Source organism: Schistocerca cancellata, chromosome 4 (genome assembly GCF_023864275.1).
Source record: "Schistocerca cancellata isolate TAMUIC-IGC-003103 chromosome 4, iqSchCanc2.1, whole genome shotgun sequence".
In the NCBI taxonomy this organism is placed as follows: domain Eukaryota; kingdom Metazoa; phylum Arthropoda; class Insecta; order Orthoptera; family Acrididae; genus Schistocerca; species Schistocerca cancellata.
Genome location: NC_064629.1, coordinates 856,934,711 through 857,478,040, shown reverse-complemented (window position 1 = coordinate 857,478,040; position 543,330 = coordinate 856,934,711). Strand labels below are relative to the sequence as shown.

Below are 543,330 nucleotides of genomic sequence, written 5' to 3'. Positions count from 1 at the left end.
ACACATGGCGCCACGATACGATCAGAATTACTTTCCAACCAGATCACGCGCGACGTCAAGCCTATGAAATAGAACAGTTCATACACGACGACCTACATTTAGATCCGACGAATGTTGCCGGAATACATTTTTCTATAACGGTGAGCCTGGTTTATGTTAAAATGACCAGTGCAAAGGTTCTTGCGACAGTGATGTCTAAATACGCGAACTTACTCAGTTTCAAACATTCTGATGGGCATATCAGTGCAGTGATGGTGGATCATGCATGCATGGACCTGAGGACTGTTAGCGTTTTTGACCTCCTGTTCGAGGTCCCATATGTCAATGTCATCAAGCACTTTGCAGAAAAGTGGCAAACTTTTTCGATATATAAGGTCTACAATGGTGTGCGCCTAATTAAACTTGAGCTCAAGAAACATGTGCTGTCCCATTAGAACATTGGTGGCTGTCATGGAGTCATAATGTACAACAGTCAACCACGTACCTGTTCTGGATGTGGGCAGGAAGGACATGTTCGATCGGGCTGCTTACAACGTAGATTTACGCAGACACCAGTGGGAGACTCCGTTTACCCGATGGGGAAAACAATCCTGCCCCTCACGTACTCTCAGATGACGATGCGCACCATAGATGAGGATGAAACGGGAGATCGGGCACATCCATCGACGTCAGGACCAAGGGACGAAGAGGAAGGACAGCCAATGCCAACCCAGATGTCGTCCCCTCCAAAGCAACAACAGCAGTAACAGTCCAACGGAATCCAGACGCAAAATAACATTCAGGACGAGATGGACGTTGTAAAGGAACGTATTAAAGGCTTTACTTTACCGAAGTATGTGATACCCTCGAAATTCAACCAGTTTAACGAGTATTTATGATTTTAGAAAAGTTATTGTGTATGTTAACAATGATTGCATAACATGTCTCCATAAACAGTCAACCCATTAAATTATACTGACTAACTGACCCACACAAAAGTTAATACCACTTGATCACTGATACAGAAAATGTCATCACGTAAAAACACTAAGTTCATCTTAAATAATTAATATGAACTACGAAAAATAGTGACCAACTGACGTATTTTGGATCTCCTTAAATAAAAATCAACCAGTGAAACCTATTTGTTCACTAGGAGCCTTTTCAATCAGTATTCACGTAAACACTCCTATTTTAGACGAAAACCAATATAATTCTTAATAATTCATGTTATTTACTTATTAATGCAAATTAAAGAAGTCAATTGACAAACTTCTAAAAAACGGCCTTTTTGTACCAAAGAATTATTCTGTCTAGTCAACAAATCTGTCTGTCATTTTAATAACATGTTAAATTATGTCACTCGATATAAATTAATAACTTTTCTGCACAAATTATGATAACAGATGTACATGTGACTTATAAACTATATCTCTTTTTAGTAGTTCTTTGACAAGGTTATAAATACAAGCAGCAAGAAGGGTCAGGAGTGCAGTCGAAATGCCACTTTGGTAAAGTGTGTACGTGTGTTATTGTTCGAGGTGGATAAACAATGCAAAGAACATGTAAAAGAAGTACTACTTTGTGTTGTGTCATTGTATTTGGTGGACAGTGGAATTAAGATGGCCACCAGAGTAATAAATATTTGAAGTATAATTTTTATTGGTTTCGCCCATTATTTATCATCAAAAGCATATCAAAACACGGGACTTCATCTTTTTAACCATATACAACCAGATTTAGAGCCAGCATCAGCATCGAGACACAGCAGCGATCCAGCAAGCAGCAGCGATTAGCACAATGTATTTTAATGGCGCCAACCTAACATCAAGCGCTAACAAGCTCCGTAAATTGGTGTGAAATAGTGCGATTGTAGCAATATGTACGACAAAAGTGGGATCTTGTCCAGGATCTTTAAGTGCATCGATGATAATAGTACAACGACAAATTTCGTAAGTGCAGTGTGGCAGCAGTGAAAGTATTTCAAAGTGAAAAAACGTGTATATGTACGACTACGAAAAATTATCATCTCACCGCTCAGAAGATTAACATCTGCTTTATGTCAATGGAATTCATCAATGAAGACTTCAGCTTCGACAAAACCGAATAAAAGTGAAGAAAGCCAACAAGGAACACCGACCACGACATCATAGCATAGCTACAGAAAAAAGCAAGGTATTTTGTTGCTGTTGTCATTTAAAAAATTAATAGTTAACATGTCTCTACCTTAGAGTGATGAGATCGTAGGAAATGTAAAAATTGAACCAGGGGATGATGAACAATTAAACTTAATAAAGTTGCTAACAGAGTTTGCAACTCAAATAAGCTCGCAACTAAAACAATCGAGTGAACAAGTGAACTTGAAACTTAAAGAAAACACAGATAGACTGGATAAGTTAAGTTAGAATTTTGATCTATTAAGTACTCATCTCAATGAGAAGTGTGAGGAAATTAAAACTACCCTCATTAAGGACACTAGAAAACAGTTGATATCCTCAGAGAAGAATTTCAAGTTAAAGTCGAAAGTTTAAATGGAAACATACAAGAAAGCATTGCTGTCATCAACAACAGAGTAGATACTGAAGTAGAAAGATTAGATCAGAGAATAGACAAAACATTAGAAAACCTTAAACAAGACTACAACCTGTATACCACTAATGTAGATACAAAAGTAGAAACTATACACACTAAATATACACAATTGGAAGACGCATTGATGTCCAAAGAATTGTTTTACAATCAAAATACAATGTTTGGGCACATCGAAGTGAAATGCTTTCCTGGTGAAAATTTGCACCCTATTGACTTTATTCACCAATGTAAGGATATGTTTGATGTAGGAATGTCAGATGACATGAAAATTAAGTTAGTAAAAAGGTTCCTAGAAGGGGAAGCCCTATCCTGGGCAAACGAGAATAATGATTCTTGGAATACTTTTGAAGAGTTTGAAGCTAAATTTATTTGTAAATTTTGGTCACAATCCATACAAGCCAGATTAAAGTCAGAATTTCTAAATGGACCAGCGTATAGAGGGAAAGTAGGGGGAATGTTAAAATTTTGGAGATCAATTGAAAAAACTTGCTCACTTCAATAACTCTTTTGATATTATGACACAAATTGATGTTTTAAAAAGAAGGTTACCAGAGGGACTGCAGTGGGAATTGGTCCATGGACCAGATGATTCAATGGAAGAGTTCCTGAAATTTGTAGATAGATTAGGTAGGGCCTTGGAAAGAGAAAATAACCAAAGTTTTGGTTCTGGCAACAACCAGTATTGGGGTTGGAACAGGAATGTAAATAGAGATTATTATGGGAGGAGAGACTTTGAAAATTTTGGAAATAATGCTCCAAATAGGGGAGATAGGAGATACGAAAATGATTTCGGAAACAATACACAGGAGGGAAGATGGAGGAGAGATAACAGGAATTATAGAAATAGGTATTGGGGAAGAGAACAAGATAGAAGGGGGTTTGTTGAAACTAGTGAACAAAACAACGACAAACAGACAGACAGACAGAGGGAATGAGCCAGGAAGCGGTGGACAGCCCCACAAGATGTCCCTAGTCTTGGGGCTAGACAATATTATGACAGGACAACACATAACCGAAACTGGAAGAGGAGATTATACAGTGTAAAGAGTAAGTACCATGAAAATACTGATGTTGTTAGAATGAATAAATTAGAATTTAATAAAAGATTTTGGGATACTATGAGTAAAAGTGATACAGTTAATAAAAACAGTGTTCAAGCACAGGTAGTTAGTGAAAGTGCAGAAGTTGAAGGTATTGCAGAGTTACATAGTTGGGCTGAAAAAGATACTGGTGTTAATAACAAGTCAGACACACCACAAATAGAATCTATTTTGGGGGGTGTATTTGATAAGAAGGGGGATGATGAAGTGTTTAATGGAGCCAAAGACTCAATTGTGGAGATTCATACACATAGGGGGGAAACTGAAGATGGGGTTGTTGTGGAGAAGGAGGAAGAAGTAATAGAGGGACATTTAAATAATGACCCCAAGTCAAGTGATGTTATTGATGAGAGTGTGGAGGAAGAAATGAAAGTATTTGTAGAATTGAAAAGTGATGATGAGGTAAAGGTAAGTGATGTGACAGATATGGGTAATAATGGGGTTAAATTAAGTGAAATGCAGGCTAGGGAATGTGTATCTGATGACAAGCTATTGCCTATTGGGAACTATGAAACACTAATCTATGAGAATGGTAATAATAATAATATTAAAGAAAATATAAAGGGATGGAATGTAAATGTGTGTTTTCACGAAAAAGGGGAAACGTTTTTAGAAGTTTTGTGGAACAACTATGGAAACTGTCTAAACAAAGATGCCTTTTGGAAAGAATTAGCAAAAGTAAGTGCAACCTTGTATCCTATATGGTGGAAATGAATACGTAGTGGACTTCATAAAAAATGGGGTGAAAACAGTAGTTTGTTAAGTGGCAACACGGTGTTAAGAGGAACGGATGAAAACGAAGGTTTATATTTAAATGTCAATGCTTTGCAAACAGAGAGGGATGTGTCTAAGTGTAGGAAAGAGACATTAGACTAAGGAACTAAAGAAATTGAAAATGATCTATTGCTTGAAAATACTGAAATAGACAAAGATGTTGAGCTAGGTTGTCCATATGTTAAAGTAATCATTGACAAGTGGGAAGGAAGAGTGTTAGTAGACACAGGAAGTCCTGTTTCTGCCATCACTTCTAGACTTAGAGATAAGCTCAGAAATTCTCAACATTTTCCTGAGAAGCCAGTTGTTGGATTAAAAGTGAAAGGAAAAGCTACACAGTTCAAACCAGGGGACCTTGTACTCGTCAAGACACAAGAGAAATCAAAATTATTGTCAGCCAAACTTAAGAAGTTTTTTGATATTTACATTGGTCCATTTGAAATAAAAGAAAGCCCACATCCTAATGCGTATAGACTTATCTTTCCCAGATCAAGAAGGTTATTTGTATTAAGAAACATTACTGAATTGAAACCATATAAACATTATTAAGCACATTTCCCTTTTTGAATACAGTTACTTACCCATTTTCTGTAAAGCATTTTACCAGCAAAGATTTTTACTGGGTGTGTCAAATAGCAACTACCACTCATCCTGTAGACCCTGAAAAAGTTCCAGATCTCTGAGAGGATGTTTTTATATTTTTATTGTCACTATTGAATATTAAATTTTGAGACATCTTCTTTACTTGCAATGGGCAAGTTTAACCATGCACCCAAAGAGGTGACAAACATTTATTATGTTCTTTTTTGTATTGTTGAATATGGGACATACTTGCACCAAATATAAAAGACGATGTAAAAATTGTATTGCAAGACCCATCATTTTGTTACTATTCTTTTCTTAGGCATAACATTTGTGTACAATTTTCTACAGCTAATCAGATGTTCACCAAGTTTGATGTTTGTGTTATGTTGTGAGCAATTTAAGTGTGCAATTTTTTATTAATATGTTTTTGTACTATCTTGACTATGTGTCTCAATGGGAGGCAATAATTAAAAAACTTTTTTTTCTTCTTCAAATGCATATTGTATTCATACATATGACTTGTCTAGTGTTTGTGTGTATATTTCATGTACATAATTATAATTATGTTCTTTGTTTTCATTTCCATTATGTGGCTCAAAAAGAGCAGACAGTTGAAATATTTTTTTATGGACATATGACCTGTCCATCTATGTAATATATTTTGTTCCTTCTATTATCTTGATTATTCTGTGACTCAATGAGAGCTGAGTTTGAAATAATTTACATATAATTTTTTATATATCTTAACATCGCATGTGATATATTTGTGTCTGTTTTGATCATTTGCCATGTGGATCACTGTGAGCAAAGATTATGCACTTTTTTTTACTTTCTTTTATTACTAAATAACTTTATTATGCTGTCATACTGAGAGTCATAACACGAAGTACATTTGAAACAACACAACTAAAATATTTGCAGGAAAAAGTCATTTTGAAACAGTGTAACAGTCATTGTATACATACACATTATGCCTAATAAAACAAAAAATTTATTTAAGTAGAACTTTTCCAAATGTTAGCCATTTGACACATTTGTCCTAGTCGGCTAATATCATTAACATTCTGTAAATGATATTACCCGAGGGGGGTATTGTAACGGAACATATTAAAGGCTTTACTTTACCAAAGTATGCAATACCCTCCAAATTCAACCAGTTTAACGAGTATTTATGATTTTAGAAAAGTTGTTGTGTATGTTAACAATGATTGCATAACATGTCTCCATAAACAGTCAACCCATTAAATTATACTGAATAACTGGCCCACACAAAAGTTAATATCACTTGATCACTGATACGGCAAATGTCATCACGTAAAAACACTAAGTTCATCTTAAATAATTAATATGAAGTATGAAAAATAGTGACCAACTGACGTATTTTGGATCTCCTTAAATAAAAATCACCCAGTGAAACCTATTTGTTCACTAGGAGCCTTTTCAATCAGTATTCACGTAAACACTCCTATTTTAGATGAAAACCAATTTAATTCTTAATAATTAATGTTATTTACTTATTAATGCAAATTAGAGAAGTCAATTGACAAACTTCTAAAAAACGGCCTTTCTGTACCAAAGAATAATTCTGTCTAGTCAACAAATCTGTCTGTCATTTTAATAACATGTTAAATTATGTCACTCGATATAAATTAATAACTTTTCTGCACAAATTATGATAACAGATGCACATGCAACTTATAAACTATATCTCTTTTAGTAGTTCTTTGACAAGGTTATAAATACAAGCAGCAAGAAGGGTCGGAAGCGCAGTCGAAATGTCACTTTGGTAAGTGTGTACATGTGTTATTGTTCTAGGTGGATAACAATGCAAAGAACATATTAAAGAAGTACTACTTTGTGTTGTGTCATTGTCTTTGGTGGACAGTGGAATTAAGATGGCCACCAGAGTAATAAATATTTGAAGTTTAAATATTTGTTAGTTTCGCTCGTTATTTATCATCAAAAGCATATCAAAAACACGGGACCTCATCTTTTTAACCCTAGACAACCAGATTTAGAGCCAGCATCAGCATCGAGACACAGCAGCGATCCAGAAAGCAGCAGCGATTAGCACAATGTATTTTAATGGCGCCAACCTAACTTCAAGCGCTAACAAGCTCCGTAAATTGGAGTCAAATAGTGCGATTATAGCAATATCCACGACTAGGCGACCATTACAACGTGGACGCGAACATTGACCCGACTGTGACTTTCCTAGCGGAAGGTGATACGACGCTGGATTGCCTCCCACATTTGAATATGGATGTCCATGTTCGAAAGCAACGTTCGCCTCGACGACGCAAGCGATGTCGGCGGACCCCATTGTGACGATTGCCTCCTACACATAGCCGGTGAAGAAGGTGACATCTCGTCAGACGGTATGGATGCTGCGCCTGCTGAGAATCTAAGTGGTGTAGACAGTTCGCTTGCCCATACCACGAGTGCCCAGTTACTTCTTGCACCACAGATGCAGCAGGTCGCGTCGATGGATGGCGCTCCTTCCACCTCTTCCAAAGACGACGTGGGTGAGAGAGATTTAGGTGCCGATCAGCTACACAGCATCGTGTGGCACCCACAGTGGTCGGACGATGTTGAGGAACTTCCTGGAGAGGGCATGGGTGACAGGGAAGGGGGTCGCGTTAGGGATGCCACTTCTAGCGTGAAAGACTCATAATCTATAACGGGTTCGGTGGGTCTGGCATCTCTTGCTATTATCTTCGATTGCCAGGGCGTCTACCCTAGGTGATGAGGTAAGGCACCACACAAACTGACAATGCTACAATGCATGCTCGACGTGGCCCTCTTACAGGAAGTATGTGTCGCTAGTTTCCCTGCCTTCTACGGTTATACTGCCCACATCTCCCACGTCTCTTCTACCGATTGTGGTGTGGTTGTCCTGCTACGCAAAAGCTTGACGGCTATGGATTTACTGTACCCACTGAGTGCAAGAGCCATGGCCCTAACTGTCAACAGTGTAGTACTCATCAATGTATATGCCCCTTGAGGCTCAAGGAGATGGATAGATCAGGCCTGCTTTTTCTTTTCGAAAGATTTTACTCGTCTCTGTATGGGCCGCATAGACGATAAGGTGATCGGAGGAGATTTTAACTGTACTTTATCTCTGTCTGATCAGCAGCCACATCATGTCCTGTGTGCGGAATTGGAAATGCTAATGTGTGATCTCCACCTGCTCGAAACGTGGCGCCACATCCATTGCCCAGCTCCTGGTTACATCTATTATATAAGTCATTTGTCAAGTCGGTTAGACAGGATTTACGTCACAAGCACTCTTTCGACGGCGACAAGAGGAGCGGTGGTCTGGCTCACTTGATTCACCGACCACACAGCCTATATTTGCACCATTGCCCACCAACCTGCACGTGTATGGCGCAGTTGGCCCCCCTGGAAACTGAACGTCTCCCATCTGGACGAGCTGGCATGTAAAGGTGCTATCGAAGAGTCGTGGAACGCGTCCTTACAGCTTTATGGTCGTTACCAATCGACCTTCAGTTGGTGGATTGATTGTCCAAAGCCTGCTCTTATGCGCACCTTCATGGCTTACGGCCGGGAAGAGGTGGCATGGAGGAAGAGCACAGAAAACTTTTATTACAATGTCCTATGGGAATGTCTTGCTATGGAGTCCTCACCTGACCAGCAGATCATAGTCAATCGATCGAAAGCGGAGCTCGTCTCCTTCACACGCCATCGTGTACAGGGAGCCGCTATACGGTCGCGTGCTCCAGACATGCTACAATCACAAAGGCCGTGCATGCACCACGTGCTCTTAGAGCGCAGGAGGCGCCATAGGGCACTGGTAACCGACATGATAACGGACGACGGTCGACACGTGGTCTAACTAGCAGATACAGCAGAAGGCTTCTATGGGCATTACGCTCACCTTTATTCAGCAGTGCTCACTGATATAGCGATAGCAGACACCGTTTTTGCACATGTCCACGGTACAGTTCCACCAGACATGGTACTGACTTTACTGGGAGAAGTGACAGAAGAGGAAACGCTCGACGCCATTGGTAAAGGTGCTCCCCATAAATCACCAGGAATCGATGGACTACCATTAGAGTTCTGCCAAGACTTTAAACAACTGTTGGTACTGCGTTGGGTTGAAATTGTCAGCCGGCCGCGGTGGTCTAGCGGTTCTGGCGCTGCAGTCCGGAACCGCGGGACTGCTACGGTCGCAGGTTCGAATCCTGCCTCGGGCATGGGTGTGTGTGATGTCCTTAGGTTAGTTAGGTTTAAGTAGTTCTAAGTTCTAGGGGACTTATGACCTAAGATGTTGAGTCCCATAGTGCTCAGAGCCATTTGAACCATTATTTGAAATTGTCAGGAATTGATGTCCCCAGGTATACCGTTGCCTGCACCATTATTGAAAGGACTGATTGCACCCATCCATAAGCCGAAGGGACAGAATTATGCCCGCGATTATCGCCCCATAACGTTATTGAACAGCGAATTCAAGATCTTTTCCAGGCTACTATCAGAACGTATTCGCAGTACACTATTGCATGTCCTGTCCAGCGATAAGACGTCCTTGGTGGGACCCAACAACACCAGAACTGCGTTATGTAGTTACAGAGATCTTATCCCCCCCTTCAGGTGAGACGTTTTCTGGCAGCCCTGGCGTCAAGTAACCTTAGCCAGGCTTTCGACCATGTGGGCACACTTTCCTCACGGCCTTTCTATGGCGCATGGAATACCCCGAGCCCTTTATCACACTGGTGACATGCCTTCTGCATGGCGCTACTTCTCGAGTTCTTGTTAATGGAAGAATGATGGCACCCATGCCGATCCACCGATCAGTACGACAGGGTTGTCCATTACCTACATTGTTATTTGCAATGGCCTTAGAACCTTTGTTGTGTGGTCTCCGAGACAGACTCACTGGGATACAACTTGGCGGCTCCGTCTATCGCTGCACTGCATATGCGGATGATTTGATGATCGTCATACGTGGAGCTAACGATATGGCGGTGGCTTTGGACTGGATTGGAACCTACGGTACAACTTCTGGTAACCAAATCAACGTTGACAAGTCAGTCGCCTTGAACATCGGGATTGGGCTACCGCAGGAACACATTGCCCCCTTACACTTCAGTGATACTGTCGCTGCTTGGGCTTAGATTTCATGAACGACATGCGACGTGCGATGACGCTCAGTTATCGACGCCTTCTTTACCAAATTCGGTCTGGAATTGCAAATCATCGCTGGCGATCCCTCAACATCGTTCAGCGGGCGCATTATGCCAATGTATACCTTGCGTCCCGCATACCGCATGTCGCCCAAACGCTACCCATTCCGAACCCCTTGGCGCGTAGCATTATGGCAGCGTGGGATACTTCGTCAGCGCTGGTATGTTACTGAAGATCAGATACGTATCTCTTAGCCTCCCCAAGGAAAAAGGTGGTATCGGCCTAGTTAACGTCCATGACAGGGCCATTGCTCTCTATGTTAGCTCACATTTATGTCTGCTGCGCCGTTGTCCTACAAGTCTCACGAGTTTGCTTCTGACAGCGCTACGACCTGCTTCACTAAGAGCGCCGGTGCCTCTGTAGGACATCCCAGCGCCCCTCTTTTATATAGGACGTGTCTATTTAGAACAAAGTTATTCCAGTTCACGACACCATGAATGGCCACAACTCGACACCTATATCCCGATATACTGCTACGCCCCCTCGCCCTGCTAAATGTGGTCGAACTAAAGTATCCTGGTACGGTGGCGCGTTGTGTGGAAGATTGTACATGATGCCATGCTTGATTCCGATGTTCTTTCCCAATGGTATGTAGTCGTTAATGGGAAGCTGGTGACGCAAGGAAGTCTCTACAATATCCATGTGGCAGAATCTCCCAATTGTGTGGGTTGTAATACAGTGTATTCTGACGAACACTGCCTCAGCTGTGGAGAGGCAGAGCCGGTTTGGCACCTAGTGTGGCAGATGCTGGCTTATCTCTTGTGAGTTATGCCGGAGCATGTATCTGCAAGCTCGTTATTGTTTCCGGATGATACATTTTACTCTAAGACTCGGACCAACTCCGTCACCTGGATACGTGGACATGCGGTCCATTACCTCTATCGTGACGGACACAAGAATTTAGTTGACTTCTGGCTCTATTTGCAAGAAAGACAATGCTTCGCAAACTACCTATGGAGTGCCTTTCACAGCCCGCCGTGTAGCTGGAATGTTCCAGGCTGTGGTAGATAAAGTCAGAACGAACTGCAAACGGTCATACATTGAACTGTCCTTATCAGTGGGCGCAGTCACTGGGAAGCCTAAATACGAAGTGGTAGCTTTATTTTCATGTTATTTATGTTTACTATCTTCGATGGTGTCTTCATTCTGTTTTAGTTTTCCAGGCTTGATTAACTATGACTGTTCACATATACATAAAAAAGAAATAAAAATACAAAAAAAATATGGATACAGTGTCTGCCATGTAAGCAGGAGATCCTGGGTTCGAGTCCCGGTCGGGGCACACATTTTCAACTGTCCCCATCAAGGTATATCAACAATACCTGTCGGAAGCTGAGGGTTTCAATTAATGGTCATCAATGCTATCTGTTCTTTTGAGAACAGTTACTGTCTTCATATATATTTATATTACATATCACTTTGTAAATTCGATAATACAGCTGATTTTATTACAATGATTATCCCTCCCTGTGTAGATGGGAGATTTAAATTCCGTTAAAAGATCTTACCGCAACGAAATTACCGCTCCAACTGTTGAAACATGTCTGGGGTAATCCTACCCTCACTTCCACCAATCTGGCAACACGTCACTGATATAAAACTGATATGATAGGCCAATAAACTAAATCGGCCATGAGAGTACCTTTGCATGGTGAGTAATTTTTGTCTTACAGTCGGATTACACTCGCAATTTGATCGTTACAGACACTTCTACACTTCTTTTACATCTCTGTAAGCTTCCCACAGGCTAGGTAGTCACTTGCTCTGATACTAAAAATGGGTGGCAACTGTAGTCAAATAGCTAAATACATCCAACGCTAATTGCGTTCTGTGTCTGAGTTGCTTTGTCATGTTTTTGGAAGTCAGTCACTTAGAATTCTGTTATACTGCTCCTGAATTAACCCTGCTGAGACCTGTCGGTCTAGGGGAGGCAGGAGGGGGGTATAAGATATTTCAATGTCCTCTCCAACCTCCCCCCCTCCTGATATCACTCTCACTGGACTGCTGGTCAACAGCTATCTCCGGTCGTGAGCCTCCTCCTGCATGTGAGGGCTGTCACCATGTCGTACTGCTGTTAACGATTCCAAAAGTTGTCCTGTCCATTACAGGAAGACTGGGCCCACGAATGTTGCTGGGATGAACACCAGGTTGTTCAACAATATGCTTCCCCTCATCACTCCCACAAACCAGAACGCTCTGAGAGGTGTTTCCGAAATTTTCTGGAAAGGCTGGCACAGTGAGCAATAGCAGAATAACTGACTACTGACCCCCTCATTCCAAATGTGTATGAGTCTGCAGACCTAGGTTTTCTTCAGAATATAACCCTAGAAGTGTTCCTATCGGCTCTCGCCAAATTAGAGGGCTGGTGCTTTCAGAACTCAAACAGGAATCCCTGTAGGGAAGATGATGTTGTTTTTGAGGAACACTGTAGAGAACCGACATTTGAAGCTGACCACAGATGGATTCTACTGCTGCCAAATTACATTTTGCGTAAGGACCACAGTACCCTCTGTGACACATTGTACAATGGTTTGCAAAGTAAGCATGTATACATAAATGTAAATTTAGTGTACCTATTAAGGTGTGAGTCCATCCATTTATAGGTGTGCAAAACTCACAGAAGTATGTTGCCTCTTATCTGTCCAGATAACAAAAGACAGAGCTTCTGCTGCTGATTGTCTCCCTGTAGAAAACCTTAGTATTAGCCCATAATCTTCTCATTGCAGTCACCTCAAGACACATGTGAGAGGCTGCGATATGTTTGCCCACAATACTTAGAAGAAACGGTATAGAGCTCACCTTACAGCTCCCCTTTCGTCAGAGCATCGCCAAGCTACACTATTCTCACGAATCTTCCAGTCTTCGATATATAGCATTTGAATCCACATGATTTCAACGAGTGAGAGATGTGCACTCTAAGTTACCGACCCCTGCTAAATCTCTCGAAATCGCATCATGTTCCGATATCACTGCACCTTTAGTTAGAAGGCTGACAGATAAAGAGCTATCAAAATGAGAAAAATAGCACACTAACACACAGAAGGAAATTCACAACCATGCAGTGTATATGGGAGTAGATATGTTTTGTATATTTTGGGTCAATACCGCAATTTTCAACTAAATTCTGTATTTTATAAGTAACACAACGAATTTTTAAACATTCAGTATATTTTAATTAAGTAAACTGATTTTAGAACTTTACCTAAATACGTAATTTTTACAATAGATGAGGTAATTACATGATTATCCTTAATAACTAACAGATTTTTAAATTCATTATTTCATTTACAATGTGATTCTAACGCAATAACATGTATTAGTCAACAAAACTAAATTATTTTAAAAAATCACATTGTGAACATAAGTTAATAAATAAACATGTATTAGTTAACGAAGTTAAGTTAGTAAATAAATAAAATAAATTAGTTAACAAAAATGAGATATTTTAAACATTTTACAATGTGAACTCTGTATCATGAAATTCATTATTATATTTTTAAGTTTCTTCCTTCCTTTATATTTGAATTTCATTTGTCCTTTTTTAATTATTTCAAATTCAAAATCAACAATTAATTTACAAAATCTATTTAGTAAATTAACTTTAAAATCACTATTGAGTTGTAGACAAAGTTGTTCTCCATATATAGTATATAAATATTCACAGTTTGTAATATTATATAAAACATTTATCTCTAGCTCATATACTTTTTAATTTCTGTAGAAATTCTTACATTGTTGAGCTTCTTGATTAAAGTATTTTCCATTTTGACAGAAAATTTTTTTGTTAGTCTTATAAAAATAAATTTTGTAATTTTTATTCAACATATTTTTGAAAAATGTTAATTTTGAACTTATAGCTAAACGATTCATTGAAAATTATAATTTTTTATAAATCTAATAAAGATTATTTCTTATAAATGGAGAACCTAAAAGAAATGCAAACTGAACTAAAAGAAACTTCTAACTAATTGAGCATTCTAAAAAGATATTGATTGTTCTATTTGTTTAAGAAATGAAAATAATAATCAATTTGTTAAAACAAGCGGCAATCATATTTTTCATAATACATGTATTGGTGAATTTTTAAAGGAAAGAGAAAATTGTCCACATTTTAGAATTATTATTAAAAATGATCTACCAGAACCAGTTAAGATAATTAATATTTTTGATTTGTTTGATGCTCAAGATGAAAAAGCATATTATGGTGATTATTTATATATTTAAATTGTAAAAATTATAAAAATTAACTTTTTCACAAATCTAATAATTTTTTTGTATATAAATGGAGCACGTTCAACAAGATTCTTTTGTGAAATCTAAATATTGTAAATATTGTAACACAGAGAAATCGATTGATAATTTTACTATACAGAAATATACCAAAGATAGTTTAGAACTATATATAGACCATGTATAAATAAATATCATGTAAAAAATTACAATAAAAATCCAATTCCTTGTGTATACGGAAAAAGTGTTGCTAAAAATTATTTCAAGGAACATGTACAACGAAATCCAAGTGAAGAACATTCAGAAATATTATTAACAATGAATAATGCAGAAAAATCTACATGTACAATGAATAACAAAGAAGTTGTAACAAACAAATGTAACGTAAAAGTTGCAAAGAAATTAAAGAATTCAATTGTTTAAATTGTTTAAAAATTAATTGATTGTTAAAGTAAATAATAAACTAATTACCTTTTTATTAATTATCTATTAAATAATAATCCTTATCCATCTATTTAATAATTGTCATTTGTGTTAAAAAATATTTATTACAAATTTAATGAATTTTTTTGTAATAAAGAAAAGAGCAAAATGGAAAGTTACATTGCTATTGAATTACAACAATTTACTGTTGTAAGTCTTCATGAATTTTATAGAAAAAATAATTTAAGAGGATATTCAAATTTTGTGTCAAGCTGATTTAATTACTTTTGTTAATAGTAATCGTTGAATTATTGTTAGAAATTATACTACTGAAGTAAGTGAAAATCAATCAAATATTGTTAGAAATTATACACCTGAAGTAAGTGAAAATCATACAAATTATGTTAGAAATTATACACCTGAACTTAGTGAAAATCATACAAATATTTTTAGAAATTAGACACATGAAGTAAGTGACAATATTTGGGAACAGTTACCGTATTATAATGTTGATGATATTTTCCTGACTAAAGAAGATAAACCATTAAAAAGAATATTTCCATTTTCTACAGATATATTTGTAAAACCGAAAACTAGAATCATTAAAGAAGTTTTATTTCCTTTTTATAATGATTTATTTGAAAAACCAAGAGATAGAAATACAATTAAAGAATACTTAGTTGAAAAAACATTTTAAAACAGTTTATGAACTATAAATTTTCAAAATATACTCATCCTAATCATTTCCTAACCACAGAAAAAACTAAAATTTTGCAAATTGTTAAAGACTATTTGAAAGTACATCATGGTTTAAAGATAAATTTTAATTATATTGTGAATATAAACAACAAGGAAATTATATGGATGAAAAGTTCAAGAATTTGGACAACAAACACAAAACTACACTATTATGATAGAAAAAGTTTATAGTAAAAAATTTGCACAAGGTAAAAGAGATATTTTAGCAAAAATATCTAATTTTCAAACACAAGGATCAGGATGGGCATTAAATAAAATTATTGGGTGTAACTAGCTATTAACAAATTTGTTCAGCTAAAAGGACATCTTACATTGATCTACCTAAAGTAATAAAAAACAAGAAAGATTGTATTAATGTCAAAAATAATGATGAAGAATGTTTTCTATTGTCTATACAAGCAGCTTTGTTTTCTGTAGATAATGATGCTGAAAGAATAACAAAATATGAAAATGTTGGTCTTGATCTTGAAAACAAATTTGAAAATATTGAATTTCCTGTATTAGTTGATCATATTCCAAAAACTGAAAATATGATTAATGTTTCTATTAATGTTTATTCATTTGCTGATGTAGAATATCAAATGTATCCAATAAAAAGTACAAAATGTAAAAATGAGAAACATGTGAATCTACTTTATTTCAAGAATCATAATAATTCACACTATTGTTACGTAAAACATTTATCTAGACTTGTATCAAGTCAAATGACCAAACATAGTGAAGTAAAATTTATTTGTGATTAATGTTTACTACAATTTAATACTAAAGAAAAATTAAATTATCATACACCATATAGTTTAACTAAGAAACCATTAAATGTTGAAATGCCAGGTGAAGGAAAAAGTGTATATTTTAAAAATTATCGATCTACACACAAAGTTCCATTTGTTATTTATGCTAATAATGGAAGTGAACATTTAAGTATGGACAATTGTTAACGAAATCGAGAAACACTTTATATAACGAAATATAAAAAATATGAACCAAGTGGATCTTGTTACTACATAAGATACATATGTGGGAATTACAAATATCCTGTTATTTTTTGAGGACCAAATTGTTATAAGAAATTTATTTAATGTATAAAACAAGAAGTTGAAGAAACTGGAAGAATTTATTCTGAAATTGAAACCACTGACATTTGAAGAAAATAAAATTCATAATAATTCTAAAGTTTGTACATTGTGTAAATATCATTATACAAAAAGTAATAAAAAAGTTGGTCATCATAATTATCTAGCTGGAAAACACATTGGTCCATTGTGCAATAACTGTAATTTAAAACTACTGGATCGATTTACTTACACAATATATTTGGTAACGATTTGCATCTTTTTTTAAAAGAACTTCCTTATGATAAAGAAGAAATAAAATTAATACCATGTAATAAATATAAATACCCTACTTTGCTAAACGTACAAAAAATATAAGAATGAGATTTGTTGATACATTTAGATTTATGGCTTCTTCACTTGACAAACTTTCCACAAATTTAACAAAAAATCAATTACCAACTATTAAAAAGTATTTTTCTCCACAATTATTTAATTTAGTAATTAGAAAAGGTGTTTATAAATATGATTACATGGATTATTGGGAAAAATTTGAAGAAACACAATTACCAACAAAAGAAGAATTTTGCATCAAATTATATTTTTGTTACATAACTGATGAAGATTACAAATGTGCAAAATTAGTTTGGGAAAAATTTAATATAACATTCTTAGTGTATATCATTATTTGTATCTTCAATTGTTAACAGATGTATTTGAAAATCTTAGGAAAAGATATATACATTCGTATGATCTAGATCCTTTATGTATTTTCCAGCACCAGGTTTATCTTGGGATTCAATGTTAAAAATTTCTGAACAAAACTTGAATTATTATATGATTGTAATATGCTTTTAATGGTTGAAATGGAATAAGAGGAGGTATTTCGCAATGTTGTAAAAGATATGTATAAGAAAATAATAAATATTCAAAAGATTTTAATAATAAAGAAATATCAAAGTATACAACATATGTAGATGCTAATAATTTGTATGGTTATGCTATGAATCAATACCTACCATATGGTGGATTTCAATGGGATTAACCAAATAATTTTAAATGTACAAAAATAATTGAAATTGCAAACAATTGTGAAAATAGTTATATATTTGAAGTAGATTTAGAATATCCAAAGGAATTAAATGATTTACATAAGGATTTACCATTAGCTCCAGAAGGAAAATTTGTTCCAGGTACAAATGAAAGTAAATTAATAACTACTATAGATAAAAAACATAATTATGTGGTACATTATAGAAATCTTAAGCTATATTTATCTATGGGAATGCAACTTACAAAAATACATAAAGTTTGAAATTTAAACAAACTAATTGGTTAAAGAAGTACACAAATATAAACACACAGTTAAGAACTAAAGCTACAATCGACTTTGAAAAACATATATATGAATTAATGAATAATACTGTATTTGATAATACAATGGAGAATATAAGAAGTAGATAAGATATAAAATTAGTTTCAAATAGTAAAGTATGTGAAAAACTTTTAGCTAAACCAAACTTTAAACGTAGAAGTATATTCAATGATAATCTTGCTTCTGTTCATATGTATAAGGTTAAAATTATATTTCATAAACCCATTTATGTTTGATTAAATATGCCTGATATATCTAAATAATTAATACATGATTTTCACTATAGAATGATGAAACCTAAATATTGAGAAAATATTTAATTATGTTATCAAGATTCAGATAGTTATATTTACCATTACAAAACTGTAGATTTCTATGACGATATAAAATCAATAATTGATTACTTTGATACAAGTTATTATTCACAGATAACAAAATTAGTTTTCCACAAGTAAACGAAAACAATGTTGATAAAATGAATGACGAATGTAATGGAAAATTAATTGAAGCCTTTTGTGGTTTAAGAGCAAAAATGTCTGCCTACAAAATTTCTGACAATAGAGAAAAGAAATTCTAAAGAAATAAAGAAATGATTGTTAAAAGCAAAATAAGTTTATAAGGTTAAAAACATTGTTTGATGAAGAATATAGAACAATACAGAAAAATTAATTTAATTAAAAGTAAAAAAACATAAGAAATATGCAATTCAAATAAAGAGGAAAGCACAAAGTACTCATAACAATAAAAGGTATGTATTGGAAAATTAAATAGATACATGCCATGTGGTCATTATAAGTTAAAAATTCAATTAAATTTTTTAATATAATATTAATAAAATTATTTCTATATGAAATTAAAATTTTTTTTGTTTATCAAATTTTTTCTATATAAATGGAATAGTCTAACAAAGATAAAGTAAAACAAAGGTTTTTTGTATACAAAAACTACAAACATAGAATAAAAGAAACAATGAAATAATTAAAATAAAAGTTGATAGAATAAAAATTAAAGATGAAAGTATTAAAATGAAAGATGAAAGAAAGACCAAATTTAAAATTTATAAAGTAATTTGATACTTAATTAAAGACTAATTAATTGATTCTTAAACGAAATATAAATTTATTCTTTAATTGATTGTTAAACTATATAGTAAACTAATTACCCTAGAAACTAATTCTAAAAAACATATTGATTGTTAAGCTAAATATAAAACTATTGTTTTAAAAACAATTGTTTGAAAACGAATTGATAGTTAAACTAAATAGTAAACTAATTCTTTTAAAAAACGAATTGTTTAAAATCTAATTGATTGTTAAAGCACATCGTAAAAGGTTCATTATAAAATTACTTTACCTTTATTTATCCAACTGTTGTGTAAATTATCAAAACCTATCCATTTAACAGAAACTTGATTACCTTATTTTATAAAACCTTTTCAACTAAGTATAGGCTGGATATTTCGTTTTCTGTAGTTCTTATTCATAAAAATATCCTTTTATATCTTTTAATTTAAATGAAATTGGATTAGAATACATAGCATCTTCAATCTCAAGTATTTCTGTTGACCAATCAGCTGTATATCCTGTTTCAAAAAGGCAATTAAGTTTGTCAATTCGACTTTAACACATTTATTATAATTTATCTATATCATTAGATACAATGTTAGTTATTTTTAAATTTTTTCAGTAATTTCTACTGAACCAATTGTTCTTAAAAATGGTAATGCAGCTAATAATAATGGCAGAAATCCACCTTCATGTGTTGTTTATCCTTTATCATCTTTCTTTTTTGTAAAATTTTCAATAATTTTGGTTTACAACAGGAATACCTAATGTAATAAGTAAATTTTCACTAGAGTTTTTAATCTTTCTTACGTTTTTGTGGTTCAGATAAAAATGGTTTAACTAGATTTAATTTTTCGTTATTTATCTTTAATTTAATTGACTTTGGTTTAGTTTTACTTCTAGGTAGGAAATTATATACAATTGTAAAGTTATTCGTTTATATTTAAAAATTTATAAAGATTTTGTTTATAGATAAAAATTTATAATGATTTTTCTATAGTTTAAAAATTTTAAAAAGGTTTTTATGGAGTTAAAAATGAAAAATATTTTTTTACAATTAAAAATTTATATATCTAATATTTTAATAATGATTTTTGTATATAGTTTATAGTTTCTATAGTTAAGAATTTATAAAGATTTTTATATAGATGTATAAATGTTTTTATAGGGTTTGAGATTTTTAAAGATTTTTATAATGTTGAACCATTTACTTCAACATTAATTCGTAATTTTCTTTTACAATACATAGGTCATCTAATAGCTGTTGCTGCACCTTTTTTCACCAAATGAAGCATCATTTGCACACATTCTTTCTTTTGCAGCTAACTGATGTTCTTTATCAGCTATATATCATTTTTCAAAATCTTTGTCAGCTCTGTAAGCAATATCATGTTTTTTATAAAATTAATCTAATGGATTTAAACCTTGAACACCTTTAGCAAATCTTTTGTCTAATTTTGTAGCTGGATCACAAAATCTATAACCTGGAAGATGAATTTCAAATGGTAATTTGTTAATTAAAGTGTTTACTAATCCTTTTCCCATTTATCACTCTTTGAAAATGTATGTGGAATATTAATTATAAAATCACTTAATTTATTTGTTAACATTTGTGCAATACTTCATTTTTCATTTTCATAATTCTTATATCCTACTGTTTCTTCACCATGAATCAATGCTAATCTATAAATTAATTGTCTAACATGATTCAGCCAAACATATTCAATTGCATTAACTATATATTTTTTAACTAAACCTTCAGCATTTATTTCACAAGAACTTACTTCTGAAGGATCTATAACTGATCTTAAATTTGGAAAATAATCATCAACAATTGGTTTTAGTAAATATTTATATTTTTTACCTTTACTTGATCTTTTTTTATATAGGTTATTATCGCAATATAATGCTCCTGATTTCAATAATATAGCTGCATAATTTGATAAATTTTGATCACTAAACATTTCATTTAAATTTTCTATAGTAATTTGTTTTTCAGTTAAAAGTCTCATTAATCCATCTGTACCTTCATATGCTTTTTTACCAATTGTTAATTTTTCATCATTGAATTCTACAGGTAGTTTGCCAACATATTTAAACATACCAACAGGTTTTAAACCAAATACATTATAATATACTTCAACCTTCTTTCTCTAACATTTATTATTTAGCTTCATTTCTCTTTTTAATTTTTTTTCTTCTTGTTATTTATTTGACATATCTTTAATTTCCGTTTCACTTAATGTATAATAATATTTTGCAGGAATATCATCAGACAAATTTTTTAATGGTTTAATTGGTGTCATATATCCGAAATCTTCCATATGATGACTATATGGAATCATTTGTTTTTCAACTTCGCTATTTTCTTCAGTTGCTTTTAAAACATTATCACCTAAACCTTCAATACCTTGTTTTATTTTTTCAATAGTGTTGTTAACAGGTTGATCCTCCTTTTTATATTTCTAATATTCGAGCCTTGGTTGCTTTTTCCAAAACTTAAATTTGTCTTTTTGTTCTTCAAATTGCTTTCTATTTTGTTTACCTTGTTTAACACTTTCTTCATTATATGTTGCAAACATTTATTAATGAAGAAAAAATATTTATTATGGATATGTTTATGTTTATATTTTGTTTAATGTTTTAGGTTAATGTAAATGCTAATGTTAAAGTTAATGGTAATATTAATGTAAAATGTAGTGTTACATTTAATGTTAAAGTTAGTGTTAATGTTAAGTTTAAAGTTGAGGCTAAATTTAATGTTAATGTATAATGTTCAGTGTTTTTTAACGTATATATTTCTACAAATTGTTGTATTTTATTTCAAAATTTACCTTCATTTGGTTTTTTATACATATCGATTGTTAAAAAACCAAAGTCATCATTCCAACATTTGCTACACATGTACTTAAACTTATCAAACTTTAATTCTCCACGAAAAAATTCGTGGTTAATATAGTTTAAATATGTGTCATCTTGTTCAAAAATATTTAATAAATTTACATTGTCTCTTACTAGTTTTTTTTATTTTTGACTAAGTTCGAAGTAAATGCAATCTATACCTTTGTGTCTACTTCTAGTACAATAATTTACGACAATATATTGATTTTGTAGGAAAAATGATCATATACAACAACTGCATTATTTTTACATTCTTATAATGGAATAATTTCTTTATTATTATTAAATAAAACTATTGATTAGTTTATTAATTTTATCTTCAAATCTTTTACATGTTTTATAAATTCTTCATACTTTGGTTGTTTTAAACTTTTTGAATAAAAAATACAAATGTTTAATTTTATTGCAATTCAACCATCCTGTAGCTAAAATATAATTATCAATCATTAATGTTGTTTTATCAAAACCAATTGGTCCAATTAATGCACATCTTATAGAATGTGGTAGAAGTTTACCAAGTTTGTTTCTAACTTATTTTCTTTAATTCTTACTTTAGGTTCCCAATTTGTTTTGTTCATTCATTTTTTCTTTTATTAATAATTTTTTCATTTATAAATAGTTATTCATTTATAAATAATTTTTCATTTATAAATAATTTTTATATTAATTAATAATTTTGTCATTCATTAATAATTTTGTGATTTATTAATAATTTTTTAGTAGTAAATGTGTAGATTGTTTCAACTTAGTGATAAATCATCTGTACTTAGAAAACTATTAACTGTTTCAATACATGATAGTTATTCTAATGTTTAATTAGTTGGGTTTTATTCAACTTTTTTAAAACCAAATCTTACAACAAAAAATAATAAACATTATTGTGATGGAGAAACAATAGAAATTCCTGCAGTTGAATATAGTTTTAAAAATTTAAAAATATTCATATGTTTGAAAAAACCTAATATACACATTAAAGCAGATGAAATCATAAACAGAATTGTTATTGAAAGTGATGTAAAATTGTACACTACTGGTCCTTAAAATCGCTACACCATGATGATGACATGCTACAGACGTGAAATTTAACTGACAGGAAGAAGATGCTGTGATAGGCAAATGATTAGCTTTTCAGAGCATTCACACAGGGTTAGTGCTGGTGGCGACACCTACAACGTGCTGACATGAGGAAAGTTTGCAACCGATTTCTCATACACAAACAGCAGTTGACTGGCATTGCCTGGTGAAACGTTGTTGTGATGCCTTGTGTAAGGAGGAAAAATGAGTACCATCACGTTTCCAACTTTGATAATAGTCAGATTGTGGCCTATAGCGAATGTGGTTTATCGTATCATGACATTGTTGCTCACATTGATCGAGATCCAATGACTGTTAGCAGAATATGGAATCGGTGGGTTCAGAAGGGTAATACGGAACACCGTGCTGGATTCCAACAGCCTCATATCACTATTAGTCTAGATGACAGGCATCTTATCGGCATGGCTGTAGTGGATCGTGCAGCCATGTCTCAATCCTTGAATCAACAGATGGGGATGTTTGCAAGACAACAACCATCTGCACGAACAGTTCTACTACATTTGCAGCAGCATGGACTATCAGGTTAGAGATAATGGCAGCAGTTACCCTTGATGCTGCATCACAGACAGGAGCGCCTGTGATGGTGTACTCAATGACGAACCTGGGTGCACGAATGGCAAAACATCATTTTTTTTGGATGAATCCAGGTTCTGTTTACAGCATCATGATAGTCGCATCCGCGTTTGGCGACATCGTGGTGAACGCACATTGGAAGTGTGTACTCGTCATTGCCATACTGGCATAGCACGTGGTATAATGGTATTGGGTGCCACTGATTACACATCTCGGTCACCTCTTGTTCGCATTGATGGCGCTTTCAACAGTGGACGAGACATTTCACATGTGTTGTGAACCGTGGCACTACCCTTCATTCGATGCCTACGAAACCCTACATTTCAGCAGGATAATGCACGACCGCATGTTGCAGGTCCTGTACAGGCCTTTCTCAATAGAGAAAATATTCGACTGCTGCCCTGGCCAGTACGTTCTCCATATCTCCCAAAATTGACAATGGCTATTCAATGGTGTCCGAGCAACTGGATCGTCACAATGTGCCAGTCACTACTCTTGATGAACTGTGGCATCGTGTTGAAACTGCATGGGCAGCTGTACCTGTACACACCATCCAAGCTCTGGTTGACTCAATGCCCAGGTGTATCAAGGCTGTTATGGCCAGAGGTGGTTGTTCTGGGTACTGATTTCTCAGGATCTATTCACCTAAATTGTGTGAAAATGTAATCACATGTCAGTTCTAGTATAATATATTTGTCCAATGAATACCCGTTTATCATATGCAGTTCTTCTTGGTGTAGCAATTTTAATGACAATTAGGGTATATGGATATAGCAGATAGTATTGGAAGTTTACTTGGTTTTAATAATCAAGTTGTTCATGCTAATGAAAAATCTGTAGGTAAAGATGTTCCTAAAATAATTCCTCTTGATTTACTAACTATAAATTTTAATCTTGCTGATGGAATGTATGTTAAACTTAATGATCATTTTCTTAATGAAACTAATATAATTGCTTCATTTAAACATAATGCAGAGTTATGTGGACCAATAATTTATGAACTAAATTATCCTGTAAATGTTCCTATTTTTAATACAATTCAAGAATTAGAAGATACTATAACTGATGAAAATGATAATTTAATTGACTTAAATGGTGCTACTGTGACAGTTATTTTAGAAATAGCTTAGTAATTTTTTCCTTAATAAATGAGTAATTGCTAAAACAATCATGAATAGAATTGAAAGTTATCAGTTTTGTTCATTTCCTGTTAATGGAAAAACTTAAAAGATATTAAATCTTCCTAACAAAGATACAGAAATTGAAATAAATATTAATGATGGTTGGCTTCATCCAAATCATGCACAATTGTACAAGAATTTTAGTATGATTGGAAATGCTTACCCGTCATATGTTAGACAATCAAACAAAAAACTGATTGGTAATTATGTAACTAAATTGTTTGACTTTATAACCATAAAAAAGGAAATACTATAAGTTCTAGAATCGAACGTCCTTTTATTTCATGAGAATTTTACTACATCTGACTTCATCTATTACTGACAAAATGAGTTTAGAAGGATATATTCTTAATACAGGAAAAATAAATAGTAAAAGAAATGAAGTACTTTATCCATTGTAAATGCTTGGTGGATTTTTAAAGGTTACAAAGAAATTAAATTTGAAGGAAACTTAACTGTAATCTTTAATGTAGTTCTTCTTTTGGAGATGCAATTCTATGTTGGTTTGATACAAATGTTGCTGTTGTTGAAATAAAAGATACACTTCTAAAAGAATGTAAAATAGTTATAGAATCAATAGAAGACATGTATCTGTTGTTAAATATGTATCAAATTACGAACTTTGAACAACGTGAAAATATTTTAAAAAATCCTGAAATTCGTATTTCTTTTTCTGTAATTCTACAGAATCTGATGTGCCATATTTTGTTTTTGTTGTATTTCAGACAAATCGTAAAAATTATCAATTAGTTGATTTATCATTATTTGATCATGTTAAACTACAGAATAAATATTTAAGAAATGATACACAAAATGCTTGTCCACAGGAAATGTGGAATATAAATCCACCAAATAATTTTCTTAATGCATATGATGCATTTCTACATTTTAAAAGAATTACTTTACAAAAATCAGATATTGATATTAATCCATTTAGTTGTATAACTAATTATCCAATTTATGTAATCAATATGACACACAAAAAACAGCTATGAAACTTCGTGCAACTTTTAGTGATAGAATTCCAAATGATACATTTGCTAATGTATGGTAAAAAGAATCTTACATATGATGCACAACATGGATTACTTACTGAAAATTTTTAATTATTAACATTTGGTTCTATATAATTTACTGAAAAACTAAAAAAAATTATGAAAGTGTTAACTTCATGCTTATATACATTTCTGAAACATTTTAAGAAAGATAGAAAAAATAAAAACTGAAAATTTTAATATAATTTACTTTTGTTCACTAATACATTTTAATTAAAATACTTGCATTCACAATGTAAAATGTTTAAAACAATTTACCTTTGTTCACTAATACATTTTACTTATTTACTTATGTTCACAATGTAATATTTTTAAAAATAACTTACTTTTGTTGACTAATTTATTTTATTTACTTACGTTCACAATGCAAAATTTTTTAAAATAACTTACTTTTGTTAACTAATACATTTTATTTATTTACTTACCATCGCAATGTAAAATGTTTAAAATAAGTTACTTTTGTTAACTAATTTATTTTATTTATTTACTTACATTCACAATGTGTTTTTTTTTAAAAAAATAATGTTATTTGTTAACTAATACATTTAATTTCTTTAGTTACCTTCACAATGTAAAATGTTTAAAACGATTTACCTTTGTTAACTAATACATTTTAATTAATTTACTTACATTTACAATGTAAAATTTTTAAAACAACTTACTTTTGTTAACTAATACATTTTAGTTATTTACTTATGTTCACAATGTAAAATTTTCAAATAACGTACTTTTATTTTAACTAATACATTTTATTATGTCACAATCATGCTGTAAAATTTTTATAATTTACTTTTGCTAACTAATATACTTTTATTTATTTACTTAAATTCACTAAGTGATTTTTAAAATAATGTACTTTTCTTAACTAATGCATTTTAATTAATTTAGTTATGTTCACAATGTGATTTTTTAAAATAATGTACTTTGTTAACAAATTCATTTAAATTAATTTACTTATGTTCACAATGCGATTTTTTAAAAATATTTACTTCTGTTAACCAATACATTTTTATTTATTTACTTATGTTCAGAATGTAAAATTTTTAAAAATAGCGTACTTTTGTTAACTAATACATGTTATTGTGCTACAATCACATTGTAAATTAAATAATGAAGTTAAAAATCAGTTAGTTATTAAGGATAATCATGTAATTAGTTGATTTTTTGTAAAAATTACGTGTTTAGTGAAAGTTCTATAATCAGTTTTTCTTCTTCTTCTGTAGTGGTCAATCCAAGGATTTGTTTGCAACAGCTACAAGGGCAGCTTGTCTCCATTCTGTGTGGCCTTCAGCTTTTCTCTTCATTTCTTTATAGGTGTTAGATCCCACATCTTTCACCATTTGATCGATGTACCTCAATCATGGTCTTCCTCTTGGTCTTTTTCCCTCGACATATCCCTCTATGATTGTGTTCAGGAGTCCGTTATGTCTTAGTAGATGGCCTGTAAATTTCACTCTTCTTTTAACAATGAAACTACAAAAGCTTCTCTTCCTACCTGCTCTTTTCAGAACCACTTCGTTTGTGACCTTGTCGATACATTTTATTTTGAGCATGTGTCTATAGCACCACATTTCAAAAGAATTTAGCTTCTGGTCTTCCTCTGTCCCGAGAGTCCATGTTTCACACCCATAGCATGCCACACTCCACACATATGATTTCAAAAATCTTTTCCTAATTTCAAGGCTGATGCTCTTAGATGTTAAGAAGTTTTTCTTCTTTTTAAAACCAGCCTTTGCTTGAGCAATTCTACTTCTCACTTCTGCCTTGCTCCTTCCATCCCTGGTAATATTACTGCCCAGATAAGTAAATTTATCAACTTGTTCAAGCAGTTCATTGCCTACATGAACTTGGACTTTCACTTGATCTTTTCTGTCGCATTCCATTACTTTTGTTTTTGCTTTATTAATTCTCATATTATATTCTTCCCCCATAACTTTATCTATTCTATTCAGTAGGACTACAAGATCTTCTTCACTTTCAGCCAGGACAGCTATATCATCGGCATATCTTATCATATCTATACATTCGCCATGAATTACTACACCTGTCTGTGAATTTTCCCTTACTTCTTTCAGCGCCGCTTCAATGTACAGGTTAAAATCAGTTTACTTAATTAAAATCTACCGGATTTTTAAAAATCTGTTGTGTTACTTATAAAATAAACAATTTTGTTTAAAATTGCGTTATTGCGCCAAAACATACAAAACATATCAACTTATGGGGACTGCAGAAATAAAATCAGAAGCATAACACCCACAATTCATCGATATTGAATGAAGGTCTATAAATACGAGGGTGAGTCAAATGAAAACCTTTAATATTTTTTTAAATATTATTAATTGTGCAGAAGTGGTACAAAGCTGTATTACTTTTCGACATTATCTCCACCACACTCAATGCAAGTCCTCCAGCACTTACAAAGTGGGTAAATACCTTTAGAAAAATATTCTTTTGGTAGTCCATGCAACCACTCACGCACTGCGTGGCGTACCTCTTCATCAGAATGGAACTTCTTTCCTCTCACTGCGTCGTTGAGTGGTCGAAACATATGGAAATCACTTGGGGAAAAGTCTGGTGATTATGGTGGATGAGGAAGACACTCAAAATGCAGGTCTGTGATTGTTGCAACTGTTGTACAGGCAGTGCAGGGCGTTGCACTGTCATGTTGCAAAAGGACTCCTGCTGACAGCAGGCCGCAGATGATTTTTTAGGAGACCTGTGTATGATGAACTGGTGACAGTGGTCCCTCTAGGCATGTAATTCTCCAAAATGACGCTCTTTTCGTCCCAAAAGAGAGTCAGCGTAACCTTCCCTGCTGATAGTACTGTTCGGAACTTCTTTGGTTTTGATGATGAGGAATGACGCCATTCCTTGCTCGCTCTCTTCGTTTCTGGTTGGTGGAAGTGAGCCCAGGTTTCGTCCCCAGTAACGATTCTTGCAAGGAAGCCATCACCTTCTCGTTCAAAGCGCCGAAGAAGTTCTTCACATGCATCAACATGTCGTTCTCTCATTTCATGAGTCAGCTGCCTTGGCACCCATCTTTCAGACATTTTGTGAAACTGGAGCACATCATGCACAATGTGTTGTGCTGACCTATGACTAATCTGTAAACATGCTGCAGTGTCATTCAGTGTCACTCGGTGGTTTTCCTTCACTATGGGTTCAACTGCTGCAATGTTCTGTGGAGTCACAACTCATTGTGCCTGACCTGGACGAGGAGCATCTTCCACAGAAGTCACACCATTTGCGAACTTACTGCTCCATTCGTAGACTTACTGCTCTGACAAACATGCATCAACGTACTGAACCTTCATTCGTCAGTGAGTTTCAATAGTTTTCACACCTTCACTATGCAAAAACCGAATAACAGAACGCTGTTCTTCCCTGTTGCAAGTCGCAAGTGGGGCGGTCATCTTTATACTGATACTGTGATGGTATGTGTGCATCTGCACTATGCTGCCACTTACACGCCATTCTGCACGCTGTTTGTAGCACACTTACCAACTTACAGGATAACGGCACGAAATTTCGATTTCTTATTACAAATTTAAGGTTTTCATTTGACTCACCCTCGTATCACTCTGTACCTGTCCTAATTTCCTTTATCGTGTTCCTATGATTACCACACTAGAAACACAACAGCATAATGGTGACCGAGTCTTTATTGACAGCACACACACTCTCTCTCTCTTCTCTCTCTCTCCCCCCTCTCTCTCTTTGCTTGTTATTTTTGTAACAACCAATGGGGTAAAGCTACAAACTATAAATACTTCGCTAATGGCACCTGGTAGAGAACTCATCAACATTTTACTGCATCTCTCTCTTCTGATATATCGAGAAACAAATACCATCTGCATGTTGACATCGACCATATCTCATGATCCCATTAAACATATATATATTGGTCCACCGTAGCAGGCGACCAGTGATTGAAATCGTTTCCACGGATCTGTAAAAAGTTTTGTCTCCAGTACTGGATGAAAACCAGGGAGAGAGTTCGTGTGTTGTCCTTTGAAATTGTTGCTTTTTGCTGTGACACATCGAAGCAGTGTATGACTTCTGCGGTGTACACAGCCATACATTTTGTTTTTCTATCATGACTTTGATGTCTGCCAGGTGCTAAACTGACATTAACACGTTTCGACCCATTGGTCCTGGCCGAAAGCTGGACATAGCATGGTGTAAACTATGCTGCTCCCACAACACATATAGTGGTAAAAATAAAAGACAGAGGCTGTGTAAACTCACCACATCCAGTCCCAAAAGTAACTAATGCTTACGACCGTTAAAGCATGTACTTAAAGCAAACCTGACTTACACCCTCATAGTGGCGCTGCTAACGCCAATCTTATGTGACTGGTGCGAAATCTGAATAGACATCATGTTTCAGATGTAGAAAAAAGCGTACCAACTTTCGTTTATGTCGTGCAACTCCTTCTTGGTGCTAGGATTTTTTTTGACCATCAGTGTATTTAGCACAATGTATCCAGTAATAATCAAAATTAAATCCGCACCCTGGGCATAATGCATTTTTCCACAGAATCAGTTTTCTGAGGATTTCTTTTATGTGGACTGAGGTTTTGTTTTTGTTCTATGAGATCTCGCTTTCTTTTCCCTTCTTGCCTTCAGTTTCCCATCTCCTCTTTATCCTCCTGTTTCACTGGTGGTGAAGAGAAGATTTCTGATTTTATGCCCTCCGCTTCCTTCTACCAACTGCTGCATTTTGGCAGAGCACAGTCCCCAGAACTGGGCGCCAGAACTCACACGCATGTGGAACGAACTCAGTCACGCCCATTTAAGGATATGCCCTATCTCACCAACGTTACATATGCTATCTTTATGGACTTTTTTCCTCTGGAACTGTTATACCTACAACACTGAAATTTTGACAGCTGTTTTCAGCATGTATAGTTTGCTTACTGAATTAGAGTCAATGTTTGTTTCTGTTGGTGTAATATTTATGAATTATTTATCTTTTAACCATATTTAATTGGGGAAAATCTCAAAATGGCTCTGAGCACTATGCTACTTAACGTCTGAGGTCATCAGTCGCCTAGAACTTAGAACTAATTAAACCTAACTAACCTAAGGACATCACACACATCCATGCCCGAGGCAGGATTCGAACCTGCAACCGTAGCGTTCGCTCGGCTCCAGACTGTAGCGCCTATAACCGCACGGCCACTCCGGCCGGCGGAAAATCTCATACAAATCTCCCTGATTCATAGAAAATGTCAGCTCTTGCCATGATTCTATAGGGCACGTGGTTGAGTGGTTCCCACTTGAGTTGGATTAACTTTGGCGTTACAACATTTGCAATATGGGGCGTCTTGTGTCGAATCACAACTAGCATGGAATTTGGCACACAGTGGTGGTTTTCGACAGACATTCTGCCACGTATACAGTATTCATTCTTTGAAGGGCGCCTACCAGTGTTTGTCCTTTGGCAGCCAAGAAAAGAATAATAGTATGTTAGTCCTTTTTGGATGCATTTGGTAACAACGAGTAACAACGTAATGGAGGTATCGCACCGCATTGCGGTTTTCGTACATTGGGGACGAATGTTACTGATTTATGACCTCCTCCCCCTACCCTCCCCCCTCCTCTCCCACCCCCACATGGAAATGTGTTGGTCTGTGTTAGAGAGGAAGGATCTCATGACATAAAATTCAATTACATAGCAAAGGATGCATTGTTTATTTATAAAATTCAATTCGCAGCAGTCAGATCTCCCTTTGTTGTTATTGTCTGCTGCATTGGAAGATGCAGGTCTTGTAAAATTAATCGAATAGAAACATTTAATTAGATGGATATTTTTGTGATTGTGCAAGGAATACTGTCAGCATAACTCACCAGACGTAATTACAGTGGTAAAAATCTTTCGCACTGACTGCAAGGATTTTCGTGCCCACACCCTGCACCTTGATTGCTTCGCCGGTCCATGCGATTCGGAAATTCGCGCATGCGCCAGCCGCACCATGCCTTCTTGGGCTCTGTGACTGCTTTTGGATGCATCACACATCAGCCGCCTCACGTTGTGCGCAGACCAAAAGTCACGCTAGCCCCTGGACAAACTGTCAGGTGATAGAAAACCTTTGATATCACCCCCAGCCTCGCTCTCCTACTGTTCGTAGGTGTCTCAGGTCGTCTTCTTGCTCGTGTATGTGCTACCAGTTTATCTAAAAAAAAAGTATTGAAGCACTCAGTGACATCAAGCAGCAGCGACAATACCAGTGGTGGAAAATGCCCAAGGCAATGGGAATTACCTGGTAAGTTAATGTTCAAATCAGCAACTGCAACTTTTTCTTCGACTAAGAATTTTGTAGTATTGGTATTAAATACATTTCTTCTTATTGTTATCACAACACAACCACCAAATTGTGGATGAAATGAATGCTGAGATGCATCAGTGGCAGCAGTAGCAGCAGCAACAGCATCGTTAGTACTGTATATATTCTTCTTCTTCGTGTATGTAATATACTGATGTTATTTGGTAGTCAGTCAATTAGTCTTTGCTACTGTACATGATTTCGAAAATCAAAACAGATAACTGAAACTTTTTCACTAAGAATTTCGTAGTATTGAATAATGTCGTCTTATTGTTTCAGTATATAAAAATAAACTAAATTCCTTCCGAACAGACCATGAAGGCCCAATAGTACCGACCAGCCACGGTGCCATCCTCAGCTCATAGGCGTGACTGAATGCAGATATGGAGGAGCATGTGGTCAGCATGCCACTCTTGCCAACAGCACTCGGCAGACCGGATGGTCACCCAGCCCAACAGCGCTTCACTTTGGTGATCTGACGGGAACTGGTGTTACTACTGCGGCAAGGTCGTTGGCTGTTTCAGTATATGGCCAACAAATAATTGGTGAGCTGGCTGCTGAAAGCCAGCAACAGGAGCATCAGCATCGGCACTGTAAGTAGTACATATACTTCTCTTCTTCGTAGTACTGTGTATAAGCAATAAGTTGCTGTTTCACAAAAATTTCATCGTATGTGTATTATAGTACATATTCTTTGTTGTTGTAGAAGACGATTTCCTGGTAAAAGAATATGAACAAGGAGGGTTGTGTGTTGAGGGTAAGCAGGAGCTATCGCACATATCCTGTAAGTTTATATTCTAATAAAAATATTTTTTCTCTCGTAGTTTTTCGCGTGGGTAGATGTTTTTATTATAAAAAAACTAATATGCCGTTTCTGGTGATGTGAGTGAGATGGACAGATGGCTTTTCCCCAATTCAATGGAGGATGAAATGCCACAGTTGGTGGAGGAGATGGAGGGAGACCTTGGTCGGCGAGAGGAGTTCCCGGATGACCTAAGGGTAATACACATTCACTCTGCCTATCAATAACAGTAATAATGATTTGAAGCTGGTGATGCCTGGAACGTTGTACTTAATTATAATCGTTGTTCTTTCTCTACAGCACCACTGTCCATGCAGTACGCCATGGGACGAGTATCAGGGACAACGATAACTGTTTCCCGAAAGTGGGGGCTGTGAGACAGATTTCGCCGGCAAGGGCGCTGATAGTCGCCGCGCGAAAAGCCGCTGCCCCAGCCAATGCCACCAACAGCGCCGCCCCCACACGAGCTCCGCTCTGGCGTCCATGGGCCACCCTGCCTCCAGCAAGTGGGTCAGGGCATTAGCAACCAGGCTGTTTGCGCTGGCCTGATACTGCAGCGTCTTCACCTCCTCCACCATTTCGTCCTCACCAATCTTGCAAGGTATGGTACATACCCTCAACACCTCACCACAAGCATCTTCATCATCTAGTTGTCGTAGTATTAGTTGTAGTAATCTTGCTAATGGCTGTTCCCTCTCCTGTCCTTTTAGGGAAGGACATCAGGTCAGTGACACAATACCGCAGTCAGAATATTCGGTGATTGTGGATGCCTTTGGGGAGCGAATCTCGTTCACAAGGATCGAGAAACCGACAGGAGGGTACCGTGACTCTATAGTGTTTCTAAGAGCGTGCCTTGCTGTCGTGGAAACAGAGCTTTGAAAGGTCATTAATGAGCCAGGGTATACCGTCATGAAATGCGGTTTGGTGCTGTGCATAGAACTGTCTCACCCACCCAAAATTGCCTCTGGCACTTTTTCTTGGGAGGGGGGATAATGGCGTGATGACGTGGACCACATCAATTGCCGAGTGGTTCAACGAGTGCACCTTGAGAACTATACTGGCCTGGTTCTCTGAGGTGGAAGTTAGAGGGTCAGCAAAAGCACTCAGCTGGATACCACATCTGGACATCCATACACATGCCTATGACCTATTAAATGGAGGGTCAGGCTATATAGAACTACCAAAGGATGTTGCTAATAAGAGGGTATGCATTAATGTCGATAATGAAAAGGATCAGGCTTGTTTGGCATGGTCAGTCCTGGCTACCGAAAGAAATTACAATCATAAGGATCATTCGCAGTGCACATCTCGATACAGCATAGGTATTGACATTCATAAGAGTTATAACTTTGATTTTATCAAGTTCCCCATCAAGATCCAGGACATAACTAAATTTGAGGCACAGAATACCAGAATATCTGTTCACATTTATGGTCTGGAGAAACGCAAGTCAAATGAGCAGGAGAAACACAGTCTTCGGCTACCCCCGCCCCCCCCCCCCCCCATTTGTCAAAATTTGCCAGTGAGCGTAATATGCATGTGAACATGCTCTTATTTTCCAATGAGAAAAATATAGAGAAATGTAATTACTATTATGTTTGAATCAAAGACATTTCCCAACTCCTATTCTCTCATTTGAGTAACCACAAGTGTAAAAAGCATACTTACTTCAAATGCCTCAATGCCTTTTCCTCAGACAAGTTGTTTACAACGCATCTAGTAGACTGCACTTACAAGGACCCTGTATGTGTTATTATGCCTACTGAGGAAACCAGATTCATAAAGTTGAAAACGCCCATCATCAGGAGCAATAGCCATTTGTGGTGTATACCGACTCTGAATGCTTCCTCAATCCTGTGACTCGCTGTGAAGGTGACCCTACGACCTCAAATACTACCTTTACAGAAAAACTGTATGTGGCAGAGTACCAAACTGTATCGTCCTATGATTCAAGTCTTAACCGCTACCAATGTTATGTCGGGAATAATCCTGCAGTTTGGCTGCTCAATGATCTTGAAAACCTCTCGAGGGAGGCTGATAAGCTTTACAGCGACAATGTTCCCATGACAAAATCGAAGGACAATGGAGATTTGTACAATAGCACTGTTGACTGTCATATTTTTGGGCTTCCGTTAGACAGAACAGCGGAACGTCCTTGTAGGGACCACTGTCATATTACGGGGAAGTTACGAGGTGTAGCTCACAATACATGCAATTTGAAGTACCAGTTACCAAGGCACATACCCGTTTTCTTCCATAATTTAAACGAGTATGTCGCTCACTTTCTTCTTGAGCACTTGGCTGACTTCGGCAAGGAGAAAAATCAGGTTAATGTCCTACCTGAGAGCGTCAAGAAATATATTTCATTATACAAACGAATGACGCCGAGAATTACTCTCTGCTACAATGACACGTAACGTTTTATGCTGGCACCACTCGAGAAACTCAATGAAACTCTACCGTGGGGGGATATGCATGTCACTCGAGTTGCATTTCCTGATGAGGAAAAGTTTCAACTTGTGACTAGGAAGGGGATTTTCCCATACAAATTTATGGACAGTATGGCAAAACTCAACGAAACCCGATATAACTGCATTCTCCAGCAACCTTACAGGTGATGCCGTAATGGATGCAGATTATGAGCATGCCGTGAATGTCTGGCTCAAATTCGACATCTCTACTTTAGTGAAATACGCACTGCTTTACATGGACACAGATGTGTACTTGCATGGAGGCGTTTTCGAGAAATTCTGCATGCATGACCACGTATTCTTTGCATCCCGCCTTTTATTACACAGTTCCTGTGTTATCTTGGGATGCAATGCTCAAGAAAACGAAGCACAGCACAGAGTTATTGTTCAATGCTGATATGCTTCTTTTCTTTGAGCAAGGGATCCGTGGGGGACTTGCCAATGTGTCCATAGGCATGCCAAGGCAAATAATCTATGGATGGGTGACAGATTCAACGAATCCCTTGATTTGAGTTAAAGCATGTACCTGTATATCAATAACTTATACAGGCATGCCATGCGGCAATCACTGCCGATTGGTGAGGTTCGATGGGTGTCCAAAAAAGAATGCAAAGGATTAGGTGGAAAAATCATGGGGGTTATGGCGGTTGATTCTGATGTGGGGTATGTGGTGGAGACAGAACTCATGTACTCTATTAGTATGCATGATGCGAACGCCAATTGGCTGCTATGTGGAGAATAACTAGTACTGTGAGGAGGCTACACCTCAAAACTAATGACAACGCTGGAGTATAAGCAGAGACACATTATTCACTATCATAATCTCCAGCAGTGTCTCAGATTGGGGACGGAATCACCCAAGCAATCTCCTTCAAGCAGTCCCCCTGGTTGAAGGAGTATATTGATCTGAATACGACACTGTAGGCTCCCGTCATGTGTAACTTCAAAAGAGATTTTTTAAATTAATGACTAATTCAATTTTCGGCAAAACAATGGGGAATTTGAGGGAACGGTGTGAAGTTTTGATTAGAACCGAATGGGATGGGCGTTGGGGCATAAGAAAATGCATCGGCAGACCAAATTTTAAGTGGGGTACCATGTTCAGTAAGAACTCTGTTGCTGTGGAGATGGTGACGTCTGTAATAGACTTTACAAAACCTGTTTATGCGGGCGTATGCATAATAGACCTATCGTAACTCCACACATACCACTTTCATTATAAGTTCGCGAAAACTCATTTCACAGATCCTAAATTACTTTATACGGATACAGACAGCTTCCTCTGTTGTGTGAAGAACTGTGATTCCTATGAAGTAATGAAATAACACGGTAATGAATTCGACACATCCTAATACATAGCTGATAATCCTTATGGTATTGCTCCACAGAACAACAGAACAAGAATATTATTGGCTTTATGAAAGATGAGCAAATGGATTGTCGATTGTGGAGTTTGCAGGCCAGTAATCAAAAATGCATTCCTGTCGCACATTGGAAAATACCACCAAGAGGGGGGCTAAGGGTGTATATCATATGGCATCGAGAGCCGTCTCTATTGAGGACTATTTGTAGTGCCTGTACAGCGGTGTTTGCGGTGCTGCACCACAGCTGCTGCATATGGTACAACAAACGAGTATTCGATCAGGAGGACACGAGCTGTACACTGTGCTGCAGTCTAAAACTGGCCTGTAGCCTCATGACAATAAAAGGACCATTTGTGATGATAGGATTAAAACTCTCCCATACACACACTATTCAGTTGTAGCGAGAGAAGGGGCGGGGGCTCAGACAGAGAGAGAGAGAGAGAGAGAGGGAGTACGTGTCTGCAGAGTAGTATGAGCCTTTTATAATAGTTTATGTAATTGTGTGTGTGTGTGTGTGTGTGTGTGTGTGTGTGTGTGTGTGTGTGTGTGTGGTGTAAATATTTAGTTGTTTATGTGTGATGTGTACAGCCTACCGGAATGACCGAGCGGTTCTAGGCACTACAGTCTGGAACCGCGCGACCGCTACGGTCGCAGGTTCGAATCCTGCCTTGGGCATGGATGTGTGTGATGTCCGTAGGTTAGTTAGGTTTAAGTAATTCTAAGTTCTAGGGGACTGATGACCTTGGAAGTTAAGTCCCATAGTGCTCAGAGCCATTTGAACCATTTTTTGTGATGTGTACACATGTATGCAGGGTGGTCCATTGATCGTGACCGGACCAAATATCTCACGAAATAAGCGTCAAACGAAAAAACCACAAAGAACGAAACTTGTCTAGCTTGAAGGGGGAAACAAGATGGCGCTATGGTTGGCCCACTAGATGGCGCTGCCATACGTCAGACGGATATCAACTCCTTTTTTTGAAATAGGAATCCCCGTTTTTATTACATATTCGTGTAGTACGCAAAGAAATATGTGTGTTTTAGTTGGACCACTTATTTCGCTTTGTGATAGATGGCGCTGTAATAGTCACAAACATATGGCTCACAATTTTAGACGAACAGTTGGTAACAAGTAGGTTTTTTAAATTAAAATACAGAACGTAGGTACGATTGAACATTTTATTTTGGTTGTTCCAATGTGATACATGTACCTTTGTGACCTTATTTCTGAGAACGCATGCTGTTACAGCGTGATTACCTGCAAATACCACATTAATGCAATAAGTGCTCGAAATGATGTCCATCAACCTCAATGCATTTGGCAATATGTGTAACGACATTCCTCTCAACAGCGAGTAGTTCGTCTTCCGTAACGTTCGCACATGCATTGGCAATGTGCTGATGCATGTTGTCAGGCGTTGTTGGTGGATCACAATAGCAAATAGCCTTCAACTTTCCCCACAGAAAGAAATCCGGGGACGTCAGGTCCGGTGAACGTGTGGGCCATGGTATGGTGCTTCGACGACCAATCCACCTGTCATTAAATATGCTATTTAATACCGATTCAACCACACGCGAGCTATGTGCCGGACATCCATCATGTTGGAAGTACATCACCTTTCTGTCATGCAGTGAAACATCTTGTAGTAACATCGGTAGAACATTACGTAGGAAATCAGCATACATTGCACCATTTAGATTGCCATCGATAAAATGGGGGTCAATTATCCTTCCTCCCATAATGCCGCGCCATACATTAACCCGCCAAGGTAACTGATGTTCCACTTGTCGCAGCCATCGTGGATTTTATGTTGCCTAGTAGTGCATATTATGCCGGTTTACGTTACCGCTGTTGGCTGAATGTCGCTTCGTCGCTAAATAGAACGCGTGCAAAAAATCTGTCATCGTCCCGTAATTTCTCTTGTGCCCAGTGGCAGAACTGTACACGACGTTCAAAGTCGTCGCCATGCAATTCCTCGTGCATAGAAATATGGTACGGGTGCAATCGATGTTGATGTAGCATCCTCAACACCAACGTTTTTGAGATTCCCGATTCTCGCGCAATTTGTCTGCTACTGATGTGCGGATTAGCCGCGAAAGCAGCTACAACACCTACTTGGGCATCATCATTTGTTGCAGGTCGTGGTTGACGTTTCACATGTGGCTGAGCACTTTCTGTTTCCTTAAATAACTTAACTATCCGGCGAACAGTCCGGACAACACTTGGATGATGTCGTCCAGGATACCGAGCAGCATACATAGCACACGCGTGTTGGGCATTTTGATCACAATAGCCACACATCAACACGATATCGACCTTTTCCGCAATTGGTAGACGGCCCATTTTAACACTGATGATGTATCACGAAGAAATTACGTCCGCACTGGCGAAATGTTAAGTGATTCCACGTACTTATGCGTTTGTGACTATTACAGCACCTATCACAAAGCGAGAAAAGTGGTCCAACTAAAACATTCATATTTCTTTACGTACTACACGAATATGTAATAAAAACGGGGATTCCTATTTAAAAAAACGCAGTTGATATCCGTTTGACCTATGGCAGCGCCATCTAGCAGGCAAACCATAGCGCCATCTGGTTTCCCCCTTCAAGCTAGACGAGTTTCGTTCTTTGTAGTTTTTTCGTTTGACGCTTATTTCGTGAGATATTTGGCCTGGTCACTATCAATGGACCACCCTCTATATACGCACAGCATGTGTGGAAAAAAGCATAAACAAGAAAAAATGTATATTTATGTGTGTATTTACATGTATGCACACACCATGTGTGTGAAAAAAGTAAAAAAGAAAGCTTAAAAATGTAAAAAAGCATAAACGAACAAACAAAAAAATAAAATGTATATTTGTTTGTTCATACGCAGTGTATGTTTACTGTGTAAAGATATATCTACACACCATGTGTGTCATATAAATAGAATAGGTTGGTGATGCAATGTTTGCTGAGAATGTATCTCTATTATTTGGGCATCTTCTGTGTATGCTACGAATGTAACATCATTAAATATGAACTGTCCACGCTCATCAGCATAGAAACCCTGAGCGTCTGCAGTGATGTTCACACCTTGAGATACCATTGTGGAATGCTCTGTGTATGGTGTGGCACCTGTTCATTCATACAGCTCATTGGACAACACAGTGAGTGGGCAGTAGTTAATTACATTGTCATGTAGAAATAGAGCATATGCAAAATGTGCTTAGCATTCAGATTCAATTCAAGCACCTATAGGGCCAGATTTAATTATCTTGTTCTGTTTTGAGCAGTCTATTACTACGACTGGCGCCAGCTTTTTGAATTTCTGTGGAATGAGTGGACATTCATCCTCTTCATAGTATGAAGCATGGAACCTTGCATACATGTCATATGCTGGACTGTATAAATTTTCATCCCACTGTAGGTGTAAATTACCATACGGGTAGAATTCAGAGTTCAGGCAGACTCTGGCATTAGTTAATCCGCAGTGATCAAATTTTGTGGAATAATTTGCTATATTCCCTCTTCTATTGGTCTGAACCGCAATATGATGAACCTGGGCGTCTCCAGCAGAGCGGAGTCTTTAATAGACCACGTTTGTCTGCTTACAGTCAGTAGCACTGGCTCGGAAACCTCCCATGAATGGAAAGATAACAGTAGAAATACACCAGCATTCAGAACTTTTAAGAACTTCAAACTCTACTCATCAGATACAGTGATGTGTGGCATTTTCCATATTATTTTATTGATGATGATCTTGTTCTCCTCTTGAGTTCCTTGAATGTATGAGTTGTTATCCATTGCACTCTACATCAGAATAAGTTACTATTTAGCATTCAGAATAATTCACTGCACGTCCTCAAAGTATCCCATAAGTAATTTTAAAGGTATACATGCAGTAAATCAATTGTGCTCTTCCCCTGTTCTATCCACTGGCTCGTCTATGAACCATCCAGCCTTTTCTAAATCGTTCAGATCAGAGGGAGAAGCATACGTTTTGAGAGTTGATGTTATGCCTACACTTTGTGTACAGTTAATCTTGACCCCATTAAGTTAATGTTGTATCTCATGAAATAGTAACAGTAAAGCATTATGTGTAAGGTTTGATGCTACTGTAGCAGTACCATCCGTTTTAGTAAATGATCCCTCAAGATATATCAAACTTTTGCTTGGGAGGGTTAAGGTGTTTTGTTGTTGGATGACAATTCTATTTAAATGTGGTTGATGCATATAAAGTTTATGTGAGAAGTATTCCTGGCATATAATACACTCATCATATTCCACTAGGCTAGTTATATCAAACGACGTCATTGTGTGACTCCATACCCTCTGATTTAAGAAACTCATAGTTTACACATGTCATCACCTTGCTGTCCTGTTCTGAAGTGCCATGATGTGCATTGTGCACTTTGGTTTTATACTTATGCCCATCCTCTCTTCGTTGGCAAAACGGGGCTGCTGCGATTGCTGACTGGTTGAAACTTGTTGCCGGCACTTCCGGTCTGGCTACTTGGTCACAGATTCTGCCTCCAACAGGTCCCGGCTGGTGGAAGATCACAGACACTGCTTCTGGGTCTCTGCACATTCAAGGTCACTGCTGGTTCCGCTTTAGATGTAGCCGTACAATGATTTCCCTGATGCGAAAATCGACAAGTTGATTATCCTGGGCCACAATAGACAGCTCCAGATAGTCCAAAGTCTGAACTGTTACTGGGACATAAATAGCGTTGGTATGGGTCTCAACGATCTTATACCCTGCTACTAGTGATGGGGAGAATCCGTAAATAGTATGAATCAATCCGTTGTTGAGGTAAGAGTTTGTTGCAATGTTTCACTCGACACGGATTGTACTGACAGGGAGTATATCTAGTGACTGGTAGGATCTGTAGAATTTATTAGGATCCTTCTTCAAAACCTGTCTTTTTCTGAAACCCTGTATCCTATTTATCCTTCCCAGTTAGAGTGAATCGGTGCACTCGTTATCTCTATTTTAGATTTATGCATAGTGACGTTTGCATGAAGCGCAATTCCTTCTCCAGACCGTTTTAAAACTCCGTTTAAAACGTCAATATCGTGTGCATCTAGTCCTATTCCCACAATTTCTTTTCCACCGTTACCACATTTCCAGATGAAGTTTATTGTTAGCCTCTGTGATATTCGGAATGTTATTGTAAGTCTTCAGCCCAATCAGCGCAATATTCCACTCTCCACTGCATAAATCAATCGGTGGGAACTAAGTCGCGCTATGGGAGATCATTCCAAGATCTGGCAGGCAGCAAAAGACTTTCCGAGGGGCTGATCGTAGGGCCTCCCCGGTTCGTTTGACGAACAGGTTTCGGGCGTTATTTGTGAATGACGAAGTCTCTGAGCCGGATGCAGTCGTCCACCCTGTTCCAAAGGAAGCTTCTCGGCCCGCAAGGTCTGGGCATTCACAGAGGGTGGGTTTGCTCGTAGTTGGGGGCTCCAACGTTAGGCGCGTAATGGGGCCCCTTAGGTACATGGCTGCTAAGGAGGTATCTATCCCACTCATACAATTATAGTCGGTGGCGACTTCAATCTACCCTCAATAAAGCGGCGGCAGGTATAAAACGTCATCCAAAATTGTACTGAATGCTTTCTTAGAAAATTATTGTGAATAATTAGTTCGTGAGCCCACTCGAAGCGTAAATGGTTGCGAAAGTATACTTGACCTCTCAGCAATAAATAATCTTGGACAAATAGTGAGTATTGTGACGAATACAGGGATTAGCGACCACAAGGCAGTTGCTGCTAGGCTGAATACCGTAACACCATCAAAAAGAAACGCAAAGTACACCTATTTAAAAAAAGCTGATAAAAATGCTCTTAACGCCATTTTAAGAGACAGTCTCCACTCCTTCCGATCTGATCACGTAAGCGTAGAAAAGATGTGCAATGATTTCAAAGAGATAGTATCGACAGCAATTGAGTGATATATACCACATAAATTAATAAGTGATGCTACTGATCCCCCATGGTACACAAAACGGACCAGATCGCTGTTGCAGAAGCAACGAAAAAGCATGCCAAATTTAAAAGAACGCAAAATCCTTAAGATCGGCAAATATTGCAGAAGTTCGAAATATAGCGCGTACTTCAATGCGAGATGCTTCTAATAATTTCCAGAAGGAAACTCTGTCTCGGAATCTGGTAGAAAACCCAAAGAGATTCTGGTCATACATAAAGCACACCAGTGGCAAGACGCAATTAATACCTTATACCTTCACTGCGCTATAGCATCGATGAAGTCACTGATGAAAGTGCCACTAAAGCAGAGTTATTAAACACGGTTTTCCGTAACTCCTTCACCAAAGAAGAATAAGTAAATATTCCTGAATTCCAATCAAGAACAACTGCGAAGATGAGAAACATAAAGGTAGATATCCTCGGTGTAGCAAAGCAGCGTAAATCACTTAATAAAGGCAAGGCCTAGGCAATTATATACAAACGCTCGCTTACAGAAAGTTCCATATCTAAAGACTGGAAAATTGCTCAAGTCACACCAACACCCAAAAATTGAATTAGGATAATCCGCTGAATTACAGCCCCATATCACTAACGTAGATTTGCAGTAGGGATTTGGAACATATACTGCATTTGAACATTATGAATTACCTCGAAGAAAACGATTTATTGACACATAGTCAGCAGGGACACAGGAAACATCGCTGTTGTGAAACACAACTAGCTCTTGTGACTGTAGGCTTTCCCGGCGTAAACTGTTTATGAAGGTTTTCGGGTCTCCAGCCGAGTGGTGGCGCTGATACATTGCGACGTTTCGGAATGTGTCATACTATCCATCTTCTGGAGAAGTGTCGCGATTCGCGGAGAGAGGGGTATTTATATGCGCGGTCACCCCCCCTCCACTAGACCTCGGGAGGCTGCGGTGCACCGGCAGCGTGAGCACGGTGGTGGGGGTAGCGGTCGCCCCCGGCGGCCGCGTTCGGTTCTCGGTGTAAGCATTCTGTCTGCGTCTGCAGCGGAGGATGCTGACGGGCGCGCTCCCGACGTTTTGCCCGCTATCGCAGGGTTCCATGTTGCGCTGAGTTGGTATCCCTCATCCCTGTTGATCAGGTTGTCGTGAATCCTTATTTCTAGGGATTCTTTGATAATACTGACTCAGAAGCCAGATGCTCGGCACAGCACCTTCGTGTTTTCTAAGTTGAAGGTGTGTTCAAGTATGCTGTGTGTTCTGCTATGGTTGATATTTCTGTGTGACCTAGTAGCACACATCTGATAAAGTTCTTCACAGTGTTTAGATTTACAGCGCTGTATTTATCCAATGTATTGTTTACCACATTCGCATGGGATGCTGTATATTCCTGGTGTGTTAAGCTTCAGCGAGTTTTTGGCAGAATCTAGGAGCTCCCTCGTCTTCGGTGGTGGGTGGAGAACGGTTTTGATATTGAATTTACCCAGAAGTCGTGCAGTTTTGGCCGAGAGCGGACCCACGAACGGAAGGGACGCGAATCGTTTGTCTTCTTCTTCATCTTCATATAGATAAGGTTTCCCGGCCAATGATCTTCAGTGCGGATGCACTCACATCGCCCTAACTCTTACGGGAATCGGTATAATGACTGCCGCGAGTAATCAGTATAGTGGGCAGGGGCACTACAAATGTAGTGTGTCGACAGTAAGTTGGGGATATGGGTCTTACAGGGAGCATGACACAGATAAGTCCCTGCAGTCGCATTATCCTCTGTGTTCTCGGTGGCTCAGACGGATAGAGCGTCTGCCATGTAAGGAGGAGATCCCCGGATTGAGTCCCGGTCAGGGCACACATTTTCAACTGTCCACGTTGATATTTATCAATGCCTGTAAGCAGCTAAAGGTCTGGATTTCATTGTAATTTCATTCTTCGAGAGCTGCAAGATCGCCAATGGTATCTGTTTTTTCTGACATGTCCCAAAGAACAGATACCATCTTCACATAATAATGTATTCTGTATAAACACAACAGGGGGGCTTGGGATACTGAATTTTTTCCCGACAAACTTGAGCAGATCTGTATTTGTAAGGGGTCTGTCCGGTAGGATAGCTAACGGGCTTTTGTTGTTATTTATGAAGAGACCTAATCCTTTCTGGTATGGATTCAGGTATCGATGATTGCTGCTTCCATCATGCGGTTATGTCTTCTTGCTTTCTTTAGCTGCTCCTGGGAGTTCTGTGCCTTCTTCATTGTTCAGGCAATAGCGGTAGCACCACCAGCCAGTGAACCCATCGCTGAGAGACCTGCGAGGGCAGCAATGAGGAAGGGGGTAATCCCACCTGATGTATTGGGTATCCGTAGAAGCCAGGGAGCTTTAATCGGTCCTTTACGCTTCGGGGCACTTTTAGCTGCATACATTACTGTCAGGATACAGTTTTTTTTTATTAACTCCTGCCCAGGGTTCTCCATCTTCATCATCGTTGTCTTCTTCTTCAGTGCACGACGTGCAGCGTTCATAACTTGCTTGAAATTCATCATCCTTAAGCCAAAATTAATTTTACAGTGCGTGGTTTTATCAATTACAGATGTTGCAATGCGCTGTCCTACACCAGTATCCTTTCTCGCACATATTGCCTTGGTTTTACCAGCTAAAATTCGATCTGCAGAGTGACCCCCTGGGAGATCTTTACGTTTTGTGTCTGCAATGTCGTGTTCCAAATACGCATCGTAAAACAGTTTAATCCCCGTATCACCTCGAGCCAAACGTTTTTGAAGCTTTGCGCCAGGTCCACAGTAATTATATTCTGGAATAAGTAATTCGACGGGAAGTTTATCGAGAATACCACCGCCTCCTATAGTGGTGCATGTTATGCTACTGTGCCGCTTGTGCTCTGTGCATCCCACTATGTAGCAAATAGTCAGCGTCAATCCAGCTGTTTTATGTTGCAGGAAAACCAAGCCATTTAATTAGTGCTCTATTCCCTCGATGTCTTATGACACGCTCTATGAGAAACACGTGTGGTTTTAAGCTCTTCCTCATTTCCTTGGTGTAAAAGCATTCCGAAATTTCAGTGCCACTGCTATCCTTTAAGATTTAATTTCTGGGATTTTTCCTCTTTCATTCGACCAGTTTGGGAGGTATGACTTCTCAAATGCTGTCTTGAGTTTTGAGAAACATACCAAATCACCTACATTAAAATTCTGTTTATGTGGATCCGGCATGTTAATATAATAGTACGTGTCCATGAGTCCATTATCACGAACATCGATTGGTTTCATTTTTAATGTGCTATGTTTGGTTCGATTATATATCTGTCCATTTGTATGAGACGCGAAGATGAAAACACACCCACATTTGACTTTTTATTGTTCTATTCAGGCGTTTCAAGATACTCGCCTTCAGATGGATGAATGTTCAAATGGCTCTGAGCACTGTGGGACTTAACATCTGAGGTCATCAGTCGCCTAGACGTAGAACTACTTAAACCTAACTAACCTAAGGACATCACACACATCCATGCCCGAGGTAGGATTCGAACCTGCGACCGTAGCAGCAGGGCGGTTCCGGACTGAAGCACCTAGAACCGCTCGGCCACAACGACCGGCGGGTGAATGTTGAGTAGTTATGTATTCCATACCGCTATATAACACCCTTGAAATACCCATTGTAAAATTCTCCCCGTGATCGGTTTGGAGGTCGTCCGGGCATCGATTCATCCCTGTCTGCAACAAACGCCCAAATACATACACGACATTTCTCCCTGTTTTTGTTTTAACAGGTAATGACCAACCAAATTTGGAATATGTATCAATAACCATTAAAATGTAATTGAATTCATTATCTTCATTTGAATATTCTCTTATATTTACAATATCAGCCTGCCATAAGTCATCCAAACCCTTAATCATAACATGACTACGAGGGAATGTTTTTCGTGCTGGTTTGTGCATTTCTCGAACTACTGTCTCGATACTCACTCGATTATTGCCTCCCTCTCTCTGAACTCTGAAGTTATTCAGATAATCTCACTCTTGCCCGCAGCAGCTGACGGCATCAGCAGTCGTAGTCGATCTGTTAGCTCATTGGGGTCGTCGTAGTATATATACTGAGCAGGCTGATTGCTGACTCTTTTACGCTGATTGTTAATACCATCACCACTGCTATACCGGCAGTCTAATAATAATGGTTTTATAATGTCTATATTTTGCACTGCATTGGTTTCCTGCTTCCATGTGTACACCGGTCAATTGTAGTATTTCATCATACATCTCCAGACTTCGGGTGAAAATTTTACTGTTTTTGAGGATTTTAGGAAAATGAGGTTCAGTAGACCTGGTTTTATTTGAAATTCCCTGTCTGTATTTTTTTTCATTTAAAGTTATAGGCTGCTTGCCCAAAATGTACGGCTGCAATAGCATCGTCGTCGTCGTATAATTTCACTGAGAGCTCATAGAGAGATTCAGGAACTGTTTCAAACGTTTCCCGTAGTGTCTGCTCTCGATCGAAATGTCCTAACTCCAGCGACCCTAACGTCTCTCGAACGTCCTTCAGTGCAGCGGTGACCTTATGCTTAGTCGACATCTAGCTATATACTAAGCGGATTGTTTCATATGCTGTACCTTATATACATTTTGCTCAGCCTTTACGGTTAAGTCATGCACTATCTTTTCAGTTTACCAACCTTTACAGTTAAGTTGTCTACTTTCTTTCTCAGAATGACGCGGGTGTACATCTCTAGTTCCTTAACCCTACCCGCGTCCGGCCATCCTGATTTAGGTTTCCCGTGATTTCCCTAAATCGCTCCAGGCAAATGCCGGGATGGTTCCTTTAAAAGGACACGGCCGACATCCTTCCCCATCCTTCCCTAATCCGATGAGACCGATGACCTCGCCGTCTGGTTTCCTCCCCCACACAACCCAACCTTAACCCTAGCTTCTAATTCACTGATCAGTCTCACAAGTGTCTAGGCATACGTCTCTAGCTCCTTAACATTACGTTCGAGAGACTGAAATTTTCCTTCTATGTACAGGCACAGTCTCTATCTATGCACACTTATCCTCTCGGGCTGAGTGCCTGACATAGGTGCAAACTTGTCCATAGGGTCATGTATAGTAACATACTCATCACTTTTCTCACAGCTATATATACAGAAACTCCTGGAAGTTCCATCTATACCTACCGCCATTCAGTATTCTTGATTTATCAATAACAAGAAACCCATATTGTGTATCATTCGGGCAATCTGCACACATCTTTACAAAATCGTCGAATGACATGTCGGTTCCTACATCCACCTGGTAAATGTGTTTTAGATTTAAATTGTCTTGTCTGAAAGCTATAATGAGATTTGCATTATCCGTCACAAACTGTGTCGGGATTCTGGAATATGATCGACTCAAATAAAATACGTCAGTACCCATACGACCAAAACAGAAATAACGTAGAATTTGATCTTGGTTTTCCACATGAACATCATAAATACGAACACAGTGTTTGGATTTACTTTTTCCGGCGGGGAATTTGACTGCTTTGACTGAATGTCGTATATGTTACACCATCAACATCCTGCGGTATCTTTTGTAGTAGCTGGGATTTGGGTTGAAAGAGCATTTTTGAAAATACACGTACATGCTCAAAGCGGACTCCATCTGGGTGTGTCAGTTGTCTTGCCATAGTTAGATGGACATATAATTATCGCTCTTACGTTATCGGGTAGGAGAATCCCATTCTTCTTCTTCTTCTTCTTCCGGTATTCTTAAGCACCATCACAGGACAAGTCACTTACAACAAAGTCCTGATGCTTCACCTACCTGGCCATGATACCAACTACGTCAAATTTTGGTGTGAAATGGGATTTTATGGAAAACTGAAAACTTTTAATAGTAATAGTAATAATAGTAATACATGTAGCCCTTACAGCGTAATCTTCTTACAGACTGAGCTACAATGGCTACACCTTACACTGTATAATGATTGTGTAGTTAAGTAAGAAAAACAACAAAGGCTTGTGATTATATATATTCTACTTTCATTTCAGTAATGATACATAGGGTGCATTACATCAACAACAAGAACAACTGATTCATTTTTTACAGTATTTCCCGAATAACTCTTTCTTGTATGCAGTTAAGTCTGCATGTACGACGGTTGGAACTTTAATAAGGGTAACTATTTATTTACAGCTCGTACAAAATAGATACCTGTTCCAAAGTTTTACTTACCTTCAAAGTAGTCACCAGCATTGTGTACAACCCGTTGCCAGTGATGCGGAAGTCGTAGGATACTTTTAGCAGTGCTGGTTGTGTTGACAGCTCGAGCGGCGTGGTCTATTGCCCAACGAATTTGTAACAGTTCTGTAGCTAATGCTGTGAAGTGTTTCCTTCAGTTTAGAAAACGAGTTGAACTTACGAGAGCTTAAGTCAGAGGAGTGCAATACGTGGTATAGTACTTAGCAGCCCCATCACTCAAACAAATCAGTAACAGCTTGCACTGTACGTGCTTGAGCATTGTCCTGCAAAATGATGGTCAGGTCCTGCATAAAGTGTCATCACTTCTGTCTCTATGCTGTTCAGTTTTGGAACACAACCTAGGTCCGGCTTAGAGACAGAAGTGATGACACTTTCTGCAGGACCTGAGAATCATTTTGCAGGACAATGCTCAAGCACGTACAGTGCAAGCTGCTACTGATTTGTTTGAGTGATGGGGCTGCTACGTAGTATACCACCTATTGCACTCCCCTGACTTAAGCTCTCGTAAGCGACCTGACCATGTCGCTGCTGGTCTGGGCACACCAGAGGCCGCTGAACAACGAAGGAGAAACAATAAGCATCCACAGACAATGACATGGAGTTGAACAAAGAAAGGAACTTGATAAAGAAGAGGAGGAACCGTTACATGCGGTAATAGTAGCAACGAAATGTAATGAGTACTTACTTTTATCCTTCTTCCGAGAAGGAGAGGCATATGAGGTTGAGGACCTTGACTGCTGCTGGCGATGCTTCATCGTTCTTCTTCTTCTTCCAGAGACTGACTGCGACTGAGACCGGAGAACTACTACATCCACCTTATATGCCCTCATCACGGTCACGTGAACGGAAATTAATTAGTGACTCAACTTATTGACTTCAGAAGGATTTCTGGATCGATCCCCAGTCAGGTATTTGCCTTGGAGGGAGTTCTTGTGTGCGCCAGTGTTCGCACAGGAGGCTTGATTGGTTTCTTAGGTAAACGCTGCTTTGTTTGCGGTTTGGTCCGAATGCAACAAGCGGCGCATGCGGGCCAAGCAGTGGCACATGACAGGAATTTCTCAGGTATCAAATATCAAAGGGTTGCTGTCACTTAACACTTTGTTTGGGGATTATCTAGACTTCCTGTCTGCGCGCTGCATGAGGCGGCAGGCACATGGTGAAGCCGACAGCAGTCGCAGGGCCCAAGCGGGCATAGTGCAGTCTGCACGTGCGAGAATACATAAAGTGTCCAGCCCGGCGAAGAGGTTGGGGCATGAGCATGCAATGCCCTGGGGTAGGTGAGAAAGATTTTTAACAGTGTAATTACGTGCAGTGAATTATGTTGATGGTATTCCTTTCGCGATCAGAAAAAGAAGGCTCTTCCAATACAGAAGAGAATGATGAGCAAGAGAGATCCAACACTGTCGAATTGAATTTTGTAAATATTCAGTATATTCTTTGCTATGTAATTGAATTTCCTGTCATGAGATCCTAACTCTCCAGCACAGATCTGCCAATTTACTGGTGAGAGGGTGTGAGGGATTTACCAGAGGGCAAGGGCTTAATTAATTTATCGATTTAATGAACTAGTCAATTAGATTGATAGAGTTGGAGGGCAGCTATTCGAATAACTCAGAACTGAAAGTGTGCTTGTATCAGCGAGGGGAGTTTCCAGATGGGGGGGAGGAGGAGGGGGAGGGGGAAAGGGAGGAGGAGGAGGAGGAGGGGGAGGGGTGGGAGGTTTCTCAGAAGGACAGATTATCACAAGGGGATAAGAAATCAACCCATGGGATCATAAACCACTTAGCAGGTGTGGTGTCACAAGGCTTAGGCCTGTCCCACCCCTCATTAAATCGACCAAGACTTATACGAATAATTGAAAGAACAGTTATTATTATTATGTTCTTTAAGTTTGTTTTTGGGTTTCTGAAATACTGTGGGAAGAAAGTTTATTTATGTTGCAGATAACGTGGAAGACGTTGCCCAACGATCACCACGAAAGTTCGATGTAGCGGCATGTGGGCAATGAATAAAACGAATGCTGAAAACTACCGCGAGCAATGGAAGAGCCTGGGCCGCGAGGGCGTCGAGCTTCCTAGGTCGTTGTTGGACAACGTCAAAGGAAGAGATATTCTGCTTTCTCTTTGTAAACAGATCGATCGAGTCTTGAAAGGTTCATGTAAAACGTATAGGCGGGTGACACATTAGGTGGGACCCGATGTCTGTAATACTTCCACAGTTATTAAAAAGTTATTAAATGGCAAAACCAATAGTTCATCATTTATATAGATAAAAAGTAGTAGAGATATAGGAAAGGAGGAGTTGCGGCGTCAGAACGAAAAGTGATACATCGCTCAGCAACGAAGAAGGACGTAAACAGCGGGCATTACGTGGTGAAAACAAATCAACTGATAAAATAGTAAGTCTGTAATTAAGCATAACGCCACATAACACTGCACAGGATAGCAGGTTAAGAGGAGGGGGAAAGAATCATAAATCAGTCAGGTTTGCCCCTGAATGTATTCAACCCGCAATGTGGGGCGATATCCCCGTTGCATGCATGCAAGTCTGAAGAAACAGACACTCCTACCATCTACAGTTGTATAACGTAGAAGAAATGTATTCACAGTTGTTAGAATGATCAGATTTCAGTTGCACAATTTATTGGTTTCTCACTTTACATGAATAGTCATCTTAAGCACTTCAGCTATCTGAGCACACATCTCAGACATATGGGGTATGGGGGAGTCCAGGAGGACCAGTGGATGTGCTCCGATAGCTGAAGTTCAAATGGTTCAAATGGCTCTCAGCACTATGGGACTCAACATCTTAGGTCATAAGTCCCCTAGAACTTAGAACTACTTAAACCTAACTAACCTAAGAACATCACACACACCCATGCCCGAGGCAGGATTCGAACCTGCGACCGTAGCAGTCCCGCGGTTCCGGACTGCAGCGCCAGAACCGCTAGACCACCGCGCCCGGCGATAGCTGAAGTGAGTAGGTGACCACCTGCATGAAGTGGGAAATCCAGGTTCGAGTCCTAGTCCAGCACAGATTTTCATATGTCACCAATAAACTGAAGTCTAATCGTTTTTGCAATTGCGAATACATTTCTTCTACTTCATACAACTGTAGATCGTAGCAGTGTCTGTTCCATCAGACATGTGTACATGTCTGAAGGACATTGCATAGTACGCCATGGAAGACAGACTCTGTAAAATAGTATTACATGCCTAAACACACTGTAACAATAATAAAATGTCTCTCTCTGTGCAGGAATCACAGCAACTGTGCAAGTACAGTATGTGGACACATAATGACATATGGGGTTTTGGGTTGGGATGGTGGGACACGTTCAGATAGATGAAGTGGTTGAGGATCGCGTAAATCTAGAAATCTGGATTTGAGTCCTGGTGCAACCAAATTTTTCATAATTCACCAATAAATAGTGCAGCTGAAGTCCACAGTGATAAGCCAAAACATTGTATCACTGCCCATCTCAATGTTGGATGCCTCCTTGTAGCATTGTTGGCGCGTGATGCGGTAACAAAAGAATGTAAACCGAGAAAACACGGACAGGGGATCACCCCAGCAAAGATATGGGATGCAAAGGGGGAATTCCATGGAGATACGCAACTTTGAAAAAGGGCAGATTATTATTATTAGTCACAGCCTGTGAAGAAGTATTTCGAAAACGGCGAAGCTGGTCGAATGTTCACGTGCTGCTGTCGTGAGCATCCATGGTAAGAGGAAGAAGAACAATGAAATTATTGCTAGGCGCTAAATCGTTGGACGTCCACGACTCTTCACAGAACATGGAGTTTGAAGGCTTGTCTGCTCTGTAAAGTAGGATAGATGGCGATCTATGGTATCTTTGCTGCAAGAGCACAGTGCTGTCGCATGCACAAGTTTTTTGGAGCACACCGTTCATCGTATATTGTTGAACATGGAGCTACACAGCAGACCACCCCTACGTGTTCACATGTGACGCAACGAAATCGTCAATTACGGTGGTGGTAAGTTCCTATGGGACCAATTTGCTGAGGTCATCCATCCCTAACTGAAGCTAGCTTGCACCAAGGACAATGCCCATACCCATGCCCGAGGGAGGACTCGAACCTCCGATGGGGTAAGCTACGTGAACTGTGGCAAGACGCCATCAATTACGATTGCAGTTGGGCATGGGACCATCACAATTAGGTCGATGGTTGTCTCCACAAAGGCCGTCGAGGTAAACGGCGGCTCGAAACGTGCAGTGCTCCACAGACACAGGCTGGTGAAAGCAATATTATGCTAGGGGAGACATTCTCCTGCATTTTCATGTGGCCTGTGGTAGTAATCGAAGACACACTGACAGCTCCAAAACCATCTGCATCCCTTCATGTTTGATTTATTCACCGACGGCCATGTCATCTTTCAGCAGTGTAATTGTCTGTCTCGGAGCCAGAACCGTGCTGCAATGGTTTGAGGGGCATTATAGTGCACTCACGTTGATGTCTTGGTGAGCAAATTCGCCTGGTGTAAATCCTACGGAACCCATACGGGGCGCTATTGCACACCATCGCCGCGTACGCAAATCAGCGGTCCGATGTTTAGCGAATTACATAACCCGTGCGTAGATACCTATTGCCACTTTACCTCCACAAACCTACCAACAAAGTCTTGGATACTGATACCCAGAATCAGTGGTGTATCTCGTTCCAAACACGGACAAACAAGCTATTCAACAGGTGGTCAAAATGTTTTAGCTCATCAGTGTAATCGTAAGTAATGGGGCAACCCCACTCTGCATTGTTGCCAAATTTATTCAAAATGGCAGGTCCAAGAGGACAGCGATAGAAATGGCAATGTCGCAATGATGTCATGACGGGAAGTACAAATTTGGCGGAAAAATAGGTCAACTAGGCTACCTCCACTAAAATAACCCCTTCCCCCCCCCAATAAAATGATGGGAATTTCAAATTTTGGTAGAAAAAAAATCACTTGTGCTGCCTCCACTAACCTAAGAAAATGGCAGGAAAATAGGTCACTTGGGCTACATTCACTAATCTAAGTCATCCGACTGCCACCTCTTCCTTTGAATTGATGGGAAAAGGACTCAGCCCGTGCTGGGTTGCTGGATAGGATGGATGTAAATCTTTATTTTACAGGCAGTCTTTATGTAAATAATTTGAGTTGTCATAGGCAGTAGCAGCATCCTGCGCATTCACCATGAGGTACGGACTCCAACTAATGTAGTACACAGTACCGCCACCAGAGGGTGCTGTCGTCCCTTCCATGATGTGATCCAAGATGGCGGTCTGTGGAAAAATGGTGGAAAAAGGACTCAGCCTATGCTGGGCTGCTGGACAGAGGAAGGAGTGTACTTTATTTATTTTGGAACAATTTATTTAGGAATAGATTTCACATACTTTATTATTACAATGATGCAAAATACTAGCTGTGACGTGCTTGGGGTCACAATACACAACCTACAGACCTGCAAACTACTCGTAAATTATCGAAATAATGCAGTACACTGATCTACAGACACCCAAACAACACGTAAATCGTAAAAATAATGTATGTAAAAGGCTCTGCAAACACGCTCACAGCACTTAAACAGCCGAAAATAATGCAATGTACAAACACTCAGTGCACATAAAGAATGCTTTCGAACTATTGTCAACCGTGACATATCAGCAGACTCTTCCCTACAAACGTCCCAATGTGCGCATGCGCCGACGCCGCCGGCTACTGTAAAATTGCTAAAATTGTTCACACTATCAACTGTAATGCTTATTACTACAATACATCGATCGTGTCTTTGCCATCCCATCCGTCCACTGGTACACTGTTGATATCCATATAATGATTGACTGACATCGCTTGTTTGAGATGGAGAAAGAGCCTTGGTGGAGGGGCAGCATCTTCCAGGGGGCTGGTAGCATCGAAACAGTAATCATGTTCATGACTGCAATGTAAGGAATCAATCGAAATGGAAACAGAGTCATCAGCTATCCCGCCACTGTGACAGATGTGTAAAGGTCGTCAGTCGCTTTCAGACAGCAGTTCGGAAACGCTCCACCACACCGCCAAACTCTTCCAGTTTCCATATGTTGTGACTGTCTTTTAGTTAAAATCATCCCATATGTGTGTGTGTGTGTGTGTGTGTTACAGTAATAGCAGCAACAATATGATTTACACCATGTGACGTCTTTTCTGAGAGAGCCAATGGATCAGAACGTGTTAATGTCAGTTTAGGACCTGACACAGTCCTCGAAGTCGTGGCAGAAAAACAAAATGTATGGCAGTGTATGAAACGTGTTATAGTAGAAAAAAAAACAATGTTGCAAACAACTACACAGGGTCACAGGGAGCATCTCTTGCGACTTACATTATAGTCTGTGGGATACGGTGATCTTCCAACAGTACAGGTGAGGAGGCTTTAAACTGGTCTGTGCAGCGAATCAATACCTGTATATTTAATAGAATCGCCACATGTGCTTGGTGCTGGCATTCATAAGGTATTTGTTTTCGATATATGGGAGGAGAGAGATGTGGTAAAAATCTTATCGAGTTGTCTATCACATGAAGTTAGTGGAACTTTCATAGTTTGTAATTTTTGTCTGTTGGATGGTACAGAATAACGATGATAGAACGTCTGGGTGACAGATGTGAATGGGCGCTGAGGGATGCGAATCTGCTTCGGACTGCAGTACCTGTATGTAGTTTGGAGAAGCACCACAATACAGTAGAAAAATCCTCATCCTCTCCCAGTTCCCGTACAGTCTCTTCTACTACCTCGTGATGCAGGATTGGCTTCGTTTGGCGCAGATCTTACACATTGTGCACAGTCGGCAGAGCTACGACAACATGTTCCCATTTTCATCAAATAGTCAAAACACAGTCCTGTCACATTAACTCAGCTTAGCCTGTTTCTACAAAGGTTGCAGAAGGTGGTAGATTTAGCTTTCTCCAACTTCTGCTCAGTTCCGACTTAAATTAGAATGATCACATGAGCAAAGCTGCAGGGATGGTAGCACAGAGTCTGAGGGGTAGTTGCAAGATGCATAGGGACTACCTAAAACTATGTTAGAATTTTACTGTAGGAGATAGGTGTGAGAAAGGTGACTCGATTCGAGGTATGAGAGTGCCAGAAATATGATTCACTAGTGGCTGTAATCATTAAGAGACTTCTCCATAGGATCCAACACAGGTATGTGGTTGAATGGAAAGACTTGATTCAAAATCCCAGACAGCATTTCTAACAGATAGCGTAATACTAGAGATCTGAAAAGTCTGTGTACATTTCTTATGACCTCGATCATCACACCATCCACTGTTTGTGATCCTTCTCGATCAACCTTCGCCTATAACCTAGTTGATGTATTGCAGAACCTCTGACATGGTGCCGAGACAGAATGCATTACAAATACTGGAGAAATATCTAGCGGCGGCATGAGGGAATTGCAAATACCCATTTCATACCACGTTTATTAGCCGAATCACATTCTGAATACGGTGATTTTTTTTACGAGGTTGCATCATCGGCAACGTGTAGCCGCACTGTTGGTGTGATAATATACACTCCGGTGATCACCGTCTATATCCTGTATCGGGGTATCTGTCTGGAAAAACCGATTGTGATAGTAATATGGTCGTTTCGATCGTGTTTTTCTAACATCTGGCAGTTTTTAAGACCATTACGCCTCTCTTTCTAAGACACAGTGATACCACTCGTAGGAAGAACTTATGACACATGTGCACCCATCGCGGATTTTCGGTCAGTATTATTTCGTATTGCTGGCAATCAGTTATTGGTGAAGTATTATACTTAGTAGTAGGGGATGTGTGATAGGTTCGCCTTGAGGATCAGGCTTATAAAGTATGTGTGTGTGTTCTGAGATGTGCAAAAGGAATGACTATGTTCAGCTGTAAGAAAGGTATTGATTTGACGTGGAATACTTTCATAGCAAAGGGAAAAGTACGGCAAATCATAGGAATGGTACAGACATTTCTATTTCTTTGGCCACCGCTATCATCAGTGTGTATTTCTGATACTTCGCTCATTGTCGAATGTCGTCCAATTGAAACCGCGATCATAACATTTAATTGTAATTATAGCGATCAAATACGTGTGTGGCTGGTTTCCTAGGACGATTCTGTCTAGGGGTGGCGGCGCATGATGGCAGGAGCTGTCCGAATGGAAAGGCCTGTTAGAATGCAGGAATGTAGCTGACTTAGCGGTCTCCTCTAGACGACCGAATAGAGAACTAATACATAGTATGTGTTGGACAGCTTTCGTGATCGCGTGGAAATTTGAGAAGATTCAATATGGATGTGTGTTTGCAATGGACCAATATTCCCTCCCATGTAAATTGTCCGGTTGACTGCATCTGCACATTTCGCGCCTTTGTTTTGTTGAGAGAACATCGATTGAGGTGTGTGCATGTAGCAGGTGAATGATGGGCGGAAGACACGTTTGCTGGTTCTCTAGACATGAGGAACAACTTTGTAAATTATAGGGTTAATTTGGAATCTGTTACGTCACCGGCATCGGTATTCATGAGAGGAAATATCAGTTTCCTCTATTTTTTTCGAGTTTTCAAGTAAAGGTCTTTGCAGATGGGATAAGTTAATACACTACTGGCCATTAAAATTGCTACACCAAGAAGAAATGCAGATGATAAACTGGTATTCATTGGACAAATGTATTATACTAGAACTGACTTGTGATTACATTTTCACGCAATTTGGGTGCATAGATCCTGAGAAATCAGAAACCCCATAACAACCAACTCTGGCCGTAATAACGGCCTTGATACGTCTGGCCATTGAGTCAAACAGAGCTTCGATGACGTGTACAGGTACAGCTGCCCATGCAGCTTCAACACGATACCACAGTTCATCAAGAGTAGTGACTGGCGTATTGTGACGAGCCAGTTACTCGGCCACCATTGACCAGACGTTTTCAATTGGTGAGAGATCTGGAGAATGTGCTGGCCGGGGCAGCAGTCGAACATTTTCTGTATCCAGAAAGGCCCATACTGGACCTGCAACATGCGGTCGTTCATTATCCTGCTGAAATATAGGGTTTCACAGGGATCGAATGAAGGGTAGAGCCACAGGTAGTAACACATCTGAAATGTAACGCCCACTGTTCAAAGTGCTGTCAATGCGAACAAGAGGTGACTGAGACATGTAACCAATGGCATCCTATACCATCACGCCGGGTGATACGCCAGTATGGCGATGACGAATACACACTTCCAATGTGCGTTCACTGCGATGCGCCAAACACGGATGCGACCATCATGATGCTGTAAACAGAACCTGGATTCATCAGAAAAAATGACATTTTGCCATTCGTGCACGCAGGGTCGTCGTTGAGTACACTATCGCAGGCGCTCCTGTCTGTGATGCAGCGTCAAGAGTAACCACAGCTACAGTCTCTGAGCTGATAGTCCATGCTGCTGCAAACGTCGTCGAACTGTTCGTGCAGATGGTTGTTGTCTTGCAAACGTCCCCATCTGTTGACTCAGGGATGGAGACGTGACTGCACGATCCGTTACAGCCATGCGGATAAGATGCCTGTCATCTCGACTACTAGTGATACGAGGCCGTTGGGATCCAGCACGGCGTTCCGTATTACCCTCCTGAACCCACCGATTCCATATTCTGCTAACAGTCATTGGATCTAGACCAATGCGAGCAGCAATGTCGCGATACGATAAACCGCAATCGCGATAGGCTACAATCTGACCTTTATCAAAGTCGGAAACGTGATGGTACGCATTTCTCCTCCTTAGACGAGGTATCACAACAACGTTTCACCAGGCAACGCTGGCAAACTGCTGTTTGTGTATGATAAATCAGTTGGAAATTTTCTTCATGTCAGCACGTTGTAGGTGTCGCCACTGGTGCCAACCTTGTGTGAATGCTCTGAAAAGCTAATCATTTGCATATCACAGCATCTTCTTCCTGTCGGTTAAATTTCGCATCTGTAGCGCGTCATCTTCGTGGTGTAGCAATTTTAATGGCCAGTAGTGTAGTTACTCAGTGATTTACAGCACGCTCCACCTTGCTAAGGTTTCGGGTTTCTAAAAAAATAATTTCCAGTCCATATCTTGGGAATTATGTTTCGCCAGCGATACTGCTGTGCAAGCGATATTGCTATGTGCTTGATATCGAAAATTATCGCGTAAATGGTGTGATATTCTTGCAAACGATGTGAAATTACATTTGTTCTTGTAATCCCAGAGCCTGAAGATGGGTGATGGATGCAAGCAGGTTGGGGTCAGAAACAGTCTGGCTCTCGATAGCAATATGCATGATGCACAAGTGGCGATTTGGTATGGCGCAGGATAAGAATTGTGTGTTAACTACATCGATATGGTATGTGGAGATCGGTTTCACGCTAAAATTTTCAAGCTTCCGTCCTCAGTGACAGAGCAGTGTAATTGAGCAAGAGTCTGTACATATTTGACGATCTGTAGGCCACCTTTGCAGGATTTAACTGTTAGTGCAATATGGCGATCTGTACAAAATAGTTTTGCTGCTGAACGTCTCGTCTGAAGGAAGAAAAAGGTGGACAGTGCTTCCACACCGGCATCATCAGTGATTTGCCAGGTAAATTCAGTAAGAGCCGATCAGAATGCTCTATTCATTTGCAAGACATCCTTTATGCTGGGACTTAGGAGCCCCTTCATAGCGGTGAGAACGTTTGCATTTCAGAGATGTTTGTTGAAAGCAGGACTTAAAGGTTTCCAGGAAGGTAACATGTGATGGACGGGGTGCCACGTTAGGGCCATCAGGAGGAATGCATTCGGTGTTATTCTGGGCTATGTTCGTAAATAGGTCCTGTTAGGACAGGAATCTCCATGCAGACAAGCTGAGACATCACTAAAGCTCCTACAAAAGCGGGTGTTAGCTGTTTCTGTGACACTTTACTATTACTGTGAGGGGCTGATATGTGATGCACATGCTCTGCCATTAGGCGCATCAGGAAGAATGGCTTCAGTGTTATTCTGGACTAAGTTCGTTAACAGTTTCAGAAAGCATTGCAAAAGATTTTTATAGCCCTTCCAGAGGAGGGCCTTGGCTGTTATTTACATAGACATGAGACATCAGTATAACACTGACAGCCTTTTAGCTGCACCAGAACCGGTGAGTTGCTACGCCTACGCTGGACCGGCAGGTATGCGTGGTGGCTGAGTAAACACGTACACAGCGAGAAGCTTCTAGCATGTCCTGTTAGCATCGCTAGGGAGAATGCACCCTGTGCTATTCTGGGAAGCATTGCAACAGATTTCTATGGTGCGTTCATAGGGGAGACTTGCCCCTTATTTACATATACCTGTGACGTCAGTATAAAACTGACAACCTTTTATCTGCGCCTACAATGGTGAGTCGCTGGGCAATTAGGTTTTCGCTGGACTGCAGGTAGAAAGGCACCGCGCCACCAACAGAAAACGTGTGCGTCCAGAGGGTGACCTGGCTTTTATTTACATATACATGTGACATCAATATAACACTCGAAGAATTCTAGCTGTATACTGTACCCGAAAATATACGTGCCTGAGAGCAATAGCCCGCACCCCTGCGTTCGTCTCTCCAGCGGTGGCTCACGTCCGAAGCCGGCAGCATCGGCGCGTCCGCGCGTAGGGACCTTTGTAGGGAAGAGTTCGCTGATACTTCGTGGTTGACGATAGTTCGAAAGCGTTTTTTACACGCACTGAGCGTTTGTGCGCTGCATTATTTTCGGCTGTTTAAGCCTCATGAGCGTGTTTGCAGAACCTTTTACATGCATTATTTTAACAATTTGCGAGTTGTTTGCTTGTCTGTACATCAGTGTACAGCATTATTTCGGTAATTTACTAGTTGTTTGCGTGCCTGTACATCAGTGTACTGCATTATTTCGGTAACGTACGAGTTCTTTGCGTGTCTGTAGATCAGTGTACTGCATTACTTCGATAATTTACGAGTAGTTTGCAGGTCTGTATGCTGTGTATTGTGACCCCAAGCACGTCACAGCGAGTGTTTTGTATCACTGTAATAAATAAACTATGTGGAATCTATTCCTAAATAAATTGTTCCAAAATAAATAAAGTACATTCCTTCCTCTGTCCAGAAGCCCAGCACAGGCTGAGTCCTTTTCCCACCATTTTTCTCTCAGATCACCATCTTGGATTACGTCACAGAAGGGACGATAGCGCGCTCTCTGGTGGCGGTACTCTGCACTAAGTCAGTTGGACTCCGGACCTCATGGTGAATGCACAGGATGCTGGTACTGCCTACGACAACTCAAATTGTTTAACTAAAGACTTTTTTTTACATTCATCCTGAGTCTGTTTCCCACCAATTCCAAGGAAGAGCTGGTGGTCGGATGACTTAGGCTAGTGTATGTAGCCCAAGTGACCTGTTTTCCCGCCATTTTCTTAGGTTACTGGAGGTAGACCAAGTGATCTTTTTTCTACCAATATTTGAAATTCCCGCCACTTTTTTGGGGGGAGGGGAAGGGGTAAGGCTAGTGGTGGTAGTCCAATTGATCTATTTTCCCGCAAAAGTTTTTACTTCCCGCCATGACATCCTTGCGACATTGAAATATCTATCACTGCCGTCTTGGATCCGCCATCTTGAATAAATTCGGCAGAAATGCTTATGCAAAAAATTAAACTGCAGTGGCTATTTTAAATTAATTAAATTACGAGTTGTGTATGTTACTTTCGATCCTAACAAAAATGTTTTCTTACCTGGATAAACAATAAAACATTCGTTATTTATGTGACTGTAAACATGTACAATGGCTAGCCAAAGTCACTTTCCTGATAAGTACAGTCGACACAGAAAAACACTTCCATAACAGACACCATCCGTACTTAGAAGCTCGGAGACGGAGCCACCAGGAGAGATAGAGAAAATATATTTTCCCACAATGTATCATAGAATTTAAATTATAGGGAAGATTTCGAATGTTTTGCACACGGATTGAAATGACAATAAACGGTTTTATTAGAACTCACCAAGCTGAGCCTTCAGGAGCTCTATCAGCCTCGTTCCGCTACTTACAGAGAACTAGCGGCTCAACCTTCACGTTCGAATGCTTGTCTCTATATATTTTTATTGTGCTTTGATGTCATTAATCCCCCCCATGAACCATGGACCTTGCCGTTGGTGGGGAGGCTTGCGTGCCTTAGCGATGCAGATTGCCGTACCGTAGGTGCAACCATAACGGAGGGGTATCTGTTGAGAGGCCAGACAAACGTGTGGTTCCTGAAGAGGGGCAGCAACCTTTTCAATAGTTGCAGGGTCAACAGTCTGGATGATTGACTGATCTGGCCTTGTAACATTAACCAAACCGGCCTTGCTGTGCTGGTACTGCGAATGGCTGAAAGCAAGAGGAAACTAAAGCCGTAATTTTTCCCGAGGGCATGCAGCTTTACTGTATGGTTAAATGATGGTGGCGTCCTCTTGGGTGGAATATTCCGGAGGCAACCTAGTCCTCCATTCGGATCTCCGGGTGGGGACTACTCAGGAGGACGTTGTTATCAGGAGAAAGAAAACTGGCGTTCTAAGGATCGGAGCGTGGAATGTCAGATCCCTTAATCGGGCAGGTAGGTTAGAAAATTTAAAAATGGAAATGGATAGGTTAAAGTTAGATATAGTGGGAATTAGTGAAGTTCAGTGGCAGGAGGAGCCGGCCGGTGTGGCCGTGCGGTTCTAGGCGCTTCAGTCTGGAACCGCGTGTCTGCTACGGTCGCAGGTTCGAATCCTGCCTCGGGCATGGATGTGTGTGAAGTCCTTAGGTTAGTTAGGTTTAAGTAGTTCTATGTTCTAGGGGACTGATGACCTCAGATGTTAAGTCCCATAGTGCTCAGAGCCATTTGAACCATTTGGCAGGAGGAACAAGACTTCTAGTCAGGTGAATACAGGGTTATAAATACAAAATCAAATAGGGGTAATGCAGGAGTAGGTTTAATAATGAATACGAAAAAAGGAATGCGGGTAAGCTGCTACAAACAGCATAGTGAACACATTATTGTGGTCAAGATAGATACGAAGCCCACGCCTACCACAGTAATAGAAGTTTATATGTCAACTAGCTCCGCAGATGAGGAAGAGATTGATGAAATGTATGATGAGATAAAACAAATTATTCAGATAGTGAAGGGAGACGAAAATTTAATAGTCATGGGTGACTGGAACTCGATAGTAGGAAAAGGAAGAGAAGGAAACGTAGTAGGTGAATATGGAATGGGAGTAAGAAATGAAAGAGGAAACCGCCTGGTAGAATTTTGCACAGAGCATAATTTAATCATAGCTAACACTTGGTTCAAGAATCATAAAAGAAGGTTGTATACATGGAAGAAGCCTGGAGATATTGGAAGTTCTCAGATAGATTATATAATGGTAAGACAGAGATCCGGAACCAGGTTTTAAACTGTAAGACATTTCCAGGGGCATATGTGGATTCTGACCACAATCTGTTAGTTATGAAATATGGATTAAAACCGAAGAAACTGCAAAAAGGCGGGAATTTGAGGAGATGGGATCTGGATAAACTGAAAGAACCAGAGGTTGTAGAGAGCTTCAGGGAGAGCATTAGGGAACGATTTACAAGAATGGGGGAAAGAAATACAGTAGAAGAGGAATGGGTAGCTTTGAGAGATTAAATAGTGAAGGAAGCAGAGAATCAAGTAGGTAAAGAGACGAGGGCTGATAGAAATCCTTGGGCAACAGAAGACATATTGAATTTAATTGATGAAAGGAGAAAATATAAAAATGCAGTAAATGAAGCAGGCAAAAGGGAATACAAACGTCTCAAAAATGAGATCGACAGGATGTGCAAAATGGCTAAGCAGGGATGGGTAGAGGACAAATATAAGGATGTAGAGGCGCATATCACTAGGAGTAAGATAGATATTGCCTACAGGAAAATTAAAGAGACCTGTGGAGAAAATAGAACCACTTGCATAAATATCAAGAGCTCAGATGGAAACCCAGTTCTAAGCAAAGAAGGGAAAGCAGAAAGGTGGAAAGAGTATATAGAGGGTCTATACAAGGGAGATATTCTTGAGGACAATATTATAGAAATGGAAGAGAATGTAGATGAAGATGAAATAGGAGATATGATACTGTGTGAAGAGTTTGACAGAGTACTAAAAGACCTAAATCGAAACAAGACCCCGGGAGCAGACAACATTCCATTAGAACTACTGACAGCCTTGGGAGAGCCAGGCCTAACAAAACTCTACCATCTAGTGAGCAAGATATATGAGACAGGCGAAATACCCTCAGACTTCAAGAAGAATATAATAATTCCAATCCCAAAGAAAGCAGATGTTGACAGATGTGAAAATTACCGAACTATCAGTTTAATAACCCACGGCTGCAAAATACTAATGCGAATTCTTTACAGACGAATGGAAAAATTGTTAGAAGCCAACCTCAGGGAAGATCAGTTTGGATTCCGTAGAAATGTTGGAACACGAGAGGCGATACTGACCTTACAAAAATACGTTTCTAGAAATTGTAGACTTAGAGAAAGCTTTTGATGACTTTGAATGGAATACTATCTTTAAAATTCTGAAGGTGGCAGGGGTAAAATACAGGGAGCGAAAGGCTATCTACAATTTGTACAGAAAGCAGATGGCAGTTATAAGAGTTGAGGGGCATGAAAGGGAATGAGTGGTTGGGAAGGCAGTGAGACAGTGTTGTAGCCTCTCCCCGATGTTATTCAATCTGTATATTGAGCAAGCAGTAAAGGAAACAAAAGAAAAATTCGGAGTAGGAATTAAAATCCATGGAGAAGAAATAAAAACTTTGAGGTTCGCCGATGGCATTGTAATTCTGTCAGAGATAGCAAAGGACCTGGAAGAGCAGCTGAACGGAATGGACAGTGTCTTGAAAGGAGGATATAAGATGAACTTCAACGAAAGCAAAACGAGGATAATAGAATGTAATCGAATTAAACAGGGTGATGTTGCGGGAATTAGATTAGGAGACACTTAAAGAAGTAAATGGCTCTGAGAACTATGGGACTCAACATCTTAGGTCATAAGTCAAAGAAGTAAATGAGTTTTGCTATTTGTGTAGCAAAATAACTGATGATGGTCGAAGTAGAGAGGATATAAAATGTAGACTGGCAATGGCAAGGAAAGCGTTTCTGAAGAAAAGAAATTTCTTAACATCGAGTATAGATTTAAGTGTCAGGAAGTCGTTTCTGAAAGTATTTGTACTGAGTGTAACCATGTATGGAAGTGAAACGTGGACGAGAAATAGTTTAGACAAGAAGAGAATAGAAGCTTTCGAAGTGTGGTGCTACAGAAGAATGCTGAAGATTAGATGGGTAGATCACACAACTAATGAGAAGGTATTGAAAAGAATTGGAGAGAAGTGAAATTTGTGGCACAACTTGACTGGAAGAAGGAATCGGTTGGTAGGGCATATTCTGAGGCACCAAGGGATCACCAATTTAGTATTGGAGGGCAATGTGGAGGGTAAAAATCGTAGAGGGAGACCAAGAGATGAATACACTACACAGATTCAGAAGGATGAAGAAGCTTGCACAGGATGGAGTCGCATGGAGATCTGCATCAAACCAGTCTCTGGACTGAAGACCACAACAACAACAACAACATGTCATTAATCGGCGTTTAATATGTATGCTAGTTGTGTGTAATGTACTCTTTTGTTTCAGGCATTAGCAAGGACTAGCTAAGCATCAGAATTCTGTATCACAACCTATCGAGAGTTTCACCAACGATTAGTTGAAATGTATCGTTACTTTCATTTGCTAAGAAGTTCGTTTCTTGCCAACGGCGTTTTCTCAGTAATCCATTATTTGCGAATTTCTTATTGTCTTGCACGCTTTTTGAGCGCTTCCCCAACGTGTGCGTTAGATAGAACTGCCAAATACATTTACTCAGAGGTGTAATTTAAGGAAGGAAGCAATCGATAGGGTTCTGCCACACTCGACAATTTGGGTGTCCTGGTAACAGTTTCATAGCCTTCCCCAGTATGGAATCCATGAGCCACGTCCCTTCCCTCCACCACATGCAGTACGGTGTCCAGATGCAGATGTTGGAAACATTCAGGATGTGGAACCTTGAGTCACGTTTTAGGCTGGTGCCCACTCGCAGCGACATCGAGCGACCTAGCGCTCGGGCAACTAGGCAGATAAGACCCCAATGCATAGACTAGAAAAAACACCTCTTCCTTCGACAAGTTGCCGTTCCCCCTAGATTATTGTCGCCAGTACTCCAGCTCGCCCTGTGCTCTCAAATTTGAATATCGTCATGTTAAGAAACTGTGGTGTGCATACTGTAAGACCTTCGGTACACACACCATCAGATTATTTGACTTGTCGCTCTAACGAAGTAGGCGAGTGTCAGCAATATGTCTCGTGGTCTTATCGTGGCGTGTTATCTTCTGCTGTTAGGTCAGACGATAGAAATGCCACTTGCACACTTAGAGTAGCAGATTGACAGTGACCAACTTTAAACAGAACTTGATTAATTTTCACACACATTTATTAAAATAATAACAATCATAAACCTTACTTAACTTGATTCTAGATGCTATTTACAATTGACAATCTGAAGTTCCTTTAGTCTTGGTACGTTAATCTTATTCTCACATATCTCTGATACTTCACAAAGGGTCTATACATTTCTCTTCATGGATATGTACAGGAATATGATAATCGTACTAGGCGCAGACTGAAACTTGACTACAGACTAATGCAGACTAATGCAGACTGACTAATTGGAGGTCTGTACACTCATTATAATACCTCGCGCGTTCAGGTATCACTGCGCGAGTGTGATCCGCGAGGAGAAAAGGTTCTACGTTAGCAGCAATCTCATTGGCTGCATTACATATTAATACGCGGATCGGCAGAAGCAGAATTTGGTCCATCTCTAAGACAGCGCCATCTCGTAGTGCGGAGACGGACGAGCGCTGCGCCTGCGCTGTTGTGCTTAGCGGGGCGCGCTCTAGTGGGAAAGTTGTGTACGTGCTGACTACGCCGAACTATGTACACAACAGAAACACTGAACGTTAATTATTGTTGTACCTTGGAGCTATTCTTCCGGCAGCTACGTCTGAGATTCTAAACGAAAACACTGACATGTTGAATGAACATGTCGCCACGTATTTATGATAATATAACACTGATGAAAAAAGAAATCGCAACACCAAGAAGGAGCTGTGTAGTATAAACGAAAGTTGGTAGGCTTGTTTCTACATCTGAAAGATGATGTCTATTGAAATTTCAGACCAGTCGCATAAGAGTGGCGCTAGTAGTGCCACTATGAGGATGCAAATCAGATTTCCTTTAAATACACGCTGTAACGGTCGTGAACGTTAATTACCTTCGAGATTGGATGTGGTGAATTGATGTCAACAATGCCTTTACGGCGACAAAGACGCCATTATCAGCACCTCACAGAGTTTGAACGAGTTCGCGTAATAGGGCTACGAGAGGCAGGAAGTTCCTTCTGCGATATCGCAGAAAGATTTGGCAGGAATGTAGATATCGTCCGGACGACCTCAGAAGATGTCTCCCGCAGATGGAGACGAAACGTGAGGAGGATATTTTATACCTCGACCACAGCCTCTCAGCCCGGAAGTCTCAACTGAAGAAAAACCAGCCGTGAAGGCCTACATTGTATGCCCACAATAAATTTGTTTGACATCTACGTTTAAAATATTTGTCTCTTATCTGAATTAACAAAGGATAGACCTCTAATAAACTAACGTTATAACTAATATGCTACAGCAATAAATATATATAAGGTGGCCTTGCTAACTTACTAATTTTGCGACCGAACGTTCATGCAACTAGGCACATACGATGCCAGTGCAGAGACTAGAATGGAATCTCTCTGCACTCGAAGAACAGCTGTTTCCCCTGGGTTAATTTCGAAAGTACTTCAACTGTTGTTGGTCTTGCCCCTGCGCTCTCTCGAACACAATGAACTGTTGCAAATCAGTTGCTTGAAGGACAGCTTCGAGCCAGATACCCTGTAGCGTCCATTCCATTTACCCCAAACCAACGCAGTGTCAAGCGAGAGCTCATTGGAAGACAGGATGGAGGTCTGTTGTGTTTTCTGATGAAATGTGGTTCTGCCTCGGTGCCAGTGATGGCCGTCTGTTGGTTAGAAGGATACCAGTTGGAGGACTGCAACCAGCCTGTCTGCGTGCTATACGCACTGGACCTACGCCTGGAGTTATGGTCTGTGGTGCAGTTTAGTATGACAGCAGGAGCACTCTGGTGGTTATTCCACGCACTCTGATTGCAAATCTGTCCTCAGTCTGGTGATTCGACCTGTTGTGCTGCCATTCGTGAACAGCATTCCACGGGGTGTTTTCCAATTTATTCAGGAACACACATTTTCAATAACTTGCCAGCAGCCATAAAAAGCTCAACAACCAATGAAATTCAGTTTAAGAGAAGCCTAAAGGATTTATTGGTGGCCAACTCCTTCTACTCCATTGATGAATTTCTTAGTAAAACCAACTGATTTGTATATAAGTACAACATAACTTCTGCACAATTTCAGTGCAGTAATGTGTTCACTGAAAATTTGTGTGTGTGTGTGTGTGTGTGTGTGTGTGTGTGTGTGTGTGTGTAAGTATAATCTAACTTCTGCACCATTTCAGTGCAGTAATGTGTTCACTGTAAATAAGTATTACAGTAGTTGTATTACATGTTTATTACCTTATAAATAAATAAAAAACTTTTTTATTTTAAATTCAGTGCATTAGTATTTGTAAAATGACTCTTAGTGTTCATTAAAAAATGACGATCATTCCACTTGGGACCTGTGGAATGGTACATTAGCTTATTTGTTTTAGTTGTAAATATTTGTCATGTATTGTTGTTTTTCCGACATGTTCCACATCCAGGAGGACCTCCTCACTACGGATCAATTGGAATGAAAGTAAATCTAATCTAATCTAATCCAACAGTTTCCGTCAGAGGATTCACTTCACACCATATGCATGGTGTACCAGAACGCCACCGATAAACTTTCAGAGGTTATTCAGGGATATCTTCTGTGTATTTTGGTGTAAGGGACATATGGTCCTCGGCGGCTCGTTATAGAGTTATTGCATTTCGTTTAGTTTCTATGTACAGTCATTACAAACATTTTTGGCACAGTCACTGTACACTAATACAGTAAACGTTTATTTTCCTGTCTTTTGATCTAGTTGCTTCTAACACCTCTTTATTTTCCACCCCATTTTTTTTTCTGTTTCTCACCTAACTCTTAATCGTTGTTATGGTTCCTTTTATAGTCTGTACGAAGATCTGAGTCTTCGTTTGCACCTAAACTCACCCTGTGTTTCATCTGGGATTGACTGTACCCATTCATCGAGTTTAAGGTCACTTACTTTCATTTCACTATGACAAGATAACGACATTTCTGTCCAGGCGATCAGAAAATACTTCGTTATAAAAACATCATACTCGGTATGCTGGAGTCAGTGTGATCCCAACTGAAAGAAAAATTGGTCATCGGTGTTTGTGCAAACAGCTCTACAGTGTTACAAACGTTCAAACTAAACAAGAAACAAAATTCCCTGGGTTCCACATGACCCCACCATACCAGTTATGGGTTAGATGGCTAACTATTTCAGAGAAAGTAGTCATAAAGTAACATATAATAACAAAAAATAAAATCATCTAAGTTAGTAAAAAAAATAACACGTTTTGTCCTAGAAAACAACTCTGTCCTGATTTCTGATCAGAACTACACTCTTTTCTGTTTTAGTGGCAGAAATATAGAATAAAAATGGAAGGTGCTTCGTGATACGTTTCGAGGAGAATATAGAAATGTCTTCAAGTCTGGAGATAAAACATCAGAAAAATTTTGCTCTTCATGAACATAGTTCAACCAGCTGAAGTTCGTTTTGTGTCTTAACGGACCACAGAGCTCTAAAAACATTACGTATCCACAAAAAATATTCTTTGTCAGGGAGCAGTAAATCCTCGAAACATAACAAAGACGGTACAACCCGGTCTAAGGCGTCTTGTCACGGTCTGCGCGGCTCTCCCCATCGGAGATTCGAGTCCTCCCTCGGGCATGGGTATGTGTGTTGTCCTTAGCGTAAGTTAGTTTAAATTAGATTAAGTAGTGCGTAAGCTTAGGGACCGGTGACCTTAGCAGTTTGGTCCCATAAGCCCTTACCACAAATTTCCAAATTTTACGATACAACCTCAGGGCCATTCACCTGATTCGCAAACGAGCAACACTTTTGTAACTCACCGGCAGTAGTATAGCGAAACTGGTGAAACACCGAGAAGGAATTCTCCTCTATCAAATCTAAACAACTGTGAAAGAGCGATTGATAAATTTGAGTCTGATTATCCGTTTCATGGAACAGAAAAGGCAAAACCTGTATTATCTGCTGACAAGCAAGCCATCAATAAAGATAACGGTTTCCAGTTTTTTGTTAGTCTTTTACCATTTCTCCAGTAGGTCGCTTCTCATCGAAAATTAGCTGTGAGGAACAAATTTCAGCACGTTTTAATAGATGACGAAGAATCAGGCTACACAGCTTTACAACCTTCAACATCACGTTCTCACACTTCTTACCCTTCTCCACGGGATTTCAAAATGTCAGAAAGTCTGATCAAGAGCTTATTCAAGACGGATCTAGTTTAAGTGATACAGGGATACGGCAGTTGTTAGAAGTTTCCAGACGCTACACGTTAATTCACGATTTCTTACATTAATTATTCTACCTTACTGTAATAAATCGTCGATTTTCTTAATAAATGTGTTCGGACACATTTAATTGCACTCGTCATGTTCTTCTGGGTGGATCCCACAACCTCCACAAATCGGAAGAATTACATTATTACACTAGGTTTTGTTCAAAATATAGGGTAGTTAAACTAAACTTTCGCTACTTGAACCAGTGCAAACGGAAAACTATTTACCATATGGATACCCAAGTTTATAGGAATCATGTTCAGACTGTGCGCGGCGGGATTGGCGTTGTTAGTAGTGAAACTCTCATGACTTGCCGTTAGGCGCCAGTACTGGTACGGCGACGTAGGTTTGAAACACAAGTACCAGAGTGAATTAGGCTACAGTTACAGTCAACACGTGTATGGACGAGGTGAGCCGGTCTTTACTCGTAAAGCTGTTTTATCAAAACAACAGCAACAGTGCTGCTACCCTTCGCGCGTATCGACGCATTAAAGGAAACCGTAGCGGTCCTCTTCCCGCACCGCCGTTGAAGACATGATTCGGAAGTCCGAATTAACTGGCGGTTTGGGAATTGCTTCTGGGAGAGGCCGACGGCCAATTGCGCCACAAATTGTTGAAGAAGTCACTGTTTTCATGGCTGAGAATGAAGACTACAATGTGCGATCTTCAAGCAGTGCACGAGCTGTGCCACGACAGCTGAACTATCCGTGGACCACCTTTCGAAAATATATTTATGTCCGAAATAACAGACACCATTGATGACCTGCAGCTGTATAGAACGAAATTGGAATTATATATTAATACCTTCTGCTGCTGACGGGGACAGATGAAAATGTGTGCCCCGACCGGGACTCGAATCTGGGATCTCCTACTTATATGGCAGATGCTCTATCTATCGGAGCCACTGAGGGCACAGAGGATTGCGTGATTGTAGGGTCTATCTCGCGCACGTCTTACACAAGACCTCACCTTATATGTCCACACACTACATTCGTAGTGTCCCTACCCAACACACTCATTACTCATGGAAGATATTCTTACCAAGTCCCATCAGAGTTCGGGTAATATGTGTGCATCCGTATAGAAGAAGGAGGTCATGGCCGGTATTGCCAGAACTGTATACTTATATGGATATGGTGTCTGTTCTTTCGGGCATTCTTTCTTTCTTTGGGCATTTGTCCCGCTCCAATGCGGGGTCGGCTTTGTTATTTCGGATTTGGTAGTCTTAATGGAAGAGGGTGGCCGGATGCCCTTCCTGACGCCTCCGCAACACCCCCCCCCCCCCACCCCCAGGACGGAATTAGTGTACCCTAGCTGTCTGCGCCTAGTGCAAATCATGAAATAGTGCGAACGTTTTCAAATATCTGTGAGTCATGTAACTGAGGCGGAACTTGGGGACCAGCCCGGTATTCACCTAGCGGGATGTGGAAAACTGCCTAAAAACCACTTCCAGGCTGGCCGACACACCAGCCCTCGTCGTTAATCCGCCGGGCGGATTAGAACTGGGGCCGGCGCGCCTACCCGAGTCCAGAAAGCAGCGCATTAGCGCTCTCGGCTACCCTGGCGGCTTCTGTTCTTTCGGACATATCCATATAATTATATAGTTCTGGCAATACCGGCCACGACCTTCTTCTTCATTGCGAATGCTCACATATTACCCGAACTCTTACGGGACTTGGTAAGAATGTCTTCCACGAGTAATGAGTGTGTTGGGTAGGGACACTACGAATGTAGTGTGTAGACATGTGGACATAAAAAGGGAGAATGTGGGTCTTGCGGAAGGCGTGCGCGAGATAGTCCCTGCAGTCGCCCTCAGTGGCTCAGAGAGATAGAGTATCTGCCATGTAAGCAGGAGATCCTGGGTTCAAGTCCCAGTCGGGGAATACATTTTCATCTGTCCCCGTTGATATATGTCAACGCCCGTCAGCAGCTGAAGGTATTAATATATAATTCTAATACCTTTCGAAAGGTTCTGCAAAGAATTGTGAAAAGGTATCCGGGCTGTCGTCGATGCAAATGGTCGTGTCAAGGAGCAATGTTTGTAATCTGGAACTTAAACATGGGACGCAATTAACAAATGTTACCTTCTCATGTGGAAATTAAAATGTGTTTCTTTCAAAGGTTTACTCGTTATTTCTCTTACGCACCTCCTTACAAATGTTTCTAAAGAGTTTCGTTTCCCTACGATTACTCTTGCTTCATAAGGGCCCTCTCAATTAGCAGAAGTTTAATTATAACAACTGTTTATTTTATTTGCACTACTAGTTTTCGCACAGTGCCCATTCTCAAGCGCACTTATAGTTACAGATGTGGGAAAAAAACTGCGCACCACGAAGGAGTTAAGCAAATTCATCACAGATTGATATTCATACAGGTATCAACGGAAAATGTGAAACTGTAAACTTTGGCGACCGATAGACTGTGTATGATTCTGCAGGGCAGTTTCACAGTGTACCTGGCAAGAATAGTAAACAGGGAACACGTACACCACTGGCCATTAAAATTGCTACACCACGAAGATGACGTGCTACAGACGCGAAATTTAACCGACAGGAAGAAGATGTTGTGATATGCAAATGATTAGCTTTTCAGAGCATTCACACAAGGTCGGCGCCGGTGGCGACACCTACAACGTGCTGACATGAGGAAAGTTTCCAACCGATTTCTCATACACAAACAGCAGTTGACCGGCGTTGCCTGGTGAAACTTTGTAGTGATGCCTCGTGTAAGGAGGAAAAATGCGACCATCACGTTTCCGACTTTGATAAAGGTCGGATTGTAGCCTATCGCGATTTCGGGTTATCGTATCGCGACATTGCTGCTCGCGTTGGTCGAGATCCAATTTCAGCAGGATAATGCACGACCGCATGTTGCAGGTCCTGTACGGGTCTTTCTGGATACAGAAAACGTTCGACTGCTGCCCTGGCCAGCACATTCTCCAGATCTTTCACCAATTGAAAACGTCTGGTCAATGGTGGCCGACCAACTGGCTCGTGACAATACGCCAGTCACTACTTTTGATGAACTGTGGTATCGTGTTGAAGCTGCGTGGGCAGCTGTACCTGTACACGCCATCCAAGCTCTGTGTGACTCAATGCCCAGGCGTATCAAGGCCTTTATTACGGCCAGAGGTGGTTGTTCTGGGCACTGATTTCTCAGGATCTATGCACCCAAATTGCGTGAAAATGTAATCACATGTCAGTTCTAGTATAATATATTTGTCCAATGAATACCCGTTCATCTTCTGCATTTATGCTTTGTGTAGCAATTTTAATGGCCAGTAGTGTAGATATCAGAGCATAAAGTCTTTTCGAATGTCATTCTGTGTACTCAGTTGGACAGTAACTATGCCTCGCAGACTAGCGCGTGAACAATATACTCAGATGTCAGCATTTGTGAGAGGATGAGTAGTTGTGCTCAAAGAAGCCAGTTGAAGTTACCGGCGAAGCGCTCTCAAAATTTCAATAGGATTGAAGCCACTATTCGACGATGTTGCCGGGAATGGGGGAACCATGGCCGAACACAGCGCCAGAAGGAAGCGGTCGACGCAGAAAGACGACGGAAAGTGAGGATCGAACAGTCATCAGAGAGCCACTCAGAGCCCTGGATTCATCAGTGTCATCGACTGGACGTTCAGCTGGTGCTTCAGTGACCACACGTACCATTAACAGGAGGCTCATAGAAAGGGGGCTGCGCTTGTGGCGCCCCTTGGGCCGACTACCATTGACCTCTGTACACCAACATGTCCGTCTGGAGTAGTGTCGGGCACATTCGGCCTAGAATCTGATTGACTGTGATAAAAATATCTCTAGTGAGGAGTCTCGCTTCGAAGTCCCAGTGACGAGCGAAGACATGTCTGGAGAGGCCCCAGATAGCGGTGGGATACCAACCTGACTATCGCCCGCAGTACAGCCCGACAACCAAGTGTGGTAGTCTCGGGTGCGATTTCATTTCATTGCAGGACCTCCTTGGTTGTCATCTGTTTCACCCCTAAACCACAACAGTACGCCGACGATATTGCACTTCCCATTTTGTTGCTCTTCATGGCAAACCGTCTTGGGCTTGCATTTCAGCTAGATAATGCCACTCGCACACCGGTTAAATTTCTACTGCTTGTCTTTGTGCTTGCCAAACCCTGTCTAGGCCAGCAAGGTCTTCAGATCTTTCCTCAGTTGAGAGCGTTTGGAGCATTATGGGCAGAGCCTTCCAACCATCTCGGGATTTTGACCATATAATGCGTCAACTAGACATAATTTGATATGATACCCCATAGGAAGACATCCAACATAATAATCAATGACAAGCTGAAGACGTTCTTGCATAAGGGCCAGAGGTGGACCAATACATTATTGACATGCTCAGTTTGTGAAGCACTCTTCAATAAATCATCCAGTTTTTCTGAAATTGTGATCATTTGCTTGTTTGCACATGTACACTACTGGCCATTAAAATTGCTATACCAAGAAGAAATGCAGATGATAAACGGCTATTCATTGGACATATATATTTTACTAGAACTGACATGTGGTTACATTTGCACTCAAATTGGGTGCATAAATCCTGTGAAATCAGTACCCAGAACAACCACCTCTGGGCCGGCCGGGGTGGTCGAGCGGTTCTAGGCGCTACAGTCTGGAACCGCGAGACCGCTACGGTCGCAGGTTCGAATCCTGCCTCGGGCATGGATGTGTGTGATGTCCTTAGGTTAGTTAGGTTTAATTAGTTCTAAGTTCTAGAGGACTAATGACCACAGAAGTTAAGTCCCATAGTGCTCAGAGCCATTTGAACCATTTTGAACCACCTCTGGCAGTAATAACGGCCTTGATACGCCAGGGCATTGAGTCAAACAGAGCTTGGATGGCGTGTACAGGTACAGCTGCCCATCCAGCTTCAACATGATACCACAGTTCATCAAGAGTAGTGACTGGTGTACTGTGACGAGCCAGTTGCTCGTCCACCATTGACCAGACGTTTTCAGTTGGTGAGAGATCTGGAGAATGTGCTGGCCAGAGCAGTAGTCCAACACTTTCTGTATCCAGAAAGGCCCGTACAGGACCTGCAACATGCGGTCGTGCATTATCCTGCTGAAATGTAGGGTTTCGCAGGGATCGAACCACGGGTAGAACACGGGTCGAAACACATCTGAAATGTAACGTCCATTGTTCAAAGTGCCGTCAATGCGAACAAGAGGTGACTGAGACGTGTAACCAATGGCACCCCAAACCATCACGCCGGGTGATACCCCAGTATGGCGATGACGAATACACGCTTCCAATGTGCGTTCACCGCGATGTCACCAAACACGGATGCAACCATCATAATGCTGTAAACAGAACCTGGATTCATCCGAAAAAATGACGTTTTGCCATTCGTGCACCCAGTTTCGTCTTTGAGTACACCATCACAGGTGCTCCTGTCTGTGATGCAGCGTCAAGGGTAACCGCAGCCATGGTCTCCGAGTTGATAGTCCTTACTGCTGCAAACGTCGTCGAACTGTTCGTGCAGGTGGTTGTTGTCTTACAAACGTCCCCATCTGTTGACTCAGGGATCGAGACGTGGCTGCACGATCAGTTACAGCCATGCGGATAAAATGCCTGTCATCTCGACTGCTAGTGATGTGTGCGAGGCCGTTGGGATCTAGCACGGCGTTCCGTATTACCCTCCTGAACTCACCGATTCCATGTGCTGCTAACATCCATAGGATCTCGACCAACGCGAGCAGCAATGTCGCGATACGATAACCCGAAATCGCGATAGGCTACAGTACGACCTTTATCAAAGTCGGAAACGTAAAGGTACGCATTTCTCCTCCTTACACAAGGCATCACAACAATGTTTCACCAGCTAACGCCGGTCAACTGCTGTATGTGTATGAGAAATCGGTTAGTCTGCAGCTCGTGGTCGTGCGGTAACGTTCTCGCTTCCCACGCCTGGGTTCCCGGGTTCGATTCCCGGCGGGGTCGGGAATTTTCTCTCTGCCTAGTGATGACTGGGTATTGTGTGATGGCCTTAGGTTAGTTAGGTTTAAGTAGTTCTAAGTTGTAGGGGACTGATGAGCATAGATGTTAAGTCCCATAGTGCTCAGAGCCATTTGAACCATTTTTGAGAAATCGGTTGGAAACTTTCCTCATGTCAGCACGTTGTAGGTGTCGCCACCGGTGCCAACCTTGTGTGAATGCTTTGAGATGCTAATCATTTGCATATCACAACATCTTCTTCCTGTCGGTTAAATTTCGCGTCTGGAGCACGCCATCTTCGTGGTGTAGCAATTTTAATGTCCAATAGCGTACGTAACTTCTACCGATTTCCGCCCATTCGTATAATTCCTTTGTAGTGTTTTCATCTTTTTTCTTTTTTTTTATGCTGAGAGTGTATTTTAAATATAGCCTGGTGTAATAACATCTTTCTTGTAATTCGATATTTTGGCGACTGATGGTTCTGCAACGTTCAAAACGTTGTAAAATGCCTATGGGTGCATCCTATAATAATCGAAAAAGTTTCGGCCGTCATTCTGTAGACCTCCGTGTGGGCGATGGAATTCTCCGACTGACTTCCTTCGTTCCAATCTTATATTAACTCACATCGATTTCATCTTTTACGGGTTTGTATACAACGCCTGAAGAGGTAGATGCTCTCCAAAAAGTACAGTAAGTCCTCAGCAGTCATTTCAGGAAATTACTGGAGAACTGGGCGAATCGGTACATTACACAGCTCACTGGTCTCTGGAGCACAGACGCGAGCTGGTGGTAAGGCCAGGTCACTTCGCCAGCAGCCGCGCAAGGCCGCCTGAACGCTCGGTCGAGTCAAGTGGACGACCTGTCTCACTCCCCTGTTGCGCGCGCTGTCCGTGCAGATGGCCGTGGCGCTAGCGGCGTGGAGGACTACGCGCCGTACCGCGCAATCAGTGATCGGTGCGCTGCGCACGCGAGAGGACGAACGCGCTCCAAGCTACGTGAGTACCCGTCTCTGCCCGTCGCCTACAGTACTTTCATTTAAGCTCCCCATCGTTGATGGGGAATGCAGTCGAATGGTTAGTTAGGGAAAGACAGAAGAACTTGTCTCAGACTGGTACAACTGATGATTTGAGGCTGGAAGCCTCGAATTCGAGCGTGATATAATAAAAAGAGGACTATTTAATTACAATTGAGCCAATTCATAATTTGTCACGTACTTACTTTCGGCGCAAACTTCGACAGTCCGCCTGCATATATTATACCCAAATACTAACGTACAGAATATCAGAGCAGTTTTGTGATTGGACTGACGCGTCCTTAGCAAATGTAACAGTTCATTTTTAACGGAGGGAAATATTAAGACGTAACGGTAACTTCGGGCTTACGTCAATGGAGTATTATATGACCATTACTGTTCACATTATGACCTAGCGGATAACGTCGAAAGTTCCATAAGGCTGTTCGCGTATGACGCTGTTGTACACAGAGAAATCGCAACGCTAGAAAATTGTAACGAAATTCAGGAAGACTGTAGAGAATCGATGTTCGGTGAAAGTACTGCAGATGATCCTCAACATAAATGTACCGCGCATAAATAAGCGGGAATTCCCGTTATTGTGCCGTTACACGATCGCCAAACAACCACCGGAAGTAATCGCACCTATTAAATACCTGGGAATACGCGTACGAGACGATTTAAAGTGGAACGACCACCTGGAAATACACGTAAGAAAGACATATACCTGACTCATATTCAGTGGAAGAATTGCCGGGTAGTGCAGTCCAGCAGCGAAGGAGGTAGCTTACAAAACACTCGTTCGATCTTTGCTTGAGTATTGTTCGTCAGTCTGGGACTCTTATCAGTCAGGACTAATAGAGGAAATAGAAAAGATCCAAATAAGAGCAACGTATTTCGTTACAGTTTCATTCACTTAGCGTGAAAGTGTCTAGAAAATGCTCATCTAACTCCAGCAGCGGTTGCTAAGAGAAAGGTGTTGCGCATTAAGGTGTGGTCTACTGTTAAAATATCGAGTGGTATCGTTCCTAGAAGGGTCAACCAATTCCTCCTTCGCACATCTTGCGAAGAGGCCATGTAGGTAAAATTATAGATATTTGAGCCCACACGGAGGCCTACCAACAATAGTTCATCCCGCGCACCATTCGCGATAGGAACGGGAAAGGGCGGAAGTGACAGAGGTACGCCAAGTACCCTCCGCTTCTCACCATAAGGTAGCTTGCGGAGTGTAGATGTAAAAGTAGAATTAATATATTTCCTTTATTTATGTATGCATTTGTTTCACCTGGCAAGATCTGGTCTTTCAAGCCAGCTGTTACAACTATCAGTGAGTTAACATTACAATACGCATACTACACGACCTGTACATAGTAATAATAATAACAATAAGTTATACTATTTAATATATAGTATTTCAGAAACGTCAATCTCATTGACACTGTGTTAAGTAATAGCGTCATTACATTTTTGGGGAAGGAAATATACTACCAGATGCTTGGCGGTAGTACAGAAGGAATCAAATCTGGAGAAAACCTTGGCTGGTCCAGGAAAGAGCGAAAAATAATAGAGTGACGTTAGCAGATGAGACGGAAGAAAGGAAATGGAAATAGATAGGGAAGAGGAAATCTGGGATAGTGTTGACAGAGTGACGGAAATACTGGCTCCATGTTGGACAGGATGATGGCTGCCATATACCGAGAGGGAAACTACGACGACGGTAAAAGATAAGCGTTAATCTCATCTTCACTGCTTAGTAGTTTTAAATAAGATGCAGTTTAAAGGGTAGTTTTTTCAGAGTCATATTGCTAAAATGGAGAAGGAAATGTTGAAATATTTAGTGTTATGCATAGGTACAGTCAAAAAGAGGGATGTATCGTATCTGATATTGCAATTAAGGAATGATATGCTGATAAGCGAGGGGAGGTGTTGAGTAGAGCAGTGACGAAGAAACTGATGAAGAAAATAGATCGTGTCAAAATTACGTCGCCTAACCGCTAGCAGCCACCCTTACTGAGCATAGGAAGGTGAGCTGTGTCCAAACACCGAATTTTACGCACAAGTATTTCGCAAGGTTCTATTGCTAGCTCGAGTCGTCTGAAGTTTTCGTAATTTGTGCCGAGTTCAACTACATCACAGAAGTAAAGTTTCGGTATGACTAAGGACAAGGCTAGTTTTTATTTTAAGCGGAATTTTTTTTCTAAATGTTTGAATTGCATCCAGGTAAGGGGGAGATTTCTTGCATTCTGTGTCAGTTTGTTCTTTCTATGATATATGTATGCAGACTGAAGCGACGGACGAAAATTTATACCAAGGCTGGGTTTCGAACTCGCATCTCCGGGTTCGAATCCTGGCCTTGGTACAAATTTCCATTCGTCGCTTCTGTCTGTATTGCACATCATAGATGTGTGAGACTTGGAAAGATCTCTGGAACCATACAGTCTTATTTGATTGTTCATTCTACTTTAAATGCTCATCCAAGATTGTGCCGCGACCTTTTAATGCTTATTGATAGGGTAAATGGATACCATCAAGGTGTATACGTGGTAATGTTGCAGGAAAAAGTTCATTAATCAACTTTCAGCGTTTTTATGAGGATGATCTATGGCTTCTTAGGGCTTACTTTAAGACCCGGAAACTGTGTTCATCGTGATACTGAACGAAAGTCATTCATACCTAACACGGCAGCAGCAATGTACATAGAGCTGGCGCTCCGATGCGGCTGCATGCCGTCAGCAGCTTACAAGAATATGACACAGATAAACCAACCAAGAGGCTAGACGTATAAGATCTTACATTGCACTTATCCACAGGTGATATACCCTTAAGCTAAAACGTAAGAAGCCTTAGGTTAGCCTTATATTAACTCCGAAAATTGATTAGCGAATGCACTCTGCTATTCAACCAGTAAAGGAACGTACCAAGGGTCGACCAGTGGGAAACTTCAGAGTTTCCGTGATAACTTCTGTTGTCCACTCTCTGAAGTTTGTTTTTATGGTACCTGTCGAAACACAGTATTGTACTGTTGGGGAAATTCAACTTTTTCTTTTTCATAAGGGGGTTTATAAGTTGGAATTTTCGTATAGGTTTAGTGTTATGTAAAGCAGGTTCATTGGCCTACCAATTGGGAAACTACAATAAGTCTACAAAGCAACTTGCTAACAGATTAAAATTGTGTGCCGGACCGAGGCTCTAATCTGGAAACTTCGTGCATCACGGCAAGTGCTCTACCGACTGAGCTGTCCAAGTATCCGTAGGCAAAGTTTCCAGGTTCGAGTCTCGGTACAGCACATAGCTTTAATCTGCCACGAATTTTCATATCACCCCGATGTGGAGCGAAACTTCATTCTCGGAATCCTACGCAATAGTATGCTTACAAGAAAATTGTGCGACGTGTCCTAGAATATTGCTCAAGTGACTGCGACCGATTGGACTGACGGCGGATGTTAAATGTACTCGTACAAAACGAACAGAAGCACGAATGGAAACAGGTTTATTTGACTCATGGGAGAACACCACAGAAATTCTGAAACACTTGAACTGGCAGACGCTGCGAAGATCTGCTGACAAAGGTCCAAAAATCAGTATTAATTGAAGAATCTAGTAATATTCTACAGCAATCTACGTGTCGTTCTCATAGGAACCTCGATGACCAGATTAGGGTCGTTGCAGCACACCCAAAGGCATTCAAAAAGTCATTCATACGTGAGTGGAATGGGAAGAAAGCATAATGCGTGATACAATCAGGAAGCAACATTTGCCGTGCGCTTCACAGACTTTTGGATAATACCGATGTGTATGTAGGTAAGTAATATATAAAAATCCACGGTATCCAAAATCTTGCCGAATTTATGCAGTGTTAAAGTGGCCGCTTCACGTTTGTTCATAACATGTTCGATGTCGTCAGTCCCTTCGATTAACGCTGTAGCTGTGATATGGTGTTTCCGAATGTTTGGACGTTACACGTTTTAAGGTAGTGTGTCAGCTGTTCCTGAAAAATATGCTCCAAAGCTTTAAATAGTTAGGTAAGCTCTGGAAATGACAAGTGCTCTGTAAGTCCATTAGGCATTAGTCATTCCTTTTTAAATTTTATTTTGGCTCCAGCTGTCCAGCTGTCAGTACACAATTACATGACTTCGTTTCAGATATCTGTGGGCTACGACTATGCAGCTGTTTTACCGCGCTTGATGATTTTGTTCTTAAGCCTGACTTGTCTTCGGATGCGGCCCACCTGAAGAAGTATGACAGTTGCCCACATCAAATTCCGAGCGTGATGGTGAACGACGACCAGCTGAAATCCCGAATCACCATCAAGTATTTAATACGGCAGGAGAACAAGTTAATCAATCGTCAAAGACGCATAAGCTTCCCTGTTTTAAAAACTCCATTTTATTTTCTAGAACTAGCATTCAGTGACTCGTTTCTGTTCTAATGTTGGAGTCTTCGAAGAGGTTGCTGTTGGTCCTAGTTTTATGTTCATGCTTTGTGAGCCGTTTCCTTCTTCTGGTTCTTCTTCTTCTTCTCCTTCTTTGCCTTTTCTCGTTTCTTCCACAGGGTAAGCATTGCTATGTAGCTTGAGGCAATGTTGGTGGTAGTTGGTGGCTGTATGCCCTACTTTGTATCACCACCGCTCCCGTGACTGAATCTTGAGAACCTCATCCGTCTGCGTCTATGTTCTAATGTGAGAACCTTTTCTAAGTGTACCAGCCCGGTATTCATCCAGCTTCCCCTCCCTCCTGGTCCTTGTGTTTTACGGGTTGTCAGATTTCTGTCAGCACTGATGGCAAAGAAACGGGCAGGCTGGCCAGCTCGCGGCCCTTGTGTCTAATCTGCGAGGCGGGACGGGCTCGCCTCTCCGGATCCCGGAAGCGGCGCGTTAAACCACTAGGCTGTCCAGGCGGCTCATGCCTTGCAATATTTTTTCGCAAAGGAAACCTATCGTTACCGACATAAAATGGATGTATTTGTTAATATTTTAACTTTTTTGAAAAGGTCTCTGCTGGATGTTCTATAATTAACAGTTACAATTCTTATAACACGCTTCTGTATTCTGGAAATACGCTCAAGGTACGAAATATTTGTCGTTACCCTTAAAGGAGCACACTGATCACTTTTGAGGGGACAGTGTGGAAGTGACAGCAGGTAGTAACGTGACCCACCACCGCAATGACTAATCTGTAAAACAGCGTGAATATGAGATCATGTAACAGGAAAAGTATTACTAAAGTGCATCTATTAATGTTTTAAAATATTTCGTTAGCTACCATTTCAGTAACACTGGCGCTAGTTTTAGTTGTGCACCATAACTATCTGCAAAAAGGGACCAATTTTCTTGTTACGACAATAAAAGTCGAAGATTATGTATGTACATCAGGAACACAGAGATCCCAAAACAGAGCCCTGCAGTACTCCATGTCTGCTTGCTTGAAATCCTGAGTGCCTACTGCAATGTGATCTACATTGAAGGATGCCGTTTACTTCATATTATGCACGTAAAATAAAACCCGTGAACATGCTTGTCTATTTTTCCTTAATACACTGAAGAGCCATAGAAACTGTTACACCTGCCTAATATCGTGTAGGGCCCCCGTGAGCACGCAGAAGTGCCGCAACACAACATGGCTCGGACTCGACAGATGTCTGAAGTAGTGCTGGAGGTACTGACACCATGGATCCTGCAGGGCTGTTCATAGATCCTAAGAGTACGACGGGGCGCAGATCTCTTCTGAACAGCACGTTGCAAGGCATCCCATATATGCTCAATAATGTTCATGTCTGCGGAGTTCGGTGGCCAGCGGAAGTGTTTTAACACAGAACAGTGTACCTGGAGCTACTCTTTAGCAGTTCTGGACGTGTGGGGTGTCGCGGGGAAGATGCTTACGTACGTGACACCTGCCATAGTCGTATCTAGACGTATCAAGGGTCCCATATCACTCCAACTGCACATGCCCCACAGTATTACAGAGAAAACTTGAACAGTCCCCTGCTGACATGCAGGGTCCATGGATTTATGAGGTTGTCTCCATATCTGTACACGTCCATCCTCTCCATACAATTTGAAACGAGACTCGTCCGACTAGGCAACATGTTTCTAGTCATCAATAGTCTACTGTCGGTGTTGACGGGCCCAAGAGAGGCGTAAAGCTTTGTGTCGAGCAGTCATAAAAGGTACGCCAGTGGGCGGTCGGCCCCGAAAGCCCATATCGACGATGTTTCGTTGAATGGTTCGCACGTTAACACTTGTTGGTGGTCCAGCATTGAAATCTGCAGCAATTGTACTCCTGTCACGTTGAACGATTCTCTTCAGTCATCGTTGGTCCCGTTCTACGGAGATTTGATGTTTTACTGGATTCCTGATATTCAGAGTACACTCGTGAAATGGTCGTACGGGAAAATCCCCACTTCATTGCTACCTCGGAAATACTGTGTCGTGCGCCGACTATAACGCCACGTTCAAACTCACTTAAATATTGATAACCCGCCATTGTAGCAGCAGTAATCGATCTAACAACTGCGCCAGACACTTGTTTTATGTAGGCGTTGCCGACCGCAGCGCCGTATGCTACCTGTTTACATATCTCTGTATTTGAATACACATGCCTATACCAGTTTCTTTGGCGCTTCAGTGTATTTTAATGTTTGCTTGAGGATGTCGTGTTTCCCTCAATCAGAATTCTTAGTTGAGTCAGATAATTTTCCCATTAGTACAGTAGTGGTGTAGTAAATTTTTAGGTAATCCTTAAATCAGAAGGAAATAAGCGACTAGAATCTTGTCGAAGAATTTCAGTTACAACAGTATACATTTTTGAAAACCTTCAATTTCCTATTTGAGTTAAAACCTGAAATTTTCCAGGAAGAAGAGAAGCAGATAGCATTTTGGGTCTGTCAAACTGCTTCCGACATCGGCGCAGCCTACAGCTCCGAATCACTCCAGTCGCAGAGTCAGTTTGCACGAGTCCGCCGCTCGTGGTCTCGCGGTAGCGTTCTCGCTTCCCGAGCACGGGGTCCCGGGTTCGATTCCCGGCGGGGTCAGGGATTTTCACCTGCCTCGAGATGACTGGGTGTTTGTGTTGTCCTCATCATTTCATCATCATCCAGGAAAGTGGCGAAATTGGACTGAGCAAAGGTTGGGAAATTGTACGGGCGCTGATAACCACGCAGTTGAGCGCCTCACAAAACCAAACATCATCATCATCATCATCAGTTTGCACGAAACGAGATTACACCACTTCAAAACTAGCAATTACACATTTAAGAATTCCCGTTTAAAGTACCGATTATACATTGAAAGGTACGGTGGCACAAAGGAAAATGTTTCTTGTAGAGCTGCCGGTGGTGCGTAGGCGTTTCACGGAATGCTTCTAAGCAGCTTCGGACATGGGTGTGAATTGCTGAGAGCTCTAACGAACAGTGATTAGCGCAGTCGTGGAACCTAAAACTGAGCCTATGCTTGAGCTTCCAGTGACGGGGCGGAATAATCTGCTCCCTTACTAGTTTTAGCTGCAGAGTTGCAGATACGTGATTAACAGCTGATCGACAACAAGCGATGCAGTCTTATTTTATACATAATTTGTCGGGCTGTTGTTGCGCTGTACTTTACAATAGAATTGATTTATGTGACTGCAATTCCAAGAACTAAATAAATAAGCGCATTCAAAACTGCCACAGTGCGATGATAGTGTCGTAGCGTTGCAACCGCTACGGTCGCAGGTTCGAATCCTGCCTCGGGCATGGATGTGCGTGATGTCCTTGGGTTAGTTACGTTTAATTAGTTCTAAGTTCTAGGCGACTGATGACCTCAGAAGTTAAGTCGCATAGTGCTCAGAGCCATTCGCAGCGTTGCAATGTTACATTCTAGTCTTGGATGTCCGACAGAGATGCCACAAAATCAGACGACTGATCCCTTTCGTAAGGTGAAAAAGCAAGGTTTCAAACACTAAAAGAAAGGACTGTATTTAGTCAATATAAATTCGCAGAACTAGAAATACGGCATCATTGTGGCCAAGCGTCGAGGAAAAAAGTAAACGGACGTTTAACTATAAATTTCCTCTTTCTGCAACATCTTATCTACATAATGCTTCAGTGGGAAGTTTTATTTGTAATCTCAAGTTTTTCGCAGATTATTCAATAACCGATGACGAAATTTGGTCCGGTAAATTTGCAGTATATCCATTTGGGCTTTGACATAATATCAGAGTATTTAAAGACTGGCATACAGCTCGCAAACTAGAGTAATATAAAATTGTACAATTCTCGAAATGTAAAAGAGTGATAAAAAATATTAAGTCGTATGACACTGTTCACTGGGGACCCTGAAGGACGGGTTCAGCTGCCTAATTGTCATTCGTGCACAATGACACCTTTCCTTCGCGAAATGTGAGTGTGGTGTTTTTAAGATTATAAGTGTAGGTGATTGCAACGAGTATGTGTAGTGTGGTCTCTTGTCTATCTTGGATGATACTGAGGGAAGAGGGCGAGTGAACCACCGTGCCGGCACATAGTCTGTTGCTCTCGAGTAGCTACTAGAACGTCGCTGAGCTGAACGTCCCCATGCGACAGACGATTCATGATTAACAGTGTCACTTGGCGTCACATCATGACACGGTGCTGAGAGATTTGGAATTTAACCCAGGACATTGGCCCATAGCCTGGTGGTCAGGAACAATACGCGATCACCCCTCCTCTCCTTCGCCGTAAAGACGAAGGGAAAGACGCTAACATTACGTATTCAGACGGTTACTCATCCAAGTACTGACTTCGCTCAAACTAGCTTAATTTTGGAGAGCTGACGAGGACCGGCGTATTCAACGAGACAAGGCTAAACATGTTATGTAATTTGAGTACCGGATTTTTGGTGGTAGATGGAACTTGCACCACCAGTATTCGGCTGGAGAGAGGACGAGAGATGGTGCCGTGAAGTTCCTGATGACTAGTCTTTGCGTCAACGTGCTGGATTAAATTCCAAACATCTCCGCACTATCTCATGGAGGTAGGGCATGCCGATACCAGGCAGTGACTTTCAGTTAAACTGTCCTCCCCTGTACGCGAATTACGTAGAGTGTGCACGAGTAGAGGTTGTGACGCAGGAACGACGACATATGGAAGTTTGGGTTAGGCCGTGGGTGGTGCACTGATAGCCAAAGTGATTAAGGCGACCGCTCGTGTACAGCGGGAAATCTGGGTTCGAGTCCTTGTCCGGCACAAATTTTCACTGTCGTCATCCCCTTATACGGCTGACGGTTGTTCCTATTTGCGCTTGCGAATACGTTTCAAGTATTTCATAGGCTTGTTTGGCTGGCGAGGGAATGTAACGGAGTTGTTGAAAAATCATAACTGGTAGACACTCGAAGGACGCCGTATATCTCACGAGAACGTGCTTAGTAAACTACAAGAAGCATCATAGGGGTCACGCACATAACTAGCACACACAGATACAAGCAGTAGTTAGCAGTGATTCGCAGAGTACGCATCTAGACGTAATTGTAGACGGCGCACTGGCTCAGATTAAACAAGGCTACGAATCTGTTGATGCAATCATCTAAACAATGTCGACATACAGAAATGGGGATGAGCGCATGAGCAGTCTTCGCTTGTTTCAAGCACAGCGCTAGCTCACGGTGCTGTACTGCAGTTTGTATAATTACTCACGAAATGAGTTACTAAGTGTCTCAGAGGTAAAAGCGTTTCTTATTTGAATCTTTAATCTCTGGGACAGATGCAGGTTTTCAATAATTAAGTTGCACGACTGACTTCATCGTGTTTCTGTCCAACTTCATCTTCAAGATAGCGTTGAGAAATAACGATTTGTTGTTACTGGAACAGCTTTATACTTCTCAGGTGAAACGTCTTTGGCACCGAAGACAATTATTGCTTAAAATGACCACAAAACCGCTGGCAACAACCTCCCCTTGCAGACAAAAGTAGCAGTGATAATAATTGAAAAAATGTGTGTGAAATCTTATGAGACTTAACTGCTAAGGTCATCAGTCAGTGATAATAATTCCCTGGCGCTCAACGTCGTGGTGATAACTTTATAATTGGATGCCACTCCAGCGACTTGCGTATCTCTAACTTACCCCAGTGAACCTATCGAGGTAAGGGGACGTGCAGTTTAACGTGGAATCCAAACCACGTGTCGTTCCTGCCGCATCATCACTTCGTTGAGAGGTGATGGCTAGGTTAAAGACAACCTGAAATATTGTTTGATCCGACCGGTATTCGATCCTGCGACTTCTCGGTTTCTAGGCACGTTCTTTTCCGTTGGCCCGACAGCATGGCAACTCGCATTACATGTCAAACTGTGTACTTCACAAAACGCAAAAACCTGCTACCCTATGACTACAGAATCAATAAGTCACAGCTGGAATCGGTGAACTCATACAAAATTAGCTTGTGCTTTTGTCCCCATCGGCACAGGGTCGGCATGATTAGAAGCCTATTTGGCATTCTTAGTTTAAGAGACTGCGGAATACACTAACTGTCGCCATCCCATAACCCCGGGGACGGAATATGTGTATTCCAACTGTATGCGTATTGTGTTATTCATGTGAAAGCGAGGAAAGTTCTCTGAGTGCCTCCGAACCGGGTAACCGAGTCTGGACTTAGATAGCAGCCCGTAGTGGGAGGGGGGAAACCGCCTAAAAGCACACCCAGGCCGGCCGGCCACCGACCCTCGTTCTTAATCCGCCGGACGAACTGGATCCGGGGCTGGAGCACCTTCCCGTCCCGGAAGCGGCGCTTTAACACGTACGGCTATCCGGGTGGGTGGGTCAACTCATGCAAATATCTCAATGTAACAATTTGTAGGGGTCTGAAATGGAACGATCACTTTGTCGTCGTCGTGGGTAAAGCAGGTAGCTCACTTCAGTTGTCGGCCGGTGTGGCCGAGCGGTTCTAGGCGCTACAGTCTGGAACCGCGCGACCGCTACGGTCGCAGGTTCGAATCTTGCCTCGGGCATGGATGTGTGTGATGTCCTTAGGTTAGTTAGGTTTAAGTAGTTCTAAGCTCTAGGGGACTGATGATCTTAGAAGTTAAGTCCCATAGTGCTCAGAGCCATTTGAACCATTTGACTTCAGTTCATTGGTAGAATAGTAGATAAATGCAACAAGTCTGCAAAGAAGACTGCATAAAAACACACACATGCTACCCATGCTAGAACACTGCTCATGTGTGTGGGACCCTGTTCAAAAAGGACTAACAGGACATATGGAATACATACAAAGAAAGGCAGCGCGAATGGTCATAGATTTATTTGACCCATGGAAGAGTGTGTCCAAGATGCTGCAATAACTGATGTAGCAGACGCTATTCCGTGAAAGCCTCTTTAGTAACTTTCTGGAACCAACTTCAAGTGATGGATCTAGGAATATACTACAACCCCCAACATATCTCTTCCATATGGATCGTAAAGACAAGATTATACTAATTAAAGCAGCGTTTAAGCAGTTCTTCTTACCACGCTCCATACATGGATAGAGAGGGGGAAAGCCGTAATAACTGGTACAGTGGGACGGACATAGCTATGTCATGCAGTTCACAATGGTCTGCGGAGTACAGCTGTAGAACTATAATGGAATTCTTCACACTAGCCTATCCTGTGAATGTCTCTCCATCACCACATTACTACTGCAGCCTACATGCAGTTTGACCTGTTTACGGTAGGCAAGCGTCTGTCTCATTATTCAAGGTTTGCTCCATGCTCTTCTTACGGTTCTCTATTAAAAATGACGATTTCTTGATGTCTCATGATGTGTTCTATCAACCGATACCTTCTTTTAGTCAGATTGTGCAATAAACTTCTGTCTTCTCAAATCGATTCTGTAGCTCCTTATTAGGTATTAAATCCTCTAATCTGATCTTCTGCATTCTGCATTTAAAAAGTTTATATTTTCTTTTTTCCGAACTGCTTTACTTCTTCAAAAGGCTAAACTCCAGACAAATACCTCCAGCCATATATATATATATATATATATATATATATATATATATATATATATATATATATATATATGGCTGGAGGGGGAGTATAAGAAGTAATACGATGTTAACAAACTTGCCTACATTCTATTACCCTAGTTTTAATTTTGATGATTTCATCGTATAACCTCTTTTCAAGACATTATCCATTTCATTCAACTGTTCTTCCAAGTTCCTTGTCGTCTCTGACACAATTACAATGTCGTGACAAACCTCCAAGTTTTTATTTATTGTCCTTGATTTTTACTTACCCTTCCAAATTTCTCGTTGGTTTACTTTACAGCTTCCTCAATGTAGAGATTGAATAAAATTGGTGATACAACACTGTCTCACTCCTTTCTCAACTTCTGTTTCCCTTTCCTGCCCTTCGATTCTCAAAACTGCAGTCTGGCTTCTGTACAAGTTGCAGATAAACATTCGCTCTCTGTAATTTATCCCTGCTACCTTAAAAATTTCAAATAATGTATTCCAGTGAACACTGTCAAAAGCTATCTCAAAGTCTACAAGTATTATAAACGTAGGCTTTCGTATCTCCAGTCTATATTCTAAGATATGTTGTAGGGCCAGTACTGCCTCACGTGTTCCTACGTTTCTCCCGAACTCAAACGGACGTTCCCCAAGGTCTGGTTCTACCAGCATTTCCTTGTATTAGAAATAATTTGTGTCAATATTTTGTAACCATACCTCATTAAACTGATGGTACTATAATATTCATTTCTGCCATCATCTGCGTTCTTTTGAATAGGGATTACTACATTCTTCTTAAAGTCTGAAGGTATGTCGCCTGTCTCATATATTTTGCATTCCAAGAGCATTAGTTTTGTCGTGGTATGTTCTCCCAATATCTCAATAATTCTGAGGGAACGTCGTCTACACCACCTCCGTTGCTGCGACTAACGTATTCCTATTCTCTGTCAAATTCTTTTCTTTTTATCTCCTATCTCATCTACTTCGTCTTCTCTTTCCATATTATTGTCTTCAAGTTCGTTTTCTTAGTACAGCTCCTCTATATATTCCCTCTTTCTTTTACCCTTCTCTTCTTTCATTAGTACTGACTTTCCGTCTGAGCTCGTGGTGTTCACATAACTGTTTCTTTTCTCTCCAATAGCTTCTTCAGTTGTCCTATAGGTGACATATAACTTTCCCACAGTCCTGCACGTTTTCACAGCTTTATGGTTCTCCTTTAGTCATTTCTGTGTTGCTGTTTTTGCACTTTCTGTCAGTGCACTTTTTGCACGTTTTTATCACCTTTCTGCCTGCCTCATCTGCTGTATTTTTATATTTTAATCCCTTCGCCAATTAAAGTCAATATCTTATGTGTTATCCATGGGTATCTACTAGGCTTTGTCTGTTTGCTTGTTTGTTCCTCTGCTGATTTCACTATCTCATCCCTCCAAGCTACTCGTTCAACTGTTATACTTTTCACCATTTCAGTCAATCGCTGCCTAACGTTCATTTTTAAATTCTCATTGACCAGTGGTTATTTTAAGACACCCAGGTCCTGCTTCCTTAATTTCCTACCTTACTGCAATTTTATCAATTTCAGTTACAGCTGTAGGTGATTTAAAAAACAGAAAGCCTATTTATTCTGCTTCTTTCTGTTCACCAATAAGTTACGAAATTTCGAAATTATTATATTGCAAAGAAGGATAATACTTCCAGAATACAGATGCGTATTTGGTGTTAGATCTAGAACATTCTGCAGAAACCTCTTCGAAAAGCTTGGAATTTGGTAACTATCTCACAATAAATTAATTAATTAATGTCCTTTATCTTTACGAGTATTTCTCTTTCCTCAAAATATAGTGCAAAGTATGAATATAATTTTTGAATCAAAAAGAACTTCAAGTTGTAAGGTTTAACAATAGTGTAGAAAGGAATCGGAAATGTAGGTACACATGTATTCAATAACCTGCCATAGAATATTAAATGTCTTATAGGTAATGCAACGTTACGACTGAATTAAAGAATATTTACCCGGTAAATCCATCTATCCTGCTGAAGACAGAAACACGTAAGCTGATTTATTAGATTACAACATAGTTAATGTTAGCATTGTAAAACAATAATATTTCATAACGTTAAGTCATTTCATCGTATTGCATTTAAATAACAAGTTCTTCTTTTCACGTCCAAGGGAACAGTCTCTGCCGGATCCATAGAATACCATCAATGTACTGTAATGTAGCCATTGTGGTGTTCTTAGAAACGAAGGGTACCTGTGCAATAGATTGGAATCGTATGTGATTGCGTGAAGTATGGAGTATTTTTCATATAGGTATTATCGGTTATGCAGCTATCGTCAACTTTTCCACGTATCCAAATCTGAAGAAACTACGAATTCCCACGGCAAATTTTCTCTGCGTTAACTGTAAAATTGTATTACCACTTACCAGAAGAATAATGGAATGTAATTATCTTAACATTACCTTCGCACGTGACGGATGTAGGTGTCATCCAATCTGAAAGTAGTCTTCCATCTGAAGTTCGGGAAATGTATTTCTTACGGCTTTTGATTGTTTGTCTGGCTTTGAGGAACGTGGCGCTGGACTATGTTACAAACCACTACTTTATATACGTGTTGCAAGTAAGGATGTGTCGAACGACTGGATTTACAGTGGACTATTACACATTTAGTCTCTGAACTATGTCGCATTTGATAAATAATTTCTACTGTCGCGGAGAATTTCACGAAATATTGTAAGTGAAAATTTCACTAGTAACCTTGGAGTGGCATTTTATATCGATAAAATTTAGCAACAGCTAATATTTGTTTCTGTGGCCACAATGTGATCAGCAATTGATACCGAAAAGGTTTAACAATTTTCAAAAAATATTTTTAGCTACATGAGTAGAAAATGGTGTTTGGAAAAGGGTTACGATGTACTCTTCCGAGGTCATTTCACTCCACGAACACATTTAACCGGAATCGACAAGTTGAGGCACGACATTTAACGACTCTAGTTTCATGGTTCTGACGCAATCACGCAGGTAGTAGCAACTTCGCAATATCAGTGTAGAGTGCTCAGCCTTCCGTAGATCGTCACAAATCTGCTCACGACTTTCATACAACGAATTCAACGTCCTTGATCGAAACTGGAGCCTGCGCCAGGCGTAAACATACACTCTAAAGAACCGCGAGTGATATCGGATTATCGTTTTCCTACCGCATATACACAACGGCCACTGGATTCATCTCTATTGAGAGCTTGCACACACAGTATCTTTAATTTTGATATTAAGATGACAAGAATTTTATCGGAAAGCATTGTCGGTAACAGAATTTTAAAAATGCTCACTGAACTCCATCGTTGTTTCCGTTATAATAGTTCAATGTTCCTTTGCTTCCATTCCTTTCCAGCCGCGGGAATCATTCTCATTTCTGTAGATTTCTGCACTGCTACAGTTACCTAGTAAATGAATAATGAATAGCCATCCATATATGGCGTTACACGATTTATCTCCGACGTCAGCAGTACACCAGTGATACGTCGCATTTCAAAGTTTGACAGCTACATGTTCCGTAGATAATTTTTACAACTTTTACGGAAATAATGTGGAACTAGTGCGTTTACAGGTTACATAAACATGATTTCTTAGCGAGCATTACTATGTACCATCCATTTATAGATTAATAAAGAACACATATAGTTAAATTTAATAAGAATGAACATATTAGTCTTCAATACCACATACGTAACTAGTGATACGCACAAATTTAGTTTTTTAGCCATACGTGCTACCAGTTTATTCATTACATTTCGCATAATAAATAAAAGTAATTTCAAGAAAATGTAATTTAGACTAGTTTCAAACTTTCTAGCCACAGGTACTGCAAGCTATTTTTACTAAATATTCGTCTGTGAAAGAGAAAGAGTTGTTCAGAAGTTCCTGTAACGTAGAACCCACAATCAGGTCGAAGTCCGAAGGCACTGCAACACTTAGAACTGGACGCACATGTATTGCTGACACCAACGTACAGCCAGAACACTACTGACATCATGGATGGAGAGTACAGCTCTTTGACAAACACTGAATATTCCAGAATGCTGGTATTTATACAAACGTCGAATATTCAAGAACGTATAACATTAAGAACATTAAATAGTTAAAGAACGTTCCATAAACGGTAAATACTAAATAGCAAATAATTTCTGATCTGAACTGTTGAACCGTAGCTGCGCTGATCACCATGCCACACTGCATGCACCACAAGCTGAGGCATTGTTCCCCATCATGGAGAAATAGCGACTCTCTGTTTTAGAATTTCTCATTGGACCTGACTGCAGCACGATATTCTCAATGGTCCTCTGAATGGCGGTGCTGGCGGATTCTCGCCTTCTGGTAGTGTTGTTACAGCCTCTTGATTACGATGAGCTTTGAAGGTAACCGCTCTCGTCGAAGCTTCGCGATTGTCGAGTGGATCTTTAGTTTCCTTGAACCTCCAATTTTCGATTTGTGCTTTGGGAATACAGTAGGTCTTCATACGGATTACGTGGACGATGTCTCTGAGCTTCCTTCTTCTTGATAATCCTCGACCTCATACGTGACGTCCGAGAAGCGACGAAGGATACCATACGGTTCAAAGTATCGCTTTAGTAACTTTTTCGATAGTCGCACTTGCCGTACAAGTGTAAAAATCTATACGTAGTCTCCCGGGACGTATCTCACTGGCTGTGCTTGTCGTTATGGCGTTCTCGGTCTTTCTCCTGGGCGCTCAGGATACGTATGCGAGCCAGCTACCTTGCTTCTTCGGTCCAGCCGAAGAGGTATTTCACATAGACAGTCTGGGTATCCTTCAGTTGAAACTGGATCAGTGTATCCGTTGTCTTTTTGGCCTCTCGTCCACAGAGCAGGAAAAACGGTGTAAAGCCTATAGTGTGTTGCTTCGTTGTGTTGTATGCAAACTGAGCGAGGTGGCGCAGTGGTTAGCACACTGGACTCCCATTCGGGAGGACGACGGTTCAATCCTGCGTCCGGCCATCCTGATTTAGGTTTTCCGTGATTTCCCTAAATCGCTCCAGGCAAATACCAGGATGGTTCCTTTAAAAAGGGCACGGCCGACTTCCTTCCCCATCCTTCCCTAATCCGATGAGACCGATGACCTCGCTGTTTGGTCTCTTCCCCCAAACAACCCATTTTTTTGTTGTATGCAAGTTTTCTATCCCAATCTATCTGTTCGACATCAGTAGTAGTAGTAATAGTAGTAGTAGCTTTATTCATCCGTAGATGTCTTTTACAATGATGTTGGCCATGTCTTGGTATTACAATGAAAGAACAACAAAAATAAAGTAATTCACATCTACAGGCATTTACAGACTTTCAGGTCTACTATGACAAGCATGGGACAGGCAGTCGGCCGTGCTCTTATAGCAGGAACCATCCGGGCATTAACCTGAAGTAATTTAGGGAAACCACGCAAAACATAAGTGAGCATGTTTGAATAAAGGTTAGAGCCTCCACTCTGCCGAATGTAAGGTTACTCTGTTTAAAACAGTGGTAGTTCATTCGGTTTGTTCCTGGCGTACAATCTGTTTTACATATAAGTTATCTAATAGTGAAAAGGTTAATGCCACACTGTTCAATCATTTCTCAGTGCCAGTCGCTGCACATACAGGGTGTTACAAAAAGGTACGGCCAAACTTTCAGGAAACATTCCTCACACACAAATAAAGAAAAGATGTTATGTGGACATGAGTCCGGAAACGCTTAATTTCCATGTTAGAGCTCATTTTAGTTTCGTCAGTATGTACTGTACTTCCTCGATTCACCGCCAGTTGGCCCAATTGAAGGAAGGTAATGTTGACTTCGGCGCTTGTGTTGGCATGCGACTCATTGCTCTACAGTACTAGCATCAAGCACATCAGTACGTACCATCAACAGGTTAGTGTCCATCACGAACGTGGTTTTGCAGTCAGTGCAATGTTTACAAATGCGGAGTTGGCAGATGCCCATTTGATGTATGGATTAGCACGGGGCAATAGCCGTGGTGCGGAATGTTTGTATCGAGACAGATATCCAGAACGAAGGTGTCCCGACACGAAGACATTCGAAGCAATTGATCGGCGTCTTAGGGAGCACGGAACATTCCAGCCTATGACTCGCGACTGGGGAAGACCTAGAACGACGAGGACACCTGCAATGGACGAGGCAATTCTTCGTGCAGTTGACGATAACCCTAATGTCAGCGTCAGAGAAGTTTCTGCTGTACAAGATAACGTTGACCACGTCACTGTATGGATAGTGCTACGTTTCCGTACCATGTACAGCGTGTGCAGGCACTATCAGCAGCTGATTGGCCTCCACGGGTACACTTCTGCGAATGGTTCATCCAACAATGTGTCAATCCTCATTTCAGTGCAAATATTCTCTTTACGGATGAGGCTTCATTCCGACGTGATCAAATTGTAAATTTTCACAATCAACATGTGTGGGCTAACGAGAATCCGCACGCAATTGTGCAATCACGTCATCAACACAGATTTTCTGTGAACGTTTCGGCAGGCATTGTTGGTGATATCTTGATTAGGCCCCATGTTCTTCCACCTACGCTCAATGGAACACGTTATCATGATTTCATACGGAATACTCTACCTGTGCTGCTAGAACATGTGCCTTTACAAGTACGACACAACATGTGGTTCATGCACGATGGAGCTCCTGCAAATTTCAGTCGAAGTGAACGTACGCTTCTCAACAACAGATTCGGTGACCGATGGATTGGTAGAGGTGGACCAATTCCATGGCCTCCACGCTCTCCTGACCTCAACCCTCTTGACTTTCATTTATGGGGGCATTTGAAAGCTCTTGTCTACGCAACCCCGGTACCAAATGTAGAGACTCTTCGTGCTCGTATTGTGGACGGCTGTGATACAATACACCATTCTCCATGGCTGCATCAACGCATCAGGGATTCCATGCGACGGAGGGTGGATGCATGTATCCTCGCTAACAGAGGACATTTTGGACATTTCCTGTTACAAAGTGTTCGAAGTCACGCTGGTACGTTATGTTGCTGTGTGTTTCCATTCCATGATTAATGTGATTTGAAGAGAAGTAATAAAATGAGCTCTAACATGGAAAGTAAGCGTTTCCGGACACATGTTCACATAACATATTTTCTTTTTTTGTGTGTGAGGAATATTTCCTGAAAGTTTGGCCGTACCTTTTTGTAACACCCTGTGTAACAGGATCATTTTGAGCAACGCAACTTCCCAATTTGCTAGACTGAAAAACTGAGCCAGCATCTCACTACAACGAGTGAGAAAGAGGATACGGCGTTAGTATTACACATTGCATAACGTTGGGAGTAAGTCTCACCAGAAAAGGAAAAACTAATGAAAAATTGTGTTATGTGGCATGTTAGATGTTTTATTATCTTTATTATAATTTATGTGTGTTGCATGTCGTACCAAATCGCTAATCTGTTTTGTGTATGTAATCCCTCATTGTATGGAATGTACGGTATTGCTTATGGGTATTTTAACTGCCTTTTTAAATAATTTTGTTTTAGCAATTTCTTTAATCTCCTTTGGTAATTTATGACTTCGTAGGAAATGCTGTATTATGTTTATTCTTTCTCGGTAAATGTGATTTCAATCTAGATCTTGTGCCATGGTTATTTACAGAGCTGTTTGAGCAGTAATTATCAATGTTATTTTTGATGTGTACGACTTATTGGTAAATCAACTGACACAGTGTCGTTAAAATTCTCAGTGTTTTGAACACATCTTTACAATGAGCTCGACTACCATTTTTCGTTATTGTTCTTGTGAGCCTCTTCTGCAGTTTGAAAACTATGTTCATATTTTATGCATTTGTTCCCCACAATAGAGTACAATAGCCAAGATTTGTGTGTACATAAGAATAGTGTGTAACTAAAAGACAGTGGCTGTTACACACTGATGACAGAACTGTAAGGGCACAACGTGCTGATTGTAGTGTTGGCAGAAGAGCCAACACCGTGTTACTAGAGAAGGCCGAAATGCACGCGTGCAAGCTCACGCAGACTGGCGTGAGGTCTGGAACAGTTAACGGAAATTATAGTAGCAAATAAAGTACGTAGTTGAAGTAATACTTAACTTTATTCCATAATTGGTGTACATCGGTCAGATGGTTCGTGCTTCATCAGATACATAGCAAAGGATAAATGGCGCCTTGCTAGGTCGTAGCAAATGACGTAGCTGAAGGCTATGCAAACTATCGTCTCGGCAAATGAGAGCGTATTTGTCAGTGTATCTTCGCTAGCAAGTCGGCTGTACAACTGGGGCGAGTGCTAGTACGTCTCACTAGACCTGCCGTGTGGCGGCGCTCGGTCTGCCATCACTGACAGTGGCGACACGCGGGTCCGTCGTATACTAGCGGACCGCGGCCGATTTAAAAGCTACCACCTAGCAAGTGTGGTGTCTGGCGGTGACACCACACTGATGACATTTTGTTTGTAGCTATCTTTGTGTCTTCACACCAATTCAACTGAGAATCAATATTCATTCCTAGAAATTGCATTTGTTATACAGTCTATGGAGGTCCCATCTACATTTAATTTAACGGTATCGTTTTCTTTCTTCAAACTGAAACTCATAGCATTTGTTTTCTTTATGTTTCCTGTTACTGTATTACTTATTGACCAATTATAAACATTATTGAGTGTTCCATTTTCTTTCTTTGCAAGTGGTTCTCTTGCTCTCTTATTGACTATAATAATGCTGTCATCAGCAAATATAATTTTTCCCGATGACTGACACTGATGAGAAAGTCATTGATGTAAATCAGGAATAGTACTGATCTTAAAATTCTACCCTCAGGAACTCCTATATTAATGTATTTTACCGATAGAAGGAAGGGCAGCATAGGTCGTAAATTTTTAATCTGTTTCTTGCAGATCGATTTCAGCTACTGTGTAGCTATCTTCAGTGTAATTATATCAGAATCATAATGAATTATCGTAAATATAATAGCACATGGTACCACTTGACATTACAGATAACAAACATCAGTTTAACTCTAAGTAGCTGAAATCGATCTACAATAAACCGATTAAAAAAAATGGTTCAAATGGGTCTGAGCACTATGGGACTCAACATCTGAGGTCATCAGTCCCCTAGAACTTAGAACTACTTAAACCTAACTAACCTAAGGACATCACACAAATCCATGCCCGAGGCAGGATTCGAACCTGCGACCGTAGCAGTCACGCGGTTCCGGACTGAAGTGCCTAGAACCGCAAGGCCACCACGGCCGGCAAACCGATTAAAAATTTACGACCAATGCTGCCCTTCCTCTTATCGTAGATCTCATTAATACGGTTGTGGAAGACGCTGTTCCTGATGGAAACCAACATGAAGTTAATATAATTTGGTTCTGAACCGTGTTTTACTAAAAGTCTGGATTTATTTGAGGTATGTGTTATCTCTACTCCTTGTACCCTGTCTGCTAGGTATAATCGGAACCAATTATTAGCTACCTCTCTTATTAAACTTCCTGGCAGATTAAAACTGTGTGTTAGGACCGAGACTCAAACTCGGGACCTTTGCCTTTCGCGGGCAAGTTCGCAGAAGAGCTTTTGTGAAGTTTGGAAGGTAGGAGACGGGGTACTGGCGGAATTAAAGCTGTGAGGACGGGTCGTGAGTCGTGCTTGGGTAGCTCAGTTGGCAGAGCACTTGCCCGGAAAGGCAAAGGTCTCGAGTTCGAGTCTCGGTCCGGCACACAGTTTTAATCTGCCAGTAAGTTTCATATCAGTGCACACTCCACTGCAAAGTGAAAATATCATTCTGGATACCTCTATCATTCCTAATGTTTCTAGCTTATTTGGTAGAATCTTTCGGCCGACAATACCAAAAGCTTTATAAAGATCTAAAAATATGCTTGTAACAGACATTCATCTTTGTCAGCAGCATCAGCTTCCCCTTTTGTGAATTATACTATGGCTGATTCCTTACTTCTACCACTTCGGAACCCAAACTGTGATTCACTTAAAAGGTTGTGTTTATTCAAGTAATTCATTAATCTGTGTTTCATAATTGATACTATTACACTTAAAAAAAAGAGACGCGCCAAAAAGGAATCATCCGAATGTGACGGAAAATGGTAGATATGGTACAGACAAACAAATGATTAGAATATCAGAGGAATTGGATGATTTATTCAAGAGAAAGAGCTTCACAAATTGAAGAAGTCAGTAACGCGTTGGTCGATCTCTAGCCACTACGCAAGCATTATTCAGCTTGTCATTGATTAATAGAATTTTTGGATGTCCTCCTGCGGGATAATGTGCCAAATTCTGTCGAACAGGCAGTTATGTCGTCAAAATCACGAGATGGTTGGAGGGCTCTGCTCATAATGTTCTAAATGCTCTTAATTTGGGAGAGATCCGGCGACCTTGCTGGCCAAGGTAGAAATTGGCAAGCACGAAGACAAGCAGTAGACACTCTCGACGTGTGCGGGCGGGCAGTATCTAGTTGAAATGTAAGCCCAGGGTGGCTTGCCATGAAGGGAAACAAAAAGGGCCGAGAATATCTTCGGCGTACCGCTGTGCTGTATGGGTGCCACGTAAGACAACCTGCTATGAAAAGAAATATCAATCCAGACCATCACTACTGGTTGTCGGGCCGTGTAGGGGCGACAGTCTGGATGATATCCCATCGCTATCCAGGGGGTCTCCAGATACATCTTCGGCCAAAAATATTATTGACTGCAGTGCAATTGTCTTCAGTGATGAGCCGCATTCCGAACTGCGCCTGCCGCTACGGTCGCAGGTTCGAATCCTGCCTCGGGCATGGATGTGTCTGATGTCCTTAGGTTAGTTACATTTAAGAAGCTCTAAGTCTAGGGGACTGAGGATCTTAGATGTTAAGTCCCATAGTGCTTAGAGCCATTTGAACCATTTTCTTTTTTCGAACTGCGCCAGCATGGCTACCGAAGACGTTTCTGGAGATACCCCGGCCAACGGTCGGATAACAGACTATCGCCTGCCATACGACCCTACAACCAGGAATTATGATCTGGGGTGCCATTTCTTTTCATAGCAGGACACTGTTGATTGTCATCCGCGGAACCATTACAACACAGCGGTACGTCGACGGTATTCTATGCCCCGTTTCCCTTCATGGCTAGTTAATGGTTCAAATGGCTCTGAGCACTATGGGACTTAACTTCTGAGGTCATCAGTCCCCTAGAACTTAGAACTACTTAAACCTAACTAACCTAAGGATATCACAGACATCCATGCCCGAGGCAGGATTCGAACCTGCGACCGTAGCGGTCGCGCGGTTCCAGACTGTAGAGCCTAGAAACGCTCGGCCACTCTAGCCGACTCATGGCAAGCTATGCTGGGCTTACATTTCAGGAAGATACTGCCTGTCCCCACATGGCGATGGTTTCTAGTAGTTGTCTTAGTACTCACCAAGCCCTTCCTTGGCCAGCAGGGTCGCCGGATCTCTCCAAATTAAAAACGTTTGGAGCACTACGGGCAGAGCCCTCCAATTACCTCTGGATTTTGACAATCTAAAGCGCCAAGTGGACAGAAATTGGCGCGATATCCCTCAGGAGGACATCCAACAACTCTCTTAATCAATGGCAAGCCGAATAATTGCTTGCATAAGTGCCAGAAGTGGACCAATGCGTTATTGACTTGCTCAATTTGTGAAGGTCTTTCTTTTGAATAAGTGGCTCTAAGCACAGGTCATCAGTACCCTAAACTTAGAACTACTTAAACCTAACTAACCTAAGGACATCACAAACGTCCATGCCCGAGGCAGGATTCGAACCTACGACCGTAGCAGCCGCGTGGTTCCGGACTGAAACGCCTAGAACCGCTCGACACCGCGGCCGGCTATTTTTGAATAAGTCATCCAGTTTTTCAGAAACTGTAATCATTTGTTTGTCTGTGCATATAAATCACACCTACTGATTATTTTTCTATTGTCCGAAAGTGTATTTTGAGAATGGTGACAGCAGGGAAATGTGGCGCTGATTTTCTTCGTCTTCTGTATTTTCTACCTTTATCAGAGGTACAACTCTTGCACGTTTTAAATAGTATGTAAATTTCCCTGATTTGAAAGATTCGTTTATTATGTTTGTTAAGGGAGCGTTCTTCCTTTGTATGAATTATTTCAGTATACGTATTGCTACTTCATCTAACTCTATTGACTTGAGCCGCGCGGAGTGACAGCGCGGTTAGAGGCGCCATGTCACGAATTGCGCGGCTCCTCCCGCCGGAGCTTCGAGTCTTCCCTCGGGCATTGGTGTGTGTGTGTTGCTCTTAGCGTTAGTTAGTTTAAGTAGTGGGTAAGTCTAGGGACCTATGACCTCAGTAGTTTGGTCCCTTAGGAATTCACACATTTTCTATTGACTTTATACAGAGTGAACATAAATAAAATTGACAAAGCGCAGGGACGGATTTCTGACTGGAAATGGAGGAAACAAGGTCCTATGAACACGTGTCCGGAAATGGACGGCTTGCGTGCAGCGACAACAGATCGTTCCGGAACAAAGTGCAGAGTTGCATTGTATCCAAGTCATAACAGAAGTTCAGAGTAAATGGCTCTGAGCACTATGGGACTTAACAGCAGTGGTCATGTCCCCTAGAACTTAGAACTACTTAAACCTAACAAACCTAAGGACATCACACACATCCATGCCCGAGGCAGGATTCGAACCTGCGACCGTAGCAGTCGCACGGTTCCCGACTGCGCGCCTAGAACCGCGAGACCACCGCGGCCGGCCTGTTCAGAGTAGCCTCCATGGGACTGCAGATGATACAGATGGTAGTGGTTGTCATGCGAGGTACACATAATCATACTTTGGCTTATACCATGTTGGCAAGCCACTTGCCTGGAGCTTGTACTAGGGTTCGCCTCAATATCCTGTAGAACCCGGTCCTTCAAATAGTGTGTACACACAGTCGACCACAATCCTACGCGTTCGTCTCTCTGAAAGTACCCACGATCACACAAAATCCCAAAAAGGGCTGAAATGTGTGATGTGGTAGGTGTCTGTGACGGTACTTGTTTTGGTACATCCGTGCTGCCTCTCGACCGTTTCCATCTGCTTGGCCATACACAAACACCATCTCGGCTTGTTCCCGACATTAATACCGGACCATTCTGCTGCATCTCATGCCAGACAAGTAGACATTGCTCTCAACGAAACCTGCAGGTTGATCACAGGTTGCTTAAGACCTACCCCAACTGATAAGCTCTAGTGCCTGGCTGGAATAGCGCCACCATGGATACGCAGAACAGTGGCTGCCAACAAGGAGAGACTGAAAGTGGAACAGGACAATGCCCATCCACTGCACGGACATAATCCACCACAGCAACGGCTGAGATCGCGAAAGATCTTCCCGAGAACATCCGAGAAGCTGACCATTTCACCAGAGAAGGCAAGGCTGGAGTTATGGAAGAAGTCGACGCCTCACCTGCAGACGCCAGAAGCTGAAGACCGTCCACCTGGACACAACGAGAGCTGGCCGGTGTGGAAATCTTGACAGATTACGATTATGAGTTGGACGATCCAGAGACAACCTGAAGAGATGGGGCTTCATAACAGAAGATAGGTCCTGTGATTGTGGACAGGAACAAACCACAAGCCACATGCTCCAGTACCTTCTGTGCCCTACATCCTGCACGAAGATTGATCTCCTGCAAGCTACTCCAAGCGCCTTGGAGGTTGCAAAGTACTGGGCACATGTAATATAAATACAATTTGTGTGTATATACACTCCTGGAAATGGAAATAAGAACACATTGACACCGGTGTGTCAGACCCACCATACTTGCTCCGGACACTGCGAGAGGGCTGTACAAGCAATGATCACACGCACGGCACAGCGGACACACCAGGAACCGCGGTGTTGGCCGTCGAATGGCGCTAGCTGCGCAGCATTTGTGCACCGCCGCCGTCAGTGTCAGCCAGTTTGCCGTGGCATACGGAGCTCCATCGCAGTCTTTAACACTGGTAGCATGCCGCGACAGCGTGGACGTGAACCGTATGTGCAGTTGACGGACTTTGAGCGAGGGCGTATAGTGGGCATGCGGGAGGCCGGGTGGACGTACCGCCGAATTGCTCAACACGTGGGGCGTGAGGTCTCCACAGTACATCGATGTTGTCGCCAGTGGTCGGCGGAAGGTGCACGTGCCCGTCGACCTGGGACCGGACCGCAGCGACGCACGGATGCACGCCAAGACCGTAGGATCCTACGCAGTGCCGTAGGGGATCGCACCGCCACTTCCCAGCAAATTAGGGACACTGTTGCTCCTGCGGTATCGGCGAGGACCATTCGCAACCGTCTCCATGAAGCTGGGCTACGGTCCCGCACACCGTTAGGCCGTCTTCCGCTCACGCCCCAACATCGTGCAGCCCGCCTCCAGTGGTGTCGCGACAGGCATGAATGGAGGGACGAATGGAGACGTGTCGTCTTCAGCGATGAGAGTCGCTTCTGCCTTGGTGCCAATGATGGTCGTATGCGTGTTTGGCGCCGTGCAGGTGAGCGCCACAATCAGGACTGCATACGACCGAGGCACACAGGGCCAACACCCGGCATCATGGTGTGGGGAGCGATCTCCTACACTGGCCGTACACCACTGGTGATCGTCGAGGGGACACTGAATAGTGCACGGTACATCCAAACCGTCATCGAACCCATCGTTCTACCATTCCTAGACCGGCAAGGGAACTTGCTGTTCCAACAGGACAATGCACGTCCGCATGTATCCCGTGCCACCCAACGTGCTCTAGAAGGTGTAAGTCAACTACCCTGGCCAGCAAGATCTCCGGATCTGTCCCCCATTGAGCATGTTTAGGACTGGATGAAGTGTCGTCTCACGCGGTCTGCACGTCCAGCACGAACGCTGGTCCAACTGAGGCGCCAGGTGGAAATGGCATGGCAAGCCATTCCACAGGACTACATCCAGCATCTCTACGATCGTCTCCATGGGAGAATAGCAGCCTGCATTGCTGCGAAAGGTGGATATACACTGTACTAGTGCCGACATTGTGCATGCTCTGTTGCCTGTGTCTATGTGCCTGTGGTTCTGTCAGTGTGATCATGTGATGTATCTGACCCCAGGAATGTGTCAATAAAGTTTCCCCTTCCTGGGACAATGAATTCACGGTGTTCTTATTTCAATTTCCAGGAGTGTATTTATTGATGTGTATGGCAACTCTAAATTTGTATATTTCTGATTCGTGAGTAAAAAGGAAATTCTGCTGCTTGCCTTACGCTGCGTGAATCACACAGCCTGCAACACACAAGGAGCACACGGCACATGGTCAGAGGAACTGGCATTCATCAGCACCATCTACCGTGCCAACGATGCATTTCTGGGCACACGCTCAATGATCTTTTTTTCTCCATTTCCAGTCAGGAATCCGTCTGTGCAGTTTGTCAGCTTTTTTAATGTTCACCCTGTATTTTAGTTTTTGTACAGTTTACTGAATTTATGCGCAGCAGGCGATATAGTGCTGTTAGGAAAGGCATTCGCCGCACTGTCCTAACGGAAACGTTCTCGTACGTCTCTCATTGATTTCTGCGGTTGTTTCACGCAGTGTTGCTTGCCTGCAAACACTGACAACTCTGTGCAAACGCCGCTGCTCTTGGTTGTTAAGTGAAAGCCGTCGGTCACTGTGTTGTCCTTGTGAGAGGTAATGTCTGAAAATTGGTATTTTCGGCACAGTCTTGACACCGGATGTCGGAATATTGAATTGGCGAATGACTTCCGAAATAGAGTGTGCCATGCATCTAGCTCCAAATACCATCCTACGTTCAATGTCTGTCAGTTTCCGGCGTGCGGTCATAGTAACGACGGAAACTTATCCACATGAGACACTTGAGTGCAAATGACAGCTCTGACAATGCCCTGCCCTTTTATTCCTCGTGTACGCGACACCTCCGCCATCTGTATAGGTGCATATCGCAATCAAATGGCTCTGAGCAAAATGGTTCAAATGGCTCTGAGCACTATGGGACTCAACATCTGAGGTCATCAGTCCCCTAGAACTTAGAACTACTTAAACCTAACTAACCTAAGGACATCACACACATCCATGCCGTAGGCAGGATCCGAACCTGCGACCGTAGCGGTCGCGCGGTTCCAGACTGTAGCGCCTGGAACCGCTCAGCCACTCCGGCCGGCATATCACAATCCCATGACTTTTGTCACCTCAATGTGTATTTATGTTTATGTCTCCATGTGAGGTTTTGTTGACTTTTGTACTTGAGACTTTATATAGAACTTCCGTTAATTTATTGAAAAGTCTCCAGTGTACCATTTGGAGATCAATACACACACAAAATGATTAATTTCTTGGTGTTGCCAAGCCCTGGTAATTTAATAACTAATATATCAAAGTGTTTGTCTTGACTTAGTGTACTAAGGTCATGTCCTGATTTGATGTGTTCCATTTCTGGTATGAACGCAATTTTGCGTTTTGCCCTTTGAAGTAGTCCTACAATATGAGTCTGTCTTTTCATTCAACGTATTTCTGTGTCTCTACACCAGTGCTCAGTCACACAAACTACTGTGGAGTTGATTTAATTTAATTTATTTTATTTACACGTCAAGTTGCGTAGCATCAAGTTGAGGAGCAAATCTCCAAGGTTCAAATGGCTCTGAGCACTACGGGACTTAACATCTGAGGTCATCAGTCCCGTACAACTTAGAACTACTTAAACCTAACTAACCTAAGGACATGACGCACATCCATGCCAGAGGCAGGATTCGAACCTGCGACAGTAGCGGTCGCCCGGTTCCAGACTGAAGCGCTTAGAACCGCTCGCCCACTCCGGCCGGCAAAATCTCCAAGGTCATGGATCGTGTCAGTTCATGAAATTAAAACATAAAAGTAATAGCAGATAAAGAAAAATGTTTATGGATCCGAAAAAAGTCAGTCCATAAGTTTAAGTAAACGCAATCAACAATACAACAAGAATCAGCTTAATTTTTCAAGGAACTCCTCGACAGAGTAGAAGGAGTGACCCATGAGGAAACTCAGTTTCGATTTGAAAGCGCGTGGATTAGTGCTAAGATCTTTTAATTCGAGCGGTAGCTTATTGAAAATGGATGCAGCAGTATACTGCACACCTTTTTGCACCAGAGTTAAGGAAGTCCGATCCAAATGCAGACTTGATTTCTGCCTAGTATTAACTGAATGAAAGTTGCTTATTCTTGGGAATAAGCTAACATTGTTAAAGAGAAATGACAGTAAGGAACATATATATTGAGAGGCCATTGTCAAAATACCCAGGCTCGTGAACAGGGGTCGACAAGAGGTTCGTGAACCGCCCGTTTCTGAGCCAAAAATATCCTTTTAGAATAGGAAGAGTTACCCCAAAATATAATACCATACGACATAAGCGAATGAAAATAAACAAAGTAGACTAATTTTCGTGTCGAACGATCACTCACTTCAGATACCGTTCGAATAGTAAAAATATCAGCATTAAGTCAAGATCCTGAACGTCGGCTTTCCACGACAGTTTACTATCTATCTGAACACCTAGAAATTTGAACTGTCTGTTTCACTAATCATATACCCATTCTGTCAAATTAAAACGTCATGTTTTGTTGAATTGTGTACTATAAACTGTAAAAATTGAGTCTTACTGTGATTTAGCAATAGTTTATTTTCTACAAGCCGTGAACTTAGGTCATGAACTGCACTATTTGAAACCGAGCCAGTGTTGCACACAACATCCTTTACTATCAAGCTAGTGTCAACAGCAAACAAATGTTTTAGAGTTACCTGTAATACTAGAGGGCATATCATTTAGATAAACAAGGAACAGGAGTGACCCCCAACACTGATCCCTGGAGCACTCCCCACTTGGCCATACCCCACTCAGACCCCACATCACAGCCATCCTCAACATTGTGAATGTTGACCTTTTGCTGTCTGTTGCCAACGTAAGAGCTGAACCAATTGTGAGCTACTCCCCGTATTCCGTAATGGTCCAACTTCTGGAGCAATATTTTGTGATCAACGTAATCAAAGGTCTTAGTTAAATCAAAAAAATATGCCTAGCATTCGAAACCTTTTGTTTAACCCATCCAGTGCCTCACCGAGAAAAGAGAATATAGCATTTTCAGTTGTTAAACGACTTCTAAAGACGAACTGTGAATTTGATAGCAAATCGTCTGATATAAAATGATCAATTATCCTTACATACACATCCTTTTCAATAACTTTGGCAAACAGTGATGGCGTAGAAATAGGTCAAAAATTATCTACATTATACCTTTCTCACTTTTTATAAAGTGACTTTACTACTTTAATCGTTCAGGAAACTGACCATTCCTAAAGGAAAAATCACAAATATGGCTAAATACAGGGCTAACATGTGCAGCACAGTACTTTAATATTCTTCTAGGGATCCCATCATAACCATGAGAGTCCTTTGTCTTCAGTGATTTAATTATTGACTCAATCTCCCTCTTGCCTGTATCACAGAGGAATATTTCAGACACCAATCCCGGAAAGACATTTGCCAACAGAGTTATATGATTCCCTGTAGAAACTAAATGTTTATTTGATTCACCAGCAATGCTGAGAAAATGATTGTTAAGTACGGTACATATATCTGATTTATCAGTAACAGAAATATTTTTACTACGAACTGACTTTATATCGTCGACCTTGCGCTGTTGACCAGACATTTCCTTCACAATTGACCATATGGTTTTAATTTTATCCTGTGAATTAGGTATTCTATTAGCATACCACATACTCTTTGTCTTCCTAATAACACTTTTCAGCACCTTGCACTATTATTTGTAATGGGCTACTGTAGCTTGATTGTGACTACTTCTAACATTTTGATATAATTCCCGCTTTGTTCTACATGATATCCTTATTCCACTAGTCAGCTACCCGGGCTGCCTATTACTGCTAGTACCCCGTTTAGAACGTTCTAATGGAAAGCAACTCTGAAAGAACATGAGAAATGTGTTAAGGCAAGGATTATACACTCCTGGAAATGGAAAAAAGAACACGTTGACACCGGTGTGTCAGACCCACCATACTTGCTCCGGACACTGCGAGAGGGCTGTACAAGCAATGATCACACGCACGGCACAGCGGACACACCAGGAACCGCGGTGTTGGCCGTCGAATGGCGCTAGCTGCGCAGCATTTGTGCACCGCCGCCGTCAGTGTCAGCCAGTTTGCCGTGGCATACGGAGCTCCATCGCAGTCTTTAACACTGGTAGCGTGCCGCGACAGCGTGGACGTGAACCGTATGTGCAGTTGACGGACTTTGAGCGAGGGCGTATAGTGGGCATGCGGGAGGCCGGGTGGACGTACCGCCGAATTGCTCAACACGTGGGGCGTGAGGTCTCCACAGTACATCGATGTTGTCGCCAGTGGTCGGCGGAAGGTGCACGTGCCCGTCGACCTGGGACCGGACCGCAGCGACGCACGGATGCACGCCGAGACCGTAGGATCCTACGCAGTGCCGTAGGGGACCGCACCGCCACTTCCCAGCAAATTAGGGACACTGTTGCTCCTGGGGTATCGGCGAGGACCATTCGCAACCGTCTCCACGAAGCTGGGCTACGGTCCCGCACACCGTTAGGCCGTCTTCCGCTCACGCCCCAACATCGTGCAGCCCGCCTCCAGTGGTGTCGCGACAGGCGTGAATGGAGGGACGAATGGAGACGTGTCGTCTTCAGCGATGAGAGTCGCTTCTGCCTTGGTGCCAATGATGGTCGTATGCGTGTTTGGCGCCGTGCAGGTGAGCGCCACAATCAGGACTGCATACGACCGAGGCACACAGGGCCAACACCCGGCATCATGGTGTGGGGAGCGATCTCCTACACTGGCCGTACACCACTGGTGATCGTCGAGGGGACACTGAATAGTGCACGGTACATCCAAACCGTCATCGAACCCATCGTTCTACCATTCCTAGACCGGCAAGGGAACTTGCTGTTCCAACAGGACAATGCACGTCCGCATGTATCCCGTGCCACCCAACGTGCTCTAGAAGGTGTAAGTCAACTACCCTGGCCAGCAAGATCTCCGGATCTGTCCCCCATTGAGCATGTTTAGGACTGGATGAAGTGTCGTCTCACGCGGTCTGCACGTCCAGCACGAACGCTGGTCCAACTGAGGCGCCAGGTGGAAATGGCATGGCAAGCCGTTCCACAGGACTACATCCAGCATCTCTACGATCGTCTCCATGGGAGAATAGCAGCCTGCATTGCTGCGAAAGGTGGATATACACTGTACTAGTGCCGACATTGTGCATGCTCTGTTGCCTGTGTCTATGTGCCTGTGGTTCTGTCAGTGTGATCATGTGATGTATCTGACCCCAGGAATGTGTCAATAAAGTTTCCCCTTCCTGGGACAATGAATTCACGGTGTTCTTATTTCAATTTTCAGGAGTGTATTTACCATCTATTTCATCGGCACTATAAACATCCTGCCAATCTTGTTCCTTGACAAGGTTTAGAAAACTCCCTATTGCTGTTGGATTAACTTTCCTACGTAGTTTGTAATTAAATATGACATTTGTTTGAGTGCTAAAGCCTTTTAGTGTTAAAATTTGAGCATCATGGTCTGAAAGGCCATTCGCCCTTTTACTAACAGAATGCCCATCTAGTAATGAAGAATGAATAAAAATATTGTCTATGGCTGTGCTGCTGCCCCTGCATCCTAGTTGGAAAAAACACAATCTGCATCTGATATATTGTAGTCATCACATATAATTAATTTCTGGTACTTCCTACAAAGTGAATCAAAAACCCTCCCTAGCTTGAGCACGAATGCTCTGAAGTCAAGTTAGGGGACCTATAAACAACAACAATTAGAAGTTTAATTTCACTAAATTCAATTGCCCCTGCACAAAATTCAAATACTTGTTCAGCGCAGTGCCGCAATACGTCTATGGACTCAAATGGAATACTGTTTTTTACTTACATAGCCACTCCCCCACCCCGCAAGGAACTCCTTGAAAAAGAAGATTGGTGCTCACCTTCAAAATATTATATTTTATCGATTTCATGTTTAGAGTTGTCAAGTCTGTAAAATGTCCCATGTTACTTTTTCTAATGTTTTCATTTTCTTTATGACATGTACTATGAGTGTCATTTGGTGTCTTAGAACATATCTTGTGAGTGATTGTTTCAGAAATTTTTAAACTGCTGGCAATACTATTTAGGCAGGAGAACCAGTTGTCCGGATTTACCCTAATGAAGACCTACTTATCCTGCTTGTGACAACACATATTTGACCATTCGTGTCCAGAGCTTTATACTTTCGTTAATTATCTGTACCAGTTTTCCCTTTACAGGCCTCTTTAGGCGAAGACCATGCTTAATGAGTCTCATCTGTTGCGAGTCCCGACAGGCAGCAAAGCAACATGCGCAAAGTCGGCCTCCATCACTGACTTCTCGAATTAATCACACATTAATCCACCTCATGGTTCCATTAAAGTGTGACTGATCATGACGCTGGAACAGCTAATCAAAATGTACATTGGTGCCGAAAGTCACGGAAGCCATCCTGTCCAGGTCACCACCTATGTCATATGCCCCATCCCTGTCCAAACTGTTTCCCACCCCGCCCACTATCAGTATAAGGTTATCTTCTGAAAAATCCTTACATAAACCTTAAGTCCTCTATCACTTAAGATAGCCCTGAAGTTGGTTTTAAAAGGTCGGTAGGGTGGTATGCTGCCCCTAATCTTTCCTATAGCTTAGTGCCTATACCTCGCCCATGGCTACTATCTAGCAGCAACACTTACTTCTTCCGAACAATTTGCACATTCCTAGGTTTCCTGAACTTGGCTGAAGTGTGCTGCACATTTCCTGCTCCTAGTCCTACCGGAGGCTCTTCTCCACTTAACCCTGTCGGTGATAGATACCTGATTCTAGCGTTGATAGTAAAACTATCAGATCGTGCTCTCTTTCTCTCTGTCTGCGTAACAGCTGCCATTTCCCAACCACCCTACTCCCCTCTATCTCCCTTGATCCCGATCAGTTCCTTCCTTGCTTCCTCCAGCTGTACCTGAAGGGCACATGTTTTCCTTTCTTGTTCCTCAATCAAAATGTTCCTGCTACGCACCCTACAGTACAGTTCCAGAAGAGAGCCCCTTTTGTTTTCCCAACGTTCTTGCTACATCCCCCCCCCCGCCTCCCCCCCCCCTATTTCCTATAAGACTGGGAACAAATCTCCGTTTTCGCTACCCTATAACAGCTCCCACATTTCCTATTCATGATCAGTTTCGAAAGAAGCGTTAAAATTAATTTTAAGGGATCAACTTACACCGAGAGCATACCTGCCAACGTCTTATTAAAGCGTTCTGTGAGGACATTCATCTGTTGAAGGTAGGCAGTTGTCATCCTGTGAATGACGTCGCAGCATGAAATGATTTCTAACACTAGTCTCGACAGGAAAAGTTTTCACAATCAGAGATTATCACACGGACTCCATCGCCATTCATTATGTGCCCAAAGATTTTTATCTCGTGGGCTATGAACAGTCACAATTTCGGATTTAGGCAGAGACCTGTAGTCTTAACGCATTTGAATACAGTTATCAGGTGGCCTAGGGTACTTCAAATGTCTTCGAAAAAACTAAAATTCCATCTAGATAACAGAGTCATGTTGTTCATGTAAGGTGTCGACGCAGCTTGTCCGTCATACGTTCCAAGGTGGCTGGGGAACGTTAAATTGTCCAAACGGCATAACGTTGAACTCCTAGAACCCATCAGAAGTTAAGAAGGCAGTCTTTTCCCGGTCCGTCTCGTCAGCGTCGATTTGCCAATAACCTGACTTCATGTCCATATTTGAGAAATAATTCGTTCTTTTCAAGCAATCAAGGGTGTCATCAATGCATGGCAATGGATGAAAATCATTGTTTGTGATTTTGTTCAGTCCTCTGTAGTCGACGCAGAAACGTGGCTCAAAAATGGCTCTCAGCACTATGGGGCTCAACTTCTGAGGTCATTAGTCCCCTAGAACTTAGAACTAGTTAAACCTAACTAACCTAAGGACATCACACACATCCATGCCCGAGGCAGGATTCGAACCTGCGACCGTAGCGGTCTCGCGGTTCCAGGCTGCAGCGACTAGAGCCGCACGGCCACTTCGGCCGGCCCGCAGAAACGTGATGTGCCGTCCTTCTTCTTCTGAAGGACTACGGCGGAGGATCCACACCTCGATACTCTACTTTAAAAAAGACCATCTGGACCTACAATGGGTTATAATACTATGCATTATATGCCTATAGTTTTAATGTGGATATCGATTACACGAAAGAGCAATACTGACAGCTTGCTAGTACTCGATCTATGGTGGAATTCAAAGTTATTCCGCCGCTTGACTGAAATCAATTCATGTATTATGTTACTGGAGTCAGCCACTTCCTACAGAACCAAGACTGGGGGATATGCTTCATTATGCATTTGCAGCTATGGCTGGCAGAAACATCACTTTTCCAGGTGTGTTGCGGTTCCATTAAGCAGTGTTAATGTCAGTATTGTGTTGTAAATAAATACCTACGATTACGCATCAGACCTATACTCATTTACGTAATATGTTTCGGATTGTCAGACATTTCTGCTGTAAAAAGATCACCCCTTCCAAAAGCGAATGGTTGACTCTTGCGGCTTTAAGATGTGAGATGATACTATTGGGGAGTTAAAGCACAGGGAATGTGAAGACGAGCAATATTACTGACCCATCGTTGCAAATTACCTGTCTGATTCACATAACAGTATGTATAGGGTGGCCCAAAAATTTGTTAACATATGCAAATACACTATTTCACGGAAGAATCTAGGTAGGGGGGTAAAACTTGAGACTCATGCTTGAAATAACAAGGAGTTTCGTCGAAACCATGAACGCATTGGCAGAAATAATAATGTAGCAAATTCTATAAGCACTGGAATTTTACCAATTTCAAACCAATATGTATAATAAATACCACACAGTGATATATAAACCCTTGCTAAGTCACCACAACATTACTAGATTGAGTGATGTAATAGTTTGTGTGTTAAAACAAGGGTGTTATTGGAAATAATGACGTCATAGCAAAATTCTGATGTTTCCAGCCAAAGAGACTGTGCGTAAAAGAATTAGAACAGCACTACAAAACATGTCCCTAGATAGAGGCCTGCCCAGTATCTGCAACCACCTCAGTGAAAAGTATGTCACCTGCAGAGTAGCCCACCCCTCTAACACTGATGATTGGTGTATGAGCATGAACGCACTGGCGCCCAACCCAGCAATGGCCGAGAAATTTGTATTATTTTTCTTAGATCTAATCGTCTCCGACCGGGTTACAGACACACACACACACACACACACACACACACACACACACACACACACACACACACCTAGTAATGAAATGGTGACTTAGCAACGATAAATAATTCGGGCACATGCTGCATTGTGATTGGCTGAGAGCATTATGATGTCGACATAACGTGACGCGATGTTGGTATGACGTCAAGAGCAGGTGGACAGAAGTCGCGTAATTGGATAAAATTTTGGAAAAATAAGAGAAAATGTGGAAAAAATACATAAAATCGTGGAAAAATACGAAATATGTGGAAAAATTCGTAAACTTATGGAGGAATGAAAAAGTTGTTGAGACAGACTATAGGCTGATTAACAACAGTTTAAAATGGATGTAGTTTGCGGCAGATATTCAGAAATGAAGAGACTTACACAGTATAAATTAGCGTTGAGAGCAGCGTTAAACCAGTATTCAGACTGATGACGATATTTTTATGATCATCATCATCACCACCACCACCACCAAGACCAACAACAGGGCTTCCGCTCTAGATAAACTGCCGTAAGTAGACTTGTGGCTCGAATTATTGCTCTAATTTCTGTGTATTTGTAATTCTTTACGTAGCATCAAAATAAACTTTTATGGCAACCATACTTACGAAGAAATCACACGAAATAGAAAAAAATGTAGGTCTTTATTGCAAAGGCTTTCGATGAACGAGAGGTGGGAGAGTTACGGTATTGTCTAGCTCCATTGGAAATGCGAGAGCGGAGAACGCGGCTACAATTGCTTGTTGACTCCACACTTGACATTGTCTATAGCTGGGCCTATCCATCTGCTGTAGTTGTCCTAAGCTCATAGTGTTTATAAGCGAGAAAATGAGCATCTTCAGCATGAATGATGTAATTCTGGATGCGTCTTTCACTATGCTATCAGGAGATGGTCGTTTCTATTGCTCATATACTTCATTAAGTCTTCGTGGGTCCGCCTTTTAAATATCTGTGACTGGGCGCTTTGCAGCTATTACACTGCAATTTGTGGTTTATATAATTTGTCATTTACATGGATAAATCTTTTATCTTACAAATGAATAAATGCCATTATTTTTGTTGGAGAATACCGCAGCTGCTTTCGTAAATTACGCTGTAGGAAATATTGCAACAAGCCACAGGTTTTCTTGTAATGATTTTTAAAAACCATTCAACAGCCAAGATCGCATAAAATATTTTTTGTATTTAAGACAATCTGTTTCAACAGAGTATGCTGTCATCTTCACTTCTTAAAATCTTTTGTTGTAAAACATGTTCACTTTACGCTGACCTCACGCACAAGATATCAAGTGGATAAAAATAGCACATTGTAAAAGGTTTGTCATCGCCAAAATAGTTTAGCGATGACAAGAGCTGAAGATAACAGCATAATCTGTTGAAACCGGTTGTCTTAAATAATAAAAAATATTTTATGCGATCTTGGTTGTTGAATGGTTTTTAACAATTAAACAGATCGCCCTTAAGTTCTCACAAAATCAGAAAATTGAATGAAATGATGTTATACCATTACTAATTTCGGGCCTGAGCCCATCGTCAGATGGTAGAATTGACTTTTTTGCAAGTTTTATATTTGTCTCTTGCTGAAAAGCTTCCCTTTACATATTATACGACAGAAATTTTCTTTTCTTTTAAAATCTATTCTCATCAATGAACCGAACTAAATGCCGGATACATTTGTTTACAGCGGCTGTTGATTTGATGAGCCAAAAATAAAATAAAGTAAAATTAAATAAAGAATAAAAAATCAAACCTCTGTGCTATAATATGCAAAGGAGAGCTTCTCAGAAAGACATGAATGTAAAACCTGAAATGAAGTCAACGCCACCGTCTTATGATGGGCTTATGCCTGAAACTAGTGATGGTACCTTCAAATCATTTCAAGGAAACTTGTGGCTGGTTGCAGTATTTCCTATAGTGTAAATAAATAAAGGTTATTTACATGTATTTAAATAAATAAAAATATAATGTCCATGACGAAGTGAGAGAAATAATGAATTAATTTGTGAATATCCTTCGGCTGTACTATTTTACACTGAACCCATCTGGTTACGATGACGTTGCGTTTATTGCAAACGTTTCTATTGCACTACACACATACTGTTTTCGTTCTGTTGTTCTCGTGCCTTCCACATACGTGACAATTCAGGGTTTATCTGCTTCGTCTGCTTGCACTTCTTTGTACCTATACCTTTTCAAGAAGGCATTAATTTTCTCGGGATATGTTTTAAGTAACGCTTGTTGTTTCAACTTTTCTTCCTCTTGGTCAACTACAAATAATAAAAAAGTTGTCTTCTGTCCAGCATTATTGAGTTTCAGAATTATGTTTCACGTACCAAATCGTTCCTATATCATTTTTATATAAGAATGACAATCATCTATGCGTTGTTGTTTCTTATGAAAAATTCTTTGCATTTTCTTTTTTGATTGTTCGAGGTCACTGTTGCGATAATTTCCCGTTCCGTCTCTTGGTAACTAAAATTTAATTCATTTTCTTCTATTGGATATTCTCTTAATTCTTACACACGATCTTGATGCCACAAAATTTCAGGCAACTTGGCGGATGAGTTATTTTTCCCCATAGGAACACTTTAATGCGTATAAAAGGACGACGTTTACGGAAAACAATATTGGGGGATACTTTCATAAAAGTAAAGAAAGTACTGGGAACTGTAGAGGGTAACTTGATTCTATTAGAGTAGACTATTTAATACATGCTAGAAAAGGAAAGAATTTCTGGAAAAGGAAAAAGGATAATTATATAGCTATTTTGTCAGTAGTTGGGACTGTAAGGGCTCCGTGATTGTATTATGAGATTCAAAGCTATCAAGACACGTTCACTGGAACTATGACATGCAAAACAACCAACATCTTATTAGCAGTTCGTCCTGTAATACAGCTATCTGGCGATGAAAAATTCTAAGCCAGTAATGGCAATGGACAATAAAATGCGTTAACAAAAAATGTCTAAATTAATGGTTGGTGAAACGTTTTTATAACATATAAAAATGGTAAATATTAAGAAGCTTCTTGGCAGCCGTTTCGGAAACGTTATATTCACTTTACAAACCACAATAGCGAGTAACATATTGCTGAGAAGAAGAAGTGCACAAGTGTAATAACTGGTTAAATCTACCCGAATAAAAGAATACATACTGGTATGTTAAGCATTACCGCAACTGATTTCATCATAAGCTTTAAATTTTCGCTACCTATTGTACATTCCATGACATAGCGCAAATATACGGAACACCTCAAGAGTTCTAAAAAGTAAATGGTATCTCATCAGATTTGTTGGCCACTTAATAGCCCAACCAACTAAAATAAAACAGATTTAAAAATACTAAAGTCCAGCTACAGCTTGTACCGTAAACTTAGAGTAGAAGAAAAATTCAAATACAGAACCCGTTAGCAGAGGGAAACATTTTATAAACTATACACCACGCAAGATCATCCTATTTACCACATTAAAGGAGCTGTACAGAAAACACACACACAACTGATACGACAATAAGTGAAGATCAGCATTGAATGGAAACAAAGCAGTAACGTAAACATTATGTTTTGTAAAGTGAAAATAGTAAAAAAGTATTACTTGCGAGTGAAGTTCAGCAAAAACATATGTGGCGTCCCTGTGTGTATTTCAGCAACAGATGAGAATGGAGATGAGAAGCGATATTTTGAAACAAACTGTAAGTGATCGCAAAATACTCGTATTTTCTGGAAATATTTTCGAACAGTAAAACACGTTTACAGCTAAACTCACCAACCAAACTGCAGTAATATCGTTTAATTGCAGATAACAAGCACCCAATATACAGTAATGTTCAGAGGGTCGTATATAGCCCAACAATGTAGAAAAAATAAGGTAACGGCAACAACAGACAAAATTGTTTTTAGGTCTAATTTCTATTGAATAATTGTTACTTAAAACATGTTTACATTTTACAGAACTGAATGAAGAGTACCCACTGACAATGGCACAAAGATGCTAAAACGTGTTTGGGTTTATATAAAAATTGACTTAGCTGGTTCTTTCCCCTTACAGCAAAACTTTGAAAGATGTTGTTTCTGGACTCACTTTGTCTTTTCAAGTTTTAACCTTTCAGCAGATGCCCTATGACCAATCTGAATCGAGTAATAGCAATAACTCAGTTTCGAAAAAAAAGTGAGTTACCTGGTTTTTTTCCCTTGACCCTCCAAATGCTATGTTCAGTTTTATGACTACATATAAAAGAATAAATTACTTCACGTGGAAGTAACTAGTCTGCATTACCTTTCACTCGAAAATGAAATGAGCATACAATGAGAAGAGATATAAAACCGAAATATCTTCAGAACAGCTTAGTGACATTTGGGGCTTTCCGAGACGAGAAATGGAGAACTGATACCAAACGGTCGGAAGAAACGTCATGCTAGACACTGAATTGATGAAAAACAGCTTAAATAAAATAACAATAAATGTGAATAACGGTGATAATAGTTGTAAGATTACTGTGATTCTTAGATGGGCGGCTAACTAAATAAATAAATACTAGTAATCAGTTTGGACCCTATTGTCATCTGCCTCGTTTTGCCTCATGTAGTTGTGAACTGTAGATGTCACAAAAGACGATTTGTCCTTGGTGAGCTTTGGAGTTTCGCAGAATGTTTAGTATTGTGCAACTGTTTCTGTAAAAAGATTTCACAAGGCGATGGCTAGTAGGCACGAGGTGGATCTAGCGAAAATGTCCGATTTGATAACAGTATGTGTACGGAAGACTTGGTGTTAAGTGACGCCTACTTGGCAGATTAGCGAAGTAAACATGTCTCACAACAATGAGCGAGCACAATCCGGCGGCGTCACGTCGCTAATACCTGAGATAAGGAAGTGTGTCTCAGGCGATAAACTGGAGTGAAGACGAGGTCACTCACCGCTGTATATACTTTTTCAGAGAGGCAGCGTTCCTCAAATTAACCTTAGGTGCATGTGCACCTGCATAGACACTCCACAAGGCATCGTTCAGAGCATGGAGGACAGTACTTTGTACCATTGCTTGTCATTGCCTTCCTATTGCACTCGTAAACTAAGTGAGGAAAGAACGACTGTGCATATGTCTCTTCTCGAGTCCTAATGTCCCTTATTTTGTTCTTCCTTGAAATGAATGGTGTAAGCAGTAGAATTATTATAACTGACGTATTCCTTCAAATATCTTCGAATTTTGGTTTTTCATCATTGCTGTCAAACTCTCTCGTGAATGAAACAAACCTATGGTCATTTGTGCTGCCCTTCTTTGCATACCTTCATTCTCACCAATCGTATACGGTAAGGATCCCACATATCTGAGCAACATTCTTAGATGGGACGGAAGATCGTTTTGTAAGCAGTGTCCTTTGTAGACTGGCTGAATTTTCCTAGTATCCTAACAACGAACCGAAGTCTGCCACATGCTTTAGCTACTATTGAGCCTATGTGACCATTTCATTTCATGACTTCACAAATTACTACACTCAGTTATTTGTATGAGTTAACTGATCCTAGCTATAATTCATTAATACTGCACTCATAGGATACTACCTTTCTGGGTTTTGTAAAGTGCATAATTCTAAATTTCTGGAAATGTACATCAAGTTTGCAATCTTTACACCACTTTTAATCTTATCAAGCTATGCCTGGATAGGTAACTAAATCATCTGCTAGAAGTCTGAGGATACTATTATTGTTGTCTGCCAAGTCTTTGATATTCGATATGAGCAGCAAGTGCCTCAATACCTTTCCTCTGACACGCCGGAACCTACCTCTACTTCACGCGGTGACTTTGTATTTGGGATAATATGCTGCGTCCTCCATACCTAGAAACCGGGATTGGCTTCACAAATTTCGCTTGACACGCAATATGTTAGTACTTTCGACAGTAATAGGTAAAGATTTAAGTGTTCGTTTTTCCCGCGCACTGTTAGAGAGCGGACGATAGAGAAATAGTGTGAAAGTGGTTCGATGGAGCCCCCGGCAAGCACTTACGTGTGAATTGCGAAGTAGTCATGAAGATGTAGACGAAGCGTTGATGTGGTTTTAAGCTAAATAGCTTTTGTAAGTGCTGCGTCAACCTGATTGCCTTGATCCACGACTTTCAGGATATCTTGTGAGAGATGCACAAAAAAATGGCTCTGAGCACTATGGGACTCAACTTCTGAGGTCATTAGTCCCCTAGAACTTAGAACTAGTTAAACCCAACTAACCTAAGGACATCACAAACATCCATGCCCGAGGCAGGATTCGAACCTGCGACCGTAGCGGTCTTGCGGTTCCAGACTGCAGCGCCTTTAACCGCACGGCCACTTCGGCCGGCGAGAGATGCACAAATTAGGTGTTGAGTGGCTGGTGTTTCTGAGCCCGTTCCGGTCGGCGTAGACGACATCATTCTGTTCTAGATACCTCATTACAATTGAGCTCAGAATATGTTCTACGATTCTACAGCAGATGAATGTCAATGATACTGGACGATAGTTTTTTGGATCACTTCTGCTACCCTTCTTATAGACGGTTGTGACCTGTGCTTTCTTCCAATGACTGGGAACAGGTTTTATTTCGAGATACCTACGGTATATTATGTCTAACAAAGAGGCTAAGTCAACTGCAAATTATTTATAGACTCTCACAGCTATTCAAGAGGCCCCACATTTTAATGGCGGCTAAAATACTAGGCTCTGGTTGCAAGTGTGTGTGTTTGTGTGTGTGTGTGTTTTGTGCCAAGAGATCCATGTGCATACGTCAATATCTCTGACTTTCAAATCAATACATTTGACCTTGGCGTCATTTTTATGCATCTTTTATAGTCCGCGTCACGTATAAAGGCGACCCAGCTTTCAGCCCTTCCGCCCATCCCCCTCTATTAACTGCTGGCACCCAATAAGGTTCTTTCTCTTTCCGGGTGACTAGCTGCGAGTTGCAGTTAGATGGCGACAATCTCTCTCCTGTATTCGGCGTTGCTGCCGTGCTTCACGCCCATGCAGTTTCATTTACAGAGCAACCGAATTATTCATTCAACTGTCGATGTTATTGTCTTGTAGTAGACTAGTATAGCTTTGAATGTGTGTTTTTAAAGGTGTTCGTGCGATTTCGATATAAATATATCACGTGACGGCAATAAAAGTGAAGTGCTTCACAAGAAAGCGAGGGGGATTATTTACCTCATTTATAAATTTTTCAAATGTGAATCGAAAGTCGGACTCCTGTTGTTGACATTTTGAAGACAATTATGGACTCCGGAAGCATGTTGTGTCGGGAAGAAAGGGGTACAAATAAATGCAAACGAAAGTATCAGAGCTGCAGGAACATCAGGAAAAGTTGTTTTCGTATCGCCTGGAAAGCATTGAAATCGCAAGAAACCTGTAACAAAAATGGATGGTGTTGACAAGGATATTTTAAAGCGCTCCATGTTTGAAAGGTATATAAATGATGAATACCAGAAATCACAAAAACTTGTCACAATCATGCATGAAAAATTGGTTTAAAAGAAAACGCTAGATCAACGCAAAGGATTTTAAAAGACAAAGGTTTCAAATATGTTAAGAAGGGAGTTTGTAATTGAAAGAAGTGACGCAGCTGGAACACGAGACACATTCCTTATAAAGAAGCATGACATAAGAGAAGAAGATAGTTCAACAGAATATTACCTTCAAGGAACATGGGTGAATCAGAATCATTCCAGGAAAACCTGCTGGAAAATAAGCGATGGTACAGGCACTTTTAAAGTTACCATATGAAAAGGTTCTCGGATGATTATTCTGCATGCTGGCTCTTCTTCTGGTTTTGTTCATGAGAGCAAACCTGTATTTCGATGTAAGAAAAACAGTAATGACTACCATTCGGAAATGAACGTTTTCAGTGTCAAGAAGTGGTTCACTGAACAATTCTTGCCATACCTTGCTTCGAAGTCGATCATTGTAATGTACCATGCCAGTTGTCGTTCAGCTGTCACAGAGAAAAAATGAAATACAAACACCAGGAAAGAGAAACTGCCTGGCAAAATAAAACTGTGTACCGACCCGAGACTCGAACTCGATACCTTTGCCTTTCGCGGTCGAGTGTTCTACCTACTCAGCTACCCAAATATGACTTAGGAGCCCGGCAGTACCTCATCTCCTACCTTCCAGCCTTCACAGAAGTACTCCTGCGGAACTTGCAGGACTAGCACTCCTGGGGGATTTTTCCAGAATGGGAAGGCAGGAGATGTGATACTCGCGGAAGTAAAGCTGTGAGGACAGGTCATGAATCGTGCTTGGGTACCTGTCTGACAGCAATTTTACGTTCCATCACAACGTATTCAGTGGAACAAGATCTGCAATGAACGATTCTGTGGAAAGAAACCACTTAGGGCATTGCCACTGGGTACAAATACGGCTACTGGACTCAACAACATATCGTACACAATGATTAGGCTGTTACTGGAAGTGGGAAAACAATTATTGTTCTAAATATTTCATGCCGTATGATTCACACATATACACTCCTGGAAACTGAAATAAGAACACCGTGAATTCATTATCCCAGGAAGGGGAAACTTTATTGACACATTCCTGGGGTCAGATACATCACATGATCACACTGACAGAACCACAGGCACATAGACACAGGCAACAGAGCATGCACAATGTCGGCACTAGTACAGTGTATATCCACCTTTCGCAGCAATGCAGGCTGCTATTCTCCCATGGAGACGATCGTAGAGATGCTGGATGTAGTCCTGTGGAACGGCTTGCCATGCCATTTCCAACTGGCGCCTCAGTTGGACCAGCGTTCGTGCTGGACGTGCAGACCGCGTGAGACGACGCTTCATCCAGTCCCAAACATGCTCAATGGGGGACAGATCCGGAGATCTTGCTGGCCAGGGTAGTTGACTTACACCTTCTAGAGCACGTTGGGTGGCACGGGATACATGCGGACGTGCATTGTCCTGTTGGAACAGCAAGTTCCCTTGCCGGTCTAGGAATGGTAGAACGATGGGTTCGATGACGGTTTGGATGTACCGTGCACTATTCAGTGTCCCCTCGACGATCACCAGTGGTGTACGGCCAGTGTAGGAGATTGCTCCCCACACCATGATGCCGGGTGTTGGCCCTGTGTGCCTCGGTCGTATGCAGTCCTGATTGTGGCGCTCACCTGCACCCCGCCAAACACGCATACGACCATCATTGGCACCAAGGCAGAAGCGACTCTCATCGCTGAAGACGACACGTCTCCATTCGTCCCTCCATTCACGCCTGTCGCGACACCACTGGAGGCGGGCTGCACGATGTTGGGGCGTGAGCAGAAGACGGCCTAACGGTGTGCGGGACCGTAGCCCAGCTTCATGGAGACGGTTGCGAATGGTCCTCGCCGATACCCCAGGAGCAACAGTGTCCCTAGTTTGCTGGGAAGTGGCGGTGCGGTCCCCTACGGCACTGCGTAGGATCCTACGGTCTTGGCGTGCATCCGTGCGTCGCTGCGGTCCGGTCCCAGGTCGACGGGCACGTGCACCTTCCGCCGACCACTGGCGACAACATCGATGTACTGTGGAGACCTCAAGCCCCACGTGTTGAGCAATTCGGCGGTACGTCCACCCGGCCTCCCGCATGCCCACTATACGCCCTCGCTCAAAGTCCGTCAACTGCACATACGGTTCACGTCCACGCTGTCGCGGCATGCTACCAGTGTTAAAGACTGCGATGGAGCTCCGTATGCCACGGCAAACTGGCTGACACTGACGGCGGCGGTGCACAAATGCTGCGCAGCTAGCGCCATTCGACGGCCAACACCGCGGTTCCTGGTGTGTCCGCTGTGCCGTGCGTGTGATCATTGCTTGTACAGCCCTCTCGCAGTGTCCGGAGCAAGTATGGTGGGTCTGACACACCGGTATCAATGTGTTCTTTTTTCCATTTCCAGGAGTGTAGATAGCCCGGAGCTGAAAACTTGATGCGTTACATCCACACTGACAGGTAAAAATCAGCACCAAGAAGGAGATGAGCGAGAAACACGAAAGTTAGTAAGCGTGTTTCTACACCTGGAAGATGACATCTATTCATATTTCGCGGCAGTTGCCTAAAAGTGGCGCTAGTAGCGCCACTATAAGGGTGCATACCAAGTTTGCATAAGGAACGCGCTGTAACGGTCGTAAGCGTTATTTATCTTTGAGACTGCACTTAGTGAGTTGATGTCAGTCAAGAATGCCTTTAAGACGACGAAGAAGCCATTATCAACACCTCACTGAGTTTGAAAGAGGTTGTGTAACAAGGCTACGAGAATCTGGATGTTTCTTACATGATACTGCAAAAAGACTTGGCAGGAATGTAGCCACTATACATGATTGCTGGCAACGGTGGTCACAGAAAGGTATGGTCGCAAGAAAACAGCTCCGGACGTCCACGTGGCATTGCAGAGAGGGAAGACCGTCGTAGTCGGGGTATGGCTGTGGTGAATCGTACTGCATCTAAAGCAGCAATTCGAGCAACAGTTGCTACCATAGTGACACAACGAACTATTAAAAAGGGGGTTACTTGAAGGCACCTTGGAGTCAGATCCCATATAGCGTGCATTCTAGTGACCACAAACCACCACCATTTGCGATTTCAGCGGTATCAAGCGAGTGCTGATAGGACGGCGGAGTGGAGGTCTGTTGTGTTTCCTGATGAGAGACGATTCTACCTCGATCACAGTGACGGCCGTGTGTGTTGGTTAGAAGGAGAGCTGTGGCAACCAACCTGTCCGAGGCCACACATTTGACCTACACCATGAGCTGTAATCTATGTTGCCATTTCGTATGACAGCAGGAGCACTTTCGTGGTTATCCCACGCACACTGACTGCGAACGTGTTCGTCAGTCTGGTGATTTCACCTGTTGTGCTGCCATTTATGAACCGCACACCAGAGAGTGTTTTCCAACAGAATATCGCTCGCCCACATACCGCTGTTGTAACTCATCATGCTCCGCTGAGTGTCGACATGTTGCCTTGGCCTGCTCGATCACCAGATCTGTCTCCAATCCTGCATATATTGGACATCATCGGACAACTCCAGCGTCATCCAAAACCAGCATTAACCGTTCATGTATTGACTGACCAATTGCAACAGGCATGGAACTCCATCCCACAAACAGACAAACAGGACCAGTACAACATAATGCATGTACGTTTGCATCCTTGCATTCCACATTCTGGCAGTTACAACGGTTATTATGTACCAGCATCTCAAATCTGCAATGGCTTTTCTCGCGTCTACGTTAACCAGTGATCTTGTAATGTTCCTCACTTAAATATGTTGCCTAGACATAGGTACCCCAGAAATTTCAATACATTACAGTAACTATTTATTGGTGCTGAAATGTTTTGCGTCAGTGTATTTACAAGAGTGGGAAGATGCCGGTAGTCATATAGATCAATAACACTACTGTAATGCTTTTACAAAACTTTAGAATGCATAATTAAACACAGACTGGAATGGCGAGCAGAAGATTCGAATGTTCTTCCTAACAGCCAATAAGGTTTAGGAAAGTTGAGAGCATCGCTGATGGCCTAACTGATTTAGTTACAGACAGCCAAATTTCACTTAGTGACAACAAATATTTACTGGCTGTTTATACAGACCTCATAAAAGTCTATGACTGCGTGCTGCCCCCGCGATTGGCGCAACAGTTAAAGAACCTGGGCATACCAACTGTGTTTATCCGCAGTTTATATCATTTACTGCGCAAAAAAAGTTTTGCATCACCCTGGTTCCCAGAACTCCTGAAGACAGACGTTGACTCTGGATATTGTATCACAGACACAGTCCATTTGACTGTTCAGAGATGTCACTAAACACGCCCAAAGATGTAAACAACTATGCATGTGCAGCGCCTATTAGACTGAAGGGGTCCGACAGCCGATCAGTTCCAGTCATTCCACCAGGAAGAAGGTACACGGCTCGTGTTGTCTGTAGTTCAAACATACCTAGACGGTCAATACCGCGGTTCGATCGCGTCTGCATTCTTACTTTGTGCCAGGAAGGACTCTCAACTAGGGAAGTGTCCAGGCGTCTCGGAATGAACCAAAGCGATATCGTTCGGACGTGGAGGAGATACAGAGAGACAGGAACTGTCGGTGACATGCCTCGCTCAGGCCGCCCAAGGGCTACTACTGCAGTTGATGACCGCTACCTATGTATTATGGTTCGGAGGAACCGTGACAGGCCACCATGTTGAATAATGCTTTTCGTGCAGCCACAGGACGTCGTGTTACGACTCAAACTGTGCACAATAGGCTGCATGGTGCGCAACTTCACTCCCGACGTCCAGGCGAGGTCCATCTTTGCAACCACGACACCATGCAGTGCGGTACAGATGGGCCCAACAAGATGCTGAATGGACCGCTCAGGATTGGCATCACGTTTTCTTTACCGATGAGTGTCGCATATGCATTCAACCAGACACTCGTCGTAGACGTGTTTGGAGGCAACCGGGTCAGGCTGAACGTCTTAGACACACTGTCCAGTGAGTGCAGGAAGGTGCAGGTTCCCTGCTGTTTTGGGGTGGCATTATGTGGGGCCGACGTACGACACTAGTGGACATGGAAGGCGCCGTAACGGCTGTACGATACGTGAATGCCATCTTCCGACCGATAGTGCAACCATATCGGCTGCGTATTGGCGAGGGATTCGTCTTCATGGACGACAACTCGTGCCCTCATCGTGCACATGTTGTGAATGATTTCCTCCAGAATAATGACATCGCTCGACTAGATTGGCCAGCATGTTCTCCAGACATGAACCCTATCGCACATGCCTGGTATAGATTGAAAAGGGCTGTTTATTGACGACGTGACCCATCAGTCACTCTGAGGCATCTACGCTGAATCGCCGTTGAGGAGTGGGACAATCTGGACCAACAGTGCCTTGATAAACTTGAGGATAGTATGCCACGACAAATACAGGCATGCATCAATGCAAGACGACGTGCTATTGGATATTAGAGATACCGGCGTGTACAGAAATCTGGACCACCACCTCTGAAGGTCTCACTGTATGGTGGTACAACATGCAATGTGTGGTTTTCATGAGCAATAAAAAGGGCGGAAATGATGCTTATGTTGATCTCTATTCCAAATTTCTGTACAGGTTGCGGAACTCTCGGAACCGAAGTGACGCAAAACCTTTTTTGATGTGTGTATATAGGGCCCCTATATACGTACAAAGATTTGTCGCTAGGTTCGACCTTACCGCCGCTATAATTTAATTTGCACATGGAGGTTCTACGTTCGCTTCTGCAGAACAATGTCAATGCGATACAATACACAGACGACCTATGCCTATATACTATAAACGAGAGCCTCGCCGAATGTCAACTTCAGATGTCTGTCGCTATGGAGAAGTTTCAGGATTGGCTGCATCGAAATTTCTTAGATACATCGCCAGCCAAATCTGCTGCTTGCATGTACATATGACATAGATGGCAAGAACCAAGAACGATATTATTGGGATTTTTTCGTACTCCTGTCATACAGGTTGTCTCCTCCTGTTGGTCCAGGGGTTAGAATAGCCCCGAAATATTCCTGCCTGTCGTAAGAGGCGACTAAAAGGAGTCTCACACGTTTCGGCCTTTATGTGATGCTCCCCTGTCGGGTTTGACCTCCATTTTTCCTAATTTTCCCGAAGAGCTAGCCAATTGGAGAAGGGCGCCTTGGATGGTGCATCATGTCCATCATGCGCTGAGACCTCTTGCATCCTTCGTCGATGTGGATCTGCACTTCCACTCATTCTCCAGCTGTTGGGCGAGGTTACCCTCCTGGGTACGTTTTCCTCCACCCATTGTGCAGTATCGTTTTCTGGCTGACGATGATAGTGGACCTGTTTGCTTAGTTGCACAGCACAGTAACCAGTCCATTGTGGTGGTTCCGCCTTGTACCCTGTTGGTTGTAGCCCCCTGACTCAAAGGGATCGCTCTGTTGATGTATGTGCCATTAACTCCCCACATATGCCAAGGAGTAGATGCCCGCCACCCTGGGACATCGGGACTCCTGGCAATAGCCATCCTGCCAGATGGCCTTTGCTGCAGCTGGGTGGCGCCTGTGGGGTTGGGTTGTGGTGGGGGAGGAGACCAGACAGCGAGATCATCAGTCTCATCAGATTAGGGAAGGAAGTCAGCTGTGCCCTTTCAAAGGAACCACCCCAGCATTTGCCTGGAGTGGTTTAGGGAAATCACGGAAAACCTAAATCAGGATGGCTGTACGCCGGATTGAACCGTCATCCTCCCAAATGCGAGTCCAGTGTGCTAACCACTGCGCCGCCTCGCTCGGTAGCGCCTGTGGGGAGGGCCCCTGGTTGGAGTGGGTGGTGTCGGGGTGGATGATATGCGATGAAGCGTACCATGTCATCACTTGCTGGTGATCACACACCAGCAATCTCTAAGCATTCCAAGTCTCAGTACAGTGCAAGGAAGTATGACTCTAAATCATTCCCTTCCCTGGCCACACCATGGGAGGAATGCCAGGCTAAGGATGGCAGCAAACTTTATTCGCCCCAGTACCTCATATGTACAAGAGCTGATGGGGACTGCTTCGTTTCAATGAAATCTCAGTTTTTTGTTGAGCATTTAGAGGACAAGTTTGGGGAAGTGGAGGGCTTGTCCAAAATGCAGTCAGGGTCAGTCTTGATAAAAACGGCATTCTCTGCCCAGTCACAGGCATTACTCGCTTGTGACACACTGTGGGATGCTTCTGTTACCATCTCGCTGCATATGAGCTTAAATATGGTCCAGGGTATTACATTCCACAGGGACCTTCTTTTGCAGTCTGACGACGAGCGGCGTGCCAATTCTCGATGTACTTCTAGCGTCACATCCCAACACTCCATGTGTCCTGCCTCCCATCTGTGTCAACTGTTCGCCAGATAGCAGGATTTTACAACAAGAAAGGAAAATCATGGACCGACTGACCTACACTTAGGCTAAGAGGAAGTTTGAGTGCCTCCATCCTGTGGCTATGACCTCCTCTTTCACTGCCGCTACGAGAACAGTTGTAGCCCCATCAGTTCCATGAATTCCAGTCGGCTTTCAGAGCCAGAAGACTACACTTGCCCCCTTGATGGTTGGGGGGGGGGGCACTCCCCTTCTTCCTGTTGCTCCCCCACCAGCTACCTCAGGAGCACTGCCCCCCCCCCCCCATCCAACCATCGGGGGCTCTAGTACCCACTTCTCAGTCGGAGAAGCATAAGTCTTCTTCGGCTCCTTTCGCTAGGACGGTGTTGCTTGGGTCGCTCCCTTCCCAGGTTTCTGCTAGTGGGAAAGATGACACCTGCCAGTTGCTGAAGTGCCCAAAAGCAGCTGGTTGTAGGGCTTCACGATCATTCTGAGTCCCTGAGACTGAATCGGTGAAGCCCTCCCAGCCAGAGAAACCCAAGGAGCAGCGAGAGAAAACCAATAGAAGAACTCCAAGTCCAAGGGAATTGCGGTGGCAGCCATACCAACACTACGTACAAGTTCTGCATCTGAGGATGTGGTGTAGATTCTGCCGCCCGCTGAGGACCTAAATCTCGCTGGACCCTCAGACACAATGGATATAGACTGCTCAGGAAATAAGTCGGTAGCGGTAAGTGACCCTGAGGCGTAAACTACCTCATTGAATGTTCCATGGCTTCCCAGCCTCACGACCCTCCAGTGGAACTGTGGCGGTTTTTTCCACCACCTGGCTGAGCAACGGCAATCGTTAAGTTTTGCACCTGCTTTCTGTCCTGCCTTCCAGGAAACCTGGTTCCCGGCTATGTGGATCGCAGCCCTTCGTGGCTACAGGGGATATTACAAGAACTGTAGCGAATATAATAGAGTGTCAGATGGAGTTTGCGTCTATGTCCTGAACTCGGTATGTAGTAAGCCTGTGCCCCTTCAAATCCCTCTTGAAGTTGTAGCTGTCAGGATACGGACGACGTAGGAAATAACTGTCTGCAATGTATATCTTTGTCCAGATGGTGCAGTTCCCCTGAACCCATTGGCTGCACTGATTGCTCAACTCCCTAAACCTTTCCTACTTTTGGGAGGTTTTAATGCTCATAAACCGTTGGTGGTGGCACCATGCTTACTGGCCAAGGCAGATATGTCGAAACTTTACTGTCTCAGTTCGACTTCTGCTTCTTAAATACTGGGGCCGCCACACATTTCAGTGTGGCTCAAGATAGTTACTTGGCCATTGATTTATCACTTTGCAGCCCAGGACTTCTCCCATCTATTCACTGGAGAGCACATGACGACCTGTGTGGTAGTGACCATACCCCATCTTCCTGTCACTCCCCTGGCACCATGCCCAAGGATGCCTACCAGATGGGCTTTCAACAAGGCAGACTGGAAAGCCTTCACCTCTGCTGTCAGCATTGACTCTCCCCCACATGGTGCTATCGATGTTGTGGTTGAGCAGGTAACTACAACGATCGTTTCTGTTGCACAAAATACGATCCCTCGTTCTTTGGGGTGCTCCCGGCGAAAGTCTGTACCTTGGGGTTTTCCGGAAGTTGCTGAGGCAATTAAAGAGCGTCGGCGAGCTGTACAGCGACATAAGCGGCACCCTTCCCTAGAACTTATCAAAAGGTGGAAACAGGAGTGTTGGGAGAGGTACGTCTCGACCACTGGGTGCCACGTCACCTTCCCAAGTCTGGATGAAGATCAGATGTGTTTTTAGGTACCAGACTCCAACTGGTGTCCCTGGCGTTACCTTCGATGGCGTGTTATCTACCAACTCGAACACGATTGCCGACCACTTTGCTGTGCACTGTGCTCGAGCTTCTACATCAGAGAGTTACCCCCCTGCCATTCGCATTCTCAATCGGTGGATGGAAGGGAAAGTACTCTTGTTCATTAGACGCCACAGTGAATCCTACAACACCCCATCTACAGAATGGGAGCTCCTCAGTGCCCTTGCACATTGCCCGACACAGCTCTTGGGCCAGATCGGATTCACAGTCAGATGCTTAAGCATCTCTCGTCTGACTACAAGCGACATCTCCTCGTCATCTTCAACTGGACCTGGTGCGATGGCGCCTTTCCATCGCAATGGCGGGAGAGCACCATCATACCAGTGTTCAAACCTGGCTAAAACCCACTTGATCTGGATAGCTATCGGCCCATCAACCTCACCAACATTCTTTGTAAGCTGCTAGAACGTATGATGTGTCGGCGGTTGGGTTGGGTCCCGGAGTCACGTGGCCTACTGGCTCCATGCCAGGGTGGCTTGCGCCAGGGTCGCTCTACCACTTATAATCTTGTGTTCCTCGAATCTGCCATCCGAACAGCCTTCTCCAGACGCCAACACCTTGTTGCCGTCTTTTTTGATTTACGAAAAGCGTATGACACCACCTGGCGATGTCATATCCTTGCCACATTATACGAATGGGGTCTCCGAGGCCCACTCCCGTTTATTATCCAAAATTTCCTGCCGCTTTGTACTTTCAGTGTCCAAGTTGGTGCCTGCCATAGTTCCCCCCATATCCAGGAGAATGTGGTCCCTCAAAGCTCTGTATTGAGTGTATCTCTATTTTTAGTGGCCATTAACGGTCTAGCAGCAGCTGTAGGGCCGACTGTCGCACCTTCTCTGTATGCAGACGACTTCTGCATTTTGCACTGCCCCACCAGTACTGGTGTTGTTGAGCGGCGTCTACAGGGAGCCATCCACAAGGCGCAGTCCTGGGCTCTAGCCCACGGTTTCCAGTTTTCGGCCGCAAAGTCGTGGGTTATGCACTTCTGTCGGCGTCGTACCGTTCATCTGGAACCAGAACTTTAACTTAATGACGATCCATTCACTGTAGTGGAGGCATATCGATTGTTAGGACTGGTTTTCGACGCCCGATTGACTTGGCTTCCTCACCTTCGTCAGCTTAAGCGGAAGTGCTGGCAGCACCTCAATGCCCTCCGTTGCCTGAGCAACACCAACTAAGGTACAGATCGCTCTACGCTGCTGTAGCTCTACAAAGCCCTTGTTCAATCCCACCTTGACTATGGGAGTCTGGTTTATGGTTCGGCGGCGCCCTCGTCCTTGCGTTTACTCGACCCAGCGCACCACTGTGGCGTTCGACTAGCGACGGGATCTTTTAGGTCGAGAATGTGACCGGCGTCCTGGTAAAGGGTGGGGTCCCTTCATTGAAGGCTAGGCTTGCATAAATGCTCGTCAGTTACGTTGCACACGTTCGTAGTTCTCCTGCGCATCCGAATTACCGTCTCCTTTTCCCACCCACGGCTGTTCATTTCCCGCATCAGCGGCCCACGTCAAGGCTTACAATTGCAGCTCGCGTCCGATCCCTTCTATCCGAATTGGTGTCCTTGCCTTTACTACCTATACTTGAGGTCAATTCACGTACACCTTCATGGTGTACGCCTACGCCGCGGCTTCGCATGGACCTACCACATGGCCCTAAGTTAACCCTGTGGCTCTCTGCTGCCACTTCGTGTCGATTCTTGACATGCACAGAGGCCATGAAGTGGTTTACACCGTCGGCTCAATGGCTGATGGTCACGTCGGCTTCGCGTATGTCCATGGAGGACATATTGAGCAGCATTCCTTGCCCGATGGCTGCAGTGTTTTCATTGCAGAGCTGGTAGCTATATCTCGTGCTCTTGAGCACATCCGTTCATGCCCTAGGGAGTCGTTTCTTCCGTGTACTGACTCCTTGAGTAGCCTACAAGCTACCGACCAGTGCTACTCTCGTCATCCTTTTGTAGCGACCATCCAGGAGTCCATCTATGCCCTGGAACGGTGCAGTCGTTCAGTGGTGTTTGTCTGGACCCCAGGTCACATCGGAATCCCAGGCAACGAACTTGCCGACAGGTTAGCTAAGCAGGCTACGCGGAAACCGCTTATAGAGATCGGCTTCTCTGAAGCTGAGCTGCGTTCTGTCTTACGCTGCAGGGTTTTTCGGCTTTGGGAGATGGAATGGCATAACAATAAGCACAACAAACTGCGTGTCATTAAGGAGATTACGAATGTGTGGAAGTGTTCCATGCGGGCCTCTCTCAGGGAATCAGTTGTCCTCTGCCAGCTCCGCATTGGCCATACGTGGATAACGCATGGTTACCTCCTCCGTCGCGAGGACCCACCTTGGTGTCGCTGTGGGTCACTAATGACGGTCGTCCATCTCCTGCTGGACTGTCCACTTTTAGCCGCTCTGCGACGGACTTTTAACTTTCCCAAAAAAATGGTTCAAATGGCTCTAAGCACTATGGGACTTAACATCTGAGGTTATCAGTCCCCTGGACTTAGAACTACTTCAACCTAACAAACCTAATGACAGCACACACACCATGCCTGTAGCAGGATTCGAACCTGCGACCGTAGCAGCAGCGTGGTTCTGGACTGAAGCGCCTAGAACAGCTCGGCCACAGCGGCCGGCTCACTTTCCCAGCACCCTACCTTCGGTGGTGGGCGACAATGCTTCAACAGCAGCTTTAGTTTACGTTTTATTCGTGAGGGTGGGTTTTATCATTTGATCTAAGTTTTCACGCATGTCCTTTGTCACTCTGTGTCCTTCACCGTAGCGCTTTTAGGGTGGAGTTTTTAACGTGTTGCAGAGTGGCTGGCTTCTCCTTTTTACTCTCGTGGTCGGCCAGCGACTGTAATCTGGTTTCTGGTTTTACTGTCTTCTAACTGCTTCTTGCGTCTCTCTATTGCTTTCTTGTCCTCTTTTGTTCCTTTTAGCGTTTGTTACCTTTCCTTCATTCTTGTGGTTTTTCCTTTCTTTCCGTTTTGTATTGCACATCTCGTTTGTTTTGTTCTCCCCCTTGTGGCATTCTTTTATTCGGAACAAGAGGCCGATGACCAGCAGTTTGGTCCCTTCCCCCTCTTTTAAACCAACGAACCAACCAACCATACTGGTTGTCAAATACCTTCGTCTCTCTATTGGTCTATATCGATCGGAAATTCACTTGGTCCCTGCATATAAAACACATTCTACAAAAAGGTGAAATGGCAATATCTGTTATAAATCTGATAACGAGATGTTGGTGGGATGCAGTTCCAAGAGTACGAATATCTTACGCTAATCTGACCATAAATGGACTACGGTTACCTTCCTATTGCTCGGTCACTGATTCTGCCCTACAATCGCTTGACAGTTGCCAGTATAAATCGTTTCGGTGCTGCTTGAGCGCTCTGAGGTCAACCCCTACGAATATACTTCATTTCTATGCTAATGAGTGTCAACTCGAACTCAGAAAACAGTACACTGGCTGCAAATATCTACTCGAAACTGCACAATTTGGATAAGCCCCTTTGCTTTTCGATGATTCTGGTAGTGACAGAGAAATGCTTCGCTAGGAGGTAGGTGTTTATAAAGAAACTTCTATTACTAGCATATATCTTTTATGATGTGTCACTACTGTGTCGCCGAATTACAACAGAGTCGCACTACTACTGTTTCATGACATTACAGGAATACGACAATGGATTTAGACATTAGCACGAATGCACCATACATGGAAGCTAGTATGAGCCCGCAAGTGTTAAATGACTTTTTAAGTAGATGGGAACATGTGCAACGTCTCCTCATAAATGAATCACGTACTTCAGAAGGTGTTGGCATCTGATATTATGATGAACAGACACTCCATAGCGGTCAATTACAACTTCCTCCATAAGCCTCGGTACTTAAAAGCGAAGCTCGCTGAAGTACTAGGGGAACTGAGATACGCTGAGGACTCAGATAAAGGTGCAATCATTACTCTGACAGACTAACGATCAGCGTTGCTGCTGATACGAATCATGTTGTCAGTAATACCCATAATTACTTGATGTATCAGGTTATAAACCATAGTGCAGAGTTACAGCGCCGTAACAAGAAAATCACAATGGTGTGGATAAAGGGGCACCATGATATCAGAGGAAATGAAATTATCGACACTATCGCTGAGGCTGCCATCCACCATGGTCCAAAGACGCACGAACATGATCTTTCCGCATACCTTCTGCAAGACGTAAGGGTCAGGTAAGACCCTTGTGGAACAGTAAGTAGCGCCTATTGAACCAAGATAAGGGAAGACATTATGCAGCTGTACTACAAAGAATCCCTGCACGACTGTTGTACTCCCTTGGTATGTAACACACTAGCTGGCCGCGGTGACCGTGCGGTTCTAGGCGCTGCAGTCCGGAACCGCGGGACTGCTACAGTCGCAGGTTCGAATCCTGCCTCGGGCGTGGATATGTGTGATGTCCTTAGATTAGTTAGGTTTAAGTAGTTCTAAGTTCTAGGGGACTGATGACCTAAGATGTTAAGTCCCATAGTGCTCAAAGCCATTTGAACCATTTTGTAACACACTATGTTCCTGGCCACCACGTTCCTTCTCCCCTTTAACCACGGGCGTTTCCCACTGCACCACTATCAACTACAATTGGCCGACTTCCCCATGTGATGTGGCGCGGAAGGTCTCGAACACATCATTTTAGACTGCCAAACTGTGATACCAAGCGATAACTAATTTACAACAGAGCTTAGTGATTTGTGGACAACAACTTCCCACCAAGATAAAGACTTTACTTACGACGAATGAGTAGCTACTATATAAATACACTGAAGAGCCACAGAAACTGGTACACCTGCCTAATATCGTGTGGGGCCCCCACGAGCACACATAAGTGCCGCAACACGACGTGGCATGGACGCGACTAATGTCTGAAGTAGTTCTGGAGGGAAATGACACCATGAATCCTGCAAGGCTGTCCATAAATCCGTAAGAGTACGATCTCTTCTAAACAGCACGTTGCATGGCATCCCAGATGTGCTCAATAATGTTCATGTCTGAGCAGTTTGGTGGCCAGCGGAAGTGTTTGAACTCAGAAGAGTATTCCTGGAACCATTCTGCAGAAATTGTGGACGTGTGGGATGTTGCATTGTCCTGCTGGAATTGTCCAAGTCCGACGGAATGTACAATGGACGTGAATGGATGCAGGTTATCAGACAAGATGCTCACGTACGTGTCAGCTGTCAGAGGCGTATCTAGACGTATGAGGGGTCCCATATTACTCCAGCTGCATACGCCCCATGCCATTACAATGCCTCCACCAGCTTGAACACTCCCCTGCTGATATGCAGGGTCCATGGATTCATGAGGTTGTCTCCATACCCGTTCACGTCCATCCGCTCGATACAATTTGAAACGAGACTCATCCGACTAGGCAACATATGCCCAGTCAGCAACAGTCCTATGTCGGTGTTGGCGGGCCCAGGCGAGGTGTAAAGCTTTGTGCCGTGCAGTCATCAAGGGTACACGAGTGTGGCTTCGGTTCCGAAAGCCCATATCGATGATGTTTCGTTGAATGGCTCGCACGCTGACACTTGGTGATGGTCTAGCAATGAAATCTGCAGCAATATGAGGAAGGATTACACTTCTGTCACGTTTATTGGTCCCATTCCTGCAGGATATTTTTCCGGCTGAAGTGATGTCGGAGATTTGATGTTTTACCGGATTCCTGAAATTCACGGTACACTCGTGAAATGATGGTACGGGAAAATCTCCACTTCAGCGCTACATCGGAGATGCTGTGTCCCATCGCTCGTGCGCCGGCAATAACACCACGTTCAAACTCACTAAAATCTTGATAACCTGCCATTGTAGCAGCAGTAACCGATCTAACAACTGCGCCAGACACGTGATGTCTTACATAGGCGTTGCCAACTGCAGTGCCGTATTTACATATCTGTGTATTTGAATACGCATGCCTATACCAGTTTCAAATGGATCAAGTGGCTCTGAGCACTATGGGACTTAACTTTTGAGGTCATCAGTCCCCTAGAACTTAGAACTACTTAAACCTAACTAACCTAAGGACATCACACACATCCATGCCCGAGGCAGGATTCGAACCTGCGACCGTAGCGGACGCGCGGTTCCAGACTGCAGCGCCTAGAACCGCTCGGCCACACCTATACCAGTTTCTTTGGCACTTAAGGGCACATATATAACTTCTTAATGGCTGAGCAGGTTATGCTTTTATTAATATGTTTACAACCAATGTAAATATTCTATCATAATATGACTGGAATGCGAGTTGTGTGTGCGTGTGCGCGTGTACATGTAGCGCGAGCGCAGGCGTGCGTGTGTGTGTGTGTGTGTGTGTGTGTGTGTGTGTGTGTGTGTGTGCATTTGAATTCACTGAAATTTCTAACATTTCATATGTTGGGAGGTGGCTGAGTCGATCATGTCCGGAAAAAAACTACGCATATTTACTCCTGCACCATATTCTTCACTGACGAGTGCACCTGGGAGAGCTGTGTCGACGCATACATTGCGCAAGTATTTGCACACGATGAATTCATTGTCTAGGTGTCCTTTACGAAAATCGATTCTAACCCTCTGACGCCGTGGGCTATTAAGATTTTCAAGAAAACACCTAGACTGCTACATGGATCAGTGGCGGCGTGTTCGCTAGATCGACGAGGGTGGGAACCAGTGCAGGTCTCTGGCATGCAGAACTGCAGATTCTTCATAGAGGTGGCTCGGTCATAATTCGTGGCATTACCACGGACAGATGTCTGACGCCTCTCAACACAATCTGTAGAAATTTAAGAGCTGTACGGTATCGGGATAGGATCCTCCAACATCTTATCTAGAGCTACAATAAACATTTAAGTGATGCAAAGCGATAATGTTGATGCACATTGCGCCTGCCTAGTGAAAACCTTACTGGAGGATGTGAGTGGCCGTGCGGTTCTAGGCGCTACATTCTGGAGCCGAGCGACCGCTACGGCCGCAGGTTCGAATCCTGCCTCGGGTATGGATGTGTGTGATGTCCTTAGGTTAGTTAGGTTTAATTAGTTCTAAGTTCTAGGCGACTGATGACCTCAGAAGTTAAGTCCCACAGTGCTCAGAGCCATTTTACTGGAGGACGCAGGAATCAACCGAATGGAACAACCTTTGGTATCTACAGACATCAACCAGACGGACCTTGCTTGAGAGCCTTTCACACAATGGATGATATGGGTAAAAAAAGCATTATGCATACAACCATTGTGCCAAATATTGTTTATTCACTCATCTAGTGTCGAATACGAAATTGCAGCGCCTGTGCTGTGGATACATGTCCGAAGGAATATTACATCGCTCTTCTTCACATCGCAGGCACTACAGTTTCGTATTTACCGACTGACACCGGGTCTGTGATGTACAAATAAAATATCTCCTCTGTAAGGGAATAACATTAACGAACAATACGAGACTGGAATATAAGGGAGAACCGATAGAGGTATTCAAAGTATCCTCCGCCACACTCCGCCAGGTGGCTTGCGGAGTATGGATGTAGATGTAGATGAACGGGATTTCCGAGTACAGGTATGACACATGGACGACCACATATGGAAGATTGGGTCTGGCCGTGAGTGGTGCCTGGATACCTGAAGCGGTGAAGGCGACCGCTCAAGTAGGGCGGCAGTCCGTTCCGACACAAATTTTCACTGTCGTCATTCCATTGTATAACTGGAGGTGGTTCATATTCGCAACGGGGTGGCGACAGGAATGGTATCCGGCCACTCTTAATAATAAATTTGTACAGCTGATAGAAAACATCCAAGTCTTCAAATTCCTGACTGCAGTATCGAGCTACCTCATCAACTATCATCACTCTTTCAAATTGCTTTGATGCTGACCTAAATCTCTTGTTGTTTTATGCTAATCTTTTGATCTATAGCCGCGCGGGATTATCCGAGCGGTCTAGGGCGCTGAATTTATGGACTGTGCGGCTGGTCCCGGTGGAGGTTCGAGTCCTCCTTCGGGCATGGGTGTGTGTGTTTGTCCTTAGGATAATTTAGGTTAAGTAGTGTGTAAGCTTATTGCCTGATGACCTTAGCAGTTAAGTCCCATAAGATTTCACACAGATTTGAACATTTTTTTTCTTCCATATGTCCCTACTACTCCCAACAACTAATGGGCGATTTTATTAAATGGGGACAAACTTCAGGTAACGATGGCTGAAAGGATAAAGAGAAAAAAGGTAGTATGGAAATATGGCCAGAAATGCATGGCGTGCTACGGAGCATTTATTGTTCATTGCACCTCTACAGTACAATGCAATGATGAGACCACAATTAGACAAGGTGTTGTTGTTGTCCATCGGTCTCCAAGCCCCCACATATAGAAATATAAAGGGTTGATATCCAGCGACTGGGTGATCCATGCAACTGGACCACTTCATCTCAGTTCATCGGCCAGGTTAGATGTCGTTGGAAAGACCACGTACGGGAACGCGGAAGTGAACTGGAGCACCATCTTGTAGTGGGCACGTTACCCTTAGTACCACCAAACGCACGTCTTCCTGTGGGGGAGGCAGGATCATCCACAGGAAGTGCAGATATACCCCGCTGTGAGGCGTTGTGGAAGGATGATTGTTTCCATGATGCGGTCGCCAATAATCCCAGCCCACACATTGAGGCTGAACCAATGCTTGTGGTTCGCCGTTAAAATACCATGGGGATTCTCCCTACGCCACAGGTCGTTGTCGTGAAGGTTGACGGTACTGCACTTCCTAAAGGTTGTCTCATCTGTGAATAGAATGGATGACAGAAATTCCAGCACCGTGATGGCACGTGCGATGAACCAGCGACAATATCGTCGCCACAAAGGCAAGTTCAAATGGTTCAAATGGCTCTGAGCACTATGGGACTTAACTTCTGAGCTCATCAGTCCCCTGGAACTTAGAACTACTTAAACCTAACTAACCTAAGGACATCACACACATCCATGCCAGAGGCAGGATTCGAACCTGCGACCGCAAAGGTCGCGCGGTTCCAGACTGAAGCGCCTAGAACAACTCGGCCACACCGACCGGCCACAGGCAAGTCCATAGCTAATAAAGCCTGCACGCGTTGTAAGTCATGCAGATAGTGGCAGTTGTCGTTGAGAATGTTCTGGCTTACCCCATGCCGGCGGTGTACTTGCTTGGTGCAGATACTGGGGTGATATCCTATAGTGTTCAGTACCTGTTTCTCCAAGGCCTGTCTTCGTATCTAGCGCACCCGCCTTTCGCGGTTATCGTTTCCTGTTAAAGAGCCTGTTTCACGCAAACGACGAAACACACTTGCTGCTCACGGTGCGGTTGCTGTCCGTTGGTCGGTTGGAACACTGTTCCCGGTACAGTCCTGCTGCCGCCCGCCCATTGTTTTTTGCCTGCCCGTGTCTAAAGACCATGTCGCCTGGTCCTGGTTGATATGCGGGCCATCGTCTCTCAGCGCTGCACTGCACGACACACGTGCACACCAGAGTGAGTCGGCAACAGCAGTGAAACGGATGCCCCCTATTACCGATGTGTGAGCGCGCCGCCGTCATAGACAACATTACTGCCCTCTTGAATGTAGAGCTAAACCGCTAATGCAGATAGAGCGTTCCTACAAGCCTGTTGTGTTCTCATGTGTGTTTTCATACGCTGAAACCTATACTGTCAAAGATATCTCTACCTTCAGGTGGGTGTACATCCCTTGGAACGAATTCCAACCATATGTCCACGTGGCCTGTTTTGCTGCTTATTCTCTCAGGGATCGTTTACTGCCATTTTTTTCCCTCTACAGTTCCTTTCAACGTCAAGTTAACTACTCCTAGATGTCGTGGCAAATGTCCCATTCTCCCTTCTTCTGATAACATTCTTCCATAAATTTCTTTCCTCATCAATCTTTTTATCACGTCTTCATTCCGTGCTCTATTTGTAAGATCGTTTGATAACATCACTTTTCAAATGCTGCCAGTTTCTTCTCCGGATTTCCGATGGTCCACATTTCACTTCCATATACTTCGTAGTTCCAGTCTTCCTCATTCGCGTCACAATATCTGACACCAGTAAAGCTCTCATTGCCTTTGCCAGTCCACCCCGTCACTCCAAAAAGTTTTCAGACTGGATTAATCAAAAATAAAGAAACGTTATAATGACGACTTTAATGCTTCAGATGTTGTACATAGTCTCCTACAACATGAATACAACGCACAGAACCATGTGAAACTGTCATAAAAGTCCCTCTTTGCCGTGTTCAACTCGCGCGTCATATTGACTTGAATGTTGGTTATGAAGTCAAAGCGTTGACCCGCCAGGTAAATTTCCGCATTTTATCGTTTCGTTGTAAGTTCGTATTGGTAACACCAAGTCTCGTCACGCGTAATAATTTTTTTCAGAAAAGAACTGTCCGCGTTTTGCATTTCAATCAAAATTTCAGGCGTCGTTTTTGTTCAGGAGTCAAAATGTGCAATCTAATCTTCACCTGTCAGCGATCTGAGGAGTAGCCAAGAACAACACATGTTTCGGATTCCACGTTAAACTGTAGATCCGGATAACTGGGGTAGATTAGGGACAATCAAGTTGCCAAAGCGGCGTCGAATGGAAAGACTTGCACCTAGACATCGAGCCACACAAAATTATTATTAACGTTTTTATAACCTCTTAGGTTTTGAAATCGTGGATTATCAGTCTGTCTCTGTACCTCATCCACAGTCGTCTAAGGATTGTAAAAATCTTATTGCCGGCCTCTGTGGCCGAGCGCTTCTAGGCGCTTCAGTGCGGAACCACGCGGCTGCTGCGGTCACAGGTTCGAATCCTGCCTCGGACATGGATGTGTGTGATGTCCTTAGGTTAGTTAGGTTTAAGTAGTTCTAAATCTAGGGGACTGATGACCTCAGATGTTAAGTCCCATAGTGCTTAGAGCCATTTGAACCATTTTTTTGTAAAAATCTTATTCCAACTTACATTACCGAAAGCTTCCTCTACTTGTACAAATACTTGGAAGACATCCTGATTCTTCTTCAGTCTACCTTCCATTATTAAATACAGCGAAGCGCCAAAGAAACTGATATAGGCATCCGTATTCAAATACAGAGATATCTAAACAGGCAGAAGACGGCATTGCGGTCGGCAACGCCTATGTAAGACAATACGTGTCTAGTGCAGTTGTTAGATCGGTTACTGCTGCTACAATGGCAGCTTATCAAGGTTTTAGTGAGTTTGAACGTGGTGTTATAGTCGACGCGTGAGTGATGGGACACAGCATCTCCGAGGTAGCGCTGAAATGGGGACTTTACCTTTCGATCATTTCACGAGTGTACCGTCAATTTCAGGAATCCGATAAAGTATCAAATCTGCGACATCTCTGCGGCTGGAAAAGGATCCTGCAAGGATGGGACCAATAAGGAATGAAGAGAATCGTTCAACGTGACCGAAGTGCAACCCTTCCGCAAATTACTGCAGATTTCAGTGCTGGGCCATCAACAAGTGTCATCGATATGGGCTTTCGCAGCCGAAACCACACTCGTATACCTTTGATGACTGCATGACACTAGGCTTTACGCTTCGGCTGGGCCCGTCAACACCAGCATAGGATTGTTGCTGAATGAAATCATGTTGCCAGGTCGGACGAGTCCCGTTTCAAATTTTATCGAGAGGATGGACGTGTACGGGTATGGACACAATCTCGTGAATCTATGGTCCGTGCATGTCAGCAGGGGAGTGTTCAAGCTGGTGGAGGCTCTGTAATGGTATGGGGCATGTGCAATTGGAATGATTTGGGACCGCTGATACGTCTGGATACCACTCTGACAGGCGACACGTACGTATGCATTCTGTCTGATCACCTGTATCCATTCGCGCCCATTGTGCATTCCGATGGACATGGGCAATTCCAGCAGGACAATTCGACACTAGTCACGTCCAGAATAGCTGAAGAGTGGCTCTAGGAGCACTCTTCTGAGTTTTAATACTTCCGCTGGCCACCAAACTCGCCAGACATGAACATTATTCACCATAATGCCATGCAACGTGCTGTTCAGAAGAGATCTGCACCCCCTCGTACTCTTACGGATTTATGGACAGCCCTGCAGGATTCATGGTGTCAGTTCCCTCCAGCACTACTTCAGACATTAGTCGAGTCCATGCCACGTCGTGTTGCGGCACTTCTGAGTGCCCGTGGGGGTCCTACACGATATTGGGGAGGTGTATCTGTTTCTTTGCCTCTTCATTGTACAAATTCAGTCGTTTCTCTGTCATCCTTCCCCTCCCTGGAACAAATATGATTTCTTCCAGGGCGTCTTTAGTTTTTCTTTCTACTCTTCTTTGTCTTATTATGGTCGGCAGCTTACAAGCGTGATATGTCCGAAAGTATTATAACTCGCTGGAATTGTTGGAAAACTACTCTATATATAAAGCTAATAACTCATAGAAAGCTACTCCTTTTTCGCAATACTAATACGCCTGACTTTTATCAAATGAATTTCTCGTTATTTGTTTGTGACTGGGCAACTTTCGTAAAACAGATATTCCTGTCGGAAACCGGTCTCCGAGGAAACGCAGCTCTACGGATGCGCAAGCGAAAAGAACGGAACAGAACTGCTTATTAACTCTTCCAACCTATAGTAACTTTGCTACACTAAATGACAGGCGGATGAGCTACGACTATTTAGCGTCAACGTGGTTCATGTTTGCCAGGTAGCAGCTGCGCTTCTGCTGACGTGTTCTGTGCAGCGTATTAACTAGTAAACATCGTCGAGCTCGGTGAGCCAGGATGGAGAGAGACGACCGGAAGAGGACCTGGCAGTCACGCGAATGGCCCCTGCCATGCTCCACCTGCTCGTGTGCTCTCAGCAGAAGCAAATAACGTTCTGGAGTTTGTAACCTACTGTCACTCTGTGTGTAAATGTATTTTATGGCACAGAAGTTGTTATTATTATCATTAAGCTTTACAAGCTACGAAGGCTTCTATACACACAGTCGTGGGATCCGTCCGAATGTCGTGTCGGACCTCCTTTTGCTCGGCGTAGTGCCGGCCGGTGTGGCCGTGCGGTTAAAGGCGCTTCAGTCTGGAACCGCATGACCGCTACGGTCGCAGGTTCGAATCCTGCCTCGGGCATGGATGTGTGTGATGTCCTTAGGTTGGTTAGGTTTAAGTAGTTCTAATTCTAGGGGACTGATGACCACTGATGTTAAGTCCCATAGTGCTCAGAGCCATTTGAACCATTTTTTTTCGGCGTAGTGCAGCAGCTCGATGTGGTATGGACTCAACAAGTCGATGAACGTCCCCTGCAGAAATACCGAGCCATGCTGCCTCTCTAGCCGTCCATCATTGCGAAAGTGTTGCTGGTGCAGGATTTTTTGCACTAACTGACCTCTCGAGTATGTTTCATAAATGTTCGATAGTATTCATGTCGAGCGACCTGGATGGCCAAATCATTCGCTCGAACTTTCCAGAATATTCTTCAAAACAATCGCGAAAAACCGTGGCCTGGTGACATGGCGCATTATCATCCAAAAAAATTCCATCATTGTTTGGGACATTAAGTCGATGAATGGCTGCAAATAGTCTCCAAGTAGCCGCACATAACCATTTCCTCTCAATGATCGGTTCAGTTGGACCAGAGGACCCAGTCTATTCCACGTAAACACAGACTACACCATTATGGAGCCACCACCAGCTTGCGCAGTGCCTTTTTGTCAACTTGGGTCCATGGATTCGTGGGTTCTGCGCCGCACTGCGCAGCTCTTACCAACTGAAATTGGGACTCGTCTGACCAGGCCACGGTTTTCTGGTCGTCTAGGGTCCGACCGATATGGTCACTCAGGAGAGGCGCTGCAGGCGATGTTGTGCTATTAGCAAAGGCACTCGCGTCAGTCGTCTGCTGCCATAACACCAAATTTCGCCGCTTTGTCCTAACGGTTTCTTCGTCGTACGTCCCACATTGCTTTCTGCTGTTATTGCATGCAGTGTTGCTTGTCTGTTAGTACTGACAACCCAACGAAAACGCCGCTGCTTTCGGTCGTTAAGTAGGCCGTCGGCCGCTGCGTTGTCCGTGGTGAGAGGTAATGCCTGAAATATTCTCGGCAATTTCTTGACACTGTGGAACTCGGAGTACTGAATTCCCTAACACCTTCTGAAATGAAATGTCGCATGGGTCTAGTTCCAGCTAGCACTCCGCGTTCGACGTCTTTTAATCGCCATCTTGCGGCCATGATCACGTCGGAATCCTTTTCACACGAGCCACTCGAGTACAAATGACAGCTTCGTCAATGCACTGCCCTTTTATACCTTGTGTACGCTATACTACCGCCATCTTTATATGTGCTCATCACTGCGCCATGGCTTTCATCATCTCAGTGTACATAGAAATTGGATCCCAAATTTCCGATGAAAAGGCCCAGTATGTGGACATCAAACCAACAGGAAAACTCCCACTGAAAGCGCAGTACGGAAAAAATCTCACAGGTCACTCACTTCAAATACTTTGGGGAAAGCATCGAGCACACCGTACTGAACACAATTTACAACACAGAAAGAATATTCAACAGCAAAAGGCGTACATGTAAGGAATTACTACAACAAAAGAGCAATATCTGTTATTGCAAGCCGGCCGGTGTGGCCGTACGGTTCTAGGCGCTTCAGTCTGGAACCACGTGACCGCTACGGTCGCAGGATCGAATCCTGTCTCGGGCATGGATGTGTGTGTTGTCCTTAAGTTAGTTAGGTTTAAGTAGTTCTGAGTTCTAGGGGACTGATGATCACAGATGTTAAGTTCCATAGTGGTCACAGCCATTTGAACCATTTGTTATTGCAAAACAGCGACACTTCAACAGGGTTGTTTTACCAAAAACCATCTATGAGGCAGAAAGCACGGCAATTAGAGGGATGACGAAAATTCAGGACATAGAAAAACAAGAACAGGCAATCCTTAGAAAATACACAGCGCTGTTCTTCGAGACGGACCTCGTTCAAAAAATGTATGTGAAATCTTATGGGACTTAACTGCTAAGGTCATCAGTCCCTATGCTTACACACTACTTAACCCAAATTGTCCTAAGGATAAACACACACACACCCATGCCCGAGGGAGGACTCGAATCTCTGCCGGGACCAGCCGCACAGTCCATGAATGCAGCGCCCCAGACCGCTCGGCTAATCCCGCGCGGCGAGAGAGACGGACCTTGGATCAGAGCATCAGACGACCTACAGAACAACTCTACATAAACACACACAACAACCCAGATAAATTGAATAAAAAGCGCCTTCAATTCTGCCGGCTGCTATGTGGGACGGATGAAAACAGCCTCACTAAGAAAATGTTTAACATCGCTGATGAAAGTAAGTTAAAAATCGGATGGATGGAAAACGCACAAGAAGACCTGAAACCATTGAAAATCACAGAAGAAGAAATTAAGGACAGAAAACCGTTCAGAAATAACATCAGAAATAAGAAAATTGAGCAACTCTCAAGCAGAGAAACAATACAGGCAAAATGGACAGAGGAAAGGAAGAAAACACACGGTGTATTAATGAAGACATTTTGAGAACAAAAGAAAAGAGGAAAAGGAAGCCAAGCTATGATTGGCTCAGGTTCATACGCTGTCCTAAAGGGGAATAATGGATAACAATAATAATTGTTCCAGCGAGTAATGATACTTTTTGGGGAAACAGATACTACTGTTACTATTTCGTATACCAGTTGTCGCTCCTAAGAATCGTCAGTCGCATTTTCAAGTGTTTAGGCAGATATCCGCAATTTAGTTCTTGCAATGTGTAACTGTAGTCAGCCCAAATAAACACTACACATCAAATATTTCATGGGACGACCATTGTCAACGGAAAGCGTCAGGTCGTTTCCCTTTACAAACAAAAGAATTTTAAAAAGTGGAGTTTTGCATACTCATTCGATAGAGTGGTCCCAGATTAGTTCTGTGCGATATTTGTTTTATCGATATGTATTAACAGGAACAGTAAAACAGGAAGAATAATCAGAACTCCAGCTGTCACTCACGTGTCGTTCGGTCCCAAACTTTCTGCTACCGCCATGCAACGGCGCTACTTTTTTGTTTCCAGAGGTTGTCCTGAGATGGTCGTTAAATTACCGTAGGCATTCCAGTTTATCATTAAGCGCTGTATAAAATGAAGATGAGATGGGGGATATGAGAAGAACTACACAGAGCAGTGAAAGACGTAAATGGAAACAATGCCCATGTAGTAGGCAACAGTCCCTAACAAGGGAATGGTCAGACTTGTCATGTCGAAACCTGTGTTGCTTTTTTTACCACTGTGAGTTAACATTGCAAGAAGTCTGTATGCAGAATTTTAGCTGCTGACATGACCTGGAAGTCTGTAAACAATTTTATGAAGTAAGACATTATTGTCGCATGGTTTCCACGCTTATAACTGCCTCTTGTACAACCCTGACCTCTCTCGCTACGTTATACCAACGCCATCTAGGGACAAGGTGGCGTTAGCTACGCGCCGCTCTCTTGCCACAGCGGTGAGAGAGCTGATTCCCCCAGTGAAAGCGATCGTATGATAATTAAACATTCGTTGACAAATATGGCTGATATGTTATCTACGACATTCTTTCCAAATAGCTATGAAATAGACACAAATAAATATACGGTTTAGAACACGTCCAAATTTTATTTCTTGTAATTACCGCAAAAATGCGAAACATTGATACATTGATCAAAACATAGGTTTTTTGTGCACCAAGAACATACAAGTAAAGACGACATATGACAGCCCTGCGAATCACAGACGTTGTTAGATGTCCGTAGACAAAACTGGGCTGGTGTTAGGAATGAATCAGGCCTAATATCAGCATATTTCGAGGAGTGCCATGTATATTTAATCAAATTCTGAAATCGTGGGGAGGAAAATTGATAATGTACTACTGATTGCAACTTGAGAATATTGTCACGGTGATAGACAGGAAATTGCAGTGATCAGCACACAATAATTTTCTCTGTTAGTTTTCAGTAAAATGCCTTCCACTGGCGGAAAAATTCTCTGTCTACAGGTTGAATTACGTTGGTCGTGCCGGGTGGAATCTGAAGCATCTCTACTTCTTTGTCAGGGTGGGCTCGAAATACAGCTTTTAATGAATCAGACCTTTTATGACCTGACCACGAATCTAGAAGGAGAAGAGATTTGTTCCCGCAGAACGGAAAAAAAGCATGACGCATGAAAAGTGTAACGTTTTCATTTCCATTTTTCCAGACTTCGATGCGTCTACCACAAGATTGTTTGTGTAGAACATTGTTCTTTTGACACGTGGTCCAAAACGTCCAGTTGGTTCTTGAAGACAAACATAAATTTTAGGCAGCAATGAACCATCCAGACTAATTATGGGCATTATAGTGTATGAATGGGTGAGTGCAGTCGTGGACTGTGCAATCGCCTTAATATGTTTTTCCCGTTTGAATGACAGTGTTCTTTTCGCATGCATTTCTTTTTGAAAACCTGACTGATCTGCATTGTACACGTATGATTCACTAAAACTAGCGATCTTCATTTTTGCATTCGTAAGAAAAGCTTCTATCATTTCGATTTGTGTCACTTCATTTTCCGACCTGTTTCTCGATACAAATTTTGCTATTTTTCTTGCCACAATTTTTTGTGATCTTTTGAAGCGACTAATCCAACTTTGAGAAGCTGTAAATTCTTTAGCGCCTATCGCGTTGGCAATCTCTAACGCCCAGTCACTCAAAGTTGTATTGCTCACACCAAATGACTGTTGTCTGGCATCGGTAAATAACTCAAAAAGTCGCGAAGTTATCTCCGTCGCAATTTCCAGTCGACTATTACGTCGTCGAGCGACTTGCTTTTTCCATCTATACAATTCACGTTCAGAACGGACAAAGCGATACTTATTTTGAACAGTACTGACACGTAGGCGTTTCTTACCACTTTCGTTCAACCAATACGTCACCGCTTTTTCTTTGTCTGATAAGGTAATTGTAGTTGCTGGTGCTACTTTCGGAGATAATTGATGATGGTACGCGGCACTATCACTCGAAGAGTCTTCACGAGTGCTACTTTCGTCGGTGTCTTCGCCGTCTGTAGAGTCACAGTCTGCAATATCGAGTGTTCCAGTTGTTTCTAGCCACATGTCTGCGCCATTTACATGCTCGTCTAGAAGTTTAACAACCATGTCGCACAACACATAGTCTTCACGCGTGTTTTCTGTTGATTGCTTCATTTGTATATCTCTATGGCAAGCAGCAAAACATTTACAGGGTTCGCCATCACTTGTAAGGGGAGATTGAATGTTCACCGTAAAGTGGCTTGCGGAGTATAGATGAACATGTACAGAACATCTTTCATATCTCTAACCAGTTTCAGGACGGTATGTTTCGAAATACGTGCCAGAAGTTAAAAGGACGTGCATGCCACAGAAACGAATATTCGTTCCCCCTTTCCACCAAAACCTTGCAGCGATATTCCTCTTTAGTGAACGCCGCGGTAAGACGGCCGCTCTTCCCGACCATGTGCACAACGCTCGCAACTCGCCATTTCCCGGGGTGGCCAGCCGTCACTGCAAGCGCCAAGCAGGAAACACAGCCATGTTCGTGATTTTTTTTTAGGGACTTCCAGTTCATGTCAGCAGCTACAATTTTGCAAACGGACCTTTTGCACAGTTAAATAACAGTGCTAAAAAAAATCAATACATGTTTCGGCATGACAAGTCTGACCATTCCCTTGTAAGAATCATTTATGTCCTTGGAAGAGCCGGAAATGACAAAATTAATCCACTTGGTGTGCAAGATATATCGGATGGTTATAATGCAAGTGCAGCTACTCACGGATGCCCAGTATGGCCTGCAATTATCGCATCGCAGCGAAACTTGATAGATATGCTAATGAGTTAATATGGAACCGATTGACAGGAGAAAACAATTAGTTACAATTTTGGCCACCAGCTGCTAATCTGGCGCTGTATATCGATGGTATGATATCCACGCTGTTATTTGACAATCCATAACGTGAGTGAACAGTATGGCTATCGGGAAGAGAGACCGTATGTTGTTAGTGAAACTGTTTTATGAGAACATCAGCAATTACAGAGCTGCAGTGAGAGAGTGTCGCTGACTGAAAGGTCTGAGGAGAAGCGTAACCGTGCGTAAGCCACTGTTTTCATACAAAGTGGGGTAACACCTCATGTCGTTCCCCAGTGAAATATCTGCTTAATGCACCCTTCTGTGAACGTGTTATCTCCAGAGGTTTCCAGATGCACTGCCTACAAGACCACATGATCTGAATCCTTGTGACTTTTGGCTCTGGGGATATCTAAATCTGCCTGATCTGAAGGCCAGTATACAGTGACACGTTGCTCAGATTCCAGCGCAACTGCTATGAGCAGCTGTTGATCACGTCGTTTTACGAATGGAGCATATCGTCGACGTCTCTGGTGCCCATATTGAACAAATTATGTAAGAGGCAGCTAATAATAAAATCAATATTATGCCTTTCTCATAATCCATGCCTTTCTCCTAATCCATTACATATGGAAACATTTCTATATGTCTTTATTGCAGTCACAGCGCCATATTTGCACCTGGTGGTCAAAATTTGAAATAACTTTTTTTCCAGCGTAAATCGGTTGCACATTAACGCATTAGCGTATCTACCAAGTTTCGCTGCCATACAGTAATTACAGTCCACACTGGACCTCTGTGAGTAGCTACACTTTAATTACAACCACTCTGTATGAGAGACGTCAAATACCCTTAGACTTCAAAAAGAACCTAATAATTTCAGTTCAAAAGAAGGCAGGTGCTGACACGTGTAAAATATTTTCAAAATATCAGCTTAGTAAGTCATGATCGCTAAATACTAATACGAATTATTTACAGATTAATGGTAACTCTAATAGCGGCCAACCACGGGGAAGATCAATTTGGATTCAGGAGAAACACAGGAACACTTGAGGCAACATTGACCCTTAGACTTATTTCAGAATATAGACTAAGGAAAGGCAAACCTATGTCTATAGCATTTGTGCATTTAGAGAGAGGTTTTGACAATGTTGACTCGATCACTCTCTTTAAAATTCTGGAGCTAAAAGTTATCGGAAACTTGTATAGAAACCCGACATCAATTATAAGAGTTGAAAGACATGAAATGGAAGCGACAGTTGACAATGGAGTCAGAAGGGTCTGTAGCCTATCCCCGATGTTATTCACTCCGTACATTGAGCAAGCTGTGAAGGAAAACAAGGTGATATTTGGAAAGGAAATTTAAGTTCAGGTAGAAGAAATGAAAAGTATGGGGTTTACTGATGATACTGTAATTTTAGCAGAGGCAGCAAAGAATTTGGCAAAACAGTTGAACGGAATGGATAGTGTCTCGAAACGAGGCTATAAGCTAAACATCAACAAAAGTAACAGAGTGTAGTTGAATTAAATCAGGCTGTGCTGAAGGAATTAGATTAGGAAATGTGGCACTAAGAGTAATATCGGAGTTTTCGTATTTGGACAGCAAAGTAGATGATGGTGGTGAATGTAGGGAGAAATATAAAAGGCAGGATGGCGGTAGAAATAAAATCCTTTTTGAAAAAGAGCAATTTTTTAACATTGAATATATATTTAAGTGTTTGGAGTTCTTTTCTGAAGGTATTTGTCTAGAAGGTAGTCACTTATGAGAGCGAAGCGTGCATGATAAACAGTTCCGGCAAGACGCTTTTGAAATTTAGTGCTTCAGAAGAATACTGAGACTGGATAGATAGATCGGGTAAATAACGAGGAGTGTAACGGAATAGGGAGAAAAGAAATTTTTGGCTCAGGCTAAGCAAAATATGTATCGATCGATAGGACACATTATGAGGTATCGAGGATTCGTCAGTTGGGCATTAATGGGAAGTGTGTGGGGTTGAAAATTGTAGAGGGAGACCATTGCGCAAATGGATATAGGTTGCAGTAGTTATGCAGAGGCGGAGCGGCTTGCAAAGAATAGACAGGGGAGAAGAGCTGCATCAAACCAGTCTTTGGACCGAAGATCACAACAAACAATAACTTCCACAAGATATTTTTATCTTAAGCTATGTATTCATAATGAATCGGATAATATTAGTCGAAATCTAAGACGTCTCGTAGATTACGGTGTAATAATGAGGAAATCGTAATAAAATCCAGTTAGATCTTGATAAATTATCAGCTTGGTGCAAAGACTGACCGCTGGCTAATAATGTAAAGTTGTCTACTTCATGAAACGTTAAATTCCGCACCTTTTCACTACAAGACGAATGTGTTACAGATTGAGTACTTCCGTATAAATACCTAGTAGTTAAAATGTGTATAGATACGTTGTGGAACTATCACATAAATTTAGTTGTACATAATGCTAATGTCAGGCTTCAATATTTTGTGCTAAAACACGGAAACTATTGGTTGTCTACAAATGAAACTGTTTATAAAACACATGCATTGTGCACACTGGAATGCTAGTCTGTAATGTGGGAATGGAGGTATACCATACATTACACCCTCATGCAACAGGGAAATTAGGAGACGACACTATTACAAAAGCACCCTCCGCCACACACCGTCATGTGGCTTACGAAGTATAGATGCAGGTTTACTAAGAAGGGAGATATGAGTGGCAGCCAGATTGTTTGATTGTCTAGAGTGTGTATCAGACATGCTTAAAACTCGTAATTAGCAGATAGTCGAAAATAGGGGCCGTATATCTTGCGAAAACCTGTTTGTAAAATTTGAAAACCGGCTATCGAGGTGGAAGTGACAAAAATTGCTGGAATTTGTAGCATAAAGCAAATTCTAATAGCAGCTCGTACAGAGGCGCCACCAGTGAGCAGAAGGTTGCACATGGATCAGTGTCCTTCTAGTCTAGTTACGTCCTATTTGCTGGTGATTTGTGCTCCTTAAGCCTGAAGATGTTGGCTGCGGCATCGGCTACTCGGCCCACACTGCCTACTACTTGTAAATCTACTGCCAACTGGATTTCGCCGAGGGGACTCGCTGCGGTTTTGGTCGTTATTTCTCAACGGAACACCCAAAGGACTTTCCGAAGTTGTGGAAGGGTACATTTCCTATGAACAACTGCATTTCATGCAGAGAAATTCTTAGGACTATAGTGGTCTTTAATCCATCACTGAATAACAACTTCGACGTACAAATGTACGAAAATTTTCTTATCCCAGGGAATAGTCTGTCTAAATATATTCGAACTTGTACTCATGCATTTAGCAACATTTTGTATCCAAAAAAATTAGCAAAAGTTTTACGTCTCGTGGATACTGACGTTGTTAGAAAATGACTATTAGCTTACTTGGAGGATGAGGGAAGGTGTTGCCCGTAGGAGGATGAGGAACCACGGATCATCTGAAACTAGCTAGAAGCTCATCTCACATACGTGTCCTGTCGTGAATACTCCTGCGTGGACGGAGAAATGCAGGTCACTCCAGTATACAAAACGGCGCGAGGATCACAGACAAATGTATCTGATGTCAGCCCAATAGTATTTTTTAATATCAAACATGTCGGTCCTAGTGGAACAGAAGCTGCTCTCAGAGAATCAACACGAGTTCAAGAAAAACTACTTGTGTTAAAACACAGCTTGCTGTATTCGTATATGATATCCTGCAAGCAAAGCAGATGCCGTCTTCCTAGATTTAAGTAACACGCTGCAAATTGTTCGCTAACAAGCCATGATCATACGGGGTATCTTCACAGATACACAAATTGTTCGACAAACTTTTTACTAATGAAGTGTAACAGAAGCACAAATTTTGCCAGAAGACAAACGATTTCACAGACGAGTTCAGTAGTATTATCACATTTGTCACTGACAATCTATCAACAAAATCTTGGCCTTTGAATATCGTAAGGGAATGCACAGCAACTTGTACAGAATTTCTATTTATTATAATGAATGGCAGCTTTCTTTATACGTGTACAAATTCAAGATAACGCCTATTACAGAGACAAAGATCCGATAGCGTCGGAGTGAAAAATTTTTGGTAAACTTCTAGAGGCTGACATAACGTTAAATATTTGGAGTTAATAATAAAAAGAAATAGGAAATGGATGAAACAGTGAAATCAGTTGTAGGAAAGGCAAATGGGAATCTTAGATTAGTTGTAAGTGCTCTGAGAAAATCCAGTGTATCTGTAAAGGAAATCGCTTACACGACGCTAGTGCGATTGCTACTCCATCTTGGGAGTTGATATTAAATATCCATGACAGCAGACACGTGCTGGTAGCACTGTAGCGGGTCGGTACAACCTGTATGTAGTATTCACAAAACGTAAATTCGATAATTTGCAAGAAAGGCTACGTTGTTGTCACGAAACCTTGTTGGAGAAATTCAGAGAACCGGTATCCGAGAAAGATTGTGACGCGTGCTGCTACTATCATTTATCTCGACTATAGAAAATGAGAATACGACAAAAGAGATTAGGCCACATATAAACAGTTATTTTCTCCTCAGTCAATACGCGGATGATGTAAGGGGTGCGTTCAACAATTAAGGCAACACATTTATTTCTCCGAAAGCAGGTTGGTTTTATTCGGGATCCCAATACACCATATAATTTCCCACTCTTGTGACTATAAAAGCTTATTGTTAAACATAATCTCCGTTAAATACGACGGCCTTACGCCACCTTACTGAGAGGGCCTGTATGCCCGCATGATACTACTCTACCGGTCGAGGTTGGAGTGAACGTCTTGCATCAATAGCCTCCCCGTTATCCACATAGTACACTACTGGCCATTAAAATTGCTACACCACGAATTCAACCGACAGGAAGAAGATGCTGTGATATGCAAATGATTAGCTTTTCAGAGCATTCACACAAGGTTGGCGCCGGTGGCGACACCTACAACGTGCTGACATGAGGAAAGTTTCCAACCGATTTCTCATACACAAACAGCAGTTGACAGGCGTTGCCTGGTGAAACTTTGTGATGCCTCGTGTAAGGAGGAGAAATGCGTACCGTCAGGTTTCCGACTTTGATAAAGGTCGGATTGTAGCCTATCACGAATGCGGTTTATCGTATCGCGACATTGCTGCTCGCGTTGGTCGAGATCCAATTACTGTTAGCAGAATATGTAATCGGTGGGTTCAGGAGGGTAATACGGAACGCCGTGCTGGATCCCAACGGCCTCGTATCACTAGCAGTCGAGATGACAGGCATATTATCCGCATGGCTGTAACGGATCGTGCAGCCACGTCTCGATCCCTGAGTCAACAGATGCGGACGTTTGCAAGACAACAACCATCTGCACGAACAGTTCGACGACGTTTGCACCAGCATGGACTGTCAGCTCGGAGACCATGGCTGCTGTTACCCTTGGCGCTGCATCACAGACAGGAGCGCCTGCGATGCTGTACTCAACGACGAACCTGGGTGCACGAATGGCAAAACGTCATTTTTTCGGATGAATCCAGGTTCTGTTTACAGCATTATGATGGTTGCATCCGTGTTTGGTGACATCGCGGTGAACGCACATTGGAAGCGTGTATTCGTCATCGCCATACTGGCGTATCACCCGGCGTGACGGTATGGGGTGCCATTGGTTACACGTCTCGGTCACGTCTTGTTCGCATTGAAGGCACTTTGAACAGTGGACGTTACATTTCAGATGTGTTACGACCCGTGGCTCTACCCTTCATTCGATCCCTGCGAAACCCTACATTTCAGCAGGATAGTGCAGGTCCTGTACAGGCCTTTCTGGATACAGAAAATGATCAACTGCTGCCCTGGCCAGCACATTCTCCAGATCTCTCACCAACTGAAAACGTCTGGCCGAGCAAATGGCTCGTCACAATACGGCAGTCACTACTCTTGATGAACTGTGGTGTCGTGTTGAAGCTGTATGGGCAGCTGTACCTGTACACGCCATCCAAACTGTGTTTGACTCAATGCCCAGGCGTATCAAGGCCGTTATTATGGGCAGAGGTGGTTGTTCTGGGTTGTGATTTCTCAGGATCTATGCACCCAAATTACGTGAAAATGTAATCGCATGTCAGTTCTAGTATAATATATTTGGCCAATGAATACCCGTTTATCATCTGCATTTCTTCTTAGTGTAGCAATTTTAATGACCAATGGTGTACTTCCCGTGGGGTGCAAGTTTCGTTGGTCGAAACTCGTTGTTCTTTCCTATTAGGCGGTGAGGAATCCAGCAGGCACACACCTTTGAGATCCCCAGCTGGTGGATGAAGGTGTCAACACTACCAACAGAAACGTCCAGCTGTTCAGCGAGGTGTTATATTGCGATCCGTCGATCACCCCGAGTGAAAGTGTCCGCACATTCCAACATTCCAGAAGTCACAACTGTGCGCAGCCAGTCGGCACCCGGAAGCTCGGACAGGTTTGTGTGCCCTTGTTGCGATGATGACAGACGCTTCGCCCAACGACTCATCGTGCTTTTGTTCACTGACATGTCTCCGTAGATATTATGCAAGCACCTACCAATATCTGCGATGCTCTGGTATTCCGCCAAACAAAAAAACTCAGTGACAGCTTTCTGATTGGAACGCACCTTCGTCACAGACGCCGTTTTGAAGGCAACGTATAGCGACGCCACCTGCCGGAACTTCATGGAACTATAGGGACTGAAGAGGCAACTGGGTTGTTTGGGGAAGGAGACCAGACAGCGAGCTCATCGGTCTCATCGGATTAGGGAAGGACGGGGAAGGAAGTCGGCCGTGCCCTTTCAAAGGAACCATCCCGGCATTTGCCTGGAGCGATTTAGGGAAATCACGGAAAACCTAAATCAGGATGGCCGGACGCGGGATTGAACCGTCGTCCTCCCGAATGCGAGTCCAGTGTCTAACCATTGCGCCACCTTGCTCGGTGAAGAGGCAATGTTTCACAGTTTACCACAACAAATTCCGCATTTTTTCAACCGAAACTGGGCGAGAGAAAAAGGTGTTGCATTACTCATTGAACGCCTCTTGTAGGATAGGAAATCAGAAGCACCCTCCAATATACAGTGAACAGTATATAAGTAGTTGTACGTACCTCATGTAGGAAGGAAGGAACTTTTGCGTTTAAACCCATTGAGAACGAGGTCATTAGAGATGTAATACAAGCCCGGATTGTCTTAAGGATGGGGGAGGAAATCGGCCGTGCCCGTTCAAAGGAACCATCCAAGTATTTGCTTGGAACGCTTTAGGAAAATCACTGGAAACCTAAATCTGGATGGTCAAAAGAGTATTTGAACCGTCGTCCCCCCGAATATGCGAGCCCAGTGTGTTAACCACAGCGCCACCTCGCTCGGTAGTAGTAAAGGCTCTTGACTCACTTCCGGCTGGAACGGTATTCAAATGTCCGTTCTACGTAACATTGCTCAAAAAAAACCTTAAGATGGGGGAGCGATGACAGTTACACTACTCTCTGATTACGGCTTACTGAGGTTATAATACCGAAGAAATAATACTCCTAGCACAGACGAAGGTGACGAACTCTGTGGTATTTTTGTAGTGCTCAAACATTAAAAAATGCTAAGACTAGGAAAATCTGCTGGGCTACAGCAAATGACCTTTGAGTAGAAATGTCCATGGGCTAACTCTGTAACGCCCCGTCTCTACACAGACGCTGCCAGTCCGACACCAAGGTACGAGTTGAATTTTAATCACCGAAATTCAGACAGCAAAGAGAGGAATGGTGGTGCTAGTGTCCACAGCGAAATCCAAAACTTCTTCGTGTGTTCTTGTCTGTGTCGAGGCTTAACGGTGATCTCACCATCGGATAAGTAGGTTAATCCCCGCGGCACTGCGCTTATCATCGAAAGGCGGTCTGTTTGCTAGCATCCGCCCACACTATCTCCTGTCTCCAAAATCTACAATACAAACGTATGACTGTTGCTCATCTCATGCGTATATTCTACATCTACATCTGCACATATACCGTGCAAGCGGCTGTGGGAATGCGTTTTGTAAACTACTTTGTTGTTCAATGAAATTTTGTCAGCATTTTTGCATGAAGCTCTACATCTGCATCTACATACGGTGCGTGGTGGAGAGTACCCTGCATCACTACTAGTCATTTGTTCCTCTTCCACTCGCAAATACTGCGAGGAAGAACAGATTGTCTATATGCCACCGTATGAGCCCAAATTTCTCATATCTTATCTTAGTGATCCTTACGCGAAATGTATGTTGGTGGCACTAGAATCCTTCTGCAGTCAGCTTCAAATGCCGGTTCTCTAAATTTTCTCAAGAGTGTTCTTGAAAAGAATGTCGCCTTCCCTTCAGGGATTCCTGTATGAGTTCTCGAAGCATCTCCGTAACACTTGCACAATTGTTCGAACTTGTCGCTAACAAATCTAACAGTCCGCCTCTGAACTGCTTCGATGTCTTCGTTTAATACGACCTGGTGCGGATCAAAACACTCCAGCAGTACTCCATGAACCAGTCTTACTAGGGTCCTATATGCGGTCTCCTTTAGAGATGAACCACACTTTCCCAAAATTCTCCCAAGAAACCGAAGTCGAACATTAGCCTTCCCTACCACAAGCTTCACACATTCGTTCAATTTCATATCGCTTTGAAACGTTAAGCCTAGATATTTAATCGACGTGATCCTGTCAAGCAGCTCACTACTAATGCTGTAGTTGAACATTGTGGGTTTGTTATTCCCGCTCATGTCCATTAACATACATTTTTCTAATTTTAGAGCTAGCTGCCATTCATCATATCAACTAGAAATTTTGTCTAAGTTAATGTGGAACCTGCTTTCCAACATCTATTTTTATGTGATAGTTCCAATTCAGACCTCCCTGGAAGCATTATCCTGGAGTTTTAATGGCTGTGGTTGTTTTCAGTGATTCATCTCCAATTGTGTAATCGAACAATATTGGTTCTCTCCTCCTGTTGATAGGCAGATGCGGTAGTGACTTTAAGCAAGTGAAGGTCACTTAGCCTCTCTTACTCAATTCCGTCTCTCACCTCGAAGTTGGTGAACTCTGGGGACCTGAGCAACTATGTGGAAGATTGTGTCTCCAACCCCAATGGAAAACAGCGTCATGGCAGACGAGAGCGGGAGAAATAGTCCTCCCAAAAATAGGAGGTCGGTCTCTGGGTTGATAACTCTTACCCGGAAAAAAGTCTTACTACGATAGCTCAAGGCCATTCAAATGGACCGTTCCTAAGGCAAAGACATAGCCCTTGGATGTCTGACTGCAATAATGAAAACATACAAGGTGGATATAATGACCTTCCAAGAGATAAGATGGACTGGATAGGGTACCTTCCAGAAACAGCAGTGTACTATGTGCTATAGCACCTGAACACATATTTGGTGTGGGATTTATAGTCGAACAAAGCACTAAACAACTAGTGATAGTGGAAACATACCCCAGGCTGTGGCTAAGCCATGTCTCCGCTATATCCTTTCTTTCAGGAGTGCTAGTTCTGCTAGGTTCGCGGGAGAGCTTCTGTAAAGTTTGGAAGGTAGGAGACGAGATACTGGCAGAAGTAAAGCTGTGAGTACCGGGCGTGAGTCGTGCTTCGGTAGCTCAGATGGTAGAGCACTTGCCCGCGAAAGGCAAAGGTCCCGAGTTCGAGTCTCGGTCGGGCACACAGTTTTAATCTGCCAGGAAGTTTCAACTAGTGATAGGATTTAAAACAATAAGTCCAAGGATATATTATACTTGAATAAAGGGTAAATTCCTTAACCACAGTCTCCTAAATGCACAAGCCCCTACTGAGAAGACAGCAGACGAGAGGGATACTTTCTATGAGGAACTGGAGTAAGCTTATCCTCAGTGTCCAAAAAATAATAAGATGGTGATAGGGGATATTAAAACTAAGGTAGGGCAGGGGCGGGTCGTCTCCCTTGCCATCTGTAAATACAGCCTCCATAAAGAGAGTAATGAGAATGGACTCCGCCTGATTAATTTTGCAGCATAATTTAACATGACAGTTTCTAGCACGTGTTTCCAGAATAAGAATATACATAAAAGAACCCGGGTGTCACCAGACAACGATACTAGGAACCAAACGAATCATATACGTATTAATAGATATCAGGTGGAACTTTGATATACTAGACTGTCATAGTTTCAGAGGTGCTAATATGGACTCTGATCATTAAATCCACGTAGCAAAAATTGGAGGTAAAATTTCAGACGCACATCATGTTAAAGGAGAAAGACAAAAGAAGTATAATATCTCAGAATTTAATGACCCAAGGAAGGCTGAACACCTATATATTAATTTGGAAAATAGGTTGACAAGAAACCTCATAACTCATGACATAAACGAGCAGTGCAATAAAATCAGAAATGAAGTAAAAGCTGCTGCAGGGGAAGTGATTGGTATGCAACAACAGACCAGAAGGTATAGGAATAGTATGATGAAGGTTATGAGCAGGCAACAACAGCGAAGAATGAAGCATGCAAAAACATGCAGGCCAGAAAAACAACGATGTTGGTAGGTGACTATACAGAAAAAAGGCGTGCAGAAAAGCAGATACTGAAAGTAAAGACGAGAAACGTTTTCGAAAGGCAATTGCAGTATAATGAAACACTAAATAACACTATGAAAGCAGGAAATTCTACACAAAAATGTCAATAACCTTACAAGGGATTTCAACGAAAAACAACAGAGTGTATAGGAAAAAATGATGATCTAATAGCCTCACGGGAAGGAATGTTACATTGTTGGGCAGAGTACTTTAAGGAATTATTTTACTCGAGAATGCTGAAGAATGAGAACTAAATGAAAACCAGGAGAGAAAAGTTGGATGTACTCGATGCAAGAGATTCGGCTACCGGAAAAAAAAAAAACTAACCAACAATAAATCACCTCGCAATGACAACCAGTCGGCTGAGCTTATTAATTGTGGTGGAGGACATCTAGTTAGAAGCATGCGTGCCCTGATCTCAGATACATGGATGCAAAAAGTCATCCCAGATGATTGGAAAATGGGAATAATATGTGCTATGCACATGAAACGGGACATCCTGCAATGTACTAACTATAAGGGAATTACACTGTTGAACACCGCAGGTAAAATATTCTCTTCCCTGCTTTGTACCCGTGTAAAACCTTTGGCAGGAAAACCAATTGGGAGATGTGAGGCAGACATTAGATCTTCAAGATCAACTATTGACCAAATATCCACCCTTAGGCAGATATTGGAGAAAAAATAAGGGAATAAAATATAGAAACAAATCATATATTAAATGATTTTAAAGCAGCATTGACACCATAAAAAGAAATAATTTTATTAAAGTCATGAATGGACTCGGCATACTACTACAGGCTACAGGTACTACGCCTAATAAGTTTGAATATGGGAAAAGTATTATGTAAAGTACGGATACAAGGAAATTTAACATCGGGTTTTAAAAGTTGCTGTGGACTGAGGCAAGCGGATGCACTCTTACGTATGCTTTGTAACATAACACTAGAGAAGGTAATAAGGAGAGCCCAAATCAACGCAACAGGTACGATATACAATGGATTGGTGCAGGTTCTGGCCTATGCAGTTTATATGGATATTATTGCAAATTCTGCAGTGTTATCTTGTTAAATTGTTTCTTTCTTAATATTTATAGAGAAATACTCATTTTTTCAAAAAATGAATTTTATTAGGAGAAATAATATACAAGTAATACCAATAAAACTAAAAAATGTGGTATCTTTCGAAACCAAAGTTCAAACATAAAAGTGCGTTACATTTTATACAAATGAATATAGTGTTATTGAGCCTGTTATGTGTTGCACATACAATACACGTTCTCCGGGCGGTCTTCTTCTTTGACGTTCGTGGGATTAGCGAGATAAAGTGGTGCTCGGCTAGGTGCAAGGGATTATCACAATCAGCCAATCGCCTTTGACGACGGCCCTCTGTTTGCGGTCGTTGCTGAATCTTTGGGGTCTCCTTGCGCGTTTCTGTTGAAAATCAGACACTGAAATATTTATTCCCGTTTGAGGTTTATATAATGCATGCGCGTTTAGCAGAGACATATCCACCAACTAAAAAAATACCTTTTTATACAATTTTTTAGTTTTTCGTGCACATTCTACTGAACTTAGCATCATGTCACTCGTGTCGACGGCTCCTATATTTTCAGTGTAGCTTAGTATGCAAGCTGGATTCCTTTTCGCTTCATATGTGCTTCTGTAAATTTTGTCAGTCACTACATTTTCGATTTTATGTAGCGTTGAAAGTATTCTCACTTCCTGCTTGTCCTGCCACTTGAGAGCAAGAAGTTTATCTGTTGACATAAACTCAATCTCACCTGTTTTAAGTTTTTTTTAGATAAAGTAGGCGTGCCTTTACCGTTTTTCCTTACAGTTCCACAAGTATTAGTCACTCTGCCACGCAGATAAGAAAGTAAAGTCGCGCTAGTGTGCCAATGGGCGACATACAGTGTATGACCTTTACCAACGTAGCGTTCTAGTACAGTAAGAACAACGTGTCCACGTATTCCAACATTTACACAAAAATCAGTTTCTTTTTTTTACCTCCGTTGCTGCACTCACATAAATATAAAAATAAAGAATATATCGAGTTTCACAGTCACACAACACTAGAAACTTTATGCCAAATCTATGGCGTTTGGATGGAAAATACTGTCTGAAGAAGCCCCGACCTTTGTAGAGAACTAGGGTTTCGTCCACGCACAAATTTTTAAAAGGATGGAACGCATCTGAAAATGATTTTCTTAGATGATCCATAATTCGCCTAGTTTTCCAGATTTTTTCATCTCCAGAGTCCTTGATGTTATAAACAAAGTGTAACATTCTTAGTAACAGAGGATCCCCATCTCTTGGCATGATCTGCGTACACATGGGACCAGACAGCAATGGATAGTTGGCCCAATAACAGTTTATTTCATGTTTTCCTCACCTGAACCATTAAAAAGTTTACAGCAGCGAACAGTTAAGTTTCATCAGTGTTTGTGTTTCTCCAACGTCGTTGCAAAGGGACTCGTAATATAAATTACATTGCTCAGCTATGTGGTTTACAATTTCTTGAGAAAAAAGTCTTGAGAGTAGTCATATACAGTAGATGAATCATCTAAATTGACGATTTTGTACGCGAATGACTCTTTTCAAAATTATACCCTTTTGGGTGCAGTCTTTCCATCCAAAATCATCTCTTTAGCAGATCTGTCACGCATATGTTCAGGCTCTGCTTCGGAAGCGGAAGAAGAAGTGATGGTACCATCAAAATCTTGATCTGCATTTGGTGGTTCGCTAATATTTTGAATATCTGAGGTGACGGAATCGCCCAGTTGGCTCATCGGCATCATTTTCTGTCCTACCAATCAGTTGGATTCGGCATGAAGACGTATTTTGTAAACGGAGGGCACCGTCGTGTCATTTTATTCGGTGACACGGAAAGCGCGGCACACAAACTAGGTAGTTCAAATGGTTCAAATGGCTCTGAGCACTATGGGACTTAACAGCTACGGTCATCAGTCCCCTTGAACTACTTAAACCTAACTAACCTAAGGACATCACACAACACCCAGTCATCAAAACTAGGTAGTTTTACGATAACAACGATAACAATGACCTCTAAAGAGAATTCAGCATTCAGTAAGTCGTTCCGGTAGTTCCAATTACTCCAGGAATTAGACACCTTACTTGTGCAAAAATCATCTCCGACTCGGTGGTCGGGTAGTAGAAGTACTCGTAATAGGCATCTATACGATTGTAGCAGGGAACCGCTGTAAATATTTTTCATAGCAAGTCGTATACAGGGTGTTACAAAAAGGTACGGCCAAACTTTCAGGAAACATTCCTCACACACAAAGAAAGAAAATATGTTATGTGGATTTGTGTCCGGAAACGCTTAATTTCCATGTTAGAGCGCATTTTATTACTTCTCTTCAAATCATATTAATCATGGAATGGAAACACACAGCAACAGAACGTACCAGCGTGACTTCAAACACTTTGTTACAGGAAATGTTCAAAATGTCCTCCGTTAGCGAGGATTATGCATCCACCCTCCGTCGCATGGAATCCCTGATGCGCTGATGCAGCCCTGGAGAATGGCGTATTGTATCACAGCCGTCCACAATACGAGCACGAAGAGTCTCTACAAATGGTTCAAATAGCTCTGAGCACTATGGGACTCAACTGCTGTGGTCATCAGTCCCCTAGAACTTAGAACTAATTAAACCTAACTAACCTAAGGACATCACACACATCCATGCCCGAGGCAGGATTCGAACCTGCGACCGTAGCAGCAGCGCAGCTCCGGACTAGAGCGCCTAGAACCGCACGACCACCGCGACCGGCGAAGAGTCTCTACATTTGGTACCGGGGTTGCGTAGACAAGAGCTTTCAAATGCCCCCATAAATGAAAGTCGAGAGGGTTGAGGTCAGGAGAGCGTGGAGGCCATGGAATTGGTCCGCCTCTACCAATCCATCGGTCACCGAATCTGTTGTTGAGAAGCGTACGAACACTTCGACTGAAATGTGCAGGAGCCCCATCGTACATGAACCACATGTTGTGTCGTACTTGTAAAGGGACATGTTCTAGCAGCACAGGTAGGGTATCCCGTATGAAATCATGATAACGTGCTCCATTGAGCTTAGGTGGAAGAACATGGGGCCCAATCAAGACATCACCAACAATGCCTGCCCAAACGTTCACAGAAAATCTGTGTTGATGACGTGATTGCAGCCGGCCGGAGTGGCCATGCGGTTCTAGGCGCTACAGTCTGGACCCGAGCGACTGCTACGGTCGCAGGTTCGAATCCTGCCTCGGGCATAGATGTGTGTGCTGTCCTTAGGTTAGTTAGGTTTAATTAGTTCTAAGTTCTAGGCGACTGATGACCTCAGAAGTTAAGTCGCATAGTGCTCAGAGCCGTTTGAACCATTTTTGACGTGATTGCACAATTGCGTGCGGATTCTCGTCAGCCCACACATGATGATTGTGAAAATTTACAATTTGATCACGTTGGAATGAAGCCTCATCCGTAAAGAGAACATTTGCACTGAAATGAGGATTGACACATTGTTGGATGAACCATTCGCAGAAGTGTACCCGTGGAGGCCAATCAGCTGCTGATAGTGCCTGCACACGCTGTACATGGTACGGAAACAACTGGTTCTCCCGTAGCACTCTCCATACAGTGACGTGGTCAACGTTACCTTGTGCAGCAGCAACTTCTCTGACGCTGACATTAGGGTTATCGTCAACTGCACGAAGAATTGCCTCGTCCATTGCACGTGTCCTCGTCGTTCTAGGTCTTCCCTAGTCGCGAGTCATAGGCTGGAATGTTCCGTGCTCCCTAAGACGCCGATAAATTGCTTCGAACGTCTTCCTGTCGGGACACCTTCGTTCTGGAAATCTGTTTCGATATAAACGTACCGCGCCACGGCTATCGCCCCGTGCTAATCCATACATCAAATGGGGATCTGCCAACTCCGCATTTGTAAACATTGCACTGATGTTCTTGATGCTAGTACTGTAGAGCAATGAGTCGCATGTCAACACAAGTACCGAAGTCAACATTACCTTCCTTCAATTGGTCCAACTGGCGGTGAATCGAGGAAGTACAGTACATACTGACGAAACTAAAATGAGCTCTAACATGGAAATTAAGCGTTTCCGGAGACATGTCCACATAACATCTTTTCTTTATTTGTGTGTGAGGAATGTTTCCTGAAGGTTTGGCCGTACCTTTCTGTAACACCCAGTATATGCGCCTGGAGCATTGAAACGGTTAGCATATATATACGCCTGGAGAAGTGAAAGGTTTAACTCTGAGAAAGTCTTTGCTGGAGGTATTTGTCTCGAGTTTATCCTTGAACAGAAAGAAGTAAAACAGTCCGGACAAAATGAAAATGTAACATTTTTAAACGTAGTGCTACGGTAGAATGAAGAAGAATAGATGGGAAGATGGAATAACTAATGAGGAGCTACAGAATGGATTTAGGGAGACAGAAATTAAGTGCACAACATGCAGTTCTTTTTATGTAAAATTTAGGAACTGCTTAAAAGTTCCCGGCTGAACTCTGAGCTATTCTAAGAGAGCATTTTGGAGCTATCCAGTATGAGAATACGTAAATTTCATGCTTGCGATCGCGCTCCACCGACGAAAATTGTTTTTTTCTCGCTGTGCTACTCTTTTTACTTTCTCTTGCCTGTGTCCTCCATTCGTTTGTGGTTATCATGAATTTTTTGGAACAGAACAATTATGTATACTTTCAGTTACAAAATTAATTAATAGCTTATAAAATGTCCTGTCAATGGGCAACGTAAGCCAAAAATGAATTTAATATGAAGTATCACACAAAGATGCAGGATCGAATTTTCACCATAAGAAAAGTGAGCGTATGCTGTCTCAATTACCGGACATTCCAGATAGAACTTGAAAGTGTCTTCGAGTTTGCTGCCGGATCCTAATATCAACTTGACTCGATATTTCGGCGATCCTGAAGCCGGCCGGAGTGGCCGAGCGGTTAAAGGCGCTGCAGTCTGGAACCGCACGACCGCTACGGTCGCAGGTTCGAATCCTGCCTCGGGCATGGATGTGTGTGATGTCCTTAGGTTAGTTAGGTTTAAGTAGTTCTAAGTTCTAGGGGACTTATGACCACAGCAGTTGAGTCCCATAGTGCTCAGAGCCATTTCATTTCGGCGATCCAACTGTTCGCCATCTTCAGGAAATGCTGCTTCTGCTGATGAGTCCCGATGAGAACTGACGCCAGGTTTTTTTTTTTCCTTTATTGTTATTTTAAAACCCGTACAAAACAGGCAGGCTGTCAGCAGCATGGTACGCCGCTCTTCAGCCGTAGAGGAGATAAGAAAAAACAGAAAGAATACACAAATGCGACATAACGGTGGTTAATAAAAAGGAGACACATAAAGACAAACACGGAGCCGTTCACACTCGACGAGAATTCACTACAAACTGTTGTCACGACGCACGAACACTGAAGATGGCGATGGCACAGGTGAACGATGGAGTACGACGGCAACACTGAACACTAAACACGACGGCACACACGATACACTGATGGCGACGACCTCCGGCGCGCGAATGTTCACTCAGCGTGTACGAGTCCGGGGACCTGCCAAGAGTTGAGGTGAAGGAGGAGGAAGGGGAGATGGGAGAGGGGAGAGCAGAGATGCCATGGGCAAAGGAGAGAGGGGGAGGGGAAGCCCGGAGGAGAGGGTAGGAGGGAGGGGGGAAAGGAAAGAGAAGAGAAGGGAAGGGAATGGGGGGGGGAGGGAGGGTGCCTAAAGGAAAGGACACAGGAGGCGGGGGGGGGGGGAGGATCAAAGTTGATAGGAAGGGTATATGCAGGGGAGGAGGACATCATCAGGGAGGGGGAGCTGGCGGAAGCCACCTTGGGAGAGGGTAAGGAGGGTGGAGAGATGGAGACCAGGTGGGATGTGGGAATACAGGCGCGGCAGCGGGCGGGGGTGGGAGAGGATCGGGGACACGAGCGGGTGAGGAGGATCAAGTTTACGGGAGGTGTACAGGATCCGTATCCTTTCAAGGAAAAGGAGGAGGTGGGGGAAGGGGATGAGATCATACAGGATCCGCGTGGGGGAGGGGAGACGGATGCGATAGGCAAGGCGGAGAGCATGGCGTTCAAGGATTTGGAGGGACTTATAAAAGGTAGGGGGCGCGGAGATCCAGGCGGGATGGGCGTAACAAAGTATAGGGCGGATGAGGGATGACGCCAGGTTGCAAATCGACGTCCTATATAGGCCACCGTTCAGTACACGGCGCATGTGCCGCCCATCACGGTTTCTGCCTTCCAAAACAGGGAGGTGGCGCCGCCCTTAGTGAAACACTGCTGGCAACGATATATCGCACTCAAGGCCGCACCGAAGAACGTTCAGTTTTGATGCGAGATAATACAGGATTCCACGTTTTGCTAAGAGGAAACCCATTGTCTCTGTTGATTAAATTATCAGCCAACCTAATTTCAATCGCCTCTTTACAGACACTGTTCCAAAACCGGAAATGTTGGCAGCCACGACTGTTTCCTCAAATTTCATTTCGTGTCCCTCATTTAGGCAGTGTTCTGCTACCGTCGATTTTTCCGGCTGTTGTAGCCTCGTGTGACGGCGATGTTCAACACACCTGTCATGCACTGTGCGAATAGAACGGCCAACGTAAGCTTTCTCACATTGACACAGGATTTTGTACACCCCGGGTTTCCTAAGTCCCAAATTTGGGAAAGCTTCTGTTGGCCGTTCTATTCGCACAGTGCATGACAGGTGTGGAACATCGCCGTCACACGAGGCTACAACAGCCGGAAAAATCGACAGTAGCAGAACACTGCCTAAATGAGGAAACTGTCGTGGTTGCCAACATTTCCGGTTTTTGGAACAGTGTCTATAAAGAGGCGACTGAAATTAGGTTGGCTGATAATTTAATCACCAGAGACAATGGGTTTCCTCTTAGCAAAACGTGGAATCCTGTATTATCTCGCATCAAAACTGAACGTTCTTCGGTGCGGCCTTGAGTGCGATATATCGTTGCCAGCAGTGTTTCACTAAGGGCGGCGCCACCTCCCTGTTTTGGAAGGCAGAAACCGTGATGGGCGGCGCATGCGCCGTGTACTGAACGGTGGCCTATATAGGACGTCGATTTGCAACCTGGCGTCAGTTCTCATCGGGACTCATCAGCAGAAGCAGCATTTCCTGAAGATGACGAACAGTTGGATCGCCAAAATATCGAGTCAAGTTGATTTTAGGATCCGGCAGCAAACTCGAAGAGACTTTCAAGGCTTATTACGCCGGGAAAGCCTACGTAATCACATTCCAGATAGAAACTTAAATGCATCACACACTATAATACTTTAGTAGTATTAAATTCTTCCTCACAAAGTGGAAAAATATTTTGCATAGTCAATGCGAATTTCAGTGATTAAGACAATATTATCAGTCTCAGTTAAGTATCTCATTTATTTATTTTGTCACAATACAAGTACCTCCTAATGATAGCCACCCAAATAGAAAAACAGAAGCGAAATGTGATTTAAAAGTAGCCGTGATGTTTTTTTATAACCTCTAGTAGTCAGTGAGTGGAACAGAAAGACGACAGAGAATTTAATTTTTTGTACTCGTAGTGCGTCTGCGTCGATAACAGAGATAAAAAAGAGACACATCGCAAATCATGCGGGATTTGTGATGTATCACAGCGGTAAGACTTCAGTCTTACGACTGTAATATATGATACTGACAACAGGAGGGCCGCAGACACGGCCAACCGATTCGGCTCGATTGGCAGGTCGCTTGTGTACAACCTAAAATGAAAGACTCGAAGATATTTTTACTCAATACCCCATGGCCCCCCTTTCCCTCCAACATACGTTTTTGAGGAAACAACCCCTAAAGTTCACGAGGAGCAATCGACTCAAAATTTACGAGATCTATAGATAACTGAAATCCGAGTATTTTTCTTCATAATCATGTATGGGATCCACAAACGCATATCGTCCTAGAAATCGAGGAAAGAAACTGTTACGCTTGCCGCTTACGTATCCATAAGGCAAACGCTGCTCAACGAAACCGCCGCTGGCGTAGCGACCAAGAAATCCGGCTGGCAAGCACAAGAGCTGTGTTCGAATTCCAAGTGCATTCTGTGGTTTATTTTCTTTGTATATTTCCGGACCGAATAGGTGGGTTAGTAAGGTAAGTAAGCCAATAAGGAATTTCTCAAACGACGTGGACAACTAAGGAATTAAAATTTTAGGCCTTGTTGTGTGAAAAGAGTCTCGAGTAAGACTGCTGCGAATTCGTCGGGACCAGAGACAGCCGACCGCGCGATGTTTGTACACTGATGCTGATGCTGTCCCATACTCTGTGACAGAGCGTAGGGGAACGATGTGGGAGACCCACACCGCCGTACTAGGCAAGGTCCTAGTGGAGGTGGTTTGCCATTGCCTTTTTCCGACCATAATGGGGGTGAATAATGATGATCAAGACGTCACAACAACACCCAGTCATCTCGAGGCAGGAAAAATTCCAGACCCCGCCGGTAATCGAACCTGGGACAACCTGCTAGGGAAGCGAGAACGCTACCGCGAGACCACGAGCAGCAGACGCTTGTACACTACTGGCCATTAAAATTGCTACACCACGAAGATGACGTGCTACAGACGGGAAATTTAACCGACAGGAAGAAGATGCTGTGATATGCAAATGATAAGCTTTTCAGAGCATTCACACAAGGTTGGCGCCGGTGGCGACACCTACAACGTGCTGACATGAGGAAAGTTTCCAACCGATTTCTCATACACAAACAGCAGTTGACAGGCGTTGCCTGGTGAAACGTTGTTGTGATGCCTCGTGTAAGGAGGAGAAATGCGTACCATCACGTTTCCGACTTTGATAGAGGTCGGATTGTAGCCTATCGCGATTGCGGTTTATCGTATCGCGACATTGCTGCTCGCGTTGGTCGAGATCCAATGACTGTTAGCAGAATATGGAATCGGTGGGTTCAGGAGGGTAATACGGAACGCCGTTCTGGATCCCAACGGCCTCGTATCACTAGCAGTCGAGATGACAGGCATATTATCAGCATGGCTGTAACTGATCGTGCAGCCACGTTTCGATCCCTGAGTCAACAGATGGGGACGTTTGCAAGACAACAACCATCTGCACGAACAGTTCGACGACGTTTGCAGCAGCATGGACTATCAGCTCGGAGACCATGGCTGCGGTTACCCTTGACGCTGCATCACAGACAGGAGCGCCTGCGATGGTCTACTCAACGACGAACCCGGGTGCACGAATGGCAAAACGTCATTTTTTCGGATGAATCCAGGTTCTGTTTACAGCATCATGATGGTCGCATCCGTGTTTGGCGACATCGCGGTGAACGCACATTGGAAGCGTGTATTCGTCAGCGCCATACTGTCGTATCACCCGGAGTGACGGTATGGGGTGCGACTGGTTACACGTCTCGGTCACGTCTTGTTCGCATTGACGGCACTTTGAACAGTGGACGTTACATTTCAGATGTGTTACTGCCCGTGGCTCTAACCTTCATTCGATCCCTGCGAAACCCTACATTTCAGCAGGATAATGCACGACCGCATGTTGCAGGTCCTGTACGGGTCTTTCTGGATACAGAAATTGTTCAACTGCTGCCCTGGCCAGCACTTTCTCCAGATCTCTCACCAATTGAAAACGTCTGGTCAATGGTGGCCGAGCAACTGGCTCGTCACAATACGGCAGTCACTACTCTTGATGAACTGTGGTATCGTGTTGAAGCTGCATGGGCAGTTGTACCTGTACCCTCCATCTAAACTCTGTTGGACTCAATGCCTAGGCATATCAAGGCCGTTATTACGGCCAGCGGTGGTTGTTCTGGGTACTGATTTCTCAAGATCTGTGCACCCAAATTGCGTTAAAATGTAATCACATGTCAGCTCTAGTATAATATATTTGTCCAATGAATACCAGTTTATCATCTGCATTTCTTCTTGGTGTAGCAGTTTTAACGGCCAGTAGTATAGAAACTCTCACCGTGTGCAGGCGGCATTATCTTACTGAAATGTAACCCCACGATGGCTTGTCATGTAAGACCAACAAAACGGGGCGTAGAATATCGTCGATATGCCGCTGTGCTGTAAGGGTGCGGCAGATGACGACCTAAGGGACCCTGATATGAAAAGAAATGTCACCCGTGGCCACTACTCATGGTTGTCGCTCCGTGTGGTGGGCGACCGTCAAGTTGGTATCCCATCACTGTTCGGGGCGTCTCCAGACTCGTCTTCGCCTGTCATCGGGGCGCAGTTCGAAGCAAAACTCGTCAATGAAGATAATTCTACTCCAGTCAATGAGATTCCCGGCCGAATACGTATCTAGAGACGCCGTGGACTGCACTTGGATACCAATCTGCCTATCGGCCGCCATACGGCACGACGAACAGGAGCAATAATCTGGGGTGCCACTTCTTATCATGGCAGGGCTCCTTTGTTTGTCGTGTGCGGCACCCTTACAGCACAGCGGTACGTCGACTATATTCTACACCCATTTCGTTTCCCTTCATGGGAAATCTTCCTGGGTTCACATTTCAGCAAGATAATGTCCGTTAACAAGTGGCGAGAGTTTTTACTGTTTGTCTTCGTGCATGCCAAACCCCACCATGGTCAGCCAGTTCGTCGTACTTCTCCTCAACTGAAAACTATTGGAGCATTATGGGCAAGGCGTTTCAACCATCTCGGGGTTTTGACGAGCTAACGCGTCAGCTGGAGAGAATTTCGCACAATATCCCTCAAGAGGACATCCAACAACTCTGTCAGTCAACGCCAAGTCCAATAACCGCTTGAATAAGCGCCAGAGGTGGACTAACGCGTTATTGACTTGCTTAATTTGTGAAGGTCTTTCTTTTGAATAAATCATCCAATTTTTCTGAAACTGTCATCATTTGTCTGTCTGTACATGTGTATTACATCTACCGATTTCCGTCCCATTCGGATAATTTCTTAGTAGTGTGCCGTTTGTTCTTTTCGTCTTAGAGTGTATTTGAAACCAAAAATATTTTCCGAACTTTCATAACAATCTTTCTATCATCGCTAGCCACTGAAGCTATAATTGCTTTATGGTTACTGATGCCCTCCTCTAAGTTATTTGATTCGAAAAACTTGCCTCTTACTTAGTAGGAACTCTAAGACATTGCTCTGAGAAGTCTATTCTCTAGCTATCTTCTGGAAGTAATCTCTACGTCATATACAGTGTGTTACTAAAAGCTACGGCCAAACTTTCAGGAAACATTCCTCACACACAAATAAAGAAAATATGTTATGTGGACATGTGTCCGGAAACGCTTAATTTTCATGTTAGAGCTCATTTTAGTTTCGTTAGTATGTACTGTACTTCCTCGATTCACCGCCATGATTTCATACGGGATACTCTACTTGTGCTGCTAGAACATGTGCCTTTATAAGTACGACACAACATGTGGTTCATGCACGATGGAGCTCCTGCACAGTTCAGTTGAAGTGTTCGTACGCTTCTCAACAACAGATTCGGTGACCGATGGATTGGTAGAGGCGGACCAATTCCGTGGCCTCCACGCTCTCCTGACCTCAACCCTCTTGACTTTCATTTATGGGGGCATTTGAAAGCTCTTGTCTATGCAACCCCGGTACCAAATGTAGAGACTCTTCGTGCTCGTATTGTGGACGGCTGTGAGACAATACGCCATTCTCCAGGGCTGCATCAGCGCATCAGGGATTCCATGCGACGGAGGGTGGATGCATGTATCCTCTCTAGGGGAGGACATTTTGAACATTTCCTGTAACAAAGTGTTTGAGGTCACGCTGGTACGTTCTGTTGCTGTGTGTTTCCAATCCATGATTAATGTGATTTGAAGAGAAGTAATAAAATGAGCTCTAACATGGAAAGTAAGCGTTTCCGGACACATGTCCACATAACATATTTTCTTTATTTGTGTTGAGGAATGTTTCCTGAAAGTTTGGTCATACCTCTTTGTAACACCCTGTATATATATATATATATATATATATATATATATATATATATATATATATATATATATATGTACACACACAGGGTGTCCCAGCTATCTTGTCCACCCAAAATATCTCAGGAACAATAACAGCTATTGGAAAACGACTTTCACTGGTATCAATGTAGGGCTGGGGCCCATGAATGTACATATTTGGAAACATTCTAAACCGAAAGCATATGTGTTTTTTAACACAAACTTGTGTTTTTTTAAATGGACCTCCTATATTTTTTCTTCAGCAATCCATAGCATGACAAAGCACATACACAATGGCGTTGATTGCATCGCAATATTCCCATTACATCCCGAGATATTGAGACGCGAAGTTGACGCTTGAAACACCCGACATGCGCTGCTAGCGCACGTCCTGAGGTTCAGACGTGAACCCCATGCTGCCCGTAATCGCGATGTGATTGACATGTGTAATCACACCTCCATACTTGTCAAGAGGTCCGGAACGAATATTACGGTCTGCTGCCATCAACTTGTAACACCACAGCTCTTATGCTGTATGGATTTATTTTGTTTTTTTGCTTTATTTAATGTTACATTGTTGATCGTCTGTAAATGTGTTTGAATCGATAACATAAAATTGTGTACTCTTTTCTTTGTCAAACCTTTGATGTCGTGATTTGATTCTATGCAAAGTAGTGTATCTGTAATTTAAAATTCTTTGTCCCATTTGGAGGGAACAAAACTTACTTTATTTAATTGTAATTTTGTATGAATAACTTTTTGTAGAGATGTCAATATGTGTAAATGTTTTGTTTTATTTAATGTATTTGGTTGCTGTTATGTAAATTGCTGATCCTCACTTAGGGTTCTTAGTTAGTTTGTATGTAAAAGGTGTAGTGGTTCCCCTCGGGAACGGAACTGTGTAGCGCGCGCAAATTGTGGTTGGCTTAGGTGGAAAAGGTGGAACTGATAGACAGTCGGGGACGAGCCAGCAGTCGGAGACGAGCTACGACTCAGGGACGAGCTAAAAGTCCGTGCACTGCCATGTAAAAGATGCCTATTGTGCTGATTCCGAGAGAGGCTTTTCCTGCTTCTTTCCAAGGCCTCGGATGGATGGATAAATAGCTGGAACTATTCTGGTGTTTGTATCTATCATCGCCACCAAGAAATGACAGAGTCCAGCTATTCTGCCTACAATTCCACCTACCAACATGCAGTTGCCACCACATTGCGCAATCATTGCAAAGTAATACTATAATGATGTACAGTGAAGGATCAGCTTAATGGACGTGCTAATGTGATGAAATATAAGGTAATTTGTATCTGAATTTATGTACCTACCTTGATTTTTCTCCTCATCATAACACCTCTCAGGTTCCTCTCCGTTTGAGCTAAAGTGATATCCGAGTGTCCTTACTAAAAGAAATTAAAGCCTAGAGTTTTGCTAATTAATGCCTCTTGAACTTAGTAAAAAGAAAGTTAAAGTTAATGTGGCAATAGAGTGAGTTAAAGTAAATGTTGTTTGCTGAAAATATTCCTATTAAAACTGCTTATTAAAGTGCTGTTGCCAACTTCAATATTAAAAGTTCTTAAGACTGAGGCTTATAAGGCAAATGATCACATTATTGTCTGTAGTAAATTCTAAAAGGTGAGTCAGTTTCTTGCAATTTGGTCAGTATTGTGTTTCGGTGTAGTAAAAGTGAGAAAGCTGCAGTTGTGAAACAATATATATTCATGTTTGCTAAGTGTTTGTGTATCTTGTGTATTAGAAGTGCATGTTAATGGTAATGTTATAAAGACCATTCACTTTAAGTAAGCCTGAAAGTAATAGGGTGTTTCGCTATCTCTTATAATTTAGCAAATAGTTTGTGCTGCTCCAGTTGTTAGCTTCAATCTTAAAACATATGTGTGTCAGAGTTCATTGCACTCGCGTGTGGCTAAGTCTAAGTTGTGTTTATCCACTAAAATTACTAATAAATATTTTCTTGAACGAGAATGTTAATCATTCTCTTGCCTAGTTAGGCTGGCGACCATTTTCTTTATCCATTAAACAATGCAGATAAACAAAATTTCATTTGTTACTGTTCAAATATTAACGTAATTCTGACTTTCATTTCCGATAAGCCACCTCCGTTAGGAACAACACGGTCAACATAACAAAATTCCTCTCAGAGGGTAACACTGCTCTGTTGCTTTATACCATAGTTGCTATAACAAAATAATTCTGTTTTGAAAACTGCCTCCAGCTTCGAGGTTAAGGTATAGCAGTAGCAGACAGGAGTGTTATACGTGGCTTTTCCGTGACAGGACCATTTGTTCAGTCGGGGACATACCACGTAATAAACCAAATTTGGTATTTCGTAGTACAAGCTACGTAAATGCGGCTGCAGTGTTATAAACTCTCATAAGCACATAATGTTTTCCCTCTTTCACGTTTTACGTATCTACGTACACAATATGAACCAGTACCGATCAGTGTACACCCGTCAGGTTGTCTTATTTATCCTGCACACCCAAAATAAGGTTTATCTAATGCGTTATATGACCCATTCTGCCTGTCGCGCAGGGCCTGGCTCTACCTAGTCAAGTGTCCAACGTAGTTCCCACTACTGCCACAGTTACCACTTCGCCCTGTTTATGATTTGCGACCCATGCAAACTCCTGTACTCCACCACCCTCCGAGCATCCCATTTGTTGTTGCTTTGGCGTGCAGTACACCGCTTGCCAGTGTAGTCGTGCATCAGAGTAATCTAGTGACGGCACGGAGGTAGTACACATTGTGAATAAACGTTGTGTTGTGGAACTTATACTGTACAGTATAATGTACACACATGAAAATATGGTAGAAATGCTGCTGATCTATGGAGAATGTACGTTGACGGGAAATACGTTATGAGATTGCTTGTTTGTTGATAGTACTGTTAGCGAACATTATGATTATTAAGTTAATATGTCTGTTTTCTACCCTATTCTACATACCTGTACGGTACCCTGTTGTAGGTGGACAAAATGCTGTTCAGGCAGAACGACTGTACAGAAGACGATTCCCTGACAAGCCATCGCCTTCGCGCCGGATGTTTGGTCATCTCACATCTCGTCTACGTGCAACGGGAAGCTTAAATCCAAGACCTCGACATCGTCCTAGAACACTCACAGATGAACGTGCTGAAATTACTGTGCTCGCTACCATAGCTGTGAATTCTCAAATGAGCACACGTCAAATTGAACGTGAAGTTGGTGTGTCGAAATCAAGTGCACAGCGTATTCTTAAACGTCATAAATTTCATCCTTACCATGTTCATTTACACTAGGATCTTCATGGAAACGACTTCCGCAATAGGGTAACATTTTGTCGGTGGGCTCAGCAAAAACTTCTGACTAATCCAAATTTTTTTTGCAGATGTTCTCTTTATCGACGAGGCATCAATCTCCAACAAAGGAATTGTCAATATGAGGAATATGCATTATTGGTCCGCAGACAATCCAAAATGGCTCCGTCAGGTAGAGCATCAACGTACGTGGAAAGTTAATGTTTGGTGTGGGATTATTGGAGATACCATTATCGGACCTTTCTTTATAAATGGCATTCAAAATGGCAGACAATACTCTGTTCTCTTAGACACCGTACCTCTGAACCGGAGAATGGTCATGTGGTATCAGCATGACGGATGCCCTGCACATAACGCCTTACGAGCACGACGACTTCTGAACCGTAAGTTCCCTGGTAGGTGGATTGGACGAGGTGGCCCTGTTAGGTGGCCTGCCCGATCTCCGGACCTTACACCGCTGCATTATTTTCTTTGGGGAGCAGTGAAGGATGCTGTTTACCAACATGAACCAACAACACCAGAGGACATGAAGCAACGCATTATTGATGCTTGCACAGCCATCAAAGAGGAAACAGTAGCACGAAGTAGGGCATCCTTCATCCACAGAGTGACCCTATGTATGCAAGCCAATGGGCACCACTTTGAGCATGAGATGTGAACGCTATGTTTAGTATGTAGTGCTGGTATCACAGTGGAAGTTTCTACAAAGGGCCATTTTACCCAGTAATGTTAAGAAACATTTGTTTGCAACAATTTGTCATTTAACGCATTAGATAAACATAACATTGATAATTATGTGATAATAAAACTAATTGGTTAAACATGTTTACATTCATCTTCTAGGTCCTACCTGAACTTCCCAAATCGAAACATTTTTAGCTAAACAACGGTAAAACTTTTAGTCCACTTGCTCGTTTCACTAAAACCATCAACATGAATTTTACTATTACGAGTGAGTGATTAACTGTCACTTGCGCTAGATCTACAGTAAAGTAAAGTTTTAACGTTGAACGGCATTACCTTTTTAGTAACGGATTAACGATAAGCGAAGTTAACTTTGTGACTAACGTTGCGGTACACAGATAAGTTACAGAACCGCATCACCCCTAGCCTATGGGATAAATACCTGCTGGAATGTACGACGTTAATGCAGGATGGCAGCAGACCGTATCATTCGTTTCGGTCCTCTTGATAAGTATGTAGGTGTGATTACATATGTCAATCACATCGCGATTACGGGCAGCATGGGGTTCACGCCTGAGCCTCAGGACGTGCGCTAGCAGCGCATGTCGGGTGTTTCAGGCGTCAACTTCGCGTCTTAATATCTCGGGATGTAATGGGAATATTGCGATGCAATCAACGCCATTGTGTATGTGCTTTGTCATGCTATGGATTGGTGAACAAAAAATATAGGAGGTCCATTTAAAAAAACATAAGTTTGTGTTAAAAAACACATATGCTTTCGTTTTAGAATGTTTCCAAATATGTACATTCATGGGCCCCAGCCCTACATTGATACCGGTGAAAGTCGTTTTCCAATAGCTGTTATTGTTCCAGAGATATTTTGGGTGGACAAGATAGCTGGGATGTGTGTGTGTGTGTGTTTGTTCCATCTCTCATTCTAAACCACTGAATCGATTTTAACAAATTTGGTACACATGCTACTTATTATCTGGGAAGAAGTTCTGCAGGCGTAAGAACCACTAAGATCACATAGAGGGGGGGGGGGGGGGGAGGATGAGAAGGGCTGGCAACCACTGAGATATAGTCTACCTTACATAACAGGCATTCTGTGTGGGTAGTATCTTTTGTGTTAGCAGAAGATCCAACACCGTGTTACGAGTGGAGGCCGAAATGCATGCGTTTTACCTCAAGCAGGCTAGCGTGAAGAGGGAAGAACTATACTGACGTGAGGTCTGGAACATGACAAGGAATGAGAATTCAGAAAGCGGACGTAATTAGTTTGATGCTTAACTTTAATCCATTAATGATGAACGTCGCTCTTGACGGTACATGATTCACAATATTTCACAATATTATCTGTTCAGAATACATTCTTGAAGTAACTGTAGTAACTGAATATGGCGCCTTGCTAGGTCGTAGCAAATGACGTAGCTGAAGGCTATGCTAAACTGTCGTCTCTGCAAATGAGAGCGTATGTAGACAGTGAACCATCGCTAGCAAAGTCAGATGTACAACTGGGGCGAGTGCTAGGGAGTCTCTCTAGACTAGACCTGCCGTGTGGCGGCGCACGGTCTGCAATCACTAATAGTGGCGACACGCGGGTCCGACGTATACTAACAGACCGCGGCCGATTTAAGGCTACCACCTAGCAAGTGTGGTATCTGTCGGTGACACCACAGTATCAGCAAGTGTTGAAACGGGTTTGTGTGTGGATCGGCACAACTGCGCAGAGAAAGAGGGGAGGAGAAGACGTAGAGTGTGAGGGAGACGATAGAATGAATAGTGAGAGAGGGGAGAATGAAATGGGCGGAAAAAGGGGGACGATGAAGTAGACAGACAGAGATGTGAGCAATAGATGGACAGAGATAGAGGGGGCAGGAGGAGATGGAGAATTTCATACAGTAAAGCCGCCGCTTAAGGGATTAAGATCTAATTTGTAGCTTATTTACTAATAAGTCAACTCGCAATACCTTTCGCTGAGAGTCCCCACGTATGCCACTGAACGTATCTGCAAAATTACATCACTCTACGACACACAGTTCACGAGATATGACGTTGTAAACATTGAGACGCAAGAAAAACTTTCTTAAAATGGAGTGCAAATTATCCAAGCTATACTCATCCAGTGATGATGACAACACTTAGAGATTTCACTGCGCGGTTTGAGGCGCCATATCACGGATTGCGCGGATCCTCCCGCCGGAGGTTCGAGTCCTCCCTCGGGCATGGGTGTGTGTGTTGTTCTTAGTAAAAGTTAGCTTAAGTAGTGTGTAAGTCTAGGGACCGATGACCTCAGCACTTTGGTCCCTTAGGTATTCACACACACACTTAGCGACTTCCAACAAACTCTAAACATAATTTCTGACCTTTTCTAGACGTTTTCTCCCTTGTACGTTTAACGTCAAATACACTCCTGGAAATTGAAATAAGAACACCGTGAATTCATTGTCCCAGGAAGGGGAAACTTTATTGACACATTCCTGGGGTCAGATACATCACATGATCACACTGACATAACCACAGGCACATAGACACAGGCAACAGAGCATGCACAATGTCGGCACTAGTACAGTGTATATCCACCTTTCGCAGCAATGCAGGCTGCTATTCTCCCATGGAGACGATCGTAGAGATGCTGGATGTAGGCCTGTGGAACGGCTTGCCATGCCATTTCCACCTGGCGCCTCAGTTGGACCAGCGTTCGTGCTGGACATGCAGACCGCGTGAGACGACGCTTCATCCAGTCCCAAACATGCTCAATGGGGGACAGATCCGGAGATCTTGCTGGCCAGGGTAGTTGACTTATACCTTCTAGAGCACATTGGGTGGCACGGGATACATGCGGACGTGCATTGTCCTGTTGGAACAGCAAGTTCCCTTGCCGGTCTAGGAATGGTAGAACGATGGGTTCGATGACGGTTTGGATGTACCGCGCACTATTCAGTGTCCCCTCGACGATCACCAGTGGTGTACGGCCAGTGTAGGAGATCGCTCCCCACACCATGATGCCGGGTGTTGGCCCTGTGTGCCTCGGTCGTATGCAGTCCTGATTGTGGCGCTCACCTGCACGGCGCCAAACACGCATACGACCATCATTGGCACCAAGGCAGAAGCGACTCTCATCGCTGAAGACGACACGTCTCCATTCGTCCCTCCATTCACGCCTGTCGCGACACCACTGGAGGCGGGCTGCACGATGTTGGGGCGTGAGCGGAAGACGGCCTAACGGTGTGCGGGACCGTAGCCCAGCTTCATGGAGACGGTTGCGAATGGTCCTCGCCGATACCCCAGGAGCAACAGTGTCCCTAATTTGCTGGGAAGTGGCGGTGCGGTCCCCTACGGCACTGCGTAGGATCCTACGGTCTTGGCGTGCATCCGTGCGTCGCTGCGGTCCGGTCCCAGGTCGACGGGCACGTGCACCTTCCGCCGACCACTGGCGACAACATCGATGTACTGTGGAGACCTCACGCCCCACGTGTTGAGCAATTCGGCGGTACGTCCACCCGGCCTCCCGCATGCCCACTATACGCCCTCGCTCAAAGTCCGTCAACTGCACATACGGTTCACGTCCACGCTGTCGCGGCATGCTACCAGTGTTAAAGACTGCGATGGAGCTCCGTATGCCACGGCAAACTGGCGGACACTGACGGCGGCGGTGCACAAATGCTGCGCAGCTAGCGCCATTCGACGGCCAACACCGCGGTTCCTGTGTGTCCGCTGTGCCGTGCGTGTGATCATTGCTTGTACAGCCCTCTCGCAGTGTCCGGAGCAAGTATGGTGGGTCTGACACACCGGTGTCAATGTGTTCTTTTTTCCATTTCCAGGAGTGTATTTAACACATTAACTCATTTTTAAAATATTCACAATTTTAAAGCTGCGTTATACAGGGAGTTCGAATATTTGAAGCATCGTGGGTTTTCTGGTTACTTATACAGGGAAAGAAGCACTGTGGGGTTAAGAACCATCTACATGCCGCAGGGATGGGAATGAAAAGAGGGTAATATTGAGGCATAACTCAGGATCTCCTGGAGCATTTTCAGCCAAATTCGTTATGTATATTACCCTATTTTTATAAAAATACTGTGCGAGTAGGGTTCCCCACTACCACTACGGGTGGTGATGCGGATGAGAAGGGTAAAGTAAAAATGTTCGCAAACGACCTGTTGGTGTTTATTTCCTGTATTTAGTTAACGTGGCATACTTTTAAAAGAATGAAGTGCTATTTGTCTCTTATTTGTGTTGTTCAGTGTGTCAACCAGGTCGCGAGAGTAGCACTGCAGCAAGCCAATAACTTTGTCAACGTGTTTTGTGACTTGAGATAAACCCACATTGTTGAATACAAAAGATAAGTTTAAAATCCTCTCTGGAGTCGCATGGTGTAAAACAGCAGAGAATCGGACATATGCTTGTGCAACATATGCATATATGTTCAACATCTCCTCCGAGGCCCATGGATCGATTTCAACCAAACATGGTAGACATATTATTTACTAACTGGAAAGATAGGAAACCACCAATGGACAGAGATCAGGGGAGGAGTAAGTGGACAGAGAGAGTGCATTGAGGTGATGGACAGATGATGATGTTTGGTTTGTGGGGCTCTCAACTGAGCAGTCATCAGCACCAGTACAAAGTCCCTGTTTTTACACAGTCCAATTTTTTTTCACAGTCCAATCTAGGCACTGTCAGAAATGATGATAATGATGAAATGATGAGGACAACACAAACACCCAGTCCCAGGGCAGAGAAAACCCCCAACCCGGTCAGGAAACGAACCCGGGACCCCGTAATCCAGAGACAGCACCGCTAGCCACTAGACCACGAGCTGCGGTCGATGTGGACAGAGATTGGGAAGGAGGGGATGGGCAGAGAAAGGTGGAGGAGGGGAAATGGTAGTGGGCAGGTGGAAAAAGAAGGGAGTGTGGACGAGATGGATCAGCTAGGACGTGATGGTTGGTTGGTTGGTTTGGGGAAGGAGACCAGACAGCGTGGTCATCGGTCTCATCGGATTAGGGAAGGAAGTCGGCCGTGCCCTTTCAGAGGAACCATCCCGGCATTTGCCTGGAGCGATTTAGGGAAATCACGGAAAACCTAAATCAGGATGGCCGGACGCGGGATTGAACCGTCGTCCTCCCGAATGCGAGTCCAGTGTCTAACCACGGACGTGATGGTCTGAGAGAGGGTGGAGAGGAGGAGATGAAGAGACAGAGGTGGGAGGAGGAGTTGGAGGGAGCGGAGGGAGAGAGGAGGTTGAGGAGATGGGCAGAGAGAGAGGGAGGATGAGATGGATAGAAGGAAGGGGAGGAGGAAGTGGACAGAGGGAAGGAGAGGAAGAGATCGAGAGTGGGGGGAGAGGTAATGAACTGGTAGAAGACTTGAGAAATTAAATACCCAGGCAAGACAAGTAAGACATTGAAAACAACCTCACAAGAAATCTCTGGAATCAGCTCTAATCGCTTGACTGTCTAGATATACAGCTAGTAAATTGAAGTGGTCCCTTATTTCAATAGCACAAACAGTGAATTTACTCGCGATACTCTTCAAGTTTTACCCGAAGAGCTCTGCCGCTGCAGCTCTGGAGGCAGGTGGTATGTAAAAGCATGGAATTACCTCGTTGGACACACCTTCGATGCTTACATCCACCAAGATTGTTTCACATTTTGGTTTTGTGATAACGTTCCTAGATATTATCAAGTCCTTTACGACAATAAATACGCTGCCACCAGTAGAGTCTAATCAAAATTTACGGTATTTGTTCCAGGTTAAATTTAGGATTTCGCTGCTATTCACTTCCAGTTTCAGACAGCTTCCTATTCCAAATTCTATTTGGGCAATACTACCTTTAACAAATGAGGTAAATTCCTGGGCCTTACCATGGGCGATCCAGCTGTTTACTAATACCACATTAATATTTTCTTGTTATGATCTGCAAGGAGGTAAATTCTCCACCGAGAACAACGTGGACGATTATTTTTCGATTACAACAGGTAATTTAAAATTGACACAGCGGATGAGATGTAATTTTAAATAAATTGTGCGCGCAACACGTACTCTGTTACTGCACACACACACACACACACACACACACACACACACAGAGAGAGAGAGAGAGAAAGAGAGAGAATATGAAACTAGCATGTGTTTTATGTACAAGAGGCAATGCTTTCGACAAATCTAAAATTAAAATAAGTAATTCAGCTGCACTGCCTACTGATGAACACTTACGTTGATTGCCAAGAGATCTTATTTGATAAGTTCCTAACCGATTTATGTATTTTTTATTTCGTTCGACGTCCGTGTCAATGGCACAAGATGTCATAAGATAGCGTAAAATATCTGGAACATTTTCCGAGACGACTCAGAGTAATGAAATGTTGAACTTCGAAATTCTAAATTGAAAATGGCAATGGATGCAGTAATAATAACAATAATAATAATAATAATCTTAAGGTACTAATACTCACGAGCTGTGTTATTGTCACAATGGAGTTTTTCAACTATCCAGGAAATATTTATTTAATTATAATTTCAAACACGGAACATAACTGTTTATCAATCAGGTTATTAATTTCAGTCAATGATAACCATCTTCAGTCCTAAAAATATACATACAGAGATGTAAAAGTATATCCAAAATACAAAAATACATTTTTTCTTTATTATTATTTCCTCCCTCTTGCCTATGGACAGGGGCGGGCTGCTAGCGGTACAATATGCCGCTCTTCAGGTAAGAGAATTTTTAAAAATATAAAAAACGATGAGAAAGAGAACATGAGGACTCACTTATTACCTTAAATTCAGAAAACAAAGAAGGACATAAAAAAACCGCAAATATCTACATTTTAAAAACACATCGCAAAATGGTAAAATTCTTTAGGAAAAGGTACTGAAGCACTGCACTTTAATCTAAAATCTGAAGTACCTGCGGTGGGAGAGAAGTATTAAGGAGAAGAGAATATCCTGCATATGGCTGAGGGATAGGGAAAAGTATGGAGATGAAGGTAGGTGTTGGGGTTGATAGTGGGAACACAGAAGGTGAGAAAAATTGAGGGCGGGGACGAACACAAATACAGTATCAAAAAATTAGTAAGGAATATGAAAACATTTCCATACCTGAGTAGAAACGCTATAGTAAACATCATATCGTTACATGTACATAGAGAGCACTGTCACAATGATTAGCCGCGCAAGCATCGTCACAAAGTTGCAAAATTTGCGTAATACAAGCACCACTACGACATTCATGTTGACATTTTCATGAAACATGTTAGACTCCCGTTCAGCGGTGAATGACAGACCTCCATTCTGGCACGCTATATGTCGCTACTGCATGTCAGAACACGTGATTTCAGTCGAAATATTTTCTTTAATTAAGTGTACAAAATATTTCCAACGGGAGTTTTGCAAAGAGATACAAAAGCGCAGGTAGTTGCGCTTAGTGCAATAAAATATAACGAGGGAAGTAGCTTTATTAAAAATTAATACTATGTTACAGAAATTACAAGGTACCATTGTACAATGTAACTGGCAGTTGAAACAAAAAAAACCTGGAGGTCGCTAGTAGATAAAGAAGAACAGAAACTTGAGCACACGTGCTGCGACCGCACAATCCACTTGTCAGTCGGGATCGTACAATCGCATATAAAGAAACGAAAAACAATTGTCACCGGTCATAATCAGAGCTGTTGTCACACATATCACCTATTCATAACAGCTATAGCTGACACTCAAAAATAATAGTTTATGACTCTGAAAAATACCAGATATGAGCGTGCAACTAAGAATCAGTCAAAAGTTCAGTATGTATATACGTTGTGCATTGAAACAGCTATGTAATTGGAGCTTAAATACGCACCAGTAATGTGTAAGGACATCGATTAAAATCTAGTACAAACTGTGTCAACAAAAGGGTCACTTAAATTGAATATGCCGCCAAATGGCAAAAAACGAAAACAAAAATTTATTGAGATTGAATACATTGTGATGTTGTAAAATATAAAAGTGCATACATACAACAGAGTTAAAAGTAAATAAGACAACGGCTTTGTTATTTATTTGCAAGTCTTACGCTGTAAGGCGCTTTTATATTTCACAACATGCCTTCGTTCATTTAGAAATCTAAACTAACACTGTCATCACCTTTAATACATATGCTGTTCCAACGCTGCCTGCACTTCTTCATTAAGTGGACAAAAACACACTTGGAATATATCCAGGGAAAACAAGGGAATTTTTGAAAAGGCATCATATTCGCCGTTGACGAAGTATGACACCCACCTCCCTAAATCGACGACTGTAAGGCCGAGTATCTCACGTGAGAAGTGGGGAAGGTCTGACAGATACTGAGCAGCTACACGAAAAATAGCTATGGAATCTGAAGGAGGGTTTTCACAATAACGACTCAACATTCCATTGTGCAGTAGTAACATTATATATCACGCCAATTGGGATGGACATCTGGAAGAGTCAAAAGGTTTGAAACACATATAACTGACACCAGTATATAGTGTAAAAGAATGGAGGGTAGGATGATAAGGATTGGACGTCCCGTCGATGACTGGGCCGTTAACGACGGAGCGCAAAGCCAGATTGGGGGAAGATGGGTATGGAAATCGGGGGTGTCCTGGGATTAACCTTCAGCGGTTTAGGTTAATCACAGAAAACTTAAATCTGTGATCTGACGGAGATTTGAACAACCATGCTTGAATGCGAGTACAACGTGTTACCACGGCCGCACAGCTCTTGGCGATAACCGATAGTTGAAGAGATGGGGATGGGTAATATGCCGACGACCTCAGCTGGGATCATATACATTTGCAACCATCAATCAACTAGCTGACGGACGCTGGTTTGCATGTAGAAACTGAGGGATTTCTGACAGTGATCACGTCACTGAGACGAGAAACTACTGGACGTATATCCAGAAGGAACAAAGAAAAGATGACAGTTGCAGGAAGTGTGGGGATCAGAAGGAGAATATACTAGGAATTACATATGATTATAAAAAACTTGACACCCACAGAATATTTCAAAACGCAAGACGAGATCGCCAAAGTAATCCATTAGAAGATGGGAAAACATAATCAATTAATGGAAGAGTTTCCTCTTTACTACAGACACGATCCACTCGCTTTTGGAGAAAACCAAAAAACAGAAATTACTGGAACCGCAGCATAATAACTGATAGTCTATCGCAGTCGACCTGACATCAAAATGATAAATGAAGCTGAGTGAACAATACAAAAACTAATAGAAACAGCAGGAAGTGTACGGCTCCAAATATGTCCAATAACAATCTGGCACCCATAATTCTAAAAACTAAATATGGAGAAATAGATAGAGTTTCTCAGTTCCGAAACCACCCAGGAAACTGGCCAGGAAAAGACTGACCACAAATTCGTTGTCACAATATGGAAACAGCTTTCAAGCTTACAAGAGACATCTATAACACAGAGTGTTCCTCAAAATACACCAAACTAAGGCACAACACAACCATCAAATCAGAGTGTCTTTATGGGGCTGAAACGTTCTTTGAAACTCGAAGAGAGAAACCGAATAAATCCAAAAGAGAGAATGAAAAGTAATCAGGAAAATTTAAGGCCCAGATAGTATTGAAGAGTGAATGTACAGACTAAGAACAAATAAAGAAATTAAAAAGTATACCAACTTGTACTCGGATATGAAAAAGCGCAGGGTAAAATTTTGTGTTCATATTAAAAGAAGGGAACCAAATAGATTAACTAGACAGGCTGGGGAATTATATGAAACTTGCAATAAAGCAAAAGTTGAGACAATAAAATTAATTAGTGCAGTAAAATAATACCTGAAAGAAACAGTAATCACACAATTTGCCATACCAAATAGAAGGATATTTAGACAGAAAATCCGCGACTGGACAGTTGTTCTGGCAGAGAAACACTAGATGACCAGAACATCTTGGTCTAATGAGCGGAAAAGAGCCCATTCTGAGAGAATGAAAGTAACATGCGTCCCCTCATGATGTACATCGCGTGGTGCAGTAAGTTCCAAACGTGAATAATAATAATAATTTTAATAATAATAATAATGAACCCCGTGGAGGCCCGGGAAAAGAATAGGGCTCCGGTATGTTCTGCCAGTCGTAAAAGGCGACGAAAATTACAAACCACTAATAGGGCTAATCCCCCTTTTAGTGTGATTAGTTGGTTCAGGACAGAACTAATGAAGCCTCGGACAAGCGCTGTCATGGTCGGGGACGACGCTTGAACCCTATGCCCGTCCACAATGGTAACGACACTGCTAGCCATACGGAAAATGATTTAAATCCAAATAGAGGTGTTTTGCAGGATATGCTTCCTGCAACCACTCTAGAAGGAAAACAAAGACAGAGGATGAGATGGTCAGATGAAGTTAACAAACACCTCATGTTCTGTTATTACCAAGCTACAAACTTAGGAACCAACACAACTGGATACAGATCACAAGCATACACAACATTTATTACCAGATACCCAGAATTAAAATTTTTAACAGAACAAAGACTAGCTGATCATATTCGTGTAATAATAAAAAATAAGAGGATACCCCAGTCAGAATTAGAAAACATCAAACAACAAATACTGGAACAAAATAATGTGCAATCAGAAGAAGAAGAAAATACAGTAATGGACTCAAACATCCCAGAGCAAACAAACAAAGAACAACACGCATCAATTAAACAATCAGAGGAAAACGAAATCATAAGACAGCCACCAGAACAAGCACAAATAGAACATGAAGTGACACACATGTTAGATATAGAAGAAAAATTTCAGCTAACATATATAGAATACAAAGACGCAAATACAGACATTAGACCATTCTTGCATAGACCACCAAATAACCCACAAGTCAAAAGAACAATAACAACTATCAACACAATCATACACAACAAAATAAATGAAAATACAACTATGGAAGAGTTACAACTACTGGTTTATGTAGGAGCACTCACTACACTAAATATGCACACTAAGCAGAGATCAGAACAAACCAACACACAGAAGAAACCCACAAAACCAGCATGGCAACACAGGCTACAGATCAGAATAGAAAAACTTAGAAAAGACATCGGACAGCTAACACAATTTATAAGAAATGAAATATCAGACAAAATACGAAAAAGGTTAGGTAAAATCTCACAACAAGAAGCGATAGAGCAATTAGATGAAAAGAAGCAGAAATTACAAGCATTGGCCAAACGACTTAGAAGATACAAAAAAAAGCGAAAATAGAAGGAAGCAAAACCGAACATTGAACACAAACCAAAAGAAATTTTACCAGACAATAGATAACACACACATTAAAATAGACAATCCACCAAACATAACAGACATGGAACACTTCTGGAGCAACATATGGTTAAACCCGGTACAACATAACAGACACGCACGGTGGATACAAGCAGAAACAAACTCATACAAGATGATACCACAAATACCTGAAGTGATAATTTTGCAACATGAAGTCACCCGAGCAATTAATTCTACACACAATTGGAAAGCCCCTGGAAATGATAAAATAGCAAATTTCTGGCTAAAGAAGTTCACCTCAACACATTCACAACTAACTAAATTATTTAACAATTACATTGCAGACCCATACACAGTCCCTGATGCACTTACACAAGGAATAACTTATCTGAAACCTAAACATCAAGCAGACACAGCAAACCCAGCAAAATATCGCCCCATAACACGCCTACCAACAATATACAAAATATTAACTTCAGTCATTACACAGAAATCAATGACACATACAACACAGAACAAAATTATAAATGAAGAACAAAAAGGCTGCTGCAAAGGAGCATGAGTATGTAAAGAGCAACTGATAATAGATGCAGAGGTGACATATCAAGCTAAAACTAAACAAAGGTCGCTGCACTACGCATACATTGATTACCAGAAAGCTTTTGATAGTGTACCCCACTCACGGTTACTACAGATATTGGAAATATACAAAGTAGATCCTAAATTAATACAGTTCCTAAACATAGTAATGAAAAATTGGAAAACCACACTTAATATCCAAACAAATTCAAATAATATCACATCACAGCCAATACAGATTAAGTGTGGAATATACCAAGGAGACTCATTAAGTCCTTTCTGGTTCTGCCTTGCTCTGAACCCACTATCCAACATGCTAAATAATACAAATTATGGATATAATATTACTGGAACATACCCACACAAAATTACACATTTGCTGTACATGGATGATCTAAAACTACTGGCAGCAACAAATCGACAACTCAACCAATTACTAAAGATAACAGAAGTATTCAGCAATGATATAAATATGGCTTTTGGAACAGAGAAATGTAAGAAAAATAGCATAGTCAAGGGAAAACACACTAAACAAGAAGATTACATATTGGATAACCACAGCGACTGCATAGAAGCGATGGAAAAAACAGATGCCTATAAATATCTAGGATACAGACAAAAAACAGGAATAGATAATACAAATATTAAAGAAGAACTAAAAGAAAAATATAGACAAAGACTAACAAAAATACTGAAAACAGAATTGACAGCAAGAAACAAGACGAAAGCTATAAATACTTATGCTATACCAATATTGACCTACTCATTTGGAGTAGTGAAATGGAGTAACACAGACCTAGAAGCACTCAATACACTTAAACGATCACAATGCCACAAATATAGAATACATCACATACATTCAGCAACAGAAAGATTCACATTAAGCAGAAAGGAAGGAGGAAGGGGATTTATCGACATAAAAAACCTACATTATGGACAGATATACAATTTAAGAAAATTCTTTATAGAACGAGCAGAAACTAGCAAAATACACAAAGCAATCACTCATATAAATACATCGGCTACACCATTGCAATTTCATAACCACTTCTACAACCCTTTAGATCACATAACATGAACAGATACGAAGAAAGTAAATTGGAAAAAGAAAACACTACATGGCAAGCACCCATATCATCTAACACAGCCACACATCGATCAAGACGCATCCAACACATGGCTAAGAAAAGGCAATATATACAGTGAGACGGAAGGATTCATGATTGCAATACAGGATCAAACAATAAACACCAGATATTACAGCAAGCAAATTATTAAAGATCCCAATACCACAGCAGATAAATGCAGACTTTGCAAACAACAAATAGAAACAGTAGATCACATCACAAGCGGATGTACAATACTAGCAAATACAGAATACCCCAGAAGACATGACAATGTAGCAAAAATAATACATCAACAACTTGCCATACAACATAAACTAATAAAACAACACGTTCCCACATACAAGTATGCACCACAAAATGTACTGGAGAATGATGAATACAAATTATACTGGAACAGAACCATTATAACAGATAAAACAACACCACATAACAAACCTGACATCGTACTCGCCAATAAAAAGAAGAAATTAACACAACTAATCCAAATATCCGTACCCAATACAACAAATATACAGAAGAAAACAGGAGAAAAAAATTGAAAAATACATCCAACTGGCTGAGGAAGTCAAGGACGTGTGGCATCAGGATAAAGTTGACATTATACCAATTACACTGTCAACTACAGGACTCATACCACACAATATCCACCAGTACATCAACGCAATACAGCTACATCCAAACATATATATATATACAACTACAGAAATCTGTAATTATTGATACATGTTCAATTACCCGAAAGTTCCTAAATGCAATGTAATGTATACCGTACAGTTAAAAGGAAATCACGCTTGATCAAGGTCTGCGTCACTTTCCATTTTTAACCAGACATAACGTCTGAGAAAGGAAAGAAATAATAATAATAATAATGCTTTAGGATTTCATCACCAAACCCTCAACACAAACCAATAATCATTACAGAAAAATGGGAAATAATCCACTATCCTGGGCCAGTCAGTATGACTGGGTAATAGACATGATTATTGGATTACAGAGGATGAAGCATGACATGAAGAGAAGACTCGGAGCCTTTCAGAAAATCTCAAGACTTAGAGAATGTTTTACATGTGAATGCTCGCCATTAACACACTACTGAGATCAGATAAATTGAAACAACTGACAAGCTCCATGGATAAATTAGATATCAAATTTCTGGAAATAGAAACACAATTCTCAGATGAGAACCACTTTGACTCAGAAAATTACAAAATATGGAAGGGGACCAGCCATAATCTTTCCAGGATGAAATATCAAACTTTTCGTAACAGGATTTGTGCTATACAAATCGATACTGGACTCTGTTATAGATCCACCTCAAAATCAGGGAAAATATCATCAATCACGGTATGATCTTTAAACAAAACCTATACACTAATCAATGCACATGGCGCCCACAAATAATTCCAACAAGAAAAACCCACATACGGTACAAGAATTCTGGGAAGAGATGGAAGAAACCACCAACAAAATCCCCAAGAAGCACGTAAAACACACAGCCCATAATAAGAGAAACAAGAATATACTTCTGCAGGAATTTTGACCTCAAAATCATTCAACGCAATTCCAGAAACCACTCGAGAAACTGCGAAACTGGAAATACCACAACAACGCCCTAGGAGAATTACAGATAGACCACATAGCGACACCCATAAAAACGCCGGAGAATTACGAATGTAAGAACAAGGAAAGGATATTTCGAATTCGATCGTCACTCGCCCCAAATCAAACAGAAATCTATACCCAACAGACAAATCAAAAGAATCATTCGAACTTCCAGAACAGACCCAGAGTACCTTTGATTAAACAGGAAAGAAATAACTGAGAAAATTAAGATAATCAACAATAACGACTGGACATAGCTGTCTCACAAAATGAAAGAACTAGTGAATTTGAGAAAACCACCGAGCAAAAGTAAACACAGATGGTGAGATATGACATGCGACAGAGCTATAGAAGACAGAACACAAGACTGGAAAAAATTTAACGGTCATAGAACATCCGAAAAATGGGAAGAATTCAACAGGATATAGAAGGCCACTTCGAAAATATTCCCTAGAGAAAAAAGAGATCACGAAAACAACAGGTTTAAAGAGTTAGAAGAATACTTCAACAAAAGCAACACACGAAACTTTTACAGAACTTTCAGAGAGAGTATGACAGGATAGCAACTACCGAGCTTATGCTCCAGAAGACAAAATGAAAAACTAGAGATAAACCAGAAAAAGAACTATGAAATGTTAGCCCAGTACTTGGCACACTCCTCAATTGTGATAAACCGACGTAGAACCTAACAGTTCGAGAAGACAGAACCTAACCGGATTTCAAACCACCAACGCGCGAGGAAATCGTGAAAATAATAAAATCATTGAAAAGTAATAGAACACTTGGAGAAGATGGATTGATTTTGAAATCTGAAAATTAGACCACGAAATCATTACACTCAAAATACACAGAATCATTGAAAATATCTGGGAAAGAAAAAAAGTACCCAAAGATACTAGAAGAATAGTGGTCAGCCCTAATACACTGCCTCCACAAAAAATGAGAGAAAACAGTACAGAGGAATTAGACTGTTGATGGATTCAATTTCAAGACTGTTGACCACTTCAAGTACCTAGGGACTCTTTTTAGCAATAACAACAGAACAGATATAGAAATAGATGCCTGTTTATCAACAGCAAACAAGACACTTTTTAGTTCCATCAAAATTCTAAGAAAAAGATCACTTAGCAGTAACTTCAAAATCCGCTTATATCAATCGATCATTATGCCTGTGATGTTATATTTAGAAAGAAAGATGAAGAAAAACTGTTAATATTCGAAAGAAAAGTACTAAGGAAAATTTTTGGACCTGTATACGATGAAAATAACATGGGGTGGAGAATAAGAAGAAATGAAGAATTAAGAGGGCTGTACAAACACCGTAACATCGTCGAAGTGCTCAAGAGGAGAAGATTGAATTGGGCAGGCCATATAGCAAGAATGACAGAGAATAGGCTACCTAGAATGGCATTCAGCAGAACAATAGATGGAACGAGAGGAACAGGGAGACCCAGAATCAGATAGCATGATAACATTCGGGAGGACACAAGTAGGATGAACAGCAACAGCAACTGGACAAACAGCAGATTGGACAGGCAGAAGTGGAAGAGGCTCATAGAGAAGGCGTATGGTCGATAAGGCCCTTGCAACATGTAAAGTAAAAAAAAGTAAAAAAATAGTATCCAAAGCCCTGTTAATCGGCTAGAGCCTCAGATAGATCCACAGATGGGAGAATACCAAGGAGGGTTCAGAATGGGAAGATTAGTGACCAGATACGGTGCGTGAGAACAATTTTAACAACGAGAACATCGAGGAGCTCCGCAATATAATTCGTCGACTTCAAGAAGGGCTAATACTCAATAGATAAACACTGTTCAATGCATTAAAAGAAATGAAGGTGTAAAGCTAATCCATGAAACACTAAAAAAATCCAGAGTGTAGTTTATGGGAGAGATCTCGGAACCATTCGAAATCTAGACAAGAGGGAGACAGGGAGAGCGCATGTCACCCATTCTGTTTAAATCAGTTTTGGAGAAAATAATCAGGACAAGGAGTCAGTGGAGAAAAGATGGGGAGATACAGCACAGAACCGACAACATAAAATGTCTGGCCTTTGTTGATGATATAGCCATCATAACAAATAACAGAAAAGAAGGCAAAGAAGCTCTAGAGACACTATACGAAATCTCAGCCAAAACAAGAATACAGATTCCATATGAAAAAACGCAGTACATGGACACAAAATCTACAGACACTCATCCACTGATAAACTATGAAAAAATAACACTAGCAGAAAGTTTCAAATACCTGGGAGGGATTATACAGTAAACAGGACTCAACTCTACATCCAGTGAAGAAAGGATCACAAAACTGCAAAGAGCATAAACTAACATGGAACAATTAAGACACCATAGTACAGTAGTTTTACCAGAGTCCCTTTATGCTTCAGAAACAACACTAATAAAAGGAAGAACGAAAATCAAGGATTTGGAGGAAAAAAGAGAGAAAAATATTGAAAAAAGATCTACGGGTCAGTTCAGAAAGAGGAAATATGGATAAAGTGGCCGATGAATGAACTGTACGAACAAACGGACACCGTTACAAACATCATGAAAAGAAGCGAAAAGGTCTCTATATATATACATAGGATGAACGAAAACAGAATAAAGAACATTTTTAACACAGTGATGACTAACACAGTGAAAATCAGCTGGGTAAAGGAAACCATGGAAGACCTTGAGAAACTAAACATCTCCACAGAAGACATGACAAACAGGAAAAATTAACAGAGAAAAATCAGAAAACAGAAACTTCAGCAATCACCCAAATAGAAGAAAACAGGAAAGAAGTGGATAGAAGAGAGGAAGAAGAAACACAGTGAATATATGAAAGATTTTTGGAAGAAAAAAAGACAGACACAGGAAAAAATACCACGAAACGTAATGTGACCTGTCGCTCTCCTTAAGGGAGAATTGACGATGGTAATAATAATAATAATAATAATAATAATAGTAATAAAGTTGAGCAAATCACATTCCTCATAATTTGCACACCATCTGTAGAGAAAAGATGGGTAAATACAGAAATCTGGCTGATGAGATTAAATCCGTGTGCAAACAGAAGTCTCAGCACATCATCCTTGGTGCTAATACCAGACACTTGCGTTATTCCAAACCAGACTGTGAAGAAGTTACAGGACCTAAATCTACAGCCTTCACTTTGTTGGCATCTGTAGAAGGCAGCATAAGATTTGACCTCGTTATAGAGTGGTTAATAATGAGTATGGAAATAGAAAGGTATCGGCCTTAGTCTGCTGGATTGATTAAGAAAAACCGTGGGAGACACAAATCAGGTAGGATGTTTCAGGGGAACAAGTGTGATTCCTTATTATACAATGTATAATGTGTAATGTGTATATTCTTGTATGTGGTTCCTTAATATGTACACATATCAGTGTGTTGGTTGTTTTTCCTCTGCACCGAACAGTCTTCCCCCAAACATGTCACAAACTTAATGGGCTGACGTTTTATGCATGACCATAATGAACCACCAAATAGGCACTTCAACATCTGACCTGCTGTCGAGGGGAAAACAAGCATTAATGGCCTGCTCCTGCCACCTGCACATGAGGGTACTACCCAACCTAAAGACATACAATGTGTGATAGCTATAATTATTAGTCTGCAAATAACGTAAATACTGATATTTTTCAGTACTCCATACTCAATCAACAACAGAAATATCTGGACTTATACACATTGCATCCTGTATAAACAGTTTGCCCTACCTTTCAAGTCATTATAGTGAATTTTAGTTACACAGTGAAGCGGTTTATAAAGCACTCATGTACGAACTAGATGGAATTTTCTTCAGCATGGTTTTTTTAAACCTGTTGTTCTTCGCTGACAGCCAACAGAAAGTACGTTTTGTATGACGCTGCACACTTTTCTGAACAGTACCGAAGGATATGATAACGAGAAGCACTATATAGAAACAAAGCTTTATCAATAAAACAAATTTTGTTAACATTCTACATCCTTATTTTTCATATCCACATATTTATTCATCAACATAGTCAGTCGTCGCACACCATCTATAGTGAAAAGATGGGTAAATACAGAAATTTGGCTGATGAGATTAAATCCGTGTGCAAACAGAAGTCTCAGCACATCATCCTTGGTGCTAATACCAGACACTTGCGTTATTCCAAACCAGACTGTGAAGAAGCTACAGGACCTATATCTACAGCCTTCACTTTGTTAGAAGCAATCTGAAAATTAAAAAGAAAACGCTATCAAACTTTTCACTACCTGCCATCTGTTCATGGAGTGGATACTGCTGTTCCTTTTGAAGAAATTCATGTTGTCAGCCAGAAGTCACCTACGTGAGTCGATGGACTTCGATGCCAATTTGAGGCATCTCACGTTGTGAAATCACAATGGAAATTTTTGATCGCATTAAATAATAACTCATACGATACATAAAATATGGTATTTAAATTTAATTAAGTTTCTTCATATTTGGAAAATACAATTATTTTGTAGTGGGTCCCATTGCAGGTTGTCTACTACATCAATACCATGGCTTATTTCTTTCCTTCCCTCCTCCAGCTGAGCTAATGCCAAGTTGTAATGGCATCTATGTCGGCAGATTCTGTCCTTTCTTCCCTTTTAATCAAGTCCATTCACTGCTAACTATGCCTACAAAATTGAAATCATGTTCTTTGATGTCTTCTAACTTTACACCTAGATTTTCTGTGGCACTACGTAGGAATTTAAAGTTTTTATAGAACAGTTACCAAGATGTTTTCACATGTAGTCAACAGTGATAATACTAAACGTCATCCACAGAGTATGTTTCCTTTCGTACTGGGGGCATTTATCTTAGTTATCTGGACCATTATATTTACAATGGTACTTATTTCTATGCGTCACTATTTTTGTACATCGTTGAAGTATATGAAGAAATTCGTTGATTCATTTTCCACTTTTTCAGTCAATATTTTGTCGTAACTGTTTTTTGTAATGTGAATACATCTCCAGCAGAACAATTTTATGAGTTTTATTCAGTTTGTGGAGTAGTTTCCCGAATGGATGTCCTGTTTGTGTATGTCTGTGGCTATTGCTGACGTTGTGTGTCTTTCGCGTATGCAGGCTTTAATATTCTCTGTATACCTGGTGTTGAAATTTAGGCCTGCTTGTTCTATGTATATTCCAGAGTTTAAATATTGGTCATAATTACATTTCATGTTATACATTAGTTTTTACTATAGTTTAGTAGATGTAGAGAACCCAATTTTTAGACTGCGGTTTTTGAGTATATTTGCACTCTTTTGTAATATAGTGCCAATATATAGAATTTTAGACATGCGTTTGTTTTTATCTTAATCTTCTGTCATGTGATTTGTATTCGGATCTTTCTTTATTCTGCCTAACACTGAGTCAACCATAAAAGCAACATAGTTTTGGTAGGTACAATCTGTTTCACTATGTTTATTTCCTGTTGCATGTTTTCTCGGTTCGAAGGTATTTTTATTGACCTGTACAGTACTGTCCTATATGCTGCTTTTTCATGTGTGTTTAGGTGACGTTTGCTGATAGAGTAACAGTGGAAAATCTTCCTATAATTTCACCAATACCTCTTGCCCGGTTCTCAGTTTACGTGCGCACCCTGAAGCGGGAGATTTGAAGGTGATCCGATCCTGAAACATACCATACATTGAGATGACTTATCAAAACTTTATCCATTATGTCCCCTCTACAACCTCTGGAAGCCTGTAATAGGAATTGTGAAATACCCTGTTTATCGTATTAAATCGAAGTGTGTAGTTACTATTAGCAGTATTTCACAGATCTGCAGACTATTGCTATCTAATTTTGTGAATGGGAAAAATCAGTTTGTCCATCCAACGTTCGGTAAAGTCATTCTTTCTGATTATTTATTTATTTTCTTAATGGAGGATCATTTTCCTTTCTGTATTGCCTTACTCTGCTTACTGTAGTTGCTGCTTCTACCTGTCGACTATAACAGATACAGTCAGCCTGCAAGTCTTCGCCTTTTCCTTTCTGGAATCTTTGCGGCAGCCGAAGAGCCCGCAAACCAATCCACTTGGGCTAGCCCCCTGGAAAGCAACTGGAAAATACACTATAACAAACGAAGCTTGTTACTTTTCAGCTTACAATATTCGAAACGCTTAGCTTTCATGCTATTATGTTCTCTGACATTTAACTGAAAAATTTGGATTAAGATGTGTAAAAGTATAAATGATTTTAACGAAATGTTGTTTCGGAGATGGCGGCTCATGACCCCCATGTCCATTCCTTGCATTTACGCTTGAGGAAGGTAACAAATGGGAAGAGAGGAAGAACTGGGTTCATTATTCCTCCAATGACGCATTGAAATTGAGCAAAAGATCGGATTCGTGCAGGGTGGAGGAAAAATCAGTCGATGCCTTTTCAAAGGAACCACGCCAGTAGTCGCATTAATCGATACTGGTAAACAACGGAATATGTTAATAACTATGATTGGAGGGAGTTGTGAACAACACTACTCCAGAATGCGAGTGTAGTGTCTTACTCGTTGTCAGTGGTGGATACATATCCCATTGCCACTCGCGTCGACCGTGCCAATCAGCCCGCACGCTATTCGTTCGTTTATTTCGTCAGTCGACTCGACTAAATCGAGCTATCGAGTAGTTGTACTTTCCTATGTAGCACGCACAGTCTAACATAACAGTCGCGACACTCACTGCTGTAAAAGTTGTTGCCGTTTGACAGATGGAGCGACACTAGCGCTCCAAGCGGGAGGTAAGGTGAACGTCAGACGCGTCGTAAGCATAACGTTTGTTTGCATCCATGTCCTACGTAATTTCCGAATTATTCTAGTTATTTTCTTGCCTCCAAGAGTTTGTGTAGTATCAGAAGGCATATACGTTTCTAAAAATGATTCTAAAATATGCGCAAGTGTGAAACAAAAACCATGAATAGAGTGGCAAGATACAACACATTTGTGAAGAAACACTTGTGACATTGGATAGAATTTCAGCTTACCACGTTGATATCAAAAGAATAAAAACACATAGATTCACATGTAAGAAGCACAGACATGTACCTCTACATGCAAAAGCGACCGACAGCTCGTTTATCGTTCTGTAGGCTTACTGTGTTTGCCATTGTCGCCTGTTGCCACAAGTACGACCTTCATCTTTATATTATTCTAAGTGGGACAAGCAACTGCCAAATAGTGGGAGACATATGCTGAAAACATTATAATGAGCTGATTACATTACATTTCACGAAAAACCAAATATTTGAATAATTTTCAAACAATCTGTCTGTAGGCACTTTCCTTGTCCCATAATAGTTTCGCTTCTGCACATTCTGACACTTCACACGCTTTTGTAAGACACAAACAGCTACACTTAATTTAACCACTTCATCGTCAAAGCAGATCTGTGTTCATGATTCACACAAATCTGGCACTGATACATGGAGAGTCGAACTGGCTGCTTCTGTGTCATAGGACTGTTTTACAGGTTTAGATTGACTGTCGAATCTTTGTGGCAGTTTCTTCTTCATCGTCAGTTGAGGGAGCTTATTTGGAATGTCAAACAGTGTGGGTACTGCATTCCAAACGAGTTTGTTATTGTCTGCGTTCATGAACTGGTTTTGTTCGAAATGTAGCGAACAAAACCTACTATTATTATACAGGTAAACTGGGTCTTTCTTCGTAAGGTCTTCTCGTTTGCTATTAACTAGCCATTTTCTGCTCCTAAAACGAAACATTCATCATTTATACACATATAGTTTGCAAATGAATCCTGACGATACAGTTTAGTAACATGATGGTATATACCTCCCAGGATGCTAAGGAAACCTAAAAAAAAAAAAGACAGCTGTGATGTCTTCTTCCTATTGTTGCTGCAATTTATTGCACTACAAACGCTCCCGATGGTAAAAACCATTGTATAAATCAAAATAAACAATCACTATTCGCTTCCACGATCGCGCCGAACTCACAGTTCAACCTACCGGCCGCTTGGGGCGTTGCTGGCGCTGTAGGCGACGAAATACAGGCGAAGTGTCGCGACTGTTATGTTAGACTGTGGTAGCACGCGCGTCCGCGTCATCGTATTTTATATATTTCTGTCTGGCACATAGATAGCTAACACATACCTACAAGAAAAGTCGCGGCCATTCTAGTGATCTCGATACGTTATTCTGCCTGCATTTGTTCGAGAAAAGTCGCGAATATTCTATTGTTTTCTTGTACAGAGAACCTTCGATACGTAGCGTCATATATACGGATTATTCGCCGAATAGGAAGCTAGTTTACATTCAGAAGTAGAAATGGTAAGACTGAAGATTGAATAAGTAAAAAGTCCTACTGTAACAAGTGTAAGTGTGGAGCTTAGTCAAGAGTGAGAGTGATCAGTTGATTGTGAAGTATTAATAATAGTAATTTCTCAGTAAAAATATTGTTACGAGACTCGTAACAATATTTTTACTAATAAAATAACACTAGTTTCCTATACCTAACTCGTAATACGAGTTACGTATGGTAAACTATTGATGCGTATATCTCCGGTAATAATGACTTCCGAGAAGATTTCTAAAAACGCATTGTTACTATATAGGTCCTCTATCGAATGCGTTAGAAAGGAACGGAATCGACAATAAAAGTTCCACACACATAAATTGCTGGTTGACGTCATCATTGGAAACTTGCCCTTATATTATACGTCGTAAGGTACATATTGGCTTGTCGCTTTCACAGTAAGTATTTGTTCACACTCCATAAAAGTGTGGAAGCGAACATTCTAGCAGCGAGTGTTCTCGAAACAACCGAGCCACTTATGTAAGGGAAGCAGAGTCGCTGCCAGGTAGTCAGTTTGAAAACTACAATCATCGCGATAACTTGGAAGTAATAAGAAGTGAACAACGGTGATTATTGGCTGTTACCACGGGCTTCAGTCAGTGTTGTGCTTAGTGATATTAGAAATACGTGGAGTGTCACAGTGTGTGTATTAGCGCTCAAGTGTACTAGGGATGCATTTTTCAGTGCGAATAAAGTGTTTATTCGAGAAAAATTGGCATCTAATTTACCTACGTCGTAACTGTATAATAAAATGGATCGTTATGTAATAAGAAAAAGAAAAGTAGAATCATCTGAAGATTCCGGTCACCATTCAGCCGCAAAATCACCACTAGATGTACAGGCTGAGCCCAGGACTTCATAGAAACTTCCACGACAAATTTCATCGACTGATTCCTTTAATCCCACTGATATTAGCAGTTAATTGGATGCATTAGCGTCAGTGAATATTAGTGGTGATATAAAACACAAGCTTCTCACAGCTCCTAGGAAACCTGAAAAAGGTCATATCTTTCCTACTTCCGAGCACAACAAGAGGGGACGGGTTGAACGCAAACAAGTGCACGATAATCACTTTGAACAGTATCCATGGCTGGTGTTCTCACAAGTTAAAAAGGGACTTCTTTGCATTAACTGTTCAATTTTTGTGAATAATAAAATGGTTGGAGGAAAGAAACTTGTGACTGAACCACTAACAAAGTTTGCTAAACTTACTGGTAAAGATGGTGACCTTGAGATTCACTCTCAGCTTAAGTACCACGTTGAAGCGCCAACAGATGCAAAATTATTTATGGCGACATAAATCAATTGTCAAGACAGAGAATGGAAAGCATTAGGGAAAACAGAGGCCGTCTTGTACCTATAATAAAAACAATCATGTTTCATGGAAAGCAAAATATTCCTGTGCGGGGACATAGAGATGATGGGAGTCTATTAGAAAATGAAAATGATCGTGAAAGTATAGTGAGTCATGAGAGAAACTTTAGAGCTCTTCTAAGATTTAGAATTGACGCTGGAGACTTGCAACTAAAACATCACCTTGAGACCACTAAAGCGAACGCCACTTACATAAGTAAAACAACGTGTAACGAACTTATTTCATGCTGTACAACAGTGATGTTATCGAGAATACTGGAGGAAATCAAAGATTCTCGTTATTACAGCATAATCTTCGCTGAGACTACGGTCATAGCGCACACCGCCCAACTGAGTTTAGCTGCAAGGTATGTTGATGGTGACGGCAAATAACACGAAAGATTTATGGGTTTCGTTGACATCGATAAAGACAATGATTCTAGTGGAAACATTGACGATGAACCTCAAGAGAGTCAAGATGAAGAGCGTAGTGTTACTGGTGAAGTATTAGGTACTACGATTCTAAGGAGAATGGAAAGTCTTTCACTGTCACTGGAGAACTGTGTGGGTATAGGCTGTGACGGTTGGTCAGCTAATAAAGAAAGCTATCAACAAGCAAGTAGCACCGTGTCAAAGTCATCAGTTCAACGTCGCTGTATCTCGCAGTTGCAAAAGTTACAAGTGTGAGAAACTCACATGGTACTATTGAAGAAGTAGTATCGTTCTTTACAGCGTCTAGCAATCGGTTCGCAACATTGAAGAGTCACCTAAAACACTCACTGCAGTCACATTGTCAAACGAGATGGGTTGAGCGACATGATTCGGTTATTCAATTCGCACCTGATCTCAGAACAGTTTGCAAAGTCCTTAAAGAAATACAGTGTTGGAGGGATAGAACAACGGCTACTAAAGCCAATATTCTCCTTCGAGCTCTCTCTAATTGCGAGTTTATTATCAGTCTGTTTACACTGAGTCACATTATGAGCATAACATATCCAGTCAGCAAAATCTTACAAGACCCTAGCTTGGACGTCGCGGTGGAAAAAGCAAAATTAGATTCGAAGCTCAAGGTGTACGACGGCATGAGAGCTAATGCTGATAGCCAGTTTGCTCGTATGGTTGAAGAGGCGAAGGCAGTTATAGAATAGTTAGACGTGGAGATGAGTGTTCCTCGTCTTACTGGCAGACAAAGACACAGGGAAAACTGCGATCGTATTGATGATGCTATGACGTATTGGAAAAGAACTGTTTTTATTCTAACACTGGACCATGTTACGACTGACATGACAGAACGTTTTGCTGAAGAAAATATTTATCATCTAAAATTCAACATACTTTTGCCCTCACAACTGCTGAACATTGATGGTAATGACCTGGCACATAAATTGACTCAGTGCTTAGCTGAACTACCGCTCTTTGAAGAAGGATCAGTGTTTGTGATTAAAAAGAGACTAATGGGAGAAATTCTTCAATACAAGCAAACGAGCATAAACGCCGTTAGTAATCGTGATTCTGTTACGCAAGCGTTGTCTGTTTGCCCTAGATCTGACTATCCTACTTTGCACACGCTGTACAAAATATTTGCTTGTCTATCGGCACCTGTTGCTACAGTAGAAAGAAGTTTTTCAACATTGCGGCGTACAAAGACATTGCTGAGGTCGATAATGAAGGAATATCGACTTAATGGCTTAGCTCTGTTGAACACTCACCCTGACATTGATTGTCCTATTGACGACGTAATTAACCAATTTGACAGAAAGAATAGGCGCACAGAATTCATCATTTAAGGAGGGGAACCATGATTGTAACTTTTTTGTATCATAAGATGGCATTGTCTTGTATATGCGTATAATCAGTTTAAATAAAACTTTCTTAAACTTTGCATGTGACTTTATTTTTTATTACGGTAAAAGTAAAGGTAGCTCAAGATATCTTTAGCGTCCCCTCCTTGAGGTTTTTCTGTATTCGCCACTGATTTTTGCACCACGTTGGGTGGGAACAAGAGAGACGCTTTCTTACTCTTGACGGTTTCCATATGCGAAGTAACACTGAACAATTTTAATTTATAATTTTCCTTTCGTAGCACTTAATTTTCTTTGAAAGTCTCCGTATTAAGATTTCTATTATATCAGTGTGTGGGTATTTTTCTCCAAGTTTCGATGTTTTTCTTTAATTTTCCAGGTCGATTTAATCCAGATACCTGTCTCGCACGCTAACAACGCCTGCGCCTCGTAGCTGCACTGTCAACAAACTAACATCTTTGTCGGATTCAGGTAAGAATTAATGAATTATTGCACCATTACGCGTGATACTAACGGTGACCGGTATAAAATAGCATAGGTAAGACAAACTCATTTGTCCCATCGTTACTCACCTCATGTCTATGATTAGTCGGCGTCTGCTGAAGGTAAAGTTACTTTTACGCTCTCTTAAGGGAAAGCTGACGCGCCTCTAACCAACAGAGAAAAGAGTCACCACCCACTTAACAGCAGTACCTGAGTGACTATGTAACTGCGTGTGGTCCCCACGCTTTCTCCACATTCTTGACTCAAAACTTGTACAGTCTCAGGCTGTTACTAGCTTGAAAAAAAAAAATTCTTGCTACACGTTTATCGAGCTGCCAAACTCCAGTGCTTCCATTCCTTACATTTTTTTCTTATCATACAGAACGTCATATACACCTGATACATCACTAAGTTTGTGTAAAGTCTCGCATTGCAAAAGTAAAGAAATATCTTCCACAAAAAACTTTAGTGGGAGGAACACACAATGAGATCTCCGTAGTACTCTGTGGGAGTGGAAAACCATCTGAGAACCCCACACAACTCTTCCAGGCAGCTCCTGTCTAACATTCTTTTATAACCCAGTTTCAAACACTATACACAAATACCCCTCCACAGGTAAGAAAATGCGGTTGCTAAGTAGCAGAGGTAATTAGACGAGAAATGTAGCTTTCGAAATGACTGATACTGCCTCAGTAGCTATTAGATTGCATCAATATGTTGTCATGCATGTTTTTTCACCGGCCATAGGTAAGACCCGAGGAGACAACCATTATATACTAAGATGAAGTGGAAAATGCCATTGTTCAGCAGCTGTATGTCTGCTACGATGAGTGGAATGGTAATCAATACAAATAGCACTGAATTACAGTTTTAAGTGCTGACGTCCATGAGGCCCCTGTGTCTGATGGTGTCCCAGTCAAGCTATAAACGCTATTTGCAGATGAATTAGCTCCTCTCTTGGCGATAATGTGTGACATATCCCTTGAGCAAAGATATGTCCTCTGTGAGCACAGGTCGAACTCTTCTACAAAACAGGAAGTAGAACTGGTCCGCAAAACTGTCTCTCACATCCATTTGTAGCAGAATACTAGAACGTAATCTGAATTAAAACGTTATGACTACCTGGAACAAAATAAGCTTCTCCGTGGAAAGCATCATGGGTCCCGAAAACATCGATCATGAAAAATCAAACTTTTGCCATTTACATGTGATATCATCAGCCCTATGGCTAGAGGAAACCAGGTTGATTCGGTGTTTCAAGACGTTCGAAAGGTGTTTGACTCAATACGGCATCGATGCTTGCTAACGAAAATACATTTCTATCGTATACATACATCCAGGTCTGCAACTGCATTAAAAGTCTGCTGACAGGCAGGACACATCACATCACCCTGGATGGCCAACACTGCTCATGTCTATGGAATTCATATAATGCTGAACTAACAGGGGAGTAGTGTGGATGGGCAGGTCTTCATTGTTGCCAGATTTCCCCTCCTCTCCCTCTATGACATCATGCACTACTGCCAGATTTCTCCCTCTCACCCTCCTCCTACCGCTCTAATGTAAGCCAATTGCACTTTGCATAAAATGGTGGGAATTTAAAAATTAGTAGGAAATCCAAAATAGCCAAGTTGTGCTAGAGGGTTTTCCCCTCACTCCTCCAATGTAATTATAGAAGTAGGCCGGCCGCTGTGGCCGAGCGGTTCTAGGCACTTCAGTCTGGAACCGCGCTGCTGCTACGGTTGCAGGTTCGAGTCCTGCCTCGGGCATGGTTGTGTGTGATGTCCTTAGGTTAGTTAGGTTTAAGTAGTTCTAAATCTAGGGGACTGATGACCTCAGATGTTAAGTCCCATAGTGCTTAGAGCCATTTGAACCATTTTTTATGGAAGTTGGATACTAATCATAGGAGTAAAACAGTGGGAAATTCAGAAATAGGCAACTGTTCTATTGCTTGTAAATCTACGATGATGGACCAGGATTCTTTTGTAGCTCGCATGATTGTCAATTTTGTGGTTTTTAACCAACCCTATGATGTCTCAATCCAGGGTGGTGGACTGTGGGATGGCGATGTATCTGTATGGCTGTAAGATTGCCCCATCGTTATAATACCACAATCCAAGGTTTCTCAGCTCACTCGTTGCCAGATTTCCTCAGTTTTACCCAGCCATATAACATCATCCAAGATGGCTGACCTTGGAATGCTGGTGCAGCTTGCAGTTGTCAGATTTCTCAGCTCACTGGTGCAGCCTGCATGGTTGCCAGATAACTTATATTGTATGTTTAGAATCCTATACTAAGTGTAAACTAGCGGGAAATTAAAAACAAAATCACCAGTTTTTCCTTGGCACTACAGTTTAAAACAGTGCAGCCAGCACATTTAAACAATCTCTCCCACCTCTCTGATTCCACAGTGTAAACAATTGTTACCCTAAGTTAGAAACCGAAGAGCTTTCTTGCCGCAAGCTTAAGTCCGCTCGTACTATGTTCATTTTTTTATTTTGAAACAAGTGCCAGCGCTGCTTGAATAGGATAGGTACCACTGCGTCCTTATTTAAACAATTACCACGGTGTCATAGCCCCACATCTTTCATCGTACCAAGTGTAGTCGATTCACCGATTTCAGTGCCACCAGTGGAGGGCTACGTACCAAGCACCGAGTCTCATTCGTTGAATTCACGCAGTCTAAGTGTTGGAACCACTCGATGGCCGCTAAGGCCTCCACAACGGTCAGCCACCTTGTCGTGCTGGAGAGAACCAAACAGGAACGTCGCACGCATACTGCTGCTGTGCGGCTGGTCCCGGCGGAGGTCCGAGTCCTACCTCGGGCATGGGTGTGTGTGTTTGTCCTTAGGATAATTTAGGTTAAGTAGTGTGTAAGCTTAGGGACTGATGACCTTAGCAGTTAAGTCCCATAAGATTTCATACACATTTTAACATACTGCTGTTTCGGCTGCAAACATGAAGTGCAGGATTGTAGTTCCCACCGCTAGTATGTTATTTGTGATGGAGCTACAATCAAAACTATTGATGGGGAAATTTTGAAATGCAAGAAGTACACATATACTTTAACCTTTACTGAGTTGTTGTTGTGGTCTTCAGTCCTGAGACTGGTTTGATGCAGCTCTCCATGCTACTCTATCCTGTGCAAGCTTCTTCATCACCCAGTACTTACTGCAACCTACATCCTTCTGAATCTGTTTAGTGTATTCATCTCTTGGTCTCCCTCTACGATTTTTACCCTCCACGCTGCCCTCCAATACTAGAATGATGATCCCTTGATGCCTCAGACTATGCCCTACCAACCGATCCCTTCTTCTAGTCAAGTTGCGCCACAAATTTATCTTCTCTCCAATTCTATTCAATACCTCCTCATTAGTTATGTGATCTACCCATTTTATCTTCAGCATTCTTCTGTAGCACCACATTTCGAAAACTACTATTCTCTTCTTGTCTAAACTATTTATCGTCCACGTTTCACTTCCATACATGGCTACACTCCATACAAATACTTTCAGAAAATACTTCTTGACACTTAAATCTATACTCGGTGTTAACAAATTTCTCTTCCTCAGAAACGAGTAATGGCAGTAATTCTACATAAACAATAGCCAGCACAATTCTGCAGGGAAATAAAAATTCGGGCATAAACATAACTATGTATTAGTTGGAAGCAGTCCAGCGACGCGGAGCACTACAACAGCGTGCGTCTGTCCATAAACAGATTCCTCCGTCAGCCGTCGCGTCGGCTTCAGGTATTCCCCTGTGACAGCATGTCTCATGTGGCTCTGTGGCTGCCAAACTAGATGGCAGAGCAGCGATACCTCAACAGCCCGGAATATTGAGTGGTTAAACCTTACATAAGCTGAAAAATCTCATATATAGGTACTACAAAACATGTAGGCAATTACTCGCAGTAATGTAATGGTTTGTTAATGTTTCTTAAATTAAAAAAAACGGAAGGAGAAAAATGGGAAATGACTAAATTCGACGGTCCTGAGTGTAGTTTTCTACTCCTACTACCTTGTAAACATAAGGTGGTGGGAACTTCATTGCCTCGGTAGACTTAGCCACCAAATGTAGCATAGTTTTTGCACCTTTTAGCGAAATATTTACTATAAATCGCTTCCATAAAATAAGTGAATCTTGTATCAAACCTGATCCCTACCGTTACAATTTCGTCTGAGCTATAAGTACCTGTTATGATTCCAACAGAGCGTCTCTGATTTCGTTCGGTACCTGTCCTGTTGTCACACTTAACTTCACACGCGCTCTAAATAAACCTCTAGAACTGATCGTACTAGCGTCTTCTACGTTATTTGCTTTACAGTACTTGGCATTCCGAGAACCCTTACAGTGTATCTAAGACTTCCATTTACTTATCCTAGTACTGCTTTATGTGATAATCCCATTTAGGTATTAAAACCTGTAGAACCTATATACCGAAAAACCAAATATAGTTATTCATTAAGTTTTAAATTCAACAAATGATACGGTGTCAAACGTTTACGAAATTCTCGTCCTATTCCGGTTCAGCAATGATTTTTTTCAGTCATTCTTATAGAATGCATAGCAACCACTAAAATTTTGGAATGTGTTGTCAATGAAATGTGTTACATGCTTTTGGTAACCGCACAGAACACAAAGTTCACAACCTTAACTTAACAATGACTTAACACCATCCTACAGTCCCAAGTCCTTATTGTAAAGTAAATCATCCGAACAGTACATTCGTCTGCAACACACACCTTTAAGTGCTGTATAGCCATTTGATGTGTTGCTCACAACATATATAGAGCTATGTGACAGGCAACACACAATGCAACTCTGTATAAGAATGTTTGCATTCAACGGTATAAAGGTTCTGGATGTTATGACTACAATAATTTATCACCTATGCCAAGTTTGTTTCATGTTAGAAAATGCACAGTTATTTCTAGATACCATTGTGAGCTGTCATCATAAGAATGATTACCAGTAAGAATTACATTCAAAGTCAATGAAAATACTTCCATTTGTATGTAAAAATCCAACTCATTGTCTTGACTTACTGCTGTATAGAATTTTCAACGGACTGAACATGTTACAATGCGTTCTTCCAGATTTCCAGAGGTCTCTGACATTACATGCTCACACATTTCATACAATAGCATCTCAAGTGCACTCAGATCAAACGAATCTGATCTCTAAGACATCAAAGTGAGTGCTCCTCAAACCAATGTTGCAGGGTTTGAACCTAATTCCACAGCCAATTATAAGGGTGATTATGTGGTAAAAGGCACCGTAATAGTCCATAAAGACGTGTGATTTGTGTGGCGCAGTTAGTAGGGTACTAGAGTGCACGCCACGTAACTTGGGGTGGGGGTCTGGATGCGCAGAAGCACGGATACGGCTCGTGACGTGCTAACCAATAGCAATCCGTCTGCTCGAATTCATTTCATACAGTGCGGAGTGAGTTTACGACTGGTTTTAGCGTTCTACGTGGTGTACAAAAAAATGTTCAAATGTGTGTGAAATCTTATGGGACTTAACTGCTATGGTCATCAGTCCCTAAGCTTACACACTACTTGACCTAAATTATCCTAAGGACAAACACGCACACCCATGCCCGAGGGAGGACTCGAACCTCCGCCGGGACCAGCCTCACAGTCCATGACTGCAGCGCCTCAGACCGCTCGGCTAATCCTGCGCGGCACATGTCGTTCTTTCAAAAGTTATTTCGAAGCAATCTGATCAGTGTTGTTGTTGTGGTCTTCAGTCCTTAGACTGGTTTGATGCAGCTCTCCATGCTACTCTACACAGTGCAAGCTTCTTCATCTCCCAGTACCTACTGCAACCTACATTCTTCTGAATCTGCTTAGTGTATTCATCTCTTGGCCTCCCTCTACGATTTTTACTCTCCACGCTGCCCTCCAATAGTAAATTCGTGAACCCTTGATGCCTCAGAACATTTCCTACCAACCGACCTCTTCTTCTAGTCAAGTTGTACCACAAACTCCTCCCCAGTTCTATTCAATACCTCCTCATTAGTTATGTGATCTGCCCATCTAATCTTCAGCATTCTTCTGTAGCACCACATTTCGAAAGCTTCTATTCTCTTCTTGTCCAGACTATTTATCGTCCATGTTTCACTTCCATACCTCGCTACACTCCATACAAATACTATCAGAAACGACTTCCTGACACTTAAACCTATACTCGATGTTAACAAATTTCTCTTCTTCAGAAACGCTTTCCTTGCCATTGCCAGTCTACATTTTATATCCTCTCTACTTCGACCATAATCAGTTATTTTGCTCCCCAAACAGCAAAACTCCTTTACTACTTTAAGTGTCTCATTTCCTAATCTAATCCCCTCAGCATCACCCAAAATAATTCGACTACATTCCATTATCCTCGTTTTGCTTTTGTTGATGTTCGTCTTATATCCTCCTTTTAAGACACTGTCCATTCCGTTCAGCTGCTCTTCGAAGTCCTTTGCTGTCTCTGACAGAATAACAATGGCATCGGCGAACCTCTAAGTTTTTATTTCTTCTCCATGGATTTTAATACCTACTCCGAATTTTTCTTCTGTTTCCTTTACTGCTTGCTAAATATACAGATTGAATAACATCGAGGATAGGCTACAACCCTGCCTCACTCCCTTCCCAACCACTGCTTCCCTTTCATGCCCCTCGACTCTTATAACTGCCATCTGGTTTCTGTACAAATTGTAAATAGCCTTTCGGTCCCTGTATTTTACCCCTGCCACCTTCAGAATTTGAAAGAGAGTATTCCAGTCAACATTGCCAAAAGCTTCTCTAAGTCTACAAATGCTAGAAACGTCGGTTTGCCTTTCCTTAATCTATTTTCTAAGGTAAGTCGTTATGTCAGTATTGCCTCACGTGTTCCAATGTTTCTGCGGAATCCAAACTGATCTTCCCCGAGGTCAGTTTCTACCAGTTTTTCCATTCGTCTGTAAAGAATTCGCGTTCGTATTTTGCAGCCGTGGATTATTAAATTGTTGTTGTTGTTGTGGTCTTCAGTCCAGAGACTGGTTTGTCACCTGCTTTCTTTGGAGTTGGAATTATTATATTCTTCTTGAAGTCTGAGGGTATTTCACCTATCTCATACATCTTGTTCACCGGATGGTAGAGTTTTGTCAGGTCTGGCTCTCCCAAGGCTGTCAGTAGTTCTAATGGAATGTTGTCTACTCCCGGGGCCTTGTTTCGACTCAGGTCTTTCAGTGCTCTGTCAAACTCTTCACGCAGTATCATATCTCCCATTTCATCTTCATCTACATCCTCTTACATTTCCATAATATTGTCCTCAAGTACATCGCCTTTGTATAGACCCTCTATATATTCCTTCCACCTTTCTGCTTTCCCTTCTTTGCTTAGAACTGGGTTTCCATCTGAGCTCTTGATATTCATGCAAGTGGTTCTCTTTTCTCCAAAGGTCTCTTTAATTTTCCTGTAGACCGTATCTATCTTACCCCTAGTGAGAGAAGCCTCTACATCCTTACATTTGTTCGCTAGCCATCCCTGCTTAGCCATTTTACACTTACTGTCGATCTCATTTTTGAAACGTTTGTATTCCTTTTTGCTTGCTTCATTTTCAGCATTTTTGTATTTTCTCCTTTCATCAATTAAATTCAATATTTCTCTGTTACCCAAAGATTTCTACTAGCCCTCGTCTTTTTACCTAATTGACCCTCTGCTGCCTTCACTACTTCATCCCTCAAAGCTACCCATTCTTCTTCTACTGTATTTCTTTTCCCCGTTCCTGTCAATTGTTCCCTTATGCTCTACCTGAAACTCTGTACAACCTCTGGTTCTTTCAGTTTATCCAGGTCCCATCTCCTTAACTTTCCACCATTTTGCAGTTTCTTCAGTTTTAATCTACAGCTCATAACCAACAGATTGTGGACAGAGTGCACATCTGCTCCTGGAAATGTCTTACAATTTAAAACCTTGTTTCTAAATCTCTGAATTACCATTATGTAATCTATCTTAAACCTTCCAGTGTCTCCAGGCCTCTTCCACGTATATAACCTTCTTTCATGATTCTTAAACCAAGTGTTAGCTATGATTAAGTGATGCTCTGTGCAAAATTCTACCAGGCGGCTTCCTCTTTCATGTCTTAGCCCCAATCCACATTCACCTACTACGTTTCCATCTCTTCCTTTTCCTACTGTCGAATTCCAGTCACCCATGACTATTAAATTTTCGTCTCCCTTCACCATCTGAATAATTTCCTTTATCTCATCATACATTTCATCAATCTCTTCGTCATCTGCGGAGCTAGTTGACATAAACTTGTACTACTGTGGTAGGCGTGGGCTTCGTATCTATCTTGTATGGTTTTCATGAGCAATAAAAAGGGCGGAAACGATGTTTATGTTGATCTCTATTCCAATTTTCTGTACAGGTTCCGGAACTCTCGGAATCGAGGTGATGCAAAACTTTTTTGTTGTATGTATTTATTCTTTAACAAAGGACACTATAGTCTGATCCTGGTTTGACATCAGCTCATTCGTGATTTGAACTTATGTCAAACTTCTGAAAAAGAGAGATTAATATACTGATACCGGTAAAGTAAACCTAAAAAAATTTAATCATTAAATTAAACGGCAACGTGGTGCAGCCGGAATACGGTTCAAATGGCTCTGAGCACTATGGGAATCAACATCTTAGGTCATAAGTCCCCTAGAACTTAGAACTACTTAAACCTAACTAACCTAAGGACATCACACACACCCATGCCCGAAGCAGGATTCGAACCTGCGATCGTAGCAGTCCCGCGGTTCCGGACTGCAGCGCCAGAACCGCACGGCCACCGCGGCCGGCCCGGAATACGTATCAGTTAGTTTTGATGTGGTATTGCTATTACTATGGTTCCGCTCAATGAAGTGTTGCAACAGCTGAATTGGGTTTTTCTTCCCGACGTTGTAGAAACGTTTAAATATCGCCTCACAACCACGTATTTCAAATGCAACGATGAGTTCTGTAAACAGACGGGAGGTATCGCTCCGGGAAGCCCATAAGCTCAGTTATAGCGAGCTACATTACGGAAAAATTCGAGGGGCAGGCACTGGAAATAAAGAATAAGAAATCGAATATTTGATTCCGGTACGTGGATGATACATTCGTTTTGTGGCGGCGTGGGAGGAGGAACTGCGTCTATTCACAAACAGCTCATTGGGTTCAATCAGAAGATTCAGTTCACAATGGAGGAGGAGGCAAGCGGAATATTACATTTTACTGGTGTGCTAGTTTTCAAGAAAGGAGACGGTAACTTGGGCCACACGCCTTACCGAGAAACCATGCACACAGACTGTTACCTATACCGGGATTCGAACCACCACCCTCAACAAAAGCGAGGCCTCACAAAAACGTTGTCGGGTAGAGCAAGGAAAATATGCGCATGACAGCTGCTTGACACAGAATTAAAAAATCTCAGCAATGCGTTGCTTAAGAACGGTTATTCGTTCTCTGAGGTGAAAAGAGCGTTAAGACCAACGCGGAGAAATCACAGCGATGATCAAGCGCCGGTGGAATCGAAAGTTTTTCTGCCTTTCATTAAGAACGTTACTGACCGAATAAGAAAAATCTTGAAAAGCGGAACATCGCGGTAGTCTACAAACCCACAAGGAAGATACAGATCGTTTAAAATCGGCCATGGATGATCGCCAACCGCTTGAAAAAGGAGGAATTTATATGATTTCGTGTAGTTGTGGGGAGATTACGTGGGTACTAGAGAAAAGAGCGGTTAAAAACCGACTAGAAGAACGCAAGGGAAATTGCAGAACTGGCAGATCAGCTGTTGCGGAACATGCTTTGCAGCCAGGAAACCACCACATTCATTTTGATAGGATTCAAGTACTGGCAGCAACAAGCGACCATGAAATGCTATTCAGAGAGACCATATACACTACTGGAAATTGAAATAAGAACACCGTGAATTCATTGTCCCAGGAAGGGGAAACTTTATTGACACATTCCTGGGGTCAGATACATCACATGATCACACTGACAGAACCACAGGCACATAGACACAGGCAACAGAGCATGCACAATGTCGGCACTAGTACAGTGTATATCCACCTTTCGCAGCAATGCAGGCAGCTATTCTCCCATGGAGACGATCGTAGAGATGCAGGATGTAGTCCTGTGGAACGGCTTGCCATGCCATTTCCACCTGGCGCCTCAGTTGGACCAGCGTTCGTGCTGGACGTGCAGACCGCGTGAGACGACGCTTCATCCAGTCCCAAACATGCTCAATGGGGGACAGATCCGGAGATCTTGCTGGCCAGGGTAGTTGACTTACACCTTCTAGAGCACGTTGGGTGGCATGGGATACATGCGGACGTGCATTGTCCTGTTGGAACAGCAAGTTCCCTTGCCGGTCTAGGAATGGTAGAACGATGGGTTCGATGACGGTTTGGATGTACCGTGCACTATTCAGTGTCCCCTCGACGATCACCAGTGGTGTACGGCCAGTGTAGGAGATCGCTCCCCACACCATGATGCCGGGTGTTGGCCCTGTGTGCCTCGGTCGTATGCAGTCCTGATTGTGGCGCTCACCTGCACGGCGCCAAACACGCATACGACCATCATTGGCACCAAGGCAGAAGCGACTCTCATCGCTGAAGACGACACGTCTCCATTCGTCCCTCCATTCACGCCTGTCGCGACACCACTGGAGGCGGGCTGCACGATGTTGGGGCGTGAGCGGAAGACGGCCTAACGGTGTGCGGGACCGTAGCCCAGCTTCATGGAGACGGTTGCGAATGGTCCTCGCCGATACCCCAGGAGCAACAGTGTCCCTAATTTGCTGGGAAGTGGCGGTGCGGTCCCCTACAGCACTGCGTAGGATCCTACGGTGTTGGCGTGCATCCGTGCGTCGCTGCGGTCCGGTCCCAGGTCGACGGGCACGTGCACCTTCCGCCGACCACTGGCGACAACATCGATGTACTGTGGAGACCTCACGACCCACGTGTTGAGCAATTCGGCGGTACGTCCACCCGGCCTCCCGCATGCCCACTATACGCCCTCGCTCAAAGTCCGTCAACTGCACATATGGTTCATGTCCACGCTGTCGCGGCATGCTACCAGTGTTAAAGACTGCGATGGAGCTCCGTATGCCACGGCAAACTGGCTGACACTGACGGCGGCGGTGCACAAATGCTGCGCAGCTAGCGCCATTCGACGGCCAACACCGCAGTTCCTGGTGTGTCCGCTGTGCCGTGCGTGTGATCATTGCTTGTACAGCCCTCTCGCAGTGTCCGGAGCAAGTATGGTGGGTCTGACACACCGGTGTCAATGTGTTCTTTTTTCCATTTCCAGGAGTGTAGATTACAAAACTCCCCAGGAATTTCAGTAGGAAGGAGGAGTGAGTTAAAATGAATGACAACTGGTTTCCAGTGCTGAAGAAGATGTGTACCAGCCTTCCGCAATGGGGTGATAGTAACAGCGGACGACGGCAGTCGACAACGGCCAATTGCGCTCGCGTATTCAAAAAATGTGACGCCACGGTACTGCGCGGAAGCGGTATTTTGCTGTAGTTAGCAAAGAGCCAGCGTGTGAATCGGACATTCAGAGAAGCTGCGAGGCCCCTTGAAAATATCCTCTGCTGATGGGGGCGAAACGTTGGGTTTTGAGGTGAAAATCATTCGACCACAGCATAATAGCCCGGAACATTTTACTAAATGTGATATTTACGGCCGTGAAAGTTTACTTTTTCCAACTAGATTTGCACCCTGTCCTCCAGTCAGCACTCGCTTGACACCACTGAATTTGCAAATGACGGTAGTTTGGGGTCAGTGGAACGCACGCAACAGGGCGTCTGGCTCGGAACTGTCTGTGACAAAACCGGTTTGTAACCGTTTGTTGTGTCACTGTGGTGTCAACCGCTGCTCAGATTGGTGCTGCATATGCACTACGATGGGCCAGAGCCATACGCTAAACAAGATGGTCTTCCTTCTCGGTAGTGCCACATGGCTGTCCGGAGCCCGATCTTCTTGCGACCGAACATTCTCGCTACCACCGCTGCCAGCTGTCATGTACAGTAGCTACACTTCTGCCACGTTTCTCTGCAGTATCACAGACGAAACATACAGCACCTCGTAGCCCTATTACGTGACCTCGTTCAATCTCAGTGAAGTGTTATTAATGTCGTCTTTGTTGCCTTGAAGGCATTCTTGACTAACACCAGTTCACCAGGTCCAATCTAAAAAGTAACTAACGCTCCACAACGTGTATTTAAAGTAAACCTGATTTTCATCATCAAATCTGAATAGACGTCATGTTTCAGATGTAAATACACAGTACATCACAACTCATTCTTGGTGTTCCGATTTTTTTTTCCGTCAGTGTCTGTTCCATGAGTAGCAACACAGACTGTCAAATCGCAAATCAGTCATAATACTCTCTAAAAGGATTAAGAAAAAACGATGCAACATGAAGCTATTATCCGAATGAGACGGAAACCGGTAGACGTGATGAACATCTACGCAAAACAAATTATCGCAATTTCAGAGAAATTGGATGATTTATTCCAGAGAATGAGCTTCTCAATTTGAGAGAGTCAGTAACGCGTTGGACCGCCTCTGGACCTCATGCAAGCAATATCCGAATTGGCATTGATTGACAGAGATGTCGGATGGCCTTCTGAGGGATATCGTGCCCAATTCTGTCCAACTGGACCGTTAGATCGTCAGAACCACGAGCTGGTTGGGGGCCCCAACCATGATGCTCCAAACGTTCTCATTTATGAAGAGACCCAGCGACCTTGCTGGCCAAGGTAGGGTTTGTGAAGCACGAAGACAAACAGTAAAAACTCTCGCCGTGAGTGGACTTGCATTATCTTGCTGAAATGTAAGCCTGTGATAGCTTACCATGAATGGCAACAAAACGGGGCCTTGAATGTAATCGGTGTACCAGTGTGCTGTAAGGGTGCCTCGAATGACAGCCAAAGGGGTCCTGCTATGAAATGAATTGGCACCCCAGACCATCTCCCTTGGTTGTCTGGCCGCATGGTGGGTGACACACAGGTTGGTATCCCACCACTGATGGGGCGTGTCCGGACACGTCTTCGGTCTGGAATTCATTGACCGGAGTAGAACTGTCTCCAATGATGAACACTGCTTCGAATTGAGGCCCGATGACCGGTGTCTGGAGACTCCCTGGACAGTGGTAGGATACGGACCTGACTGTCGCCCGCCAATACCGCCTGACAACTAGGAGTGAATGTGTTGGGTGCCATTTCTTTTCATAGCAACACCTCTTTGGTTGTAATCCGCGGCACCCTTACAACACAGTAGTATGTCGACGACACTCGACGCCCTGTTTTGTTGCCCTTCCTGGCAAACTTGCCTGGGCTTACATTTCAGCAAGATAATGCCCGCCCGCACACGGCGAGAGTTTCTACTGCTTGTTTTCGTGTTTGCTGAACCCTACCTTGACCAACAGGGTTGTCGGATCTCTTCCCAGTTGAGAACGTTTGGAGCATAATGGGCAAGTCCCTCCAACCAGGTCGGGAATTTGACGATCTAATGCGCCAGTTGGACAGAATTTGATACGACACCCGAATCGCTGCTTTGGACCAACGCGTTTTTGACTTACTCAGTTTGTGAAGTTCCTTCTCTTGAATATATCATCGGGTTTTTCTGAAATTGTAATCATTTTTTTGTCTGTGCATGTGCATTACATCTACCGATTTCCGTTCGTTTCGTTTAATTCCTTCGTGGTGCATTTTTTTTAATAGTGTGCATGTACAACGAAAGCCCACATGCGTGTATACAGCTTCGTGCAGAGGACTTTGCAATAAAGCGTGTTCGCTTGAGGAATAACGCAATTCGAAACCGGTTGCATTGATGAAAACATTTCAGTCGCGACATCTCACTGTATATCCCAAGTGATAAAGAAAATTGTTCAAATGGCTCTGAGCACTATGGGACTTAACTTCTGTGGTCATTAGTCCTCTAGAACTTAGAACTAATTAAACCTAACTAACCTAAGGACATCACACACATCCATGCCAGAGGCAGGATTCGAAACTGCGACCGTAGCGGTCACGCGGTTCCAGACTGAAACGCCTAGAACCGCACGGCCACACCGGCCGGCCCCAAGTGATATACTGCTGCCGCAGCACGATGGTATTAATTAAAGTATGTCTGCTAAACCCTAAAATAGAACAAACAATCAACTCCATGATCGAAACAGGAGCGCACTGGAGTGGAATGGTGCCTGTAATAAGAAGGCCGCTGATACGAAGTGACTGCTGAGCTCAGCATGCTCCTCGAGAAAACAGTTTCAACGGAAAATGTTATAGAGAAAACAATCACTTCAGAGTCGTGTGGCGCAACTTCTTTAAATCGATCGAATGAAAAGTAGAAAGTTCAGTGGTACGGATAGCATCTTCCGTGATGATGAAGGTAATATGCTAAATCTTATAGCTGCAAATGCCCCTTATGGGTTTGATGAAAGTGTACGTGGAACAGAACACTCTTAACGTCTTTCTTAGACGGCGAGCCATTGTCGTTTGCATAGGATTATTAGAAAAATAAATGACGATTCGCTACGCTACTCTGAAGTTATTTGCGTGAAAGGTATTAAATGGCGTTAATTAACATTCTTCAATCGCAGGGCCGTCCAGGCTGATTTGTACACAAAGTAGTTCCAACACCATGTTTTTTTATTTTGTTTCTAGCTCTTACCGGCCACTTGGTGCTGTGGCTCAGTTTGGTTAAATGGAAAAGAAACAAAAGAGAAAGCACACGTTTCTAATATCTATGGGAACTGGATATACGCCCCAATCACCTTCTCTCCCTGTGTCTGTCCACGTCCTTCACCCCTCTCTTCGTCTCTCTCCTCCTTTCTCTGTCCATCCTCTCTCTCAATTTCCTCTGGCCCCCTCTCTCTCTCCCTCTCTCTCTCTCCATCACCTCCTCCCCCGTTCTATGTGCAACTTCTCTCCCCCTCTCGCTCCATCTTCTCCTGCCCCCTCCCTCTGTCCCCCTCTTCCTTTCCGCTTTCTACATTCATTTCCTTCCACTCCTCTCTCCATCTCCTCTTTCCCCTCTCCGTGATCCTGAGGCGTGTTTACTGGTATTATGTATTCAGTTTTCTGTAGTAGTATTCTAATCATAAGAGAATAACCCATAAATACAACTTTTCTGTTTGCTAACAGCGTTCCACACACCCACACACTAATATATATATATATATATACAGGGTTATTACAAATGATTGAAGCGATTTCATAAATTCACTGTAGCTCCATTCATTGACATATGGTCACGACACACTACAGATACGTAGAAAAACTCATAAAGTTTTGTTCGGCTGAAGCCGCACTTCAGGTTTCTGCCGCCAGAGCGCTCGAGAGCGCAGTGAGACAAAATGGCGACAGGAGCCGAGAAAGCGTATGTCGTGCTTGAAATGCACTCACATCAGTCAGTCATAACAGTGCAACGACACTTCAAGACGAAGTTCAACAAAGATCCACCAACTGCTAACTCCATTCGGCGATGGTATGCGCAGTTTAAAGCTTCTGGATGCCTCTGTAAGGGGAAATCAACGGGTCGGCCTGCAGTGAGCGAAGAAACGGTTGAACGCGTGCGGGCAAGTTTCACGCATTGCCCGCGGAAGTCGACGAATAAAGCAAGCAGGGAGCTAAACGTACCACAGCCGACGGTTTGGAAAATCTTACGGAAAAGGCTAAAGCAGAAGCCTTACCGTTTACAATTTCTACAAGCCCTGACACCCGATGACAAAATTAAACGCTTTGAATTTTCGGAGCGGTTGCAACAGCTCATGGAAGAGGATGCGTTCAGTGTGAAACTTGTTTTCAGTGATGAAGCAACGTTTTTTTCTTAATGGTGAAGTGAACAGACACAATGTGCGAATCTGGGCGGTAGAGAATCCTCACGCATTTGTGCAGTAAATTCGCAATTAACCAGAAGTTAACGTGTTTTGTGCAATCTCACGGTTTAAAGTTTACGGCCCCTTTTTCTTCTGCGAAAAAAAACGTTACAGGACACGTGTATCTGGACATGCTGGAAAATTGGCTCATGCCACAACTGGAGACCGACAGCGCCGACTTCATCTTTCAACAGGATGGTGCTCCACCGCACTTCCATCATGATGTTTGGCATTTCTTAAACAGGAAATTGGAAAACCGATGGATCGGTCGTGGTGGAGATCATGATCAGCAATTCATGTCATGGCCTCCACGCTCTCCCGACTTAACCCCATGCGATTTCTTTCTGTGGGGTTATGTGAAAGATTCAGTGTTTAAACCACCTCTACCAAGAAACGTGCCAGAACTGCGAGCTCCCATCAACGATGCTTTCGAACTCATTGATGGGGACATGCTGTGCCGAGTGTGGGAGGAACTTGATTATCGGCTTGATGTCTGCCGAATCACTAAAGGGGCACATATCGAACATTTGTGAATGCCTAAAAAAACTTTTTGAGTTTTTGTATGTGTGTGCAAAGCATTGTGAAAATATCTCAAATAATAAAGTTATTGTAGAGCTGTGAAATCGCTTCAATCATTTGTAATAACCCTATATATATATATATATATATATATATATATATATATATATATATATATTTATATTTATAAGGGGGACATCAATCAGCATGATTGCATTCGTTGTAGCTTTGTGTTTTACAAAGATATGAACAGCGATATGACTTTCTTTAAATGGCACCCTGTATTTTTTATTCAGTAATTCATTTCATCTCCTAAAGACCTATTTAAAAATGTATCACAGTGCACCATTCACTGAAACACAACGTTACTAATTACATAACACAACACTGACGTTGACGCTCCAGCTCTTAGTGCAGGTTCTCGGGGTAATGGAACACATCCACGTTCTGTCATTGACAGAGAACAAATGTAAACATAAGTAGAACGCACACCCGTCATTCCGTCAACCATCGTCAGTTGACGAGTTGTGTGAGTAGATTGTACACCAACGAAGAGAAGGTAGAAATGCTACTCATCCATGGGGAATGTAAGTTAGCAGAACAGTAATTGCAATACTGTTTTCTTATGCACGGGTACCTTTAGTACAGTAGTTTAGTCCTTTTAAATACTGTTGTGTAGAGTAGGAATACAGTAAAGGCTGTCCTTCCCACAAACTGCATCGACATAACGTTACTTTTATTGTTGTTGTTGTAGGTAGTCGAAATGCTACGCAGGCACCGGAACTGTACAGAGAGCGATATCCTGACAAGAACCCACATTCCCGACAGATGTTTTGTCGTCTTGTTGCGACGCTTCAGGAAACGGGAAGTTTCAACCCACGACAACGCAATCGTCGTAACACCCGCACAGACGAAGCTGCCGAAGTTATTGTTCTCGCTTCCGTTGTTATGAATCCACATGTGAGCACACGACAGCTTGAGCACGAGACTGGCATTCCTAAAACCAGTGTACATTGTATTCTTACACGTCACCGGTTCCATCCCTACTATGTACACCTACATCAAGAATTGCATGGGAATGATTTCCAGAATCGTGTACAGTTCTGTCAGTGGGCACAACAGCAAATCCTCGCCAACCCGAACTTCTTCTCCAATGTTGTATTTACCGATGAATGTTCCTTCTCAAAGGACAGGTAAATACAAGGAACATGCATTATTGGTCCAGCCACAACCCACGATGGCTTAGACAGGTGGAACATCAGCGTCAATGGAGAGTTAACGTCTGGTGTGTGATGCTTGGTACTGCAGTTATTGGCCCTTATTTTATCAATGGTAGTCTAAACGGCACAGCCTATGCCAACTTCCTCAGACGAATTCTTCCTCCTCTTCTAGATGAAGTGCCGCTGAGAACCAGAATGCTTATATGGTATCAACAGGATGGATGTCCAGCCTTGCGTGCACTTCGTGTTCTGAACCGAAGGTATCCTCCCAGATGGCTGGTCGAGGAGGAACAGTTACTTGGCCTGCTAGGTCTCCCGATTTAAACCCTCTGGACATTTTTCTTTGGGGACGTTGTCTATCGCGATATTCCAAGAACTCCAGAGGACATGCAGGAACGTATCGTGTTTGCTTGTACTTCTCTTCAGTAGGTAACACTGGAAGTAGTAAATAATTCTTTCATTCAACGAGTGCACCAGTGTATCGGTGTCCAGGGTCACCACTTTGAGCACCTTTGAATGTTCTACTCTTGGGCAATGGCGCAAGAGAGTCGAAGTCAATCTTGTGTTATGTTTTTACTTGGTTTTTGTTTTCCGACAACTCCAGCAAGTGGACGACTTTGTGATCCCGGGCTCAAAGTCAATGTTGTGTTATGTAAGTAATAACGTTGTGTTTCAGTGAATGGTACACTGTGATACATTTTTGAATAGGTCTTTAGGAGAGGAAATGAATTACCATTTAAAAAAAGGCATACCGCTGTTCATATCTTTGTAAAAAACAAAGCTACAACGAAGGCAATCATGCTGATTGATGTCCCCCTGACGGCTAAAGAACATTTGCTTGGAACGTTTTGTAATTTGCATCTGGACAAACAGCTATTTAGGGTGATCAAGATAAATGGGACACCCTGTATATATATATGTTATTTGTGTGTGTGTGTGTGTGTTCATTAGAGTATTGTGTAAAAATTTAAAGACGCTCGATCAAGACCTTTTCGAGATTTTTGGTACTAATGTTTCCCCATGGTATTTACATGTTTATGTGTATATTAAAAACAGGTATATAAAAATACACATTTTTGAATGCAATATCATGTCAAAATTTCAAAGCAACTGGTGCAGAACTTTCGGAGATCTACAATTTTGCACAAATGCACATTTACTTTCTTTTATTGATTTCCCTTATAATTATTACGTGGTATCATTCAGAGGTCGTGGCGCTAAAAACATTAACCAAACAAAAAAATACGTGGTGTCACGCCAAAGGTAACTATGCATATACTTACTACAGACGATAGGCAGGGTTTCTGCTACGGTCGCAGGTTCGAATGCTGCCTTGGGCATGGATGTGTGTGATGTCCGTAGGCTAGTTAGGTTTAAGTAGTTCGAAGTTCTAGGGGACTGATGACCACAGATGTTAAGTCCCATAGTGCTCAGAGCCATTTGATAGCCAGGGTTTGCTGCAGTCTGCAACGAAATACGGGAGGTACACCTGAAGACTACACTTCCCTTCTCAGCACTGCAGCGCTCTCCCAATGGAGGTCATTATAGAGCCGAGACCAGCATGAAAGCTCCTAGTTCAAGCAAGATCCCAGCTACAGCAGTCAAAATCGTAGTGTAGCACTAGTGAATAGTTAAAGTACAGTATGTATATAAAATCAAGCACATATTCGATCATAACGTTGTGTCAAAATGTGAAAGCATTCGGTAAAGAAAATTCGGAGATTTACGATTTTTGCAGATGAACATTTCCATCTATATGAATAAAAATTTAAATGTTTGTGTGCTCAGAATCATAAAATTACATAAGTTCTTGGCCGATAGCTTTGAAATTTTAACATACTGTTGCATGTGAAACTCGTGTGTTTTATATACCTACTAGAGAGCCACATGTAACATATAAATGTATACACTGAGGTGACTAAATCATAGGATATCTCCTAATATCGTGTCGGACCTTCCTTTGCCCAGCGTAGTGAAGTAACTAAACGTGGCATGGACTCAACAAGTCGTTGGAAGTCCCCTGCACAAATACACTACTAGCCATTAAAATTGCTACACCAAGAAGAAATGCAGATGATAAACGGGTATTCATTGGAGAAATATATTATACTAGAACTGACATGTGATTACATTTTCACGCAATTTGGGTGCATAGATCGTGAGAAATCACAACCCAGAACAACCACCTCTGGCCGCAATAACTGCCTTCATACGCATGGGCACTGAGTCAAACAGAGCTTGGATGGAGTGTACAGGTACAGCTGCCAATGCAGCTTCAACACGATACCACAGTTCATCAAGAGTAGTGACTGGCGTACTGTGACGAGCCAGTTGCTCGGCCACCATTGACCAGACGTTTTCAATTGGTGAGAGATCTGGAGAATGTGCTACCCAGGGCATATTTTCTGTATCCAGAAAGGCCCTTACAGGACCTGCAACATGCGGTCGTGCATTATCCTGCTGAAATGTAGAGTTTCGCAGGGATCGAATGAAGGGTAGAGCCACAGACCGTAACACATCTGAAATGTAACGTCCACTGTTCAAAGTGCCGTCAATGCGAACAAGAGGTGACCGAGACGTGTAACCAATGGCACCCCATACCATCACGCCGGGTGATACACCAGTATGGCGCGATGACGAATACACGCTTCCAATGTGCGTTCACCGCAATGTCGCCAAAGACGGATGCGACCATCATAATGCTGTAATAGAACCTGGATTTATCCGAAAAAATGACGTTTTGCCATTCGTGCACCCAGGTTCGTCTTTGAGTACACCATCGCAGTTGCTCCTGTCTGTGGTGCAGCGTCAAGGGTAACCGCAGCCATGGTCTCCGAGCTGATGGTCCATGCTGCTGCAAACGTTCGAACTGTTCGTGCAGATTGTTGTTCTCTTGCAAATGTCCCCATCTGTTGACTCAGGGATGGAGACGTGACTGCACGATCCGTTACAGCCATGCGGATAAGATGCCTGTCATCTCGACTGCTAGTGATACGAGGCCGTTGGGATCCAGCACTGCGTTCCGTATTACCCTCTTGAACCCACCGATTCCATATTCTGCTAACAGTCATTGAATCTCGACCAACGCGAGCAGCAATGTCGCGACACGATAAACCGCAATCGCGATAGGCTACAATCCGACCTTTATTAAAGTCGGAAACGTGATGGTACGCATTTCTCCTCCTTACACGAGGCATCACAACAACGTTTCACCAGGCAACGCCGGTCAACTGCTGTTTGTGTATGAGAAATCTGTTGGAAACTTTCCTCATGTTATGACGTTCTAGGTGTCGCCACCGGCGTCAACCTTGTGTGAATGCTCTGAAAAGCTAATCATTTACGTATCACAGCATCTTCTTCCTGTCGGCTAAATTTCGCGTCTGTAGCACGTCATCTTCGTCGTGTAGCAATTTTAATGGCTAGTAGTGTACTAAGTCCTGCTGCCTCTACAGCCGCCCATAATTGCGAAAGTGTTTCCAGTGCAGCATTCGGTGCACTAACTGACCTCTCGATTATGTCCCATATGTGTTCTATGAAATTTATATGCTGCGATATGGGTGGCCAGATCATTAGCTCGAACTGTCCAGAAGGTTCTTTAAACCAGTCGCGAACAGCTGTGGCCTGATGACATGGCGCATCGTTATTTGGGAACGTGAAGTCCACGAATGGCTGCAAATGGTCTGCCAGTAGCCGAACATAACCATTTCCTGTCAATGATGGGTTCAGTTGGACCAGAGGACCCAGTCCACTCCATGTAAACACAGCCCACACCATTGTCGAACCACCACCGGATTGCACGGTGCCTGTTGACAACTTGGGCTCACGAATTCGTGGGGTCTTCGCCACACTCGAACCTTACCATTGGTTCTTACTAACTGGTATCGGGACTCATCTGACCAGGCCAAGGCTTTGCAGCCGTCAGTGATCCAGCCTATACGTCCACGAGTCCAGGAGAGGAGCTGCAGGCGATTTTATGCTGTTAGCAAAGGCACTTGTGTCGGTTGTCTGCTGCTACAGGGCATAAAACCAAATTTCGCGCAACTGCCCTAACGGGTACGTGCGCCGTAGTCTCACATTGATTTCCGAGGTTATTTCACGCAGCGCTGCTTGTCTGTTAGAAATGACAACTCTACGCAAACTCTGCTGCTTTCTGTTGTTAAGTGAAGGCGGTTAGCCATTGCGTTGTTCTTGGTGAGAGGTAATGCCTGAAATTTGGTATTCTCGGCACACTCTTGACGCAGTAGATACCGGACTATTGAATTCTCCGACGATTTCCGAAACGGAATGTCCCATGCATCTAGCTCCAACTACCATTTCGCGTTCAAAGGCTGTTAATTCCCATCATGCGGCCATAATCACGTTGAAAACCTTTTCACATGAATCACCTGAGAACAAATGACAGCTCCGCCAAAGCATTGCCGTTTTATACTTTGTGTACGTGATACTACCACCATCTGCATATGTGCATGTCGCTATGACATGACTTTTGCCCTCTATGTATGTAATATGTTGACATCAGACAAAACTACTTTCGTCCAACAGTAACTGTTCGCTCTCTAATTGCTCGGTGAGGGGGAACGTATGAACTGCAAATCATGAAATATTTGTTTGCCTTATTACATAAATGAATAAAAATTTTACTTAACTCTTAAACATTTCCTTGCCACAGGAACTCTGGGTAATTTCCAACTGTCACTGACTTTGAATACATCACCTGACGCACTAATTAACAGACTGTTCCCTTGGAGTTCAATGTTCGACATTTAAAACAGTATAGGTTAATCTGAACCTTTAACTACACGCTAGTGCCATACTACGATTTTGACTGCTGTAGCTAAGATCTTGAACTGGCAGAGGGCTTCCGTGCTGGGCTCGGCTCTATGTTGAAGGGAGGCATAATCTTCCGATGTACCTCCCATATTTCGTTGCAGATTGCAGCAACTTGGGTAACGCCTGTGATATCGATATGCATAGCCAGCTTTGGTATGACACCACGTATTTTTTTGTTTGGCTTTCGTTTTTATCGCTGGTATCAACGTGGATATTGAAGCAAGTTAGTTTTTCTTTTGAATGGAACCGTATACTTTTTATAACTGCATTCGATAGCTATTGAGAAGAGAGTTAAATTCATTTAGCGTTTGTGAATGTTGACGTTGAAACTTGTCGTAAAAAATTTCGAGAAATATCCTAAAATTTGAGAGCACCGTGGCAGGGATCGGCATTAGTGGCGCAAACACCGCTAAGGAGAGCTCTCGTGCTATACTGTGTCAGAACGTCAACACATTTGTCTGTTTACTTGTCTACACTGCAGACCGCTCATTTCTGCTTCAACATTCGTTGCCTGCAGACATGTACGCGAATAAAAGTTGGATGCACTACTTTTATATGGTGAATGTAAAAGAAAAGTAAAAACAGTACGCCGGCCGCGGTGGCCGTGCGGTTCTGGCGCTGCAGTCCGGAACCGCGGGACTGCTACGGTCGCAGGTTCGAATCCTGCCTCGGGCATGGGTGTGTGTGATGTCCTTAGGTTAGTTAGGTTTAAGTAGTTCTGAGTTCTAGGGGACTTATGACCTAAGATGTTGAGTCCCATAGTGCTCGGAGCCATTTGAACCATTTTTTAAAAACAGTACAACAGTATAGGACTACCTATGCGGGTCGCCAATGCCTGACCGCCAGGTAATTGCACGAATTAGTGCGAACAGGCTGTTTCAACGTCAAAAAGAGGACAAGAAAGCAGACTGCAGCTGACAGAGAATACGAAGAAGCTGTTCTGGTAACGACGATAATGAATAAGCACAGTGGTACGAGACACATTGCCAAGGAATGTGGAATCAGCCAGACGAGAGTCATTCGTGTCCTGTATCGCCAGAATTTCCATACGTATCACCTGCCTCTACATCAGGCACTCGACTACCATGATTTGGAACGCCGCTCAGAATTTGTCCGTTTGCCCTTCAGCAAGTGAGAGACGACTCTATTTTTTACCAACGTGTGCTCTTTACCGATGAAACTACCGACGCTAATGTGAATTTGCATAACGTGCTCTACTGGACAGCCAAAAATCCACACTGGCTTCATCAGGTGCAACATCAACGGCCGTGGAGCATAAGCATATGTTGTGCCATCATAGGAAATTACATTGTGGGACCTTACTTCATCTCAGGCGTTCTAAATTGACATTCGTACGCACACTTTCTGACAAACATTATGCTGGTTCTACTAGAAGAGGTACCGCTGGATATTCGAGAATGCATGTGTCTGCAACACGACGCTCGTCCAGCTCACTCGTCCTGTGTTGGAATGCAAATACTGAATGAGAACTTTTCTGGACGTTGGATGAGACGAAATTCTGTTGCCAATTAGCCTGCGAGGTCTCCCGATTTGGCTCCTCTCGATTTCTTTCTTTGTGGAGCACTCAAAGATGCGGTCTATGAAGAAGCCCCAACTATGACAGACATGTGACGTCGAATTCGCCAGTGCGCGCTCTACCATATCATCCACTGTAATTAAATCTGTTCATCGTTCTTTCGAACGGCGATTGCAAAGATGCCTTTCAGTCCATGGTCAGCAGTTTGAACAGATGCTTAAAAAAAGAATAAAGTTTTCTGTATATACATAATTTATGTTATGTGATTCGGATGGTTACCAAATCATTGTTAGTACATTATTGCGTTGCAGTATCAAATAAGTCGGCAGCGTGTATTGCACGTAGCTAGTAACACTGTCATTACGCGCTTACGTTCAGCATGAAACGACGTTTCGTTAAGAAGAATATTTATGTTGCGTTGTACAGGTGGTCACCAAAATATTTTAATAAAATGTTTAGTCCAACGAATTCATCCCATATGATATAATTTAGAGCAGTGTGGATACAGTCAGTTGCCCGACAGCACGCATTTTATCTCTAAGAAGCACACAGCTACGTACAGAAAAAGTGAGGTCAAATCTTCCTTCTAAAATTTAGATATTCAATGCAGTAGTCTCTTTTTTCAGCGTATAAGATCTCTTTATTTTTGAAGAATGAACAGTTGATGCCTTTGTTTCAGCTCACGTAAATCTGGGAGCGCTTTGTGATACGCTAGATTCTAGTCTATGTCGTATTTTCATATACAGCATTCGTAGTTGAACGTGCATCTAGATCGTAAGTTGGTTCAAGGGGAAATAAAGTTTCATTCTCGTAGCGCAGGTCTACCTTACGGTATACAAGTACGCAGCCTGGTCTGAGACGCCTGCTTGGCAGTCTTTGCACCGCAAATATCGTTTCCGGCCACCGTGCTCTCACATTCTTGGACATTTCTCGAATATTTTTACGACAGGTTTCAACGTTAACATTAACAAACGCTATATCACTGTAATTGTCTTCTCAAGAGCTGTCGATTACAGCTATAAAAAGTATTCGGTTTCATTTAAAAAGAAGTACTTACTTCAGTATCTCAGTTGATACCAACGCTAAACCATTTTGCCGAAAACCGCGATTCGGTATATATATAAAAGCAACACACAAACACACACACACATCAAAATTCCAATAAAATCGGTGAAGAATTTTCGGACAGATACGATCTTGAATAAACGAACATTTACGTTTTTATTTACATAGACAGGATTAAAGTGATTACTTTTTCATCATTTTTTCAGGCTGTCTCTCCCACGTCTGTGAGCATGGCTCAGGAAGGCGAGTTGGACGCCGGATTCTTTTCTTTAGCGCTCGGCGGCCAGAACGTGACGTCCGTCAGCCTCACGCCGATGGACACCAAGGTAGGCGGCAATAACGTCCGGCGTTAAGTAAACTCTCTGGCAATCTCCGAGCTCCCTGCAGTGAACGACAAATATTTTGAAATACTTGCAGAAGATGCTGCCGGACAACTTGCAGAAACTTGTCTAAAATTATATTACACCGCTAACAGCTGCTGCGGAAATCATACTAATGAATTTGAAGCCGTTTTGACTACATTTCGACCGTGACTGTTCAAATGGCTCTGAGCACTATGGGACTTAACTCCCGTGGTCATCAGTCCCCTAGAACTGAGAACTACTTAAACCTAACTAACCTAAGGACATCACACACAACCATGCCCGAAGCAGGATTCGAACCTGCGACGTGGCGGTCGCGCGGTTCCAGACTGTAGCGCCTAGAACCGCTCGGCCACTCTGGCCGGCAGACCGTGACTGTCTCAAGAAATACGTAAAAGTTTTTTTTTTAATTACCGCTACCAGTCACAAACTTTGTCAACTATTGTATTACTTGTTCCATAAAAACACGAGAGAACTGCCGTAAGTCAGTAACATCTTGCCACAATATTTCGGCACAAAGTCATTTGGCCATCTTCAGGTGAGTACAGCTGGAGAAGTACTGGCGAATACGCTTTTTTTCTCCTTTATTGTATTTCAGTTCCCCATCGGGGCGGGCTGGTAGCAGCATATGCGCTGCTCTTCAGCCGAAAGACATAGAACAAACAATAGAACAAAGGAGAGAATATGGTGAACATAGATACAAAAAAGGGGGATCATCATGGAAGGCAATAGACAAAAAACGGGGTGATCGTAAAATTGAGATAAAAAACTGTTAAAACTGTTTAAAAGTAGCACACAAAAAGCCACACACTGCGACAATTAAAAGAACACAAGGCACAAAATGACTGGAGCATGAAAGGTATCGACGGTTGGTGTAGCACATAACAAACGCTGATGGCGAACCTCAAGGCAGTACACAATTAAAATCACACCTCTTGACGCACAGGAGAAACAGCACTAAACACAACACTGATGTGGCACACTGACGATGATCAAGACAAAGGATCTGCCAGGCGCAAGGAGAGGAGGGAAACTGGAAGAAGGGAGGGAGGGGAAGAGATGGGGGAGATGAGCAGGGGGTGCGCTGAAGAGGGCCAGGTAGGGAGGGACTTGGGAAGGAAAGAGGCAAGTATGGGGTGCAGGGTCTCAGGGGAGGGGGGGGGGAAGGAGGAAAATCCGCTCTGGGAGAAGGAGGGAAGAGGAAAAAAGGGAGCCCTGGGGAGGGGGGGGGGAAACAAGACCAGGTTATACACTCCTGGAAATGGAAAAAAGAACACATTGACACCGGTGTGTCAGACCCACCATACTTGCTCCGGACACTGCGAGAGGACTGTACAAGCAATGATCACACGCACGGCACAGCGGACACACCAGGAACCGCGGTGTTGGCCGTCGAATGGCGCTAGCTGCGCAGCATTTGTGCACCGCCGCCGTCAGTGTCAGCCAGTTTGCCGTGGCATACGGAGCTCCATCGCAGTCTTTAACACTGGTAGCATGCCGCGACAGCGTGGACGTGAACCGTATGTGCAGTTGACGGACTTTGAGAGAGGGCGTATAGTGGGCATGCGGGAGGCCGGGTGGACGTACCGCCGAATTGCTCAACACGTGGGGCGTGAGGTCTCCACAGTACATCAATGTTGTCGCCAGTGGTCGGTGGAAGGTGCACATGCCCGTCGACCTGGGACCGGACCGCAGCGACGCACGGATGCACGCCAAGACCGTAGGATCCTACGCAGTGCCGTAGGGGACCGCACCGCCACTTCCCAGCAAATTAGGGACACTGTTGCTCCTGGGGTATCGGCGAGGACCATTCGCAACCGTCTCCATGAAGCTGGGCTACGGTCCCGCACACCGTTAGGCCGTCTTCCGCTCACGCCCCAACATCGTGCAGCCCGCCTCCAGTGGTGTCACGACAGGCGTGAATGGAGGGACGAATGGAGACATGTCGTCTTCAGCGATGAGAGTCGCTTCTGCCTTGGTGCCAATGATGGTCGTATGCGTGTTTGGCGCCGTGCACCACTGGTGATCGTCGAGGGGACACTGAATAGTGCACGGTACATCCAAACCGTCATCGAACCCATCGTTCCACCATTCCTAGACCGGCAAGGGAACTTGCTGTTCCAACAGGACAATGCACGTCCGCATGTATCCCGTGCCACCCAACGTGCTCTAGAAGGTGTAAGTCAACTACCCTGGCCAGCAAGATCTCCGGATCTGTCCCCCATTGAGCATGTTTGGGACTGGATGAAGCGTCGTCTCACGCGGTCTGCACGTCCAGCACGAACGCTGGTCCAACTGAGGCGCCAGGTGGAAATGGCATGGCAAGCCGTTCCACAGGACTACATCCAGCATCTCTACGATCGTCTCCATGGGAGAATAGCAGCCTGCATTGCTGGGAAAGGTGGATATACACTGTACTAGTGCCGACATTGAGCATGCTCTGTTGCCTGTGTCTATGTGCCTGTGGTTCTGTCAGTGTGATCATGTGATGTATCTGACCCCAGGAATGTGTCAATATAGTTTCCCCTTCCTGGGACAATGAATTCACGGTGTTCTTATTTCAATTTCCAGGAGTGTAGTTGGATGGAAGGGTAGATGTCACGGCAAAGTTCGTCATCCGGGAGGGGGAGGCGTTGGAAATTGCCCTGATGAAGGAGATGGAGGGTGTGGAGGTGGAGAGAGGGAGGGATACAGCGATAGAGGCGTGGCAACGGGCGTGGGGTGGAGAGGAAGGAGGAAACCAGAGGGTGGGGGGGATGAAGCCTGCGGACAATGGAAAGGATGCGGAGATGTTGGAGGAACAGGAGGAGGTGGGGGAAGGGGATCAGTTCATACAGGAGCCGTGTGGGGGAAGGAAGGCGGATACGGAAGGCAAGGCGGAGCGCATGGCGTTCAAGGATTTGGAGGGCCTTGTGAAAGCGAGTGGGGGCGGAGATCCAGGCAATGCTGGCATAACAGAGGATAGGACAGATGAGGGATTTGTAGGTGTGGAGGATAGTAGAAGGATGCAATCCCCATGTCCGGCCAGACAGGAGTTTCAGAAGGCGGAGGCGGGAATGGGCTTTGTGCTGGATGGTCTGGAGATGAGGGGTCCAGGTGAGGTGTCGGTCGAGGGTGAGGCCAAGGTATTTCAGGGTGGGGGTGAGCTGGATAGGACGACCATAAAGGGTGAGGTAGAAATCATGGAGGCGAAAGGATCGAGTGGTGCGGCCTATGATGATTGCCTGGGTTTTGGAGGGGTTGAGACGGAGGAACCACTGGTTACACCAAGTGGTGAACTGGTTAAGGTGGGTTTGGAGGATACGTTGAGACCGTTGAAGGGTAGGATAGAGAGCCAGGAAGGCAGATCATCAACATACTGGAGAAGGTGGACTGGTGGGGGTGGCTTGGGCATATCAGCTGTGTACAAGAGATAAAGGAGAGGGGAGAGGACAGAACCCTGGGGGACGCCAGCTGTGGGATAAAAGGTACAGGAGTTGGTGTTGTGGAGGGTGACATAGGAAGGACGGTGCGAGAGGAAGGAAGCGACCAGACGGACTAAATTGATAGGCAAGGCGTAGGTTTGGAGTTTAAAGAGGAGACCGGGATGCCATACACGGTCATAGGCATTTTGGAGGTCAAGGGAAACAAAAATGGCGGAGCGACGGGAGTTGAGCTGGAGGGACAGAAGGTGAAAAAGTTTGAGGAGTTGGTCTTCAGCAGAGAAGGAGGGTCGGAAGCCACACTGGGTAAGGGGGAGGAGGTGGTGTTGAGCAAGGTGCTGATGGATACAGCAGGAGAGGATGGATTCAAGGACCTTACTGAAGACGGAGGTGAGGCAGATGGGACGATAGGAAGAGGTGGCAGAAGGGGGTTTGTTGGGTTTGAGGAATAAGAGGATGCGGGAGGTCTTCCACAGGTCAGGGTAGAAGCCAGTAGAGAGGATGAAGGCGAATACGCGCTGAGCTCTGCTATTTAAAGCCAAAGGGGGCTGCATTGCGCATGCGCTGCGCATGTACTGTTTAGCGTGCGCGTTCACAACTCCGTGCGCTGCGCCTGGCGCCCTTCGCGGTGAAAACTTGGCCTTTCGATATCAGATCGATCTTCATCTTTATACCGATAACTACGTTGACTACGAAGTTTCTCTACAATGGGATTCCAAGCGGAATTTAAACTGGTACCGCTATCTCGATTGATAAGAGTCTCGCTGTCTGACAATTTTATTTCTATGGATTCATTTATAATTGAACTCCAGCAAGTTGATGTTTGAGCCACAATTTTTGTATCATTGTAATTCATAGAATGGCCAGTAGAAATGCAATGTTCAGCGATTGCGGACTTGGTGGGTTGGAGAAGGCGAGTATGCCGCTGGTGTTCCACAATATGTTCCTGCTGAGCTCGTTGACATTTTTAGTTAGTTGTAGAGATAAAGGCATTATTCCTACTTTTGCCAGAATTGTGCATTTTTTAAATACTGCTGCTGCTAACAACATCAAACGTAAAGCCAGCATGGCATTGGTCAGAGAACGGATTCGTTTCAGTCGGCGTGAATTAGATGCCGTGTCAAAGGATTTGTTCTATATACGTCTGGAATTGGCAGCAAGATTATCTTCTCTGCCATGGGATTGGGTCGACGGTGTGACATGAGCTAAAGCAAATTGGAGCCATGACAAGGCTGTGACGAGGCAAACAGCCAAGATTAACATACTTTCTACATAGATGCAACAGGAAGCTACTCGACGATCTGTTGTTAATTTGACAGAGAAAGATTTTGATAATGCGACTATGTCTGTGTTAGAAAAAGGTCTGAATTTTGCCCCCACACCTGTCTCACCGCCATTTGTAGACTTCGTCAGTGCCATTGAAGAAGCTGCATGCCGTCTTGATACAGATAAAGCGGAGGAAGTCCGACGTGATGGCACCCTTGGTCATTCGGTGTATAGGAAACCGACCCATACAGATTTGTATCTGCAAGCTACTAGTTGCCACTATCCGGCACAAACAATGGGTGTCCTTAAAACTTTAATCCACCGTGCCCATATTATTTCTGACGTGGACAGTCTTCAAGCGGAACTGAAACACCTGCAAAAAGTATTCCTGATGAATGGCTTTTCAACTCAGCAAGTGAACAGAGCTATGAAGTCCTACAAACGACGCAACAAGGAAGAAGAAGAGGTCTTCAGGTCAACGGCTTATCTACCTTTTATTGGGAACATCTCGTCACAGATAGGTAGAATATTGAGGAAGTATCAAGTCAGAGTCATCTTTCGCCCTCCTCCTAAAATATCATCTCTGGTGGGATCCGTTAAGGATGACCTGGGCCTACGTAAATCAGGTATCTACAAGATTCCGTGTGATTGCGGCAAGTCATACATAGGGCAGACAACAAGAACGGTGCAGGAACGTATTGTGGAACACCAGCGGCATACTCGCCTTCTCCAACCCACCAAGTCCGCAATCGCTGAACATTGCATTTCTACTGGCCATTCTATGAATTACAATGATACAAAAATTGTGGCTCAAACGTCAAATTTCTGGATTTCAATTATAAATGAATCCATAGAAATAAAATTGTCAGACAGCGAAACTCTTATCAATCGAGATAGCGGTTACCAGTTAAATTCCGCTTGGAATCCCATTGTAGAGAAACTTCGTAGTCAACGTAGTTATCGGTATAAAGATGAAGATCGATCTGATATCGAAATGCCAAGTTTTCACCGCGGAGGGCGCCAGGCGCAGCGCACGGAGTTGTGAACGCGCACGCTAAACAGTACATGCGCAGCGCATGCGCAGTGCAGCCCCCTTTGGCTTTAAATAGCAGAGCTCAGCGCGTATTCGCCAGTACTTCTCCAGCTGTACCCACCTGAAGATGGCCAAAAGACTTTGTGCCGAAATATCGTGGGAAGATGTTACTGACTTACGGCAGTTCTCCCGTGTTTTTATGGAACAAACAGTACGCCGGGAAAATTTCAAACATCACATTGTATTACAAATTTATTTAGCGACATGTTTCCAGGGTTAAACCTCATCTTCAGGCTAAATGCCATTACAAAAACAACTTTACAATAGGGTCATACTGATGTTACACAGTCTTTTCGTAAATGCTGCACTACAGAACTGTTTGTGATCTTGTTTTCAAGTTACTGGTATTTTAGTGACAATTTGTGAACAGTGACCATGAGAGCCACGGAAATGGAAACATCGCAACGCGTCACAACGAGACTGCCACGTCAGAAGAACAAGGATGACCACAGCATTTACGAAAAGACTATGTAACATCAGTATGACCTTATTGTAAAGTTATTTTTGTAATGCCATTTAGCCTGAAGATGCGGTTTAAGCCTCGAAACATGTAGCTAAATAAATAAATAATACAATAGCTGGCAAAGCTAGTGACTGGTAGCGGTAATTAAAAAAAAAACCTTTACATAAATCGTATTAATGTCTTTTACTATTGTATCATTGACGCACTGGACCTTTTGCGCAAAATTTTGACTTTATCTGTTGTAAGGTTCATTTAGCGTTTCTCACATTATGTAGAGTGGAATGAGACATATGCACATGTGTGAACAGATGCTGAGGTTGCAAACATTTGGATGTCTGATGCTGACAGTCAAAACTGGTAGCATTAATAAAGGTTTCTCACAGCAGTTGACGGTGGTACAATATGATTTTCGATGAATAAAAAAGTTTGTAATTAGTATTTTGCTAGAAAATAATATTTAATACTAAATTTTTCCTGTAAAAGTATTTTTATTTCACGCTTGTAACCGTGACAGATCTAGCCACACAATGGCCATATTCAGAAAATACAACAGAAAAGAGGAAATGTCCTCAGTAAAAGGTTAAAAAATTTGCTAGTTCTGCTTACAATTGACATAAGGTAAAACATCATGTATATCCACATAAGTCATAAGACATAGTGGACAGAGTATGTAGCTGTCACAGTAAATATGAGCACAAAACCAGGAAATTATATAGTCTGACAATGCAGTGCTCTCCTTCACTACCCCTTTGCTCTAGCATACATCCTCTATATGTCAGTAGAGAACCAAGCAAACTTCTGCTTGTTAAGAATACAAGAAGGTCAAATTAAATAGATATTTAAAAAATCCTATACTGTTAGTCTTTAATTTACATCGGATTTTTCTTGCAATCTTGAACTAATTTAAAATTATTAATTTATACCATTTGGTTGACTATTCCAAGTTATATCGGCCAGGCCGGTTACGTCTTTCGACACAATCCTTGCAAGGATGTGAAATCTTAGGAGAGGGATCTGATTCATCTCCCTTCAACCTATGCTAGCAGTAACACGAAGTTGAGATTACACGTTGAAAAAGAGGGATGAAATATCAACGACACTGAGGAACAGATTGAAATTTTACACAAAATTAGAAAAAGCATTCGACTGGAGAATTTGAGAAACAGGACATTTATGTTACGAAATGGTAGGAACCAGTCAACGTGCAGGTGATGTCGGCAGTCCTCTGAGGCACATCGTAGTAGGAAGAGGAGAGCCGTCAGCCTATCTTGCCCTTTACCGTCCGAGTTATGATGTCTGTGTTCCTCATATAATAACTGACGTAAACAATTCACAGTCAGAAGTGTAATATATTATTTATAATGTTTGATACTTAAGAAGACTTGGATTAAACACGAATGTTGAATAATTGTTTACCTGAATAACGTTCACTATGTTCATTACGGTATTTGACAGTTTTAAATCCTTGAAGTTACATAAGACAGATGATTAAATGTGAAACGTGAATAGGTGTATGTGGATATGGCCATAAAAGATGAAATCTGTGTATCGCGGAGAGATTCACCGTTGAAATTTCGAGAGCGTATGTTCCGAGAATTGTCGTGAAGCATATTACGAAAGGCGTTCAATAAGTACAACAACACATCTTTTCTGAAAGCAGGTTGGTTTTATTCTGGATTCCAATACATCACATTATTTCTCACTCTTTTGGCTACAAAACCCTATTTTTCAACATAACCTTCGTTCAATGCGAAGGCCTCACGCCACCTTACTGGAAGGACCTGTATGTCCACACGGTACCACTCTACTGGTCGACATCTTGATGCATTAATAACCTCCCCATCATCCATGTACTGCTTTCCGCGGAGTGCATCCTTCATTGGCCCAACAGATGGAAGTCGGAAGGTGCGAGATCCAGGCAGCACAATCGATGAGGAAGAACAGCCCAATGAAGTTCTGTGAGCTCTTCTCGGGTGTGCAGACTTGTGTGAGGCCTTGTGTTGTCATGGAAAAGGAGAAGTTCAAATGTATTTTATGGTGCCAAACACACTGAAGTCGTTGCAACACTGCAGCCGTATGCGGCCGTCCGGCTCGCGGCAGACAGGACGGGTTTGCGAGACCTTGCTGCGGTGATGACAGGCCCCTCTCCCAACGACTCACCGTGCTTTTGGTTACTGCTAGGTCTCCATATACGTTCTGTAAATGCCTATGAATATATGCGATACTCTGTTTTTCCACCAGAAGAAACTCAATGACAGTTCTCTGCTTGGAACGACCTCTGTTACATATGCCATTTTGAAAGCTACGTATATCGTCGCCAAATGTCGAAAATTCATGAAACTGTAGGGGCTGAAGCGGGAATAGTTCACGATGTCTCACAACAAATCCCTCATTTTTTCAACTGAAATTGGCCGAAAAATGCTTTAAATAGCTCTGAACACTATGGGACTTAACATCTGAAGTCATCAGTCCCCTAGACTTAGAACTACTTATACCTAACTAACGTAAGGACATCACACATATCCATGTCCGAGGCAGGATTCGAACCTGCGACTGGAGCGCCTAGAACCACTCGGCCACCGAGGCCGGCAAATTGGCCCAGAAAAAGAAATGTTGTGTTACTAATCAGACGCCCCTCGTACTTCCCTTACATGTGTCTCCCGAAAACAGTAAAATCACAGCACTTCATTCGAAGATTCATCAACAGTCGCTCTTCTCCCGTACCACTGGCGAATGGAAAAGAGAAAGGCTGAAATGATAGTCGTACCACAAATATGCTCTGCCATACACCGTGATGCGTCTTGCACACTATAACTATACATGTAGGTGTGTATATGGAAAGGGCTGTATGGTCCATGGACTGAAGGCGACAAATGAAAACGTTAATACTAATCAAATATTGGAACTGAAGCATCGTCTGTCTTCGGCAATATGCAACGATAACTGGATCCTTTCTGCTGCTCTTTTGTTGCATAAAAACCTCTCACGTTGTTTTCAAGCATTGAAAGATGTGTGTCGTGATAAAAACCAGAGACTACTCCAATAAGTAGTGATAATCAAGCCCTAAACTTTCAAGCTATTAAAAATATATCATTCTCATGCCCCATACAAACAAATCTGAAAGGCTAACTTATCCGTAAAGTTGAATAGAAACAGTCGCACACACGCACATACATACTTTTATAATTCAGTGCAACAGAAGAGAAATGTGTACTGGGCGATTATAATTAAAGTGCAGCTACTCACCTAGGTCCAGCGTGGGCTGTAATTATCATATGGCAGGGAAAAGTGATATATATTCTAAAGCTTTAATGCGGAACAGATTTACACTGTAAAAAAATTAGTTCCAATTTTAGCCTTCAAGTGCAAATCTGGTGCTGTGAATGCAAGAAAGACGTTTAGAAATGTTTCCGTGGGTAAGGAACAGGACGAGGGCAGAAAAGTCAAATGGGTGAGAAATGCAAAATGTTAATTTTATTACTAACCACTGCGTAAATTTGTTCAATGTGAGCATTGGAGGCGTTGATGAGATGCTGCACAGCGCCAGATTTGCACCTGATTGCCAAAATTGGAACTAATTTTTTTCCAGCCTAAATCGGTTTCCCATTAATGCAATAGCATATCTACCAAGTTTTGCATTCATACGATACTTAATGCCCACACTGGACCTCGATGAGTAGCTGTACTTTAATTGTAACCACCTGGTATAACAAACAGCTGTCGGCTAAACAGCTGTAGTTCACTTACCTTGACTGGACCAGGAAGCTAATAGCATGCAAAGAAAACTGGCTTATTATCAATGTCTTGCGGAATCGAAATTCAGTGATTGTTTCCGATTCATCCCGAGTGGTTGTGGATCGTAATCACAAGATTCAAAAAGATGGGGCGCATGCAATATGGCGCGCTTCAGTGGCTTAATACAAAGAATGATAGGGTATACAGGGTTAACATTAATCAAAGTGACGATTTGCAGGTACGGATTCCTGTCTGGAAATGGAGGAAAGATGTCCTACGACCATGTATCTGGAAATGCATCGTTGTCACAGTAGATGGCACTGACGAATGCAAGTTCCTCTGACCACGAGCTGTGTTTTCCTTGTGTATTGCAGGCTGTGTGTTTGACGCAGCGTACTGTAAGCAGTGGAATGGTCCGGTATTCACGTCGGGAACAAGCCGAGATGGTGTTTGCGTACGGCCAAGCAGAAGGAAATGGTCGAGAGCCCGCATCTCGTGGTCGTGCGGTAGCGTTCTCGCTTCCCACGCCCGGGTTCCCAGGTTCGATTCCCGGCGGGGTCAGGGATTTTCTCTGCTTCGTGATGGCTGGGTGTTGTGTGCTGTCCTTAGGTTAGTTAGGTTTAAGTAGTTCTAAGATCTAGGGGACTGATGACCATAGATGTTAAGTCCCATAGTGCTCAGAGCCATTTGAACCATTTTGGTCGAGAGGTAGCTTCGCTATACCAAAACAGGTACCCTCAGAGACACCAACCGCATCACACAACATTTCAAGCACTTTTTGGACTTGTGTGATCGTGGGTCCTTTCAGGCAGACGAACATACAGGGAGGCGGCAGACTGTGCGTAGACCAGATTTGGAGGACCGGATTCTACAGGATATTGAGACGACCCTAGTATAAGCTCCAAGTAAGTGGCCCACCAACATGGTGTAAGCCAGAGTACGATTATGCGTATCCTACATGACAAACGCTACTATTTCTATCACCTGCAACGAGTACAGGGATTATTAGGAGCGAATTTCCCTCTACAGGAAGGATTTTGTCAATGCGTTTTGCCCAGACCATGACAATTATGGGATTTTTGTCATGAGTCCTCTTTACCGACGAAGCAACTTTACCTGAAATACCATCATCAATCTGCATAATCATCATTTGTTGGCTACAGACAATCTTCGGGGAATGGTGAAGGCGTCTTATCAGTATCGGTTCATCATCAGTGTGTGGACAAGGATTCTTGGCGACCACATACTTGGACCGGTTATTATTCTACAATGCTTCGACGGAGGAACGCACCTGGGCTTCCTGCGGAATACTCTGTCTAGGCTGCTTGAGAATGTGTCTTTGGCAATACGACAGGTTATATGGTTTCTGCATGACGGAGCAACACCCTACTTCCGCATTACAGTTCGCCGACACCTCAGCAACTTTTTCCCTGGACGTTGGATGGGATGTGGAAACCCTGTAGCATGGCCTGCTAGGTCACTGGACTTGGCCCCCTGGATTTTTATACCTGAAAGATGTTTTGTACTGTGTTCCGGAACGATTTTTTGTCGTTGCATTCACATTGTACATTCCTGGACACATGTTTATAGGATCTTTTTCCCTCCATTTTCCAGTCAGAAATCTGTCCCTGCAGGTTTGTTGGTTTTATTAATCTTCACCCTGTATATTACAACAAATCCGAAAGAAGCATATTAATAAACATCTAATATTGTAACTGCACACAAGGAAATGATTTTACGACCTCATATGGGTACTCAATCCTATAAGTACAAGAGCCAGATTCACGACAAGCAACAGGAATATCATATTCTCATCTCACGTTTCCTGAATAAGAACGAGGGTCACTCCAAAAGAAATGCACACTATTTTTTTTAAAATAAAGTTTTCATTCTGCATGTGTGAAAGTTTTACCATGTGTAGATACATCCTTCCCACTTGTTGTCAAACTTAATTCAACCTGTTCCCGTGAGTGGCGCCGTCACAGCATGTCTTCAAGATGGCTGCTACACTTGACGTTCGTCAGAAGCAAGTGCTGTCATAGAATTCCTGTGCTGTGAAAACGAGACAGTGGGAAGCATCCACAAGAGGTTGAAAAAGGTATAAGGAGATCCTGCTGTCCATCGCAGTACAGTTAGTCGGTGGGCAAGCAGGTTACATGATGAAAGCGGGCACGGCAATATTGAGGATTGTCCTCGCAGCGGCAGGCCTCGTACTGCACACACTCCAGACAATGTGCAGAGAGTTAACGAATTGGTGACTGCTGACAGACGCATCACAGTGAACGAATTGTCACTCTACGTTGGGATAGGGGAAGGAAGTGTTTGCAGAATACTGAAAGTGTTGGCATTAAAAAAGGTTTGTGCCAGGTGGGTTTCCAGGATGTTGACAGTGGCTCACAAAGAAACAAGAAAAATGGTATCGAGCGAACTTTTGGAACAGTACGAGAATGGTGGAGATGAATTCCTTCGAAGAATTGTGACAGGTGATGATGAAGAGGCAATCAATGGAGTGACATCATGCAAATTCACCCAAAAAAAAAAATTCAAAACCACACCTTCTGCTGGAAAAGTTATGGCTATGGTGTTTTTCGATTCCAAAGGACTCTTGCTGGTGGACATCATGCCAAGTGGAACCACCATAAATTCTGATGCATATGTGATGACACTGAAGAAACTTCAAGCTCGACTGAGTCGTGTTTGACCACATTGGCAAAAGCAGGATGTTTTGCTGATGCACGACAATGCACGGCCACATGTCAGTCAAAAAACTCATGGAAGCGATCGCAAAACTCGGATGGGCAACACTGAAACACCTGCCTTACAGTCCTGATCTGGCTCCATGTGACTATAATCTCTTTGGGAAACTGAAAGACTCTCTTCGTGGGACAAGGTTTGAAGATGATGACTTCCTTGTGCACGCTGCCAAAGAATGGCTGCAACAGGTTGGTCCAGAATTTTACCATGCGGGTATACAGGCGCTGGTTCCAAGATGGCGTAAGGTAGTTGAGAGGGATGGAAATTATGTGGAGAAATGAAAATATTGCTCCTAAAGGATGTATCTACACACTGTAAAACTTTCAAACTTGTAGAATAAAAGATGGTTTAAAAAAAAGTGTGCATTTCTTTTGGAGTGACCCTCGTAAAAACTGTTTCATACTTCAGGAGAGGAGAGGATAACATTTGTTGACTTACACCACGATGAAGTTGAAAAATAATGTACGACGTATAACCAGCTTCCGTCGAACTCAGTATCAGCAACCTATATGATTCCATTATACAACGTTTAAGCACTCGACCTGATTCCGACCTGTGGAGTGATCGCAACTACGCAACACAAATTTAACCTCACCACGATAACTAACCGTCATCAGAGCAAGTAAACTGCAATGGTCTCACCCTGTTCTTCATCCATTACAGAAGCTCCACGACAACATGGACCTCCACCAGGCAAAGGCAGCCTTCTCTCCTACTGAACCCAGAACGAAACACAGACATCACTCGAATCGTAATGTAATGGCGAATTCTCTGTCAAGCGAGGAGAACATCATGGACTGCAACGCACGAACGATTCCCATAGGTCGAAAGCAAACTGACTCCCCAGAGACATAAAATTACTTCAGTGAGCAGGCAAAGAGTTTGCTGCAGTGCTTGTGTGTCGATTAATCGAAACTGATAATAGCAGACTCATGTAAAGCATTGCATTGATTGTGACATATTAGCTGCTAACAAATGGGGATAGATATTCTAATTAGATTGCCTGACGAAAAACGATATTTACGACGTACCAAAATTAAGGAATTGGTGGTCGGTCCGTATTTGGGCTGTGTACAGATGTTCAGAATATAGTGTCCAGCCGCGCACATTTGCTTTCATGCCCATTAGCTAATACAGCTGGAACAACATTTACATATTGTGATCCTCTGGCCAAATAGCTAAAGCACTGGAAAGTTAAGCGAAATTTTAAATGAAAAATGGCAATAAATGAATATTAATAAATAGGAACAAAAAATTATTTTCTGCTGGTAATAAATTGATTTAGACGACATCACAAATCTACAGTATGTTCAACAAAATTATTAATTTCCAGAAAGAAATTTTCTCTCTGCGCCGATATAAAACTTCTTGGCAGGAGTGTTGGCTTCGCCGGAGAACTTCCGTGAAATCTGGAAGATAGAAGGCGAGGTAATTGCGGAAGTAAAGCTGTGAGGATGGGTCGTGAGTCGTGCTTGGGCAGTTCAACTGGGCACTCTGCCTTCGGCAATGCACGTGGCTGACACGTGACTGTGGTCTGCAGGGAGGCGCAGCTTGCCACTTTTTATGTTTACCGCTGCCGTCTTTCCTAACGATACATCATGGAGGACAACTACCGAAAAGCGACACTGGCATTCACTTTTTGCTTCGATTTCGCCCGTCTCATGGCGCTCGATGTTGAATGATTGCTGCACGACGAAACGAAGATACCGTCGACCGACATCGTAGGGATCCACCTTTTCTAGTCAGTAGTACTACCTAGGTGAAAACTGTTAAAGACGTGGCATGTGACAAAATTATATGAGGGGCCAACCATGAGCTACGCCTCTGTCACTCTTGACCACGTTGGTCTCGGTGACAGAACAATCAGAATTTTCTAACTACTGTTCGAACTCCCATCAGACGTTGTGATCGAGGCCCTCGGAGTCTACTGTATGGTCATCAAACATGATGCCGGAAAATGGACACAGTTCAGGACATATCCTGTCCTGATGGTGTTCAGCAAGTTCGCATCAAACTACGGAGCCATGTACACTCCTGCTCCTGCGTCATAATTTTTAATGACGGTCAACCACGCACATGCTCTGGTTGCAGGGAAGAGGATCACCTATGGTCAGAATGCTTCCAACGACGTGTTGCGCAACTTCCTCTTGCGGATGTGCCACCCCCAACCACTACGACTGTCCTTTCACTGACATATACTGTGGCACTCACTGCAACGACGTCAACTCCCAGTGCATTGCGTGACCACTTCGACTAGCAGAATGCACCTCCCTACGATCATTCGTACATCATTGTAGTCACTGACAACGAGGAGGCCGACTTACGCCCTTCTCCTCCGGACGACGACAGAAGGCGTCACTCAACCCCACGGCCGCTTGAAGCATTCATTGTGTCTTCAGTGGTCTTCAAACCGGGATGTCGCACCTAGTTATTGCTTTCTGATACAAAGAGAAATGTTCGTACACAAGGATCACCACAGCGACGTAAACGTGACAGTAAGTCACTCACAGGGCCTGACGAACTTGCCCCCCCCCTCCCAATGACGATGCTGGTTCTGCCCAGCTAGATGACACCCACACAATGTCGTCAGCTGACGGTGGCTGTGACGGACGTGCACGACAGTTGCCTTGGTACCATCGACTACGATGGATCTGTCACTGTCGAATGCATGGATGGAGATCGCAGTCTCCTCCCAGTTATCACACGACCGCCTCCCCTCTTCAGAGAAGACAATATGGATACAGTCGCCGGCCGCGGTGGTCTATCGGTTCTAGGCGCTCAGTCCGGAACCGCGCGACTGCTACGGTCGCAGGTTCGAATCCTGCCTCGGGCATGGATGTGTGTGATGTCCTTAGGTTAGTTAGGTTTAAGTAGTTCTAAGTTCTAGGGGACTGATGACCACAGATGTTAAGTCCCATAGTGCTCAGAGCCATTTTTTTGGATACAGTCCTACCACGTGAGTGTGTGGGGCTATGACCCCGAGGATATGCCTGCACCCGACCCAGAGTTGCCACCACCATCCTACACCAACGCCAAATAAAGTTTCCGTTCATAAAGTGGAACATGAGGTGCTGACGTCTGTAAACACCACACTCCACCGATTCTGACGATAGTAGATCAGCTCCCAGCACCACACATACATCGCAGGTTCGAATCCTGCCTCGGGCATGGATATGTGTGATGTCCTTAGGTTAGTTCGGTGTAAGTAGTTCTAAGTTCTAGGGAACTGATGACCTCAGAAGTTAAGTCCCATAGTGCTCAGAGCCATTTGAACCATTGAACCACACATACAGGATCCCAGTGCTCAATACCAATATGTCCAGCTACACAGGGAAGTTGGAACTCCTCCGCAACACGCCCATGGCGTCAGAAGTTTACATCGCCCTTCTACAAGAGGTGTGGATTCCTATAATTCCAACTCTTTACGGATTCGAGTTGTTTCCCTCAGTCAGTGGTCACACAGGGTGTGGTGTGGCGCTCTACTTCCTGGAATGCACGGGCGCTAATGACCGTAGCAGTTTTGCGCCCTAAAACCATAACAAAACAAAAAAAAGAAAATACTTCCTGGAAGGCATCCTAGTCACAGATGTGGTTATTTCCTGTCCAGACAGGGTATGGCCTTCAAACTATTTGATAGCCTTGCTCATCAGTTTATATGCCCCATCAGGCTTCACACACCATCAGCAATGAACTACGTTCTATGCAGAAGAAATAGCGCACTTATTTGCGTGGAGATTCGACCGTTGTAGGAGGTAATTTCAACTGTGTCCTGCATACAAAAGACCAGACTACCGGCAACTCACCATGTCTAGCATTACGTTCGTTGGTGGGTGACTTTCATCTCATAGACGCATATGAGATCATGCACGGAGACACCCCTAGTTACACGACTACACAAGCCATTTAGCAAGCCGACTAGATCGGATTTATGTTTCTGCAACTATTCAGGTCAGTGTGTCCTCAGTGAAAACGTGGCCTTAGGCCTTTTCCGATCGTTGCACGTTCATCTGCGCTCTACACCTACCGCAACAACCAGTTTGGAGTGGTCGAGGTCCCTGGAAGCTCAGTACCGTTCTTCTTCACCCTGGTTTGTCTACAATGCATCAATGCTACAGTGATGTTCTGTGCTAGCAACATGTTCCTCAGTACCTCTCGACACTGTTGTGGTATATCACTTGCATTCTGCCACCGATCAAGAGGGAGTTCATCCAATGCGGCAGAGATACAGTGGCGTAGTATCAGGATAGTACACACTATTATTACACCATCTTACCTTCACTTCTTGTCCTCCTGCCATCGGCCACTGCGAACGCCAACGTATCAAAGTCAAACTTATGTCTCTTCAATGCAACAAATTATGAGATGTGGTTGCGCACCATCACCATCAAAATATCACTGACGAGGAACGTCCATCCTTGCTTCATATTACGTCCAGCCCATGTTGTCGATGATGGTCTGTTGCCTTTACCTTCACCACCCAGGATGGAAACTGTGTCTACACCCGAGGAGCAGTCGCCCCAGTCTTCAGTGATCACTACCAACGATTTTACGATGACGAACTGGCTGCTGTTTCCGACGATATTCTCCAACTTCTGAACAACACCCTTAACTACACGGAGGTGGTATCCTCGGTGATAGTTATCACAGAAGACGAGGTGGCAGACATGATCGCCAAAGGCATGAAGAACAAATTCCCAGGCCCCTATGGTCTCCCAGTTCAATTTTATCGGACCTTCACTAGATTGAAACTTCCACATTTGACCGAGATATTCCAGGACTTTTTCAATTCTTCCTTCCTGATACCGCCAGATTTCTTCAATGGCCTTCTCCTACCAGCCCCCAAGTCAACGCGGGGAAAGCACTTCATCCACTTTCGCCCCCTCATGTTACTCACTGCGGACTACAAAATCTACATGCATGGCTTGATGGCTCACATGCGTGCAGTGTTATCTGCTGTACTTTCTCTGAAAAAAGCATCACAAGGTTGCGGTACCACCCTCCAGACGGTCACAGGTGAATGTTGGGATCTTACTATGCTGGCTTCATCCTGCTGCCCTCCATGTGGCACTGGCGTCAATAGAATAGCGCCTTTGACTAAGTCCGCCATCTCTGAGTAGCAGAACTCATGGGGTCCGTCCCCCACGCACAATTCATAGACGCCATTTGCTGCTTACTTTGGAATACCATGTCTCTTGTCAAGGTGAATCGAAGAATGGCTGCACTGATCCCTATCAGGTGTTCGGTCAGGCAGGGATGCCTTTTGTTCACTATTTTGCACGTAATCACCCTCAAGCCTCCCTGCTTCTTGCACGCTTACACACAGAAATACACAAACCCATAGCATGGGTCCAGCATTATGGAAAATTTTCAGGTAGTCACCTTTGTGTTACCAAACTGATTATCATGAACATTCGATGTAGGCTCCAAGACGAGGGATCACTACCATTGCCCACTGCGACAACCCTCTGTTACCTGGGTATTGACCTTATTGTCTCCAACCAGCGTACCATGGTGAAATCATACTACTGGTTGCTTCAGTCCATCTGCTACCACGTTTTCCACGACCTACTGCACAGCCTGAACCCACTAAAGAAGGTGACTTATGTTAACACATACGTAGCTGCTAAATGGGTCCATGCCGCCAAAGTACTCCGGTACCATCGATTCTGGGATGTCAACTCCAACAGAGCCTTGGGTACTTAGTTTCAGCTGGCATTCACAACTGATACAAGTCCCTCACTCTCTCCCTTACAAAAGGTGGCGTCGATCTTGTCCATTTTCAGACCAGAGCCACCGCATTATATATAAACACTATTTTGAGATGTTTGTGGGAGCCTTTACAATCCACTACACTCTGAATATTGGAAATCCCCATACCGGACTCACCTGCCCCACCGTTTAACGTGGTGCACATTTCTCCAACACTGTCTCACATTTCCACATATCATGTCGAACTTACTTGCATACACAATAGTCTTCTGATAATGCACCTACTGTGAGCGAAACATTTTTGTAAATTGTTGTTCATGCACTACCCCCTGCAACATGTTGGAGGCACAAAGCCCAGTGGAAGACTGTTCATGTACCTTTCCTTCTATCTGACATACCCCACTGTCAATAGCAAGTTCCACATCTACCAATGACTACACTGTATTGGTCTGGCTGCATCGCCACTTTGCGCAAGTTGTTTATGTGAGGACACTCACGAGCACCACCTTGCATCCACTGTGAAATGCGAGGGCTGGTTCCTAACACTTTATTGACCTGATACCTCTACACCCAGCCAGCAATGGTCTATCCCTATAGCCTACTCCATCCACACACTTCTCATTTTCCCCTGGCTAAGCACCGTGCTATCACATAGTTCCAAGGTCAGGCGATAACCTACGTTTCCCGCGATCCCTAACACACTCCATTTTTGGTGGCATATATTGAAAGCTTACAGTACGCTCGATCGTTTCTCCACATATCGTTGGACCTTTGCCAAATATTTTTGCAGCATGATCAACAGCCCTCGCCGCCCCCCCCCCTCCCCCCGCCTCTGTAGTTGGGGGGAAGGGGGCATGGTACCCAACCTCCTACTTACTTTACGTGTGTACGATCATTTGCAGAATGGTGTGGTGTGCCGAAATCTCCAGGCCAGCGACCTGAATGTGTGCATGGGGAATCGCATGGTCAACTGTTTATTTTTTAATTTTTTTCTGGGTTTAAAATTTGGTTCATGTGTTTGTCTGCCAGTGATGCTGCGTGCCTCGCCTCATACAGCTCTCCCCCACTCCAACTAGGAATGGCCTGATAGGTCACTACTCTCGTCTCATATATATATATATATATATATATATATATATATATATATATATATATATATATTGTGGTTACGCCAGAACGTTTTTCTATCCAAACAATGCAATACATCTATCACAAACTTTTTCATAAAGTTGCCCACAATGCCTTGTGAAAATTACATATATCACTGATAAGTAATAATTCCAGTTAGCAATGTGTGATCGGGAAGATAACATTACCATCTTGAAACATCAGGTTCCAGATAAACAATCAACATAATGTGAGCATCTTCAGTGTTCTTGGATATATATATGGGCGTAGTGTACTGTGCGTGTATGTTTTAACTCATATTATCTTTTTACTTCTAGATGACGTTGTGGATTATGAAGGCATCTCAACAGGAGTGCTTATCCACTTTCAATACCTCTTTCACCCTAAATTCAAATGGAAGATTAGATGTCAGCATTGGAATGTTCTCTGATTGTGAAGTCAATCTGGCAGTGATTTTTGAAACCCCACTATATTGTGGTACAAAAGTAACATAACCTCCGTACAGTACTATTGACTGTGTGACAACTCAATAGATATTGCAGGCAAGTTTACTCAAAACACTGAAACAACACTCAAACAACAATCACTGTATGATCAGGAGATCAGTGCTGGTGACTTCCCACAAAAAATTAAAATTTTTAATGAAAAGGAATCGACTCACATGCATTAACAGACCTTCAAGAATTTAATGTAAAGCAGTTTTGTCATACAGTGTTGTGGGTTGGCAGGAGAGCCAACACCGTGATTATTAGAGGACGCCGAAAGGCAAGCGTTTTAGCTCACGCAGGCTGGCGTGAGGTCTGGAACATTACAATGTAATTAATATAGCAAATAAAGTACGTAGTTGATGTAATACTTAACTTTAATCCATAATTGGAGAACATCGCTCTTGTTGATACATGAATGATAATCTCAATATAAACTGGTAATGGCGCCTTGCCAGGTCGTAGCAAATGACGTAGCTGAAGGCTTTGCTAACTATCGTCTCGGCAAATGAGAGCGTATTTGTCAGTGTAGCTTCGCTAGCAATGTCGGCTGTACAACTGGGGCCAGTGCTAGGACGTCTCTCTAGACCTGCCGTGTGGCGGCGCTCGGTCTGCAATCACTGACAGTGGCGACACGCGGGTCCGACGTATACTAACGGACCGCGGCCGATTTAAAGGCTACCACCTAGCACGTGTGGTGTCTGGCGGTGACACCACAGTCATACAGCACGCACTCAGCCAGAGACTGAGCTCGCAGTCTTACGGTCATAGCTTCTACGAAACGTTGAGGACTAATTTACAGGACTTGTGATGGCAAAGTACGACTCCCACGAAAGAAGATATAGCTCAATATTTCAATGTGTGTTACACTTCAATGCGTGGAAATATGTATGAGTTTTATATATTCCTGGCTGTCTGTAGAAGTAAATGAAGCGTGTGTATGGCATCTGTGTTCTTCTTTTTGCTATATAAATCCCTGTATGCTAGTGTAGTCATATAGTATTCAACATGAGAATATGGACGAAACATCCTCGTCACAAGGAATTCGTTGTAACTGATTGGTCTGAGAATACTTCACAAAAACAGACTAGCAAGAATGGGTCACTACTACCAGGCAGTATCAGGTCGATTATCGTTGGGCCACCTGACTGGAGGAAGAAAAAAGTTCGGATGTCCCTTCTAATGCTTCCAGATGATGTTCACTTCAAGAATGTAGCTACATGTACAGGGCTATTACAAATGATTGAAGCGATTTCATAAATTCACTGTAGCTCCATTCATTGACATATGGTCACGAGATACTACAGATACGTAGAAAAACTCATAAAGTTTTGTTCGACTGAAGCCGCACTTCAGGTTTCTGCCGCCAGAGCGCTCGAGAGCACAGTGAGACAAAATGGCGACAGTAGCCGAGAAAACGTATGTCGTGCTTGAAATGCACTCACATCAGTCAGTCATAACAGTGCAACGACACTTCAGGACGAAGTTCAACAAAGATCCACCAACTGCTAACTCCATTCGGCGATGGTATGCGCAGTTTAAAGCTTCTGGATGCCTCTGTAAGGGGAAATCAACGGGTCGGCCTGCAGTGAGCGAAGAAACGGTTGAAGGCGTGCGGGCAAGTTTCACGCATAGTGATGTGAAAGATTCAGTGTTTAAACCTCCTCTACCAAGAAACGTGCCAGAACTGCGAGCTCGCATCAACAATGCTTTCGAACTCATTGATGGGGACATGCTGCGCCGAGTGTGAGAGGAACTTGATTATCGGCTTGATGTCTGCCGAGTCACTAAAGGGGCACATATCGAACATTTGTGAATGCCTAAAAAAACTTTTTGAGTTTTTGTATGTGTGTGCATTGTGAAAATATCTCAAATAATAAAGTTATTGTAGAGCTGTGAAATCGCTTCAATCATTTGTAATAACCCTGTATTTTTAAAAACGCCATTCCTGCCCAAATACAGACTATATCTACATCTACATGATTACTCTGCAATTCACAAGTAAGTGCGTGGCAAAGTGTTCACCAAACCACTTTCAAGCTGTTTCTGCACTTTTCTTGTCTCGAACAGCTCTCAGAAAGAAAAAAGCACTTAAATGATTCCGTGCGAGCTCTGATTTCTCTTACCTTATTATGACGATCATTTCTTCCTGTGTAGGCGGACACCACGAAAATATTTTCATACTGTTAGGAGAAAACTGGTGATTGAAATTGCATGAGTACTCCAGAAGAGTGTGGAGAAGCGTAGTGTAACCAGTCTCTTTAGGAGACATGTTGCATTTTCTAAGTATTCTGCCAATAAATCTTAGTGTTTAGTTTGCTTTCCCCACAACACTATCTACGTGATCGTCCAACTTAAATTATTCGTAACTGTAATCCCTAAGTATTAAGTTGAAGTTACAATCTTGAGGTTTATGTGGTTGATCGTGTACCCGAAATTTAGTGGATTTCTTTTGGTAATCGTGTGGATGACTTCACACTTTTCATTATTTAGATTCAATTACTTATTTTCGCTCCCTACAGATATCTTGTCTAACTCATTTTGTAATTTTTTTGGTCATCTAATGACTTTACGAGACAGTAAACGACAATATCATCTGCAAACAATGTAAGATGGCTGCTCATACTGTCACTTAAATCGTTTATATAGAGCAGGAGCAGCAAGATATCTGTAATATTTGCTTGGGGAACGCCAAAATTACTTCTGTTTTACTCGATGACTTTTTCTGTCAGCTACTACGTACTGTGGCCTTTCTGACAGGAAATCATGAATAGAGTAACACAACTGAGATGATAGTCCATGGCATGCAATTTGATTAGAAGTTGCATGTGAGAAACGGTGTCAAAAGCCTTCTGGAAATCTAAGAACACTGAATCGATTTGACATCCCATGTCGATAGCATTCATTGCTTTGTGGGAATAAAGAGATAGTCGTGTTTCACAAAAACGACATTTTCAGAATCCGTGTTGGCTGTTTGTCACTAAATCGTTTTTCTTTGAGATGATTCATAACGTTCGAACACAGTACATGTTCCAAAACCCTAATGGTTCAAATAGCTCTGAGCACTATGGGACTTAACATTTGAGGTCATCAGTCCCCTAGAACTTAGGACTACTTAAACCTAAGGACATCACACACATCCATGCCCGAGGCAGGATTTGAACCTGCGACCGTAGCTGTCACGCGGTTCCATACTGTAGCGCCTAGAACCGCTCGGCCACACCGGCCGGCTAAATCCTAATGCAAATCGATGTTAGTAATATGGATCTTTAATCCAGCAGATTACTCCTCTTTCATTTCTTTGGTATTGGTGTGAGTGATGCAACATTCCAGTCTTTAGTTACGAATATTTCGACGAGAGAGCTGTTGTATATGATAGCTAACTATGGAGCTATTGTATCAGCATATTCTGAAAGGAACCTGAGTGGCACACAGTCTGGGCCGCCGGCCTTGCCTTTATTACATGATTTAAGCTGCTTCGGTACACCTACTTCTAAATTAATCAGGTAGGAAGTTCTCGTTTCGAATTCAGGAATATTTACTTCTTCTTCTTTGTTGAAAGAATTTAGGAAAACCGTGTTTAGTGACTCTGCTTTAGTGGTCCTGTCATCAGAAACATCGTCATTGTTATCATGCAACGAAGTTATTGATTGCGTCTTTCCGCTGATGCACTTGACGTACGGCCAGAATCTCCTTGGGTTTTCAGATTTCGAGATAGAGTTAGAAGCATCTCGCATTGAAGTTCGCGCTATATTTCGAGCTCCAATAAAACTTCGCCAATCTTTGGGGTTTTGTGTTCCTTTACATTTGGCATGCATTTTTCGTTATTCTGCGACAGTGTTCTGTCCTGTTTTGTGTACCAAGGGGATCAGTACCATCTCATTAATTTATTTGGTGTATATCTGTCGATTGCTGCCGATACTATTTCCTTAAATTTAAACCATATCTGGTCTACAGTTTCATAGTCAGATTGGTAGGAGTGGAGACTATCTCCTGGGAAGGCGCCAAGAGAATTTTTATCTTCTTTTATAAATATATGTATTTTGCGTTTATTTTTGGTGAGTTTCGATGTTACAGTGTTCAGTTTCGCTACAACGACATTGCGGTTACTAATCCCTGATCCGTCATTATACTCTCTATTTTCTCAGGCGTATTTGTTGCTAAGGGGTCAAGTATGTCTTCGCAACCATTTACAGTTCGCGTCGGCTCCTGGAGTAATTGTTCAAAATAATTTTCTGAGAAAGCATTCAACACAATTTTGTACGACGTTTTATGCCTACCACCGACTATAAACAGGTATTTTCGCCATACCTATTGGGAAAAAAAATGGTTCAAATGGCTCTGAGCACTATGGATGGGACTTAACATCGATGGTCATCAGTCCCCTAGAACTTAGAACTACTTAAACCTAACTAACTATTAGAAATGAGACTCAAGTTTACTTTGAACTGCTCAGCAACTGTATCATCTGATTTGGGGGTCGGTAAAAGGGACCAATTATTGATTTATTTCGGTCGTCAAACATAACTTCTGGCCTCACTAACAGGAATTATTTACTTCAATTTCACTACAAAGTTAACTATTTCTGACAGCAATAAACCTTCCACCACCCACTGTATTTAATCTATCCTTCCTGAATACAGTTAGATCGTTTTCAAAAATTTCAGCTGAACTTATTTCCTGCTTTAGCAACGTTTTCGTACTGTAACCGTCCGAGCTTCAGTGCTTTGTATTAGGGCTTGGTGCTCTGGTTATTTCCCAACACAGTTTTGACAATTTACAGCCATAATATCGAATGTTGCTAGGTCTGCCTTCCCTTGTTTGCCCCACACGCTCTTAGACTAACGCCCTTTCTGTAGTTTTCCGACACCTTCTAACCTAAAAAAAATTCACACAGTCCCGTCGCACAGTCCCCACCACCCACATAGCCGCTTCCTGTGAGTAGTGAACTGTTGACCTGTTAATTGGAACTTGAAAACCTACCATCCTATGGCGCAAGTCGGAATCTTCCGCCTACACGGTCGCAGAACCAGCTCTGAACTACCAGAAATCCCAGCCTCTGTGAATGCCCAGACCTTGTGGGCTGAGAGGCTTTCTCTGGAACAAGGCGAGCGACTCCATCTGGCTGAGGGACTTCGTCATCCACAGATAGCATCCAAAACTTGTTCATCAGACGAACGGGGCAGGCCATCCAATCGACCCCTTGGGGAGTCTTTTGCTTTCTGCCACACCTTGGAACGACTTTCCACTCGCCAATAAGTGAGAGGTCAGACTCAGTGTGGGCAATATCCAGGGTGGCCACAGTAGTGGACCAATCAAGGCACACGTGAGACGTGCTGGATGTCCCTCAGATTCCCACTCCTGGACCGCCACAGTGATGCCCGTTGTCAACGGACTCAAGCTGTGTGACCAAAGCTAACACCGCCTGGAACTATGAGCAAAGGCTCACCAGCTCAGCTCGCATCTGGAAACAGCAATCACAGTTCCTATCCATACTAAAACGGGGGAAGTATACTCTAGGCACTAACCACACAATCTACTGTGTGTATTGAAATAAACTAACCACACAGATAACTGAAAATTAGACGTTTCTGTTTGGAGCTCGGAAACATATATAAGAAACGAACGGTGAACTCGTCTTACCTGCTGCAGGAACGCAGGGTGCTGCCTCACTGACGGTCTAAGCGACACTGAGGCTATTTGAGAAAATAATTTGAGGAGATGATGATATTATATATAAGGCTCTCACCCAAAGTGATGATGACTCGCCACCTGTAAGAGTAAAACCTAATACGCTATTCATATTCCACAGTGTAATAGTGGAAAATCAAGCTAAAATACGTAAATACTTTTGTTTCAGCGTCCATACAGCTCTCGACATTTTCTACCTAAGCCAGACATATTCTAGGATCTCAAAGCAACTGATATGAGATAATGCAAACTTTATTATAGCCTTCAAACAGGTTAATATAAATTTAAGACACATTTGCCAGGCACATGTAGGACCCAACATGACATATGACGAATTTAAAACTTTATGCAGAAATTGATGGAATCATTCGCAGTATAGGTTATTAGTTATCGATAAAATGAGGCAGTTGAATGATGGTCGATGCTGGTTTAACTTCTAGGAGGCTTTTGAAAGATGATGACAAGTTATATATAGTGAAACGACGGGATAATTTCATTATTACACTTAACAGCGTGGACAAGTTCACGCAATTATCCATGCACAATCCGTCTAAGAGGGGAAGACAGAATATTTGATTGTGCGAGAATGAAGCACACACTTCCTACATCACGATCACAGTATAGAAACTTTTACTGTTGCAAGATCTTGGAACAATGAAAGTATCTATACTGCGGTCATGGCGTACGAAGTGTGCGCTTCATTTCCAACCATACACATCGCCCCACAACATAACATGTGTACCTTACACTTTGTTTGTACGCTGAAGTGAAAATTCAGCCCCTCAGTGATAGACTTCAACCACTCGACAAAAGTATCAAGTAATTAAATACTTATTCTCAAACCATTTCACTGCGATATTTTGTTCTGTTTCCAAGTAAATACTAACTTTGATTGTTTCATCATTACGACCTTCAGCCTAATTTTGGACTGATGTAAACTGAGTGCTAACCACGAATTTTCATAAACTATGTTAGTGATTAACTTTTATCCAATGGAGGCATATTTTGGTTTTTGTACTTTTCAAAAAACTGTTCTACACTGTTTACCTCGGCTGTGTTCTCATTTGCACCTCAACCGGCACAAGACGTAACACGTACATTTCAGCTTCAAAATCGGACTTTAACTGTTTACAAATTGCAGAAAGGTTTATAGATAAACCAACATCAGTGGAGGAGTACAAGCGATTTCGTGCATACATACTTGTCAAAATGCTTATGGAGTACTTTGAGGAAATGGGGAAAGTTCTAGTTAATCTGAAGCAGTATTTTAGTAAGAAGTGGAACAGACGGTAATGCATATAGCCAAGGCGTTAGTAGAGAAGAGAACAATAATATACTCAAGTAATTAATTTGGAAAGTGCTTGATGTCTCTGTAACCGATGAAGAACTTTGAAAACTTTGAAAAATACTTTGATCTGGGGTACAGCTGTCTTTAAATTTCAGATCATGGGAGCTGTTAGAATATCGTCTACTTCCAAACTAATCTAGACAGTCATGGACTATCAAGACATCAGGTCAATTAGGACCGCTCGATATATCATCCTCGCATTCCAAACCGATAGAAAAACGTACCTCAACTGTGATTCGAGTGAAATTGGCAATTGTAATCTAACAAACGGCACAGTTTACGTAAATTCTGAATTTTACCCATATGTAATCTTACAGCAACATCGACTTAATAATGCATACAGTCTGCTTTTTGACACGTGTGCCAGGTTTCGTCTTGCATACTATGAGAGTGAAGAGGAGGAGGAATGTCTGTTCAGTCCCAGGGAATTTAAGGAGCTAGCTCTAATTGTCGTTATGAATTGTTCCAAATAGAGGATATCGGTGAAGAGTGATCCTATTGACGATTGTATTGAATTTGAAGCCTCGAAAAACTTCCCAGGAAACACCGAAGCATTCACATTAATATTACGCGATCGGATCATCAACTACAGCCCACTTACTGGAATTGTGCAGGGTGTAGCATTGCGTAACAACTGAACCGTTTCGTGTCTCAAACTGCTAACATTGTAACTACTGTGCAAGGCTCCCTCAATGAATATGGACATTTCGCATTCAAAGACGTTACAGTTATCACTTTCACGAACAAGGAACAGGTCACCACAACATTTTCAATGGCGTTGATCTGACTAAGCTTTTCATAGATATCAAGTGCCTCAAAACGCGTAGAAGTGCGTTATGGTTGAGTTGATACTATCATGGACTCGAATGGGATGAAGACGCAATGAATTGTGAAGTTATAGTGACATTACTTCGAAATGTTGATCATACAGACTCTTCTGTTTATGTGAAGTTTGTAGAAGTGACAAGTCTTTATGAATACGTGAGATTTATAAGAAAGCTGCCGTTAGAGATCTAGAAATATATGCATGTCTTTCAGAGCATCCCCTCAGAATGATGAAGATGAACAGTAATAGTTTTGTATCTGCATTGGATAACGAAAAGTACTATATATAGGATAACAAATAAATGATTTTAGAACTATCTCTCATGTCTCCTTATTTCGCAAACGCGCCTCTAGCACTCGACCCTAAGGACCACTGCAACATGCGTCTGCTCCTGATGGATGCTGGAAAAGTGATGGTTGAAATCTACTGCCACCACCGCTCCATCGGAGGCGCCTATTTAAGACGGTCCATCAGGCTCATTTTGTCATCAAGGCACTCCTAATATTCGCAGGTGACTTTTGTACGAACCTTAGTATCCATCAATAAGCTGTCAGGGAGTGACAGTGGTAGCAGCAGCAGCAGCAATAAGTGCCCTCGTTTTGAAGTGGAGATCAATGATTACAGTGTTTCATCGAACCTCTTTGATGATGAGACTTTCGCTTCTTTTGTTCAATGTGTTGCACAAAACGAGAACCTTGAACGTAAGTGCCATTCATTTTCTATCTGTGCGTGTGTATCAATTTGTATTTTCGATACTTTGGTTGGTTGGTTGGTTGGTTTGGGGAAGGAGACCAGACAGCGTGGTCATCGGTCTCATCGGATTAGGGAAGGATGGGGAAGGAAGTCGGCTGTGCCCTTTCAGAGGAACCATCCCGGCATTTGCCTGGAGTGATTTAGGGAAATCACGGAAAACCTTAATCAGGATGCCCGGACGCGGGATTGAACCGTCGTCCTTCCGAATGCGAGTCCAGTGTCTAACCACTGCGCCACCTCACTCGGTTTTCGATACTTATTGACTATTATATTGTTTTGGGGTTGATATACATTAAGGGTACCTTCTGAGTACACCAATAATGGAGTCTGATTTGATTGATTTAACCGCACCATCCAAGAATCCTGAAGATGATGGTAGCCTGCAATTAAGTGCCGCACTATAATATGCTGCGAGTTCACCCTCCCGCCTAAAGAGAATGTGTCGAAGAATGTCTACATACGTAAGCGAGGTGACAATGATGATTTAGCTCTGAAGGCGAAAAAGACCTAGGTTGCTGAATTTCAATAAAGAGATTTGGGCGAAACTCTCCGTAGAGACCTGCGTAGGAGTGTTCACGTACATGTGTGTGATCCAATAAGTGGGACGTCTTTGTAAGTAGGATAACTCTGCTGGTACGGGAACAAAAAGGTCAACACATTTCGATGTCATATTGCAGCCAGGGCAATTGTGCAGGTCATATGGAAGGTCACTGGCGACGCATGTCAAGATCACGCCCCTCCCAAGAGGAGGGAGTGGAGGTGATGGGAGAGGGGGAGGAGGGGAAATGAAGTGGGAGGTCGGAAGATTGTGTAATGTCGACGTCATCGCGCTTTCTGCCAATTGCTGTGGGGCCCGGAGCAGTGACATCCCAGCCAATGGCGTTTAAGCTCAACCCTCCACCCTTTGATTAATTTTTATTTTTATAATGCGATTGTGTGAGTGGTATCATTTTCTGTCTGCACTTCATGTTGTTGGGAGAATGAAGGGGCCCGCCTCCTTTCAGGCAGTATGCTCTCCATTCTAGCTAGTTCGGTGCTGTATAGTGAGGGGATTATAATTACATTATTCACTGTAATATGAAACAGAGTAAAAAATGACCGGGTAAGATACTTTGACAATATAAAATAACGACGTCATAGCATAGTCCACAAAGTAACACAAAATATTAGTAAACAGACAATCCTGGTGTCAGGCAATTTGCTCTGAACTGTTCATAAAAAATGTTACTATGACAGTATAGCCCCATCCTCGTCAAAGTATCTGAACTGCGTAAACGTTTGCACTAATAACATATAATTACATTTTCTTTCCCAGCACAGCTGTAGATTTACCACACTATTTTGCACCACAGCGCAACGATACACATTTCTGAGACAGTGAGCTCCTGACACTTACTAAGGTCATGTAAACGCATAAAAGTTTGCTTATAGGTTTATCTTCAATGTAGCAGTGACGACTGAAAATATAATTCTTTTACAGAATGAATGGCTTGTGACAGTCGAACACCTCCTATGATATCATACTGTATGTGTCGAAAAACAGTATATATATATATATATATATATATATATATATATATATATATATATATATCAATCTCAGGAGTGCTGTGAGTATGTGTTTGCATATACAGAACACCTAAGAAGTGTTGTGTGTATGTATAGTGCGGCATTAAAAAGAGTGTTTTCAGTCTGCGGTGTATTATTTTGTACTGAATGAGGCAACACATCGATATTGTAGTGTGTGACGTCATGATACTTAAAGCTCAAATGTACGAAGATGGTGCGTAAATATGCAGATTGAAATGCAAATATCTGCCCGCTTAAGGTTACGATAACAATTTCATATGGAGCCTTCCAATCCAATGGGCTGCAATACCTGGCAGTAAGTATTTGTCCTTCTCTAATTTTTAACATTTGTGTATGTCGTTATACTTACGGCTTTGTTATTATTACAGTGCTAGCAGGACATGCAGGTGTTCGGTACACTAATGTACACATTACAGCAGCAGCAACAGCCCATAAGTGCATATTCACAGCCTTCTATATTAAGGCATGAGAGTTTATTTGGACACCCAAGCAATCAAGAGGAGTCTCGTTCAAGATAATGACTACTACCCTCTTACATGTGATTAACAGATCTGAATGCTAGGGGACAAGTACACACACAATCAATTGACGTCAAAGCTCACTGAATTGAAGCTGTAACGGTGCACTATGTCCCAATAATGAAAACGTTGTAAGATAAATGGACAGGAAATCCCTGTTTCATCGTTGTTGTAATCGATCTATGATTGTTAATGAAATTAAGATATGAAACATACATACATAATACACAACTGCCGAGATCCGTGGTGTCTTGAAGTACGAACCTGTGTGTGCTAGCAGTCATAGCTAGATGAACATGTAAAAGAATCCTAGAGAGACTGTGCCGCATCAGAGCCTTCTAACTGTCAGATTCTGGCTGTGGCACAGTGCAATTTTTTGTAGCTGTATCTCATTAATACAGAACGTGTTCACCCTTATACATGTGAATGCTAGAAGACGAGTACACGCGCAGCGCGATCAATTTACGACATAGTTAGAACTTGTGATGATGCAATATAATGAGAGTGAATATTAACACTTGCCAAAAAAAAGAGACTATGTACGAGCTTTCTAGCGACGTCGCAACCTTCCCTGAACACTGTTGCAACTTTGCTCAAGTGCAGCAGTCGTGACTGGATAGGAAAAGGGGAAAGTGATGGTGGTATAAGAAGTACTTTCCGCATTCTTACCATAGAGGTATGGAAACACTCACACTAAGCCAGAGGAACTTTTTTCTTGCGATAAAAGGAATGTTAAGAATATAGAAAAGTCTTTGTGTCCAGGTCAGCAAATCTGATAATATTAAATAAAGACTGCTTGGGAGTATCATGGCACACAGAAGGATGCTTGCAATGCGTATATTGTAACATAAAATTTTCTCGGTATTGTACTATGTCGTAATGTAAAAACATATACTGGTGAAACCAAAATTTTGGCCACAGTTTCTGGGTCTACTGGTAAACCCAGTAGACCCAGAAGAAGCCCACTGTAACTGTGGTTGAAACGTTGGTTTCTCCAATATAGTTTTTTATCAGGTTGCCCTCCATGGGGTGGGTGCACGCAACGACTGTGGTTATGTTGTGTTAGATAAAGCAGCAATCAGTCGTAGAATTAAGTTGCTTTGATATGACATTTATAGTCACAACGCAGATCAGATTTCGACCTGTGTCAGGTCACTATCAATGCAGTGCGGAATTGTAGCAGTTGTTCGTGCTCAAGTGAATGCTTACACAGTTCAACCATGGTTTCATCGTACGTGTCAACAGTTTAAGAGCTGCACCATTAAAAACACTAACTATTGATGCATTAAGATGCTCATTGCTGATGTTGTTGATGGAGAAAATATTGATGTTCATTGGATCTGGGCTGAACTCGTTGGTTAATTGGCTCTCAATGTACAACAGTCTGTCACACTAGTGATGCCACTGTAATTGTGTCAGCTGAACCTTCCTGCAATGTACCACATCCTATATTTAAACAACGGCCTCGAACAGAATGTCGGGTGAAATGCTGACATTGACATGCTGTGAACTGCAGATGGTCAAATAAAACATTCCCGTGAACAACAGCATCGCACTACTGACTAGGTGAGCTGGTAGGTTTATACACATGCACATAGTTCCTCCCTCCCCCTTCCCACCCTAGCTGCTGTTGTCCACCAGTCATCTCCCCACACCTACCCAATGCGTATATTACTGGGTGAAACAAGTCTTGAATGATTCTCCATGATGAATGAATATTTTTGTATATAAAAATAAATAAAAATTTAGTGATGTAATATTGGCCGTAATTTCACATAGTTACAGTGTGTGTATGCATGAAAGTGCTCCTTGACGCATCTATATCCACTGTATCCACCCTCAACATTGGGTTCATAGGTCCTCAGTTGTCTATAAGAAAGTGGTATGATGTACCCTCCACCATGCCCTCTCCAACGGCTTGTGATGTATTTGTTTATATGTAGGACTATCTTCTATGGATAGGTGTCATAATATTGCGGGTCAGGTGCTATAGATCATACTGTGTAGTGTATTGCACAGTAAGTGCGGCAGCAGCTTAGTATTTGTGAGAGATATACTATGTTGATGGTAGAATTATCACGAGAATTACTCTGACTTTCTTCCATGAAATACCAAAGCACACATATAGGTCGTTGGGTTACACCTGTCATAAAAAATAACGTCTCATTGCTGGTAGCAGCACAGATGATTAGAAGACTAGATACAGACCTTCATTATCTATGCATGTGTGGCCTTTCCACACGAGATAAAATGTAGGGCTCTCTATCAAAAGTCCAAGTACCAATTTCTGTTGACTGATCTCATATTAATGTATGGATTGTATATAGTTTATGCGATAAATTTTTTGTAATCCCATAGATGGCTATTCCTCCTGTTGAACGCACCCTCTGTTGTAAACAGTGCGAAAGCAGAAGAAAAAGAAGAAGAATGAGTGTGGTTTTCTGCATATTGCTGCAGGCATCAATCTGAAAATTCCACTTCACTTGGAAAGTCCACTGGATACAATTTGTGTTATCTGGTAGACATTTAAGTGCCAATGTGAAAGTAGTGTGATGTGGTAGTTGTCGCTGTGGGAGCAGCTACACAACTTGTGCAAACCTATTCATACTGCAGTGTGCTTTGACTATGTTAATGCTACAATAGACAAACTGTAGGTACTGCATTTGTTTATAACATAACTTTTCTTTCAGTGCTGGTGTAATATTAAAAGATATCTTTAATGAGCAAAGACTGGGAGTCTGTGTATTATTGTCTGTTAGTAGAACATTTCTCTGTATACAGCGTGAAGTAGAACAAGAATAGTGCAGCGACCTTATCAGTACAGCACGCAGGTTCGACATCACATTGGCCTGCTACTTGCTGTGCATGTGTTCCTTCACAGACTGACATGAATCACGTGGTGCGTATCTAAATATGATGATGGACAATTACAACACCATATTATTTAACAAACGAAATCATAACGGTATCCCACCACAGTGCATTATTTAAAACAAGTAATTTGGGTAATTTGACAGTATATGTGGAATGATTTTAACTTCACACTGACGCACAGCACAGACTGTATTCCATGTGTATGTTGTTTGTACTGTAGTTTAAATTTCACAATTGCTGGCCATACCCAAAGAAATCAGGTTTGAACTAATGTTATGCCTCACAGGAGAAACGTAAAAAGTATTTCGTGTTAAGGGTTGTTACTGTTCATAAATGTGAGTGGCGGCAGTCGACTCAGCATGTGTCGACCACCACACCTATGAAGACGAACTTCCTTGACTCGTTTTTGGCAGGGAGGGCTTTCAGTCATATTTTGTACGTTGTCGTTATTTTGCGCTGCGAGTACAGTGTAAACACTCCATTACTAAAGTGTATTTGAGTGCAAAGCGTGTCTCTAGTATTTCGAATTACGACATAGTACTGGAGTACCCACATGTTCAAATGACTCAAATGGCTCTAAGCACTATGGGACTTAATATCTGAGATCATCAGTCCCCTAGAATTAGAACTACTTAAACCTAACCAACCTAAGGACATCACACACATCCATGCCCGAGGCAGGATTCGAACCTGCGACCGTAGCAGCAGCGTGGTTCCGGACTGAAGCGCCTAGAACCGCTCGGCCACAGAGGTCGGCCACCCACATGTGTAAGTCCATCAACTGTATTACAGTTTTGTTAATCGAGCTATGGCTATCCCAAGCTGTTGGAAGAAAAACTTATAGGTGCATCAAGTGTAGAAACACTATATTAATCTGTGAAACGTTCATGTACAGTGTGTCCCAGACATGTTGCAACAAACTGTGAGGGGTTGGAGAGGGTGCCTTTACGAACAAATCGAGGATATGAACCCATGCCCAGAAACGTCGTCCAATAATGCTGCAGATTAGCGAAGTTATAGGCGCTGGAACTTCCCACTTGGCCACCCCTTCAGCAGCAAACGTGACTTTATACATTGACGGACCACAGACAGAATGTCTCGCAATGTTGTTTGTTGTTCAGTGATTGTGACTGATAGCCACAGTGACCAGTGGAGAAGATGGAGCTAGCTGCTGCATAGAAAGGCCTTGTCTTCTATGAATGCGATGCTCTGTTGCCTTGCTGGATGATGGTTTTAAAAAAGGGTTTCCACCTACAGTTTTTTTTCTCCTAGACTCTTCCCCCCCCCCCCGAAAACTCTCCATTGTCTTTTAGTACACCGGAGAAATATAAACTAAGGCTGGAAATTCGTGTCTGAAAGCGTCATCCAGCAAGGCAATAGAGTATAACATTCATAGGGAACAAAGACTTTCTATGCAACAGCTGGCTCCATCTTCTCCACTGCCGATCATGGCAATCAGAAGCGATCACTGAATAACAAACAACATTGAGAGACTTCTGCCCCTGTGTGGTCCATCAGCGTACAAAGTCTTGTTTGCTGCCGAAGGAGTGGCCTATTGACAGGTGCCAGGGCCTATAGTTTCGACGCTCTGTAGTGTCGTTGGATGACGTTTCTGAGTTTTTGTTCTCTATTTGTTCCTCAAGACACCCTCTACAACTTCTCAAAGTTTGTTGCAATATTTCTGGAACACCTGTACATGTATATAAAGAAATATATTTGTAAACATCATTTGTAAATGTTTTTAAATATAGTTTCTATTACTTGTTTTCCGTGTTGAAACAAATATATTATGTATAATCTGGAATGCAATACAAATTACTTGTCCTGTGCTGAAACGTAAATTAGGTGAAACTGAATTAGTCCAACATGTGGGCTATAGATCTTGGTAAAATCATATTAGTAGAAATCTATTGTGATGAAAAAATATATATAGTCTGTAAAACTGTAGTCATTGGATTTCTTTCTACATCAACATATATATACATAAACACATATTATAGAAATAGGAAAGTACATTTGAATTGCATGTGTCCCTTCTATAACAAGGGATACAGGTACACATCTCTGCATCCAAGCCACCAGTGGAGTGGCACGGTGACCCAGTGTGGCACAGGGGCAGTGCAGAGGGCTCGTCCCCACTGTGTGGTGTTTGTTTAAAAAGAAAGACATAAACTTTCACAGCATAGCACAAGTGGTCAGATGCAATCTTAGGCGAAATGGACTTAGGAGAATCAGTATGTGTGTGACATCAGGGTGTGGAAAATCCAGTAATTCTTCATGTAAACTGACTGTAATAAACAACCATGCAGATCTGAGTGAATAACAGCTTTGGGAAAAACCATGTCACTTAAAGAAGGTAAGCAGGCAAGTCCAGACTGGTTATTACCGGTAGGGTGAAAAAAATGTCATCTCTTGCATAACATATGGACTTGGACCTGCAAGGGGACTAGCATCCTTTGCCTCAGGTGAGACAACGCCCTTTGCCCTACACCTGGTACAGAAGGGGGAGGGGGTTAACCTTGGGAGACAAAACCCTTCTCTCAGAATCAAAAGCTCAGACTACCTGAGGAAAAACATCATTTGTCTAACAGGGAGGCCTGGACCTGCTGGAAAACATCCTTTGTCTCTGGTGAGTGATAGCATGGGAAAACCAAGAAAATCTGGCAACAGTGCACAGTACACAAGTATCCCAGGACAACCACCTTTAATTTCAGCAGAATAATGCACAGTCTTGTATTTCCCACCAATTTATACTTAGGAATGAAGATTGACGTTTAAAGTCCTATTGACATCGAGGTCATTAGAGATGGAATTTATACTTACAAGGGAAACTCCCCATCGCATGTCCCTGAGGTTTAGTGGTAAGGGGCCCAGTGGACAGCTCGTCAAAAACTGAACACAGATCAAGCCTAAAATCAGGAAGAAGATGTATTGAACTGTGAAAAAAATCAAAATAGAAACACTGCACGGTCCAAGTAAAGGAAATGCAACATAGGGCAACCAAAAGCAGGTACAGTGTCGTGGTTGAGTGGTCATGGTGTTGGACTGTGTAAATGGGCAAGCTGTGTTCAAAGTTTCCAGCTCTTTAATTCATTTTCCACTGTTCCCTGTATTCAAATTTGAGACTGTGTCGTGGTGTAGCGTCCGTTTTCAACAGCGAGGTGTAAGAAAGGAACATACACTCCTGGAAATTGAAATAAGAACACCGTGAATTCATTGTCCCAGGAAGGGGAAACTTTATTGACACATTCCTGGGGTCAGATACATCACATGATCACACTGACAGAACCACAGGCACATAGACACAGGCAACAGAGCATGCACAATGTCGGCACTAGTACAGTGTATATCCACCTTTCGCAGCAATGCAGGCTGCTATTCTCCCATGGAGACGATCGTAGAGATGCTGGATGTAGTCCTGTGGAACGGCTTGCCATGCCATTTCCACCTGGCGCCTCAGTTGGACCAGCGTTCGTGCTGGACGTGCAGACCGCATGAGACGACGCTTCATCCAGTCCCAAACATGCTCAATGGGGGACAGATCCGGAGATCTTGCTGGCCAGGGTAGTTGACTTACACCTTCTAGAGCACGTTGGGTGGCACGGGATACATGCGGACGTGCATTGTCCTGTTGGAACAGCAAGTTCCCTTGCCGGTCTAGGAATGGTAGAACGATGGGTTCGATGACGGTTTGGATGTACCGTGCACTATTCAGTGTCCCCTCGACGATCACCAGTGGTGTACGGCCAGTGTAGGAGATCGCTCCCCACACCATGATGCCGGGTGTTGGCCCTGTGTGCCTCGGTCGTATGCAGTCCTGATTGTGGCTCTCACCTGCACGGCGCCAAACACGCATACGACCATCATTGGCACCAAGGCAGAAGCGACTCTCATCGCTGAAGACGACACGTCTCCATTCGTCCCTCCATTCACGCCTGTCGCGACACCACTGGAGGCGGGCTGCACGATGTTGGGGCGTGAGCGGAAGACGGCCTAACGGTGTGCGGGACCGTAGCCCAGCTTCATGGAGACGGTTGCGAATGGTCCTCGCCGATACCCCAGGAGCAACAGTGTCCCTAATTTGCTGGGAAGTGGCGGTGCGGTCCCCTACGGCACTGCGTAGGATCCTACGGTCTTGGCGTGCATCCGTGCGTCGCTGCGGTCCGGTCCCAGGTCGACGGGCACGTGCACCTTCCGCCGACCACTGGCGACAACATAGATGTACTGTGGAGACCTCACGCCCCACGTGTTGAGCAATTCGGCGGTACGTCCACCCGGCCTCCCGCATGCCCACTATACGCCCTCGCTCAAAGTCCGTCAACTGCACATACGGTTCACGTGCACGGTGTTGCGGCATGCTACCAGTGTTAAAGACTGCGATGGAGCTCCGTATGCCACGGCAAACTGGCTGACACTGACGGCGGCGGTGCACAAATGCTGCGCAGCTAGCGCCATTCGACGGCCAACACCGCGGTTCCTGGTGTGTCCGCTGTGCCGTGCGTGTGATCATTGCTTGTACAGCCCTCTCGCAGTGTCCGGAGCAAGTATGGTGGGTCTGACACACCGGTGTCAATGTGTTCTTTTTTCCATTTCCAGGAGTGTATATTGAAAGTTGATTCTGCAAAACTACTCTGTTAGCACCTGATAGGAAGTGGCTTGCGAATGAGAACAGCGAACGATTGATGACAAGGCGACAAGTGAACCGAATCCTCAACCGGAAAACACGTCTGATGTCTCATACACGGCAGTATTGACAGTGCTTGTGTCATACGTTAGGTATCTCTTATCGACGCACCTAATTTGTGCGCTTGGTGAGTAAGTTGAGATATGACTCCTTGCCCGATTTACGTGTTCATATGAATGTGAATATGATCACTCCCAAGAAAATGATGAAAACCTAATAGTTTGTCACATAAGCTGCAACAAATGAACGCAACAGTTTCACAATCACATAGTTCCTGTGTGCTCTATCAAAACATACGTTTTCAAAGTTTCTGAAGTTGCGTTCCGTTTCGGAAGTTTTGACTCTTCAGTTCCTTTGTTGTAACATAGTTCACACCCGTTTATTTGTTGTTTTCATTTCTGTGAGATGTGTATGTGGTATCTCACCTGCATCACATTTACTTGCGACGGTAATATATTCTTACCACATGACTCATAGTCTATAACCAATGCATAGTATGACAAATGCCAAGACTACAGTAAGAGAACAAACATTTCAATGACCGGACGGACAGTTCATAATGATGCACAAAAAATAAGTAAATAAATGGTGCGAGGCAGTTTTGAACGCCGTTCGGCTGCTTTGTATTGCAACACCGTGACAACTTAACTACGACGACGTGGCTGTTTCATTGCGAAAAATATAGCGTTTATTAAGCTTGGACCGTTCACTGTTTCTATTTTGCTTTTTTTTTACATTTTAGTATACCTTCTTCCTGTTTTCATACTTGATTCGTGTTCGGTTTTTGAAGGGATATCCACTGGGCCATCTTACCAATAACTCTGAGGGGGATGCGACGGGGAGTTTCCATTGCTAGGAAAACAGCCCTTCTTCCACAGTAATATTGTAGTAGAGGGTGCAAAAGAGTATAGCACAATTAGTCTATTTTTGAATTTCCCGCGAAATGTTTAATTTCCCACCAATCTTTGAATTTCCCACAGACATTTGAATTTCCCGCCGTTTTATATACAAGAGGGCATTTGGTTAATGTCAGCGGTGGTGGGTGGAGGGGAGAGGTAAATCTGGCGAAACACATGATATCAAAAGGGGAGGGAAGAGCAGGAGGGGGAGGGGATGGGGAAAATGTGTCAACAATGCACTCTGTGTACAAACTGTCGCTGTCTACCAAATGACATACCCATGGGAAAGCTAGTGCTTAGAGAGTTCCGCAACCACAGATGGAAACATCAGTGACAATAGAAGGTAGAGCAAAAGCCTACTGGTTAAAGGAAGAATAGGGATTGGGGTTTAAAGTTCAATCGACGACAAGTTTATTAGCGAAAGAGCGGAAAATCTGATTGTGGAAGAAATACAGCCGTCCTAGCAAAGAAACCGTCCCATCGTGGTCCATAAGAGATTTAGGAAAATTACCCAAACCTAAATCTGAGTGGCCAGACAATTCTTTGAGCAGCCAAACTTCCGAATGCTTAATTTGGCTAGGGTTTATTAAACTACACTGCCGAAAACATGGTACAAATATAAAGAAATTTTTTTTGCAAGGTAATCACAATAGGAAAAGTTCAATCAATGATGTCAGAGAACTTGATTTATTTACATACTAGCTAAGGACACAGTGTTGCCCGAGTACATATTTATTCCAACATTCTACTAGTCTGTTTCCTTCTCCCCTTTCACTCTGTCCATCTCCTCCTCACTCCACTCTTTGTATCTCCTCCTCCCCCTCTCTCTGTCAATCTCCTATCCCCTCACTCTCTGTCCATCTGCTCCCAACCCACTCTCATTCTATCTCCTCCTGTACATCTACTTCTCCTCCCTCCCTCTGTCCATCTCTTTCCCCCCCATTCTCTCTGTCCATATCCTCCCCTCTCTGTCCATCCTTCCTCTTTCCACCTGCTCCTCCCCTCCCTCTCTGTCTAAGTCCTCCTGTTCCAATCCCTAGCCATTTCCTCCTTCCACTCTCTTTGTTAACCTCCTCCACCCCTCTCTCTGAACATCTCTTCCTCCCCCTCTCTCTTTCCATCTCCTCTTCTTTTCTTTCTCTGTCCATCCGCTCCTTTGTCATTGGTCCACTTACTCCTCTCCCCTCTGTCAATCTCTTCTGCCCTCAAAGCCGATCTCCTCTTCCCTCTCTATCTCCTCCTCACATCCTCTAAGTCCACCTCCTCCTTTCTTGCCTCCCTCTCATCTCCTCTGTTCTCTATCTGTCCATCTATCCTTCTTCCCCTCCTCTGTCCATCTCGTCCTCGCCCCACTTTCTGTCCCTATCCTCTTCACTTTCTGTCCATCCCCCCACACTCATCCTCTGTCCATCTCTGCTTCACCTTCTGTCCATCCCCCCACCCCCCACCCATCCTTTGTCCATCTCCTCCTCATCCCTACCGGTGTCCATCTTTTCTTTCCCCCTCTCTGACTGATTATCTCTTCCACCCCCTTTTCTCTCATTGTAACAACCCTACCGCTACTGGAGGTTTCTGGTTCTTACTGCCACAGTATATCTTTCCAGAAGGTAAGTAAAATGTGTACCAACTTTGGATGAAATCGATCCAGGAATGTAGGAGGTGTTGTTTACCTATGAGTTTGCCCATCTACGCAGATGTCGCATATATTTCACATATATCTAACATATTTTACTCATACTTTTGCACGTATTTCACTAATATCTTTAGCGAATTTCGCCCTGTAGTTTCTTTTTCATACAACTCAATGTTTATGACGTACTTTCTGCTGAACTATATGACGTACAATGATATAATTTTGCATTTATATCAAGTGGTATATGTAGATACTGCCTGCGAAATGTGTTGCGAACAGAGTTAGCAGTAGTAAGTTAAAGGACGATGACTGGTGCGGTAGTTTTACTGCATGAACAGCGAAAATATAGTAAGCGATAACTTTTTCCTTTCATCATTTTGTGGGGGATATCAGCTTCATAAAGGTTTGAAATTATGTGAAAAGTTGGTTGGCCGGCCGCTGTGGCCGAGCAGTTCTAGGCGCTTCAGTCCGGAACCGCGCTGCTGCTACGGTCACAGGTTCGAATCCTGCCTCGGTCATGGATGTGTGTGATGTCCTTAGGTTAGTTAGGTTTAAGCAGTTCTAAGTCTAGGGGACTGATGACCTCAGATGTTGAGTCCCATAGTGCTTAGAGCCATTTGAATTTTTAAAGTTGGTTGAAAGTCACTAATTGCTCTCATTCTCAAATATTGGTTGAATGTTGTCTGGCTATTTGCGCGTCATGAGCTACGAATATTTTCTATCCCCGCCACCTGCTCCCTTTCAGAGATAGGTAGTTCTTACCATCACAGTAGTTCTTGCCCGATAGTAAGCGATATGTGTACCAAGTTTGGTTGAAATCGATCCAGTGATTTAGGAAAAGATGTGTAACATACATTCGTACTTCCACATTTGTAATAAGTGTGGATTTATTTATTTATTCATCCAAAGATTATCTCACAATGTTATATCATTTGTCATAGTAATAGAATAAAAAAACAGCTCAAAATATACATACGCACAAAATAGATAAGTGTTCTTATATGAGTATAGGAGAGACGATCGGCAGTAGCCTTGATGAAGGAATCATCCCCATCCCGGCATTTGCCTGAAATGATTTAGCAAAACCACGGAAAACCTAAAACAGATTGACCAGTCAGAATGAACTCCATTCTCCCGAATTGACGCCAGTGTCTTAACAAATGCACTGCTTTCATTCGGGTCGGCACTATTGTACAATGGTCTTTGGTTTACACAGAATTTGTTCCACGAAACTTCAAATAGAAACATAGTTTTGCTCTGCATCGTTGCACACGTTTAGGACGCCCGCTAGTAGCTCCCGGACCATAAACGGTATAGATAAGTAGTCTTTACATGACACTAACAGTAGACAAAGTACAATAGAGATTAGAGATACATCTGGAGATTAAAGCGTTGAAGTAGTCACCGCTAGTACACCGTATATCCGTAAATTCATGTTCTATCGCGTGTCAAAGCTAAAACGGCTATGTACTCGTATATTTAAATATCTTCAGGAAACCGTAAAACCTAATCAATTCTTGGAAAGGGTTCCTGCAGTAAGTTTGGAGAAACTGCGGGAAAAAGGTGAGTGGGTAACAATTCCTCAGTCCAGTGGCCGTCAAACTGAGATTGTTGGCCGGCACCTCGGGCCGCATATGTACCGATCTTACTATTAATTGGTAACCTGCTTAAATTAGTATGTTTTGATCCTCCAAGGGACTACATTATAAGCTGGACGCCAGACCTCATACTACAGAAAAATGTTGTTACCTGAATAGTTGTAGGGTGCTGTGGTTTCTTCAAATGGTTCAAATGGCTCTGAGTACTATGCGACTTAACTTCTAAGGTCATCAGTCGCCTAGAACTTAGAACTACTTAAACCTAACTAACCTAAGGACATCACACACATCCATGCCCGAGGCAGGATTCGAACCTACGACTGTAGCGGTCGGTCGGCTCCAGACTGTAGCGCCTAGAACCGCTCGGCCACTCCGGCCGGCGTGGTTTCTTCCATTCTACATATTTGTTGGGGTGCTGAATCCGAATCTGAGTAGTCGACAAAATTTCATGGCACATCACCGAAAAGATGGATCAATAGGTAAAAAATCTAAGTTTTTGGCGCCCTTTCGCTTATAATCCGGAAAAATCAACGTTTCGTTAATAACCTCCCCATACTAAACGAAAGTTTTTTTTTCAAATTTCAAGCAAGCACGTGTTCTAAATTGGCGTACTCCGGTTGTTTCCACAAAACCCACTTTTTCCACTAAAAAATTATAATTTATTTTTAAAGGTTGTCAGTGAATTCCTTCCAGTTTTCTGCACATACCTTATTTAGATCGTAAATGTAAAAATACGTACAATTTTTTTCAAAAATTACTTAATGTTCAAGTTATTTAATTAAGTACGTAATTTCTCAAATTCAGTTGAAATTCCAGCGAAAAATCTTGAAAAATTATTGCATATTATAAAATTATCTTATATACGAGTACACATTTCATCTTCATACGAGCAACAATTACATATATCGTTGTACTTGCATATTTGAGAGTCCCTGCTAATGTTCTTCGAAGGCAGCAAGTTCTGACAAAGATTCGGGTTGTTCTATCATCAGTCTCGAGACTTGTTCATCTGAAAAACAACAACTTATCATCATATCTCAAGGGAGATTAATGTTTAGGAAATAGACTGCTAGATTAGACACACCTTTCGCATCGTTTAAGTCTCTTTCTTCAATCTGTTCTCCATCTGTTTCTTCGCCCTTTTCTCCATCTATGTAAATGCTGTGTTCCGGAGAACAGACGCTTTCACACAACGTTTTGCAGTACGTGTTGATCGGGGAGCAAGGAAGGCCAGCCATCCTGCATCCACAGTTGCGTTGGCAACCTTTTTTACATTTACAAAAAAATGATCGGAGTATTGAGTCCGGTGCAGGGTCCGAAGTGGTTGCACTGGACTTAGACCACTCCTTTTTGTTTTCCACTCCCACTCGTTTAGGTCTCTTTGTTGATCATCGAGTGTGGTTTTACCAGACAACCACTGATGCACCTGAATGTAAGCTCTCAATGAACATTGTCATGCAGCAGATTGGGTGGGGAGTAGCGAAGCAACATTGGTTTTACTTTTGTATGATGAAGATGTATGTTGGCCGTGTGTCAAATCGTTCAGATAAGTCGCATGTCCCTTCCCATATAGAGATATGGGAAACACTTTTTATATTTCAGCGCTCTCGTCCCGGTGTACCACTTGGGGAGCCACGGTGAGAGGGTCGTCCAAGTGCAAGATTAGTATATAGCGCGTTTCATAATTAGTAGCGAAAACTGACATAGTTGAAATTGTATGAGGGAAAATGATGACAAATCACTTGTGTGGAAAAGTGCCCTCAAACTGGCCCTTGTGAATGAAAGAATAAATAAAATGAAAAGACGTACAATACTGAATTGTATTTACACAGAATTTAAATACAACGTGTATTTGGAAGTGCCTTTTTTCTTTAGTACTGGGACTAGCATAACCGATGAAGCCTGTAAACACTCTAGTGAACTTGAAAGAAGGTGGAATTCAATAAATTACAGCCTTTAATAGTAAATTACAGTCCTGGAGTGAAAAAGATTTTTTTACTCAGATAGCCGACATACGCCAATTTTAAATTACTGCTTGCATCACAACAGTTCATCGGAGATAAACACCTATATTGTGAAATTTGTAAGCAGTTTTATGTGCTTTCGTTGAATAGAGAGGTTACGTTTGAAAAATCTGTAGTGTCTGACTTAGAAGCAAAAACAGCCAAAACTAGATTTTTTTCCTTTTTTGCATTTATTCAGTATTGCATCACAAAATTTTATTACCAAACCACAGATTCGAATTCAGCACGCCAAAAATCAAACAGGCTAGAAGAAATCAAAGTTACTCCACAACTTTCCCTCTAGGGGCCCTTTTCAGTACAAACTGATTGTATTACTAGGCCCAAGTACTGTTCGCTAAAAGTCGGAACCATTTGGAACTATCCTCCATTTCAGATTGCTACCACCCTCAGCGACCCCAAAATTGTGAGACTCTCATTGCCCGACGAAACGTCATTGTGTTGTCTGAGTGACTTGATGTTTAAATGATTAACAACAGTAATTATACTGGTACAGCGTAATGCATTTAAATATTAGTCACGACCACAGATGTTTACTAAATGTTTTGGATATCATTAGTCTTCCACTTACCGCATTGTATTACAACAGCCTCGATTTAATTTTATATTACTTGCTGCAAGTATGTACCACATTTGAAGATGAGCGTCTCTACAATGTGATTTGACGAATCTATCTTCCTTCCATTTGAGATTTACACTATAGTAGTTTACCGGTACGAGGCTCACAGGCCCGTAAGTTGGCAAAACAAACAATAAAACATTCCCCCTTTCACATCTTCTAACGATACACTGGCCGCGTTACTTACTCCTCTGTAACTGAAATAAGCGGTCAACTTTATTTATCTCATGGCTGAATTCACCAACCTCAATTAAAGTTAAGCTCATCTTCAGATATTACTGTCTCTAAAAGTATTTTGTTTGTTACTCAGCACTATTGAGAATCTCTTAACGTTAGTTGACTTTTTTCATTCTTCTGTTGGTAGTTAGATGCATATTATTATAAAATAGGCTGAGAACCGCGGGCCGCATTAACACTTGATTCGGGACGCATGCGGCCCGCGGGCCGCAATTTGACGACCACTGCCTTCGTCCACCGTCTTAACCTCTGCTCACTAAGTCCTAGCGGTTAATACGACTGTTTGTAGAATGGAGGAAATATTGGTTCGATATCCAGTCTCGCACAGATTTTCATTGTTAGTGAAATATTGATTTCAGTGGTTCTTAGCTATAACATTTCATGCCTTCTTTTTTCTTCAAAAGTTAGTTAGTTCTGTAGATCATTTGAACGATTCTTTTATCGAAATGATGTGGAATTAGGCAGTTTACATGTTGTGTACACGTGACTAGTGTCAACATTAATGAAAATATTATTTTTTACTCCTGATCGTCTAATTACACTTACAAACAAGGTCTTTCCTTCGAACTAACAGGTTTTAAATCAAAATTGTTCCATCGAATAGAATGAGTTGGCCAGAAGAAACGATTTTACGTTATATTTAAAACTTTTTTGCTACCTGTCAGACATTTTGTGTTATTGAGCGAACAATCAAAAATTTTTGATGCTGGATACTGAACTCCTTTCTGCGCCACTGACTACTTTAATAATGGGTAATAAAGATCATTATCTTCTCTAGTATTATAGGTATGGACATCACATTTGTTCTCAAAGTGTGATGGAATACTTATGACGAATTTCGTTAGCGAATGTATGTATTATGAGGGTGCAGTTAAACCACGTTACTCATTGAATGGGTAACTACATGACATGTACAGGTGAACAACACATATTACTCACAGTGATCGCTTTTACAAAATCAATGCTTTATTTCTAAACGATGAGTTATTCTAGAAAATTATTCCATAAGACGTTAGTGAGTGGATATACGCAAAATATGTTGCTAGGTTGATGCGTTTGTTTCGAAGCCTAGCAATTATACGAAGCACAAAAGTAGCTGAACTTAAGTGTTTGAGCAACTGAGTAATATGCTACTTCCAATTCAAGATTTCATCAATATGTACGCCCAAAAATTTCTACCCTATTTTCTGAATGCTGTATCAGTTGTTGATATGATTGTTGTACATAACTGAATATAGCGCCTTTTTTCCAAAATTAAGAGAGAATCCATTTTGAGAGAACCACTCAATAATTGTTTGAAAAAATCATTAAAAACTCTCTTTTGGTGCTTTCTGTCTAATTCTCACTCTAATGTCGACTGCGAAAAGTACCAACTCTGCTTGATCAGCGTTAAGTGAAAGGTCATGCACATGGAGAGGGCCCAAAATGAAACTTTGTGGTACTCATTTCGTGATTTCCCCCCAGTCACTAAAATATTCTCTCCTTTCAACTGTCTGAATTATTCAGCACAACTTTCTGCATTCTGTTTGTTTAATATGATTCAAACCAGTAGCGTGTAAAGCCATGAATTCCATGAAACGTACGTTTTTCTAAGAGAGTAGCGTGATATGTGGTATCAAACGCCTTGAAAGGATCACAGAAAATACCAACTGGCGATATTTTGTTATTTAAGGCTAGTAATATTGGTGACTAAATGTATAAATAGCATTCTAAATCGAGCAACCCTTCTGGAATCCAAATTGTGATGAGGTAAGCAAATCTTTTGTACTGAAATGCGACACTGCTGTTGAGTACATTACTTTTTCGAATATTTTGGAAAACGACATCAGTAAGGAGATTAGACGACAATTATTTAAGTCTTTCCTCATCTTTCTTATAAAGAGATTTAACAGTTAAATATTTTAATCAGTCTGGAAAAATTCCCTGCGCCAACGATGCATTACATATATTATTAAGGACATTATTAACTTAGAACAACTTTTCAGAATTCTGTTTCTGAAATTTTTATAATTGTATTAATTTCAGAAAAGCAGGTTGGAACCACTTTTAGTTGCTTAAAGTTTTATTGAATGACACTTGGAATATATTCTCTTCCACCTTCAACTGAATCATTTAATTCTATTTTTGCTACTACATTCAGAAAGTAGTTGTTAAAAATACTTGCAACTTGGGAATTATCAGTCACAACGTGATTATTTAGTTTAAGTGTTGTGGTATCTTGTACAATGACTGGTTGCCCTGTCTCCTGTTTCACATTATTACTTATAGTTTTAAAGTTATTATCTGCATTATTATTTTATGCCAGGGTGTGCATATTTCTCAATAATTTAATGAATACCCTTAAAATATTCAGTATGTTTTGTACAACGCAAATAGCATCGGATCGTGCGTTTTTATGGTCTCTATATAGATTACTCTTTTCCTCCTACATGAAATTTTTATCCCTTTAGTTGTCCACGGATCACTTTTTTTTAATGGGTGTACTAGACAACTTTTTAGCAAAACAAATTTCAAATATTGACAAAATTTGACTGTGAAATATATTGAATTTCACATTAGCGCCTCTTTTTTTGTACACCTCATTCAATATCACCTCTTTTAACTTACCCTTTAAGCAATGTACCTTGTTCTCATCAACAAGCCTACTTGCTTTGTATACACATGCCTGAGAGCTGTAACGTGCTACGTTTCATTAACATGATCAGACAGTTCGTTAAGAATTAGGTACACGTTAACTGTTTCAGGCTGAGAACTGCTAGTTGGAAAATTTACCGCCGAAGTCAGGCTGAAACAGCAAAATAATCATCCCATTTAATTGTTTTCCTGCCTGAATCATTCAATAAATCTACATCGAAATCTCAACAAACTACTAACTTTTTCTTCTCGTCTGCCGGTAACTCAACAGTGCGCTGTAGACCCTTACAATTACGAGAGAAGTATTCTGCAGTAGCAGCTCACAAGCACGTTCATCGCTTTCATCCCCATTATCCAATTCAATTGAAAGGCGCCGCGTCTATTGCTGAGCAGACGTCCTCGTCGCTTACGAGTCACTCACACCATCGCTGTCGGGGTACGAGTACGCAGCGGTTACAGCCTGTCTGCTGGCTACGAGGCTCTGCCCCGAAGTTGGCGCAACGCCTGCCACTCTTCTATTCAATAGAGCTGTTCCGTTAATTGGCAGACATTCCAACTTGCTGGAGCGATACAGCCGTAAAGCGTGCAGCCTTTATCAGAAAGTACACGCACAACACGTACTGTCCCACACGCAGGAGCTTATATTCACTGATAGGGCAGCGTATCTACATCTATACTACGAAGACCACAGTGAAGTGCATGACAGAGATTGCGTCCCATTGTACCCGTTATTAGGTCTTTCTCTCGTTCCATTCATGTATGGATTACGGGAAGAATGATTGCTTAAATGCCTCTGCGCGTGCTGTAATTAGTCTAATCTTCGCGATCCCTATGGAAGCGATACATAAGGGTTGTAATACGTTTCTACAGTCAGCATATAAAGTTGATTCTAGAATACTTCGAAGTAGGTTTTCACGGGGATAGTTGGCGTCTATCTTCTAGCGTCTGCCTGCTCAGTTCATTCAGCAGTTTCGTGATACTCTTCCACAGGTCGACCAACCCTGTGACCATTCGTGTTACCCTTCTTTGTATCCGTTCAATATACTGTATTATTCCTATTAGGTATGGGTCCCACACATTTGAGAAATATGAATTGCACGAACGTTTTGTTTGCAGTCTACTGCCGGCCGCTGTGGCCGAGCGGTTCTAGGCGCTTCAGTCCGGAACCGCGCTGCTGCTACGGTCGCAGGTTCGAATCCAGCCTCGGGCATGGATGTGTGTGATGTCCTTAGGTTAGTTAGGTTTAAGTAGTTCTATGTCTAGGGGACTGATGACCTCAGATGTTAAGTCCCATAGTGCTTGGAGCCATCTGAACCATCTCATCTGCAGTCTACTTTTTGGACTCACTGTATTTCCCTAGTAGTCTACCAATGAACGGAGTCTACCATCTGTCTTACCTACGACTATGTGATAGCCTCATTTCACATCTTTAAAAATGTCTACACCCAGAATTTTGTGCCGGCCGGAGTGGCCGTGCGTTTCTAGGCGCTACAGTCTGGAAGCGGGCGACCGCTACGGTCGCAGGTTCGAATCCTGCCTCGGGCATGGATGTGTGCGATGTCCTTAGGTTAGTTAGGTTTAATTAGTTCTAAGTTCTAGGCGACTGTTGACCTCAGAAGTTAAGTCGCATAGTTCTCAGAGCCATTTGAACCAGAATTTTGTATGACTTGAGTGATTCCAGGTAGACATTACGTTTGTTTGTGACGTGCACAATTTTACATTTCTGAACATTTAAAGCAAGTTACACAGCTTTGCACCATTTCGAAATCTTATGAAGATATGATTGAATATTGGTGCAGTTTCTATCACATAGGACTTCATTATAGATAACTGTATCGTCTGCGAAAAGTCTGAGGATACTACTAAAATTCTGCACAAGTTCCTTAATATACACGATGAACAGCACGTGTCTCGACACACTTCCCTGGTTCAAATGGCTCTAAGCACTATGGGACTTAACATCTGAGGTCGTCAGATCCCTAGACTTAGAACTACTTAAACTTAACTAACCTAAGAACATCACACACATCCATGCCCGAGGCAGGATTCGAACCTGCGACCGTAGCAACAGCGCGGTTCCGGACTGAAGCGCCTAGAACCGCTCGGTCACAACGGCCGGCTACACACTTTCCTGGGGCACACCCGAAGTTACTTATATATCTGTCGATATCTCTCCATCCAAGGTAACTTTCTGAGTCCTCCCTACCTCGAAATCCTCAATCCAGTCACAAGTTTCGCTTGATACCGGTACGATCGTACTTTTGATAATAAGTAGAAATGTGGTTCGAGTCGGAAATCGAGATATTCGGCGTCTGCCTGACAGTCTTGATCTATAACTTTCAATGTGTTATGTGAAAAGAGTACGAGTATGGTTTTACATGACATATGTTCATAATAGCATGAAGGAGATCCTTTTATTCCAGATACTCATTACGTTTGCGCTCAGGGATTTACAATAGATTGTAGTTAAAAAAGAGACAAAGTCAACCGCAAATTTACTATAGAATCTAATAGGGATTCCATCAGGCCCCGGTTTTAACGAGTTCAGGAGTTTCTCAACTGCACTGACACTAGTATCTATTTCATTAATCTTTTCAGTGATACGAGTATTAAGTTGGCGCAATACTCCTGGATTTTCCTCTGTAAAGGAGCATTTGAAAACAGAATTAAAATTTCTGTTTTTGCTTTCTACCTCCAATTTAAGTTGCTGTCTCGTCCGTGAGTGACTGGACACTAACTTGGGTGCCATTAACAGCCTAAACATAAGAACAGACTTTTTTTCGATTTTGTAAAAGTCTTTCGACGATATTCTGCTACGGTAGCCACTGAAGGCTTCACGCATTTATGCATTGCTCTCTTGGCAGCCAATCGCGTTTCATTCAACATCTCTCTGTCTTTAATCCTCTGTTTTGTTTTATATCTATTATACAGTATTCTGTTTCTTTACAGTGATTGTATATTATGGAGGGTCCCTCCCATCACGAACTGTTCTATTGGATACATATCTATCCAGTGCATGGTCAACTATTCTTTTAAGCTTGAACGATAATTCCTCTGCACGCTCCTGTCCTGAGATAATGGTTTCAAATTCATCATTGAGATATGACACTACTGCTCCTTTATCTGGTGTACTGAACATATAAATCTTCCTATTTGTTGTAGTTGCCCTTTGTACTTTGGTAATCATTGTTCTTACAAATGCCTGATGGAGGCTGGTACCAGTTCCGATGTTAACGTCATCAAAAAGGTCAGGCCTATTTATTGGCATTAGATCTAATATATTTCCGTTGTTAATGGGGTGCCGAACCATCTGTTCCAGGTAATTTTCAGATACGACATTTAGTAATGTTTCACATGACGTCTTGTCGCACCCAGCACTAACAAAACTTTAATTATCCCAGTTGAATGTTGGATTGTAAAAGTCTCATCCATTGGTTACAAGATGGCTGAAGTTTTCGGTTACATCAGTAGTTGGGTACAGTGATCGATAGAAGGATCCCATTATAATTATACGCTCACCTCCGATACTGAAACTTGCTCAAACAATCTCGCATGCAACTTTAATTTCTGTCTCGGAGAATTTGAGTTTATTGTCTGCGGTGACGAATACACCACCTCAATTTCTAATTAGTCTATTCGTTTGATAAATGCTTAAATTTTCGCCAGAAATTTCACCGTGTCAAATTCGGGTCTCAGCCAGATTTTTGTATCTTGCATTATTTGGGCTTCATTACTTGTTAGGAGTGCTTCAGACTCTTGCAGTTTCTTGAGAAGGCAGATATCTACCAGGATTTGAGACTTCTGTGTCTTCCACAACTATCATTACCTCGAGTGGACGGAGAGCCGCCTGATCTAGAAACCCTTGTTTGCAGCCCAAGCCTCATCAACATCCTCAGTGAGGCCACCAGGCATACATATTGAGTGAACACGGTGTTTCTTCCCACCCCTTGTTCCCCGTTGCCTAAGGCGTACCATTATTTGCCGCACATCTGAACTGCCGACGATTGACAGACCCATATCCTTTTGAACCAAATTAGAATTATATTGATTCGAACCCGGGATCTCCTGCTTACATGGCAGACGCTCTGTCCATCTGAGCCACCGTGGGCACAGAGGATAGCGCGTCTGCAGGGACTATCTCGCGCACGCCTCCCACGAGACCCACATTCTCACCTTGTATGTCCACACACTACATTCGTAGTGTCCCTACCCCCGGCCGGGGCACACATTTTCACCTGTCCCCGTTGATATATATCAACGCCCGTTACCAGCTGAAGGTATTAATATAATTCTAATTTCGTTCTAGATGGCTGCAGGTCATCAGTGGTGTCTGTTCTTTCGGACATGTCTATTCTTTCGGACATGTCCGAAAGAACAGGCACCATATCCATATCCTTTTGAGGTTGCCTCCCCTTGACACGGTGCTTAGCATGTCTCCCAGCATGTGAAGTGAGTCTCACTGGCTTAGTTTCGAATTTAGTACAAAGAAGCGCCAAAGAAACTGGTACAGGCACGCTTATTCAAATACAGATATGTGTGGTAAACAGACAGAATACGGCGCTGCGTTCGGCAACGCCTATATAACACACCAAGTGTCTGGCGCAGTTGTTAGATCGTTTTCTGCTGTTACAATGGCAGGTTATCAATATTTTAAGGAGACTGAACGCGGTGTTATAGTCGGCACTCATGTGATGGGACACAGCATCTCCAAGGTAGCGATGAAGTGGGATTTTCCCGTACGATGATTTCACGAGTGTACCGTGAATTCCAGGAATCCTGGAAACCATCAAATCTCCGACATCGCTGCGGCCGGAAAAAGATCCAGCAAGAACAGGACCAAAGACGACTGAAGAGAATCGTTCAACGTGACAGAAGTGCAACCCTTCAGCAAATTGTTGCAAATTTCAGTGCTGGGCCATCAACAAGTGTCAGCGTGCGAACCATTCTACGAAACATCATCGATATGGGCTTTCTGAGCCGAAGGCACACTCGTGTACACTTGATGGCTGCATGACACAAACTTTTACGCCTCGCCTGGGCCCGTCAACACCGACATTGGACTGTTGATGACTGGAAACATGTTGCCTGGTCGAACAAGTCTCGTTTCAAATTGTATCGAGCGAATGGACGTGCGCTGGTATGCAGACAACCTCATGAGTCCATGGACCGTGCATGTCAGCAGGGGAGTGTTAAAGCTTGTGGAGGCTCTGTTATGGTGTGGGGCGTGTGCAGTTGGAGTGATATGGGACACCTGACACGTGTACATACGAATCTGACAAGTGACACGTATGTAAGCGTCCTGTCTGACCACCTGCATCCATTCATGTCCATTGTGCATTCCGACGGACTGGCTAATTCCAGCACGACAATGCGACACTGCACACATGCATAATTGCTAAAGAGTGGCTCCAGGAACACTCTTCTGGGTTTAAATACTTCTGCTCGCCACCAACCACCCCAGACAGGAACATTATTGAGCATATCTGGGATGTCTTGCAAAGTGCTGTTCAGAAGAGATATCCACTCTGTCGTACTCTTACTGATTTATGGACAGCCCTGCATGATTCATGGTGTCAGTTCCCTCCAGCACTATCTCAGACATTAGTCGAGTCCATGCCACGTCGTGTTGCGGCACTTCTGCGTGCTCGCGGGGACCCTACACACCCTTCACGATATTAGGCAGATGTATCTTTGGCTCTTCAGTGTAGAAGACAGCGCTTCGAACTTGTTGGCTATGGGGATGGGTTTAAACAATGTGGTCTCTAAGCTGGTCGTAGGGTATGTTCCAAAAATGAACAGCATAGAGGCAGAATTGATGACACTTTCTGCAGGACCTGACCATCATTTTGCAGGACAATGCTCAAGCACGTACAGTGCAAGCTGTTACTGATTTGTTTGACTGATGGGGCTACTAAGGGCTATACCACCTACTGATCTCCCTTGACTTAAGCCCTCGTAACTTCAACTCGTTTTCTAACCTGAAGGAAGCACTTCACGGAATTCGCTTCAGAAACGCTACAAATTCGTCGGGCAATAGACCGCGCCCCTCGAACTGTCAACACAACTGGCACTGCTAAGAGTATCCTACGACTTCCACATCGTTGGCAACGGGTTATACACAACGCTGGTGACTACTTTGAAGGTCAGTAAAACTTTGAAACACGTATCTATTTTGTACGAGCTGTAATAAATAGTTGTCACTATTAAAGTTCTAACCCTCGTATATTTATCATCACCGAGTTTATCTCGACCAAATTTTTAATTGTATACTTGCCTTTTTACGTTTAGTTACTAATAAGGAGTTACACGATACAGGATGAGCATTTGTTGCATCCTTTGAAACAGAAAAAATGAAATGTTCAAATGTGTGTGAAATCTTATGGGACTTAACTGCTAAGGTCATCAGTCCCTAAACTTGCACACTACTTAACCTAAATTATCCTAAGGACAAACACACACACCCATGCCCGAGGGAGGACTCGAACCTCCACCGGGACCAGCCACACAGTCCATGACTGCTGCGCCTAAGACCGCTCGGCTAATCCCGCGCGGCTTTGAAACAGAGTCGACATAAACGTAATGATAATGATTATGTAACGTATCTCGTCAATTGAAAGTAGATGGAGGTGAAACGCGTCTTGGCATAAATAGAGTTAAAGAAAAATGGCTCTTTGCTCTATTTCAGGTAGAGAGAGAGAGAGAGATTTGTTTTTTAACAAAGGTCCATGAATTAACTAACTGTGACACGGAAAAACATGCAGGAGACTTCTAACTGAAGCACCTCTGCCACATAGTAGTCTTTATTGACAATCTATCCACGAAATGAGGATCTCAATAACGCTACAGAAGTCACGCCTGTGAGCATATCCACGTTATTGTCTATATGCGGTGTAAATATGTTAAGTGTGGCATAAGACTCCACAGCCGCGCACTGAATACAATGCGATAGACCGAGCGAAGTGCGCAGTGGTTAGCACACTGGACTCGCATTCGGGAGGACGACGGTTCAATCCCGCATCCAGCCATCCTGATGCAGCGAGGTACATCATCTGCTGGCGCCACATGTTCAACATCATTTCGCCGCTTGCTTTGCTACATTTACAATTTAGATTTCTTATTATATTTTTCATATATTTTATTTTATTTCACTTGAGCCCATAATGTATTCTACACATTTTTTAAGGATTTACTTGGTATGGTTTATGTTACCATTACTTTTTATCACTGTTTTTTAATACTTCATATATTTCTTAGTGTCTACGAGTTATCTATTTTGAAGTTCCTACCACAGCTTGTTTATGTTTCATTATCCTTTTAATTGAAGTATTGTAAGCACTCGGACCAGTCAGTCCCTGTTAACCTTATCTTCGTTAATACCGCCGTCAGTGTTCTTCCACTCGCACTTAGTCTGTGACAGCACCGCTCCGCACCTCTAGACATCCAGCGCGGTACTCCGCTAAGTTCTTGCCAGCGTCCATAGAGTGCGGCTGCAAACAGTGGGAATACTTTGTTTGATATGGTTTCTTTTTCATTCGTCCTATTCTCCCGGATGTTACATTTTTAGGTCTGTTTGTTTATTAGGCTCCCTCCTCTTTTTCCTGATCCCATCCAAGTCTTTGCGCTGACTGGCCCGACCGTTTGTTATGCACGACCAAGTAAAATAACTTAGTCGCCTTGTTTTCTCAGTCTGTTCATCTAGCTTTTCCAGAAATGTTTTATTATATTTCCCTCCTCCTCTGCTTCTGTATGTCACAGTTTTTTATGCACATGAAGAGGGATTTTAACATCCCGAAATCGGTTGTCGATTGAATAACTCATTTTTACAATCGAAGTGAATGCTATTCTGTTAATCATGCATCTCAGTTGTGGATATCCTACAAATCCAATTTCATAAATGATACTTAATAAAGGGTTTTACAACAGATTAGCTGCCTAAATAATCGGCACCTCCATCCACCTCCAGCAGGGAACTGCCCGCCCATACCTCTCCATAAGACAGCCTGTTACAATAGTGAGACACTAACAAGCTACATATCACAAACCACTTAATAACATCGTCTCTCTATCCACTACGCCATGCTGAACTTCTGTAAAATATGGCCCTGTCTGTTTCCATACGGATGCCTACGTTGAAATCTCACGTTTCGATGAGTGTCACTCTCATCATCTTGAAATGCCACGGAATTTCAAAGTAGCCACCCGGATTGAGGCCTGAGAAGATTTTATCAGCAGTAGCTGCTGGGAAAGTCTACATTCACATATTACCATGTCCTGGATATCATCAGTTCCTTAAAGGTTTAATCGGAGATGTGTTACTAACTGACGTTCAGTTATAACAAATCGTACCATGTACAATGATTTTCTGATGACTCTTCAATGTGTCGATGCCTTGAAACGGCATACTTTCATAACACGAGATGCAATTCAGAAATACTTTAATCGCCAATACCACGTTTCCCGTCATTTTTTTACAGCAAATCTTGCCAATAACGACGAGTTTTTGAGGTATTCTCAATTTTCTGATGCTTTGAAACGGCATTTATTCATAGGACGTAAGCTATAATATAAATCTCACCAATTACGGCCTTCAGTTGTAAGCCAATATGGCGTTCCCTGACTGTACTGGGAAGAGAGATTGCCTGCTCGTTAGGAAAGACTCCCCAACTCTCATTTTAAATGATATGGCGTCAGAAACTCGACAAGTTCAACGTTGCCGCTCGAACACGCGGTCCATGTGACGATGGCTTATGCGCCCCTGTTGTGCTGAGCTGTGGTATAAAGGACCTGGACGCAGCCAGCATAAGGAGGAAAAGAAACTCTATCTTGTATTGGGAACTTATGAAACACCTAAAATTGAGTATCTAGAGAGATGAGAATTCCGTTCAGTTACATTGAATATCATGTAAAAACACACCACGGCATGCAAAATTAGAAACCTCATTAGCTTTATGCCACATCCATTACGTAAAAGTAAGACTTGTGCAGAATTATTGAGTGGATGTCTAGCTATAGTTCTAAGTTAAGGAAATGGTACAGACGAAATAAATGGTCACTGGTATCATACGTCACACATCACAAAAAAGTTATACCTATAATTTCTTGTAGTTTAATTTACTAGATGTGCTAAGACTAACTCTGCGATTTTGCAAATTAATGGTCTAATATTATGTAAACATATAAGACATCATTTATCTATTATAATAATTAGGCTCGAAAATTGTAAGTTTTATATTGCATTGCGATACATCTTTAGTGACGGTGTGAGTGGAAGGCAGGCAGTAAAAGCGACAGCCAGTGACAGGCTAGCTAGCTTTGGTAGCGGGGGAAAGGTGGCACGAGGGTTGTTGTTTGAGGACGAAAAAGGTTACTACATCTTAAGAGAGAGTGGAGTGAATACTTCGTGTTGGGAGATGGCCGAGAGAAAGCTTTGTATGAGGACAGTAGAGACAAGTTGTTGTTCTTACCTTGTGGCTGGTATACAGCCGCATATTCGAAATAATTTTGTGAGAAAAGTCGGTGTGGGATTCAAATGTTTTTACGAAGATTTTTATGTTGTGAACTCTTTAGATTTCATCATTTGTCATCATTAAAGAAATAAAAGTGTAAGAAATGCACTTAGTTACTCAGTTAATTGTATATTAGCGAAGCACTGTGTGCATTGGCTGCTACCTTGCGTTACTACCTCAAGAGTTGTTAGCCACGAAAGGACAGTGTCAGTTAGACTGTCAGTGAGAGAGCACCGCGAGTTCCTGTTGCTAATAAGGCGAGTACATCGTTTGTTTGTTTATTACATATTTTTACGAGCTCCAAACATGAGCGACTTCTTTTCAGTTACTTTTGTATTTAGTAGTATATTTTTGTAATTTCTTGTGTGTTTGAGTGCGTACTAGAAGCAACCTTTCATTTCATTTTAAAACCAGTGTAGTGTACAGTACCCCTGTGCTATCGACCATTGTATCAACCCTCGTATCGTACAGGATTTTGTTTGGTTTGCTTAGAACAGCTTAGTGTCAGTTAGACCGTCAGTGATAGAGAACTGCGAGTTGCTGCTGCTAATAGGGTGAGTATACCTTTTATTACATATCTTTATGAGTTTCAAACAGGAGCGAGTTCAGAAATGGATAGGCACTGTGACTCCTGATGCCAGCTGAGTTGGTGACCCTTCTCTCTCAGCTCCAGGCAGTGTTGGCTTCTGTCACACAGCTTGAGGCTGCTGCCAAGAGGCATCAATGTGGGGGGTCAGATGCAGGGATGCAAGGGACGTCGAGCATGACCCACATGTCCCCCGGTCAGTCCACTGCTGTGGCCACTCCGGGTATACTGCCTGCACTGAGGTTGACCCCTCACCCATGGTCGAGTGGGAGATCATTCCAAAGTCTGGCAGGCAGCGAAAGACTTTCCGTGGGGCTGATCGTTGGGCCAGTTCATTTGACGAACAGGTTTCGGGCGTTATCTGCGACTGGCGAAGTCTCTGAGCCAGATACAGTCGTCCACCCTGTTCCAGAGTAAGCTTCTTGGCCCGCTAGATCTGGACATTCACAGAGGGTGGATTTGCTGGTAGTTGGGAGCTCCAACTTTAGGTGCGTAATGGAGCCCCTTAGGAACATGGCTGCCAAGGAGGGGAAGGAAACCAGTGTGCACTCCGAGTGCATACCAGGGGGAGTAATTCTGGATGTGGAAAGGGTGCTTCCGGATGCCATTAAGAATACAGGGTGCAGCCAACTGCAGGTGGTGGCCCATGTCGGTACCAGCGACGTGTGTCACTTTGGATTGGAGGAGATTCTCTCTGGTTTCGGGCCGCTAGCAGAACTGGTAAAGACTGCCAGTCTTGCTTCCGAGATTAAGGCGGAGCTCACCATAGCGGCATCGTCGACAGAACCGACTGTGGTCCTTTGGTGCAGAGCCAAGTGGAGGGTGTGAATCAGAGGCTCAGGCGGTTCTGTGATCTTGTAGGCCGCAGATTCCTTGACTTGCACCATCAGGTGGCGTGTTTCCGGGTTCCGCTTAATAGGTCAGAAGTCCACTACACACAGGAAGTAACTACACGGACAGCGGGGGCTGTGTGGAAGGCATTGGGCGGTTTTTTAGGTTAGAGGATTTCAGGAAACCACAGAAAGGGCGTTCGTCTGAAAGGGGGCAGGTGAATCACAGTAAGGTAGTTGTGGAAAGATCAATATTGTAGTTGTAAATTGTCGTAGCTGTGTTGGAAAAGACCCAGAGCTCCAAGCCCTAATAGACAGCACGGAAACTCAAGCAGTTATAGGAACAGAAAGCTGGATAAGGCCGGAAATATGTTTAGCCGAAATTTTTTCAAAGGATCTAACAGTGCTCAGGAAGGATAGGTTAAACACAATTGATGGTGGAGTATTTATTGCTGTCAGAATTAGTTTACCTTGTAGGGAAATTGAAGTAGATAGTTCCTGCGAAGTAGTATCGGTAGAGGTTATATTTGACAATCGGACTAAACTATTATTTGGGTCGTTTTACGGATCCCTTGACACAGAAGATATAGTTGCTGAACAGTTCAAAGAAAACTTGTGTCTCATTTCAAATAGTCGGTGGTGACTTTAATCTACTCTCGATATGCTGGAAAAATTATACCTTTAAACCTGGCGGCATGCATAAAAAGTCATCCGAAATTGTGCTGAATGCTTTCCCAGAAAATTATTTTGAACAATTAGTGCATGAGCCTACTCGAAGCGTAAATGGTTGCGAAAGTATACTTGACCTCTTAGCAACAAATAATCCTGGACAAATAGGCTGTATCGTCACGAATGCAGGGATTAGCGACCACAAGGCAGTTGCTGCTAGGCTGAATACTGTAACATCCACAACCATCAAAAACAAACGCAAATTACATCTACTTAAAAAAGCTGATTAAAATGCTCTTAACGACTTGTTAAGGGACAGTCTCCCATCCTTCCGATCTGATCACGTAAGCGTAAAAGAACGCAAAATCCCGAAAATTGATAAAGTTTTGCCGATATTCGAAATATAGCGCGTGCTTCAATGCGAGATGCTTTTAATAATTTCCACAACGAAACTCTGTCTCGGAATTTGGCAGAAAACCCAAAGACATTCTGGTCATACATAAAGCACACCAGTGGCAAGACGCAATCAATACCTTCACTGCGCGATAACAACGGTGAAGTTACTTATGAGAGCCACTAAAGCAAGGGTTATTAAACACAATTTTCCGAAACTCTTTCACCAAAGAAGAAGCAGTAAATATTCTTGAATTCCAATCAAGAACAACTGCCAAGATGAGAGATATAGAAATAGATATTCTCGGTGTCGCAAAGCAGCTAAAATCACTTAATAAAAACAAGGCTTCCGGTCCAGAATGTATACCAGTCAGGCTCCTCTCATAGTATGCTGATATAATAGCTCCATATTTAGCAATTATATACAACCGCTCGCTCACAGAAACATCCTTACCTAAAGACTGGAAAGTTGCTCAGGTCACACCAATACTCAAAAAGGGAAGTAGGAGTAATCCGTTGAATTACAGGCCCATATAACTAATGTCGATTTGCAGTAGGGTTTTGGAACATATACTGTATTCGAACATTATGAAGTACCTCCAAGAAAGCGATTTACTGACACGTAGTCATCACGGATTCAGAAAATATCGTTCTTGCGGAACACAACTAGCTCTTTATACTCATGAAGTAATGAGTGCTATCGACAGGGGATGACAAATTGATTCCATATTTTTAGATTTCCAGAAGCCTTTCGACACCGTTCTTCACAAGCGTCTTCTAACCAAACTGCGTGACTATGGAATATCGCCTCAGTTGTGCGACTGGATTTGTGATTTCCTGTCAGAAAGGTCATAGTTCGTCGTAATAGACGGAAAATCATCGAGTAAAACAGAAATAATGTCCAGCGCTCCCCAATGTAATATTATATGCCCTGATCTATATTAACGACATAGGAGACAATCTGAGTAGCCCTCTTAGATTATGTGCAGATGATGCTGTCATTTACCGTCTTGTCAAGTCATCAGAGGAACAAAACTAATTGCAAAATAATTTAGATAATATATCTGTATGGTTCGAAAAATGGCAGTTGACCCCGAATAAAGAAAAGTGTGAAGTTATTCACATGAGTACTAAAAAGCACTCCGTCCTCAGGCCACGAGTGGCCTACCGGGACCATACGACCGCGCAAGCACACCGCTCTCCCGGTCGTTATGATGGTATTCTTGACCGAAGCCGCTACTATTCGGTCGAGTAGCTCCTCAATTGGCACCACGAGGCTGAGTGCACCCCGAAAAATGGAAATAGCGCATGGTAGCCTGGATGGTCACCCATCCAAGCGCCGACCACACCCGACAGCGCTTAACTTCGGTGATCTCACGGGAACCGGTGTATCCACTGTGACACGGCCATTGCCTAGTAATAGAAGGAATCCGCTAAATTTCCATTAGACGATAATATACACAAATCTGAAGACTGTAAATTCAACTAAATACTTATCGATTACAATTACAAATACCCTAAATTGGAAGGATAACATAGATAATGTTGTGGGTAGAGCAAACCAAAGACTGCGATTCATTGGCAAAACACTTTTAGAAGGAGCAACACGTCTACTAAAGAGACTGCTTACACCACCCCTGTCCGCACTAACCTGGAGTATTGCTGTGCGGTTCGCATCACGTGGGACTGACGGATGACATAGAAAAAGTTCAAACAACGGCAGCTCATTTCGTAATATCGTGAAATAGGGGAGATAGTGCCACAGACATGATACGTGAATTGGAGTGGCAACCATTAAAACAAAGGAGGTTTTCGTTGCGACTGGATCTTCTCATGAAATTTCAATCACCAGTTTTCTCCTCCGATTGCGAAAACATTCTGTTGGCACCCACCTACATAGGGAGAAATGATCATCATGATAAAATAAGAGAAATGAAGGCTCGCCCAAAAAAATTTTAGTGCTCGTTTTTCCCACGCGCCGTTCGATAGTGGAACGGTAGAGAGACAGCTTGAAAGTGGTTCATTGAAACCTCTCGCAGGCACTTTGTTGTGAATAGCAGAGTAATCACGTAGATGTAGATGTATGATAAATACTTTCATTTGAAATGATATGCTCATTAATGTAAGTAGCATAGCTAAGATTTTGCTTCCTCCCCTCCCCCTATGACATAATGCATTGTTTCAAGATTTCTCCTTCACCCCTCTGGCAAACGCCAATTGCCTTATGTATAAAATGGTGAGAAATTCGAATAAACTGTGGGAAATTCAAAAATAGCCCAGTTCTACTACATGGTTTTGCCCCATGCCTATGATGTCACTGTGGGAGCAGCACACTAAATGTAAAATGGCAGGAAATTCTAAAAATAAAAGATGGGGCATAGTACTGTTAGTGTGACATTAAAAAATTCAAGATGGTTATCCAAGATGGCAGACTTGAGAATATAGCTGCAGCTTGCATATTTGTCAGATTCTCCAGACCTTATGATGTGAGAATCTGAGGTTGTGGACCTGTTGATACAGGTGCAGGCTGCAAGATTGTCAGAGTCACCCTTATGGTGACAGAATCCGATATGATGGATCTAGGAATATGAGTACAATCTGCACGGTTAGTGTGGTGTCACCGCCAGACACCACACTTGCTAGGTGGTAGCCTTTAAATCGGCCGCGGTCCGTTAGTATACGTCGGACCCGCGTGTCGCCACTATCAGTGATTGCAGACCGAGCGCCGCCACACGGCAGGTCTAGTCTAGAGAGACTCCCTAGCACTCGCCCCAGTTGTACAGCCAATTTTGCTAGCGATGGTTCACTGTCTACATACGCTCTCATTTGCCGAGACGACAGTTTAGCATAGCCTTCAGCTACGTCATTTGCTACGACCTAGCAAGGCGCCATATTCAGTTACTAACAGATAATTTTGTGAATCATGTACCGTCAAGAGCGACGTTCATCATTAATGGATTAAAGTTAAGTATGAAACTAATTACGTCCGCTTTCTGAATTCTCATTCCTTGTCATGTTCCAGACCTCACGTCAGTATAGTTCTTCCCTCTTCACGCCAGCCTGCGTGAGCTAAAACGCGTGCATTTCGGTCTCCTCTAGTAACACGCTGTTGGCTCTTCTGCCAACACAACAGTTAGCATGTGCTTCCAATAAGTTTAAAACGATGGAAAATTCAAAAATTGGAGGGAAATCCAAAATAAGTCAATAGAGGTTCTTCCCCACCCGTATGAAGTCACTGTGGAATTAGGGCAGAAGTCATAATTGTAAAGTGCCAGGAAAATCAAGAAAGAAAAATGAAGCATAGTCACGTTGGTGTGAAAATATTCCATAGGCACGCAGTTTGGTTAGAAGACCCTTGTGAAGTAGGGGTCGAAAGGCTTCTGGAAATCTAAAAATATGGAATCAGTTTGTCATCCACTGTCGATAGCACTCATTACTTCATCAGTATAAAGAGCTAGTTGTGTTCCGCAAGAACGATATTTTCTGAATCCGTGATGACTACGTGTCAGTAAATCGCTTTCTTGGAGGTACTTCATAATGTTCGAATACAGTATATGTTCCAAAACCCTACTGCAAACGACTGATGACCTCAGAAGTTAAGTCGCATAGCGCTCAGAACCATTTGAACCATTTGAACCTACTGCAAATCGACATTAGTGATATGGGCCTGTAATTCAGCGGATTACTCCTACTTCCCTTTTTGAGTATTGATGTGACTTGAGCAACTTTCCAGTCTTTAGGTAAGGATCTTTCTGTGAGCGAGCGGTTGTATATAATTGGTAAATATGGAGCTATTATATCAGCATACTGTGAGAGGAACCTGACTGGTATACATTCTGGACCGGAAGCCTTGTTTTTATTAAGTGATTTAAGCTGCTTTGCGACACCGAGAATATCAATTTCTATATCTCTCATCTTGGCAGTTGTTCTTTATTGGCCGGCCGGAGTGGCCGTGCGTTTCTAGGCTCTACAGTCTGGAGCCGAGCGACCGCTACGGTCGCAGGTTAGAATCCTGCCTCGGGCATGGATGTGTGTGATGTTCTTAAGTTAGTTAGGTTTAATTAGTTCTAAGTTCTAGGCGACTGATGACCTCAGAAGTTAGTCGCATAGTGCTCAGAGCCACTTGTTCTTGATTGGAATTCAGGAATATTTACTTCTTCTTCTTTAGTGAAAGACTTTCGGAAAATCGTGTTTAATAACTCTGCTTTAGTGGCACTGTCGTCAGTACCTTCACCGCTGTTATCACGCAGTGAAGGTATTGACTGTGTCTTGCCACTGGTGTGCTTTATGTATGACCAGAATCTCTAGATTTTCTGCCAGATTCCGACACAGAGTTTCGTTGTACAAATTATTAAAAGCATCCCGCATTGAAGTACGCGCTATATTTCGAACTTCTGCAAAACTTTGCCAGTCTTGGGGATTTTGCCTTATTTTAAATTTGGGATGCATTAATTTATGTGGTATATGTCTCTCAATTGTTGTCGATACTATCTCTTTGAAATAATTCCACAACTCTACTACGCTTAGACGATCAGACCGGAAGGAGTGCAGACTGTCTCTTAAAATTGCGTTAAGAGCATTGAAATAGATATACTTTGCGTTTCCTTTTGATGGTTGTAGGAGTTACGGTATTCAGCCTAGCAGCAACTGCCATGTGGTCGCTAATCCCTGTATTCGTCACGATACTCCCTATTTGTCCAGGATTATATGTTGCTCAGAGGTCAAGTATGCTTTCGCAACCATTTACGCTTAGAGTGGGCTAATGAACTAATTGTTCAAAACGATTTTCTGAGAAAGCATTCAGTAAAATTTTGGATGACGTTTTATGCCTGGCACCGGCTTTAAACGTATAATTTTTCCAGAATATCGAGGGTAGATTAAAGTCATGATCGACTATAATTGTGTGAGTGGGGTATCTATTTGAAATGAGACTCAAGTTTTCTTTGAACTGTTCAGCAACTATATTTTGTGTGTCGGGGGGTCGGTAAAACGACCCAAATAATAGTTTAGTCCGATTGTCAAGTATCACCTCTACCTATACTATTTCGCAGGAACTATCTACTTCAATTTAATTACAAGGCAAACTAACTCTGACAGCAATAAATACTCCACCACCAATTGTATTTAATTTATCCTTTTTGAACACTGTTAGATCGTTTGAAAAAATTTCTGCTGAACTTATTTTCGGCTTTAGCCAGCTTTCTGTACCTGTAACTATCTGAGCTTCAGTGCTTTCTATTAGGACTTGGAGCTCTCGTTCTTTCCCAACACAGCTACGACAATTTACAACTACAATACCGATCGTTTCTACAACTAACTTGCTGTGTGTTACCTGCCCCCTTTTAGACAGACGCCCTCTCTGTGGTTCCCTCTAGCCTAAAAAACCGCCCAGTCCCTTCCATACAGCCCCCGCTACTCGTGTAGCCGCTTCTTGTGTGTAGTGGACTCCTGATCTATTTAGCGGAACCCGGAAACCCACCACCCGATGGGGCAAGTCAAGGAATCTGCAGCCTACACGGTCACAGAACCGCCTGAGCCTCTGATTCAAATCCTCCACTCGGCTCTGCATCAAAGGACCACAGTCGGTTCCATCGACGATGCTGCAGATGTTTTTCAGCCTTTGGTCCAGAGCTAAACTTTGGGAACCATTATGACCTGCCACGAGTGAGAAGAGATCGCTGGCTGCCTCGTGTTCGTAGCATGGCTGTGCTACGGCTTGAGCACTGTGTCAGCTCAGTTCCAGGAATGCCAGCTGCGCCAGCTCAGCATGCCACCACATGAGTAGCGCATATTAACCGCACGCTGCATCTACCTTCTCTGCCTCTGCTACGCTGGAATATCACGAGACGACGCTACGCCGCATCACAGACGAAGTCGCACTTAGATGGCTGTCTAAGTTGAATAGCTTAATGAAGACTTATGTCACAAGAAACAGGACTTCAGCCACCTTATGAGAATTGAAATAAATCAGTGGTAAAGGTTGAAAATTTGTACCATACTGCTAGTCAAATCCGGATGCTCTGCTTCTCCAGAACGTTTGCTTCAACCACCTCAGCCATGCAGACATGCTTCATGGCTGACCCAAATTCTCAAGCTGTGATACGATACTACTGCCCCTTTCCGTTAGCCCCACTGCTCGTGGCATCCTATAAGTCCCACAGGGTTTTCGAAAATATGGTGCATATGCACGGAAAGTACCTAGAACCGTCCTCGCTCATATGTACATTGAAATGTGTTGTGTGTTCTGTCGGACATGTCCCACAGAACAGGTATCAGAATTCAACACATTTCAGTACAATAAAGAACTGTTTATGTTCTCCTTCTGTCCTTCTACAGCTGTCCACAGCGTCACTCCTGTCTCCCAAACCATCTAAGAACGCGCGATGCCCACGTGGGAGAGCCATCGCCATCCTGAGCACCAGAAGAACAGCTACTCCACCCCTGTGCAGTGGTCATTGCACCCCCGACCCGCCACATTTTCGCGCCTTACGTGGAGCATTATGCTGCACCAATACATTTTGGAATCAGGAGTTGGATGATTTTGAGACGAAGAAGAAGGTTAAAAAAAAATGGCTCTGAGCACTATGGGACTTAACATCTGAGGTCATCAGTCCCCTAGAACTTAGAACTACTTACACCTAACCAACCTAAGGACATCACACACATCCATGCCCGAGGCAGGTTTCGAACCTGCGACCGTAGCAGTCGCACGGTTCCCGACTGAAGCGCCTAGAACCGCTCGGCCACATCGGTCGGCAAGAAGGTTCACTTCTCCTGACGACAGAAGACTGCAAGTAGAGATTCAACTGGGACAGCAACATTTGCGAGGGGGGCGAAGACTTTATTTTCGCTGGTGGGACCCTCGCATCCTTTTATCTCTCCATTTTTGTGCCTTGTATATCCTTGTATTCTTATTGTTCAATATGTCTAGTTCTGATTCATTTGTTCTGTTTGGTAAAGGCCAGAGAGCCGAGCCATTAACACCTGTGTGCACTGAGTCTTACTATGTAATTTGTTGGGTTGGTCATTGAAAAGGGCATTACGCAAGCCAGTGGCGAAAGAGCTAGTGGCTTATGAATGCTGGAAGGGCTTAGGAATAGGCCAAATGGCCGCACACTTCCCTTGAAAATAGGAATTTTGTAGAGTAGAATGAGTTCTGTAAATCGTAATGTGTAGGTAACAGATTACAGAAGCTTTTAGATTAGATTTACATTATGTGGTATAATTGACTCAGCGTGTTTAGTTTGGTGAAACGTTGGTAGTTTGAATAATTATTGAAGTGTGTATTAAGAGATACAATAATCTGGTACTTATTGAATGTATTTAGTTCCCAGATGGAAGGTAGATGATAAGGTAGATACAAGCAGTGGTAGCTCAGAGCTGAGCAACTAGAGCCTAACCAAAGAATCACAATGGAATCGGATGATTCAGGTTTAGTATCTTTACATTATGTAACACTGACCCAAAGCAGCAATATGTTGAGGCACAACACGGATGCAAGACAAGTCATTGGACCTGACGATGTCAATTATATCGCTCCAGGTCTGTCCGGAGACAGTGAAAATGATAGAACAGAATCAACCAACGACATCCGTAGTTTTGCCATTACTTGAAAACATTAATATTAGGGAAAGTTTTATGAAGTTTTTCGAAGGTATATTATGGGCACAGGAGGGTAGAAGAAATGCGACGGTGACCCAGGAAGTATGTACATGGTATGGGAGTGCTCAATGAAGTGGACCCATTGGGCTACTTGTAGCTTCTCAAAATGAGAGATAGTTATGAATATAAATAATATTATCAAGTATCATGAGGAACACAATGAATAAGTATTATGAGCATTTATTGATGTATTGTGAGGATGAAGCATGTGATAGGAAGAGAAAATGAATTCTGTTCATGGAGTCGTAGAGTTCTTCCCGGTCAATATCAGAAAGAAAGTGACAATAGTAATACTGCCACTGACTTCGTTCCTTTTGTGAACAGTTTTCATTACTTGTCAGGGTTTCGTGATAAGGTAACAGGATAGTATGCATATACACTGACATAAAGAGAAGTGTTTAACCTCCCCCTCACTTATCGACCTTAATGACAGTGAAAAATTAAACCGCGTGTACCTAATGGAAAAGCAATCGTCACCGAAGTTAATTTCTCGGTAAAGAGGGAGGAAAGGGTTACATCTAAATGAAAGGAAAAATGCTAATGAAACTGGTGGAAATTAATTTTCAAAAGGGGTAAAGTTAATAAAGAAAGTAAATGTGCGGCCGTTACGTTATCAATTAACTAGCGGTATTTAGATATTTGAGATTTGGTGGAAATTACGGTCGCCAGTCCTAAGGACAATTACTATAGTAACTGAAAAAGAAAGGTTATTACACATATAATTAGCACTAGAAGCGTGGCAACTGAAGGTTGACACGTGTAGTGTGAAAACTGAAAGTTTGTCAGAAGTAATAAATTTCGCTACACTCTGACTTAATTTAGCAAAAGAATTAATAAAACTGGAAAATCGAAAGTTAATTTAGTGACGGAAGTTAATAGTGAGCTTTCTTTCTGAAGCACATCGAAATTCAGTAAAATACGGTTAGTCTTGGACTACCTCAACAATCATTTCAAAAGCTACTTGAATCTACGCAATTTAGAAATAAGAGATTTAACTTTGAACTTGAATTAAATGATTCTGAACAATTAACAATAGTAAAATTTAGTACGTACCAAGCTGAGCTGCAGTCACAGGTAAACTAAAATACGGTAACAAAACTCGCACTCTTAATTTGTGCTTGTGTAATCTAAATATTGTAGCCAGCTATGAATACCTTAACTGAACTTTGAAATTAAAGCATTGAAATCGAATGATGTTGGCGTTTGAATTTCAACGACACTCGGGTTCATTCCGGAAAAGGAAGGGACCCTGCTTGGTAATGCAATTGGGACAGTGAGCAACAAACGTTCATGCTAAGTTGCTGTAATTTTGTGATGCAACAATTTCAAAAGTTTGAAAAGCTGAGGTCTGTCATACAGTTCTAAAACTTTACGTGCTTCCAGTCTTCCTTGTTGGTTGATTGAAGGTTTGAAGTCGTCGATCGAGGAGGTGGCGACAGTCACTCATTGTCAGCCGTCGCTGTTGCAGAAGCTGGATGTTGGCGCGCCTTCTTCTCGACACGGTCACCAGACGAAACGGGCTCTTGATGTGCGCCAGCTAATGCTTCCCGTCCGCGACATCATGTCAGAAACTATCATCGCAAGTCGAGCGCAATTACATGCTGCCAAACGCCGAAAGCGCGGCAACTCGCGGGAGCTTCACACAACACACCTGCTCGACTGCACCACCAAAGCCAGACTCTCCCTGCTCTCGCTCCACGCGGCCGAGTTCACACTACCAAAGATCCTAAACACTTTGGTTCTCCACACGACCTATCGATGTATTCGTTCGATAGCATAGCTTTCCCTAGGCAAGACCAAGCGTAAAAATACAAATAATATTTACAAAAACAACCAATTATACATCGACATAAATACATAAATATATATACAAATAGTAAAACAATTACAATATATAAAGAGACAGAAATGTCATATTTTGAGGTAACAAAACAAGGAAAAAAATTATAGTACAATAGATGGAAATAGGAGGATATGCATTTCCGGCGTTACAATTGTATAGGTCAAGCAGTGCCTGGTTTTATTTGAGAGTACGTAATATGTTTATGCAAATGTAGAGTATGACTCAGCATTATACATGAGATTGTCATTTCAGTTATTAGAGGTATCTCAGGTAGGTAATGTGTGAATGTGAAAGATGCGAATTTTAGCATGCAAATAGTTAGTGCGTTAGAATGTCTTCCCGATTACCATTCCCTTTCCATAATATGGAATGTCATGGCTGCTAATAGGATTAAAAGTGAATGCCGAAGTGCAAATGAGAACATAGAGACTCAGTGGTTGTGTGATAATGTAAATAGTGTGGCGCGCGGTTAGAGGCGCAAAGTCACCGATTGCGCGGCACCTCCCACCGGAGTTTAGAGCCCTCCCTCTGGCATGGGTGTGTGTGTTGTTCTTAGCATACGTTAGTTTAAGTAGTGTGTAAGACTAGGGACCGATGACCGATGACCTCAGCAGTTTGGTCCCTTGGGAATTCACACACATTTGAACATATTGTAAATAGTGTCACTGTAGGTGAAGTAGAAGACTTCAAAGTGTAAAAATTTGAAACTGACTCAGTGTCTATATTGCAGAAAGTTTTCAGGAGAAATTTGCAGCCAACTTTTTCTTGGGGGGAAAGAGTTGTAATGGGATAAACACAGCCAATAACTAAGACAGGGTGCTAAAGCAGTACTGCCGCTTCGACGAGCTAACGACCTGCGACATTGACCAGCCTCCAGGAAGTTACTGCACTTCAGCACACTGCCGTGTAACAACAGACGGATTTCGATCACCGGACCTATTCTAGACATTCCGCAGTTAAACGGAAAAGAAACAGTTCTGCGAAGTCAGCCAGGAGCAGCTGCATACAAATCCGTCCATAACCAGCCTTCTTGGCCGACCAGCTGGGCAACAAATAACTGCACACAGTCTCTGTCGAGATATAGCCTTAGACTCTTCGTTGTAACTGTGTTGCCACCACCACTGACGTCTCGGGGCCATGAAGCACAGACTGTTGCCTAAACAACGCAGCGCTTGGTGGTCAGCACTCTGCTGTTACCGCTGCAGCACCGCTCACCATCGAATCTGCTGCCAGATTCCGCCAGCCACCTACCGCTGCTCTTCAGCTTTCAGTCCAGAATTAGGCTCTGGGCAGCACTATGGCCTGCCACGAGTGAGAATACTTGCTGATGGTCTCATATCTATACAGGGTGTTACAAAAAGGTACGGCCAAACTTTCAGGAAACATTCCTCACACACAAATAAAGAAAAGATGTTATGTGGACATGTGTCCGGAAACGCTTAATTTCCATGTTAGAGCTCATTTTAGTTTCGTCAGTATGTACTCTACTTCCTCGACTCACCGCTAGTTGGCCCAATTGAAGGAAGGTAATGTTCACTTCGGTGCTTGTGTTGACATGCGACTCATTGCTCTACAGTACTAGCATCAAGCACATCAGTACGTAGCATCAACAGGTTAGTGTTCATCACGAACGTGGTTTTGCAGTCAGTGCAATGTTTACAAATGCGGAGTTGGTAGATGCCCATTTGATGTATCGATTAGCACGGGGCAATAGCCGTGGCGCGGTACGTTTGTGTCGAGACAGATTTCCAGAACGAATGTGTCCCGACAGGAAGACGTTCGAAGCAATTTATCGGCGTCTTAGGGAGCACGGAACATTCCAGCCTATGACTCGCGACTGGGGAAGACGTAGAACGAGGACACCTGCAATGGATGAGGCAATTCTTCGTGCAGTTGACGATAACCCTAATGTCAGCTTCAGAGAAGTTGCTGCTGTACAAGGTAACGTTGACCCCGTCACTGTATGGAGTGTGCTACGGGAGAACCAGCTGTTTCCGTACCATGTACAGCGTGTGCAGGCACTATCAGCAGCTGATTGGCCTCCACGGGTACACTTCTGCGAATGGTTCATCCAACAATGTGTCAATCCTCAGTTCAGTGCAAATGTTTTCTTTACGGATGAGGCTTCATTCCAACGTGATCAAATTGCAAATTTTCACAATCAACATATGTGGGCTAACGAGAATCCACACGCAATTGTGCAATCACGTCATCAACACAGATTTTCTGTGAACGTTTGGGCAGGCATTGTTGGTGATGTCTTGATTGGGCCCCATGTTCTTCCACCTACGCTCAATAGAGCACGTTATCATGATTTCATACGGGATACTCTACCTGTGCTGCTAGAACATGTGCCTTTACAAGTACGACACAACAAATCGTTCATGCAAGATGGAGCTCCTGCACATTTCAGTCGAAGTGTTCGTACGCTTCTCAACAACAGATTCGGTGACCGATGGATTGGTAGAGGCGGACCAATTCCATGGCCTCCACGCTCTCCTGACCTCAACCCTCTTGACTTTCATTTATGGGGGCATTTGAAAGCTCTTGTCTACGCAACCCCGGTACCAAATGTAGAGACTCTTCGTGCTCTTATTGTGGACAGCTGTGATACAATACGCCATTCTCCAGGGCTGCATCAGGGATTCCATGCGACGGAGGGTGGATGCATGTATCCTCGCTAACGGAGGACGTTTTGAACATTTCCTGTAACAAAGTGTTTGAAGTCACGCTGGTACGTTCTGTTGCTATGTGTTTCCATTCCATGAATAATGTGATTTGAAGAGAAGTAATAAAATGAGCTCTAACATGGAAAGTAAGCGTTTCCGGACACATGTCCACATAACATATTTTCTTTCTTTGTGTGTGAGGAATGTTTCCTGAAAGTTTGGCTGTACCTTTTTGTAACACCCTGTAGAACGGCCGCGTCCTACCTTGGCTATTACTGTCAACTCACCTGTTAGGGTGATGACTACATCACTTCAGCATGCCGCCACCCAAGTAGCACATGTTAACTGCATGGTGTGTCTACCTTGCCTGCTGCTACAACGCTGGAACAGTACGACCTGATGCTAAACCATACCAGAGACTAGAGCACATTCAAATGACTAGCCAAGTTAAATGAGTTAATAAACATCTGTTTATGTTCTCCGTTCGTTCCTATACACCTGTCCACAACGTCACTCCCATCTCGCAAGTCATCTACGAATGCACAATGCCAAGGTGGTAGAGCCATGGCTACCCTAAGCACCTGAGGAACGACTTTACACTCCTCTGCAGCGGTCATTACACTCTCGACCAGCTACATTTTGGCGGCCTACGGAAAACATATTGATGCACCTCTACAGTTTATTATTATTATTATTCATAGAGTGTGTGTGTGTTTCCACGGTTTTTATTTATTTCTCACTCAGCGCAACAGCTTCCTGATATTTCTGATGAAATGCTTGGTACATCAGAGCAGCAGTACGAACCAAGTGAGCATATATCCAGACTTAACGATGTAGTGCCCGATATATTGGAGCAGTAGTTGCTTCCAGACTTCGAGTTCCCTATGAAACGTCCCCTTAGAACAATTTATACAAGACTGTGCTTAACCTGACACACAATATTATTTAGGGCAACGCAATCTGACTTTCAAAAATCCCTACAAAAGAATGGCCCTGACTAACATTAACCTATACCTTTCACAAATCACTTACCTCACAAAAATCTTCGTTACTGGAACTACTGCAATACAGCGAGCGCCACTACTGCCAGCTAATTAAAAGATTCAAACTACTGAAGGCACTAACTACTGATAGGCATAGTTAGCAAATGAAAGATTTTTGTAGAGAACAAACAATGTATTTACCTTAATAGTCATAATATATACAGCAGTTCATGACAAATTACAAAACTCCGCCATCTCTCTCCCCACACCCACCACTGCTGGCGGCTCACCTCCAACTGCGCAACGCTACGCGCTGTTCACATCCAGCTGCCACTGCCCAACACTACAATGGCAGACAACAATGCAAACTAGCCACAGACTGCACACAGAACAGCCAGTGATTTTCGTACAGAGCGCTACGTTACGTTGCCAATAAGAAAACATAAACAGCCTACTTACATAGCCCCCATGCTCCCCACAAAAAAATTTTACAAATTTTTTTTTTGGCCAGTGGCCAATAATGATTTCATAAAAATTTTCATAATTACACTAACAAAGATAATCAATTCACACACTTATTGATACAATGTTGGTCAAAAGCTAAAATTTTCTCACAGTCCATAAAGACAGTCCTGATCATTCATCATAATAGTAATTACAGGTTTTTTTTCACAAAGTCTCATTAGTAAAAGAAATGGCACACAGAAGTAGTGGATTTCCATGCAGTCTTGAAGATGTAGTGTTGTCCTTCCAACGGAAAGACAGTGCTGATTCCTGACATGCAGACAGGTAATGGGCCACAACAGAGCAAACCCACAGCAGAGTCATTCGACGTTTTGAAGAAGATTGGTAGGTAGGTCATCACAGAGCATACCCATTGTAGTCCTGGTAGAGATTACGATATTGGTGTTGGTGAGTCATCACAAGTGCACACCCACTGTAGTCCTTGTAGAAATAATGGTATTATTGAGTCACTGCAGTCCTTGTAGAGATGGCCAGCAGCCATCTGTTGCGACTGTGCAGGTGCACAATCACCATTGAAGAGTCTTGCAGATAATATAGCAAGTCCATAACCACCACTTATGCACTCACAAAATTTTTTTTTGAAATGTCCTTAGAACCAGCAATGCTGTTATCCAGTCCCTTGCTGAAGTATTAACACACGTGCAAACACTAACAGTCCCTACTTCTCACATATTGTCCATATAGTATGACCAACAGAAACGTGTGCAGTGAAATGTAACTTACAAGTTACCTAATTTGATGAACTGGTGTCAATTTCAATATTATAACATAAGAATACAATTACAAAGGTACAAAATACATCATTAAAAACATAACAATACAGATAACATTTGTAGTAATACAGGCTTTACAAAAGAATAGAAATACCATATACATCAGTGTTACAGGAATTACGACATGAGTACATACATAAAAGATCAGAATAACTTGCGAAACATCAACTTCACACATGAGCATTAAAACAAAACAGAATAAATAATGTCTAAGCATCTTTACAAGGTAAATAACATATTATTAATGCCAATTTCTTTCATAATTACCGAAATGCCCTGTGTTATTATTTTGTGGCTTTTCCGTATTTCTAAGTTCCTCTTCCCATGTTGGAGCGCGAGTGTCCTCTGAAATATGTAATTCTTGTATTACCTGCGTCAACTGATCTTGTACTTCCCGGATTTCTCTTTTGTACTGTGTATTGATTTGATTTTGATTTTGTTTGAATTTTCTTATTTGTTCATATTCTTCTGTGTCAGTGAAGGCTACGGGTCTTGTGTCATTCAGATCATCATCTACCTTTGTAGATAAGTTAGTGACCTGATCCGAAAGTTCGGCTACTTTCTCCGATAGTGTACTTATTTCCTCCATGTGTCTTTCTGAACCAATTTTCAGGGTATCTACTGTGTCCTTTAAATTTGCATGAGTTTTTGCAAGTTGCGTAACCGAATCGGTAGATGCAACTGAGTCAATTTTAGCTTGCAAGGTCTCATGATTTTCATGAACAATAGTTTGCAGTTCTTTTATGGCTGCTTCGTGATTCTGTAATGCATTTTCATGACGCGAAAAAATAGGTTGGAAATGCTCACAAATTTGTGTTTTTACGTCATTACAGACTTTTTGACATTTCGATTCGATGTTATGTAACTCAGTAGTTAAATCTTCACGTATTTGTTCAAGTGTGGTGTCTAACTTTTGAAGATTTTGTTCCATTGTGTCTAACTTTTTAAGATTTTGTTCCACTGTGTCTAACTTTTTAAGATTTTGTTCTACTGTGTCTAACTTTTTTAAGATTTTGTTCCACTGTGTCTAACTTTTGAAGCTTTTGCTGTGTTAGTCTCTGATTTTGTTCCATTTGTTGCATATGAAACGTCCCCTTAGAACAATTTATACAAGACTGTGCTTAACCTGACACACAATATTATTTAGGGCAACGCAATCTGACTTTCAAAAATCCCTACAAAAGAATGGCCCTGACTAACATTAACCTATACCTTTCACAAATCACTTACCTCACAAAAATCTTCGTTACTGGAACTACTGCAATACAGCGAGCGCCACTACTGCCAGCTAATTAAAAGATTCAAACTACTGAAGGCACTAACTACTGATAGGCATAGTTAGCAAATGAAAGATTTTTGTAGAGAACAAACAATGTATTTACCTTAATAGTCATAATATATACAGCAGTTCATGACAAATTACAAAACTCCGCCATCTCTCTCCCCACACCCACCACTGCTGGCGGCTCACCTCCAACTGCGCAACGCTACGCGCTGTTCACATCCAGCTGCCACTGCCCAACACTACAATGGCAGACAACAATGCAAACTAGCCACAGACTGCACACAGAACAGCCAGTGATTTTCGTACAGAGCGCTACGTAACGTTGCCAATAAGAAAACATAAACAGCCTACTTACACCTATATATCCAAGGTCTGCATTCATCTTCGAACCATCAGTATCACATAGTGCACCCGATACACTGGAGCAGAGATCACGTCAGCATGCAGCATGGCTTCCTGACTTTGAGGAACTGAACTGTAAAGTTATGGTCCCACACGTCAAGAACTGTTCTACTCATTATCAGTGGTGGCTCATGCAAAATTTTACCTATGTGCTACAATATGAAGGCCTATAGCCTTTTGAAGAGTAGTAATAATAACTAAATTGAGTATATTAATTTCACATAGATAAACTGAACTGTTTAAATATGTTTGAATTTTATAATCAATAATTTATCACTGCGAGGAATATAATGGAAAGAAAAAAATGGCAGAAGTTGGAATTGAACTTGAGCTGACAAACTGTCAGTCAGTGCACTTGACACTTAGCCTATGTTAGCTGTAGGCTGTGTCTGCCTTACCCGCTGTTACAACGCTGGAATAGCACGACCTGATGCTAAAGAATGCCAGAGACGAGAGCACGCCCAGATGACTATCCAAGTCAAATGAATTAATAAATATGTTTATGCCGTATGCTAAGCCAATTCCTAAATGTTCGAATACGACATTAGTAGTGTGCTGTTTAACAAAGTCACATTGATCCATAGCTAGGAGTGACGTTGCAAAGAGATATGAAATGGAATGAGGTCGAAAAGGGTGTAGTAGGAAAGGCAAATGATCGACTTCGGTTAATTGGGTGATTTTAGGAAAGTGTGATTCATCTGTAAAACAGACCTCACATACAACACTAGTCGATACATTCTTGGGTACTGTTTGAGTGTTTGGGTTTCCCACCAGGTTAGATTAAATGAATACATCGAAGCAATTAAGAAGGATGCTGCTGGATTTGTTACTGGTGGATTCGATCACCAAGCCAGCGTTGCAGAAATGCTTTGTGAACTCAAATGGAAATCTCTAGAGGGGAAACGACCTCCTTCCACGGAATACTATTGAGAAAATCCAGAGAACCAGAATATGAAGCTGGTTGCGGAACGATTCTACTGCTGCCAACATACATTTCATGTAAGGACAATGAAGAGAAGATAAGAGAAAATAGGGCCCGTACAGAGGCATATAGATGGTCATTTTATCTCCCTGTATTTTCAATTGGAACTGGAAAGCAAATGACTAGTAGTGGTACAAGGCAGTCTCCGCCACGCACTATACGGTGGCTTGCGGAATTCGCATGTAGATGTAGAACAATCGAGGTAAGTTATCATCGGCAACACGCCGTCTTGCATTATCTTGTTGAAAGACAACGTCACGGAGACCTCGAAGCCACGGACGAGAAAATTGCAGAAATGTAACGCCTGCTGTCCCACTTACTGGTTATACTAGCCAGGGGTGATTGAATTGTGTACAAAATGGCAACCCATATCATCACGCTAAATGCTGGGCTCGTGTGCCGATAATGAATGCAATATGGCAATGTTCGTTCTCTTCCAAGCCTCGCTGAGCGCTAGTCGTGCAGTGCCGCGGGAATCGTAACATGGCCCTTCTCAACCTCTGCATTCCACATTTTCATGACAGTCGCAGGATGCCGACCGATGCGGGGAGCATTATCGTGATACAATAAACTGCGGTCTGGATAAAAATAGACACTGCCGTTGCCGAATTCCCTCACATGCTGCGAAGCGCTCTTGTTTTTACACGAGGAATGACACAGTCTTGTCGTAGACAACTATTGGGAAAGGCATTGACCACCTTGTCACATTGTGGGATAAATGTATTAAGGGCGGACGTTGATGAAAAACACACACTATATAAAAAATGCAACAAATCCACAGTTTTGGAGATATGGCAGTGAAATTTTGTACCACGCTTTACATGAAAGTAACACATTTACATATAAAATCCTTTGATTATATATGCTCAGCTTTTTTTAATGAAATTTGAAGTTTTATTTTCAAAAAATAATGTATGTAATATGTTGTAAGCTTCTCTCATGAGGTTCTTGGAATAGGTCAAATAGGAGAATTATTTAATTATAATTTCACAAGTACAATTTTAAATTCATGCAAAGTTCCAAGCACTTTGCCCATATCTCAGCTTGCAATCAGAATTTCAAAACTTTCTGTTGACACAACGTTTATTAGGTTTACAGAAATATATGTACAAAATTTCATAATTCTTGCATTCACAAAATCTGAGGAAAAGGTACATAAACTTTAAAAAAACAAACTTTTCAGGAAACGCAGTTTAATGTTAAATCACTCTTTTTTCCTTACGTCACATGTTCAGGAGGCACCACATTTGTCCTTTGTGTCGTCTTTCCCTCCAAGGCTTCTCTTCTGGTTTCTTGTTGTCTGTCTTCTTTCGTTACCAGGTCTTCAACTGACTTTTCAGCTGCAGAGGCGCGCTGTAAATCTATTTTTCTCAGGATGTCTTGAGTAAAACTCCTATCTCGAAGTCCATTCTTTCTAATACCTTTCAACCTCCCGACGTTCCCATCATTAAATACAATAACTGTACCATAAGTTGCAATTGTGACAACTGTAGCAGACGCAAATGTGTGTTTAGGGCATCGTTTCCGTATGAGTGAATTTAGAGCCTCATTTGGATTTTGGGTTTTGCCGTGAACACACTTTTTGAGAAGTGCAGGATCGGCCAGACACCGGTAAGTGCGCTTGACAAGATCCAGGATACAATTTGGAAGCCTCTCCTTGTGAATGTAGGAGTTGTTATCCCTCTGAGCTTGGCATGGCAGGGAGGCCGCGTCACACTTTTAATTAATTTTCAGGCACTTCCGGTGCGGGTTTCAACATTGAACCTTTGGGAACTTATTGTCCATGAGTTGTACTAATAAATAAAACGAAAATTGACATTTTTGGTCAATTTCATCAATGTCCCCCCTTAAGCGGGGAAGAAACGCAGATGATAAACGGGTATTCATTGGACAAATACACTCCTGGAAATTGAAATAAGAACACCGTGAATTCATTGTCCCAGGAAGGGGAAACTTTATTGACACATTCCTGGGGTCAGATACATCACATGATCACACTGACAGAACCACAGGCACATAGACACAGGCAACAGAGCATGCACAATGTCGGCACTAGTACAGTGTATATCCACCTTTCGCAGCAATGCAGGCTGCTATTCTCCCATGGAGACGATCGTAGAGATGCTGGATGTAGTCCTGTGGAACGGCTTGCCATGCCATTTCCACCTGGCGCCTCAGTTGGACCAGCGTTCGCGCTGGACGTGCAGACCGCGTGAGACGACGCTTCATCCAGTCCCAAACATGCTCAATGGGGGACAGATCCGGAGATCTTGCTGGCCAGGGTAGTTGACTTACACCTTCTAGAGCACGTTGGGTGGCACGGGATACATGCGGACGTGCATTGTCCTGTTGGAACAGCAAGTTCCCTTGCCGGTCTAGGAATGGTAGAACGATGGGTTCGATGACGGTTTGGATGTACCGTGCACTATTCAGTGTCCCCTCGACGATCACCAGTGGTGTACGGCCAGTGTAGGAGATCGCTCCCCACACCATGATGCCGGGTGTTGGCCCTGTGTGCCTCGGTCGTATGCAGTCCTGATTGTGGCGCTCACCTGCACGGCGCCAAACACGCATACGACCATCATTGGCACCAAGGCAGAAGCGACTCTCATCGCTGAAGACGACACGTCTCCATTCGTCCCTCCATTCACGCCTGTCGCGACACCACTGGAGGCGGGCTGCACGATGTTGGGGCGTGAGCGGAAGACGGCCTAACGGTGTGCGGGACCATAGCCCAGCTTCATGGAGACGGTTGCGAATGGTCCTCGCCGATACCCCAGGAGCAACAGTGTCCCTAATTTGCTGGGAAGTGGCGGTGCGGTCCCCTACGGCACTGCGTAGGATCCTACGGTCTTGGCGTGCATCCGTGCGTCGCTGCGGTCCGGTCCCAGGTCGACGGGCACGTGCACCTTCCGCCGACCACTGGCGACAACATCGATGTACTGTGGAGACCTCACGCCCCACGTGTTGAGCAATTCGGCGGTACGTCCACCCGGCCTCCCGCATGCCCACTATACGCCCTCGCTCAAAGTCCGTCAACTGCACATACGGTTCACGTCCACGCTGTCGCGGCATGCTACCAGTGTTAAAGACTGCGATGGAGCTCCGTATGCCACGGCAAACTGGCTGACACTGACGGCGGCGGTGCACAAATGCTGCGCAGCTAGCGCCATTCGACGGCCAACACCGCGGTTCCTGGTGTGTCCGCTGTGCCGTGCGTGTGATCATTGCTTGTACAGCCCTCTCGCAGTGTCCGGAGCAAGTATGGTGGGTCTGACACACCGGTGTCAATGTGTTCTTTTTTCCATTTCCAGGAGTGTATATTATACTAGAAGAAATGCAGATGATAAACGGGTATTCATTGGACAAATATATTATACTAGAACTGACATGTGATTACATTTTCACGCAATTTGGGTGCATAGATCCTGAGAAATCAGTACCCAGAACAACCACCTCTGGCCGTAATAACGGCCTTGATACGCCTGGGCATTGAGTCAAACAGAGCTTGCATGGCGTGTACAGGTACAACTGCCCATGCAGCTTCAACACGATACCATAGTTCATCAAGAGTAGTGACTGGCGTATTGTGACGAACCAGCTGCTCGGCCGTCATTGACCAGACGTTTTCAATTGGTGAGAGATCTGCTGGCCAGGGCAGCAGTCTAACATTTTCTGTATCCAGAAAGGCCCGTACAGGACCTGCAACATGCGGTCGTGCATTATCCTGCTGAAATGTAGGGTTTCGAAGGGATCGACTGAAGGGTAGAGCCACGGGTCGTAACACATCTGAAATGTAACGTCCACTATTCAGAGTGCCGTCAATGCGAATAAGAGGTGACCAAGACGTGTAACCAATGGCACCCCATACCATTACGCCGGGTGATACGCTAGTATGGCGATGACGAATACACGCTTCCAATGTGCGTTCACCGAGATGTCGCCAAACACGGATGCGACCATCATGATGCTGTAAACAGAACCTGGATTCATCCGAAGGAATGACGTTTTGCCATTCGTGCACCCAGGTTCGTCGTTGAGTACACCATCGCAGGCGCTCCTGTCTGTGATGCAGCGTCAAGGGTAACCGCAGCCACGGTCTCCGAGCTGGTAGTCCATGCTGCTGCACTGTTCGCGCAGATGGTTGTTGTTTTGCAAACGTCCCCATCTGTTGACTCAGGGATCGAGACGTGGTTGCACGATCCTTTACAGCCATGCGGATAAGATGCCTGTCATCTCGACTACTAGTGATACGAGGCTGTTGGGATCCAGCACGGCGTTCCGTATTACCCTCCTGAACCCCCCGATTCCATATTCTGCTAACAGTCATTGGATCTCGACCAACGCGAGCAGCAATGTCGCGATACGATAAACCGCAATCGCGGTAGGCTACAATGCGACCTTTATCAAAGTCGGAAAGGTGATGGTACGCATTTCTCCTCCTTACACGAGGCATCACAACAAAGTTTCACTAGGCAACGCTGATCAACTGCTGTTTGTGTATGAGAAATCTGTTGGAAACTTTGCTCATATCAGCACGTTGTAGGTGTCGCCACCGGCGCCAACCTTGTGTGAATGCTCTAAAAAGCTAATCATTTGCATATCACAGCATCTCCTTCCTGTCGGTTCAATTTCGCGACTGTAGCACGTCAGCTTCGTGGTGTAGCAATTTTAATGGCCAGTAGTGTAATAAACAGTTTGCGTACTTCTGTCTCACTTTCACTTGACTGCCCCTTACAGACTTTGATTCCCATTTGGCCATATAGAATTTCCTGTGATTTTCCGGAATGGCTTAATGCAAATGCTGGGATGGCTCCTTAGAAGGATACAGGCTATTTTCCATTCCATCCTTCCCCAGTCTGATTCTTGTGATGTAATCGTGGACGGTTCAAATGGTTCAAATGGCTCTGAGCACTATGGGACTTAACATATGTGGTCATCAGTCCCCTAGAACTTAGAACTACTTAAACCTAACTAACCTAAGGACATCACACACATCCATGCCCGAGGCAGGATTCGAACCTACGACCGGAGCGGTCACGCGGTTCCAGACTGAAGCGCCTTTAACCGCACGGCCACACCGGCCGGCTCGTGGACGGTAGAGTAAGATGTAATGCTCCCGCTTTCCTCAAATGTGTGGTAACAATAGACGTAACTTACAAGATCCCCTCGCTTCTAATCGGATACTGTTATTACTCAGCTTAGCCGTGAGTCCGTAGAGGGTGGTATATGTGACGTACAGTATGACTGGTCAGCATTTCCACCCGAAATTTGGGAGTGTAAGTCGGACCTTCCTTGATCCGCCTTGGTGGGTCGTGCCGTCGGATTTCCTCCTACCTGTGAGCGGTGCAGCTCTCGTAAATGTCGTCCCGTGCCGATTCTTCATTGGCGCATTGGATGTCTGTCGGTGGAAGCCAATTATCTGAAACTGCTGTCGACCAACTTTGGGGTATCTATTTACTCAAAATTAACATTCAGAATGCCGACTTTGGCGCGCAGTACGTATCTCTTACTAGTTTCGACACAGTTCGTGGATTTTCGATCAAGTTCGTACTTACTAATATATGCATTTGTTAATGAACGGGTGTGAATTTTAACGAGACAAAATTATGATAAATAGTTTTAAACATCCAGAGGCTCCTCCTAGTATTCATGTTGTCATAAACGACTTTAATTATTAAATATAAATAAACAAAATCGGTGACTTTGGCGCCAAGATAGCGGTACTTCCCGTCGTGTATATTTCCCAGGCTGACGCTTGTTGCTACGGTCCAGCGCCGAGCCCCACCCCACTACGCGCGACATACGGTCGCTTCGTCACCTAGCCAGCCAGCATGGGAAATGCTCTCCGACTCGTGGCCGGCTACGGACTACAACACTTCCTAACTATCGTGAATACACTACTGGCCATTAAAATTGCTACACCACGAAGATGACGTGCTACAGACACGAAATTTAACCGACAGGAAGAAGATGCTGTGATATGCAATTGATTAGCTTTTCAGAGCATTCACACGAGGTTGGCGCCGGTGGCGAGACCTACAGCGTGCTGACATGAGGAAAGTTTCCAACCGATTCCTCGTACACAAACAGCAGTTGACCGGCGTTGCCTGGTGAAACGTTGTTGTGATGCCTCGTGTAAGGAGGAGAAATGCGTACCATCACCTTTCCGACTTTGATAAAGGTCGGATTGTAGCCTACCGCGATTGCGGTTTATCGTATCGCGACATTGCTGCTCGCGTTGGTCGAGATCCAATGACTGTTAGCAGAATATGGTATCGGTGGATCAGGAGGGTAATACGGAACGCCGTGCTGGATCCCAACGGCCTAGTATCACTAGTAGTCGAGATGACAAGCATCTTATCCGCATGGCTGTAACGGATCGTGCAGCCACGTCTCGATCCCTGAGTCAACAGATGGGGACGTTTGCAAGACAACCATGTGCACGAACAGTTCGACGACGTTTGCAGCAGCACGGACTATCAGCTGGGAGAACATCATTTTTTCGGATGAATCCAGGTTCTGTTTACAGCATTATGATGGTCGCATCCGTGTTTGGCGACATCTCGGTGAACGCACATTGGAAGTGTGTGTTCGTCATCGCCATACTAGCGTATCATCCGGCGTGATGGTATGGGGTGCCACTGGTTACACGTCTCGGTCACCTCTTGTTCGCATTGACGGCACTCTGAACAGTGGACGTTACATTTTAGATGTGTTACAATCCGTGGCTCTACCCTTCAGTCGACCCCTTCGAAACCCTACATTTCAGCAGGATAGCGCACGACTGCATGTTGCAGGTCCTGTACGGGCCTTTCTGGATACAGAAAATGTTAGAGTGCTGCCCTGGCCAGCACATTCTCCAGATCTCTCACCAATTGAAAACGTCTGGTCAATGGTGGCTGAGCAAACTGGCTCGCCACGATACGACAGTCACTACTCTTGATGAAGTGTGGTATCGTGTCGAAGCTGCATGGGCAACTGTACCTGTACACACCATCCAGGCTCTGTCTGACTCAATGGCCAGGCGTATCAAGGCCGTTTGTACGGCCAGAGGTGGTTGTTCTGGGTACTGATTTCTCAGGATCTATGCACCTAAATTGCGTGAAAATGTAATGACATGTCAGTTCTAATATAATATATTTGTCCAATGAATACCCGTTTATCATGTGCATTTCTTCTTGGTGTAGCAATTTTAATGGCCAGTAGTGTACATCAATAAGAGACAATAATTTATTAAAACTGATAAAAATGTCTCCCTCCCGTAAGAGGCACCTTACAAACTGCGCAGGGTTCGAGCTTCTGCGGGCAGCTGACGCGCGCGACGGTGGTGCTGGGCGACGGCGCGGAGCTGCGGCTGGTGGTGAAGCGGCCGCCGGAGGACGCGCAGGTGGCGTCCGCGCTGTCCGCCATGGGGATGTTCTCGCGCGAGCGGCTGGTGTACCAGGAGGTGCTGAGCTGCGGCCGCGCCGCCGGCGTGGGCCCGCTGCTGCTGGGCACGGCGGGCGACACCCTGCTGCTGCAGGACCTGTCCGTCGGCGGCTTCCGCGCCGCCGCCGCCGGCCTGCTGGACGCGCAGCACGCGGCCGCCGCGCTGCGAGCTCTCGCGCGCCTGCACGCCGCCTCGCTCGCCGTCGAGGCCGGCCTGCCCGGCTCCCTCGGCCGCTACTCCGAGGTCCTGTTCACCGAAGCCAGCCGCGAGTACGTGCAGCACTTCGTGCAGCCCAACTGGCGCGCAGTCGTCGACGTGGTGGCCACGTGGGACGGCTACCAGAAGTTCGCCGACAAGCTGCGCGCTATGGAGCCCGCCGTCATTGACAGGTAGCGAACTCGGGTCAGCTTTAAGTCCCGCTCGCATGCCCATTTCACTCCCAGCGTACTTCTCGTCTCGCAAGGGGAAGGCCTGAGACAGGGCCAACCGATTCGGCTCAGATTTGGCAGGTCGCTTGTGTAAAACCTAAAACGAACTAATCTAAGTTATTTTGAGTCAACCCCCGCAATTTTGAGAAAATCACCCCTAAAGGATATGACGAGCAATCGCCTCAAAATTGGAGGGATCGACAAATAATTGTAAATAGAGCAATTTTCATTGTCGGGCATGGGATCCACAAACTCATACTTTTGCAGAAATCGAGGAAAGAAACTTTTACAACTGCCGCATCTGTATCCACATGGTAAACGGTTTTCGCCGACAGTGTAACAGTTAAGGTATCTCGCTGGGAATCGGAGAACCCTAGCGGATGTTATTCTTTTCGTGTGTATTTTTCCATATCTCAAATGATAGGGATAGGAGGGTTAATAAGATAAGTAAATCAATAAGGAATGATAATAATAAAGTAGGCAAATAAATTTCTCAAACCTCTTGGGATAGTAAACAACTAAAATGTTACTCCAGGTGACTTTACAATGGTTCTTCCAGTCACTGTTACGTGTCCTCACTTTTCTTCGAACAACTAGATGGATGGTACTTGTCATATAAACATTCGAAACAAATATACTCACGGCACCGAGAACATCTAATGAATGCAATCTTTCGATAACTACTCTGTTCATTCCGAAGAATCGGCGGAAAACAGACTTGGTTTACATTTTAAAATATGTCTTTTTCGGGAATTAATTTTGATGCGCACCACGCATACGGTATCATCGCCTGAAAAATCGGTGCTGAAAGTTGGTTATGAATTATGCTGTGAATAGTTATTGCGTCCGTGCTGTTGTGCAATTCCAGCTGGGTTTCCAGAAGCACTCTGCAATTCTGAAGCCCGGAAATAAAGTTTCTTCGAGATTCGAACCCAGGTTCTCCGATTCCCAGCCAGTTACCTTGGCCGTTGCTCTGTCGGTACTGTCGACGAAACGCGTTTACCATGTGGGTACAGGCAGTTGTAAAAGTTTCTTACCTCGATTTCTGGAAAAGTATGCGTTTTCGGACCCCATACCTGATGAAGAAAATTGCTCTATTTACAATCATATATCGATCCCCCCCAATTTTGAGTCGATTGCTCGTCATAACCTTTAGGGGTGATTTTCTCAAAAACGCGGGGGTGTTGACCCAAAATGTCTCAGATTCCTTCGTTTTAGGTTGTACACAAGCGACCTACCAAATTTGAGCGGAATCGGTTGGCCGTGTCTGAGGCCTTCCCCTTGTCAGTCGTGTGGAACGTCACAGTGGCGTGACAATAACACCACCGAGGTTCCTTTCGCAGTATGCTGATGCAATAGCTCCGTACTTAACAATCATATACAACCGTTCGCTCGCCGAAAGATCCGTACCCAAAGACTGGAAAGTTGCACAGGTCACACTAATATTCAAGAAAGGTAGTAGGAGTAATCCACTAAATTACAGGCCCATATCGTTAACGTCGATTTGCAGCAGGATTCTAGAACATATATTGTGTTCAACCACTATGAATTACCTCGAAGAAAACTGTCTATTGACACACAGTCAACATGGGTTTAGAAAGCGTCGTTCCCGAGAAACACAACTAGCTCTTTATTCACATGAAGTGTTGAGTGCTATTGACAAGGGATTTCAGATCGATTCCGTATTTCTGGATTTCCGGAAGGCTTTTGACACTGTACCACACAAGCAGCTCGTAGCGAAATTGCGTGCTTATGAAATATCGTCCTAGTTATGTGACTGGATTTGTGATTTCCTGTCAGAGAGGTCACAGTTCGTAGTAATTGACGGAAAGTCATCGAGTAAAACAGAAGTCATTTCTGGCGTTCCCCAAGGTAGTGTTACAGGCCCTTTGCTGTTGCTTATCTACATAAACGATTTTGAAGACAATCTGAGCAGCCGTCTTCGGTTGTTTGCAGATGACGCTGTCGTTTATCGACTAATAAAATCCTCAAAAGATCAAAACAAACGCCCGCATCTCGTGGTCGTGCGGTAGCGTTCTCGCTTCCCACACCCGGGTTCCCGGGTTCGATTCCCGGCGGGGTCAGGGATTTTCTCTGCCTCGTGATGGCTGGGTGTTGTGTGCTGTCCTTAGGTTAGTTAGGTTTAAGTAGTTCTAAGTTCTAGGGGACTGATGACCATAGATGTTAAGTCCCATAGTGCTCAGAGCCATTTCAAAACAAACTGCAAAACGACTTAGAAAAGATATCTGAATGGTGCGAAAAGTGCAATTGACACTAAATAACGAAAAGTGTGAGGTCATCCACATGAGAGCTGAAAGGAATTCGTTAAACTTCGGTTACACGATAAATCAGTTTAATCTAAAACCGTAAATTCAACTAAAGACCTAGGTATTACAATTATGAACAACTTAAATTGGAAGCAACACATAGAAAATGTTGTGGGGAAGGCTAACCAAAGACTGCGTTTTATTGGCAGGACACTTAGAAAATGTAACAGACCTACTAAGGAGACTGCCTACACTACGCTTGTCCGTCCTCTTTTAGAATACTGCTGCGCGGTGTGGGATCCTTACCAGATAGGGCTGACTAAGTACATGGAAAAAGTTCAAATAAAGGCTGCGCGTTTTGTATTATCGCGAAATATGGGAGAGAGTGTCACAGAAATGATACAGGATTTGGGCTGGAAATCATTAAAAGAAAGGCGTTTTTCGTTGCGACGGAATCTTCTCACGAAATTCCAATCACCAACCTTCTCCTCCGAATGCGAAAATATTATGTTCACACCGACCTACATAGGGAGGAACGATCACCACGATAAAATAAGGGAAATCAGAGCTCGTACAGAAAGATATAGGTGTTCCTTCTTTCCACACGCTATACGAGATTGTAATAATAGAGAATTGTGAAGGTGGTTCGATGAACCCTCTGCCAGGCACTTGTATGTGATTTGCAGATTATCCATGTAGATGTAGATGTAGACCGAGCAAGGAACTATTCATCCCCGGAGGCATCACGCAACACCGTGTACAACTGCCACAGCCCTGCGTTGAAACATTATGAGATACCTCGAAGAAAACGATTTATTGGCAAAGAGCCAACATGAACTCAGAAAACATCGTTCTTGGGAAACACAACTAGCCCTCTATTCACAAGAAGTAATGAGCGCTATTGACAGGGCACGTCAAACAGATTCCATATTTTTAGATTTCCAGAAGATTTTTGACACCATACCTCACAAGCGACTTCTACCTGTAATCAAATTGCGTGCCTAGGGCCTATCGTATCAGTTGTGCGACTGGATTCGTGATTGCCTACCAGAAAGGTCGCAGTTCGTAGTAATTGCTGGAAAGCCATCGGGTAAAACAGAAGTAATTTCTGACGATCTCCAAGGAAGTGTTACAGCCCCTCAGCTGTTTCTCACCCACATAAGCGGCATAAGAGACTTTCTGAGCAGCCCCCTTAGATTTTCTGCAGATGATGCTATCATTTACCGTCTTATAAAATTATCAGATGATAAAAACAATTTGTATAACGATTTAGATAAGAAATACGTATGGTGAGGAAAGGGGCAATTGACTCTAAATAATTAAAAGTGTAAAGTCATCCACATGAGTTTCAAAATGAATCCGCCAAATTTTCGTTACATGAATAATTACACAAATCTAAAGTCTGTAAATTCAGGTAAATGCCTAGGGATTACAATTATAAATAACTTAAACTGGAACGATCACATAGATAATGTTGTGGGGAAGTCAAACCAAAGACTACAATTTATTGACAGAACACTTATAAAATGTAAAAGGTCTGAAAATTCCTGGCAGACTAAAACTGTGTGCCGGACCGAAACTCGAACTCGGGACCTTTGCCTTTCGCGGGCAAGTGCTCTTCAGGAGTGCTAGTTGTGCGAGGTTCGCAGGAGAGCTTCTGCAAAGTTTGGAAGGTAGGAGACGAGGTACTGGCAGAAGTAAATTTGTGAGGACAGGGCGTGAGTCGTGCTTGGGTAGCTCAGTTGGTAGAGCACTTGCCCGCGAAAGGCAAAGGTCCCGAGTTCGAGTCTCGGTCCGGCACACAGTTTTAATCTGCCAGGAAGTTTCATATCAGTGCACACTCTGCTGCAGAGTGAAAATCTCATTCTGTAAAAGGTCTACTTAAGAGACTGCTTACATTACACTTGTCGACCTTCTTCTGGAGCATGGCTGTGCGGTGTGGGATCTTCATCAGATAGGACTGATGGAGCACATCGAAAAAGTTCAGAGAAGGGGGGCTCATTTTGTACTATCACGAAATAGGGGAGAGAGTGCCACGGATATGATACACGAATTGTGGTGGCAGTCATTAAACAAAGGTGTTTTTCGCTGCAGCAGTATCTTCTCATAAATTTCAATCACCAGCTTTCTCTTCAGAGTCCTAAAATATATTGTTGCCGCCCTCCCACATAAGGAGGAATGATCATCCTAATAAAATAAGAGAAATCAGTACTCGCACAGAAAGATTTAAGTGTTCGCTTTTACCGTGCACTGTTCGAGATTGGAAAGGCACAGAAAGAGCTTGAAGGTGATTTGATAAACCCACAGCCAGAACTTAATTGTGAATTGCAGAGTAATCACGTACATGTAGATGAAGGTGTAGATGTAAAGGCCTCTATTTGACAAGGGAGGAAGCCCACAAATTTCTTCCATTATACCATGTCAATTTAAAGCCACTGATCAATTCTCAACTGATACTTTTCAGCTGTTGTTCGAAACAGTTTCAGAAATTTTCTATGGGATTAACATCAGATGGTTTAACGGATCAGTAGAGGTGAAACAGGCATTAAAAAAAAAAATCGAGCGTGTCCATTGTGTACCTATCATAAAGATTCGAAGAAAGGGCAATACTTTGTCATCAACAATGATGAAAGAAGCATCCTAGCCCACGTTCACAGCAAGCTGAATGAGCAAGTATGGGGACAAGGCCACATCGCGCCACATTGCGGGTTGCTTACATCAGGGGCACATATGAACTAAGGGGCAAACCTGTTGTTCTCCTATTTTTCTGATAAGAGGATTAAGACGCCCTGGACATAATCCTTCTTTTGATTGACATATCCTTAACCTGTTGTTCCACACCCCTCCCCCACTCCCTCCCCCAACCCTTCAGGCAACCTCCAACCCACCCCTTCCCCATCGCTGATACAGGTACACTCTCCGGTCTGAAATATTCAATAGCCCCATCTCACTCTTATCAATTTGATAGACTACTTAATTAAATTTATCAATTTATTAACCCCTTCCCCAGTGATAAGCCCCCTTCCCCTCCCCTCTACCCCCTACCCTACCTGGAAATTGGTGTAGTGGAGAAGAAGGATCTCACTAATGGAAATTCAATGGTAGACTGTTCATTTATTTTAAAAAATCTGTGTGCAGGGGTTGGATTTCTCTTGCTCATCATTATCTGCTGTTTAGGAAGGTGCAGGTCTTGTAAGAAGTAATTAAATCGATCGCTCTTTTTTCATTCCAAACATGCTAGGAGTACTGTCATGAAACACCCATAACACGTATTTATGCGCAGCATGCACTGTCCACTGGACTGCAGAGGCTGCCAGGAGTCAGGATACACCAGTGACCTCCGCTAAGTGACGCTGCAGCTGTCAGCTGCTGAGACACACTCAGGTGAGGTGTCCGTTCAGGTCACATGACTGACAGACCGGATGTGACACTAATCCTCAAACAAAAGAATCAGGTGGCGGCATCCCCTTCATACTTGATGCCTGAGAAATTCCTGTCCAAACACATGCTCTTTCTCTGTTTCTCCTTGTGTCCTGCCAAGCGTGCACGCAAGAGACACCTTCCTTCCATACCAAATATCTGACTGGGACTCGATCCAAAAATACTACTGAAGTTAGTAAATAATTAATTTTCAGTCACGTGATCACGATGTATTGGATACAAAGTGGATATGGTAGCTATCTTACACACAGGTTGTTGATGTCACTAGTAGCTGGCTGACTCGAAAACATACAAGGGTAGAGAGAGTTGTACAGTGCTGTGCAGATGACATAGGAACTGGCTTGAGATACTTCATTCCACCGTGGACTGTAAACTGCTCCAGCCTTCCAGTGCACTTTTCTTGAGGTTCACTGCTGGTGCACCGACACATCACCTTTCTACCTGCGGGTCCAGCGCTGGCCTAATTGCTGAGCGAGATGTTTGCCTAGTGACCCACCCTCGCAGGTGCAGCTAAAAGATTGTCAGTATTATAATGACATCCCATGTCTATGTAAATAACAGCCAAGTCTCCCCCTGGACGCGCTATTGAAATCTTTTGCAATGCTTTCAGAAACTGTTACAAAATTATCCCAGAATAACACCGCTTTCTTCCTAGCGATCCTAATGGGAACCCCATCCATTACATATCAACCCTTCCCGGAAATTGCAAAGTGCTGTAGACATAGTTAATAGTCGCTTTTTTTGTTGTAGGAGCTTTTGTGATGTGTAAGTTTGTCTGCATGGGAATTATTGTCTAGCAGGACTTTTTTAGGAAAATATACCACAATGACACCGAATGCATTCTTCCTGGTGGTCGCTGGTGCATATGGATGTTCTGTAGTACGTCTCCCCAACACACATCACACATGCATTAAGTTCAAAAATGGTTCAAATGGCTCTGAGCACTATGGGACTCAACATCTTAGGTCATAAGTCCCCTAGAACTTAGAACTACTTAAACCTAAATAACCTAAGGGCATCACACACACCCATGCCCGAGGCAGGATTCGAACCTGCGACCGTAGCAGTCCCACGGTTCCGGACTGCAGCGCCAGAACCGCTAGACCACCGCGGCCGGCCATGCATTAAGTCGCTGAGTGGGTATCTGAGGCTATTCAAGGAACGTCCTCATATTCTAAGAGCTCCTAAACCTCCGCAGTTCTATGCAGTCGCTCATTGTCATCCATAAAAGCAGCACAGAATCATAATAACGTTAAACGGTGAGTGCACCATGTTAAAGGATTTGGACGTTAGTACGTCCATGCAACATTATGCTTCCTCACACCATACCACCTGGACCACCAGAACAATCACGTTCAACAGCGTTCCTGGGGAAATTACGTACTTTCATACGACGAGAAGTGAGAACACGTTATAACTTATCCCAAACGTGTTCCACAGGACTCTGGGCGCACCAGTCCATTTCAGGAATGTTATTGTCCACAAACGATTGCCTCACAGACGCTGCTTTATGACAGGTTGGTTTGTGATTCTGATACAAACAATGATCGTCTCTGACCTGTTCCTCTAATGTACACAGTACACAATGCTCTAAAACATGTTAATATCCTGTCACATTCAGCCTTTCCTTAAGTGCAATAAGCGGGCCATACCGTAACCACGAAGTGCACCCCTTGTACCGTAAACGATCTCGTCTGTATTTCATTTCTGATACTACACCTGACAGCAGAGAATTCGCCAAACCCGAACCCTTTCGTCGGACTGCCACATGGTACAGTGTGATTCATCACTCTAAATCATTATAAATTACTCCCTACGCACAGTCATTGTGTTATCTCGACTGTTGGTAGCACGTCGGCACTTAACGATTGTGCTGATTCCATTCGAGTTTTTACAACCACTCACTACAAAGCACGACGGTCCCTGTCCATCAGTTCATGAGGTCTTCCTGATCTCGGTTTAGCTGTGGTTGTTACTTCGCATTTCCACTTCACAACCACATAACCATCAGTCGTCTTTTGTAGCTGTAGAAAGGTTGAAATGTCCCTGATGGATTTGTTACTCAGGTAACATTCAACTGCTCAACATAGAAGTCACATAGAAAAAATTCATGTGTCTTTATTATGTACAAAACGATGAATACACACACACACACACACACACACACACACACACACACACACACGGGGAGAGAGAGAGAGAGAGAGAGACAGAGAGAGACAGACAGAGAGAGACAGAGACAGACAGAGGGAGTCTTCTCTCTCTTCCGTTTACACCATATTACACACTCAACTTCAAGTCAACAAGAAGTCAATATTGCGTTGTGGTAAACTCATTCAAACAGTTTTCTGGGGATCGGATTTTAGTCAGACTGTGACAGTTCTGAGCCTGCCTATAGTGTTGTCAGATCTGCACCTCTTATTGATCCCTCCCCCTACGACATTATAAACATATACATGAAAAACGGTAATCCATTTGGATCTATTGATGTATCAAAGCACTGCACTGAACAGGTCGTTGCAGGAGGGTTAGTGAAACAACGCTTTTAATTATAGTTATCTGTAGGTCCCCTAACTCTAATTTCAGAACGTTTCTTTTCAAGCTAGGGAGAGTTCTTCGTTCACTGTATAGCAAGTACCAGAAATTAGTTATGTATGGTGACTTAAATATCAATTTTAAAAGTGATTGTGCAAGGAAAAGAATATTGAAAAATCTCTTAACTTTGTGTCATCTAATGCAGACTGTATTCAATCCAGCCAGAGTGTAGGGGAACAGTAGCACAACTATACACAACATTTTTGTTCAAGAGAAATTCTGTTAGTTGAAATGGCTCTAAGCACTATGGGACTTAACGTCGGAGGTCATTAGTCCCCTAAACTTAGAACTATTTAAACCTAACTAACCTAAGGACATCACACACATCCATGCCCGAGGCAGGATTCAAACCTGCGACCGTAGCAGCAGCGCGGTTCCGGACTGAAGGGCCTAGAACCGCTTGGCCACAGCGGCCGGCAGTTCTGTTAGTGTATTCAAAATGTTCAAATGTGTGTAAAATCGTAAGGGACCAAACTGCTTGGGTCATCGGTCCCTAGACTTGCACAATACTTAAACTAACCTATGCTAAGAACAACACACACACCCGTTCCCGAGAGAGGACTCGAACCTCCGGCGGGAGGGTCCGCGCAATTCGCGATATGACGCCTAAACCACGCGGCCACTCCGCACGGTTCTGTTAGCAAAAGGATAAACAGACTGTCGGACCATGATACATAAAATATAACGCTAGAAGGATCTCATGAAAAAGTACACATGATAAATATAATTACAAACTATTAAAAAGATTAATCTAGTTGCAACAGAGACTTTTTTAAACCTCATTAAAGACTAAGAGTGATACGAAGTTTATAGTGGTGAAGATGATATATACAATAAATGTAATGGATTCCTGAATACATTTCAGATGCTCTTTGAAAGTTTCTTTCCTTTAGAGCGTTTAAACCAGGGTACTAGCACTAACAGGCAACCTGGCTAGCTGACTAATGGAATAAGGGTATCAAGTGGGATTTGTATCAAAGCTTTAGGGATTGTAATAACTGTGCTGCAGTAGTCCATTACAAGCATTACTTTAAGTTGCTTCAAAATGTCATTAGAAAGGAAAAAAGCATGTGGTATGCAAAAGAATAGCTACTTCTTAGGATAAAATTAAAACCATGTGGTCAGACATGAAATAAGTGTCCGACCAACAGCACAAGGTGGAGAATGCATAGTCAATACACAGTAAAGATGTTTTTGCTATCGACAATTCAGATATATGTACAATATTTAACAGTCACTTATTGTATATAGAATATGAACTAGATAACAACTTGGTGTCTTCAGCGACTCGTATAACTCTTTTAGAAGCTGGCTTCCCAAGGCTTCTATCTGAAATACATCTTCCTGATACTGACAATCGGGAGACTGACGCACTAACTAAATTGCTGAAGACTAAGGACTCTCATGGGTATGAAGCGATATCTAGCAAGATATGAAAGCATTGTGCTGCATATGTTAACTCAGTACTTAATCACATTTGTAATTTTTCGTTTAGGTTAGATCTAATTCTAAGCCATTAATGTTAGCAAAAGTTATTGAAAGCAGTGCATATGTATGGGTAATTAGCCATTTCAGTTCACATAATTTGCTTTCAAACGTACAGTTTGGTGTTGGATGTGGTTTAACAACTGAAAATGCTATATTCTGTTTTCTTAGTGGGTTACTGGATGGATTAAACAAAACATTGTGGACACTAGACATCTTCTTTGAATTAGCTAAGGCGTTTGATTGTGTTGATCACAGAAAAAGGTCTTTCTATACAGTAATGAGAAAGGCTGTGATGTGGCATCTGATTGGGACATGGTTAAGTATGGGGTGACTCAGGGTTCAGTGCTGGGACCACCATTTTTTATATATAAAATATAATATAACTCTAACAAGACAGGTGATTCTAAAATATTTCTGTTTGCTGGGGACACTAGCTTAGTAGTGAAGGGTGCTGTATCCAACATAGGCAGTATTTCAAATGCTGCAGTTCAAGGCATAACTTCATGGCTTGTAGAAAATAAATTGATATTACATCACTGTAAGACTAAGTTTTCTGCATTCTCTAACAAACAATTCAACAAAAATTTACATCTTATTTACGTAGAATGGCTATACGATTAGTGAGTCTGAAAGGTTCAAATTTCTTGGTGCCCAGATAGATAGTATACTGTCACTCGCTTGTGACCTACGTAACTACACTCCTGGAAATTGAAATAAGAACACCGTGAATTCATTGTCCCAGGAAGGGGAAACTTTATTGACACATTCCTGGAGTCAGATACATCACATGATCACACTGACAGAACCACAGGCACATAGACACAGGCAACAGAGCATGCACAATGTCGGCACTAGTACAGTGTATATCCACCTTTCGCAGCAATGCAGGCTGCTATTCTCCCATGGAGACGATCGTAGAGATGCTGGATGTAGTCCTGTGGAACGGCTTGCCATGCCATTTCCACCTGGCGCCTCAGTTGGACCAGCGTTCGCGCTGGACGTGCAGACCGCGTGAGACGACGCTTCATCCAGTCCCAAACATGCTCAATGGGGGACAGATCCGGAGATCTTGCTGGCCAGGGTAGTTGACTTACACCTTCTAGAGCACGTTGGGTGGCACGGGATACATGCGGACGTACATTGTCCTGTTGGAACAGCAAGTTCCCTTGCCGGTCTAGGAATGGTAGAACGATGGGTTCGATGACGGTTTGGATGTACCGTGCACTATTCAGTGTCCCCTCGACGATCACCAGTGGTGTACGGCCAGTGTAGGAGATCGCTCCCCACACCATGATGCCGGGTGTTGGCCCTGTGTGCCTCGGTCGTATGCAGTCCTGATTGTGGCGCTCACCTGCACGGCGCCAAACACGCATACGACCATCATTGGCACCAAGGCAGAAGCGACTCTCATCGCTGAAGACGACACGTCTCCATTCGTCCCCTCCATTCACGCCTGTCGCGACACCACTGGAGGCGGGCTGCACGATGTTGGGGCGTGAACGGAAGACGGCCTAACGGTGTGCGGGACCGTAGCCCAGCTTCATGGAGACGGTTGCGAATGGTCCTCGCCGATACCCCAGGAGCAACAGTGTCCCTAATTTGCTGGGAAGTGGCGGTGCGGTCCCCTACGGCACTGCGTAGGATCCTACGGTCTTGGCGTGCATCCGTGCGTCGCTGCGGTCTGGTCCCAGGTCGACGGGCACGTGCACCTTCCGCCGACCACTGGCGACAACATCGATGTACTGTGGAGACCTCACGCCCCACGTGTTGAGCAATTCGGCGGTACGTCCACCCGGCTTCCCGCATGCCCACTATACGCCCTCACTCAAAGTCCGTCAACTGCACATACGGTTCACGTCCACGCTTTCGCGGCATGCTACCAGTGTTAAAGACTGCGATGGAGCTCCGTATGCCACGGCAAACTGGCTGACACTGACGGCGGCGGTGCACAAATGCTGCGCAGCTAGCGCCATTCGACGGCCAACACCGCGGTTCCTGGTGTGTCCGCTGTGCCGTGCGTGTGATCATTGCTTGTACAGCCCTCTCGCAGTGTCCGGAGCAAGTATGGTGGGTCTGACACACCGGTGTCAATGTGTTCTTTTTTCCATTTCCAGGAGTGTATATTCTGGGGTAGCTTTTTCTGTTCAGAAAGATTATTTTCGGCTCCGAAATGGTCAGTTCGAGCAATGTGTGGAGTATGTCTGCGAACTTCTTGTCGCCCCTATTCAGCAGTCTAGGAATTCTGACACTTGCCTATCAATATTTATTCTCTTTAATGTTGTTTGTTGTTAACAGTATGAGATTATTCCCAAGAATTAGCAGCTTTCGCTCAGTTAATGCTAGACAGAAATCCGACCCGCATTTTGATTACATTTCGTTACTCAGGTACAGAAATGTGTGCAGTATTCTGCTGCGTCCATTTTCAACAGACTACCACAAGAATTTAAGAAAAATATTTGCAGTAATCCTTGCGGATTCATGTCTAAACCGAAGAATTTCCTTACGGATCGCTCTTTCCATTCTTTTGGGAAGCTGATGGAACAAAAATTAAGCTAATTTCTACATTATATTGTTGATTACATATTTGCACCTTGTCGTCTGCATACGATTCATCTACATTCATTTACGTTAATTTCATGTACTGACTCGTTCCATGACTATGGAGATTTACACCTCAGGTTGGTTCTACGGAACTAAATGTGTAAAACCATTCGACGAAATGTGAAGGTGATCCAAAGCAGCAACGAGTTCTTACGCTTTTTCATTCCTCCTACTTCGCGTTCTCCTGTGGCGTGATCACGGGAAGCGGTGGGCGGGGGGAGGGGGGGGAGGGGGGGAGGGGGGGGAGGGGGTTTGCGATATTGAGATATTCCATGAATAGAGTGTCCCTCTAATATCCTCCATTTCGCAAAAACTTTCTATGGCACCTACCAACCTTTATTCGGAAACTTAAAAATGCACATGTTGAAAAACAACGTGTAAAGTAGTGTGTTGCAGTCACAGGCAGACAACTGGATTTACATCAACGAGTTGCCTTCCGGCACGTCGTTTCTATACGCGTTCATTTTTAAAATTCTCAATAAATGTCGGCAGGTGCAATCGAACGTTTTGTTAAACTGAAATCTTTTAGAGAGACCCTAATGTTGCAGCCCCTCACGATCACGCAACAGGAGGACACGAAATAGGAAAGATAAAAATGCATAAGCAGTTCTAACCAATGCGACGTCATTAACCACCCTTACACGTCACAAGAAATTCTGATCTGCAGGCTTTTATCGTAAGTATCGATACCTTGCTGTTTGAAGTGTCGTCAAACCCGAGGCTAAAGTCACGCTGCTCCAAGCTTTTGTACCATTAGAGAGGAAGGTTGTACGCATCATTGAGGCAGATTTCTAACATAGGCGTCGCACTTGGTGGGAACTACAGGGTTTCAAAATACTGGTCATTTAATTACGTTCCGCAATGTAGCTGAGGTGACGAAACTCATGGAATAGCGATACGCACACATATAGATGGCGGTAGTATCGCGTAAGCAAGGTGTAAAAGGGCAGTGCATTGGCGGAGCTGTCATTTGTACTCAGGTGATTCATGTGAAAAGGTGTCCGACGTGGTTATGGCCGCACGACGGGAATTAACAGGCTTTGAATGCGGAATGATAATTGGAACTAGACGCATGGGACACTACATTTCGGAAATCGTTAAGGAATTTAATATTCTTAGATCCACAGTGCCAAGAGTGTGCTGCGAATACCACATATAAGGCATTAACCCTTACTAAGGACAGCGCAGTGGCAGACAGCCTTCACTTAACGACCGAGAGCAGCAGCGTTTGCGTAGAGTTGTCAGTTCTAGCAGGCAAGCAACACTGCGTGAAATAACCGCAGAAATCAATGTGGGACGTACGACGAACATATCCTTTAGGACATTGCGGCGAAATTTGGTGTTAATACCACATCGCCTGTAGCGCCTCTTCTGGGCTCGTGACTATATCGGTTGGAAGAGGTGACAATAGGGTTGGAGTGTGGCGTAGAGCGCACGAAGACAGGGATCCAAGTTTTCAACACAGCACTGTGCAAGCTGGTGGTGGTTCCATAAGGGGGTGGGGGGTGGTGATTGGGGGAGGGGGAGAGGGACTGTGATTACACGGATCATTGACTGGAAATGGTTATGTTCAGCTACTTAGAGACCATTTGCATCCATTCATGGAGTTCGTGTTCCCAAACAACAATGTCATGTCACTGGCCCACGATTGTTTGCGATTTGTTTGAAGAACATTCTGGAAAATTCTAGTGAATGAACTTGGCCACACAGATCGCCCCACAGGAATCCCATCAAACATTTTATAGGATATAACCGAGTTGTCAGTCGTCCATAAACTGCTGCACTGGTACAACTTTCTCAATTATGGACGGATATAAAGGCAGCATGGCTCAATATTTCTTCAGGGGGCTTCCACTTGAATCGATGCCATGTCGAGCCGCTGCACTACGCCGGGCGAAAGGGCTTTCGACACGGGATTACGATGTATCCCATGTCTTTTGTCACCTGAGTGTGTACTGCTACGTAATTGATCAGCTAAAACATTACGACCACCTACATAATAATCAGTACGTCCACTTTTGGCATGCATAACAGCAGCAACACGTCGTGGAATGGAAGCAATGAGGCCTTGGTAGGTCACTGAATTCCCGGCGGGGTCAGGGATTTTCTCTGTCTCGTGATGACTGGGTGTTGTGTGATGTCCTTAGGTTAGTTAGGTTTAAGTAGTTCTAAGTTCTAGGGGACTGTTGACCAGAGATATTAAGTCCCATAGTGCTCAGAGCCATTTGAACCAGTTTTGAAGGTCACTGAAGGGATCCGGTAGCACATCTGCACACGCAAGTCACCTAATTCCAGTAAATTCCGGGGAGGGGGGGGGGGGGCGGTGAGGTCTGACGCCACATTCAGTCATATCCCAGATGTATTCGATCTGCCTCAGATCTCGCTAGTTTGAGGGTTAGCACATCGACTGCAACTCGCCACTGTGTCCCTCAAACGACTCCATCACACTCCAGGCCTTGTGACGTGGCGCATTATATTGTTGGAAAACGCCACTCGTACCGCGAAACATAATCACAACTGAAAGGTATGTGCTAAGGTCTGATCAGGGTAGCTCCAGAAAATAGTCGGTAGTTGCCAACTGCAAGGTGGAACGAGTATAATATCTTTGAGTAGGAGGCTCTTTGATGGTTAAGAGAGCCGAGCGCGTGCAGTAAAAAAACCGGGGAGTCACAGGTAGGTGCCCCGAGGAAGTAGATGTGTGCAGACAGCTTTAAGGGAGGAGTCGCAGCTAGGTGCTCGGAGGAAGCAGACGTGTGGTGACAGCTGTAAGGTAGGTCGCGCTCGCTGCCTCAGACCAAGCCTTAGCACGTAAATGAGAGAAGATATATAATGATTTCAAATTGGTTTTGTTAGATAATATTCAGAGTTAGGATTTGTATATCCAAGGTTTGACACAGTAAGCGTTTGGTAAAATTTTTGTAAGAGTGTTTCGTGCTACAGTAGGTTTTGTGTATGACTTAAAATTTTAACAATATATATATTGAGATCAACATAGTGTTTCTAACAGCCTGAATCATAATCCAAATCCTTTGCTTAAATTGAATATGAAAATGAGTAGTAAAGTTACCCACCAATGAAAGAACCATGTAAACATCAGGGCCAAAAGTCAATTTTCCAGTACCATCTTAATGCCATTGCACAAACGGCATTATTCTCTTAAATTTTATTGCTGAGTCAAATACATGTTGCATTTCTGGCAAAATGGAGGAGTGCAAGAAACAAGTTCACAGACGCAGTCAGATGCATGTTTGCTGAATAATTAATTTAGAACAATCTTATCAATGATACTTTCACTGAATAAAAGGATACAATTTTGGTTAGATACTTTCACAACGAAGGAGCGTACGTCGTCTGCAACCAGTGTCAATATTCCTTGGCCGTAATTGTGCCCTGTACGAGCTCAGCTGGACCCATGGACACCCACGTGAATGTTCTCAGAGCAAATGGAGTCGCCGTCAGATTGTCTCTGTTTCACAGTAGAGGTGTCAAGAGATGTTCCCCTGGAAGATGATGGATTCGCGCCCTCCCATCAGCATGATGAAGAAGGTGTCGGGATTCAGCAGACAATGCAACGCTCTGACACTGTTCCAACTTGCCCTGGCGATGGTCACGTGCCCATTTCAGTCGTAGATGCAGATGTCGTGGTGTTAAGACTGGGACATGCATGGGTCGTCATCGGCTGCAGTAACCCATCAAATGGTTCTGAGCACTATGGGACTTAACATCTGAGGTCATCAGTCCCCTAGAACTTAGAACTACTTAAACCTAACTAACCTAAGGATATCACACACATCCATGCCCGAGGCAGGATTCGAACCTGCGACCGTAGCAGTCGCGCGGTTTCGGACTGAAGCGCCTAGAACCGCTCGGCCACTACGGCCGGCGCAGTAACCCATCGTTAGGAGTGTTCGGTGCACTGTGTGTTCAGACCCAGATGTATTCTGCCCAGTATTAAAGTGCGATGCTAGCTCCGCCACGGTTCAGCACCTATCCTGTTTTACCGGTCTGCCCAGCCTACGACCTGCGACATCGCTAATGAGGGCTGGCCGCCCATCTCCACGACGTCTGGAAATTCTTTGACCTTGGTTTCGCTACATGTTGAAGACACTCATCACAGCACTCCTCAACAAGTTGTGTAGTTTCCGAGATGCTCATACCGAGCCTCCGTACCATCACAATCTGTCCTCAGCCAAACTCAGATAGATTGTGCGCCTTCCCCATTCTACACACGGACAGCACGGTCATTGATACTACATGCACCATGTGTGTGTCTGATTAGCAGTCATTCGTCACCAGGTGACGTTGCTATCTCCTCGACGGGTTTATGTCGATAGTAAGTCGGTGATTATAATGTTCTGATTGATCAGTGTATATGACTTAGTATCAACATCATTATTTATTTTTGAACGTAGGAAAGTGGTGGTGTAAGCATAACTCTGGATCGGTTGGGGAAATCGTAACTGTACCTAGAATAAATACGAGGGTTAGTCATAAAGTTTTAATTATCATCTCCAAAAAATTAGGCTGCCACCATGAAACATGCTGATGGTGTCAGCCCTTGTCTACATCTTCACCCTTCTATGGAACATACTTTTCCCAACGAAGCATGACTTTCCAGAGACATTGAATGTAGAAGTTTGCATATTCCTCTACGGTGATCACGCGGTTAAACTTATATGGATTGTGCGGACACTCTCCTTGTAGACTCGATTGGTTCTATGTCTGACGTGTCGGAGGACATCACTATGCTTTTCTATCCTTGTAACAACACCCGCTGTTTAATCGAAAGGTTTTACAGGTAAGCACCGATCACATATAAATAAATACAGGCAATAATGCAAATAAATAAATAACTGATTGATAGCCACTTTAAATAAAATTGAGGAAATAAACGGAACAGGTGATTGACTACTGCAGTTAACACAATCACGAATTTAATTTAAAATGGAATACTGTATTGTCAGTAAAACTCACTCAAGTGCGATGACGGTCTTACAAAAGTTCATTAAAAGTGTCTGTTTTCTATCTAAAGTTGAATAATAACAGTTATAGCGAGTGCAGTTAAGTTGCGTAAAATCTTGAACTGTTTGGCAGTGTCCCCAATACATTCAGCTAACCCAGTTGTAAAATCCAAGTCCAAATCCCGAGAAAATAATACAGTGAATTTCCTCAGTTATACTACACTAGTATATAGTCACTCGGTCAAGCCAATGTCCTGCTGTTGCGAGAAAAAAAAACCACTCAAGAGCATTATAACAACGACTCAACTTATGCGGCTGCTTCATGTCTATCCCCGTGAATTTTCTAAGTGTTGAAACGGTGCAGTTGGTTTGCCGCTGAGAGAACTTAAGTTTCCATTGACTGCCGACTACAGACTCCCACGTCCTCTCTAAAGCGAGAGCCACTAGCAAAAGACAACGAGGCGCTCCAGTGCCTTTTCAAACCCCAGAAACCAACGCTAGTCCAGTTCATGTTTAGTTACCAAAACAACGTATCAAAATAAGCATCTTCTCATGCTGATTATTCTCCCGCATTCCAAACCATTGTAACATGAATATTATTGCAGTTATCAATAAAAACAGCGAGTATTGCCACCATGCACTACATTAACATGAAGAAACATTTATATGTAAATTATTGCGTCAAATGAAAAAGATACAAAAACTTCTACTCTTCCTTGTGACACACTCGTTTCATACTTAAGACACACGAGTTTTAAATTTTGACTGGTTTAGATAATGTCCTGAATTAATCTATCAGCTCATAAATGCTATTTAGAACTAATACGAAATATATTTCGGGAAATGTTAAATGTACAAGGGAACCCACGTTGACGTCATGCAACGAGTTTCTTTGGATTACATTATGTTCTGATTGAAACGTATTCATTAAAGTCTTCGTTACTCTGGTATCATATGAGTTTCAGGTAAACCAAGTTATTATGTGTTTGCTGTGTATACAGGGTGGTCAGAAACAAACTGAAAATCTTGTAAAGGAGTTGCAGTAAGGTTCTGCTGAGAATTATTTTCAAAAAATCGATACGTTACGACGTTTCGGACTTAATTAGCATTGAAGTTAGCCAATCAGGCCGTTGCGGGCGCAAATTCAAGCGGCCCACCAGATACAATTAATGTCAGTTGTTCTGACAACGTAAATGATAGCGTACCAGACTGCTTAGCCTTTGGCTTGGGTTAGATCTGCCCCTTGTCCAAATTTTTTTATCCCTTTCTTGTTCGATTTTAGGAAAGCAAACAAAGAACACGCCGTATCTGGCGGGGCGCTGGAATCTGCGCACGCAACAGCCTAATTGGCTAACTTACATTCTAATTAACTCGGAAGCGACGCAATGTATCGAATTTTTTCTTAACAATTGTTTCTCAGCACAACCTACCAGACAACAGCTTTATAAACTTTTCAGGCTGTTTCTGATCATCCTGTATAAGCTTCAGTTTGACACGTCAGTGGTGGTTGTAGCTACATTGGTTCGCCAGTTGCTTAATTTTACATTTTCGTCACATTTTAGTTTATAAAAAGCTATGTTACTCGTGATTTAGCAGTCATACAACGAAATGCAGTGTTGCTATGGATTCGTGACATCGAGTCGCACAGTTTGCCATTCTTTGAGACTCTATTAGATTCAATTTTTGTCTGTTTCATAAGTTGTATTAGTAGCTGGTAGCGTGTCTTGGCCACAGGCGTACACGTCTCACTCAACTCTGGATTTTCCCTGTCGTTTCCTATCGCCTAATCCCTTTCTGTGGCATACTACGCTCATCGCTGTGGGCCGTTTTGCTGCAGCGTGACCTGGCTGTATATCGGCAAAGACCAAACGAAGTTTGTAAACTCACATACACCCAATATGCCTTTCTTTTGCCAGTTAATGCAGTACAAATTATCACCAACCTCTGCTTCAGTACTCGGCATATACCACATTATAGCTTCTACGAGGGCAAGTCAGAAAGTCTTTGCCCCTATTTTTTATTAGCCAAAGTAAGGTACATTCAGGTAATAACAAATATACACCATATTCTACGTACCTTATACTACTTTTCCACATATTCCCAATACCATTTGACACATTTGTCCCATCACAACACAAAATTTGAGATGCCTCTGTGGCAGAATTCGTCCGGCTGACTATGGAACCACCATCATACTGCTGTCTTGGCTTTATTGTTACTTGTGAATCGCTGTCCTACCGAGAACTTCTTCAGCGGTCGAAAACGTGGAAATCACTAGGGGAGAGATCTGAACTATAAGATGGGTGGACCAGAATCTCCCAGCGAAATACCCGGTGCTGTTTGGCAGTTCTGATTGCCACATGTGGACTCGCATTGTCGTGGAGCAGAATCACACTGTCCACAACGAGAATCCCTTGGCATCTTCGCCTGATGGCAGCCCTCAGATGTGACAGAGTCTGGAACAGTAACTGTCGGCATTGATGGTTCACCTTGTGACTTGAAATAAAGCAGGAGAGGTCCACGGCTATCCCAGAAGGCCGTTAACATCATTTTCTCAACATGTGACGCTGAATGGAAATTTTTTGTGACAAGCGAACCCAGATGGTTCCACACCACGCTCTGCTTCTTATATTCTGGAGTGAAATGCAGTATTCACATTTCATTGCCAGTGACAATGCGATCACCCTTCTTGCAGTACCAGTCCAGATGATCAGTCGCTGGTCTTTCATCATGTAGTCCAGCTGCTTAGGCACCCACCGACATTAAACCTCCTGGTACCCTAACGACCCGTGATCGATGTCATAAGCAGTGCCATACGATATGCCAACCTCCCAGGAAATGGACATGATATGCACACGCCGATCTGCTTTCATCATTGCATCCATGTGGGAAATTTTGTGGTCAGTCAGCGACGAACGCGGCCTGCCCGACTACTCACTGTCATACAAGACTTCAAGGCCTTTGTCGAACTTACAACAACACCACCCACAGTTCTTACAGTTTCCCCATATGTGGGCAGCATTTCCCTGTAGATGGTTCAAATGGCTCTGAGCACTGTGGGACTTAACATCTTAGGTCATCAGTCCCCTAGACATAGAACTACTTAAAACTAACTAACCTAAGGACATCACACACATCCATGCCCGAGGCAGGATTCGAACCTGCGACCGTAGCAGCAGCGCGGTTCCGGACTGAAGCGCCTAGAACCGCTCGCCCGCAACAACCAGCTATTTCCCTGTAGGTCTCGATGGGCGTTGTTCCCTTACTCCATAGAAAACGAATTACGCTTCGTTGCTCTAACGCCGTGGTCGTTTGAAGCACAACTGCCATCTTCAACAACTTACAGTAGCGCCGTTCGGCGGAGATACCGACAGATAAGGTCGGCAGGAATCAAGAGAGATCCAACGCTGGGAACTGACATGTTGACTTCGCATTTACAGCAGTAATTTGGCTTAAAAAAAAAAATAGGGGCGAAGACTTTCTGATTTACCCTCGTACAAGAGCTTTTTTGTGTAGCATATTTGTGGTGACGTGTACCCGCCAGGGTAGCCGAGAGGGCATCCAGCCATCCTTAAAGCTATATCCGTTGTAACCACGCCGACCCTGCGATCGCTGTGGGACTATGGCGTAAGCGAAAGAAGAAGAAGAATAATAATTTGTGGTGACATGTGGCAACACATGGACTAGATTAGGCACACAAGATATTTACCGGAAATCTTAATACTGATCAATTTTAACTTCAATCAATACCTAATACTATTTGCACATGTGCTGTAATATTGTGCTATAAATGAAATTTGAAAATACTTGATATGCTCTTTGTAATAGACGTTTGTCTGATTGTTTCAAAGAAAACTGATCTCTCACATATACCTTACTGGACATGCAATGGGAATTGCTGACTGCCAGTTGTCGGTTTGGTTTGCGGATCTGTCCAGATTCTTTATCATGTGACCACACTGCTGCCACACACAACACCCGTTCTGAGAATTCACTGCAGGATTTAGCGTGCTTTTGTAGTCAAAATACGGCAAAGATGTAACTTTACGATAATAATGCGACCTTCTTAGGTTTCTCAGAGTTAGGCAGTGGTTAGTCTCCCCAGCGGAACCACAAAAACAAAATTTAGAGTGTCCGAAACTAGCAGAGACTAACACTGCCCCAAATTTCTTCACTACGTTGGCAAATGCACTGCACTATTTTCTTTTCCGAAGTTGGTGTTTGACCCCACAAGAAGACACACACCAGCATTATGCATAAGTAGTAGAGAAAAGGGGTTATAACCCAACTGTGCGTGGTTGTCATGTTCAGAATTAAGCGGCCACAGCAGTATAACCCACCAAAAATACAAATCTGCTGTGACATGCATGCACATACAACCGCACACATCAGTTGGTGTCACACCATGTACCACAAGGAGCCTACAATACTGCTAATTAACTTATTCTGTCATAATGCCCTTCTATAGACAACATATCGTTACTATACAACTGTTCTTCAACCAAGAAATTTACTCGTGTTTGCGACTATGAATAGCCATCAGTTGTGCAATGGAATAACGATGGCGAAAATTTGTGCCAGAGCAGCACTCGAACCCGGATTCCCTATTTATCGCTTGCGATCGCCTTTCCATTAGGCTAGCCGACCATGACTCATGGCTATAGCCAAACTTCCATAAGTTGTCACCTTTGTGTCTACTGGAATATACATAAGATTGCAGGTTGGAGTCATATGATTGATGACATAGAAAGTTTGAGTCTGGCTATGAGCTCTGGGTCATGGTCAGATAGGTTAACGGTAAGGCGACGGCGACCTTTCATGATACGCGGGAAATCCAGTTTCGAGTCCTGGTCCAGTATAAATTTTCACTGTCGTCGTCCTGTTATACAGCTGATGGTTGTCCATATTTGCAAATGCGAGTACATTTCATGTATTTCATAATGGCTGTAGTCATCACAGTGCCTATGCGTGCATGTCCGAAGGAACTTCGCACCATATGTCTAAACATCGCAGGGAGTGTAATATCGTATATATTGTTCTACAACCAAGACAACACATAAGAGCGTGATAAAAGGCAATGCCTCCTAATTTCTTATGTGAAAACTCTTGAAGCTTTTAAAATAAAACAAACGTTATCAGCATTATACATTTTTATTCTTCATGTCTACGTACTAATATTTATTTTTCAATATACTCACCTTGACGATGAAATAACTTTTCACAACGAGAGACAAGTTTTTTGAAACTATCACTCTAGAATATTTCACTTTGTTGATGGAGCCAAAACCTCACTTCTGTTTGCACTGTTTCATGACTATGAAAGAAAAGTCCATGAAGGTGTTCTTCTTGTTTTGTAGGGAGATAAAAATCGGATGGGAGCAAGTCGATACAGTAGGGAGAATGATCAATGACAGTGAACCCAAGGCGTCGGATTGTTGCAGATGTCGCAGCGTTCTTGTGTGGCCTGGCAATGCCATGCTAAAGGAAAGGGTGTCCCCTGTGTAGACGAACTCTTTGAATTCGAAACACAATTACAGCACCCTGTTTCTTACGCACTGATACAATTATGTTACACACTGCCGTGTTAAACACTACAGTTCAGAGCCCTCTAGCGTCAGAGAGTTTTCACATAACAAATTCGGAGGCATTACTTTTCAGTATACCCTCGTATACCCATTGAACAGCAAAACTATTTAGCTTAAATAATTACTTCACGTGACTTACATATCTACTCCCATGTGTGAAAGTGCTCTGGTCACAAGTTCACACAAATGGCAGTGAAATAAATTTTCCGTCAGAATGTCTTATTTACTATTCACAAAGAAAAATCACGTTATGCAATAAACTCATCATTATATGCACTCCTTCCGACCTATGTGCACCATTTCTCGCTATCCCTTCTCATCTGAGTACTTTTTTATTTTAAACGATGAAATTTATCAATGATAAAATACATATTTAAAATTAATGTAAACCGAACACTCCTTCATCTAGACTTTCCTTCTCTCTTTCCTGCGTATGTACCTTCTTATCTTCCTCCGGTATCATTCTTCTGTGCGCTACACATTCCACATACTTTGGAAAATCTTAAATCTTGTATGTTTTCAGTTTCCACTGCTGTCAAACTCTAACACCTGTTCTTATAGTTAGTTTTGTGTGATAATTCATCAAAAAATCTGTACCTAAAATAACATTTTGCCTGTCCTGAAACAATTATACAACTTATTCTCAATTTAAAGTCATCACAGTTAAATTATATTAACACTTCATGTTTTACAGGCTTGTTCATTTCACTTGTCGCCATCTTTATTTTTACTCTCGTCGCTGAAAAAATTACACATGTCTGACCTTTTAGCCTACGCATAGACTAATCTGCTAAAGCTCACGTAGAACCTAGAATCCAAAAACACCTCTGCCTTTACCTCATTTACAAAATTTTAAACGATTAGTTGGATATATTCCATCACATCTCTTTCTAGATACCTCTTCTCTAATAAATTCTTTTCAATCTTCTTTATACGACAATGGAGTTGCTGTCTGGGAAAAAGCATCAGTTCCAAAGAACAAATTAAATCCAAAAGAAAATGTAGAATTAGATATAATTGAATCATTATCGCGCAACTACTTGTACGTAATAATGATGGAAAGAATTTTGACAAATGATAAAAACTTCAAAGTAATTAGTGAAATTCCAAATAATGAAGTTAAATATTTTTTAGTTTAGATTGCAGTGGTTGTAGAAAACGGTCGTCAGCTCACGGTGTGAGCAAACAATAATGTATATTTGTTAATTTGGAAAAGTATTTATGTAATAATTAATGCAAGACATGAGGCGAGAATGGGCATAATAACACTAACTTGAGCTCAGATTCAAAATCACAGTTAGCAACTTGAAATAAATCTAATTGTGAAACCAGTAAAGCAAACTGCACTAAGCGTATGCATTTGACTGCTAATTGTCTGGCACTCAGGTTGCATAATAAGTCGCCTCGTGCAGCCTACCATAATGCCTACTGTTAATATTTCTACTATTGTAATTGTTCTTAAGTAAATATTTTCTGTTAATCAAAATATGTCTGATTGGCATGTTGTTGTTGTTGTGGTCATCAGTCCTGAGACTGGTTTGATGCAGCTCTCCATGCTACTCTATCCTGTGCAAGCTTCTTCATCTCCCAGTACCTACTGCAACCTACATCCTTCTGAATCTGCTTAGTGTATTCATCTCTTGGTCTCCCCCTACGATTTTTACCCTCCACGCTGCCCTCCAATACTAAATTGGTGATCCCTTGATGCCTCAGAACATGTCCTACCATGTCCTACCTAGCATGTAACTTTCATTAAATAACTACTGATTAATTTTTTCATAACACTGTTAAGTATTTTGGAAATGAAAGCAGAAATTACTGATCACTCAAAGAAATTAAACATTCCTATCTACAATGATCTTTAAAAACTCACTGAAATTACTTTTTCATAATGCCTGAACATTAATACTGGTTTTTAAGCGAAGATTTCACTGAGAAGCCAAGTCCATTATCTTTAACTATCAGCCTCAATTATTTTTTAAGTTTTGATTACTTTCACTTTCTAAAACAAATTATCAAAATTAAATTAGCTCAGAAGTTTTAATCTTTTTATCATCACCAGTAACACTCGGTTCTATAAAAGTAATGACAGCATATGACCCTACTTGGTAATTGATTGGGTTTAAGCACTTTTAATGCAGTGTTAACGTTATGTCGGTAATTATTTACAAAGTGAAACTACTACACTGGCTAGCGTTGATACACTTCTAAATATTAAATTTGCTGTGGTCTTACTTCAGTAGGTGGCTACCGGTGCTGCTTAAGGTAATAATAGCCAACAGTGCATGGCAGCAGGCTCTTCTTTGCATCGCTTTGTAATAAACAATTTTGGGCCCACAGTATTCTTTTTTCATATTAATTCCTGTTGATGCTTTTCGCACTGCAGACAATTAACACCACAGTTATGCCTGGCCATACTATACAGTTCTTCCGGTTTGGTACTTTAGAATGTGCTGCCACTACGCCTGAGCATTTCTGCCAGACTCTACTGCACAAAGAGGTCACAACAGACTCACCTGCACTGTGCACATCTACATCCCGTAACAATGTTCCCTACTTCAAATATATTCTTTGACTATTCACAACAGCAAATCGCTCTGACTAGACCAGCATGTTTACTACATGTTATTACACGATTCTTTCTTAGATGTTCCATATAAATTATATGATCATCTTCATTCATAAGAAAATATTTACAAAATAGTGACAAAATAAATTACATAAAATTACTCCATTATTCAAAATTACAACATCAACACTGCAAAAATTTGTTATGTTACCCACTGTGTTGTTGTGTAACAATATCACCTTCTACAGCCACAGTACATACTTCCTCCCATAATAATCTTTCAGTTTTTTCATCATCAAAAAACAATTCATTAAATAATTCTTTCACCCCTACTTCACACTATGTAACTCCAGAACCCTCACTACGTGGAATTTATTCTAACCCAACCAACCTGATCTATACAGTCTATTCATTATCACACATGACCTTTAATCATTTGCCGAAAAGTTACTTTCGACTTAACATGAACTGCTAGAATCTGATTTACTGTCCAAAAGCATGCGATTGCCACCCTCTAAAAATACAAATATGTGGTTACTTCCTCCAGAATTGACTGCAGTAGTTAATAATTCTTTGTCTACCGCCCACACATTATTTACAGGCTCTGCACTTTGCAGCAACCCTTCAATAATACTCTCTCCTCTCCCATTACCTACAAACTTTGAAGTTTATTAGCTGACATGACTATTCCAACGCCACTTTCTTGATACTCTAATACTTTAATTTGGCCTCCAACACACGTACTCTCGACTCAGTTTCTTATCGTGGCACGAAAAATGAACTCACCAACATTACAATCGCCTTCATCACTAATACATGCCATATATTTTATTTTATCCACACACCTATTTTCTGCAGCACATAGATTTACTCTTCCTTCCAACTTAGTCATAGTCGGAGGTTCGAGTCCTCCCTCGTGCATGGGTGTGTGTGTTGTCCATAGCGTAGGTTAGTTTAAGCTAGATCAAGTAGTGTGTAAGCTTAGGGACCGATGACCTAAGCAGTTTGGTCCCCTAAGATCTTACCACAAATATATATATGATAAACATCTTTAAAAACCTTGTTTCTTTTCATAGATTCCCCTATTACAACGCTTCTCCAACCCATTCAGAATTGTTGCTCGCCCAGAATTTAGTCCATAGCGTACACTTGCTCTCGTTGCTCCCTTCTAATTTCGCTGACTTTTTTATTCTTCCTGCTCATAGTCCTTTTCTTCGCCGTTTTTTCAGTACTTTTCGGAAGGAAAGACGTGACACACCTCAGTTTACTGTTTGTTGTTGGCTGTTATTGCCACTATCCTGTCCCATTTGTTCCGCTAATTTTTATTCCTGTTTACACTACACAGCTGATTGAAATTCTCTCTCTGTGGAATATCATACACCCTATCTTCACACCAATTCTGTTACTGAACTGACTGATTACTATTTCCTCTCGAACGCTTAATTCTACCATGCTCAATATTGTTATTACTATTATTCGGACCACGTGATTTGAAATGCAGTGCACTGTCTAGCTTCTCAGTAATATCTGCAGTATAAAATTACCTATTGACTCAGTCGTTCTGTGTACTAGATCCCACTACAAACTTCTCTGATAGTGTAATTAATTAATTTAAAGAGATCCACTTCAGTCGTACTATAGATTTATTCAAACTACAACCAGTTTTGTGATGCTGAAACCCCATCTTTATATGTGTAAAATTATTTTATTTGGTCTAGCTAGCCAGTACAAGGGCTCCAAACTGTTCGCAGAATCTCCAGACCTCCGGTGTGACACTCCACTCAGTCGTGACTGTCGTTCTTAGCATACAGCTGTCAGACGACGGACAGTTTCCGCCTAAGATGCAGTGATCTGGAGCTGTTGCACTGACTGATCTGATACATGTTATACATTACCAAATACTGTAATTTTACACACCTGGAGACGGGAAAGTGGTTTGAATAAATCGCTCGCACAACTGAAGCGGATGTCTTTAAGTTAATTAATCATGCCTCTCAGTTGTAGATGTCCTATGTACCGAATGTTTCATGGCTGAAATTTCCATCAAGACGCCAAGTAGCCTGCTCGTGTAAGTGATCCATTTCAATTATTTAACCCAAAATTGCTTCATGGAGCGCTGATCACTTCTGTACACAGGCCTATTCAAGAATTCGTTTCGAAAACTAGCCTACCTTCGTCACTATAAAACTTAAGCTTCAAGCACTCAATAAAACTCTCATAAACAATAAATCTGTCAACATCCTTGTTTGCCCAAGGCGAAGTGATAACATCCAAGAGCCGCTTAGCACACTTGATTTTCGTTACATCGGACAGTCTCACAGAAAAATTATCATTTCATACTGCTAGAAAATCAATACACGTCTGAGTAGCTATGCGTGTTAGTGTGGCGCTTCTGGGATTTGGGTAGGCAATTCGAATCCGCCTACCAGATTTACAACGAGGGCTGGCATGCCGGCCAGCCTGGATGTGGTGGTTTCCCACATTCGAATCAGTTAACACTGATCTGCCACCCATGTTCCACCTCAGTTACATGATTTGCAAATATATAGAAAATGTCCAGACACTTGCACATGACTAACACTACATAAAGGCAGACGGTGTACACAAATTCCGTCTTTGACGACAGGAAAGGTATCAGGCCATCCTCTAACATTAACAATGCCAAATCCGATACTACCCATTTGGACCCTGTATATATTGCTTCTCTACAGCATAACGAAAGTTGTGCATTATTTCTGCATTTGTACTGTACTTATAAAACCATTGTGTCTCAAATCTTATTATAAAATATATATACATATGTAATACATTATAATATGTGCTCATATATACAGGGTGTTACAAAAAGGTACAGCCAAACTTTCAGGAAACATTCCTCACACACAAATAAAGAAAAGATGTTTTGTGGACATGTGTCCGGAAACGCTTAATTTCCATGTTAGAGCTCATTTTAGTTTCGTCAGTATGTACTGTACTTCCTCGATTCACCGCCAGTTGGCCCAATTGAAGGAAGGTAATGTTCACTTCGGTGCCTGTGTTGAAATGCGACTCATTGCTCTACAGTACTAGCATCAAGCACATCAGTACGTATGATCAACAGGTTAGTGTTCATCACGAACGTGGTTTTGCAGTCAGTGCAATGTTTACAAATGCGGAGTTGGCAGATGCCCATTTGATGTATGGATTAGCACGGGGCAATAGCCGTGGCGCGGTACGTTTGTATCGAGACAGATTTCCAGAACGAAGGTCTCCCGACAGGAAGACGTTCGAAGCAATTGATCGGCATGTTAGGGAGCACGGAACATTCCAGCCTATGACTCGCGACTGGGGAAGACCTAGAACGACGAGGACACCTGCAATGGACGAGGCAGTTCTTCGTGCAGTTGACGTTAACCCTAATGTCAGCGTCAGAGAAGTTGCTGCTGTACAAGGTAACGTTGACCACGTCACTGTTTGGCGAGTGCTACGGGAGAACCAGTTGTTTCCGTACCATGTTCAGCGTGTGCAGGCACTATCAGCAGCTGATTGGCCTCCACGGGTACACTTCTACGAATGGTTCATCCAACAATGTGTCAGTGCTCATTTCAGTGCAAACGTTCTCTTTACGGATGAGGCTTCATTCCAATGTGATCAAATTGTAAATTTTCACAATCAACATGTGTGGGCTGACGAGAATCCGTACGCAATTGTGCAATCACGTCATCAACACAGATTTTCTGTGAACGTTTGGGCAGGCATTGTTGGTGATGTCTTGATTGGGCCCCATGTTCTTCCACCTACGGTCAATGGAGCACGTTATCATGATTTCATACGGGATACTCTACCTGTGCTGCTAGAACATGTGTCTTTACAAGTACGACACAACATGTGGTTCATGCACGATGGAGCTCCTGCACATTTCAGTCGAAGTGTTCGTACGCTTCTCAACAACAGATTCGGTGACCGATGGATTGGTAGAGGCGACCAATTCCATGGCCTCCACGCTCTCCTAACCTCAAGCCTCTTGACTTTCATTTATGGGGGCATTTGAAAGCTCTTGTCTACGCAACCCCGGTACCAAATGTAGAGACTCTTCGTGCTCTTATTGTGGACAGCTGTGATACAATACGCCATTCTCCAGGGCTGCATCAGGGATTCCATGCGACGGAGGGTGGATGCATGTATCCTCGCTAACGGAGGACATTTTGAACATTTCCTGTAACAAAGTGTTTGAAGTCACGCTGGTACGTTCTGTTGCTGTGTGTTTCCATTCCATGAATAATGTGATTTGAAGAGAAGTAATAAAATGAGCTCTAACATGGAAAGTAAGCGTTTCCGTTTGGCCGTACCTTTTTGTAACAACCTGTATAAGCACATAATATTATGTATTAATGTTTGGCACTTTCAGATACACTTGATAATAACCTAATATGAAATCCCAAACTGGCCAAGTGAACTAAATAAGCTGCTAAAAAGCAACTCGAGCAGCAGCGCCATCCACACGTGGAGAAACTAAAAGTTCCCAATCTTGTGACTTGAAGTCACTGCTATAGCAAGGCGCAGTGTAGTTCGTCTGTGATGCCTAATTCCTTCCATGGCATATAAAAAAACCTTGCCACTCCGTATTCTTTGGCTCAATTTCTTTGCGTGCCTGCATGACGACACTCAACAATTGCTTCATCTGAACTAGCACGCACATTACAGGTTAGGGGCGGTCGTAAAATGAACCGATTTTAGCCATTTGAAAGGCAATGTCTCGCATAAAATCACCAGAAAGCAATTCTGTGATAAATTTGTGACGAATGTTTGACTTATTTCGTCGCAGTACATCCATACAAGTTTTTCTTTAGCGTCTTAATTTCACAGTTATACACGAGAAATTTTAACGTTCACACTTTAAGACGCTGATCATTGATACTGCTTCTACCGTTTGACATTACGAAAAAAGTTTACTGCATTATGCAGTCCTGATGACATTTTTCCTTCTCGCGATATCTGACGTGCAAAATTACGTTGTATTACTCTTTCCATAGTTTAACGTTCATTATTATTCGGTCCTAAAAACAGATCCAGGCACGGTAGCCAAGGTGAAACACTCCCGACCGCGACCTAAACGGTTTTAACTGCTGTGGAAGTTGCTTCAATCGGATTTTGGCAGCTCAGTAACATTATCTTCATAGAGCAGAGATTTTTCCGGTAAGGAAGGTAACGTAGGTTTGTATTAAGCAAAGCGATATATTCTCATTAAACACAATCGTAGACAGTCACTACCATTGCCATACACATCGAATCACGTCTAATCTCAAAAGAGATCATGTGCACTGAAATATCGTCACATGCTGTTACGATAAACTACACATTTTATTCTCATTGCAAGCCATTGGCCGGCACCGTAGACGCGAAAGTAATATCGGCACTCCCTAACTTTATATCACTCTTTGGTAAAACAGATTTTTAGCACCATCCGGTATAATTCTTACGTTTGCTAAGGGTCAGCCCACGGCGATTGGGAAAACACTCCGCCGGTACTACACTACTGGCCATTAAAATTGCTACACTACGAAGATGACGTGCTACAGAAGCGAAATTAAACCGACAGGAAGAAGATGCTGTGATATGCAAATGATTAGCTTTTCAGAGCATTCACACGAGGTTGGCGCCGGTGGCGACACCTACAACGTGCAGACATGAGGAAAATTTCCAACCGATTTCTCATACACATACAGCAGTTGACCGGCGTTACCTGGTAAAACGTTGTTGTGATGCCTCGTGTAAGGAGGAGAAATGAGTACCATCACGTTTCCGACTTTGATAAAGGTCGGATTGTAGACTATCGCGATTGCGGTTTATCGCATCGCGACATTGCTGCTCGCGTTGGTCGAGATCCAATGACTGTTAGCAGAATATGGAATCGGTGGGTTCAGGAGGGTAATACGGAACGCCGTGCTGGATGCCAACGGCCTCGTATCACTAGCCGTCTAGATGACAGGCATCTTATCCGCATGGCTGTAACGGATCGTGCAGCCACGTCTCGATCCCGGAGTCAACAGATGGGGACGTTTACAACACAGCAACCATCTGCACGAACAGTTCGACGACGTTTTCAGCAGCATGAACTATCAGCTCGGAGACCATGGCTGCGGTTACCCTTGACGCTGCATCACAGACAGGAGCGCCTGCGATGGTGTACTCAACGACGAACTTGGGTGCACGAATGGCAAAACGTCATTTTTTTCGTACGAATCCAGGTTCTGTTTACAGCATCATGATGGTCGCATCCGTGTTTGACAACATCGCGGTGAACGCACATTGGAAGCGTGTATTCGTCCTCGCCATACTGGCCTATCACCCGGCGTGATGGTATGGGGTGCCATTGGTTACACGTCTCACTCACCTCTTGTTCGTATTGACGGCACTTTGAACACTGGACGTTACATTTCAGATGTGTTACGACCCGTGGCTCTTCCCTTCGTTCGACGGCCGCGGTGGTCTAGCGGTTCTGGCGCTGCAGTCCGGAACCGCGGGGCTGCTACGGTCGCAGGTTCGAATCCTGCCTCGGGCATGGGTGTGTGTGATGTCCATAGGTTAGTTAGGTTTAAGTAGTTCTAAGTTCTAGGGGACTTATGACCTAAGATGTTGAGTCCCATATTGCTCAGAGCCATTTGAACCATTTTTTTCTTCCCTTCGTTCGATCCCTTCGAAACCCTACATTTCAGCAGGATAGCGCACCACCGCATGTTGCAGGTCCTGTACGGGCCTTTCTGGATACAGAAAACGTTCGACTGCTGCCCTGGCCAGCACATTCTCCAGATCTCTCACCAACTGAAAACGTCTGGTCACCTGTACGGGCCTTTCTGGATACAGAAAATGTTCGACTGCTGCCCTGGCCAGCACATTCTCCAGATCTCTCACCAACTGAAAACGTCTGGTCAATGGTGGTCGAGCAACTGGCTCGTCACAATACGCCAGTCACTACTTTTGATGAACTGTGGTATCGTGTTGAAGCTGCATTGGCAGCTGTACCTGTAACGACATCCAAGCTCTGTTTGACTCAATGCCCAGCCGTATCAAGGCTGTTATTACGGCCAGAGGTGGTTGTTCTGGGTACTGGTTTCTCAGGATCTATGCACCCAAATTGCGTAAAAATGTAATCACATGTCAGTTCTTGTATAATATATTTGTCCAATGAATACCCGTTTATCATCTGCATTTCTTCTTGGTGTAACAGTTTTAATGGCCAGTAGTGTATATGCCTCCTCCTGTTACGCCATCACAACCACTCTACTCACAGTCTGTGATTATACCGCCACTCGCTCGGGGCACTCAGCGCCCGGGTTACCCTCGACCTGTGCGGCCAAAGTATGGTGATTTCTGAGTAAAGGATCGTGGATCCACACAAGGTGCTCTTTGAACGGGTGTAAACATTTGTGGAACGCAGCGTTTGGCGAACTTTGTCATATCCAGAAAACCGTGCAAGCAAGAAAACTAATCCTTTTCTGACTTTTTCACTTTTTCCATTATCACCTTGTTTGTGTCTTCGAGCATCCGGACCTTTACTTCTCTTGCGATTCCCAGTTCTTCGCGAAGAATTTGTGTGCCACTACGCTCATCGTTATTCAGACCTATTTGACCATACTGAAGTGGTCTGTATCACTTAAGCACTGCGCCATATGACGGTACCTCTTTTGTTTTGACTCCTGTGGTGAGGTGCTGCAAACGAGCAAACAAACAATTGTTTACGTAAAATATTTTCGAGGTGGTTATACTTAATGGATACCCCTCGTATTGCTGACTTTGTAGGAAAACAGACCTGTGGGGTAAGACGCCGCCAGCACCTTCATTTTTGGGATTGAGGTGTCCTATAAGCATAATTTGGAATACCTGTGGAAAAAGACTTGGTACACGTAATTGTAGAAATACGAAATACCAGCAGCCATACATTTTATAACATATATTGACCATGTGACCAGTTTTGCCACTACATTAATGACATCTTCAGGCTCCTATGCAAACTGAATGGTGATATTCAACGCTCGGTGCATTAGCAAATGTACCATATATATTCATTGGTCTTATGGATCTCTGTTTACGCTATGTGTGCATCCAGCGAAAATATGTTGGGCCTCTCCAAATGTACCGATGGTTGGATATCACCATTCAGTTTGTATAGAGGCCTGAAGATAACACTAATGTAGTGTCGAAACTAGTCGCCTAGTTAATATATTTTATAAAAAGTAAGGCTGTTGGTACTCCTAATTTCTACAAGTTTATGAGCAGCCACAGTCCCACGTCCACTTCGTTGATGGACCATCTAAAACTTGGTACATACTGTATATGGCGCACTATAATGAAGTTGTTAACCCGAATGTTGGTTTGAACAGCACGGTGCCTTACAGTTGCAGGTAGTATACCCTACTTTCCAGCTACCCACAAGACGGAAACGTATCATACGCGGACAATGTAAAGAATTTCCTGTCGGATGCAAGTCGTTTCTGATTTTTATAGCCCAGCTAACGGATACTCGAATACGCCTGTGTGTTCACGCCCTCGAATATAAGAACATCAGTAGCGTATCCTAAAATTCATTAGAGAGGTTTTACGTTAAAAGCATTTCAAATAGAACATAACCCATTATCAAACATGGCATATTTGTTTGACTAAAAACTGCGATTACGATCTATCTGCAAGAAGTACTGAAAAAAAAGATGGACCGAGGAATACAACAAATGAACAATTTTTTTATACGGTGCGATTCTGAGAGAAGCAATCCTGGAAGGAATGTCTCCAGTGGCAAATACCCGTGGCTTGTGAGTTAATGTATCAGAAACAACAGCTTCAAACAAATGTGTAATTCAGTTCAGGAAAAATATGGAATGCTGGAGAACGCACATGCTACAATTTTGCTTCGATCTGCTAGAGAAATAATATAAAAAGCAAGTAATTTAACGGATAACATACTCAAAATCAATTTTGATATAACCAAAATAACGTTCTCAACCGTCAAATGCTTGGAAAGCATCAAAATACGGCCAAGTAACACCAGGGATAATAAGCACAAAAATTCTTCAGTATTTCGTATCATAAAGGAAACTCAAAGCATAAAGCAAACGTACTTGCAAATGAGGCAGTGATCACACTACATATGGCGCATTCAAGAAATATGTCTCAAGTATTTTACTGTGTTCTACACCGAACAATGACAGGCTTGACTGAACAGAAGTTCGGAGATCGAAGTATTAGTTGCAGACACATTCCGATGAGAGATGCAGATTTTATTGCTTAGATCTCCAAGAGTTACCCTCAATTCTTCGACATATATCCTAATTTCTGTACGTAAAATAACGTAAATTTGACACCTTATTATCGCTCCTTTGTACATTTAAATATCTTTAAACCAAAATTCATATTACCTTCACAAGTTGTTCTCACGTAATAATGTACAGAAAGAAAATAAATAAAATCCACTGGAGATAGCACAGAGAGTGCTGGAAAATGTTTGAGCAAAACAGAAATAATCAAACAGTGTCTTGCACAAGGTGGAATTTCTCTCAAACTTTTGTTAGTAGCGACAGAAAGTGACAAGAATTACAACATCCAGAAGATGCTTGCTGTTCCTATGTATAAGAAACCTGCTGATTCTTCTGTTGTCCAGCACCTATTATCCTTAAAGTTATGTTCTCGTAGTCCGCCTCTGTAGCTCAGTGGCCAGCGTGTCCCGCTGCTACACAGTGAACCCCGGTTGGATTCTCGTTACTTCCAGGAAGTTTTCCTTGGTGGGAGGACTGAAACTGGGTGCAGTCAGTCTCTAATACCAACTGAGGAGCTACTTGTGTGAGAACTAACAGTTCCGCGGTCGTGACAGCCGATAACTGCCGGAAGAGCGGTGGGCTGACCCATGTCCTGCCATATTGCATGAAACCACTGGCAGAGGGTGACACAGCGGTCGGTAGGTTCCGATTAGTGCGTCTTGGGTAGAACGCGGAGCTATTATGTTTCCTTATGCGTAACAAAGCCATTTGACTCGATATTCTTTGCTGACAGCAGCCACCGGCCAAAATGATGATGATGATGATGTTTGGTTTGTGAAGCGCTCAACTGCACGGTTATCAGCGCCCGTACAAATTCCCAACCTTTGCTCAGTTCAATCTGCCGCTTTCATGAATGAGGATGAAATGATGAGCACAACACAAACACCCAGTCATCTCGAGGCAGGTGAAGATCCCTGACCCCGCCGGGAATCGAACCCGGCTCGGGAAGCGAGAACGCGACCGCAAGACAACGAGCTGGGGACCACCGGCCAAGACAGATCAGTAATACGGAAGTCATCAATTCTGTGACGTTTTACAAGTTCCTAACCAGGAGCGAATTATATATTTTTATCTCCGTGCATTGGTGTTTTTGAATTTCTGCGTGTTAATTTAATATTTAATAGATACAGTTCAATTGTTTTCGTTTGTCTCGGGAAGCAAACCGAGGAGGGGAAGAAAGCACTGTGCACGCCGCGTGCATACCGAGTTGAGTCATTCCAGACATGGAACAGGCCATTCTGGATGTCATGAAGACCACAGGGTGCAACCATATGTTTTGGATCGGAAGAAAGAGCCTCTGGTTTAGAGCGGCTATCTGATGTGGTAAAGGCTGCCAGTAATCCTTGTGAGATGAAAGCACAGCTCACGATTTGCAGCATAGTCGACAAGACCGATTGTGGACCTCTGGTACTGAGCCGAGTGGAGGATCTGAATCAGATGCTCAGACGGTTCTTTAGCTGTGTTCAAAAATGGTTCAAATGGCTCTGAGCACTATGGGACTTAACATCTGAGGTCATCAGTCCCCTAGAACTTAGAACTACTTAAACCTAACTGACCTAAGGACATCACACACATCCATACCCGAGGCAGGATTCAAACCTGCGACCGTAGCAGCAGCGAGGTTCCGGACTGAAGCGCCTAGAACCGCTCGGCCACCGCGGCGGGCCCAGCCGTGTAGGCTGCAGATTCCTTGACTTGTGCCATAGGGTGGTGGCGCTTCGTGACACACTAAAGAGGTCAGAAGTCAATTACACGTAGGAGGCGGCTATACGGTTAGCGGGGGCGCGTCGTGGACTGGGCGGTTTTTTAGGTTAGAGGGCCTCGGGAAAACGCAAAAAGGGCTTCAGTCTCAAAGAGTGCAAGTAGAACACAGGAAGAACGGAGATCTAGAAACCATCAGTATGACAGTTGTAAATTGTCGTAGCTGTGTTGGGAAACGACCAGAGCTCCAAACGCTAATAGAAAACACTAATGCTCATATCGTTATAAGTATTAAAAGTGGCCAAAACCGGAAATAAGTTCAGTCGAAACTTTTTCGAAGGATCTAAAAGTGTTCGGAAAGAATGGGCTAAACAGAGTCGTCGCAGGTGTGTTTGTTTATGTCAGAAGTAGTTTATTTTGTAGCGAAATTGAAGCAGGTAGCTCCTGTGAGTTAGTGTGGGTAGATGTCGTTCTTGGAAACGGGAGTAAAATAATAATCAACTCAGATGACACAACTGCTGAGAGGTTCAAAGGAAACTAGAGTCTACTTTCAAGCACGTATCCGACTCATACAATTATAGTTGTTGGTGACTTCAATTTACCCTCGATATATTGACGAAAAAACGTGTTTAAATCCGGAGATACGCATAAAACATCATCCGAAATTGTGCTAAACGCATTCTCTGAAAATTATTTCCAGCAGTTAGTTCATCAGCCCACACCAATAGTATAATCTTGTGAAAACACACTTGACCTCTTAGCAAGAATTAGTCCTGAGCTAATAACGAGCATCAAAACGGATACAGGGATTAGTGAACACAGGGTTGTCGTCGCAAGACTGAATACTATAACTCCCAAATCCTCAAAAAATTATACCTAATAAAAAAAGTAGATAAAAATTCGCTTAGGGCCTTCCTAAAAGAGAATCTCCACTACTTCCAAATTAACGGTGTAAGTGCAGACCAGACTTGGATTGATTTCAAAGCAGTAGTATCGACAGCAATTGAAAGGCTTATACGAAATAATGAACAAACGGCGGAGCTGACCCTCTATGGAGCCGGCCGAAGTGGCCGTGCGGTTAAAGGCGCTGCAGTCTGGAGCCGCAAGACCGCTACGGTCGCAGGTTCGAATCCTGCCTCGGGCATGGATGTTTTTGATGTCCTTAGGTTAGTTAGGTTTAAGTAGTTCTAAGTTCTAGGGGACTAATGACCTCAGCAGTTGAGTCCCATAGTGCTCAGAGCCATTTGAACCATTTTTTTTTTGACCCCCTATGGTGCACAAAACCGGTCAGAACAATGTTACAGCAACAACGAAAAAGCATACCAAATTTAAACGAACGCAAAATCCCCAAGATTGGCGATCCTTTACAGAAACTCGAAACTTAGCGCGATCTCTAATGCGAGATACTTATGATAGCTTCCACAACGAACTTTGGCTCGAAACCTGGCAGAAAATCCAAAGAGATTTTGGTTGTATTCAAGGCACGCTAGCGGCAAGACACAATCAATGCCTTCTCTGCAAACCGGAATGGAAATACTGTCGATGACAGTGCTGCTATGGCAGTGTTACTAAACACAGACTTCCAAAATTCATTCACCAAAGAAGACAAAGTAAATATTCCAGAACTCGAATCAAGAACAGCTGCCAACTTGAGTAACTTAAAAGAAGATCCCCTTGGAGTGGTGAAGCAACTTAAATCATTTGATAAAGACAAGTCTTCTGATCCAAACTGCATACCAGTTAGGTTCCTTTCAGTGTATGCTGATGCAATAGTTCCATACTTGACTATCACATACAACCGCTTGCTCGACGAAAGATCCATCCCAAAGACTGGAATGTTGCAAAGGTCACACCAGTATTCAAGATAGGCTGTAGGAGTAATCCACTAAAATGCAGGTCCATATCATTAACGTCGATATGGAGCAAGATATTGGAACATATATTATGTTCGAACATTATGAATTACCTCGAAGAGTTACACAGTCAACACGATTTAGAAAACATCTTGCTTGTGAAACACAACTAGCTCTCTACTCACACAAAGTGTTGAGTGATATCGAAAAGGGATTTCAAATTGATTCCGTATTTCTAGATTTCTAGAAGGATTTTGACACCGTGCCTCACAAGCAGCTTGTAGTGAAATTGTGTGCTTATGGTCTATCGTCTCAGTTATGCGACTGGATTCGTAATTTCCTGTCAGAAAGGTCACAGTTCGTAGTAGTTGACGCAAAGTCATCGAGTTAAACATAAGTGATTTCTGGTGTTTCCCAAGGTAGTGCAATAGGCCCTCTGCTGTTTCTTATCTGTTTAAAGAATTTAGGAGACAATCTGAGCAGCCGTCTTAGGTTGTTTGCGGATGATGCTGTCGTTTATTGTCTAGTAAGGTCATCAGAAGATCAGAACAAATTGCAAAAAGATTTTAAAAATGGTTCAAATGCCTCTAAGCACTATGGGACTTAACATTTGAGGTCATCAGCCACCTAGACTTGGAAATACTTAAACCTAACTAACCTAAGGATATGCCCGAGGCAGCATTCGAACCTGTGACCGTAGCAGCAGCGCGGTTCCGGACTGAAGCGCCTAGAACCACTCGGCCACATCGGTCGGCTCAAAAAGATTTAGAAAATACATCTGCATGGTGCGAAAATTGGCAATTGACCCTAAATAATGAAAAGTGTGAGGTCATCCACATCATTACTAAAAGGACTCCGTTAAACTTCGGTTACACGAAAAAACAATCAAATCTAAAGGCCATTAATTCAACTAAATACTTAGGAATTACAATTACGAACAACTTAAATTGGGAAGAATACATAGAAAATGTTGCGGGGGAGGCGCACTAATATCGAGAAGTAGGAGTGAGAGCGTCACGGACATGATACAGGAATTTGGGTGCACGTCATTAAAACAAAGGCGTGTGTCATTACGGCGGAATCTTCTCACGAAATTTCAGTCACCAACCTTATCCTCCGAATGCGAAAATATTTTGTTGATGCCGACCTACATAGGGAGAAACAAACATCACAGAATAAGGGAACTCTGATCTCGCACATGAAACATTTAGGTTTTTGTTTTTTTCCGCGCGCTCTTCGAGAGTGGAATAGTAGAGAATTATTGTGAAGGCGGTTCGATGAAACGTCTGCAGGCACTTAAGTCTGATTTGCAGAGCATCCATGTAGAGGTAGATGTACATCAGATGTAGACATCGAATTTGCTTATGGTAGACAATATAATCTGAATGGACTTCATGATGACTCTTTCAAGGATTTTGCCAGTTATCTAAATAAGCAGTTGAACCTGTTATTTACTTTCCAAATGAACTTCTCGTTCGATTATTCTAACTTTTCACACTACAGAAAAGAAAGCATAAAGCAAACAGCTGTTGTAAATCGGTACTAATAAAAACACACACAGCACTGGTGTAATATTCTACAATATTTATTATCTATTTCACAAACCGGTTTTCGGCTGTTACGCTCTCATCACGTACAAGATCTTTGTACCTGATGATGGTTTAACTGCCGAAAACCGGTTGTGGAATAAATAATAAATAATGTAGAATATTACACCAGTGTTGTATGTGTTTTCATTCATGGTGTATAAAACATTCTACCAAGAACCAATGGAACAGTCAATAAACACTCTGTGTCACTTAATCCACGTAGCATAGCATTGAAACTACAACGTAAGGACATCACATTCACGATTTCCTCTTTGCAACAGCAACTCCACTACTTCGTCACTCGTCAGCTGATCAGTGAGCACACATTCGCGACGACCGCTGTGTCGTAACGGGTAGGTAGGGGGTGTCGTAACTCACCCATAACACTATCAACCGCCCACACGAGCGCTTCCTGCGGCGGACATGGCCCCTCGTAAAAGCGGACGAAACGATTCGTAAAAAGGAAGGCTACACTTTAACGGTCTGTCGACACCGAGGTCATGAGTCATGGAGATGATTCGTCTCAATTAACTTGCAGTCGACTCGCTTTTACATTCTAAGAGGGAGAAAAAAATTACTGTAGGGTATTGGGAAAAGGAAGGAAGGTATGGAGATCGAGGTTTAGCGTCCCGTCGATGACGAGGATATTAGGGACGGAGCACAAGCTCGGACTGGGGAAGGATATCTGCCATGACCTTCCAAGCATGTCGGCATTAAGTGATTTAGGAAAATCACGGAAAACCTATATTTAGACAGCCGAACGGGGATTTGAATCGCCGACGAATCGAATACGAGTCTAGTGTGTTACAACCCCGCTCAGTGGAGTTCCTTTGAGACGGTTGTTACGGTTGGGAACGTTTACATAAAACTACGAAACATGTTTGTTATTAAAACCGACATCAGTTAATCACAATAGTTAGCGCCGATTTCGGCACACCGAATTTTAACCAACAGTAAGTAGTATTACCAGTATACATTTCCGAATTTTATCTGGCTCTATTTTGCACTGTTTTTCAAATTACATGTGCACACTGATGCATCCAACTTTTTTATCTCAAATAATTTGATCGTTTAAGATGTAAAATAATAACTTATCTCATAAAAATTTGACACTATTGCAAAATGTCCCACTTCTCGTCCTCCTTTTTATCGTATTTATGCCGACGCTATCATAAACCACTTTATCATTTACATCACTTTTGGAAATAGTCTGCAGAAGGTGTTATCTATCTAACTTATCACGACCTTTCTTTCTCATACAGTGCCACTGCCAATCAGAACTTCTGACGCTAGATCAAATTACCACGAACATTGTGACGTGTATATACAGAGTGTACCATAATTAATAGCTAAAACTAACACGGATGAAAATATGCGATAGTAGAAGCAAAAACGTTCTGTCAAAAATTGATTCATAATGGCGCCGTTTTCGAGACAATTTTCACCCATGGCTTACCTTAAAAAGAAATACAGTACTGTTTCAGTACGTTACGTTTCACAGTTTACAAGGAGGTGATCCACGTGTCGTCGTCTCTGCAGGGAGTTATGAATCATTTCAGGCACCCTCGTATCATCTGGTATATTATGACAAGACTGTACAATTTGCTGCTCTAGTTCTTGTATTCGACAGAGCTATGCAGTCGTCACCGGATCTTCCGCTTTTGAATTTTTACAACATATTATCTAACAGTGTTGAAGTCGCTTCACATGACATATGTGCATCCCACTACCATGAGGTTCACTACACATCGGCATGACAAATGTAAAATATGTGCAAACATAAGAATAACTCTAAGGCGCCGGTTGCAAGTGTTCATGTTCACTGCCAGCTGGCAAGACTGCAACGGGACTGCAAGGATACTTCATCAGAAAGGTTGCATTTCAAATACGTTTTTACTAACTAGGTGAGTATTTCATACTGAAGTAACCACACATTCGAAATTATCTCGGAAACTGCGTTTGCGAATCCATGTTTGCTGGGACGGTTTTCTTTGTATTATAGCATACTGTGCTCTGCAACTCACTGCAGAGGCGAGTGCAATATGTGACGACGACACGTGGAACACCTCCTTTAACAGGTACAAGTATATAGTAATTTGTAAAATGTAACGTACAGAAGCAATATTGTATTTCTTGTTAAGGTAGGCCATGGGCGAAAATTACCTCGAAGACGATCAGTTGTAGATCCACTTTTGCTGGAACTTTTTTGCTTCCACTATCGTATATTTTCACCCGCGTTAGTTTTAGCTATTAATCGACAGCGTCAGTATAGAGATGGGGATAAGTGACCATGATGTCATTATAGCAACTATGGTTTCGGAAGTTAATAAATCAGTCAACAAGAACAGGATAGGGTCTCTGCTAGACAGAGCAGATAAGCAGTTGTTAGCGTCTCACTTAGACAGTGAACTAACATGACTTAGTTCCAGCAAGATGGACGTATAGGAATTATGGGCAAAGTTTAAAAAGATTGTAAATCACTGTCTGGATAACTATGCACGTAGTAAGTGGCTTGAGGACGGAAAAGACCCATCATGGTTTAACAACGAAAGTCGGGAAATGCTGAGGAAGCAGAGGGTGTTTGCACTCTCGGTTCAAAAGAGAACGCCTAAATGACAATAGGCAAAGGTTAGTAGAGATTCGTACGTCTGTGAGAAGATCTACGCTCGAAGCATACAACTACCACAGGCATTCGTTAGTAAAATATCTGGCAGAGAACCCGAGAAAATTCTGGTCATATGTAAAATCGCTAAGCGGTTATAAGGCTTCCATCCAGTCACTCGTTTACCAGTCTGGTGTAGCAGCTGAAGACAGCAAAACAAAAGCAAAAGTTTTAAATTTTGCGTTTAAGCAATGGTTCATGCAGAGAATCATACAAACACACAATTCAGTTTTACAGAGAGTAGTCTACGGCACTGGCCCGTTACTTAGCTTGCATTTATCGTGAATCTCTCGTCCAGCACAACGTCGTAAGTGACTGGAAAAAAGCTCAACTGATTCCTGTATATGAGAAGGATGAAAGAATGGACCCGCAATATTGCAGATCAATATCCATAACTTTGGTTTTCTGCAGAATCCTTGAATATATTCTCGGTTCGAATATTATAGATCTCCGTGAGACCAAGAAGCTTACGTCCACGAATGAGAACGATTTTAGAAAGTTTCCATATCTCTAGATTTGCGGGAAGCGTTTGGCACGGTGACCCACCACAAAAAATAGCTCTGAGTAATATGGGACTTAACATCTGAGGTCATCAGTCCCCTAGAACTTAGAACTAGTTAAACTTAACCAACCTAAGGACATCACACACATCCATGCCCGAGGCAGGATTCGAACCTGCGACCGCAGCAGTCGCTCGGTTCCTGACTGAAGTGTCCCACTACAGATTATTAAGGAAGGTGCGAGCATATGGAATAGGTTCCCAGATATGAGAGTGGCCCGAAAACTTTTAAAATAGTAGAACCCAATATGTTGTCGTCGACGGCGAGTTTTCATCAGACAAGGGTACCGTCAGATGTGTCCCAGAGAAGTGTGATAGGACTGCTCTTATTTTCTGTATACATAAATGATTTCATGAACAGGGGAAGTAGGAATCTGCGGCTCTTTTCTGATGACGCTGTGGTGTGCGACAAGTTGTCCTCTGGGAGTCACTGTAGAAGGATACAAAATGGCTTAGAGAGAATTTCTAGTTGGTGTAATAAATGGCAGCTAGATCTAAATGTAGAAAAATGTAAGTTAATGCGGATGAGTAGGAAAAAGAAATACGTATGTTCGGATACAGCGTCAGTAGTGTCCTGTTTGACACAGTCATATCGTTCAAGTATTTGCAAAGCGATTTGAAATGGAACGAGAATATGAGTATTCTGGCAGGGAAGACGACTGGTTGACTTCGGTTTGTTGGGAGAATTTTGAGAGAGTGTGGTTCATCCATAAAGGAGACCGCATAGATGACGCTAGCGCGACCTATTCTTGATTACTCCTCGAGTGTTTGGACCTGTACGAGGTCGGATTATAGGAAGACAGTGAATCAATTCAAAGGCGGGCTGCTAGATTTGGTAGCGGTTGGTTCGAACAACAGGCAACTGTTTACGGTGGCGCTTTGGGGACTCAAGCGGAAATCCCTGGAGGTAAGGTGACATTCTTTTCGATGAACGCTACTGAGAACATTTAGAGAACCGGCATTTGAAGCTGACTACAAAATGGTTATATTGCCATCTCAATACACATTTCCTGTAAGTACCACGATGATAAAATAAGAGGAATTATGGCTCACGTGGAGGCATACAGACAGTTCTTTTTCCCTCGTTCTTTTTGCGAATGAGATGGGAGAGGAAACGACTAACAGTGGTACAGGGTACCCTCCACCACGCACCGTACGGTGCATTGCGGATCAAGTATGTAGATGTAGATGTAGAATTATGATACACCCTGTATGTACACATCACCATGTTAGTAGTAAATTGACCTACAGGCAGAAGTTCTGACTGGCAGTGTTATTCTAGTAGTAGTAGTAGTAGTAGTAGTAGTAGTAGATTTATTCATCCACAGATCTCTTTTTACAAGGACATAGAACATGTCAAAGTATTTACAAGTTTAGACCAATTTAAAATAAGCTAATTCGTACACACATACATTTACGGACTCCTAGATAGAGACAATCATTAAATTTACTCCTGGTATACAATACTTCTCTTACAAATAACTTATTAAATAACGTAATGCCACAGTGTTCACTCATATCTCACTATCAGTCACTGCGCACACTAAATACACATTGTTTCATATCACTTCACTCACTACACACACAAGCACACACACAATGGTGATCTCAGGGCCATTTTCTCTACTGCTACTTCCCATTTGCTATCCTGAAAAACTGAGTCAGCATCTCTCTAAAATGAGTAAGTTGTTGCGCTCAGAAAGAGGAAGAGGTGTTAGTATTGTGCAATGCGTAGCTTGGGGATAAGTTTTTCTAGAAAAGGAAAAAAAAAGAAGGGAAAAAACTTTGTGTTAAGATGTAATGTGGAATGTTGGATGTCTTATAATCATTATTACTATTTATTTGTATAACATTTTTTTTACCAAACTCCTACGCTGCTCATTTCATAACAAGTATTTTAGTTGCCTTTTCAAGTAAGTGTATTTTTGCAATTTCTTTAATATCTTTTGGTAGTTTATTGTACAGTTTTATTCCTTGGTAGAAAATGCTGTTTTGAGTTTTATGTTTATTTTTTCTTGGTAAATTTAAGTTGAGTCTAGCTCTTGTTCCATGTTCATGGACAGAGCTGTTAGTGCAGTAATTACCAAAGTTATTTTTGATATGTGCAACTGACTGGTAAACATATTCACATGGAACAGTTAAAATTCCCAGGGTTTTGAACAGATCTTTACCATGAGCTCACCTACTATTTTTGGTTATTATTCTCATGGCCCTTTTCTGAAGTTTAAAAACTGTGTTCATATTTTGTGCAGTTGTTCTTCAAAAAAGAATGCCATAGCTAAGAACTGAGTGTACATATGACTAGTATGTAACTAAAAGACACTGCATGTTACACATGCTAAAGACATTTTGTTTGCAAGTACCTTTGTGTGTTCAGACATTTTCAACTGAGAATCAATATTCATTCCTAGAAATCTGGCATTCGTTACGCAGTCTATAGAGGTGCCATCTACATTTAATTTAACATTGTCATATTCCATATGCAAACTAGAGTGCGCAGCTCGTGGTCGTGCGGTAGCGTTCTCGCTTCCCGCGCCCGGGTTCCCGGGCTCGATTCCCGGCGGGGTCAGGGATTTTCTCTGCCTCGTGATGACTGGGTGCTGTGTGATGACCTTAGGATAGTTAGGTTTAAGTAGTGCTAAGTTCTATGGGACTGATGACCATAGATGTTAAGTCCCATAGCGCTCAGAGCCATTTGAACCATTTTTTTTCAAACTAAAATTATTAGCTTTCTTTATCAGAATGAGATTTTCACTCTGCAGCGGAGTGTGCGCTGATATGAAACTTCCTGCCAGATTAAAACTGTGTGCCGGACCGAGACTCGAACTCGGGACCTTTGCCTTTCGCTGGCAAGTGCTCGACCAACTGAGCTACCCAAGCACGACTCACGCCCCGTTCTCACAACTTTACATCCGCCAGTACCTCGTCTCCTACCTTCCAAACTTTACAGAAGCTCTCCTGCGAACATGCAGAACTAGCACTCCTGAAAGAAAGGGTATTGCGGAGACATGGCTTAGCCACAGCCTGGGGGACGTTTCGAGAATGAGATTTTCACTCTGCAGCGGAGTGTGCGCTGATATGAAACTTCCTGGCAGATTAAAACTGTGTGCCGGACCGAGACTCGAACTCGGGACCTTTGCCTCTCATGCGCAGTAGAGCTTCTGTAAAGTTTGGAAGGTAGGAGACGAGATACTGGCAGAAGTAAAGCTATGAGGACGGGTGGTGAGTCGTGCTTGGGTAGCTCAGTTGGTAGAGCACTTGCCCGCGAAAGGCAAAGGTCCCGAGCTCGAGTCTCGGTCCGGCACAGAGTTTTAATTTGCCAGGAAGTTTCAGCTTTCTTTATGTTCAGTGTCACATTATTGCTCACTAACCAATCGCAAATTTCATTGAGTGTTCCATTTGCTTTCTCTGCAAGGTTTTGTCTTGTTTTCTCAGTGACTGTGATATTGCTGTCATCAGCGAAGAGAATTTTTTCACCATGAGTAACACTACTGGGAAAGTCATTGATGCATATCAGGGATAGTATTGATCCTAATATGCTATCTTGTGTGATCCCTATATTAGTGTATTTTGGTTCTGATAAGTGTTTTACTAAATGTTTAGATCTATTTGAGGTATGTGTTATCTCTACTCTTTGTACCCTATCTGCTAGGTATGATCGAAACCAGTTATTAGCTACACCTCTTATTCCTAATGCTTCTGATTTATTTGACAAGAACATCAAGTACAACTTTTGTGAATTCTACTGTGACTGACTGCGTATTTTTGCCACTTTGGAAACCAAACTGTGATTCACTTAAAAGATTGTATTTATTCAGGTAATTCATTAATCTGTCTTTCGTAATTGCTTCTGTCATTTTTGAGAATGATGACAGCAGGAAATGGGCCAGTAATTTCCTATGTCTTCTGCATTACCTTTCTTAAGCATAGGTACAAGTCTTGCCTGTTTTAACTGCTCTGGAAATGTCCCTGCTCTGAAGGATTCATTTATTATATGTGTTAAGGGGCCTTTTATGATCTCTATGCATTGTTTCAATACACACGTTGGTACTTCATCTAAGCCAACTGATTTATTGTTTTTTAGTTTTTGAAAGGTTTTATTGACTTCATTCTCTATGGTTGGAAGAAACATCATTGTATTTAGTGCAACATCATGTTCAGGTGTTATATTTGTTTTGGGGAATTTTTGCTGTAACTTTTCTGCAATACCTGAAAAATGCTCATTTACATAGTTTGCTAAGGGTTGTGGATCATTTATTACCTTATCCCCCTCCCTAGCAGTATGTTATTCTGTGTTTGTTTGCCTCTCTCCGTTTCCTTTTTTATAACATCCCTGACTGCTTTACTTTTATTCTCTGCATTATATATTATTTTGTCATTAAATGACTTTTTGCAGAAATCAGCACCTTCCTATAGCTTTTTTGGTATCTGTGATAGAAATTTAACAATTCTGGATCATTGCGACTCTTTTTCATGGAACTGAGGTATTTAAGTGTTTGGGAAGACTGTTTAATACCTGCTGTCATCCATCTGTTTTTGTGAGACGTTGATACAGACATGCATACTTTTTTAAATGCCTTTTCAAAGTTCAATTTAAGTGTTGTGGAGATTTTTGGAAATTCCATATTCACACTTGTTTCCTTATACACTTCATCCCAGCTTTCTTTTGCTAGTTGTTTTGAAAAATCTTTTACTTCGATTTGTGATAGATGTTTGAAGGCTTTTAGTTTAGGGAATGATTCGATACCTGATTTTACTGTTGTTATTTGACAGACATGGTCTCAAAGTCGGAGATCTTTTATAGCTATATCACATTTTTTCCCTCTCCATATTTTTGGCCACGTGGTCAATTACTGATGCACTCCCTGTAGTAACCCTTGTTGCACTATTGACCAATAGGGACATGCCAAAACTTTGAAGGGTATTTATGAGGGTGCCACTGGATTCATTTATGATATTAGTGTTGATGTTAATGTCCCCACACAGAATTATGTTGAGCTTTGTACTTGAGACTTAATCTAGAACTTTTGTTAATTTATTGAAAAAAGTGTTCACATTACCGCTGGGAGAACTATACACAGAAAATGATTAATTTCGTGGTGATATCAAGCCGTGTTAATTCAATATCTGATATTTCAAAGTGTTGTCTTGATTTGGACTGTGCTTCTTTTCTGATATAAATGCATGACCCTCCACCCCTTGAAGCATTTCTGCAGTAAGAGGTTGCCCTTTCATACAATGATAACTAGATGTTGGATTTCTGTGTCCCCAAGCCAGTGCTCAGTGACACAAACCACTGTGCTGTTCAAAGATTGGAGCTCAACTTCTTATAGTTGTATTTTATTTTTTATTGATTGTATGTTTTGATGGAGGATCGTTAAGTCTGTGAAATGCCCCATGTTACTCTTTCCAATGGTTTTGTTTTTCTTTGTTACATCTGGTATATGTGACAGGCACCAGAGAAACATGAGCAAAGCTGGCTGCCCTCAGAGCCATCCCTAACACCACATTGATTCGCCTCGCAACTCCAGCAATGTGTGGTAAATCGTAGCGCCAGAACAGCTCAACAAAGTGTATGTTGGTGCCATGAGTTAGGGAAGCTATCTTGTCCAGGTCACCACCTATGTCATATGCTCCATTCCTGCCCATACTGTTTCCCGCCCCATCCTCTACCACTACATGGTCCTCGTTTGTAAAGTCCTTACATAAAGACCCTAAGTCCTCTATCACATGACTTACCCCTGCATTTGGCTTGAAGATACTGATGGCCTTGTTCGCTGCCTCTAAACTTTCCTGTAACTCAGGGCCTACACCTCGCCCATGGCTACTACCTAGCCGCAGCACTTACTTCTTCCTAACACTTTGTACATTCCTAGGCTTCTTGGCCTTGGTTTAAGTGTGCTGCACATTTCCTGCTCCTCATTCTACCTGAGACTCTTCTCCATTTAACTCTGGCAGTGGTAGATACCTGTTTTTGGTGTTGATAATAAAACTGTCAGATCGCATTCTCCTTCTTCCTATCCTCCTACCGGCTGCCAGTTCCCAAACACCCTCCTACCCCCTGTCTGCCTTGATCTTAATCAGTTCCTTCCCTGCTTCCTCCAACTGTGCCTGAAGGGCACAGATTTTCCTTTTTCCTTTCTTGTTCCCCAATAAGAATGTTCCAACTGCATACTCTGCAGTTCCAGGAAAGAGCCTTTTCTGCTTTTCTGTTCTCCCAACATTCTCCCCACTGCATCCCCCCCCCCCTCCCAGTGAAAATATTTCCTACAAGATTGGCAACAAATCCTTCTACTCACTACCCTATAACAGCTCCCACATTTCTCCTTTACGGTCAGTTTAGAAAGAATAATTAAGTTTAAAGAATGTTTTAAATTAGTCAAGGATGCGAGATTGGCTATGTGTATACAGAAAACGACACAAAGGTCTTATGTGTGGTTGTTGTTGTTTTTGTACTGATTCAGAGATACAATGACAGAAGAATGAATTATTAATTACTTTGCTTTTAGAGAATTTACGTATCAAGCATGTTTGGTCAGATTTTTAAACGTTTATAACACGGTAAGTTTAGGCCTAGAGTCGCGTCTATCTACGAGTATCTAGCAAACAATACGAAATGTCTTAGTTAAAGACGATTTAGAAACGTTTAATTACACTTTTATTGCGACAATTGACACTGATGAAACTAGTAGATAACTTTTTTAACGAATTTTGCACCAGTAAGAAAACTTGAATAGGATTTTTTTGTGTTTATGTCACGCAAAATTTCGGGTTATGTCACAATTATCGGGACTTCAGATAACACGAAGTTTTTTCAAGAACAAACTCTGCTGGGACGCTAATATTCAGCTTTGTGACAAGAACGGACACTACAGCAAGTATACGAAACAAAGAAAATTTAAATTTGACTCTTAAATTTAAATTTCCTCTTAAATAAGTTGTTTTAGCGGACGAAGAAAATACCTCTGATCTCACTCGGCGGCCATCTTGAATTTCTGTGAGAAAGGAACAAGTTCGAAAGCTAATACTTTTGCAGTCTGTTTCCAAAAGTGATGTAAATAGTAAAGTAATTACGATAGCGTCGGCATATATACAATAGAAATCAGGACGAAGAGCGCGAATATACTGAGTTATATCGTCCATGCTACAGGAGTGGCAAATTCTTATGAGATGAGCTATTATTTTCTACTTCAAACGAGTCAGATTATTTGAAATGAAAAAGTGGAATGCATCAGTGCGTACATGTAACTTGAAAAGCTGTAAAACGCAGGTACTGATAAAAAGTCGAAAATATGTATTGGGAAAAATATTGAGTGCCGGTTAAAATTCAGTATTCTGAAAAAGGCGGTAACTATTGTGCTCAACTGATGTTGACTTTAATAACAAACATTTTTCGCAGTTCCATGTAAAAATATAATAAATAAATACTTTTAAATCGTTTCTAACGTTAACAACCGTCTGAAGGAATTCCTCCTCCCTGACGCCTCATTGACCACCCTTTACTCGTTCGAACTAATGTTGGTTTCTGTCCCTGAGATGTTGATCGTAAACTACAGCTGATCACTCTATTATTCTTAAGAATTAATTAAGTTCCTCACAAATAAGACGACAATCTCAACATAATGCTAGTATGCAACGCTAAGGCAAATGGCACAGAAAGACAAAACACAGAAAATCTCATTTAAGGACCTCGCTTTGAAACAATGGTAACGGGCAAGTTAGTTGTTTTGAGAAATTGCACAGTAAAGTTTCTATTATATTTCGTAAATAAGATACTTCAAGTACATCCATTTTGATTGTTATATTCTGGTAAGTCATTATTTTCAAATATTTCTGGAGTAACGACATATTTAATTTTATTCAGAAAAATACATCAGTGGTTCCTTAGCATTGTTTACTTGCAAAATGAGTGCACATAACATCAGTTACCATTGGTATACCACTGCTTACTTACTGAAACATTACTGCAAAATATTATGAAACATTACTGTAAAACCTCTCAAAAATACTGAAAAAAGGTTGACGTTGTTTAGGTTTTTGACACTATGATTTGTATTACCAATTTTTGAAATGATGAACAGCCACAAAAATTAATGTGTGTCTCAGCAAAATGTCAACGATGGCCCTTAACATTTCTGTCATCACTCTGTGAGGTAAATTTACGTTAACAATGGTACGAGACACAGCACTGTTTACTTGCTTAAAGAATTATTGAGATTTACCTGATTGGCAACAACTTTTGAATCGCACTGGCGTCCAGAAACATATTCAGGATATTTCTCTGATACGTAGTTATCCACATCATCCTCAGATTTGTACAAATCGTTATTCAAAAGCATTTTTGTTGCGCGAACACCGAACACGTTACTATTACTAGCAGTCATGTTTTTGGCACTTACTACTGTTTACACGCACACATTAGGACAAAGCCGCTGTTAGTGAGAATCTGAAAGTGGAGACAGAGCTGCCATTTCTCGGTTCATCGTGGAACTGACAACTGAATAAAGTGCAGCACTTATCACGTTTTATGTGCAATAACTCTTTTTTCAGCGTTTATCCCTTACCATTGTTTACAGGCGAGGTCTTCGGTTTAAATACTATCTGAAATATATGAATGTCCCATCAAACAGCATACGACATACACTCATGCATTCAGTCCAAGCGTTTACTGCTGACTATTTGCCCTACCAAGTTGCCGTTCCGTTAGTTAATGTTACAGTTTACAAGAAATGACTTATTTTCAAACAGTATTTTGACCAACTTAGAAAAAAGTCTGAAAATAACAAAATGTGGACATTTAATAACAAGTCAGGCAGTGTATACAGTGTCATGTACAGGGTGATAATTATTGAACTATATGAAATAAAATCATCATAACTCCTGAACAGTTTGCGTTAGGACGTTCAAACTGTACTGTTGGCCGCGGAGCGTGATGGGAATTAGTGTGCGCATGTGTACACGCCTTGTTATTTCATTTGAATGGGTGCGTCAGTAAGCAAAATTGGTCCATTTGGGGGATTGAAATGGCGCATTTCGCTATCGAGAAGCCTCTTCACCCTTAACGGGTGACTGTGTAGTGTGCAGTGTCCAGTCGCGGAATAATCAGTGCGATCATCCTTGATGGCACGATGACAACCGAACGGTACGTGAAGGTTTTGGAAGATGATTTCATTCCCAATATCCAAAGTGCCCCTGATTTCGACAAGATGTGGTCCATGCAAGACAGAGCTCGACCCCATCGAAGCAGCAGAGTGTTTGGTGTCCTGGAGGAGCACCTTGAGGATCGCATACTGGCTCTGGGGTACCTAGAGGTCACCATATTCTCCAGATACGAACATTTGCGATTCCTTTTTGTGGGGTTGTATAAAGATAAGGTGTGCAGCAATAACCCCAAACCCATTGCTGAGCTGAAAATAGCCATTCAGGAGGTCATCGACAGCATCGATGTTCCGACTCTTCAGCGGGTCAAGCAGAATTTCGCTATTCGTCTGCGCCAACGATGGCAGGCTTATCGAACATGTCATCCAAATATCTGTAGTGACAGAATGAGATTTTCACTCTGATGCCAGAGTGTGCGCTGATATTTTAAAAGCAGTGTTATTTGCTTAAATAAGTATTACAAATAGTTCAGTAAATATAAAACTTAAAATTCTCGAAGGAAGCAAATAGGTGCTTTTATTTTGAATACAAGGAAACAGTGTCCTTTGTTGAAAATTATCAGGTAATGCTTATAACAGTGAAATAATTGATCATTACAATCGCACTACCAAAAATTATCAGTCACTGCAGTTACAAGAAGGCCAAACCTGCAGCACCTAAGGCTGCTGGAATTGAAAGTATGGGAAAGGATGTATGGGAATAGTAAATATGAAAATTTCCATCAACATATTGAAAACAATATTACATGACAGTCAAAATAATAAAAGATTAAAAATAAAATTTTAAAAAATGTGGTAAGGAAGGGAGCAGGTATTTATTGCAGTTACCCCTGAGATTTATGGCATAATAGCAAGTTACAATTATATACTGTTATCATCAGTCATGCATTATATTACAAATAATTGAACATCAGTCACTGCTGTTTCGCTAACACCTGGGGGATACTTCACCTCGCCTCAAATGAAAGAAAGTAGAGTGAGCTGCGACATCCCACTGGTGCTGTTAATGGGATTGCAGTGATTCATGATCCATGATTATGTAGTTGTTGGGGTTCTATTACTGACTGATTGGATTGAAATGAGACGTAGTGCCTATCACTGTTTCCCTATAAGCAGATGAACACGCTAACCTACTAATCTTCTGTTCACTGTACAGTGAAGATATGAGCCTTCTCCTACAACAGGTGTTTCTACTGCCTGTACTAACATGTAATGAAATGGGACAGAGGGAAACCACAAAGCCAATAATAGACAGTGAACTGAAAATAAATCAAATATGTTGGCGATAAAACACGACAGGATCGAGGTAGTCTGGTCACAAGGAATGGAACTTAGCCAACTCACAATTCTGGGTTGTATGGCGAGCTGCTCTCTTGCTGTAAGACAAAATAAATATAAATGTAAAATACTAAGAAACAATGATAACACTCTCAGTCACTAGACAGAGTGATAACTGGAAAAAACTGAGGTTAATTCTGGTATATGAGAATCACGAAACGAAATTGTTAGCCATGAGGAGTCACGTAACGCAAACACATAGAAGAGGGGCTGCATGGACAAAGATTAACGTGTTAGTATCTATGGAACTGCCAGCGAGGCAGGTCGACTCCCTGACGCTCAGGTTGGGGAACATGTCGAGTTACCAGTTCTCCGAACGCGGAAAGAACCGGGGTCATTACTCATCGGCGTGCCTGCAACTTGAACTTGAGAGTAACAGTCCCTAACGTCTGCAGATTTTTCGCCATCTTGTAACTTTTCTGGACAAATTGATTGGTGAATGTGAAAACTGCTCCACCCTCACAATTTGGTGGTCATCTACTCAGGCAAGCCATTGGTGGTTTTCAGTTGGTCTGGGAAACTTGTTTTTAATGCATAAATTGATTGATGAATTTCATCGACCTTTTAATTAACTGATTTATATGCCCATACTTACCACAACTGAACCTGTGCTTACTTAAGCAGTCAGAGCCCGTAATTGGGAACATGCTTTTAATTATTTAATTCAGCTCTCTCTGTTAAGGGACTGGACTGGACAGCTGCTGTGGCTTCTCTGTATGTTTCGCATATTTCAGAAAAGTCACCGGCTTACAATTTTCAGTATAACGTAATGGCTGATGACCACAATGTTATAAGTGTAATTTATTATTGAAATATAAATATCAGTGGTTCCTTCTAATCGTAGAACATGTCCCTGCATTATATTAAAAATCATCGATTGTCATTCACTGCATGTTCACTAACGACACTAATGGAATGCCGCCCCTTGCCTGAAACGAAACAAAGTAGAGTGAGGTGCGGCAGTGGTGGGCTGCGGCATTCCATTGATGTCGTTAGTAAAACTGTAGTGCCTCACGATCGATGATTTGTAGTATAATGCAATGACTGATGATGTTATTAGTGTATACTGAAATTTTGCCTGTTGAGTTAGCCCACCTCACTTGCAACAACTCAGTGAATGTACTATAGGAGAACATTGTCTCTACACCAGTCATCCTACGGAATAACAACATGGAGATCCTGGCATACACTTCCAGCTGTTAGGATAGTGTTATTAAGGAAGAAATCGAGATTAAATTAGCAAGAGAACTTATAAATAGAGATGTAGGTTTTAGCTAAAATTCAGCTTGGAGTGCTCCTCTCTCCTCGGCCAAACAGAAGGACAGATTTAATGCTAAGACTTCACCCAGCTACATTCCTGTATTTGAGCAACAGAAATGGTACAGATGACACGACATTTCTCAGACAAATGCTTTCTTTATTTTAATTTTCTGTTTTCAATAATTCCCACTGTTAAGTATTCTTTTAATAATTTCATCTTCTTTCATAACATATTTTTTTTATTGTCAATGAACGGCTTCTCTTTGAACAACTCGGCCATTACTTGCACCATGACAAAAGGTTCTTCTGGGAATAATCAGGCTTCCATATGTTCCAAAGTTACCCATGCTGCTCATCTATAAAGTAATTCCTCAATTTACTCAAACGTCCATTCAGATTTCATATTAGCAACTGGCACTTGAGTAGGTAGGTGTAATAGTGCTGTAAGTTACTATAACAGTGTACGTTCGCTGGTATTGAAGTTATGTGTGTTGCTAACCTGATAACTAGGGGAGCTAAACTAGTGAACTTATTTATACGGGGTAAATCTACTATCTACAAAAACTTGCAGCTCATGAAAAAATGGGGATTAACCTTAATATATTTTTCACTATGTATTTTTTCTGTCTGTCTGTGTGTGTGTGTGTGTGTGTGTGTGTGTGTGTGTTTTGTGGAAGGGAGAGAGTGTGAGAGTATGACGTTGATGAAGAACCATAAGAGAAAAAACTTACCTTTTTTTTATTTTTTGTGCAGAGCAATTGAAATCGTCAAGCCAAAAGATGATGAACTGAATGTGTTAACTCACGGGGACTTCTGGAAAAACAATATACTGTTCCGGTACGACCCCAGTTCCGGAGATGTAATCGACGCACGAGTGGTGGACTACCAGCTAAGTAGATTCTCCTCGCCGTCTCTGGACCTGAATTATTTTTTCCACACCAGTGTAGAGAACACGGTGCGCCGCTGCCACATGCCGGCCCTGGTTGCGGAATACGTGGACACACTCAACAAGCAGCTGGAGACGTACGAAGTGCAGCGGCGGGTGACGGTGGAAGAGGTAGAGCGGCAAATGGGGGATCGGCTGGAGTTTGCACTCCTGGCGGCCTGCACCGACCTGCGCGCCGCCATGAGCGCGCCAGCTGACACAGTCGAGCTTTCGCAGCTTGCATCCTCTGGCGACTCCCTCACCAGCCTCTACCACTCCGAGAGCTTCAAAGACGTCTTCTCTTTGATGCTACTGGAATTTGAACAGAAAGGCCTCTTGTAAACGTTCAGAAACTGTATTATTTTAAAACTAATACGTAGATGAGAAATGAGAAAGAGAAACATTGAAAATATTTAAACTAAATCGAAGAACTAAAAAAACTAAGAGAGACACTTATAACTACAAGTTCAATATGAAAATTGTAATCTTGTGATCGAATGTTAAGACATTCAAAGTATTCACTGTAACAGAGGTTTTATATCAAACTTGTTGCACTGGTGCTGGTACTGAATACTGACAGTGGCTTATTCAGGCCCTGAACCATTCTGATAACCAATTTAATGTTATAGGACAATAAAAGTTATGGAACTAAGAGTTGAATGTGAATGGTACACAGTCAGTACTGGGGACAAGGGAAGGGATGTTAGGATCTCTAAAATTAAAATGAAAATATCAGGTGAGGCTTGTTTCACTGTTACCCATCAAACAAAGTTACTAGCTGCCAGTAGCAATTTATCGATATTGTCCTCAGTTTGTCAGTTCAATAGGTATCTCATTCTCTGGGTGATTTGGCTGGCTGGTGGGGGCATGAAATGGGATTAACTTAGTTCTGCAATGATTCATCGTGCAGCAGAATGCAGTTATATGGTATGAGAGACCTGAAGTGAAGTGACACCTATTCATTGGTCTACAACAGACACTGCTACAGTCTTCTAACATCAACGTGGTAAAGCGAAATGCTGCAATTTCTCTACAAGATTATGCCAGGCAGATTTTTTGATACAGTCAGACAGCAGACAACAAAGATGTGCAACATCTATTGGCAGACGTTGACATCAGGTTCAACAATAACAAAATAACGGCAGTTTGTCAGAAAAATACACTTCTCCCTTCCATAACTACCTTATCTCATACATCTCTTTCCATTGCAGCAAATAGTTTCAGCATGTCCCAAAGTGAAAATAAAGATCTAAATTCCTTAAATATCTCCATAGACCAGCTTTACTTATGGAGCACAGTCAGTGTGTGAAAGAGAGATCATTACTCTCCTCAGTGTTGCCGGTAGATGTGATTGTCATTTAAATGGAGGAGGAATGTACTAAATGGTTGTACATGGTTATTCAAGGTTGTAGCAACTGATGAACCCAGAGAATGACACCTGTAGATCCACTATTTGGTAAGGCATCATTTTGAAATTTTGCAGTGGGCGACATGCTGTTGCCTAAAACATGATGCAGTCACCGCAACTTTATTGTGTCTCACACATATCCACTGTCAGTTTTGAATTCTCCAACAACAGTCAAATTGATTGGATCTTCCTCAAAATTGCTAAGACTTCCAAACCATGCTGTTAATATGGCCCCACAAGGACATTAAGTTTGGTCTATGTCTGAAGATACCAAAATAATGTGTCTATGAAAGGAATAATTTGAGAGTGATTTCTGAGTTTCACATTGTTACTTGTTTACCAGTGATACTACTGTATGAAAAATGTTAATGGTAGTATGCACCTACATGCATTATAAGAATTTTACATTAGCTGTATATTAGCTCACAAACAAAATTGCATTTCATACTATGTCAGGCAGAAAGGAGGCTTTTAAAATTATGTATGAGGAACATAAAAGAGCACTGTAAAGTGAATGCTCCCTTTTGTCATTTAAAGACTCTCTTATAGATAATAAGAGCAGAATTCTTTCACATAAATAAGCTACTCAGGAGGGCTTCCCTATAAAACATACATTTAGTTTAAAGATTGAAACTAGTACATCCTTTTCAGCCAAATGCAACAGAAATGTTGTCCTTATTTTGGTACAAATGAAACCAACAACACAAAACCAAAATTGAAGTGCATCATAACAGTGCCCCCCATTCCCAACTGTATTGTTAAAGGACTGTCACTTATTGGTATATATATATTTTTAAATTCCTACATTCTCAAAACAACTTGTATGAAAGCAGCCGCTTTTTCAAATAATTTTTTAGGAAATGCCTTCTTTAAGAAATTTATTTGTACATCTTAAAGTATCTACTTTACCAAAATAAGTCAAATCTGAGTATCCAAGTTTTCAGGAAATTCGACTTCTTCCTTAAAGTTTCAATAATTTGGAACAAACTTAATCTTTTGTGTTATACTATTACTATCTGCAATCATTTCACACAGCCACAGTCTCTAAACTTATCCACAGTGGCCACAATTAATTATGATTCTACAAGCCGACTTATGGAAGGTTTTGTGTTATGAATGTGAGTGACACAAATATAACACAACAAATTATTTCATATCATTAGGACTGGAGTTAGCTCCTTTCTTCAGTTCATACTTATTTATGGAATTTGCACTTAGAGATATTTTACAAGAAAAGTTTGGCTTACAATTTTTATTCCTCCCTGCTACAGTTCTTTAATTTATTTCATGCCTTAAAGCCTTTCTCTTCCTGTATTATTAGATTTTGAGCTTACAGATTTTTAACTTTTTGTTCATACATTTCTGAAAATAAGATTTTAATTTACTTTGTTTTTTTACCAAAATCCTTTTCACCTTTCAAATTTGATGTTTTTTACCATTCTTATCTTGTCCATTTAGAAAACAAAAAGAAATATTAAATGTTTTCTTCATCAATCATAGTTTTAAACAGTATTGTTCAGCTATGCAGCATTATTTACGTAGTTTCAACAAAATTATAGTAGAGCAAATAATTTTCTATCAGTAACTTCTTCTCTGTATACATTTTTTCTGTACATAAAAAGAGAAAACAAGGAAGTTGCAGAATTAAAATGAACAAAGATAATATGATTAGGAATTCTGATAAGTAAAATTCTCACTATGCCTTCCTGTAATGTCAATATGCAGGTTGAGCAAAAACCAGCAGAAATATAATTGAAAGATATATTTTCCTTTCCAAAAATGTGTTTGAGAATCTATAAAGAAGATACACGTAACATATAAGTTATCATTCAGAAAGCTTATCAGAATAGATTAATACATCATAGACATCGCATAACAACTATAGACATGATGCATGTATTACTTGTGGGGTTCCTTTCTTCATTACTTCTGTGCCTAAACATATTCCGTAAAGTCTATTCCCTCATCAACAGATACTTATTTTCACTGTACATGTGACATTATTAATTGTTTTAATATTAACACCGTTGTGTTTTTCAGTCAGAAAACTGCTGTCATACAGCTCTCCACTCTTTTCTATCCAATGCATGCACTTTCATCTCATCTCTTCATCTCTGTGTGACTACTGCAATGTACATCCATTCAAACATGTTTACTGTAGTCAGGCGTAGGTCATCCCTCTATTACCAAATTTAAGATTCCTTAAGGTTTCAGGATGTGTCCTACGAATCGATCGCTTCTTCTGGCCATCTACCCCTCTAATGAACAACATACTTCTGTAGTAACACATTGCAAAATCTTATATTTTCGTCTTGTCCAAATTGTTTATTGTCCTCTTCTACACAAGTCCATTCTCAAGAGACAGTCTTCAGAAAAGACTTCCTAACACTTCAATTTGTATTCGATGTTAACGAATTTCTCTTTTCCAGAATCACATTTTTTGCTAGTGTCTGTGTGTAGTTTATAACTTCACAACTTCAACCACCGAAAGTTATTTTCCTACCCAAATAGTGAAACTCATCTACTGATTGTAGTGTGTCATTTCTTAAGATAATTCCTTCCACATAATCTTATTAATTCGGTTAAATTCCATTACCATTGTTTTACTATTTTTGGTGTTAATCTTATAGCCTGCTGGTAAACCTCTCGGGGTATAAGGTCATAGTCCACGGAACTCACCCATTTTTAATGTTTAGTCAAGAACTGCGCTACACGTCTTCTGAGGCGATGTTCCTCTGTTGAGTCTTGCTGGCTGACAGATTGGACGTCTGAGAGCGACATATATGCGTGCAAGCTTCCGTGTTCTATCAACTGCAACCAAGACTTAATAAAACGGCAAAGGTAAAGTAAATCAGAACACTGGGACCACTAGTTGTGGTCTAAATAACAACAGATTTATTCTTACTTAATATCACGTCACAAATGGTGGCTAAAGAAACGCCACACAAACATTTTATCTGACAATCACTTTCAATAATATGCGGTCTATGGCTACCAAAACAAAGTTGTCAGCTGGGGATCAGTGCATCACACTAAGCAGAACTAATCGCTTTATCCGAATCGCTTTATGTGAAGCTGTGGTATGGCCCAAAAACTACGCTACTATCAAGTATCTATACCCTACTATTGCACAAAGAAAAATATGATTCCAAAGAACAGGGTGCTGAGATGCATACATTGGAGCCCTACGCCATAGCAGCGAATACTTTCCCGTTCTGCAAGTGACGGCGGCACAACACGACGCGCTCGCCGAGTGCAGTCACGGACAGTGGCAATCTGTTATTAATGGCGTGCACCCGGAAATATGCATGTACGCCTTCTCGTGTTCGGCTGATTCAGAATGCAGATACTTCTCTATAAGTCTCTGAAAACCCAGTAGATTCCAGTGTGCAGGTCGACCCGTTTGCTGGTCTGCCAAACTAATTTGACTCAGAGACACGGCTATGCGTGATGGAATATGTCAAACGTTTAGACAGCCAACAGAAAACAAATAAGTACACCCACGCATAACTCGTGTGTGTAATGCACGAAGCAGTATCTCTGACGGTTCAGATGGTGACTGGCACAGGCTCTAGGTGGCACACTAGCAAAGGACCCAAGTCCCACCATCTATGTAAAGACCTGACGTCTTTTACTAGCAACGAGCCAGTACAAGAGTGATCTCCTCTATTCTATACAGCTTTCCTCCGCGGCTTGGTAGCATATCACATTTGCATGCTTAGACCACACCCACTTTAGCGCAAGCCAATCATGAGTTAGAAATCGGTATTCGAAGCTGAGAGACCGCCCCTGTGCTCTGCATACACAGATTTGACCAACCAGCGCCCTCTTTCCCACACGTTTACGTTGTGTCTCTGTTAAAAGCATGACTTGGATGGAACCACAGCCCTCCTATCTCCCCCGTTGTGTCCATTTCCAACTTTCTAAAGAACAGCCATAACCTCGCTAAGAGGTTCTTGCCTTCACAAATATGTTTTGTAGCAGAGTCTGGACGCCTGGGCGCCACTGCCCTGTCCCACAACATTCGCAATAACTCTCAGCCGTCTCATCCGTTTTGTACCTAACAGTGGCCCATGCTCTGTTTTATTGCCAGCCATCAGGTCATACGATATGCTGGTCAGTGCTGCAGTGACTCCTCGGCCATAGTCAGCCTACCTGCATGCGGCCGCCGATCGGCCGGCGTCACTCAATGAGTCTGCCCAATGAGACTGGGGGACTTGGCTGTCAGCAAACATTTTCACCCAGGTTGCGCAGAAAAAAGTTCCCCTGGGCTCTCAGCCACCGTACGCTTTTGCTACTGTCAATTAACTCGGCACCCTCTTCCTTTGAACACAGGTAAAGCCTACCGCTATGCCTTCACTAGAGCACACAAGCAAGAGTGTTAACTACTGCCAACCATTTCATCACACGAATGAAGTCAGATCATATCAAATGTAGCAACCAAGTAATAAAGATCACCTTCCCTATGAACATTAAGCAGCATGACACTGTATCAAACGTGAGAGTGCTCTGCAATCTCGTACAACCTCCCGTTCCTCTCAAATTTATTCTTGGGGTGCGGCACACTTTAAGATGGTTAGTGTAACACAGAACAGAATAAATTGTGACACTTTAGTTTGGTCATTATCAAAGAAAAAACATGAATCAATCTTTGTTTGCCATAAACCCCAGCACATTGTTATACCCTGTCTTTACCACATTCAACCGGGGATCATTCATTCACTCTCTGATGTATGCCCACAAAATTAAAGTGAGAAAAAAATGTGATGGGCACACCACTAGGTCATATTCTTGTATACCCAGACTTTGATGACAATTACTAAATGGTTACAGGGTCATACAGACATTTATCTAGTCATTCATCCTGAAATTGGGGCCAGAGAAAGTTATTTCCCTAACCAGAATATAATATTGTTTTCTTGAGTATTCTCGGGCCCATAGTAAATTACTACCACTGCTCAATTATACACATGGCTGTATTCATTCCTTGACAGAGCATCAATTACAAACGTTCTCACTTTCACCCAATATAAATGAATCATAGTGTTCTTGTGGCATGTGTCACTTGTTCGGCTCATTTCTTTAACATGTGTCAGTCTGTTCCTTTAATACATAGATGTATGTGTCAACACAACAAAAAATCCTATAAGTGACATAAAACAAGTGGATCTTTAAAAAAAACGAAAAATAATACAAAAGTTCATTAAGAAAAAATAAAACCTGGTAAGAAAACACAGAAAATACATGTAATCTAGTAAAAATGAAAACAGCAAGGCACATATAAAACAAATTAATGAAAAACAACAAATATCTCCTACTGCTCCCTTCTCAAAGGTCTTTAGGGAGTCCAATTTCTTAAATTTACAATTAACACACGAATAAACACAGCACTACACATGTCATGTAACAGGTTGGATGTGGCAGCTATGCGAGATGAGTTTGCCAACATGGTGCACCCCTTTTACTTGGCATGTGCAGTACAGGCAGTAACCTCGGTGTGACAGTACCTCCTCCTTGTCTGTGGCCAGCAATCAGTGGCGTCTCGATTACTGCCCATATTGGATGATGTGGTAATTGGCAATACATTGCAGTTATCGAAGACTTTCATAGGATGATTAAGGCAGCGTATGGACACAGGTTTTGGGTGACTCACCACCTGCCGTCGTCGTCTGCGTCATCCCGTGTCTCCAGAGACTTAACTTCCTCAAAAAAAAAAAAAATGGTTCAAATGGCTCTGAGCACTATGGGACTCAACTGCTGTGGTCATCAGTCCCCTAGAACTTATAACTACTTAAACCTAACTAACCTAAGGACATCACATACACCCATGCCCATGGCAGGATTCGAACCTGCGACCGTAGCAACAGCGCGGCTCCGGACTGGAGCGCCTAGAACCGCACGGTCACCGCGGCCGGTCTTAACTTCCTCCATTCAGCGCTCTGCAGCTCCGCCCCTTTCGCCACACACGCCCTTTCATTCAGTGGCAGGTCCCACGAGACCTTGGAAGCCTGAAGCAGTGGTGAAAGGAGTTGCGTGCCACCAGGGCACCAGTTCTTTGTTGACAGCTCGAGGCACACAGAGGCTCTTCCGCACCTGCCTCCATTTATGCAGCCTGATGACGTCATGTTGACCAGCTGCCCAGGGGCCCTATTCTGTATCGTTCATATCGATCGGTGTACTTGGTTCGTTTCGGTAGTGACGTCATTTTCGGTTCTTTATCGAAATATGCTATTCAGTAAGCTTCTGAGACCTGTTACCGAATGGTCATCCCACCGATTTTATGACAATTGTACCGAGAGGTTTTGGATTTCGGTCTGGCCCTGTCGATTGGTGAGCTGTGGTTTATGAACGCCTATAATTTGTTATTTTAAACATATTTAGCGGTTTTAGCTTTGGATTTAGTGATTGTGTTACTAAAGAATCAGCAGAGGACGCATCCGGTTGGGAAGTGAGTCCATAATAGACTATTTTCCTTTGTTGGAAATATGGTTAGGTTAGGTTGTTACTGTGACTGATAACATCCAAAAAGAAAACGTTTTCGGCCAATATTCTCTCAAAATACGTGTTATTTTAATGCAAATAAGAGTTTAAAGATCATTAAATACCAAGACATCATCTCTGCTTACGTATATTACTTGAGTGTGAACTGACGTTACAAGTGACTTTGTGTACTATTTCCCACAAATGGTTTAGCTAGTAATTATCGAAATGTGTTTACAACTTTCAAGTAACAATGGAAAGCAATTATGTGAAGCCTGATATTAGAAACCTTCCAAAGTATTACGCATTTCTGCCTTACACAGCATCGTTTTGTAACGAAGTCAGCCTACGTTCCTCCACAATAGTACAACAATGCAGCCACGTACTGCTGTTGGTTAGCATAGTCAAGTGGTTGCTGGCATGGTAGTTCAGCATGTTCGGTCAGAGGGTAATATGCCCTCTGTAATAAAAAAACTGTGTTAACAGATTACCAACGAACTTAAATGGATGTTTTACGACGTCCGCCCCGAGCAGATGCAACGAACTAAAGCGAACAAAATGAAAATTTAAAAAAAGTGGTTAGCGCGCGGGATTGCTATCCGAAAGGACACGGATTCGCGTACAGATGGGTGCCAAATTTTTTTTTTTCGTCTTCATATATGCAACACGTTCTGAACCATTGTTATTCGCGTAAGTTAAGAATTTTCTCCAATATTATGTACATGTAAGAGCGCACTTCCACAGTAATGATTTTGTGATTTCTGTGTGTTTAAAATGCGAAATATGAAATTATTGGAGATGAAATTGCTGTGAGTGAAACAACCGACAGTGACCTTTATATTTTATCTTGTCAGAAATAATTCACCACATTTTCCGAATATGTAGCGATTTCCGAGCAACCAGTTAGACAGAAATCTAAGAGCACAACTTAAATTACTGGGAATGTAACTAGCACCAGTCATCTTCATAATCTTGCTTGGCACAAGTCTTTATCTGCGATCGAATCCTCAACAACAGTAGAGAGTGATGAAAGATCTCCGCCGGAATATTTATAGACTGTAGCACCATATACGAAACATTTTCATTCATGAGATGCATGTTATAAACTTCGACGAACTGCAGGAGCTCTCGAAAACGTGTTTTTTCAGTTTTGTTTTTAAGACCGAAATCTTTGACGTATCATACAGGGAAATGGGCTACTTAATCATTTGGATCTCTAGGAGCGAGTTATAACCACATTCTGTTTATCTTCTTATTCTTTGAAACTCTCAATCAATTTTTCGGGTGTTTTTATAGATGTTCAAATGGTTCAAATGGCAGGATTCGAACCTATAACCATAGCGGTCACGCGGTTCCAGACTGAAGCGCCTATAACCGCACGGCCACACTGGCCGGCTTTTATAGATGTAACAGTGCAATGTGGTACTACACACTATTCCTAATTCATTTTCCGAAACGTAAAACCCAAAACATGATGTCAGTGTGAATGAGATTAAGATGACATAACGGGGAATTTACGACAATCTGCAGAATACAGTCAAAAACGCTATCGTTATTATGCATGCATGGAAACATGCGGTCAGGGAAACAAAAAATTTCTATGCATTCCAACTGAGAATCATGGAAATGGATATACTCCGCCTGATACCGTTAAGGAGGAGGCAAGAGCGATGAAGGCGGGCACATCAGCTCGATGGAATGCGGCGTCATGCGTTAGGGCAACGTAAACGCAATTTTCGGTACTTCGAAGAATAGCGCGCCTGTGTTGTCTGCTAGCCGCGCTGTGTTCGTGGCGCTGTGCGCGTTGCAGTGCGCATGCGCGGATGTGCGCCCGCTTGCTTTTGATTGGCTTGCGCGACACAAACCGACAACAGCACTTCGGTTCTCTAGACCCGAACGGTAGCGCTACCGAAATGCATACTGAATAAAGATGGGACTTTAATTCGAGTACTAGACCGTTCGGTGCTCTTGAGTACCGAAACGATCGGCACAATGGCGAAAAGATACAGAATAGGTACCCTGATGTCGCTATATGGGTCACCACCACCTGCAGCCAGTGCGCGCCCCCTTCGTTCTCAGGGCTGGTGGACGACCTTGACTGCACTGCTTTACTTAGTGTGCCATCTGCTTAGCTGCTATGGCTCCCCCGGAGTTAGCGTCCTCTCCAACTGCCTGATACATCGCCATCCACTCAGCTCCCATAGTCTGCACAATGCTTCCATGTGGGCGTAGTGCTGTGTTTTTACAAATATGTTCACAGGATAAATACAGAGAGAATTATAAGGAAATTGTAAAGGATTACTTCACATGATTACTGCAAGAAAATTTTAAAAAATGGTTTACAGAGCACTTTCGACAAAAAATTAAATCTGATGCTATCCTACAATTATTCTTTGATTGTATTTCAGCAACAGCTTTAAATGATTAATTTTCTGTGTCTAAATCTTCATAATGTTAAATAGTGGTGAAGTCAAGATGTTGTAATGTACGATAGTTTAGTGTTAATTTTCCACTACCTTTCATGTAACTCAAAGTACTAAGCTGGCTTAGACTACATATTCATTTCTGTCACTCTCACACAATCTAAGTCTGCTACTTATTCACGCAACATAACTACAATAAAAGATACACGAACTGCTGAAGGAACTAGAGATTACTTCCCATTACTTAGTCATTGTGTTGACACTAACGCTAGCGTATGACGAATCTCGACAAGTGCCGATGTTACCAGTTTGCTCTCCATGCTATGTGGGCAAAACAATTCTGCTGCGAAATTCTCTTTTTGCTGAAACTGACACAAAAAAATTCTCAGACTGGTGTATAAATTTTCCGCTCCTGATACGGAAACAAACATAAAAAAATTACAAGATATTAGTGACATTTGACTCTAAAGCTACATTTCTTCCGTCCCTCTCTTTCACAACAAATTGATGGTGTGTCTCGCTCACTCTGTAAAAACGTATCAAAGTGAGTTTCACAGTCCGTGCTCAGCCCACATAGTACAAATTATCGACCAGGGTCTACCATTCAGGCGCTCGCGAACCACTCGTGAAACCCCACACGAATATCATCACACAATAGTGCGGAAAACCACATTCCAAAACCACAAGCGAATAACCACAGCGAACAACCATCGCATAAGACGCGATAGCTCATTTGTGTAGCCACACACGAAATAAATATCCCATTCGCGAGAAACATCGCCCCAAAGGCGATATCCATAGACGAAAAACACACCACAAATACATCACGCCACTGGCGATGGCAATAATCTATCCACAGCGAAGACACACTGCACTAGTCAATGATCACAAACCACGGTGAAAACACACAAGAAAACTAGATGCCTTTCGCGTGGGCAATACACGACCATCCTGCAAAATACCTCCATGGGTCTCCCAAACTAGTGTCAACGATGCTCGTCTCACACACTATGCTACTAATTGTATAACGGATCGTAGAAGGGCGTTTACTGCAATGCACACACAATAAATATAAGAAATTTGATTGTAGCTGAACTCCAAGATGTTACGAGAAGAATTCCGTCCCCAATACTCGTGCACTTGTTTCGTACTCGAAGACAAAAAATTCTATCGTCGTTGTGACACTTGATTCTGTCGTACCGTGCAATATGCAAAACTGCTTTGAGAACATATTAACTCACGCGAAATGGGACTCAAATAAACAACGAAGTTTTCGTCGTGAAATCGGCACATTTCTACTCTCAACAATTGTAATTAGTCAGCTCTGGGATGACCATCTGTACAACTATAAACTTAATACTTGTGACGAAGAAATACTGGTACAGTGAAATTCTAACATTGCCTAACTCTTAGGACTAGCAGTAATGGGAGAAGTTCCTATGCTAATTACCACAGTAAATCACAAAAAATCTAAAGATGTGATTGTTATCTCTAACGCTATTATAACTAAACAAAATTTATGCTACTATGTTTATGTTCGGCTGTCGTCGACCATCCAACTATCTGTGGCTTGTTCAGAATTGGAAACTTCCAACAACATTTCTTCAAGATCGTCGTATCTAATACCATTGATGAGTTTAGGTCCGAGTTCAGTTGCAGATGCGTTTCGTGCCTCTTCTGCATATTCAATTAGTCATTGACGCTGGTTATCATTTCCTTGCGCCCCTCATCCTGAGTTCGGTCCCCCTATCTCAATTTCCTCGGCCTGTCCTCCATTTCCGATTCCTCCGTTGTTCATTCGCGCACATCTTCCGTTGTCATTGAAACCAGATCCGTGGTTTCACCATCCGTTGTTTTGTGGTTCGTAGCCTTCACATCTCCTTCAATCCCAGCCTCTGTTGCGTAGCACATAACCATTGCGGTTCCATTTCAGTCTCTTTGTATTATTGTAACTGTTATGTTGTGGACGCGACATAGGGCTTGCGACGTATCTGTCAGTTTCTTTTGTGTTCTCTGATATTCTCTGCTTGGAATGCGTACTCTAATTCGTAAAGATTGTTACGGAAAGTACTGACCTCGACATTACACCTGCCAGCTAATACTTGTTGATATGCTGACGGACGTTAGGTGTAACAGTGATGTATGATTTCACCGGTAGAGCATACTACATGAAGATACTGGTTCTTGTCAATCATTACATCAAGGAACTTGACTGGGCTTTTGTAGTCTGAACTCTCGAAATCTTTGCCAACAGTCATTTAGTACTTTATGCACTCTTGCGTCTCCTTGGACCAGTAGATATTTAGGAAGCTTCCCTTGAACTCCTGGAATCTTCTGCACCTCGCTGATATTCCGCGCATTTTCTCCACAACTAACCCTCGCAAGTGTCAGCAAATAAAACCTAATTTGTATTTTAAAAACCAATTTGGAGATAAAGAGACGACAAATTGCGATACCGAAGTGCATCTCGGAAAATTTCGAATTTTATGACTTGTAAGAAATGTTGAAAATCGAATGGCGTTTCGTTGACAACTTCCATCCTATGGAAAATATCAGTCCTCGTTCGACCTCCCTTCGTCTGTGCTGCCTCAACGACTTCGAGGAAATGCAATGTTTATACCACCATGTCCTCTGCTCGCTGCTAACTGTATGCAGTTATCTGTGCCGACTGAAGTTGTTTCTTGTTCTGTTGCGTTCGCGCAGGGCCCCATTTGAAATTGTTTCTTTAGCGCCTCCCCCAGTTTCTTCTCCCTACGAGTGTTGATAGCTTCCTGTTGAGATTTGAACGAAAGAAGGTTCCGGACCTCCTCAGTCTCACTCACTGGAGTTGCATATTAACTCACGTGAAATGGGACTCAAATAATCAACGAAGTTTCCCTAATTTGCGCAGCCCAGACTCTAGTTGTCCATGACTGCTGTCGCATGAAGAACCGTGGCTTCATTTACTTTCGTGTCGATGCACTGCTCCGCGTCGTTTTGCTGCTTTTCCACGGTTTCGACCTTCTTGTTCAAATTGATCACTGCCTCTCGTCCTTGCTGTTCTGTGTGTTTACTCGTTTTCGATGCTTCAGCTGCTACTCGTCTTGTGGAAGTTACTAATGTCTTGGCGCCCTCTACCGTCTTATTAGCATCATGTGCAATCTTTAAACTTTTGACTGCTGTGGTGTTTACTTTATGTAGGTTTTCCTGGAGTTGATCTGCCTATGACTTGTATTCCACTCGCATCAGATTTACCTGGCCACCGATATTTTTGATGTCCGTCCTAGTACGTTATTATCTCGTACTAGTTCATTAATTTTCTCCTCCATTCCTTTTAGTCCATTAATTTTCTCCTCCATTCCCTTTAGTCTCGCCTCCATTCCCTTTAGTCCATCAATTTTCTTCTCCATTTCCATTAAAAATGCCATCAGATTGAATTCTTCTTCTCTTTCCTCAGTATTGTGATCGATTTCTACTGGCTTGTTTCCACATCATTGTATTCTGATACCTCCCTGTCTGCTCTGTTCGGATTTTTAATAATCACCTGTGCTTCGATATGTTATGGTATGCTCACATCTTCTACCACACGCGATCTGACACTGTCTGTCCCCTCAAGATAGACCATACCACTTTCGTCTCCCTGATTTTCTTGCTGCATGACATCGTTGTTGCTAACACTGTTCAACAGCAACCCTTACCTACGTTCAAACTGTGCCTCCACTATTTCATTCCGCTCATCCTCCATGACGTACACTTTATTTTCCCTCTCCCACTATACTTGTCTCCGTGCCCTACTTCTTGTTATCATTCAAATTCTCTATCAACAACGCACTTTAATTATCCACGTAACACATGGACAATCACATTATCTAAATTACAGGATACAAGCAGCATAAAACAATGACATAAAAAAATTAACAAAACAGTTTGCAGTCCGAGAATACTACAATAGTACACTAGATCCAGAATCAAAAAACAACCAACATAAAAAACAATTTAATAGTTAACACCACAAAAATAATACAACAACACCATTAGCAATGACGGGAAAATGGTTGACAAGTGACACAGAAGTCACTATAAATACAACAAATAAATATGTACATAATGCAATCACAGGAAAAAGTATCTACTTCATACTAATGAACTATATTTTTCTTTTTAACCAGCATAATGCGGACCTGTTTGGCAAGGACGCTAAATGGCAGCATCACAGAAGTGCCAAGGACCTAGATCCTGGCAGGGTCGCCAATTTCAAGCTTCTTGGTTCTATCAATTGCAACCAAGACTTTAATAAAATGGCAAAAGTAATATAAATCAGAACACTGGGAGGAGTAGTGGCCTAAATAACAATTGATTTATTCTTTCTTAATATCATGTGACAAATGATGGCTAAATATATGCAACACAAACATTTTATCTGACAATTACTTTCAATAATATACAGTCTATGGCTAACAAAGTGTTCAGCTGGGGATCAATGTATCACACCAAGCAGAACTAATCACTTTATCTGAATCACTTTATGTGAATATGTAGTATGGCCCTAAAACTACACTACTATCAAGCAAATGTAGTCTACTATTGTATAAAAAAAATATGGTTCCAAAGAACAGGGTGCTGAGAAGCATGTATTGGAGCCTTACACCATAGCAGCGAATACTTTACCCTTCTGCAGGTGACGGCGGCACAACACGACGCACTAGCCGAGTGCAGCCATGGGCAGTGGCAATCTGTTATTAGTGGCATGCGTCCGGAAATATGCAAGTACGCGGTCTCGTGTTCGGCTGATTCAGAATGCAGATACTTGTCTATGAGCCTCTGAAACCCCAGTGGATTCCAGTGTGCAGGTGGATCCATTTGCTGGTCTGACAAACTAATTTGACTCAGAGACACATCTCTGCATGATGGAATATGTCAAAAGTTTAAACAGCCAACAGAAAACAAATAAGTACACCCACACATAACTCGTGTGTGTGATGCTTGAAGCAGTACCTCTGAATGTTAAGATGGTGGCTTGCACTGGCTCTAAGTGGCAAACTAGCAAACGACACAAGTTCTATCATATAGGTAAAGACCTGACGTTCTTTACTAGCGAAGCGCCAGTACAAGCGTGATCTTCTCTATTCTGTACAGCTTTCCTCCGCTGCTCGGTAGCGTAGCACATTTGCATGCTTAGACCACACACAGTTTCGCACAAGCCAATCACGAGCTAGATCTCGATATTCGGAGCTGAGAGACCGCCCCCATGCTCTGCATATACAGACTTGACCAGCCAGCAACTTTAAAAAATAATTGGGAGAAAAGGAAAAAAGATTCATCTTCGCGCCCTCTTTCCCACGCATTTACGCCCTCCCTCTGCTAAAAGCATGACTTGGATGGAACCACAGCCCTCCATAAAAAGATCACTATCTCCCCTGTTACCTTCACTTCAAACATTCTAAAGAACAGCTATAAACTCGCTAAAAGTTTTGTGTCTTCACAGATATGTTTTTTAGTAGAGTCTGGACAGCTGGGCGCCACTGCTCTGTCCCACAGCATTCGCAAAAGCTCTCAGCCATCTCATCCACTTTCTTCTGCTTTATTGCCAGTCATCAGGCCGTACTATGCGCCAGTCAAAGCTGCACCGACTCCTCGAACATAGTCAGCCTACCTGCATGCGGCCGCCGACCGACCGGCGTCACTCAATGTATCTGCCCAATGAGACTGGGGGACTTGGCTGTCAGCAAACATTTTCACCCAGGTTGCGCAGAAAAAAGTTCCCCTGGGCTCTCAGCCGCCGTTCGCTTATACTACAGTCAATTAACTCGGCACCCTCTTCCTTTGAACACAGGTAAAGCCTACTGCGATGCCTTCAGTAGAGCACACAAGTAAGAGCGTTAACTACTGCCAACCATTTCATCACACAAATCTAGTCAGATCGTATCAGATGCAGCAACCAAGTAATAAAGATCACCTTCCCTATGAACATTAAGCAGTATGACACCATATCAAGAGTGAGTGGGCCTTGCAATCTCTCATACTATAGAAATAGTGCCGTGGACGGAGGTACACGTGGTAAGCAGAGATGATCCTTTTCAAGGATAAAGCTTACCTATCGATTGTCGACAAATATAAATGATTGTTTATGGTTTCTTCAGAGCTACCGTCCATATGTCTCTAAGTTTCAGGTTCTCTTCTCACCCACTAAAATTATCCCTACGTTTATATATTTCAATCGATTCTCTACATAGACATGAATAACAGTTAGTCGTCATAGATAAAATTTTTGTTTCAGAAAACTTCTCTTCGTGATTTTGTGGCTGAAGAGTATGCTCTGCTACAGCTGATTTGAGTATTTTCCCTGGTCGCCAAAGACTTTTGTGTTGCTTTAGCCATGTACTCACGCTTCTCTTGGTTGGTCCATATAAACTTTGACACATGTGCATGGAATTTTACATATGCCACATGCTGCAAAGTAGGATGTTTATTCTTCACAGACAAGAGTGCTTGACCCATTTTCTTTGTTGGTCTGAAAACCGGTCTAATGTCACATTTCTGTAAAATATTTCCGATCTGATCGGTTACACTTTAATAAGAGAGAAAGAAACTGTATTCTTTCCTTGTTTTTCATGCTTGTCCTTCGGCATTCTGTTCTTTGGTCATAGAACTCTGTTTACTTCTTTCCCTGACTAGCCATTTTTCTCTAAAGTCTGCTTTATATGTTTTAATTTGGCGTCCAGGTATTCTGTCATGTAAATCCCGTTGACTCTATTGGCAAGTCTCTTAATGACACCTTTCTCTTTCGCTGTGGATGGTGATTGGAATTCCTATGCAGATATTTGACCCTGTGCTTTACTTTTCGAGAAACCATATGTCCCAAACTTCCATCAGTGTGCCTCATAACTGAAACACCCAAGAAAGGGATTTTTTGTCATTTTCTATTTCAATGGTGAACTGGATTTTTGGGTTTATATTATTTAGAAAACCAAAGAATTCATTTAAAGCTTTTTTACCATGTGGCCAGACTATAAACTTGTCATTCACCAGCCGATATCAGCGAGATGGTTCCTTATTTGTTTTTCTAAAGCTGACTGTTACAATTTCTCCATGTAAAAATTGTCTAAAGCAGGCCCTAATGGGTTACTCATTACTACATCATCAAGTTGTTCATAAAATTCATCATCCCACTAGAGCTGACTGAAAGTAAGTTACGAGCAGACAAATCTAGAGGGAAAACATTCGTTATAAATGTCATAACTTCGTTCACTGCGATCATAATGAGTAAAGACACAATGTCGGAACAGACAAGATATCTTCAAGTGCGGAGATTATCCCTTCAATTGTCTTTATAAAATGACGCGAGTCTTTTATATATGAGTCAGTTTTCTCGCAGCTGAAGATGTCCTTGTCAGATTTGGAATAGTATCTTCATTCACTATGATCCCGATCAACGAATTGTTGGTGATAGTTTCATGCAGTCATCAAGAGTACACGAGCTGGCTTTAGGCTCCGAAAGCCCGTATCGATGATGTTTCGTTGAGTGGTTCACACGCTGACACTTGTTGATAGCCCAGCATTGAAATCTGCAGCAATTGTGGAAGGGTTGCACTTCTGTCACGTTGAACGATTCTCTTCAGTTGTCGTTGGTCCCATTCTTGCAGGATCCCTTTCCAGCCGCAGCGATATTAGAGATTTGATGTTTTACTGGATTCCTGATATTCACGGTACACTCGTGAAACGGTCGCACAGGAAAATCCCCATTTCATAGCTACCTAGGAGATGCTGTGTCTAATCCCTCATGCGCCGACTGTAACACCACATTCAAACTCAGTAAAATCTTGATAACCTGCTATTGTAGCAGCAGTAATCGATCTAACAACTGCGCCAGACATTTGTTGTCTTACATAGGTGTTGCCGACCGCAGTGCAGTATTCTACTTGTTTACATATCTCTATAGTTGAATACGCATGCCTATACCAGTTTCTTCGGCACTTCAGTGTATTATTCATGGCTATGTAGAGAAGCCATTGAAACATATAAACACAGGTGTAATTTAAATAGGAGAGAAGAGACCATGAAACTTAGCGACATATGGACAGTAGCTCTGTAGAATCACTAAACAGTATTTTTATTTTTAATAATACGACAGTCGACAGTTAAGTTTTATCTGTGATAAGGGTCATCTCTGCTTATCACGTGTAACTCGAGTCACATCCCTTTTTCTACAGTATATATATATATACTAGAAGCAAGACTTTCATGACGGATGATATGGCTGCTGGTGAACCTTTTGGGGTATAAGGTCGTGGTCCACGAAACTCTCCTGTTTCTAACGCTTCGTCCAGAACTGCGCTAGACATCTGCAGAGCCGTTGCTCCTCCATTGAGTCTTGGTCTCTGCCAGGTTGGACGCCCGAGAGTGATATATATATATATATATATATATATATATCACTCTCGGGCGTCCAACCTGGCAGAGACCAAGACTCAATGGAGGAGCAACGGCTCTGCAGATGTCTAGCGCAGTTCTGGACGAAGCGTTAGAAACAGGAGAGTTTCGTGGACCACGACCTTATACCCCAAAAGGTTCACCAGCAGCCATATCATCCGTCATGAAAGTCTTGCTTCTACAGTCTTACAGACACTTTTGAAGACATTAGCCATTTGTTTCACCAGCTCTCCCAACCCTTTTGAAATCCCTACTAGAATTACAGTATTATCAGCAAACCTCAAAGATTTCACCTTGTCTCTCTCTACTTCAATTACCAGTCCTAATTTATCATCGATTTCCTTGACAGGTTGCTCAATATATGAGCTGCATAATACCGTGGTTTTCTTATTTCTCAATTCAGTATAATGCATTGTGTGTAATCTATTGATTTCTACAGGGTCTCGTCTTTTTCACCAACTGGCCCTCTAGTGCCCTCTACTGCCTTCACCATTCCATCTCTCAACTCATCTGCTGTTGGACTATGTTCACGTGTTTCTGTCGTTGCCTTAACCAATAATACAAATGACCACAAAAGTAGGACTGAATGTTTCATTATTATTATTTTTGCTATTGCTTTTTGTGACTTTTACCTTGGATGCTTGTTTGTTTGGTTCATACGATATTCAACTGTTTGCTTGTATAGCGTGCAGTGGGCAGAAGATGATGTTCTGTGAAGTATGTACTCGATAATAGAGGTGAATCAACTGAAATCTCATGGCTGTTTGAAAATTTTGCTAAGTAAGAGTGTCTTCTAAAACAAATTTTTCATGTGAGAACCTAGACAACAAAACCATTAATGGCACACAAGTTGCTAGGAACTCTCTGCAGCCGATGTTAGATTAATTTCTTTTCAGCCCAACATGTAATTTGTATCCGCTCTTTGCTCCAAAATTTGTGATTATGTGTGTGTGTGTGTGTGTGTGTGTGTGTGTGTGTGTGTGTGTGTGTTTGTGTGTGTGTGTGTGTGTGTGTCTTAGCCCCATTGTCACATATCTGTCCTTTCTTTCCTGTACATGTCTTTCTACATATTTGTCCCACCAAGAACATAAAGATAGTGGACTCAGTAAGCTGCTCTCCTTTTTATATAATTTGATGCCTCCTCAATATTTAACCTTCTGTATCAATCGATGTAACAAACACTGCTATTGTGACTATAATACAGTAGCACACCCAATATAAAAATAAAAGCAGTATCATCCGATTTAAGGTCATTGATGAATGGGAATTACTTGATATTCAATAAAGAAATCTACTTATAACATCGATTAACCAGACATCAAACAGAGAACCTGTAGCCAACAAATTCTTGCACAATAAACAGCTAAATAATGAAACTCATACTGTATAGAACCTTATGTCCATGCCAGAATGTTGTGCACACACACACACACACACACAACTTATTGATGTAATTCACGGCCGGCCGGAGTGGCTGAGCGGTTCTAGGCGCTACAGTCTGGTGCTGCGCGACCGCTATGGTCGCAGGTTCGAATCCTGCCTTGGGCATGGGTGTGTGTGATGTCCTTAGGTTAGTTAGGTTTAAGTAGTTCTAAGTTCTAAGGGCCTGATGACCTCAGATGTTAAGTCCCATAGTGCTCAGAGCCATTTGAACCATTTTTTTTTAATTCGTGGCTAAGCTGAGAAATTCACTACATGATAGAGGTAGAAACAGACAAGAAATTAGACTTTTTAGCCTTCAACATACTATGAGAAACAACACATATGAGTATATACAGTACATAAAATTCTCAAATTACAGGCACTACAATTAAAAACCAGTCAAGTATGTTTATAGGTTTTCTATATAATCTGTGAACCATATTGTGAAACTAGCTGCAATGCAAGCTATGCTATACAGATGAAACAGAAAATTGATAGGCAAACATTATGCTCAAGTGTTAAGTAAAATAATTAGAAAAGTGTTGGAGTATGTATATAACACATTCAGTGTATATAACACATTCAGTGTAGACAAAGTCTATCGGAAACCAATCAAACACATATGGAGGCACATATACATACACAAATCTCTACAACACAACATATAAGCACAAGTGACAAAATGATCAAAAGATAAAACAGAACAAGTACCCACAATTATAACAAAGCCTAGATGCTCACTTACATCAACAAAATGGTCAAGAAACTAGGAAAAATATTGTGAAGAAAGAGAATTGAAGGAGGACGCTGCACAGACAACAAGCACAGTAGAAACTTAGAACACACAATTATCCACTGACGAATACAACAAATCAGACACTTGTTGACTACTTGCAATTTTGAGACTTATTATTCTGGACACATCAGAACCTTACAGAGGGATAGTCAACAGTCAACATCTGCTAAGCACTCCGATGCTCACAACTTTTACCAAACAAACGTAGAAATAGACTAAAAGTACATTTAAAAACCACAGCCTACGAAAAAGAAATCATTGAAGAGAACTGCCACAGAGAAGAACCAATAGCGGAAGAAGACAGATTTTAAATGAATACACAATGACTTACTGTCTCTCTCTCTTACCCGTTCACCCCCCCCCCCCCCACACACACACACTCATATACCAATTTGTCTTCTCAAAAGGGAGGTTATGAAGTGCTGTGCTGACTAGCAGTTATTTGTCGCTAGGTGACGTTCTTATCAATCTATAGTAGTTCGGTGGTCATAATGTTCCTGTTGATCATTGTATATCCGTGCGGTATCGTGTGTTCACGTGCGGCTTCAGTTTTTCATCGAACGGTGCACTGACATGTGTTTGGTAGTGAGCAAAACGCAGAAGCAACGGCATAAGTGTAGTGCTACTCCGGTTGTAGAGCGTATAAATAGAGAAAAGACATTCTGAAACAAACTAACATTGTCGTATCGAATGTACTCAAGTTCTTGTTTATCTGGCCAACAGTGACAAAGCCAGGAATAATACAAATTTTACATAATTTCGTAAAATTCTAGGAAGCAAGGTGTCAGTGGGAGTAGCTTCCGCTTGCTACTAGAGATAATGCAATGCCAAAGCTAGAGCTCCAAACCCTCAGTGTGAGTGATCACTGGTACAATTTCTTCAGGCAATTCTTTGCAGTCACTGTCTTCAGTGGGTTCACTAATCATTTCAACAATTGCAAGATCAGTCACTTCAAGTTGTTCGTCACCGTTCAGACATTTAGAAACATCACTCGCATTTTAATATCCAGCAAGCTTTTTCAACTGTTCTGCCAATGAAATGTAATCTTGCTCTATACTGTAAGCATCCGTTTCATTCCATAAAATCTAGTTCAAGGCATTTTGGGGTCTCCGACTTTATTTCAGACCTTGAATCGGCTATTAAGTAAACTACGTCTTTCGTGGTCGTTCATTTTAGAAATTCTTTGATGGTTCATTCAGATTCTGTTGTTTGTAGAAGTGTCTGAGCAAAGGACGACGATACCTTTTTTCAAGTACTGCAAAACGTCATGGTCCATAAACTATATTAAACTCATTACGTTAGAAGTAAGAACAACGCATGAATAACGTCACATTATAATTCTTCCTCATCAAGATGTGAACCAGCGTTGTCCAGCGTCAAGATTGCTTTGGACGGTAAGTAGTTTTTCTTTAGGTATCTTTCTCTAGAAGAAGATGGTCGAACAACCACTTCTTAAAAATGTTTTTTTTTCATTCAAGCAGGTTTTTAGTGGATATATGTAACAGGCAGTGCAGAAGCAGTGATATTTTTTAAGACTTTAGCCTTAGCAGGATTTCCTAATACCAGCAGCTTCAGTTTATGGTCTCTACTTGCATTCGGTGCAGCAAGAACTGTTAACCTCTCTTTACGTTTTTTGTAGCGAGCGGCAGCCTTTTCCTCTTTTGAGGCTAGAGTTTTAGATGGAATCATTTTATAACTTAGCCCTGTTTCATCACAGCAATACAGATGATCAGGAGTAATTGTTTCTTTCTGTATATTTTTTCTTAATTTGTAACACTTTGAGAATCCGCAGAAAGTTTTTCATCGCAAATTTCAAGCTGCCTTATGCTGTAATGCATCTTCTACCTACCCAACCATCCTATACTTGCAGTAACATCGTCCTCGCCTTCTTTATCTAATTTCTAAGAAATACAGCTTTCTCTTGCAGAATAGGAACTGAATTTGGATTTCCTTTTTGTCTTTATTGAGTAAACCAAACTAACAAGCTTCACTCGTTTTTTCATACTCAGATTTCTTCATTGAGTTCCGTTTAAATGACGAAATAAAACACTTATTTGACCAAAATTTCTCAATTTTGTCTTTTTCCATGCCAATCTCCAACTGTCACTTAAACGACTCCACACTCAGCAGTAAGTTCTTCATTTTAACATTTATCTTTTGGGTAGTCATTTCAAAGTGTTTCACATTCAATGGCACAAATTTTCTCTTCCTCCTACCACTCATCGTAATTTATGAATTCAAACATTGAGGAACACACAGTTATGTGTACTGTAGCCTCTTAATCACCACTGTGGTTGAGAAACAACAGGTGTAGCACTAACGATGGTGTGATCTGTACAATTGAATGTAAGGTGGTCCCAATTAGTGAAGGATCAACAAAGAAGGAGCAAGTGCACTCTTCAAAACCTAATGGTACCTGTCCCTCTGTAACAGAAATGCATTAGCAGTCTGAGGCCATGGGTATTTCTGTGCATTATGAACGAAATCTCTAAGTGGGAAAGTTTTATGTGTATTCTGTAAAAGGTTTTTTTACTTCCTTTTTTGTAAAGTAAGCTTTATGAATATGATTAAGATGAAAGCACATTCAAAATGTAACACATTGGAAATTATGTGAAATGTACATGTGGACAACGTATGAAAATGGGTTTTTATTCTACTCTTATGTAAAATTTTAATTTTCTTAAGACCAGCCCGAATTACACGGAACCTCGAAATCTTATAGCTTGAATTACTGGAACTCTATCAAAAATTGTTTTAATTTTACTGATTCTAAATTCATCTATTATTTTTAATTTCCATTTATCATTAGATGCAACAGCAACTGGCTTACAAATTTTTTCATTGACTTCCAATGGCTTCATTTTTATTGTTGAATTTTTGTATTATTGTATTCATCGACAAGTTTTCCAAATAATTCAATCCACTTATAATGCGCTTGGAGAGCAAATCTCTCACACATTTTTCTTTCAGTGATCTGTTAAATCATTGAACACCAGATGCTTTAATTCAGTAAAAGTTGAATGATTATTAATATTCCATAAGTTCTTGAAACTCTTTGTTGTAGAATCATTACCAATATTTATTTGTAGATATCTTGGAGTTCTATTGCTGGTGCATATTTTTTTAAAAGTACCAGCTACATTTTTACCTGTTTTATCTTTAACTGGAATAGTCGAAGCAAATTTTGAAAAACGTCAGTAACAGTTAATAAATGTTTGTATATTTCATTTATTTAAGAAATTCCTTTCAAGTTGCCTGAGTTCATTTCTTCTAGATCAGCTTGCCATAAATCATCTATACCATATGTGACAACATTTCTTATTTTAAAATTTTTTCCCATTGGTTTACAAAATTCATTAATAATTTCTTCACAGATACTTTTATATCATTACATACAAAGTCTTTTTTGACAAATTCACTCAATTTAGTTTTACGTACTGTCCAAAGACCTTCAATCCACCATTTTCCAATTTTAGTTGTTACTCTGTGAAGATTATGTGCCTCAGTAAATTTTGTGCACATAAGTGTCTGATATGATTATCCATTTGTATAGACTAATAATTGATTAATTATTGTTCTATTCTGTCACCATAATTTGAATCTAAGAACAATTCACCAAGCATGACTAATTCAGCTGAAACAGGCACAATCTTAACAGATTTATTTTGAGATAGAAAAATTTTATCTTTTGTTTTCATTTTAAGTGATGAATGATTTAGTTGACTTTGCAGTTCATCTATATTATACCTTTTCATCACTGTTTTAAAATTAGTAGGTCAAAGATCACCATTTACATGGGCTCCAAAAATAAAACTTCTTTTAATTTTTACATCATACTTAAATGAATATTTAAATACTTCGTCATCAGTAACAAAATGAAATACCACTTTATCTTTGTCACACATTCTATTTTGAAATTGCTTTATTTGTTTCTGTATGGAGTTAATTGTGTCATTGAGAAATAATCTGCAAAAGGTTTTTCTACTTCCTTTTTTGTAAAGTAACCTTTATGAATATGATTAAGATGTGTTGTGGTAATATAATTATAATTATAATCCTTGCATATTCATATTTGGTAGCAAGCTCATTTAGTCACAGACTAAAGTCTGCTTTAGCTGACAGTAATTCATTTTCTATATATTATTTGGTAACTGCATCATAACCATCTGCAGGATCTTTTAAATCTATTAATCTTCTTCCTTTAAAATCAATATATCCTTTACTTACTTTAAAGATGTTACTTAATTCTTTATGAAACTTTCTATTTTTGGATCTAATTCTCTATGAATTTCATTTTTGATGTTTTTTGTATTTCCAGTGTCCTGCTTATTTATCAATCTTTCTTTAAGCTGCAGTTTGTTTCCAAAAATGTCCACCATTTACTTGATTCAAATGTCATTTAATTTTTAATTACCTGACAACAGCTTTAGTACGAATATATACAAATGACCACATATTAATTCACTAAAATTCTGAATTCACTGTCCACTGTCCACTATAGAATAATTCACTTGAACCAAAATATTTAAGCTGATCTTTGGGGATATTTCCTCCAAATGAACTAAACACAAATTTTCCATTTTTGGCTTTATGGTAACATATCCAGTGTGTACCAACATGATCAGATGTGTCTAAATTTACTCTTCCTAATTCATATTCTTTGGGATGAGTAGGTAATTTATCAGTCATGAAGACACCATGAAAATACTTCATTTTTAGTTGTTTACTAATTTTTCTAGATCAGAATTTGATAAAGGTTTATTATATTTTTATTATTTTTTGGAATTTTTTAAAAATTTTAAGTAATTTGATAAATAAATAAAATATACAAACATTTATTAACGGTTGCTGACGTTTTTCAAAATTTGCTTGGACTATATTCCAGTGAAAGAAAAAACAGGTAAAAATGTAGCTGGTACTTTTAAAAAAATATGCACCAGCAAAAGAACTCCAAGATATCTACAAATAGATATTGGTAAAGAATTCTACAACAAAGAGTTTCAAGGACTTATGAAATATTAATAATCATTCAACTTTTACTGAATTAAGAGCATCTGGAATTGAAAGATTTAATAGAACACTGAAGGAAAAATGTGTAAGAGATTTGCTCTCCAAGCACATTATAAGTGGATTGAATTATTTGGAAAACTTGTCAATGAATACAATAATACAGAAATTCAACATTAAAAATGAAGCCATTGGAAGTCAATGAAAAAATTTGTAAGCCAGTTGCTGTTGCATCTAATGATAAATGGAAATTAAAAATAATAGATGAATTTAGAATTAGTAAAATTAAAACAATTTTTGATAGAGTTGCAGTAATTCAAACTATAACATTTCGAGGTTCCGTGTAATTCGGGCTGGTCTTAAGAAAATTAAAATTTTACATAAGAGTAGAATAAAAACCCGTTTTCATACGTTGTCCACATGTACATTTCACATAATTTCCAATGTGTTACATTTTAAATGTGCTTTCAATTTCCCATTCAGAATGCACATAAAACTTTCCCACTTAGAGATTTCGTTCATAATGCACAGAAATACCCATGGCCTCAGACTGCTAATGCATTTCTGTTACGGAGGGACAGGTACCATTAGGTTTTGAAGAGTGCACTTGCTCCTACTTTGTCGATCCTTCACTAATTGGGACCACCTTACATTCAATTGTACAGATCATACCATGCTTAGTGTTACACCTGTTGTTTCTCACCACTGTGGTGATTAACATACAGTAACAATACACATTTTACAATCTTTGCTGACTATTGTTGTATGTACTCTAGTTGGTTGTATAGTAACATCTACACTGTAGTGAGCCCACGTTTATCAGTAATTTTTATAGTGTTGTGTGTATGTACAGGGTACACTACACATAACTGTGTGTTCCTCGATGTTTGAATTCATAAATTACGATGAGTGGTAGGAGGAAGAGAAAATTTGTGCCATTGAATGTGATACACTTTGAAATGACTACATAAAAGATAAATGTTAAAAAGAAGAACTTACTGCTGAGTGTGGAGTCGTTTTAATGACAGTTGGAGATTGGCATGGAAAAAGACAAAATTGAGAAATTTTGGTCAAATAAGTGTTTTATTTCGTCATTTAAACGGAACTCAATGAAGAAATCTGAGTATGAAAAAACGAGTGAAGCTTGTTAGTTTGATTTACTCAATAAAGACAAAAAGGAAATCCAAATTCAGTTCCTATTCTGCAAGAGAAAGCTGTATTTCTTAGAAATTAGATAAAGAAGGCGAGGACGATGTTACTGCAAGTATAGGATGGTTGGGTAGGTAGAAGATGCATTACAGCATAAGGCAGCTTGAAATTTGCGATGAAAAACTTTCTGCGGATTCTCAAAGTGTTACGAATTAAGAAAAAATATACAGAAAGAAAAAATTACTCCTGATCATCTGTATTGCTGTGATGAAACAGGGCTAAGTTATAAAATGATTCCATCTAAAACTCTAGCCTCAAAAGAGGAAAAGGCTGCCGCTCGCTACAAAAAACGTAAAGAGAGGTTAACAGTTCTTGCTGCACCGAATGCAAGTAGAGACCATAAACTGAAGCTGTTGGTATTAGGAAAGCCTGCTAAGGCTAAAGTTTTAAAAAATATCACTGCTTCTGCACTTGCCTGTTACATATATCCACTAAAAACCTGCTTGAATGAAAAAAAACCATTTTTAAGAAGTGGTTGTTCGACCATCGACCATCTTCTTCTAGAGAAAGATACCTAAAGAAAAACTACTTACCGTCCAAAGCAATCTTGACGCTGGACAACGCTGGTTCACATCTTGATGAGGAAGAATTATAATGTGACGCTATTCATGCATTGTTCTTACTCCTAATGTAATATGTTTCATATAGTTTATGGACCAAGACGTTTTACAGTACTTGAAAAAAGGGTATCGTCGTCCTTTGCTTCAGACACTTCTACAAACAACAGAATCTGCATGAACCAGCAAAGAATTTCTAAAATGAACGACCACGAAAGACGTAGTTTACTTAATAGCCGATTCAAGGTCTGAAATAAAGGCGGAGACACTAAAAAGCCTTGAACTAGATTTTATGGAATGAAACGGATGCTTACAGTATAGAGCAAGATTACATTTCATTGGCAGAACAGTTAAAAAGCTTGCTGGATATTAAAATGCGAGTGATGTTTCTAAATGTCTGAACGGTGACGAACAGCTTGAAGTGACTGATCTTGCAATTGTTGAACTGGTTAGTGAACCCACTGCAGATAGTGACTGCAAAGAACTGCCTGAAGAAATTGTACCAGTGATCACTCACACTGAAGGTTTGGAGCTGTAGCTTTGGCATTCCATTACATCGAGTAGCAAGCGGAAGCTACTCCCACTGACACCTTCTTCCTAGAAGATGACCCTATATTGCTGCTACAAAACGAGGTTCTATTTTAAAACAAAGTATTATCAACGATTTTTTAAAAATGTGACTTACTTTTTTGCAACTTGGAAGTGTGTGCCCATATATGTACACATAACAGGGGTATGTACTATATTGTTTTTTCTTTATTTTTAATCATTATTGTACTCATTAAACATTTATTCACAATTCACATACTGTTTTAGTGATATTTCCATGGTAGCCGAGTTTTTTGTAATTCGAGGTTACCTCAGCCCCAGTTATCTCAATTTACCAGGGCTCCACTGTACAGCCAATTGCCCAACAGAAATGTTATTCAGAAACAGAAATGTTATTCTTTCTTATACAATCACATACAAGGTGAAGGCATTGGATGGAGAACAAGAGAAAGGAATTTTTTATGGGAAAGAGCTACAGAAAACAACCTCTCCATATTTATATGGTGTCAAAACGTTTTGAGAAAGAATGGAGATAAAATATGTATATATTAAATGCCTAGGTTTTGATAATGGACAAAATACTTGGTTAAATGAATAAAAAAAATGTTTTACAAAAGATTTCTTACATTTTGTAAAAGTTGTTGCTCAGTACAATGAAAGTTACTTCTGTAGAAATTAATACTCTGATTCAATTCTTCTTTCAATTTATTGCGCAAGTTGACTGAGATAGGATTATATTCCATTCTTATTGTTTCTTAACAATTTGGATGTATATCTTCAAGTGCATATAATCATGTTTGTAGCTTTTGTCTTTGACATCTTATTCTAGTTAAATGGAAGCTTCAATCAGTATCAGGCAACAGCTAAGCAGTCTTCAGTCTGTATCTGTGTAAATATTTCAAAACTGAGAAGTTAACTAGTCACATAGTAATCATAGTCAGCTTAGCCTCATGCTATCCAAAACCACTATCAACTACAGGATTACATCAAGGTTTTAAATTAAATAGTGTAGTCAACATATATTCAGGTAAAAATAAATATGTTCTTTATTAATTTTTTATATGAAGATTTGGATAAATGTTGTTTTAAGAACAAAATACATGACACCACAAACAGATGATTTTCAGGATTACCTACAGGAATAAATTATGTTTTGGGTACATTAATAGGCTGTTGAATTTCTTCAAAGATAATACATTCTATGAATACAATGAATTGACAAAAGAAGTAGTTAGAGCTGGTGGAGCAGATTAACTTTATTTGGTATCGATTGCAATAAATCATCATCATTAATTCCTGGTGTAATAAATATTTTAAAAGATGTTGTTGTTGTTGTTGTGGTCTTCAGTCCTGAGACTGGTTTGATGCCGCTCTCCATGCTACTCTATCCTGTGCAAGCTTCTTCATCTCCCAGTACCTACTGCAACCTACATCCTTCTGAATCTGCTTAGTGTGTTCATCTCTTGTCTCCCCCTACGATTTTTACCCTCCACACTGCCCTCCAATACTAAATTGGTGATCCCTTGATGCCTCAGAACATGTCCTACCAGCCGATCCCTTCTTCTGGTCAAGTTGTGCCACAAACTTCTCTTCTCCTATTCAATACTTCCTCATTAGTTATGTGATCTACCCATCTAATCTTCAGCATTCTTCTGTAGCACCACATTTCGAAAGCTTCTATTCTCTTCTTGTCCATACTAGTTATCGTCCATGTTTCACTTCCATACATGGCTACACTCCATACAAATACTTTCAGAAATGACTTCCTGACACTTAAATCTATACTCGATGTTAACAAATTATATATATATTACAAAAACTAGAGCATAAAAAATTTTAAACATTTGTAATAAAAGTTATTCTAGTTAAATGGAAGCTTCAATCAGTATCAGGCAACAGCTAAAGCAGTCTTCAGACTGTATCTGTGTAAATATCTCAAAACTGAGAAGTTAACTGATAATTTTACTTCATGGAAATACGCAAATGACGGTTATAGGGCAATGTGTAAAGAATATGTAAATGAATACCAGACAAGAATATGCAATAGCAAACAAAAGCCTTGTGTTTGTGGAAAAAATAAGACATCTTAGCCTGATAAGCCTAATTAATTCCAAATTATTAATAAATTTTATTTTTATTTAATAAGATATTTAAATGGAGCAATTTATGCTTGCTCAACTTAGTGATTATTATTGAAGAAATAATTTGACAAGATATAGCAAATTTAATAAAACTACTTTAATTACAATTAATAATAGACATTCTTCGAAATAGTTATCTTATCCTAGGCTTAGGAATGATGATGCAAATTTTCGAAATACTGAAAATATACAGTTGAAAGAAATATTTCCTACTTCTACTAATGTATTTGAGAAATCAAGAGACAAAATAACAGACAGATATTATCTAGCTGATAAAGCGTTTCCTGAGAGACTGCCAACAACAAATTACGAAAATAATCTAAACTTAATTGAGCCTAATTGTTCCTTGAATGCATAAAAGCTGAAAATTATGAAAACAGTGAAATATGATTCAAATCTACATCGAGAAATGAAAGTAAATTTTAAAGTTTTTGTGTGTACAGAATATAGAGAAGGGAAAATATTATGGAATTTACATTTCAAACACAAAACTAAACTATAGACTCACCAGAGAGAGAGAGAGAGAGAGAGAGAGATAGAGGGGGGGGGGGAGTAAGAAAGAGAAAGAGAGAGAGAGAGAGAGACAGGGAGGGCATAAGAAAGAGAAAGAGAGAGAGAGCGGGATTTAATTAACAAAAATTTGCTTTGTTTCCTGTAGATGAAAAATACAGGTAGAGACACAAAATATAAAAATGTAGGGCTTGATATTGCTCAGAAACCTGAAAATTTTTAACTGCATGTGGCAGTTGATATTACAAAAAAGAGGATAAAATTAATGCATATACTAATTTGTATTCATCTGATGAAAAATATTAAGTGTACCTATTACAAATAAGACAGTAAGAAATAAAACATATAAATTTGGTTCATTCGAAAAATAGTGATAATTCATATCTTGGTTACGTAAACATTTTATCTAAGGTTGTTTTGAATCAAATTACAAAACATAACGAAGCAAAATTTATTTGTAATATGTGTGCGTGTACTCCATTTCAATAGTATAGAAAAATTAGATAGTCACACATCAGATTACTTAATTAACAAACCATTAAAAGTATAATTACCGGAGAAAGGATAATAAGCCAGTTAAAAGTTATTTACATACACAGAAACTTCAATTCGTTATTTATGCACATTTTGAAAGTTTGTTATTAAAATGAATAATTGTCAACCAAATCCAGGAAACTCATATACACTGAAATATGCAAAACATGAGTCAGGCAGTTTATGTTATCGTATTGAATACATCGAAGGGTATTACAAGAATTCAGTCATATATCAAAGCCGAAATTGTCATATTATATTCATTGAATATTTGAAAAAAGGTGATGACGAAATTGTAAGAACTTCTTTTGGAACTGAAGAAATGAGACGATTAATACCTGAAGAACAATCAAGACATGTAAGGTTTAAAATATATTCATTATGTAGACATCACTAAAAATAAATAAAAAAGTTAATCGTCACGATTATTCAACAGGAAAATATATAAATCCATTATGTAATTGGTATAATGCACAAGAGAAGAATCCTAATTTTGTACCAATCGATCAAGACTTGGTTCCCGTCTCCTTGTAAGAGACCTCTGTTATGATAAAAAAGCAGTAGATTTAATACAAAATAATGAAGACAGATATATTAGTTTTAGCAAGAAGACAGAAAATTTAGAGTTGAGATTTATTGAAACATTCAGATTTATAGCTTCAAGACAGACTTTCATCAAATCTGAGGAAAGATCTGATGACAAACCTTAGGAGGTTTTTCCTAGAAGATTTATACACTCTATGATCTCAGAAAATGTGCCTATTTATATGATTACATTATTTCTTGAAAGACATTTGAAGAGACACGGCATCGTGCGAAAGAAGAATTTTACAGTAAATTGAATGACTGTGAATTAAGTCATGAAGATTATAAATATGCAAAATTAGTTTGAGAAAAATTTGATGTCAAAAATTTTGGTGAATATCATGATCTGTATCTTAAATCTGATGTGTTGTTATTGGTTGATGTTTTTGAAAATTTTAGAAAAACTTATATAAAAGTGTACAGTTAGGATCCATCTTGGTATTTTACTGTACCTTGTTTCTCGTTGCATGTAATGCTAAAAGTGACTGGACAGCCACGAGAATTATCACATGTTTGCGATACAATTGTAACAGTAGAAAGAGTAATAATGGATGCCATATCCCAGTCTTGTGAAAGATATGTGATGCAAGTAATAAATTCATGAACGATTATGATGTAAGAAAAGATATCAAATTATTTAGCATATTTAGTTGCAAACAATCTGTATGGTCATGCTATCAGTCAATATTTACCATATGGAGGACTTGAATGGGATCATCCAAATAATTTTTATTCTAAAAAAGTAACTGACATGTCAAACACTTATCAAGTTGAATACATATTTGAAGCAGATGTGGAGTATCCTAGAGAAGTGTATGATATACACAAAGATATACCATTAGCCCAAAAAAATAAAGTTGTGCCTGGAACTAAAGAAAGTAAGTTGTGAACTACCCTACATTAAAAAAATAATATGTAGTTCACTAATTATTAAATAGTATCTGTCTCTAGGAATGAAGACAGCAAAAATATACAGAGTCTTAGAATTTAACCAATTTGACTGGTTAAAGAAATATATAGGCTTGAATACACAAATGTAGATGAAAGCAAAGAATGATTTAAAAAAGAAAATCTACAAAATGATGAATAATTCAATGTTTGCGAAGACAATGTTGAATATAAGAAACAATGAATACAAAATTAGTTTCAGATGGACTTGTGGCATAGCAAAATATTTAGTAAAAATCTTGTTACTATCCATATGACTCAAACAGATGTCACATTCAACAAACCTATCTAGTATGTTGGCATGAGTATGCGTTATTTACAAGGGTTGCCTAAAAGTAATGCACCACATTTATTTTTCTCAGCCAAAAACAGGCCTACAAATACGAAACGTAACATATGTATTATCAGAAGTCCCCTGACAGTGCACGAAGTTTCTGTCACAACCTACTGATAGTGTAGCTGTAGGACAGTTTCAAAATAGCATCTGTAGGTGATGTATGTTACAAGCAATGTGCCGTCATCGAATTTCTCACTGCAGAGAAAGAAACTGTGGGGAATATCCACAAACGCTTGTGCAAAGTCCATGAAGCATCTGCTGTCGATAGAAATACAGTTCGTCGCTGGGCACAGAGGGTGAGGTCATCAGAAGGTGGGTCACTGGAGCTCCATGATTTGCACTAGTCAGGGAGACAATCAATGGCTGTCACACCTCAAATGTTGCGGCGAGCTGATGATGCCATTCACGAGGACAGACGCATTATGACTCGGCATTTTGAGGATGACAAGGGAAATCAGTCACACAGTGAAGTACTGCCTCCACCACCAGGACAACAATTGATACCGACAGGCCATACATGCCCTTGTTTTGCACTGGAAGAAGGCCATAGAATGGGATGGAGATTACATGGAAAAATAGGGTGTGAAGATAAAACACCATTCTTTCATGTGTGTAATTTTCATTATGTACAATAAAGAATTGTTGAAGAAAAAAATGCGATGCATTACTTTCTGGACAACCCTTGTACATAAAGAACTGATATATGTTTTTCTTTATAGAGTTCTGAAATAAAAATATTTGGAAAATATTGAGTTGTGTTGTCAAGATATAGGCAACTTTATATATAAATCATACTTACTGAAGATTTTTATGAAGATATGAAATCAGTGATTGATAAATTTGATACTAGTGATTATCCAACAGATAATATATACAATATTTCACACATACACAAGAAAGTCTTAGGAAAAATGAAACATGAATGTAATGAAAAAATAATGGAAGAATTTTGTGGTTTGAGAGCAAAAGCATATGCTAACAAAGTTGGCAACAAAACAGAGAAAAATCTAAAGGGCTCAAGAAATGTGTTGTTGAAATAGAAATGCTTGTGAAATTATAAAGGTTGTTTGTTTATTAATACTGAATAATATAGAACTATGAATTGATACAAAGCATTAAACATGAAATTTATTCTGTTGACGTAAATAAAAAAGTACTGAGCCCAGATGATGGTGAAAGAAACGTTTTGAAAAATAAAGTAGGTACATTGCCTTATGGACACTATTCATTATTATCATCAACAGTTTATTCTTCATCTTCTTTAAAAAATAAAAATATTTATAAGAATTTTTATACAGAAATTTACTCAAGAATCTCATCAACCTTAACAATCGTAATCTGTTAAAAATATTAGTGAGCTACAAGTAAATGTTGTGTATAATATAACTGGCTGTAGATATATGAGTACTAGACATGGGGAGAAAATTTGTGTGGAGCTTAATAAGTGGTTTAATATTATTTTCCTAGATAGATATTGTATATTAATAACTGCATGGGATTTTCAATTCTTCAAGAAGGACAGATTAAATTGAGACATAAAGGAATGAAGAAACTTAAAAATAATAATAATATTTTTCATGATCTACAATTTACAGCTTGTGAAAACAGAAAGTGTTGAAGAATACAATAATGATAAATATCGAAAAGATGGGTATGATTACATGTGCAAACAATGAATGATAGTAGATGTCAGAAAATTAACGTCACATGTGAATGTGGTATAACTGTGGTCAAATGTGCACTCAAACAATATGAAAAATCAACTGTTCACAACAATCTTATGTCTTCTAAAGAAGAAAAATTGGGAAAATTTTAGGTAAATATTAAAGAACAAAAGAATTCGTTTCCCTTGTTTCCTTACACTTGATTTTCTTGAGGAAAAAGGGAATGCAAGAAAAAATTATATCAGTGAGAAATATAAAAAATAATAAAAAATCGATAAATTCTTTTCAAAACCATAAAAATAGCTTATAGTAGTAAAAATCCGTAGTTTTGGGTTATATTTCTTAAATGACAGCAAAAATCGTGAAATATCGAAGAAATCTTACTATTATTGATGGATTTGGAAAAAATGAGCCTAAATCTACTGATTTTTACTACTGGTGTCAGCTGTTTAAGCTTAGCAAAAATAGGACAAGACCAATCCAAACCTAGTGTGACAATTATTTATACTGTGATATCAGAGGAGTGGGGGGAAGACTGTTTAAACCTTAACATCAGATGGTAATTGTTTAAACATAGCACTAGTAGATTTTAACTTAGTACAATTGTCATGTGTGATATCAGGGAAAACACAGTGGCCATATTGAACTCCACACTTATAACAAGTGACATGACAACCATGACTGTTATAAAAAAAACCTGTATGTCTGAGTGAATAGTAGCTTTCTGCTTGTATGGCGAGAACATTGCTGAAAGTAGGTCAATTATACATAGCAGGTAAGTTCAAACTGGGTATTACCTATAGGCTGAAAACATATTTTGGTGCCCTGGAAATAGCCAACAGGCTTAGACTGGCAAGAGGAAAACATCTTTTGTCTAATAGGCAGCTGTGGACATGTAGGGAAACAAACACCTTTTTTCCTGACTGTGAATAGCATTCCATGAAAGCTCAGACTAGCATCAGGGCTGGGGAGAGCCCAGGAAATCTGGCAATAATGCACACTACACCAGTATCCCTGGTCAGTCACCTTGAATCGCCATCTTGGATTCTGATATCATAGAGCTGTTCCAGTACCCTTGGACAGCCATCTTGGATCGAGATCGTGGCTTCTGATATCATACAGCTGTACTAGTAGCCCCATCAGCCAGATTGGATCTCCTTCAAGAGTTTTCTTAATTTCATGTCAACAGGACATTGCACCATCTTGGATTTTCCACAAGTTTATACATAGTACAAGAACCTTACTCCCACAGCAACATCGTAGGGATGGTGGCAGAAACCTGTAGCACAGTTAGGTTACCTTTAATTTACCCCATTTTTTCAATTTCCCACCAATTTTCGAAATTCTCGCCATTTTATACATCGATCAATTGGCTTTTGTCGGAGGAGGAGTAATCTGCAACAATGCATGACACTACTGATAATGTGATAAATGGAGGGGGCATATCTAGCAACAATTCAGAGTGCACCAAAGCTCTCCTTGTGTACCTATTGCTGAGAAGGTGTGACATAGATTTGTAGACAGTCCCCAGTGTTATTCAGTGTGTACAATCACGTGGGTGTGAAGGAAATGGTGGCGAATTTTGGAAAGGCAGTTAATGTATTGGTAGAAAAAATAAAAATCAGAATTTTGCCCAATGACAATGTAGCTCTCTCACTCATGATGCTGCGACTGCAGTGAAACATGTTTGGGATAAAAAACAAAATTGTGTTTTGCTAAAGGGCGACCCTATCCAGAAACATATGCATATTACAATTGTTAGTGTTCACAAAAAATACTTTTACTTTAGTGGAAACAGAACGCACACTCAGGAAGAAACAATATAGAATGCGGAAATCGGATGTATACTGGATATGCAATATATGCATTCTGAGGGTCTTATGACTTAGCTAAGGCTTTTAATTTTAAATACTATAGTATTTTCGTACAGAATTTAAAATGCTGTGGAACAATCAATGTGCGTAGTTGATAGTTTACAAGTTATACATAGAAGACAAACTTCTGTGTCTTTTCTACTTGTATGTTTATCACATGACCACAGACAATACAGATTTCAAGAAGTTAAGCCCATTCTAATAAATATATTTAGCCTAACATCTTCTACCCATGCTGTTACAAACTGTAGTTTTATTCTCCCTGAAGTTGATATAAAAACAGGGAAAAAACTTAAGCCATGTCCAATGTTAGCGACAGAAGTGACCAACAGCGAGAGACATTTGGTTTTACGACATTCCAACTACAAGCAGCAGCATCTGGTGACATGCCCTGGTCTCCTTTGTATGAGTGACGAACCGCCACAGCAAGTTGGCTGTTAGAGATGACCGGGTTGTTCAGTAAAGCAGCGCCCATAAAGTGTTGAATATTGTACACCGAAAGTAAGGCAACAAAATTAGCTTTATTTAGGAAAATAAGGTGACAAAAGAGGGCTGTACATCACATTTAAATCTTTGTGGAGAATTTCATAATTTAAATCATCAACTACAAAGATCAACAGACAAATTATTCGATTACACATGGATAAGAGAAGATAAATTCAAGTATTTCATCAATGAATTAAAGATGGGTGCTTCTTATGTAACTATGAACTTTCAACTGCCAATAAGCAGTGAAGAACGACAGACTAATATTGCTACCGAAAAGCGAGTAACTTTCTTCATGGGGTGTCCATGATGTAGCAGGAACGTCATTGGCAAGGAATCTGAATCGTTGTGGGTCCTCGATTTGGACGTACTGAGTTTTTATATTTTAACTGACTCAACTTCATTCCAATCACCCATTCTGTGTACTAAGTTTTACTTATCCTCTTTATACTATATCTCAAAGTGTATTTTAAGGTCTTGCCAAAGCACTTGATCTTTAAGTGTACACACACATCTCCTAGTATATCATACACATTAAATTCCTAATAAAAAGCATAGAACAAATATAACATTTACTGATATTTGACTGTCGTGAATGTAATTAATCAACAATAAATATTAATGTCAAGTATTTCAATTAATGTAAACAGTCGGCATAAATAAAGCCTAAAGAGTTTTCGAAAATAAGGTCAGACATATTGTGAAATAATTTATTTAAAAGTAAGAAATAAAATAGATTAGAGAAACATTGCACCTTGTTTCCTGTACATGATGCTAAGCATCATGAACGCCACATAAATAGTTCTCTAATCTACTCCATTTCATCTGCACACATTTTTGACCAAAACGTTTCGAGTGTTAAGCATACGACAAAATACGTCCCCTTTGTATGCTATCATTTTCAAAAAGTCTTGTTTCGATATTCTGCACCGTTCATTGATTAAGACGATTTTTATCAACACTTCATTCCCGATCCACTGGGACAGCATTCAGTGCTCCGCACACAAACTGTCGACCAGATATAAATATACAATATCTATAGAGCGAAAAAAGACATTATTCTGCTCTACACTTTCAGTAAAATTTTGACATGTTGACTACATTTCACAGGAAATAATATATGGAGTACAATGAGCTGTATTCAAAGTCTCTAAAATGCGTTTTTACCTCTGATAACTCTTAAAACTTTCATGTAGTCATTTACTTAGTACCGTGCAGCACAGCATCTAGAACTAATAAGGATAATAAATTCAGTCTTTTGTCTTTTGTCTAGAGAAAACATCAAGAATCAAATTTTGCCACCAAATACATTTCTTAAAATCGGATGATAAGTATTTTATAGCAGCTGGCGTGTCCACTCCAGCACTTCACTGAGAAGAATCATAGCTGTCACTATCCCTGTAGTACATGCTGCAGTAACATGATTCAAAGACCTTTGTATTCAAATGTCGCTATTTGTAGCGGACGAAAAACAGTGGCAGAGACATCATCAACCTAGGGGACATACATAATTATACCTGTGGTCGTATTTTGTCGCCTGGAGTTATCACATATTTCAGTCACTTCTGTCACTCATGTAGGATGTAGCCCAATGAACACCTAATACACGATTTGTATGTATCAGCTGAAAGCTTAGAACAAATGTCTTGTAATAATCTCGTAGAACTGTCACACAGGGTAGGAAGGGATAAAAATATGATGTGCTATTTAAGGTGTGGACTAAATAACCTGTGAGTTTCCATGAGTCATAAAGTAAATTAAAAGATGCTTATAGTAAAATAATCAACAGAACATGTGTTGCAAGGAGTTTGTGGCGAATAACAAGGTATCAGCATGACTATGCTGACTTCATGACAGTCAATGTGTCAGATGATTTAAGTGTGTCAGTACTGACTGCTTGCTGCATGACATTACTAGATAACATTTTTTAGGATATTTAGTATTAATCCTGGATGGCCATGCAAGCACATCTTTCAAGAGCCTGATATTATCAGAAACCATTACTTTTCTTCTCTCAAAGAAACCTAGTGTGCAGATATAAAGCGTGATTGGGAATGAGGAATATTAAAAAAGAAATTGTGGTCCTGTATTTGGAAATATTGTTGAGTTCACAGCTGACCACTGCAGTTGTGATGCTGAAATTTCCACAAGGCACTCTGTGATGAGCTATCTATCGTAGAGGGACTACTCCAATGATAAACATAATACAATATATGGAAGAATAGTGTAATCAGCTGCTATTGAAATGATAAACAATTGTTAAACGTTTCTTTGTTTGCTTATTCAAGCACAATGTACACTAAAGAGACTGAACGAATGGCTCAGTGGTAAAGAGTTGGATTCGCATTTGGGGGAACTGTGCTTCAATTCACCATCCAACCATCCAGATTTAGGCTTTCCATGGTTTCTCTCAATCGGTTTATGTTCCTTTGAACAGGATATGAGCCATCCCTCCCACATCTGAACTTGTACTTTCACTCTAATTACCTCCTTGCTGATAGGACGTTAGACTATAATATTTATTCTTCTCTTTCAAAATAAAGAAATGAACTATTATCAATAACTATCCTATTTGCCCTAGATGTGTCACTAAAAGTGAAATAGTCATTGCTATGTTAAGACCCAAAGAAGTGTCCTAAAAAGACATGGCTGAAATCTGTCTTATCCTTTCATTCATATTTGAATAGTTTTGACCGCAATCGATATCATATTATTATTCATTTCTGAGTACAAAATTTGTAAATACATATGTAAACAGCATTGATGAAATTTTAGCATTCTGCATTTTGGAGGAATTATTTACTAGAAATGTAGATTTGATGTATGAGTAGATGCATATACAATTTTGCCGCCTTTAATGTCTCTTCATATTCGTGGTTTCATTGTGAGAAGAAAGTAGCCTCCTGTTTTGTAAACGTCAGACAATTTGAAGCATGCATGGTATGGACTAAACTCTCAGCAGAGGTGAATGTGCCACAAACAGTTATTTCATAGTTGGGACTAGTTCTGAGACATGGCATTAACACTTCATAGATTAATTGAATGTTGACAAAGATTAAAGCCATCCAGACATGGGCCATGAAAGTTGACATTGATGTGGGTGGGAACACAGCAGTGGTTTCTGGCATGTCTGGTGAGGCTCAGAAATGGTTAGAGACTAGAGATGGGTGATCCGCTCCTGAACTGATTAAAAGAGCTAGATCTTTCTACAGAGTAAGTGATTAGTGACTCGGAAATAGGACTGGTAGCTCTATAGAACCGAAATGTCTCTCCAAGGATGTAAGTGAGCAAAACGAAGATTCTAGGGCAGGTTGCTGGAACAACATCCCACACAACAAGGCGAATTAATCACTCTGGCATCGACCTTTATAGTAAGGAACGTCTCCCAAATTGCAGAAAGGTACACTGTAAATAATGTTTATATACCTTATAATTGTCAGCAGCTTTTGTCAGCCATGAAAAGAGTAGAAAGCGAAGGAATGTCATTTCCTTAGAATACTGAATTACCGCAGAAAACACTTTCTTATCTTTTATTTCCGCTCTTGATTAGAAAAGACAGCTTGAGAGTGAGAGAAATGTAAGGAACAGACTCACAAGACATATAACTTACTCATGTTTTTGGAGTGATATCTGTTTATATATATTCTTTGTGAAAAACAAAGATCGCTTGACTTTAAAACCCTTACCCCAATTACTAGTTTCGACAGAATCATGCTGTCATCTTCAGGTTGGCATTACACTGTATGGAAAAATGTAAATGATAATCTGCACAAGATATGACCATTTTTTTTGTATGACCCAAATTTTACAAAAGATTTTGCATACCACTGCATGTATATTTTTCACATGCATGTGTCATCGACATTTTGAGAACAAAGTGTAGATAAATCAAAAAACTCCACACGGTTTGTCATTTATAAATCAGAGTGCTCTCAGATGGATTGTCAAATGAATAAAAGATAAAAGTACAACATTCATAGCACCAACAGAGTTAAAACCACACACCATGTTGATGCCCTCACATGGACGAAACTGGGGTGCCGCAGAGCCATTGTAACTTGGCATGTAGACAGAAGATGGCGCTAATCGTATTCACTGGTGATATATTGAAATATTTGGAAATTAGCTTCATGAATATTTTACACAAATTAAAAAGCATATTACGTAGTATAGGAATCACAAAGGTAAATATTTACATCCGATTCATATACAAAGATGTGGCACATTTCACCTATATAAATTACATGTATCGAAAAACGTAATGATAAAAACATTTATAATGTCCTAGATTGTCATTATGTGCTACAAGGTGATTAATATATCGCAACAGCCGATGAGATCGCCACTATACACGACACTCTTTTTGCTTAACCCTACACATACCAGTCACATTCCATCCAAGCCAAATAAAAAAAAAATTTATTGTGTGCATCATGGAGCAATAAATCCAAAAACCAGGGGAGGGAATGTGAGGATGGGAGGATAAGGGGGAAAATGGAGGCATGGAGTAGAGGAGGATCGAGGGAGAGGGGAAGGGGAAAGTGGGGAGGGGGAAAAGTGGAGAAGGGAGATAATAAGGGAAGAGAAGACGGAAAGGCGAAGGAATCCTAGAGGGTTAGGCAAATGTATAGGGAAATGGGGCAGAAGGAGGAAAGGGGGAAAGAAAAAACAGGAGAGGTGGGGTGGTACATGGTTAGAAACTTATTTGTCTTGACAAAAATAATTGCATTTACATTACGTTTGTAAATATTAATAGTAAAAATATGCTGCTTAAAAGGAAATAATAACAATAAGCTTGTGCCATATTGTGTATGAACTAAAATAATCGCAAGAGCATAATAATAGCTAAACAGAATTACAGTTCTACTGTTGTGGTAACACTCGCAGTCACCTAGGCTCAGGGACGGGTTCAAGAAATATAGGTGTATGGTAAGTGTTAGCAATGAGCATGTTTTGATGAACCAGGGTATGACGTATGAGGAGCAGTAGGACCTTCTAGGAGGAGACCATGCATACTGTAACTGTGGCTGCATGGTACAGCACATATTAGACTGCAGTCTCTGTAACAAAGAATGATTGAAGAAATGAGTTCATTAGACCTTTTATGTTCTGTATCCTCTCATTGATCAATCACTAGAGTTCGTACATGGTGGGAAAAATCACACTGTATTTGTGTATGTCATAATTTATAATTATTACACTTGACTCCATTCTTCTGTTTATAACTAGCAATGGGTACTTAGGTAGCATATAACGCATACTGTTCACAATTGGCTATACAATTATTATTATTGTTTTATAACTATTATACTTGATATCATTTTTGTTTTATAAATGATAATCTGTGGTTAAGTTAACATATTATGCAATCTGTTTGCCATTGGCAATACAATAATGTCAGTGGTTCATCAAAATATGCTCATTGTTAACGCTTACCATACACCTATATTTCTTGGACAGTCCCTGAGATAAGGGACTGAGAGTGTTACTGCAACCATAGAACTCTAATTCTGCTTAGCTATCATCCTGCTCTTACGATTACGTTACTTCATTCACACTGTGGCATTAGTATATCACTATTTCTTTGAAGCACCAAATTTAACTCTTAATCTTTACAAACACACTGTAAATTCAATGTGACAAGCAAAGTTTTTCTTTTTGTCATGGTAAATAACTTTTAACCATGTGCCACCGCACCTGCCCCGTTTTTTCTTCTCCCATCCTCTTTTTGCCCATTTTCCTATACGTTTCCCTAACCCACTAAGATTCCTTCCCCTCCCCACTGCGCTTCCCTCGTTACCTCCTTTTCCCCTCCCCATATACCACCCCATGATCCCCTTTTCCCCCTTACCCCCCATCCTCACACCCCCTGCCTTGGTTTTTGGATTTATTCTCCTATGGTGCGTATAATAATTTTTTATGTAACTAGGCTTGGATGGAATAGCGAATGGTATGTATAGGGTACAAATAGAAAAATTGACGTGTACAGTGGGTGAGCTCATCGACTGCCGTGGTGTATTGAGTACCTGGTTGCATATAATGACAACCTAGGACATTAAAAATCTTTTTTACCATTATGTTTTTCCATACATGTAATTTATTTTGATGAAATGCAACATGTCTTTCTGTATGAATCAGGTGTAAATATTTACATATGTGATTTATGTAGTGCATAATATGCTCTTTATTTTGTGTAAAATTTTCATGAGACTAACTTCCAAATAGTTCAGTACATCGGCAGTTAATACGATGGCGCCATCTGCCGTCTACATGGCAGGTCACAAGGGCTCTGTGGTGCCTCAGTTTAGTTTGCGTGAGGTCGTCGACGTGGTCTGTAGTTTTAACCATATTGGTGCTATGGAGGTTGGACTTTTACCTTTAGTTCATTTGACAACTCATCTGACAGCACTCTGTTTTATAAATGACAAACCATGTGTCGTTTTTCGATGTATCTACATTTTGTCTTCAAAATGTCTACGATACATGTACATGAAAAACATATATGCAGTGGTATACAAAAGCGTTTGTAAAATTTGGGTCATCCGAAAAATGGTCGTATCTTGTGCAAATTATTGCTTACTTTTTTCATACAGTGTAAAGCTGACATGAAGATGCCAGCACGAGTTTGTCAAAACTAGTAATTGGAATGAAGGTCCTAAAATCAAGCGATCTTGGCTTTCACAAAGAACTAGTTTTTCACTCTCCACTATCCTACATCTCCTGCCTCAGAACTGAGTTGAGTGGTTCACTGATGAACCAGCATCAACCAGATGCTCAAAGCTCACCAGCCACTCACAAATCGCCAAACCACTCACCACTCACCACTCGCCAACACACCACTCACCACTCACCATTTACCAACCCATTCACTGCTTTCATACCACTCCCGACTCCAAACAAAACTGATCGCAGGGTAACTAGACACATCATTAACCTCGATCCTTGTGCTCTTGTCTCTTTAACTAACTCATGTTGCAAAGTTCTTGTCTATTTAACTGATTCAGTTAGCAGCACTCTTGACTCATCTGCTCATTCACTTTCCAGTTAAATCTGATTCCTTCTTGACAGTGTTCTCCATTAGAGTTAAATTCTCTGATGATACTTAACTACATCTACATGAGATCATTCTTACACATTGCCAGCTGTATTAAGAATGTAACATTTTAAGAGTTAGCTTCATTGGGTATTGCAGGTGTATAATACATAGCTGAATACCTTTTTGTGAGCCAAGGATGATAAATTTTACCACTGAAATAGGTCATCTTTAATAAAAATAAAAAGAGTTAGCTTTGCATTGTAAGATGCAGCAACTCCTACACGAAATACACCTGACGAATATTTCTCTGAGGCATATTTGCTTACAAATAGTAATCCCTTATAACTGTTGGAATCCACTTAACTGCTCCACCTAACACTTTACGAAATGATTGCGAAAACATTACATATTCTAGCTACATCTCTGCATTGTGAGTGCAGCTTATCAAAAAACTGGCCAACTGCGAATGCAACTCATGCACAGAAGGTTCTGTATAAACTTAATTATCTACATACACAGTTCATCCATCCTAGGAATGGAGAATCTCAACGATTCTTGCCTGTTATTGATACTGATACTGGTAAGATATTGGTCCCATGAATTCGAAGACTGTAGCAAAATCTTTACAGTAGTTTCTGAGACTAGTCTGGACATACAAAGAGAAGAGAGCAGAGAACTTCAGTTTATGTATGTAGAGAGAGAAAAATTGATAAAACATTTTTATTTACTTAATAAACCATAACTACAACTTACATTTTTGTTTGCATGCGGCAGTGTTTGTCTGTTATGCTTTTGATGGATGATGACTGCAATATCTGTTCACATGCCAAAAGATATTTTCATTTGATATAATTACAGTTTAGCAAGCTTCAGATTTTTTTTACCTTATTTGTACTGTGAAATATTCCTTCTTGTCGATTTTCATGATTCTAGGTCAATGGAAAGTAGGTCTACCCTAAAGATTTTGATGAGTGAGTTTGCAAGTATTAAAATATGCGACATATATGACTGAATCTTTTGATTGCATTGACTTAGGAGTTAAACTTTTTTACAACGCCAAAGGACCATCAACTTTCTTATGTGACATAGGTTTGAACTTGATACACCACCCTGTTTTAGAGAAAAAGGGGTCTTAAAAGACAGACAGGCAGACAGATGGATAAAAAATGTTAAAATAAATTTGTGCAGTATAATTACAAACTAACAATTTTCGGAGTTTTTCCTTTACCTGTACTGTGAAAGCTTACATCTTGCTGAATTTCATGGTTCTAGGTCAATGGTAAGTAACCAATGAGTTTTGATGAGTGAATTTGAGGGTTTCAAAATATGTGACATAAACAGACAAATCTTTTCATCGCATTGACTTAGAAGCTTAAACTTCTTACATCGGCAAGGGACCATAAACTTTGGTATGTTGTACAGATTTTACCATGATACACCAAACTGTTCCTGGGGAAAAGGGTCATAACAAACAGACAGACAAACAAAGAGACTCATAAAAAATGACAAATAAATATTTTCTCGTACTACATAATTACAAATTAACAATTTTCGGCTATTTTTCCTTTACTTTTGTCGTGAAACCTTGCTTCTTGCCAAATTTAATGATTCTAGGTCAATGAGAAGTACCCTATAGGTTTTGATGAGTGAGTTTTCTAGTAACAAAATATGTGACATAAATGGCCACATCTTTTGACTGACATAAATGACTGTATTTTTTGGCTGAACTGACTAATAATCTTAAAATTTTTAAATCGTCTTGGTACTTAATATGTGACATAAATTTGAACATGACAGTTCTATCCATTCGTGAGGAAAAGGGTTCTTAACAGTCAGACAGACAAACACAAGGATGGACAACATAGCAATCATTATAAGTATCCCATTTTTACAGATTGAGGCACTGAACCCTAAAAACGATAATATGCACTGAGAAAAGAAACTGACTCGCTTTGAGTAAAAATGATCAAATTTTGATTGTAAATCATAATGCTGATTGGTTCCTTCCTCTTAGGCACTGTAACAGCATGAAACTCCTTCATAGTCCTGAGATGTACCGAGAACACTTTTTCCACCAGCAGCCATGGATGAAGTCCTTTTAACACAGCAAAATTTTCACTGATGGGCCACTTTCGCATCGTTGATGACACCAGCACCAGTACTGACCTATTTGAGATGTTTGGAGATGGCACAGAAATACGCCACTGGTCAGTGCCAGACAGTGGTATTTAAAACTCCAAGGACCAACCCGTGATGCTTGAACAGCTGAACAGTAGTATGACATCCAGTCTGTGCCTCTCAGCATTGTACTTAGTACACAATGTCACAGTTACGACTGCAGTCTCTGGGACACGAATCATTGACTACTGACTGACGATCTGGGCTTTTCACAGCCAGCCATCCAATGCTACCACAGGGTCCAAGGCACACAGTGAGATCCAGCCAGCTCGGCACCACCACACTACAGCCCACAAAGTCCATGTTCAACACCTGGGACATTGCTGCCGGGTGAGCCTGCCTATCTTTGGTCACTAATCACTGCACCACTGCTCCACCAGTCTGTTGTAGCCAACAGCCGCTCACCACAATGCACAGGTTGCAAGAGCTGTACACTTCTCTCCTCAAAGCATGCCTTTATCATTACGCCTGTGCCAGTGCATTTCGGCAGGTTGGTCATGACTGTCTGCCTGTTATATGCTTGCTGCAGACACATTGCTCTACATTTGTGAAAGAAGGAAACTGTCAACTTAATTAAGGGTTATAGCAACAGGCTGGCTGCCAGCATCGTTTGCACCTCCGTGCACCTCGGACGGGGAATCTCTTACCCATACTTTCCTATATACACTCATTACACTTGGTGTCTGAAATACTGTTGGAGGCTGTAACAGTAGATCAATGGAGGACAGAAATGAAAACAATACAGTAGCAATCGCAGTCAGTGCAAGAATTCAAATAAGTGCCGACTTTAAGTTTTTTGGGCCTGTCTGGTTGCGTTTCTTCCTTTACTTTCTTTTCAGTTTGGGTACACTGTATGCTTGTGGTGATGGTAGTAGCAAGCAAAATGTCTGTTGGTACGAGAGCGACAGTCCCAGGAGACGATTCATCAGTTGCTTGGTGAGGTAGCTGAAGTTGAAGTTAGTAATGGAGATCGTTTAAAGGGTGAAAGAAAGAAACTGTTAACTCCTATCGTGCCTCCACCCATCCTTGATGCTGTGTCATCGATAGCCACATACTCTGGTAAATCTGGAGAAGACATTTTTGTCTTTTTTTATAGTTTGCATCAGCTGTTAAGTTAGGAAACTGGAGTAGTGAGCAGTTGATAAGCGTGGCTCATAAAATTTACTAGGGTATGAAAGAACATATACATTGTGCTATGAGATGTTTGCTGGATGCTCAGTCAAATGCTTCAAATGGCTCTAAACACTATGGGACTTAACTTCTGAGGTCATCAGTCCCCTAGAACTTAGAACTACTTAAACCTAACTAACCTAAGGACATAACACACATCCATGCCCGAGGCAGGAATCGAACCTGCGACCATAGCAGCAGCGCGGTTCCGGACTGAAGCGCCTAGAACCGCTCGTCCACAGCTGCCGGCGATGCTCAGTCCTTCATGGGCTTTCATGATGGGGTAGTGGGTCGTTACGAAGAAAGAATACTTCTGGGTATTATAGAGAAGGACGTAACTGTATAGTTCTAAACAAGGGAAATCGGTAGAAAGTTTCGCAGACCATATCAGGAAAATCAGTGTTGACACATATGAGTTAATGGAGGATGATCATTCCAGTGAGGCCATTTGGCAGGAAGCAGAACAATGGGTGCTTGGTGCATTTTCCAGGGGCTATCGGCTGAAATGTCACGAAAAGTCCTCATGGAGTTCCCAAAAACCTTGGAGGAAGCGATGGCAACTATTGATATTGACTCAGTGAGTATGCCGAAACAGAAGCTATTAGTATTTAATACAGATGTCATACGTTATAGGTGTGGATCTCTGGACCATATTCAGTGGTTTTGTAGGGAGCCACAGTGTCAAAGGCGCAGACAAGTGTGGTATTCCATTCGAAGGTGTCCACAAGTAGATGAAAGGTGGGATCAGGTTGACACTCGCGCTCCTATGTTAAATGGTGGGGAGGGGAGGACAGTTACCAGTACACAACGCTCTTCCCAGTAAGCCTGACAGCCCTGTGCAAATTCAATGGCATGCATGTCACTGAAATGAACATTCTATCGAACTTTACAGACATTGGCGAATGCAGACACTACACTAATATATTTCATGCCAAAACCAAAGTAACCTGACGAGAAAACTAAATAAGTATCTCCCTGAGTGGGAACAACGTAATTGTTCAAGCCCTATGGGTAGCAGATACTGGGACATGTGGAAGTTTGGGTCAGTCTGTGAAGTGTGTTCGGATAGCTGAACCAGTTAAGGCGACCACTTGCATAAAGAGAGAAGTTGGGATTGGAGTCCCGGCCTGGCACAAATTTTCATTTCTTCCTAGTAAGTTGTCTAGCTGTGGTGGTACCGTTTTCGCTATTTGCGAATGCATTTGATGATTTTATAGTGTTTACCAGAGTTTTCAGTGCACTTCATAACAGGGTATTCTTCCATGTTCCCATTTCTTTCTGCAAGTGTAATTCAACAACCTGTGCAGGAACAGCAATACGTTTTTAAAGTGGTGCAGCGAAGTGCTGCTATGAGTACACAACGACTTTCTGCACGTATCAGTGTCCCACAAGCATGTATATTGCGACTATTACATGTGTAGAACTTGCACCCATTTCACATACACCGTGTTCACAATTTTCACATTGGTGACAGTGTCACACGACTTGAATTTTGTCGTTGGTTCAATCATAATCGTCATTTGCTTCCATTAATACTACTACCGGTTGAAGCCACGTTTACGCAGTATGGAATCAACCACACACGTTATAATCATAGATGGTTGCAGGAAAATCCACACGGTACAGTGGAAACCGATTTTCAAGTTCGTTTTTCGTTTAGTTGTTTTTTGCAGCATGGTTGGTAACATCTTGAAAGGTCTAGTCACTTTAGAAGAATGAATGACGGGACAGAATTACTTTCATTTATTTGGGAAATTCGTTTGTTGAACTCCATGAGGACGTTCGTTTGGCAACACGGACTGCAACGTACTTCCAGCATGACGGAGCCCCTCCACATTTTACCAGGCTTGTGAGGAAACATCTCAACAGCATTCATCCTAATCGCTGTATTGCTCATGGTAGTAAAGTTAACCGGCCACCAAGATCGCTGGACCAAACGCTATTAGATTTGTGTTTATCGGTTTGGATTATGTCTGTGTACAAACGAAAGGTGAATATGCGAGATGAACTACTTGGTCACATGATGGACATTGCTGCTCTCATTGTGTAAAGTGCAAAGGCACTTAGACAAGCCACACAACGTGTTCTCTCAAAATTGCACAATATATTGAAGTTTATGGCGGGATATTCGAATATTTATTATGAACTGTGCAACAGCTGTAATGTGATGCGTACGATAACACTTGGAGGTGAATTTGTTAAAAATTCGTATTTTTCAATTAATAGTTTGTAAATCGAATGTTGTAATGTTTACTAACTGTTGCACATGTGTACATGTGTAGATCTGACAATTTATTGAATAATTCTGAAAATAATTAACAATGTACATTAAATGTGTTCTATCTTGGAAACCATTTGGAGTAAGGCATATGATATTATGATTATTTTCTCTCCAACTGATCTTTCCTGCTGTTGTACAGCAGAATAATTTTATTGTACAGGCTTAAAATTTGGTTAGAGTTCCACCAGACAAGATCGGAACAGAGTAGATTAGCGCTGGGCTGGTGTGCCAATCGTTATGTCAACAAGGTATGCTGCCAATGCAGCAGACCTCGGAATGGGCAGACAGAAATAAAAGCACTGCTGTGCTTCTTATATGGGCAACGTGAAGTAACACCATGTAATTCCACTGCTCGAGCGCCACTACAAAATCATAGACGGGAAGGACTGGTCTCTGGGACACAGAATGATTATTGAAAGTATCATAGCCAAACAAAGAACGCTGTTGAGGCCGATAAATGAGGACAAATGCACTTATACATCCAGACCACTATGTCATAGGCGCAGTCTTGGCCTGTTGAACAGGGCAGAGGCTTTCGGAGCTCAACGAACACATTCTGTTGTGCTGCCATTTTGTCCACATTATTAGAACCTTAAAGAATAACACTCTATCGAGTTTCAATGAAACTGCAAGATGCTGATAATGATGGCCTGCCTGATACTTGCTTTCTGACTCTAACAGAAACAGGCTATCAAGCTTATGCATATCAAAGCTGTGATCTATCACAGGGTCAACGCTGATGAGAGGACAGGTGAGCAGCCAGCCCTCCTCGACTACTGGGTCATTGTGGATGATCTGCAAGCTGCTATCTTATCCTATCTTATCCTCCTGTCTGACTTGTGACTGTCTGTTACAATTTCGGTCGATCCATTGTGGGTAATCAGGACCTAGTCACCTGGACCACAGTCGACAGTCTTCACCTGAGTGCTGAGGTTCCACTAAGGCCAGCGCAGCACATGGCCATGATGCTGACCTGTGAGGCGACATTATGGCTCACTGATGAGGTGTCAGCACTGCTTCATGACAGGCCCAGCTGACCACTGAACTCTGAAGACAGTTGTACCTTTGTAAACTCTGCTCTGTCAATAAATGTTATTACAGATATAGCTGTGTCACTGAAGCCACCAGGCATGCACTGGACCACTCACCCTCACTCTACACACGACCTCTTGATCACAACGCGACCTTGGCTCTCTGATGCCATAACATTGGTTCCAGGGAATGGCTGGACCACAACATTATCATATCCCTGAATAGTGACCATTCTGTTTGGGATACCCTATATTGCGCACTGACTCTGTAATTGCCACAACTTCACGTAACTGTGAGTCTTTGCCTCACAGTTTCCCCTAACAACAATCGTCACTCTACGGAATTACAAGGTAAAACAAAATCTCTCACCAACAGAATAACTCACATAACCACACAAATTTAAATGCACATACCTAAGGGAAGTAGTGGCGAGTAAGAAAGACAATGATTGTACGCAGGGTACATATTTTCTCATTTACCCTTTATTTGACTCTTTTCAATGCTCATGTGTCATACTAAGAAAGACAGATTATGTTGTGATTATTATTACCTGAGTGCGAAAACTGTCACTTATATGTATCTGATCCACAATATCCCTGACACGTTGGACAATTTAGGACAATGCAGGTATTTTACAGCGATTGATCTAAGAAGTGCGTATCATCGGTTGGAAGGCACTGCCAGAAGATAAGCCAAAACCTGCCCTCACAACACCATAGGGTAAGTACCAGTATCACAGAATATTATTTGGACTTAACAATTCACCAGCTATGCTTCAGAGACTACTACATGAAGTACTTCGGGAATTAAAGCCTAAGAAGTGTATGGTACACTTGGAAGGCATCACAGTACTCTCAAAAGATATGATAGAATATTAAAGATGTTTAGAAGAAGTACTCAACAGATTACAAACAGCATGTCTGATGCTCAGCATGGATACATGTCATTTTGCACAAACAGAAGTTAACTGCCTCAGGCATGTAATTAGTAGAGAAGATATGAAAACTAGACATGTGAAATTATTATCGAAAGTTCTTCCAGGATTTTGCAAAAATCGCAGAACAACTGAATCGTTTGTTGAGGAATGGTGTAAAATTTGAGTGGTCAACAGAGTGTCAAACAGCATTTGAGACATTGAAAAAGGTGCTGATATCCGATCCAGTACTGATATCTCCTGATTTCGAGAAAGAGTTCATCCTGTCATGTGATGCCAACGATAGTGGACTGGGTTGCATTTCGAGTCAAAATATCAATGCCAGTGGCTTATGCATCTAGATAACTAAACGGAGCAGAATGGAACCACTCCGCTACAGGAAAGTATGTTATCAGCTATTTATGGAATCAGTTAATGACGCTGCTGTTTGTATGGTCAGAAATTTCAGGTGGCAACATATTACACATCGTTAAATGGTTGTTGGGAGTAAAAGATCATTCTAGTAGACTAACGAAATGGGCATTCAAACTGAGTTAATTTGAATATGAAGTGCTTAGAAACTGGGTAAACCATACGAAGCAGATACTTCAAGTAGAAAAACCACAGTGCTGCAAGCATGAGGCCAAAGTGTGGGTGAATGGCAGGAGACGCAAACAGCTGACAAAGACAGTTAAGCATTCAGCTCACTGTCATAGTTCATAACACATTATCGATTGCTCTGCAGATCAATCAAGCGTGGACCATGCGTGACAGTCTGGCTGCATTCAGGGCAAGGTTTTGCATTAAGTGCACGATCCCATGTTAGCATGTTGCAGAAAAATGGATAGATGAATCTCAGAGAAATACTGGTGAAAACTAGGAGGCGTGATGAGTCGCTATGTAAGGGGTTTTCTGGCACAAATTTTGTCATTGATGACATCATTGGATTTCCCAATCACCCCCGCCTCCTCCATCTGACATAGGCCAATTCCTTGTGTATAAAATGCCAGAAAATTCAAATTTTGGCAGAAAATTAGAAAATTGAGGGAAATTCAAGATATAGCCCAGTTGTGATAGTATAGTTCCTATAGAAGCAAGGTTATTGCCCTAAGTATAAATTGGCAGGAAATGTGAGATAGGGTATGGTATGCTGGGTGACTTGGATTACAGGCCCTGGCTCTATGATAACACAATCCAAGACCTGGAATTCTGGCACAGACTTAGTATTACGTCAGAATCCACAATGGCTGATCTGGAATACGAGATAGCGATCGAACATGGTGACAGAGGCATACTGGCATGGCTCTATGACATCAAAACCTAAAACCTGGAATACTAGCACTGGCTCTATGACATCACAATCCAGCTCAGACCTGTTGGGCCATTTATAACAGTGTAGAATTTTGGCATACCACCCAAGATTTGAGATATTGGGACAGGTTCTATGATGTCAGAATCCAAGTTCTGTAATACTAGCACTATGATGTCAGGGTCAAATGATGTTTGTGATATCCAGACGTATCTGCTGACATACTTGACATAATTTTACCCCAAAGCCTACCTGACATTTTTTGCCAAGCTTCTATTAATCAGAGATGTATGTTGCGCCTAACACTCACCACTTGAGCCTTTATTTAAAGAAACTCTGGGAGGAACAGGGACTTCCAGACCCCCCCTCACCCCAGTTGTCTCCCCAACTTTTTGCCCTAAGTTAAAGTCCAAACTGTATGCTACTGTAGTAGAAACACTTGCATCTTTATTTAAATATGTGTGTTTACGGAGAGAGCTCACTTTCCACAGTCGAGAAGTCAGGCATTGTGCACCACTGGCACTCCCGGAAAGTAGTGCAGATCTGTCAGCCGCTAGGGTTGCATGTTGCATAAGACATAAAGAGTCCAGCAGCCCATACTCAACCCACCCTCCGTTGGTGAAAGCTCAGTGCAGAGAGACACCACAATGTATACAACCAGTTCAATAACCTAATGCAAAATGGAGTATAGAAGTTCTAATTCCCAACACTAGTATGCTGGTGTGACAGCACTGTAACCACAGTCACAGCCACAACAAATTGCTTAATTCGAGATAAAATGACAGGAAACAGGGAGTATGATAATAATCTAAGTTAATAAGACAATTATCAATAAATAACTTTGCAACAACTGAGTGATGACAGTCTATAAACATTTCACACCAATGCATATGGTTTTTATTTTTATGAACAGGTTGCAAGGTTAGTGTCTTCCCCTGTTTTTATGGACGTGCTGCAAGGTTACTTTCAGAGATTATGGTACATTGTTCTTTGACTTTATCATAAAACTGATGGTAAAATTCAATGTTATTCCTTGATTTCAACATAAAAGTGCAGACTTATCGACTGTGGAAAGTGAGCTCTCCCCGTAAACACACATATTTAAATAAAGATGTGATGCATGGAAACTGAAAAATCTAAAACTGTAAATTTGCCCTCCTGGTGGTGGACTCTTGTGAAATAACTGTGAATTAAAAACAAATAAATTCAGGTACTACGCTTGCTTCACCACAAAAAAGTGAGTGAGAAAAGGATGGTGACTATTTACCAACAGTAACATACCCAGCCATCACAGAGCTGTCAAACACGTGAAATTATATGTAAGTAGCAGCAACATTCGAGAATGAAACAGGCTTATACTTATTTACAAGTCGAACCATAGGCATCAAACATATGGTAAATACATATGATGGTAAAATATTATATCTTCTATAAAAATAGTGGTCAGTACCTTAATTCAACAGCACTTTTCAAGAAGAATATCTGAACTTCCATCTCCATCAGAGTGCAGTGCCAACCGATCGCAGATAACTGTAGCATCTAAACATCCTGGCAGGTGCCGGACTGAGACACGAACTCGGTACCTTTGCCTTCTGCGGGCAAGTGCTCTACCAACTGAGCTACCCAAACACGACTCACGCCGTCCTCAAAGCTTTACTTCCACCAGTAACTCGTCCCCTACCTTCCAAACTTCCAAACTTGGAAGAGCACTTGCCCATGAGTTCGAGTCGCGGGTCCAGCACACAGTTTTAATCTGTCAGGAAGTTTAATATCAGCGCACACTCCGCTGCAGAGTGAAAATTTCATTCTGGAAACATCCCCCAGGCTGTGGCTAAGCCATGTCTTCGCAATATCCTTTCTTCCAGAAGTGCTAGTCTTGCAAGGTTCGCAGGTGAGCTTCTGTGAAGTTTGCAAGGTAGGCGACGAGGTACTGGCGGAAGTACAGCTGTGAGGAGGGGGCCTGAGTCGTGCCTGGGTAGCTCAGTTGGTAGAGCACTTGCTTGTGAAAGGCAAAGGTCCCGACTTCGAGTCTCGGTCCGCCATACAGTTTTAATCTCCCAGGAAGTTTCATATCAGCGGACACTCCACTGCAGAGTGAAAATTTCATTCTGGAAACTGTAGCATCGCCAGCGCCACAGCACATATTGTTACCTTCATCTGGTAAAAGAAGTATGAACGCTATACAATGAGAGTTTAAGCAGAAGTCTATCGGGAAATCATGTGGTTATATCATGTTTCACTAGCATGGTAGAGATCTGTTGCATGAGGATACGAAGACATAGCGCAACTTGGCAAGGTAACTGGTGCATCATGTTGTAGCTAGCCAATGGCTGACGGATCACATGGCATAATTCTTTGCAGACCTGGTCCGCAACTGCATTATTGTGTCTTATGATACTTACCTAATACCAGACGTCTCTATAGGACCTGTAAAAGGCAACAGGCGATATAAATACACCATGTTATTGCATTTTCGCGTCACTTTTATGTTGAAATCAAGGAATAACATTGAATTTTCACATCAGTTTTATGATAAAGTCAAAGAACAATGTACCATAATCTCTGAAAGTAACCTTGCAGCACGTCCATAAAAACAGGGGAAGACACTAACCTTGCAACCTGTTCATAAAAATAAAAAAGATATGCATTGTTGTGAAATGTTTATAGACTGTCATCACTCAGTTGTTGCAGAGTTATTTATTGAAAATTATCTTATTAACTTCTGTCCTTATTTGTACACTGTGTAAGCGTCGTTCTGTTCTGTTATTGAAAACCTAAATAACTTGCTACTTCGCAAGTGTCCACCACCAGGAGGTCAAATGCTCATCCCTAGATTTTTCAATTTCCATGTGGAACATAGGTTATTTTTGTGAAGCTGCATTTTCCATGTTTCCCATAGTTGTATCTCGAGTCATGTGGGCTGTGGCTTTCGCTGTAGCTGTGGCTGCAGCTGCAGTGCTGTCACACCAGCATTCTGGAGTTGGGAATTGGAGCTTCTACACTCCATTTCGCAATGGGTTACCGAATTGGTTGTATGCATGTTGTATCTCTGTGTTCAGAGCTGTCACCAACGGATGGTTGGTTGACTATGGGCTGCCAGACTATTTGTATCTTATGGAACATGCAACCCCAGCTGCTGACAGCTCTGTCCGAGCTTCTAGGAGTGGGATTGATGCATGGTGGCTGACTTTGGAAAGGGAGCCCTCCCTGAATACATATGTGTTTAAATAAAGATGTAAGTATTCCTACTACACAGTATACAGTTTGGACTTTAACTTAGGGCAATAAGTGGGGTAGTGGGATGGGATCCATACTTAGATTTAGGAGAAGCAGTAGTCATACACCCCTGAGTGACTAGGACCTTGGTAAAACATGTCAAGTAGGCTTGGGGAGAAACTGTGCCAAGTTGGTCAGCAGACAGGCCTGGATCTACACAAATATCCTTTGTATCTTACGCCATATTGCCAGTATTCCAGAACTTGGATTCTGACATCACAAAACCTGTCCCATTGTCTCATGGCTGGACCAGTATGTCAGAATTCTACACTGTTATAAGTAGCCTGATGGCTCTGAGCTGGATTGTGATCGCATAGAGCAGTTGCCAGTATTCCAAGTCTTGGGTTATGACGTTATAGAGCTGTGCCAGTATGCCTCTGTCATCATGTTTGATCACTATCTTATATTCCAGATCAGCCATACTAAAACTGTGCCAGTATTTCAGGTCTCAGATTGTGATGTCAGAAAGCCTGGGTTTGTAATCCAAGACATCCAGCATGACCAAGCGTTATCTCACATTTTCTGCCAATTCATACTTAGGGCCACAATCTTGTTTCCATGGGAACCATACTATTGTAATTGTGTTATCTTTTGAATTTTCCACCGTTTTTGAATTTTCCACTAAAATTTGAATTTCTTGACAAAATTTGAATATTCCACTATTTTGTACATATGGCAACTGGCTTTTTGTCAGTCAGGAGAGGAGGTGAGGAGATTCTGTGATTCATTGATGACACAATCGATGATGACACCAGTGACACACTTTGTGCCAGAAAATCCCTTACATATCTACTGTGATGTGGAACAGCATGTGAGTGAATGCATGTCTTGTGCGCAGATAACTGACTTTACTGACTAGAAAATCCTATTACAAGATTGCCAGAGACATCTAAACGTTTCGAAATGATTGGTCCAGATAATTTAGGGCCGTTTAACAGAACACCACATGGAAATAAGTTGTATACTATCGATAATAGACCATTTTTCACGATACATGCAGGAACAGCAATTCCAGGCCAACAGGCTGAAACAGTATCCCAAACAATGGTAGATAGGTCGATCCTTGGGTTCATAGTTTTGGAGTATTACATCTACATCTACATCCATACTCCGCAAGCCACCTGACGGTGTGTGGCGGAGGGTACCTTGAGTACCTCTATCGGTTCTCCCTTCTATTCCAGTCTCGTATTGTTCGTGGAAAGAAGGATTGTCGGTATTCCTCTGTGTGGGCTCTAATCTCTCTGATTTTATCCTCATGGTCTCTTCGCGAGATATACGTAGGAGGGAGCAATATACTGCTTGACTCTTCGGTGAAGGTATGTTCTCGAAACTTTGACAAAAGCCCGTACCGAGCTACTGAGCGTCTCTCCTGCAGAGTCTTCCACTGGAGTTTATCTATCATCTCCGTAACGCTTTCGCGATTACTAAATGATCCTGTAACGAAGCGCGCTGCTCTCCGTTGGATCTTCTCTATATCTTCTATCAACCCTATCTGGTACGGATCCCACACTGCTGAGCAGTATTCAAGCAGTGGGCGAACAAGCGTACTGTAACCTACTTCCTTTGTTTTCGGATTGCATTTCCTTAGGATTCTTCCAATGAATCTCAGTCTGGCCTCTGATTTACCGACGATCAACATTATATGATCATTCCATTTTAAATCACTCCTAATGCGTACTCCCAGATAATTTATGGTATTAACTGCTTCCAGTTGCTGACCTGCTATTTTGTAGCTAAATGATAAAGGATCTATCTTTCTGTGTATTCGCAGCACATTACACTTGTCTACATTGAGATTCAATTGCCATTCCCTGCACCATGCGTCAATTCGCTGCAGATCCTCCTGCATTTCAGTACAATTTTCCATTGTTACAACCTCTCGATACACCACAGCATCATCTGCAAAAAGCCTCAGTGAACTTCCGATGTCATCCACCAGGTCATTTATGTATATTGTCAATAGCAACGGTCCTATGACACTCCCCTGCGGCACACCTGAAATCACTCTTACTTCGAAAGACTTCTGTCCATTGAGAATGACATGCTGCGTCCTGTTATCTAGGAACTCCTCAATACAATCACACAATTGGTCTGATAGTCCATATGCTCTTACTTTGTTCATTAAACGACTGTGGGGAACTGTATCGAACGCCTTGCGGAAGTCAAGAGACACGGCATCTACCTGTGAACCCATGTCTATGGCCCTCTGAGTCTCGTGGACGAATAGCGCGAGCTGGGTTTCACATGACCGTCTTTTTCGAAACCCATGCTGATTCCTACAGAGTAGATTTCTAGTCTCCAGAAAAGTCATTATACTCGAACACAATACGTGTTCCAAAATTCTACAACTGATCGACGTTAGAGATATAGGTCTATAATTCTGCACATCTGTTCGACGTCCCTTCTTGAAAACGGGGATGACCTGTGCCCTTTTCCAATCATTTGGAAGGCTACGCTCTTCTAGAGACCTACGGTACACCGCTGCAAGAAGGGGGACAAGTTCCTTCGCGTACTGTGTGTAAAATTGAACTGGTATCCCATCAGGTCCAGAGGCCTTTCCTCTTTTGAGCGATTTTACTCCAAAGTCCATACAAATATCAGTCTTTTGTCATATGAGTTGATTTACAGCAGAGAGATTCAATCTCCTTTTAACATGATAATACCCAAACTTGGAGCTAATTGTGTGTCACAAAGGAAATTACAAACTATTTAAGTGAAGTATGGCTAAGAGTGAAGCGAACCAACATGAGAGCCTTAGAACATCAGGAACAGCCGGGGCAATGTGAAGGGAAACTGTCACGGTATAGAATTGGTCAGTGGGTACTGCTAACAAGCCCATATACTCCTGATGGTAAAACTAAGAAGGTTTTAATCAAGTACCACAGTCGATATCAAGTCAGTGAAATGACTTTGCCAGTAATTGTTAAGTTATCATACAATCACTATTGGTCATGCGAGTGGGGTCAACTATTCAAAGAAGCTGTAGCAACTATTCGAAGGAGCTGTGGATGCACTGACACAAGCGCCATCAGCTGCACCAGGAATAAAGAAAGCATCTATGAATGTTAGGAAATGGTTACCTAATGACATTCAGGTTGCACGTAGTTTAACTTCAGCACTCAGATCATAGAATAAGTTGTTTGTGATCGGATTTTTGTATTATTCCTCGAGTTATTATGTATATTCATTGTCTTCATTTTGCTAAGTGTTTCTATGAATTTATTGGTGTATTATGTATCATGGGGTTTGGAAGTTTGTTCTGCCCATTGTTTTTCATTAGGTAGGATAATTTCTTTTCCTCGTTAGTATACCAACACAGGCTTTAGCACACTGTCACAGCTGGAATGACAATTGGTAGGAGAGTCAATACAACAAATATCATGGCGTACAACTGAGACCATTGCCACACATGGCTATAGCAAGGTGTCTAAATCAACAACTCAGCAATGCCATCTCACTGTGAAGGGAACATAACGGCATTCTGACAGTGTTGAAAGATACCATAACGACATGTAAATCTTACACAAGAACACATTTCAGCGCACTGATATTGCAGAAAGCGCAAACTGAGGAGCTGAAAGAAACAGTTGAGACACTTAGGAGCAGTGGAAAATGTTGAGGAATACAGAAAACCAGGCCATATAAGGTGATCCCCGCCAAGGAACAACATCATTACCTCTCACAGAAAGCTTCAAATACTCAGGTTGTGGGGCCCTTCTCTATTCTAGTTGCAGTGAACCACCTTGGAGGCAGTATCTGTGATGCGCTGACTACCATTCACCAGATGACTGTCGGCCGCGGTGGTCTAGCGGTTCTGGCGCTGCAGTCCGGAACCGCGGGACTGCTATGGTCACAGGTTCGAATCCTGCCTCGGTCATGGGTGTGTGTGACGTCCTTAGGTTAGTTAGGTTTAAGTAGTTCTAAGTTCTAGGGGACTTATGACCTAAGATGTTGAGTCCCATAGTGCTCAGAGCCATTTGAACCATTTTTTGAACCAGATGACTACTGCCTTCGAGACTGCAGCCAGCTTGATCTGCTGGACTTAGCTGCTGTGAGTAGCTAACATCTCCACTGATATGAAGATTTGTGGTCTTCTGCCTCCATCTCAATGAGGGCCAAATTGATGTTGTTTAGCGCTCTATCAAACTGTCACTGTGCCGGGGAGATGTGCTAGCTGCTGCTGCTCCCAACTTGCATTCGTGAGTGGACACTGGCGTCCACGGCCTTCCTCTGTACCACCACAACTCCCATGGAAAGCTGCTGATAGCTTTCTGTGGTGCTCCTTAAACATCTACAAGTGTGCCCTAGTAAAATGTGTTGTCTAGCTGTGTGGCGTCACTACCAGACAAGCAACGCCTGCCGCCAACTGGGCTGGTCATGTTACACAGCGCACTTATGCTTTGTCAGTGGTCTTGACCTCACAGCAACCTCAAGACTGGTGAAGTGGATGCATCAGCACATTCTAATCCTCTGCGGCACCCCTGCTCACTGCTGTTGAGGAGAAGATGCTTAAATTCATCATCGTCATCATCATCAGCCAATTCAATCATTAGATGATGTGGCCTATTCGAGTCATGGATTCAGGTAGGCTTTCAGAAGTCTTCTCCAAGTGGGACGGTCTTGGGCAGTTCTCTGCCAGGTGTGACCAGCGATCTTCTTGATGTCTTTGTCACATCTGTCTGGTGGTCTTCCTCTAGGCCTCTGGTGCTGTCTCGGACTCCACTCCAGTGCTAGCATCGTCCATCTGTTGTCTTTTCTTCTTGCGACGTGGCCAGCCCACTGCCATTTCAAGGAACCTACTCTCTCTAAGATGTCATTAACCTTCGTCACAGCCCGGATATCATCTGCCATTTTCCTGTCCTTTCTTGTATAGCCCAGCATTGATCTCTCCATGGCTCTCTGTGCTGTCCTAAGTTTCCCTTTTGTGAATGAGTTCAGTGTCCATGTCTCGCAGCCATACGTCATCACAGGAAGAATGCATTGATCAAATACTGCTTTCTTCAGATTTACTGGCATTCTTGATCTGAATACTTTTGAATTCTTCCCAAATGCTTGCCAGCCAAGCTTAATGTGTCGATAGATTTCTGGCCTTATGTCTCCCTTCATATTTATAATCTGGCCATGGCAGACATATTCACTGACCTCTTCTAGTAGACTGTCCTTGACTTTCACATCTCCAGCTGGGGCCCATTTGTTGGATATTACTTTCAAGCCAACCAGCTGACATTCCGATGCAAGACCTGTAACTAAGTTTTGGAGGTCTGCGAAGTCTTTGGCCAGTGAGGCAATATCATCAACAAATGTCAAGTCGGTAAGCTTAAATTATAAAACAAAAATTAATAAAGGTCAAAACTGCTAATGCTGTCTCATTATTGCCCAGGGCACACGACAGACCCTCACCACTGTGTTCCAGACTTTGTCATGCTGTGTCTGTAAGGGTCGTAGCTCACGGAATCTTATAACACATATTCTGCAGGCCATGATATAGTATGAGGCAGAGGGTACCATTTGTAGTCAGTTCCTTTCCTGTTCTAGTTGCAAAGAGAACGAGAGAGAAATGACTGTCTATAGGCCCTATATGAGCCTTAATTTCTTTCATCTTATCTTTGCAGTTTTTGCACAAAAAGTACGTTGGTAGCAGTAGAATCTTTCAGCAGTGAGCTTAAAGTGTCAGTTCTCCAAGTTTTATAAATAGTTTTCTGCAAAAAGAACGTCTTCTCCCCTTCAGGGATTCTTACTTGTGTTCATGAAGTATCTCCACAATACTTGCATGTTGATTGAACCTGTCAGTAACCACTATAGCAGTCCACCTGTGACTGCTAAGATGTCTTCCTTTAATCTGACAGGATCGAGATATTAATACGACACAGCTTGTACTTAACAGAATGTTTGTCTGCTGTGGAGTTTTCACATTCAGCTGTTTTAATTCAATAGATGAAAAACTCTTATATGTAATCCTGTATGTCATGTATTTACCACAATGTATACCATTTTCATACTGTTATCTTTGTATTGCTTTGTGATATACGGGGTGGGATGAATAAAAATGGCCCTGAGAACAGCGTTCCAGAGTACAAAGAAACACAGCAGAGGAAAGGAAATATAATACTAACCTGTCTAGAGCAGATGTTGAAAGTGACCACCACTCATTTCTTGACACTTTTGGGACCTGGTTGCTGAAAGCAGATCGAAGCTGTACTGCCGGAATTGCTGGAATCTCATCCTAAATCTTCTACTGTAGTTGTTGAAGATTATGAGGGTAGCCGTGACACACTTTAGACTTCAGGGCGCCCCACGCAAAGCTGATAGATCACTTTACTTGGCTGGCAAGCGAGGTCCGGGACCTCTCCCAAAAACTCTCTCAGGAGTGAAGATTGTGTAAATGTGCTCCAAGGTTTGGCTGGCTGTATAGGAAGGGAAGTAACTGTAGGTCTTTCCCTCCTACATTAATGCTGAAACAAATGGTATTCACTCATCTGGGCCCTCTTATTTGCCCCACTTTTGAAAACTATCAAATGTTCAATTATTCACTGTCAATGATTAGGGCAGTAATTCTATAATGTTCCAAAAATAATTTGGTAGTGGTTTAATTTTATAAGAATTGCCTACATATATTGTTTCTAGGCTAGGGGAGTGCTGCTACGCCCATATACCTGAGTAAGTAGTTCAAAGAAATGACCACAAAGAGGAGTGTTTAGCAGAAAATTCATAGTAAAAGGAACGTCACCTGACCAGTGGTTCTGTATTTGAGGCAGTCAGTAGTAGAGGTTGTAAACCAATTAATATGTATATTTCACTTTTTGTAACCAGCAAAAAACTTTTTTTAACTTGTATATAAATTTTGTCCTTTAACTATAACATATCTTAATGAAAAACGATATAAATATGTTACATACACGTTTGTACTTAGGAAAATATCATTTCACTACAGCAACCTCCAACATAAATAATAATGTGTATGACGTAACTGTTCACACTGTCAATTTGTCTGTATACTTAGAGTTTCCTTCTTAAAACTTGTATTGCTGTTAAAATTAAAAGTGAATATTACAACTACTCAAAAGAAGGCACTGACATTATTTTCAATAGAAACTAATGTTACGTTACAGTGTCATCATCAGGATCAATGTCTAAAACTAGCATTTCAGTGTCAAGTAAAATATCTTCTGCAAGACAGTAAAGAATCTATTCTTCAGATAATGATTGCCTATGGGCCATACTAATGAAGAGAACTAATTTCATTATAGTCGTGAAACCATAACTGCAAAAAATCAGCAGATGGTGTCAGATGCAACCAGCCTCTATCATCAAATAATTTTCATGTGGAAGGTGTTAGATTTCTTATGAGAAGCCAAAACCGTACTCCAGTACCTTCACTGAAATCATATTTACAGAAAAAAATGTTGGTCAGTCATAAATAACATTTGGTGATAAGTGATATATTTATCTTTTAAACCAACAGCCCTGTTCACAGAATCAATACCAGAAGTGAGAACAATATCCATAAATATTTAAATCAATCAATCTGATGCTGGTAGGTGTCCATTATTCAGGAACACACATTTTCAAAATCTTTTCTCGAACTATCAATTGTTTAACGTTTAATGTAGTACAGATTAAGATGAACTTAAAGAATATATTACCATCTGATGATTCTTTAGCAGAATGAATTGATGCACCAGTACTATTTAACTATGTTTTGTGACATGTATGTTGTGTATATGTGACTACATGATTGTAAGCTTTGCAGACTGTTTTGTTTCTGACAAAGCGTGGCTGCAAAATACTTTTAATTTGTTGTACACTTAAGTGTGTACACATTTAAACGTTTGCTGTAACCTTTTTGATTAATGTACCTGCACACATGAAAAAATGTATGTTCTAGAGATTCTTAATGAGCATCTTACTTAGAACCTGGGGAAGGACCATATCATTTCTTTCGTAAATATGCATTGCTATAAGAGCTGATGATCGAAGAGATCGCTGTATCAAGAAAAAATCTATGGATACTAGTCATTGAATGATGCCCTCTATTTTGACTGGATTAGAGACGGGATTCTTCCGACACGTCAGTCAACGGGCACAGAAACTGGTTGCTCAAACAAAATAACAATCGGAAATTTAGTCGTCTGAAGGTGTTTTGATTAGACGTATTATAAATCATTTTTCTTTTCAGATATCGGACCTACCTTATGGAAAAATACTCCATGGAAAAATGCCGAAATCGCCATGGAACGTTAACATTTGGCCACGAAAACGAAATAAAGTAATACAATGAAGATCAAGAAGATACGAAAGAAGAAAGGACACTTCTATTACGTGAGAGAGCGCGTCGAAAACATGTTAACTTCCAGCGTTAACAGATGACGAGCATCAAAACTTCCTTCTCGAGAAACCTTGACGGTGTCGTGCAATGACAGTCCATTGACAGCCTCTGTGAATGCTGCCATTTGAAATCCATTGTGGAATGTTTTGACGTGACATGCCATGACGGAAAGCGTGAATTGACCTATCACCTTTCCGTGAGTGCTCTTGCGGCGCTGAGGAGAACACAAAGATTCCTATAAGTTAAACGGCTTTTTTACATTCGTGGGTTCCGTCCCAGCCACTCGTGCATAACGTTCCTGTTTGGTACACTTTGAGAAAGCTGATGCTATGTGTATGTTTGCGCAAGTTTTCAATGCATATCATTTCCATCTGTTCACTACGCTCATGCAGAACATCTTCTGCTTATGATCTTTGCATTGAAGAGTTCCTAATGATTTGTTTGTTTTGAATTGCATACGTGAAAGTGGTGTTGAGTATTTTGTATTGTGATTGCTAAGAAAGTGTTGATATTGAAATGTACCTTGCAAATACTTTTCATAGTGTGGTCAAGAAAGGTTCTGAACGTTGTTTGTTTAAAGCCGTGCGGCAATTTAGTACCGAAGCTGTAGAAGATTCGGTAATTCGACAAGCGGGTATTATTGACGACTCTGATGACAGCTCAAATTATGAGGAATACATCGAAATGAAGAGAAATAAATCACGTCTGTTACCACAGCATCACAATATATTACACAATAAAGTACCATATTCCAGCAGTAAGGGTTGGTTTCATGATACAATTAAGTATAAACGTAGGCTTTATGGGCGTTATGGTAGTATTAGTGCTGTCCACCCAGGCGTAATGTGGCCAACTAAGAATGATTTAGATGACATTCGTGAATATGAATCTGTCGCATACCCACATACTCTTGAAGAGATGATTGAGAAAAGTATCGCTGAAAAAAAGTTGAGGGAATCAACTATTAGGGAAAGGTACGTGGAGAATCGTATTGCCGTTTTATTGTGTCAGAAATGTCTCTAATGATTTAATTTATATGGTTTTGCTTGTATAGAAGCTGCCTAACAGCGTGTTGATTATGCACATTACCAGTTTTTTTTAACTTTGGACCTAACTCAATGCTGCTATTGTTTGAGTGGGTGAGCAGTATTTTCGAGAGACTCTTGATTCCGCAGTCATATTTGATTGCAACTATCGTAGGAATACCAGTTATTCTCACTTGCCTACAAGTGTTTAATCTGATTGATTTAGAACATTAGTGTGAAAGAGACGAATTGTTTATTTCCAGGGATAATACTTTCGCAAACGCTTAATTGTATCTATGTATATGTGCAACACGCAGCTCGTTCTTACTTACTGCAAACAAGTTCGAATTCTGGTGTAGATTTGTTATGTTTCGCCTCTCAGTATTTTTGCTATTGTGTGTCATGATTCTGATGGTAGTTCGCTTGTAGTGACTACTCTACAAGCTTGGAGCATTTGAGTCTAGTATTTTCACGACTGCAATCAATTATGATCTGCTTATTTCCTGCAAAATGATATTCCGTGTACAAAAACAAAATTTCTCTGCGTTTGACTGTTCGTCTATTTCACAGTCATTTAAACTGTGCAAACATTCTTCTAATAGTGGATGTTGCGTGGAAAATTGTGATTTGTAAAATTATTTGATTTTATGAATGGAATATGCTTAAAACTTTTGGTTTTGTAGCTGGGGTACACATTCAAACCACAGAATATTACTGCACCTCTTCTTCTAGACTACATGGTCACTACAGATGGATTTATAATTTACTCTGACACTAATAGCTTAAGGTATGACCTGCTTTATTAGAGATGTCATTGTGGTATGCTGCTGGGCAGATTTTTTTTATAGGGATCAAGAAACTATATTACGAAACTGGGATTGTAATATTATGAATAATGGTCAGTATTTTTAATTAGAGATTAAGTTACTATTGTTGGTATTGTTCATACATACTCTACTAGTTGTATTTATTCCCAGTTTATTAAAACATGTGCTATGGCATTTGTGTTCCATTGTTGTTAGTGCCCAAATTTCACATCCTTCCCTGTATTCTGTTTCTTGCACTCACTGATTCCAGCCGCCCACTGTGGGCGAGCGGTTCTAGGCGCTTCAGTCCGGAACCACGCTTCTGCTATGGTCGCAGGTTCGAATCCTGCCTCGGGCATGGATGTGTGTGCTGTCCTTAGGTTAGTTAGGTTTAAGTCTAGGGTGACCAGATGTTAAGTTCCATAGTGCTTAGAGCCAGTTGAACCATCACTGATTGCATAGTTTTTGCATATCATGCACTATTTAACAATAACCACATTTGCCAGTTTGCTTATCTTATCACACAACTCCCAGAAGGAATTTGGGGTTATATAAATTGAAATATGGCCATGTAAGAAACCAACAGGTTGATCAGTCTCGTGGAAGAGAAGGGTTTTATGTTTTTCGTATACACAACAAAATATGGTTTTTATGTTTTAGTTTGCTTCCTAAAATTATACTTTTCACTTGTTCCTAATTTTTTTAGTTGAATGTTTCTCCTCTGTTCAGTGGCAAGAATGAAGTTCGGCTTGTGCAGTTTTCTTATCAGCTAGTCTGTGCCTTCAGGCTAAAGTGCACTTTGTTAAGAGGCTCTTCCACTGTGTGCTACTGTTGCCAGTTTGTTTCTGTCAGTTCTTACCAATTGGGTCAAAGTATACAGTAGCCACTGAGATTTGATGAATAATTTCTTTTGGTGGAATATGCAAAAGATTTGTTTTTGGTATGTAGATTGGGAATAAAACTAGATAGATGTGCTAACAGACGGACCTGTGGTGAAGCTCGAGGCCTAGGTTAGGTTGGAATGTGACAGTGCTGTTGTGAGTTGGCCAAGCCAACAAATATCAGCATGAAAATACGATTGTCATCATAGATAGCTGTGAACCATATCCCAACATTTAAGTTCTTCATTTCAATAACCAACATGTACGTCATGTTTCCAATTTCATTGAAAATTGCAATAATGTCATTAAATTCTAACCTGATGGGACAAAATGCTGGCCAGCTTTATTTACAAACCATAGGAAATTACTAATGAGCATTCTGATTGGCTGCAGACAACTGACTCACAATTTTCCATGTTCACTGCCCATTATTCATTGTGGAGAAAGTTACTAACAGCAGCAAGCAGTGAAAAATCAGTGATACACCATAGGTGCACTTTTACACACCATATTTTTACCTATGCTTTATAAAGGTTTGGGGAAGTTGGATAACAGTTATGTAGAAAATGAGAAATCTAATAAATACTATTAGATCACCTACAAATTGCTTGGATGTGCAGTATCATAGATATTACTTCACAAAGTGTATCTGGTGTGATCACAGTTATGTAAAAATAATGCCATAATTTTCAGAACATAATAAGTTTTGATGAGGAAATATTTGATGTCTTGATGGGTGAAAGACTTGGAACAATATATACAACTGACATTTCATTCAGACGTGTTCGTTATGTAGGCAGAGCTGAAGTAATGAGGGTTGTATTCAAATCAGATGTTGCTTGGAGTGCTATGGTCCCTTATTAGGTGTTATCGTACTTGATTACCAGGTTAGTTTTTGGGGTACCATAGTGAGGAATCCAAACGATAGTAGTTCTATAGTTTGATCTTTGTTTATCTTTTTAAAGCATTTCAAGATTTGGGGAACATTAATTACAAGGGAAACTCCTAGGAGTTTGAATTTATAGTGTGATACCAGCACACCCAAAACTCCACTTAAGCATTTATTAATAGATTATTTAAACAAAAGGTAGTCTATATAGGGTGTAAGCGAGTGACTGCGTGTGAGATCGCTCTCCAAGTTTTTATATATTTTTAGGTTTCAGATATATATTTTAACGGTTTTTGTGATAATATTTACTATATAAGTGACTTATTAGTGGTTTCTTCATTCACCTCTTCCTTTCTTGTGTTGTGACCTGATATTTGTGAGTGTTTCGCATCGAGCAACGTAACCTCTTATCTGTGTTTACATTCCGCGCTGACCAGTTATAGTTGTAGTGGCGCATCGAAAGCTAAGTACTAATTAATTGTGTGTGTATAGTGGTTTATTTAGGAACTATAGTAGTCTTAAACCGGAGTTTTTAGTGTTTTCTGGTGAAATAATTTCAGAAGAACCTTTTGGAAACTGTTTTCAGCTTCGTTACTGTCTCATTAGATGTTTGATTCTCTTTCTGTATTAGTCTTTTGTTTTATTCACATTTGTTGTTTATTAATACTGTTAATAATAGTAGTTACTTCCCTTGTAGAGTAAGTTTGTGTTTATTGTAATCAGGTTTTTAACATCATCTTATTGTAGTAGCGGAACTTAGAAAAAGTAAAATTTTACCATGAGTGAGAAGTCTGGGCTTTGCCGTAGGTTCATGAGTAGTGGATTGCGGTGTGAGACTTGTTCGAACTATTTTCACTGGGGGGAATGCAGTGGGGAAGCCAGTGGGCATTCTGGTGAGATCCTCTCCTGGAACTGCAAGCTATGTAGCAAGAGTAAATTGATAGAGGAGCAGGAGCGTAAGATCTGTGCCCTTCAGGTGCAGTTGAAAAATGCACAGGAGGAGCTAGATAGGATGAGGAGGGAGAAGGGGGTTGGGGAATGGGAGCTGGCTGTTGGCAAGAGATCTGCTAGGAGAAGAAGATTTTCAGATAGTTTTACTATTGGTGTTTACAATAGATATGACCAACTGTCAGAGTCTAGTGGAGAGGAATCTCTAGTAGCTGTAGATGTAGGAAGTATGCAGCAGACCTCAGTAGTTACTGTGCCTAGAACAGTTGCAAAGTCGAAGAGGAAGAAGAAGGTTCTGCTGTTAGGTAGTTCTCATGGCAGGGGTGTGGGCCAGCAGTTGCAGGAAGTGCTGGGGAGTGAGTACCAGGTCACCAGCATTGTGAAGCCTAATGCAGGGTTGCCTCAGGTGACTGTTAACATAGGGGGGTTATGTAGGGATTTTACTAAAGAGGATCAGGTAGTGATTGTGGGTGGGGCTGGTAATAGTATTGATAGGGATGGGGAGTATGACATAGATGGTGACCTGGAAAAGATACCCACTCAGACTGGCAACACGAATGTGCATTTCGTGGAACTGTTTCAGCGTCACGATCGGCCTCATCTTAATACAGCCGTCAGGCGTAATAACATGAGACTTGGGGGTGCGCTGATGACAGAAAGCATGGGTCACATTTCAGTGGTGTCGGTGGAGTCTATCAGCAGGACGGGTTTCACTAGACATGGCCTGCACCTCAACAGGTATGGGAAGGGGAGGTTGGCAAAGCTTATAGGTGACTGCATAGGTGGGGTTGGTGGGATCACTCATGGGAAAAATTCCTACAGTAGTGGGTGTTAGAGCTGCACCTTTTTTAGATTGAAGTCAGGTGATATGTATTCCTGCTTAAGGGAAGTCTCTCTAACAAAGGAACCACTTTTGACAAAGCTTAGGTATCCGAGTAATGAGGGAATTAGTATATTTCATCAAAATATACAAGGTATTAGAGATAAAGTTAGTGAACTGCTTATAGATGTTGACTCTGAAATTATTGGTATATCTGAACACTTCTTAAATAAGGAGATGATTCAGAGGCTTCCTTTACCAGGATACAGGTTGGCTGGCAGCTTTTCGAGGAGCTCTTTGCGGTGTGGGGGAGTAGCCATGTATGTGAAAAATGGCATCCCATTTGAGTCAATTGATGTTTCAAAGAACTGCACTGAAAAGGTGTTTGAATGTTGTGCAGGTGTGGTTAAATTTAACGGAGCTAAACTTCTAACTGTTGTTATTTATAGATCCCCAGACTCCGATTTCACAACATTTTTGCTAAAGCTAGAGGAGGTTCTTGTTTCACTTTACAGGAAATACAAAAAGTTAGTTATATGTGGTGACTTCAATATTAATTGTATAAGTGATTGTGCAAGGAAGAGGATGCTGGTAGACCTCCTTAATTCATATAATCTTATGCAAACCGTATTCTTTCCAACGAGAGTGCAAGGGAAGAGTAGAACAACCATAGACAACATTTTTGTTCATTCCTCATCACTAGAAGGGCATTCTGTTAGCAAAAAAGGTGAATGGCCTTTCAGATCATGATGCACAAATTTTAACTCTAAAAGATTTTTGTGCTGCAACACGTGTTAAATATAGTCATCAGCTGTTTAGGAAAGCTGATCCAGTTGCTGTAGAGACCTTTGTAAACCTTATCAAGGAACAAGAGTGGCAAGATGTTTATAGCGCTGATACAGTAGACGATAAATATAATGCTTTTCTCAAGATTTTTCTCGTGCTCTTTGAAAGTTGCCTTCCGTTAGAACGTTCAAAACAGGGTACTAGCACAAACAGGCAGCCTGGGTGGCTGACTAGAGGGATAAGAATATCCTGTAGAACAAAGTGGCAATTATATCAAAACATTAGAAACAGTCAAAATCTAAATGAAGCAGCCCATTACAAACAGTATTGTAAGGTGCTTAAAAATGTTATTAGGAAGGCAAAAAGTATGTGGTATGCAGATAGAATAGCTGAGTCTCAGGATAAAATTAAAACCGTATGGTCAGTCGTAAAGGAAGTGGCTGGTCTGCAGAGACAGGTCGAGGATATAGAAACAGTGCGTAGTGGGAATGTCCGTGTTACTGATAAGTGGCATATATGTACAGTATTTAATAATCACTTTCTGAATATAGCAGGTGAACTAAATAGAAACCTAGTCCCAACAGGGAATCATATAGTGCTCTTAGAAGAAAGTGTTCCGAGACTGTTACCTGAAATGCTCCTCCATGATACTGACAACAGGGAGATTGAGTTAATAATTAAATCACTAAAGACCAAGAACTCTCATGGATATGACGGGGTATCTAGCAGAATACTGAAGTATTGTTCTATGTATGTTAGCCCAGTACTTAGCCATATATGTAACTTTTCCTTTAGGAGTGGTCGGTTTCCTGACCGATTAAAGTACTCGGTAGTGAAGCCACTTTATAAAAAGGGAGACAGGGATAATGTTGACAATTATAGACCTATTTCTATGCCATCGGTGTTTGCTAAAGTTATCGAGAAGGTTGTATATGCAAGGTTACTGGAGCATTTAAATTCACATAATTTGCTGTCAAATGTTCAGTTTGGTTTTAGAAATGGTTTAACAACTGAAAATGCTATATTCTCTTTTCTCTGTGAGGTTTTGGACGGATTAAATAAAAGGTTGCGAATGCTAGGTGTTTTCTTTGATTTAACGAAGGCTTTTGACTGTGTTGACCACAAAATGTTACTGCAGAAGTTGGGCCATTATGGACTAAGGGGAGTAGCTTACAATTGGTTCGCCTCTTACCTTAAGAACAGAAAGCAGAAGGTAATTCTCCGCAATATTGAGAGTGGTAGTGATGTTCAGTCCCAATGGGGCACTGTTAAGTGGGGCGTTCCCCAAGGGTCGGTGCTGGGGCCACTGCTGTTTCTTATTTATATAAATGATATGCCTTATAGTATTACAGGTGATTCAAAAATATTTCTGTTTGCTGATGACACCAGCTTGATAGTGTAGGATCTTGTGTGTAATATTGAAACAGTATCAAATAACGTAGTTCATGAAATAAGTTCGTGGCTTGTGGAAAATAATTTGATGCTAAATCACAGTAAGACTCAGTTTTTACAGTTTCTAACACACAATTCAACAAGTACCGATATTTTGATCAGACAGAATGGGCATATTATAAGCGAGACGGAACAGTTCAAGTTCCTAGGAGCTCGGGTAGATAGTAAGCTGTTGTGGAAAGCCCATGTTCAGGATCTTGTTCAGAAACTAAATGCTGCTTTATTTACCATTAGAACAGTATCTGAAATAACTGACACTTCAACACGAAAAGTAGTCTACTTCGCATATTTCCATACGCTTATGTCGTATGGTATTATTTTTTGGGGTAATTCTTCTGATTCAAAAAGGGTATTTTTGGCTCAAAAACGGGCTGTTCAAGCTATATGTGGTGTAAGTTCTAGAATCTCTTGTCGACCCCTATTCAATAAACTGGGAATTCTGACATTGCCCTCACAGTATATAATTTTCTTTAATGTTGTTTGTTGTTAGCAATATTAGCCTATTCCCAAGAGTTAGCAGCTTTCACTCAGTTAATACTAGACAGAAATCGAATCTGCATGTGGAATGCATTTCCTTGACTCTTGTGCAGAAAGGAGTGCAGTATTCTGCTGCATCCATTTTCAATAAGCTACCACAAGAACTCAAAAATCTTAGCAGTACCCCAAACACTTTTAAGTCTAAACTGAAGAGTTTCCTCATGGCTCACTCCTTCTATTCTGTCGAGGAGCTCCTGGAAGAGCTAAAAAATTAAGCAAATTCCAGTGTTACATTGTTGATTTTCTTTATTTAAATTTACGACTTGTCACCTGAATATGTTTTTTTATACTTCATTTTATCTGTTTCTAATATCGTGTTATAATTTCATGTATTGACTCGTTCCATGATCATGGAGACTTCTCCTTAATTTGGTCCCACGGAACAATAAATAAATAAATAAACAGGTATAAGTTCATATATTTTTATATGTAGTACCTTAACATGTACACACATTAGTGTGTCAGTTATTTTCCTCTGTGTCAAACAGTCTTTACAAACATGTCACAAACTTTACGACCTGGTGTTTTCTGCATGGTCATAACTGCACCAGTAAGTGGACTACAGCTGTCAGTATAGATTAACTGTTTTGTGCCTACACTTCAACACCCCACATGCTGCCCTGGGAAAAATAAGCATTAATGGCTTGCTCTAGCCACATTTACTTGGAGGTACTACCTAATCTAAAAAAAAAAAAGACTTGTAATAGCTATAGTTATTATTCTGCAGCCGACCGAAGTGGCCGAGTGGTTCTAGTCACTTCAGACTGGATCCGCACCACCGCTACGGTCGCAGGTTTGAATCCTGCCTCGGGCATGGATGTGTGTGATGTCCTTAGGTTGGGTTGGGTTGTTTGGGGAAGGAGACCAGACATCGAGGTCATCGGTCTCATCGGATTAGGGAAGGACAGGGAAGGAAGTCGGCCGTGCCCTTTCAAAGGAACCAACCCGACATTTGCCTGGAGCGATTTAGGGAAATCACGGAAAACCTAAATCAGGATAGCAGGAAGTGGGATTGAACCGCCGCCCTCCCGAATTCGAGTCCAGTGTCTAACCACTGCGCCACCTCGCTCGGTGATGTCCTTAGGTCAGTTAGGTTTAAGTAGTTATAAGTTCTAGGGGACTGATGACCTCAGATGTTGAGTCCCATAGTGCTCAGAGCCATATTATTCTGCAAACAATGAAAGTACTGATGTAATGTTGTTCAGTAGATAGTCCTTAATCACCAATAGAAATGTCTGCATGTATACCCATTACACTATTACCAAATATTTATTGGATAAAATCATCTAAGAGAAAAATTATCATCTTAGTTAATGACACACGTCTCACATAATTCATTGACATTTGGAGTTTATAAGCCATTTCAGACCATTTACACTATCCTTTGTAAGTTTTAAAAAAATGTGTGTCACTGAGGGATTGGATACACTTTAACAAGATTCATTGTTCTGTAAACCTTGCAACATGTCCACAAAAACAGAGGCAGACACTAACTTTGCAACCTGTTTATAAAAATAAAAAAGATGTGCATTGTTGTGAAATGTTCATAGACTGTCATCGCTCAGTTTTATTGCAAAGACACTTTCGGATATTGCCTCAGTGATTGCTGTACTACTTACCTCTGTATATTTTTTTACAGAAATTCTTCTTAGTTCCAGTTGCACTGATTGCTGTAGGCCTAAGTCATAAAACTTGTTTCTTTGTGTGAGTTTGTGTGTGTCATTCATGCCACAGATGTAGCTCTTTGGTGGTATTTCAATGTCCTCATTACGCTTCATATGGAGGTACAATCCAGCATGATTTTTTGGATATAGAGAAGTGCATATAAGATGAGGAATAAAATATTACTGTAGAGTGTTAAATGGGCTAGTCTAGTGAATTCTGTATCACACACAAAGATAAACAAGATTTTTGAAGGCTACTTATCATTTGTAGCCTGCAGCTTTCATTAGTAACAGTAGTGTTTCTGTGGACAGAGGTAATATTGATTGACAAGCATATTGTCATTCTGTGTTGGGTTGACATTTCGTTTCTGTGTCAAACAAGGTTTTGGATTGTAGGGCACTCACGTCCTATTTATTTTGATGTGTCTGCTATTGTTGTTACAGGATGTTGTTTTCTTGCTTACAAATTACAACAGCCCCTCAAAACCAAATTAACAGTCTTTGACATTATCCAGACTGTGCATGCCATTGGGGTAGGTGACATGATTACCTTTCGTGATGAGTGTGTGTTTGGTCACAACAGAATTGTTTCTCTGCATTGTTGTTTGCAATACAGAATCCAAATGTTTACAGAACATTCTATAATTTGTGCAAATACTTTTCTCCTGATGTATGAGCATAATAAGTGATGGATAGTTTTGACATTGTACGTGTATAAATTGTGTCTGGTAATTGCTTTAGCTTTAAGCATTTGAAAATGTTGAAATGTATGTGTAAAAATATGTAACTTTTTTTTAAATGTCTCAACAATGAGACAGAATTTACTTGGAGAGGTACTAGCCTAATATGAACTTTTACAATAAACATGTAGGTGATGCTGCTACTTGCTCAACCTTCCTTGTATTACATTCACATACCTCTCTAATAGGGTGAATATAATAATTGAACATTATTTCAAGTTTTGCACTTCATCATATATTTGTCTGGTCAGGTATGATTAACCTGCTACAATACCGACCATCATAAGTGTGTTTAATAATAGCACATCTAAATAATATTCTTATAGTAAGTTTTCCTTCTGAATTTGAGAAATATAAGAAAATATTTGAAGTCTGGGCATTTAGAGCCCACTTAGAGAAACCACACAGCTAATATCTTTGTAAAAATTACTTGTTGAACCCACTCGCATTTCTGATAATTTAAGTGCAGTATAATCGAGGTATATACTACAGGCAGTTTCATGTTATTTGCTTACCAAAATGTTTTGTTCGGCAAGAGTGGGGGGAGGGGGGGGGGGGAGATCCAAAATGTAACCTAAGCCATTATCATTACCAATGGGTTCACGTGTAAATATGCCAAAGATACTTTATGTGTTTTTCATGACTAACATATTATTCAGTGTACAATTTGGAATAAGTATCAGCTACTCACTGTAGAATAGACATTGTGCTGTGGATAATTCCATAAGCAAGAAGTTCATTCATTTTCTCTGCTGTCCCTTCTCTCTCCCTCGGTTTCACTATCCATTGTCCTCACCATTTACTTTACAGTGTAACTTCTAATACCATGATTGTGTGCTTTACTACTTACGTGAAGTATTTGTTTTATGTGTTTCTTTGGAAATATTTCTAAATTGATTTAAATAACATCTTTTGTTTACTAGAGAGGAGGCTATTTCCAAGAAGATGGAATCTTTGGAAAAGTGGAAGGAAGAACTTAAAGCTAGAGTTTTAAAGAAAGAAGAAGCTATGCTTGCTGCAAAGGTATGTATATAATGTTGCAATTTTTAGGGTTCTGTACCTCGATCGGTAAAAGCAGAAGCCTAATAGGATCACTTTGTTGGTGCCTGTTAAGACTCTTTTTTTATTTTTCTTCTTATGATTGGATGAAGGAATCAAGTTGAAATTTATGTCAAATACCAAGGTGTATGGTCTCTTGGTAGTGTAAAATATTTAAGCTTCTCTCATTCATCAAAACCTGTAATAAACTATCTATATCAGGGACGGCCAATAACGCGTCATGCCAAAAGAGGTCTGGCTTGCGTGCGTTTGCTCTGTCGCCTGGCTGCATATTTCCCTCACCACCGTGCTACACTGGCTGAGTGCGAGGATGAGGAAGCTGCAAAAGTACCACACTTAAATGGCAGTGCAGTGGCACTGTATATTACTTGGTTTCATATTTATCAACAAGATGCATCACAGACAAACAAAAATTTCACTATTATTTAATTATTTTTGGTGCACTAAAGATCTAATATAAATTTAGTCTGGTAAAAACTGCCAACATACGAACACATGCAAACATTTTCACAGATGTTCATACTCAGTTTGCCATGCAATTGTGACTTATTTAGTTTCACAGTTGAAAAAATCGTTTCACACACATTCATTGATCAAAATATTTTATCACATTCACAACCTCATTATATAGTCATGGAAACTCTTCCCAAGAAAAACAACAAAAACCTCCTGGACGTTTGAACGTAAAAGAGTTTCTCTTTTAAACATGCAACTGAAATGGCAAACTGTCTCGAAAACAGACGTAGGAATGGCAGTGTCCTCAGTACATTCAGAAAACTATCCTTTTAATTCTTTCAAGGCCACAGTGAATTCTTAAAAATTCACGTTGTATTTAAGTCTAGTGAGTTTAGGAAAGTTCTTTTTTTCTTTTCAGAATTTGTTCATTCTACATTGTGATTTTCTTTTTAAATGTGTCCCGTCAAATCAGAAATAAGTTATTTCTCACCTTTCATTGTCTTACTGGGGGCATGTGCAGTCCACTGCACTTAAAATGCGAAGTCTTGAATCTATTACAGATGTTCTAATTTTTGTTCCTGCTCTCCTTATTCCTTCCTAAATTCAACAATAGCATCAAAAAGTCCTTCCAGGCACGCCACTTATATGAAGTCTTCATGCTGTTCATTCAGTTCTATCGAAAACGGTTGTAAAGGACAGTGGAATATTACTATTACTATTCATTTTCTTACTACCAACTGTTGCAACTGACAGTAGAATATTACTATTACTATTCATACCACCAATTGGTGGTCTGCTCCATGCCTGCAAATTTAGCAAAGAGTGCTTCTTGATGAATCCTCTCTTTCAGTTGTAATTTTTTGCTCTTTCATCATCAACTAAATCGTTACATTCTTCCTGCATGATGTTGTAATGTCGATCCATAGTAAATTTGTGGTACCCATTGATTAGGCAACTGTAAATTGCATAACAGGGATTGAGTAATCTTATTCTTCTCTTCTGTCACTCCCACTCATTTTGCTTCCAAGAAGTACCGAAAAAAGCTGAGGTGGACTGAAAGGCTCCGGCCCACACACATTGTGCTCGTGCACAGTGTGACCAACCCTGGTGTATATACTTAATTAAGTTTGTATGGAACTCTCAGAGCATGAGTCCTACTCGCACTTGTTCAGTTTTTGTTGTTAAATGCTATTTCTTTCACTTTCAGGCTCTTTGCAACAGTAAGCAAAACAGAACAAGATAGTGCATTTGGAATTAGTCTATGATTCTTCATTCCAGCGACTATTCTGTGATTCGCAGACACCAACCTATTTGAGAAATCCTCAAAAGAAAACCAACATAAACATATGCTCAAAGTTGGTGAACTGGAAGTCATAGCACCAAGCTTTGAGTTTGAACAGAGAGTGTTCTGCATGGGACGAATTGCATCACAAACATGATTGGTCCATTCTACTGTTTTTGCACCAAGTATATTGTTCTTTTGGAGAAAAGTCATACGCAGTAATATTGTAGTGTGAAGAGACCATCACAGACCTGTAAATAGTGAAGGCAGAATTTCAGTAATTTAGTGAAGACTAAAGATGCAGAAGTCAGTAAATTAACATATTTTGCATATTTTCATTTGTTGTTGCCTTACGGGATAACATTCTGGTGCAATTCCACACTTAGGCAAAAAGTATTCATTCCACAAAGGAAAGTAATTAGAATTGTGTGTGTTCATGTATGTACATCTTGCAGGTGTCTTTTTTTTTTTTTTTTAAGCAAACGGTAATATAAATCATAGCCTCACAATCCATATATTCACTTATGTAATTTGTTATTGACAATCCATTAAAGTTTGACAGTAACAGAGATATTCACAAGTACAACACTATAAGATAAACTAATGTACATTACCCTTTGTCGATTCTAATTGTGGCACAGAAAGAGGTGAAACATGGAGCTTTAACGGTATTTTGACAAACTATCCACGGAAATAAAATGTCTTACAAGTGGTAGAAGTGTTTTAAATGTAAATTAAAAGAGCTTTGTTCTTAAGAACTCCTTCTTCACCATAGAAGAATTCTCAGGTAGAGAGAGTCATAAAAACCTGTAAATGTTAGCATGCAGCCATGTTGTTATTATTATTATTTAGTTTGTATATGTAAGTGTTCTACATTTGTTCTGTTGACACCTTCCCCATCATACTGTTTATCATGAATTTGATCTATGGAACAAGTAACTAACTAATTACAAGAAGAGATCATTCAGCAAAATCCTGAATGCCACAAATGATTCCATTATGTCAATTGAAGGGGGCAGGGGAAGGAAAGGGAAGGGACTGTTAATGTCAGCTGCATTGGGACTTGATGTGAAATCAGTGGCAATAAGTGAAAATGTGGGCCGGACCGGGACTTGGACCCAGGATCTTGTGCTTACAAGGCAGTTGTGTTAACCACAAAGCCACACATACACAGTGTTTATTGCAAGTGCACAAAATATCTCAGCACCCCTCTTGGCTGACCCACATTTCCACTTAGCACCACCTATTCGCAGTACCTGCCCGTGTCTTCCATACCCACTAATTTGAGATTCTGCAGGAGATCAGATGAAATTGTGCATCTGCACTGAACGTGTTGGATGCATAGCCCTTCGAGTCGAATCAGTTATATGAATGCATGGTGCCTGTTCTTTCAGGCATTCATAAAACATCCAAAGTAGTCCAGTAGTTTTCTTGAAATAGAGGTAAGTCCAAGGGTAGTATCTATAATAAAGTGAAGGAAACCAATGGTATCCAGTTACAAAAATAGCAGTGAACGTCTGGAGAATAGTACATCATACAAGTATTTAGGGGTAATAATAAGAAGCATTATGAAATGGAATGAACATATAAAATCAATAGTAATGTAGCTGAATGGATTACTTAGATTTGTTGGAAGGATTCTGGGAAATTATTGTGCATCTGCAAAGGAAAAAATTGTAGGGTATTTATCAAGTGGGTGTGAAAGGGGTACAGCGCTCATAAAAGTGTAACAGAGATGCTCAGGGAACATAAGTGGCTATCTTTGAAAGATATGTGGTGGTGGGCTTGTAAAACCCCAATGGTTGAATTTAGAGAACTGGTATTTGAGGAAGATTTTGTGACAGTCCTCCTACAAACTTCATATATTTTGCATAGAGCAATGTGAGTGAGATACATTAGGATTTGTTCAGAGACAAATAGGCAGTCATTCTTCGTATACGAATCTAGCAATAAAATTTCAGATGTTGCTCAGGAATATATCTTGCATATTTTGGTGTAAGGGACCTGAGGTTTATGGTGGCAGATTTAAGAGTATTTGAATTTCATTTGGTTTCTTATCATCACTTAAGTTTGTGTCTGTATTACACTCAAAATATTTGCACAGCTGTGCAAATGTCAGTGGTAATCACTGTGTGTGGTGTTTGGAAGCATACTTGCCCCATATACTGCTCATTTCAGTGTTGGGTTTGTTTTCACAGCAGTGTTAGTTGTACATTAACACTGATACACAGCAGTACAGGTAAGTATACTGCTAGAAGTCCAGTATGCACCTCATGTATTGATTCACTGAATATAGTGGATGAGCAGTGCAACATTGTTATGCTGAACTCTTCCTGCAACTATGGTATCCTCATCACTGTACTGAGGGTTGTCGCATTGCTCTGTGTTTTCTTTTGTAAGTTTTTGTGATTTTATGTTACAACCTTCTACACTGTTGTGAAGATATTTTCATGAATGCAAATGTAATTGTGTTGGAGAAAGAGAGAGAGATAGTGATAGTGGATCAGTTTTCCACGAATTTGATACACACACTACTTGCTGTCTGGGACTCAGCACTGTAAGGCCTAGAACCTGAGCTCCCGTGGGAGTAGAGATAGGGGTGAAAAGTGTTTTCTTTTCAACCCCTGACATGTAGGCTGCCCTGTGTGTCAAGAGTGTTGCGTGGTAGTATTGGAATGGGGCTATATGTGCTGATGCACATGGCTGAGCAGAGAGAGAGGGGAGGGGGGAGGAGATAAATAGTAAGAGGTGGAGGACGAGATGGACAGAGAAAAGGGGAGCAGAAGATGGAAATACAGAGAAGGTGAGGAGGAGGAGATGGACAGAGAGTGGCGGGGGATTGGAGGAGATGGACAGATTGAGATGGTTTAGGAAGAGACGGACAGAGACAGGGAAGAGAAGGTGGTGACAGAGATACGGGGAAAGAGGGGTTGGCCTAAGAGACTGGGGAGGATGAGATGGACATAGAAAGGAGGAGTATGGGGTAGATAGATAGAGAGCATGGGGGGGGGGGCAGGTGAGAGGAGATGGACAGAGAGAGGGATGAGGGGAGCTGGCCCAAGAGACTGGGGAGGAGGACATTTGTTCATTATATGTACTTTTGTGCACATGGGTAAAATTGTGTGTGTGTGTGTGTGTGTGTGTGTGTGTGTGTGTGTGTGTGTGTGTTCAGAGATAGCTCTGTTGTGGCAGAAATATGGTGCACAACTGTTCCAGCGTTGCCTGAGCTGTGTCCCGTGCACTTCGCTGAAGATAGTTTTTAAACTGAATTGGGTGTCCACCCAAAGGAGAGAATACTGTTGTATTTCTGTCTCCTATTCTCAAGAAATACAGGGGGTGGTTGTAATGCTGTCACACACAGTAAAGTGCTTCAGAAGTATAAATATAAATGTTGAACTTAATAATTTTGTTGAGCAACATTGTCACCTTACAACCTGATACTCCCATTTTAGTGGAACTACTGAATGGTATTGCAACAACACTATTTACTGAATAATTCTGTTAGGTTTAACTGGACCCATTTTCAGAATTGAATAAGTTGACTTTGATCTTTACATTTTGAAAATTGGTCTGTAGCACACTGAATTGTGTTGGTGTGAAACATGCGTGTGTTATATACATAAGAGAACTGGAGACCAATTCTGGTGATTAACGATTGTGCTTAATGTTGCATTAGATGTCATATTCCACACATCCCCTGGAGACATGTATCTGAGATATGAAAATATGGCAAGAATGTACATTTTACGTAAGTGCAATACAGTGAAGTGGCTTTATGCTATGTAAGATTATTGTATTAGGGTGCTAATATTAATTACAAAATAACCTAAAACTTTAATTTTAATTTAATCTATGAAGACACCCCAATGGAGTAGGAGGAGTTGCCCAACAGGAAGTTCATTAAATCAGTCTTGGACCCCACCCCATCACCCACCATGAATTTAATATGCTCCAGCAAGTTGATGAGGACATGTGTATCCATGTATATGACTCCTTTCTATACTAATGTTAAACTCTTAAAAGCCTTTACAGGTGTTCTGTTTGGTCATAGCATCATATTCATGCTCGATATTATTTGAGACATTGGTAATGACAAAAGACATTAATGAATATATGTATTGTTTGTAATGGTCGCCTAGTCGTAGATATTGCTAATTGCTATAATCACACTATTTCACTCCCATTTACGGAGCTTGTTAGCACTTGATGTTAGGTTGGCACCATTAAAATGCATTGTGTTGTAGTAATCGCTGCTACTTGCTGGATCGCTGCTGTCTCTTGATGCTGATGCTGGCTCTACATCTGGTTGTCTAGGGTTAAAAACATGAGGTCCCGTGTTTTCTATATGCTTTTGATGATAAAGAACGAGCGAAACCAACAAATATGTAAACTTCAAATATTTATTACTCTGGTGGCCATCTTAATTCCACTGTCCACCAAAGACCATGTCACAACACAACTTCCTTTACATGTTCTTTGCATTGTTTATCCACCTCAAACAATAACACACAAACACACTGTACCAAAGTGACATTCTGACTGCCTCCTGACCGTTCTTGCTGCTTGTATTTATAACATTGTCAAAGAACTACTAAAAAGAGATATAGTTTAAAAGTCACATGTACATCTGTTATCATAATTTGTGCAGAAAAGTTATTAATTTGCATCGAGTGACATAATTTAACATGTTATTAAAATGAGAGACAGATTTGTTGACTTGACAGAATAATTCTTTGTTACAAAAAGGCCGTTTTTTAGAAGTTTGTCAATTGACTTCTCTAATTTGCATAAATAAGTAAATAACATGAATTATTAAGAATTACATTGGTTTTCGTCTAAAATAGGATTGCTTACGCGAATACTGAGTGAAAACGCTCCTAGTGAACAAATAGGTTTCACTGGGTGATTTTTATTTAAGGAGATCCAAAATACCTAAGTTTTCCACTATTTTTCGTACTTCATATTAATTATTTAAGATGAACTCAGTGTTTTTACATGATGACATTTGCTGTATCAGTGATCAAGTGATATTAACTTTTGTGTGGGTCAGTTACTCAGTATAATTTAATGGGTTGACCATTTATGGAGACATGTTATGCAATCATTGTTAACATACACAATACCTTTGCTATAATCATAAATACTCGTTAAACTGGTTGAATTTGGAGGGTATCGCATACTTCGGTACAGTAAAGCCTTTAATATGTTTCGTTACATGTTCCAGACCGAACAACAGATTTAATTCTGTAGCTATATTCCGAAGTTGAGTCACATCTTCACCCCCCCCTCCCCCCCCCCCCCCCCTGCTCCAGAAAAAAGAATCACTATCTCATTAATGGAGGGAGGCGTGCAGAATTAAATAGTTTCATCATTTTTTAATCGTGTAATAGCAGTAAGCTTGGGTATTGCAAATGTTACTAAACTGAGTTGCTTCTGGGTGTTCTGATTTAGGTTATCTACTTGTCCCAAAAACTTAATGGTTTTCACTTTTTGTATTTGCAGTAGAGTTCCTAGTTATCCAGAGGACTCAGGACCAGGCCCAAACCAGATAATGAAATACTTTGATAACTGGGTAAATCATGAAGTCAGGTCATTTCTTTAAAAAATGTTAAATTTATGTATACATACAGTGCTACTGTAATATTAATTTAATGACTCAAAACAATGTTTAGATTTTGTGCAGTTCTCTACTTATGAGCGTTAAATGAAAAGTAATGCCTCCAATTTCGTTAATTGGGTTTGGATGGGGAGGCTTGCGTGCCTCAGCGATACAGATGGCCGTACCGTAGGTGCAACCACAACGGAGGGGTATCTGTTGAGAGGCCAAACAAACGTGTGGTTCCTGAAGAGGGGCAGCAGCCTTTTCAGTAGTTGCAGGGGCAACAGTCTGGATGACTGACTGATCTGGCCTTGTAACACTAACCAAAACGGCCTTGCTGTGCTGGTACTGCGAACGGCTGAAAGCAAGGGGGAAACTACAGTAGTAATTTTTCCCGAGGGCATGCAGCTTTACTGTATGGTTAAACGATGATGGCGTCCTCTTGGGTGAAATATTCCGGAGGTAAAATAGTCCCCGTTCGGATCTCCGGGCAGGGACTACTCAAGAGGACATTGTTATCAGGAGAAAGAAAACTGGCGTTCTATGGATCAGAGTGTGGATTATCAGATCCCTTAATTGGGCAGGTAAGTTAGAAAATTTAGAAAAAGAAACGGATAGGTTAAAGTTAGATATAGTGGGAATTAGTAAAGTTTGGTGGCAGGAGGAACAAGACTTTTGGTCAGGTGAATACAGGGTTATAAATATAAAATCAAATAGAGGTAATGGAGGAGCAGGTTTAATAATGAATTAAAAAATAGGAGTGAGGGTAAGCTACTACAAACAGCATAGAGAACGCATTATTGTGGCCAAGATAGATACGAAGCCCACAACTACTGCAGTAGTACAAGTTTATATGCCAACTACCTCTCCAGATGATGAAGAAATTGATGAAATGTATGATGAGATAAAAGAAATTACTCAGGTAGAGAAGGGAGGCGAAAATTTAATAGTCAAGGGGGACTGGAACTCGAGAGTAGGAAAAGGGAGAGAAGGAAACATAGTAGGTGAATATGGATTGTGGGTAAGAAATGCGAGAGGAAGCTGTCTGGTAGAATTTTGCACAGAGCATAACACTTGCTTCAAGAATTATAAAAGAAGGTTGTATACATGGAAGAATCCAGGAGATACTAGAAAGTATCAGATAGATTATATAATAGTAAGACAGAGATTTAGGAACCAGGTTTTAAATTTTAAGACATTGCCAGGGGCAGATGTGGACTCCGACCACAATCTACTGGTTATGAACTGTAGATTAAAACTGAAGAAACTGCAAAAAGGTGGAAATTTAAGGAGATGGTACCTAGATAAACTGACTAAACCCGAGGTTGTACAGAGTTTCAGGGAGAGCATAAGGGAAAAATTGACAGGAATGGGGGAAAAAATACAGTAGAAGAAGAATGGGTAGCTCTGAGGGATGAAATAGTGAAGGCAGCAGAGGGTCAATTAGGTAAAAAGACGAGGGCTAGTAGAAATCTTTGGATAACAGAGAAATATTGAATTTAATTGATGAAAGGAGAAAATATAAAAATGCATTAAATGAAGCAGGCAAAAAGGAATACAAATGTCTCAAAAATGAGATCGACAGGAAGTGCAAAATGGCTAAGCAGGGATGGCTAGAGGACAAATGTAAGGATGTAGAGGCTTATCTCACTAGGGGCAAGATAGATACTGCCTACAGGAAAATTAAAGAGACATTTGGAGAAAAGAGAGCCACTTGTATGAATATCAAGAGCTCAGATGGAAACCCAGTTCTAAGCAAAGAAGGGAAAGCAGAAAGGTGGAAGGAGTATATAGAGGGTCTATACAAGGGCGATGTACTTGAGGACAATATTATGGATATGGAAGAGGATGTAGATGAAGATGCCATGGGAGATACGATACTGCGTGAAGAGTTTGACAGAGTACTGAAAGAGCTGAGTTGAAACAAGGCCCCAGGAGTAGACAACATTCCATTAGAACTACTGACAGCCTTGGGAGAGAGAGTCCTGACAAAACTCTACCATCTGGTGAGCAAGATGTAAGAGACAGGCAAAATACCCTCAGACGTCAAGAAGAATATTATAATTCCAATCCCAAAGAAAGCAGGTGTTGACAGATGTGAAAATTACCGAACTATCAGTTTAATGAGTCACAGCTGCAAAATACTAACTCGAATTCTTTACAGACGAATGGAAAAACTGGTAGAAGCCGACCTCGGGGAAGATCAGTTTGGATTCTGAAGAAATGTTGGAACATGTGAGGCAATACTGACCTTACGACTTATCTTAGAAGAAAGATTAAGGAAAGGCAAACCTAAGTTTCTAGCATTTGCATACTTAGAGAAAGCTTTTGACAATGTTGACTGGAATACTCTCTTTCAAATTCTAAAGGTGGCAGGGGTAAAATACAGGGAGCGAAAGGCTATTTACAATTTGTACAGAAACCAGATGGCAGTTATAAGAGTCGAGGAGCACGAAAGGGAAGCAGTGGTTGGGAAGGGAGTGAGACAGGGTTGTAGCCTCTCCCCGATGTTATTCAATCTGTATATTGACCAAGCAGTAAATGAAACAAAAGAAAAATTCGGAGTAGGTATTAAAATCCATGGAGAAGAAATAAAAACTTTCAGGTTCGCCGATGACATTGTAATTCTGTCAGAGACAGCAAAGGACTTGGAAGAGCAGTTGAACGGAATGGACAGCGTCTTGAAAGGAGGATATAAGATGAACATCAACAAAAGCAAAACGAGGATAATGGAATGTAGTGGAATTATTTTGGGTGATGCTGAGGGAATTAGATTAGGAAATGAGATACTTAAAGAAGTAAATGAGTTTTGCTATTTGGGGAGCAAAATAACTGATGATGGTCGAAGTAGAGAGGATATAAAATGTAGACTGGCAGTGGCAAGGAAAGTGTTTCTCAAGAAGAGAAATTTGTTAACATCGAGTATAGATTTAAGTGTCAGGAAGTCAATTCTGAAAGTATTTGTATGGTGTGTAGCCATGTATGGAAGTGAAACATGGACGATAAATAGTTTGGACAAGAAGAGAATAGAAGATTTTGAAATGTGGTGCTACAGAAGAATGCTGGAGATTAGATGGGTAGATCACACAACTAACGAGGAGGTACTGAATAGAATTGGGGAGAAGAGGAGTTTGTGGCACAACTTGACAAGAAGAAGGGACCGGTTGGTAGGACATGCTATGAGGCATCAGGGAATCACAAATTTAGCATTGGAGGGCAGTGTGGAGGGTAAAAATCGTAGAGGGAGACCCAGAGATGAATACACTAAGCAGATTCAGAAGGATGTAGGTTGCAGTAAGTACTGGGAGATGAAGAAGCATGCACAGGATAGAGCAGCATGGAGAGCTGCATCAAACCAGTCTCAGGAATGAAGACAACAACAACAACAACAACAACAACAACACCAACAACAACAACAACAACAACAACAACATTTTAACATGGATGGAGCGGCAGCCTGAGTGTGACCATATACTGCTGTCACTGTCAAACAGATGCAAGACTTGGCTGCATGAAAATGACGGAAAATAGCAAAACAACTGACACTGATTGATATTTTCAAGAACTGACACTGTATGTACAATGGTTGACTAAAAAGTAATGCATCCACCTTCGTAAATCTTCAATAGTTGGCAGCATTGGTATGCGGCAGGTACTGGCCTGTTCTGTAGCCTCTTCTCTACAGCTCCAGTTGGTAGGAAGCCTTAGCATTGAACAGTTGTGTTGTTACAGTGTAAAGTATGAAACCCTAGGTAGATGGTCGGTCAATGCGATTTAAGCACCGTGCAGTCATTGAATTCTTGACACCCCAAAGGAGATTCATCAGAGAATGCAAGTAGTTTATGGTGATTGTGTTCATGTGAGTACTGTGCGTCATTGGGCGAGTAAGTCTAAAGATGTTGAGGCAGGAACATTTGACCTGCGTGACAAACAAAGGGCTGGATGTCCTGTGACAGCAACCACCAAGTTTAACAAGCAAAATGTTGACAGACTGATTCAGAATGATCATTGTATCACTCAGAGAGAAATTGCAAGCACACTCAGCATTTTACAAGAATATCTGGGTCACATTATGGCTTTGCTTGGCTATCGGAAGATCTGTGCACGATGGGTACCCCAGACACTGACCCTTCAAATGAAAATGCACAGACTTGAAATTTGCCAGGAACTCCTCTCACATTACAAGAATGAAGGTGATGCCTTTCTCCATCCAATTGTGGCAGGAGACGAAATGTCAGTCTATGGAATATTGACACAAAGACCCGCCACAGAAAAGAAATTCAAGACACAGCCCTCAGCTGGAAAAATCATGGCCACAGTGTTCTGGGACGCAGATGGTGTTATCCATGTTGATTTCCTTGATCATGGAACAACAATAAATTCAGAGCATCACATTAAAATGGTGCGAACTCTGAAACGATGGCTAACAAGGGTCCGAAAGGAAAAGGGCAATGTTTTCCTGCAGCATGACAATGCCAAACCACACACTTCACGTGCCCATACAGTACAACTTCAGAGACTGAATCTCACCACCGTACGGCATCATCTATACAGTCCAGATCCAGCACCATCTGTTCCTGATAATGAAATGGCAAGGTCCACGGTTCATTTGGGGGGGGGGGGGGGGGCATGTTAAAATACCTTCACGAAATGCATATGCTACACCACCTGATGGCCCTCCATCTGGTTCAGTGATGGTGGCATCCTCCAGGCCATCAGTTTCTTCTCTCACACTTTGAATTATTCCATCATCAGTGAGAATTTGAAATGCAGGGTCCGATGAATCATAAGCAAGCTACTCACGTATATCCTCTGCACTTCAGTCAGAACATCCAGGAATTTTTGGAAGGATCTTTCTTATGTCCTCCAGTGACATTTTGTGCTCTGCTGCTTCTCTTTCGTCTACTTCTTCTTCTTCCTTGTGACACTTCTTCTTTTCATATTCGTCTTTTTGTACCTCATATTTGGTTGTAATGCCTTTCAATTTATTCCACGTTCTAAAAATGCGGTTTTGTTCACCAAAATCCATACTTCCACCACAATTTAATAGCAGTCTTTTAAATTCAGTTTTTGGTGATGAACCACAACACCATCTTCACTTCCATCTTCAGCAAAAGATTATTCAACAGTTGTCTTCTGTAATGTTGCTCTATAGTTTCGATAACTAGTTAGTCTATTGTCTGCAGCAAACTCATTACATTTGGCGGCAGGAATTGTGTATCAAAATGTCCATCTTCTTTGTCAAGAAAGCTTTTTGTTTTGTGAGTGAGTGCATTGTCCAGAATTAACATCACCTACTGTGTTCTTTTCCTACGGTCTTTTGGTATTTTTTAATTTCAGGTATGAAAACTGAATCATACCATTTGCAAAACAAAGTAGCAATCATCGAGACCTTTGATAGATTCTTGTAAAAGGATGGGAAGTATTTTAACATTTTTAATGCTTGAGGTTTTTCAATTTTCCTATTAACAGAAAGGATATTTTATGGTTTCCTGTAGAGTTAGCACAGTTCAGCATGGTAACATGGCCATTACTAACTTCATGGCCTGAAGCACTAGTTTCTCTTTTAGAAACTGAAGTTGTTTCAGACAAAGCCTTCCAAATATGTCCTGTTTCACCTGTGTTATATAAAAATTTAAAGTCTTAAAATTCTGCTTCAGTTTTGAATTTTTCAATAAAATTTTCTGCTGCTTTTGGGTTTGCTGATAGTTCTTTTACCACTTAAAACCAACTCACAGATACTGTGCCTTACCTTGAATTCCGTAGTCAGCCATTGCTTGCTTTAAACAAAGAAGGAAAAACAAAAATTTCTTGCCTAAAAGTTTTGCTTTTTTGCATACAATCAATCCTGAAAGAAGGTTGCCCAATGCTCACTGGTGCAAAAACCACTTAATTATGGCCTCTTCAGGTTCTTTGTTTTTTTGCTGTTTTCATCAATTTTCTCAATGAACTGCCATCTTCATTCTTAAGGACAGCTAACTGCTTACCACTCATGCATTTCTCTAATTGTTCAAGGACTTGTATCCGCCAGTGACAAGATAATGTGTTACCTTTTAGAAGACGTATCTGGCACATTAAATCAAAACACATGCACAAAACAAAACAAAAGACACACAAGATGAAACATAGTCAACAAATCAGTGTATACATTAAGGCCCCAGAACACAGACTGAAGTAGGCTGCACAGAATGACGAGCACCAGAAACACAGTGATGCACATATTGCGTGTACTGTAGTCATAGTTCACTGAAAGATTTTTTCTTGTAATAAATTCACTGCAGACTGGTTTTTAGAATAATAAATAAACATGCAGTGTACTGTATACTGTAATAACTATCAATCAAAACCAATAATTCTAGTCATGGAGTACAATTTTCTTTTTCTGCAAGGTGATCCCGATAATTGATGATCCAGATAGTTAGAGTTCAGATGATTGGAGTTTACTGTGATTGTTTGAGTAGACAATTTTTTTATGAGAATCACGGATGTATATATACTGAGTTACATCAAAATTTAATAATGATCAAATTTACCTTGAACCATTTGTCAGTGTTTTCAAATATTTTTTTGTTTGCTTTTTCAATGAGGGGACTGATATTCCATTTTTATTTCTATTTGTTTTATCATTTACAAAAGGGACAAAATATGCATTTTTTGCTAATGTAAATGGAAGAGTGCTCATGTGCATTAAAAACTAAAGAAGGTCCAAAATAGAACCCTGTGGTGACAATATTGTGTGATTGAAATGGAACTGATGCACTTGGTTTTTGCCTTATTTACATGAGAGAAAGCAATGAACTTTCTTCTGTCTACCATTGTAAGGGGGTATAGTTCAACAGCAATAAACCTCATTTTGAAAAATATTGCCCTGTATTTCTTCATATGTAAAATTGGTGAACCATCCTTCTCCTCTGAAATTTTGTAATGAAAAATTGTCTTACAGCGGTAATATGTTCATTTTCTTTGAATTGTATGCTTGATTGACGAGTATGCCTCTCCTGACACCCAAGTATAACAACTCAAAATATCTGTTGTTTCTTTAAGGCACAATACTGTCTAAATATGTCAGCTTGATAACAACTGAATAATTGTGTTAACATTACTGATTGTACATTTGTATTTCAGGCGAGAAAGGATCGACTAATGGAAGAAGTCCGTAGGCATTTTGGCTTTAAAGTGGATCCCCGTGATGATCGTTTTAAGGAAATGTTGGAGAAAAAGGAAAGAGAAGAAAAGAAATTGGCAAAAGAAGCAAAACGCAAAGCCAAAGAAGCAAAAGCAATGGCGAAGTTAACTGAAGCAGTGGCAAAAGCATCTATAGAGTCAAAAGACTGAAAATAGTGTAATAGTGGAAAAATATGTCGTGTGTAACAGGAACTGTTCTATCTGGAAAATTGTAGAGATTAAAGTGGTGCCTTGTGCTGTTGTGCTCCTTTAACTATGTCTAGAGAAAAACTCTGATCCCCATACTGAAAATTATACTAAAGAATTCAGCTACGTCTTTTTCAATAGCCTGTACATTCATCTGTTATATTGAAACTTCCTGGCAGATTAAAACTGTGTGGCGGACTGAGACTCGAACTCGGGACCTTTGCCTTTTGCGGGCAATTGCTCTACCAACTGAGCTACCGAAGCACGACTCACTCCCCGTCCTCACAGCTTTACTTCTGCCAGTATCTCATCTCCTACCTTCCAAACTCTACAGAAGCTCTCCTGCGAACCTTGCAGCATTAGCACTCCTGAAAGAAAGGATATTGCGGGGACATGGCTTAACCACAGCCTAGGGGATGTTCCCAGAATGAGATTTTTCACTCTGCAGCGGAGTATGCGCTTATATGAAACTTCCTGGCAGATTAAAACTGTATGCTGGACCAAGATTCGAACTCGGGACCTTTGCCTTTCGTGGGCAAGTGCTCTACCAACTGAGCTACCCAAGCACGACTCATGCCCTTTCCTCACAGCTTTACTTCTGCCAGTATCTCATCTTCTGCCTTCCAAACTTTACAGAAACTCTCCTGCGAACCTTGCAGAACTAGCACTCCTGAAAGAAATGATATTGTGGAGAATCTGTTATATTGTTTATTAGCTGTTGAACATGCCTGAGATTTTAATCTTCAGTACCTCACACATAACATGTCTCCATTGTGGCTTAATTTACATGGAAGGTAATGGGAATACTTTTCCTCACATACTTATTTGAAGTCATATGTCTTTCAGCAGCACAACTAGAGATTGTTATTGCAGTACACATTGCTTTCACAAATGCAACTTTGGGGCAGTTAATATAATATACATTGCTTCATGTAAAGCATCTTTGCATCACTAAAATGTGGATATCATTTAATCCATTTCTGTGGATTCATTTATGATATAGCAACTTTCATGTAATAAACTACCTGTTACTGCAGCTGTACTAGCATATCAGTGATTTTGTTACAATGAGTGAAGGTGAGTAAGTAAGCTATTGTACATGCAATAACATCAGCTGCACTCACCTTTCTGCCTGTTTGAGTAAGCTTAGCTTGCAATATGTGGCCTCAATGCACATTGCAGCCAAGCGGTGCATGTGGGGAGCATCATGGGCAGGAGCACGTGTTGATGCATTTTTTCAGTGGTATATGTTCTTCCTCAGGGTTAAAGTTATCTCCATACCAAATTTTATTGAAATTGATTCAGAAGTTTGGTCATTAAAATGTAACAGGCAGAATTTCTGTTGCACTTATATTATTATCATAGGAGAGAAGTGAAGATTGAACATGTTTAGGAACATATAAGCTTGTATCATCTTATTTAGAACATATCAACAGTAACAGTATTTTCAAAAAATGATAAAATTCAAAATTCAAAGAGTTAATAGCTTTTCCAAAGAGTAAATATTTTTCCCTAATTCACATAATTGTGTTCAAATCAATAAATATCTTGTAGTACACACTTTCTGGTAACAATCTACGTTCTTTCTCGGTGTTCAAAGCTATCTCCATATCAGATTTCGTCAAAATCAGTTCAGTGGTTTATTCGTGATAAGGTAACAGACAGACTGACTTTCTCATTTATAATATTAGTATGGATTCTGTAAATGTATCTGTATTTCTTGGTGTACCTACCTTTGCTTATGGCAGATAATAAATGTGCCGTTTGGGGACTGCAATGATAATTTAACCCTAGCACCACGAAGGGGATCAAAAATTGCCCACACTATTTGTTTTATTTGTGTAATATATCTATTTGTTGGAGTGAAGAAGCAAGAATTTAGGAAGTTGTAGAAAAATATCTAGAGTATGTGCTGTCATGGTGAGACAACTTTTCTCATTAAAATATTTCTCAATATGGCTGAAAGAAATGCAGTTTCTGACTGTTGGTGCCACTGTATTGTGTTGCCATTGTTGTTTTGAAATAAATCTCCTTTGTTGTTCGAGCAGTTGTACATTACTCGCAATTCTAATAAAATGTCTCGTCAGTATGAGAGGTTTCTCATAGATGAAGAGGTGTCAGTGATAATAAATGAAGTAAGTGAAGGTGATGAAAGTGATCCAGAAGTTAATACAGTTGTGACATACAGTAGTGACACAGCAATTGAAAATAAGTCAAGTTCACTGAGTACATCCACTGATGAACAGCATGCAGCTGCCTCCAGCATCATTGTTACAACAAAAAGTGGTAGGGAATATATTACTGCGCCTCCAAGGCAAGTGCACAGGTCAGTACAAAATATAGTGAATTTTCGTGAAGGTTTGACTCATGAAGGCTTGACCTCTAGTGTGTCAGAATCTTTCAAAAAGTTTATAACTCCCGAAATAATGAAGATTATCATGAACTATACAAACCAAGAAGCTCATAATAAGAACTTAAAACTTATAACCATAGAAGAAATGTACGCCTTCATTGGTATTTTGATACTCATGGGCACAAATAATGACACTAGACTGCCTCTTGAGGACTTATTGGGGAAAGTATTGGGAAAGAATATCTACATAGCTACAATGAGTCGTATTTGATGTGGAGAACTTCTGTCCCTGATTACATTTGATGATAAAGAAACAAGAACCAAAAGATGTAAGCAGGGTAAGTTTTGCCCCCTTCATGAAGATTTCAACAAAATTGATGAAATGTTTGTGAAATACTACATACCAAGTGCAGATATAACAACCGATGAAATGTTCTCCCTATTTCGACCAAGATGTCCCTTTAAGGTCTTTATGAAAGACAAGCCTGGGAAGTATAGCATATTGATTAGGATGTTATCAGTGGCATTCACCCAGTATGTTCTAAAAATGGAAGTCTATGCAGGGAAGGATGAATGACCTGCCAAGGAATGGAGTGCAAAGGCAGTTGTTAGATGCCTAGTGAATCCACTGGCAGGAAGTGGAAGAAATATAACAGCAGATTGTTGTTATACATCCATAGACCTAGCCGAGGAGCTTTACAATGATGACAAGTTAACTTTGGTGGGATCATTGAAGAGTAACAGAAAACACATACCAGTACAGCGAAAGAAGTTGCAGGGTTGAGAACGATATTCCCCTAAGTTCTTATTCACAGATCCGAAGACAGGCAATGCACCAGTTACCTTGGTTTCACACATCTCCAAACTGAAGCCTACTAAGAATCTCCTACTTCTTTCCACACAACACAGTGATAACAAGTTGGATGAGTCGACAGAGAAAAAAAAAAAGACAAACATCAATCTCTACTAAAATGTAATCAAAGGGGGCATAGACAGCGTTGATCAAATGACGTGACATCATTCAGTAAAACAAGGGAGGAGAAGGTGGCCATTATCTCTCTTTTTCACCTTGATAGGAACCATGGACCTTGCCGTTGGTGGGGAGGCTTGCTTGCCTCAGCGATACAGATAGCCGTACCGTAGGTACAACCACAACGGAGGGGTATCTGTTGAGAGGCCAGACAAACGTGTGGTTCCTGAAGAGGGGCAGCAGCCCATTCAGTAGTTGCAAGGGCAACAGTCTGGATGATTGACTGATCTGGCCTTGTAACAATAACCAAAACGGCCTTGCTGTGCTGGTACTGCGAACGGCTGAAAGCAAGGGGAAACTACGGCCGTAATTTTTCCCGAGGGCATGCAACTTTACTGTATGATTAAATGATGATGGCGTCCTCTTGGGTAAAATATTCCGGAGGTAAAATAGTCCCCCATTCGGATCTCCGGGCAGGGACTACTCAAGAGGATGTCGTTATCAGGAGAAAGAAAACGCGTTCTACGGATCAGAGCGTGGAATGTCAGATCCCTTAATCGGGCAGGTAGGTTAGAAAATTTAAAAAGGGAAATGGATAGCTTAAAGTTAGATATAGTGGGAATTAGTGAAGTTCGGTGGCAGGAGGAACAAGACTTTTGGTCAGGCGAATACAGGGTTATAAATACAAAGTCAAATAGGGGTAATGCAGGAGTAGGTTTAATAATGAATAGGAAAATAGGAATGCGGGTAAGCTACTACAAACAGCATAGTGAACGCATTATTGTGGCCAAGATAGATACGAAGCCCACACCAACTACAGTAGTACAAGTTTATATGCCAACTAGCTCTGCAGATGACGAAGAAATTGAAGAAATGTATGATGAAATAAAAGAAATTATTCAGATAGTGAAGGGAGACGAAAATTTAATAGTCATGGGTGACTGGAATTCGAGTGTAGGAAAAGGGAGAGAAGGAAACGTAGTAGGTGAATATGGATTGGGGCTAAGAAATGAAAGAGGGAGCCGCCTGGTAGAATTTTGCACAGAGCACAACTTAATCATAGCTAACACTTGGTTTAAGAATCATGATAGTAGGTTGTATACATGGAAGAACCGTGGAGATACTAAAAGGTATCAGATAGATTATATAATGGTAAGACAGAGATTTAGGAACCAGGTTTTAAATTTTAAGACATTGCCAGGGGCAGATATGGACTGTGACCACAATCTATTGGTTATGACCTGTAGATTAAAACTGAAGAAACTGCAAAAAGGTGGGAATTTAAGGAGATGGGACCTGGATAAACTGAAAGAACCAGAGGTTGTACAGAGTTCAGGGAGAGCATAAGGGAACGATTGACAGGAATGGGGGAAAGAAATACTGTAGAAGAAGAATGGGTAGCTTTGAGGGATGAAGTAGTGAAGGCAGCAGACGATCAAGTAGGTAAAAAGACGAGGGCTAGTAGAAATCCTTGGGTAACAGAAGAAATATTGAATTTAATTGATGAAAGGAGAAAATATAAAAATGCAGTAAATGAAGCAGGCAAAAAGGAATACAAACGTCTCAAAAATGAGATCGACAGGAAGTGCAAAATGGCTAAGCAGGGATGGCTAGAGGACAAATGTAAAGATGTAGAGGCTTATCTCACTAGGGGTAAGATAGATACTGCCTACAGGAAAATTAAAGAGACCTTTGGAGATAAGAGAACCACTTGTATGAACATCAAGAGCTCAGATGGAAACCCAGTTCTAAGCAAAGAAGGGAAAGCAGAAAGGTGGAAGGAGTATATAGAGGGTCTATACAAGGGCGATGCACTTGAGGACAATATTATGGAAATGGAAGAGGATGTAGATGAAGATGAAATGGGAGATACGATACTGCGTGAAGAGTTTGACAGAGCACTGAAAGACCTGAGTCGAAACAAGGCCCCCGGAGTAGACAACATTCCATTGGAACTACTGACGGCCTTGGGAGAGCCAGTCCTGACAAAACTCTACCATCTGGTGAGCAAGATGTATGAAACAGGCGAAATACCCTCAGACTTCAAGAAGAATATAATAATTCCAATCCCAAAGAAAGCAGGTGTTGACAGATGTGAAAATTACCGAACAATCAGTTTAATAAGCCACAGCTGCAAAGTACTGACACGAATTCTTTGCAGACGAATGGAAAAACTAGTAGAAGCCGACCTCGGGGAAGATCAGTTTGGATTACGTAGAAATACTGGAACACATGAGGCAATACTGACCTTACGACTTATCTTAGAAGAAAGATTAAGGAAAGGCAAACCTACGTTTCTAGCGTTTGTAGACTTGGAGAAAGCTTTTGACAATGTTGACTGGAATACTCTCTTTCAAATTCTAAAGGTGGCAGGGGTAAAATACAGGGAGCGAAAGGCTATTTACAATTTGTACAGAAACCAGATGGCAGTTATAAGAGTCGAGGGACATGAAAGAGAAGCAGTGGTTGGGAAGGGAGTAAGACAGGGTTGTAGCCTCTCCCCGATGTTATTCAATCTGTATATTGAGCAAGCAGTGAAGGAAACAAAAGAAAAATTTGGAGTAGGAATTAAAATCCATGGAGAAGAAATAAAAACTTTCAGGTTCGCCGATGACATTGTAATTCTGTCAGAGACAGCAAAGGACTTGGAAGAGCAGTTGAACGGAATGGATGGTGTCTTGAAGGGAGAATATAAGATGAACATCAACAAAAGCAAAACGAGGATAATGGAATGTAGTCGAATTAAGTCGGGTGATGTTGAGGGTATTAGATTAGGAAATGAGACACTTAAGGTAGTAAAGGAGTTTTGCTATTTGGGGAGCAAAATAACTGATGATGGTCGAAGTAGAGAGGATATAAAATGTAGACTGGCAATGGCAAGGAAAGCGTTTCTGAGGAAGAGAAATTTGTTAACATCGAGTATAGATTTAAGTGTCAGGAAGTCATTTCTGAAAGTATTTGTATGGAGTGTAGCCATGTATGGAAGTGAAACATGGACGGTAAATAGTTTGGACAAGAAGAGAATAGAAGCTTTTGAAATGTGGTGCTACAGAAGAATGCTGAAGATTAGATGGGTAGATCACGTAACTAATGAGGAGGTATTGAATAGGATTGGCCGGCCGCGGTGGTCTAGCGGTTCTGGCGCTGCAGTCCGGAACCGCGGGACTGCTACGGTCGCAGGTTCGAATCCTGCCTCGGGCATGGGTGTGTGTGATGTCCTTAAGGTTAGTTAGGTTTAAGTAGTTCTATGTTCTAGGGGACTTATGACCTAAGATGTTGAGTCCCATAGTGCTCAGAGCCATTTTGAATAGGATTGGGGAGAAGAGAAGTTTGTGGCACAACTTGACCAGAAGGAGGGATCGGTTGGTAGGACATGTTCTGAGGCATCAAGGGATCACCAATTTAGTATTGGAGGGCAGCGTGGAGGGTAAAAATCGTAGGGGGAGACCAAGAGATGAATACACTAAGCAGATTCAGAAGGATGTAGGTTGCAGTAGGTACTGGGAGATGAAGAAGCTTGCACAGGATAGAGTAGCATGGAGAGCTGCATCAAACCAGTCTCAGGACTGAAGACCACAACAACAACAACAACAGATATTGCCTGTCTCAATGCTGGAACAATTTTCATAATAAACAACCCAAACTGGAATAAGAAGAAGCATAAAGTAAGAAGGCTGTATCTGCTAGAATTAGGTCAACAGCTCGTTAGGCCAGCTGTGGAAGAGAGAGCAAACAATATCATGGGTTTACAGAAGCCTATCATCTCTGCAATGGAAAGTGTTCTAGGGAAAATGCTGCCCAGCATTACTGCAGCTGTTCAATCTGTTGAATTTTATTCAGGAGGAAGATGTCACATCTGTTTGAACAGTAAAAAACTCTAAAAAGGAAAAAGACGAGATGACAAAATTGTCTATAATTTGTTACAGGTGTTCCAAGTAAGTGTGTTGCACTCATTCTGCAAAAACAATCATATGCAAAGGTTGTGAAATTCAAAGTGAAAGTCAGTAGGAAGGAAAAAATTAATTGTAATTTCTGACTGATTTTCTGTTTTCTTATTTTTGTTTTGCTAGTGTACGTTCTTTTATGATTTCTCAATATGTGTATATGAAAGTGTTAGTTTCATGATAAAAATATAATAATATTTCTCATATTCATTACTTTATTTATTGTATTTGTATATGTTATAATGTTCCTGATAACTATGGAAAGTTTGTTGCAACCTAGTAAAGAAAAACAAAACAAACAAATAAACATACAAAATATTGAAAAGCGAAAAGAATGTGAGGGCAATTTCAGTTCTCAGTCCATCTGTTCTCAAACAAAACAATCAAACTTCTGTTAAGCGTTAGTGGTGAAATTTGCCATGGTTCATAACCAAAGATTGTGGATTGTCTTCCTCTCAAGTGGTACCACATCTAAGAAACTTTTCTGGAGAACTGCAGACATAAATGTTATGAGTATAAAATTTACTAGGTACCATTCATCTTCACAGTAGAACAAGTTGTGTCACATTAAAATGTTTTATAAAACTGGAATTTCTATAACATGTGTTACTTGTTTGTACCCGGCCGGTGTGGCCGTGCGGTTCTAGGTGCTTCAGTCTGGAACCGCGTGACCGCTACGGTCACGTGTTCGAATCCTGCCTCGGGCATGGATGTGTGTGATGTCCTTAGGTTAGTTAGGTTTAAGTAGTTCTAAGTTCTAGGGGACTTATGACCTCAGATGTTGAGTCCCATAGTGCTCAGAGCCATTTGAACCATTTGAACTTGTTTGTAATCAGGTAGCATACACACTTCACAAAAATTGGGTAGCAAAAATCGTGGGCAGAGTTAGTCCAGTGCAGCACTGACTGAATTAAACGCAGTGTGTCAGTTTTTTAGTCTATGTAAGAGCACGTGACTAAACCAGAAGTAATCAAATGTTCTTAAATACAATATCCCACACAGGTATCAGAACCAGGAATAATTTAGTGAGACAATTAGTTTTTGAAGTCTCGATATCGGAGTACAGTCACCATTGACAGTTTCATTTCTCTGTGATTCCATACATAATATGGCATCATACAGGTGTAACTAATTTTCTGACACAGATAAGGTTATGTAAGATTCTGAGCTTGAGATTAATTATAATCACTTGACAATGACATCAATCTGGAAGTCGTGAGTAACTTTCCACTAACATGGCTTCCCCAAAATGTTCATTCAGTTACACCAACAAACTTGGTACTAATGGAGAACACAATTACCCTTATATACGAATCAGGAAGCTGGCCAGTAATCTTTAATGGCAGCTTACTAAGAAATCTAATTGCTTATAGTTATACATCATGACAACCATAACTTCAATCGCCGAAGTTAAAAACCAGATTAAGGTAAAGTTTAAAACCCATTTTGATCATCAGATGAAATTCCAACTTCGAAAAATATCATGATCATATGAGCTTTTTGGTGAATGGTACCTGTGATAACACACAGGTCTGTACCGAACTTTCAAGTAGTGAAGCATATGCCAGATATAGCTTCGCTGGTTGACAGCAAACTGTGTCAACGTTACACTGCTTGTCACATGGGATAGATCTTTAGGACATGGCAATTTCAAACTCAAATGCATAATTAACAGTAACCTGGAACAAACTATTATTAATTCACAGAAATGACAAATGTTGTTATCAAAGGAGTTCAGTTCTAGTTACGATAATAACAAACAGGCTACAGCTTCACGCGCATTACAAAACAGTCAGATAATCAGTTAACTTGAGCTCCAAAACTAGTTAGCAAATAATGTGTCCCGCAAGCTATGCTGATAGAAGTTCACACAGCCCAAGCACTCTCCAGTGAACTCATTATAGTTTGCTACTATTTCTCACAGAATATCACAAATATCACTTTCAACACGGTGCATAGGAAGAGCACAGATAGCACCACATCATCTACATGTGTGCTCAGAGCATGGATAGTAGTATATCGTGTACATTCGTACTCTCCCTTCTTATGACTTGCTGGAGTAGTGGTCGCCACAATACACACAGGGAACCCATAGTTCCAGTATCACCTGTCCTATCAACTGCTAACTGCGCTTCCAATGCTAGGGCATCAACAACCAGCACTTCCCAGTCATTGCTTTGTAACTGACCCCTCCTTCCTCCTCGCCACACTCTGATAAGCAACCTGCCACACCAGTGATAGCATGAGTTTGGGAGGCAGAAGTATGGCCAACATCTGTATAAAGTGCCAACCGTGGCACATACTCCCCCATCCTTCTTTCAGCACTAGGCTGAAGCAACTCCTTTAACCTGTAGTGCCCAGCTTAATCTGGGTGTAGTGAGCTCTAAATTCTATACCAGTTTGTGAGTCGCCTAGCAACACTGTGACCCAGGTAATAAATATCCTTATTTTAAAGAGACCCTTATGACAGAGCAACAATTTCTTCACAATCTTTTCAGAGGCATTACTGACACTCTGAAAGTTTCTAATGTACAGTTTATCTCCAACTCTGTAATTACTTGGCTGACAGCTCTTATTCTATTGCATTACTTCCCTCCTGTGCACTTCACTAAGATTTTTCCTGCCCAACCTCCACTGAGAAATCACGTGATGCACCTCTTTACCTTCAGACAACAGGTCCTCTACTGACCATAAATTGTGAAGTGGAGTGGCCATCTGATATCCTTGCTAGGTAACGTGGCCATGGTGGATGTATGTGTCTCATGGCAAAGCAGTATTAAGAGCCATAGTCAACCAGGCACTGACCCAGAAGTAACTTGGCTGGTGTAGATTTTAGATTTGTGTGTCTCATGGCAAGTGGTATTAAAAGTCATAGTCAACCAGTAAAGTGAACAGTCCCATATCCCCTGGTCCCTAAATGATATGCAATAAGGGCCAGTTGTAGATCACAATTAATAAGTTCTGTGTACAAGGGATTGGCATAATATGGTGTGGTTGTTAGATGCCATACCCCATCCCCAAACAAAACTGTTTAAAGCAACTAGCTGTGAAGGAGCTCTGTTACTCTAAACTGGGGAGGTTCAGAGGTTCCAAAAAATCCACTTTAATTCTGAACCAGTACTTGAGCTCTTACCCCCTCAGTTGGCAATAACCAAATAAATCTAGTAAAAGCATCAACACAGATTAAAATATATTTATTACCTGCCTTTGACCTTTGCAGTGGGCCTGCGAAGTCAGTGTACATGCGTTGGAATGATCTGTCTATTGTTTTAGATGCTAAATAGCCTGTGTAACCCACTTGTGTGGGTTTTCTAATGGCACAAACTTCACAGTTGGCCACTCTCTTCTGAATGTTGTTAACCATTCTAGGCCACACCAAGTGCTGTCGAATTTTCCTCCATGTCTTATACACTCTGAAGTGGCCTTCCACAGGAGCCTCATTGAAATACTTCCATATAAAGGGATCAGTTCATCAGGAGGAACTATTTTTGGCTGGCCTTGACCTCATGATTTGCAACGCACCAACCTGTCTCATGTATTGTTGTATCACTTCACCCTTGTGCACCCTTTGTTTAAGATCACAAATGTTTGTGTCACAGTCTTGGAACAGTCTAATATCCTAAGCGAACTAGGAATCTGTGTAAGGATCAAAGAAACACAGGCGATGTGATCCTGTTCCCCTTTTACTGGATCTGACGTTTGACTATCATCATTCCACTCAAACATGAGGCTTAACCCACCTACCGAAATTTGAAAACACCTTATATTCCATACGTCAAACTTGAAGGCCAAGATTCTCGTCGCCCATCTAGCAATGCGCCCAGTCTTGCGTGGCATAGCTAACACCCAGCTCAGGGCTTGGGTATCCTTTTCTAATACAGACATACAGTATTCCAAATAATATTTAAATTTCTCTGTAGCAGATAACACCACAAGGGTTTCCAATTCATAAATGGAGTATCTTTACTCCAATTCATTCAATCCTGTAGATAATAGAACTGCCCAAATCCTTGTGCTGAAGCATCAGTCTGCAGAATAAACTGTCATTAAAGTCAGACAAGGCTAACACAGGAGCTGAGTGCAATGCTTGCTTGAGTGCTTGGAATGCCACTTCCTATGAAGGACTCCAACTGAGTTTACACCCTTACTGAAATAATTCATTGAGGTTGCCACTTTCTCAGCAAATTCCTCAATAAATTTCCTGAAAAAATTGGCCACAGCTACTAGCCTGGTTACTTGCTTCACATTATTTGGTCTAGGAACTTGATTATGAACGTCTGTTTTATCGGGATCAATACATATTCCTTCACCAGAAACTATGTGCCCTAAACATTTCCTTGAGCGACAGGCAACTACAACATCTAAGGTAGTAAGTACATGTGCCCCATGGAACCAACCAAAACATGAATGTGAGTCTGACAGTGAGACTGATTTTAAAACTATCTTTTCAGTCAACTCGCGGTAGTCCACAACTGGACAGTATTCACCAGTGGCTTTTGGTACCACAAATATATGAGATGCATATGGAGATTTAGAAAGACAATTAATACCTTGTTCCAACATTTTCTCAATTTTTGTTCTCAATGTTTTCATTATGTATGGTGCCTTCTTAACCGGCACTGCATCCACTAATTCAATACTATACTTCACCATCTGGATAACCCTTAACTTCTTAGTCAAGACATTGGAAAATTCTGCACATGGAGCCACAACCTTACCCTTAAGTAAGTTACCCAAGAGGACTAATTGCTCCTCTCCTATATTGGATACCTCTTCACTATCTGCCTCCCCATAGTATGTGCCCTATCTACCAACATCCAACTCTTGCCTATGCTGATAAAACTTATACAGGGTGTGGGGCTTAAATTTGAAATATAAACTCTGCCGTGCCCAGTCTAGAATAAGACCAACCTTGCCATCAAAATCAGCTCCAAGAATATGATCAGTGGCTAAATTTTCTACAACAAACATTTTCATTTTCCGTGAGAAATCCCCCCCCCCCTCCCCCCCACCATCACTTTAACTAGTGCATTTCCCTTTACCGCTAAACAAGATTTGTCCACAATTATGTACTGCCCCTTTGCCATCACCAGTCTTTCCCATTTACAAATTTCCTGATACTTCAGAAGTCACTCATAATTAATGGCTGAAATAATACTGCCTAATTCTAACAATGCACAAACATGTTCACTTTTCAGTGCAGCACAAACAAATGGCAAATACCTACCAGATCTGTGCGGAATGGCTGTAATTAGTTTATCATGCCCTTGGTACAGTAGTTGTAATAACTCTGATCATCGTTTTTCTTCTGTACAATCCCTCTTAATCTGACCTGCCTGGTTGCAATTTCAGCTCCTCGGATTTAAAATTCCTTTATCCAGTTGGCCTCGTTCCCCATTGTTCCCAGGATGTTACCCTCTCTGAAACCTTCTGTCTTCCGTCTGCTTGCTTTCGCTGACTAAATTACCCACAGCACAACTTCCCCTTTGGTGCTGAAGAAATTCCCTTGGCTGAACCTGCGTTATCAATTCATCCAACTGTGTGAATGTTCTTGGCACCTGACAAAGCATAGCTCTTTGCCTGCTCTCCAGATTTGAACCAACCAGCAGGTGAGTTACTACTTGTCCTTCCATATAATTTAAACTTAATGCTGTTACACTCCTGTTAACCTGGGCTAAATAGTCTGTTAATGGTTGTGTGAGGTCTTGCCCCTCATATATCGACAATAAATTAATTCCTGTAGTGCTTGAGCAGGAATGAGCGTAGTTATTCTACTTCTAACTAATTTCCAAGTTTCCTTTTGTGGAATGGCCTGCAACATTTCCTCATGGATCTTCTCTTTTACCATTATCACCATTAACTTCGAGGCGTCGAAATCACTATATTCCAGGGTGCGAGCTCTGTGTTGAAATTCTAACATGAAATACAGGAATTCAGTTACATGATCCACTGAACCTACCGCCATCCTGGCACACTCATTCAACATTTCCTGCAATGGACTCTGTAACTTAGCAAACATAGTATACAGAACTGTTCACCCCTCTTGCTATTGTGTATTTTCAAATTACTTTCTGTGTGCAAATCAGTTACCATATTGTCATTGTTCTGAAGGGTATTACTATAAGTCAAAAATTATTGAGACCTCTGCATCTCTACACCAACCAGGTCACCAATTATATCCTTATAATGATCAAATTGCACCTGTAATCTACATATCTGATGAGGCGTGAAGCCTCTCACTTCCTGGATAAGGTCAATGATCTCCGCCAATGCGTCACCAATAGGATCTGCTGTGAAACTTACCTCATTGGAATTGGACACTGTGTGTTACCGATAAATGACTATGCTGGCATACTTGGTCAGTCAGTTGCTGCATTGTGCCCTTGGCTTTAACATATGTCTCTGCAAGTCGTAAACTGGCTCACTGTGTGTCAGACAAGCCGGATCCTTCATATCTCCAGGCATTCTGAAAAATACAAGTAGTCTTAGCAATGAAAACTTATTTGACTGCCGTGTCTCCCCCTGCTCAATCAGTTGAGCTCACTGTGCTACCAGAATGTAGTGTGTATAACTGGACCACTAGGATAATGGGTGGAACGACTGATTGAGACTGGGGTTACCTCTTTAACAAAGCATTTATTACAGTAATTCCCACATTTAACATCAACATAAATCTCTATTACAGTCAGCTTCAAGGGCTCAGCCGTGCTAAGGAAAAACGTGACTTCCAACTTTTTAGTTCTGATTTATATTAAGAAAAAATAAATTTAACTAGATTAAAAATATGCACAGTAAATCATTACTACACAAGAGAATCTGGCTAAAAAAGAAATAAGTAAATGTCCTTAAATACAATATCGCATGCAGTTATCTTAATTAGGAATACTTTAGTGAGACTATTGGTTTTAGAGACTCGATGCCAGAATACAACCACCAGTGACAATTACATTTCTCTACAATTCTGCACATAATGCAGCATTTCACAGGTGTAACTAATTTTCTGAAACACATAAGATTGTGACTCTGAGCTCAAGATTATAATCACTAGTCACAATGTCATCAGTCTGGAAATAGTAACTTGCCACTAACATGTCTTCCCCAAAATGTTCATTCAGTTACACCAACAAACTTGGTACTAACACAATTACCTTTATATTCCAAGCAGAAAGCTGGCCAGTAATCTTTAATGGCAGCTTACTAAGGAAACTAATTGCTTATGATTATACATTATTACCAAAAATGCAAAAGTTTAAAACCAGATTAAGGCAAAGCTTAAAACCCCCTCTGATCGACATATGAAATTCAAGCTTCAGAAAATATCGTGATCGTATGAGCTTTTAGATGCACAGTACCTTTGATAATACACAGGTCTACATGCGGTAGATCTTTAGTACATGGCAACTTCAAACTCAAATGCTTAATTAACAGTAACCTGGAACAGACTATTATTAACAAGCAGAAATGACAAATGTTATTATAAAAGTAGTTCAGTTCTTCTTCTAGTTATGATAATAACAAACAATGTGCAGCTTCACACTCATTACAGAACAGTGAGATAACATGAGTTAACTTCGAAACTAGTTAGCAAATAATGCCTCCTGCAAGCAACGTTGACCCAAGTTCACACAGCCCAAATACTCTTCAGTGAACTCGTTATATCTCGCTACTATTCATCACAGAATGTCACAAATATCAGTGCTTGTAACTCTCAGCGTAGGAAGAGCACGGCTAGTTCCAGGCAAACCACATCTCCAGCGTCATCCATCTGACCAGCTACCGACCCTTCTTCCAATGCTGGGGTGTCAACATCCGATACGTCCCAGTCAACACTCCCTTCTTGCCACTCTCTGATAAACAACCTGCCTCACCAGTGATATCATGAGTTCAGGAGACAGAAGTAGTGCCATCCTTTGTGTACAGTGCCAACTGTGGCACACCTGTCAGCACTATAGAGAAATTAGCTTTTATCATCAAAAAGTTGCCTCCATAGCATTTGAATAGGGAGCCCTTTGCTGGTGGTCCCTATAGCTGAATGGCCAGTGGCAAGACATTTGGTAGGGAGGGTCTCAGATTCGACTTAGTACTTTTCATGTATGCACGAGACACATTTTTGTGCCTCAACAGTTGAATTTGTATAATACTGTCCACTATACTGCATGAATCATATCATTCAGATTGTATAATCTGACAGTAGAGCTGAATACTGTATATGTAATCTATTTTTCTACAAGACAACAGAGGGCCACAACTATGTCAAAACTAATGACAGCCTAAGAGCTCACAAAAGGAGGAAATTCTCTCATTGCCCATGACATCTGATCAGCCGTATGTACCTCATGAGTTATGCCAGAAGATGACACCTGTGGTGACTCAACTAGTGTTGGCTTGGTTCAGGATTTGTGAATCCGGAGGTCTTTGAATTGAACTTGAGCCTGGTAAGTATTGCCATTCCTCTACAGTGTTAAAATGTTGGCATGCTCAGTGGCAATGAAAATTGGCTTAACTTCTTGGACCATGAGGATCATACAAACCCCAATTAAAAACAGAACCAAAAAAACAATTATAACCTCATGAATGCTGTATGAGTGGTTGGTAGAATGGCTCTTAAGACAAAACCAAACTAGTCATTAGTGGACAACCTCTGAAGTACCTGCTGGATGTAGTGCTGGTCAAAGTGTGATTTTTCTCAAGGCTGAGGTTTTATGCCATAGCGATTGGAGTACTTGACGTCTGCCAGTTGAGCAGGAAGCATGAGAACTTCGCATTGGTGGTCTGAGTTGGCTGCAGGTTTTGATACATTTTCATTCAACTCTCTTCAGAAATTGTTTTTCTTGTACATTGGAGTGGTTAGAAATGCAAAGAAGAAGGAAAAAAAGTGAAATAAAATCTCTTGTTTTCTTTTGATTGCTGGGGAACACTTTCCAGTTTCATAGCAATGAATTCTTTATAGCAACTGCTTGGTGTTTGGCAAGACAAGAGGAGTTTGTTGTCACAGATGACAAAACTAATAAAGGGTATTACCTGGTCTGACAGATTTCTGCCCTCAGGGGCTCAGCATTCATTTGTTGGGTAGGGGTTTGGTGACCCCAGGGCTCCTGAGCAGGGGACTGGTAAGCACAGTCAGTCCTCTGTCACTGTAAGCTCTGGGCCTGCTTCAGTGACCACTGTACAGTGTGGCAGTGGAACATTGTGTGCGACAGGGAATGGGGGTCTTGGCTTGACAATCCGGATCATGAGGATAGTAAAAACCTTAGTCTCAGTCTTAAGGTGTGCTAAGTGCTGATGGAATGCAATGGCAGCTGAGGTGGAACAGTCATTAGTGGACAACCTCTGGGGAACCTGCCACATAGAGCAATAGAGAGCACTGGGTGCACCCGACTGCAAATTGTTGCTCATGTCAGCACCAATGACTCCTGCCGTCTGGGTTCAGAGGTCATCCTCAGTTCGTACAGGCGGTTGGCGGAATTGGTGAAGGCGGAAAGCCTCGCTCGCGGGGTGAAATCAGAGCTAACTATTTGTAGTATCGTTCCCAGAACCGATTGCGGTCCTCTGGTTTGGAGCCGAGTGGAAGGCTTAAACCAGAGGCTCAGACGATTCTGTGGAGATCTGGGGTGCAAATTTCTCGACCTCCGCTATCGGGTGGAGAAATGTAGGGTCCCCCTGAATAGGTCAGGCATGCACTACATGCCAGAAGCGGCTACAAGGGTAGCGGAGTACGTGTGGAGTGCACATGGGGTTTTTTTAGGTTAGAGAATACCCTCCCTAGGCCCGACAAGACGCCTCCTGAGACGCGGCAAGGTAGGAGTAGGCAAAATGCAACAGGGAATAACAATATTAATGTGCTAATAGTAAACTGCAGGAGCATCTACAGAAAGGTCCCAGAACTGCTCACATTAATAAACGGTCACAACGCCCATATAGTACTAGGGACAGAAAGTTGGCTGAAACCAGACGTAAACAGTAATGAAATCCTAAACTCAGATTGGAATGTATACCGCAGAGACAGGCTGGACAGTGAAGGGGGAGGCGTGTTTGTAGCGATAAGAAGTGCAATAGTACCAAAGGAAATTGACGGAGATCCGAAATGGGAAATGATTTGGGTGAAGGTCACGGTTAAAGCAGGCTCAGACATGGTAATTGGATGTCTCTATAGGCCCCCTGGCTCGGCAGCTGTTGTGGCTGAGCACCTGAAGGATAATTTGGAAAATATTTCGAGTAGATTTCCCCACCATGTTATAGTTCTGGGTGGAGATTTTAATTTGCCGGATATAGACTGGGAGACTCAGACGTTCATAACGGGTGGCAGGGAAAAAGAATCCAGTGAAATTTTTTTAAGTGCTTTATCTGAAAACTACCTTGAGCAGTTAAACAGAGAACCAACTCGTGGCGATAACATATTAGACCTTCTGGTGACAAACAGACCCGAACTATTTGAAAAAGTTAACGCAGAACAGGGAATCAGCAATCATAAAGCGGTTACGGCATCGATGATTTCAGCTGTAAATAGGAATATTAAAAAGGGTAGGAAGATTTTTCTGTTTAGAAAAAGTGACAAAAAGCAGATTTCAGAGTACCTGTTGGCTCAACACAAAAGTTTTGTCTCAAGTACAGATAGTGTTGAGGATCAGTGGACAAAGTTCAAAACCGTCGTACATAATGCATTAGATGAGTATGTGCCAAGCAAGATCGTAAGAGATGGAAAAGAGCCACGGTGGTACAACAACCGAGTTAGAAAACTGCTGCGGAAGCAAAGGGAACTTCACAGCAAACATAAACATAGCCAAAGCCTTGCAGACAAACAAAAATTACGCGAAGTAAAATGTAGTGTGAGGAGGGCTATGCGAGAGGCGTTCAATGAATTCGAAAGTAAAGTTCTATGTACTGTCTTGGCAGAAAATCCTAAGAAATTTTGGTCTTATGTCAAAGCGGTAGGTGGATCAAAACAAAATGTCCAGACACTCTGTGACCAAAATGGTACTGAAACAGAGGATGACAGACTAAAGGCCGAAATACTAAATGTCTTTTTCCAAAGTTGTTTCACAGAGGAAGATTGCACTGTAGTTCCTTCTCTAGATTGTCGCACAGATGACAAAATGGTAGATATCAAAATAGATGACAGAGGGATAGAGAAACCATTAAAATCGCTCAAAAGAGGAAAGGCCTCTGGACCTGATGGGATACCAGTTCAATTTTACACAGAGTACGCGAAGGAACTTGCCCCCCTTCTCGCAGCAGTGTACAGTAGGTCTCTAGAAGAGCGTAGCGTTCCAAAGGATTGGAAAAGGGGACAGGTCATCCCCGTTTTCAAGAAGGGATGTTGAACAGATTTGCAGAACTATAGACCTATATCTCTAACGTCTATCAGTTGTAGAATTTTGGAACACGTATTGTGTTCGAGTATAATGACTTTTCTGGAGACTAGAAATCTACTCTGTAGGAATCAGCATGGGTTTCGAAAAAGACGGTCATGTGAAACCCAGCTCGCGCTATTCGTCCACGAGACTCAGAGGGCCATAGACATGGGTTCACAGGTAGATGCCGTGTCTCTTGACTTCCGCAAGGCGTTCGATACAGTTCCCCACAGTCGTTTAATGAACAAAGTAAGAGCATATGGACTATCAGACCAATTGTGTGATTGTATTGAGGAGTTCCTAGATAACAGGACGCAGCATGTCATTCTCAATGGACAGAAGTCTTTCGAAGTAAGAGTGATTTCAGGTGTGCCGCAGGGGAGTGTCATAGGACCGTTGCTATTGACAATATACATAAATGACCTGGTGGATGATATCGGAAGTTCACTGAGGCTTTTTGCAGATGATGCTGTGGTGTATCGAGAGGTTGTAACAGTGGAAAATTGTACTGAAATGCAGGAGGATCTGCAGCGAATTGACGCATGGTGCAGGGAACGGCAATTGAATCTCAATGTAGACAAGTGTAATGTGTTGCGAATACACAGAAAGATAGATCCTTTATCATTTAGCTACAAAATAGCAGGTCAGCAACTGGAAGCAGTTAATACCATAAATTATCTGGGAGTACGCATTAGGAGTGATTTAAAATGGAATGATCATATAATGTTGATCGTCGGTAAAGCAGATGCCAGACTGAGATTCATTGGAAGAATCCTAAGGAAATGCAATCCAAAAACAAAGGAAGTAGGTTACAGTACGCTTGTTCGCGCACTGCTTGAATACTGCTCACTGGTGTGGGATCCGTACCAGATAGGGTTGATAGAAGATATAGAGAAGATCCAACGGAGAGCAGCGCGCTTCATTACAGGATCATTCAGTAATCGCGAAAGCATTACGGAGATGATAGATAAACTCCAGTGGAAGACTCTGCAGGAGAGATGCTCAGTAGCTCGGTACGGGCTTTTGTCAAAGTTTCGAGAACATACCTTCACCGAAGAGTCAAGCAGTATATTGCTCCCTCCTACGTATATCTCACGAAGAGACCATGAGGATAAAATCAGAGAGATTAGAGCCCACACAGAGGCATACCGACAATCCTTTTTTCCACGAACAATACGAGACTGGAATAGAAGGGAGAACCGATAGAGGTACTCAAGGTACCCTCCGCCACACACTGTCAGGTGGCTTGCGGAGTATGGATGTAGATGTAGATGTAGATGTAGATCTCAGTTGTATAAGGCTTACCTAGGGTCTGGGTGGACCCTTATTTCCCCAGTTGTTCATGAGACCAAGATGGACCCCTCAAAATTTTCTCCTCCTCCTAACAGAATGGGTGGGCCGCTGGTAGGTACCAACATCAAACTGCTCAAGAGGCCTTGTGTGACGAGCCCTCCAGGGTCTGGATTCATTAAGGGTACTTCAATATTTAGTAACAGAATGCATGCTGCAGATCATAATTTATTCTTGATAGTTAAAAGAAGAGAGGAAACCTTTGAGAACGCATCCCCATCAAAAGGGTTTGCAGGGCATCACAGTTACATTAAAATCAATCAAGTAATTGCACTTGTGACATTCAGGGATCTGGTGGACATTCCTGAAGAATAACTGAAAGTTTGATGGGCTCAAGAAGGAATTGATGATGTGCATAATATCATGGAAAGAGTGTATGGCAATCTTATCTAACCAGACTCGTTTATACTGTCTCAACAGTACATAACTTCCAGAGCATGTCAAGCCACATTTCCTTCGCCTCAGTGTGCGGCCTTATGCCCCTAACCCAATGTGTTGTTTTAAATGCCTGTGGTTTGGGTACACTGCTGTTGGTTGTAAAGAAGAAGCCACTTGTGGCAAATGTGGTAACACTGTTCATGAAGGAGTTGGTTGTTGGCCTTCTTTGGAGTTTGTAAATTGCTCTGGGGATCATCCTGTCTGGAGGTGGGACTGAAGTGTCTTCATTGAAGAACGGAAGAGACAGGAGATAAAAGAAACTGAGCATATGTCATATGGCGAGGCCAAAAAGATCTAAAGACCATGTAGCTCCCCCCCCCCCCCCTCCCCCCCTCCTATGTTCACTACCTTCCTTGCCTCTGTTGTCAAACAGCCAGTTCAGAAGACTGATGCTTCTACACAACCAGAGCTGCTAGTGTCAGCACTAGTACCTTAAAGCTCATACAGTATTTACAACAATTCCAATTTCCTCCTATGACTAATGATTATTATTATTATGAAAATCAACTGCTGCCCCATACATGGTGCGTATCGTCCGGGAAACTTGAACAGTGAAAGTGATTGGTAGAAAGCAACGAATTCAGTAGGCACTAACAGGATGCCAAAGTGAAATAGGCAGAAACCAGTGTGAGAACAGTGCTAAGATTTACTCGCAAGTGTAATAAATAAACTGTGAATGTTAGCCACAGTAATCTTGATTGTGAGGGAAGTAGGGAAGAAGTTGACACTAGATCACAGCTGCCATCAGCACTGAGGTTAGAAGAAGACGGTGCGTCATCACGAAGCTGTGTGGACCTGTGAGACAACTGCAAGCTGCTGCGCACCCTCGCTAGTGCCCCGCCCGCCTCCTGGTGCTACTGCAGTAGGCGATACCACCAACATCCTCACCGCCACAGCTGCTGCTGCTGCTGCCTGCATTATGTCATGATGCGTCACATCACATTTGCTGGTACACCGTGCCAGCACCATTCGTTGAGGTCATGCAATTAAGTTAAGTCAAGAATATTTAAAGTATTTGTTAGTTGCTGCTAACAAGCTACTAAAAATGGGGAACTATGTGAAAGTTAAGATGGAACCAGTCTCTGACAATGAATTCTTAGAAACAGAAACTGAATTTATTGAGGATGGTTCCATCGAAACAATAAATTGAAAAGTGGAGGGTGATTTGTCAAAAGCAGAATCTGATATGAATTTCAATTATACTGAAAAATTAGAACCATTCTCTGATGGTAAAGTAATGGAAATAGAGGTAAAAAAGGAGATGAAAGAATTAATAACATTATCAGGTCATGAAACCGAGCTCAATTTGTCTGAAATTCAGCCAGGTCAGAAAATGCAAGAAACTCCTTTTAAAATCAGTGGAAATGCCAAGTGGCAATGTAGAGGCTCCAAATTGGATGCAATTACTGTTTGCTAAACTTGAATCTCATCACAAAGAACTGAGAGATAGCAATAAAAAAACTAAACAGCAAGATTGAATCCAGTAGTAAAGAGGTAAAGGATAGTAATTAAACATTAAGGGATGAAATGACCTCGAAACTGAATAGTTTAAATTATAAAATTGATGCTAATCATCATGATCTGCAAATAAAAGTAGGGCAACAGTTAAATAAACTGCATTCAAAAGTGAAATTGAAAAAGTTCACAAAGATTCGAAGACACAGATGAACTTCTGGAAGGGAGTTCGTCAGAAAGAATAGGCAATGAATCCAAACTTTGCTCTAATCGATTTGTAGAAGTAACTAGTAGAGTGAATGCTTGTCAAAAATATATTAAGAAAGTAAAATCTAATTGTGAGAAATTATCTGAGGATGTGATCAAAAGATGTTCTGACAAAGTGGAAGCAGTAGAAGTACAAGTAGAAGAACTAAGTGCTAGTATTACTAACATAGAATATAGAGTAACCTCTGGTAGTGCTAGTAATACTATTGTACAGCATGTGACTTCAGTTGACACCACTTTCATCGGATGTCACCAATTTTTACGTTTTGATCCAGAGAAACAAGTTCACCCATTATAGTTCTGCAATGATTTAGAGGATGGTCTGAGAGAGAGAAAATTTTTTTTATAAGAAGTCATTTGTCAGGAGATTCTTTGCAGTGGTCAGCTGGCATATTGAAAAGATGTAAAAATCTTTGTGGATTTAAATCTATGTTTCTTCATGAGTACTGGTCACACAACAAACAAAACAATGTCTTGAGAGCATTTTGGAGCGGTAAAAAGTTTACTCCAGGATGGGAATCAGTTCTCTAGAAAGTGGATTTCATGGCCGTCACATCTGACAGAAAAGATGAAACCGGAAATGATTATTATGGGTCTAGAAGATAAGCTGCCTTGGTACTGGTAGAAAAGAATCATTTACACACCTAGAGATAATATGGATAATTCATTGAGTATTTAGGGCAAGTAGAAGGAGTAGCTGCTGCTGAGGAGCAGATGCAAAATAATAATAGACCTTCTAACAATCATATAAACAACAGAAATAATGACAGTGGGAACATGAATCTTAGAAGTGTAGAGGTTCAGAATACAAGGTCTAATCATCATAATCAAGGCTGTGGCAGAGGAAGAGGGGGTAGACAGCCACCACACTTTTGCAACTGTTATTATGATGAAAGTAGAAACGTAAATACTCTACCTTTGAGACAAGATGGAGAGCAGAATGCTACCCTATCTGATGCTGTATCAAATGAACATAACAGGCCATGTGTGGGAAACTAAATTCCATCTATGAGGAAACTGGCACTCACAAGGCGGTAATAGTAACACAGCCAGTAACTAAAACAGACCACAGTCAACCAACACACACAAACAGGAAAACAGGGATGATGAAATAGGAACATATAGTATCAGTGATGTGTTAAAACATTCTCATAATATAGCTGACAGCAGTTTGGATACTTTGGAAAAATGGGTCAAAGAAGAGCAAGAAAATGCTATAGATAGCAGGGAGGAAGAAATTAACAGGTTTGAGTCTCATATGGACGAAGATGAGGTAAAAGCCCCCATCTCCGGCAATGATGGCAATCTGAAGGCTAAAGTTGTGGTAGAGGAAGTAGAGTCAGTTTTACAAAGTTAAGGAATTGATGAATGAAGTGAGTAGCAATAGTAATGAGGTCAAAGAACCTGATAGCTGTATTGACTTGCCGTAAACTGTAAAAGATGATGACAGTATTATAGGTAGCAATATTGTGCAGGGATGCAGTTGCTCAGAGGTAGGTTGTTTAGCTGATGTGCAGCAAACGGAAGTTGAGGGAGTCGTCAAGTGCTTTGATTTAAAATTGGTGGACAGGTTGGATAAGGCAGCTAAAAATGTAGAGACTGATGAACCCCAGAATCTAAGTGTGAATGTACTTGCAACTGAACAAAACTGCTTTAGTTGAAAACAAATTGAGAAGAATTTATTAGAAGATGTTTATGAGAAACCTGTTCAGACTAAAATAACTCATCCTATTATAAAAACTAACATCTCAGGAGTAACAGTACATTGTCTTCTTGGCAGTGGCAGTGAAAAGCAAGTGTTTTGTCCAAATAATTTTTTGATTCTATTCCTACTAAGAGTGAATTAATGGTCATGAAAATAAGTGGTTTGAAAATAATAGGTGCTACTGAAAAAGTTTCTAGACCATTACAGCACAAAGCTTTGATATCCATTGGTATAGGTGACACGATAATAGATCATCCTTGTTTAATCATGCTCGGTTTAAGTGTTGATATATTAATAGGTACAGATTTTTTTAACAAAGTATCAGGGGAGGATTGATTTTGACCTGAACAACTTAGTTTTAACCTTACCTGACTCTCAGGTAATAAAATAGCCTTTTATAGGAGGTTATATAGGTGGTAATAATGAAACCTGGGAACTGCTCATTGGGGTCATGAAGAATAAAGGATACTTACAGGAAGATACTGAATTCAGTAATAATGTGTAACATGCTAATTCAGAAGAGAGCTATATCCCAGAAGAAATAGTGGCAGAGGTAAAGTCAACAAATCAAATTTCTGATAACCAAAGAGCAGAATTAAGGAAAATATTAACCACGCATCACAGTGTATTCTCGAATACACCTGGTGAGGTTAAAGCATATGAATGCCATTTGAATATAAAGCCTGGGTAGGTATTTTTCAAGAAACTTTATCAAATACATGTTTCAAGAAAACAAGTAGTTAAGTAAGAAATTCAACGTGTGTTGGCATGGGGTGTCATTGAGCAAGCAGTTAGTGAATATAATAATCCTCTCGTTGTTGTGCCTAAGCTTGATGGAAATGTTAGATTAGTACTGGATGGGTGCTGGTTAAATGAAATTGAAATAACAGAGAGTGACCACCCCCAAAATATGGATGAGCTAATTCAAAAATTCCATGGAGTTAGGTACCTTACATCTATGGACATAACTTGTGGGTACTGTAATTTGCTCCGGGCGAAGGAATCGTGTAAATATACAGCCTTTCTGTATGAAGGAGTGTGCTACCAGTGTAAAGTAGTCCCATTTGGATAAAATATTTGTGTGTGTGCCTTTGTAAGAGTAATGGCTCATGTACTGGGGCAGGAATTGTTAGATCAGGTAACTATTTATGTAGATGACTTACTGTTGGCAACTCCCACATGGAAAGAACATATCAGTCTACTGAACAGGGTGCTAGAATCTGTAGAAAAAGGAGGTATGAAATTAAAGTTAGGAGGACTGAATGTGTAAGGGACAAAATAAAATTCCTGGGCCATGAAATTAGCAGGGATGGTATATTACCTGATCCCTCCAAATTATGTCATTGAAAAATTTAAAGTGCCCCAAAATAAAAAGCAACTCAGGTCAATGTTTGGTTTTTTCGGATTCTGCTGCCATTTTGTTAAAGATCACTTGTTTTAATGCACCTTGTTTACTCAACTTGTTGAAGAAGTATACCCCATGGGTCTGCTTTTGAAGAATTAAAAAACTGTTTGATAAATAGTCCACTTTTACACCACCCAGATTTTTCAAAACCTTTTGGCATGTCAGATGATGCAAGTGGATATGGGATTGCAGTGGAGGTGTTTCAGATGGAAACGGAAGGTGACCAAGAGCTTCATAAAACCATTGTTTTCACGAGTCGTTCACTGCAACCTGCTGAGTGAAATTATGGAATTTAGAGGCACTGGCCATTGTGTTTGGTATGCAGAAGTTTGAGTGTTATTTGTTAGGGCACAAGGTGACAATCTACACTGATCACAAAGCACTTACATTTTTTTTTTAAATGTTCAAACTGAGAGATCCAAGACTAACCAGATGCACTATGTACCTTCAGCAGTTTGACCTTGAAATTAATTACATACAGTGAAAGAACAATCTGGTAGCAGATGGGCTATCAAGAAGTGCTGAGTTATGCAAGGAATCAGAACTTCCGTTAGCAGATAGGAATGAAGTAAGCATGTGGCCGTACCTGAGCTCAGGGAGGAGAGTGCCTTAAAGATAATATTTAAAAACTTAAGACAGGAGCAACATGATGATCAATTGAGGTTAGTCAAAAGCCATTTAGGAGTCCCTAATTATCCAAAAGTAGCATAATAAAGGAATTTTATTCCAAACAAGAAAGTTAGATTCAGCAGAATGGGAAATATGTTTTCCTTCACAACCCGTGGATCTGCTGATAGATTACGTGCATCTATGATATGGCAATTATGGGGCCAAGAAATGCATTGCTAAATTAAGTGAGAAAGTCATTTTCGATAGCATGGATCGTAGAATAGCAAGAAGACTAGCATCCTGTGTTATTTGTTAGAAGGTGCGTGCGGTATATAGTGTAGTGCAGGGAGATATGCACCATGTAGAACCAAGTGAACTCGTGGAATTATGAGCAGCCAATCTTTTTGGGCCTCTCCCGACATTTAAAGAGGATGTACTCATATTCTTGTGGTGATTGGCGGTTTTAGCAACTATGTCAAACTATATCCAATAAAGAGGGCTAATGCTAAAACGCTTGTCAACAAGCTAGAAAAGAACTATTTCGTAAATATTGGCAAGCCAAAGAATCTCCTGTCAGATAATGGTCCTCAATTTGTATCTGAAAAAATTAAGGGATGTCTTGAAAAGGCTGGAATTCACAATATAAGGATCTCATCATATTTTCTGCTAGGGAATATGAGCGAGAGAGTTAGGCATGAATTAAACAGATCATGTAGAACTTACTGTGCCAGGTAGCATTCAACTTGGGCCGAGCATATTAAAAATTTTGAAGAAATCATCAACACTCTTAAACACAATGCCACAGGCTTTGCTCTGTGTGAACTAATGTTTAATCAGGAACCCCATAACATCATTTCAAGCATTGTTGATTTTCCAGTCTAACTCAGAGCTCATTAGATAAAAAGAAGGCACAAGCTAGGGGCAAACATATGTAAAAGAGCCCTGGATAGAAAAAGAAGGCATGACACAAAAGCTTCCCCCACTAGTTATAGCATTGATGACCTAATATTGGTCAAGCCTAAAGAAAAATCTAAGAAAATTTCAGTGGAAACAAAGAAGTTTATTCATGTCTACCAAGGACCATTCAAGGTAATAAGCAAGCCTCATGTGAACGCATACCACTTGGAATTCCCAAAGAGTAAGAAAGAACTAGGTCTATGAAATGTTGTAGATCTGAAGAAATTTAAAAATAACGGTAACTAGTTACTGTATGGAGTGTGCCACTCTATGGTGGATACATGGTTTGGCATACTGTGCAGTCCCAGCTGGACGAAACTTTATTTCTCTTTCAAGCCTCATTCCCTATTGTTCTATCATAGTAAGCAAGGAACATATGTCTTCATTTTGTAAGTAGTCTATCAGTTTTTAATGTCTCCCTAGTGAATAAGAATGATTCCCGAAAATGACTACACCCAAATTCTGACTTACAAAAGAATGTGTCAGGCAATTTGCAGGAGTAAACTCTAAAGGTTAAAATAACAATGGGTAACTTCTGGGCCTCAATAATAGAAAAAGCATGGCTAAAATAAATAAATAAATAAATAAATAAATAATAAATAAGATCCCTAAAAAGGGTTAGTAACTACAAAAATAAAGAGACACTTTGCATTAAGAGAAGTTATTGAAGCTGGGAATTCCTAAAATCTGATAAAATAGAGTCTGCATAAAGTAATAATTTTCATTTGGGAATAAGGTTGTCTGAAAGCAAGAAAGGGTTGCCCCTCGAGGCAAGCCAGAGCATTTTAATATTAATTAAAGGGGATGTCTGGCAGTGGGGTGAGGGTCACACCAAATGTATAATGAGGTCAGTAGGCTGACGGAGAGAAAAAGGAGAAAGAAGCATTGAAATACATGTACAAATGAAAATGGGAGGAAACAGGAGAAATGAAGCCAGTAGGCTGACATATATGGTTAAATGGTAGAAAATTGATGAGTAATTTCCCTCACGTCTCATATAAAGGTTTGAGAAATGCTTAATCTTGCTTAAGGCAGATGGTCAATTAACACAGCCAACAAAATCCAACAAATGTGATTAGAAATGCAGATCATAAAGTATTGATATATTATAGTAAAAACAGCTTTCTAATGATGTGTACAATGAAGCAAAGTAAGTTCTGTCAAACAAATGACTTCTTTAACATACTAATCCATATGACAATTGAGCTAAATGAAGGTAAATCTTACAAAGGTTACTCAATTTTCAAAGTTAAAGTAGCACCTAAAGTAATAAAATAAATCGCAAACTAGCCAAAAAGTCACTATTTAAGAAAATAAATTCAACTTTAGTGCATAAAAGCTATGGTTTATGCCAAAAAGGAAAAGATCAACCGAGGCGTCCACTTGTTACGGGTTCCAATCCACTTGTTAGCAGCAGACACAGTGGCTGCGCCAAAGACTGAGACGGCATGGAGTTTTACAATTATTTATTGAACTTTCTTTACAATTTCTCCCTTGTTGTCACTGCCCAGCCCTGCAATCCCTCTGCCTGGCTGCTGCTGTGTAGATTCTCTGACAATGCGCACAACGCACACTGCTGATCACAATCGGGAGCCTCAGGCTTCCAGTGCTCCGCTGAAGCCAGTATACCCTGTGGTTGAGATGAACTCATTGCCGTGAGGTCAGCTGCCGACGCCCGCTGCACCGGCGGCTGGGAAACCGTCAGTCGCGATGTCCACGAGGTCCCGTCATGGACGGACCACATGCCGTGGGCCCAGCTGCCGTGAAGTCCGGGTGTCAGTCTCTGGCAGCACCTGTGACTAAGACCACATTGCGGCCGGTCCTGCTGGTAGTTCTTGGTGCCGACTGAACTCGGACTGACCCCTAGAGCTGAAGTTGACATCTGGCGGCGAACGGATGACTCCTGTGAGCTGGAACAGACTTCTGGAATCGTCACCTACGAAGATTGAAAATTCGGACACAGACCACGTCCGTCCTCAGATCCGAACTACTTCTAATGGCTTCTGTCTGTTGCTGCCTGCGCTCCACTATTTATATCCAACAGAAGGATGTTTTTCATCTTTGGTGGTAGCTTTTTGTTATTACTCCCGCAGTATATTGCAGTGTAACTCAGCGTGCTGGCCTCACTTCCCCTTACTCAGCACTCTCCAGTCTTCGCTCGGCGCTTGATCTGTGTGCGCCCTTGCGACAGCCTGTTGGTAAACTGCTGTTGTCAGCAAGGCTATCTGTGCCTGCTTACTTCGCTATGCCTCAATCGCCGGTGTGCCTGTGTTTTGCCATTCTCCACTGCATGAAGCAACACTTACTACATGTGGCCGCAACAGATGACATGATCTTCAGTGAATCATGCCCTTTCCTTTTCATAATAGAATATAATGGAGAAGTTTATTCCCACTCCTACTTCTAATGATTTAGTGAAAGTGTGGTATGGACACTCACATTGGTGCCTACGATTGTGATGTAATATGTGAGTACTGAAAAGTGAAAAATTTTGTGTGTTTCTCTTTCAGGTAAAGACTGAAAAATTTATGTAAAACAGAAAAAAATTGTAATTATCAAAAATTTTATTTCATGTTTCTATGTAATTTATGTACATGATTCGTATATACATGGTTATTTTGTATGTGTAGTGTTAAGAAATTTTGCTAAAAATCTCATTTAAAAGAGGTCAGCTATAATGACCTCCCTTGTTTCTAATATTTAATTTTGTTCAAAAATAATTTTTTTTTCACAAAACTAAATAGGGGATGATGTGACGAAACAAGTGCTGTACTGTTTAGAGATACAGAGGCAAGCGAGTGTGCTGGAACTTACCCCAGTTCACTGATAGTAGCGCCACGCCACCATAAAGTGTTCGTGCATAGCACCAGTATTGCACCAGAATTAAGAATGAAATTAAAAGTTAAAGTTGCTTTTTCAAACTTTGTCAACATATTCTTTATTGTAATAATGTTTAAACTGTCAAGTCTCAGATTAATTATGTCAATATTTTTACTTATATACATCATTGTAATAAAAAAAAAGTGGTGCTAAATAACAAAGATAGGAAGCCAGTAATTGGACATAATGTGCAGATGTATATCAAAATTAACTGGTACAAGTCTCAATGTGGTTAAAGCAATATTTTGGTCAGAATCCAAGTTTTTAAGAAAAATTAAAGGTGCTAAATATTAGACTTAGAAATTTGAAAATTTGTATGACGCTTCAGTTCAACATAAAAATAATAACTACGTGACCCCATGAAGCTACCTCTAATAGTTTTTTAATAATTTACTGAAAACTAAATTTGGAACAAAAATGTCCTTATTTGTAGTAGATTAAGTATACGTTATATTAATGCTAGAAAGTTTTGGCTACAGCACATGATGAAACCTATTTAATAATACAGCTATAACAAGTTTTAGGGCTTTGATATTAATAACAACCAATATAAGGTCTCTTAAAGCTGTAATTCAGAGGTCATAACTACTGTCAGTTCTGTTATAAAAATTCTAGAAGACAAAGTTTTAATGTAGGCTTCTTCTTTGATTTTTAGCAACTTACCTACATGCATGAAAAAATTACGAAGATTCTAAATTGATTCATAAGATTGTTATTAAATATTGTGTGTCTAAGAAAGCAGCTGTTCAGAGACTGTTACTGTGTGCATAGGTCAGATGACAGCAGGTGTTCTCTTGGCTGTCCGCTGCACCACATATATAAATAAAGCCTAAGAGGAAAGACTAGGCTTCACTTCACACCCAGCCACCATAAGATCCTCATCAGTCAAACGCCGAAGCGCGCGCTGCCTTGGATGATGTCAGAGATAGGCTCTTACAAAATGCTTATTTTCAGTAATAATAGATAGTGAACTCACAAAGACTGTACACTGTCCTGGATCACTTAGATTTCTCAAAAGTAGTGGTTAGTGTGCTGCCCGTAATGTTAACTAATCCGTGTGGCAAGTGGTGCCAATTATTGTCCACTTTTGTGGTGACCATTTATTCTGATTATCACTAGTCAGGGCAAAAGACAATTTAGTAGGAACTTACAATAAAGATCACCTCTGAACTGCTCATAGTGCTTTTTAGGATAGAGAGATTTACTGTCAGTGACATAATGAATATTACAATGTTGTGTGTGTGAAACATTACCAAATATATGCATCAATTAGAACTCAAAATCTTCCTTTTTAATCATAGTCCTGATCCTGCTGAGCAAATAGAGAATAGAAACATTTCTTTCAGTGGGCTGGACAAGAATGTGGACCTGCAGGCTGTGAACTATGGTGAGTATGTTCTCCATCACTTTCTGAAATAGTTGCCAAGCTCTCATAAAAGACAGCAAACAATATTTACAACAATTCCAGTTTCCTCCTATGCAACCTGACTGGTGAAAGGGCCATGGGAGGGGTAGATGAGTTTGTCACTAACACACACCACTTCTCCGCTTTCTTCTTGGTTACTGGCCTACAAGTTGTTGCCACTGCAGTTCATGTGGGTCAGAAATCACTATCTGCTCACTGTACTTACCTCTACATGATGCGAATAGACATTGAAGTTCTCACAGACCTTATAGAATAATTCCCCCACCTTTTTCTCATATTAGGTAATACCAGTGCCCATAAGGTATTATGGGGCTCGAACTATACTTGCCCTAGGGGTCACATCTTGGAGAACATCATAATGTCTCAGGATCTGTGCATGAGGAACACAGGCAATGCCACTCATTTCTTGGCTCTTTCTGGGTCATCCCCAGCCATCAACCTCTCTTTTGCTCTCTAGCCCATGCGGACTCTGCTCAGTGGGAAGCAACTGATGACTTTCATTCCAGTGATCACTTCCCATTGTGGATCCTCCTACTGGATGGAGCATTATATGAACAGAAGCCACCGAAATGGATGGTCAGCAGGGCTAACTGGATGCTGTTCAATCAAGTGGCTGTGTTTGAACACCACACTAGTGTTCAAGAATGGGTGGACTGCATGACACAAGTGATCCATCATGCTGCTAACTTATCCATGCTAAAGTCTCCAGGTCACCTTAGGAGGCAACATGTACCTTGGTGGACTTATGAGTGCCACTCAGCAATCCAAGAAAGGTGTGTGGCTCTGTGACAGTTTAAATACTGCCCAACAGCAGACAACCTCCCAGCCTTTCAAGTCATGAGAGCCAAGGCTCAATGTGCAATTTAGGAGAGCAAGGGAAGGTCATGGCAAGTGTTCCTGTACTCCATAAAGCATTCCACTTGTTCTGTAAAAATATGGGAAGCCACCACAAGGATTTCTGATAAACACAATCAGTTTTGAATAGCAGCAGTGCTGAAACAGGGGTGTCTCCAAACAATGTCTGAAGACATCACTCAGATGATAGCAGAGCATTTTGCAATGACTACAGCCAATGCCATCCAGGATCTGGCATTCGGACACTACCATGCGACTGTAGAGAGAGGCAAGTTGGACTATAGGTCTACCATTTCTGAGTCTTACAACTGCCCTTTCTCCATGTGGGAGCTGGATTCAGCAATGTCAGACTCATGATTCTATACCTGGTCATGATCGAATCTGGTACTGCATGCTTCAGTACTTGCCAACAGTGTCACAGGAAAGCCTCCTCAACTGCTTTAATTTGATATGGCAGACAGGACAATTTCCCAGCTTGTGGGGAGAGGCAATTTAGTACCTCTCCTCAGACCAAGAAACGACTGCATATCTCGCAGTAGCTACTGGAGTGTCGCCTTATTGAGATGTGTAGGAAAGACCCTGGTCAGAATGTTTAACAGTTGTCTGGTTTGCTTGTTAGAGACCAGGCAACTTCTTAGCTGCTCTCAGCATGGACTCCAGAGAATTCAGTCCTCTGGCAACAACCTGACCCTGTTAGAGTTGGCTATTCAGCAGGCTTTCCTATATAAACATTACCGTGTAAACATTGACATCAGTAGGGTATACGACATTACTTGGAGACAGTATTCTCGCACAACTCCATCAGTTCTGCAGGATACATGCATTGCATTCAGTATGTTTCACAGCATCATATGATGATGGCCATTACTTCATCCATACATTGCCAGGAGTCTACTGTTGCACTAACTCACTATCTGACATAGTTTGCTGATGTTTCCAGGTATCGTCTAATACTACATTCCACATTATCATTAATTTTGATGCATGATGCCAATTCTTCCATGCTACACTCATCATCAACATTGCACAAGCATTCCACATTTTCCCACCTCTCATACAGTCATTTACCATTTATCAATTCACACATCCTCACACTGATAATTAACTGATCATGTCTCTTCCAAGAACATTATCAATTCATAACAATTCTAGCTGTTAACTAATGAATCTGTCCATAACTAGACTTGGTGACACTCTTATTGTGTCACTATTTGCGGGTGCAGTGTGTGAAATCACAGTGGCACTAGAATCTGCTTTAAATGTTGAATCACGAAGGTGCAATGTGATTGTACTTTACTCACCTCAAGGAGATTTTTTATTTGTGCAATTGTCCTTTGACCATACTTATAATGTTCATCAGACTCAAAGTGCACAGATATGAAAATTGTTGCAATGTTTCCAGATGTAATAAAGGATGTATAAAATTTCAGTTTACTTGATACAGTAATTACTATATGGACCTGTATTAATGCAAAAATTAATGCATATCAACATTTATTACTCACTAGAAATATATCATTTTAAAATGTTTGCACATGTAGGTCATCATCATCATCATCATCATCATTTAAGACTGATTATGCCTTTCAGCGTTCAGTCTGGAGCATAGCCCCCCTTATACAGTTCCTCCATGATCCCCTATTTGGTGCTAACATTGGTGCCTCTTCTGATGTTAAACCCATTACTTCAAAATCATTCTTAACCGAATCCAGGTACCTTCTCCTCAGTCTGCCCCGACTCCTCCTACCCTCTACTGCTGAATCCATGAGTCTCTTGGGTAACCTTGCTTCTCCCATGCGTGTAACATGACCCCACCATCTAAACCTGTTCGCCCTAACTGCTACATCTACAGAGTTCATTCCCAGTTTTTCTTTGATTTCCTCATTGTGGACACCCTCCTGCCATTGTTCCCATCTACTAGTACCTGCAATCATCCTAGCTACTTTCATATCCGTAACCTCAACCTTGTTGATAAGGTAACCTGAGTTCACCCAGCTTTCGCTCCCATACAACAAAGTTGGTCGAAAGACTGAACGGTGCACAGATAACTTAGTCTTGGTACTGACTTCCTTCTCGCAGAAGAGAGTAGATCATAGCTGAGCGCTCACTGCATTAGCTTTGCTACACCTCGCTTCCAGTTCTTTCACTATGTTGCCATCCTGTGAGAATATGCATCCCAAGCACTTGAAACCGTCCACCTGTTCTAACTTTGTTCCTGCTATTTGGCACTCAATCCGTTTATATTTCTTTCCCACTGACATTACTTTCGTTTTGGAGAAGCTAATCTTCATACCATAGTCCTTACATTTCTGATCTAGCTCTGAAATATTACTTTGCAAACTTTCAATTGAATCTGCCATCACAACTAAGTCATCGGCATATGCAAGACTGCTTATTTTGTGTTCACATATCTTAATCTCACCCAGCCAGTCTATTGTTTTCAACATGTGATCCATAAATAATATGAACAACAGTGGAGACAGGTTGCAGCCTTGTCTTACCCCTGAAACTACTCTGAACCATGAACTCAATTTACCGTCAACTCTAACTGCTGCCTGACTATCCATGTAAAGACCTTTAATTGCTTGCAAAAGTTTGCCTCCTATTCCATAATCTTGTGGAACAGACAATAACTTCCTCCTAGGAACCTGATCATATGCCTTTTCTAGATCTATAAAGCATAGATACAATTCCCTGTTCCACTCATAACACTTCTCCATTATTTGCCGTAAGCTAAAGATCTGGTCCTGACAACCTCTAAGAGGCCTAAACCCACACTGATTTTCATTGGTCCTCAACTAATACTCGCACTTTCCTTTCAACAATGCCTGCGAAGATTTTACCCACAACGCTGATTAAAGAGATACCTCTGTAGTTGTTACAATCTTTTCTGTTTCCATGTTTAAAGATTGGTGTGATTACTGCTTTTGTCCAGTCTGATGGAACCTGTCCCGACTCCTAGGCCATTTCAATTATCCTGTGTAGCCACTTAAGACCTGACATTCCACTGTATTTGATGAGTTCTGACTTAATTTCATCCACCCCAGCCGCTTTATTGCACTGCAATCTATTGACCATTTTTTCCACTTCCTCAAATGTGATCCTATTTCCATCATCATTCCTATCCCATTCTACCTCAAAATCTGAAACATTACTGATCGCATTTTCACCTACATTGAGCAACTCTTCAAAATATTCCCTCCATCTGCCCAAGGCATCCACAGGATTCACCAGCAGTTTTCCTGACCTGTCCAAAATACTTGTCATTTCCTTCTTACCTCCCTTTCGAAGACTGCTAATTACACTCCAGAATGGTTTTCCAGCAGCTTGACCCATAGTCTCCAACCTGTTTCCAAAGTCTTCCCACGATTTCTTCTTCAATGCTGCAATTATCTGTTTGGCTTTGTTTCTTTCTTCAACATAACTTTCTCTGTCTACCTGGGTTCTGGTATGTAGCCATTTTTGATACGCCTTCTTTTTCCTTTTACAGGCTGCCTTGAATGTATCATTCCACCAAGCTGTTTGCTTCATCCTACTTTTACACACTACTGTTCCAAGACATTCTTTAGCCACTTCTAGTACTGTGTCCCTGTACCTTGTCCATTCCTTTTCCAATGACTGTAATTGACTACATTCAACTAACTGGTACCTTTCTGAGATCGCTGTTATGTACTTGTGCCTGATTTCCTTATCCTGAAGTTTCTCCACTCTTATCCTCCTACATATGGACCTGACCTCCTGCACTTTCGGCCTCACAATCCCAATTTCACTGCAGATTAAATAATGATCAGTGTCATCAAAGAATCCCCTGAATACACGTGTGTCCCTCACAGCCTTCCTGAATTCCTGATCTGTTATTATATAGTCAATGACAGATCTGGTTCCCCTGCCTTCCCAAGTATACCGGTGAATGTTCTTATGTTTAAAAAAGGAGTTTGTGATTACTAAGCCCATACTGGCACAGAAATCCAAGAGTTGTTTCCCGTTCCTGTTGGCCTCCATATCCTCTCCAAATTTACCCATAACATTTTCATACCCTTCTGTTCGATTTCCAATCCTGGCGTTAAAATCACCCATGAGCAGAACACTGTCCTTGTCCTTTACTCTAACAACTACATCACTGAGTGCCTCATAAAAGCTATCCATCTTATCTTGATCTGTCCCTTCACAATGCGAATATACTGACACAATCCTAATTTTCTTGCTAGACACTGTCAAATCTATCCACATCAGTCGTTCGTTTACATACCTTATTGCAACTACGCTGGGTTCCATTTCTTTCCTGATGTAAAGCCCTACACCCCATTGTGCTATTCCTGCTTTGACTCCTGACAGGTAGACCTTGTATTCTCCCACTTCCTCTTCTTTCTCACCCCTTACCCGAATGTCACTAACAGCTAAAACGTCCAGCCCATCTTACTTGCAGCCTCTGCCAGCTCTACCTTCTTCCCAGAGTAGCCCCCATTGATATTAATAGCTCCCCATCTCATTACCATTTGTTTGCCAAGTCGTATCTTAGGAGTCCCTGGTTTGTCAGTTAGAGGTGGGACTCCGTCACCTCCAAAGGTCCGAGGCATTTTGCTCTGATTATTGCCAGCATAATGTTTAAAGTACCAGGGAAGCAGGTTGCTAGCCTTACTTGCCCTGAGTCCCATTGGGTTTTACCCCTAACGGCTGAGGGACTAACCGGTGGATTTGGTAGTCTTTGCCGTATGAGCACAAAGGTGACCACGACTCAGAATATGTCCGAGATGCCCAGCCTTATTCCAAAGTAACTGCTATCCCGACTGTCGGGACCACTTGCTTGGCCACTCATACGTTGCCCGTGGTTCATGAACTAGGACATGACTGCAGGAACCCACACCATGAACCACGCACATGTAGGTAAATAAAATAAAACCAAGGTACAATTTTCACATTTTACATCACATTAAAAGTATCTTTCTGTTCACATATAATGTTTTCAATCTTTGTTGAAGTCTGTTTATAATTCTCAAGTCCATTTATTTTCTAGAACAAACAATTGTCTCCTATATAAAAATTCCTTGAACCCACCATTGTTCTCTGTAAAATAAAAAGTTGCACTTCTGAGATTAATTTTCTCTGATTCAGTTGCTGCTCTCTGCTGGCAATTATTATTATTATTATTTCATCATCCCCTGTGCTGTTTCACCACATTGTTTGTAGAGCACATCTCCATCGTCTAGTAATAACAATTTTTTGACAATCCATTCCCCTGAAGTTATATATAAAAATTGAAAATCTTATTTATAACATTTTACAATATTCATTTGTAGCTCATTCCCTTTAAATTACAAATTGGGAGGGGGAATTATGTTGGGTCCAGTTATTTCAGGACAAAGTTTGCCCAGACAAAGTTTGTGTTAATGATTCCTTTTCTTTTAAATTTCCTCAACCTCTCTCCTCCTGATGAAGGAACTATTTCTTGTGAAAGCTTGGAAATTTAGGAATTTTTTCCAGTACTGTACATTTGCCTCCTCAAGGTGGGTACTGACAAGAAATTCTGTCTCATGATGTATTAATTTTTTTTTTTACTACTATGGATAAATTTGATACTTTGGGATACACTTGAAGATAAACCAAATTGCATCTATTGTGGTTTTACACAGCAAATTAGATGCATTTTGCCAAGCCCTAAAAATAATTCAAGTACTTTGTCAAAATAACCAAAAATTCTATGAAAATTGTGCTGTAGATACACAGGGATATTTTCAAACCTTCCAACAGCCTGTCATAAACTGTTCTTGACTGATGTTACTAATGTTAGGCAGCCTCAAACATCATGCTGGTTTGTGTTTTAGGTAAGTGGTTCTAGTTACACTTTTGTTTTGCTAAATTAGTGACAAACTAACATAAAAAATATGAACTTGTACATTAAGACAAAAGAGTTTTTCCTTGTACCTTTCACAGTGGTGGCAATGCATTTTACAGCCAAGATGATGATTGTACACTCCTGGAAATTGAAATAAGAACACCATGAATTCATTGTCCCAGGAAGGGGAAACTTTATTGACACATTCCTGGGGTCAGATACATCACATGATCACACTGACAGAACCACAGGCACATAGACACAGGCAACAGAGCATGCACAATGTCGGCACTAGTACAGTGTATATCCACCTTTCGCAGCAATGCAGGCTGCTATTCTCCCATGGAGACGATCGTAAAGATGCTGGATGTAGTCCTGTGGAACGGCTTGCCATGCCATTTCCACCTGGCGCCTCAGTTGGACCAGCGTTCGTGCTGGACGTGCAGACCGTGTGAGACGACGCTTCATCCAGTCCCAAACATGCTCAATGGGGGACAGATCCAGAGATCTTGCTGGCCAGGGTAGTTGACTTACACCTTCTAGAGCACGTTGGGTGGCACGGGATACATGCGGACGTGCATTGTCCTGTTGGAACAGCAAGTTCCCTTGCCGGTCTAGGAATGGTAGAACGATGGGTTCGATGACGGTTTGGATGTACCGTGCACTATTCAGTGTCCCCTCGACGATCACCAGTGGTGTACGGCCAGTGTAGGAGATCGCTCCCCACACCATGATGCCGGGTGTTGGCCCTGTGTGCCTCGGTCGTATGCAGTCCTGATTGTGGCGCTCACCTGCACGGCGCCAAACACGCATACGACCATCATTGGCACCAAGGCAGAAGCGACTCTCATCGCTGAAGACGACACGTCTCCATTCGTCCCTCCATTCACGCCTGTCGCGACACCACTGGAGGCGGGCTGCACGATGTTGGGGCGTGAGCGTAAGATGGCCTAACGGTGTGCGGGACCGTAGCCCAGCTTCATGGAGATGGTTGCGAATGGTCCTCGCCGATACCCCAGGAGCAACAGTGTCCCTAATTTGCTGGGAAGTGGCGGTGCGGTCCCCTACGGCACTGCGTAGGATCCTACGGTCTTGGCGTGCATCCGTGCATCGCTGCGGTCCGGTCCCAGGTCGACGGGCACGTGCACCTTCCGCCGACCACTGGCGACAACATCGATGTACTGTGGAGACCTCACACCCCATGTGTTGAGCAATTCGGCGGTACGTCCACCCGGTCTCCCGCATGCCCACTATACGCCCTCGCTCAAAGTCCGTCAACTGCACATACGGTTCACGTCCACGCTGTCGCGGCATGCTACCAGTGTTAAAGACTGCGATGGAGCTCCGTATGCCACGGCAAACTGGCTGACACTGACGGCGGCGGTGCACAAATGCTGCGCAGCTAGCGCCATTCGACGGCCAACACCGCGGTTCCTGGTATGTCCGCTGTGCCGTGCGTGTGATCATTGCTTGTACAGCCCTCTCGCAGTGTCCGGAGCAAGTATGGTGAGTCTGACACACCGGTGTCAATGTGTTCTTTTTTCCATTTCCAGGAGTGTATAACATGAGAATGTATTCTGTTACAATGCAGCATCTGTGGGTCAATGGTTTGCAGATAATAACTTACCTGATAGGGAATGGTCTGCCCATAGTCCCAACCTGATTCTGATGGCATACCCATGGAACATGTTAGAAGGTCAAGCTCTGCTCAAGACCCCAGAATCTGTCACTACTTTTATTAAATTTTTGCTCTTGAGGAAGAATGGGCTGCTATTCTTCCGCAGACATTCAGACACCTCATTGAAAGTGTCCCAATCAGAGTTCAAGCTCTCATAAAAGTGAATGGTAGATGCATGCTATATTAATGTCCACCACTAGATGTTTGGATACTTTTGATCAGATATTATATATGTACTGTCCACCTTAAGAATAATCCGCAGCTTGTGGTCTAGTGGCTAGCGTTGCTGCCTCTGGATCACGGGGTCCCAGGTTCAATTCCCAGCTGGGTTGGGGATTTTCTCTGTCTGGGGACTGTTGTCATCACCACCATCATCATCATCATCATTCATGACAGTGGCTAAATTGGAATGTGTAAAAATTGGGACTTTGTACGGGTGCTGATGACCACACAATTGAGTACCTCACAAACCAAACATCAATATCATCATAATCATCATCCTAAGAATAGATAGGCACATTTTCTCTGGTGTTTCTGAAGATTTTTTCAGTTTAGTTTTGCAGTGTATAGCTGGTCCTGATGATAAGTTCATTCAAATTCAGATGTCTGAAGGAATGGAGAGTACAACAGAAATAAGAAATACGCAAGTGAAAACTGAGGGACTGGCAAGGCATTACACACAGCAAACAGACAACCTGTCTAAAACTTTTCAACATGGCAGATTAAAAGAAGACTGGGGACAAAATAAATCTGGTATATGCAAAGCAGCAGAAAAGATAGTTGGGAAAACTAAATCCAAAAACAAGAGGAAATGGATTACAGCTGATGTTATTCAGGTTATAGGTAACAGAAGACTATGCAAAAATGCAACTGATGAACAAGGAAAAGCTTTATACAGAAGACTGAGGAATTTAAGCAATAGAGAAGCTAAGATGCCAAAAGAAAGTTTTCTTGACGAAATGTGCAGAGAAGTGGAAGAGAGTATGTGGACTGGAAGAACTGATATAGCCTACAGAGTAGCAAATACATTTTTTGACAAACAAAAAACAATAAAGTCAGGTACTGTTGAAGACAAAGAGGGGAAAATACTGTTTGGTGAAGATGTGGTGAAGGGATGGAAAGAATAGATTGAGGAATTGTATGCTGGAATGCCTTTATTGGAGGATGTAATAGGAAAATAAGAGGAAGATGACAAAGTAGGCAACATTCTGCAAGAAGAATTTAACAGAGCTCTTAAAAATCTACGGGAGAACAAAGCAATGGGTATTGATGACATTGCTGCTGAACTAATCAAGAACATTGATGACAACATGGAAATGATGCTGTTGAAACTGATAAGGTCCATTTATAACACAGTAGAGATACCAACTGACTTCCAAAATGTGTCATGGTTTCTATACTGTAGAAGGTGGCAGCTACAAAATGTGAACAGTATCGAACCTTAAGCCTAATATCAAATACATCAAAACTTCTCAAGAGATAATTCTGAGGAGGACTGAAGAAAAGGTGGAAGACATGCTAAGCGAAGATCAGTTTGGAGTGAGGAGGGGATTAAGAACAACATAAGAAATTCTGACACTGAGGCTTCTTATCAAAAAGCAAATACAGAAAAATAAATCAACTTATATTGTATTTGCAGACCTGGAAAAGGCGTTTGATACTGTTATCTGGCACAAGATGTTCAGAGTGCTGAAGAAACCAAGTCTAAAATACATTGACATAGAAAGTGATACACAGCTTCTACAAGAACTAAGTGACTGTGATTAAAAAGTTTGGCTGTGATTAGATATTTTCATCAGGAACAAGAAGAAAAATTAGGAAAGGTGTGAGATAAAGATATCATCTTTTTCCTCTTATATTAACTGTTTACATCCAGAAAGCTATAGACCAAATTCATGTAACTGCTGAGGTAGAGATGAAAATTTATGGGAAGAAGATAGGCATGCTGCATGATGCAGATGGTATTGCTGTGGTCACAGAGATGGATGAAGATCTAGAGAAGGTCCTCAGCACAATGGAAAAGATTTTCTGTAATCAGTATGGTATGAAAATAAACAAGTGAAACACTAGAGTGGTACACTGTGCTGAAGAATAATATGAACCTTTAAGAATAAGAATTGGAAGAGAGGAGCTAGAATTGATAGAGAAATTTACCATTTAGGAAGCAGGATTACAAGGGATGATAGGAGACAGAAAGAGATTGTGAGCAGAATGCGACAGACCAGAATAGCATTTAAATTGAGAAAGAACTAATTTGCCAGTGAGAACAACAGTAAGGAAATAAGTAAATGTAAAGCATCTGTTAGGAGTGTGGCCGAATAGAGGTGTGAAACTTGGACAGTAAGAAAACAAGTGAGAAGGTGCCTAGAAGCCCTGGAGATTTGGTGCTACAGAAGGATGATGAAGATCAGTTGGGGAGACAGAATTACCAATGAAAAGGTGCTGGGAAGAGTACCAGATCTATATAGAGTAACATCAAAAGAACGAGAGAGAAACCCTTAGGACATATTTTAAGACACAATAAAGTCATTGGAACAGTAGCAGAAGGAGCTATTGAGTGAAGTAATTTCCAGGGATGACCAAAGATGTCACACTTGCAGCACATTATGAATGATGTGTGATGCACTGCATACATGGAAATGAAGAGGAAGGCAGACAGAAGAGGGGAATGGCATATTGCTGCAAACCAACCTCAGGGTTGAACACTAGAGAGAGAGTGTGTAGTTGGAGTCAGCCCGAACGATGTTGCTCATCACGTCTTTCATGCAATGCCCAGCATCAACAGAAAGTGTTGATTAGTTTCCCTTTACAAGAAAAATTATTTTTAAAGTGGAATTTTACATAGCCATTCGACAGAGCAGACCTAAATTAGTTTAATGTGATATTTTTTTATTGATATGCATTAACATGAACATTAAAACATGAAGAATAACCAGTACTTCAGCAGAAACTTACTTACCGCCTTCGACAGTACTGACTGCTACTGCCACACAGCAGCGTAGCTGAGTCACTCCTGGAGCACTGACTGCTCTCCATGTTTTAATGTTCCTGTTAATACATATCAATAAAGTGAATATCACACAACTAATCTGGGACCGCTCTAGGGAATGGGCATGTAAAATTCTGTTTCAAAAATCATTTTGTTTGTAACAGGAAACAGACAGACATTTTCCATCAATGCTGGGTGTTACACAAAAGGTGTGATGAACAGTATTTCTTTGGGTTGCAACAATTTGACACCTTGTGTTCACTGTCACCAATCATTCTACATACAGTCCCTGCTTGGCCCCATCCAATTTTCATCTGTTTCCAAAATTTAAAGAACACCTTGGAGTACTTTGCTTTGATAGTGATGAAGCAGTGAAAGCAGTGGTGAGGTTGTGGCTCCATCAACAAAGTCGAACAGTCTACAGTGACGGTATCAACAAACTGATCTCTCATTGGGAGAAATGTGTTTGTCGCCAGGATAATTATGTTGGGAAAAACATGTAGACATGTAGAAAAAGCTTTAATAGTTTTAAAATAAAAATTCAGACACATTACTTTTCAGCATGCCCTTGTATCTGCCAGACAAAATTTCTGTTGTAGAAATATAATGATTGAGATATGAAGTCTGCCTCAAAGAGCCAGAAAGTTGTTCTACTAGCCATCAGACTGCCTAGTAACCTCACTTCAACAGGAAGACAAATTCTAACTGATAAAATGATGCACATACTAAAAAGAAATGTAAATGAGTTCAGGACATATGTGGAGAATTTGAGGCTCTTAGCACAGGTGGAGCTGTTTCTCCATTTCTCTCTCATGAAATAGTCTGTGCCATTGGACTAAGTGTTTCAGATTCCACAGAAAAGATGATAGCAGTGAGAGGTAACTAGAGGAGAAATTATATTTGTAGAAGATAAATACCATTCTCACTTCTCTGTTACAATGCATATGCTATGGGGAATGAGTTTTATCCCTTTACCTGCTACTGGATGGCAGTGAGGTCATAAAAACATTATCATTAGACACACACAGCAGTATGGGGTTTCTCCACAGAATCACCACAGAAAGGAAAAAAAAAGACTGTGGCAAGCACTCCTGAGCTCCATAAATGGTTCCATTTTTTTTTTTTTTTGGTTCTGCTGAAGACTATGAGGAGAACGGCATAATAACTGAAATCAAAAAATAACAATTCAGATGAAAAAGTTGTAATTTCTAAAATGTTACAGGACTGTGGATTAAAATAAACAAAATAACTTAAACAGAAAATAGCTGTTGGGAGTATTTCAGGTAAGGGTTCAGGGTGGTCTATTAAAGCTGTAAGGAGGATTGATATTCTCCAGCTCAGCTAAGGAGGCATTGCCCAGACCATGGCAGAATACTTTGCTCACATCACTGCCACTGCCATCCAAAATCTACCTTTTCATCCATATAAAAAAATTACTGATGGATGTGATTAGGATTTCACCTTTCATTGCCGTGAAGTTTATATCATGTTTCTGAATATGGAATTTGGATATAGTCTGTCAGCAGTATGTGACAAGTAAACAGGTCATTGTAAAATCCATTACAGTGAGCTGCAGCACCTCACCAGAAATACCAAAGAAAATGCCCTCGATCATTCAGACACAAATTTATTAATCAGGAATTCTTGTCATACCTAAGAAGAACTCAATATATCTGAGTAGTTACTGTAGTGTCTCTTTTTCTGCATAAGTATCCATTGATAGGTGTTTTCTTCAACCACAGGAAGGGCCACCTTACCATTTGGTGGCATAATATTCTGAGAAAACTCTATGTTTTGCCTTCCTGAGATGGCTTACTGTCTTTTTACTGCCCTCCTCCCAACAGTATTTTAGATATAAATCCTGTGATGTATCACCAGCATGTATCATAAGAGAACAGTGTCTCTCAAGATAGTGATGTAAGTATGACTAGGTTCACAGTAACTATAAATAGTACAAAATATTTCTGTTCAGTGCTTCTTGCTTATGCACCATTATATCTATTTTTAACTCTTCTTGCAACCCTCGTATAGTACACAACAGCTGCAGCTGACAATTAAGTGATTGAAGTAGTGTACAGAAAATAACAGTTTTAAATATGGTACATAGAAAGTTGTGTGTTTCTTTCTTAAACCATGTTATACAGTTTTTAATCTATCAGAGCTGAGAATTAGGGACACTAGTTTTTCAGTTTCACATAGTCAGTAATATTACTGGCCATATATTAGGTAATGCCAACAGTCTTGCCACAGTGGTAACACTGGTTCTCATTAGATCACAAAGTTAAGTGCTGTCGGGCTGGGCTGGCACTTGGATGGGTGACCATCCAGTCTGCCGAGCACTGTTGGCAAGCGAGGTGCATTCGGCCCTTGTGAGGCAAACTGAGGAGCGCCTTCACTGAGAAGTAGTGGCTCTAGTCTCATAAACTGACTTATGGCCGGGAGAGAGGTGTACTTATCACATGCCCCTCCATATCTGTATGCAGTGATGCCTGTGGGCTGAGGATGACACAGTGGCCGGTTAGTACCATTGGACATTCATGGTCTGTTTGGGTGGAGTTTAGTTTTTCAATATTTCAATGAAAAGATATATCTGGCTACTAAATTACACAGACTAGAAGTTCTTGCAAAGCACTTCATATAACAGCCAAGGAACTTGGGAAGCAGATATAACTTGTATGATCAAGTGTTGATTTTTTATATTAATCTGGGTCAACTATGGATGTTTCATGCATGGGACTGCTATATTGTTGTACATAAGGGTACAAGATGCTATTTACCAAGCAGGTATTAGTCCTAAATTGGGGCATTTTGGAACAACCTTTGTGTTGAAGACAGCGAGGCACATTTTTGTGGTGCAGCTAACAGAGAGAATGTACATATACCAGTGTCACTTGCAGTGTCACCTCTGAGTGAATTTTCATAACCATCCATCACCAGAAAACAATGAATCACTTTGGGATTAATTCAGAGGACTTCATTTTAGAAACTTATGTGGCCAATATTGGTGTTTATTGTCAAAGGTAGAAGAAAAGCACACTTTAGCTCCTTAAGAGGATCGAAATTATTTAAGACTTGACTTAAAAATGAAATAATCAAAGTGTAATTCTTAAATCTGTTTCTTGAATAATTTTGATAAGCATCCCAATTTTATCATTGTGTATACAGCCAGCACAAAGCAAGAGAAATCCTTTTGCTGCTTGGTTGTTCCATTTTTCTACTTCCAAACACAGTTCCTGTGTTCAGGACACAGCTGTAGTGAACACACTTGAACAGATGAGGCATTATTGGGGTAAGACTCAATGGTCTGCAAGTGCTAAAACAGGTATACTCTACAGAGAATTTGATCCAGAACATACAGGACTACTTTCTTAAGGTAAGTGTGTGTAATTCTGCTGGCTACTAGAGCAGGTAGATGCAGCAGGTAAGGAAGAATGCAAGATAGTGGTGGGTTGTAGACTGTTGACTCATATAACTGTAGGATACCTGTGGCTTACAGGTATTACATTCCACTTTGCTCTGTGAAACCATCTGTTTGTCCATGCTGTACCTTCATAATGGTCACATAGGTGAAACAAAGTTGCCCCAGTATGTCTCCAGATTGAGCAGTGTCCATTACCAAATGGGTTCATACTAGGCTATGAGGAGTCCCCAATGTGTGGTTTCTGTAGTGTAGTGTGTCTGTGACATTTTGATGGTAGAGTCAACTGTAACAGTGGCCTTGCCATCTATTTTAGCTAATGAACAGAAAATTCAGGATTTAGGCAGAGGGTATCATTGTGTTTAATATTTTTTTATTTAGTTTTAATCAGTCAGCAACATTTATATGCTGTGCTACTGTGCTAGTTTATATTCTAGCCTAAAGGTTTCCCAACATTCTATTTGTTTTAATTTTCAACTGCTAATGTCCTATAAAATTTTAGAAAAGGCACTAAAACTCTCAACATTGTGTACTCAAGAAAAGTGTCATCACCCTTATCACCATCAGCTACATCTACATGACTACTCTGCAAGTCACACTGAAGTGCCTGGCAGAGGATTCATCAAACCCCTTTCACACTATTTCTCCACTGTTCCACTCTCTAACAGAAAAATCACCTCTTGAATCTTTCCGTGCGAGCTCCAATTACTCTTCTTTCATGATGATGACCATTTCCCCCTATGTAGGTGGACATCAACAGAATATTTTTGCAGTTGGACAAAGGTTGTGATTGAAGTTTCATGTGAAGATCTTGCCTCAATGAATAACAGCTTTGTTTTAATGATTGCCATCACAACTCTCATGTCTTATCCATAGCACACTGTCTCCTGTTTCTAATACAAAACGAGCTGTCCTCCTTTGAACTTTTCCTGTGCCCTTCATCAATCCTATCTGGTAAAGATCATAAACAGCACACCAATATTCTAGCAGAGGTGGGACATGCATAGTACTGACACTCTCAGTTTATGTAATCACTCCAAGCTTGTGGTTATAGCTTGATACCAGTGCCTACCAATTTTAATTGTATATTACAGCACTGAGGATGGTCACTAAATGACCGAAAATCGATGTTGCTCACAATAAAACAACAAAATACGGCCAATGCTGATTTTCCTTCCAATTCTATACAGGCACTCTATTTAGTGGATTTTTTGCATCTTCCAAATGTTGTGCTGATAAAACTCAGTCTTTGTGATTGTACCAGTTTAAGTTGTTTGTAATTGTAATCCCCAGATATTCAGATGAATTGACAGCCTTTAGATCTGAGTGATTCATCATGTAATCTACATCTACAGGTAAATCATACTCGGCAAGCCACCAAATGGTGTGTGGCAGAGGGTACTTTTGGTACCCTCCAACCCTGTTCCACTCGCGAATAGTGCGTGGGAAGAATGATTGTCAGTAAGCCTCTGTATTGGCTGTAATATTTCTCGAATTTTCTCCTCGTAATCAATACGCAAGATGTATGTGGGGGGAAGTAATATGTTGTCCTCCTGAAAAGTGCTGCCCCTAAATTTCAACAGTAAATTTCTCCATGATTCACAACGTCTCTCTTGTAACGTCTGTCAGTGGAGTTTTTTAGCGTCTCTATAACACTCTCTCCAGCTAAACGATCCCGTGATGAAACATGCCGCTCTTCGTTGGATCTTCTCTATTTCCTCTATCAGTCCTACCTGATAGGGATTCCAGATAGATGAAAAATACTCTATAATCGTGCGAACAAGCCCCTTATCAGCCACTTCTTTCGTGGATGAGCTACATTTCCTTAAGATTCTTCCGATGAATCTGAGTCTGATGTCTGTTATTCCCATTATCTGGTTCATATGGTCAATCCACTTAAGGTTGCTCTGGATAGTTACGCCTAGATATTTTACGCTAGACACTGGCTTCAGCTGTTTGTCATCAATAGTGTAGCTGTATAGTAGTGGAATTCTTTTCCTATGTATGCGCAATATGTTACATTCAGGGTCAACTGCCAGAGTCTGCACCATTCATCAATTCTCTGCAGATCATTCTGCAAGTTCTTACTATCTTCTTGCGTTGATGCTTTGGTATAAACAACTGCATCATCTGTGAATAGCCTTAAAGAGCATCCGACACTTTTTACTAGATCATTTATATATATATATATATATATATATATATATATATATATATATATATATATATATATATATTGTGAACAGCAACGGTCCTATCTCACTCACTTCTCTGTGGTACTCCGAATATTACCTTCACATCTGTCCATTTAGTTCCGTTAAGAGCGACATGTTGAGTTCTATCTGCAAGAAAGTCTTGAATCGAACCCCATGTCTGCTCCGATACTCCACAAGCTTGTATTCTTTTCATTAAACGCCAATGCGGGAAGGTATCAAATGCCTTACTGAAATCAAGGAACACGGCATCAACGTGAGCGCCGTTGTCCACTGCGCTGTGGATCTCGTGTGGAGGAACAAAGCGAGCTGAGTTCCGCAGGATCTCTGTTTGTGGAATCCATATTGGTTTTTATAGAGGAGTTGGTCATTTTCCAAGAACGTCTTAAATCTTGAACATAAAACATGTTCCATAATTCTACAACAGATTGACGTCAACGATATAGGTCTATAATTGTGTGGATCTGTCTTACGGCCTTTCTTAAAACCGGGAATGACCTGCGCTTTTTTCGAGTCATTAGGTACCTTTCGTCGCTCAAGCGATCTACGATAAATTACTGCTAGAAGGGGAGCAAGCTCTTTCGCATAATCTTTATAGAATCTTATAGGTATCTCATCTGGTCCTGAAGCCTTTCCTCTACTAAGCGATTGTAGCTGCTTTTCAATTCCGCTATCGGTTATCTTAATATCTGCCATTCCGACATTCGCACGATTGAAAGGAGGGACAGTGTTACGATCTTCCGCGTGAAACAACTTCGGAAGACCGAATTCAGTATTTCGGCCTTCTCTCTGTCATCTTCAGTTTCGGTGCCGGTGTGGTCGCTGAGAGAATGAATAGATGATTTTGACCCACTTACCGATTTTACGTATGACCAAAATATCTTCGGGTTTTTACTCAGGTCGGTTGACAACGTCTTACTTTCAAAATCACTGAACGCTTCTCTCATTGCTTCCTTTACGCTCATTTTCGCTTCGTTCAGCTTTTGTTTGTCAGCTAGGTTTTGACTTCTCTTGAATCTGAGATTAGGTGCTCTTTGTTTACATAGCACTTTTCTAACATGGCTATTAAACCATGGTGGATCTTTCCCACCTCTTAAAACCTTACTTGGAACATACTTGTCTAGGGCATATTGAACGATGCCTTTGAATTTTTTCCATTTGTTCTCCACATCTTCGTCCTCATCACCGAATATTTGATGCTGACTGCTGAGATATTCTGAAATTTGTATCCTCACCGGCCGGCCAAAGTGGCCGTGCGGTTAAAGGCGCTGCAGACTGGAACCGCAAGACCGCTACGGTCGCAGGTTCGAATCCTGCCTCGGGCATGGATGTTTGTGATGTCCTTAGGTTAGTTAGGTTTAACTAGTTCTAAGTTCTAGGGGACTAATGACCTCAGCAGTTGAGTCCCATAGTGCTCAGAGCCATTTGAACCATTTTTTTTTGTATCCTCACCCTTGCTGAGTAAATATATGTTCCCAATCACCTGACAACGTTCGAAGTCTGTGAGTTCCGCAGAGCGCCCCTTTCTGCTCTGTCACGATGTCTAATGACTACTGAGGTCGCTGATACGGAGTACCTAGCAGTAGGTGGCAGCACAATGCACCTAATATGAGAAACACATGTTTTTTGGGAGTGCCCAGATACTTTTGATCACATAGTGTATGTGTTCTTTAAAACAGGTAGTTGGCTAGGACATGGACGGGGCTGTGCACGAAAGTAATAACTCTGCAGGAAACATACTGTGCTTTATTCGTTATTTATCTACAAATTTCATTACGTAATAGTAACACAAAATTTTGAAAATAGGCCTTAAATTCTGCCTATATGACATTCAAGTTAATAGGTGGCACTAACCACAAAGAAATTCCCTCTGTGAACTCACCCTCTCTACAGACTTTACAGGCTCGACGGTTACGCACTTTAGCACAGGAGTTATACAGGAATTTTTATACTGCTCCACTTGATTCACTCTAATGCTATTATTGCTCAAATGATCTACTAACTCATAGCAAGCCGCTCTTACACATGCCTCCCAGTGGCACAGGCTTTCTATAGCGATCAGTATTACACAGTAGATATCCAATTTCGGAACACTTGAATGTTTTAAGTATATATTTGAGCCCCATGAAATTAATACTAGCATGGTTTCACTAAATATGTCACCTAAGATGACTACATCGTAACGTCGAACTTCTGTTTGAGTGTGGGATATGTCATACTTGTTAATCATCTTATTGTCTATACAGGGTGTTACAAAAAAGTACGGCCAAACTTTCACGAAACATTCCTGACACACAAAGAAAGAAAATATGTTATGTGGACATGTGTCTGGAAACGCTTATTTTCCATGTTAGAGCTCATTTTATTACTTCTCTTCAAATCACATTATTCATGGAATGGAAACACACAGCAACAGAACGTACCAGCGTGACTTCAAACACTTTGTTACAGGAAATGTTCAAAATGTCCTCCGTTTACGAGGATACATGCATCCACCCTCCGTCGCATGGAATCCCTGATGCAGCCCTGGAAATGGCGTATTGTATCACAGCTGTCAACAATAAGAGCACGAAGAGTCTCTACATTTGGTACCGGGGTTGCATAGACAAGAGCTTTCAAATGCCCCCATAAATGAAAGTCAAGAGGGTTGAGGTCAGGAGAGCGTGGAGGCCATGGAATTGGTCCGCCTCTACCAATCCATCGGTCACCGAATCTGTTGTTGAGAAGTGTACAAACACTTCGACTGAAAAGTGCGGGAGCTCCATCGTGCATGAACCACATGTTGTGTCGTACTTGTAAAGGCACATGTTCTAGCAGCACAGGTAGAGTATCCCGTATGAAATCATGATAACGTGCTCCATTGAGCGTAGGTGGAAGAACATGGGGCCCAATCAAGACATCACCAACAATGCCTGCCCAAACTTTCACAGAAAATCTGTGTTGATGACGTGATTGCACAATTGCGTACGGATTCTCGTCAGCCCACACATGTTGATTGTGAAAATTTACAATTTGATCACGTTGGAATGAAGCCTCATCCGTAAAGAGAACATTTGCACTGAAATGAGGATTGACACATTGTTGGATGAACCATTCGCAGAAGTGTACCTGTGGAGGCCAATCAGCTGCTGATAGCGACTGCACACACTGCACATGGTACGGAAACAACTAGTTCTCCCGTAGCACTCTCCATACAGTGACGTGGTCAACGTTACCTTTTACAGCAGCAACTTCTCTGACGCTGACATTAGGGTTATGGTCAACTGCACGAAGAATTGCCTCGTTCATTGCAGGTGTCCTCGTCGTTCTAGGTCTTCCCCAGTCGCGAGTCGAGTCATAGGTTGGAATGTTTCGTGCTCCCTAAGACGCCGAGCAATTGCTTCGAACGTCTTCCTGTCGGGACACCTTCGTTCTGGAAATCTGTTTCGATACAAACGTACCGCGCCACGGCTATTGCCCCGTGCTAATCCATACATCAAATGGGCATCTGCCAACTCCGCATTTGTAAACATTGCACTGACTGCAAAACCACTTTCGTGATGAACACTAACCTGTTGATCATACGTACTGATGTGCTTGATGCTAGTACTGTAGAGCAATGAGTCGCATGTCAACACAAGCACCGAAGTCAACCTTACCTTCCTTCAGTTGGGCCACCTGGCGGTGAATCGAAGAAGTACAGTACATACTGACGAAACTAAAATGAGCTCTAACACGGAAATTAAGCGTTTCCGGACACATGTCCACATAACATCTTTTCTTTATTTGTGTGTGAGGAATGTTTTGTGAAAGTTTGGCCGTACCTTTTTGTAACACCCTGTATAATCCATCATACTGTACAAATATTCCTGCACAAATAATGAATACTGAACGTTTGAATCAATGTGTTGCATGATTTCAACTTCAGTCACCATTTCAAAGACATTATCTAGAACCAGGACCGCATTTACTCGTTTAGATACACAAACAGCAAAGTTATATGTGCTGGCGAACAGTAGTACTCATAATGGGTGACTTGCCAGTGGTTCTGTGAGCCATATCAGCTCCAACGATAGCAGCAGCCGAATGACGGCAGGAGCTGCAGATGCAGCAGAACAGTATAGTTGATTGACACCAGGTCCGATAAATCAGGAAGTTTATTTGTGGGCGGCTGCTGTGGCAGTGCAGCCAATAGTATGTGGGTGTCCTTGTGGAGCAGTTCCTCCACAACCGGATCAGCAATGTGTTGTGGTGCTGAAACAATAACTAACCATAAATATATATTCGAATATATATTTGTTAATAACAATATTACAAATTATAATTTTATTAGATACCTACTTTCAGATCCAGCAGACTTGTCTCTCTTGTGCCTGGGGGCACTGGATGGTTCCTGCTGCTTCTGCTTCTGGCACATCATCTTTCCACCAAGAATACCTGACCTCAGATGAAAGTGGATCTAGCAGCTGGATTCATAATATAATAAAGGAAGAGGTGGGGAGACTTCAGTTCCTGTTGGTCCACCCTTCATACTGGTCCAGTGTGGAACAGGGGGGTAGAGAAGGGGTTGGGAGCTCCTCTTGATGAGCCAGAATATAACACACAATTGCCTAAGGTGTGTGGGTGTTCCCCTGGATGACATTGAACATTTCTCGGTGGTTTCTTGGGGAGAGCATATTGGGGAGTGACCTTGCCTGTAAACTGACCAAGGCTGTAGCCTGACACCAGATGTGTAACGTGGCACTGGAAGTGATAGGATCATTATCTCACCCAGAACTGACACTGATAACCTTCTAATGTGGCTTTGATGTTCCAGTAGCTGTTCTTTGAAGCTCAAGAATTCATTGAGCAACTTCACACCGCAATGAAAGCACATCATATGGTTTCTCGACAGGTATACCGAGATAGATTGCTCAGTCCACCAACGAATAGTTTCGAAGGGCCTTGTACATCCCATTGCTAGAGAACATCACATCGGATCTGAAGGAGAGGCACTCCCCAGATGTAATGAATCTTTTCAATTTAAGATTTTTTCTGCTGCATAGAAAATACAACAGAGAAGACACTGTAACTGTGAAAGAAACCTTGGAGGTTTATATGCTGCTTGTTGGTACTTCTGTTTCATTTGTGGTTCAATATTTCAAATTATAGGTGGCTAGATGGAAGCGCCATGTCGAGGCTGTTCTTAAAAGTCTGGAGTCTCTTTTTGATATCATCGAGATTTTCGACAGTGAACTGTATTCTTGCATTTGCATGATTCTAATAATATTTTGCCAAGGTTCCAGTTAGTATAGCAACAGCAGAATGTACATTCTCAACCCTTCCTCACCTCAAGACTTGGATTAGAACAACCATGGGGCAAGAATGACTTACTGGTCTAGCTTTACTGCATATCTACTGCGATACTGATACTGATGCAGCTATTGTTAAATTTGGAAAGATTAAGAAGAGACAGCTTGAATTTTTCCTGTGAATTGCATTTTAATGTGATAAAGTATTTGATATATTCTGTTGTCATTTTAATTACTACCACAATCCTGTGTAATCATGGCGAGTTATGTAAGGGGCGTTCAAAAAGAAACGAGCCAGAGGCATAATTACAGAAACTATTACCTGTATGTTACAAGTATCGACCCTGGCTGTTGAGACACTTGTTCCAATATGACACAATGTGGTGAATAGCTGTCTCATAAAATTATTGGGGCTGCGATGTTAATCAGTTCCGCACGTACAGCTGGACGTCGTCATCCGAGGTGAATCGTTTGCCTCTATGCTGACGTTCTTCTTTGACCAAGATGGCGCGCTTCTGATTTTCTTCCTGCAGCACGGGACAACAGTATATGCCCAGCATTACTCACAAACCTTGACCACACTTCGCCAAGCGATCAAATCAAAACGACCGGGCAATCTCGCTCATGGGGTCATTCTGCTCCACGTCAATGCAAAGCCTCATACAGCCAACACAGTCGCGGCACTCCTGCAGAAATTCAAATGGTTGCTTATGGGCCACCCTCTATACAGTCTGGACTTCTCTCCCTGTGATTACGCCATTTTTGGTCCCCTTAAAAAGGCTCTGAGGGCAAATGATTCACCTCGGACGACGACGTCCAGCTGTGCGTGCGGAACTGGTTAACATCGCAGCCCCGGGAATTTGATGAGACGGCTATTCACCGCCTTGTGTCACAGTGGGAAAAGCGTCTCAACAGCCAGGGTCAATACTTCATGTTACTGGTTTCTGTAATTATACCTCCAGCTCGTTTCTTTTTGAACACCCCTTATATTTGCTAGTGGAGATGGGGAGGGAAGAGGGTGAGAACAGAGAATCCACAATATACGTAACCTACACATAAAAAGACGTTACATTCGTCCCATCTTCCCCCTCCCCCCACTCTCTCCCATCCTTTCTCTTCAAAAGAGATGTCGATTTTGAAAATCATCCTAAGTCATGAACAGTTTGTGACACCCAGAAATTGAAGCCTGGATCCGACCCTGTCTCTGCCAACAGTATAGGTTGCTGTGAGAAGTCACAGAACCAGTTAGGACATTTAGTTTAATAATAATGTTGCAATTATACACTCCTGGAAATGGAAAAAAGAACACATTGACACCGGGCAGACCCACCATACTTGCTCCGGACACTGCGAGAGGGCTGTACAAGCAATGATCACACGCACGGCACAGCGGACACACCAATAACCGCGGTGTTGGCCATCGAATGGCGCTAGCTCCGCAGCATTTGTGCACCGCCGCCGTCAGTGTCAGCCAGTTTGCCGTGGCATACGGAGCTCTATCGCAGTCTTTAACACTGTTAGCATGCCGCGACAGCGTGGACGTGAACCGTATGTGCAGTTGACGGACTTTGAGCGAGGGCGTATAGTGGGCATGCGGGAGGCCGAGTGGACGTACCGCCGAATTGCTCAACACGTGGGGCGTGAGGTCTCCACAGTACATCGATGTTGTCGCCAGTGGTCGGCGGAAGGTGCACGTGCCCGTCGACCTGGGACCGGACCGCAGCGACGCACGGATGCACGCCAAGACCGTAGGATCCTACGCAGTGCCGTAGGGGACCGCACCGCCACTTCCCAGCAAATTAGGGACACTGTTGCTCCTGGGGTATCGGCGAGGACCATTCGCAACCGTCTCCATGAAGCTGGGCTACGGTCCCGCACACCGTTAGGCCGTCTTCCGCTCACGCCCCAACATCGTGCAGCCCGCCTCCAGTGGTGTCGCGACAGGCGTGAATGGAGGGACGAATGGAGACGTGTCGTCTTCAGCAATGAGAGTCGCTTCTGCCTTGGTGCCAATGATGGTCGTATGCGTGTTTGGCGCCGTGCAGGCGAGCGCCACAATCAGGACTGCATACGACCGAGGCACACAGGGCCAACACCCAGCATCATGGTGTGGGGAGCGATGTCCTACACTGGCCGTACACCACTGGTGATCGTCGAGGGGACACTGAATAGTGCACGGTACATCCAAACCGTCATCGAACCCATCGTTCTACCATTCCTAGACCAGCAAGGGAACTTGCTGTTCCAACAGGACAATGCACGTCCGCATGTATCCCGTGCCACCCAACGTGCTCTAGAAGGTGTAAGTCAACTACCCTGGCCAGCAAGATCTCCGGATCTGTCCGCCATTGAGCATGTTTGGGACTGGATGAAGCGTCGTCTCACGCGGTCTGCACGTCCAGCACGAACGCTGGTCCAACTGAGGCGCCAGGTGGAAATGGCATGGCAAGCCTTTCCACAGGACTACATCCAGCATCTCTACGATCGTCTCCATGGGAGAATAGCAGCCTGCATTGCTGCGAAAGGTGGATATACACTGTACTAGTGCCGACATTGTGCATGCTCTGTTGCCTGTGTCTATGTGCCTGTGGTTCTGTCAGTGTGATCATGTGATGCATCTGACCCCAGGAATGTGTCAATAAAGTTTCCCCTTCCTGGGACAATGAATTCACGGTGTTCTTATTTCAATTTCCAGGAGTGTATAATCATTAAATTGTTTCAGACTGATGCAAGAACATTTTATTCCACTGAAAATTTCTTTTTTGTGTCACTAATGAAATGGATCTGTTGGTCAACGTGAATTTATGTACACCAAAGTTGGCTTTACAATATTCTTTGCTTCTGGTAAAACACAATAATACTGATTTCAGAATATTTATAAAAATTGTCCCTTACTACGGACTGACGACTAGTCGTTTTACATTGAGATTGGGTAAAAACGTATCACTCACTTTATGTTGCTTATGTTTCTGGTTAATGTAGTGAACGTTAATGTTAGTACAGGTAACGAATTAGGAAGTCCAGTACTAAGCTCGACAATGGAAATTACTACCCCACTGTCCAACCAAGGCTTAGTAAGAAATAATAATGAAGTATTATTTCACTTTCTACAAGTAACACGCAAAAAGTGTCGAAAGTGCCATAAACAATAATGAACTTAAAGAGCAAGTTAAAGAGACTAAAGAGGAATGTAAGAAACTGAGTTCTCTGGCTAAGAAGTTTGTACAGTATTGTCACGTCGAAACCATGTGATGTTATCTAACAGATATTCTGGTGAGTAGTTGCTCTTGAGTAGTTGCTCTCTGACGAGCATTCTATACGAACAAACTAACTGCGAGTGTACCTAATGTTGCTAGTACCTTAGGTAACTGGGCTATGCACGGCTCTGTTTAGAAAGAATAGCTTGATAATATCGTAGGGTAAAACCGCACATGTCTGCTTCCATGCCCAGCAGCTAACTCGCTGCAAATAATACTCTGTAGATGTGATCTAGCAGTCAGATACTGTCTGCATTGGCTAGAATTGCAAATTAGGGGTAGCGTCTTTTATTAATAATCAAAACATCTTCTATCCCAGGTTCGAAACCCACCACCGTTTAAATTTTGATTAATAATCAGCATTGGCGGCCGAATACTTCCGGCTTAGGAAGTCACCCTCATTCTGCCAACGGCCTTGTGAAAGAGGGTGGAGGAGCGGACAGAGGTTCAGGGCACTCTCTTGTCGTTGGCGTGGGAAACTGCCCCTTAAAGGTGGAAGAATCAGAAATGATCTACGAATCAACGGCATGAGGATGCAGAAGACTATGGAAATCACCACATTAAAGACATGTAATGTGTATCCACAGGACATGTGGCCTGTAATTGAAAAGTGTCCTGATGATCTCTCCAGTGGCAAAAGATTCCGTAGTAGTCACCCATTCGGATCTCTGGGAGGTGACTGCCGAGGGGGAGGTGACCATGAGAAAAAGTTTGGACAACCAATGAAAGGATAACGTGCTAAGAGTTATGACGTGGAATGTCAGAAGCTTGAACGTGGTAGGGAACCTAGAAAATCTGAAAAGGGAAATGTAAAGGCTCAATCTGGCTGTAGGAGGGATCAGTAAGGTGAAATGGAAAGAAGACAAGGATTTCTGGTCAGGCGAGTATAGGGTAATATCAACAGCAGCAGAAAATGATACAACGGGAGTAGGATTTCCGTATGAATAGGAAGGTAGGGCAGAGAGTGTGTTACTGCGAGCAGTTCAGTGATAGGGTTGTTGTTATCAGAATCGACAGCAAACCAACATCGAGAACGATAGTACATGTACACATGCCGATGTCATAAGGTGAAAATGAAGAGATAGAGAAAGTATAGGAGGATAATGAAGGAGTAATACAGTACGTAAAGGGAGATGAAATTCTGATAGTCATGGGGGATTGGAATGTAGTTGTAGGGGAAGGAGTAGAAGAAACGGTTACAGGAGACTATGGGCTTGGGGCAAGGAATGAGAGAGGAGAAAGACTAATTGAGTTCTGTAATAATTGTCAGCCAGTAATTGCGAATACTCTGTTCAAGAATCAACAAGGGCAGGTTGTACACTTAGAAAAGGCCGGGTGATATGGGAAGATTTCAGTTAGATTACATCGTGGTCAGACAGAGATTCCGAAATCAGATACTGGATTATAAGGCGTACCCAGGAGCAGATATAGACTCAGATCACAATTTAGCAGTGATTAAGAGTAGGCTGAAGTTTAAGAGATTAATCAGGAAGAATCAGTACAGAAAGAAGTGGGGTGCAGAAGTACTAAGGAATGACGAGATACGTTAGAAGTTCTTTAAGGCTATAGATACAGCAAGAAGGAATAGCTCAGTAGGCAGTATAGTGAAGAGGAATGGACATCGCTAAAAATGACAGTCATAGAAGTTTTAAAAAAAAAAAAACATAATTACAAGGAAGGTAAATGTGAAGAAACCATGGGCAACAGAAGAAATACATCAGTTGATCGATGAAAGGAACAAGTACAAAAGTGTTCAGGGAAATTCAGGATTACAGAAATACAAGTCGCTGAGGAATGAAATAAACACGAGGCGCATATAGAAGCTAAAACGAAATGGCTGCATGAAAAATGGGAAGGAATCGAAAAGGAAATGATTGTCAGAAGAACTGACTCGGCATATAGGAAAGACAAAACATCCTTCGGTGAAATTAAAAACAAGAGTGGTAACATTAAGAGTGTCACTGGAATTCCAGTGTTAAATGCAGAGGAGAGAGCGGATAGGTGGAAAAAGTACATTAAAGGCCTCTATGAGGGAGAAGATTTATCTGAAGTGATAGAAAATGAAATAGGAGTCGATTTAGAGGAGAAATGGGATCTAATATTAAAATCAGAATTTAAGAGAGCTCTGGAGGACTTAAGAACAAGTAAGTCAGAAGCGATAGATAACACTCCATCAGACGTTCTAAAATCGTTGGGGGAAGTGGCAACAAAACGACTATTAATGTTGGTGTGTAGAATGTATGAGGATGGTGATGTGCCATCTGACTTGGAAAAATATCACCCACACAATTCCGAAGGCTACAAGAGCTCACAAGTGCGAGAATTATCGCATAGTCACCTTGACAGCTCATAAATGCAAGTTGCTGACAAGTATAATATACTGAAGAATGGAAAAGAAAATTGAGGATGTGTTAGATGACAATCAGTTTGGCTTTAGGAAAGGTAAAGACACCAGAGAGGCAATTCTGATGTTGCGGTTGATAATGGAAGCAAGACTAAAGAAAAATCAAGACACATTCATATGATTTGTCGACGTGGAATGCTGAGGAAAAATTGGAGTAAGCTATAAGGAGTGACAGGAAATATACAATATGTACAAGAACCAAGAGGGAAGTGGATGACCATGATCGAAGTGATCGGATTATAAAGGGTGTAGTCTTTCACAACTACTGTTCAATCTGTACATCGAAGAAGCAATGATGGAAATAAAAGAAAGGTTCAGGAATGAAAGGTGAAAGGGTACCAATGATACGATTCGCTGATGACACTGGTAACCTGAGTGAAAGTGAAGAAGAATTACATGGTCTGTTGAATGGAATGAACAGTCTAATGAGTAGAGAATATGGACTGAGAATAAAACGTAGAAAGACGAAAGTAATGAAAGTTGCAGCAATGAGAACAGCGAGAAACTTAATGTCAGGATTGATGCTCACGAAGTAGATGAAGTTAAGGAATTATAACACCTAGGCAGCAAAATAACCAATGACGGACGGAGCAAGGAGGACATCGCAAGCACAATAGTACTGGCAAAAAGGGCATTCCTGGTCAAGAGAAGTCTACTAGTAGCAAACATAAGCCTTAATTTGGGGAAGAAGTTTCTGAGAATGTATGTTTGGAGCACAGCATTGTATGGTAGTGAAATATGGACTGTGGGAAAACCGGAACAGAAGAGAATCGAAGCATTTGAAATGTGGTACTACGGCCGAATGTTGAAAATTAGGTGGACTTATGAGGTAAGGAATAAGGAGGTCTTGCTCAGAATTGGAGGCGAAAAGAATATGTGGAAAACGCTGACAAGGAGATGGAAAAGGATGATAGGACATCTGTTAAGATATCAGGGAATACATTCCATGGTACTAGAGGGAACTGTAGAGGGCAAAAGCTGTAGAGGAAGACAGGGATTGGAATACATCTTGCAAATAGTTGAGGATGTATGTTACAAGTGCTATTCTGAGATGATGAGTTTGGCCCAGGAGGGGAATTCGTGGCAGGACGAATCAAACCAGTCAGACGACTGGTGACACAAAAAAGAAAGATGTTAAATAAAGATAAATGAATAATTAATTAAAAAGGTTCTATTCTAACGTCTATAATTGATGTAGACGACAAAGATTTATGTTTTACAATGTTTATACATAAAATCAAAGCTTTAATAAACGGAAAGTGGTCCTACAATAAATAAGTATAGCTCAAACAGAAATAATCTTGTTAAATGCATTGAAGTTGTGGTGAGAGTGTTACAAGAATGCTAGCAGAATCCCTAAAGTAAACAATCATGCAAGACTCTCGAAAATTAAGACAATTCTCGTGTTCACAATACACGAAATATTCGCCAGCTCAAAATAGTTCAGAGTTCAGCCTGATGATTTACAAGTTAAAACACGTGAGATAATGAGTAGGAGCTCATACTCTGTCTATTCTCAATTCCGTAATGCGATCGTAAAAAGTTTAAGTTCTGCGCTGGAGCACATACGGACTTCATGTGAGACCCTTCTTGTAGCAGCCATTCACCGCCCAGAATCAATTACCTACACGCGAATAACCCACATTACCACAGAGAGGTCTCCGTTCTTCCAGAATGCCCGTGAAAGTGTATAGAATCGATTCCTAGAGCACATCTCTCAAAAAGTGTCTGTCCGCACTTGACTTAAGCAGCATTGGCCCCTGTCTGCTTCTCCATTAGTTGAATGCTATCCCCACTGCAATACATCATTCTGACCTTGTGCAGACATGGTTCTGAATGAACTTGACCACTATCTGAATTACATTAATATATTTCAACAATGTTAAAAAATGTTATAAACATTTGGGCACACTCAAACCATTCACAATAAATAGTACTAGAGCTTTGTTCATAAATAGATAAGCTGGCATTCTCTCGCCAGTGAGCTCACATTAAATGACAACAAAGTGTCGTTAAATGTTGTTCAAACAATAACTTATGTATTTCTGATAGAAGCATCTTTTGGTTTTCCTTTCAGTGATGGTGCCAGATAACACATACAATTGTCCACTTTTAAATTACTATGGCTTCTAATACCAACTGAAATCAACATTTAAATAACGATTTTGTGAAAATAATAGCAGACTGCCTAAATAATGACACAAGTACGAAAAGACATGAAGTATTCATGCTGAATTCAGCTGCTGTGTTACTGTGGAGAGTATGATGTTCTGCCAGATATCTTCATAATGAAAAAGATACATATACATAATAAATCCAAAAATAAAATAGATACAAATGAATAGCTTTTATGGATGATACCTGTAGGTCAGTGATATCATCTCATATATCGTTTGTTGGAATCACGTGAAACATTTACAAGTTGTTAATCCAAAGGCTCATTGTGAAAATGTTTAGTCACTGTAAAATATTAACTTCCGTAATTCTTAAGATATTGAAAATATTATTGGTTCATTGATGCACCTCATTTTTCTGATATCAGAGATGTATTCAGGTTTGATCTATTATTTAAATGTGATTTATTGCGAACTTTTTATGAGCTATAAGTAACCTTATTTCAGACTATTCTCAACTCCACCAATTCTGGCGAATGTTTTCCCCGCCGGTAAAGTAAGTGACCACTGTCCACATGCTATGGAGTTTAACCATTTCTGGTCAAGTGCTCCTTGCCTTTGTACTTGCCCAGCTGTTCCAGCACAGTCTCTGCATCTGGTCCAGCAATGGCGCTTTGGCCACATCACACCTTGGCTGCAGGGTCCACTAGTGTTCAGCCACATACATAGATCCATCTCCTACCATGTCTAGGCAGCCAAATAACTCACCTACGTATGTATAACATTAGAACCTCGATCAAGTCCGCATCCGAATGCAGATTCGTCATTGGATTACAATATTTAGGGCTGAAGGGACGTTTATTACTGACACAGAAGTACAGCTAGAACAAAATTGAATTCTTGGACAGAAAATGCAGATATTTAGGCAAATGTTGGGTGTTCTGGATTTCTGGTATTTATAGAAACATAGAATATTCCAGAATATAGAAACATTACAAACATAAGATATCAAGAACCTTCCAGAAATGATATATACTAAATTACAAAGAGTTGGTGATGGTTGCGTCTGAACTGTCGGCCAGCAGCTCGCCAACAAGCAATGCTAAGTGCACTAGGTATGCCATAGCTCCCGGTATTGCGACCTCTCCTAGAGAAACAGACACCCACTGTTTCAGAAATTCTCATTGGAGCCGACTACAGCGCCTTGGATCTAAATTTTGCCAGTGATCCTCTGTATGGTTGCACTGGCAGACCCTCACATTATTGTCATGTTGTTACATTCTCTTCTCTCTGATGACCATCGAAGGTAGCTCACTCGACTGAAACTTCATCAGCTTCATGAATGTTGAGTGGGTCTTCAGTTTCCTTGACATTCCCATCGTGATCTGCACCTCTGGACTGTGGTGGGGCTTCATATGGATGACATGGATGATGTCTCTGCCCTTTGTCTTCTTGATGAAGAAATATGTGACATTCAGCAAGTAACAAAGTAGCGCTTTAGTAACTTTCCGATAGTTCTACTTTCCTCACACGAGAAAACATCCAAACCAAGTGTTCCAGGCTCTATCTCACTAATTGGTGCTTGGTGTTGTAACGCTTTTGGTCCTTCTCCTGGCCACCCACAGCCCATATGCATGTTAGCTGTCTTGCTTCTACGGTCAAGACATGAGTGTTGATGTAGTCATCCTGAGTGTAGTCTCGTTCAAATGGAAACATTGTATCCATTGTCGTTTTGGCATCACGACCACGAAGCAGCAAGAATGAAGTGAAGTCTGTACTGTCTTCTTTCGCTGTGTTGCATGCGAATGTCATGATGAGTAGCACTGTGTCCCACTCTCACTGTTTGACATCTAAAAACATCGAGGACATATCTGCCAGTGTCTTATGAATCCCACTCTCACTGTTCGACACCTACATACATCTTCCAGAGTCTTATTAATGCGTTATGTGAAGCCATTCTTCTGTGTGTGGGAGGCGGTTGTCATCCTGTTGGTGATATCGAAACGTGAAATTACCTCTCATTCTAGTCATGACTAAAAAAATTTCCTAACTCAGACAACATCACACAGGATCCTCTGTGCTTTAAATGGTGTCTTCTACAAGATACTATGTAATCTAAAACACATTTGCATGCTAGCTGAAAATAAATGAAATGTTTTTTCCGCATACTGGTCGGCACAGGTGCCGAGCCAAGCGCCGAGCAGTTACGCACCGTGCTGCGTCTTTTTGAGAAGACCAGTGGGGGTAAGCGGCCATTGCTTCAGCTGGACCGCACGCTACCCTGAGACACCCCAGAGTATCGCCATACAGATAGAGAGCAGTTTAAACGTTCTGTAGTGACCACCTATGCAATAATTTAACGAAATGGGGTGAGAAAGAATTTATACCAAGGTGTGCTATTGTCCACCAAACATAGGAAGTCAAATTTTGGGATGGTCACCAGAGATCCGTATCTTGCAGATGGAATGGTAACCCAAGTTTAGGCTTCTGAAAGGCGTGAGATGCCGCCGAACGTGTAGCTCTTTCAAGAAACATTGTTTATCTACATAACAACTCTGAATATTGCTCCATCAAACTTTTTCCAGATAGACAGAGAGCACAACAGTGCTGGAGAGGAGCTGCCTCATTTGAAGAGAAGAGAGACAGGAATAGCGAGGAACGACTTTTTTAGTGGAGAATAGTAGAACGGAGATCGTTGGTTAATCAAATGAAACGTAGCCCAGAGAAGGGGACGGAAGATCTCTAAGGAGAATTGTGATTTTCAGAAGTTTTAAGATTCAGAGCTCAGCCAATCAGATTCAGCTTATATCGAAAAACGCCGCAAAGCGAGGCTTACTTGTAGGATGCAGTCACGTAGAAATCACTTCATCTTGTAATTTAATCACGTAACTTTTACTTCACAGCTTCAACTGCCAATCCGCCGTATTTATCATCTTCAGCCACCAGCTGATCTGATGCGTTTGGCGTACTTAGAAAATATTCAAGCCATCCAACACCTAGCCACAGGTGAATGCCACTGCCGCTGATCGATGTCGCAGCACTTTGATCACCGACAGCTACATTATAGTGAGACGAATCTGTTTCTGCGTGAGTTATACGGAATTTAGAGTCGATGTATAACGTTACCACCTCAGAGCCTCACAATGGAGATAGTCCCTGTAAAATCATCAAGAGTTTGTCTTCAAAATCTGCAACAGGCGTGATGCATTACCTTCAATAGTCGTACAAATTACCTTCTATTCTATTATAACCACTTTCTTGGCAGTCACTATATACTTATGAGATTTTTCTCACCCCCCCCCCCAACCCTCGTGTAAGATTTATTACATTTGTATTACCACAGGTTGCCACTGTTAAATGTTCATTAAGAAGGTGGCACAGGTTGCCATTATTATGTGTGAAGCATTAAATATTTAAAGGCTCAATTTGTATTAATTGTGAATTATCTAATATTTGATATGTAAATAAATACAAGTAATCAGACTGTGTATCATTCCACTCCCCTCTACCCACAACCCTAAAATCCACTGGATCATAGTTGCTCCATTAATTAACTTAAATTATCCTTTGGTTGGTTCCTCCTTTCCCAAGGCTTCCATACTTTTCATCAGCGCCAGATCTTCCTTTTGTTTAGCAGCAATGTATTTTAATGCAGCGATGACTTATGTTTCATACAAGGTGCTGTGTTCCAAAGATTTCTTGAAGGCATTTGGCATTCTTGTGTTTGCATCCACTTCTGTAGGAGGCACATTCAGAAAGCAAGTGTACTACATACTTTTACAAAGAGTGTATTTGAAAAAAATTACAGGATATTTTTTATACACTAGTTGGCTTTTTTCCACTGCATGCGGTGAGCTGTGCTACAAGATTCTTTCTGCCGTCCTCAAAGAACTCTCCTGCCAGCTCTTTCCCCCACTTCTGACCCTCTTTCTACACCTGCCCGTCTTCTGAAATTTCAATTCGACTCACGTGTGCCTTGAGGGAGGTGAAAAGATCATAACCTGTAGGCGCCAAGTCAGGAGAATATGGGGACAGTTGAAAACATCCCAACCAAATGCCTCCAAGAGCGCCTTCGTACCTAAGGCTGTATGAGGATAAGTGTTTTCATGCAATGAGAACACTCCTTTTGTTTTGAATGCTCCTTTTGAGATATTTTGGGTCTCATGATATCATTGTGCATTGAAGTTCTTCCCTATGAGGCAGAAATTCGACCAAATGATGTCTTTTCCGGTGAGACTGTCATTTTTTGGCCTGAAATTGGGGTTACTAATTTCTTGGCTGATGGAGAATTGGTGTGACGCCACTATAAGGACTGCATTATGTCTCAGACAGGTAATGAGCAACCCACAGTTCAACTTCAGCCCCTATAGAGCTCAGAAAAATCCTCATCTTCCAATTCAAGACTTTCAAGAAACTTGTGGGTGATGCTGATCTGATTTTTCTTGTACTGCACTGTCAGCTATCTTGGAACCCAAATTACGCACCGTTTCCGATATATCACTGTTTCTGAGAGTGTTTTGTATAAGCGAGTTCTGAAGCATTGTGGAGACATTGCAAGAATTTTCATCCACAGTCAACCGGCGATTTTAAAGAAGAGTTTTTGCACCAACTCATCAATCGAAATAGGTCTTCCACTCCTCCGTCGTCATGAGTATATTTTCTGCTTCCACTAAACTCCCTACTACATTTAAACACTCTCATTCTGTTCATAGAATGCTCACCATAAACCGTATTGATCCGCGAAAAAAGTTCGGCAAGTGTTACTCGTACTGTGTGTGGAAGTGAATCACAGTGTGTGGCTCACACTTGTCAGGATTTTAAACCGACATCTTTCACGCAACTGGACACTACAATGTGAGTTTACATTTCTACAATGTTCCTGCAATTCTCGCTCTGGTCAGGGGTCCCGATCTACCACTAACTGTTGCCAATCCTCGAAAACCAAAAACACTGTCTTTTACAGTTACAGAACACTTATTTTCTAAACATGCCTCATAGACCACTGTGATGTTGTACTTCTGAAGCCTCATTCCTCATCTAACTAGTCGATCTGTCAGATCCTTCAGGCTAGTCAGCCAACATAGATAATGGTGATCAGGCACAAAAGTGAGTGGTTTGCCAAATAAACACAGCTGGAACTTGTTGTTTGCCCAAATGTTCGTTAGTTGGTGGAGCTGCTCCAATTGAAAGTGCAATCCATAGAAAGAAGAAGATGGAGCAGAGTTAACAGAGAAAAAGAGGCATAATATTGCACTAGAATAGAAGACCACAGGATTAAAAAAATGCGCTGCAAAACATAATCGATGTCTACCATAATGCATTAAGTAGTTTTGATATAAAATCTTGCTGAGAAGTTAAAAATTAAACACTTTCCTAGTGTTTATATGATTCAATAATTGCCTATTCATACTAGAGCATATGGAAGTGGAATTGTTAATTTGGATACTTCAAACCATAATGGTACACACTAGGTTGGTTTCTATAAAACAGATAACAAAAACTTTTATTTGAATCGTTTGGTGATACTGTAACACACAACTAGTTAACTACATAGGTCAAAATGAGCTATATTAGAATGGGGAGAGAATGCGGTACTAAGGAGAAGTAATATGTGGTCATGTGTGTACATTTGTGTTAAAGCTACTGTCAGATGGTTATAATTGCATTGACATTTTGAATGTAATAAATCGATAGTTCTGGAAATAAGGTACTAGGAAATATGAAATACGAGTTACTTAATCTAAAGTTTTAGAAAAAATTAAGCCAACATTGGAATAATTGGAAATCAAAATAAGAAAGAATTAGATCTAAAAGTTAAATAAAATAATTAGACGGTTTTGTTGTGAATTAAGTAATTTTTCAAATTAACAAATAGCTATATTGATTTTAGTGGTAAAGATGTACTTAACGAATAGTATTTAGAAAATGAATTATAAAATCTTACTACATAAGCTGAGTACACATATATTCGAACAAAGTGTTGTAACTATGTCACCATGTGACAGTTTAATAACTATCACAGAATTTTTAAAAGTGATTCACATGATTATTATGAAAAGATAAATAACATGAATTCAACTCTTAATTATGCTTTACATAGATTTATTGGACTAGAAAATAAGATGTATGGTAAAGAAATAACTCTATTTTCATCTATAACAGGAAAAGAGCAAAAAATGTATAATTTTTAATACAATTTTAGGCTTGAAAGAATCTTTGCTACTGGTAAAAAAATAAATGGAGATTTAACATTCAATGATTATAATATTATGGAAAGTGTAATTGATAAGCTATATGATGTAAATAATAATTATGAATCAATAATAATACACAATTCAAATTTTCTAACTATAAAATTAAAAGATATGGGTACAACTGTGGCAGTAGATCTAAAGTTAATTATATTTAGTAAAATAATTACATCTCCTGGTGATGAATTTAGAGTAATTGAAAAAATTAAGCCATTTTTTAATCTGTATAAGTGAATGATCATATCTGGTGCCTAAAATGCAAAAAATATACAGAGGCACATAATCGGCACAGAACAACAACTAACAATGGTTGAAGTAGTATTGACAGTACTTGTGTAGCATGTATAAGAGTATATTTGTAAAAAAGTTAGCATTAAATGTTGTTAGGACAAGACATTCTAAATCAATTCAGTAACCCTATGAGAAGATTACGGCAGGCTGATTTAGCTGAAATGGATTCAGGTCAGCTAAAAGGGATATAAAAAATTAGTAAAGGCTACAAATATATATTTGCTGTTAGAGATGTATGATCTGAACATGCATGGACATTATCAGTTAAGGAAAAATGAAGGAGTATTGTAGTTATTGCATTTAAGCTTAGATTGAAAGAGTGACAAGGAAAAAATCTTCAAACATCTTACAGAAAAGACTTTCGTAATAAAGTTTGTAAGAATCTAATGAAACTGTATAATATTAATTGTTGTTGCATATTTAATGAGATCACAGCATCTGTTGTGGAGAGATTTAATAGAACATTCAAGTAAAAAATGTGGAAAAATTTAATAGTCATTGCAACTACAGATGGGTTGATATATTACCAACGCTAGCTAGAGAGTGCAATAACATGAAGCATAGTACAATAAAAATGAAATCAATAGACATTCATGAGCAAAATTACGAATTGAAGGTAGTAGTCATAAATCCATTTGAAGCTAAGTATGCTAACAGTGACAAAGTGATAATAAGTAAATTGAAAGGAGTATCTGGAAAAAGATATAATGCTAATTGTCCTACAGAAGAACATCTACATCTATTGCTTATTTGAAATTGAAGACGTTATGTATTCAGGTCCTATAACATACAAGGAAATTTTTATGAGCATGAACAACCGAAGACAAAAATCCTGATGTGTATCTTGCTGAAATATGTACAGAATTAAAGGAAATTAATTATATGTAAAGTGGTTATGATGTGATAATTCACATAATACTTGGGTTAGTAAGGATAATACTATTTTAAAGGTGATTTATCACATCTTGTAAAAGTTGTTGTACAGTGTATCCATTATTCGACTAAAAGTAATTTGTGTTGGTATAAATATTTCGATCAATTATTCTTTCATTCTATTGTATAACTTGATTGAATGTGCTCTGTATTCGATTTTTAATGTTTATTCAGATTTTGGATGGCTATATGCAGGTATACATGATCATATTTGAAGTATTCTTCTTTGATGTGTAATTGCATAGTAATGATATGGAGATAATTAAACAAGAAAGAAATGTATTTTTCAAATTAATACTATCTGCTGGTTGAGTAACATATGGTAACATTTCGTGAGCTGTGTCAAATAGATGCAAAATTTGTTTACCGTTAATTTTATTAACATTTTCTAATTTTTTTTATTTCTCTATATGTATGAATAGATGGTAACACCACTTCATATACCCACTCTTGAAAATCTTTTGCAAAATGCATTTTTGAACCCATAACTAATTATTTGACTAAAAGTAATTTCTGTTGGTACAAACATTTGATCAATTATTCTTTCATTCTATTGTAAAACTTGATTGAATGTGTACTATATTCGATTCTTAATGTTTCTTCAGAATTTGGATGGCAAAATGGATTGGCCCATTGACAAATGTTTGATGAGGATGACAATTTTAAGTTGTCAGACAATTTTAATTTTCATAGTTTCTTCAATAATTTTGTTTCACATTATCATTAATTGCTTTCTTTGATCGAAAATATTCTAAGACATCAGCAACTTGTATAGCATAAAACCAAGGATTATCATTTTTATTAGTTATCATTGTCACTTGCTTACCATTATATGTGAGGCTATTGTTGATGACATTTACATACCTAATTTTTATACAGGTAATTTAAAATATATAATATATGAATATGTTTTTAAAAATAGGGAGATTAGTAGATAAAATTTTCTTAACATTATCATTGTGATTTATTGAATAATCATAAGGGAGGTAATAAAAATACATTAATATTATTCATACATATTAATAATAATTATCGACATATAAAAAGTCATAAAGAGTATTATTATTGTTATTACACTTATTATTACTAGCATAAATTTTTCTGGGTGTTACAAACTTTCTTTTTATTCATTTCCCCATTATTATTTGGATTTGATTCTCAGTGGATATTATTATCTGTAATTTATATTCACTATATTCCCTTATTATTTTTTAATTTTTAATTTCTTATTACTGGATATTTTATTTCTTATTTGTTATTTATTATTATTAATATTATTTATTGTTCGCTATTTTTTACTTTCACTATGATTAACATAGGTCAGTTACTGTATTTTCTTTTAGTGCAATGTTTAGTAGTAACTGTTTTCTGCAATTTTTGTTTTCCATTTCTTATAACTGAATTTAACAAATATTTGCCCATTTTAGATGCATTTTTGATTTTTCTTTTGTAGATGCTAATATAAGTGAAAATAATTCTACTCCATCAACTAATAAGGTATATGGATCAAAATTTATCTTGGGGTAAATAATCGATACCTTATAAAAAATTTGGTGTTAACCTCAGCCAAATTTTTCGAAATGGGTTCATATAATACTTTTATAATATCTTATACTTTACAGCAAAGATTATTATATTTATAATTTATCACTAATATTGACATTTCGTTATTTGTAAGCTTCTTGTTGATGACATCTATAGGTGACCTTACTCACATGTATAATTTTTTCAGTTGATTTGCAGTTCAATATATGAATACTTTTTGTACTTAAATTTATGAAGAGAGCATAAATTAGAAGTTTATTATTATTATTATTTCAATTTAGTTATTATTTTAGTATGTATTTTTGGTATAACTATCTAGCGATGAATGTGTTAACATAAACAGATTCATTTAATTCATGTATATTAATTTTATATATAATGTCAACTATCAATGTATAATAAGGAATCTAATGCTTATTTTTATTGTATAGCAGTCTTTTAGTAATGCAGGTTAGTAAATTATGTTTTACTATTAGTATTATTGTTACATTTCTTATTTTTATGTAACCATATTCTGATAAGGGAGGTAAAACAATTAGTATCAATTGATTCAGAAATATGAGTGTTAATTATTGATGTTAAATAGGTATAAGATATGTAAGGTACTATTACTATTATTATTTCAATGTTATTATTTTCGTATAACGATCTTATGATGAATATGGTTATTAAATTGTTCACAAATCTTAAGTATCAGTAAATACACACATTAAAAAGTTTTGTATCAACCTGGTTTCGAGAGTTCCGGAAACTGTACAGAAAATCGCAATACAGATGAACATAAACATAATTTCCAACCTTTTTATTGCTCATGAAAACCACACATTGCATGTTGTACCACCATACAGTGTGACATCCAGAGGTGGTGGTCCACAATGCTGTACACACCGGTACCTCTAATACCCTGTAGCAAGTCCTCTTGCATTGATGCATGCCTGTATTCGTCATGGCATACTATGTATAAGTTCATCAAGGTGCTGTTGGTCCAGATTGTGCCAGTCCTCAATGACGATTCAGTGTAGATCCGTCAGATTGGTTGTTGGGTCAGGTTGTCCATAAACAGCCCTTTACAATCTATCCCAGCATGTTTGATATGGTTCATGTCTGGAGAAGTGGCCACTCTAGCTGAGTGATGTCGTTATTCTGAAGAAAGTCATTTACAAGATGTGCACGATGGGTTCACATGAAGACTGATACCTCACCAATATGCTGCCGATATGGTTGCATTATCAGTCAGAGGATGGCATTCACGTATTGTACTGCCATTACAGCGCCTTCCATGACCACCAGCGGCGTACGTCAGCCCCACATAATGCCACCCCAAAACAACAGGGAACCTCCACCTTGCTACACTCGCTTGACAGTGTGTCTAAGACAGTCTGCCCGACTGGTTTGCCTCCAAACATGTCTCTGACAATTGTGTGGTTGAAGGCATACGCGACACTCATCTGTTAAGAGAACTTGATGCCAATCCTGAGCTGTCCATTTGGCATGTTGCTGGGCCCATCTGTACTGCACTGCATGTAGTCGTGGTTGCAAAGATGGACCTCGACATGGATGTCAGGAGTGAAGTTGCGCATCATGCAGCCTACTACGCAAAGTTTGAGTCGCAACACGACGTCCTGTGTCTGACATAAAGCATTATTCAACATGATGGCGTTGCTGTTAGGGTTTCTCTGAGCCATAATCCGTAGGTAGTGGTCATCCACTGCAGTAGTAGCCCTTGGGCAGCCTGAGTGAGGAGGTATATCATCAACAGTTCCTCTCTCTCTTATCTCACCCAAGTCTGAACAACATCGCTTTGGTTCACTCTGAGATGCCTGGACACTTCCCTTGTTGAGAGCCCCTCCTGGCACAAAGTAACAATGTGGACGCCATCAAACCGCGGTATTGACCGTCTAGGCGTGGTTGAACTGCAGAAAACACAAGTCATGTATCTCCTTCTGGTGGGATGACTGGAACTGATCAGCTGTCGGACCCCCTCTGTCTAATAGGCGCTGCTCATCTATGGTTGTTTACATCTTTGGGCGGGTTTAGTGACATCTTGTCATCTCTGTACAGTCAAGGGACTGTATCTGTGATACAGTATCCATAGTCAATGTCTATCTTCAAGAGTTCTGGGAACTGTGGCGATGCTAAACTTTTTTTGATGTGTGTAGTAAGGTAAATTGTTGTTGCATTTTTTTATTATTTGGTTTAACAACTTCCTATTAAATGGGATTAATAGAATTTGTCATAAATGTTAATTATCAATGCATAATAAGGTATATTGCATTAACATCTTATGATATATTAAGTATATATAAGTGAAGATACTTCTTTATTATTAGTGGTGAAAATAGTGTTGCAGATGATAAGAGTAAATCAATAAACTGCTGAAATGGTTTTGGTTATTCGGATATACTGGATAATCTAAATATCCAAGTAAATGATGATGTATTAAGAGAAATGTTACTGTTATTTCAGTTAATATATTTCAGATTTTGTGAATATGCTTGGATGTGGTGTGAAATATGCATTTGGTAGATGCAGTACCAGTATGCATAATGGAATAAGAGATATATAAAATAGGCTTATAAAGCAGCAACTAAAAAAGTATTACGAGTGGGAGAGGCAGCATTTCATTTATAGCAAAGGTGCATTGGTGTTCAATTTCATCCTGATAATAATAATCCTGATATTTTAATTATGACTAAAAGACAAATACATAGATATTAAACTGACAGAGATCACCAGTGCCCAAGAAAACTAGATGGAAAAGGTAATGTGTATGTATTTTATCAACTATGAATAATGATCCAATGGAAATATATATAGATTGAGATGAGATATGGTACTTGGAAATTGATAGTAATAAACCAAAAGATCTGATAAATCAATTTGAAGTGTTAGTTCATGACAATGATCACATATTAAGATGACATATTAGGATAAAAAATGTACGCATTGTACAATGGAACAAATTTACCGTTATCTCAAAATGATATTGACGCTGTTCAAAGCTTGTATAGTAAAATATCAGTACTTCCAACAAAAATGTAAAATCAATAACTGCTGTGTCCCCTACACCAGTTGAATGAATTGAATTATTATGTCAACATTGTATTGAGCAAATATTATTTGTGAATGGAATTGTATACATTTAATATCAGAAGTAGATGTGAATAGTACATGATAAAATACCATCACAGTTAGTAAGTTATTGGTTCACATTCTTACCACAAGATTTGTGAAGAATAAATGCTGTGTATCAAAGGCCAAGTGGAGAAATTGTGTTATATGCATTATGTGATGCATTTGCACATATTGCAGTTAATCTCAGGATGTCCAAAGCTGCTATATTTATATTAATATTTTTACTATGCACACTTGGATGAATGTAACTTTTAATATAAGGTATGTGAAGTTATACGCAGAAGATTTTCAGGGGTTACCTGCAAGTGTAAATTCTGTATTGAGGTACATAAGTGGGATATTATATATTTTCAATGAGAGTATGTTCTATGAGTGTAATGAATTCACAAGAAAGTTAATAAGAGGTGGTACAACAGAATTACCACTATTTTGCCAAGACTGCATTTAAATCACCTGTATTAATTCCAGAGGTAATAACTGTACTAAGGAGTACCATTCAAAAGTTTGAGCATTTTACTGTTATTTGAATGGAGTTAGCAACAAAGCTTATAAGTGTCAGTAAAGATATACCACGGAAGAAACTGTGTATAATGAGGTAAGAAATGTTTATCATATTGCAAATGTAGAGATAAGAAATGTCAAAATAGTTATAAAACATTTTTGCAGGTCAGTAATGATAACACTATATTACCTCATAGATACGCAAAAATGATAGGCTGGGATGATTGTAAAGCTGTGATTGGTTGGAATATTATGTATACAGGTATATAGACAATTCAGAAAAAAAGGTGCATGTTTTAGGATTCCTACCAAATTAGATATGGTATGTACAATAAATGGGAAACACCAAAAAGAGTGGTCAATGTAGTGCTGTAAAAGATATAGAAGAATATCATAAAATCCAGAATATCATAGAAGTAAATACAAAATATAAAATGTACCGGCTATCACATTATGTAACAAATTTGGAGAATATAACGAAAAAGGATTTACTGTAGAAGACATGAAACATGTTGAAAAATTATTGCTAAGGGAGAAATATACATGGTTCGGTTATGAGGCTAAGCAAGAAACAGGAACACATAATTTTAATGGTGATATTGTTCATAAATTTAAGACAAATCATCATTTCTGTAAGTGGATGATGTCTAATAAACACATGGGCTATACATTTACAGTTCATTATGCTGAATAATATGATTCAAAATGTATTCTGAAGTATTGTATTGAAAACAGAATTAGATACTATACTAATTACGTGTGCTAAACTAATGTTATTGGAAATAAAACAATTAGGTTTAAAAATTATGAATAGAAGCAATTTCGCACAAGGTATACTTAGTAATTCCCAAACAACATATCTACATCAAAATAGATACTCCACAAGCTACCCTAAGGCGCTTGGCGGTGGGTGCCCTGTACCTCTACTTGTCCTGTTCTACTCGCAGATAGAGTGAGGGAAAAACGATTTTCTGCATGTCACTGTATGAACCCTCATTTGTCGTATCTTATCTTCGTGGTCGGTACTGCGATGTGTGATGGCGACAGTTGAATCGTTCGGCAGTCAGCTTCAAATGCCGTTTCTCTAAATTTTCTCAATAGTGCTGTAGCATTAGATGGATAATCAACCGAGTAGCCCACGAAATCTTTAGGCAATAATCTTGTCGGGATATCCAGTAAAGTCAGATGATGACTGGCCAGATATACGTTGTGTCACTTAAGAGTGGGAGACTCAAAACAGATAGTAACGCATTACGTCATTCCACCCTCCCCCTTTTGCCGAAAACCCTAAGATACAGCCGTGGTACGACGAAGGAAGAAGGAAGATGGTTTGGACAGCCGAGGAGAAAAGAAGAAAATGACGATGACAGAGCAAGAGAAAGAAAGAAGGAGAGGGGAGGTCACAGTGTTTTCCAAAAAGAATGCTGCCTTCTGTCCAGGGATTCCCACCTGAGTTCGCAAAGCATCTCCGTAACACTTAAGTACTGTTCAAACATACCGGTAACAAATCTAGCAGACCTTCTTGCTCATGTCTTCCTTCAATCCAACCTCATATGTATCCCAAACACTCTAGTAGTAGTCAAGAATAGGTCGCACCTGCTTCCTATCTGACATGAGAACTACTCTTTACTAAAATTCTACCAATGAACTGAGGTCTACCATTTGCCATCCCTACCACAGTTTTCAGATGCTAGTTCCACCTCATATCACTTTTCAACGTTTACCCCTGATATTTAAGCGACTTCTCTGTATCTGAACATTACAGGTTTGTTCTTCCTACTCATGCGTATTAACTTACTTTTTTCCACATTTATGGCCAGCTGCCATTCATCACACCAACTGGAATGGTATTGTATCTTCCTACAGTCACTCAAATTCGACACCTAACCATACACCATGGCATCATTAGCAAACAATTGCAGACAGCTGCCCATCCTGTCCACTAAATCATATATGTATATAGAGAAGAACAGCGATCCTATCACACCTCCCTGGGTACTTCTGACGATACCCTTGTTTCTGATGAACGCTCTCTATCGAGGACAACATACTGGGTTCTGTTATTTAAGAAGTCTTCGAGCCTCTCACATATCTGTGAACTTTTCCATATGATCATACCTTTGTTAAGAGATTACAATTGGGCACCATGTTCAATGTTTTCCAAAAATCTAGAAATATGGAATGTACCCTGTATATCATGTGAGAAAAGTGCAAGCTGAGTTTCAAAAGAGCGATGATTCTTAAAACTAAGCTTCTTAGCCTCAAGAAAGTATATTATAGTCGAACTGAGAATGTGTTCCAGGATTCTGCAACAAAAGTTGTTTCAAAAGACTTAAAGAAAAGTTTATTACCCACAATTATAAAACGAAAATCGTATAGGATCTATTGCTGATATGGAATACTATTGTGTTGTATCTGTGAAACCAAAAGAAAGAGAAATATTTCTCAGATGGTATATTGAAAAACCAAGGAAAATTTTATATGCAGTATGAAGAGAGAGACTAATGAGTATTGTAACTCTGATGTAGATATGTTGACAAAAAATTCTTCAGAGTTAGGGAAACTGTTTCTAGGAAAAGCTAACATGGATCTATTCTGTTGTTTAATAATTACTGAAGTTTGTATTGCTGTATGCAAATCTAAATATTTATCCAATATAAGAATTTCTGTATTAGAGAAAGAACAAGGAAAAGATTATAGTATGGTGTCTATAGCTTGGTTAAAGAGTTGAAACAAAAATAATATTCAACATGCTCTGAATGGTGGTGAAGTAAACGTAGCTGGAGCTAAACTAGATGTCTGTAATAAAGAAAATAGTACTGTACATCAGTATAGTCAATGTTTTTGGCATAGTTGTAAAATTATTTAAAAAATGAAACGATTAACAACAGAAATCAAGACTCAAATGATGATTTATATCACAAGACAGTAATAAGAAGTGTAATTATATGAAATTTAGGAAATAATTTAGTAGAAATGCGGGAATGCAGTTGGGTCAAGTCAGCAGAACATAAAAAGCTTACGAAATTGAAACAGTTCCCTGAAGTTATTGAAGTATTGAATCCAAGAGACAGTTTCCACGGTTGTCATGAAAATACTAAAGCATATTGCATTAACACTATAATAAGAGATATCGGTGTGTTTAGTCTCAACTCAAATGAACAGTATTATGAACATTAAGCTGTAGGGTATCCAACAAAAATATTTAAACCAAAATATTACAATAGGGACTGCTATGGATTAACAAAATCTAAAAATTAGCGCCTAGAAGATTGCTTCTTCCTGTGCTGCCTGTGCAGATAAAGATGTATAAAATTTGCAGAAGTAAAAAATAAATAAATTTAATCACAATGATAAAGGAAAGGGTTTGTTAGATACTTGGATCACTGATGAAATAAATGAAGCTATGGAATAAGGGTATTACATTTTAGAAATATATGAAGTGATGAATTTTGAAAATGAGAGCAAAATGTTATTTCAGAATGATGTAAAAGATTTTATGAAGATAAAATTGGAAACTAGTCCACATGGATTTAAAACCAGAGATGTATGTATGAAAGTAGTAAAAGAAAACTTGCTTATTGAATTAGAGTATTATGAGACAAATGAAAGCAAAGGTAAATGTGCAATTGCTAAGATATCTGTGAATTCATTACAGGGAAAATTTGGACAATGACAGAATATGAGAACTGAGTATGTTAGTTTTATGACATAATTTTGGATGACCAATTCGGTAATATAGATATAAACTTTATTCATGAGAGAATGGTACAGATAAAGTACTATTCCTAGGATTATTATGTAGAAAATAATATAACTATAAATATTTTCATAGCATCATTCACTAATAACAATGCAAGACTTAGTTTATATGAAATATTAAGTAAGATAGGAAAAGGTTTTATTTGTTTTGATACAGATTCTGTAGTATACATTGTAATGGATTAAATATGGGGGAAACAGGTTGCATATTGGATTAATGGACTGATTAGTTAGGAAATAACTGGAGTTTTAGACTGGGGTCCAACAAGACTTAAAAATTACTATTTTGAGATGCATGATACGATCACTGTAACATAGGTAAACGGATTGACTTTGAACTATAAAAACATTAAAAAAAGAGTGAGATTAATACAAAGTGAAGTGGGAGAAAAGATACAATTAGAGTACAATCAGATAACAAGAGATACTAATACAAAAAATTCAATAAAAGACCATCTTGAGAAATAATTCTCATTTCAGTGATGACAAAAGGATAGTGCTAAGAAATTATGATACACTTCCATATTGATGTTAATTGGAATGAAATTCAATCTTCTTATGTTCATTTTCATCATTGAGAGAGAAAACCATCATATCATCATCAACTGTAAATATATTAGGTATATGATGTATATAATCTGACTCCTTTTTTTGTAATTTTTAATTTTATCTACATTTTTTGGGACATATATCGATTCATATTTTGCACATTTACATTTTATGTTCTAGTGTGCTGAATGTTCCCATATACTACTCGCCTCCCTAAGAAGAAGGAAAGATCTTTCTAGCATCACACTCCAGGAAAATTTTGTGTTTCCCTGCAATACTTCTTGCAAGGATCATGCCTTGGTACAGAAGTCATTTATGATTCGATGGTAGTGTCAGCACATTCTGAGAAAATTGTTTCACATCACGAATGTGCCTAGGAGTCTGAGTATCTATGACTGCTCATATTTCCTCTGTATCAGGACAGAATCCTTAGCCACTCACTAGGTGTACCAGTATTTTTATTTACTGGGTGACGAATAGGCACTTTTATGGATTCAGGTGGAGACCTGCAATCTGAACATACTTCAGCATAGTTTGTCAGGTGGCTTAGATGTTCGTCAAATGTCTTCAAGAAACGACAGTGTCAACCAGATAGGAAAGATGCTTTGTCCATGTAAGGTACTGAACCAGGTTGTCCAGCATACGTTCTGAGGTGTCTTTAACGTTACATAGTTCAAATGACATAACTTTAATCTTATAGATGCCACCAGTTACGAAGGCAGTCTTTTCCTAGTCAGCCTCATGAATGTTGATTTACCACTAGCCTGTTTGCATGTCCATAGCGGAGAAATACTTTGCTTCTTTCAAGCAGTCTAAGGTGTCATCGGCGCATGGCAATGGATGGAGATCTTTCTTAACGATTTTGTTCAGTTGTTGGAAGATGACACAGAAACATCATGTGACGTTCTTCTTCTTGAAAAGGACCACTGAAGAGGACCAAGGACTCTGAGGACTCAATGATTCCATCTTGCAGCATCTTTTCCACTTGCTCCCAGATTATCTTTCATTCAGACAGCGACACCCTGTGTGAGCACTGGCTAATTGGTGAATGATCCAAACTGTTGATGCGGTATCTTGCCATGGGCTGCTCGATAGTAACTGATTCAGAGGGGCTATCGCTTGCTGACGTTGTTCCTCAGTCAGGCCGGAAATTGGCAGTTCAATAGTAGCTTCCTTCCCTGCCTTGTCTAGTGCAGTAGCCCTCGAAAAATTCTTCGTCAATGACTCTAAGCTGCTCTTCCTGAACCAATTCGACTGTCTCTATGCACATATCTTTGGGATGATTTGTGGCTGCTCGTGATATTTAGTGATCCAAAACCCTCCTTGACCACCTACTACGCTTGCTGAAGGTCTTTTTGCAAGTGACAAAATCTTCACAGTTTAACCGAGCATCTCGACTGGCAACTGGAACATGTATTATCGAAGATGGCAGAAAAATAATGTCATCAGCGGCAAACAACAGCCCAGGATAATCATTCTTACGTGTGTCTGTTGGAATAGTTTTGACAATATGGAGCTCTGGACTTCAACAGTCTATGACTGTTTGCAACGCCTGCAAGAAGTCCCACCCAAGAACAACAGCCTGACTACCTCCTGCTAAAGCGACAAATACGAAAGTCTGTATTCCATCATTGATTGTTGTTCTTGTAATACACGTCCCTGCAGGCTAGAATTATTTCCCGTTTGCGTTCTCCAGCACAATTGCTTTTGTGTCACAGAACATAGTCTTCTTTAGCTGTTGACCATAAGCATTTGACATTACAGAAAAATATGCCCCTGAATCGATTAGCGCCTGGACAGCTCGGCCATTGATGATGACGTCGATGGGATTTCCTGTCATCTTGGTAACTTATCCGTGGAGAATTTTCATCTGCGGTGTCCTCACCTCCATATATAGACAGCTCACTTAGACTTGATGAATTTGGCAACTAGGCGAGTAGCTGGTACTTCTGCATGGCAATGGGAAACAGTTACGACATAGAGGGGAGTGTCCTCATACAGGGTACAGCGATGAGCTTCAGCCTACAGGTCGGCTATAATTATCTGTAGGTGACAGGCGTGAATATGACTGTTGTTGTGGTTAATGTCTTGCAGCGTCTTCGTTCTCTGCTGTAGCACAAAACGTGTCCAGGGTATGCACATTGAAAACAGACTTGCTTGTTGTCCTCCATGCTCTGAATGTCTGTTCTTCTGTGGGGGGTTTTACCTGGCAGAGGAGTTGGTTGTACGTACATTGCTCGGATCTGGGTTGTTGGTTGAAAGCGGCGGCTTAAGTCCAAATTGGCCAAGTCCATTCTTCTTGACATGGTTGACTAGTGGTGGAGATTGGTGACAAAGATCGAGGGGCATCATCTTCAACATTTTCTATTGTCTGTTAATCAATAGGCTCAAGTTTTCTGGTTGCTTTTTATTGTGTATTCAGTCTGAAACTTCTGGCTGGCGTAATATGCCATAACTCTTGTCCTACTACCTAGTGTATGAGAGAAGTGAGGTGATGATCACCTTCAACAACTAACATAGGGACCACATTCATTAGACGATGATACCTCTTTGTTCAACTCTTTTTTTGTCGCATTTCCTCGGTGTACTGGCACCACTTGATAAATTTTTCTGTTACTGTGACATCCTCTACCAGATGAGCTAGTTATATGTCTTTGGCGCTTCCTTTATCAATTATAAATTTTGTCAGTTTCTGTCATATTTCGATTCACAATGTTACAAAGAACCAAAACATTCTGCATATTTGACTATTTCGTTTCGTCCTGATATTGGAACTGGCTCTTTACTTGTTTTTCTAGTAAGTTGACTTGTTGATTGTCACCAAATGTTTTTTTTTTTTTCAATTTGGCTGGAATTTTTTCCAGCAATTGAGTTTCTCTTCGTCATTCTCGAACTACTACAGAGTTATGCAGTCCAAGCAAAAACACACTTTTGTCCAACACAATATGTCATACCTCCTGTAGTATTTAGCAACTCGGTCAAATCCTTTCAGCCATTTCACTGGGTTCACCAGCATCTCCGATAAACACTGAGGCTGGGTTCGCACAAAGAAATATTTACAGAATGGCAGCTGTACAGCAAATGGACACACTGCTCTGCTAAGGGTCTGGGTGTTGTGATATCATCATTTCATTACCATTGACACTCTATTCGCCAAATTGGGTGTAACGTAGCGAATTATTACGAGATAACATAGCAGTAAGGCACGCAGCCGTTTGGTACGGTGGCTGCAGGATGGCTATGTTCTTTTTTTTTTTCGCTTTGCTCACAGCGCAGCTGACGCTGCCTGCCGTGAGAACTGCATAGCGTAACAGTCAGCCAATACGAAAATTCATACCCTCTACAAATCTAAATAATCCAGATTAGTTATTATCCGATTTTGTTCAAAATTGGTACACAGCCTTCCGTTATTAATGGAATGCTGCTATAAAAATTTCAGATTTTTATTTATTATAGTGCCGGAGGTAAAAAACTTACCTAAAAGTCCTAAAACAAATGCTTGTTTTTTAAAAAGCATGTTAGAAACAAATGCACATTGACTTACATTATCATTTGAAGCCATTAAAAGGTTACCAGTGCACAAAAATCAATGAATTAGAATTTTATTTTTTGACACTTCAGTCACTGTGCATTACGTAATACAAAAATCGGTCAAAATTACTATTTGATTGTATTTTATTGTGTGAGTGCGTGAGAATGATTGAGAAAGTGTGTGTGGGACATACGTTAAAACTCAATTTGTCAATTTTCATAAAACCTTGTATAAATAGACCGTGGAAAAGTTATGGTGCAACCACGATTCAGATGACGTATGCCGGTGTGAGCATGCTTTTGTGTGAAGACAGCCAGAATGAAAGTTAGAGGCAGAATAAGTTTATTTATCAATTTGGAGAACATTTCGTACTTCGCTTATTTTGATTAAACAATATGCTTTTTAAATTGAAGTTTTAATAACGTTAATTACTACCAAATTATTGATTGGATAAGGCAAGTTTTGCCTCTAGAATGATTTGGAAGGAACATTTTGATTGATCGTTTAGATCAACAGCCAATCAGAATTAAGCCGTTCCCTCACGAATATAGTGGAGTGGGCAGTGAGTAGAATGTTTCGAGATAGTCGCTTGCTAACCGGCC

The 543,330-nt window shown here is 41.4% G+C and overlaps 2 protein-coding genes across 2 annotated transcripts; both read left to right on the top strand.

Moving 5' to 3' along the window:
• The first annotated feature begins 77,698 nt into the window (after positions 1-77,698).
• LOC126184475 (uncharacterized) lies at positions 77,699-370,565 on the top strand. The gene is made up of 5 exons (XM_049926867.1): positions 77,699-77,741; positions 203,588-203,679; positions 228,971-229,090; positions 313,506-314,035; positions 369,742-370,565. Exons 3-5 carry the CDS (start codon positions 228,995-228,997, stop codon positions 370,253-370,255), a joined length of 1,140 nt encoding a protein of 379 aa, XP_049782824.1. The 5' UTR covers positions 77,699-77,741; positions 203,588-203,679; positions 228,971-228,994; the 3' UTR covers positions 370,256-370,565.
• A 64,633-nt stretch (positions 370,566-435,198) lies between these two features.
• LOC126184981 (growth arrest and DNA damage-inducible proteins-interacting protein 1) lies at positions 435,199-463,132 on the top strand. Its single transcript, XM_049927682.1, has 3 exons — positions 435,199-435,747; positions 446,245-446,344; positions 460,843-463,132. The coding sequence occupies exons 1-3, from the start codon at positions 435,290-435,292 to the stop codon at positions 461,050-461,052; spliced, it is 768 nt and encodes a 255-aa protein (XP_049783639.1). The 5' UTR covers positions 435,199-435,289; the 3' UTR covers positions 461,053-463,132.
• Positions 463,133-543,330: the final 80,198 nt, after the last annotated feature.

Bases quoted from the DNA above. Each gene is read 5' to 3' on its own strand.
- LOC126184475 (XM_049926867.1), top strand. From the start codon at position 228,995: ATGGCTCAGGAAGGCGAGTTGGACGCCGGATTCTTTTCTTTAGCGCTC. The intron at 229,091-313,505 runs GTAGGCGGCAAT...CAAACTGCGCAG, and splicing joins TCACGCCGATGGACACCAAG to GGTTCGAGCTTCTGCGGGCA. The intron at 314,036-369,741 runs GTAGCGAACTCG...TTTTTTGTGCAG, and splicing joins GAGCCCGCCGTCATTGACAG to AGCAATTGAAATCGTCAAGC.
- LOC126184981 (XM_049927682.1), top strand. From the start codon at position 435,290: ATGTACCTTGCAAATACTTTTCATAGTGTGGTCAAGAAAGGTTCTGAA. The intron at 435,748-446,244 runs GTACGTGGAGAA...TTTGTTTACTAG, and splicing joins GAATCAACTATTAGGGAAAG to AGAGGAGGCTATTTCCAAGA. The intron at 446,345-460,842 runs GTATGTATATAA...TTTGTATTTCAG, and splicing joins AAGCTATGCTTGCTGCAAAG to GCGAGAAAGGATCGACTAAT.